The sequence below is a fragment of the Eumetopias jubatus genome, unplaced genomic scaffold, assembly GCF_037043125.1.
Source record: "Eumetopias jubatus isolate StellerSeaLion01/CBP00866 unplaced genomic scaffold, mEumJub1_p1.0 scaffold_23, whole genome shotgun sequence".
NCBI classification, from domain to species: Eukaryota; Metazoa; Chordata; class Mammalia; order Carnivora; family Otariidae; genus Eumetopias; species Eumetopias jubatus.
The window spans coordinates 1115398-1689349 of record NW_028274829.1 but is presented as its reverse complement, the minus strand read 5'-3'; the positions used below and the strand labels follow the sequence as shown (position 1 = coordinate 1689349).

General features: G+C 38.5%; 6 protein-coding genes, 2 non-coding genes and 5 pseudogenes across 27 annotated transcripts; 8 read left to right on the top strand and 5 right to left on the bottom strand.

Annotated features, from left to right (window-relative positions):
- Window positions 1–7689: 7689 nt before the first annotated feature.
- LOC148162077 (heat shock transcription factor, Y-linked-like) lies at window positions 7690–9327 on the bottom strand. Its single transcript, XM_088020324.1, has 2 exons — window positions 8815–9327; window positions 7690–8379 (listed from the first exon to the last, which is right to left on the bottom strand). Exons 1-2 carry the CDS (start codon window positions 9325–9327, stop codon window positions 7690–7692), a joined length of 1203 nt encoding a protein of 400 aa, XP_087876450.1.
- Window positions 9328–84205: 74878 nt separating this feature from the next.
- Window positions 84206–84833, top strand: LOC148162076 (cytochrome c oxidase assembly factor 8 pseudogene; annotated as a pseudogene).
- A 7709-nt stretch (window positions 84834–92542) lies between these two features.
- On the bottom strand, window positions 92543–99221 carry LOC114218096 (amelogenin, X isoform). The gene is given in 5 exon segments (XM_088020354.1): window positions 92543–92623; window positions 94310–94735; window positions 95008–95049; window positions 97028–97075; window positions 99168–99221. Coding segments are annotated over 5 exon segments (576 nt in total). The 3' UTR covers window positions 92543–92617.
- An 80539-nt stretch (window positions 99222–179760) lies between these two features.
- Window positions 179761–413469, bottom strand: LOC148162072 (protein WWC3-like). Of its 5 annotated transcripts, XM_088020350.1 has the most exons (25): window positions 413364–413469; window positions 398675–398730; window positions 372550–372707; window positions 294362–294471; window positions 284604–284807; window positions 264979–265055; window positions 263661–263740; window positions 257064–257193; window positions 251729–251878; window positions 248664–248737; window positions 246815–247057; window positions 237975–238064; window positions 234777–235342; window positions 230557–230677; window positions 229704–229778; window positions 228789–228875; window positions 227520–227712; window positions 226232–226399; window positions 225707–225858; window positions 224741–224906; window positions 200251–200415; window positions 197495–197587; window positions 184968–185195; window positions 181935–182062; window positions 179761–181213 (listed from the first exon to the last, which is right to left on the bottom strand). In XM_088020350.1, exons 3-25 carry the CDS (start codon window positions 372705–372707, stop codon window positions 181147–181149), a joined length of 3525 nt encoding a protein of 1174 aa, XP_087876476.1. In that variant the 5' UTR covers window positions 398675–398730; window positions 413364–413469; the 3' UTR covers window positions 179761–181146. The 5 variants fall into 5 exon arrangements, 4 of the variants coding, with proteins under 4 accessions (XP_087876476.1, XP_087876477.1, XP_087876478.1 ...); XM_088020351.1 differs by lacking the exon at window positions 372550–372707; XM_088020352.1 differs by lacking the exons at window positions 398675–398730; window positions 413364–413469 and having other exon boundaries at window positions 372550–372941.
- On the top strand, window positions 185810–187043 carry LOC148162075 (transcription factor CP2-like protein 1 pseudogene; annotated as a pseudogene).
- Window positions 206892–207554, top strand: LOC148162074 (peptidyl-prolyl cis-trans isomerase FKBP3 pseudogene; annotated as a pseudogene).
- On the top strand, window positions 391030–391366 carry LOC148162073 (ATP synthase F(0) complex subunit f, mitochondrial pseudogene; annotated as a pseudogene).
- Window positions 413470–413782: 313 nt separating the features above from the next.
- On the top strand, window positions 413783–450743 carry LOC148162070 (eukaryotic translation initiation factor 2 subunit 3, X-linked-like). Its single transcript, XM_088020349.1, has 12 exons — window positions 413783–413865; window positions 414834–414897; window positions 416031–416158; window positions 416246–416367; window positions 426804–426898; window positions 428996–429154; window positions 431222–431356; window positions 431813–431907; window positions 432245–432389; window positions 437940–438109; window positions 439449–439621; window positions 447302–450743. Exons 1-12 carry the CDS (start codon window positions 413797–413799, stop codon window positions 447363–447365), a joined length of 1419 nt encoding a protein of 472 aa, XP_087876475.1. The 5' UTR covers window positions 413783–413796; the 3' UTR covers window positions 447366–450743.
- Window positions 430315–430421, bottom strand: LOC148162071 (U6 spliceosomal RNA). The gene has a single exon (XR_015767218.1). It is a non-coding gene; the product is annotated as a U6 spliceosomal RNA (small nuclear RNA).
- A 1027-nt stretch (window positions 450744–451770) lies between the features above and the next one.
- LOC148162069 (U6 spliceosomal RNA) lies at window positions 451771–451875 on the top strand. The gene has a single exon (XR_015767217.1). It is a non-coding gene; the product is annotated as a U6 spliceosomal RNA (small nuclear RNA).
- A 7077-nt stretch (window positions 451876–458952) lies between these two features.
- On the top strand, window positions 458953–513649 carry LOC148162067 (zinc finger X-chromosomal protein-like). Of its 11 annotated transcripts, none has more exons than XM_088020302.1 (11): window positions 458953–459312; window positions 461563–461706; window positions 465579–465687; window positions 492645–492712; window positions 493315–493403; window positions 499137–499706; window positions 507218–507367; window positions 507764–507907; window positions 508462–508617; window positions 509080–509220; window positions 509979–513649. In XM_088020302.1, the coding sequence occupies exons 5-11, from the start codon at window positions 493343–493345 to the stop codon at window positions 511157–511159; spliced, it is 2403 nt and encodes an 800-aa protein (XP_087876428.1). In that variant the 5' UTR covers window positions 458953–459312; window positions 461563–461706; window positions 465579–465687; window positions 492645–492712; window positions 493315–493342; the 3' UTR covers window positions 511160–513649. The 11 variants fall into 11 exon arrangements, with proteins under 11 accessions (XP_087876428.1, XP_087876430.1, XP_087876431.1 ...); XM_088020300.1 differs by lacking the exon at window positions 458953–459312 and adding an exon at window positions 459736–460947; XM_088020298.1 differs by lacking the exon at window positions 458953–459312 and having other exon boundaries at window positions 460962–461706.
- LOC148162068 (uncharacterized) lies at window positions 459394–460104 on the bottom strand (annotated as a pseudogene).
- An 18639-nt stretch (window positions 513650–532288) lies between the features above and the next one.
- Window positions 532289–568408, top strand: LOC148162066 (lysine-specific demethylase 5D). Of its 6 annotated transcripts, none has more exons than XM_088020360.1 (26): window positions 532289–532820; window positions 533974–534051; window positions 535269–535391; window positions 535643–535813; window positions 536672–536803; window positions 541251–541374; window positions 541495–541658; window positions 544126–544284; window positions 544676–544795; window positions 544912–545070; window positions 556315–556496; window positions 556592–556754; window positions 560675–560794; window positions 560916–561110; window positions 561385–561566; window positions 561649–561773; window positions 561911–562058; window positions 563585–563681; window positions 564221–564579; window positions 564981–565119; window positions 565546–565725; window positions 565856–565993; window positions 566180–566779; window positions 567061–567130; window positions 567270–567469; window positions 567558–568408. In XM_088020360.1, the coding sequence occupies exons 1-26, from the start codon at window positions 532671–532673 to the stop codon at window positions 567894–567896; spliced, it is 4617 nt and encodes a 1538-aa protein (XP_087876486.1). In that variant the 5' UTR covers window positions 532289–532670; the 3' UTR covers window positions 567897–568408. The 6 variants fall into 6 exon arrangements, with proteins under 6 accessions (XP_087876486.1, XP_087876483.1, XP_087876485.1 ...); XM_088020357.1 differs by having other exon boundaries at window positions 541474–541658; window positions 567058–567130; XM_088020359.1 differs by having other exon boundaries at window positions 536669–536803.
- Window positions 568409–573952: the final 5544 nt, after the last annotated feature.

Sequence of the window (573952 nt, the reverse complement as noted above, 5' to 3'; positions counted from 1 at the left end):
TAAAGATAGTCCTTTGTTACTGGCATCATCACTACTATATCATTCACAACATAATTCTGCAAGTGTATGTCATGCTGGGTTTAATATGTAATATAGTGATTATGTGAGGTAATAGCCATAACAGCTGTAGTTTCTTACTTGGCCAAAAGATTTCATATTTAAATGTTAGGTTTCCGCTTTGGTGGAAATCTTACCATGTCAAAAGAGGTCGGAAGGAGGGATTGGATTCCCTTCGGCGTTCAGTCTTCTAGTTAGGAAATACCTGTTGCAGTTGGAATTTATCTTACATCATTCATCTCTGTAGTTTGGAGAGTATGAGGTTTGAATTCACTGATAGACATAGAGGGGAACAAACATCTTTGATCCAACGTGAATTATACAATCGATGAGATCCATGGTTCTTCATTGTGGGGTTGATGGCATTATGAGTCATTGTGCTCCTGTTTAGCTCTTAAGTACTACATATCCCCCACCTCTCCCTTTTCTCCCTCCCTCTCCTCCAAGGATAAAGACATGATAGACTTTTCTATTGTACATTCAACTCTCAACATTAATTACGACTAAGTCCAGGCACTGTACCAGGAATTGCTAGGTTTCTACCTATCTTCCAGTGTCAAGTACTAGTGTTTAAAAACAGTTTCAAGGGATGAGACCCTCTGTATTTTGCTTATTTGAAGAATCAGTGGTAAGAGCAGTGAAGAAAATTCCATGGAATACATTTTTGAAGTAGCGCGTTTATGAAGTCAAGTAAGTGGATCCAGGTTCTAACCCTTTGCTGTACACAAGCAGATAGAAATGCATCTGTTATATAAGTGAGAAAAAGCTGTAGGCTAACGGAGCATGCTTTTTAAACCCTTTAAAAATACTCAGCATATAAACTTGCGTTTGAGCTTGCCAGCGGTTTTTGTTGTTGTTGCTAATGTGTGTTCTCTCTCAAATTTTCTAATGTGTGCTTTGAATAACTTTGGGTTCCTTATTTGATTTACTTATTATATATTACTTAAGTACATTTTAACATTGCAAATATTACAAGTGGGTAAAAGTAAAATTGGTCTTCTGAAAATGTGTCCTGTGCTTTTAAGTTCCACAAATAACAAAGTACATTCATTTTAATAGAAACTCAGTATCATTTCTAAACCAGAAGTCTTTTTTCTTGTGCTAACAATGATATAAGAAGGAAAAAGTAAAGGAGGTTTTTTCTGCTTAAAAATAAATAGTTATTGGATTTCTAGCTACATTAAAAATAAAGTATGGTTTCAAACTGGAAAAAAATTTTAAAAATATTTTTGATGTTATTTTGATGCTGTTGTAAATGTCTTCTTAACTTTTTTCAAATGTAATAGTGGGCATAAAAAAATACAATTGATCTTGTGTATTAATATCCTCTGCAACCTACTACACTCATTAGTTCTAATAATGCTAATTCATTATTATAATGAGCTAGGATTATAATTATGTTCAGTTATATGGAATTATAATTATTAACATATTATTAACACATTATTTGTTCTACTGTTTTGACTTCTTAATATTTTTTTATGTATCAAATCGTCTGCAATTTAAGATAATTTTCTTTGTCCATTGTCCAAGTTTTAATGGTCATTTGTATTTTAGTTGAATTATAATAGTCCTTTCGATATTATGAATGCAAGTCATTTGTCAGATATACTTTTCTCCCTTCTGTGGGTTTTTATTGGAAGATAAAAAATAAAATTACTGAAATGAAAATTTTACTCTTAAGAATTAAGAGAAGACTTAGCATGCAGAAGTATGAATCAATGAACTTAAAGACTGATCAATTGAAATTGTGGAGCTTGAGAAGCAGAACAAAAATGAATGAAGACAAAGTATAACAAAGACTAAGACCTTTAAGACACTAGAAAGTAAACCAGTATTCACATAATAATAGTGAATTATCCTCTCCAAAATGAGAGGAGAGAAAAGGAGTACAAAGAATAGTTGTTTTGGTCAAAAATTTCTCAAAATTTTGAAATAAACATATGAACACGTTCAAATACCTCAAGAAATTTCAACCAGAATAGAATCAAAAAGATCTACAATGAGACAATCATAGTAAAATTTCAAAAGCCAAAGACCTCTGAATCTTGCACGTATCAAGCTAAAAGTGACTCATTGTGCACCAGACATCCACAATGAGATTTCATAAATAATAAAAGCCAGAAACAGTGGGATGATATACTTAAAGAGGGAAAAAGGAGAAAATCTTGCCGTCAACCAAGTGTTCTATATATGGCCAAACCAATTTTTGAAAAAATTAAAACATTCTCATATAAACTAGAGAAAAAGGGCGCCAGGTGACCCATTCAGTTGAGTGTCCCACTCTTGATTTTCACTCAGGTCATGATCTTGTGGTTGTGGGATCCAACCTGTGTCAGGCTCCAACTCGGTTAGGAGACTGCTTCAGGTACTTTCTGCCTCTCCCTTCTCCTTCCCTGCGTCTGTCCCCACTCATGGTCTCTCTCTGTCTAAAATAAATGAATAAATAAAATCTTAAAAAATAAATAAATAAACGAGCTGAGAAATTTTATCACTAACATGCCTGCTAAATTAAAAAATGCTAAAGTAAATACTGAAGCCTTAAATGAAATGATACCACACAGTAATTTGAAGCAACCTAAAGAAATAAACATGATTAAGGGGAATCACATCGGTACATATCAAATGAAAATTACTGTATTTTTCTAAAGCCTCTTCATTTCTACATGGATTAAAAGACAAAACAAAGATAGCTTATGTGTTTTAATAAACACGCAGTTTATAAAGTATATAGGTAAACATGCAGTGCGTGACAATACAGGAGGGACAGGGGTGTATAGAAACAGATTTTTATATGCTACTGACCTAAGTTGATATTAAATTGGACTAAATTTTTATATTCAAGATAATATATGTAATCCTTACTATATCTACTAAAAATAACTTTAATATGCACAGAAGAGGAAATGAGAAAACAATCCATGAGATACAAAGGGAGGGTAGTAATAGATATATTAATAAAGAAAAAATATACAACATATGGAAAAGAAATAGCAAATGGTAGTAGAAAATTCCTTATCATCAATCACTTTAAATGTACATGATGAGACTATCTAAGTAAAAGACACTATTTGTGATAATGGAAAAACCATCATCCAACTTTATGCTTTCTATAAAAGATTCACTCTAGGGCTTGAACTTGGGATCCTGAGATCAAGACCTGAGTTGAGATCAAGAGTCAGCGCTTGATAGGAGAGGAAAGATGGCAGAGGAGTAGGGGACCCTGTTTCAACTGGTACCCGGAATTGAGCTGGGTATCTACCTGACCACCCTGAGCACCCACGAAACCAGCCTGAGATGTAAGAAGATCTGGATCTCTACAAACAGAATATCGCAGGCGGTTGGTTTTGAGGTACTAAGAGGGGAGCCCTGATTCTGCGGGCAGATATCGGAGGATAAATGGCAGCGGGAAGGTGGCTGGCCGTGGGGATCCTACACCTCCGGTGAGTGACAGCCTCATGTCCTGGGGATGGGGCACAGACTCACAGACCAGTAGCGGCAGGGAAAGGACTTTAGGGCGGCCCCGGGCGGAAACCTGGAGCCGCGGGGTTGCACGTGGGAACCGGGAGCTGTTGGCGGTTTTAGAAGCACAAAGGGCAGAGACATGCTCCGACCTGGAGGCAGGACTGGGGGCGCTGCAGAGGGGCACACAAACCAGGACCCTGCAGTTTATAGCAGCATGGACAGAAACGCAGACGGTGTGGCCTGGAGAGCTCACTGAAGAACAGACTGCGGTCTCTCTGCTCTGAGGCAGAGGGTTGGAAACGGTCTCCTCTGCTCTGACTTGTGGAAGAGATGTGGAAAGCCACCAGAGAACAAAAGCCCCCCAAAACCAGTTCCCACTGAGCCCATCCCCCGCCACAGGGGGGTAGGGCAACTCTGCCCAAACAGGGTTGCCTGAGTAACAGCACACCAGGCCCCTCGACCGGAAGACAGGCTGGGAAAACAAGAGGCCAGCAACCCTAAGGTCTCTAACAAACAGGTGCATCTTGCTTGGGTATTGGTCAATAATTTGGACTCTGTACATTCCCTCAAACGTCCGTCAACAGAATGACTAGGAGGAGGAACCCCTAAAATAGAAAAGACTCAGAGATTATGACTTATGGTGCAGATTTACAAATGGATGCAGATATAACCAAGATGTCGGAGAGGAATTCAGGGTAGTAGTCGGAGAGGAATTCAGGGTAGCAATTGTGAAGACAATGGCTAGAATGGAGAAATCAATCAATGGCAACATAGAGTGTCTAAGGGCAGAAATGAAAACTGAATTGGCAGAACTGAAAAATGCTATCAATGAGATCCAATCCAATCTAGATAATCTAACACCAAGGCAAGTGAGGCAGAAGAACGAATAAGCAACCTGGAAGACAATATACTAGATAAAAGGGGAAAAGAGGAGGCCAGGGAAAAACAACTCAGAATCCATGAAAATAGAATCAGAGAAATAAGTGACACCATGAAGCGTTCCAATGTCAGAATAATTGGAATCCCGGAAGGAGTGGAGAGAGAGAGAGGACTAGAAGATGTATTTGAGCAAATTGCAGCTGAGAATTTCCCTAATCTGGGGAATGAAACAAACATTCGCGTCCTAGAGGCAGAGAGGACCCCTAGAGGAGAACATAGGCAATAACCTCTTTGACATCACCCACAGCAACTTCTTTCAAGGTACATCTCCAAAAGCTAGTGAAACAAAAGCAAAAATGAACTTTTGGGAGTTCATCAAGATAAAAAGCTTCTGCATAGCAAAGGAAACAGTCAACAAAACAAAGAGGCAACCCACAGAATGGGAGAAGATATTTGCAAAAGACACTCCAGGTGAAGGGCTGGTATCCAAGATCTATAAAGAACTTCTCAAACTCAACACCCAAAAAACAAATAATCAAGTCAAAGAGTGGGCAGAAGATATGAAAAGACACTTCTCTGAAGAAGACATACAAATGGCTAACAGACACATGAAAAAGTGTTCATCATCATTAGCCATCAGGGAAATTCAAATCAAAACCATGTTGAGATACCACCTTACACCAGTTAGAATGGCAAAAATGGACGAGGAAAGAAAGAACAAATGTTGGAGAAGTTGTGGAGAAAGGGGAACCCTCTTACACTGTTGGTGGGAATGCAAGTTGGTACAGCCACTTTGGAAAACGGTGTGGAGGTTCCTCAAAAATTTAAAAAGAGAGCTACCCTATGACCCAGCAATTGCGCTCCTGGGTATTTACCCCAAAGACACAGATGTAGTGAAAAGAAGGGCCACATGCACCCCAATGTTCATAGCAGCAATGTTCGCAATAGCCAAACTGTGGAAGGAGCCGAGATGCCCTTCAACAGACGAATGGATAAAGAAGATGTGGTCCGTATATACAATGGAATATTACTCAGCCATCAGAAAGGATTTTGCTAAGTGAAATAAGTCAAGCAGAGAAAGTCAATTATCATATGGTTTCACTTATTTGTGGAACATAAGGAACAGCATGGAGGACATTAGGAGAAGGAAGGGAAAAATGAAGGGGGCAGAAATCGGAGGAAGAGACGAACCACGAGAGACTGTGGACTCTGAGAAACAAACAGGGTTTTAGAGGGGAGGGGGGATTGGTTAGCACGGTGACGGGCATTAAGGAGGGCACATACTGCATGGAGCACTGGGTGTTATACGAAAACAATGGATCGTGAATCACCACGTCAAAAACTAGTGATGTGTTGTATGGTGACTAACATAACATAAGAAAATTAAAAAACAAATACTGAGAAAAAAAAATTTGTGTATAACATTTAACCATGTTGTTAAACTATATCCTCTATAATTACACATCTGAGAACTAAATAATGGTGATTAACGGCATATGGGCATAGATGACCATGGTATTCTCATGAAACTCCAGGAAGAAACCGGGATTCCTTATACAGAGTAATGATTGCAAACTCTTCCGGTGTAGACACAGTTTGAAAATATGTGTTGATGAAGTAGGATGACAAGAATGGATTGTTCAGGTCTGGATTTCATCTCAATTCCAGCTATCTCAGAGGCCAAGGGAATGAATTTTGTCATTGTACTGCACACTAGTTGGGATACTGCCGTAGACACAGAGCTGGTAAGTATGCAGCAAATTCTCTCAGGGAATGACTTGTGAAAGCAGAAGATGGAGAAGATACTGTGACAGGCAGAGAAATAATCCTATATTTCAATGAAACAGGACACAAAAAAGCCTTTATAGTGGCATTAACCAGAACAGCCAAGTTTGCATAATGGCCAAAAAACTGGAAACTAAAAATTAGTGCATGCACTGATAACTAGTGATGCTAGTTTCCTTAAGTCAAACTCATTATCTGGAGTGTACATAACTGTGAACTACTCTTGAAGAAAATTTCCAGTGAAGAGTAAGACCAATTATGATAATAGTAAAAGACATGGGTTCAGTCACAAAAAGTAGATTTTGACTGGCTTAAACCAACGTCCATGTATTGTTCATTCAATACATACATAGAAAAATACTGTCAAATATGACAGTAATGGTGCTCAATCTGTGCTGATGTCCAAGACAAAGTAAAGGGGTTCACCCTAAGAGTTGTATGATGGGAATTGGCATGGCTAAAAAGAGTGTGAATGTAATAGAAACTTATGAACGTGCTCAGGTAAACAGTTGTCTCTAAAGTCTTATTAACTATGCTGAATTTCAAGGCTCAGAATTTAAAAGGCATCAAAAACAGCATAAGGACTTAAGCCTGAAATAGGCTGTGGATGGAATCAGAAAGCAACATAAATGTATCCATTGAAAAATATAAAAGGTGGGCTAATGAGGGGAGGAAATGAAGGCACAAAATGGAATGTTTTGAGATCACTAGGGCAAAACAGGCCTTTGATAATACCACCTGTAAAATTACACAACATTCTGAGACATGCAGCCCATGACTGCAGCATGTGATCACATAATGGTTGCTGAACTGGTGAGAGTGTTATACTTTCCACTATGAATGTATTTTTTAATGAAGACAACCTTTGCCAACTAAAATCCAAGGACTCTTCTAAATAACTGGGAGAATATAATGTAATTGAGAAAATACTGAAGTGAATACTATGTATTTGTCTTTTCTGGATTTCATTGACATGTATCTCTTCCACATCAATTTTTTAAAGATTTTATTTATTGCAGAGCACATACAAGTGGGCGGAGCGGCAAAGGGAGGAGGAGTCTGCTTCAGGACACAAGTCTGCAATGGACGCAAGGCTCGATCCCAGGACCCTGGGATCATAACCTGAGCCGAAAGCAGACGTTTAACAGCTGAACCACCCAGGCGCCCCCTTCCACTTCATTGTAATTTATGCCCTCATTTTATTCATCCTGGACTATTTCAGAAATTACTTAACTCCAAATGCTTCTTTTCCTTGGCTCCCGTTCTTTTTTAAATATATATAATTTATTTAGGATGTATGTCACCTGTCCTTGCCAAATGACAAAAAAATACAATAAATAAAATAAAGATTTTTACTCTGAACTATTTCAAAAAATAAACGTAATGAAACCATACAGATGAACGTGTAATTTTATTGTTCAAGTAAGAGAATTGCCAATATGCCGTCAATTGCCAACAAATGATAATCTTTGTTATCTTGCATAATGATAGTCCTTTGACAGATCAGTTGTAATTAGGATGATGTGCATACGATGGAGAGGGTTGACGAGTTGTCCTTGAAAGTGAGGCAGCAGAAGTATCACCTATCATTGGCATTGTGCACCATGGGTTGCCGGCCGGTTGCAGGTTAGAAAAACGAGCCTCACTGGCTGACAAATCCGCATATCTAGTTGGAAAAGTGGAAGGCTCCACCCTCATACCAAAATAACTGCTCTGTAAGGGAGATATGATACGGTACTGAGATGTAGAAGTTGTAGTTGTAACGAAGTTCACAATGTGGCCATTTGCTTGAGTGTAGCTGCTATGTGAGTACATGTGGAAAGTGGTCAACTGGTTTAAAGTAGCATGTGGCTCCATTCCAATTTGTCCCGGTGGTCTAACCGACATTGCTGATGCAGGAGAAAAATCACTTCTCATAGGGGCCGTTGTAGTAGCAATTCTCTGGCTGGGAGAAAGCTTCCTTATTCGAGGCACATTTACGTTGGTGGAGTTTGAACATACCCTTTCTCCGCTAGTTTCAGCAACAAAACCAGAATTAGGTCTCTCCACATTATCCACTGCTCTGCAGGGTTTCTTGTTGAAACCTTGAACTAATGAAACTGTAGAAGCATTTTTAATCCCGACTCTTCTTTTCATTCTTACTAAAAGATGGGGGCAGCCTCGTTTAAAATATGGATTATGATAGTACTGTAACTGAAACCAAAGGAGAACGTTACTAAGTGACATTTCCAACTAAGATAGAAGATAACCTATAAAATCTGACTGTAGTTTCATCACAAAAAGTCATCAAATAACATATTTAGTATGTTAGTATTTTTAAGAATTTACTTACTGGAAACAAACGTTTAATTACGGTTCATGAAAATGTGTTATATATTTACAGATAACAGTGAATAGCACTTTAAGTGGCTTCAGGACCTTATTTAAATTGAAGTTCATTGGTAACGATCAAAGATACTACCAAGATTTCTTATAACCCTGAATGTTTCATGCCTAAGCTGGCCTCAATTTTTAAAAAATGTTAAAAATTTAAAAATCTGACTTTAGCCTATACACACGAACATATTTACTGCTATACAAGGTGAAATCTTATATATTCTTTATATAAGTAATAACATTTTTGCATACCTTGCTTAAAACAGAAACTTCTTTTTCCTCTGCTAGAAAGTCAGCCAGAGAAGCAGATCTTTGAAAACTCTGTCGCATTTTACTAAATCCATAAAGATTAAGCTGGCGAACTAAACTCCTCATACTTCCAGTTTCAAATATCCTGAAGGGAACCTTTCCCTCCAACACTTCTTTCTTGAAGAGTTCCTCATCAATCACTATAGAAGTTCCCTTCTCATCCCACCAAATTGACTTGAATTGATCACTTTCAACTATTTTCCAGAGTTTCCTGGGAAAGGTCAGAGAAAGAAAATCATTATCTTCATCTGGTTCAGAGACACAGAATGTGTAACGTGGTCTTTTTATCAAGGATCCTCCTGACAAGGCCTGCAAAGCATTTTCTTCAATCATAGACCTCAGGTCCACATCTCCAGTGAATGTGTGATCACACAAAGGAGCGCTAATGGAGGCTGCGGAACCAGTCGATCCATCTTTAGGAGAATCATCTTGAATTTCTGAAGAAACATGTGCCATCTCAAATAAGTTTTCCTCCAGCTACGTTTCTCATCTGCATGGTTTTGAACACTGCAGCTTCAAATGCCGCTTTGGCTGGCCTACGCAGATAGACTACCCAGACCGTCACAATGCTCCACCACCTGAGTAGTTGTGACATCACAAGATGCCTGTTTCCTAGCAATTAAAGCCAGACTGTTTACTTGTGAAATTCATTTCAGTTAAAATAAAGTACTTAAAATAAAAGTTATGTAGACAGCGACCAAAAAACTAAAATGTACAAAATCTCATTTTCACAAAATTTTTTAAAGAAATAAATACATAATTATATTTAGCCCCTGATATAAAATTATTTCCTTCTTCTAAACACACTCTTACTAGGTTGGTGCCAATAACATAAAACCTGGTAAGTGAAACCTGCAAAAAAATGAGTAAAACAAAAGATTTAAAAAGCCCTGACGATTTGGAACTTAAATCTGTGTAACCTGTACATAAAGAAAGTCATTGAGACCACAAGTTAGTGGTTGCCCTGGGCCAGGTGAGAGGGGAAGGGAAAGTTCTGTTTAAAGGATTTTTTCTTAAGGTGTTGAAAATATTTAAGAATTAGGTAATATGATACAACATTACAAAGATACAATTGCCCTTGAATTTTATATTTTGAAATGGTTATTTTTACATAATGTGTATTTTGCCTCAATTTTTTTTGCCTCAATTTTTTTTTAATTTTTTTATTGTTATGTTAATCACCATATATTACATCATTAGTTTTTGGTGCAGTGTTCCATGAGTCATTCTTTGTTCATAACACCCAGTGCTCCATGCAGAACGTGCCCTCCTCAATACCCATCACCAGGCTAACCCATCCCCCTACCCCCCTCCCCTCTAGAACCCTCAGTTTGTTTTTCAGAGTCCATCATCTCTCATGGTTCGTCTCCCCCTCTGACATACTCCCCTTTTCTTCCTCTCCTGTTATCTTCTTCTTTTTCTTTTTTCTTAAAATATGTTGCGTTATTTGTTTCAGAAGTACAGAACTGTGATTCAACAGTCTTGCACAATTCACAGCGCTCACCGTAGCACATACCCTCCCCAATGTCCATCACCCAGCCACCCCATCCCTCCCACCCCCAACCACTCCAGTAACACTCAGTTTGTTTCCTGAGATTAAGAATTCCTCATATCAGTGAGGTCATGTGATACATGTCTTTCTCTGATTGACTTATTTCACTCAGCATAACACCCTCCAGTTCCATCCACGTCGTTGCAAATGGCAAGATCTCATTCCTTTTGATGGCTGCATAATATTCCATTGTGTATATATACCACATCTTCTTTATCCATTCATCTGTTGATGGGCATCTTGGCTCTTTCCACAGTTTGGCTATGGTGGACATTGCCGCTATAAACGTTGGGGTACACGTACCCTTTCGGGTCCCTACATTTGTGTCTTTGTGGTAAATACCCACTAGTGCAATTGCTGGATCAAACGGTAGCTCTAATTTCAACTGTTTGAGGAACCTCCATACTGTTTTCCAGAGGGGTTGCACCAGCTTGCATTCCCACCAACAGTGTAGGAGGGTTCCCCTTTCTCCACATCCCCGCCAACATCTGTCGTTCCCTGACTTGTTAATTTGAGCCATTCTAACGGGTGTGAGGTGGTATCTCATTGAGGTTTTGATTTGGATTTCCCTGATGCCGAGCGATGTTGAGCACTTTTTCATGTGCCTGTTGGCCATTTGGATGTCTTCTTTGGAGAAATGTCTGTTCATGTCTTCTGCCCATTTCTTGATTGGATTATTTGTTCTTTGGGTGTTGAGTTTGATAAGTTCTTTATAGATTTTGGATACTAGCCCTTTATCTGATATGTCATTTGCAAATATTTTCTCCCATTCTGTCGGTTGTCTTTTGGTTTTGTGGACTGTTTCTTTGGCTGTGCAAAAGCTTTTTATCTTGATGAAATCCCAATAGTTCATTTTTGCCCTGGCTTCCCGTGCTTTTGGCGATGTTTCTAGGAAGAAGTTGCTGCGGCTAAGGTCGAAAAGGTTGCTACCTGTGTTCTCCTTTAGGATTTGGATGGACTCCTGTCTCACGTTTAGGTCTTTCAACCATTTGGAGTCTATTTTTGTGTGTGGTGTAAGGAAATGGTCCAGTTTCATTCTTCGGCGTGTGGCTGTCCAATTTTCCCAACACCATTTGTTGAAGAGACTGTCTTTTTGCCATTGGACATTCTTTCCTGCTTTGTCAAAGATAAGTTGACCATAGAGTTGAGGGTCCATTTCTGGGCTCTCGATTCTGTTCCATTGATCTATGTGTCTGTTTTTGTGCCAGTACCATACTGTCTTGATGATGACAGCTTTGTAATAGAGCTGGAAGTCCGGAATTGTGATGCCACCAGCTTTGCTTTTCCTTTTCAGTATTCCTCTGGCTATTCTGGGTCTCTTCTGGTTCCATACAAATTTTAGGATTATTTGTTCCATTTCTTTGAAAAAAGTGGATGGCATTTTGATGGGGATTGCATTGAATGTGTAGATTGCTCTAGGTAGCATTGACATCTTCACAATGTTGATTCTCCCAATCCATGAGCATGGAACGTTTTTCCATTTCTTTGTGTCTTCTTCAATTTCTTTCATGAGTATTTTATAGTTTTCTGAGTACAGATTCTTTGCCTCTTTGGTTAGATTTATTCCTAGGTATCTAATGGTTTTGGGTGCAATTGTAAATGGGATCGACTCCTTGATTTGTCTCTCTTCTGTCTTGTTGTTGGTGTATAGGAATGCCACTGATTTCTGTGCATTGATTTTATATCCTGCTACTTTACTGAATTCCTGTATGAGTTCTAGCAGTTTTGGGGTGGAGTCTTTTGGGTTTTCCACATACAGTATCATATCATCTGCAAAGAGTGAGAGTTTGACTTCCTCTTTGCCGATTTGGATGCCTTGGATTTCTTTTTGTTGTCTGATTGCTGTGGCTAGGACTTCTAATACTATGTTGAATAGCAGTGGTGATAGTGGACATCCCTGCCGCGTTCCTGACCTTAGGGGAAAAGCTCTCAGCCTTTCCCCATTGAGAATGATATTCGCTGTAGGTTTTTCATAGATGGCTTTTATGATATTGAGGTATGTACCCTCTATCCCTATACTCTGAAGAGTTTTGATCAAGAAAGGATGTTGTACTTTGTCAAATGCTTTTTCTGCATCTATTGAGAGGATCATATGATTCTTGCTCTTTCTTTTGTTAATGTATTGTATCACATTGATTGATTTGCGGATGTTGAACCAGCCTTGCAGCTCAGGAATAAATCCCACTTGGTCCTGGTGAATAATCCTTTTAATGTACTGTTGGATCCTATTGGCTAGTATTTTGGTGAGAATTTTTGCATCCATGTTCATCAAGGATATTGGTCTGTAATTCTCTTTTTTGATGGGGTCTTTGTCTGGTTTTGGGATCACGGTAATGCTGGCCTCATAAAATGAGTTTGGAAGTTTCCCTTCCATTTCTAGTTTTTGGAACAGTTTCAGGAGAATAGGTATTAATTCTTCTTGAAATGTCTGATAGAATTCCCCTGGGAAGCCATCTGGCCCTGGGCTTTTGTTTCTTGGGAGATTTTTGATGACTGTTTCAATTTCCTTAGTGGTTATAGGTCTGTTCAGGTTTTCTATTTCTTCCTGGTTCAATTTTGGTAGTTGATACATCTCTAGGAATGCACCCATTTCTTCCAGGTTATCTAATTTGTTGGCATAGAGTTGCTCATAATACGTTCTTATAATTGTTTGTATTTCTTTGGTGTTGGTTGTGATCTCTCCTCTTTCATTCATGATTTTGTGGATTTGGGTCATTTCTCTTTTCTTTTTGATCAGTCTGGCCAGGGGTTTATCAATCTTGTTAATTCTTTCAAAGAACCAGCTCCTAGTTTCGTTGATCTGTTCTACTGTTCTTTTGGTTTCTAGTTCATTGATTTCTGCTCTGATCTTTATGATTTCTCTTCTCCTGCTGGGTTTAGGCTTTATTTGCTGTTCTTTCTCCAGCTCCTTTAGGTGTAGGGTTAGGTTGTGTATTTGAGACCTTTCTTGTTTCTTGAGAAAGGCTTGTATTGCTATATACTTTCCTCTCAGGACTGCCTTTGCTGTATCCCAAAGATTTTGAACAGTTGTGTTTTCATTTTCATTGGTTTCCAGGAATTTTTTTAATTCTTCTTTGATTTCTTGGTTGACCCATTCATTCTTTAGTAGGATGCTCTTTAGCCTCCATGTATTTGAGTTCTTTCCGACTTTCCTCTTGTGGTTGAGTTCTAGTTTCAAAGCATTGTGGTCTGAAAATATGCAGGGAATGATCCCAATCTTTTGGTACCGATTGAGACCTGATTTGTGACCTAGGATGTGATCAATTCTGGAGAATGTTCCATGGGCACTAGAGAAGAATGTGTATTCCTTTGTTTTGGGATGGAATGTTCTGAATATGTCTGTGAAGTCCATTTGGTCCAGTGTGTCATTTAAAGTCTTTATTTCCTTGTTGATCTTTTGCTTAGATGATCTGTCCGTTTCAGTCAGGGGGGTGTTAAAGTCCCCCACTATTATTGTATTGTTGTCAATGTGTTTCTTTGCTTGTGTTATTAATTGCCTTATATAATTAGCTGCTCCCATGTTCAGGGCATAGATATTTACAATTGTTAGATCTTCTTGTTGGATAGACCCTTTAAGTAGGATATAGTGTCCTTCCTCATCTCTTATTACAGTCTTTGTTTTAAAATCTAGTTTGTCTGATATAAGGATTGCCACCCCAGCTTTCTTTTGGTGTCCATTAGCATGGTAAATGGTTTTCCACCCCCTCACTTTCAATCTGGGGGTGTCTTTGGGTCTAAAATGAGTCTCTTGCAGACAGCATATTGATGGGTCTTGTTTTTTAATCCAATCTGATAGCCTGTGTCTTTTGATTGGGGCATTTAGCCCATTTACATTCAGGGTAACTATTGAAAGGTATGAATTTAGTGTCATTGTATTACCTGTAAGGTGACTGTTAACTGTCTGTTGTCTGTGTTCGTTTCTGCTCTTTGCTGCTTTTAGGTTCTCTCTTTGCTTAGAGGACCCCTCTCAATATTTCTTGGAGGGCTGGTTTCGTGTTTGCAAATTCCTTTAGTTTTTGTTTGTTCTGGAAGCTTTTTATCTCTCCTTCTATTTTCAATGATAGCCTAGCTGGATATAGTATTCTTGGCTGCATATTTTTCTCGTTTAGTGCTCTGAAGATATCTTGCCAGTCCTTTCTGGCCTGCCAGGTCTCTGCGGATAGGTCTGTTGCCAATCTAATGTTTCTACCATTGTAGGTTACATATGCCTCCTGGATTTTAATGCCTGTTTCCTTCCTCACATTAGGGAAGTTTTCTGCTATAATTTGCTCCAATATACCTTCTGCCCCTCTCTCTCTCTCTTCTTCTTCTGGGATCCCAATTATTCTAATGTTGTTTCGTCTTATCATATCACTTATCTCTCGAATTCTGCCCTCGTGATCCTGTAGTTGTTTCTCTCTCTTTTTCTCAGCCTCTTTATTTTCCATCATTTGGTCTTCTATATCGCTGATTCTCTCTTCTGCCTCATTTATCCTAGCATTTAGTGCCCCCATTTTTGATTGCACCTCATCAATAGCCTTTTTGATTTCGATTTGGTTAGATTTTAGTTCTTTTATTTCTCCAGAAAGGGTTTCTCTAATAACTTCCACGCTTTTTTCAAGCCCAGCTAGTATCTTTAAAGTCATGATTCTGAACTCTAGGTCCGACATCGTACTAATGTCCGTGTTGAGTAGGTCCCTGGCTGACGGTACTACCTCTTGTTCTTTTTGCTGAGGTGATTTCTTTCGTCTTGTCATTTTGTCCAGAGGAGAATAGATGAATGAGAGAACAAAATGTTAACAGGTTTACAACGTCCCCAGCAAATATACTGTATACAAATCAGAAAAGACCTGACACCAGGGGAAAAGAAAGGGAAAGAAAGAAAAAAGAAAGAGAAAAAGAAAAAAAAAAGAAAAAAAAAGATAGAAACAAAAACAAAACAATACAAAAAAGGCAGAATATGATCAAATATGATCAGGCTAGTGCATAGATCAGTGCCACACACTAGATTTTGGGCGTATTTTGGTCTGTTAGAAAAAAGTGCCTCCTAAAATTTTAAAGGAAGAAAGACATATATGTACAAAATAAGGGTTGATACAATGAAGGGATGGAAGATGACTGTAAAGATGAAAATTATAAAAGATTTTATAAAAGGACTTGGTAAGATAAGTGTTTGAAAAAAGAAAGAAGATTTAAGAAAAAAAAAGAAAAAAAAAGGAAAAAGGGAGAGAATGTGATCAGGCAGGAGACTAGAACAAAGCCATACACTAGTGATTTAGGGTATATTTTGATCTGTTAGAAGAAACTGTACCTCAAAATTTTAAAGAGAGAACAACTTATATATATATGCCAAAAATAAGGGTAACTACTATGAAGGGATAAAATATGACTCTAAAAATGAAAAATAAAAAATGTTTTTTTTTTAAAAAAAGGGATTTATAAGATGTTGGTTGAAAAAGGGAAAAAGAAAAATAAAAAAAAAACAGTCAACAAAAATTAACTTTGATGAAATAATGAATCATGGTAAAAAAAAAAAAAAAAAAAAAAGCCATGAATCTATGTGCAGTATTCCCCTAGCGCTGGAGTTCTCCTATTCTCCTTGATCGATCAACTTGGTCTTGGCTTGCTGGCTGTTTGTGCTGATCTTCTGGGGGAGGGGCCTGTTGCTGTGGTTTCCAAATGTCTTTGCCGGAGGCAGAATTGCCCCGCCCTTGTCGGTCCGGGCTAAGGAAGCTGCTCGGGTTTGCTCTCAGGAGCTTTTGTTCCCTGCAAGCTCTCGGTACAGCTTTGGAGGCCCAGGGCAGAAATGGTGGCCTCCCAATCTCCACTTGGAGGAGCTGAGAACTCGGGGCCCCGCTCCTCAGTGTGCCCCCAGAGAAAAGCAGTCACTTCCATGTCCCCGGTCTCTGGCCGCACTCTGTGCTCACCCGGCCTGTGATCGAGCGCTGCTATCTCTGGCACCCGACCCCGCGCGGAGTCTCCAAACCCAGCAGATCCCTGCAGTGCGTTCCCGCACCGCTCCTCCCCGGGAAGGAAGGGGAGTCTCCCCGGATCTGCTGCTTGTTGGGTCCCTGCTGGGGGAGCCGTGCCCCGACTGGGCCGCAGATCACAGTTTATGGCAACCCCGAGCTGAGAGCCCGCGATTCTGCTCCGTATCTGCAGCCGGCTTCCCTGCTCTGATACCTGGGAGCTCTGCTGCACTCAGGCACCCCGGTCTCTCTGTGACCCCAAGGGTCCTGAGACCACACTGTCCCGGGAGGATTCCACCCCCCGCTTAGCCACTGCAGCGACTTCCCTCCGCGGAGCCAACTTCTAAAAGGTCCGATTTTGTGCTCCGCGGCTCTAGCACTTGCCAGAAGCGGCCTGCGGAGGCCCCTCCCCCGCCGTCTATCCTCCCGAATATCACCTCGGATTCACTTCTCCGCAAGCCCTACCTTCCAGAAAGTGGTCGCTTCTCTGTTCAGAGAGTTGTTGCTACTCTCCTGTTCGATCTCCTGTTGAGTTCGTAGGTGTTCAGAATGGTTTGATCCCTATTCAGCTGAATTCCTGAGACCAGACGAAATCTAGGTCTCCTACTCCTCCGCCATCTTGCCAAAAATTGCCTCAATTTTTTAACAGTAGCCTGAATCTGTTGTTATTACTGACTAAAATAAAATGTAATTAAGTTTCTGAATATAAAGTTAACTTATCTGTTTCTCTTATGTAAGTATTCTGTGTTAAATAGTATCAAATACATTTCATAGTCATATTAGTGGAATAAATATGATTTTGTTTGGTATGTCTGTAAATACCTGTTAGATAGGAAGTAAAAGATTTTAAGAGATGTCAGGAGATCTACCATGAATGAGATCCTAAAGAGTCGGAGATAAAAAAAATAACAGGACAGTGTTATAAATAAAATCTATTTCTATGTGTCTCTTGGGAAAATTGCTTTTATTGCAACAGCCAATGTATTTATACAAAAAGATTATGTGGGATAATCTTTGTGCCCAACAAACAGAATGTACATTTGTAAGGCAATCTCAATTCTGAGTAAAAAGTTCCTTTTCTGTCTAGCAATAACCACACTCCACCTACAGTAAGAATTTCTGTAGGTTCATGGTATGATATTGTGACTCCTTTGTCTTTTTAATACGTGTAGAAGAAATTAATTATTTTTACAATTGCCGTATTTTATCATACCTCAGAAAGAGATACCAACATTAGGCGGATGTCTTAGTTTAATGTACTTTTTAAATCCAGAATTTTATGTATTAACAGTAAGTAATAAACATTTTCACATCAGTAAATATTTCATGAAGATAAAAGGATACTCCCTCCAGGGTGGCTTTGTTGGTTAAGCATCTAACTCTTGGTTTTAGCTCAGGTCACGACCTCAGGATCATGAAATCAAGTCTCAACTCACGCTCCGCACCCAGCTGTGAGTCTGCTTCAGATCCTGTCCCTACCCGCCTTCCCCGCTCCACCACTTGTGCAAACTCTCTCTCTCAAATAGATAAATAAAATAAATCTTAAAAAAAAAAAAAAAAAGATACTCCCTCCAGATGCAGGTTCATGGATTTTGACAATTATTTCATTCAAACTTTTTTTTTTTTGCAAAATTGTAAAGATGTGTATTTATATTCTGGGGCATTTCCTTAATTTTCCACATGCAATTTTTGGGGGGGCCTAGTGATTATCTATGGCTACAAACAATGGTGTGTATATGTAGAGAAAACAGTGAGTTAATGGGAGGAACAGAAAGCAGAAATCACATTAGATGTAGAAAAGTTTCATCAAGTAGGGAGAAAGAAGAGTTTGGGGATTTTAGGGAAAGATGGCCTAATTCAAATTTCATCTGACTTTAAATTTTAAACCTTACCTCCATGAAGATAAAAGACATGAGCTATTTTATCTGGAAAACATGAATAGAATAGGTTGTATCTTCTTAGCTATATAGAAGAATAAGATTTCTGTCTTTGCGATCTTTTTATCACTTAAGATGTGATGCACCTTACATTCTCTCTGGTTGGTGCACACTCTATCACAAAACTGTTTTCTTTCTCTTCTGTCTTTGTGAAGAGGTTTTATAGACTGGGTGCAGATTTTGTTTTTAATTATATTCCTCCAGTCTGTGTTATATTTAACCTGGAGGCTACATGAAAAGGAACAGGCAGATGAGAGAAGGTTAAGGTTGCAAAATGAACTAGGAGACAGGAACGGTCATGTTAGGTGAGTAAAGCCCCTCATTTCAGTAGGAGTCCTAAGAGATTTCAGGTTGAAAATAAAATGCCTTATGGCTGGAACGTGCTCCAAAACTATAGGACCGCAAATAAGGAGCAGCTCCAACATCTCTTTTTCAGCTGCTCCTACCTATCCCTTTCTCTGCCTAAACCCAGATATTTTGCAATACTTGTATCTGTCATAAATCTGGTGACTTTAGGTTTTTGTTTTTTTTTTTCCTGGAGGCTTGAAGGTAGAGACTCTGTCAACTGATTCTATGTGAGAAAAGAGAACATGCTGATGAGCACTCTCAGGTTGGACAATGGTTAATGGATTATAAATTTTGTAGTTAATAATTAGTAGAAGGATGAACTGTTTAATTTTTTAAGCTAAACCTCAACCGTATGGGGACATAACATAATAAAGAAATTAAAAATAAATAAAATAAATAAATCTCAACCAAGTGGCAGAAAGGCAGTGTATTTTGAGTTAGTCGGATGTTTTGCAGCACAGGCTATGTGAAATTTAAAAAGTGCACCCAGGTACACCTGAATTCCCTCACTCTGTGACTGTTCTCTTTAACTTTACACTTTAAATTTGTACACTGCCAATGACCTACTTTTAAACTCTGAGGCTTTACCGTATGTAGATGTTTTCACAGGTATTTTCTAAAAATAAACTTTACAAGTCAGCTTACATGTTCTGAGGAGAGAGGAGTGGGCTGGGCTGGGCTGGGAGAAAGGTATAATCTTTAATATCTATACATTTGACTTATGGATTGCTGGGGGAGATAATGGATTTCATTTCTTACAATATTGATTTCCTTCTTCCCTTAAGCTCAGTTGTCTCTGGTTATTTAGTCATGTCTTGCTTTAGGCTTCTCGTCTCCTTTCGTAATATCTTAGATCTCCCTCTTTTCACCTACTCTTCTGTATTTCATTCTCTCCTTCCCTTTTTTTCTTATTCACGCAGTCACTCTGGATTTAAAAATCATTTAAAATAACATCTTTCTTTTGCTAACATTGTATCTTTAGCTTACATTATTTCAAAAGAACATGTTTATGACATCTTTGGGTGAGTGGTGAAATCATCTGCAAATGACTATTTCATATTTCCATATTTACACGTACTTCACAGGTAGATATGAATGTTCCATTCTCTTCTCTCCTCTGTAGTTGTAAGTGCTACAGGATACTTTCTATCTCGTCCTTTTAAGAAACACACTGTCTCTCTTTTGAGAAATTACGTATTTCGTATGTTATCCTTTTGATCCATTCATTATGAAAATATCTTCCTTTCATATTTCTTATAGATCACGTCTGCTAATAAGAAATGTAGTCCGTTTTGGAGGCGCCTGGGTGGCTCATTCGTTGAGCATCTGCCTTCAGCTCAGGTCATGGTCCCAGGGTCCTGGGATCCAGGCCCGCATCGGGCTCCCTGCTCCGCGGGAAGCCTGCTTCTCCCTCTCCCGCTCCCCCTGCTTGTGTTCCCTCTCTCGCTGTGTCTCTCTCTGTGAAATAAATCTTTTTTTAAATGAAGGGGAAAGGACGCCTGGGTGGCGCATTCGTTAAGCGTCTGCCTTCAGCTCAGGTCATGGTCCCAGGGTCCCAGGGTCCCGGGACCGAGCCCAAATCGTGCTCTCTCCTCGGCGGGAAGTCTGCTCCTCCCTCTTCCCCTCCCCCTGCTTGTGTTCCCTCTCTCCCTGTGTCTCTCTCTGTCAAATAACCAAAATCTTGAAAAAAAGAAAGGAAGGAAGGAAGAAAGAAAGAGAAAGAAATAGGAGAAATTTAGTCCATTTTTTATTTGGGTATATCTATCTGACCACTCCCAGAGGTCACTCACAATTACTAAATTTCTCCTCAGAATTTCATCCACTGGTTTTAGCCGCATTTCTAACCTAGAAAGTCTGATTTCAGAACTCGCTTTGGAACATCAGCTGATCATTTATCATTAGGAAGTGATCTATGTTATCCCCAGGTTTTGCTCTGAAATCTACTTTGATATTAATCTGACCACCAAGCTCTTTTATGACAGTACTTTTACGACTTTTTCCCATCCCTTTACCTGTGTTTTATTAATTCATCTTTACTTACTATTTTTTTTCTTATTTATTTTTATTTTTTAAAGATTTCCATTCATTTATTTGAGAGAGGCAGAGAGCACAAGGTGGGGGAGACAGAGGCAGAGGGAGAAGCAGGCTCCTCGCGGAGCAGGGAGCCTGATGTGGGGCTCGATTCCAGTACCCTGAGATCGTGACCTGAGCGGAAGGCAGACGCTTAACCCACTGAGCCACCCAGGTGCCTCCTTTGTTTTCTTATTTAGTGTGCATTTCTTGCAGGCAGCACTTAGAGTTTTTTAAAATCCAGCCCAACAAGCTGTGCCTCCTTATTAGGGCATATAAGTCATTTACAGTTAATATACTGATTAAAGTTTTCTACGTACCCTATCAAATATGTTTTATTCTACTTAATCTCTTTTGCTGGCTTTTTAGCTATAACTGTCTTATTGTTAGTTGTTGTTTTGAGTTAATAATACACATCCTCAACTTATTCTAATCTACCTTCAAGGAATATTATATCTCTTCATGTACAGTAAAAGCATCTGAAAATTGTATATTTCCCTTCTTCTCTTACAAGCCTCTTTGGCAATGTAATGCATTTTACTTTTCCTTATATACCCATAGTACATTGTCATTATTTTTGTGTCAATAGTCAACACTCAGATTTAGACTGAAGGAAAACAATTTTACAAATTTATTCAGGTACTTAGCATTTTCAGCCTTTGTCCTTTTGTGCAGCTCCACTACGTATCTGTACCACCTTATTAGTCAATTAATAAAGTAGTTTGTAGGTAGAGCAAAAATACCAAAATTTTATTAAAATTTTAATGTTTTAACTTTTAAATCTCTTTTGATTTTTCAGCAATAAAAAATGAAAACAAATAGTAGAGTCACTGTCTTAAAACTAAACTCATCTTTTTTTTCCCTAAGATTTTATTTATTTATTTATTTGAGAGAGAGAGAAGGAGCAGAGGGAGAAGCAGACTCCATGCTGAGTGTGGAGCCCGGTGTGGGATTCCGTCCCAGGACCCTGAGATCGTGACCTAAGCTGAAACCAAGTCAGGTGCTCAACTGACTGAGCCACCCAGGCATCCCGAAACTCTCTTATCTTATTAAAATATTTAACTACACACAAGCTGGTGCATATTTTATTTGACATACAAAATAAACATCTTAAAGTTTAAGAAGTTACAACTTTTAATGCTTTTTTTTATAGAAAAATGAGCCCTAGGTTTTCTACATATGTGCTACCTGAGTCAGAACTCAGTCTCTCAGTGATTATTCTTATTAGGGGAACTTTTGAATTCTAAATTCTGAGGGAGAACGTGTCAGTGAAATTCCCTCCCGCTGTCTCTTGCATCATTCACCTCTATTACAGAGAAAAATGGGATAAAAGTATGTGCTGTGTTTACTTCTCACCTACTAAATCTTAACTATTACTCATAACCAAGTATCGAAAAAATTCTTGATTCTTTGTATCACTTTATTGTCAATATATCTGGCGAGCAAATACATTTCGTTTATTAATTTGCTCCTATTTTACTTTACTAAATAAATTACGAAATTAGTCAATACCAATAATATAACTTTTAGGCTCAGATTGTTTGAGATACTTTACATATTACAGTACTCTTCAAATAATGTTAGCATTGTTTTAAATATTCTTTATGTTGATAGTTTTTTTTAAGGATTTTTTAAACTGGGTGTTATATACAACTAATGAATCGTTGAACACTACAACAAAAACGATGTACTGTATGTTGGCTAGCTGAACATAATAAAAATAATAACATAAATAAAATAAAAGATTTTTTAATTTTAAGTAATCTCTACACCTAGGGTGGTGCTCAAGGTTACAACCCCAAGATCAAGATCGCATGCTCTTCCAACTATGTCAGCCAGGTGCACCATTATTGATAATTTTCTTAAATTTAGCTGGGCTTTTGTAACGGGAACTTTCTAGAATGGAAGGGCGCAAAGTTGTTTAACATCTCCTCCCATCCCCCAGATTAAGCCAGTGATACTATAGAGAATATATTAGTTGCTAGTGTTGGTGTATGGTGATTTGGGGTTGAAAGAGTAATCTTTAAGTGACCACTAAAACATGTTGATAGCACTTTGTTATGTTCGTCTTGAACTCTAAAAGTTTATATAATACTTACATTTTTTTCAAATCTACTTTTTATTGATTTGTTTTGGTATAATTATTTTACTTTATTTTTTATTTGATTTATTTATTTATTCAATCATTCATTCATTCATTTATTTATTTTGATGTAGTGATCCATGGTTCACTGTTTACATATAACACCCAGTGCTCCATTCAATACATGCCCTCCTTAATACCAGGCTAACCGATCCCCCCAAACCCCTCCCCTCTAAAACCCTCAGTTTGTTTCTCAGTGTCCACAGTCTCTCATGGTTCGTCTCGCCCTCCAACTCGCCCCCCTCCATTTTTCCCTTCTTCTTCTTCTTTTTTTTTTCTTTAACATATAATGTATTATTTCTTTCAGAGGTACAGGTCTGTGATTCATCAGTCTTTAGCAATTCACAGCGCTCACCATAGCACATACCCTCCCCCATGTCCATCACCCAACCACCCCATCCCTCCCACCCCCCACCACTCCAGCAACCCTCAGTTTGTTTCCTAAGATTAAGAGTTCCTCATATCAGGGGGGACTGAGTGGCTCAGTCATTAAGCATCTGCCTTCAGCTCAGGTCATGGGATCGAGCCCCGCATGGGGCTCCCTGCTCGGCGGGAAGCCTGCTTCTCCCTCTCCCACTCCCCCTGCTTGTGTTTCCTCTCTTGCTGTGTCTCTCTCTGTCAAATAAATAAATAAAATCTTAAAAAAAAAAAAGAATTCCTCATATCAGTGAGATCATATGATGCTTGTCTTTCTCTGACTGACTTACATCACTTTGCATAATACCCTCTAGTTCCATCCACGTCGTTGCAAATGGCAAGATTTTGGGTTTTTTGATGGCTGCATAATATTCCATTGTGTATATATACCACATCTTCTTGATCCATTCATCTGTTGTTGGACATCTTGGCTCTTTCCATACTTTGGCTATTGTGGACATTGCTGCTATAAACATTGGGGTGCACGTACCCCTTCGGATCCCTACATTTGTATCTCCGGGGTAAATCCCCAGTAGTGGAATTCCTGGGTCGTAGGATAGCTCTATTTTCAACTTTTGGAGGAACCTCCATACTGTTTTCCAGAGTGGCTGCACCAGCTTGCATTCCCACCCACAGTGCAGGAGGGTTCCCCTTTCTCCGCACCCTCACCAACATCTGTCGTTTCCTGACTTATTAATTTTAGCCGTTCTGACTGGTGTGAGGTGGAATCTCATTGTGGTTTTGATTTGTATTTCCCTGATGCCGAGTGATATTGAGCACTTTTTCATGTGCATATCAATGGGTCTTGTTATTTTATCCAGTCTGTTATCCTGTGTCTTTTGATTGGGGCATTTAGCCCATTTACAGTCAGGGTAACTATCAAAAGATATAAATTTAGTGCCACTATACTGCCTGTAAGGTGATTGTTACTATATATTTTCTCTATTTCTTTCTGGTCTATATTACTTTTAGGCTCTCTCTTTGCTTAGAGGACCCTTTCAATATTTGTTGGAGGCCTGGTTTGGTGTTTGCAAATTCTTTCAGTTTTTGTTTGTCCTGGAAGCTTTTTATCTCTCCTCCTATTTTCAATGACAGCCTAGCTGGATTTAGTATTCTTGGCTGCATATTTTTCTTGTTTAGTGCTCTGACGATATCATGCCAGTCCTTCCTGGCCTTCCAGGTCTCTGTGGACAGGTCTGCTGCCAATGTAACGTTTCTACTGTTGTAGGTTACCAATCTCTTGTCCCGAGCTGCTTTCAGGATTTTCTCTTTGCCTCTGAGACTTGTAGGTTTTACTATTAGATGTCAGGGGGTTGACCTTTTTTTATTGATTTTGAGGGGGGTTCTCTGTGCCTCCTGGATTTTGATGCCTGTTTCCTTCCCCACATTAGGGACGTTCTCTGCTATAATTTGCTCCAGTATACCTTCTGCCCCTCTCTCTCTTTCTTCTTCTTCTGGGATCCCAATGATTCTAATGTTGTTTCATCTTATGGTATCGCTTATCTCTCAAATTCTGCCCTCGTGATCCAGTAGTTGTTTATCTCTCTTTTTCTCAGCTTTTTTATTTTCCATCATTTGGTCTTCTATATCGCTGATTCTCTCTCTGCCTCATTTATCCTAGCAGTTAGTGCCCCCATTTTTTATTGCACCTCATTAATAGCCTTTTTGATTTCGACTTGGTTAGATTTTAGTTCTTTTTTTTCTCAGAAAGGGATTCTCTAGTATCTTCCATGCTTTTTTCAAGCCCAGCTAGTATCTTTATAATCGTCATTCTGAACTCTAGTTCTGACATCTTACTAACGTCCATATTGATTAGGTCCCTGGCAGTCGGTCCTGCCTCTTGTTCTTTTTTTGGAGGTGAGTTTTTTCTGTCCTGTCATTTTGTCCAGAGGAGAACAGATGAATGAGAGAACAAAATGCTAACAGGGTAACAACGGCCCCAGAAAAATATACACTAAATAATCAGAAGAGACCCTAAACTCGGGGGGGGGGGGTTGGGGTGGGAGGGGGTGGGAAGAAAGGGAAAAAAAGAATATGATCAAATATGATGAGGCTGGTGAATAGATCAGTGTCATACCCTAGATTTTGGGTATATTTTGGTCTGTTAGAAGAAACTGCCTCCCAAAATTTTAAAGGAAGAAAAACTTATATATGTACAAAAATAAGGGTAAATATGATGAAGGGATGGAATATGAGTGTAAAGATGAAAATTATAAAATATTTTATAAAAGGAATTGATAAGATAAGAAGTTGGTTGAAAAAAAGAAGAGAAATTTAAAAAGAACAAAAAAAGGGGTGGGGGAGAGAATGTGATCAGGCAGGAGACTAGAACAAAGCCATACACTAGAGAAATAGGGTATATTTTGGCCTGTTAGAAGAACTGTATCCCAAAACTTTAAAGAGATAACAACTATATATATATATATATACACACACACACACAAAATAAGGTTAACTACAATGAAGGGATAGAATAGGACTCTAAGTACGAAAATGAAGATTTTTATAAAAGGGATTGATAAGATGTTGGTTGTAAAAGGGAAAAAGAAAAACTCCAAAAAAATAGAAAAGGAAAAAAATAAAGAAAATTTAAAAAGTTAACTTTGAATGACTAAAGAAGCAGGGAAAAAGCCATGAATTCTATGTGCTGTATTCCCCTAGTGCCGTTCTCATTGATCAGTAAACTTGATCTTGGCTGGCTGTTCCTGCTGATCTTCTGGGGGAGGGGCCTGTTGCCCTGAATCTCAAATGTCTTTGCCAGAAGCGGAATTGCCCAGCCCTCGCCCTGGCCGAGCCAAATAATCCGCTTGGGTTTGCTCTTCATAGCTTTGGTTCGGTGAAAGCTTCCTGTACAGCTTTGGAAGACGAGAAAGAAAATGGTGGCCTCCCAATCTCTGCCCCAGAGGAGCCAAGAACTCAGGGCCCCGGGGGACTCCTCAGTGCGCCCCCACAGAAAAGCAGTCAGTCACTCCCGTCTCCCCGGTCTCCGGCCTCACTCTGTGCTCACCCGGCTTGTGACCAAGTGTTTCTATCTCTGGCACAGGACCCTGTTTGGAGTCTCCAAACCCAGCCGATTCCCGCAGTGAGCTCCCACTCTGCTCCTCCCAGGGGAGGAAGGGGAGTCTCCCCGGATCTGCCGCTTGTTGGGTCCCTGCTGGAAGAGCAGGGGCCCGACTGTGCTGCAGATCACGGTTTATGGCAACCCCGAGCTGAGAGCCCACTCCTCCGCTCCGTCTCTGCAGCCTGCTTCCCCGCTCCGATACCTGGGAGCTCTGACGCCCTCAGGCACCCCCGGTCTTCCTGTGACCCCGAGGGTGCTGAGACCACACTGTCCCGCGAGGGTTCCACCACCGCCCCCGCCCCCCCCCCCCCCCCCGCTTAGCCACTGGAGTGACGTCCTTCAGGTGAGCCGACTTCTAAAAGTTCCGATTTTTTGCTCCGCGGCTCTATCACTTGCCAGAAGAAGGCAGACGGAGGCCCCCCTCCCCCGCCGCCTATCCTCCCAAATATCGCCTCGGATTCACTTCTCCGCACATCCTACCTTCCAGAAAGTGGTCGCTTTTCTGTTCAGAGAGTTGCTGCTTTTCTTTTCTTCGATCTCCTGTTGAGTTCGTAGGTGTTCAGAATGGTTTGATCCCTATCCAGCTGAATTCCTCGGACCAGAAGAAATTTAGGTCTCCTGCTCCTCCGCCATCTTGCTCCGCCCCACCCAATTATTTTATGTTTTAAACACTTACATTTTAAATGGAAGAAGTTTCCATCACAAGATAGGTATATTCATTAGGGGGTATAACTTGCAATCCAATTACGAAGCAACTGTTGTACTTCTAGTAATTTGTTCAGTTTTTGTAATCCGTATCTGCGAATGACATTTCAGATGTGATATGAAATGTATTTAAAAAAAAATCAATGTATTATTTACCTACCTCCATACTGTCTTTTCATGATTATTAAATTATTTCCTAGATATTATACAGTTAAATGATTTGTTCTAAAATAATCATAGTGATGGAATGAAATAATGTTCTCTAAATATTATTTACTGAACAGTGGTGGCCAGGAAGTAAGTACTGGATGTACCAGTATGTACTGATGGTGGGCCAGGAAGATACACACCCTTGTTCCCCACAGAGACAGTGAGTTAAGAACAGTGTATGGACCCACAATACCTTTACGGAAACTCTAGAGACCAGATGAGAAGCTACAACACCCAGGCCAATGTAAAATCCAAGAAAAGATTCCAGCTGAGGGTGTAGAACATAGCTTTATTTTGTGTGCTGGGCTGTGTTCATACCTCTAGGTGGCATAATAGGGTACAATCATCAGGGAACATTTCACTCCAGGGCTCTTCCTTCAGAAAGGAACCGACAGAGTGGGCCAAGTGCTCCAACATACTGGTTTGTCTGGGGGCTGCTTAGGGATTGATTTCCATCTTACCTGACTGGAGCATTGATAGACTACTGGCCTGGTGATGGCCGTAGTTGGGAAGACACTGAAAATAGAGGCAGGCACCGCCCCATTTCAAAACTCATGTAGTTCTGCAGGCCGACGTCAAGAGGAGCAAAAGAGATCGGAAAAGTTTTAAGAAATCCTGTGACCTCTAGGTGGAGTAATTGGTGAAAGTGTTCCCTACAGGAAAGCCAGAAGTAGCAGGTTTTTCAGCTGCCCAATTCTCAGCAAAAAATTACAATGTATATAAAAAATAGGGAAACATGGTAATCAGTTTAACAAAATGAAACTCCAGAAATCAACTTTGAAAAATCTCAGATCGCAAATTACCTCATAAAGAATTTAAAACAACTGTTTTAAAAAATACTCAGCGCCTGGAGCACCTGGGTGGCTCAGTCGTTAAGCGTCTGCCTTTGGCTCAGGTCAGGATCCCAGGGTGCTGGGATCGAGCCCCGCATCGGGCTCCCCGCTTGGCGAGAACCCTGCTTCTCCCTCTCCCACTCCCCCTGCTTGTGTTCCCTCTGTCGCTCGCTCTCTCTCTGTGTCCGATAAATAAATAAAATCTTAAAAAAAAAAAAAATACTCAGTGACCTAAAAGAGAGTATAGACAAGTAAATGAAATCAGGAAAACGGCACATGACTGAAGTGAGATATGTACAAGAGAATCCAAAAAATTCTGGACCTAAAGAATATAATAACTGAACCAAAAAATTCACTGGAGTGTTCAATAGCAGATACAATCAGATAGATTATCTTTTCATGATTGGTCATTTAAAATAATTGAATGAGGAACGCAAATACGAGAATGAAGTAAAAGAGAGCCCAGGGCGGAGGGGAATTAGGAAGTGGATCAATATATCCATTATATATCTAATTATATGTGTGTGTTTATGTATGTATATAGGTATATATATAATTATCTTTCTAATCTAATTATATCTGATTATGTAACTATTTATAGATGTATGTAATTATGTTTATTTATGACTAGATTCACACGTATAAATATACAATTATACATTTAATATTTATATGTTAAATTATATATTAAATATAAATATTAGATATATAATGGATATATTGTGCTGGTGCATTGTGGAAGAAAAGGGAAAAAGCAGAGAAAACTTATTTGAAGAAATAATAGGCAAACATCCCAAATATGAGGAAAGAGATGGCCATAGGAATTCAGGAAGTTTATAAACTCTATGTAGGAAAAACCAATGAGATGCAAAACAGTATAATCAAACTGTTGGAAGTCAAGAAATAATTTTGAAGGCAGCAAGAAAAAAGTGATCCATCTCACACAACTAAGATTCCGTAAGATTATTAATGGATTTCTCAGCAGAAACCTTCTCAGGCAGAAGGGAGTAGCATGACCTATTCAATGCACTTAAAGAAAACTGCCAGGATCCTATGTAGGGAAAATCTAATTCAAAAAAGAAGGAGAAATTAAACCTTTCCCAGATTAAAAAAACAAATCTGGTGGAGTCATTACCATTGGAGCTGCTTTGTAATATTAAAGGAAGTCCTCAAGGTAAAAGGAAAGGATGGTTAGCCAAACATCCAAAGACAATGAAAATATTAGGTTCTCCAGGAAAGGTTAGACTTGGATAATGTAAGCTGGATTATTGTAATGTGCATAGAATGATAAAAAAAATATTCAAAAGTGACAAGTTAACTTGAATCATGCGACATCAGTGACACAAAGAGGGAAGTGGTGGAACAGGAAAGAAGTAGTAGTTTCTGCGTGTGATGCATGTAGTTGCGGTGATTACCAAAAAGAAAATATCTATATAAATAGAAATAAAAAGGAATAAGGGAATCAAAGCATATCACTCTACAAAATCAATGAAACACAAAGGAAGGCAATGAGAGAAAAAGAGGGACAAAAAAGCTACAAAACGCTTAAAAAATAAATAACAAAATTATGATGGTAGTCCTTTCCTATCAGTAATTACTTTAAACGGAAACTCTGAAATCAAAACACTCCTACAACTAAACAACAAAAAAATCAAGTTACCTGTTAAAGAATAGGTAAAGGACTTGAATAGATATTTCTTCAAAGATGATACACAAAATGTCCAATAAAAATATGAAAAGATGCTGGCAGCACTCATAATCACTAAATGCAAATGAAAATCACAGCAAAATATCTCACAAACATTACGATGACTCCTGTTAAAGAAAACAAAAGAGACAGTGATAAGTGTTAAGGAAGTGGAGAAACTGGAACACTTGTATACTCTTGGTGGGATTATAAGACTGCTATGGAAAGCCACATGAGGATTTCTTTTTTTTTTTTAATTTTTTTTAATTTTTATTTATTTATTTCAGAGAGAGAGAGAGAATGAGAGATAGAAAGCACGAGAGGGAAGAGGGTCAGAGGGAGAAGCAGACTCCCCGCCAAGCAGGGAGCCCGATGCGGGACTCGATCCCGGGACTCCAGGATCATGACCTGAGCCAAAGGCAGTCGCCCAACCAACTGAGCCACCCAGGCGCCCGCCACGTGGGGATTTCTTAAAATTTAAAATATAACTACTTTATGATTGACATATTTACGCAGTGAATTGGATGTGTTGTTTCTTCAAATTCCCAATATGCTTTCCTTACTTTTAAAATCTACAGTTTTAAAGACATACTTTTTAATTCAAAGAACAGAGTGAAAGAATTATTCTCAAATAATAAGTGTTACTTTGGTGGAAGTGGTAGTTTCTAATCTAATGAAATAGATCTAATCTAATCTAATTAGATTGAATCGAATCGAACCGAATGATCATTAATCTATGAGCTAATCTAATGATCATATTTGACCAGGCAATGGAATTAAGATGTTTTTTAATATAATGACGTAAAGTTGTTCATATAGCACCTTCTCAGAGGCAAATTAGGATAAACCACCTTATAAGGAAATTACTGAAGAAAGAGTATTCCACTTGGAATTAGCGTTAAGACCAAAAGTTGTGAAAACTGAGTGAACACTTAAAGTTAATTTTGGGAGTGAGATAAAGATTATTTCAAAATAATGATGAATTATTGGGGTGTATGACCTAAAAAAAACTGCAGTAAAAAATACTTTCATCTTTGAAACTACACAAAACAGAATCTGTTGGTACATAATCCTAAAGTCATAGGTAGAAAAAGAAATTTGGCATCAGAGTTGGTACTTTGATATTATATTTTATAAGAAAAACTGTATAGTGACTTTGGTAAATATAAGCAATTCTCAAGTGTGAAGTATAGTATGTTTGAAATGTTTTTTGTTTTTTTGGAATTTTTTTAAAAATGGGAGGGGGTGGTCCTAAAAAAAAAGGATAGTTAACCTGTCTTGTGGGACATAAATAAGATGAAGTTGGAAAGGAGGAAAATTTTCCAGTTCAGTCTAATGAGTATATCTACATTCCACATATATTTTGTTATACCTACCTATCCGTATATTTATATTTATTTTCTATGGAAATAGATCATTTTCCATAGGGATAATACTAATGCAATACAATTAAAGTAATGGTTTCAAGAGTGTGAAATCTAATGTGATGTCCAAGCAATGTTAAGAATTCATAATATTAAATTATTGTTTTTAAAAAATAACAATACATAAGAATAAAAGGGATACAGTATTAAGAAGTTAAGTGGTTAAGTGACTGCCTTCGGCTCAGGTCATGATCCCAGGGTCCTGGGATGGAACCCCGTGTCAGGCTCCCTGCTCAGCGGGGAGCCTGCTTCTCCCTCTCCCTCTGTTGCTACACCACCTGCTTGTGCTCTCTCTCTGTCAAATAAATAAATAAAATCTTTGGAAAAAAAAAAAAGAGGGGCGCCTGGGTGGCTCAGTCGATAAGCGTCTGCCTTCTGCTCAGGTCATGATCCCAGACTCCTGGGATCGAGCCCCGCATCGGGCTCCCTGCTCAGTGGGAAGCCTGCTTCTCCCTCTCCCACTCCCCCTGCTTGTGTTCCCTCTCTCGCTGTGTCTCTCTCTGTCAAATAAATAAATAAAATCTTAGGGAAAAAAAGTTTTACAAATAAAAAATATAAGAAGCCTAAGGTCAAAAGCATTTTAAAAAGTAATGGGAGGGGGGAGTAATTGGGTGTAGATAGCAGGTAAGACGAGTATTTTAGCACAACTGATCAGATAAGTAAAACTTATGGAGTGCTGTAAACATAGTTGAAAAAATTAAGAGATGATTGGATGCTCAAATGTTGTCACTGAGTTTTCAGTAGTCGCTTTACATTAAAATAAATCTGTTTGATGAGTCTTAAATGTTCCAGAAGGGAGATTTACTAGTTAAAAGAATTAATCCTCCTACTACATTGTAATGCAACAAAGAATTTTTCCTACGGTGGAAATACTTTTTTTTTTTTACAAACTGTGAGAGAGTCTAAATCCTTCCTAGTAAGTTATTCAGTTCACTGTGAAAGAGCAGATTTATTTATATTTTAGGTTTGTAAAAATAGAGAAGTATCTTCCAGCACCTAACTGGCATGTTGTTCTCTTGCCTCTTCTGAAAGCTTTTGGATTAAGGTAAACTTTTAAGTTATGTCAAGGCAAAGGAGAAAATAAAAGAGATATATATATATTTGTTCTATCCTCTGAATAACACACTGGATAAAATTTGCATTTTGCATGGTGTTACTGATTTTTTGAAAATGGATTGATCAACATTGAAACTAAAAGCAATATGGAAATGGCTTAAGTTCTTCAGCAAAATTGGTAAATATTTCATACAACATGAAATATAAGATTTAAAATATTACGAAAATATTAATAGAGAACGTAATAAATATGATATCAGGAAATCAGGTGAAACAGTAAAATAGTTTGGATGAGAGATGTCAGTGACTAAAGTCAAAGGCAGAGACAGTGAAACTGGGAAGATTCTAATATAAATATTCTGAGCCATCATCCCCATCATCTGGATTAGTGTAGCAGCCTTCTCAGCGTGTCACTTTCATGCTTCATTTCCTTAATGATTTATTCTCCACCCACTATCCAGAGGAATTCTGTTAAACTCTAATTCAAATTCTGCAATTTTGTCAGAATCCTTCAATTTCGCCCTATGTCATTCAGGTCAGTATTTTAAAATGGTGAATGAAGTGAGCTGAAAATCCTTCAGTGGTATAGGTTGAATTGCATTTCCTTTAAAATAGACGTTGAAATCCTATCCATCACTTCAAAATGTAACCTTATTTGGAAATGGTATGGTTACAAGAGATATATTGTTAAGATGAGGTTATTAGGATGGGCCCTCCGATAATATGACTAGTGTCCTCATGGAAAGGAGAAATTGGGACACATAGACACACAAAAGGTAAATGATGTGAGGTCATGCAAGGAGAATGCCTTGTGATTACAGAAACACGCTGGGGTGATGCAGTTGCATGCTAAAGACTGAGGATTGCTGGCCACCACCAGAAGTTAGAATAGTTAGTGATGGATTCTTTCCTAAAGAGCTTATAGAAGAAGCATGGCTCTGTCAACACCTCAGCCTTCTAGCCTCTAAAACTGAGAAATTAAATTTCTGTTTTTTTAACCACCCAGTTTATGATACTTTGTTATGTCACCCTTGGCAATTTTTTATACTCACTGTCCTCCCTTATTTCATCTTCTACTATTCTTACTGCTACATTTTTTACTATTTATGTAGTAGGAGTATTCCCACTTTTATGTGTTTTGGTGCTGTTGAACTGACTGCCTTCATGTTCTTCAGGAAAGAAACCTGTATGTACCTTTCTTCTAGTTTTGCTTAAGAATGACTTAGAATTTAGATCTCTACCAAAAAAATAGTGCCCTCAGAATGGGTTTTCTTAAGCCTCTGTATATAAATTGCGATTTTCCCCAAGTCTCTTACCTGACTTTTTTCTTTTCTTTTATTATGTTATGTCAGTCACTATACAATATATCATTAGTTTTTGATGTAATGTTCCATGATTCACTGTTTTCGTATAACGCCCAGTGCTCCATGCAGTACGTGCCCTCCTTAATACCCATCAGCAGGCTAACCCATCTCCCAAATCCCCTCCCCTCTAGAACCCTCAGTTTGTTTCTCAGAGTCCATAGTCTCTCATGGTTCGTCTCCCCCTCCGATTTACCCCCTTCATTTTTCCCTTCCTTCTCCTAATGTTCTCCATGCTGTTCCTTATGTTCCACAAATAAGTGAATCCATATGATAATTGACTTTGTCTGCTTATTTCACTTAGCATCATCTCCTCCAGTCCCATCCATGTTGATGTAAACGTTGGGTATTCATCCTTTCTGATGGTTGAGTAATAAGTCACACACTTCACTCTGCTCCTCCAATCGAGGTCTTAACAATCACTAATTTTTCCTTTGTTTTTTTAATTTTGTCATTTGAGAATCTTTCTAAATGGAATGAAATTCCGTGTTACCTTTTGAGATTGACTTTTTATAAATCTATATAATTCTCCGGCAATTCATCCAATTATAACCAATTATATGAAAAAACTATTAAGACATTTTTATTCTTGAGTAGTTATTTCATGCTATGGGTGTATCACACTTTGCTTCACCGTTCACAATTGAAAAACACACAGGATGATTTCAGTTTTTAGTTTCTAAGCAGTTTTATGGGTTTTGTGTGAAAGAAACTTTTCACAAAAGTTTTTATGCCCAACAGTGTACTTGCAGCGTTTTATTATAATTGCATCGTTTCATAGGAAGCTGCCAAACTGTTATAGATAATGAGTGCACTGTTTTGCATGCCAACTACCAGTGTATGTGTGATTCAGTCGCTCTGCATTCTCAGCAGCATTTGGTATTATCACTACTTTTTCTTTTAGATGTTTTAATATGCATGTGCTGATATGTAAATAATTTTGAACATATTTTCATGTGTGTTTTTCCCAGGTGAATATCCTCTTAGATGAAATGTCTGTTTAGTCTGTTGTACATTTTCTAATGGATTGTGTTTTTATTGTTGAGTTTTAAGAGTTCTTTGTACTTTCTAGGGGAAGGGAGGAAAAACTTCTCCTCTGTATTCAGTAACTGGAACCTGTTAATTAAGCTGACAAAAGGCAGATTAATAGGAAAAGAAGTTTATTTTGTATGCACCCAAGGGACATCACAAACAGTAGAGAAAACCCCAGCCAGAACTTTTGTCCCAGGGACTTGTATCCATCCCACTTTAACACAGGTTGGTAAAGAAAAGATTTAACAAAGGAAGAGAAAGGGTTTTGAGCTTGTGAGGGAGTATAATTTATGCGAAGTTGACTAAGAAATGTCTGATAAGTAAGAGTTGTTTAGTACAGTTTGTTATTTCTACTCAAATAATCTCAGCTGATAATAGTTGTTTCCAGAATTGTTCCCCTTTTCCTCCTAAGGGAGAGGAGGGCGTTTTTACAAATGGAAATTTGCTTTACAAAAGGGAAAAATAAGCCTTGCTTTTAAGCAGAAAGTGGGGAGGACAGTTTCTTCTATGGTTGCTCCTTCTTAACTGCCTTCAACTCAAAATAATCTGTATGCCAAATGGCGTTTTTTTAAATGGCATATTCTGATCCCTTTCGTTACATGGAAGTTGTCTGTCAGATGCATTTTCTCCTGGTCTGTAGCTTGTCTTTTCACAGTGTCTTGTAGAGAGGAAAGATTTTTTTTTTTTTTGACTAGATACAGTTTGTCAGGTTTTCCTTTATTATAATAAAGGTTTAGGTTTTTGGTACCAACTGAACTCTTCTCCCAACCTGAGTCAAGAACTATTTCCTATCATTTTTTTCTAAATGAGTTTTATTATGAGTGTCATGGTTTTACATTACTCTAAGTTGACAATGCAATCTAAGTTAATGTTTGTATTTGCAACATTGATGTCAAGGATCTTATTTTTTTGCTTAAACTTACGGATCTCTACTTGGTCTAGCACCATTTGCTGAAAGACTATTTTTCCTTCACTGAATTGCTTTTGCACCCTTGTGAAAAATTAGTTGGGCTATTTATGTTTTCCTGTTTCTGGGTTTTGTCTTCAATTATAGTACTCTGTCTCTATGCCAAAATCATGTTGTTTTGATTACTAAACTTATTATACTTTGCTGTATAGTAAGTCTTGAAACCTAGTAGACTGATTCCTCCCTTTATATATCTTTTTCAAATTTGCTTAGCTATCCAGTATCTTGTGCCTTTCCATTGTTGACACAAAACAGAGAAATATTTTAGAATCTCTCAAAGTAGGAGAGTTTTATTTGAGGCCAAGTTAGGATAGATGCCTGGGGAAACACATTCTTCACAAGGAAGAAAGCCCTCCAGAGAATGAACAATTTTTACTTTCTGTAGGCATTGCTATTATAGGCCAAGTTGAACTGGATTCATGGCTTCATTTTTATTTAGGGCATAATCATATATTTTGCCTGCATTTATAGATATACTTTTTACATCTTATAAAAGCTTAAAAGATTATAGATCAGCATACAGGCAAGAATCATAAGGTTTTATTGTTAAGGAATGCAGAGACTAGAGAGCACTAACAGATATCTCAAAGAAAAGATGATTTTCCTTGAAGCTACTCATTCACAGAGCAGGAAAACAATGCACGTGTGATGGGCCATAAACTGTTTTAACAGTTTGTATACAGTCATGTTGACTTGGGGAGAAATCTAAAAATGGCTTCCCTTATATATTAGGCCTCTAGATGATGTTTCATCATTTCCCTCTTTTGATTAATAATGTTTTGACAAAAAGCACTGATGATCATTATTTTTCCCTAGATGCCTGGGTGATTGCTTATCTGCCCTGAGTACATTACGTCCCACGGTGCTATGCCTGATTTAGGTCACCTGGGAGTCAATGTTGGGGAGTCAACAGTACGACCTTTAATAAGAAACATCACAACCTGGGTATTAAAGAGGGCACATTCTGCATGGAGCATTGGGTGTTATGAACAAACAATGGATCGTGGAGCACTACATCAAAAACTAATGATGTCATATATGGTGATTAACATAACAATAAAAAAATTAAAAAAGAAACGTCACAACCGGCATATATTTTTTTAAGGAGATTGAATTGCTGGGCAAACATTGTATGTCTGCTTTATGGTTAGTTTTGCCTTTACATTTTTTGGTAACATTTCTAGCATAAATGCAGAAACAGTCATAAGAATCCAGTTAATAACATTTCAATTAACCAATGGAGAATAAGTGCAGAATTAGAAAGACAAGAGCAGAATCCAAAAAGAAATCCAGGAGCACCTGCGTGGCTGAGTCATTAAGGGTCTGCCTTCCGCTCAGGTCGTGATCCCAGGGTCCTGGGATCGAGCCCCACATCGGGCTCCCTGCTCAGCGGGAAGCCTGCTTCTCCCTCTCCCACTCCACCTGCTTGTGTTTCCTTTCTCACTGTCTCTCTCTCTCTCTCTGTCAAATAAAATCTTAAAAAAAAAAAACAAACAAAAGAAATCCATTACAAGCATTTTGATAATCTTAAATTAATTTGAGTACCTTTATCTTCTTTATCTATAGTTATTTGTGCTTTGTGATATGTTTGGGCTGATTGGTGTAAAATGGTAATTAAATTTTCTGTCATATGAAACAATTTCTCTGGCTAATTAGTTTCCAAAGATATTACATCTTCTGGTGGTTGGAATTCTATCTTCCAAAATATTTGGTGATCGATATTAATATTAGCATAATTTTTGTTAGAGTCAGGCAATTGCAGCTGAGGTATAACGTGGCATTACACCGTGTAACAGTAGCGCTCTGATGAAAAGTACTCTGGTTACAAAGTAAATCAAACAGTATTACAGAGGTGTTTTGTAAACTTTCCCAACAGAACCTTCCTTTTTGTATACAACATGTTACTTTGTGCAGGCATAGCTATTATACTCCAAGTTAGAGTGGATTCAGGGCTCCATTGTTATTTAGGGCATAACCGTATATTTTGCCTGGATTTACAGACGTAAGTAGATATTGGAATCAAATAAGAATCATTGCCTCATAAGGCCCATCTTCCTCCAGTGGGAAGAACTCGGATGGTATTTAGAATAGCTTCTGTTCCCCGGGGCACCTGGGTGGCTCAGTCGTTAAGCATCTGTCTTCGGCTTGGGTCATGCTCCCACGGTCCTGGGATCGGGCCCCGCATCTCGCTCCCTGCTCCACCGGAAGCCTGCTCCCCTCTCACACTCCCCTGCTTCTCTTCCCTCTCTTGCTGTGTCTCTCTCTGTCAAATAAATAAATAAAATCTTAAGAATAGTTTCTGTTCCCATTATGACATTGAAATGAATCTAATTATCCATAAGTTTGGGTACCAAGGCAGTAATTGAACAGTTACATAAATTACAGGAGTCCTTAACGATTTTCTACAAATTAGGAGAGCTGTGCTTTTGGTGTGTCTGCAAGTAATAAAGAAGGCCATTGACCCATAGTTACCTCAGAATTTTCTGGGTTGTATGGTAAAGCTGGATTTACAAGGTAGCTGAATCCCCCAAGGCACTCCTCAAGTAGCATCTTTGATAGATATCTATTCTTTTTTGCATCCACAAAAGCCTGGTGTGTGAGTACATAGATGTTTTCCCATGTTAGACAAACTGCCACTAAGTTTCCCCCATTGTCCCCTGGGGCCTTTCTTAGCACATTATCATATAAGTTTATTTTGAGATACAATGGTCAGTCTGTCCAGTGTTATATACAATGCAGGTTAAGTTTGAGTTAGGTAGCACTTCTTGAAAGGTTTTTCCTAATACAAGTATACTTTATAAGTATATATAAGCACCAGGAGCTAAGGAAAGCAGTCTACCTCGAAGTCATTTGCTTCTCATCCTGGTTTACAGTTCAAATGTCTCTATCGAGCTTTGGTTTGAGTGTCGGACTGAGGAGTAGGCACAGAGATTGTCTACGCATGTAGCTATTGTGGTGTGTTCTTTACATAAAGTCATTCATATTTAGTTTACAGGGCTTCACAGAAAAGGGCAGTTTTAGTTATCAAATGATTCCAAGTCAGAAAGCTGGGACTAAAATCAGAATATCACTTGGGACAGTTGTAGCAAGGCACTGGAGAACACAGAAGATATCGGGATCTAGTTGAATTTATAACGAATAGTCTTAAATTCTAACTTCTACAAAGATCTGTTATTGAAATCTTTTTTCCCATTCCAAATTTTTATTTAAATTCTAGTTATTTAACATATAGTGTAATATTGGTTTCAGAAGTAGAATTTAGTGGTTCATCACTTACAGACAACACCCAGTGCTCATCACAGGTGCCCATTTTAATCCCCATCACCCATCTAGCCATTCCCCACCCACTCCCCTCCATCAATCCTCTGTGTTCTCCATCATTAAGAGTGTCTTATGGTTAGCTTCCCTCTCTCTCTCTTTTTTTTTCTTTTCATACGTTCATCTGTTTTGTTTCTTAAATTCCACATGTGAGTGAAATCGTATGCTATTTGTCTTTCTCTGACTGATTTATTTCACTCAGCATACAAAACTCTAGCCCCATCCACATTGTTGCAAATAGGAAGGCTTCATTCTTTTTGATAGCTGAGTAATATTCCATTGCATATACATACCACATCTTCTTTATCCATTCAACAGTCAATGGACATTTGGACTCTTGGACTCTCTCTACCGACCCATAGTTACCTATTGAGCTATTATTGAGAATGCTTCTATAAACATCAGGGTGTATGTACCCCTTCAAATCTGTATTTTTGCATCATAAGTGGTCAACTAATCTTTGGCTAGTGTAATTGGCTGGATTGTAGTTCTATTTTTAACCTCTTGAGGAACCTCCACACTGTTTTGCAGAGTGGCTGCACCAGTTTGCATTCCCCCTTTTCCTGCATCTTCACCAACATCTGTTGTTTCCTGTGTTGTTAATTTTAGCCATTCTGGCAGATGTGAAGTGGTGTCTTATCATGACTTTGATTTGTATTTCCCTCTTGATGGGTGATGTTGAAAATCTTTTCATGTGTCTGTTGGCCATCTAAATGTCTTCTTTGGAAAATACTACTCTTTCATATCTTCTGCCCATTTCTTAACCGGATTATTTGTTTTTTGGGTGTTGAGGTTGATAAGTTCTGTATAGATTTTGGATCCTAACCCTTTTCCAGATACATCATTTGCAAACATCTTCTCTCATTCTGTAGGCTGCCTTTTAGTTTTGTTGACTGTTGCCTGCTGTGCAGAAGAGTTTTCTCTTGCTGAAGTCCCAGTAGTTCATGTTTGCTTTTGTTTCCCTTGCCTCAGGCAACATGTCTGGTAAGAAGCTGCCGCAGCCCAGGTCAAAGAGGGTACTACTTCGTGTTCTCCTCCAGGATTTTGATGGATTCCTGTCTCACGTTCAAGTCTTTCATCCGTTTTGAGTCTGTTTCTGTGTGTGGTGTAAGAAAATGGTCCGGTTTCATTCTTCTGCATGTGGCTGTCCAATTTTCCCAGCACCATTTGTTGAAGAGACTGTCTTTTTTCCATTGCATATTCTTCCCTGCTTTGTCAAAGATGAGTTGACCATAGAGTTGAGGGTACATTCCTGGACTCTCTATTCTGTTCCATCGATCTATGTGTTTGTTTTTGTGCCAGTACCATACTGTCTTGATGATCACAAGCTCTTTGTAATGGAGCTTGAAGTCCATAATCATGATGCCTCTAGTTTTGTTTTTCTTTTTCAGAATTACTTTGGCAATTCAGGGTCTTTTGTAGTTCTTTTTTCTTTTTTTAAGATTTTATTTATTTATTTGACAGAGAGAGGGAGCATGAGCTGGGGGAAGAAGCAAGGGGAGAGGGAGAAGCAGACTCCCCGCTGATGACCTGAGCCGAAGGCAGATGCTTAACTGACTGAGCCACCCACGTGCCCATTGGGTCTTTTGTAGTTCTATGCAAATTTTAGGATTGTTTGTTCTGGCTCTGTGAAAGATGCCGTTGGTATTTGGGGGATTTCATTAAATGTATAGATCGCTTTAGGTAGTATTTTAATAATGTTTACTCTTCCAGTGCATAAGCATGGAACGTTTTTCCACTTCTTTGTGTCCTCTTCAATTTCTTTCATTGGTGTTCCACCTTTTACCTCTTTGGTTAGGTGTATTCCTAGGTATCTTTTGGTTTTCGGTGCAATTGTAAATGGGACTGATTCCTTGATTTTTTTCAGCTCCTTCATTATTGGTGTATAGAAATGCAACAGATTTCTGCACATTGATTTTATAGCCTATGACTTTGCTGAATTTGTCATTATGGTCTCTTCCTTTGCCCTCAAAGAGTCCCTTTGATTATTTCTTGCAGGGCTGGTTTAGGGGTCACCAACACCTTTCATTTTTGTTTGTCTGAGAAACTCTTTATCTCTCCTTCTATTCAGATTGACAGGCTTGCTGTATGGAGTATTCTTGGCTGCATATTTTTTCCCATTCAGCACGTTAAATATATCCTGCCACTCTCTTCTGGCCTGTCAAGCTTCTGTGAACAGATCTGTGAACCTGATCTGTCTTCCTGTGTAGGTTAGGGTCTGTTTTCCCTTGCTGCTTTCAGGATTCTTGTATGTGTATTTTGTGATTTTGACTATGCTATGTCTTAGTGGTGGCCAGCTTTTGTTGAATTTAATGGGAGTTCTCTGTGCTTCTTGGATTTTGATGTCTGTTTCCTTCCCCATATTAGGGAAATTTTCAGCTGCAATTTGCTCAAATAAACCTTTTCTCCCTTTTTCTTTTCTTCTTCTGGGACTCCTATGATATAGAATATTATTACTCTTTAAGGAGTCGCTGATTTACCTAGGTCTACCTTTGTGATCCAATACCTTTCTTTCCTCTTTTTGTCAGCTTCATTATTGTCCATAATTTCATCTTCTCTATCACTGATTCATTCCTCTGCTTTGTCCATCCTCATTGTCATTGTATCCATTCTGTTTTGCATCTTGGTTACAGCATTATTTATTTTAGCTGGCTAGTTTTTAGTTCTTGTATCTCTGCAATAAGGGATTCTAGTGTCTATAATGCTTTTCAACTCCAGCCAGTATAATTTTGGTTTAGACACCTTACTTGTATCTGTATTGATTATATCTCTGGCCATGAGTTCTTGTTGTTTCTTTTTGGGTGAATTCATTGTCTTCTTATTTTGCCCAGATCACTTTTGTTGTATGTGATTTTTAGGAAAGCCTGTTGTATTCCTGCCCCTGAGAGTAATGTCTATACTAGGAAGAAGTTCTCCCCACCCCCACCCCCACCCCCCCCAAAAGGAAGCTAGAAAACTAGATCCTAGGTATGTTTTGACCTGCTTGTTAAAAGATGTTAGATCAAAAGAAAACAAAAAAAGGAAGCTAGATCTTATTTCCCCTAAAGTTGAAGTCTTGCAGCACTCTATGATCAGTAGACTTTGTGTGTGCGAGGGGTTTGCGCTGGTCTTCGCGGGATGGGACCGGCTGTGTTGATTCTCAGGCAGACTTGTCCTAGTGGAGATGCACCTGCTGGGCACAATGGGCTGGGCTTGGTGTGAGTGGCTCCGGACTCCATTGGATGACCTTGGGTTGCACCCTGAAGTATGTTAGTGCTAATGGGCAGGGGTGGACTTCACCCCACTCTCTTATCCCCAGAATGGGGATTTTGTGCTGCCACTCTTCAGGAAGCCCTCACAGAAGAGCAAACAATGACTCCTCTTGTGTCCCTAGCTTCTGTCAGATCCCTGCCCTCACCCTATCCAAGCTGTCTGCCTGCCAGGCAGCACAGTACTCCTTTGTTTTTTCTCAGGTGAAGCTGGGCTTCAAAACTCCAAATTTTAGGAACTGACATGGCACAGGCCCTCACTGATCCCCTGGGGGAGGGTCTCACTGTGCTGTGGCCAGGGTCCTTTTGTCCCAGAGAAGCAGTCCCAAGACTGCACAACAGTTCAGAGTTTATGGTAAAGCAGAGCAAAAAGCCAGTGCCAAGTTTGGCTGCCATGAGCTGATGTCTCTCTTCCTATGCTAATGAGCAGGGCAGCATGTTGGCACAGCCAGTTCTTTTGTCCCCGGAGAGGCCTTGCCACCTGTCCCAAATGTCCTCCAAGAAGGGGAGCTGTTTCTCTCCATGATGCAGGGGATCCTGCTCCCAGGCCTCTGCCCTCCTTCCCCACTGGAGCACCGCTAAGCCCACCAGGCACAACCCCAGGGGTGACACAGACTTCTAAAGCTTCCGATTTGTGCTCCGCTGCTTCTCATGACTTGCAGTAATCAGCCCCTCTCCTTTTCCCAGTCAACAGTTTTGGGGAAGAGTTTTTCTAGGGCAGTCCCCTGTGTGCTTTCCCACTCTCCCTCCCTCCCTTCTCTGTGATCAGGCCTTCCTCCCCTCCACAGCACCCACAGTTCTTCTCTCCCTCAAATCAACACTCTGCAGCTCCTACCTTCAACGACGTGGCCACTTTTCTACCTGTAGATGTGCAGTTTGTTCTCTCAGTCCTCGATTTCTTGGGTGTTCAGAATGATTTAATGTTTATCTAGCTGTGTTTGAGGGAGGGGGAAAGATTAGTGTCCACCTGCTCCTCCACCATCTTAACTATCTCCTATTTGGTATTTTTAAAGTCAATAATCAGGAACGAGCTGCTTGAAAAGGTCAGTTGCCAAGAAAAAAATATATATGTGGAGAAAAAGTTCAATTGTTCATACTGCTAGGAAGCTTTTATTTTTAATTAAATTCTAACGATAAAGAATTTAAATCATTATTGCTAAGTAAATATAACTGGACCACATAGGAAAATTACAATGTGATATAATATTCCCTTCATTCAATATTGCAGTGTAAAATAGCTATAGATTCTCAGTAAATTTCCTAACTCCACTTTTGACTAGATTTTTTTTTTAATGTATGCCAATAGCAAGTCAAATAAATGTAACAAGACATAGGCACTCTTCAATATATACCTACCTGAGTAAGAGAAATGTTTTAGGTATACTGCATGAAACAATAACACAGGACCAACATTTAGGCCACTTCCAGTTTCATAAGTAACATGAGAAGTCCCCTTAGCAGAATTTTTACCTTTCTTATTTTCCACAAAGAAAGTAAAGGATCCTGAGATTGCAGGTAAACAGCAACATATGAAATCTTCTCTAAATATGTAAAGCCCATAATCTGAAAATTGAGATGCAAGCCATTTTGAAGGTACTCAGTAAGTCAGTATGCATCCAACAAGAACCTCAACTAGAAAACAGGTACCACACAAAAATGACAAAATCCCCATCCATCATTTAGAACTTACAGCAAAAATCGGGCCACTCAAGGAAAGTACTCTCAGGGGGTCAATTTCTCTTTTGAAGAAAATATGTCCCAGCTTCTTCGTGACAAAACATTTTCCATAAATTCTAGTTACTTCCTACCCATTCTTTCACTTTTTATGTGTAAAAAGATAAATTTATTCAAAATTCATTTATATTGTATGACTTTATTTTTAAGTTTAGAAGCAAGAGAATTAATATTCATGAAGTCTCTGCTATGTGCCAGGTACTTCATCCCAACGCGGGCCATATCACTGAATGAAGACTTGAAGGTAGTTTCCATTTTGGAAGGAACCTGGCAAACAGAAGCCAGAGCTCTACAACTAAGAAGTCAGAGCAGATTATCAAAACTGAAGGTTGGAAACACGGAGACAGGAAGAAAGGCAGCTATGGTCATGGCCTCTTCAGACACTGGGTCTCAGCAAGAAGGCAGAGAGGGAGACTTGATCAAGGGTTTTAAGAGTAGTCACAGTGTCCTTCATGTCCCAGGTCACAATGTATAACAGAAGGATCAAAGATCCATATATCTGCACACACAAACAGCCCTGTCTTCTTAGGAGAAACCAGGCAAAAAACCAACATACTAAACATGGCACTGAAACAATGTTACTGGGATTTTTCTATTAACCTATGCAGAGAATTTTAAAATCCAATGAAATAGCATTAAAATTTCTGTATACCTGCATGAAGGATGCAGGATTTTATCATGAAAATGAGAAAGAGATGAAGCAATTAGCAATTACTAAAGAACTAGTTAATTTTAATGATAACCATAATGTGATTATGAACCCTAACTTGAGATACCTTGGATTATGAAATATGTCCCCTTGAAACGCCAGTCAGTGCAATTGTGCCATAGTCCGCTAAGCTGTTCTGTCCTAGGTTCTTGCTGAGAACATAAAATAAATGTCAAAGTGAGGATAAAACAATCACTCACTGAAATCAGACACTTTGATTTTAATGAAAGTAGTTTTCGGAAAGATATGCTATTTCATTTTGTCCCTTGGAAATTATATCTGTGGAATTTCTTTTTTTTTTCTTTTTAATGCCTAGTTTTGACATTTTAAAACCTTCATATTTCTGAAAGTCTAACATTCCAGTGTTTGATATTTTAAAATACAACTTACCATTTAATGTTGTCTCTTTAAATTTGGCGAATGTTAAGGCTGTCACTTTCTCTCGTACATCTAAATTCAAACTGCAGGTTGTCTGGTTTTATTTCCCCCTTGTTTGAGTGTGTGTGTGTTGGTGTGTGAGAGGGAAGGGTTCCAACAGTGACACACGATGACTGCCTGCCGAGTTTCTAGAACATCAGACTGTGCTCATTGGGAGCACTGCCAAGCTCTTTGTAAATGTGTGTTAAGAAGCTACACCCCCTTGTCTTTTAGGAAAGACGCGGACATCCTTGTCCACCCTTGTTGCCCCGCCAGCCCCTTCAGAAAGTCTCCCCTGCAAGTCCACACTCCCTATCAGATTGCCGGCCCATATTTACACTGGGGGTGATTTCGGGCTCCGGCAGAATCAGTCAGTGCAAATCTAAAGTCCCTTCACATATGTGGACTTCTCTTTGCCAAGTATTCCAATCATTTACAGACTGACACATGACAGCGTGAAGGCAGGGTCCCTGGGTACGCTTTGCCTCCCTTAGCAGAGCACTTCTCACACCGCGGGTCATGGCTGACGTTTCTAGAAGACCATCGGCTTCCTCAGGGGCCAACTTCCTCAGGATGCTGCGTCCCCTGTGCCCCGCAGAGCAGCTGGCTCCCCAGGGTTCAGTAAATACTTACAGAAGAGAGAATGGGAAGGAGGGAAGGAGCAGGCCACCGATGAGCCTGTGCAGCGAAGTGGCAGAAGCAGAGATTTTGGGGATACAGATTCAGAGCACCTGCTGGCCTGCCAGCAGCTTATCTCCAATAGCATCCAAGTATTAGGAGTGTGAACCCTTCTCAGTCTCCCCTTAGGGATGGGAAACTTAATTCCTTGCAGGACCCACCTACCTTCCCTCACCACCCCTCCTGAGGTATCCTCTCTCTCTTCCCTATCCCATGCATACATGCTTCTCACTTTCTGGTGTTCTAGACCCTGCTGTCCTCTTGAGTCAGCCCCAGTGGAGCACAGGGGGCCATGTCACCCAACTCTCTCTCTCTCTCACACACACACAGGGACTAACAACTGACTGCCTGAATTTAACCCCCATGGGAAAAAAAATGTGTTCTGAACCTCAATTAGCAATAAGGGAAGAAGCCATGTTCGTTTATTCATGCATTCATTATTCCTTCCTTCCTTCATTCATTCCAGAACCATTCTCCAGGAACCATGGGGTACAATGCTAACCACTGGGGTAGCCACTGGGAATTCAGGCAGAGCACAGGCCTGGGGTTCCCCAGTCTGAGCAGACCCCAACCAGCTGCATCCTGAATGAGCAACTGGTTGGCCCCTGCGGTTCCCCTGCGTGGTGATAATCATTACCAGGGCCCCTTCTGGCCCAGACAGGCTGATCCTGTTCTCCCTGGGAGTACCCAGACAGGAGCCTCTAAGTGAACTCCACATCCCCACTCGGCACCCAGGCCAACCCTCTGTCCTCTTCTGCGGAGCCCTAGAGCTGCTTTGGCCAGGGTGGGGCTGGACCTTCCAGGGACCTTCTCCACTTGCTGTCCCAGTGAAGCCTCAAGAATGTGCCAGAACCTCCAATGCCCTCCCTACAGCCATCATCGAAAGCCCAGACCCTCTCACCATTTAAGTGACTTCAGAGTGCCCCCCCCACCTCCCCTCCTACAGGTGGATCAGCCTTTGCACCCTGGCCAGCCTCAGGCGCCTATGAGCCTTACCTGCCTCTCCTGGACGTCAGGACAGGATGGAGAGAGCCATTTGCCAGGACACTGGGGACTAGCAAAATCACAGGCTCAGGGTGCCCCGGAGCTCTCCTGGATGTTTTGCTGGCATCCATCCATCCAGTACAAGGGTTTTCTACCTGCTACTGGGGACACAGGAAACCAAACAGAAGTGGGACAAGCACAGAGGAAAAAAGAGGAAGGAAGAAAAGAAGAGACAGGGAAGAAGAGAAAAGAAACAGGGAGGGAGAAGACCAAGAATCCTTGCCTGAGGATTGCTCCTAAGGATCTTGTTCTGAGCCCAGTGTTTACACCATTGTAAAATTCAGCTAATGATACACTTACTACTCCTGCCATTTTGTATTTGGTTACAATTCAATAAAAGGTTCAGGACATGAAACCTCTGGGCCTGGTGAGCTTCTGTTTGGGAACGTGCTCCTGTGGATGCATGGGAGGGGGTATGCACATGTGTGTACAAATGCACATGCGTAAGGAGGGGGTATGCATGTGTGTGTATGAGTGCACACATGTAAGGAGTGGGTATGCACCTGTGTACAAGTTCACACATGTAAGGAGTGGGTATGTGCCTGAGGGCACGTGTGTAAGTATGTACACATATGCAGCTGGGTGAGCAAAGCCTGGTACAGTGAGCACTGCCATGGATCACCAACAGATGCAGAATGTGGGCCCCCATGTCAGGGTGGGTTTCTCCAGGCGGGCCCAGTGGGGCCAGACCTGGGATGGTCTGGGATCTCTGGGGCAAGAATGTATCTTGAGATGTGTCACTGGGGTGGGGGCCTCTGGCTATTCTAGAGGTTTGGGGCAGCCAATGCTGGGACCCATAAGTGTTCAGGGTGAGTGCAGAGGTCCTGACCTGACCTCCAGGGTCAGCAGGGAGAATCAAGGGGTCACAGTCAGGGATGGTTTGGGAAGATCATGGAGAGAGGCAAGGTGTCATGCTTGAGGTTCAGGGGTGTGCAAGGAGAAGCAGGGCATCCTAGTTGGACCTCTGGGGTCAGCAGGGAGATGCAGAAAATTTATTTGAAGAAAAAATAACTGAAAACTTCCAAATCCAGAGAATGTAACAGATAGCCAGCTCCAGGAAGCACAGAGCCACTAACAAGATGAATTCAAGGAGGTTCACAACAGGACATATAGTAATTAAAGTTAAAAAAAAAGTTGAATAATTAAAGTGAAAGTGAAAACAAGATTCTACAACCAAGAATACTCAACTGGCCAAGTTATCATTCAGAATTGAAGGACAGATAAAGAGTTTTCCAGATAAACAAACATTAAAGGAGTTTACCACCACTATACCAGCATTACAAGAAATGTTAAAAAGAATTAAATGGAAAGAAAAAGCCTAACTGAAGGCTTTTTTAATTATGAAAAAAATAATTCACAAGTAAAATATAGTAAAGGTAATAAGTTAGAGTAATAATTTATAAAGCCAATATGAAGATTAAAACATAAAAGTAGTAAAATCAACTGTAGCTACAAAATCACAAAGATTTATACAAAATAAAAAGATGTGAAATACAACATCATAGACAGGGCAGGCATCTAACTAAAGCCTGGGACACAGGGAGGGAGACTGTTTACTTTTCTCTGAGAGCCTCCAGAACAGCAGTGGGCATGTGTTCCCCTCCCCAGGAAGAGAGAACAGGGTGATGCCATCTTCCACCCCACCACCCACAATCAGCACAGTGGGACTTCAGAGAGAAATACAGAGCTTCTGGTAGAGGATGCAGTCGCTTACACCAAACTCTGCCTCCCCTGCACCTCACAGGGCAGGTCTGACTGGGAGCCAGTGGAGGGATCCTCTCCCCAAGTTGACCAACACACGACCCCCACATGTACCAAGTTGACTGATCACAGAGTGCTCCAAAGTGTCAACTTCACTTCTGCTAGAAATAGCACAAGACTTTCTTTTATTTTTTATTTTTCCCCCTTTTGGAATCAGGATTATACTTTTTTGTTCATTTGTTTTTTTTTCCTTTTCTCATTTTTTGGCTCCAGGCTTCCTTTTGTTTTTCTGTACTTTTCTTTTTTCCTTTTTTTTTTCCTTGGAATCAGGCTTCCACTTTTTGTTTGTCCATTCACTTTTTTGTTCCTTTCCCTTTTCTCTTTTCTTGGATAAGGCTCCACCCCCCCCCCACCTTTATCAGACTTATTTAACAAACAAATCAAAGCACACCTAGGTAAAGATCCAAACACTTCCCATGCCAAGCAAGAAGGAACGCTCCAGAGGGGGAAGCACAGCTACAGCACAACAGCAGAGTGCACACAGCATACACCAGAAACACTTCCAGAAGGGACAGAGAGTGTAGGACCCCTTCTTAAGATAGCATTACTCTCAAGTGCAGGAAACAGAACAAGCTTTCATAACACACAAAAGATAGAAATGTAGTCAAAATGACAGGATGGAGGAATTCTCCTCAAAAGAAAGGTCAGGAAGAATTCACAGCCAGGGACTTGCTGAAAACAGATGTAAGGAATTTCACAGAACAAGAATTTAGATCAACAGTCATAAGACTACTAGTTGGACTTGAAAGAAGCACAGAAGACACTGGAGAAATAAAGAATGCTATAACTATGGCTATGCTATTGTTCTGAATAACACATGGGAGCAGATGGATTTATACATGTTTCTAGGTGCACCCAAAATACTCTTAAACTCAGCTCTGTATAACCCCTGATATGCATGGCCTTTGTCTGGATATACAAATAAGGTTATTTGGAAAATATGAAGATGTATTGACACATTTGTCAATATACATTTCTCCCCAAAGTTGGAGAAGAAAGATACTGTGCAATGTTGGAACTGGAGAAAGAGTGAAAACCACATAAAAAGACACTGATAACAATTTTATTTCCTTTCAAAATGCACAATCCAGTCCTCATTCTATGAACAAGTTTTATTATTTTCCTTTAATGAAATATTTATTTAACATCATAGAAAGCCAGATGCCAAAGATACATTTGAGCCTTGCCTTTGTTTAACAATTTGTCGTTAAGAAGTTTCTGTTACCACCCACAGCAATCTACACATGCAATGGAATCCCTATCAAAATACCACCAGCATTTTTCACAGAGATGAAAAAATAATCCTAAAATTTGTATGGTACAAACCACAAATAGTCAAAGCGATCCTGAAAAGAAAAACAAAGCTGGGGGCATCAGAATGCCTGACTTCAAGCTATATTACAAAGCTGTGATCACCAAGACAGTATGGTACTGGCACAAAAACAGACATATAGACCAATGGAACAGAATAGAGAGCCCAGAAATGGACCCTCAACTCTATGGTCAACTAATCAACTATGGTCAATGACATAGGGTCCCCAGAAATGGACTCTCAGCTATGGTCAATGACAAAACAGGAAACAATGTCCAATGGAAAAAAGACAGTCTCTTCAACAAATGGTGTTGGGAAAACAGGCCAGTTACATGCAAAAACAAAACAAAACAAAAACAATGGACGCACTTTCTTACACCATACACATAAACAAATTGAAAATGTATTAAAGACCTAAAATCAGACCTGGAAGCATAAAAATCCTAGAAGAGAGCAAGCAGTAATTTCTCTGACATCAGTTGTGGCAACATTTTTCTAGATGTCTTCTGCAAGGAAAACAAAAGGAAAAATAAACTACTGGGACTTTATCAAAATAAAAAATTTCTGCAAAAGGAAGGAAACAACAAAACTAAATGATAACCTACAGAATGGGAGAAGATATTTACAAGTATATCTGATAAGGGGTCAGTATCCAAAATACATGAAATGCAACACAAAAGACAAGCAATCCAATTTATAAATGGTCAGAAGACATGAACAGACATTTCTCCAAAGAAGACATACAGATGTCCTACACACATGAAAAGCTGCTCAACATCACTCATCATCAGGGAAATGTAAATCAAAACCACAATGAGATATCACATCACAGCTGTCAGAATGGCTAATATAGAAAACACAAGAAACAACAAGTGTTGGTGAGGATATGGAGAAAAAGGGACCCTGTGCACTACTGGTGGGAACGCAAGCTGAATCCTATACACTATTAGTGGGAATGTAAACTGGGGCAGCCATTGTGGAAAACAATGTGGAGTTTCTTCCAAAAGTTAAAAATAGAACTATTACATGATTCAGTAATCGTACTACTGGAAAAATACCCAAAAAACACTAATTCAAAGGAATACATGCAACCCTATGTTTATAGCAGCATTATTTACAATATCCACATTAGGGAAGCAGCCCAAGTGTCCAATGACAGATGAATGGATAAAGAAGATGGCACATAATGGAATATTACTCAGCCATTAAAAAGAATGAAATCTTGGCATTTACAACAGCATGGCTAGAGCTAGAGAGTATAATACTACTGAAATAAGTCAGTCAAAGAAAGACAAATACATGGTCTCACTCATATGTGGAATTGAAGAAACAAAACAAACAAACAAGGGGAAAAAGAGGCAAAGTGAAAAACAGACCCTTAACTGTAGAGACCAAACTGCTGCTTTCCACAGGGGAGGCTGGTGGAGGAAGGTTAAATAGGAGAAGGGGATAAAGAGAGTACTTACCATGATGAGCACTGAGTAATACATGGAATTGTTGAATCACTATATTTGTACACCTGAAACTAATATAACACCATGTTAACTACACTGGAATTAAAAGAAGTCACTGTTATCCACCTTATATAGCCAAAGTATCAAAATGTGTTTGTGCCATCCCCATCAAAAACTTCTTAAGTATTGTCTTTGGGCTATTATTATATTACATCACATATAATACATTAAATAGAAACAGAACAAACACTTTGAGAAATTGCCTAAAAAATAAAGCAATTATATGGAACCATTTGGTTTTTAAATGAAGGATTCTAGCTACTCTTAAATACTATGAAAGAAAGACAGTAGTAAGGAATATTTCACTATCATTAATAAGTTGTTTTCATTTTATTATACACAGGCCTTCTAACTTACTGGCAGAAAGGAATGTAACTTTTAAATGTTATGTTCATGGTGTGCTTGGCTGGTAAGATTTTTAAAAGATATTTTACATGAAATAGAGAATTGAAATGCCTTGGGGTGGAGGAGATTCAGGAAACTATGCAAACAATAAAAGACATGAAAAGCACATATTATGTGCCTTTAAAGTTATGTATGGTATCATGCCCCATGGATTTCCTTTTATAGTCAGTCGTCTTTCATATATGACATAATGGGCAGTGAGAACAACATCTGCAAGGCTACAGACCATCTGTCATTTCTTTAATCAGATTAGAGTTGATAGCCATGAATTCTTATCGGAGGGAATTTTATGACTCCAGAAAATAGAATTCAAATATTACCAAAATATAATGATTTCTGGTGAATATGAAATAAAATTATAGTGAGATTTGATAAATGGAATCCCTTGAGAATAAATTAAGTTCCTTAACTTCTCACCACCACTATTAGCACTCTATTTTTTCTCCTTATTTCTCATGTATGTCCAGAACTGTTTCCATTTGCAATAACACTTTAAAATGACTCAGTGGAAGAGTGACATCAACAAGATGGTGACATAGAACATTCCTGATTTACACAAAGTTCCTCTCACAAGGCATAACAACTCTATGAAAACAGAGAAGAGGGTAGCAGGGCTTACTGCAATACCAGTCAGATTTTGCCAGACTTGAGATCCTCCCTTATATCCCAGATAAAGTAGAGCCAATAACCTTCTCAGGCCAGGGAACTCTAAGTAGTTCTGCTTGATTCAGGTCCTGAGCCAAAGAATCATACTGGCCACAGACCGTCTTTTATGACTGTGCTCAAGAAAAGAAGCAAATAATACACAGAGTAGCCTCCAGTCCTGCCCCTCCAGGAAACATGGGCACAAATGCCCAGCAGCCATAAAGCACATCCTATAGACCACCTATATGAAAGCAAACTCATTGTCCTGCACTGTTGCTCAGTATTGTCTCCTGTTCTGCATATCCAGGAACTAGGCTATAAATATCTAGTTCTGATAAAGCATAATCTATGTCCCACTTGAGCATGGATGGAGTCAAGACAACTCCATCTCATCACAGAGGATAACCTGCAATGCTATCCAACCAGGAATAGTTCATAGTGACCACACTTCACCCTGAAATACAGTCTCCAGCTCCAGCCAACTGCAAGTTACAGTTGAAGGCCCTACCCAATTTAAGAGACTGTCCTTCAACCTTACCTCATATTGGAGCACAACTTGCAGTACCACTTAATTTCAGAGCACAGACTGAAAACCGTTCTGACTATAAAATCCTCCCTGCAGTCCCCACATGAGCATGGCTCTAGCCAACAGTAAACTCTAATCAGGGAGCACATCCTAAGGTTCCTCCAAATAAGGAACAATTGTGGGGCATATCCTTTAGTCCTGCCCAACTGTGAAATCCATCCAGTAGCACTACTCTGCCAGGAAACATAAGCTTTGACCTTGCTGGATTGGGATGGGGGAGTTGTAGAGCATAGGTAGTGACCCCATGTGACTGCAGAAGAGAGCTGGAAGCCCTACCTGATCATGGAGGCTAGTATGCAGCACTTTAGAGCATGTGCAATGGCGTCATCTAACTACAGACCTTGATAGCAAATCCATTTGCCTGTGAACACTATTGACGTGTCCTAGTACCCAAGGCTGAGCTAACTGATGAAGATCTTTCACTGCTGAATATACTTGTAAACACTGAAAGAAAAGACTGCTGGCTCAAATGTGAAGTTACAAAAACAATGATAAAAGAATTTTTTAAAAAGTTAACCATAGCACCACCAAAAGAAACAAATAAACTCTAATAATTAACCTTAAAGAATAGATATCTATAATCTTTGTCACAAATTCAAAAATAATCACTGTAAAAAGTTTTGACAGCTACAAAAACAGACAAGTAAAATAAGGAAACCTTTGCATGATGGAGAAATTCAGTGGAGTTTTAAGAGCAGACTCAAACAAGCAGAAGCAAGAATCAGTGAACTCAAAGACAGATCATTTGGAATTATCCAATCAGAGATGCAGAAAGAAAAAAAAATGAAATAAGAATGAAGAAAGTCTACAGGAGTTTTGAGACCCTCTTAAAAGAAACAATATACACTGTTATGTATATCCCAGGAGGAGAAAAAAAGGACAAGAGGACAAAAAGTCTATTTTAAAGAAGTAATAAATGAAAATTTCACAAATTTGAAGAGAGAAATGCACATCCAGATTTAAGAGGCTCAAAATATGTTAAATATGTTGAACCCAAAAAGAGCTACATAAACACTTTATAATTCAATTATGAAGAGTCAAAGACAGGAAGAGTAGTGTCAGCAAAATAACAGAATAAGAAATCCACTAGACATACCCCACACTCAACAGTAATATTTGGTTTCCATCCACAGACACAAATACCCTTATGAGAACTTTAGGATCCAGATAGAAGATCATGAAACCCTAGTACAGTCCAGGGACTGAAGACAATTTTGACAATACAGACATGAAATCAGGCCACTGATTCATTGACCATGGTCCTGGCTACAGAAACAGAAATAGCTTTGTATCCCTGAGAACACAGCTAACGTTCTCTCTTGTGTTTCTTTTGTGCAGACAAGACTGTATCTCTTATCAGGAAACTACACCAGAAGTCCTAAGAGCCCAGTAGCCTAGGGGAGACACGCCCAGCTGTGCCCTAAATATCTGGAAAGGGTCCTATTTGGCTCCAGCCCCCTCACAGCCTTAGTTTGCCAGTAGTTTAAGAATCTAGTGTCTGAAGAGACATTCCTACCTGCAACCCCAAGTCCCTATAGGAAGTTCCAACTGCTTTATGAATAGCCATTGACAAATTTAGCTGCCCAGTGATGTGGTGGGACACACATGTCCATCTGTGCTTCCAGAGCCAGTCTATGAACATCAGTCATGGCTGTAGAACCTCAAACATCTCTGAGGCTCCACTTCTAGCCCACCAGGAACCTGATCAGGAACCAGAGAAGAACTCTTCCCAAGGACCAGATAGGAGTCACACACATTCCATACAAGGATCTGTCAACCCTGAAATTCTTGTGACAGCACAATGTTACTGAAGAAGGTACTAGAGGCAGTCCTGGGCATGCTGGGAATACACAGGATCCATACCCACCCAAAATCCTGGTAAGAACACTATGAATTTCAAACTCCACTCCAGACTCTGTGGCAACCTCATAATCAGCTCCAATCCAATGTTACTTTAATTTCAAAAGTAATCCCATAAGCCTGGAAAACTGAAAGGAAGAGGTTTTCGCCTGCTGAAACCATTGTGTAAAAACGTGTTTACGCTCTCAAACATACAAACAAAACAAGGCCATCTATAGAGCCAATGTAATATCTAGATTCCAATGGCATTTCTTATTCAAATACAAAACCAACCTAAAATTCATGTGGTACCACAAATACAAAGTAATCTTCGGCAACAGTAAAGATATTGCCATCACACTTCCTGATTTTAATCCATATTACAAAAATTAAATGTAATACCTGACAATAAAACTCCTACAAGAAAACATAGAGGGGAAAAACTTCCTAGGTGTTGGAAATGAATTTTTGGATTTAACCTTAAAAGTAGAAAGCAACAAAATAAAGCAAAATAAACAAGTGGACTACATCAAACTAAATAGTTTCTGCACAGAAAAAGAACTGATCAATGAAATTAAACATATTCCATCAAATGGGAAAAATATTGGTAAATCATATATCTGATAAGGGATTAAAATTTCACCAAGTAGACACATAAAGAGCCAACAGCTATATGAAATTGTGCTTAGATTATAATCATCAGTGAAATGTAAATAAAAACCACAATGATATATCATCTCACATCTGTTACAATAGCTATTACCAAAAAGACAAAACGGTTACAGTTCAAGATAGTTGGGAATTCACAACCCCAACAAAAGCCTACATCAAGAAACATGAAAGTCTCAATAAGGAGATAACTTTACACCTCAAGAGACAAATGAAGAACAAACTCTGGTTTGTTAATAGGATTGAAATATAAAGCTTAAAATGCAAGTAAATTAGAGACTAAAAAGACAACAGAAAAGATCAATATCTAGGTTTTGAAAAGATAAATAAATTGGACAAAACTTTAGCCAAAACACACTGAGGGAAAAAATCAGAAATAAGAGAGGGGACATTACAAATGATGTCACAGAAATTCGCAGATCATGGGCACCTGGGTGGCTCACTTGGTTAAGCATCTTCCTTCGGCTCAGATCATGATCCTGGAGTCCCGGGATCGAGTCCCACATCGGGCTCCCTGCTCAGCGGGGAGTCTGCTTCTCCCTCTGACCCTCTTCCCTCTCATGCTCTCTATCTCTCATTCTCTCTCTCTCAAATAAATAAATAAAATCTTTAAAAAAAAAAAAGAAATACGAAGATCATAAGAGATGACTGCAAACAATTACATGCCAGCCAATTGGACAACCTAGAAGAAATGGATAAACTCCCAGAAGCATATAACCTACAAAGAGTGAATCATACAGAAATAAAAAATCTGCAGAGTCATTAGTAGGAAGGTGATTGAATCAATAATCAAAAACTTGCAAACAAACAAAAATCAACAAAAACCCAGACCTGACACCTTCACTGATGAAATTTTCCAAATATTTAAGAGGTTTTAATAACAATCTTTCTTATGCTCTTCCAAAGAATAGGAGAGGAGGGAATGCTTCTGAACTCATTATTTGAGGTCAACAATACCCTGTTACCAACATCAGACAGGGACACCTAAGATAAGAAATCATAAGCCAATATCCCTGATATTTTACACAGATGTAAAAATCCTCAACAAAATATTAGCAAATCAAATTCAACAATGCATTATCATACAGCATAGTCAAGTGGGAGTTATTCCAGGATACACAATGGTTCAACATGAAAAGCAACCAGTGCAACACACCACATTAACAAAATGAAGAATAAAAACTGTATGATCACCTCAACAGAGGCAGAAGAAGCATTTGATAAAATTCAACATCCATTTATGATAAAAACTCAACAGAGTGGGTGTAGAGGGAGTGTACCTCAATATAATAAAGGCCATATACAGTAAGCCCACTGCTAACATCACAGCTAATGGAGAAAAGTTTGCAGGATTTCTTCTAAGATCAGGCCAGCACAAGGATGCCCACTCTCATCACTTTTTCAACATACTATGACAAATTCTACCTATAGCAATTAAGGGGAAATAAAGAAAGAAAAGACAGAAGAAACCCCACTATTTGCAGATGTCATAATACTATCTATAGAAAGTCTTGAAGACCCCCCACAAAAAAACTGTTAGAACTAATAAATGAAAATAGTAAAATTGCTGTGTACAATGCATTTTACAAAAATCTATTAAAATTCTACATACTAATAAAAACTGTCAAAAAAAAGAAACCAAAAAAATGATCCCAATTATAATTTTATCAAAGACCCAACACCAAAGAATAACTTTACCAATTATATGAATAGCCTGCACACAGAAAACTAAGAGACACTGATTAAAGAATTAAAGAAACCTGTTTCACAAAACAGTTGAGAGTTGCTAAGTTGCTCAGAAATCTTAAAATGTCTAACTACACATACAGAAAAAAAAAATGGTGACTTTGTGGAGTGAAGAATGTAATCATTTCACAACATGTACATATATCAAATCATCACATTGTACATGTTAATGTTGTAAGCCAATTATATTTAAATAAATCTGAAATGTTTTTATTTTAAAAATAATATTGATTTAGTGATTTAGTGAACAGTTTGTCTCTTCAAGATGTTCTTCATTGCAGGAACTCTGAGGGTGAGTAAGCCAAGGCTAAAAGAAAAATGGGGGTGGGGAGGATGGGTGATAATGTGTGTAGAAGAACTATTGCAAAAGTCAGCCTGACATTATGTCTAATAGTAGCAGAGAAGGTTCTTGGTTTCATCTTGCTCAAGTAATTATTCAAAAGGCTTCCAGTAATGTGTATAGGTTTGGTGTTTAGGGTTTCTATTCCTATTCTTTAAAAATGTAGTATATTTTGAATCACTATAATTCTTTTAACTGAGATGAATGTAGCTGATACTTTTAAATAGTCCAACTATTTTGTGGACTATTTTATTAGTTAAAAATAGATATGTTTTAATTAACATTTTGTGGTACTTTCATCTACTTCCTCAATCCACCCAAGTGATATATTCTGTTCTCAACATGCATTCCCAGAAAAAAAAAAAAAAAGATTTTTTTTTTGAAAAATTGTGCCCATCTGATTTTTAGAATATTTAACAATAACAGTTTTTTATTTGTACCAGGAGTTCTGCCATTTCAAAGGAAAGGCTGCAAAATTTAATAAGACAGAGAAAGCACTCTAAGCCAACTTTAATTTCTAAGTAAATTCAGGAAAGTCAATTCTAGAGTATTTTCACTGGGCCACTGATTTTCTAGAGAAGACTATATTACTATGGATCTTACAAATTAGGTCATAAATTTTAAGTGCCTATAGGTGAAGAAATATGTTAAAGTTGTCTCCATTGAAGATAATAGCTGATAGGTGCAACTCAAGCACTTACATTATAATTTACAATAAAATCTTTAAAAACAATAAATATTTACACAAACTTATATACTGACAATTCTAGATATGAGTTTTAAATTATTTGGGAAATTTTAAAGCCATATTTCAACTTTAGAAAAACTCATCAAATAATAGAGATTATTTCTTAAATAGTATTCCCTTTCAAAAGCTTTAAAACTCCTTAGACTTCAGTTTTTAGTCTGGCATGTAAGGAGATTGGAAATTGCCACTCTATCTAACAACCAGAAAAAGCCAGAAAAAAAAAAACTATAAAATCAACAATTCTTAAATCTGTGAGAGAATTTAAGTCACAGGACATACCACCGCCCCCAATGTTGAAGAGAAGAACAGGTTAATATAGAGAATCACAACATACTGGAGTACAAACTTCCACAGGAAACAACTAGTACATGATCTCTACCAAGAAATGAGTTAGAAGTCATACTAAAAGGAAACACACATATACAATTTAAAGACACAAAGCAAGCATCAAAACCAGAAGTGGCATGGAATGTTAGAATGATCAGATCAGATCAGGAAATTAAAATGACTATGACAATAATAACTGAACTTTTCTTTATGCAGAAATGCAAACAAATAGGTAAACAACAACAAAACCTATCTACACAAGGCATATTACATTCAAACTGTTGAAAAACAAAGATAAATAAAAATCCTAAAAGAAGAGGAATTACATTAAATGTGTAGATTCCATTTTGAATTTATTTGTAAAGACAAGAAATACATGGAACTTAAGCAACATCTTACTAAAGAATGAATCGGTCATTCAGGAAATCAAAGAAATAAAAAATATATGGAAGCAAATGAAAATGAACATGACAGTTCAAAACCTTTGAGTTGCAACAAAGGTCATCCTAAGAGGAAAGTACATAGCATGCAGCCTTCATCAAAAAGCAAGAAAACCTTCAAATACACAACCTACCCTTACATCTAAAGGAGATAGGAAAAGAACAGCAAGAAAAGCCTAAATCCAGTAGGAGAAAGGAAAAAATAAGAATTAGAGCTCAGACACAGGCAGGGTGAATGCAGGGTTCAGAAAGAAACAGAACACAAATAGGGTGATTTACTGCTCTCTCATGAGGGTTCACTGAAGAGGAGTGGAACAAATTTTTAGCTCCAGGGCTAGAAAGGTGGGTGCAACCGCATACATCAAATCCATCTGTGCTGAAAGCCTTTATGAAGGAAAGCAGCGCCACCTACTGGAGTCCGGGAACTCTCACAAGTAACCCCGCCTCCCCATGCCCTGCACAAGCCTTTCCCCTAGGGCAAGTCCAGCGGGCAGTCAGCACAACAGGCCCCTTCCCCAGGAGACCAGCACACACAACTGCTCCCACCAAGTTTCCTGAGCAGAGAGAACTGCGAGGCTTCAGCTCTAGGGGAAGAAGAGTATCTAGCAACCTTTCTACTTTAGGTCTTTCATTGGTTTGTGATTGTTTTTTCAGTTACTCTCTTGTTCTTTCAATTCCTTCTCTTCATTCCTGGTACATTTTTATCTCTATACATAATCGCTTTCTTAGATTTGTTCCATTTCATTGTTTTTTTTTTTAATTTTTTCAGCGCTTTTTCAATTTTCATTTTCATGGATGCTTTCCACACACATGTATATAGGTTTCAGATTTGACTCATCTGGTTGTATTTATTTTCCATCTCTGTAATCTTGCAATCTAGATTCTTTGCCCAAGCGGACCAAAACACATCCAGGATCTACTTTCGTTGTTGTTGTTTTTGTTGTGGTCCTGGGGGTATCTGGTACTTTTGTTGTTTCCCTGTTTGTGTTTTTTTTTCTTTCTTTCTTTCTTTTCCTTCCTCCTCTCATCTTCAGGACAGCAGGACCCAATGGAGAAATTCACCCCAGAAGAAAGCACAGGAACTCATCCTCACAGCCAGGGATTGAATCAATATGGGTATCAGTCAGACGTCTGAAGTAGAATTTGAAACCATGGTCAAAAGCATACTCGCTGGGCTTGCAAATGAAAAAAGAAAAGAAAAGAGAAGAAGAATGGCTCTAGAAAACCCGTCACTCTAGAGACAAAAGTACTCCACTCTAGTCTGGCCAGAGTGGAACATGCTAGGACCGAGAGGCAGGACCAAGTGGAGAGCATCAAACTGAGCATGGCTGAAGCAGAAGAGCCAATCAGTGCTTTAGCAGAGAAAATATGGGGAAAAATAAACCTGAAAAGAAGAGCACAAGAACACTATTTGATCACAAAATCCGTCTTAGGGAATTTGGCCATCGCATTAAGCAAACTTCTATTCCTATTGCAGGAGATCCAGAAGAAAAAGCATGGAAAGAGGGCAGAACAGTCAGTGGAAGAAGTGATAGCTAAGAATTTCCCTAATCCAGGGAAAACTACGGGCATTTGAGTCCAAGAGGCACAGAGAACTACCCTCAAAATCCACAAAAATAGGGCAACCCCACGACCTATCAGACTGACACTTGCAAATGACAGGGAGAACGAGAACAGTCTGAAAGCAGCTTGGGAGAAAGGTCCTGAACTAACAAAGGTAGACACAGAAAGCTTGCAGCAGACCTGTGCACAGACACTGGGTGGGCCAGGAAAGGACTGGCATTTTGTTCTAAATGGAAAACATATGCAGCCAAGGATCTTTGATCCAGCAAGGCTGTCATTCAGAAGAGAAGGAGAGATCAAGAACTGCCATGACCAAAAAATACACAAGGAATTTGGGAACCCTAAACCAGCCCTGCAAGAAATAGTAAAGCAGACCAGTTGAGTACAAAGAGATACCAAAGGTCACAAAGCCCAGAAAGGAACAGTCACAATCTACAGACACAATGACCTTACAGCTCACACGATGGCACTGAATTCATATCTTGCCATCACTACTCTAAATGTAAATGGACTGAATGCTCCAGTCGAGAGACTCGCGGCAGCAGAACCTAGAAAATGCACATCACACCACACCAAATCACATGAAACCCACAATGCAACAAGACCCATGGATAGCTGTCATACAAAAGACTCATGTCTGGCCCCAAGACACCTCCTCATGGACAGACACGGGGTGGAGAAGCATTTGTCATGCCAACAGACCTCCAAAGAAAGCTAGAGTAGCCATACTTCTCTCAGACAAATGAGATGTTCAGCCCAAGACCATGAGAAGACATAAAGAAGGACACTATAACCTACAAATAGGGCCTACCCAACAAGAAGGTCTAACAGCGGTACATATATATGCCCCTATGATGAGAGAAGCAGCCACGTAGCACAGGCAATTAATCACCACCTTAAAGCCACTCACTGATAACAAGGAAATCATCCTAGTAGGGGACATGAACATCCCACTCACAGCAAAGGACAAATCATCTAAGTAGAAGAGGAACAAGGAGACAAGGGCTGAAATGACATACTGGACCAGGTGGCCTTAACACACCTATTCAGGGCATTTCTCTCTAAGGCAGCAGAATTACACCTTTGCTTCCAGCACCCATGGCAGAGTCTCCTGAAGAGATCACATCCCAGGTCACAAATCTGCACTCAACTGGGGCAGTAAGATCAAGATGCTGGCAGGATATTTCCAGGCCATGATGCTATGAAACTTGATGTCAACCACAAGAAAACATTGGGAAGGACCACAACTATATGGAGATGAAGGAACGTCCTCTGAAAGAATGAATGGGTCAAGCAGGAAATCCAAGCAAAATGGAAATGCAAAGACATGGAAGCAAATGAAAAGGAAAATGGGAAAGTCTAAGACCTTTGGGATGCAGCCAAGGCCACCGTAGGAGGGAAGCAGATAGCAATGCAGGCCTTCCTCAAGAAGCAAGCAAAGTCTCCAAGACAGAGCCCATTTACACCTAAAGGAGCTGGGAACACAACAGCAAGGAAAGCCCAAATCTGGCAGGAAAAGAGAACTAATCAAGAGTGGAGCCAAAATCCATGATATGGAAAGCAAACCCCAAAACCATGAACACAGAACCACGGAAGGATGAGTGGCTGCTCCTCTGAGCCAATGAACCAGATGGTAAGCCCTTGGCAGGCTTCTCAGCAAGAACAGACCAAAGGCAGGCTTCTCAGCAAGAACTCCTATATATACACAATGAAGCAGCCCGGCGAGACATCAAGGAATTGATCCCGTTCCCAATTGCAACCCAAACCATAAGACACCTAGGAGGAAGCCTTAACAAGGAGGTCAAAGATGTGTGCTCTGAAAACTATGGACACTTACAAGAGAAATTGAGGAAGGAACAAAGAACTGGAAGCCCTTTCCATGTCATGGATTGGAAGAACAAATCCCATTGCCATGGTGAAGTCACGTAGCCATGCCCACATATAAGGCAATGCTTATGAAAACACACAAGCATTTTTCACAGAGCTCCAACAAACACTTCTCAAAAGAGGAAAGCCCCATCAAAGTCCCCTGAGGAGCCAAGGGAATGTGAGGAAAGAACAGCAAAGCCGGAGGCATCCCAATTCCAGACTTCAGGCTGTATGACCAAGCTGTCATCACCAGGATGGTCCTGGCACAAAGACACACACATCGAGCAAGGGAACAGAATAGAGAACCCAGAAATGGACCCTTCACTTGATGGTCAAGTCATCTTGGACAGAGCAGGAGAGAATATCCAAGGGACAAAAGACAGTCTCTTCCACAGATGGTGGTGGGAATCCTGGAATGACAGCCACATGCAGAAGAAGGATACAGGACCCCTTGCTTCCCCCCCCCAAAATTCCCTAATCTAGGGAAAGATGCAGACATCCAAATACCAGAGGCACAGAGAACTCCCGTTAAATTCAACAAAAGCCCTCCACTGTGAAGGATTATCATGCTCAAATTCAAAAAATACAGAAACAAGGAAAGAAACCTGAAAGTAGCAAGGGAAAAAGGCCCTTAACCTACAAGGGAAGACACATTGGGTTCACAGAAGATCTGTTCACAGAGACTGACAGGCCAGAAAAGGATGATAGTTCAGTGTGCCAAATGGCAAAAACATGCAGGAAAGAATACTTGATCCAGCAAGGCGATCATTCAGAGTAGGAGTTTCCTGACAAAAACTAAAGGAATTCATGACCCCTACACCAGCCATGTAAGAAATATTAAAGGGGGATTCTTTGAGTGGAGAAAAAAAAATGAAAGCAACAAAGACAAGAAAGGAAATGAGAACATCACTTGGAAAATCAATTCTATGGGTAACATAATGGCACTAAATTCATATCTTTCAGTAATCACTCTGAATGTAAATGGACTAAATGCTCTAATAAAAAGACATAGGGTATCAGAAAGGATAAAAAAAAAAAAGACCCACCTATATGCTGCCAATAGGAGACTCATTTTATTTTATTTTATTTTATTTTATTTATTTATTTGAGAGAGAGAATGAGATAGAGAGCATGAGAAGGGGGAGTGTCAGAGGGAGAAGCAGACTCCCTGCTCAGCACGGAGCCCGATGCGGGACTCGATCCTGGGAGTCCAGGATCATGACCTGAGCCGAAGGCAGTCGTCCAACCAACTGAGCCACCCAGGCACCTGGAGACTCATTTTAGACCTAAAGAAACCTACAGATTGAAAATGAGAGTTTGGAAAACCATCTGTCATGCTAATGGATGTCAAAAGCCAGAGTAGCCATCCTTATATCAGACAAACTAGATTCTAAAACAATGACTCTAACAGTAGATGAAGAAGGGCACTATATCATAATAAAGGGGTCTATCCTACAAGAATATCTAACAATTATAAATATTTATGCCCCCGATTTGGGAGTACCCAATATATAAATCAATAATAATAAACATAAAGAACTCATTGATAATCATAAATAATAGAACTCTAACACCCCACTCACAGCAATGGACAGATCATCCAAGTAAAAAATAAACAAGGAAACAATGCCTTCGAATGGCACACTGGACCAGATGGCCATAATAGATATATATTCAGAGCATTTCTTCCTAAAAGCATTAGAATACACATTCTTTTTGAGTCACAAATCAGCCCTCAACAAGTACTAAAAGATTGAGATCTATGCATATTTTCAGAACACAACATTGTGAAACTTAATGTCAACCACAAGAAAAAAATTGGAAATAACTCAAATATATGGCAGCTAAAGAGCAGCTTACTAAAGAATGAATGGGCTAACCAGGAAATTAAAAATGAGTTTAAAAAAAATACTTGAAAGCAAATGAAAATGAAAGCATGACAGCCCAAAACCTTTGGGATGCAGCAAAAGTGGGCCTAAGAGGGAATTATAAAGCAATGCAGGCCTTCTTCAAGAAGCAAGAAAAGTCTCAAATACACATCCTAACCTTACACCTAAAGGAGCTAGAAAGGAACAGCAAATAAAGCCTAAACCCAGCAGAAGAGAAATAAAGATTAAAGCAGAACTCAATGATATAAAAACAAACAAAAACCAGAAGAGATTAATGAAACTAAGAGCTGGTTCTCCAAAAGAATAAATAAAATTGATAAGCCCCTAGTCAGACTTATCAAAAACAAAGGAAAAAGGACACAAATAGATAAAATCACAAGTGAAAAAAGGAGAGATCACAACTAACACTGAAAAAAATTTTTAAAAAGTATAAGAAAAAAATTATATGCCAACAAAACAGGCAATCTGGAAGAAATGGATGAATTCCTAGAAACATATAAACTACCAAAACTGAAACAGGAAGAAAGAGAAATCTTGAGCAGATCCATAATCAGGAAATAAATTAAATCAGTAATCAAAAATCTTCCATCAAACAAAAGTCCAGGGCCAGATGGCTTCCCAGGGGAATTCTACCAGACATTTAAAGAAGAGTTACTACCTATTCTTCTAAAGCTGTTCCAAAAAATAGAAATGAAAGAAAACCCAAACTCACTCTACAAAGCCAGCATTACCTTGATCCCAAAACCAGACAAGACCCCGGGGAAGGAGAATTACAGACCAATATCCATTACAGATGAACATGGATGCAAAAATTCTCAATAAAATACTAGCAAATCTAATTCAACAGTACATTAAAAGAATTATTCATCACAATTAAGTGAGATTTATTCCTGAGTTGCAAGGGTGGTTCAATATTTGCAAATCATCACTGTGATTCATCACATTAATAAAAGAAAGGATAAGAACCATATGATCCTCTCAATAGTTACAGAAAAAGCACTTGACAAAATACATCATCCTTTCCTGATAGAAATTCTCAGTAATGTAGGGATAGAGAGAACATAGCTCAACATCATAAAGGGCCATATATAAAAGACCCACAGCTAATATCATTCTCAAAGGGAAAAAACAGAGCTTGTCAGGAGTCAGGAACACAACAGGGATATCCACTCTCACCATTAGGATTTAACATAGTACAGGAAGTCCTAGTCTCAGCAATCAAACAACAAAAAGAAATAAAAACAACCAAATCAGCAAGGTAGACATCAAATTTTCACTATCTGAAGATGACCTGATAGTCTATGTAGACAGATCAATGAAAATAGGAGCTGGTTCTTTGAAAGAATTAATAAACTTGATAAACCCCTAGCCAGACTTATCAAAAAGAAAACAGAAAGGACCCAAATAAATAAAATCATGAATGAAAGAGGAGTGATCACAACCAGTACCACAGAATTACAAACAATTATAAGAGAATATTATGAGCAATTATATGCCAACAAATTAGGCAATTGGGAAGAAAAGGATGCATTCTTAGAAACCTATAAACTACCAAAACTGAAACAGATAGAAATAGAAAACGTGAACAGACCCATCACCAGCAAAGAAACTGAAACCATAATAACAAATCTCCCAACAAATGAGTCCATGGCCAGATAGCTTCCCATGGGAATTCTAACAAACATTTAAAGAAGAGTTAATACCTATTCTGAAACTGTTCCAAAAAATAGAAATGGAAGAAAAATTTACAAATTCATTCTATGAGGCCAGCATTTCTTTGGTGTCAGACTCTTAATTTTGACTTAGGCCACGATCTCAGGGTTATGAGATTGAACCCTCCATCGGGCTGCATGTTCACTGCAGGGTCAGCTTGGGATTCTCTCTCATCCCACACTCATCCCACATTCTGTCTGTGTCCCTGTCTCTCTGTCTCTCTCTCAAATAAACAAATAAACCTTTAAAAAAAAAAAGAACTTATCAAACTCAACACCCAAAAAATCATATCACTGAGATCATCTAAGTTATGAACTGGGCAGAAGACATGAACAAGTATTTCTCCAGAGAAGACATGCAAATGGTTGACACATGAAAAATGTTCCACATCACTGGGCATCAGGAAATACAAATCCAAAACCCTATGAGATACCATCTTACCCCTGTCAGAATAGCTAAAAGGAATAGGAAACAACATATGTTGGTGAGGATGCAAAGAAAGGGGAACCCTCTTACACTGTTGGTGGGAATGCAAACTGGTACAGCCACTCTGGAAAACAGTATGGAATTTCCTCAAAAAGTTAAAAATAGAACTACTGTCTGACCCAGCAATTGCACTACTGGGTATTTATCCAAAGGATGCAAACATAGTGATTCAAAGGGGCACATGCACCCCAATTTTTATAGCAGCAATGTCCACAATAGCTAAACTGTGGAAAGAGCTCAGATGTCCACCGACAGATGAATGGATAAAGTAGATGTTGTATATACATTCAAGGGAATATTACTCAGCCATCAAAAAAAGAATGAAATCTTGCCATTTGCAATGACATGGACAGAACTAGAGGGTATTGTGCTAAGTGAAATACATCAGTCAGATAAAGACATATACCGTATGATTTCGTAGTAGTTAAGAAACAAAAAAGACAAACACAGGGCAAGGAAAGGAAAAATAAATAAGATGAATCAGAGAGGGAGATTCTCAAGTGTAGGAAACAAAGTGAAGATTGCTGGAGGGGAGATGGGTGGGGGATGGGGTAACTGGGTGATGAACATTAAAGAGGACATTTGATGTAATGAACACTCAGTGTTATATACAACTAATGAATCAATGAACTCTACCTTTGAAACTAATACACCATATGTTAATTTACTGATTTTAAATTTTAAAAAAAGAAAAAAAAAGCATCCCTCAGTTTAATAACATTCCTGTGTGCTTTGGGTTTTAAACCACCTCCCTGGGGCAAAAGGGATATAATCATATTTTTTTTCCACTGCACCACATTTTTCTATGAGAATGATAGATTGTTTTTTTTATTATGTTATGTTAGTCACCATACATTACATCATTAGTTTGTGATGTAGTGTTCCATGATTCATTGTTTGTGCATAACACCCAGTGCTCCATGCAGAACGTGCCCTCTTTAATACCCATCACCAGGCTAACCCATCCCCCCACCCCCTCCCCTCTAGAACCCTCAGTATGTTTCTCAGAGTCCATCGTCTCTCAAGGTTCATCTCTTGTTTACAAATGAAATAGTCAGTGCAAGAGCAGTAACACCAAGGCAATCATCTGCAATGCTCCCAGCTACAAAGAGGGGAAATGATATATAATGTTACCAAGGAAACAATGAAGTAAAATTGCGTGTAAACTACAAAGCAATTTAATAACTAGAAAATTAGAAGAAGAAAAAACTTCCTAGATGGAACCAAGACACATTGTGCCACCTATACTGGATGTAATCAAGGTCAAAACTCAAAAAGAGGTTTTATATCTATATCTATCTATCTGTCATCTATCTATCTATCATCTATCAATCATCTATCTGTATCTCAAAAAGGGTCACAAGTTGTCAGCTATTTCAATACTTGGCAGGCAGCATTTTTAAATGATGATAGGATAATACTAAGTTATTGAGGAGCAGACATATTTACTCATCAGCTGTATAATCTCATGTCTACCCCAGCTAAGTTACACTGAGGTCTTTTCCCTGAAAAAACTGCCATGACATTAACACTGACTGATGTGAGTAGAGAGGAAAGGTGGAAATGGGCAAGAAGAACAAATAATGACAAAGAAGAACAGATAAAGAACAAATAGGTTATTGGAAGGCACATCTGAAAGACAACATGCAAACAATGTTTCTGAAATGGTCCAAATGTAGCCAATTGAAGGCTCATCCTTGTCTGGTGCAATCAACACATCCCACCCTGACACTAAGGAATAAGGGAATCCCAGAATTATTCTGTTGTCATTGCAAGGAAGTCTAAACATCCTGGAAAACTCTTAGTAAGGCTGCTGGTAACTGCTATAAAGAGCTGAGCTCAAGGGGCAGAGGCATCTCCTGCAAAGATGTGGGCCAAGAAGGTGGAGCATGGTCTTCTAAGACTTCTCATAGCGGTCACTTCCCGGTTAATGCCACACTGCTAGAAGCACACACCTACTTCCTGGGTTCCATGAAGACTTTGGAAGCATAAGCAGGGCAGAAAACCTAAGGTGAATGCTCTGACCAGGTACTACTTAGGCAGCCACAAAGTGGAAATATGCCTCCTCTATCAGCACTGCCAGAGAAATCTGCCTGAATTGATGATTTTTCTTCTGTTTCAACAACATGGCCACTTGGAAGCAAAATTCTAAATCTTTCACGGCTTGGGGACTACATAGTTACCCAAAGAAAGGCTAAAGGTCTTTCTCTCCGGGCTCCCTGTCTTCGGCATCTAGGTCACGGCTGGGAACACGGGACAACTTCCCAGGTCAACCTACAAGCTGAGTTTTCAGGGTGTGGAGGTATAATTTAGGGGGTGGGGGCCAGGGGGCCACTTTTGGTCACTGCTGCTGGGGAAGCAGGGACCCAAACTCTAAGCACTTCTGGCTTTCCCTAGCAGTAGCAATTACAACCACCTTCTCTTGGCCCTGACTTACACATGTGACCCGAAGCACCAGTGGGGCTTTTCCTAAGGGAAAACAAACTGTCGTGAATATTGGTCTGTGCCTGAGGGTGTGCGTCTGTGTGTGCTTGTGTGTGTGTGTGTGTGTGTGTGTGTTGTCTACAGCCAAGGATACACAAGCCCCACCGGGCAGTGGGAGATAAGTTGAACGCAGCAGCCCCTGGCCACCTCCTTTCAGTCCTTTCTGGGTTTGTTTGTTTAAGAGACACAGAGTGTGAGCAAGAGAGCCAAACAGGGGGAGTGGGAGTAGGGGAAGCAGGCCTCCCACAGAGCAGGGAGATCGATGCGGGGTTTGATCCCAGGACCCTGGGATCATGACCTGAGCCGAAGGCAGAGGCCTAACGACTGAGCCACTCAGGTGCCCCTCGTTTCAGTCCTTTGTTAAAGCCCTGCAGCTCTCTCCAGCTTTTGCTTCTCCCTGAGCCTCCGCAAAATAAAGCACCAAGTTACTGGCTGCGGGGGCCCTGGGTGTAAATGAATCCGTGAAGCTTCTACCTCAAGAGCTTTGCAGTCTGTAGAAAGCTGAAGACGTTCATACAGGCGGCCGGGCACCCAGAGCTGCTGTTCCTTTTCTCCGGCCAGCAACTGCCAGCAACCAGTAACCGCAACCTCATCGCCCAGGCCTCTTGTACACCCGGCTCTAGCCATGGTTGCAGTAATGGCGGGTCACACCACCAGTTCCGAGAACCTGGCACCTGAAGGCGGGCTGCCACTTTCGTTTGGCAGAGAGGCGCTGTGCATCCTTAAGCAGGGATCCCGCGTTCTCATCTGAAAACCTTAATGGACTGTGATACTCTACCGTGGCAGCACGGGCATAACTAGGGTGGAGTAAGCGTGCGGGCGTGGCGTGGCTGTAGTTCCCTGCTCTGAGGAGCCGGGGCCAGGCGACGGGTACTGTGCCTGCACTTCTACGCTAACCTAGCACTTTCCAGCATCTGGAGTAGCGCAGACTCAACGAGGAGGCAATTTATTAGCCTCTCTCATGCCACCGCAATATCCTCCGTGCCCTTTTCCCCCCGCTGAGTCCCTTCACCTGTTTTTACTCTCACTCCTGAAGGGAATGTTTGGGAGAGAACTCTCCTGACAACTGCTGCGCGGGCTTCCAGATCTAAAAATATCTTCTAGGAAAAATCTGCTAAGTTTCAGGCACCAAGAATCCTGAATGCTTCATGCTCCTTCCTCAAACAGTGGTGCAACAACAGGTTGCCCAAAACCTTCATATATTCCATAAAGAAAACTAGCTTGGGAAGGAGCAGGGATGATAAAAGTAGATGGTGTCTCAAGGAGAAGGGAAGGGAGATGCCCAACACAGCAGAGTCAATTTAGAGACCACAGAGGTCCCACTGTTCCCCCAATCCCTGAAGCTACATACAACATAGGAATTGGTTGGGAAGGTGTGTCTATGGACAGCAACACCAAGGGGACGTTGGAGAAATAAGAAAATAAGAACAGGAAGCATTTGGAAGGGTGAAGGTGTACACAGCTGCTTCTTACTGTACGAGCATGGAGATGACAGTAGGAGATAACAGGAGACTGTGGGTGAAGACTAATTTGAATGGGGCTCAAAATACAGAGAAAGTAATAGTAATAGTGTATAATAAGCATAGTGAGCTTCTTTCTCAAATTGAACTCTGAATGACAAAAGAAAAAAAAAGCATTGCCTGAAAAAAATTAGAAATGTAAACACCTCAGAAATAGTAAACTCCAAATAACAACCATTTAAAATTCTAGCCTTTTACATAATTACTTTGCACAATGAAGTCTCTTCATTAAGTCAGTTCTTTCGCCCAAGACCTACAACTTTTAGGGTCATCTCCTTGTTCTTTTCTTTGTAGTCTCGAAATTTCCCCAAAATCCTTTATTCTCCCCGGAGTCTCTAAAGGTCAATTAACAACACAAAGTGTCTGTTCTCCCACTAAGTAGCATTTACTGATTACATGGCCACCACAAAGAAATGATAACACTTCTGTGATGTTGCAGGATCTAGTAAGCATATTCAGTGATGTAAGGTAACTGGGGAGAAGAAAATAAGTTAGAGTTCCCACACTTCTACTCTTTTCCTGGTTTGTTGGTACATTGAAAGTTTTCAGTATTCAAACCTAGTACTTCCAAGTTTAAAAGAAAATTATTTAAAAGCTAAATATAAATTAACTTACAAGCCCTACATGCATTAAAAGGCAGGCAAGAATTGCATTATTTTGAATAAATAGAATCAATATTTTCCTTTAGCTTGTTATAGACTAACTCAATTTCATGAATGGATACTACTCATGAATGGGAAGAGTAAGAGCCTCTATTGTTTCTATAAAATAATTATACTTTGGATCTTAGAACTGCAAAAAATCTTGGGAGGAACACTGGAAATTTGACATGAATTTAGAATTTTCCAAACTTGAATTGAGACATATGAACTGTAGAAGGATGTCTACAATGATTTTAATCACTTGGCAGTACTATTAGGAAAGGTTGAAACTTCTAAGATCACCAGATGGCAGGCAAAACATTTATTGGCCTTGTCAGATGTGGGTATTTTCCAGTCACTTTTGTGTAACCCCAGTCCTGACCACTGGTATATTTTATGATCTGGGAGCCTTTCAGGGGAAAGTATTTCTTCACCTCTATTAACTCTTAGCCACTATCAAAGCCTTATATACATCCTATGTCACAAATTTGCTTTTAGGCTAGAGTCCCATATAGGATGGAAGCTAAGGGATCTTTCACTGCAAATTACATTAAAGAGAGCCCAAAGCATTTCTCAGACTGTGACCATTTAGTCACAATCTTGAAACAGAAATAAGTAAAAGCAAGGCATTATTTAAGTCAACAAATATCTATGAAAATTCTGCACATATATAGATATTATTTTAAGAAGTGGCACATAATGGCAGCTAGGCAAATTTCTGCTCTTAAGAATTACATCCTAATAATGAAGATAGATGATAAACAATAAAATAAAAAAATCATAAGTGAGAAAAATAGCACATGGTAATGTGCAAAGAATTAAAGTCATTTTGGTTGAAAAGGAGTGAATAGGTGACTACTTAAGATCCAATGGTCAAGGATGACCTCACTATGCTGGTGACATTTAAACTAAGATATAAGGAACAAGAAGGAGGCTGCCACTCAATGTTCATGCAGAAAGGCATTCTACACAGAACGGCCAGCAAGAACAAAACAGGAACAGAGTCCCACAGTCAAGAACAACTGTTGTATATTTGAAAAATTGGAAGGCAGGCAGTATTTCTGAGGTTATTATATTAAATGGTGTCAAAGAACAAAATTCAACCAAGTTAAATTTTTTAAATGTTATTTGCTCTATTCAGAGATTCATGAATCAGGCAACAAGCATTCTACCAAATAGGAACTTAGAAAAACTGTAAAAGGCAATGTATTTTTATAGAGCACAGTGAGTAGGAACAAGGAAGTTATGCTGCACATTTGGTGATTGGTTAAAGCAAAGTTACTTTCTGTATATGGAGCAAAGGGAGATCTGGGTCAGGTAAGTTATGCTGAGCAGGCAAGCACTGATACAATGACCTAGGCCATCTTTTAATGGAAGGGGGCTCAGCAAAGAAACTTAATTAAGTTTTGATTTTCTGACTTGGGATTTAGAATGAGTGACTCTGCTGTGGGTCTAATTTGGTTACTTTATAATGGAGTAAGAATGGATGAATTAGTAGGGGTTGGCAGGGACTTGATCACAAGAGATGCAATAGATCACAGTAAGCCATTTGCCTTTTCTTCTAGGGATCAACATGTAGGTGTTTAGCATGCAAGTGGCAAAATCTGATTTATCTTTTTTTGAATGACTACTCTCGCAGGAAGTGTACAGAGGCAGAGAGACAATTTAGGTCCCTGATACAGTAATCTGGGCAAGGTTATATAATGCCTACCCCTACTGGTAAAGGTGATTTCCTTTACTAGGCCACTGAATCAAATGCTTATCTCCTCTAAAACACCTGAGAGACACACCCAGGAATAATGTTTCACCCAGTAACTGGGCATCTCTTAGACCAGCCAAGTGGATGTCCTAAATTAACCATCACAGTGGAAAAAGAAAAAACAGTCTCTTTCCTTGTTCCTTCAAATGTTACTTTCACATGTCTTTGGAGACACCATGCTATTCTGGTTTTCTCCTCCCTCACTCTTTGTTTTTTGTCATTATCTCTGTTATTTGTGTTCATTCCTTTGAATTGCCATAACAGTGTACCACAAACTGGGTGAGTTAGTACAACAGAAATTTATTTTAACACTTCCACAAGATAGAAATCCATAATGAAGTTGTGGCAGGACGATTGTCTCTGTAAAAACTATAGAGGAATCCTTCTTTGCATCTTCCTGATTTAGTGACCCAAACCTGCTCTGGCTTGTAGCTGCATTACTCCAATCTCTGCTTCTGTCATCACATGACAGTCTCCCATGCATATCTGTCTTCAATTTGTTTTGTCTCTTATAAGGACACCAGTCAGGGGTGCCTGGGGGGCTCTGTTGGCTGACTGTCTGACTCTTGATTTCAGCTCTGGTCATGATCTCAGGGTCATGGGTACAGGATCCTGACTGAGCATGGAGCTTGCTTAAGATTCTCTCTTACCGGCGGAGCAAGATGGTGGAGGAGTAGCAGACCTGGATTTCGTCTGGTCTCAGGAATTCAGCTGAATAGGGATTAAACATTCTGAACACCTATGAACTCAACAGGAGATCAAAGAAGAGAGAAGCAACAACTCTGAAGAGAGAAGCGACCACTTACTGGAAGGTAGGACGTGTGGAGAAGTGAATCCGAGGCGATATTCGGGAGGATAGATGGAGGGGGAGGGGGCCTCCGTTGGCCGCTCTGGCATGTGCTAGGGCTGCGGAGCACAAAATTGGAAATTTTGGAAGTCGGTTCTGCTGAGGGACGTCACTCCAGTGGCTAAGCGGGAGGTGGAAACCTCGCGGGACAGTGTGGACTCAGGACCCTCAGGGTCACAGAAAGACCGGGGGTGCCTGAGTGCGGCAGAGCTCCCAGGTATTGGAACGGGGAAGCAAGCTGCCGAGACGGAGCCAAGGCATGGACTCTCAGCTCAGGGTGGCCATAAACTGTGATCCGTGGCCCAGTTGGGCCACTGCGCCTCCAGCAAGGACCCAACAAGCAGCAGAGCCAGGGAGACTCCCCTTCCTCCCCCGGGAGGAGTGGCGCAGGAGAGCACCACCGGGATCTGCTGGGTTTGGAGACTCCATACGGGCTCAGGTGCCACAGATAGAAATGCTCGGTCACAGGCCGGGTGAGCCCAGAGTGTGGCCAGAGACAGGGGAGACGGGAGTGATTAACTGCTTTTCTCTGGCGGTGCTCTGAGGAGCGGGGTCCCGAGTTCTCAGCTCCTCCGGGCAAAGAGTGGGAGGCCACCATTTTCACCCTGGTCCTCCAAAGCTGTACTGAGAGCTTGCAGGGAAGAAGGCTCCTGAGAGCAAACCCAAGCAGCTCGTTAAGCCCGGGCGGACAAGGGCTGGGCAATTCAGCCTCCGGCAAAGACATTTGGGAACCATGGCAACAGGCCCCTCCCCCAGAAGATCAGCACGAACAGCCAGCAAGCCAAGACCAAGTTTACCGACCAAGGAGAACTGGAGAACTCCAGCGCTAGGGGAATACTGCACATAGAATTCATGGCTTTTTTACCATGATTCATTCGTTTTTCAAAGTTAATTTTTTTAACTTTTTTTTGTGGGTTTTTTTTTTTAATTTTTCTTTTTCCCTTTTTCAACCAACATCTTATCAATCCCTTTTTTAAAAAAACATTTTTTATTTTTCATTTTTAGAGTCATATTTTATCCCTTCATAGTAGTTACCCTAAGTTCTTCTCTCTTTAAAATGTTGAGATACAGTTTCTTCGAACAGATCAAAATATACCCTAAATCACTAGTGTATGGCTTTGTTCTAATTTCCTGCCTGATCAGTCTCTCCCTTTATTTTTTTTAATCTTCTTCTTTCTTCTTTCAACTTCTTATCAATTCCGTTTATAAAACCTTTTATAATTTTCATCTTTACAGTCATCTTCCATGCCTTCATTGTATCAACACTTATTTTGTACATATATAACTCTTTCTTCCTTTAAAATCTTAGGAGGCACTTTCTTCTAACAGACCAAAATACACCCAAAATCTAGTGTGTGGCCCTGATCTATGCACTAGCCTGATCATATTTGATCATATTCTGGTTTTTTTGTTTGTTTGTTTGTTTTGTTCTGTTTTTGTTTGTTTTTATCTTTTTCTTTTTTTCTTTTCTCTTTCTTTTTTCTTTCTTTCCCTTTCTTTCCCCTGGTTTCAGGTCTTTTCTAATTTGTATAGAGTATATTTGCTGGGGACATTGTTAACCTGTTAGCATTTTGTTCTCTCATTCATCTATTCTACTCTGGACAAAATGACAAGACGAAAAAAATCACCTCAGCAAAAAGAACAAGATGTAGTACCGTCTGCCAGGGACCTACTCAATACGGACATTAGTACGATGTTGGACCTAGAGTTCAGAATCATGATTTAAAGATACTAGCTGGACTTGAAAAAAGCGTGGAAGTTATTAGAGAAATCCTTTCTGGAGAAATAAGAACTAAAATCTAATCAAGTCAAAATCAAAAAGGCTATTAATGAGGTGCAATCAAAATGGGCGCACTAACTGTTAGGATAAATGAGGCAGAAGAGAGAATCAGCAATATAGAAGACCAAATGATGGAAAATAAAGAGGCTGAGAAAAAGAGAGAGTAACAACTACAGGATCACGAGGACAGAATTCGAGAAATAAGTGATACAATAAGACAAAACAACATTAGAATAATTGGGATCCCAGAAGCAGAAGAAAGAGAGAGAGGGGCAGAAGGTATATTGGAGCAAATAATAGCAGAGAACTTCCCTAATGTGGGGAAGGAAACAGGCATCAAAATCCAGGAGGCACAGAGAACCCCTCTCAAAATCAATAAAAATAGGTCAACACCCCGACATCTAATAGTAAAACTTACGAGTCTCAGAGACAAAGAGAAAATCCTGAAAGCAGCTCAGGAGAAGAGATATGTAACCTATAATGGTAGAAACATTAGATTGGCAAGAGACCTATCTACAGAGACCTGGCAGGCCAGAAAGGACTGCCGTTATATCTGCAGAGCACTAAATGAGAAAAATATGCAGCCAAGAATACTATATCCGGCTAGGCTGCACTGAAAATAGAAGGAGAGGTAAAAAGCTTCCAGGACAAACAAAAACTAAAGGAATTTGCAAACACGAAACCAGCCCTCCAAGAAATATTGAAAGGGGTCCTCTAAGCAAAGAGAGAGCCTAAAAGCAGCATAGATCAGAAAGGAAAACAGACAATATACAGTCACAGTCCCCTTACAGGCACTACAATGGCACTAAATTCATATCTTTCAATAGTTACCCTGAATGTAAATGGGCTAAATGCCCCAATCAAAAGACACAGGCTATCAGATTGGATTAAAAAACAAGACCCATCGATATGCTGTCTGCAAGAGACTCATTTTAGACCCAAAGACACCCTCAGATTGAAAGTGAGGGGGTGGAAAACCATTTACCATGCTAATGGACACCAAAAGAAAGCTGGGGTGGCAATTCTTATATCAGACAAATTAGATTTTAAAACAAAGACTGTAATAAGAGATGAGGAAGGACACTGTATCTTCCTTAAAGGGTCTATCCAACAAGAAGATCTAACAATTGTAAATATCTATGCCCCTAACACGGGAGCAGCCAATTTTATAAGGAAATTAATAACAAAAGCAAAGAAACACATTGACAACAATACAATAATAGTGGGGGACTTTAACACCCCCCTGACTGAAATGGACAGATCATCTAAGCAAAAGATCAACAAGGAAATAAAGACCTTAAATGAAACACTGGACCAAATGGACTTCACAGATATACTCAGAACATTCCATCCCAAAGCAACGGAATACACATTCTTCTCTAGTGCCCATGGAACATTCTCCAGAATTGATCACATCCTAGGTCACAAATCAGGTCTCAACCGATACCAAAAGACTGGGATCATTCTCTGCATATTTTCAGACCACAATGCTTTGAAACTAGAACTCAATCACAAGAGGAAAGTCGGAAAGAACTCAAATACATAGAGGCTAAAGAGCATCCTACTAAAGAATGAATGGGTCGACCAGGAAATTAAAGAAGAATTTAAAAAGTTCATGGAAACCAATGAAAATGAAAACACAACTGTCCAAAATCTTTGGGATACGGCAAAGGCAGTCCTGAGAGGAAAGTATATAGCAATACAAGCCTTTCTCAAGAAACAAGAAAGGTCTCAAATACACAACCTAACCCTACACCTAAAGGAGCTAGAGAAAAAACAGCAACTAAAGCCTAAACCCAGCAGGAGAAGAGAAATAATAAAGATCAGAGCAGAAATCAATGAACTAGAAACCAAAAGAACAGTAGAACAGATCAACGAAACTAGGAGCTGGTTCTTTGAAAGAATTAACAAGATTGATAAACCCCTGGCCAGACTACCAAAAAGAAAAGAGAAATGACCCAAATCCACAAAATCATGAATAAAAGAGGAGAGATCACAACCAACACCAAAGAAATACAAACAATTATAAGAACATATTATGAGCAACTCTATTCCAGCAAATTAGATAACCTGGAAGAAATGGGTGCATTCCTAGAGAGGTATCAACTACCAAAATTGAACCCAGAAGAAATAAAAAACCTGAACAGACCTATAACCACTAAGGAAATTAAAGCAGTCATCAAAAGTCTTCCAACAAACAAAAGCCCAGGGCCAGATGGCTTCCCAGGGGAATTCTATCAAACATTTAAAAAGAATTAATACCTATTCTCCTGAAACTGTTCCAAAAAATAGAAATGGAAGGAAAACTTCCAAACTCATTTTATGAAGCCACCATTACCTTCATCCCCAAACCAAAGACCCCATCAAAAAGGAGAATTACAGACCAATATCCTTGATGAACATGGATGCAAAAATTCTCACCAAAATACTAGCCAATAGGATCCAACAGTACATTAAAAGGATTATCCACCATGACCAAGTGGGATTTATCCCTGGGCTGCAAGTTTGGTTCAACATCCGCAAATCAATCAACGTGATACAATACATTAACAAAAGAAAGAACAAGAATCATATGATCCTTCAATAGATGCAGAAAAAGCATTTGCCAAAGTACAGCATCCTTTCTTGATCAAAACTCTTCCGAGTATAGGGATAGAGGGTACATACCTCAATATCATAAAAGCCATGTATGAAAAACCTACAGCGAATATCATTCTCAATGGGGAAAAGCTGAGAGCTTTTCCCCTAAGGTCAGGAACACATCAGGGATGTCCACTCTCACCACTGCTATTCAACATAGTATTAGAAGTCCTAGCCACAGCAATCAGACAACAAAAAGAAATCAAAGGCATCCAAATCGGCAAAGAGGAAGTCAAACTCTCACTCTTTGCAGATGATATGATACTTTATGTGGAAAACCCAAAAGACTCTACCCCAAAACTGCTAGAACTCATACAGGAATTCAGTAAAGTAGCAGGCTATAAAATCAATGCACAGAAATCAGTGGCATTCCTATACACCAACAACAAGACAGAAGAGAGATAAATCAAGGAGTTGATCCCATTTATAATTGCACCCAAAACCATAAGATACCTAGGAATAAATTTGACCAAAGAGGCAAAGGATCTGTACTCAGAAAACTATAAAATACTCATGAAAGAAATTGAAGAAGACACAAAGAAATGGAAAAACGTCCCATGCTCATGGATTGGAAGAACAAACATTGCAAAGATGTCAATGCTACCTAGAGCAATCTACACATTCAGTGCAATTACCATCAAAATATCATCCACTTTTTTCAAAGAAATGGAACAAATAATCCTAAAATTTGTATGGAACCAGAAGAGGCCCCGAATAGCCAGAGGAATACTGAAAAAGAAAAGCAAAGCTGGCGGCATCACAATTCTGGACTTCCAGCTCTATTACAAAGCTGTCATCATCAAGACAGTATGATACTGACACAAAAACAGACACATAGATCAATGGAACAGAATCGAGAGCCCAGAAATGACCCTCAACTCTACGGTCAACTAATCTTTGACAAAGCAGGAAAGACTGTCCAGTGGAATAAAGACAGTCTCTTCCACAAATGGTGTTGGGAAAATTGGACAGCCATATGCAGAAGAATGAAACTGGACCATTTCCTTACACCACACACAAAAATAGACTCAAAATGGTTGAAAGACCTCAATGTGAGACAGGAGTCCATCAAAATCCTAAAGGACAACACAGGCAGCAACCTCTTGGACTTCAGCCGCAGCAACCTCTTCCTAGAAACATGGCCAAAGGCAAGGGAAGCCTGGGCAAAAATGAACTATTGGGATTTCATCAAGATAAAAAGCTTTTCACAGCAAAAGAAACAGTCAACAAAACCAAAAGACAACCGACAGAATGGGAGAAAATATTTGCAAATGACATATCAGATAAAGGGCTAGTATCCAAAATCTATAAAGAACTTATCAAACTCAACAACCAAAGAACTAATAATCCAATCAAGAAATGGGCAGAAGACATGAACAGACATTTTTCCAAAGAAAACATCCAAATGGCCAAAAGATACATGAAAAAGTGTTCAACATCACTCAGCATCAGGGAAATCCAAATCAAAATCTCAATGAGACAGCCCCTCACACCAGTCAGAATGGCTAAAATTAACAAGTCAGGAAATGACAGATGTTGGCGGGGATGCAGAGAAAGGGGAACCCTCCTACACTGTTGGTGGGAATGCAAGCTGGTGCAACCACTTTGGAAAACAGTATGGAGTTTCCTCAAAAATTTGAAAATAGAGCTACCATACAATCCAGCAATTGCAGTAGTGGGTATTTACTCCAAAGATACAAATGTAGGGATCTGATGGGGTACATGCACCCTGATGTTTGTAGCAGCAATGTCCACAATAGCCAAACTGTGGAAAGAGCCGAGATGTCCATCGACACATGAATGCATAAAGAAGATGTGGTATATATACACAATGGAATATTATGCAGCCATCAAAAGGAATGAGATCTTGCCATTTGCAATGATGTGGATGGAACTGGAGGGTGTTATGCTGAGTGAAATAAGTCAATCAGAGAAAGACATGTATCATATGACCTCACTGATATGAGGAATTCTTAATCTCAGGAAACAAACAGGGTTGCTGGAGTGGTGGGGGGTGGGAGGAATGGGGTGGCTGGGTGATAGACATTGGGGAGGGTATGTGCTATGGTGAGTGCTGTGAATTGTGCAAGGCTGTTGAATCATAGATCTGTACCTCTGAATCAAATAATGCAATATTTGTTAAGAAAAAAAAAAAGATAGCAGGAGGGGAAGAATGAAGGGGGTTAATCAGACGGGGAGACGAACCATGAGAGATGATGGACTCTGAAAAACAAACTGAGGGTTCTAGAGGGGAGCAGGGTGGGGTGATGGGTTAGCCTGGTGATGGGTATTAAAGAGGGTACATTCTGTGCAGAGCACTGGGTGTTATGCACAAACAATGAATCTTGGAACACTACATCAAAAACTAATGATGTAATGTATGGAGATTAACATAACAATAAAAAAATTTAATGGAAAAAAGAAATAAATAGTAAAATTCTCTAAAATCAGAGGTGGGATTTACATACACAAATTTTATTTAAGGCATCTCAAATTTTTTAGCTATATCTTAGATGGGTTATATGACTTACAAGAGAGAGGTCAGGGATGTAAGCTTAGGATATTTCCCCAAGCTTATGTTCCTTCTTCATGTTAGGATGTATGAATTAGCATCATATACTTTACTTCCATTTAAAAGCAGGATTTATAGTTCAGGGGAGAGATTACAACTTAATACATAGTTGGTTCATTATATAAACAATAACCAAATAATTTAAGCAGAACATATTAAGATTCTAGAGCTTGTGGTAATTGTAAAATTTATAGTCTCAGAAGAATTTGTTACTATTATTCTGGTGAGAAGCTGTGCTCACAAAAATCAAGTTGAGAATTATTATACATGTCAAAAATTCATTTTAATCTAAATTTCCTGGAAAACAGTAGAAGATATGTTGTTTTAATTTGGGCTTCCATATTCCAGAGATTTACCACAAGCATTCACTGTATTGTCAGAGGAAGGAACTACATAATTGTATCTTTATAGAACAGGAAATGGGAATTTAAAATAGCCATTTTTCCAATTTATTTATTATAAACACTTACTTCTTTAAAGAAAGTCCACAAACATTATGAAATATTTAAAGCAGTAGTTTTCCATTGGGTAGAAAAGGAAATGAAGAAAGAAATAAGAACTAACAAAATCAACTGGAGATTTTTATCACAAATACACAACCAGCCTTTACTCTCACCAACCTAAGATTCACAACTACATCATGGGGTCAAGGCATGACTGGGCATCTGTACTTTAAAAGAAAAATAAGAAGAAATTAGAACTTCAAGTGATTCTAATTGTCTCACCTTGAGAAGTTAAATCAAGTTTTCACAATTTTGGCACAGAGATAGGCAAGAAAGAGAGGAGCATGCAAAGGAATGCAGAAGGAAAATATTTCTCCAAAGCCATTTGCTTGTAAAACTAGAGGGGCTGAGTTTCTTTAGTTCTTGCATCCAGTGGGACTTAAAGCCTAGAAATTTAAAGGTCAGCAGGCTGGGCTGTGATAGAGGTACTGCACTGCTCCTAGAAAGAAGGCAGGCAAATGATGCAGGTGCAGACAGTGTGGAAACAGGGACCCGAAAAATACCTGTGGCACATATACCAGAGATTATCACTTTTTTGGAAATTATCCCCAAAAGGAATGATGGCTCCATGAACATCAAAGAAGATGGTGGGTACCACTTCCTTCCCCTGTCCATCAGCATAAATACAGAGCCATTTGCGGAAAGCAGGTCAGCCTTGACACTGGCTGCCTGCTTTGCTAATCAAAGTCCCACACTCCTGAGCTCTTGCACAACTGCCCCTCTTGGTCAAGCCTGTCTTAGTCCCAGGATGGCTAGCCCCTCCCCTAGAAGAGCAGCACAATCCCCTGCACACACCAGATCCCTAAAGCCTAGAATTTAAAGAGTCAGCAGGCTGGGCTAGGACAGAGTCTAGAGGACACTGCACTGCTCCTGGAAAGAAGGCAAGCAAACAACATGGAGTGGACAGTGTGGAAACAGCAATCTGAAAAACACCTGGAACACAGAGTGGGGAGTTTATTTGCTCATCTCAGAGCATGTCCCTGAGAAGCAGCATTCACAGAGGTACCTCTCCAGGGACAGAGGAACTGGATGGCACTATTTCTCATCCTCATCCTTCAGCATAAACAAAGAGCCACCTGTGGGAAACAACATAGCACCCACACTGTCTGCCTATCTTCCTTATATCAAGTGCCACCCCACTGCACTCTGGTACTACTGCCTCTCTCAGTCAAGCTGGTCTCAATCAAGTCAGCACAGGGGGCCTTGCCCCAGACCTGCATAAACCCCTGCCCACACCATGTCCTGAACAGAGATTCTCCAGGGCTTCAGTTCTGATAGAGATGGTGTCAGGTCTCATTTTCACAAGCAGATCAGAACACACCTAGTTACAACTCACCACATTCACGCCAGGGAGCAAACACTGCCCACTGAAGGCAAGGAGAGCCTCTGCAGTCAACTGGTCTGAAGCAGCCAAGACACAACAGCAGACTGCATGCAGCACACAGCAGGGATGCTCCCTGAAGTGACAGACCCTGGACAATACATGACCTCTTCTATAAAGGACACTACTTTCAGGAGCAGGAAACATAACAGGCTTTTCTAACACAGAGATGAAGACAGAGGCTTAGCCAAAATGCCAAAATGCAGAAATTTATTGCAAAATAAGGCATGACCAGAGATCCATGTGAAAAAGATATAAATAACATGCCTGATGGAGAATTTAAAGCAATGGTCCTAATGATACCCCCTGGATTTAAGAAAAGAATAAAAGACATCAGTGAGACCAGAGAAAAAAGAAACAAGAATCAGAGATCAAGAGTGCAATAAATGAGATTAGAAACACACTGGATGCAATGAACAGAGGATGGAAGAGGCAGAGTAATGAATTAGTGACCTAGAAAACAAAATAATGGATAATAATAAAGTTGAACAAAAGAGAGAAAGAATTATGGAACAGGAGAATAGACAAGGAACTCAGTGACTCCATCAAATGTAATTAACATTCTTTTGTAGGAGTCCTAGAAGAAGAAGAGAGAGAAAGTTAGACAGAAAACTTATTTCAATTAATAGCTAAAAACTTCCCTAAAGGGGGGAAGTAAACAGACATCCAGATTGGGGAGCCACAGAAAACTCCAATCAAAATCAACAAAAGCAGGCCCACACCAAGACGTACTGTAATTAAATTTGCAAATTATAGCACAAAGAAAAAATCTTGAAAGCAGCAAGTTAAAGGAGTCCTTAACTTACAAGGGAAGATACATAAGTCTAGCTGCAAAGTGGTCCACAAAAATTTGGCAAGCCAGGAGAAAACAGCATGAGATATTTCAACTTTTGAGTGGGAAAAATCTACAACCCAAAATACTCTATACAGCAAGGCTATAATTCAGAATAGAAGGAGAGATAAACAGTTTCTTGGAGATACAACAAATAAAGGAGTTTATGACCACTAAGCCATCCCTGCAAGAAATATTAAAGGGGACTCTTTGAGTGGGAAAAACCAAAAGTAAGAAAGACAAGAAAGGGCGACAGAAAATCACCAGAAAAAAACCACAATGGGAACAAATACATATCTATCAAAAATTAGTTTGAATACAAATGACTAAATGCTCCAATCAAAAGACATAGGGTGGGGCGCCTGGGTAGCTCAATCAGTTAAGCATCTGACTCTTGATCTCAGCTTAGGTCATGATCTTAGCGTCCATGAGTTCAAGTCCCTCATTGGGCTCCACACTGGACATGGAGCCTACTTAAAACAAACAAACAAACGAAAAAGAAAAAAGAGAGAGAGAGATCTGTGTCAGAATTGATTACAAAAACAACACCCAACTATACATTGCCTAAAAGAGACTCATTTTAAAGATCTTAGAGCACCACAGATTGAAAAAGCATGAAAAACGATGTATCAAAAGAAAGCCAAAGGCTTTCTGGCATCCTTGCGTCCCTGGAGGAGGGCCCTTCACCCTCCGCTCTGCCACTTCTTCCCCGGCCGCAGCTCTCAACTCAACCCTCAGCGCAGCGCGGAGCACAGGGATGCGGCCTCTGGCCTTCAGGATTCTGCCCTCCAAGAAAATTTTGCCATGATTGGATAGGACCCCCAGATAAACATTCAAACCTTCCACCCGTTCACTTTTATGTCCGCGAAAACGAATCACCGTTGGAACAAAAGCTAAGACAATTAAGACAAAGAACACAAGAATGGAACCAACAGTCATGGGCAGACAGAATTTGACATTTTGTAAGGAAAAAGAAGAATTTATTCACTCAAAACTAAAAGCTAAAGGCCTGGAACTGAGAGCTGGATCAGGTCAAAAGCAACATTAGATGCAGAAGAAATGGCTGACTTTTACAAGGAATTTTTAAGTAAAAATTTTCTGAAGCACATGTATTATAACCCGAGACTAGTACAAGCGTAATTTTGCTATCACCTTTTTCCTGGGAAAAGTGGCCCTGGGGAAACTTTGGAACAAGCTTAGACCAAAACCAAAGACCAACACCTATGAGCCCAGCCTGACCCGCCCACTCTGACCTGCCCACCACCGCTGTGTGAGTGTTCCGGGAGAAGCGGCTGTTTTGGGAACCCATTTTACAAGGGCTCTAAAAACCTGTAAGTGAACTGAGTCCCATGCCTACTTTATGGGGGCCCCTTGGCTTATGTCAGCACAGGGTGGACTGGGAGAATGGGGGTCCTGGTAAGCTGTGGGCCATGTGACTCTGTTCTGATTGTGGACTCCAAGCTGGCCCTGGGTCATGGACATGATGTTAAATAAAACCCAAGCACTGTGAAGAAGAAGAAAAAAGAAAGCCAGAGTAGAAATATTTATATCATATATACTAGAATTTAGAACAAAGACTACAAGACACAAAAAAAGGGCACTATAAAACATAAAGGAGACAATCCAAGATCTAATTGTAAATGTTTATGCACCCAACATGGGAGCAGCCAAATATATTTAAAAAAATAATAACAAACATAAATGAACTCATTGATACAATAATAGTTGGGGACTCAAACAGCCCACTTAAATCAATGGACAGATCATCTAAGCAGAGAATCAATGAGGAAAAAATGGCTTTGAATGACACACTGGACCACATGGACTTAGCACATATATTCAGAGCATTTCTTCCTAAAACAGCAGAATACATATTGTTTTGCACATAGAACATTCTCTGGAATAGATCACATACCAGGTCACAAATCAGACCTCAAAAGATATAAAAAATATTGAAGCCATACCACGTACTTTTTCTGACCACAAAAACTATGAAACTTGAAGTCAACCACAGAAAATATCTGGGAAGACCACAAATATATGGAGACTAAACAACACTTCTACAAACAAAACAATGAATGGGACAACCAGGAAATCAAAGAGAAATTAAAAAGTACATGGAAACAAATGAAAGTAGAAACACAACAGCCCAAAACCTTTGGGATTCAGCAAATGTAGTCCCAAGAGGGAAGTAGATAGCAATGTAGGCCTCCCTCATGAAGCAAGAAAAGTATCAGATACATAACTTAACATTACACCTAAAAAAGCTAGACAAAGAACAACAAATGAATCCTAAAGCCAGCAAAAGAAAGGAAAGAGATGAGATCAGAAATAAATGATATAGAAACTAAAAAAACCCAAGAGAATAGATCAGTAGAACCAGACTTGTCAAAAAGAATGACTGAACTTCTTTTAAAAAATCACAAATGAGAGAGGAGAAATAGCCACCAACACCACAGAAAAACAAACAATTATAAGAGAATATTATGAAAAATTATATGCCAAATTAGACAACCTAGAAGAATGGGTAAATTCCTAGAACATACAAGCTACCCAAACTGAAACAGGAAGAAACAGAAACTTAAACATACCAATAACCAGCAAAGAAATTGAATCAGTCATCAGAAACCACCAAACAAACAAAAGTCCAGGACCAGCAGCTTCACAGACAAATTCTACCAAACACTTAAGGAAGAGTTAATACCTCTTCTTCTCAAACTATTCCAAAAAATAGAAAAGGAAGGAAAAGTTCCAATTTCATTCATTCACCAGTATTACACTGATACCAAAAGCAAGTGAAGACTCTACTAAATAAGAGAACTATAGGCCAATATCCCTGATGAACATAGATGCAAAAATCCCCCCCAAATATTAGCAAACCCAATTCAAAAGTACATTTCAAAGCGTTCCTTATAATCAAGTGGGATTTATTCCATGGATGCAAATGTGGTTTGGTATTTGCAGGTCAATCAATGTAATACACCATAGAGTGAACAAAATCTATGTCAATAGATGCATAAAAAGCATTTGACAAAGTATAACATCTATGTATGATAAAAACCCTCAACAAAGTAGGTTTACAGGGAACATACCTCAACATAATTGAAGCCCAATATGACAAACCTCCAGCCAACATCATATTCAATGGTGAAAAACAGTAACCTATATATAAGAAGCCATAAAGATTTCATCAAAAAAACTAGAGAACTGATAAATTCAGTAAAGTTGAAAAATATAAAACCAATATACAGAAATTTGTTGCATTTCTATATACTAATAATGAAGTAATAGAAAGAAAAACTAAGAAAACAATTCATTCAATTGCAACAAGGAAAACAAAATATTTGAAGTAAATTTAATGAAGGAGGTGAAAGACCTGTGCTCTGAAAACACTAATAATACTAAATTTGAACAAATTTACTAGAACAATAATACTAAAACTATGATAAATAATACTAAAATTTATATGGAACCACAAAGACTTCAAATCACCAAAGCAATCTGGAGAAAAGAACAAAACTGGAAGTATCACAATTCCAGATCATGACAGAGTTCAAAGGTATAGTAATCAAAATGGTATGGTACTGACACAAAAATGAACACATACAACAATATAATAGAAAAGGGAGCACAATGATAAACCCACAATTGTATGGTCAATTAATCTTTAACAAAGATAAGAATATGCAATGGCAAAAATACAGTCTCTGTAACAAATGGTGTTGGGAAAACTGGACAGCAACATGAAGAAGAATGAAACTGAACCACTTACTTACACCATACACAAAAATAAATTCAAAAAGTATTTAAGACCTAAACATGAGATATGAAACCATAAAAATTCTAGAAAATATAGTTAGTAATCCCTTGGACATAACACTTACCAATACGTCCCCTGAGGCAAAGGAAACAAAAGCAAAATTAAACTTTTGGGATTACATCAAAATAAAAAGCTTTTGCACAGAGAAGAACACCATCAACAGTACAAAAGATAACCTACTACATAAGAAAAGACATTTACAAATTATATAACCAGAGAATATCCAGAATTTATTGAAAATATATAGAACTCAACACCAAAAATCTGAACAATCCAATTTAAAAATGGGCAGAAGACTTGAATAAACATTTTCCAAAGAAGACAGAGTTGGCCAACAGACATATAAAAGATGCTCAACATCACTCATCATCAGGGAAATACAGATCAAAACCAGAATAATAGGATACCTCCTCACATCTGTCAGAATGGCTAAAATCAACAACACAAGAAACAACAGGTGTTGGCAAGGATGTGGAGAAAAGGGAGCCTTCCTACACTGTTGGTGGGAATGCAAGTTGGTGCAGCCACTGTGGAAAACAATGTGGAGGTTCCTCACAAAGTTAAAAATAGACCTACCCTATGACCCAGCAATTGCACTACTAGATATTCACCCAGTGAAAACAAAAACATGAAATAAAGATAAGCACCTCTATTTTATTGGGGGTTTTGCAGCATTATTTACAATAGCCAAGATATGGACAGGGAAAGACAAATACCATATGATTTCACTTATATGTGGAATCTAAAAATAAAACAAATGAACAAACTAACAAATTCAGAATCTAAAATACAGAAAGCAAATTGGTGGTTGCCAGAAGGGCAGTGGGGTTTTGGGATTAGAATAAGGAGTGTAAGAGGGACAAATGTCCATTTATAGAATAAATGAGTCATGGAGATGAAAAGTACAGCATAGAGAATATGGTCAGTAATGTTGTAATAACACTGTATGGTGACAGTGTTTACTGGCTTGAGCACTGAGTAATGTGTAAAATTGTTGAATCAAAGTGTTACACTAATATAACATTGCATATTAATTATACTTCATTAAAAAATAAAATTAAAAAAATTTTAAATCAATAAAAGAAAAATGTTATGAATAAATGATAATAAACTTGTATAGGTAATGCTATCTATTTTAGTTTGCTTATTGGGAAAAAGATTATATAAAAATGTTGGATTTTTCTAACCCAATATACAGTAACAATTCATTATTTAATTTCAGTTATGGAAAAGTTACATGACGATCCCCTGTATTCCTGCATTTAATCTATTTGGAGATGGTGCCATATTGGATTTAGGAGTAACTGCATGTTCTAGGAAGAAAATCTGTTTTTAAAATAATTCTAGTTTTTTATGATTTCATGGAAATAAGTTCTAAACCTATCTTTTCTTATTAGTTTAGAATATTAACAAGGAGTTCCAATGTTGTGGTGATTACATGTATTCCAGAACATGTAAAGAAGCAGCTAGGCACCAAAACATATGAATTGGTTTATTGTATAGTTGTTACTGCCTTAAATAATCAGGATCATAATATCACTGCTTGTCTTGCTTCAAAATGGGAGTGGTTGGTGTACCTGGGTGGCTCATTCAGTTGAGTGAAAGACTCTTCATTTCAGTTCAGGTCATGATCTCAGAGTCATGGGATCCAGCGCTGCTTTGGGCTCCCTGCTGAGCAGGGAATCTGCTTGTTACCCTCTCCCACCAGCCTTACCCCCACTCACATGCACCCTGGCTCTCAAATAAATAAATCTTTTTTAAAAATGGGAGTGGTAAGTAAACACTGCCTTTGTGACTTGTTTTTCTGCAAAGGCAATTTCTACCCACCACTTTCCCTTTTTGCCAATTCTTTTAAATGAATTCTGTTGATAGGAATGGCACGTATCAGCAATGTTTAATAGGTACTTTAAAAATATGAAACTGTTTTTACAAAGAAATAGACTTTAAATTTTTCTATGGTGCCTACTTTTAAGATTGAGAAAAATCATTTATGAAAACCAGGTTGAACTTAATTTCCTTGTCCAGGAAGAAAATGGAATTTTGTAAATCTTCTAAGCCCATACTTGCTATTGCATGCAGCTGTACATATAATGCCTAAGTGGTGAATCAGTAAGGAAGCTATGATGCAGGAAGTTATAAAATATGTTAACTTTTTTTTTCTGTATTTTAATATAGAAACTAACTGCCAGGTAAAGAGACTGTACTCAGTCTTGATTCATTGTCATGCTAAGAAGATATGTGCAGCCTTCTTATTCTGGCCATTCATAGTATATTTCAGAATTTTACTTGAAATGGCCTTTCTATAACTAAGTTTGTACTCATTGGACTACCTGGGGGCAAAAAATAGGAGGATGAAGCCTGGATTTTCAAACAACATTACTTCCCACTGTATCTTTCCCTGAAAAGGTCTAACAGCCTGCCTCTGGCTGATTTGAGATGCTGCTAGGATAGATGATCCTATAAGATTGCCAAGGCAGTGTTAAGGATTTGCTATAATTAGTGTCCATATTTGCAAAGTTTCTTTATCTGCTGTGGCAGTTTACCACAAAAGGAATTTTTTCCTTACAACTGCAAAGCTGTGCTTAGATCGGGAGTTCCTTTGTTTGACTTAATAATAGTTACTTAACACATCTTTGGAAAGTCAAATGGACAGCAAAAGTCTAGTGAAAATGAGAAGAGTTTTGTGACTATGATCAAATTGAATTTATATTGCCCAGATTATATAAATAGAAGCAATAGTAAAAGATTAGTTCAAGTGTATGCGTGTTTTAAAAAGTACTTATTTCCTTTTAAAGTTGAAAGTTTAAACAATGCATCCTTTCTAAAATGAGCATTGCTAGAGGGGAGGGGAGGATGGGGTTTAAGGAGGGCACTTGATGGAATAAGCACTTGGTGTTATATGCAGCTGATGAATCACTGAACACTATCTCTGAAACTGATAATACATTATATGTTAACTAAATTGAATTTAAATAAAAAATTTAAAAATAAAATAAAATAAAATGAGGATAGAGATGAGTCTACCTCTATAAGGTTGTGATTACTAAATGGGTAAATGCATGTCATTTAATTAGAACAATATCTGGAATATAATAAGAATTCAATAAATGCTCAATATTGTTATTAGCACTAATTTTACATTATAAATCTTTGGCTTTTAAAGCTGATGATGGGGGGGCACCTGGGTGGCGCAGTCATTAAGTGTCTGCCTTTGGCTCAGGTCACCATACCAGGGTCCTGGGATCGAGCCCTGCATTGGGCTCCCTGCTCCACGGGAAGCTTGCCTCTCCCTCTCCCACTCCCCCTGCTTGTGCTCTCTCGCTGTGTCTCTCTCTGTCAAATAAATAAATAAAATCTTTAAAAAAAATAAAGCTAATGATGGTTCATTGAGCAGTATTTAGCAGACTGACCAATTCCCATACACCTTTCTAAATCTGCTTAAGGAAGCATGCTTACTGCAGAGACCAATGTAGAAAAAAATAGTTGTTTAATATGGAGCATACTCAACATATCTTAAAAAAAATTCTCACAGCTTGGTCCATCCAGGCCTACCTGGTATTGTATCATTGGGGATTTCAAAGAACTGTATTGTAGGGTGTGTTCGTGTTCCTCAGGAATCATACATGGTAGCAATTAGTACATAACGTGTTCATCTTGCTCTGTTGTGAGAGTGGCTCACTGATAAATTGGATGTATGTTAAACTTTGAAAATTTTTGTATTGAAAGGTTTCCTGTGCTGCCCTAATTCTGCATTATGCCTGGTTTTAACTGTGTGGTGTTCCATTGAGAACCAAAATAATGTTTCTTTCTAAATGTAAGAACTGTAGCCAACATTTATTGACTACTGACTATGGGCTAGGATTGTGGCTCGTTGACATAAAAGGACTTAGATAAATATTAGTACTTTTTATAGATAAGAAAATCAAGGCACAGTGTGTGCGTGTGTGTGTGTGTGTGTGTGTGTGTGTGTGTGTGTGTGTGTGTGTTTGAGATCAAGAGGATTTTCTTTAGGCAAGTTATTGACAAACTAATTATTCTAAATTCCAGCCAGAAAATCTTTGCATCTCTGGAAGAGACAGTTTGTTGGCATGGCAAAAATGATGAAGAAAGTCTGCCATATTTGCCAGGGCATTTTGACTATACTTTTGTCATTATGTTAATGCTGCTAGGCCTTCTATCAGTATTTGTGATCTTATTTTATCCCTTTGCTAGGTTCTAGATTCCTTAAGGATGGGAACTTACTGTTTTAATCAGGGCATGGAATAGTTCCTTATCTTAAAGGATATAAATAAATATTTACTAAATTGATTAAAATCTCTCCATACCAATTCCTTTAATCATAATTTTTTAATGAATTCAGATTTTTAAAAATCAGCTTATTTATTTCAATATCAATACTCTTTCAGTAAATCTATGTATTCATTATAGAAAGTGATTAAGGGGCTTTAATAATAAAGGTACTGGAATAAAGTTACTGTGAGTACTGTGCACCCTGCAAAGAATGTTTATAAATCTGTGTGTGTATAGGAAGAAAAAAATTAAGTATGGATCTGTTAATATTTTGAATATGATAAGGTAGAATTTGCCATATTAAAGACCATGAAAGTGAAGGAAATGATTTGTGTTTAAAATGTACATTTTTCAAAGGAAAATCTATTTAATAAAAATTTCCTTTGAAAAACAAATTTAATAATTTTTAAATTAGTATATTATTAAACATATCATATGATTTCATTTAAAAATGTTTTTGGTACAATCAGTAGAAACAAAAGTCCAAATTTTGATTTGAAGTATAAAATCAGTGTTCCAGGTTCTTATTCATTTGTAATATAAGCATTTTTCAAGAGTTTAGTTTCAGTGACTGTACAGTCAATTTTTTACTTTATCTACTATTAGAACTCATGTATAAACTAAAACATACACAAAAAAGGATTTGAGGTATTGTATTTTAAATTTTCTCTAAAACAATAGTGTTATTTTCTTGCCAAACCATCTGTTTGTAGTTTGTAAATTCTAAATTCTCTCAAGTGATATGAAATTTTATATTTAATTACAAACAATACATAGATTTTTAAAAAAACATTTTATTGGATTCTAATAGTATTTATTTTTAGTTACAAAACTTACTAGTAAACCTACTTCAGGCACAAATCATTATATTCTTGTATCATTTCTAAAAGGAAATGAAATATCTACTCCTCTCATTTTCTGATCTTTTAATCCTGAAAAAAATAGCAAAAGAAACATTTAAATTAATTCACAAATATTTTTAGAGACTACATGTACAGTAACACATATAGCTTCAGTTTTACTTGAAAAATGTACTACAAATTAAGTTTGAACTCTATAATCTCCAAAATTTCTTTGTTGTTTTATTGTTGCTAGATATGAGTTGTCCCTGAAGATAGCCCCTGCCTCAGGACAGTTGAAATCTACTATATAATATTAAAATTACAATAGGTATCTTTCTTTGAGTACTTCCTGCCTGTTAGACTCTCAGTTAACCACTTTATTTTATTTCCATAAACAATTCTAAGAAGTTGTCCATTTATAATCTAAATTTACACAGGAGAAACTAAGTTTTAAATAGTTGAAACTACCTATCCAAAGTCACCTTTGTGTAAATAGTTTTGATATGGTATGAATACATGGCCTTATTTATTACTAAACAAAGAAATGTATTTTCTATATAGTATATAAGTATATGTGTACATATTATCTAGAATCTGTATCTCTTCACTAGAGAACATAAACTTTAGACTAAAATAATTGACTACAGAGGCACTTGGGTGGCTCAGTCGGTTAAGCGGCTGCCTCTAGCTCAGGTCATGATGTCCCTCTCCCTCTCCCCCTGCACCTCACCTCCCCCCAACCCTGTTTGTACTCTCTCTCTCTCAAATAAATAAAATCTTGGGGCGCCTGGGTGGCTCAGTCGTTAAGCGTCTGCCTTCAGCTCAGGTCATGGTCCCAGGGTCCTGGGATTGAGCCCAACATCGGGCTCCCTGCTCCGTGGGAAGCCTGCTTCTCCCTCTCCCACTCCCCCTGCTTGTGTTCCCTCTCTCGTTGTGTCTCTGTCTGTCAAATAAATAAATAAAATCTTTAAATAAATAAATAAAATCTTTAAAAAAATTGCTGTTTCCTAACCTCTTTAAAATAAATAATAAGTAAATAATTGACTATAAGTACTACATTATTTGTTATACAATCCTCAAAAATTGTCCCATAGCCTCATAAATATAATCATAAAACCCTATATTGCATAAAATATAATTTTTTTTAAAGATTTCAATTTCCATTTAGTCCTTTGCTGCTTCTAAGCAGGAAAGCACTAATTGCATTTGTAATTGTAGAATTACATAAACTTCCATACACAGCACTGAGATTTAATGGGAATGGATGAAGTTCACCCTACTGTATTTCTAATTCATTTGTAAAACTTCTATTAATGAAAGATTATTTTAAGCTAAAATTTGGAAAATTTTTATTATAAATTAACCTACTCATCTATTAATTCTAGCATTCATTGCTAGGATTAATGTTAGGATCAAATGCTAAAAGTCTATCCACCTTAGCTGCCTTCAGTCACATTGAAAACCACCTACCACAGGTCTCTCTTAGGTCTTTAAATAAATTTTCCATATACCGTGCTTTATATTCTGATATTTGCATTCTCTTCACTCCTAAAATTACTTTTGGTATCCTTCAGTATAATTCTAGCCTGCTGTTGCTAATGAAATGTTTGAAAGATAAGGAAGACTGATATTCCTCATACTTCCCCATAAAATGAATGCATTTTGGTAGTCTATATTATTGCTAAAATTCAAAATTATAGATTTTGAACCTACCATAAACATGTCATGTAGATAAATATCATTTTCTCAGATATATTGGCTTCAAGGGATACTCACCACTTCCTCCCGCTTGGTCTTGTCTGTTGCTGGCCAAGCTTCCAGAGGCAGGTCAGGAAGCATGGGGGGCAGAGGCTGTATGGGGAACATCAGAGGCAGAGGTGGCTGTGGCGGCAGGGGCTGGATGGGGTGTATGGGTGGCTGGGGCTGGATGGGCTGGTGAGGCTGTGGCTGGACGGGCTGGGGCTGAAAGGGCTGCTGGGCAGGCAGATGGAGCTTTGGCTGGTGGTGCTGGGTTGGAGTCATGGAGTGCTAGCCAGGAACTGGCATCATTGGTTGCTGGGGGACCATGGGCTGCTGAGCTGGCACCATGGGGATGTGGTGATGAGGCTGCAGGGCGTGATTCGGGGGATTCTGCTGGGACAGCATGGGAATGATTTGGTGGTGCAGCCATCCACCCATGGGTTCATAACCATAGGAAGGGTACTGGTGAGAAACAAAGAGTCAGGTTTACCATTGGCTCCACTGACTTCCAGCTGGAGATGTAGTCAAGTTTTTCTTTGTCATTATGATAATATGAATATTTATTCATTTTTCCTTGTATAAGAATTTCTAACTGTGCACATAGATATGACCTTTTACAAACTAAATTTCGCATTAGTATCTGTATGTGGCATAGGTATGTTATTTCACATAAAAGAAAATTGAAATACGTGCTTAATATTCTAAGGGAATAAAGAACAAAAAAATCTGCATACCGGATGCCTTATGTTCTGGTACCATTTCAGAGGTGAAAGCACCTTAAGAGAAAGAGATATTAGAGTACATTTGTTTTAATTTAGTTGCATGAAATACAGATTCACTGATGCAGTCCTCTATCAAATTTGATAGCCTGACTGTGAGTTCTACAGAAGAAAGAATAAGGTAAACATTTGTCAGATACTTCCTATGGTTAGGCAGTGTATTACATCCATCACATACATTTCTCATGTTTTCTAACATACTCTGAGGCAAATGTCATTACTGTCACTTTTACAGACAAGGTCATGTGGAGTTAAAGAGGCTCATAATCTTACTGAGGTGATTCTGTTTAATTCCACAGTTCCTGCTCTTCTTTGCAAGAGCAAAACAAAACAAAACAAAAATTAATGTGATACAATGGAATATTATGCAACCATAAAAAAGAATGAGATCTTGCCATTTGCAACAACGTGGATGGAACTGGAGGGTGTTATGCTGAGTGAAATAAGTCAGTCAGAGAAAGACATGTATCATATGACCTCACTGATATGAGGAATTCTTAATCTCAGGAAACAAACTGAGGGTTGCTGGAGTGGTGGGGGTGGGAGGGATGGGGTGGCTGGGTGATAGACATTGGGGAGGGTATGTGCTATGGTGAGCGCTGTGAATTGTGCAAGACTGTTGAATCACAGATCTGTACTTCTGAAACAAATAATGCAACATATGTTAAGAAAAAAGAAAAAGAATAAGATAGCAGGAGGGGAAGAATGAAGGGGAGTAAGTCAGACGGGGAGATGAACCATGAGAGACGATGGACTCTGGAAAACAAACTGAGGGTTCTAGAGGGGAGGGGGGTGGGGGGATGGGTTAGCCTGGTGATGGGTATTAAAGAGGGCACATTCTGCATGGAGCACTGGGTGTTATGCTCAAACAATGAATCATGGAACACTACATCAAAAACTAATGATGTAATGTATGGTGATTAACATAACAATAAAAAATTTAAAAAACGCATGACCTCAGCTCAAAAAAATTAATGTGATATAGCATTAATTATATCTTTTTTTGTCTTGATGTCATAATGAAAAATAAAAGAGAAACATTGTGTCTCAACCTAAAACACAGATTTTCTGGTCAAATATGTCAGTCTTTTAAGACATAACAAAATCTTGCCTCAAGTTGTTAATACTTTTCCTCAGTTTGTGTAAGTAAACAGATTCACAGATTATCATCTGAACCTGTGAAAGAATTTAGTTTCACTTCTCCAAAAATAGTATTGTACTTGGGTAACCTCAGGTCCAGGGATACCTTCATATAGTAGTATAGCATTTTATATCAATACAAGAAACAATTACTAACCTTGCTTAAGTTACACTTGACAAAGCACTTTTTATATTGCTTAACTATTTTGCTCCTCAAACTATTTGAAGTATGGAACATTATAATTATTTTCCATCCTCAGGTGATGAAACCAAAGTTTCCGAGAGGAAAACAATTTGCCCAAGTTCCTGTGGTTAATATGTGGTTGAGGAGAGCTTCAAACCTGATTTCCAGAACTATGCTTTCCATTGCTCTGAGAATGTCTCATAGACCTCTTGGTCACTGATCTTTCAGTGAAGACAAACAAGGGAAACCCATAGAGTATGAACATCTTAGATTCATGAGTTTCTAGCTGTAAAGGAGCTTATATAAGGAGCTTATATAACATCTTACCTGACTTCCCCACCTTTTATATGACTGGAATAGAACAAAACTGTTCAGCCAGAATTCACTTTCTGCCCTACCATGCAACTCCACCATAGTAGTTCATGACAGATAACTTTATAGCCATAGAGGGAGAAGAAACTGAGTCAGAGAGGTCTCGTAGGAGCATGCTGGGGCAGTGAAGGCTTGAAGCAACCATCAAATGAGAAAGCTGGTAATGTGAATGAAAAAGCAGGACTGAGAAATATCTTGAGGAATCAACACGCTATTCTTTGCAGAGCCCAGGACATTGTTAACTCAAACAATGGTCAAAATTAGAAAGAGAAAAATTACCTCACAGCTGAAGTTGATATAACCAGGGTGCCCAGGATGAGGTGGTAGCTTTTATAGAGGGGAAAGGAGAAGAAAAAGAAAGAGGGAGAGGGAGAGAAGAGGGAGCAGGGGAGAGAGAGGGAAGGAGAGAGGGAGAAAGAGAGGGAGAGAGGGGAAGAGATTAAGTCAATATGCAATTATCCACATTAAGAGAAATTACTTTAAAAGAATCAGTATGGTGCAAAATATATTTGAAGTCTACTTTTGTTTGAACATGTACGCTGTGTAGGAGAGGAGCCCTCTCATTTTAAAGAGGTCCAGAGCAACTAAATGACTTTCCTAAGACCGGGAAGCAAAAACCAGTGCACAATTAACCTCCAGTGATCTTCAGACAACCCCCACATCAATGTTGTCAATTAATTCTATTCTATCTCATCCACCATTTTATATCTTAATGACACTCACTCCATGTTGGAAAAAGAGATATATTACTCTTACACAATTATGAAATATCAACAAGAGGAGAATTGTCTCACAAACCTTCCCTTACAGATCAGGAGGTAGATAAGTGCCTAGGTATCAAAGAGATTCCTCACAAATGTTATGCAAACCACATCAACAACAACAAAAGAAATAACTACCTGTGAATTATTGACGAATATGAAGATATGGGTGCAGTAAATTGGAAACATTATAAATCCTATAGAAAGTGAAAGAGTTGATTTATGAAATTTAAACTGATTCTTTTTATTATTCTGTCAAAGTTTTTATGGTAGAAAAAAACTTAAAGTTCAAAATAAAAAACAGCCTGAATAGGGTGCCTGGGTGGCTCAGTTGGTTAAGCGACTGCCTTCAGCTTGGGTCATGATCCCGGAGTCCCAGAATCGGGTCCCACATTGGGCTCCCTGCTCAGCAGGGAGTCTGCTTCTCCCTCTGACCCTCTTCCCTCTCGTGCTCTCTCTCATTCTCTCTCTCTCAAATAAATAAATAAAATCTTTTAAAAAAAAACAACAGCCTGAATAATTATCTACACCAGGACTGTCTGTCCCATCAAAACAGAGGCCACATGACTGATGCCCATTGGCCCTGGAGTGGGGGAGAGGGAGAGGAGAAAGAACCATGCAGAACCTCTTGCTCAGACATTGAGCTAATTAAGGGTCTATTATTTTTAAACGCTCGTATTTCCTAAAAGGGTTTATTTGCTCCGATCTGAGTGTGAATTGTTTTAGTCATGCAACTGCCTTTCCTATACCTTCACCAGGGAGTGAGGGTGTTGAATTCAAGAGTACAAAAAGGGCTCTATTTGTAATTTAGGGGCCTGTCAGGATACTAGGAATTGCCACAATGTAGGATTTCAGCAAGGCAGAGCACAAAACTTTTGTCTTGTGGGCAAGAGACAAAGAGAGGAGGCAGATATGCAAACTTTGCTGGCTTTTGGTTTATCAACTGCTCTTTATGACACCAAAAAGCAGCTGGGTTCTGCTTTGCCTGCAAATGATCTAAGCTGTCAGATCTTATGTACTTATGTCTAAAGAGAATGGGCCAGATTTCCAGGTCCTTGGTACATTTGAATGTAAAATATATCCACATGAATTTTGCACAACCACATGGAAATTCATATGCTTGGCAGGTGCACCCAAAGGGACATGGCCTCTGACAACAAGGAGATCATTCAAGAAGGAAATTCCTAGCACCAAAATATTACCCTCTGAAGGATAACAGCACTGGGGTTTGCAGAGCAGAAAAAGAGTTGGATTCTTGTGGGAAATTGGGTTTTAGAGAAAACTTGCATTTTTGCAGTATTTCCTTAAAGCTGATTGAGGACTTTCAAGGGTCCCTTCCAAAAATTTCTTCCATCTAGAGATGTGTGACGATATTTACAGGGTAATTGTTTCCACAAAAATCTTCTCAGGTGCTAGTTAAAAAGCAGAGTCCTGGGTACTACCCCTACTCTGGCTATACTGAATCAGAATCTTGGGTGGAGGCATCTGAGAATATTTCTTATAACAAGATTTTCAAAGTGTTTCTTAAACACAGAAACATTTGAGGACGTCAGATCTCGTACTGTCTTAAACCCTAAAGTTTAACAGCTATGGGGCAGATTTTTATGTCCAAGCTTGTGAAATTGGAAATTGATTTATACAAGGAGCATTTTACACACAAGCATAGTGAAGGCTGCTCCCAGGAGGCAGGCAAACAAAATCCAGGTCCCCATTTCTTATGGTCCTGAAATATAAGTCAACACATGCCTTTCTTATCTCAAACATGCATATAATTAATGCTTCATAAAACACATATAATTTGCATTAGTCTATTGCTAGTAAAGAGGTTGGGACCATCCATTTTATTACTTTATTCACATGTAATCTCTACTTCTTAGCTCATTTTATTGTTTCTGGGGTCACAGCCCTATAAAGATGCTTTTCATTTAGATTGTGAGCTAAACAAACATAGATAAATGAATCATCTATCATTATGTAATTTAGAATGTCATTTTCCTTTACTATCCCACCCTCTATAGTCATCCAGGGTCATAGAAGCTAAATGTAACTTCCAAGTAATGATTAAAGAATGCTGTTGGCTATAGTAGTTCAGATCATGAAGGTATTTACCATTATTGTATTGCATTTTATACTTTTAGAACAAGGAGTCACAGAAATGTTTCTTGTATTGTCCACTGGGCTTTGCTGCTATTAAAAACAAAAACGAATCATCCGAGAAAAGATGTTAAGTAAGTTGCCAAATAGACTAAGTGACTAGTATTTAAGTTCTACATGTTCCAACCTTGCAGTATCATACACAGACCTTGAAGTAACACCTCTGAGTTCTATGGGTTCCCACTGCAAAAGATGTAAACAGGACCTGTCCCAGAAAGAGAGGTTTCTAATTTTCCTTGATTCTGGTATTATCTGATTCTTCAACGAATTAAAAGGATTTCTACCTGAAAGCTTCCATCTTTAGTCAGTGGTATCTTTCTTTTGTTAGGCACTGCACTGTAATTACTTCACAAATTAGACATTGGGATATGAAGCAGAACCCAAATAACCTAAGAAATACACATTGCTTCAAGGCCCGAGTTATTGATTACTTTGAAAACCGTAAGTAGAAAAACCCTAGCCCTTTTTATAGAAAGTGAATATAATGTATAATAATGCTGATATTAGAACTACAATAAGTTTGTCTATATTCTGTTTCTTAACAAATTAATAAGATAAAAGTTGCTGTGAACATTTTGTTGATGATCCCATTTTACAATAAGTTATTTAATGTACTTGAATAAAATGATTTTTAATGTTGTAAACCATACCCTGAATATTATTTTAATTTAATTGATAAGTAATTAAAAGAAATATTATTGTAGTTTGGTTTTAGAATGTGCTTTTGGGTTCTGGAACTAAACTTTAAATATATATATACAAAAGCTTTGCTGTGTTAAAAAAGTAAAAATTTCACTTAAGTAATCAAAGACCAATTCAACTGTGGTCCAAATGAGTTAATTCTGGACAGCATGTAGTATTATAAGTGTGGAATACATTTACCTATGTGAAATATGAAATACAGAGAAACAAAGAAGCATAATAGAAAAGAGCCCAAATTATGAAAAAAACTCACATACCTTTGAGTGTATCAGGAGTAAGTTTCCCTCTGAAACACAAGGATGCTGGATCTTTTAAATTTCTTCTAAGTATGAGCTCAATTTATATTATTCACAACATCTAGAACAACTAATCATATTTCTGAAGGAAATATGTGTTGAGTATATCATGAATTTTTAGCAACCTTGGTTAAATTTAAGACAGTATACTTTGATTAGTACATATATCTTTCATTATGGGAAATAATAGGTTTAACAGGCAAAAGAAGTTTAATTGGTCTGTTATTTAAGTCTGTAAATTAGCTGATTGCACATGCTGATATATTCAGTATTACTTTAAGAACATGTTATGTCATTGTGGCAAGTATAATTTCAGAATCACCACTATTCTATTTTCTACTATTTGCCATCAAAGCAACCAAAACTCAGTGGTATCACAGTGGCAATACTTTTACTAATGATCTGAAAGAGAAGGCAAGAGACATATCACACACCAGATCACACATTTAAACATATATTTATAATTCTTATAAACACTTATCACAGCATATATTGCCCTGATTACCTCACTCCACATAGCAACAGCCTTTCTTTGTATTATGGCCCCTCTTTCCCATGTATTTGTGCTTTCATATATTAAACTGAATTTCTTTCTTTTTCAGAAGCTTTTAACTGTTTAACTGAACCATCCCAATATTCTAAGCAGTTTCTACTTCATCTAAACAACTAAAGTTCATCTCTCTCTAAGAAGACCATGAGTTACATATTAAATTCATGTTATTTCTTCTACTCCACCTTGTAAAGCACTTGGATTTCTTCTTTTATTCTATAATCTGATATTCAATTAAAAAATTATAACTAATGACAAACAGTAATTGATAAGTTGCCTATCAGTTTTGTATTAGTAAAGGAAATACTGAATATATAGTCAGATACAATTCTAAGTAAAGCTACATTTCTTTTATTACTTATTATTTACAAACTTTAATGTACATATATTATTAAATAGATGATCCATACTTGATGAATTAAATTCAAGAAGAAAACATTCATGAAATCAATGTAATTGTGGTTAAGATCTTGGACTTAGACTTACATGAATTTTGACCCTACTTTATCAAGGATTGAGTTACCACTGACAAATTACTTAGCTTGTCTGACTACCAGTTTCCTAATCTATAAAACGGGTAAAGTAATAGAATCCACCTTAGAGGACAAGCATGAAAACTAAACAAAGGATATCCTTGGAAAATAGAAAGTCCTTATAACCTTCCTTAACCTCATCACATGGACACAGAAAATATTTAAAAGATGCAAATAAGTAAGAATCTAAAGTGATTTAAGACAGTAAATTATTAGGGTTTCAAATGGCAATTGTGTCCATGGTTATTTTTATTTATGAATATATTTATCAGGTGAATTGTATATTAGAGGCAAGAAGGACTCCTTTTGAAGAAGATTGTGAAAAATGGATTTTAGGGAAGTTGGCACTAACTTATTTGAGGAGAGATGCCTAGGTGATGAAAGACAGAGGAAAGAGAAGAAGGAAAGTGTAGATTACATTTACTCTTTCAATATTTTGTCTCCTTTTATTTAACTATAGATATTGGAACTCATGAAAGGATTTTTAGGAATTTTTCATGCAACAGTATGGGTGATATCTACTGAAGAAGTCATTGAAGAAAAAGCTGTGGCCTTCTGGTTTTGCAATATTCATCTCATTATGTTTTTCTCTTTTTAAAAGTAAGAGAGTATTATGTTGGGTCTATGTGACCAACAGAATTATTAATGGCATTAATTCTTTTCAACTCCTAGATAACAAGTTAGTGCTAATTCACCATTTTCAGGGTTTGAAGACCAGTTCTATAGAAACAATGTGGTTCTTGCTTTCTCTCACTGCAAATCCTAAGTCATAGGTCTTAAAATGTTAATAACTGTGCATGAAATGTCTTCTCTTGAATTAGATACAATATAAGATGACATATATTTTAAAATCATTAAATTTTTGAAAAGAAAACAGAATATCAATAGAAAAGTTTTTCCTGCAAACATTTCTCTTATTAATGAATTGAATTTACAAAATCAAATTTTCTATTTTGACCTAGAACTTACCCCTCCGTCAAATAAATGTTACAGCATTTTTAGAGTATTCATTTCTGTTTCTTTTGCTTTTTTGAGGTCAATTATTTAATTCTCTTTATGATTTAAAGAAATGTATCATAAGCGTAAATACTCCATGATAATGGCAAAGACAAATGCAATAACGTGGTACTCGAATAATGTCTTTTTTCAATTATGCATTTTTACAAATGCATTAAACATATATATGTTTAAACCTATGACTTTTGTTTATTATAGAATAACTTTGTATTTTTGTTTCTAAAAGTTTTTTTCTAACATAATGAGTAAATAGATACCCTTACAAGCTATAATTAAGCTATTTTGCTTTTATTCATTTTTATTCCTTTGCTTGACTTGCAACCCATCACATTTGCCATTCCATAATGCTTATACTAGCAAGTTCTCCCCTTGTAATCTGCTGTTTCTAATATATGGTGTGCTGAAAATCCATATGTCCAATCTTGTTCAAAGTATATGTGGACTGTCAGTAAGGAATGAGCTAAGTGATGCTGTTGAGGGGGACTTATCTGTGAGAAAAGTGTAAGAATATCAATTTTATGGCATTGATTTTTTTTATTATGTTCAGTTAGCCACTGTATAGTACATAATTAGTTTTTGATGTAGTGTTTAATGATTCATCAGTTGCATATAACACCCAGGGCTCATCACAACATTGATTAATTTGTTTCTTTTTTGTTTTGTTTTTCATTTGGCAGTAGGTATTCAAAACAGTTACCTTTATTGGTTGAAATCTTTGTTTATTACTTTTATTAAAAACCTGAGGGGGTAAAAAAAGTTTTCACATATTATAGAAAACAGTGTGGATAATGTATATCTGAAAAACATCAAAGAGAGTAGGTAGATAATTCTTGGAAAAAGCAGTAGGAATGGAGAAACTTTTATTTAACGCTATGAAGGAAAACAGTAATGGGTGTTCCTTCTAAAATGAGAACGCATGGAAAACAGAATTTGTGATAATGGATTCTTGACAGCATTGGACATTTTTAGAAACATGCTAACTCCCTGTGTGGAATATTTTGTTGCTTTATTCTTTCTAATATGAATCTAGTATATTATCAATCATTTACTGTACACTTATTTTAATAAGTAAATTATGTTCACTGCTAAAGAAGTCGTATATTGAGTGAAAATTTTTATCTGTTTTGCATTTTATTTGGTTGATTCTCACTTGATGCTTTCTCTCACCAGAGGTCTAACGTTCATAAAGTCAAGTAAGTGCCTTCCCTTGTCAGTGGGACAGATAGCACTCTAGGCAGGGTCCCCGATGAGGATTATGTGTTTGTGTTGCCAAGTTGCCATCTTGGTGACTTATTTTTCCCTTTGGCCCTCAGGTTCTCCACTGAATAAGATTGATTAGTTCAGCATTTCCCAACTAAGTTAAAAGAAAAGAACTAGAATTTTAGCAGATGTATTTGGGAGGTACTCTAAGTTACATGTTTCCCTTAGTTATACTTTATATGACTATTTAATATGGTACTAGTATATACAACTTTTCCAAAGTAATTTGATCCTGGGACAATTCTGAAAATTTTGTGGGTCCCCTTCAGGTTTATAGCTTGTCTAATTCCATGTGTGTTTTGTATCACTATCATAAAAAATTACTACAAACTTGGTAGCTCAAAACAACACACATTTACTATCTTATTGTTCTGGAAATTAGAAGTCCAACATGAGTCTTACACAGTAAAAATCAAGATTGCTGCAGGGCCGTATGCTTTCTGGACACTCTAAGACACAGCCCATTTCTTACCTATTTCAGCTTCTCAGGATGCCCTGTATTTCTTGTCTCATAGCCTCCTGCCCCCATATTTAGAACCAACATTTCCTCTCTCTAACCACATAGCTATATTTCCCTTTTGCTCTGAAATGTACTGGGAAAGGTTCTATACTTTAAGGGCCCATGTAGTTATGTTGTGTCTACCCAGATAATCTAGAATACTCTCACCACCTCCCAGTTGTTAGTTTAATCACATTGCAAAGTCCCTTTTTCCAAGCAAGAAAATATGTGGACATTCCCAGTGTATACATGTCTTTGGAGGCTGTTAAAACTGCTGATCAGCCTGCTTGCCCCATGGCTTCCTTCATTTCTCAATGTTAGAGGGTGTGGGGTAGAGTTCTGTGGAGCTAGGAAAAAAGCTCTGTAACAACAGTTTACTGCCGATTTGAGAAATCCTTGTGGTATGGAATGACTCTCCTCCTTCCTTACCAAAGAGCAATAAAATCAAACAATGCAAGGCTCTTAAAATTCTATGAAACATTTTATTTATCTCTTCTCCTGATACAGACAAGACAATCTTTGTGAAAGAAACTAGGCTCTGTATTGCACTTTATTTTAATATCTAAATTTGTCATACTGGATATCAATAATTAGTTTTCAAAATTGAAGTATAAATATAAAAAAATTAAATAAGCCTATTTTCTCATTTTGAATAGCCATTACCTGGTTCAATAATTTTAAAATTGAAAGTCATTCAAATTAAAAAAAATTTTAAACCACTAACAATCTCTATAAAAAGAAACTGGAAGATAGTATTTCTAATCACTTAATAAAAGTGATTTATAAATAGAAACTTTATAAAAAAACTGGAAGATGGTATTTCTAATCACTATGTATCTAAAGCTATTAGGCACATTTATTAGAAGGGAAACACCATATGGATTTGCCCTATTGATGATATGTTTATCTCAAAGAAAAATTAGATAAAAATTAATTTTGCATTAATTATTTTTCAAATCTTTCTGTTGGACTGCTTTTGTTTAAGATGTTTTAGGCTACATATATACTTCTAAAATGGTGCAGTAACTCCACTCATACATAAGAATATTAAAAATATATGTTGTCACAAAAACTTGTACATGATTGTTTGGAACAGCAATACTCAAAGTACTAAAAAAAAAAGGTAGAAACAATCCAAATATCCATCAACAGATGATCAGAGAAATAAAATATACACAGTAACTACACACAATGGAATATTATTCAGGCTTTTTATTGTTCTTCCCCTACTCTCTGGAAACCACTCATATGCTTTCTGTCTGTATATATTTGCCTATTCTGGGTATCTCAAATTAAATATGGCTTTTGTGACTGTCTTCTTTCACATAGCATAATATGTTCAAATTTCATCCATGTTGTCCTTTTAAAGCCTGATATATATATCAGAGTACAAATATGATATATATATCTTCTTTATCCATTCATCTGTTGATGAACATCTGGGCTCTTTCCATAGCTTGGCTATTGTGGACATTAATGCTATAAACATTGGGGTTCAGGTGCCCCTTCAGATCACTACATTTGTGTAGTAAATACTTAGTAGTGCAATTGCTGGGTTGTAGGATAGCTCCATTTTCAACTTTTTGAGGAACCTCTATACTGTTTTCCAGAGTGGCTGCACCAGCTTTCATTCCCACCAACAGTGTAGGAGGGTTCCCCTTTCTCTGCATCCTTACCAACATCTGTTGTTTCCTGAGTTGTTAATTTTAGCCATTCTGATGGGTGTGAGGTGGTTTCTTACTGTGCTTTTGATTTATATTTCCATGATGTTGAGTGATGTTGAGCATTTATTCTTGTGTCTGTTGGCCATTTGTATGTCTTCTTTGGAGAAATGTCTGTTCATGTCTTCTTACCATTTCTTGGCTGGATTATTTGTTCTTTGGGTGTTGAGTTTAATAAGTTCTTTATAGATTTCAGATACTATCCCTTTATCTGATACGATATTTGTAAATATCTTCTCCCATCCTAGATTGTCTTTTGGTTTTGTCAACTATTTCCTTTGCTGTGCAAAAGCTTTTCATTTTGATGAAATTCCAATAGTTGTTCAATTTTGCCTTTGTTTCCCTTGCCTATAGAGATGTGCCTAGGAAGAAGTTGCTGAGCCTGAGGTCACAGAGGTTGCTGCCTGTGTTATCTAGGATTTTGATGGATTCCTGTCTCACATTTAAGTCTTTCATCCATTTTGAGCCTATTTTTGTATATGGTGTAAGGAAATGGTCCAGTTTCATTCTTCTGCATCTGGCTGTCCAATTTTCCCAACACCATTTGTTGAAGATATAGTCTTTTTTCCATTTGATATTCTTTCCTGCTTTGTCAAAGATTAGTTAACCATAAAGTTGAGGGTCTATTTCTTGGTTCTCTATGCTGTTCCATTGATCTATGTGTCTTTGTGCCAGAACCATACTGTCTTGGTGATGACAGCTTTGTAAGAGTGTTTGAAGTCCAGAATTGTGATGCCACCAGCTTTTGTTTTCTTTTTCAGAATTCCTTTGGCTGTTCAGGTCTTTTCTGGTTCCACAAAAATTTTAGGATTATTTGTTCCTTTCTGTGAAAAAAGTTGGTGGTATTTTGATAAGGATTGTATTGAATGTGTAGATTGCTCTAGGTAGCAAACATTTCAATAATATTTGTTTTTCCAATCCAGAAGCATGAAATGTTTTTCCATCTCTTTGTGTCTTCTTCAATTTCTTTCATGACTATCCAAAGCTTTTGGAGTACAAATCCTTTGCCTTGTTGGTTAGGTTTATTTATAAGTATCTTATGGCATTGGGTGCATTTGTAAATGGGATTGACTCCTTAATTTCTCTTTCTTCTGTCTCATTGTTAGTATATAGAAATGCAACTAATTTCTGTGCATTGATTTAGTATCCTGCTACGTTGCTGAATTGCTGTATGAGTTCTAATAACTTGTGGATTTTCCACATAAAGTATCACAGAATCTGCAATGAGTGAGAGTTTGACTTCTTTTTTATCAATTTGAATGCCTTTTATTTCTTTTTGTTGTCTGATTGCTGAGACTAGGACTTCTAGTATTATGTTGCACAACAGTGGTGAGAGTGGACATCCTTGTCATGCTCCTGACCTTGGGGGAATAGCTCTGTTTTTCTCCATTCAGAATGATTTCGTAGATGGTTTTTAAGATATTGAGGTATGGTCCCTCCATCCCTACACTGTGGAGAGTTTTAATCAAGAAAGGATGCTGTGCTTTTTCAAAAGCTTTTTCTGCATCTATTGAGAGGATCCTATGGTTCTTGTCCTTTCTTTTATTAATATGATGTATCACATTGATTGCTCAATGTTGAACCACCCTTATAGCCCAGGAATTAATCCCCCTTGATCACCATGAATAATTCTTTTAATGTACTGTTGGATCGTCTTGGCTAATATCTTGAATTTTGGCATCCATGTTCATCAGAGATATTAGTCTGTAATTCTCCTTTTTCATGGGGTCTTTGTCTGTTTTGGGATCAAGGTAATGCTGGTCTTATAGAACAAGTTTAGAAATTTTCTTTCCATTTCTATTATTTGGAATATCTTCAGAAGAATAGGTACTAATTCTTCTTTAAATGTTTGGTAGAATTCCCCTTGGATGTCTTCAAACCCTAGACTTTTGTTTTTTGGGAGATTTTTTTATTACTGCTTCAATTTCCTTGCTGATTATGGATCTGTTCAGGTTTTCTATTTCTTCCTGTTTCAATTGGTAGTTTATATGTTTCTTCCAGATTGCCTAATTTGTTGGCATATACCTGTTCATAATATGTCCTTATAATTGTTTGTATTTCTCTGGTGTTGGTTGTGATCTCTCCTCCATCATTCATGATTTTATATATTTGGGTCCTTTCTCTTTTCTTTTTGATAAGTCTGGCCAGGGATATATCAGATTTATCAATCTTATTTCTTTCAAAGAAACAGCTTCTACTTTTGTTGATCTGTTCTACTGATTTTTTAGGTTTTATTTCATTGATTTCTGCTCTAATTTTCATTAATTCTCTTCTCCTGGTTGGTTTAGGCTTTATTTATTGTTTTCTCCAGTTCCTTTAGGTGTAAGTTTAGGTTTGTATGTGAGACCTTTCTTGTTTCTTAAGAAAGGTTTGCATTGGTATATACTTCCCTCTTAGGACCACCTTTGCTGCATCCCAAAGGTTTTGAACAGCTATGTTTTCATTTTCATTTGTTTCCATGAATTTTTAATTCTTCTTTAATTTCCTGGTTGACCCATTCTTTCCTTAGTAGGATGCTCTTTAGCCTCCATGTATTTGAGTTTTTCCAAATTCCCTCTTGTAATTGAGTTTAAATTTCAAAGTATTGTGTTCTGAAAATATGCAGGGAATGATCCCAAACTTTTGGTACCATCTAAGACCTGATTTGTGACCCAGCATTTGATCTATTCTGGAGAATGCTCCACGTGCACTTGAGAAGAATGTATATTTTCTTGCTTTAGGATAATGCTCTGAACATATATGTGAAATCTAGCTTGCCCTGTGTGTCATTCAAAGCCCTGTTTCCTTGTTTAGATGATCTGTCCATTGCTGTGAGTGGGGTGTTGAAGTCCCCTACTATTATATTATTATCAATGTGTTTCTTTAATTTTGTTATTAAATTGGTTGTTATTAAATTGGTTTCTATAAATGGCTGCTCTCATGTTAGGGGTAAAATATTTACAACTGTTAGATCTTCTTTTTGGGTAGACCCTTTAATTATGATATAGTGTCCTTCCTCCTCTCTTATTACAGTCTTTGGCTTAAAATCTAATTTGCCTGATAAAAGGATTGCTATGTCAGCTTTCTTTGGATGTCCATTAGCATGATAAATCATTCTCCAGCCCCTCATTTTGAATCTGAAAGTGTCTTTAGGTCTAAAATGAGTCTCGGGCACCTGGGTGGCTCAGCCGTTAAGCGTCTGCAGTCGGCTCAGGTCATGATCCCGGGGTCCTGGGATCAAGCCCCGCATCAGGCTCACTGCTCAGCAGGAAGCGTGCATCTCCCCCTCCCTCTCCCCCTACTTGTGTTCCCTCTTTTGCTGTCTCTCTCTCTGTCAAATAAATAAATAAAATCTTTAAAAAAAATAAAATCAGTCTCTTGCAGACAGCATATTGATGGGACTTGTTTTTTTTATCCAATCTGATACCATGTGTCTTTTGATTGGGGCATTTAGCCCATTTATATTCAGAGTAAGTATTGAAGGATATGAATTTAGTGCCATTGAATTACCTGTAAATTCCCTATTTCTATAGATTGTCTCTGTTCCTTTCTGGTTTATGCTACTTTTGAGCTCTCTCTTTCTTAAAAGATCACCTTTAATATTTCTTGTAGGGCTGGTTTGGTGATCACAAATTCTTTATGTTTGTTTGTCCTGAAAGCTTTTTATGTCTCCTTCTATTTTGAATGACATCCTTGCTAGATAAAGTATTCTTGACTGTATATTTATCTCAGTTAGCACCCTGAATGTATCATGCCAGTCCTTTCTGGCCTGCCAGGTCTCTGTGGCTAGGTCTGCTGAGAGTCTGATGTTTCTACTCTTGTAGGTTATAGACCTCTTGTCCCGAGATGCTTTCAGGATTTTCTTTTTGTCTCTGAAATTCACAAGTTTCCCTATTATATGTTGAGGTGTTGACCTATTTTTATTGATTTTCAAAGGGGCTCTCTGTGCCTTATGGACTTGAATGCCTGTTTCCTTCCCCATATTGGGGAAGTTCTCCACTATAATTTGCCTCAGTATACCCTCTGTCCCCCTCTCTTTCCTCTTCTTCCGGGATCCCAATTATTCTAATATTGTTTTGCTTTATGGTATCGTTTAATCTCTCAAGTTCTCCCCTCATAGTGCAGAAAGGGGAACCCTCCTACACTGTTGGTGGGAGTGCAAGCTGGTGCAGCCACTCTGGAAAAAAGTATGAAAGTTCCTCAAAGAGTTGAAAATAGAGCTACCTTGTGACCCAACAGTTGCTGGGTATTTACCCCAAAGATACAAACGTAGTGATCCAAAGGGGGTGCAGCCCAATGTTTATAGCAGCAATGTCCACAATAGCCAAACTGTGGAAAGAGCCAAGATGTCCATCAACAGATGAATGGATCAAGAAGACGTGGTGTATGTATACACACACACACACACACACACACACACACACACACACACATATTTGGTATTAGAAGAAACTACATCTCAAAATTGTAAAGAAAGAAAAACATATATAATTTATATATATATGTTTTTCTTATATATATGTATATATATACACACACATACACAATGAAATATTATATAGACATCAAAAAGATGAAATCTTGCCATTTGCAACTACATGGATGGGACTAGAGGGTATTATGCTAAGTGAAATAAGTCAATCAGAGAAAGACAAGTATCATATGATCTCACTGATATGAGGAATTCTTAATCTCAGGAAACAAACAGCGTTGCTGGAGTGGTGGGGGGTGGGAGGGATGGAGTGGCTGGGTGATAGATATTGGGGAGGGTATGTACTATGGTGAGTGCTGTGAATTGTGTTAAGACTGATGAATCACAGACCTGTACCTCTGAAACAAATAATATATGTTTAAAAAAGAAGAAGAAGAAGATAGCAGGAAGGGAAAAATGAAGGGGGAAAATCGGAGGGGGAGATGAATCATGAGAGACTATGGACTCTGAGAAACAAACTGAGGGTTCCAGAGGGGAGGGAGCTGGGGTGATGGGTTAGCCCAGTGATGGGTATTAAGGACGGCACGTACTGAATGGAGCACTGGGTGTTATACATAAATAATGAATCATGGAACACTACATCAAAAACTAATGATGTAAGATAGGGTGACTACCATAACATAATAAAATAAAATTTAAAAAAATTCTCCCCTCATATCCAGTAGTTGTTTATCTCTCTTTTTCTCACCTCTTTTATTCATTTCATCTTCTATGTCACTAATTCTCTCTACTGCCACATTTATCCTAGCAATTAGAGCCTCTATTTTTTATTGCATCTCATTAATAGCCTTTTTGATTTTGACTTAATTCGATTTTAGTTCTTTCATTTCTCCAGAAAGGGATTCTCTAGTGTCTTCTATGCTCTCAAGACCAGCTATTATCTTTATAATCATTATTCTGAACTCTAGTTCCAACATCTTATGTACATCTATACTGTTAGGTCCCTCGCAGTACTGCCTCTTGTTCTCTTTTTTGAGGTGAGTTTTCCCATCTTGTCATTCTGTCCAGAGAATAGATGAATGAGAGAACAAAATATTAAAATGGCAATAATGACCCCAGAGAAATATACACTAAACAAATCAGAAGAGAACTGAATGGAAAAAATTAATTAATTAACTAACTAATTAAATAAATAAATAAATAAATAAACAATTAAGAGAGAGAGAGAATATAATCATATAGGTGAACAGAACAGAGCAATACACTGGATTCTGTGTGAATTTTCGTCTGTCTGTTAGAAAACTAGATCCCAAAATTGTAAAGAAAAAAAACTTATTTATGTACAAAAATAAAATTAAATACATTGAAAGGATAGAATGTACCTGCAAAAATGAACATTATAAGCCAAGAAAAAAAAAAGAGAGAGAGAGAGAAAGAGTATAAACAGGGAAACAAAACAGAGCAATACACTATATCCCAAGTGTATTTTGGTGTTAGAAGAAACTACATCTCAAAATTGTGAAGAAAGAAAAACATTATATATATATTGAACTACATTTATATATATATATATACATATAAACTACATTAAAAGGTTAGAATGTAATTGTAAAGATGGAAATTTAAAGACTTTAATAATAAAAAATAAATTCAGAAAGATGTATACTGAAATTGATTATACTCTATCAGAATCTTGGTGGTTTTTTTTTACAGGAGTAGAAAAATTCTCCTAAAATTCAAACAGAACCTCAAGAGACCCCAAATAATTGAAGCTATCTTGAAAAGGGAGAGCAGCGTTGGAGGTATTGCACTTTCTGAATCAAAAATTTCTATGAAACAACAGTAATCAAAATAGTGTGGCAGTGGCATTAACATGGATACAAGCCAACTGAATAGAATACAAAGACAAGATACGAATTTCACATATGTGGTCAAATAACTTTTGACATAGTGCTCCTATTAGTCTGTAAACAACAGTTTTATCAAAAAATAATGTTGAAAACTACAACACATACAAAAGAATAAAGTACACAAAAATCAATTTTAAAAAGCTCAGAGACCTGGGATGCCTGGTTGGCTTCGTCAGTGGCATCCAACTCTTGATTTTTTGTTTGGGCCATAAAACTCTTACATGATAATATAGGGCAAATGTTTCCCAATATTGGTATTGTCAATGATTTCTTGGATCTAACATCGAAAGAACAAGCAATAAAGGAAATGGAAAATTGGACTTTATGAAAACTAAAAATATTAGTTCATGAAAGGGCACTATCCACAGGGTAAAAAATACAATCCACAGAATGGAAGAAAATACTTGTAAATCACATATCTCATAGTAGGTTAATATTCAGAATATAGAGAGAGCTCCAAAAATTCAACAACAGGAAGAAAGAAAATTCAATTAAAATATAGAACTTTGTTTTTAGGAGGGAAGAAAGATGGTGGAGTAGAACTCTAACTTCACCTCAACACTTTCATACAACTAGATAATGCCCACATTGTATAAATAATCCAGAAATCTATCTGAAGACTAGCAAAACAAACTCCACAACTAGATGTAGAAAGGAGGCCACATTGAAGAAAATAGGAAGGGTGGAGACCCAGTGGGCAACTAAATGGACAATGGGTCTTCCATGTAAGGGAGTAAGATCATGGGTGTAGAGAGGGGAGAAAGACAGACTAATACACCAGAAAGCCCACATGGAGAAGATAAATCTCCATAACATTTGGCTTTGAAAACCAGAGGAGCCAAATTTCATTACTTCTTACACTCAGAGAGACTTAAATGCTGGAATTTTAAAAACCAGCAGCCTTGGTTCTGGGAGAATCCTGAGGGTGAGAAGAAACTGAATCTCTGTTGTTAAAGACATAGCACCACAAACAGTACCACAGAAATACAGCATAGAAGCAACAGTTTGAAAAATTCCTGGGGCATTAGGAAGGCAGAATTATCTACTAATCTCAGAGCATGTTCTGGAGAGACAGTGTTCACTGAGGGACTTCTCCAGGAACAAAGGAGCTGACATTCAGCATCTCCATCCCTGCCGCCAGCATAAATACATGGCCACCTACAGGAATGAGTTAGGTGCCTATGTTCACTACCTAACTTACTTACACCAAACCCTACCCCCTATAGCTAGGCTTGTCTCAGTCCTGGTGTAGTGGGTCCCCCTCCCAGACCTTGTCTACACCACATCTCTTACCCCATGTGCTTTGTGCTGCCTTGGTTTCCACAGCAGTGGCATCAGTCTTGCTCCTATAGAAGACCTCGTTCAAACTGTGTGTCCCGCCCCACCCAGCCCAGTCCCACAGAGAATATGCCCTCTCCCCTTGCACAAAACTTGCAGGCACAGCATGCCTCCCTCGCATATGCTCATGGCTGGAACCCTTTCAAAATGGGGCCACAAACCTGGCAGTAAGTAAGCAGCCCAACAGGGGCCACAGCCACTCCAAAGTGACTCCTTCCCTGAAGTAGGCAAAAGATAACCACATAAACCAGTCAGATACCTGCCCCAAGAGTGGGCTAGGGCAGACAGTAGAACTGATTGCAGCTTCTCCAACTACGAAAACTTCTCGGGGGAAAAAAAAAAGGAAAGTGCCCTGTAGTTCAGTGCTATTGCCTCTCTGGCAGATGTATAGTTTGGACCATTGTGTTTCCATTTTCATTTGTCTCCATGTAATTCATCCTGAGACAGGCCCAGACTGGTCTACTAAAACCACAGGGACCAAACCCAGCCCACAAACAGGCAGACACAGCCATTGCAGATGAGTGGACTTATAGCAAAAGCAGCCACGACACAACAGCAAGCTGCAAGCAATACACATAGAAGACACCCACGAAGTGCTAGGTTCTGATAAACAGGGGATACTATGCAGCACGACACTACAGGACCTCTTCTTCATAAAGCCACTTCTTTCAAAAGTAGGAGGTGTAGCACACTTTCCTAACACCCAAATACAGACATAGAGAGTTAGACAAAATGAGGGGACAGAGGAAATGTTCCAAATGAAAGAACAGGACAAAATCACAGCAAGAGGCCTAAACAAACAAACATAAGTAATATGCCTGATAGAGAATTTAAAGTAATGATCATAAAGATATTCACTGGACTTGAGAAAAGAGCGGAGGACATCAGCGAAATCTTTAACAAAGAGATTTTAAAAAGGACCAATCACAGATGAAGAAATCAATAACTGAAGTTAAAAACACATGTGATAGAATAAATAGGAGGCTAGAGGAAGCAGAGGAATGAATTGGCAACATGAAGGAGAGAATAATGGAAAGTAATCAAGATAAAATACCAATAATAATAACCGAAAATTTCCCTAACATGGGAAGGAAACAGTCATTCAGATCCAGGAGGCAAAGAAACCACCAAAAAAAATCAATCTAAGGACATCCGCACCAAGACACATAATAATTAAAATGGTAAAAAGTTGTGATAAAGAGAGAATATTAAAAGAAGCAAGAAAAAGAAGACAATTTCGTACAAGGGGAACCCCATAAAGCTATATGCTGGTTTTTCAGCAGAAACCTTGACATCAAAAGGGAGTGCCATGATATATTCAAAGTGCTGAAAGAGAAAAATCTGCAGCCAAGAGTATCTATCTATCAAGTCTATCATTCAGAATAGATGGAGAGACAAATGTTTCCCACGTGAAAACTAAAGGAGTTTGTGGCTACTAAACCACCCCTGCAATAAATCTTGTAAGGGACTTTTTGAGTAGAAAGGAAAGACCATAATAAGATTAAGAAAAGTGGGAAACACAAAAGCAGTAAAAATACGTATATCTGTAAAACTCAGATACCATATACTAAAATATGGAGGGGAGAGGAGTAAAGAATGGGTTCAAACTTAAGTGACCATCACCACTTAGTATACACAGCTATATGGAGAAGATGTTATATACAAACATAATGCTAACCACAAATCAAAACTCAGTAATAGATGTGCAAAGGATAAAGACAAAGGAATACAAGGATATCACTATAAAGAAAGACAGCAGATCATGAGAGAAAAGAGCAACAGGTGAAAGGAAGGGAGAAAAACTACAAAAACAACCATGAAACAAGTAACAAAATAGCAATAAGTATATATCTATAAATATTTTGCATATAAATGGACTAAATGCTCCAATCAAAAGATAGGGTGATGAAATGATAAAAAGAAAAGACCTATTTATATGCTGCCTGTAAGAAATTTATTGCAGACCTAATGACACCAGCAAACTGAAAAGTGAGGGATGGAGATATAGTTACCATGAAAACATATGTTAAAAGAAATCCAAGGTAGCAATACTTATATCAGACAAAATAGACTTAAAACAAAGACTGGAACAAGAGACAAAGGACACTATATAATCATAAAGGGACAATCCAACAAGAAGATATGTAAATATTTGTGTACCCAAAGAGGAGCACCCAAATATATAGAACAATCAATAACAAACACAAAGGAACTAATCAATAGTAATATAATAATAGTATGGGACTTTAATACCCCACTTATATCAATGGACAGATAATCTAAACAAAAAATGAAGAAGGAAAATTTGGCTTTGAATGACACACTGGACCAGAAGGTTGTAACACATATATTCAGAACATTCCATCTAAGACAGCAGAATACACATTTTCTCAAGTGCATATGTAATATTCTCCAGAACAGATCACATATTAGACTGTAAAATCAGTCTCTACAAAGTCAAAAGACCAAAGTCATATCATGCATCTTTTTTTACCACAATGCTCTGAAACTAGAAATCAACTACAGAAAAAATTGGAAAGACCACAAATACATGGAAAGTAAACAACATGCTGCTAAACAATAAGTGGGTCAACCAAGAAATCAAAGAGAAAATAAATAATATATTAAATGGAGACAAATGAAAGTGAGGATACAATGGTCCAAACCTCTGTGATGCAGCAAAAAGGGAAGCTTATAAAAATACAGGCCTACCTCAAGAAGCAAGAAAAATCTCAAGTAAACTAAACTTACACTTAAAAGAGCTAGAAAAAGAATTTTAAAAAACCCAAAACAAGTAGAAAAAAGGAAATAATAAATATTAGGGCAGAAATAAATGATAGAGAACCTAAAAAAAATCAACTGAACAGATCAGTGATTTGGGGGAATAGAGGAGTTGGAGGATCGGAGATTTGCTTTGTCACACAAACACAATTAAATAACTATCAAGTCATCCTGAATGTCCCAGAAATTGACTTGAAGACTGACAGAATGAAGCCCACAACTAAAGAGAGAGAAAAGACCACACTGAAGGAGGGAGAATGTATAGAGACATGCTTCAGGTGAGAAAAATACTCAGGGTGTTATGGAGGGAAAGGAGCTGTCAGCAGGAAGAAGGGCAAGGAGAGATACAACACACAAAAAAGAAATGGGACAATATTTCCCCAAACTCATTGGCTTGGAAAATGATAGGGGATTTCATACATACTTGCAACCAGCTGGGCTTAAAGTCTAGAGGTATAAAGGTGAGCAGTCTTGGCTGGGATAGAGCTTATCAAGCACTGACCTCCTGCTGAAGAGAAAGCAGGAAAAAAACCTGGGGACAGACACTGTGAAAACAGGAACCTGAAGACTGCCTGCAGCAACAGTGGGGAAGAGATTATTCATTCTTTTCTTCTCGGAGCATGTCCCTGAGAAGCACAATTCAGGAGACACCTCCCTGGGAACAAAGGAGCTGGTGGGCACCAATTCCCTCCTCTGCCCATCAGCATAAACAGAGACCCACTTGCAGGAAGCAAGAAAGACCCAGCACAGACTGCTAACTTTTTTATACCAAGCCCCACACCCCTTGCACTCTGGAAGGACTGCCCTTCTCAGTCAAGCTTGCCTCACTTCCAGCATGGCAGGCCCTTCTGAAAGACCAGCACAAACCCCTGAAAACACCATGTCTCCCAACCAGACAGATCTGCAGTCCTCGGTTCTGGTAGAAATGGTGTCTCAGCTCATTTCACAAGCAGACCAGGGCACACCTAGTTACAACTCACCACATTCACGCCCAGGAGCAAACACTGCCCACTGAAGGCAAGGAGAGCCTCTGCTCTCAACTGGTCTGAAGGACAGAGCAGCCAAGACACAACAGCAGACTGCATGCAGCACACAGCAGGGACGCTCCCTGAAGTGATGGGCCCTGGACAATACATGACCTCTTCTTCATAGGACATTACTCTCAGGAGCAGAAAACATAACACGTTTTTCTAACACAGAGATGAAGGACTTAGACCAAATGCCTAGAAGAAGGAATTTATTCCCAAATAAGTGCACAAAATAAGGCCACAGCCAGAGATCTAACTGAACATATATAAGTAACATGCCTGATAGAGAAGTTCAAAAACTGATCATAAAGACACTCACTTGGCCTGAAAAAAGAATAGAAGACATCAGTGAGACCATTACCATAAAGATAAAAGGGTTTATAAAAAGCACCAATCAGAGATGAAGAATGCAGTAAGTGAGATTAGAAACAGGCCTGATGTAACAATCAGCAGACTAGAAGAAGCAGATGAATGAATTAGTGACCTGGTGGACAAAATGATGGCAAATAATGAAGCTGAACAAAAGAGAGAAGGAAGAATTGTGCAACCTGAGAATAGAAGCCAGTGACTCAAGCAAATGTAATAACATTCACATTATAGGAGTCCCAGAAGAAAAAGAGAGAGGAAAGGGGGCAGGAAATTATTTAAGAAAATAAAAGCTGAAAACCTCCCTAATCTGGAGGAGGAAACACACATCCAAATCCAGGAGGCACAGAGATTTCCTATCAAAATCAACAGAAGCAGGCTAATATCAAGACATATTGTAATTAAATTTGCAAAATAAGGGATAAAAAAAAAATCTTGAAAGCAGCAAGACAGAAGAAATCCTTAATTTAGAAGGAAAGACCCACAAGGCTAGCCATAGAAATCTCAACAGAAACTTGGCAAGCCAGAGGGTGTGGCATAATATATTCAAAAGCTGAATGGGAAAATCTGGAGCCAAGAATACTCTATCCAGCAAGGCTGTCATTCAGAAGAGGAGACACAAAGAGTTTCCTGGAGAAACAACCACTAAAGGAGTTTGTGACCCCTAAACCAGCCCTGCAAAAATTTAAAAAGGACTCTTTGACTGGGCAGGAAAGACTAAAGTGACAAACGCAGGAAAGGAACAGAGGAAATCTCCAGAAACAACAAAACAAGGAATACACTGGAATTAAACATATGTCTATCAATAATCCCTCTGAGTGTCAATGGCCTAAATGTCCCAATCAAAAGACATAGGGTGACAGAATGGATAGAAAGGCAAGACGCATTTATGTGCTACCTACTAGAGACTAATTTTGGACCTAAGGAAACCTTCAGGTTTAATGTGAGGGGAGGGAGAAATATTTATCACCCAAATGGTTGTCAAAAGAAAGCAAAGTAGCAATGCTTGTATTGGACAAACTAAATTTGAAAACAATGATGATGACAAGATACAAAGAAGAGCACTATGTCATAATAAAGAGGACAATCCTACTAGAGGATATAACAATTGTGTATACTTATGTGTCCAATATGGAAATACCAAAGTATATAAAACAATTAACAACAAACATAAAGTAATAAACTGACAATAAAATAATAGTAGGGGACTCCAATACACCAATTACAATAGAAAGATCATCTAACCAGAAAATCAACAAGAAAACAATGGCTTTGAATGACAAACTGGACCAGATGGACTTAACAGATATATACAAAACATGCCACTGGAAAGCAGCAGAATTCACACTCTTTTTAGTGCACATGGGACACTCTTCAAAATAGATCACATATCAGGTCACAAAACAGGCTTTAGCAAACACAAGAAGATTGAAGACATACTACCCACCTTTTCTGACCACAATATTATGAAACTAGAAGTTAAACGCAAGAAAAATATGGAAAGACTACAAATACATGGAGGTTGAAAACATACTACAAAATATGACTGGATCAGCCAGCAAGTGAAAGAAGTTTTTAAAAATACATGGAAACAAATGAAAGTAAAAATGCAATGGTCCAAACTTTTGGGATGCAGCAAGGGCAGTCTTATGACGGAAGTATATAGCAACACAGGCCTACCTCAAGAAGCAAGAAAAATCTCAAATAAACCACCTAACCTTACACCTAAAGGATCTAGAAAAATAACAAAAATAAAACCTAAAACAGGAGAAGAAAGGAAATTATAAAAATTAGAGCAGAAGTAAATGATACAGAAACTAAAAAAAAAAAAAAAATAGAACATATCAATGAAAATGGGAGCTGGTTATTTGAAAAAAAATTGCTAAAATTGGATACACCCCTAGCCCGATTTACCAAAAAAGAGAAAGGACTGAAATAAATAAAATCACAAAAGAGAGAAATAACAACCCATATCAGAGAAAGAAAATTGTAAGAGAATAGTATGAAAAACTATATTCCAACAAATGGATAATCCAGAAGAAATGATAAATTTGTAGAAACAAATAAATTACCAAACTGAAAAAGGAAAAAATAGAAAACTTAAACTGAAAATCAGTAAAGAAATTGAAACAATAATCAGAAAATGCCCAAAAAACAAAAGTCCAGGGCCAGATGTCTTCATAGATAAATTCTACAAAATATTTACAAAACAGTTAATACCTATTCTCAAACTATTCCAAAAAAAAATAGAAAAGACATAAAAGTTTCTAAATTCATTCTATGAGAAAAGCATTACCTTCATGAGTAATGATGAGATTTTAGTGAAACTCATCATTGAAAACTAAAAAACATAACCTTAATGAACATGGATGCTAAAAAAACATAACTGCATACCAATACCCTTGATGAAAATGGATGCAAAAATTCCCAACAAAATACCAGCAAATCAAATCCAACAGTACATTAAAAGAATCATTCACCATGATGAAGTAGAATTTATTCCTGGGATATAAGTGTGGTTCAATATTCACAAATCAATCAATATGATTCACCACATTAATAAAAGAAAGGATAAGAACCATAAGATCCTCTAAATAGATGCAGAAAAAGCATCTGACAAAGTACAACATCCATTCTTGATATAAGCCCGCCAAAAAGTAGGTTTAGAGGGTAATACTTCAACATAATAAAGGCCATATATGAAAAACCCACAGCTAATATCATCCTCAATGGGGAATAACTGAGAGCTTCCCTCTACAGTGAGGAACAAGACAGGGATGTCAACTCTCACCACTGTTATTTAACATAGTACTGGAAGTCCTAGCCACAGCAATCAGACAAAACAAGAAATAAAAAGCATCCAAATCAGCAAGGAGTATATCAAATTTCTCTATTTGTAGATGACATGGTACTCTACAGAAAACCTAAAAGACTCCACCAAAAAAAAATGTGAGAACTTATAAATGAATTCAGGAAGTTGCAAGACAAAAAATCAACATACAGAAATCTGTTACATTTCTATACATGAATAATGAAGCAGCAAAAAAAAAAAAATAAGGAATCAATCTCATTTACTGTTGAACCAAAAACCATGAAATACTTAGGAATACACCTAACCAAAGAGGTAAATGATGTGTACTCTAAAAACCATAAGGCACTATTGAAAGAAACTAATGACAATGCACAGAAATGGAAAGATATTCCATACTCAAGGATTGGAAGAGCATATAGTATTAAAATGTCCACACTACCCAAAATAATGTACACAATTATTGCAATCCCTATCAAAATACCATCAGCATTTTTCACAGAGCTAGAACAAACAATCATATGGAACCACAAAAACCTGAATAGCCAAAGCAACCTTGAAAAAGAAAAGCAAAGCTGGAGCCATCACAATTCAGGACTTCAAGTTATATTACAAAGCAGTGATCATCAAGACAGTATGGTACTGGCACAAAAACAGATATATAGATAAATAGAACAGAATAGAAAACTATATGGTCACTTAATCCTCACCAAAGCAGGAAAGAATATCCAATGGGAAAAAGACAGTTTCTGCAACAAATGGTGTTGGGGAAAATGGACAACTACATGTAAAATAATGAAACTGGACCACTGTCTTACACCATACACAAAAATAAATTCAAATGAATAAAAGACCTAAATGTGAAACTGGAAACCATAAAAGTCCTAGAGGAGAACACAGGCAGTAACCTTTTTGACACTGGTCATAGCCACTTCTTTCTAGATGTCTCCTGAGGCAAGGGAAACAAAAGCAAAAATAAACTCTTGTGACGTCATCAAAATAAAAAGGTTTTTCTGCACGGTGAAGGCAGTAATCAACCAAACTAACAGGCAACCTACAGAATGGGAGAAGATATTTGTAAATGACATAGGTGATAATGGGTTAGTATCCAAAATATACATAAAGAAATTTTATAAAACTCAACATGCAAAAAATGAATAATCCAATTAAAAAATTGATGGAAGACCTGAACAGACACTTTTCAAAAAAAAAAAAAAAAAAGGCATCCAGATGGCCAGACACATGAAAAGAGTCAACATCACTCATCATCTGGGAAATGTGAATCAAAACTATAAAGAGATACCACCTCACACCAGTCAGAATCAGTAAAATTAATGACATAAGAAACAACATATATTAGGGAGGATGTAGAGAAAGGGGAATCTTCTTCCACTGTTGGTGGGAATGCAAGCTAGTGCAGCCACTCTGGAAAACAGTATGGAGGTTCCTCAAAAAGTTAAATAGAGAGTTACCCTACAACCCAGCAATTGCACTACTAGATATTAACCCAAATGATACAAAAATACTAATTTGAAGGGATACATACATCCCAATGTTTATAAGAAGCAGCAGCAACGATAGCCAAATTATGACGAGTTCAAGTGTCCATCAACTGATGAATGGATAAAAATGTGGTGTGTATACATTCAGCCATCAAAAAGAATAGTACACTGCCATTGCACAACATGGATGAAGCTAGAGAATATAATGATAAAAGAAATAAGTCAAAGAAAGACAAATACCATATGATTTCACTCATATGTGGAATTTAAGAGAGAGGGGCAAACCAAGAAAAAAACTCAACTATAGAAAACAAACTGATGGTTACCACAGAGAGGTGGGTGAGAGGATGAGTTAAGTAGGTGATGGGAATTACAGAGTGCAGTTACTATGATGAGCATTTGGTGTATATGTAAGTGTTGAATCACTACACTGTACACCTGAAACTATTATTACACTGTGTGTTAATTAACTGGAATTAAAGTTAAAACTTAAAAAAAAAAGTGACCTCAGACATTAGGAAGATGCCTTTTCTCTTCTGTGCTACCACCTAATGAATGCCTCCACTGAGCATTTCTTAATTTTCTATTATTTTTTTGTTAATAAGATATTTGTCTTTAGCACATATTTAGCACAAAACTATAACTTTCTCAAAAGCAGAGAGTATGTCCATTCATCAGGGTTATTAGCACTTAGCTCTGAACACCTATGAAGTGTATTTAGTCAATGTCAAATTGATGGATTGATGTATGGAAACATGGATGGATTAATGTATGCGGGTGACCCCACTTTCTTGAAGGAATAGGACATTTAAACAGATAAGTAGTGCACTGTAATAATATTCCCTAGCCAAGGGTATTTACCATGCTCTGTGACTCAAAATCATTAACAGGAAGAGATTCCTTCTTCAGATACCTTCCTAAATCTCATAATTAATTCCAATTTGACTCAGACCAGAGCACTGCACTGCTCACACTGGCTCCCATATATTGGGCTTGCTTTGTTCAAGACACAAAAATAGTATTTCTAGTACTTAAGGTCCATTCATTATGCTTCTATCCATGTCTCATGCTATCCTATGATTAATCTTAATGTGAGTTGAATTGGCCCAGGAGGACAATATTTCTATATATGAAGAATCATCTCTGTGGCAAACACCAGTTCATTAATACCCTAGAATCTACAGAAACATTCATAAACAAAATCAAATGAACCATGCTTAAACCCAGGAATTCTGAGGGAAGATCTTGTTCTAATATATTTCAAGAAATGAGAAGACAGGAAAAGATACAGGGTAAAATAGCTGTCATATTGCTTACATAATTTAAAATATTTTTTAAACAAAATAAATTTTTAAAAAGAGCAATATGAGCAAAACTTACACAAAGAATAAAGGATGCTAGAGTGTGCATAATCTCACATACATTTATTTTGTTGTTTGTTTTCTCTCTATTCCCTTAAAATATAAATCCCATGAATCAGGAATTTTTAAATCTCCTGAATGTAGAATTTTGCTGGCATCAAGCAGACACTCAAATACTTTTCAAATGAATGAATACGTGAATTTTGGACTATTTTTATATATTACACTGCAAGTTTTGATGGAAAGAGCCATCGTCTTTAAAAATTGGAGGTAATTACCCGAAGTCATTCTGAATATTTATTCAAGATATTTGTATTTGCAAAAGATCTTGTGTGATGGTGTGATCATGTATCAGAAACATTTTCCGTTCACTTATCACCAGTGTACTTTTCCACATTTCCCAGCATGTAAGTACAGCCAAGAGATTTGCTTATCCAATGAAACCTCAAACAAGTGACCTGTAACCCCGTAGGACCACAGCATTCGGGAGCAAACATGGAACTCTTTGTTTTCTTCTGGCACCTCGTTAATCATGAAGAGCACCTTTTTCCGATGGTGCACCTATACGACGTTGCAGTATCCTTCATCCTGGTCCTGAATGTCTGTGGGGTCCTGAACGTCAAACCTACCTTGCCAACTAAGACACAACCTAGTCTGGCTTTATATAGAGTTGCATAGTTTCATCCATCCAGTAAGGGCTCTTGTAAATGTTCAACAGTAATGTAAGTGGCTTCATGATCTTAAGTTATTTATTGCTACTAAAAACATTATGGAAACGCAAAGCAACTCAGATTTTTAATGCTAAGATTTAACTGAAATCTAATCAGTAACCCATGAAAACTTTACTGAGCTACACATGTGTGTATCTAAAAATATATGTAGTAAGTTACTTATATTTAAATCATATACATTAAAATTATACATATTAAAGCATTTAGCCATCACTTTCCAGCAAACATGTTATACCAGAATGACGTAAAGGAACTCTTACATTGACCTGGGTGCATGTTTTAGGTCAGACACATGTGAACTGAAGATTTTTTCAAAAACAGTTTCTGTACTCTAGCTTATGAACCACCTCCCTTCTTGTCATAAAGCTGAGCTCCCAATTCTGTGAGTTTCAGAAGTAGTTCAGTGAGGAGACTCTCACAGGCTCAGATGCCCAGAAAAAAAAAAAAGAGGAAGAAGAAGATAATCTTTTCTGGCACCTTTAATTGCTAAACTTCTTCAGGATGACATTAGTTTTTGTTATTTTCTCAATAAACACAAATTACTATTATAAATATGATATAAACAGAATATATGTCATATTCTCATAGAAAGTATTGGATTTTTTCAATTGAAAATTAAACTTATTTAGACTTTCCTATTTGATATTAAAAAACTGAGCTGTATATATCTTCTTTATCATTCTCTTTTATATCACGTGAGAGCAATCTTTAATTACAAAATGGATTCTCCTTTTTTTAATTGAAGTACAGCTGACATATAATGTTCTATTATTTCAGGTATACAACACAGTGATTTGACAATTATATACAAAATGCTTGCTGCAAGTGTAGTTACCATCTGTCACCATACAACGTTATTACAATATTGACTATCTTCTCTATGCAGGACTTTTCATCCCTGTGACTTACTTATTTTGTAACGAAGTTTGCTTCTCTTAATCCCTTTAGCCCGTTTCACCACACTTCCACTCCCTCCCCTTGGACAACCACCACCCATTTGTTCACTATATTTATGACTCTTTCTGTCTTCGTTTGTTCATTTCTTTTGTTTTTTCAGGTTCCACATATAACTCGAATCATATGGTATTTGTCTTTTCCTGTCTGACTTATTTCATGAGCTTAACACCCTCTATCTAGGTCCATCAGTGTTGATGCAAATGGCAAGATTTCATTCTAACTGCTGGCTGAAAAAATATTCCATCCTACGTACATGCCACATCTTTTTTTTTTTTTTTTTTTTTTTAAGATTTTAGTTATTTATTTCTCAGGGAGAGAGAGAGCACATTCAGGGGAAGCAGCTGGCCGAGGGAGAAGCAGGCTCACCACTGAGGGAGCCCGATGTGGGACTTGATCCCAGGACCCAGGGATCACGACCTGAGCCGAAGGCAGACGCTTAACCATCTGACCCACCCAGGCGTCCCATATTTTTTTCTTCATTATCTATCAATGCACACTTAGGTTGTTTCCATATCTTCGCTGTTGTAAATAATGCTGCTATAAACCCATAGAGGTGCATAGGTCTTTTCAAACTGGCGTTTTTGTATTCTTTGGGTAAATATCCAGAAGTAGAATTCTTGGGTTGCGTGGTATTTCTATTTTCAACTTTTTGAGGAAACTCCATGCTGTTTGATTTAAATTCCCACCAACAGTGCCAGAGGGTGCCATTCTGTCCATATCCTTGCCAGCACTTGTTATTTCTTCCCATTTTGATATTAGTCTTCCTGACAGGTGTGAGGTGGTATCTCCATGGTGGTTTTGACTTGTATTTGCCTGATGATCAGTGATTTAGATGTTTTCATGTATCTTTTGGCCATTTGCATGTCTTTTGGGGGGAAATGTCCATTCAGGTCCCCTGCCCTTAGAAATTGGATTTTTGTGTGTGTGCTTGTTTATTTGTTTGTTTGTTTGGGATTACATGGAATCTTTAGATATTAACCACTCACTGGAGATACTTTGCAAACATTTTCTCCCATTCGATAGGTTGCCGTTTTATTTTGTTGACAGATTCCTTCACTGTGCAAAAGTTTTTTGTTTAGGTGGAGTCCCAGTAGTTTATTTGCTTTTGTTTCCCTTGCCTGAGGAGACAGATCCAGAAAAATATTGCTAAGGCTGATGTCCAAAAGATTACTGCCTATGTTTTCTCATAAGAGTTTTATGGTTTCAAGTCTTAGATATTTAGATTTTTTTAAACCACTTTGAGTTTGTTTTTGTGTATTGTGTAAGAAGTTGTCCAGTTTTGTTCTTTTTGCATGTAGCTGTTTGGTTTTTCTGGCACTGTTTATTGAAGTGACTGTCCTTTCCCCATTGTATATCCTTCCCTTCTTTGTTGTAGATTTTGTAACTGTATGTAAATGTTTGTTTATTTCTGTGCTCTCTATTCTATTCCATTCATCTTCTGCCTGTTTTTGTGCTAATACCATACTGTTTTGATTACTGTGGCTTTGTAGCATACCTTGAAATCTGGGATTGTGATGCTTTCAGCTTTGTTCTTCCTTCTCGACCGATTTGACTATTTGAGGTTGTTGGTAGTTTCATACAATTTGTAGAATTAGTTTTTCTAGTTCTGTGAAAAATAATGTTAGTATTTTGATAGAGATCACATTGAGTCTGTAGATCGCATTGGATATGAATTGCATTTTAACATTATTAAATCTTCCAATCTAGGAACATGGTATGCATTTCTTTTTATTCGTGTTATCTTTCATTTCCTTCATCAATGTCTCATTGTGTTCAGGGTATAGGTCTTTACCTCTTTGGTTGATGATATTACTGGGTAATATATTTTTCTTGGCGCAGTTGTAAATGGGATTGGTGTCTTAATTTCTCTTTCTGGTACTTTGTTATTAGTATCCAGATTTCCAGATATTAATTTTGTATTCTGCAACATTACCAAATTCATCTGTCAGTTCCAATAGTTTTTTGGTAGAGTCTTTAGGGTTTTCTATAGGTAGTATCATGTCATCTACAGATAATGAAAGATGAACTTCTCTACCAGTCTGGATGCCTTTTATTTCTTTTTCTTGTCTGATTGCTACAGCTATGACCTCCAGTCCTATGTTGAATAACAGTGGTGAGAGTGGATATCCTTGTCTTGTTTCTGATTTTAGAGGAAAAGCTCTCTTCAGCTTCCACAGTGAACATGATGTTAGCTGTAGGTTTGTCAGTTATGACCTCTATTATGCTCAGGTATGTTCCCTCTAAATTTGCTTTGTTCAAAGTTTTTATCAGGAACAAATGATGAATACCATCAAAAGGCTTTTCTGCATCTATTGAGATAATCATGTAATTTTATCCTTCATTGTGTTAATGTGGTATATCACATTTATTGATTTGTGGATTTTGAACCACCTTGTATCCCTGGAATAAATCCCACTTATCATGGTGCATGATTTTTTTTTGATGGATTGTTAAATTTGGTTTACTACCATTTTATTGAGGGGTTTTGCATGTATATTCATATTGGCCCATAATTTTCCTTTTTTGCAGTGTCTTTGTCTGGTTTTGGTACCGGGGTAATGCTGGCCTCATGGAAAGATTTTGGAAGTTTTCATTTCCCTTCTATTTTTTGGCGTAGCATGAGAAGGGTAGGTATGAGCTCTTCCTTGAATTTTTGGTATAATTTACTCCTGAAGCCATTTGGTCCTGGACAGTGATTTCTTAGTTTTTTTTTTAATTACCAAGTCAATTTTCTTACTACTGTTCAGAGTTTCCGTCTCCCTTATTCAGTTTTGGAAGAGTGAATGTTCCTAGGAATGTATTCTTTTCTTCTAGCTCGACCAATTCGTTGGCACATAATTTTTCATAGTATTCTCTTAACATCCTTTGCATTTCCGTGGTGCTGGTTTTATCCCCTCTTCTTTCATTTCTGATTTTATTTATTTGAATAGTGTGTCTTTTTTTATACTGAAGAATCTGCAGAAAGGTTTATCATTTTTGTCTATCTTTTCAACAGCTCTTAGCCTCATTGATCTTATCTATTGTCTTTTTTAGTCTCTATTTCATTTTATCCCCTAATCTTTATTATCATTTCCTTCCTTCTATTACCTTTTGGCTTGTGTATTCTTCTTTTTCTAATTCCTTTCGATGTAAGGTTAGATTATTTGAGATTTTTCTTGCTTCTTGAGGTATGCCCGATTGCTGTAAGCTAACCTCTTACAACAGCCTTTGTTGTGTTTCAAAGATTTTGAACCACTGTGTTTCCATTTCATTTGTACATTTTATTTCCCCTTTAACTTCTGTATTGACCTATTAGTTGTTTAGCAGCATGTTGGTGTATTCCATTTTTTCCCCTGTAATTGATTTTCAGTTTCATATCATCAGAAAAGATACTTGATGTTACTTTAATCTTCTTAAATATATTGAGACTTGTTTGGGGTATGACATATGATCTATTTTAGATAATGTTCCATGTGCACTTGGAAAGAATGTATATTCCGCTGTTTTTGAATGGAATGTTTTGCATGTATTTGTCAGGTCCATCTGGTTCAATGTGTCGTTCAAAGCCACAGTTTCCTTGTTGATTTTCTGTCTGGATGATCTATCCATTCATGTAAGTGAGGTGTTAAAGTCCCTAGCTATTATTGTATTGTGCTTAATTTCTCCCCTTATGTTAATTAATATGTAGTTTATATAGTTAGTTGCTCGTATGTTTGGGGTAAGGATATTTACAATTGCTATGTTCTCTTGTTGGATTGATCCCTTTATCATTATGTAATGCTCTTTTTTGTCTCTTGTTATAGTCTTTGTTTATCAGTTTGTTTGATGTAAGTATTGCTACCCCTGCCTTTTTTCACTCTTATTTGAATGAAATTTTTCCCCCATCCTTTCACTTTTGCTCTGTATATATGTTTAGATCTGAAGAAAGTTACCTGTAAGCAGCATATACATAGGTCTTATTTGCTTGCTTTTTAATTAACCAGTCATCCTATGTCTTTTGATTGGAACATTTAGGTCCTTTACATTTAAAGTAATTATTCATAGGTATGTACTTACTGAAATTGTGTTAATTGGTTTCTGTTTGTTTTGTAGTTTTTCCGTTTCTTTCTTCTTCTCTTGCTCTCTTTCCTTATGATTGATGACCTTCATTAGGTTGGATTCCTTTCTCTTTATTTCCTGCGTATCTATTAGAAGTTTTTGTTTGCAGTTGCCATTAGGTTCATATGTAATATCTTAAGTATTTCAGTCTATATTAAGTTGATGGTTCCTGAAGTTCAAACACATTCTAAAGCACTATATTTTTACTCCTCCTCCATCTTTTATGTATACAATGTCATATTTTATATTTTGTGAATTCCTTAACTAATTTTTTTAGTTACAATTGATATTACTACTTTTGTCTTTTAGCCTTTATATTGATTTATTACCTTTACAATCTGTTTGCTTTTACCAGTGAAGAGTTTTCCTTTCATAGTTATGCTCTTTTCTTTTCCACTTAAGGAAGTCCCTTGAACATTTCTTGTAAGGCAGGTTGACAGGTAATGAACTACTTTAACTTTTGTCTGGAAAACTCTTTATCTCTCCTTCAATACTGAATGATGACTTTGCCAGAGGAATATTTTTTCTTGTAGGATGTTTTCCTTTTAACTCTATGAATACATCATGCCACTTTCTTCGGGCTTACAAAGTTTCTTCTGAAAGTCAGCTGATAGCTTTATGGGGCGTCCTCTTGTATGTAACTAGTTGCTTTACTCTTGCTGCTTTTAAGATTCTCTCTTTATCATTAATTTTTGCCTTTACATTATGATGTGTTTTGTTGTGGACTTTCTTGCATTTATCTTCTCTAGGACTCTCTATGCCTCCTGGATCGGGATGGCCTCAGGTTAGAGAAGTTTTTGTCTATTATTTCTCCAAATAAGTTTTTTGCCCCTTTCTCTCTCTCATCTCCTTCTGGGACCTCTATAATGCAAACATCAGTAAGCTTGATGTCCCACGGATCCCTTAACTTATTGTCTTTTTTTTTTTTCCTTTTTGCTGTTCAGCTTGTGTGCTTTCTATAACCCTGTCTTCCAGATCATTGATCTGTTGTTCTGCATTTGCTAATCTGTTGTTGATTCCCTCTAGTGTACTTTAATGTCAGTTATGATGTTTGTCAATTCTGATTGGTTCCTTTTTACATTTTCTATCTCTTTTTAAATTTCTCAGAGTTTATCCACTCTTCCTCCAAGCCCAGTAAGCATCTTTTTGACCATTACTTTGAACTTTGAACTCTTTATTGGGTAGGTTGATTATCTGTATTTCATTTAGTACTTTTTCTGAAGTTTTGTCTTCTCTTGATTGGAATATATCCCTCTGTCTCCTCATTTACTTCCTTCTCTGTGTCTTTTTCTATAAAGCATGTAAAACAGCTACTTCTCTCAGTTTTGAAGATGCAGTTGTGTGTATGAACATCCTCTGTGCGGACTGTGTGTGCCTGGCAGTTTTGGCTGGTTAGCTGGAGCTAGAATCGGAGTTGGCTGTGGATCTCAGAGCTACCCTGATGGCATGGCTGGAGTTGAAGCAGGCACTGGCCAGGTGGTCCTGGGGCACTCTCCACTGGGGCTACCCTGGCAGAATGGCTTGCGCTGGAGCAGAGGTGGACCATGGCACTCTTATGGGATGGCTGGAGGTGAAGTAGATGGAGGCCAGGGAATCCTGAGCTGTTCCCTACTGGGGCCACCATGGCAAGATTGCTGGTACTGGGAAGGGTGCGGGGCAGGACACTAACCATTGGGCGCACCCAAGCAATATCACTGGAGCTGAAGCAGGCATGGGCCAGGGTGTCTGGGGACCATCCTCATCTGGGTGGCCCTGATGAGATAGTTGAAGCTGATGCAGGTATAAGCTGGGGCATGGCTGGAGCCAAAGTGGGCATGGGTGGTCAGTGTCCCAGGGTGCTTGTGCCTGGGTCACCTTGGCAGGATGGATGGAGCTATAGTGGGTATAGGCTGGGGTTTCCTGGTGTATGTCATTCCAGGGCAGGCTTGGTGGGATTGCTGGAGCTGGGGGAGCCACATCCAGGTGGTTGCTTTGGGGAGATGGCTGGAGCTATTGTGGGTTAACAGTCTGGGGCTTGCTGAGGTGGCCCAGCAGAGCACCTGGACCTCACTCCCGTCTGCACTGTCATGGTGGTGGGGGAACGTAAGCAATGGTGTTCACCAGTACCTTTGACCATACTGAGTTCTAGCAGATGCCCACCATTTGGCAGATAAACTTTGGTTAGTAAATGAGTTTCCTCCACTTCTAGTCTCATTGCCCTGTAAAGTAGTTTTTTCATGGTGTCCAGCCTGGGCAAAACTCTGCACTGGCTCCTCAGTACTATCCCTCCCCACAACAGTTTACAGCATTACGTATGGGAGTTTCCAAAAGGGGAACTGCCATTCTTTATGGTTCCCCCCCACCCCCCGCCGCCACACCGCTCCTTTGGGCAGAGCTGTTCAATTGGCTCTCAGTTTTTTTTCAGAAGGAATTGACCTAGATACAGGTATAGATTCAGTGTGTCTGTGGGAAAGGGTGAGTTCAGGGTCTTCCTACATTGTAATTTTACACCCCTCTCCCCTTTGCTCCTTTTTAAATAGTCAAGAGACACTACTCACACAAAACACCAAATGCAATTGTTTTTCTTTCTCTGTATTTGGGGGTCCTATGAAACAAATTTTTTTTAGCCATTATGAGCCAATTTTTAGCTAAATGAAGTTAAAAATTGGAACAAAACACCTCTAGAATTTAGAGTGCCTAATTCTGCTACTAGTTCACAGGGTGCCTTAGTCCACTGTAGAAAATTGTGCCACTCCAAGGAGAGGGACTATTATCAGACACTGCTTCAACAGGGATAACAAGTCTGTGCCAAGGGCGGGAATTGGTGAGCTGAGTACAGACTATATACCTCCTGGAGACTTTTTGTACAGCTTCAACTATCTTAATAATCCTTGGCAGCCCTGTGAGTGGCAAGCTCTGCACTCCGTTTAAGGAGTTCAAAGCCTGTTAAGACATAAGGTCCTGCCTTGCAACATGCATGTTACTACAGGGCTTGTTTTAATATAATTTCTGGAAATTTAAACAAAAGGCTGTGGAAACAATAAGGACTCAGCAACAACAGTAAGAAACTTGGTATTTAGAAGTATTCACCTCGGGGTGCCTGGGTGGCTCAGTTGGTTAAGCGACTACCTTCGGCTCAGGTCATGATCCTGGAGTCCCGGGATCGACTCCCGCGTCGGGCTCCCTGCTCAGCAGGGAGTCTGCTTCTCCCTCTGACCTTCCTCCCTCTCATGCTCTCTCTCTACCATTCTCTCTCTCTCTCTCAATAAATAAATAAAAATCTTTAAAATAAAAAAAAAAGAAGTATTCACCTCGGGTATTTGCACTGTGGCTACAATTCTCAATCATTTTGGCCTCAGGACTCTACACTCTAATGGTTTGTTGGGGGACCCAAGGAGTTCCTGTTTATATGGGTTATATCTATTGATATTTACTATATTAGAAAGGAAAAATAGGGTGATATCAACAAGATGGAGGGCTAAGAAATCCAACTGTCATTTCCCCCCCACAAAACCAATATGCAATAAACAACAAATGAACAAAAATAGGTCTTAGAAAGTTCTGCATTATAATGAAATAGCAATAGACACCCTGAAGAGCTTTTTTTTTTTTTTTTTTTAATGAGAATAACTACACAGAAAAGTACAGGAAGTATTTTTCCTGCATCACCCTATCACCTAGTCCAGAACAATTTGATGTCAAGTGGAACTCCTTCAGAGGGATTTCACCCCATGGGATAAAGGAAAACGGAGAATCCCAGGAGCCTTTGACAGCAAGCACCCCAGAGCCTTAACCAATGCTGAACCCAGCTGACAGAGCTGCTGGAGCCCCCACTGCTGCATCTGCCCACTCTCTGAGTCTTGAGCTACTGCTACAGAAAGATCTGCCCCCACAGTTACCACTGTGGCCCACTCGCAGGACTGGGAAGTAGTGCCCTGCTATACATGGGTCTGAAGCTGTCATTGCTTTGAGCCCTTCTCCCAGATTGCAAGTAATAGCTTTGACCCAACAATACCAAAGCAGAGCCACTGCTGTTCTATATCCCACCCTGGGCCCCAGGTCACAGCTATCACATGTCATTACTGAGTCTAAGTTGCCACCGATCTATGCCCCAGCCCTAGGATCATTGGTCATGGCTTTACCCACCACTGCTGGGGCCACACTGCTGTTGCCCTGCATTCCATATCCAGGATCCCAACACGCGGCTTTAATGAGCCATGATCAGAGATATGCTGCTGTTGTTCTGAAACTTCCCCCTGGGATATATTCCCCCTGGGACTTTGACTCACCATTCCCAGGCCGCATTGCAACTGTACCCTGATCCCTGTGCCCAACCCACCACTGCACCCTGTCATCTCAGGCCCATACTACAGCTGCATCCCTGCTCTATAGCCAGAGGAAATTCTAGAACATCAGGGCTCAGTTCCACTAGAGATATGCATACTTCTACCCCTCAGACACCACTGGCACTGTTGCAGCAAGGCACCCATGCCCCCACTATCCAGGTATCGTAGTAGCTACCACAGGGTCCTGACCTGAGCTGCTATTGCTTTGAATATAGTGCCAGATCTGGCCCTAAGAAGTTTCACCTTGGCTAAGACTTCACCCCAAAAAAGAACAGGAGGACTGCATCAACTTTTATTTCTGAGGATCCCTATGGCCCTGTATAGCACTGCCACCTGCCCAATCACTACACTGTTGGCCACAGAAAACACTTAGAGTCTCACAGGAATCAACCTGAGCTGATGGAGCTCCACGGAGACTTCATCTCTGTGCTCTCTCAGGAATCAGACATACTGCACCCCATCCAGCTGGCACCCACATTCAGGTGAAATCCTGCCCACCAGTCTGAAAAGACTGAAATAGGGGACTACTTCCTCAAGTGTGCAGACATCAGTGCAAGGCAATAAAAAAAAAAATGAAACAGCAAGGAAACAATGATAATACCAAAGGAACACAATAATTTCCCACTAACTGATCCCAAGGAAACAGGCTTCTGTATGTTACCCTGAAAAGGAATTAAAAAACAATTACTTAAAAGAAGCTCACTTGGTTTTCAGAGAACTCATACAGAAAACTCTGAACTCAGAAAAACAGTCCTTACAAAGGGCAAGATTTCGTTCTTTCTATGGCTGAATAGTATTGCATTCTATATATACACATCTTCTTTATCCATTTATGGATGGAGCTAAAGAGTATAAGGCTAAGTGAAATAAATCAGTCAGACAATGATTTCACTCATATGTGGAATTTAAGAAACAAAACAGAGGAGCAAAGGGAAAAAAGAGAGAGAGAAACCAAGAAACCTATTCTTAATTCTAGAGAACAAGCTAATGGTTACCAGACGGGAGGTAAATGATAACTAGAGTTCTTGAAGGAGAAATAAAAGGACACTAATTAAGTAGCATGAAAACATGTGAGTATAAAATTCACTTGTAAAGGTAAATACTCTAACAGTGTAATTCTGCTTTGTAATCACGTTGACTCTCATATCAGTTAAAAAGACAGAAGTTTGGAAAAACATACTAAAGCTAAAAATAAAATATTCTGTAGTGGAAACAAAGTATCTATAAAAATGTAAGTTGGGACAACAACAACAAAAAATGTAGCAGTGGCCAAGTAAATGTGTGGAAATTCTTAAAATGCAAATTGTGTGCAATTTCCTCTTTGCAGGGCGCCTGGGTGGCTCAGTCGGTTAAGTGTCTGCCTTCAGCTCAGCTCATGATCTCGGGGTCCTGGGCTCAAGGCCCACATTGGACAGCCTGCTCAGTGGGGAGCCTGCTTCTCCCTCTGCCTGCCACTACCCCGCTTGTGCTCGCTCTCTTCCTCTCTTTCTCTCCCTCTGTCAAATAAATAAATAAGTCTTAAAAAAAAAAAAAAACCAACAATTTCTCTTTGCATTTGAAGTTGTTGTTATCAGGTTAAAGGCTATTATAATCATAAAGTATTATAAAATCCTCATGGTAATAGCAAAGCAAATATTCATAATAAATACAAAAGTGATAAAAATGAAAACAAAGTATGTCACGGCAGAAAAAACAACTCACAAAGAAGTGGAGCAATGGTGGGGGGAATAGAAAGGGACTAGAAAACAATAAACAAACTAGCAATACTAAGTCTTTATCTTTCAATAATTATTCTAAATATAAATGGTTTAAATTCTACAATTAAAACATAGAGTAGCTGAATAAATAACAATTTAAAAGAGACCCAATCATATGTTGGCTAGTGGAGACTCATTTCAGCACCAAATTCACACATAAGCTCAAAGTGAAGAGATGGGGGAAAAATTTTATGAAAGTGAAAACCAAAAGGGAAGAGGAGTCAGTACACTTATATCAGACAAAATAGATTTTAAGTCAAAAGATTGTCTGGGGAAAATCTGTAGCCAAGAATATTATATGCAGCAAGACTATCATTCTGAAAATCATTCTGAGTTTGTGGTTCCTGGAGAACCAAAAACTAAAGGAATTCATGTCCACTAAAAAAGCCTTGCAAGAAATGTTAAAGGGGACTCTTTGAGTGAGAACACAGAGGAACACAGAAAATCTCCAGAAACAAGAAACAAGCAATAAAAAAGCACTAAATTCAGATCTATCAATAATCACTCTGAATGTAAATAGACTAAATGCTCCAATCAAAAGAGAGAGGGTGTCAAAATGGATAAAAAATAAACAAATAAATAAGATCCATCTATATGCTGCTGCCTACCCAAGACTCATTTTGGACCTAAAGACAGCTGCAGATTGAAAGTGAGGAAAGGGAGAAATATTTTTCATTCAAATGGATGTCTAAAGAAAGCTGGAGTAGCAATACTTATATCAGATGAACTAGATTTGAAACCACAGACTGTAACAAGAGATGAGGAAGGGCACTCTATCATAATAAATGGGTTTATCCAACAAGAAGTTCTGACAATTGTAAATATTTATGTTCCAAATTCAGGATTTGGAAATATATAAATATATAAAACATAGATAAATATATATAAACAATATATATACAAAATATATAAAACATTTTATATATATATATATTTTTATAAAACATATTTATATATAAATATATAATATATAAAATATATATAAATATAAATAAATATATAAAACAATTAATATATAAATATATGAAACAGTAAAAAACAATTACTATATAAATATATATATAAATATATAAAACAATTAATAAAAAACAGGAAGGAACCCATGGATAATAACACAATAATAGTAGGGGACTTTAACACCCCCCCTTACATCAATGGACAGATCATCTAAGAAGAAATCAACAAGGAAACAAGGGCTTCGAATGACACACGGACCAGATGCACTTAACACATCTATTCAGAGGATTTCATCCTAAAGCAGCAGAATACGTATTCTTTTTCAGTGCACATGGAACACTCTCCTGAAGAGATCACATACTGGGTCACAAGTCTGCCCTCACAAGTATAAAAACACTGACAACATACCACACATATTTTCAGACCACAATGCCATGAAACTTAAAGTCAACCACAAGAAAATATTTGGCAAGATGAGATATACATGGAGGGTAAACAACAAGCTACTAAAGAATGAATGGATCAACCTGGAAATGAAAGAAGAAATTTAAAAATACATGGAAACAAATGAAAGTGAAAACACAACGTTCCAGAACCTATGGGATACAGCAAAAGCAGTCCTAAAAGGGAAGCATATACCACTCTGGCTCAACCACAAGAAGCAAGAAAAATCTCAAAACAAAACAAAACCTAAACATATACCTTAAGGATCTAGAAAAAGAACAACAAATGAAGGCTAAAGACAGCAACACAAGGGAATAATAAAGCTTAAGCAGAAATAAATGATAGACAAACAAACAAACAAAAGAGACCCTGTACAGGAGCTGGTTCTTTGAAAACTTTAAAAAATTCATAAACCTCTAGCCAGATTTATCAAAAAGACAAAGGAACCAAATAAATAAAACCACAAATGGCAGAGGAGAGATCACAACCAACACCACAAAAATAATACAAACAATCATAAAAGAATATTATGAAAAATTATATGCCAACAAATTGGATATCCTGGAAGAAACAGAGAAATTCCCGGAAAGATATAAACCACCAAAACTGGATCAGGAAGAAATAGATAACTTGAGCAGACTATTAAGCAGCAAGGAAATTGAATCAGTAATCAAAAATCTACCAACAGGGGCGCCTGGGTGGCTCAGCTGGTTAAACATCTGCCTTTGGCTCAGGTCATGATCACAGGATCCTGGGATCCAGCCCTGTTCCGCAGGGAGTCTCCATCTCTCTCTCTCCCTCTGTCCCTCCCCCTGCCCATTCTCTCTCTCTCTCTTTTCCTCTCAAATTAAAAAAAAAAATCCTTTAAAACAAACAAACAAAACTTCCCAACAAACAAAAGTCCAGGGCCAGATGGCTTCCCAGAGGAATCCTTCCAGATATTTAAAGAACAGTTAATACCCATTCTTCTGAAGTTGTTCCAAAAAATAAAAATGAAGGGAAAACATCCAAAGCCATTCTAGGAGGCCAGCATTGCTGTGATTCCAAAACCAGACAAAGATCCCACCAAAAAGGAGAATTACAGGCCAACATCCCTGATGAACATGGATGCAAAAATTCTCCATAAGATACTAACTAATCAGATCCAACAGTACATTATAAGGATGATTCACCATGACCAAGTCGGATTTATTCCTGGGCTACAGGGGTGGGGTTCAACATCTGCATGATACACCACTTTAATGAAAGAAAGGATAAGAAACACAGGATCCTCTCAATAGATGCAGAAAAAGCATTTGACAAAATACAGTATCCTTTCTTGATAAAAGCCCTCAACAAAGTAGGGATAGAGAGAACGTACCTCAACATCATAAGGCCATATGAACCACCCACAGCTAATATCATCCCCAATGGGGAAAAGCTGAGAGCTTCTATGGTCAGACTGTCCACTCTCACCACTCTTATTTAAGGATGTCCACTCACACCACTCTTATTTAACAACCTACTGGAAGTCCTAGTTACAGCAATCACACAACAAAGGAAATAAAAGACAACCATATTGGCAAGGAAGGGGTCAAACTTTCACTCTTCACGGACAACATCATACTGTATTTAGAAAACCAGAAAGACTCCACCAAAATTTGCCAGAACTCATATACACGAATTCAGAAAAGTTGCAGGATATAAAAATCAATCTCTTGCATTTCCATACACCAATAATGAAGCAGAAAAAAAGGAAATCAAGGAATTTACAATTGCACCAAAACCCATCAGATACCTAGGAATAAACCTAACCAAAGCAGTAAAGGATCTGTACTCTGAAAACTATAAAACACTTCTGAAAGAAATTGAAGATGAGACAAGTAAATGGAAAAACATTCCGTGCTCATGGATTGGAAGAACAAATAATGTTAAAATGTCTACACTACCCAAAACAGTTTACACATTTAATGCATTCCCTATCAAAATCTCCAGCATTTTTTGCAGAGATACAACAAACAACCCTAAAATTTGTGAGGAACCACAAAAAAACCCAAATAGCTGAAGCAGTTTTCAAAAAGGAAAACCAAAGCTGGAGGCATCACAATTGCAGACTTCAAGCTGTATTACAAAGCTGTAGTGAGCAATAGAGTATGGTATTGGTACTGGCACATAGGTGCACAAATAGGTCAATGGAAGAGACAGAGAACCCAGAAATGGACCCACAACTATATGGTCAACTAATCTTCAACACAGCAGGAAAGACTATCCAATGGAAAAATGACTGTCTCTTCAACAAATGGTGTTGGGAAAACCAGACGGCAACATGCAGAAGAATGAATCTGGACCACTTTCTTACACCATATACAAAAGTAACTTCAAAATGGGTGAAAGATCTAAATGTGAGACAGGACTCCATCAAAATCCTAGAGGAGAACACAGGTGGCAACCTCTTTGACCCCAGCCTGTAGCAACTTCTGAGTAGACATTTTGCCAGAGGCAAGGGAAACAAAAGCAAAAATAAACTCTTGGAGTTTAATCAAGATGAACATTTTCTGCACAGCGAAGGAAAGAATCAACAAAACCAAAAGGCAACCTGAGGAATGGGGAAGACATTTCCAAAAGACATAACCGATAAAGGGTTAGTATCCAAAATCCATACAGAACTTACCAAACTCAACACCCCAAAAAACAAATAATCCACTTAAGGGCAGAAGATGTGAACACACATTTCTCCAAAGAAGACATTCAGATTGCTAACAGACAAATGAAAAAATGCTCAACATCACTCATCATCGAGGAAGTACAAATCAAAACCACCTATGAGATATCAACTCACACCTGTCAGAATGGCTAAAATTAACAACACAGGGACAAGAGATGTTGACACGGATGCAGAGAAAATGGAGCCCTCTTATACTGCTGGTGGGAATGCAAACTGCTGCAGCCACTCTGGAAAACAGTATGGAGATTCCTCAGAAAGTTAAAAATAGAAATATCCTACCACCCAGTAGATCCACTACTAGATATTCACTGAATGGATACAAAAATAGATTCGAAGGAATACATGCACCCCGATGTTTATAGCAGCATTATCAACAATAGCCTAATTATGGAAGCAGCCCATGTGTCTATCGACTGATGAATGGATAAAGAAGATGTGGTATATATATATATATATATATATACAATGGAATATTTCTCAGCTATCAAAAAGAATGAAATCTTGCCATTTGCACTGATGTGGATAAAGCCAGAGAGTACTCTGCTCAACAAAAATAGTTACTCAGAGAAAGACAAATACCAAATGATTTCACTCATATGTGGAATTTAAGAAACAAAACAGATGAACATGGGGGGGATTAAAAAGACAGGCAAATGATAAAGTGGACTCCTAACACTAGAGAATAAACTGAGGGTTGCTGGAGGGAGTTGGGCCGGGTCTTGGGTTCAATGGGTGAAGGCTATTAAGCAGTGCACTTCTGATGAGCACTGGGTTTATATGTAAGTGATGAATCACTAAATTATTGACCTGAATCTAATACTACCCTGTATGTAAGCTACCTGGAATAGAAATAAAAACTTGGAAGAAGAAAAAAAGAATCCAATGGCAGATAAGTAAAGATATAAATAAAAAAATTTAAGAAGTAAAATAAGATAAATCACAATGTGCAAAGGATCTAAGAGGACATACTTCCTAAGAAAATATTCAAATGACCAACTGGTATATGAAAGGTATTCAACATCATTAATTATCAGGGAAATGCAAAACAAAATTGCTGTGAGCTATCACTTCACACCAGTTGGAATGGTTAGTATTGGAAAGACAAGAGAAAACAAGTGCTACTGGAAGCATGGGGAGGAAAGGAATGTTTGTATACTAGTGTAACTATAAATGCAAATGTAAATTGTTACAGTCATTTTGGAAAACAAAAAATTAAAAATGAAACTAGTGTATGATCCAACAATCCCACTCCTAAGTATGTATCTGAAGGAAATGAAATCAGCATCTCAGAGCATCTGTACTTTTCTGTTCATTGCAGCATTATTCATAGTAGCCAAGATATGGAAACAAATCTAATGTCCTCAAGTAGATAAATGGATAAGGAAATGTGCTTGTTATATATAGACATTTGTACAATGGATATTACTCAGCCATGAAAATGAAAGAAATCTTGCCCTTTGTAAGAACACGGAGGAAACTTGATGATATTATGCTAAATAAAATAAGCCAGAAGGAGAAAGACAAATATGTATGTTGTCACTTATATATGGAAATTTTTTAAAGCCCATTTAATAAAAACAGAAACAGAATGGTGGTTGTAATCATCTGGTAGAGGGGTACACTTGTTTCAGGTAGAACAAAAATAAATTGATGGTGATTCTAGTTCATTATTTGTTACTGTCTACAAAAAGTTGCTGACAGTACAGCAGTTAAAATGGTGGAGTAGTAGTGGAACCCTGTGCTTGCCTCATCCCTTGATCACAGCTAGATCAACATCAAATCATTTTAAACAATGAGGAAGATGACCTGAGGATTAAGAAAACAGTCTGCACAGTTGGAGAGAGAGTACATGACAGATGCAAGGTTCAGAGCCATGAGTTGAGGGAGAGAAAAGCCCTGTGGCTCCAACAGGGAACAATCCCTTTACACTAAGGTAAGTTAGGGAGAGAGGGAGACAGTGGGAAAGAAAGTGGTGTGTAAGGTTTGCACAAGGTACCTTGGTATACAGATCCATGGGTTATTGTTGCACTGGGAGAGAACATTTCCCTTCCTGGAGTACATTTGGAAGAGAATATATTTCCTCTCCAAAAACAAAAGACCCAATGGGGGCTGTTGCCCGGTCATTCAACAGCAGGGGACAGAGGCACACACAAAGGGCAGATGACCTGCTCTCTGCTTTTCTCTGTGCTTCACCACACACTCCAGGCACCTGTCTGACTGTGTGTCTGCTCTTCTAGGATAGCATCATGAAGGACAAAGTGTTGTAGGGCTCTACTCCTCCAGGGGAGTCTGGGAGCAGGTGCTTTAAGATTTGGAGTTTTGAATGCCAGCCACTGGTCAGAGATAAAACACATGAGAAATGTGGTTCTAGGTATGCCAATGGCTGGACACAGAGAGCTGGAGAGCAGGGATCAAACTAAAGCTTGGGACACAGGAAGGGAGACTGTTCACTTTTCTGTGAGGCCCTCCAGAACAGCAGTGGGCATGTGTTCCCCTCCCCAGGATGAGAGAACAGGGTGATGTCATCTTCCACTCCACCACCCACAATCAGCACGGCGGGGCTTCAGAGAGAAATACAGAGCTTCTGGTAGAGCATGCAGTCGCTTACACCAAACTCTTTCTCCCCTGCATCCTATAAGGCAGGTCTGACTAGGAGGAGCAGAGGGATCCTCTCCCCAAGTTGATCAACACAGGACCCCCATATGTACCAAATTGACTGATCACAGAGTGCTCCAAAGTGTCAACTTCACTTCTGCTGGAAACAGGACCAGGCTTTCTTTTTTTCCCCACTCTTTGGAATCAGGATTATACTTTTTGTTCATTTGTTTCCTTTTCTCATTTTTTGGCTCAGGCTTCTTCTTCTTTTTTTTTCCCCCCTGTATTTTTCTTTTTACCTTCTTTCTTTTTCTTTGGAATCAGGATTCCACCTTTCATTTGTCCATTTGCTTTTTTGTTCCTTTTCCTTTTCTTTTTTCTTTAGTCAGGCTCTGATGCCCCCCCCCCAAATCAGGCTTATTTAACAAACAAATCACAGCACACCTAGATAAAGATCCAAACACTTCCCATGCCAAGCAAGAAGGAACTCTGCAGAGGCCTGACAAGGGGGAAAGAGCAGCTACAGCACAACAGCAGAGTGCACACAGCATACACCAGAAACACTTCCAGAAGGGACAGAGAGTGTAGGACCCCTTCTTAAGATAGCATTACTCTCAGGTGCAGGAAACAGAACAAGCTTTCATAACACACAAAAGATAGAAACATAGTCAAAATGACAGGATGGAGGAATTCTCCACAAAAGAAAGGCCAGGAAGAATTCACAGCCAGGGACTTAACTGAAAACAGATGTAAGGAATTTATCAGAACAAGAATTTAGATCAACAGTCATAAGACTACTAGCTGGACTTGAAAGAAGCACAGAAGACACCAGAGAAGTCCTTGCTGCAGAGATAAAAGACCTACCAATAGTCAGGCTGAAATGGAAAATGCTAAAACTGAAATGCAAAACAGACTGGATATGATCACAACAAGGATTGAAGAAGTGGGGGACAAAATAAGTGAACAGAAGACAAAATCATGGAAAATAATGAAGCTGAAAAAAAAGATGGAAAGAAAACTATTAGATCACAATGGTAGACTTAGGGAATTCAGTGATTTCAGAATGCAAAATAATGTCCATATCTTAGGAGTCCCAGAAGATGAAGAGCAGGATAGAGGGGCAGAAGGTCTATTTGAACAAATCATAGATGAGAACTTCCATAATCTGGGGAAGGAAACAAGCATTCAATCCAAGAGACACAGAGAACCCCTTTAAATCAAGGGGGTTGATTTATACCATGCCATATCACAGAGAAACTTGAAAAATGCAAAAATAGAGAGTTCTGAAAGCAGCTTGGGAGAAGAGGTCCTGAACTGACAAGGGTAGACACAGAAGGCTTGCAGCAGACCTATGTACAGACACCTGGCAGGCCAGGAAAGGACTGGCATTTTAGAATCAACGTGCTAAATGGGAAATATATGCAGCCAAGGATCCTTGATCCAGCAAGGTTGTCATTCAGAACAGAAGGTGAGATCAAGAGTTTCCATTACAAATAAAAAGAGGAATTCAGGAACACTAAATCAGCCCTGCAAGAAACAGTAAAGGGGACACTTTGCATGGAAAAAGACACCAAAAGTGTCAAAGCTGAGAAAGGAACAGAGACAATCAACAGACACAATGACTTTACAGGTAAAACAAGGGCACTAAATTTATATCTTTCCATCATTACTCCAAATGTAAATGGACTAAATGCTCCAGTCAAAAGACACAGGGCATCAAAGGATAAATTTAAAAAACAAGACCCATCCATATCCTGCCTACAAGAGACGCATTTCAGACACAAAGACACCTCCACATTGACAGGGAGGTGATGGAGAAGAATTTGTCATGCTAATGGACATAAAAGAAAGCTGGAGTAGCCATACTTATATCAGAAAAACTAGATTTTAAACCACAGACTGTAATAAGAGATGAAGAAGGACACTCTATCATAATAGAGAGGTCTATCCAACAAGAAGAACTAACAATTGTAAATATGTATGCTCTCAAACTTGGAGTCCCAAATATACAAATCAACTGATAACAAACTTAAAGAAACTCATTGATAATAATACAATAATAGTAGAGGACTTTAACACCCACTCACTGCAATGGACAGATCATCTAAACAGAAGATCAACAAGGAAATAATGCCTTTGAATGACACACTGGACCAGATGGACTTAACAGATACACTCAAAGCATTTCATTCTAAAGCAGCAGAATACACAAATCAGGCCTCAGCCAGTAAAAAATTGATATCCTACCATGCATATTTTCAGACCATAATGCTATGAAACTTGAAGCCAACCACAAGAAAAAAAATTGGAAAGACCACAAAATACATGGACGTTCAAGAAAATCCTATTAGGGGAGCCTGGGTGGCTTAGTTGTTAAGCGTCATGATCCCAGAGTCCTGGCATTGAGCCCCGCATTGGGCTCCCTGCTCCACAGGAAGCCTGCTTCTCCCTCTCTCACTCCTCCTGCTTGTGTTCCCTCTCCTGCTGTGTCTCTCTGTCAAATAAATAAAATGTTTAAAAAAAAGAAAAGAAAAGAAAATCCTACTAAAGAATGAATGGGTGAACCAGAAAATTAAAGGAAAAATAAAAATACATTGAAGCAAATGAAAATGAAAACATGACAGCCCAAACCCTTTGGGATGCAGCAAATGCATTCTAAGAGAGAAGTATAGAGCAATACAGGCCTCCCTCAAGAAGCAAGAAAAGTCTCAAGTACACAGTCTAGCCTTACATCAAAAGGAGCTAGATAGAGAACAGCAAATAAAGCCTAAAAACAGCAGAGAGGGGGAAATAAATAAAACTAGAGCAGATATAAATGATATAGAAATTTTAAAAAAACAGTACAATAGATCAAAAAAAGTAGGAGCTGGTTCTTTGAAAAACAACAAAATCGATAAACCCCTAGCCAGACATACATACATACATACATACATTTATTTATTTATTATTTAACTATTTATTTATTATTTTTTTATTTATACAACGAACAGCACAGAAATACAATCAGAATATTATGAGCAATTATATGCCAACAAACTGGGCAATTTGGAAGAGATGGATGAGTTCCTAGAAACATATAAACTACCAAAAAATGGAAGAAATAGAAAAATTTGAACAGGTCCATAAACAGCAAAGAATTTGAAGCAGTAATCAAAAACCGCCCAACAAACAAAAGTCCAGGTCAGATGGCTTCCCAGGGGAAATCTACCAAACATTTTAAAAATAATTAATACCTATTCTCAAGGTATTCCAAAAAATAGGAATGGAAGGAAAATTTCCAAACTCATTCTATGAGGCCAGCATTACCTTGATTCCAAAACCAGACAGACACCCACCTAAGAAAGGAGAATTACAGGCCAATATCCCTGATAAACAAGGATGCAAAAATTCTCAACAATATACTAACTAACTGAATCCAAAAGTACATTGAAAGGATCATTCACCATGATCAAATGGAATTTATTCCTCCCTTGTAGGCGGGTGGGGTTCAACATGATACATCACATTAATAAAAGAAAGGACAAGAAATATAAGATCCTCTCAATGGATGCAAAACACGCAATTGACAAAATACAGCATCCTGCCTTGATTAAAAAAAAAATCTCAACAAAGTAGGGGTACAAAAGCCTACCTCAACATCATAGAGGCCATATATGAAAGACCCACAGCTAATATCATCCTCAATGGGGAAAAACTGAGAGCTTTTCCTCTAAGGTCAGGAACACACCAGGGATGTCCATTCCCACCACTGTTGTTAAGCGTAGTACCAATTACAGCTGAATCACACAACAAAAAGAAACAAAACGCATCCAAATGGGCGAGGAAGAAGTCAGACTTTCACTCTTCACTGACAACATGATACTCTATGTAAAAAACCTAAAAGACTCCACCAAAAAATGCTAGAATTTGTACATGAATTCAGCAAAGTTGTAGGATATAAAATCAATGCACAGAAACCTATTGCATTTCTATACACCAACAATGAAGCAGCAGAAAGAGAAATCAAGGAATCAATCCCATTTACAATTGCAACAAAACCCATCAGATACCTAGGAATAAACCCAACCAAAGCAGTAATAGATCTGTACTCTGAAAACTATAGAACACTTATGAAAGAAACTGAGGAAGACACAAAGAAATGGAAAAACATTCCATGCTCACGGGTTGGAAGAACAAATAGTGTTAAAATGCCAATCCTACCCAAGGTGATCTACACATTCAATTCAACCCCTATCAAAATAACACCAGCATTTTTAACAGAGCTAGAACAAAGAATCCTAAAATTGTATAGAACTAGAAAAGACCCCAAATAGCCAAATTGACCTTGAAAAAGAAAAGCAAAGTTAGAGGTATCACAATCTCGGACTTCAAGCTATATTACAAAGCTGTAGTCATCAAGACAGTATGGCATTGGCACAAAAACACACACATAGATCAATGGAACAGAATAGAGAAGCTAGAAATGGACCCTCAACTCTATGGTCAACTAATCTTCGACAAAGAAATATTCAATGGCAAGAAGACAGTCTCTTCAACAAATGGTGTTGGAAAAACTGGACAGCCACATGCAGAAGAATGAAAGTGGGCCATTTCCTTATACCACACACACACACACACACACACACACAAATACACACACACCAAAAAAAAGTTCAAAATGAATAAAAGACAGGACTCCATCAAAATCCTAGAGGAGAACACTGGCAGCAATTTCTTTGACCCTAGCCTGTAGCAACTTCTTACTAGACACATCACTGAAGGCAAGGGAAACAAAAGCAAAAATGAATTTTTGGGACTTCCTCAGGATAAGAAGCGTCTGCACATCAAAGGAAACAAAAAAACTAAAAGGCAGCCTACAGAATGGGAGAAGATATTTCCAAATACATAACTGGATAAAAGGCTAGTATCCAAAATCTATATAGAATTTATCAAACTCAACACCCAAAAAGCAAATACTTCAGTTAAGAAATGTACAGAAGATATAAACACACATTTCTCCAAAGAAGACATCCAGATGGCACCAGACACTGAAAAATATTCCACATCACTCATCATGAGGGAAACATGAATCAAAACCACTTGTGAGATATCAGCTCACACCTGTCAGAATGGCTCAAATTAACAGCTTAGGAAACAACAGATGTTGGTGAGGATGTGGAGAAAAGGGAACCCTCTACACTGTTGGTGGGAATGCAAACTGGTGCAACCACTCTGGAAAATAGTATGGAGGTCCCTCAAAAAGTTAAAAATAGAGGGGTGCCTAGGTGGCTCAGAGAGTTAAGTGTCTGCCTTTGGCTCATGTCATAATCTCCAGGTCCTGGAATCGAGCCTCACGTTGGGCCCCCAGTTCAGTCAATAGTCTGCTTCTCCCTCTCCCTCTGTCTCTCTCCCTGCCTCTGAGCTGTCTCTCTCTTTCTCAAATGAATAAATAAAATATACTTTTTAAAAAGTTAAAAATAGAGCTACCCTACAACCCAGCATTTGCAGTACTAGGTATTTACTGAAAGGATACAAAAATACTGGTTTGAAGGGATACATGCACCCCAATGTTTATAACAGCATTATCAACAACAGCTAAATTATGAAAAAAGCCCAAGTGTATACACATACAGCCAACAAAAAGAGTGAAATCTTGCCATTTGCAATAAGGTGGATGGAACTAGAGTGTATTATGCTAAGCAAAAGTAGTCATAGAAAGACAAATACCATATGATTTCACTCATATGTTGAATTTAAGAAACAAAACAGATGAACATAGAGGAAGGCGGTAAAAATTAGAGAGATTAATCCAGAAAACAGACTCTTAACCATAGAGAACAAACTGAGGGTTGCTTGAGGTGAGTTGGGTGGGGGGATGGGCTAGGTGGGCATTACGGAGGGCACCTGTTGTGATGAGCACTAGGTACTGTATGTGATGAATCACTATATTCTATTCCTGAAACCAATACTACACTATATGCTGTAGTAGACTTGAATTTTAATAAAATCTTGAAAGGAAAAAAATGTTGCTGAGAATTAATCTTATGCAGTCTTACCAAAAAAAAAAAAAAAAAAAAATGGAGAGAGGGATAGAGAGACACACAGTTAACCAGGTGAGATGATAGATGTGTTAATTATCTTGATCTTGGTGCTCATTTCAAAGTAAATATATATCAAATCATCACACTGCAGCCTTTAAGTAGGTACTAATATAATATATCCATTTTCTGGGAGGTATAGGAGACCTGGATTTTATCTGGTCCCAGGAATTCAGCTGGATAGGGATCAAACCATTCTGAACACCTATGAACTCAACAGGAGATTGAAGAGAAGAATAGCAACAACTCTCTGAACAGAAAAGTGACCACTTTCTGGAAGGTAGGACGTGTGGAGAAGTGAATCCAAGGTGAAATATGGGAAGATAGACCACGGGGGTAGGGAGCCTCTGTTAGCGAATTCTGGCAAGTGATAGAGCAGCTGAGCACAAAATCGGAACTTTTAGAGATCTGCTCCACTGAGGGACGTCACTCCAGTGGCTAAGCGGGGAGTGGAACCCTCGCTGGGACACTGTGGTCTCAGGACCCTTGGGGTCACAGAAAGACCAGGGGAGCCTGAGTGCAGCAGAGCTCCCAGGTATCGGAGCAGGGAAGCCGGCTGCAGAGACGGAGCTGAGGGGTGGGTTCTCAGCTCAGGGTTGCCATAAACCGCGATCCAAGGCACACTCGGGCCCCTGCTCTTCCAGCAGGGACCCAAAAAGCGGCAGATCTGGGGAGACTCCCCTTCCTCCCAGGAGGAGTGGTGTGGGAGTGAACTGCAGGGATCTGCTGGGTTTGGAGACTCCATACGGGGTTATGTGCCACAGACAGAAATGCTCGGTCACAGGTTGGGTGAGCACGGAGTGAGGCCGGAGACTGGGGAGATGGGAGTGACCGACTGCATTTCTCTGGGGGTTCACTGAAGAGTGGGGCCCAAGTTCTTGGCTCCTCCAGGCAGAGACTGGGAGGCTGACATTTTCAACTCTCATCCTCCAAAGCTGTAGGGAAAGCTTGCAGGGAACAAAAGCTCCCGAGAACAATCCTGAACAGATTACTTAGCCCAAACCGGCAAGGACAGGGCAATTCCGCTTCCAGCAAAGACATTTGGGAACCATGGCAACAGGCCCCTCTCCCAGAAGATCATCAAGAACAGCCAGCCAAGACCAAGTTTACCGATCAATGAGAATGGCAGAACTCCAGCACTAGGGGAATACTGCACATAGAATTCATGGCTTTTTTACCCTGATTCTAAGCCTTTCAAAGTTAATTTTTTTTAACTGTCTTTTTTTTTTTCCATTTTTCAACCAACATCTTATCAATCGCTTTTTAAAAAAATCTTTTTTATTTTTCATTTTTAGAGTCATATTCTATCCCTTCAGAGTAGTTACCCTTATTTTTGGTATATAGTTGTTCTCTCTTTAAAATTTTGAGATACAGTTACTTCTAACAGATCAAAATATACCCTAAATCTCTGGTGTATGACTTTGTTCTAGTCTCCTGCCTGATCACATTCTCTCCCCCTTTTTTTTTAATCCTCTTTTTTCTTTTTTCAACCAAATTCTTATCTTATAAATTCCTTTTATAAAATCTTTTATAATTTTCATCTTTACAGTCATATTCCAGGGCTTCATTGTATCAACCCTTATTTTTGTACATATATAAGTTTATCTTTCTTTAAAATTTTGGGAGGCACTTTCTTCTAACAGACCAAAATATGCCCAAAATCTAGTGTGTGGCACAGATCTATGCACCAGCCTGATCATATTTGATCATATTCTGGTTTTTTGTTTTTTTGTTTGTTTGTTTGTTTATCTTTTTCTTTTTCTTTTTTCTTTCTTTCCCTTTCTTTTCCCCCGGTTTCAGGTATCTTCTGATTTGTTTAGTGTATATTTTCTGGGGATGTTCTTACCCTGTTACCATTTTGTTCCCTCATTCATTTATTCTCCTCTGGACAAAATTACAAGATGGAAAACAATCACCTTAACAAAAAGAACAGAGGCAGTAAGGACTGCCAGGGACCTAATCAATATGGACATTAGTACAATGTCAGAAGTAGACTTCAGAATGATGATTTTAAAGATACTAGCTCGGCTTGAAAAAAGCATGGAAGTTATTAGAGAAACCCTTTCTGGAGAAATAAAGAACTAAAATCTAACCAAGTAGAAATCAAAAAGGCTATTAACGAGGTGCAATAAAAAATGGAGGCTCTAACTGCTAGGGTAAATGAGGCAGAAGAGAGAATTAATGATATAGAAGACCAAATGATGGAAAATAAAGAAGCTGAGAAAAAGAGAGACAAACAACTACTGGATCATGAGGGCAGAATTTGAGAGATAAGCGATACCATAAGACAAAACAACATTAGAATAATTGGGGCCAAGAAGAAGAAGAAAGAGAGAGGGGGGGATGGGTATATTGGAGCAAATTATAGCAGAGAACTTCCCTAATTTGGGGAAGGAAACAGGCATCAAAATCCAGGAGGCACAGAGAACCCCTCTCAAAATCAATAAAAATAGGTCAACACCCCAGCATCTAATAATAAAACTTACGAGTCTCAGAGACAAAGAGAAAATCCTGAAAACCCAGGAGAAAAGATACATAAGCTCAAATGGTAGAAACATTAGATTCGCAACAGACCTATCCACAGAGACCTAGTGGGCCAGAAAGGACTGGCATGATATATTCAGAGCACTAAATGAGAAAAATATGCAGCCAAGAATACTATATCCAGCGAGGCTGTCATTGAAAATAGAAGGAGAGATAAAAAGCTTCCAGGACAAACAAAAACTAAAGGAATTTGCAAACATGAAACCATCCCTACAAGAAATATTGAAAGGGGTCCTCTAAGCAGAGAGAGAGCCTAAAAGCAGCATAGACCAGAAAGGAACACAGACAATATACAGTAACAGTCACCTTACAGGCACTACAATGGCACTAAATTCATATCTTTCTGTAGTTACCCTGAATGTAAATGGGCTAAATGCCCCAATCAAAAGATACAGGCTATCAGATTGGATAAAAAAAACAAGACCCATTGATATGTTGTCTGCAAGAGACTCATTTTAGACCCAAAGACACCTCCAGATTGAAAGTGAAGGGGTGGAAAACGATTTACCATGCTAATGGACACCAAAAGAAAGCTGGGGTGGCAATCCTTATATCAGACAAATTAGATTTTAAAACAAAGACTGTAATAAGAGATGAGGAAAGACACTATATCCTACTTAAAGGGTCTATCCAACAAGAAGATCTAACAATTGTAAATATCTATGCCTCTAACATGGGAGCAGCCAATTATATAAGCGATTTAATAACAAAAGCAAAGAAACACATTGACGACAATACAATAATAGTGGGGGACTTTAACACCCCCTCACTGAAAGAGACAGATCATCTAAGCAAAAGATCAACAAGGAAATAAAGACTTTAAATGACACACTGGGACCAAATGGACTTCACAGACATATTCAGAACTTTTCATCCCAAAGCAACAGAATACACATTCTTCTCTAGTGCCCATGGAACATTCTCCAGAATACAACACATCCTAGGTCACAAATCAGGTCTCAACCGGTACCAAAAGATTGGGATCATTCCCTGCATACTTTCAGACCACAATGCTTTGAAACTAGAACTCAATCACAAGAGGAAAGTTGGAAAGAACTCAAATACATGGAGGCTAAAGAGCATCCAACTAAAGAATGAATGGGTCAACCAGGAAATTAAAGAAGAATTAAAAAAATTCATGGAAACCAATGAAAATGAAAACACACTGTTGAAAATCTTTGGGATACAGCAAAGGCAGTCCTAAGAAGAAAGTATATAGCAATCCAAGCCTTTCTCAAGAAACAAGAAAGGTCTAAAATACACAACCTAACCCTACACCTAAAGGAGCTGGAGAAAGAACAGCAAATAAAGCCTAAACCCAGCAGGAGAAGAGAAATAATAAAGATCAGAGCAGAAATCAATGAACTAGAAACCAAAAGAACAGTAGAACAGATCAACGAAACTAGGAGCTGGTTCTTTGAAAGAATTAATAAGATTGATAAACCCCTGGCCAGACTTATCAAAAAGAAAAGAGAAATGACCCAAATCAACAAAATCGTGAATGAAAAAAATATGTATATACTCTTTTTAGAGCAAACATTTGGTGATATGAACTAGTGATGAACCAAGTATTACAAAGTAAAAGACCTGTCAGTCCTTTTTGGAAAGTGGGTTGCACTCTTGTATAGTCAGTTATGTTTCTTGTCTGTATGCACATAATAAATCCTGTAGACACTGATTGATAACCTGAGATAATCATTTAGACACTGAAGATAAGAACACATACATGATAAGAGATTGATGGCTTTATCCTGAATTACAATGATTTTCATAATTTTCTATATTAATCTTTCTTCTTTTTTTAAATTGTATTCAAATTTTTAAATTTTTATTTAAACTTTAATTTTTTTAATTTTTTAAATTTTATTATATTAGTCACCATACAATACATCATTAGTTTTTGATGTGATGATCCACGATCCACTGTTTTCGTATAACACCCAGTGCTCCATGCAGTACGTGCCCTCCTTAATACCCATCACCGGGCTAACCCATCCTCCCCCACAAAACCCTGTTTGTTTCTCAGAGTCCATAGTCTCTCATGGTTCATCTCTCCCTCTGAGTTACCCCCCTTCATTTTTCCCTTCCTTCTCTTAATGTCCTCCATGCTATTCCTTTATGTTCCACAAATAACTGAAACCATATGATAATTGACTTTCTCTGCTTGACTTATTTCACTTAGCATAATCTCCTCCAGTCCCATCCATGTTGATGTAAAAGTTGGGTATTCATCCTTTCTGATGGCTGAGTAATATTCCATTGTATATATGGACCACATCTTCTTTTTTATTAATTTTTACGTTATGTTAGTCACCATACATTACATCATTAGTTTTGACGTAGTGTTCCATGATTCATTGTTTGCGTATAACATCTAGTGCTCCATGCAGAACGTGCACTCTTTAATACCCATCACCAGGCTAACCCATCCTTCCACCCCACTCCCCTCTAGAACCCTGTTTGTTTTTCAGAGTCCATCGTCTCTCATGCTTCATCTCCCACTCCGATTTACTCCCGTTCATTCTCCCCCTCTGATTTCCCCCCTTCAGTGGACCATATCTTCTTGATCCATTCATCTGTTGAAGGGCATCTCAGCTCTTTCCACAGTTTGGCTATTGCGGACATTGCTGCTATGAACATTGGGGTGTATACCGCCCTTCTTTTCACTACATTTGTGTCTTTGGGGTAAATACCCAGGAGTGCAATTGCTGGGTCATAGGGTAGCTCTATTTTTAAATTTTTGAGGAAACTCCACACTGTTTTCCAAAGTGGGGCTGTATCAACCTGCATTCCCACCAACAGTGTAAGAGGGTTCCCCTTTCTCCACAACCTCTCCAACATTTGTTCTTTCTTTCCCTGGCCATTTTTGCCATTCTAACTGGTGTAAGGTAGTATCTCCATACCATTGATTTGAATTTCCCTCATGGTTAATGATGATGAACATTTTTTCATGTGTCTGTTAGCCATTTGTATGTCTTCTTCAGACATGTCTTCTGCCCATTTTTTGACTTAATTATTTGTTTTTTGGGTGTTGAGTTTGAGAAGTTCTTTATAGATCTTGGATACCAGCCCTTTATCTGTAGTATCCTTTGCAAATATCTTCTCCCATTCTGTGGGTTGCCTCTTTGTTTTGTTGACTGTTTCCTTTGCTGTGCAGAAGCTTTTTATCTTGATGAAGTCCCAAAAGTTCATTTTTGCTTTTGTTTCACTAGCTTTTGGAGATGTATCTGGAAATAAGTTGCTGTGGCCAATGTCAGAGAGGTTACTGCCTATGTTCTCCTCAAGGGTTTTGATGGATTCCTGTCTCACATTGAGGTCTTTCATCCATTTTAAGTTTCTCTTTGTGTATGGTGCACTATTGTTCAACATAGTACTTAAAATGTCTATGCTACCCAGAGCGATCTATACCTTCAATGCCATCCTGATCAAAATTCCAATGACATTTTTCAAAGTGCTGGAAGAAACAATCCTAAAATTTGTATGGAATCAGAAAAGACCCCGAATCGCCAAGGATATGTTGAAAAAGAAAAGCAAAGCTGGGGGCAATACATTGCCTGATTTCAAGCTGTATTACAAAGCAGTGATCACCAAGACAGCATGGTACTGGCACAAAAACAGACAGATAGACCAATGGAACAGAATAGAGAATCCAGATATGGACCCTCAACTCTATGGTCAAATAATCTTTGACAAAGAAGGAAAAAACATGCGATGGAAAAAAGACAATCTCTTCAATAAATGGTGCTGGTAAAATTGGACGGCCACATGCAGAAGAATGAAACTTGACCATTCTCTGAACTTAATTTTTACATAAATTCTAGTTAACACACAGTAAAATATTGGTTTCAGGAGCAGAATTCAGTGATTCATCACTTACATACAACACCCAGCGCTCATCACAACAAGTGCCCTCCTTAATGCCCATCACCCATCTACTCCATCCCCCACCAACCTCCCTCCATCATTAGGAATCTAAGTATTTACCTCTCTCTTTTCTTTTCACCCTTCCCATACATTTGTCTGTTTTGTTTCTTAAATTCCACATTTGAGTGAGATCATATAGTATTTGTCTTTCTCTGACTAATTTCGCTTATACTAATATAGTTTAGTTCCATCCACATCATTGTAAATGGCAAGATTTCATTCTTCTTAATGGCTGGGTAATGTTCCATACCGTATCTTCCTTATCCATTCATCTGTTGATGGACGTTTGGGCACTCTCCATATTTTGGCTATTGTAGAAAAGGCTGCTATAAATATCAGGGTGCATGTACTCCTTTAAGTCTGTATTTTTGTATCCTTTAGGTAAATACCTACTAGTATAATTGCTGGGTCATAGGGTAGCTCTATTTTCAACTTTTTGAGGAAACTCCATACTGTCTCCATAGTGGCAGCACCAGTTTGCATTCCCACCAACAGTGTAAGAGGGTTCCCCTTTCTCCACAGAATCTATTGTTGCCTATGTTAATTTTAGCTATTCTGACAGGTGTGATATGGCATCTTGTTGTGGTTTCAATGTGTATTTCCTTAATGATGAGTGATGTTGAGCATATTTTCATGTGTCAAGCATCTAGATCTCTTCTTTGGAAAACTGTTCATGTTTTCTGCCCATTTCTTAACTGGATTATTTGTTTTGGGGGGTATTAAGTTTGATAAATTCTTTATAGATTTTGGATGTTAATCCTTTATCAAAATGTCATTAGCAAATATCTTCTCTCATTCCATAGGCTGCCTTTTTAGTATTATTGTTTCCTTTGTTGTGCAGAAGCTTTTTATGTTGCTGAAGTCCTAAGATCTCATTTTTGCTTTTGAGTCCCTCGCCTCTGGTGAAGTGTCTACTAAGAAGTTGGTACAGGCCAAGTTAAAAGAGGTTTCTGCCTGTGCTCTCCTCTAGGATTTTGATGACTTCCTGTCTCACATTTAAGTCTTTCACCCATTTTGAATTTATTCTTGTGTATTGTATAAGAAAGTGGTCCAGTTTCATTCTTCTGCAAGTGGCTGTCCAGTTTTCCCAACACTATTTGTTGAAGAGACTATTTTTCAAAGGATATTCTTTCTGGCCTCATTGAAGATTAGTTGTGGGTTCTCCTATATTAATCACAACACTGCAAGAGTGAAATCTTATGAACTATTTTCATTTGGGGGCAGATAATTATTTTTGAAATCTGTTTTTGCTTTTGAACTGTAGAAGAAACCAAATGTGCCAGTTTTTGCTTTTGAACTGTAAAAGAAACCAAATGTGCCAGTTTCTGATATTGTGATATTCCTTACCTCCAAAAAGTCAGAGAAGTTGGAAATATCTGCAGTCCTGGGAGGATCCCAGAAGCGCTATTTTGTTTGAGAATACTTACTCTGTCTTTTCCTGATTTCAGAGTCTTGCTTTTAAATTTTACTGAGTTTAATATCTTTCTTTACTACACTTTTTAGTGTGCCCTGAAGAAAAACAATTATTATTTTCTTCTTTTTTTAATGAAATACAACTAATATACAATGTTATATTACTTTCAATATGTAGTGTACAACATACTGATTCAACAATTCTACACATTACCCAATGCTAATAGGTGCAGTTACCATCTGTCATCATATAATCTTATTACAATATTATTGTCTATATCCCCTATGCTGTACTTTTCATCCACATGACTTATTTTATAACTGGAAGTTTATACCTCTTAATCCCCTTCACCTATTCCTACCCCCACCCCAGCAGCCCACTCACCGACCCAAAGAACAAAGCTGAAGGTGTCACAATCCAAGATTTCAAGATATACTACAAAGCTACAGCAATCGAAACAGTATAATACTGGGACAAAAATAGACACATAAATCAATGGAACTAATTAGACAAATCCAGAAAACCCCACATCTATCTCATCAATTAATCTACAACAAAGGAGGCAAAAATATACAATAGCAAAAAGACAGTCTGTTTGACAAACGGTGCTGGGAAAACTGGACAGCTACATGTGAAAAAATGAAACAGGACGACTTTCTTACCCCATACACAAAAATAAACTCAAAAAGGATTGAAGACCTAAATGTGAGACCTGAGACTATAAAAATCTCTAAAAAGAAACATAGGCCGTAGTTTCTTGGACATTGCCCTCAGCAACATATTTAAGATAAACAATTTTTAATCTCCCCTTTAAACATAAATTTCCTATGGCATGGACTGTGTTTCCCCGATTTGATCACAGTTCAGATCTTAATTTGCACCTCCCAAATGTTAAATTGACAACTGAGTAATCATGAAATGCATTCCAACAGCGCTAAATGACGGTATTTTATGATGACATGACATCCCAAGAGTTTATCGTTATCAACTGACATGAGTAGTATCTTTATTATTTAATAAGATAATTAGATATATAAGTACATCTGCTGTAAGTATCAGAAACTAAGAGGTTATTATAGTAAAAATTTGGAAACAATCTAAATGACCATCAATACAGGGTTTCTGACTAAATTATGGTTCAGGCAGACCACAGAATACTGTACAACACCCTTCCCTTCAACCCCTCCCAAAGAACTAGATGTAAACTTGCAGGCATGTGTCCCATTCTCCATTAAGCACTTCTTATATATATTATTTCATTTAGTTTTCACAACTCCATGAAATTCCCATTTTACAGGTGAGGACACTGAGATTTACTAAAATCACAGTTACCATAAATAGTTAGACCTAAGTTTTGTGAACCTCCAAATCCATTCCTTTTCCAGTTACACTTCACTAGTTCATGAATGCCAAAGACATATGCATTGTTGATTTTCCTGTCATGAAGACATGATTCTATAATGTACTGAATGAATGAGTTCGATAATGAACAGGAAGGGATACATGTAATAGAAAAAACAAACTTACCTGCATGTCAAAATTCAATTACTTCCAAAGAAAGTTTATAAAAAAGTAAGTTTCCTGTATTCTCAGTGAGTGAAACACAATTTAAGAAAATACTCCAAGACTCTGGTTTCATGTATTATCATTTTCGGAACAGTTGACTTTCTTCATACTCTCTTATATTCCATTCTATGCGCATTTTTGGAATTGACACTTTAGCCACTCTTTCAACAATATTTGGGGTCATTTTTAAATAATGTCTATTGAACCTGAATAATGGAAATTTAGGCTCCATTAGCACGGTCTATCTGTGTGTGTGTGATTTGTTTCTATGGTCCCATATGACTACTGACTGATGTGCTTATATGACTATATTTTTTCTCTTATAATACATACTGAATACATGTTGAGTAAAGGCACCCTTGTGCCTCATTTTGGAGTTCTTATAAAGTGTTATTAATGTATATAAATGAGAGAGTAATGTAATTTTATAAAATTATTAAATTTTTGCTTAAAGAGTAATGCAAAGGAGAAGATTCTGGGAAGATGACAGGGTAAGAAACTGTAAAATTCTGTTTCTCCACCCAGACAGTAGCATTGGCACAATCTGATGTAACTATCAGGATCTGTCACTCTCTCCTCCTTTCCTATTCGTGTCTTTTAGAGCAGGAATGTCTATTTTATGCCTATGTCACAACTGTATTTTGGAAACAAATAACTTGTCTGGTTTCAAAGATTGCTCTGGAGAATGTTGCCTCAAGTGAATTACAGAATCACCTGTATCTAAAGCAGGCTTTGGGCTTTAGAACTGATTTTGTAATGAATTAAAACTTTTTGGGATGTAGGAATGGAATGAATGTCTTTTGCATCTGAGAAGGATATGAATATTGGTGGTCAAAGATAGAATATACCATGAGCTGAATCTATATGTGCCCCCAAAATTCGTATCTTAAAGCCCTAACCCGCAATATGACAGTATTTGACAGTATTTGGCTTTTACCAGGTTATTAGAGTTAGATAAGTTCAGGAGAAGGGGACTGCTAAGTAGTATTACTGGTTTTATAAGATGAGGGAGGAAGAGAAACATTAATATTTCGGCAGTACATGAGGACACAGTGAGAAGATGGCCATCTGCCTCCACCAGAAATCAATTACAGACCGATATCTCTGTTGAATATGGATTCCAAAATTCTCAACAAAATCCTAGCTAATAGGATCCAACAAGTACATTAAAAGGATCATCCACCACGACCAAGTGGGATTTATCCCTGGGATGCAAGGGTGGTTCAACACTTGCAAATCAACCAGTGTGATAGAACACATAAATAAGAGGAGAGAGAAGAACCACATGATCCTCTTAATTGATGCAGAAAAAGCATTTGACAAAATACAGCATCCTTTACTGATTAAAACTCTTCAGAGTATAGGCATAGAGGGAACATACCTCAGTTTCATAAAATCCATCTATGAAAGACACAAATCGAATATCATCCTCAATGGGGAAAAGCTGAGAGCCTTTCCCTTAAGATCAGGAACACGACAAGGATGCCCACTCTCTCCACTATTGTACTAGAAGTCCTAGTAACAGCAATCAGACAACAAAAAGAAATAAAAGGTATTCAAATTGGCAAACAAGAGGTCAAACTCTCTCTCTTCACAGATGACATGATACTTTATGTGGAAAATCCAAAAGACCCCTCTCCCCAATTACTAGAACTCATACAGCAATTCAGGATTGTGGCAGGATACAAAATCAATGCAGAAATCAGTTGCTTTCTTATATACTAACAATGCAACTGTAGAAAGAGAAATTAGAGAATCAATTCCATTTACAAAAGCACCAAAAACCATAAGATACCTCAGAATAAACCTAACCAAAGAGGTAAAGGATCCATAGTCTAGGAACTACAGAACACTCATGAAAGAAATTGAAGACACAAAAAGATGGAAAAACATTCCATGCTCATGGATCAGAAGAATAAACATTGTTAAAATGCCTATCCTGCCCAGGGCAATCTACACCTTCAATGCCATCCTGATCAAAATTCCAATGACATTTTTCAAAGTGCTGGAAGAAACAATCCTAAAATTTGTATGGAATCAAAAAAGATCCCGAATCGCCAAGGAAATGTTGAAAAAGAAAAACAAAGCTGGGGGCATCACGTTGCCCGATTTCAAGCTGTATTACAAAGCAGTGATCACCAAGAGAGCATGGTACTGGCACAAAAACAGACAGATAGACCAATGGAACAGAATAGAGAACCCAGATATGGACCCTCAACTCTATGGTCAAATAATCTTTGACAAAGAAGGAAAAAACATGCAATGGAAAAAAGTCTCTTCAATAAATGGTGCTGGTAAAATTGGACGGCCACATGCAGAAGAATGAAACTTGACCATTCTCTAACATCATAACTCAAAATGGATGAAAGACCTCAATGTGAGACAGGAATCCATCAAAATCCTAGAGGAGGACATAGGCAGTAACCTCTTCGACATCGGCCACAGCAACTTCTTTCAAGATACATATCCAAAGGCAAGTGAAACAAAAGCAGAAATGAACTATTTGGACTTCATCAAGATAAAAGCTTTTGCATAGCAAAGGACACAGTCAACAAAACTAAGAGGCAACCCACGAAATGGGAGAAGATATTTGCAAATGACACATTAGATAAAGGGCTGATGCCCAAGATCTATAAAAAACTTCTCAAACTCAACACCCCCAAAACAAGTAATCCAATCAAGAAATGGGCAAAAACATGAAGAACACTTCCCCAAAGAAGACATACAAATGGCTAACAGATACATGAAGAAATGTTCACCATCACTACCCATCAGGCGAAATTCAAATCAAAACCACATTGAGATCCCACCTTACACCAGTTTGAATTAACAAGGCAGGAAACAACAAGTATTGGCAAGGATGTGGAGAAAGGGTAACCCTCTTGTACTCTTGGTGGGAATACAAGCTGGTACAACCACTCTGGAAAACAGTACGGAGGTTCCTGAAGATGTTAAAAATAGAGCTACCCTATGACCCAGTAATTGTACTACTGGGTATTTACTGCAAAGATACAGATGGAGTGAAAAGAAGGGGCACATGAACCCCAAAGTTCATAGCAACAATGTCCACCATAGCCAAACTGTGGAAGGAGCCAAGATGCCCTTCAACAGATGAATGTATAAAGAAGATGTGGTCCATATATACAATGGAATATTACTTAGTCATCAAAAAGGATGAATACTTACCATATGCATCGACATGGATGGAACTGGAGGGGATTATGCTAAGTGAAATAAATCAATCAGGGAAAACCAGTTATCATATGGTTTCACTCATATGTGGAACATAAGGAATAGCATGGAGGACTTTAGGGGAAGAAAGGGAAAATTGAATGGGATGAAATCAGAGAGGGAACGAACCATGAGAGACTGTGGACTCTGGGAAACAAACTGAGGGTTTTCAGAAGGGAGGGGGTGAGGTGTAGAGTAGCCAGGCGATGAGTATTAAGAAGAGCCTGTGATGTAATGAGCACTGGGTGTTCTTAAATCATTGAAATTCTTCATCAAAAACTAATGATGTACTGTACGGTGACTAACATAATAAAAAAAAAAAAAGAAAAGAAAACTAGAAACTGTTTCTTTGAAAGAATTAATAAGATCAATAAACCACTGGCCAGACTTATCAAAAAAAAAGGACCCAAATTAATAAAATCATGAATGAAAGAGGAGTGAACATAACAAACACTGCAGAAACACAATTTTAAAAGAGTATTATGAGAAATTATATGCCAAGAAACTGAGCCATCTGGAAGAAATTGATGCATTGCTAGAAACATATAGTATATGTGCTGCCGAAGCGAGCACGCATTGCTAGAAACGTATAAACTATCAAACTGAAACAGAAAGAAATAGAAAACCTGAACAGACCCATAACCAGCAAAGAAATTGAAGCATTAATCAAAAATCTCCCAAGGAAAAAAAAAACATCCAGGCCTGGATGGCTTCCCAGCAGAATTCTATGTAACATTTAAAGAAGAATTAATACCTATTCTTCTGAAACTGTTCCCAAAAAATAGAAATGGAAGGAAAACTTCCAAACTCATTCTATGTGGCCAGCATTACCTTGATCACAAAACCAAAAACAGACCCCATTTAAAGGGGAATTACAGAACAATATCCCTGATAAGTACGGATGCAAAAATTCTCACCAACATTCTACCCAATAGGATCCAACAGGACATTAAAAGGATTGTTCACCATGATCATGTGGAATTTATTACTGGACTGCAAGGGTGGTTCGACATTTACAAATCAATCAATGAAATACACCACATAAATAAGGACAAGAACCATATGATTCTCTCAATAAATGCAGAAAAGGCATTTGACAGGTACAGTATCCTTTCTTGATAAAAACTCTCCAACAGGTAGGGATAGAGGGAACATACCTCAATATCATAAAAGCCATATATAAAAAAAACCCATAGAGAATGTTATGCTCAATGGGGAAAAACTCAGAGCCTTTCCCCTAAGGTCAGGAACACGACTGGGATGTGCTCTCTCACCACTGTTGCTGAACATAGTACTAGAAGTCCTAGCCTCAGCAATCAGACAACAAAGAGAAATAAAAGGCATTTGACTTGGCAAAGAAGCCAAACTCTCACTCTTCAAAGAGACCTGATACTCTTTTAGAAAATCTGAAAGTCTCCACCAAAAAATTGCTAGAACTCATATATGAATTCAGCAAAGTCCCAGGACATAAAATTAATGCACAAAAGTCAGTCAGTTTCATTTTCTTAAAGTAGCAATGAGGCCAAGAAAAGAGACCCCATTTATAACTGCACCAAAAATTATAAGATCCCTAGGAATATACCTAACCAAAGAGGTAAAGGATCTGTACTCTGAAAACTATAGAACACTCATGAAAGAAATTGAGGAAGACACAAAGAAATGAAAAAACATTCCATGCTTATGGACTGGAAGAACAAATTTCCTGTTAAAATGTCATTTTTCAACATCAGCAACAAAATCAACATTTTTCACAGAGCTGAAACAAATAATCCTAAAATTTGCATGGAACCAGAAAAGACCCTGAATAGCCAAACTCCTGTTGAAAAAGAAAAGTAAAGTAGGAGGCATTACAATTTCGGACTTCAAGCTATATTCCAAAGCTGTACTCATCAACACAGCATGGTGAACTGGCACAAAAATACACATAGATCAGTGGAACAGAATAGCGAACCCAGAAATGGGCCCTCAACTATATGGTCAACTAATCTTCGACAAAGTAGGAAAGAATATCCAATGGAAAAAGGACAGTCTATTCAACAAATGATGTTGGGAAAACTGGACAGCCAAATGCAGAAGAATGAAACTGGACCGCTCTCTTACACCATACACACACACACACACACACACACACACACACACACACACACTCAAAATGGAATCCATCAAAATCCTACAAAGAACACAAAGAGCAATTTCTTTGACCTTGGCCACAGCAACTTCTTGCTTAACACATTACCAAGACAAGAGAAATAAAAACAAAAATGAACCATTAGGACTTCAAGATAAAAAGTCTCTGCTCAGCAAAGGAAACAAAACTGAAAGGCAACCTATGGAATGGGAGAAGATATTTGCAAGTGTTTTCTCAGATAAAGGGCTAGTATCCAAAAATCTATAAAGAACTTATCAAACTCAACATCCAAAAAACAAAAAATCCAGTCAAGAAATGGGCAGAAGATATGAACAAACATTTCTCCAAAGAAGACATACAAATGGCTAACAGACATGAAGAAATGCTCCACTTCACTCATCATTGGAGAATACAAATCTAAACCATAATGAGATACCACTTCACAATATTCGGAATGGCTAAAGTAACAACTCAGGAAACACAAGATGATGGCAAGGATGCAGAGACAGGGGAACACTCTTGCACTGCTGGTGAGAATGCAAACTGGTGCAGCCACTCTGGAGAACAGTATGGAGTTTCTTCGAAAAGTTCTAACTACAACTATTCCATAACCCAGCAATTGGATTACTAGTTATTTACCCAAAAGACACAAAAATACTGATTCAAAGGGGCACATGCACGCTGATGTTTATAACACCATTACCAACAATAACCTAATTATGGAAATAGCCCAAATGTCCAACAACTGATGACTGGATATAAAAGAAGTATATTTTTACAATGCAATAGTACTCAGCCATCAAAAAAATGAAATCTTGCCACTTAAAATGATGTGGATGGAGCTAGAGGGTATTACGCTAAGTGAAATAAGTCAGTCAGAGAAATACAAACAGCATATGGCTTCACTCATAAGTGGAATTTAAGAAACAAAACAGATGAACATCACAGGGGGAGAGGAAGAGATAGAGGGGAAAGAAATCATGAGACTCTAACTATAGGGAACAAACTGACGGTTGATGGAGGGAGGTGGGCAAGAGACTGGGCTAAATGGTGATGGGTATGAAGGAGGGCACTTGTGTGATGAGCACTGGGTGCTGTATGTAAGTGATGAATTACTAAATTCTACATCTAAACCAATTTTACCATATACGCTAATTAGAACTGAAATTAGAAAGATAAAGAAAAACAAAACTACAATGAGCTACCACTTCATACCTGTCAGAATGGCTAAAATCAACAACAAAGACGCAACAACTGTTGACGAGAATGTGGAGAAAAAGGAACCTGCTTGCACTGCTGGTGGGAATGCAAATTGGTGCGACCACTCTGGAAAACAGTACAGAGGTTCCTTAAAAAGTTAGTAATAGTACTACCATACGATCCAGCAATTGCACAGCTAGACATTTGCCCAAAGCTTACAAAAATACTAATTCAAAGGGATACATGCACCCTAATGTTTACAGCAGTATTACCGACAAAAGCCAAATTATGGAAATAGCTCAAGTGTCCATTAACTGAAGAATGGATAAGGAATATGTGGCATATATAGTAAGGAAATCTTTGCATTTGCAACAACATGGATGGAGCTAGACAGTATTATGCTAAGTGAAATAAGTCAGTTAAAGAAAAATACCCCAGGATTTCACTCATATATGGAATTTAAAACAAATGAGAAGAGGGAGGTGAAAAAAAGAAAGAGACAGGGAAACCAAAAACAGACTCTTAACTCTAGAGAACACACTGCTGGTTACCAGAGGGAAGGTTGGGTGGGGGGTGGGTGCACAGGCGATGGGAATTGAGGAGTGCTTTTGTGATGAGCACCAGGTGATGCATGGAAGTGCTCAAACATTATATTGTACACCTGGAACACTAATATAATACTGTATGGTAACCTAATGGGAATTTAAAGAATAATTTTTTTAAAAAATAGGGTGCAAACAAAAATTTTAGTTTCAAACAAAATTAGTTTCAAACAAAATTTATGAGAAAGAAAACTTATGTTTCAAACAAAAATTACGAGATATCCAGAGAAATTAAAAATGTAACCCAATATGAGACAGGACATTGTCTGCAATAGTGACAGAGAATTCATGTTTGTTAGAATAGCCATTATATATTCAAAAAACAAAATGAAATCATTATTAAGGTCTTATGACAATGGCTGCATCATACTGAGATAAAAATATGTAAATTGTGAAATTGAAAAATAAACTGAAATGAAAAATCCACGAAATTAGAAGAAAATTAAAAAGAGAATCCAAGAAAATGTGTGACACAACTGCACCTATACACGTACTCAAGAAGAAAGTATCAGAATCAGAAAAGGAAGCTTAAAAAAATGAAAAACCAAAGGCTGAACTTCTTAAATTTATTAAAAACCATTAATATACACAGCAAGGAAGTCAAATAAACCCCAAGTAGGATAATGGAAAGATGTCAGAAACTCCTCAGGTACAAAGAAATTAAAATGATATTGAACAGCTTAATTCGCAGCAGAAACATGGATGCAGTAAGACAACATTCAAAGTATACAAAGAAAAATCTGTCAACCAAGAATCTTATATTGTAAACATTCTTATATTTAGAAGCTATTTTTCAAAAGGTAAAGTAAAAGTTTTCCCAGATAAATAAAACCAGAGGATATGTCAATACCAGATCTGCCTTACAAGAAATAATAAAGGAAGTTGAGGCTGAAAACAAGTGACCTTGGAAAGCCATCTGAATCCACACAAATAAACAAAATGCACCTATAAATATTATTATATAATTATAAAATTAATATGAAAAGCTATTTTTTGCCTTCTTTTAACTTATTATGATACAATATCATAAAGCAATTTGCATATCATTTTGGAAATTATACAAAAATGGAAAATATTTTCCAATAACAGCATAAATGAGGTAGGTGGGAGAAAAGTTTTCTTCAGATAAGGAAATCGCTCCAGATGTAAATGGAAAGAAAATTTACTTAAAAAAAAAAACAAAAACATAAAACAACAGTAGAAGAGATGGGAAAGAACCAAAAGATATGACACATAGAAAAGAAAAAGTAAACTGGTGGACATAAATTCACTATTAAAATATAACTTTTTAATCATCCAGTGTGAATGGACTATACAACCCCCATTCAAAAGGCATAGACTATGAAGCTAGATATTTTTTTAGATTTTATTTATTTGGGGCACCTGGGTGGCTCAGTCGGTTGGGCGGTTGCTTTTGGCTCAGGTCATGATCCCAGAGTCCTGAGATCAAGTCCCGCTTTGGGCTTCCTGCTCAGCAGGAAGCCTGCTTCTCCCTCGCCCTCTGCCTGCCGCTCTGCCTAGTTGTCTCTCTGTCAAATAAATAAATAAAATCTGTTTATGACCCTTTTTCTTCCTTTTATTTTTAAACTTTATATTTTTCTATTTCTAATGTGTCTCACATAGCATGTAGTTGAGTCTTTTTTTTTTTTTTTTTTTTTTTAACTTAGCTTCTGGGGCTCCTGCGTGGCTCAGTTGGTGAAGCATCTCCCTTCAGCTCAGGTCATGATCCCAAGATCCTGGGATCGAGTCCTGGTTGGGCTCCCTGCTCAGCAGGGAGCTGGCTTCTCACTCTCCCACTCCCCCTGCTTGTGTTCCCTCTCTTGCTGTGTCTCTCTGTCAAATAAATAAATAAAATATTTAATAAATAAAAGGAAGAAAAAGATACAAACAACAACAAAAGAAGGGTTGTAGGGCTTTTCTATTATCAGACAAAACAAAAAGTTATTACAGATAAAAAAGACATTAGGTAATGATAAAAGAATCAATCCATCCATCAAGAGGATTAATAACTGCAAAAACATATACATCTAATAAAAGAGGAAAACAGCTTATAATTTGTTTTAAAATTTGACAGAAATAAAGGGAGAAATGTACAATGTAAAAATAATAAAGTCTTCCAAACCCTAATTGCAATAATGGATAGAAAACTGGCACAACAGACCACAAGGAAACAGAAGACTTGAGCAACAGCATAAAGCAAGTAGACTGTAAGAGATATTTACAGAACAAACTATCCAACAATGGCAAAAATACACACTCTGTTCAAGTTTACAAGGAATATTTTGCAGTATAGACCATATTCTAGGCAATAAAACAAAACTTGATACATTTAGAAAAAAATAATAATACATGTTCCCCAACCACATGGAATGAAATTGGAAATCAATAAAAGGAAGAAATTTGGGAAAATACAAATGTGTGGAAAATAAATGGTACACTCCTAAAAAATAAACAGCCTAAGAAGAAATCAAAAAGGAAATTTAAAAAAATACTTTGGAATGAATGAAAATGAAGATATAACATACCAAATCTTATGGGATGGAGTTAAAGCTAGAGGTTAATTTACCAAATGTCTCTATAAAAAATAAGTATTTTCATTTAATTACCTAATCCTCAAATTAGTACATTGAAAGAAGAGCAAAAATAACCATACACAGGCAGAATGAAGAAAATAGAAAAGATAAAATCTGATAGAGGGCATCCCTGAAAAAAAAAACACAGTTGGAATTACACTTATTGGTGAAAGAATAGGTTTTTCCCAAGAAGACAATGATGTCTCTCTATTATCAACATTGTAACAACATTATATTGTAAGTTCTAGTACACACCATTAGTCAAGTTTAAAAAAGTAAGATATGCAGATTAGACAGGTAAAAGTAAATCCATGTCTATTCACAAATGACATGATCCTGTGTCTAGAAAGTTGTATGGAACACAGTAAAAACTATTAGAAATAAAGAAAAAATTTCAGAAAGCTAAATTTAAGACTGCAATATCAATATTTTTTATTAAATTCAATCAGCCAGCATATAGAACATCATTAGTTTCAGATGCAGAGTTCAGTAATTCATCAGTTGCATATAACACCCAGTGTTCATCACATCACATGTCCCCCTTATTGCCTGTCACCCAGTTACCCCAATCCCCAACCACACTTCCAGGAACTCTGTTTCTTTCCCATATTAAGAGTCTCTCATGGTTTATCTCCCTCTCTGATGACTTCCCATTGTTTTCCCTCCCTTCCCCTATGATCCTCTGTGCTCTTTCTTAAATTCAACGTATGAGTGAAACCATATAATTGTCTTTCCCTTGTTGACTTATTTCACTTAGCATAATCCCCTCGGTTCCAACCATGTCCGTGTAAATGGTAAGACTTCAGCCTTTCTAATGGCTGAGTAATATTCCATTGTATATATGGGCCATATCTTCTTTATCCATTCATCTGTTGAAGGGCATCTCGGCTCCTTCTACAGTTTGGCTATTGTAGTTATTGATTTCTCAAAGCCTCCCCTCATGATTCTCTAGTTGTTTTTTCTCCCTTTTCCTCAGCTTCCTTACTTTCTATCAATTTGTCTTTATGTCACTGACTCTCTCTTCTCCATTTGCCCTAGCCATTTAGAGTGTCCCTTTTAGACTGTCATCTCAGTTAAAGCATTAATTTCGACCTGATTAGATTTTAGTCTTTTGTTTCTGCACTAATGGATTCTCCTATGTCTTTCATGCTTTTTGCAACCCATGCTGGTATCTTTATAATCATTATTCTGAATTCTAGGTCCGACATGTTACTTATATCCATATGGATTAAATCAATAGTATAGAGTATTACAACTGGTTCTTTCTTTTGTTGTGAATTTCTCCTTCTAGTCATTTCTTAAAAGATTTTATTTATTTATTTGTCAGAGAAAGACAGGACACAAGCGGGGGGAGCAGCAGCAGAGACAGAGGGAGGAGCAGGCTCCCAGCCAAGCAGGGAGCCCAATGTGGGATGTGATCCCAGGACCCTAAGATCACGACCTGAGCTGAAGGCAGATGCTTAACAGACTGAGCCACACAGGAGTCCCTCTCCTTCTAAGCAAGACTAGATGAACAAGAGAACAAAATCAAAAATATCAATGACAACCCTAGAGAAATATACACTCTGCAAATTATAGCAGAGAATGTCCCTAATCTGGGGAAGGACACAGGCATTCAAATCCAGGAAGCACAGAGAACCCCTCTCAAAATCAAGAAAAATAGGTCAGCACCTCCACATATAATAGTGAAATTTGAAAATTTCAGAGATAGAAAATCCTGAAAGCAGCTCAAGACAAGAGGACTTTAACCTACAATGGTGGAAATATTAGACTGGCAGCAGGCTAATCCACACAAATCTGGTAGACCAGAAGGGACTGGCACGATATATTCAGGGTGCTAAATTAGAAAAATATGCAACCAAGCATACTTTATGCAGCTAGGCTGTCATTCAGAATGGAAGGAGAGATAAAAAGCTTCCAGGACAAACACAAACTAAAAGAATTTGTGATCACTATCAAGCCCTGAAAAAAGGATTAAAGGGGATCCTTTAAATGAAGAGAGAGCCGAAAAGTAACATAGACCAGAAAGGAACAGAGACAATCTACAGAAACAGTGACTTTACAGGCAATGCAATAACACTAGATTCTTATCTTTAAGTTACTCTGAATGTAAATAGGCTAAATGCCTCAATCAAAGACACATGGTATCACACTGGATAAAAAAGCAAGACCCTTCAATATGCTGTCTGCAAGGGACTCATCTTACACCCAAAGACACCTCCAGATTGAAAAGTGAGGGAGTGGAGAACCATTTATTATGCTAATGGACATCAAAAGAAAACTGGAGTAGCAATCCTCATTTCAGACAATTTATATTTTAAACCAAAGACTGTAATAAGAGATAAAGAGGGACACTATGTCACACTTGAAGGATGTATACAAGAAGATCTAACAATTTTAAATATGTATGCCCCTAACTTGGGAGCAGCCAATTATATAAACCAATTAATAACAAAATTCAAGAAACACATTGATAATAATATAATAATAGTAGGGGACTTTAACACCACCCTCACAGCAATGAAGAAGATCAACCAGGAAACAAGTCCTTTGAATGACACACTGGATAAGATGGACTTCAAAGATATATATTTAAAGCATATAGTCCAACCTAAAGCAAAAGAATACACATTCCTTTTGAGTGCATATGGTACATTCTTCAGAATAGATCAACCAACCAGTACCAAAAGATTGGGATCATTCCCAGCATATTTTCAGGCCACAAAGCTTTAAAACTGGATCTAATCACAAGAGTAAATTTGGAAGGAACTCAAATACTTGGAGGTTAAAGAGCATCTTACTAAAGAATGAAGAGGCCAACCAGGAAATTAAAGAAGAATTTTAAAAATTCTTGATGGGTCAATCAGGAAAAACAAATGAAAATGGAAACACAACAGTTCAAAATCTGTGGGAAGCAGCAAAGGCAGTCTTAAGAGGGAAGTATTTAGCAATTCAAGCCTTTCTCGGGAAACAAGAAAAGTCACAAATACACAACATAGCCATATACCTAAAGGAACTGGGAAAATAACATCAAATAAAGCCTAAATCCAAATGTACAAGAGAAATAATAAAGATTAGAATAGAAATCAATGAAACAGAAACCAAAACAACAGTAGAATAGATCAAGAAAACTAGGAGCTAGTTCTTTTGAAAGAATTAATAAGATCAATAAACCTACAGCCCAACTTATCCAAAAGAAAAGAGAAAGGACCCAAATTAATAAAATCATGAATGAAAGAGGAATGAGCACAAATAAGACTGCAGAAACCCACACAATTATAAGAACATATTATGAGCAACTATATGCTAACAAATTAGATAATCTGGAACAAATGGATGCATTCCTGGAAACATATAAACTACCAAAACTGCAACAGGAAGAAACAGAAAACCTGAACAGACCCATAGCCAGCAAGGCAATTGAAGCAGTAATAACAAATCTCCCAACAAACAATAGCCCAGGGCCAGATGGCTTCCCAGGGGAATTCTACCAAACATTTAAAGAGTTCATACTTACTCACTCTTCTCAAACTGCTCCAAATATAGAAATGAAAGGAAAACTTACAAACTCCTTCTATGAATCCAACAAGACCTTGATGCCAAAACCAGACACAGACCCCACTAAAAAGGAGAATTACAGGCCAATAGCCCTGATGAACATGGATGAAAAATTCTCACCAACATACTGGCCAATAGGACCCACAGTATACATTAAAAGGATTCTTCCCCATGACCAAGTGGGATTTATTACTGGCTGCAAGGGTGGTTCAACATGTGCAATGAATCAACATGATACAGCACATTAAAAAAGGAAAGGATAATAACCACAGGATCCTTTCAACAGATGCAGAAAAACCATTTGACAAAATACAGCATACTTTCTTGATAAAACCCTTAACATAAAGGCTATATACAAAAGCCTGACAGCCAATATCAACTTCTGGGGAAAAACTGAGAGCTTTTCCCCTAAGGTCAGGAACACAGCAGGGATGTCCACTATCACCATTGCTATTCAATAGAGTACTAGAAGTCCTAGCCTCAGCAATTAGACAACAAAAAGAAACAAAATCCATCTGAATTGGTAAAGAAGAAGTCAAACTCTCACACTTCACAGAAGACATGATACTCTACTTAGAAAACCCAAAAGACAACCCCAAAATTGCTAGAACTCATACAGCAATTCAGCAAAGTCCCAGGATATAAATCAATGCACAGAAATCAGGTGCATTTCTATACACTAACAATGAAGCAAGAAAGAAGTCAAGGAATCAATTCCACTTACCACTGCATCAAAAAACATAATATACCAAGGAATAAACCTTAACCAAAGAGGTATAGGCTCTGTACTCTGAAAACTATAGAACACTTATGAAAGAAAATGAGGAAGACATTAAAAAATGGAAGCACATTCCATGCTCATGGATTGGAAGGACAAATATGGTTTAAATGTCTATGCTACCTAGAGCAATCTACACAGTCGATGCAATCCCTATCAAAATACCTTCAACATTTTTCACAGAGCTGGAGAAAACAATCTTAAAATTTGTATGGAACCAGAAAGGAACCCAAATACCGAGAGGAATGTGGAAAAAGAAAACCAAGCTGGAGGCATCACAATTCTGAACTTCAAGCAGGATGACAATATCATTAAGACAGCATGGTACTGGCACAAAAACAGACACATAGATCAAGAGAACAGAACAGAGCGCCCAGAAATAGACATTCAATGCAATGTGGTCAACTAATCTTCAACAAAACAGGAGAGAATATCCAATGGAAAAGAGACAATCTCTTCAACAAATGATGTTGGAAAAATTGAACAGCCACATGCAGAAGAATGAAACTGGACCATTTTCTTACATCACACACAAAAACAGACTCAAAATGGATGAAAGACCTAAATGTGAGACAGGAATCCATCAAAATCTACAGGCAGCAACCTCTTTGACCTCAGCCACAGCAACTCCTTGCTAGATACAACTCCAAAGGCAAAGGAAATAAAAGTAAAAATAAACTATTGGGGCTTCAACAAGATAAAAAGCTTTTGCACAGCAAAGGAAACAGTTGACAAAACTAAAAGGCAACCTATGGAATGGGAGAAGATATTTGCAAACATATTATCAGATAAAGGGCTAGTTTCCAAAATCTATAAAGAAATTATCAAACTCCACACAGAAAATAAAGCAGCAGACCTGAACAGACAATTCTCCAAAGAAAACATAAAAATGGCTAACAGACACATGAAAAAATGCTCAACATTTTCCCCTGGCATCAGGGAAATACAAATAAAAACCACAATGAGATACCACTTCACATCTGTCAGAATGGCTCAAATTAACAACTCAGGAAACAACAAATATTGGAGAGGATGTGGAGAAAAGGGATCCTTCTTACACAGTTGGTGGGAATGCAAACTGAAGCACCAACTCTGGAAAACAGTATGGAAGTTCCTCAAGATGTTAAATAGATCTACTCTATGACCCAGCAATTGCACTACTAGGTATTTATCCAAAGGATACAAACATAGCACCCTGAAGGGGTGCACGCCAATGTTTATTGCATCAATGTCCACAATAGCCAAACTGCGGAAAAAGCCCAGATGCCCATGGACTGATGGATAGACAAGTAAGATATACACAAGTTGTATATGAAGATGTGGTACACACACACACACACACACACACGGAATATTACTCAAACATCAAAAAGAATGAAACTTGCAATACATATATACACACATATACACAGGAAAAATAAGATGTGATATATATGTATATATAGATGATATATATGTGTATATATGATACATACACAAGGAATATTACTCAGCCATCAAAAAGAATGAAATCTTGCCATTTACAACTAGAGGGTATTATGCTAAGCAAAATAAGTCAGTCAGAGAAAGACAAACACGATATAATTTCACTCATATATGGAATTTAAGAAACAGATGAACATAGGGGAAGGGAAAGGAAAAATGAAACAAGATGAAATCAGAGAGGGAGATAAACCATAAGGGAATCTTAACTGTAGGACACAAACTGAGGGTTGCTGGAGGGGAGGTAGGTGGGGGGATGGGGTAACTGGGTGATATAATGAGCACTATGTGTTACATGCAAGTAATGAATCACTGAATTATAACCCTGAAACTAATAGTACACTACATGTTAACTAACTGAATTTAAATTAAAAAATTTTTAAAAGAATGCACACCTGAGTGAAGGACTTTGGATTCAGCCAAATTATTTTTAAGTATAAAAGCCACAGCCAATATGGTATCAACATATAAGAACTCCAGAATAGTGTTCTACTAGGCTTTTTCTGGGAAATTTACACACATAAGCTTTGCAGAATACTAAGAGGAGATAACAACAAAGACTGATGTCTTTTAGAATGACAAATACTTTATTTTATATACATATGTGTTTCAAATATATTTAAGATGTTTTGTTATATAAATTATATAAATTATATAAAGAACATAAAGGTATATACATATAAACATGATTGTATGTATATACATAAAATACTCATAGAACCTAACATAAAATAATGGTTTAAAAAAGAGAATATGTATGTTGGAATATTGCTCTGAAAATGTGGTAATCTCTATGCCCAATATTGTAGGGTTCAGATTCCACCCCACCCACCCGGCCCCCAGCATTGCGTGCTCTACTGATTGAGCCCACCAGGTGCCCAAATAGAGAACATTCTTGCTTTTATTGTGACATTCAGAGAAACTAACTATAACTTAAGCCACAGAGAGAACAAATTTAAAATGACACATGTAAATAAATACCTCCTAGGTTAACAAGGAAATACAAAGGAGATTAACAATTACAAGATTGTTACAAAAAATAATTAAATCAGTTGACAGTGGGAAAATGAATAATATCAATTTGGTTTTGGCAATATAAATAGTAAAATGAAACTACCCAACCCTAACAACTATTTAAAAAAGAACATTTAAGGGAAAAAAGTACATCTAAGTAAACCAGAAGAAAACAGAAAAAAACAGTATTTCACAAACTATAAAATAGAAATAGTACAGTTAAAACCAAAGCTGATTATCTTTAAAATAAAAATATAATGCCTGGTGTGCCTGGGTGGCTCAGATGGTTAAACGTCTGCCTTCAGCTCAGGTCATGATCCCAGGGCCCCGGGATCGAGCCCCACATCGGGCTCCTGGCTCAGCGGGGAGCCTGCTTCTCCCTCTCCCTCTCTCCCTGCTCATGCTCTCTCTCTCTGTATCTCTGTGTCTCAAATGAATAAATAAAATCTTTAAAAAAAAAGAATATAATGCCTAATCTAATAAAAAGGAAATGGAGAAAGGCAAATATACAAAGTTAAGTTAAAAAGGAGAAAATAATTATGAAAATGAAATTACAAAAGACATCAACCTGTATGGCTCTATACAAGTAAATTTTAAGTCACAGATGAAATAGTTTTAAAACAAATGAATTACCAAAATAAACCTTTAAACAAGTATAAAAGATCAATTTCCACACAAGAAATATAGTAAAAAAAAATACTCCTTTTAATTTCATAACACTTAATAAAATAGAAATTGATGGAAGGTTTCCTTAACATCATGAATCTATTTGTAGAATTCACTCCTAAAGCCAACACCTGGCTTAATGTAGAAACCCTAGCATTTTCACTAAAGTCAGAAAATGATGAAATAGCTTTGTATGTATATGGTGTGTATGTATATCTTTGTTTTCTAAGCTTACATGTACAAATGTTAATACACATTACATATATAAATATACACATATTTGTATGTATATAAAGACAGAAAATAAAACAGGAATAAATCTTCAAAGAAATATGCAAAACTCATATAAGTGAATCTGTAACACATCCCAGAAAGACTTGAACAAATAGAAAGGCATAATAAAAATCTTAGATGATTCAACATCATAAACATATCAGTTCTCCTGAATGAAGCTAACCCCCCTAGTTTACAATTTAAACAAAAATTAACTCAAAATGGACAAAAGACCTAAATACAAAGGTAAAACCACAAAATTCATAGATGTGTTAAAATCTTCATGACCTTGTTTTCCCATGCTTTCTTAGTATGAAAACTATCAAAAGCATAAGCAACAAAAGAAAAAATATACAAAGTGAACTTTGTCTAAATAAAAAAAGTTTCATGCACCAAAGACCACCAGCATGAGTAAAAAGAGAACCCAAGGAATGAGAAAATATACTTCCAAATCATATTATTTGGTATTTAATATTCAAAAGATAAAAATGAAACACATGTATACAAATGGCAGCTTAATTATACATAAAAAATACTCCTAAGAACTTTAAAATTCAGCAATATCACTACATATTTCTGGTGGCATTTACCTTAAACCCTAAAATAGGAAACTATTTTGTACATGTGTGATGAGGAATTAAGGAAATTAGTAATTATGGGATATTCTATCATTCAACTTTAGAAGAGCCAAAGGTTTACAGTAGTCAAACTAATTCTTCATCAGGAGAAATGTGATATGAAAGTGTATTATTGTCATAGTTCTCCAGAGAAATAGACTTCAGTATTTATTATTATTTATTATTTGGTATTGGATCATGTGATTATGTAGGTTGAAAAGTCTCAAGACCTGCAGCCAGCAAGCTAGAGGTCCAGGAGAAACAGTGGTATATGTCCCAGTCCAAAAGCTGGCCAGCTTGAGACCCAGCAAAGTCGGTATTTCAATTGAAGTTGTAAGGGTGAAAGAGACCAAAGTTCCAGGTCAAGTGGTCAAGCCAGAGGAGTTCCCAGATTAGCAGAAGGATCAGCCTTTTTGTTTCATTCATCCTTCAACAATTGGAAGCTCACCACATGGGGGAGGACTATCACTTAGTGCACAATTCAAATGTCAATCTTATCCAGAAATACCAATAGACACATTCAGAATATTGCTTGCCCAAATGTCTGGGCACTCTGAGTCCCAACCAAGTTGACATATGAAATTAAGCACCACAAATCCACACTGTCAACATGACATCCATATAACTCTCCTTAAACCATACTTAATTTCCAAATAAAGACAATAACAAGGTGTAATTCTGCCTAACTAACTACCCTATGTACAACTGGAAATATACTAATGCCTTCCCCAGAAGAGGAAGTAAAGTCTTGAGTTGTTTTTAATCTTCTTGAAATACCATAACTTAATAAATATGATGTAAAATTAATAGTACTTAAACACTATACAACTGTTAAAATGGTAAGAGATAGAAGAAAACACAACACATACTTATTTCACCAGGAAAGGCCACATGGCACACAGCTAGAAAGCAGCATCTGCAGCAAGAAAAGAGCCATCATCCAAATTCTATTACAATGTCCACCAGAACTGTAAAAAAATAAATCTGTTGTTTAAGCCACCCAGTCTATGGTGCTTTGTTATAGAAACCTGAACTGAACTGGTGTCCTAATGGCTATTTTTGCAAAAAATGGGAAAGCTAAAATTCATATGGGATTGCAAGGGTTCCAGAAGTCCCCAAAATACTGAAAATAAGAACAATGTTGGAGGTTTCATACTTCCTGATTTCAAAATTTACTACAAAGCTATAGTTATCAAAATAGTATGGTTATGGCATAAAGATAAGTATAGGTACCTATGGAATTGAATAGAGAGCCTAGAAATAAACCCATACAACTATGTTGATTTCAACAAGGATTCCATTTAGAAAAATATGAATAATCTCTTCAACAAATGGTGGGTGGACAACTGGATTTCTACATGCATTAGAATGAAGTTAGATTCCTATCACACATTATGTGCAAAAACTAACTCAAAATTGATTAACAATAAAGTAAACCATTAAACTCACAGAAGGGGTAAATCCTCATGACCTTGGGTTTGCAAATGGTCTCTTAGATATCAGAGCAAAAGTATGAGCCATACACACACACACACACACACACACACACACACACACGATAAATTTGACTCAATGAAAATTGAATCTTTTCTGCAATAAAGAACACAATTAGTAGAAATAAAGCCAGTGCATAGAAGGGGAGAAAATATTTGCAATCATATACCAAGTGTCTAATATGCAGGTATATATAAAGAACTCATACAATTCAACAATTAAACAAGTCAGTTAAAATATCACCAAAGGACTTTATGACGTGTTTGTTCAAGGTTCTTCCTGACACAGAGTTCCAATAAGAACTATAGGAGCATCTTTTGTTGTAACACGTACTTTATATTTATGATGACATTTTTTTTTAAGATTTTTTTTTTTTTGCGAGAGAGAGGGAGAGAGTGAAAGAACATGAGCAGGGGGATTGGCAGAGGGAGAGAAGCAGAATCCCGCTGAGCAGGAAGCTCGATGTGGGGTTCGATCCCATGACTCCGAGATCATGAACTGAGCTGAAGGCAGATGCCTAACAGACTGAGCCACCGAAGCGCCCTGTTGCTAACTTCCGAAATACTTAAAGAAAAAAATGTGAAACCAGTATCGTTTGTTATTCAAAAGTTTGTTATGAAAGTTCTTTAAGTTTCTGTTAATGATGGCAACCTTAGAAAGCCTTAGATAACCACCGGATGGGAAGTGAAATATTTACAGATGAAATATTATGTAGGAACTGCTTCAAATATGAGAAGTGGATGGAAGTGCAGGTGAAAGAAGACTGGCCATGACTGATTCCTGTTGACATTGGATGAGAGGACCATGAGGGTTGATTCTGGTATTGTATTTTTAGACATTAATCTCCATAACTTAAAAAAAATAAAAAAACACATTTCCACTCTGTTCTTTGAAAAACTAGTTTAATTTTAAGAATTTCAAACAATACAAATGACACAGAGAAAATGGTGACAAAAATAAAGAGGGAAATACTGATTATAACTTATTCCCACAATAGAGGGATATTTATTTAAGCAGTTATCAACAAAAGTTTCAGAATGCAGTGATCAGATGAAGTAAAAAACAAATTGTCTTCTACTTGAAGTATTATTTTTGGAGAAGCTTGTAGTAGATTTCTGACAGTTTCTTGAAAAGGGATGTAAACATTAGCAATTCCACCTCTGACCACTTTGACTAGAACTGCTAGTAAGGCACTTTTACTCATCAGAAAGCATAGCATATGAGCACACTACAAGTCATATAATTTATGACATCTCCATGAGGGGAGCAATTTGTCTGTGGCAGTGTTTAGAATAGTGCCTTGTATGTAGAAGGTACTCAGTAAATATTTGTTTTATTAATAATATGAATACAGGAAAAAATATATGAATGACTGGCTTCTAAATCATAATTGAAGATATATTTTATGCTACTTTATGATGGGGTCATAAAACTTAAGGGCATATAAAAAATAAACATAAAGCAATACGACTTTACTTTTCTGATAGTGTAAGATATTCTCTTGGTAGCTGTAATGGTCAAAAGCTGCAAGATGAAGTGCTCCTATCTGTCTACAAAAGTTTGTTAACAATGACCACTTCTCTTTTCCAGCATGGATAATGAACACTGAAGGAGGCAGCCCTCCATGGGCAACCTCAAACTTATCTTCATTTTCCTTCATTTTACTATGATGCCACTGGGCTACAAAAGCAATCATATGTAGGTTATGGCAGGGTAAAATAAAACAGGGGTGGTAAACCCAAGAGGCCAGTAAACTGCCACGGAAGCGGGCCTTTATTTATGTTTGGTAAAGGTGGGGTTAAAAAAAGAACAGCAACACTTCTAAATAAAAATCTGTGGGATGGTGGAATGGATAGGGAGGGATTTTTGTAAGCAGTGAAATTTATTCAAGAACAGTTATTTGAGGATTTCTATATTGGCACAGCTGCTAAAAAAAAAAAAAAGAGCAGATAGGCAATGCATGCCAGGAAGTCTTCCTGCATTAACATCCATGCACCAAAGACATAATTTGCCATCTGCATCCTCTAGCATCCAATGGCAGAGTTCTTTGTTAGATTTTAAAGTTTCAGCAGTTGCAGGGAGTTAAAGAGGGCCTTACTATCTTCAGCTAATTAACCATGCTGTCTGCTTAGCTGGTTGTGATAAGAAATGCTTTGTGAGTCTCTAACATTATGTACATATACTAAGAAACTGAGAAGAGGGGGTGGGAAAGGAGACCAGAGGTACAAAGAGATGGCAACAGATGACAACCGTTAAAAGCCTGAAGTTTCGGCCATAGAATTACTGAGAAACTACATTATTATAATAATTCAATTATCAATGAAATGCTTTCACAAAATTTATTTTTAATGCAATTGAAAAGAAAGGCAGCTTATACAAACAGAGATTCCATAACAATGAAAAGAGAGGCACAGTGATTAAAAGAGACATCTTCAAAGGAAAAGAGGGGGAAGAAAGATGTACAGGATGAGTTGTATTTTCTTTTACATTTTGTGTGACTCAACCTTGTTTATTAATGCAGAGCCTCATAAAGGAGAGTGCATTTTATATATAATAGGTATATATTAGGCAAAATATTTGTATCATTTAGCATTTTAAAAGAATATTGGTATATTTTTATTAAATAATTTTTTTCCCTCAAGAACTACTTCTAAGATTTCTTAGGAAATACTGGGTAGACTCCAGTATGGGGGGGGGCGGAGTTTGATTTAAATCAAATACTCTCCTGTCAGTGACTCACTGGGTAACTGCCGGTTACCCACGCATGCTTGCCTCCTTCCACAAACAAGCTCCTTCAAAGGCCATCACTTCTACGTTATAAGCGCTGTGTCCACCCGTGCACTCAAGGATTCTCTGAAAACACGCGCTCCTAGTTCTCGTCACTTCCCTTCATGACAGAGTCATAGTGCAGGAGCTCCACGCTGCCTCGCTGGTCATGATCGGATGGGGCAGACTCAAAGCGGGGGCTGCCTGTGGTCTGGTGAGGGCAGGCAGTGTGGCCAGCCACGCTGGATAGGCAGGCTGAATGCCGGGGGCCTGCCTCAGACTCCCAGTGAGCACACAAAGACACACAAGACAACAGGAGAGGCTGTTGGTGCGCAGTCCGCATGGGAGAGAGCTCGGCAACGCACGCGTGGCAGGTGAGCGGCTCCTGGGGCCGCTGCGGGTGGTATCAGAAGCGAACGCAGAGTGCAGAGTGTACAAGATACACGGTAAATACACATATCGGAAACTGATACAAGTGACGAATTCAGCAGAGTGTTTGCATTTTGGGTGTCAGAAACAAAACCGGCCCCAAGTTCCATTCTACTGCATGACAAATACTGAAGCACAAAATTTTAGTCTTAAAATACATCTTAAAGTCAATATTTTCTTTGGAGGAGAAAGAAAAGTACTATAAATAAATTACAATACAATGAATTTGCCTGAACTCACTTTGTTTGTCTTCCAGGCTTTAAGTGTAATAAAATAGTGTAAAAACTGTACACTATTAACATGATAGTTGATCTTTTACAAAATAACGTTTTGAGATGTTAATTTCACAACAAGGACAGGTTAAACCCTGCTCCTGTCACTTACAAAATACATATTTATAGACTTAAAAACAAAATGTTAATAGCTTTGCAAAAACATTTTAAAGACAAATTTAGGTAGTCTAAGAACTTCATGAAAATGAAACAGATAAATACTTCATGTGTACAACACACTACATCATACATCATCGACTGGAAGAGGAGGTATTCTAATTCTTGGTCTTGTAAAAAATGCTATCTTCTCCCTGAGTTTGGAAAGAACGATGTTACACATTTTATGTAGACACTGAAAGCTATCATGAGGCTCTCATATTAATAATCACTCTTCTTACTTATAGAACATGCAGAATTTGGTTTGTTGTAATACATATGTTTGCATACAAATTTTCAAAATTGTAGTAGAAGTTATGATACTCAGAGTCGGATTTATCCCTACTGTGTAGAACAGTGCCTGCTATCTAGTCAGTTCTCAGTAAATGTTTGTTTTATCAATAAATGAATACGTTTCAAAATATGAGTTCTAAATTACTTGAAGGAACACTCTTACAATATTTTGTTCAATCAAAAGTTAATTAAAAGGGCAAACGTGACACATATGTACATGTGTAAATCATGTGATATATAATAGCAAACATTTGGAAAGAAGTAGCATGTTATAAAAGTACATAAGCAAATTATATTTACTATATGAAATACAGTCATGAAAAAGATAATGTAGCAACATCTGGTATTTTCATTCCTAAAAGCTGAGTGCAAAATTAAACACTAAGTGAAAACAGCTGGTATTTTAAAATAAATTTATAGAAAAAGATCAGAAGAAAACATCAAATGCTAACAGGAATGAGGATTCCTGTTCTGTTCTCAAATTTCCTTTTTTTTTTTTAATATTTACTTTACTTTTTTATATTGACGAAGGTATGACAGTAAAAAGGAAAGCAAGGAAGTGGAGCCTGCAGCCTTCCCTACCTGAAGGTCTGCACTTGGATTGGCTCTTTGTGGTTCTGCCCACGCAGCTGGCAGACCCCTTTGGAGGCCTTCTTCAGCATCTTCTCAACTGCCTGTTCTTGATGGAAGTCAAGTTTGGTCTGTCTTGTCTGGAATGGCAACACTGGATGAATGAAGCATTTTTACTTCTAGTTTTAAGGAAGAATAAATAAAACTACTCCTAGCTTTGGGGTCCCACAGGGGAGAAAGACCTGCCCCATCCACACACACCCGTGCAACAGGGAATCTTCACAGGAGCTACCAGCGTGTCTGGTATCATGCCTTGCAGACACCACAACATTCTACCACAAAGTGGAGAGTGGCAATGCCAGCACTAGGGCTTGGGGATCTTCCTTCCAGCAGCCCCTCACCTGAGGAAGCTGCAAAGGAGTTGGGTCAGCATTACTGAAAGAAAGGATAAGAATCATATAATCCTCTCCAAAGATACAGAAAAAGCATTTGACAAGTACAGCATCCTTCCTTGATAAAAATGCTCAACACTGTAGGGGTAGGGGGCACACACCTCGACATCATTAAGGCCACATATGAAAGACCCATAGCTAATATCCTCCTCAGGGACACAACTGAGAGTTTTCCCCCTAAGGAAAAGTACAGGACCACGGCGGGGATGTCCACTCTCACCACTCTGGTCCAGCCTAGTCCCCAAAGGCATAGCTTCTGCAATCAGACCACCAAAAGGCATCCAAGTTGGCAAAGAAGAATTCACACAATCACTTTCTGCAGACCCTCATGAGAGTCTATATAGACTACCTGGAAGACTCCACAAAAATAACAAGAATTTTTAAAAAACCTGCCAGAACTGCTGCGGGAATTCCCTTCTATCCAGGATAACAAAGCAATGCACAGAAGTCTGTTGCATTTCTGCACACCCACAATGCAACATCTCAGAGAGATGTCAAGGAATCGATCCCATTCCCAACTGCAACCCAAACCATAAGACACTAGAAGGAAGCGTCAGCAAAGAGGTCAAAGATGTGTGCTCTGAAAACTATGAACACTTATGAGAGAAACTGAGGAAGACACTAAGAATTGGAAGCCCTTTCCATGCTCATGGATTGGGAGAAGAAATTCCATTGCCATGGTGAAGTCACAACCCGTAGCCATGTCCACACCTAAGGCAATCCCTATAAAAACCACACCAGCATTTTTCACAGAGCTGCAACAAATGCTTCTCAAAAGAGAAGAGCCCCTGCAAAGTCCCCAGAGAAGCCAAGGGAATGTGGAAAAAGAACAGCAAAGCCGGAGGCATCCCAATTCCGGACTTCAGGCTGTATGACCAAGCTGTCCTCACAAAGGATACACACATAAAGCCAAGGGAACAGAACAGAGAACCCAGACAGAAATGGACCCTGGATGATGGTCCTGGCACAAAGACACACACATAAAGCCAAGGGAACAGAATAGAGAACCCAGATAGAAATGGACCCTGGATGATGGTCCTGGCACAAAGACACACACATAAAGCCAAGGGAACAGAATAGAGAACCCAGACAGAAATGGACCCTTCACTCGATGGTCAAGTCATCTTGGACAGAGCATAGAGAATATCCAAGGGACAAAAGACAGTCTCCACAGATGGTGGTGGGAATGCTGGACCGACAGCCACATGCAGAAGAAAGACGCTGGGCCCCTCGCTTCCCCGACACACAGAAAATCGACTCAAAATGGATGAAAGACCTACCTGGTAGACAGGAACCCAGCAACACCCTAGAGGAGAAGGCAGGCAGCACCTGCTTTGAGCTGGGCCACAGCAACTTCTTACTCCACACATCTCCAGAGGCAAGGGAAACAAAGGCACAGTTGAATGACTGGAACATCATTGGGTTTAATGCCTTGGGCACAGCCAAGGAAACAATCAACCAGGCTAAAAGGCAACCTCCAGAAAGGGAGAAGAGATGCCCAAATGACACGCCCGAAGGTCCTTCCCCCACTTGACCCCCCAAACACCAAAGCTCCAGCCAAGACGGGTCAGAAGACACGAACAGACATTGCTCCAAAGAAGACATAGGAAGAAATGCTCCCCCTCCCTCATCATTGCAGAAATAGAAATCCACACTACTGTGAGATGCCACCTCACACTGCTCAGAGTGGCTCAGATGAACAACTCAGGAGACAACAGATGCAGGCCAGGATGTGGAGAAAGGGGAGCCCTCTTGCACTCTTGGTGGGAATGTAAGCTGGGGCAGCCACTCTGGAAAACAGTAGGGAGGTGCATCAGGAAATTGAAAACAGAGCTACCCTACAACCCAGCAATTGCACTACTGGGTATTTACCCCAAAGATACAAAGGTAGTGATCCCAAGGGGCACCTGTACCCCAATGTTCATAGCAGTAATGTCCACAATAGCCAAACTTTGGAAGGGGCTGAGATGCCCTTCAACAGATGAATGGATAAAGAGGATGTGGTCCATATATACAATGGAATATTACTCAGCCATCAGAAAGGATGAAATCTTGCCATTTGAAATGATGTGAATGGACGTAAACGGTATTATTCCGAGGGAAATAAGTCAACAGAGAAAGACAATTACATGATTTCACTCATATGTGCAATATAAGAACAGAACAGATGAACATGGGATGGGAAGAAAAATAAAATAAGGTGCAATCAGAGAGGGAAACAAACAATAAGAGACTGTTAACTCTAGGAAACAAACATGGTTGCTGGAGGGGAGGTGGGTGAGGAGAAGGGGTAACTGGGTGATGGAATGAGCACTGGGTATTATATGCAACTGATGAATCCCTGACCTCTACCTCTGAAACTAATAATATACTATATGTTAACTAAATGATTTTAAATTAAAAAAAAAAAAAAAAGACGTGTGTTGGTACATCTGGAAACACCAGCTGCCTGGCCCACAGAGGGAGAAACCCAGCTCCTTCAGACGGGCACTTAGAGAGTTTAAAGTATAGCGTCATCTTCATGACCAGGCGGGCCCAAGATGCCAGAGGGACTCCGTGGCAGGCCCCTCCAGGCAGGGCCCCGGCCTCTCACCTGCCTTTCTGCTTCCTTCAGCAGGCTCCGGAATCGCTCGTCCCGCAGCACCCAGTGGGGGAGGTCTGTCTGGCCCCGGTGCTGCGCGTCTTCTAAGCGCTGCCTCAGTTCACGCAGGGTGCAGATCTCCTCGTTCAGCTGCCTCTGCCGCGTTCTGGAGGCCTGGAGATCCAGCTCCAGGTCCAGGGAGGTGCGGGCCATGAGCTCGGCCACGGAGGACTTGCAGGGCTGCGGGAGACGTTAGCTGTGAACACACACGCTGCGCGGACACCAGGGCGCCGCGCAGCCAGCGAGCTCCGCCGTCTGCGAGGTCCTTCCACAACGTATGCGGACTGACGGGTGAAGCGCAGCTACTGGACAGGTGCTTCTCTACGCATGACCAATGTGAAACAAACGTAGGATTTGGGCTAGATTAATTTAAGTCTCTAGTTCAATATCAAGTTAGTGATGGAAATGATGTGCTTTAATGATGCCCTATGCATTTGCAGAGACAGATCTTTATCTGAGACTGGCAGAATTAAAAATGGGTACAATGTTAAGTGTTACAGACTATACATTAAATATATAAAAATTTCCAAGTGTTTGTAAAATTTCATTTTGCACTTATATCTAGAAAGATAGTTTGTATGCAAAGGTGATTCACCTATTTTACAATATGAAAAAAAAAACCCGTTATATATAACAGGTAATTAACAGGTAATAAAGTCAGCATAATATGTGACCATTGTAAAAAGCTGAAAAGTATATATGAGCATGGGGGTTCCCACCGTGGTTTCCAAGGGATAGTAATAAGTTCTCCTTGCCCGTAGCCCGGGCACTGCGAAGCTTGGGTTACAGTGGGCATGAATTTGCAGCCACACAGTCCCAGTGCTACAACCAGCACAATTCCAGCAGCTACCTACATGATGTGCTCCTTCTGCCCATTTCAAGCAAGAGAAGAGTTAGAGCTAGGAGAGTTTCAATATCTAAACACAAAATATGGCAAGAGCATCATCCCAGTAATTTTCCACAACATCCGGCCACAGCACTCAGAGCACCAGTAGCTGGAGGACCCATTGGGGAGACACTCTAGGAACTAAATCCTAGACATGGATATTTCACTCTGTCTTGGACCCCAAGGCTGGCTAAATGTTTGTAGTACAACTGGAAGAGAGCCCCTGAATTCATTCAGGTGCACTGTATCAGCACAGAGTTAACCCTGAGGAAGGTGAGAATGCCTTTCTAGTACAGACATTTCAGCAGAAGAATTAGGGAGTATACAGAACACTTGCACTTGGCCAGCTGCCAGATCAAGGTGTTCTAGCCAAAAGGAGCTGACTGGAAACAGAAGAGTGACCCATAAAATATGGAGAAAAGAATCACCCAAGAGAAGTACCAGCCAACCTATCAGGCCACCATTCTCAGAGACTGCCCCCTGTGGGCTGACATAGCCTACCAAGTGAAGAGTGCCCAGGCCCCAAACTACACTGGTTCTCCAAACAGCTTCAGACTTGGTGAAGTGAACAACTCTCCAACCCACAAGTGGAGACACTGCCACTGGGCAAGGATCACCAGGTTCTGTCAACCTTAATCCAGGACACCCAGCACTAGTGCCACTGCAATAATTTCTCCAGTTCTCTCTCTCCACCACCTTCTTGAGTGCTAACTGCTAAAGCTGTCCTGAGATTATTTGCTCCAGATCTGTGGCCCTGTACATGGCATCTGGCTCTTCAGTCCCATCAAAGGCCAGAATGTGATGCCAAAGGTAACTATTTACATCTGTCAGGAACTAGAGCAGAATCGAGCTCCCCCATAGAAGTTGGGTTGGTGGCTGGGCAGCAGTCTGAATGTGTATAATGTCATCTTCTTGAAAGAGCTGACCACTTTGAAGTTGTTTGAGAAGATTGCCAACCTGTATAGCATCTCCCCACAGCACTACTACTCCCACCTACTCTACTGGCAGGACCCCACAAACATCCAAAAGGTTGTTAGCAACAAGATGGTGCAGAATTTCCAAGATCAGTACTATCTCCTCCTCGGTACCTTAAAAGCCAAGAACAATGATGGCTACCACTCAGCCTAAAATGTGGCCTCTGAGAAGTAGAGCATGTAAAATAGAGCCTACAGCTCTGAGCCCCATGGGTTCCCTTGGATGCAGAAACTGCACCATTGTAACCTGGGGCCTCACCTGGCAAGCTGTAGCTAGGAGGGATTTTCCTTTGTCTATGAAAACCACAGACCAATAAAATCAGCAAACACTGGATGCAGTATCTGGCATGCAGAAAAGCAATGGCTCCTCTCTCACTTCATATTGGACTCCAGCTTTTGAATGGTTCCTTGTTCTTTTTCCATTCCTGCATTCCTAAAGAGGCAAAGAGCAGGGGCATCTTCTCTGAAAGATGTCACTTCCTTATTGGAGGCTAGTGCACTGGGTATTTTCAGGCCACTGTACTGATTCCTTCTGTCTATTCTCCTACTCCGACGAAAGATCTGCCTCACCCCCAACCTTCACTTTCTCTGGTAACTGGCTTTGTCACCAGGACTGCTGACTCATGTACACGGTTCACCACCATTCTGTCTTCATGATGGCTTCCCTTCTCAGTGAGCCTTGTGAGCATCCATCTCTCCAGTTCACACATGGATTGATGGGAATGGGATTTATTCTGTACCTTCTTTCACAATGAGTGTTTCTAAGGACTTCCTGCTGCAAAACCCAGAGATGGACTCATGTGTCTGACACCATAATGCATGTGTAGAAACCACCAACAGACCTAGGTCTACACCTTGTGAAGGGAGAAGGAGAGGCTATTTTCAGGTGCATTCTCACAAGTATAAAAGGGTTGAGAAAAAAATAATTTTTGGACTCCATTTATATAATTTTATTTCCTAAGCAATCATTGCTAAAAAGGCCTAGGAAATAAGCATCCCACTGTATGATCAAATGACCCTGACAATGATATCAGGCCCTTTTGGATGGACTGAGCCAACCTGCATTTAGAGAAGAACTTGGTTAACCACTGCCAAATTTGCCAAATCTCCTAGGGACTTCCTATTTTCTGTGAGGGACCCCACTTTAAATGTTTATCTTTTTTTTTCTTTTGAAAAGGGTTTATTTTGAGCATTTTGCCTACACTGAAATAGTTGGATTGCCTTTATTAGTGGTCTAACTATGGGGAAATTTGAATTTTAGGAATGGGTACATTCAGGAATTAGTCTTTGTCTTGCCTCTGTAACCCGGGACCCAGTGATCTATACTGGTCCAGGGCTTTGACTCTTTGCTAACTTAGGTTTATCTTCCAAAGCACCACAAAGCCCTATGACCAACTGAGCAGAATGTTACAACTTCTAAAGTGGAGCATTTGGGAAATATAGTGCTAGGGTCCAAGATGATCAGAATCTGCGATAAACCTTGTTTTACAGATGCAGGAACTGAAGCCTTGGGGATGGGGCAAAGCTGCCTCCCTAATATCACATAGTGATTGATATAAATTTATCATATAAATCAAGACACTTCAAAGGGTTAAAGGAGCTCTAGTAATAATTACAATGATACAACAGGTATAGTGTTCCTACAAGTAAAACAGGCTCCTGACTCCTGTTTTGTTTTGGGGGGATGGGGGAAACAGGTAAAGCCTTTATTGAGATATAATTCAGCTACCATACATTGTACCCATCTATAGTATACAATTCTGTGGTTTTTGTAAACTCAACACAGAATCAACACAATCATTTTTAGAACATTGTCTTTACTTTCTTATGATGTCCTCTGCAGCGCAAAAGTTTTTAATTTTGACAATGTGCAAGACACCTGTTTTTTCTTTTTAGCTGGTGTTTTTTGTGTCATATCTGAAAAAACATTGTATAATCCAAGGTCAAGAAGATTTATGCCTATACTTCCTTCTAAAATTTTTACACTTTTAGCTCTCCAATGGCATTTGATTCATTTCAAGTTAATTTTTGTATATATGAGGGAGAGGTCCAACATCAATTATCTTTTACATGTGGACATTCAGTTGTTCCAGCACCAGTTGTTGCCCCTTGCTAAACACCCCAGATTATTACTAGATCTCTTTTTCTGGGACGTGATCTGTCATTGGGAAACTCACCCATTTTTCTCTTTTTTTTCAATTATTTTTTTGGGGGGAGAGTGAACATTATTTACATTCTTTTTAATCACCCGAGTATCCCATTCCCAAACCCCTCCCTTCTGTAACCTTCAGTTTGTTTCCCAGAGTCCAGAGTCTCTCATGGTTTATCTCCCTCTGATTTCTTCCCCTTCAGGTTTCCCTCCATTCCCTTATGATCCTCTGTGCTATTCCTTATGTTCCACATATGAGTGAAACCACAGATAATTGTCTTTCTCTGCTTTACTATTACACTTCGCATAATCCAGTTCCATCCATGTTGATGCAAATGGTAGGTATTCATTCTTTCTGATGGCTGAGTAATATTCCATTGTATATATGGACCACATCTTCTTTATCCATTCATCTGTTGAAGGGCATCTCGGCTCTTTCCACAGTTTGGCTGTTGCAGACATTGCTGCTATGAACATTGGGGTGCATGTGCCCCTTCTCACTACATCTGTATCTTTGGGGTAAATACCTACTAGTGCAACTGCTGGGTCATAAGGTAGCTCTATTTTTTTTTAAAGATTTTATTTATTTATTTGACAGAGAGAGACACAGTGAGAGAGGGAACACAAGCAGGGGGAGTGGGAGAGGGAGAAGCAGGCTTCCTGCTGAGCAGGGAGCCCGTTGTGGGGCTCTATCCCAGGACCCTGGGATGATGACCTGAGCCGAAGGCAGACGCTTAACAACTGAGCCACTCAGGCACCCCAAGGTAGTTCTATTTTTAATGTCTTGAGGAACCTCCATACTGTTTTCCGGAGTGGCTGTACCAGCTTGCATTCCTACCAAGAGTGCAAGAAGGTTCCCCTTTCTCCACATCCTTGCCAACACTTGTTGTTTCCTGCCTTGTTAATATTTGCCATTCTAACAGGTGTAAGGTGGTATCTCATTGTGGTTTTGATTTGAATTTCCCTGATGGCTAGTGATGTTGAACATTTTTTCATGTGTCTGTTAGCCATTTGTATGTCTTCTTTGGAGAAGTGTCTTCTCTGAATGTGTAGATTGCTCTGGCAGCATGGATATTTTCACAATGTTTATTCTTCTAATCCATGAGCATGGAACGTTTTTCCATCTTTTTGTGTCTTCCTCAATTTCTTTCATTAACCGTTCTGTAGTAGTATAGATCCTTTACCCCTTCAGTTAGCTTATTCCTAAGTATCCTTTAGTTTTGGTGCTATTGTAAATGGAACTGATTCCTTAATTTCTCTGTCTTCAGTCACATTGCTAGTGTGTAGAAATGCAACTAATATCTGTGCAATGATTTTGTACCCTGACACAATGCTGAATTGCTGAATGAGTAAGAGCAATTTTGTGGTGGAGTTTTTTGGGTTTTCCACATAAAGTATCATAACATCTGTAACAAGTGCAAGTTTGACTTCTTCTTTGCCAATTTGAATGCCTTTTATTTCTTTTTGTTGTCTGATTGCTGATGCTAGGCCTTCTAGTACTACGTTGAACAATAGTGGTGAGAGTGGGCAGCCTGTCATGTTCCTGACCTTTAGGGAAAAGGTCTCAGTTTTTCCCAAATGAGAAAGATGTTCACTGTGGGCTTTTCATAGATGGCTTCTATGATATTGAAGAATGTTCCCTCTATCCCTACACTCTGAAGAATTTTAATCAAGAAAGGATGCTGTATCTTATCAAATGCTTTTTCTGCATCAATTGAGAGATCATATGGTTCTTGTCTCTTTTGTGAATGTGATCTAGCATGTTGATTGATTTGCAAATATTCAACCACCCTCCTGTCCCAGGAATAAATCCCACCTGGTCACGGTGAATAATCCTTTTAATGTACTGGTGTATCCTACTGCCTAGGATCTTGTTGAGTATTTTGGCATTGATGTTCACCAGGGATCTTCATCTCCTTTTTGATGGGGTCTTTGCCCGGTTTTGGGATCAGGCTAATACTGGCCTCATAGAAGGAGTCTGGAAGTTTTCCTTCTATTTCTATTTCTTTGAAACAGCTTCAGTAGAAAAGGTATGTTTCTTCTTTAAATGTTTGGTAGAATTCCCCTGGGAAGACATCTGGCCCTGGACTCTTGTTTTTTGGGAGGTTTTTGATTACTGTTTCAATTACCTTGCTAGTTATTGGTCTGTTCAGATTGTCTTATTTCTTCCTGTTTCAGTCTTGGTATTTGTAAGTGTCCAGGAATGCATTCCTTCTTCCAGATTGCCTACTTTTTTGGCATTTAGCTGCTGGTAATAAGTTCTAATAATTGTCTCTATTCCCTTGGTATTGGTCATGATTTCTCCCCTTTCATTATTTTATTAATTTAGGTCCTTTCTCTTTTCTTTTCAGTAAGTCTGGTCAGAAGTTTATTCATCTTGCTAATTCTTTCAAAGAACTAGCTTCTAGTTTTGTTGATCTGTTCTACTGTTCTTCTAGTTTCTACTTCATTGATTTTTGCTCTAATCTTTATTATTTCTCTTCTGCTTAGGTTAGGCTTTATTTGCTGTTCCTTCTCCAGCTCCTTTAGGTGTAAGATTAGCTTGTGCATTTGGGATTTTTCTAATTTTTTGAGAGAGGCTTTGATGTCTATGTACTTTCCTTTAAGAATCACCTTTGCAGTAACCCATAGGTTCTGAACTAATGTGTTTTTACTTTCATTGGTTTGCATGAATTGTTTAAGTTTTCCTTAATTTCCTGGTTGACCCATTCATTCGTTTTTTTTTTATTTTTAAGATTTTATTTATTTATTTGAAAGAGAAGGAAAACACAGAGGGAGAGGGAGAGGGAAAAGCAGACTCCCCACTGAGCAGGGAGCCCGATGTGGGACTCAATCCCAGGACCCTGGGATCATGACCTGAGCTGAAGGTAAATGCTTAACCAACTGAAACACCAAGGTACCCCATGACCCATTCATTCTTTAGCAGAACGTCTTTTCTCCTTCAAGTGTTTCCATTCCTTCTAAATTTCTTCTCATGGTTGAGGTCCAGTTCTGACATGGTGTCATTGATCTAAGTCTGTTCTCATGGGCTTCTAGCTGCCTATCCCTATCTTCCTCAGCTTCCTTCCTTTCTATAATCTTATCTTCTAGATCACTAATTTGTTATTCTGCCTCATTTACCCTGGCTGTTAGAGTATCCAGTTTAGATTGGATCACATTCATAGCATTTTTAAGATTGGCCTGATTAGATCTCACTTTTGCCTTAGAGAGTCTATATTGTCACTAATGCTTTTTTCAAGCCTAGCTATTGACTTTATGATTGCTATCCTGACATCTATCTCTGACATCTTGCTTATATTCATATCCATTATATCTGTGGCAGAGGACACTGTCTCTGGTTCTTTGTTGGGTGTTTCTCCTGGCCATTCTGTCCAGAGATGGTTGAGGGAAGGAGCAGAGTCCAAAATATCAACCACAAACCAAGCAAGATGCATCTTAGAAAAAATCCAAAGTGGTCAAAAGTTACCACAGATATGCCACCATAATCTAGATGATCCAAAATAATAAAAAAGAAAGAAAAAAAGAAAAGAAAGGAAAAGAAAAAGGGGGGCAGAGAGAGATTATAATCTCTTGGGTGGACAAAGCAGGGTGATCTGCCTGTTTCTGCTTGATTTTGGTCTGTGTGTTTGAAGACACTATATTGCAAAATTGCAAAGAAATCAGAACACATATCTATATCAAGAATAAATTTGATAGAGTGAAAAATGGGCTAGTATGCGACATAAATCTCTAAAACATATATGAGGAAAAAAAATAAAAGCTGAGAAGCAACTTAAAAACATAGGCTGGGAAATAAGAATCTATTTGAAATGGAGCAGTGGTTAAAAAAAAAAAAGGGTAAGTGGGGCGCCTGGGTGGCTCAGTCATTACGAGTCTGCCTTTGGCTCAGATCATGATCCTAGGGACCTGGGATTGAGCCCCACATCAGGCTCCCTGCTCCACGGGAAGCCTGCCTCTCCCACTTCCCCCGCTTGTGTTCCCTCTCTCGCTGTGTCTCTCTCTGTTAAATAAATAAATAAAATCTTTAAAAAAAATAAAAGGATAGGGCGCCTGGGTGGCTCAGTTGGTTAAGCAACTGCCTTCGGCTCAGGTCATGATCCTGGAGTCCCGGGATGGAGTCCCAGGATTGAGTCCCGCATCGGGCTCCCCACTCAGCGGGGAGTCTGCTTCTCCCTCTGACCCTCCCCCCTCTCATGTGCTCTCTGTCTCAAATAAATAAAATCTTTAAAAAAAAAAATAAAAAATAAAAAAATAAAAGGATAAGAAAAGAAACTAAAAAATGTAAAATTTTAGCCTCAAGTACAAGCGAGTCATGAGGGAACACCTGGAGCTCCCTATATTATTTTCCCGTGGCACTGGAGTAAGTGGGAAGTAAGTTTAAACTTATTCATGTGTTCTTCAAATCTGTCTTCTGGGGCAGGGGTCTGCTGCTTGGCTTCTCAGGTGTCTTTGTCTGGGTGGAATCCCCCCACCCTTGTCAGGGGGATGGGCTTAATGTGAGTTGGTTGGCTGCATGGCTTTTGTTCCCTGGCATCTTCCCACTTCTCTCTAGAGGGTCAGAGCTAACATGGCCATGTGGGAATCTTCAGCCCAGAGCTGCAATGTCCCAGTCCAGCCCCGTCAACAAATCCTCCAGGTCAATACATCTCCAGCTCTGCAAGTACCAAACTCCACCGATTCACGCATCTTCTGGGGGAGGGGCCTTTTGCATTGATTCTCAAATATCTTTGCCCAAGGTGGAATTGCATCACCCTTGCCAGGGGCCAGGCTCAGTAATCTGCTCAGGTTTGCTCTTCATAGCTTTTGTTCTCCAAAGGCTTTCCATACAGCTTTAGAGGATGATAATGAAAATGGTGGCCTCCCAATCTCCGCCCCAGAGGAGCTGAGAGCTTGGCGCCCCACTCCTCAGTGTGCCCTCAGAGAAAAGGAATCAATCACTCCTGTCTCCCTCCTCTCCAGTAGCACTCTATGCCCACCCAGCCTGTGATGGAGCATTTCTATCTCTGGCACACAGCCCGGTCTGGAGTCTCCACACCCAGCCACCAGATTTCTGTGGCACGCTCCTGTGCCACTCCTCCCAGGGTAAGAAGAGAGTCTCCTAAGATTTGCCGCTTGTTGTGCCCCTGCTTCAAGACCAGTGGCTCTATGGTGCCATGGATCACAGATTACGGCAACCCCAAGCTGAACGCCCACTCCTCGGCTCCATCTTTGCAGCCAGCTTTCCTGCTCGAATACCTGGGAGCTCTGCTGCACTCTGTCATCCCCGGTCTTTCTGTGACCCCGAGGGTCCTGAGACCACATTGTCCCAGCTAGGGTTCCACTCCCCGCTTAGCCACTAGAGCGATGTGCCTCAGTGGAGGAGACTTCTAAAAGTTCTGATTTTGTGCTCTGCTGCTCTATCACTTCTCTGTAGCCAGCTGACAGAGGTCCCCTCCCTGTGGTCTGCATATGCATCACCTCAGATTCACTCTTCTCCACACCTCCTACCTTGTGGAAAATGGTCGCTTTTCTATCCATAAGAGTTGCAGATATTCTTTCCTTACATTGCCGGTTGAGTTTGCAGATGTTCAGAATGGTTTGACAGCTATCTAGCTGAATTCCTGGGACCAGACAAAATTACAGTCTCCTACTCCTCCGCCATCTTGGACTTCCTTCTTCCTTCTTTATTTTTTTACCCAGCCCATGACTGCCTCCACCATTTATACAACTGGTTTTCTGTTCTTCTCTTACTGTCCTCCCCTTAATCTTCTCAATAGTACTGGGTCATATCATGCTCTGATGTTCTACATCCTTTCTTGCTGCCTATTGTTAACTCCACATATTAGTCCTCAAGGAAACTCAAGACCAGTTATTACCTTTTTTGAGGAAACTGAGTCACATGAAAGTGGAATACTTTGCCCAAGATTGCACAGAATTAGGACTAACCTTCAGTCTTCTGACATTCCAGGCTTTCAAGATGTCTGTCAGTCACTAGATCTACGTGATGCCATCTCCCACGCCAAGTAATAATAGGCTCAATTTTAATTCTGAAAAGTGACAGGCTAATGTTTTTATTTCTTAATTCCAAATGAGGGACTAATAAAGATCTGTTACCTTCAACCAACCAACCAACTATACACACAAAAACACATACATTTATGAGCTTGAAAAAATCTTAATGATTTACTATATAAGGGGAAGTATATTGGGAACAATGAGAGGACTTTTTGTTTAAAAAATTATACACAGGGGTGCCTGGTTGGCATGGTGGGTTGAGTGTTGACTGTGGGTTTCAGCTTGGGTTGTGATCTGGGGGTGGTGGGATCAAGCTGTGCCTAAGGCTCTAACTCAGCTCTGGGTCTGCTTGGGATTCTCTCTTCCTTTCCTTGTCTCTCCTGCTTGTGCTCTCTCTCACTCTCTAAAATAAATAAATCTTAAAAAAAAAAGCATGAAAGCAATCAAAACTTTTGTTCTGCTATAATCTTTAGTTAGCAAATATGGTGTCTGTCGTAAGATGATAAAAACAGGGGTGCCTGGGTGGGTCAGTCGTTGGGTGTCTGTCTTTGGCTAAGGACATGATCCCAGGGTCCTGGGATCGAGCCCTGCATTGGGCACCCTGCTCCATGAGAAGCCTGCCTCTCCCTCTCCCACTCCCCCTGCTTATGCTCCCTCTCTCACTGTGTCTCTCTCTGTGTCAAATAAATAAAATCTTTAAATGGAAAAAAAACGATGATAAAAACATTCTGCATATGCAATTTTAGACCAGTGGTTTCCATCCAATGGGACATGCCCTTATTACAACAAAATCATAAATCCAATAGCATATCAGCATTGTTTAGTGAGCACTACAATGTCTATGTGTTAATATTTCTCATACATGCACAAGATATTTTTGTGTATATGTATAAACACATAGTAATCTGTATTTTTTAAGGATTTTATTTATTTATTTGAGAGCAAAAGAGAGACAGAGAGCACAAGCAGAGTGCAGTGGCAGGCAGAGGGTGAGGTAGACTGTCTGCTGAACAAGGAGCCTGATGAAGGACTCAATCCCAGGACCCTGGATCATGACCTGAACCAAAGATAGACACAACGGATTGAGCCACTCAGGTGCCCTAACATGGTAATTTAAAGAATGGTGCTGAATTCATAGTAAGTTAGTAGTTCTCACCTGGGGTAAACCATGTCTCAGAGAAGGTATCTGTGATCTCAAAGGACTTTTGATTGTCAAAGCTAGAGAGGAGGGGAGTAATATTGCCATTTAGCACAAGGATAGCAGCTAAAAATCCTGATATAAAGATAGCCCACAAAGAAAGAATGATCTTGCCCCAAATATCAGTAGTGTTGCTCTTGAAAAAAATATTTGTAGCTGAATTATGATTTATAACTATCAATCATCAACTGCTCCAAGTACAACTATCACATGGAAATTTGGGATTTTTTTCTCATTGAAAGCATACTTGCATGGAAAATCTAGGGAGCTACAACCGTACAAACTAAAGCAGCAAAACTTGAAAGGCATGGTGTGGAAAAACACTGTGGAATTAAGAAAATAAATTCATGAAGAAGAACCCTAAATATTGAAAACCTTAATTTTATCTCCTGTAAAAAAAAAAAATGATTTTTCTATTATATAGAAATGGTTGTTTTTTAATATTGATTTTAAGAATGTAAACATTATACCTTAAGAAATACATGTGATCCTCATTATTAGAGATCTGAATGTGAGAATTAGTCTACTTATTAAAATTTACTTGTGATCTCCAAATCAATATTATGGCATGTTCATGGTCTTGAATGGGCATGTGCAGAGAGTGGCAGAGTTTGAGTCACTTGATGCATGTGTTCCTAGCTAAGGTCTAATAAAACAACATTCTCCCTTCTTGTTTCAGCTCTCATACTATAAACAAGTTTTCTTTCATGGTCTATTAAGTGCCATGTTTTCATGCTCTTTGTTGGTGCTTCAGTGTTCAAAATGGCCCCAAAGCCATTTTAGTGAAGAAGTGCTGTCTAGACTAAGATGTACCTTATGAAGAGAATATGTTTGATAAGCTTCATTTGGGCACGAATTACAATGCTGTTGGCTGTGAGTTTGATGTGAACGAATTAACAATATAAGTTAAATAATGGGCCTTTAAACAGAAATACACAAAAAAATGATTATGTATTTATTTGTTGATGAAAATGTAACCAGAAGCTTATAGGAACCTAACTCTGTGGTTTTCCTGGCCGCAATGTTTTAAAACTTGGTAATTCAAGGTCTGCAGTGAACCTAAATACTATAAATAAAGAGAACAATTGTTCTAATGTTTGGTAACATTATGATATTATGGTATACATGTTTTCAAAACTTACATTTGTGAAAAAAATAAGGAAATTAATATATTACTTTTTAATCAATATTACCTTAAAATTACTTATTACTTTTTAAGGTTTTTAACAATAACTACCAGAGAAATGTAGACTCCTTACTAGTTTACGTGGCCCATACCTGCTTACAGCGAAGAGTCCGTCTTTCTAAGGTGTTTCGGACAAAGGCAGACTTCCGGGGCAGTGTTGAACTGTCACTATCACTACGATAAAGCTGTGCCAAAAAGAATGATGTACAGAAGTTACTTTCTTAGAAATTTAATATTCATTCTCTTGATGTATTATGAATTGAATTATTTCATTTTTTTTTCCTCACAGACACTCAAATCTGCATGACTACTAGTACTTTTACAAGGTCTCTGGGTTTCAGTTAAAAGCTACCCAAGACTTTCAATTAAAACAAAAACAACAAAAGAAAAGCAAACCCAACCCTCACCCTCTTTCAAAAACATGAAGTTTCCAGGGTGATAAAGTCAACAAAATTTCTGTCCCATCAATGTCAACACTGGCTGGATATTATGTGTGAAGTTCATGAAGCCAGTACTAACCTCACCATTTCCCTTTTTTTTTGAAGTGGGCTCCACAGCAAATGTGGGGCTTCCCGAGATAAAGAGTTGCATGTTCTACCCACTAAGCCAGCCAGACAGCCATTTTTCACTTTTGATCATTCACTTGCTGTATTTCAGACTCTGGCAAGAAGCTGGGGTAAAAATAGCTTTAAGAAAAAAAAAGAGACTTGTCCTGTAGTAAAACAAGCTAATCACTAACTCCCATCCCGTTAAACAAGAGAAAAGCTCTCTTTTTTAAAAGAAAAATAAATAATGCCTTCTTCATAGCCAAGATATTATTTATTTCATTTGGTGGTGGGTTCTTGCTTCAGGATCAATGTGTATCTTTGTGAAAGCCAGTTCTTTTCTGGCAAGTCCATGCCAATTAACCCAAAACACTCAGGAAATGCCATGGCACAGCAATATGCATGCCCACCTCCACCCCTGCCTCAGTCATTTCAAACAGATAAAACAAAGAAGCCTCTAAAAGCATCACCTGTAAATGCATGGTCTTTTGCAGGGCACAGAACCTGGCATAGGAGCCAGAAATCTTACTCCGGGGAAGTAGAGGATTTCCTCCTTCACTTCACTGTGCTTCTTACCCAGCAGACCCAAGCCCACTCTGTGGTGGATTAGAAACAGCCCACAGTGAGGAAGGAACATGAGGGCAGCCTTGGATCTAGCGCCTCCAGGTGGCTGTCTGGTTAAGCACAAGCCCCCATGGGACTGCAGCCTCATGCGGCAGGAGTACCCAAGCCTGACCACGTGGGACCCAGGGCCCCCACGACAGGACACCTGGCTTCTGTGGGGAGACGCGCAGCAGGTCTTGCAAATGTCCCAGGGGCAACTTGGGCCACCCGGCCCCAACCCCCACCCCCGCCATAGGGTAAAGATTAACTTTGCTCCAAGAAAAGTTTGGTCCTTGCCCAGCTCCTCGGAAGTGACCCGTAACCCCCTGGGATGTCCTGCCTGAGTGTCTCTGTTTACCTGGGGACCTCAAGCCAGGCCACACAGTCTCTGCTAACAATGTGACTTATAATGGGGGCCTTAGGCCATCAGCTTGATCTCTAGAGACGAAGGTCAGGCATGCAGGCAATCAGCTCTGCCTGTGTGACCAACCTCCCAAAAAACCCCAGGCTGGCAATACTCCATGTGCAGCCTCTCCCAGCAGTGACAGGTGACCAGAGCCATGCGCACAATCCTGCTGGAAGAGACCCGGAGGCCTGCGACAGGTCTCTCAGTGCTGCCCGATGTGCCTCTTCCCTCTGGTGACCTTGGTCTATATCTTTGCACTGTAATAAACCACAATAGTGAATCTAACGGCTTTGCGGAGTTCTGTGGGTCCTAGCAAGTTCCTGACCCTGAGCATGGGCCAGGGGACCACTGAACCATACTCCCGGTGTCTCTTGCACACATCTGAGCCTGTTTCTCTCTTATGACTGAACTTTGGTTTTGCCCAACCAGAGCCAGCTCCTTGGCAGTTCCCATCAAGGGAGCCCAGTTCAGAGGCAGGAAGGGTCAAAGCTCTCCTTGACCCAAACAGCCCCATCAGGCCACTGTGTCATGACCATTTATTCTTCAAATTCCCTTCTCTTTCCTAATCCATCCTGTCACTGTCATACCACCACTGCTGGCCAACCTCCAACATGCTGTCCTATCTTCAAGGACCACAGCAGATTAGGTCCCCCATCTCGAGGTTCTCAACAACAGACTCATTCCCAAGCTCTGATGTCCAGGCCCCACCCTGACACAGGATGAACCTTGGGGGTGGAACACAGTCACCAGCATTCTGTGAAGCCCCGGTCCCCCACAACTTCACTGCATGGTGCAGCCCAGGCTAAGAACCATGCATTATCTCCTGCCATCAAACTTGGGGTGAGAATTTACGAGCTGGGGAGTCAGAACTCTGCCTCAGTGCCCCAAGTCTTCAAGGCTACAATCCACCCTGGGACCCAGCTAAGCAAAACTTCAGGACTTCTGATGACTCAGTGGCTTGACCTCCCAATCTCAACCCAATGCAGAATATTCCCTGTTCTGACCTGTTACTCCTTAGACCAATGTAGAAACAGTTTGCCCTGCTTCCCGATCATGAATTGGGACACATACAGCCTGAAAATCTGGGGAGAAATGTATTAGAATCTTGAAGAAATCCAGAGTTAGATATTCAACGATGAGGGGGAGATGGAGCCACCGGCTGATTGCACAGACCCACACATGTGTGGTACTCATTTGTGAGAAAACACATCTTTTAACATAAATAGTAAAAATAAAACACAAAAAAAGGGGGACAATATTCCAGACAGGTGGTGGCAAAGGAATATCAACTTACTCTGCAAATATACTGGCTTCGTGCTCCAGGGGAGAAGGTCTGTGAACGGACAACCGGGCTACTCCGAACAAAATGTGACCCACAGGTTCTGCGACTGGTCCTCTCCTTTGGAAGACTCACTATTTCTTCAGGGAAGACATCTTCTGTGTTGGTTCCCTTATCAACCTATATATTAGTTAATTTACATTTTCTAGAAGCAATAAATTAGCATAGTTACCAAACAACTGTCTCCTTGCCATCTGCACTCTGAGGTCCTTATTGGCATTTTACATTTAATGAGTCTAAAACTGAATTCTGACATTCTATCCCCAAATTTCCATTTCTTCATGCAAAAAATCTTAGTTGTCATCTTGGACTCCTCTCCTGTCATAATACACACATGACTAAGGACATTCCTGATGGCTCAATGTTCAAAATTAGGTGTATTTTGAAACTTGTCACCAACCCTTGATCCAAGTTAGCATCATCTACCCAGATTAGAATTAGTGCAGACCTTATTGGTCTACTTGATTCTATGCCTACCTCTAGCTTCAGCTCTGCCATCATGGAAACCATGGTAAAACTGAAGTCAGATCATGTCATGCTTGAGCTCAAAGTTACCCACTAATTTCCTATCTCTTTCAGAAAAAAGCAAAAGTCCTGAGTGGGCCTAAATAATCTAGCCCCTTTACTCACAATGCTCTCAGCTGTCACAATTGCTCTTGCTCCTCTTGCCAACCCATACCAACTTCCCTGTAATTCTCTTACCATACTGAGTCTCCCATCTCAGTCTTTGGGCACATGCTCTTCCATCTGCCTGAATGCCCTTTCCAACATTACGTAAGTCTTCTATACCTCCTTTTGTACAGTCTCTACTCAAAATTCAACGTCTTAGTTGTGCCTTCAACTACGACGAGGTAAAAACCTAAACCTTGCTTACTTTTGATATTATTCTTCTTTAGCTCCTCTGACAAAACAGTTTTAAAAGAGAAGTTATGTCAGGAAAATGGTGAACAAGGAAGCTCTATGCCCTTATCTGTCAGGTCACATGAAAAAAAATGGGACACTGCAAAACAGACTTACAAGAGTTATGCAAAACAGTCAAGTTCTTCAGTAAAATGAATGGCAATCAAGAAGAATACTCAAATGGTAGGAAATGAGGGCAGGAAAAGATGGCGGAGGAGAAGGGGACCCTATTCCAACCGGTCCACTGAACTGAACTGGCTATCTACCAGACCACTCTGAACACACATGAAATAAGCCTGAGATGTAAGAAGATATATCTGGATCTCTACAAACAGAATATCGCAGGCGGTTGGTTTCAAGTATGAAGGGTGGAGCTGTGATTCCCCAGCAGATATTGGAAGATAAACAAAAGAGGGAGGCACCCGTGGGGATAATGCACCACCAGTGCATGAAAGCCTCCCATGCTGGGGATGGGGAACAGACTTGCAGACCAGTAGTGGTGGGGAAAAGACTTTAGGACAGCTCCCTGGACTGAAACCGGGAGCGGTGGGGCTATGGGTACGAACTGGGGGCAGCTGGCAGTTTTAGAAGCACAAAGGGCAGAGATGTGCCCCGACCTGGAGGCAAGGACTGGGAGCGCTGAGGGGGGGCACACAACAGAGGTCACTGCAGTTTTTAGCAGCACAGAGAGAAATGGAGATAGCGTGGCATGGAGAGCTCACTGAAGAACAGACTGTGATCTCTTTGTTCTGAGGCAGAGGGTTGGAAAGGATCTCTTCTTCTCTCACTCTCCGAAGAGACATGGAAAGCTGCCAGGGAAAGCCACCAGAGAACAAAAGCCCAGAAAACCGGGTTTCACTGAGCTCATTCCCCACAACAGGGGGCAGGACAACTCTGCCAAAAAACAGTTGTCTGAGTAACACTGTGGCAGGCCCCTCCCCCAGAAAACAGGCTGGGAGAACAAGACGCCAACAACCCTAAGGTCCCTATAAAGCAAGTGCATCTTGCTTGGGTTGTGGTCAATAATTTGGACTCTGTACATTCCCTCAACCACCTCTCAACAGAATGACTAGGAGGAGGAACTCCCAAAATAGGAAAGACTCAGAGATTCTGACTTCTGCCACAGATTTACAAATGGATGCAGATATAACCAAGGTGTCAGAAATGTAATTCAGGATAACAGTTGTGAAGACGATAGCTAGAATGGAGAAATCAATTAATGGCAACATAGAGTCTCTAAGGGCAGAAATGAAAGCTGAACTGGCAGAACTTAAAAATGTTATCAATGAGATCCAATCCAATCTAGATAATCTAACAGCTAGGGTAAGTGAGGCAGAAGAACGAATTAGTGACCTAGAAGACCAATTGATAGAAAAGAAGGATAAAGAGAAGGTCAGGAAGAAACCACTCAAAATCCATGAAAACAGAATCAGAGAAATAAGTGACAACATGAAACATTCCAATGTCAGAATTACTGGAATCCCTCAGGGGGTGGAGAGAGAGAGAACTGTAAGATATATTTGAGCAAATCACAGCTGAGAACTTCCCTAATCTGGGGAAAGAAAGATTCGTGTCTTAGAGGCAGAGAGGACTCCTAGCAAGATCAAGGAAAATGGGCCAACGCCCCAGCATGTAATAGTAAAACCTGCAAATCTTAGAACCAAGGAAACTATCTTAAGGACAGTTAGGGGGAAGAGATTCCGTACGTAGAGAGGAAGGAACATCAGAATAACGTCAGATCTATCCACAGAGACCTGGCAAGCCAGAAAGACCTGGCAAGACATATTTAGGGTACTAAACGAGAAAAACATGCAGCCAAGAATACTTTATCTCGCAAGGCTTTCATTGAGAATGGATGGAAAGTTGCAGAGCTTCCAAGACCGGCAGAAACTGAAAGAATATGTGACCACTAAACCAGCTCTGCAAAAAATATTAAGGGGGATTCTATAAAAGGAGAAAGACCCTAAAAGTCATACACAACAGAAATTTACAGAGAGAATCTATAGAAACAAGGAATTCACAGGCAACATGATGACAATAAATTCTTATCTTTCAATAATCATTCTCAATATGAACAGCCTAAATGCTCCCATAAAACGGCACAGGGTTGCAGATTGGATAAAAACACAGGACCCATCCATATGCTGTGTACAAGAGACTCATTTTGAACCTAAATATACATCCAGACTGAAAGTGAAGGGTTGGAGATCCATCTTCTGTGCCAGCAGACCTCAAAAGAAAGCTGGGGTAGCAATTCTTGTAACAGACAAATTAGATTTTAAATTAAAGACTGTAGTTAGAGACAGAAGACACTATATCATTCCTAAAGGGTGTATCCAGCAAGAAAATCTAAATATTGTAAATATCTACGCCCCTAACATGGCAGCAGCCATCTACATAAGCCAACAGTTAACCAAAATAAATATTGATAATACATTATATTGATATTGATAATAATGTATTAATTATAGGAGACCTCAATACTCCATTCTCAGCAATAGACAGATCATCTAAGCAGAAAATAAACAAAGAAACAAGAGCCGGAATGACATTCTGGACCACATGGACCTCATAGATAAATACAGAACATTTCACCCTAAAACAACAGAAAAATCATTCTTCTTGAGCGCACATGGAAGTTTCTCCAGAATACACCACATACTCAGTCACAAATCAGATCTCAAACGATACCAAAAGACTGATATTATTCTCTGCATATTCTCAGACCATAATGCTTTAAAACTGGAACTCAATCACAAGAAAGAAATTTGGCAGAAATTCAAACACTTGGAAGCTAAAGACCAGAATGCTCAAGAATGTTTGGGTCAACCAGGAAATCAAAAGAATTTAAACAATTCATGGAAACCAATTCATGGAAAACCCATCAGTCCAAAACCTATGGGATACTGCAAAGGTGGTCCTAAGGGGGAAATACATAGCCATCCAAACCTCACTCAAAAAAATAGAAAAGTCCCGAACTCACCAACTAACTCTACACCTTAAAGAAATAGAGAAAAAGCAACAAACGATGCCTAAGGCACGCATTAGAAGAGATTAATTAAGATTAGAGAAGAGATCAATGAATTAGAAACCAGAAACACAGTAGATCAGATCAACGAAACTAGAAGCTGGTTCTCTGAAAGAATTAGTAAGATCGATAAACCACTGGCTAGACTTATCCAAAAGAAAAGAGAAAGGACCCAAATTAATAAAATTATGGATGAAAGGGGAGAGATCATGACTAACACCAAGGAAATAGAAACAATTATTAGAAATTATTATCAACAACTATATACCAATGAACTGAGCAATCTGGATGAAATGGAGGCCTTCCTGGAAACCTGGAAACTGCCAAGACTTGAAACAGGAAGAAATTTACAACCTGAATAGGCCAATAACCAGTAACGAGATTGAAGCACTGATCAAAAACCTACCAAAAAAGAGGAGTCCAGGGCCTGATGGATTCCCTGGGGAATTCTACCAAACATTCAAAGAAGAAATAATACCTATTCTCCTGAAGCTGTTTCAAAACATAAAAACAGAAGGAAAGCTTCCAGACTCATTCTATGAGGCCAGCATTACCTTCATCCCCAAACGAGAGAAAGACCCCATCAAAAAGGAGAATTTCAGACCAATATCCCTGATGAATATGGATTCCAAAATCCTCAACAAAATCCTAGCTAATAGGATCCAACAATACATTAAAAGGATCATCTACCATGACCAAGTGGGATTTATCCCCGGGAGGCAAGGGTGGTTCAACATTCGCAAACCAATCAATGTGATAGAACACATTAATAAGAGGAGAGAGAAGAACCATATGGTTCTCTCAATTGATGAAGAAAAAGCATTTGACAATATACAGCATCCTTTCCTGTTTAAAACTCTCCAGAGTATAAGGATAGAGGGAACATTTCTCAAGATCATAAAATCCATCCATGAAAAACCTACAGCAAATATCATTCTCAATGGGGAAAAGATGAGAGCCTTTCCCGATTAAGAACACATCAAGGATGCCCACTCTTGACACTATTGTTCAACATAGTACTAGAAGTCCTAGCAACACCAATCAGATAAAAAGAGAAATAAAAGGTATTCAAATTGTCAAAGAAGAAGTAAAACTCTCTCTCATCGAAGATGACATGATACTTTATGTGGAAAATCCAAAAGACTCCACCCCCAATTTAATAGAACTCATACAGTAATTCAATAATATGGCACAATACAAAATCAATGCACAAAAATCAGTTGCTTTCTTATACACTAACAATGCAACTGTAAAAAGAGAAATTAGAGAAACGATTCCATTTACAATAGCACCAAAAACCAAAGAGGTAAAAGATCTATACTCTAGGAACTACAGAACATTCATGAAAGAAACTGAAGACACAAAAAGATAGAAACACATTCCATGCTGATGGATCAGAAGAATAAACATTGATAAAATGCCTATACTACCCAGAGCAACTTCTTCAACTCCATCCTGATCAAAATTCCAATGACATTTTTCAAAGTGCTGGAACAAATAATCGAAAAATTTGTATGGAATCAGAAAAGGCCCAGAATCACCAAGGAAATGTTGAGAGAAAAAAAAAAAAACAAAAAACCCAAAGCTGGAGGCAACACGATTTGGCTGATTTCAAGCTATATTACAAAGCAGTGATCACCAAGACAGCATGGTACTGGCACCAAAACAGACATATAGATCAATGGAACAAAATAGCCCAGATATGGATCCTCAACTCTATGGTCAAATAATCTTCAACAAAGCAGAGAAAAATATGCAATGGAAAAAAGACAGTCTCTTCAATAAATGGTGCTGGGAAAACTGGACAGCCACATGCAGAATGAAACTTGACCACTCGGTAACACCATACACAAAGATAAACTCAAAATGGATGAAAGACCTCAATGTGAGACAGGAATCCATCAAAATCCTAGAGGAGAACATAAGCAGCAAGCTCTTTGACACTGGCCACGGCAACTTTTTTCAAGATACATCTCCAAAAGCTGGTGAAACAAAAGCAAAATTGAACTTTTGGGACTTCATCAAGATAAAAAGCTTCTGCACAGCAAACGAAACAGTCAACAAAACAAAGAGGCAACCCACAGAATGGGAGAAGATATTTGCAAATGACACTACAGATAAAGGGCTGGTATCCAAGATCTATGAAGAACTTTTCAAACTCAACACCCAGAAAACAAATAATCAAGTCAAAAAATGGGCAGAAGACATGGAAAGACACTTCTCTGAAGAAGACATACAAATGGCTAACAGACACATGAAAAAATGTTCATCATCATTAGCCATCAAGGGAAATTCAAATCAAAACCACATTGAGATACCACCTTACACCAGTTAGAATGGCAAAAATGGCAAGGGAAAGAAACAACAAATGTCGGAGAGGTTGTGGAGAAAGGGGGAACCCTCTTACACTGTTGGTGGGAATGCAAGTTGGTACAGCCTCACTTTGGAAAACAGTGTGGAGGTTCCTCAAAAATTTAAAAATAGAGCTACCCTATGACCCAGCAATTGCACTCCTGGGTATTTACCCCAAAGACACATATGTAGTGAAAAGGGCCATGTGGACCCCAATGTTCATAATAGCAATGTCCGCAATAGCCAAACTGTGGAAGGAGCTGAGATGCCTTTCAACAGATGAATGGATAAAGAAGATGTGGTCCAAAAGCAGAGGCAGCGGAGGAAGATGGCAGCAGCCATACCACAGCGGGATGGGACCGTGGAGCAGCTGCACAGTGAGCAGCTACCCAAGAAAGACATTCTCAAGTTTCTACAGGACCACGGTTCAGATTTGTTTCTTGCACAACATAAGTTATTAGGAAACATTAAAAATGTGGCAAAGACAGCTAACAAGGACCATTTGGTTACAGCCTACAATCATCTTTTTTGAAAGTAAGCATTTCAAGGATACTGAAAGTATAAGTAAAGTGTCTGAGCATGTGAAAAATGTGAAGCTTAATGAAGATAAACCCAAAGAAACCAAGTCTGAACAGACTGGATATATAAAATCTGTCCTTAAAAAAGGAGATAAAACCAACTTTCTCAAAAGGGAAATGTTCACTGCTGGTATACAGGAACACTACAGGATGGGACTGTTTTAGATACTAATATTCAAACGAGTTCAAAAAAGAAGAAAAATGCCAAGCCTTTAGGTTTTAAGGATGGAATAGGCAAAGTTATCAGAAGATGGGATGAAGCACTCTTAACTATTAGTAAAGGAGAAAAGGCTTGACTAGAGATTGAACCAGAATAGGCTTATGGAAAGAAAGGATAGCCTGATGCCAAAATTCCAAATGCAAAACTCATTTTTGAAGTGGAATTAGTGGATATTGACTGAAATAGCAATGCTTCGGATATAAAGACATCAGCAATAATAAAACATGGCCTTGAAAAAACATATAACTAATCAGAGCTGGTTACTATTGTACGGGAAGAGTCACTGGAAAATTCAAGAATTCTGATATTGTTTACCCAATCCCCAACTTTTAATATATGTAATCCATTATAATTCCCTAAAGTTTGAAATATTTTACTACAGCTGTGTAAAATATTGGTTAAGAAGAAATGACTTTCCTTTTACCTCATGTTGTAAACTAAAAGGCTCAATAAAAACAATTCAGTGTCTTGAAAGAAAAAAAAAGATGTGGTCCATATATACAATGCAATATTACTCAGCCATCAGAAAGGATGAATACCCAGCTTTTGCATCAACATGGATGGGACTGGAGGAGATTATGCTAAATGAAATAAGTCAAGCAGAGAAAGTCAAGTACCATATGGTTTCACTTATTTGTGGAACATAGGAATAGCATGGAGGACATTAGCAGAAGGAAGGGGAAAAGGAAGGAGGAAATCGGAGTGGGAGATGAAACATGAGAGGCTATGGACTCCTAGAAACAAACTGAAGGTTTTAGAAGGGAGGGGGGTGGAGGGATGGGTTAGCCTGGTGATGGGTATTAAGGAGGGCACACACTGCATGTAGCACTGGGTGTTATATGAAAACAATGAATTGTGGATCACTACATCAAAAACGAATGATGTATTGTATGGTGACTAACATAACATAATAAAATTAATTAAATTTAAAAAATAAAAATATAAATATAAACTGATTTCTCAGTAGAAATTTGGAGTCCACAAGCAATGAAATGTTATATTTTAATTTCTGAAATAATAATATTAAAATTCTGTCAATAGAATTCTATATCCATTTATCTGTTGATGTTCCAACTATCACTGCATTCCAGTCATAAAACCCACTTGATTTTGGTGTGTAATCCTTTTAAAGTCCTGTTGAATTCTGTTAGCTAGTTTTGTTGGGGGTTTCTGTATCAATTTCATTAGAGATGTTGGTCTGTAGTTTCTGTGTCAATTTGGAAATATTCCCTTCGCTTCAATTTTTTGGAAGAGTTTGACGAGATTGGTATTAAATCTTACAATTTTTGCTAGAATTCATTGGTGAAACCTGGTCCTGAGCTGTTTTTTTGTTTGTTTGCAGGTTTCTGTATTTGCCTATATATTTACCTTTACGAGAACTTTATATTTTGTAAGAGTTTAAGTTACCATCGACCATACTTTCATTACTTGATGAACTCCCTTTATCATTTCTTTTATACCAGGCCTAGTGATAATGAACTCTCAGCTTGTTTATGTGAGAATGTCTTGATTTCTCCCTTATTTCTGAGGGACAATTTTATCAGATATAATATTCCCTGTTGACTTTTTCCCCCTCTCTCTCAGCACTTGAAAATGTAGTTTTCCATTGCCTTCTGAGCTGCAAGTTCTCTCCTGAGACATCTATTGATTATCTTATAGACGTTCGACTGTAAAGAGATGAGTTGCATATCTTTGCTATTTTCAAGATCCTTTGTCTCTGACTTCCAGCAGTTTGATTATAATGTATCTTGCAGTAGGTCTTTGCAGATTTCATTGTCGTTGGAAATTAGTTTCTAATATTTGAATTTCCATTTCTTTCATCAAATTTGGGAAGTTTTTCACCATTATTTCTTCAAATAATTCTTCTAATCCTTTTTCTCTTTTTCCCCTGTGTTATGTCCTTGATGCATATATTGATTGACACAGATATTATTCCGTAAATCCTTTAGGCCCTGTTCACTCTTCTTTATTCTTCCTGCTCCACAGACTTGATAATTTCAAATGACCTGTGTTTAAGTTAGCTGATTATTTCTTCTGCCTGTTGACTTGTGTCAGTTTTTCAACTCAATTATTGTAATCTGAAGCTCCTGGTTTTTTTTGGGGGGGACTTTAAAAAGATATTTTCTTTTTTTTAGACATCCTTTTTGTTCTTAAATCATTTTCTTGAATTCTTTCATTTTATTGTGCAGTTGCCTGCTGAAGTAATTTTGAAGCTCACGGAATATATGTAGGAAAGATGTTTTAAAATCTTCACCAAGTAAGTCAGAGGCCTATGTTTATTTGCAGTGAGTTTCTGGAGATTTATTTTGTACCTGTGAGTGGGCCATTTTCCTCTTTCTTTTGTATGCATTGTGATTTTTTTTGTGGAAATGTCATAGCTAAAAATATCCCTAATTTGGGATAGGAAACAATCATCCAAATGCAGGAAGCACGGGCTTTCATCATATTAAACAAAAGCTGGCCCACACCAAGACATATCATAGTATAATTTGCAAAATATACAGATGAGGAAAACATCCTCAAAGTAGCAAGGGAAAAGAAATACCTAACCTACAAAGTAAGACAAAATCACATTATCAGAATATTTCTCAATAGAAATCTAGAAAGCCAGAAAGGAGTGACATGATATATCCAACGTTCTGGAAGAAATATTAAAGGCAACTATTTGGGGGAAAAAAAAAAGCAATGAAGACTAAAAAGAACCAGAGAATATCACCAGACACTAACTATATAGGTAACACGATGGAACGAAATTCAAATCTATCAATAATCACTGTGAATGTAAATGGACTAAATGCTCCTATTAAAAGACACAGTGTATCAGAGTGGATAAAAAAAAACAAGACTGATCCAAATAGTGCTGAGTATAGACATTTTAGATCTAACAGCACCTGCAGATGGAAAGTGAGGGGGTAGAGAACCATCTATCATGCTGATAGATGTCAGAAGAGAGATGCAGTAGTCATAATTATATTAGACAATAGACTTTAAACCAAAGACTGTAATAAGAGATGAAGAAGTGCGCTGCATCATAATTAAGGAGTTTATCCAACAAGATCTTACAGTTGTAAATGTTCATGTTGCCAACACTGGAGCAGCCAAACATATAATCAATTAATGACAAAGATTAAAAAGCTCACTGATAATGATACAGTAATAATAGTGGAAATTAACATCCCATTTACAGCAATTGACAGATCATCTATGCAAAAAATCATTAAGTAAACAATGGCTTTCTGACATACAGGACCAAATGGAATAAACAGGTATATTCAGAACATTTCATCCTAAGGCAGCAGAATACATATTCTTTTTCAGTACACATGGGACATTCTCCAGAATAGATCACGTACTGGGTCACAAATCAGTCCTCAACAAACATAAAAAAGACTGAAATCATACCATGCATATTTTCTGACCACAACACTATAAAACTTGAAGTCAATAACAAGAAAAAATTTGCAAAGACTGCAAATACATGGAAGTTAAAGAACATACTACTAAAGAATAAATGGGTCAACCAGGAAATTAAAGAAGAATTAAGGGGCACCTCAATGGCTCAGTCAGTTAAGTTTCTGTCTTCAGCTCAAGTCATGATCCCAGGGTCCTAGGATCAAGCCCCCACTGGGCTCTCTGCTCGTTGGGGAGCCTGCACCTCCATCTCCCTCAGAAAAAAATAAAAATGTTAAAGAAAAAAGAATTTAAAAAATACCTGAAAGCAAATGAAATGAAAACACAACAGTTCCAAAATTTTGGAATGAGGCAAAGGCAGTCCTAAGAAAAAAGTCTCAAATACACAAGCTAAGCTAAACTTATACCTAAGGAGCTAGAAAAAGAACAGCAAGTAAAGCCTAAATACAGCAGGAGAAGAGAAAAAATAAAGATCAGAGCAGAAATCAATGACATGGAAACCAAAAGAACAGTAGAACAGATCAACAAATCTAGGAGCTGGTTCTTTGAAAGAATTAATAAGATTGATAAACCTACAGCTAGACTTATCAAAAAGAAAAGAGAAAGGACCCAAATAAATAAAATCATGAATGAAAGAGGAGAGATTACAACCAACACCAAAGAAATACAATTGTAAAGACATATCATGACCAATTATATTCCAACAATTAGGCAATCTGGAAGAAAGGGAGGCGTTTCAAGAAACATATGAACTACGAAAACTGAAACAGGAAGAAATAGAAAACCTGAACAGACTCATAACCAGCAAAGAAATTGAAGCAATAATCAAAAATCTCCCAACAAACAAGAGTTCAGGACTAGATGCCCTCCCAGTGGAATTACATCAAACATTTAAAGAAGAACTAATTTCTATCCTTCTGAAACTGTTTCAAAAAATAAAATGGCAGGAAAACTTACAAACACCTTCCATGAGACCAACACAGCCTCAATTCCAAAACCAGACACAGACTCCACTAAAAGTAGAATTACAGACCAATATCCTTTTGAACATGGATGCAAAAATTCTCACCAAGATACGAACCAATAGTATCAAACAGTCCATTAAAGGGATTATTCACTTTAACCAAGTGGGATTTTATTCCTGGGCTGTAAAGATGGATCAACATCTGCAATTCAATGTGATACACTACATTTATAAAAGTAAGGATGAGAACCATATGATCCTCTCAGTAGATGCAGAAATGCATTTGACAAAGCACAGCATCCTTTCTTAATTAAAACTCTCTGCTGTATAGGGATAGAGGGAACCTCAAAATCATAAAAGCAATATATGAAAAACCACAGCAGATATCATTCTCAATAGGAAATAACTGAGATCTTTTCCCTTAAGGTCAGGAACATGGCAGGGATGCCCACTCTCACCACTATTGTTCAACAATAGTATTAGAATAGTACTAGAAGTCCTAGCCTTAGCAATCAGACAACAAAAAGTAATAAAAGGCATCCAAATTGACAAAGAGGTCAAACTTTCTCTCTTTGCAGATGACATGATACTCTATGTTGAAAACCCAAGACTCCACCCTAAAACTGCTGTAACTCATACAGCAATTCAGTAATGTGGCAGGATATAAAATCAATGCACAGAAATCAGTCGCATTACACAAACAATGAGGCAGAAGAAAGAGAAATTCAAGGAATTGATCCCATTTACAATTGTACTGAAAACCATAAGATACATAGGAATAAATCTAACCAAAGAAGCAAAGGATCTGTACTCAGAAAGCTATAGAACAGTTACGGAAAAAAGTGAGGAAGATGCAAAGAAATGGAAAAATGATCTATGCTCATGAATCGTAAGAACAAATATGGTTTAAATGTCTATGCTACCTAGAGTAATCTACACATTCAATGCAATCCCTATAAAAATATCTTCAACATTTTTCACAGAGCTGGAACAATAATTCTAAAATTTGAGTGGAATCAGAAAAGACCCCAAATAGCCAAAGTAATTTTGAAAAAGAAAACCAAAGATGGAAGCATGAAAATCACAGACTTCAGGTTGTATGACAAAGCTGTGATCGTCAAGATAGTATGGTAGTGGCACAAAGACACAAACATCAAGCAATGGGACAGAATAGAGAACCCAGAAATGAACCTTCCACCCCATGATCAACTACTTTTCAACAAAGCAGGAAAGACTATCCAAAGGAAAAAAGACAGTCTCTTCAACAAATGGTGCTGGGAAAACTGGACAGCCACATGCAGAAGAATGAAATTGGACCATTCTCTTAGGCCATACACAAAGATAAACTCAAAACAGATGAAAGACCTAAATATGAGACAGGAATCCATCAACATCCTAGAGGAAAATGCAGGCAGCACCCCCTTTGACCTCGACTGCAGCATCTTCTTGACAGACACATCTCCAAAGTCAGGAAAAACAAAAAGCAAAAATGAACTACTGGGACTTCAGCAGGATAAAAGGTTTTTTGTAAAGCAAAGGAAACAGTCAACAAAATGAAAAGTCAACCAACAGAAAGGGAAAAGATATTCACAAATGAAATATCAGATAAAGGGCTAGTATCTGAAATCCATAAAGAACTTATCAAACTCAACATCCCCTCAAAAAAATTAAGTTAAGAAATAGGCAGAAGACATGAAAAGAAATTTCTCCAGAGAAGACAGACAGATGGCTCACAGACACATGAAAAAATGCTCAATATCACTTAGTACCAGGGAAATCAAATCAAGACAACAGTGAGATTCCACCTCACACTGGTTGGAATGGCTAAAATTAACTAGACATGAAACAACAAATATTGGCAAGGTTGTGGAGAAAGGGGAGCCCTCTTACACTGCTGGTGGAAATGCAAACTGGTGCAGCCACTCTGGAAAATAGTATGGAGGTTCCTCAAAAAGTTAAAAATGTAAGAGCTACCCTATGATGTAGCAACTACATTACTAGGTATTTATACAAAGGATACAAACATAGTGATTCAAAGGGGTACGTGCACCCCAGTGTTTATAGCAGCAATGTCCACAATAGCCAAAGTATGGAAAGAGCCTAGATGTCCATCGACAGATGAATGGATAAAGAAATAGTATATATATATATATATATATATATATATATATATATATATATATATATATATATATATATACAATGGAATATTACTCAGCTATCAAAAAGAATGAAATCTTGCCATTTACAACGATGTGGATGGAAGGAGAGGGTATTATGCTGAGTGAAGTCAGTCAGTCAGAGAAAGACAAATACCACAGGATTCATTCACATGTGGAATTTGAGAAACAAAACAGATGAACATAGGGGAAGGGAAGGAAAAATAAGATAAAAATAGAAAGGGAGGCAAGGTGGTACAGCCATTCTACAAAACAGTATGGAGTTTCCTCCAAATAGTTCTAAAAATAGATCTATCCTAAAATCCTGCAATTACACTACTAGGTATCGACTGAATGGATAGAAAATACTGATTCAAAGGGACACATGCACTCCAATGTTTATAGCAGCATTATCAATAATAGCCAAACTATGGAAAGAGCCCAAGTATTCAGCAACAGATGAATATATAAAGAAGATGTGATATACATATACACAATGGAATATTACTCAGCCATAAAAGGAATGAACTCTGCCATTTGCAACACCACGAATGGAGTCAGAGTGTATTATGCTAAATGAAATACATTAAAGAAAGAGAAACATGATTTCACTCATATGTGGAATTTTAGAAATAAAACACCAAAGCAAAGGTTAAAAAAAAGAAAGATTAAGGGAAATGAGAAACACAGTCCTAATCACAGTGAACATACTGAATGTCACCAAAGGGAAGTTAGGGATGGTTGAACAGGTGATGGGGATTAAGGAGTGGAGCTATTGTGCTGAGCACTGGGTGATATACAGAAGTTCTGAATCATGGGATGTCTGAGTGGCTCAGTTAAGGGTCCACCTTCAGCTCAGTCATTATCCCAGGGTCCTGGGATCAAGTCCCACACCAGGATCCCTGCTCAGCGGGGAGTCTGCTTCTCCCTCTGCCTGCCGCGCCCCCTGCTTGTGTGTGAGCTCTCTCTCCCTGACAAATAAGTTAATAAAAAGTCTTTTAAAAAAAAGAAGTTCTGAATCATATAATGATATATATTCAGAATCATACCTAACATTATTATTATATTTTATGTTCACTAGGATTTAAAAAAAACTTTAAAATATGAAATAAAATGTATATGAACCCTTGACAGACCCTGAATAGGTAAAATAATTTTGAGAAGGACAAAGTTTGAGGACTCAGTTTCTGAATCCAAAAACTGAGATACTGGCATAAATAAAAACAGAACAATCAAACAGAACAGAAAACATGCAAAAGACTCTCACATACTTGGTCAAATAATTTTTGATGAGGGTACCAAGACCACACAATGCAGAAGAACAGTCTCTTCAAGAAATGATTTTGGAAAAACTAAATATTCACATGCAAAATAATAAAATTACGTTCTTACCTAACACCATGTTAAAAAATTAACTCAGAATGGATCAAATACCTAAATGCAAGGTCTATCAAGATTTTAGGAGGAAATATGAAAAGAGAGCTTCTCAGTATTGGAAATGGCTGTATAGCTTTGGATGTGACACCTCAGCCATAGAAACAAAAGTAAAAATAGATAAATTAGACTGCATCAAAATTAAAACTTCTGTGAGCCAAATGCCACGTTAAACAGAATGAAAAGAAAACTGAAAGTTGGGAGAAAACATATGCAAAACATGTATGTGGTAAAGAATTAAAATCCAGAATATCTTAATAATGTCTACAAGTGAAAAAGAAAAGCAACTGATTAAAAAATTGGCAAAGAATCAAGAAGCTATACAACTGTGTATTAAGAACATGAAAAGATTACACTACCAATCATTAGGATAATGAAAATGAAACACACAATGAAATATTATTTTTACATCCACTAAGACAGTTATTATAAAAACAACAACAAGTGTTAGTATACGGGGAGAAAATGGAACTCCGAGGCATTGCTTATGGGAATGCAAAATTGTAGTCATTGTGAGAGACAATATAGAAGTTTCTTAAAAATAATTAAATGTAGAATTACCATACGATAAAGTATTTCCACTTCTAGGTATATGCAGAAATGGAATAAAAGGGACTCCAACAAGTATTTGTACACCAATTTCACAACAGCACCATAATAATAATCATAATAACCAAAAGATAGAAGCAACCCAAGTATACATCCTCAGATGGACAGAAAAACAAAATATGGTCTATCCAGATAATGGAATATCATTCAGCTTTAAAAATGAAATTCTGACATGTGCTACAACCTGGAAACTTAAACATATTATGCTGAGTTAATCCAGACACAAGAGGACAAATATTGTATGACTTCACTTATAAAATATGCAAATGAGGCAAACTCATAGAAACAGAAAGCAGAATGTTTGCAGGGGTTAGAGAGGGGAGGATTGAAAATGATTATTCAACGGGTAGAGACTTTCAGTCTGGGAATGATGGAAAAGTTCTGGAGATATATCATGGTGATGGTGATACAACTTTGTGGATGTACTTAATGCCAATGAATTATATAGTTAAAATGATTAGATAAATTTTATGATGTGTATATTTGCCAAATAAAAGCTAAATACAGCTTTAAACCTAAAAAAAGTCTCCACTGTACTTTACTGATTTATTTAGTCTATTATCTGTTCCCCTTGAAAGTGTGACTTGCCAATGGGTGACATAAAACAGGTATTTAATAAATACCTGGCAAAAGAACGAATATGAAGAGTAGCTATAGGAATCTAAAAAATTTAGAAAATAAAAATATTGTCCCTACACACAATAAAAATGTGACTTGTTGAGCAAATCAGCTACCTTTCCATTAAATGCCTAAAGAACAATTCCAAAGAAACATGAAATTAATACATTAACAGTGTAAAACTGAATGTAATGTGTTTATAATTAGGGAAGTCAAGAAATTAACAATCTGCAATCATGCAGAAGCGATGGGTAATACTGACATAACAGGAAAAATAATTATTTTAAAATGGCAAAGTAGGAACAAAGCAAACACAAGAAATGATCTGACTCTGGAACAGTGGAGAGTGAACTGGATCTACATGGCTAAATTCACAATTTTATATTTATTTTAAAGCATAAAACCAGTATGAAAATAAATAACAGTGTTGCATTGGAGGGGGGATAAGTGAGGTAGATTGGGGGAAAAAATCTGTAAATCTAAACCAATACTTAAAAAAATTAAGGAAGAAGACCTCACAAGAAATGTATTAACTACAAGTGAAGAATATCAATTTTATAATGCAAAAATCTGATAGACACCATATCAATATGAGTAGAGTGGACTTCAATAGTAATAGAGCAAATTTGTGTGTGTCTCCTAATAGTAGGCACATGACTCTGTATCACTTCTGAGTGTTCCACCCAAAAATATAAATGTGATTCTAGTGAAGAGAAATCACACAAACCCACATAGAGGGACATTCTACAAAATAATGTACACGTCAAAATGTCAAGGCCACAAAAGTCATAAAACACAAAGACTAAAGAAATGATCCAGATTAATGGATTACATCAATACAAACTGTAAATTGTGATTGTAACCTGTGTTAACAAAAAATTGTTTTTTCTTTAAGGACATTTGTGATACAATTGGTAAAAGTCAAGTAGCTCTGTAGATTTGATAATGGTAATGAATTCATTAATTTCCTTATTTTGATTACTGTGCCTTTGAGAAAAAGTAACTGTTTTTAGGAATAATAAAGATAATGTCAAAATAAATGTCTAACATTATTTTTTTTAATTTTATTATGTTATGTTAGTCACCATACAATACATCATTAGTTTTTGATGTGGTGATCCACGATCCATTGTTTTCCTATAACACCCAGTGCTCCATGCAGAACATGCCCTCCTTAATACCCATCACTGGGCTAACCAATCGCCCCTAAACCCACCCTCTAAAACCGTTTGTTTCTCAGAGTCCACAGTCTCTCATGGTTCATCTCTCCCTCCAACTGCCCCCCCTTCATTTTTCCCTTCCTTCTCCTAATGTCCTCCATGCTGTTCCTTATGTTCCAATAATAAGTGAAACCATATGATAATTGATTTTCTCTGCTTGACTTACTTCACTTCACATAATCTTATCCAGTCCCACCAATGTTGATGTAAAAGTTGGGTATTCATCCTTTGTGATGGCTGAGTAATATTCCATTGTATATATGGACCACATCTTTATTCATTCATCTGTTGAAGGGCATCTCGGCTCTTTCCACAGTTTGGCTATTGTGGACATTGTTCCTAAGAACATTGGGTTGCATATGGTCCTTCTTTTCACTACATCTGTGTCTTTGGGGTAAATACCCAGGAGTGCAATTGCTGGGTCATAGGGTAGCTCTATTTTTAATTTTTTGAGGCACCTCCACATTGTTTTCCAAAGTGGCTATACCAACTTGCATTCCCACCAACAGTGTAAGAGGGTTCCCCTTTCCCCACATCCTTGCCAACATTTGTTGTTTCTTGCCTTGTCAATTTTTGCCATTCTAACTGGTGTAAGGTGGTATCTCCATACCATTGATTTGAATTTCCCTCATGGTTAATGATGATGAACATTTTTTCATGTGTCTGTTAGCCATTTGTATGTCTTCTTCAGAGAAGTGTCTTTCCATGTCTTCTGCCCATTTTTTGACTTACTTGTTTTCTGGGTGTTGAGTTTGAGAAGTTCTTTAAAGATCTTGGATACAAGCCCCTTATCTGTAGTGTCATTTGCAAATATATTCTCCCATTCTGTGGGTCGCCTCTTTGTTTTGTTGACTGTTTCATTTGCTGTGCAGAAGCTTTTTATCTTCATGAAGTCCCAAAAGTTCATTTTTGCTTTTGTTTCACTAGCTTTTGGAGATGTAGCTTGAAAGAAGTTGGTGTGGGCGATGTCAAAGAGGTTACTGCCTATGTTCTCCTCTATGATTTTGATGGATTCCTGTCTCACATTGAGGTCTGTCATCTATTTTGAGTTTATCTTTGTGAATGGTGTTAGAGAATGGTCGAGTTTCATTCTTCTGCATGTTGCTGTCCAATTTTCCCAGCACCATTTATTGAAGAGACTGTCTTTTTTCCATTGCATGTTTTTCCCTGCTTTGTCAAAGATTATTTGACCATAGAGTTGAGCGTCCATATCTGGGTCCTCTATTCTGTTCCATTGGTCTATATGTCTGTTTTTGTGCCAGTACCATGCTGTCTTGGTGATAACAGCTTTGTAATATAGCTTGAAATCAGGCAACGTGATGCCTCCAGCTTTGTTTTTCTTTTTCAACATTTCTTTGGCAATTTGCGGTCTTTTCTGATTCCATACAAATTTTAGGATTGTTTGTTCCAGCACTTTGAAAAATGTCATTGGCATTTGATCGGGATGCCGTTGAAGGTATAGATTGCTCTGGGTAGCATAGACATTTTAACAATGTTTATTCTCCCAATCCATGAGCATGGAATATTTTTCCATCTTTTTGTGTTTTCTTCAATTTCTTTCATGAGTGTTCTGTAGTTCCTAGAGTTCTGTAGTACCTCTTTGGTTAGGTTTATTCTGAGGTATCTTATGGATTTTGGTGCTATTGTAAATGGAATCGTTTCTCTAATTTCTCTTTCTACAGTTGCGTTGTGAGTGTATAAGAAAGCAACTGATTTCTGTGCATTGATTTTGTATCCTGCCACATTATTGAATTGCTGTATGAGTTCCAGTAATTTGGGGGTGCAATCATTGAGGTTTTCCACATAAAGTATCATGTCCTTTGCAAAAAGAGAGATTTTGACTTCTTGTTTGCCAATTTGAATACCTTTTATTTCTTTTTGTTGTCTAATTGCTGTTGCTAGGACTTCTAGTACTATGTTGAACAATAGTGGCAAGAGTGGGCATCCTTGACGTGTTCCTGATTTTAAGGAAAAGGCTCTCCGCTTTTCCCCATTGAGGATGATATTCACTGTGGGTTTTTCATAGATGGATTTTATGAACTTGAGGAATGTTCCCTCTATCCCTGTACTCTGAAGAGTTTTAATCAGGAAAGGATGCTGTATTTTATCAAATGCTTTTTGTCCATCAATTAGGAAGACCGTATCGTTTTTCTCCCTCCTCTTATTAGTGTGTTCTATCACACTGACTGATTTAGGAATGTAGAACCACCCTTGCATCCCGGGGATAAATCCCAGTTGGTCGTGATAGATGATCCTTTTAATGTATTGTTGGATCCTATTAGCTAGGATTTTGTGGAGGATTTTGGAACCCATAATCATCAGGGATATCTGTCTGAAATTCTCCTTTTTGATAGGGTCTTTGCTTGTTTTGGGGATCAAGGTAATGCTGGCATCACAGAATGAGTTTGGAAGTTTTCCTTCTGTTTCTATGTTTTGAAACAGCTTCAGGAGAATAGGTATTACTTCTTCTTTGAATGTTTGGTAGAATTCCCCAGGGAATCCATCAGGACCTAGACTATTGTTTTTGAGGAGGTTTTTGATCAGTGCTTCAATCTTGTCACTGGTTATTGGCCTATTCAGGTTGTAAATTTCTTTCTGTTTCAGTCTTGGCAGTTTACAGGTTTCCAGGAAGGCCTCCATTTCATTAATTTGGGTCCTTTCTCTTTTCTTTTGGATAAGTCTGGCCAATGGTTTATCGATCTTATTCATTCTTTCAGAGAACCAGCTTCTAGTTTTGTTAATCTGATCTACTGTGTTTCTGGTTTCTAATTCATTGATCTCTTCTCTAATCTTAATTATTTCTCTTCTAATGCGTGCCTTAGGCATCGTTTGTTGCTTTTTCTCTAGTTCTTTAAAGTGTAGAGTTAGTTGGTGAATTCGGGATTTTCCTATTTTTTTGAGTGAGGCTTGGATGGCTAAGTATTTCCCCCTCAGGACCACCTTTGCAGTATCCCATAGGTTTTGGACTGATGTGTTTTTGTTCTCATTGATTTCCATGAATTGTTTAAGTTCTTCCTTGATTTCCTGGTTGACCCAAACATTCTTGAGCATTCTGGTCTTTAGCTTCCAAGTGTCTGAATTTCTGCCACACTTTTTCTTGTGATTGAGTTCCAGTTTTAAAGCACTGTGGTCTGAGAATACGCAGGGAATAATCTCAATCTTTGGTATCGGTTGAGACCTGACCTTTGACCCAGTATGTGGTCTATTCTGGAGAAAGCTCCATGTGCCCTCGAGAAGAATGAGTATTCTGTTGTTTTAGGGTGGAATGTTCTGTATATATCTGTGAGGTCCATCTGGTCCAGTGTGTCATTCAAAGCTCTTGTTTCTTGGTTGATTTTCTGCTTAGATGATCTGTCCATTGGTGAGAGTGGAGTATTGAGGTCTCCTACAGTTAATGTATTGTTATCGATATGACTCTTTATTTTGGTTAACAGTTGGCTTATGTAGGTGGCTGCTCCCATGTTGGGGGCATAGGTATTTACAATTGTTAGATCTTCTTGTTGGATAGACCCTTTAAGAATGATATAGTGTCCTTCTGTGTCTCTAATTACAGACTTTAGTTTAAAATCTAATTTGTCTGATATAAGAATTGCTACCCCAGCTTTCTTTTGAGGTCCGCTGGCATGGAAGATGGATCTCCACCCCTTCACTTTCAGTCTGGATGCATCTTTAGGTTCAAAATGAGTCTCTTAGGCAGCATATGGATGGGTCCTGTGTTTTTATCCAATCTGCAACCCTGTGCCGTTTTATGGGAGCATTTAGGCCATTCACGTTGAGCGTGATTTTTGAAAGATATGAATGAATTGTCATCATGTTGCCTGTGAAGACGTTGTTTTTATAGATTGTCCCTGTAAGTTTCTGTTGTATATGACTCTTGGGGTCTTTCTCCTTTTATAGCACCCCCCTTAATATTTCTTGCAGGGCTGGCTTAGTGGTCACATATTCTTTCAGTTTCTGCCAGTCCTGGAAGCTCTGCATCTCTCCATGCATTCTAAATGATAGCCTTGCCACATGAAGTATTCTTGGCTGCATGTTCTTCTCATTTAGTACCCTGAGTATGTGTTGCCAGCCCTTTCTGGCTTGCCAGGTCTCTGTGGATAGGTCTGACGTTATTCTGATGTTCCTCCCTCTGTACGTAAGGAATGTCTTCCCCCTAACTGCCCTTAAGATGGTTTCCTTGGTTCTAAGATTTGTGAGTTTTACTACACCCTGTTTTCCTTATCTTGGGAAGGGTCCTCTCTGCCTCTAGGATGCGAATGTTTGTTTCATTCCCCAGATTAGGGAAGTTCTCAGCTATGATTTCCTCAAATACATCTTCTCGTCTTCTCTCTCTCTCCACTCCCTCCGGGATTCCAATTATTCTGACGTTGGAACGCTTCATGGTGTCACTTATTTCTCTGATTCTATTTTCAGGGATTCTGAGTTGTTTTTCCCTGGCCTCCACTTTTCCCTTTTGATCTATTATATTGTCTTCCAGGTCGCTTATTCGTTCTTCTGCCTCACTTACCCTAGCTGTTAGATTATCTATATCGGATTGGATCTCATTGATCACATTTTTACATTTTGCCAATCAGTTTTCATTTCTGCCCTTAGAGACTCTGTGTTGCCATTAATTGATTTGTCCATTCTAGCCACTGTCTTCACAATTGCTACCCTGAATTCCATCTCCGACATCTTCTTCTATCTGCATCCATTTGTAAATCTGCAGCATAAGTCATAATCTCTGAGTCTTTTCTATTTTGGGGGTTCCTCCTCCTAGTCATTCTGTTGATGGGTGTTTGAGGGAATGTATAGAGTCCAAATTATTGACCAGAACCCAAGCAAGATGCACCTGTTTTCTAGGGACCTTAGGGTTGCTGGCCTCTTGTTTTCCCATCGTGTCTTCTGGGGGAGGGGCCTGTGTGCTCTTACTCAGGCAACCCTGTTTGGGCAAGTTGCCCTGCCCCCCTGTGGCAGGGGATGGGCTCAGCGGGAATCAGTTTTTGGGGCTTTTGTTCTCTGGCGGCTTTCCGTGTCTCTTCCGTGCGTCAGACCAGAAGAGACCATTTCCAACCCTCTGCCTCAGGGCAGAGAGACCGCAGTCTGTTCTTCAGAGCTCTCCAAGCCCCACTGTCTCTGTTTCTGTCTGTGTTGCTATAAACTGCAGCGTCCTGGGTTGTGTGCCCCTCTGCAGCGCCCCGAGTCCTGCCTCCAGGTTGGGGCACGTCTCTGCCCTTTGTGCTTCTAAAACTGCCAGCCACTCCCAGTTCACACGCGCGACCCCGCCGCTCCGGGTTTCTGCCTAGGGGCTGCCCTAAAGTCCTTTCCCCGCCGCTACTGGTTTGTGAGTCTGGGCCCCGTCCTCAGCGAGCAAGGCTGTCGCTCACGGGTAGTGTAGGATCCCCACGGTCAGGCACCCTCCCGCTGCCATTTATCCTCCAATATCTGCCCGCAGAATCATGGCTCCCCACTTCGTACCTCAAAACCAACTGCCTGCGATACTGTTTGTAGAGATCCAGATGTTCTTACATCTCAGGCTGATTTCATGGGTGCTCAAAGTAGTCTAGTAGAAATCCAGCTCAATTCCAGGGACCAGGTGAAATAGGGTCCCCTTCTCCTCTGCCATCTTTCCTAAATCCCAATATCTAACTTAAAAAAAAAAAATCTTTGAAGGGCTTTCGAACCACAAAGGAATTTTGTATGTGAACTGTTTATTAGATTTCACTGTCATATTTTCTGAGTAATTGTATTGTACTTAAGTAGGAAAATGTGTTTGTTCTTAGACTTGTGCAGAACTGTTTAGGAAGAATGTATCATGATCTTCAATTTACTGTCAAATGGCTCAGGAAAGAAAGTTGTATGTACATTAAGTCCTTCAAAATACACTGTGCTAACCCTGTCCTTCAAATAAAATCTTTTGTCATTAAATAAAGTATATTTAACTTATGCACAGAAACAAAGCAGAAAGCCATATGCTTATTTGATTGAAAGTACATTCTGTATAAAGTGCCCTTAAAGTAATATCTTCCTTTTATTTACATTTAATTTTTAAAACTTCCATCAGAAGCATTAGGGAAATGTCATGTGCTTAATATCTGAAAGTATCCTGTGATGAACCCATACTTTTGGTAACACCTATTCTTTAACACTTATGTGTAGAAGCATTAGGGAAAAGCCATCTATTTAGCTCCTTGATTATACCGTATGCTCAAACTGTACTTCAAGTAACATAATCCTTTTACCTGTGTTTTTCACTCATGCATAAAACGTTAGGGAAAAGGCATGTGTTTATCTCCTTGACAACACTATGCTTAAGCACTGCTGGCACAACCACCCTCCTTTCATTATCTATGTTGTTTTTTTTAATGTGTACAACCATAAAGAAAATGCTATATTCTTGATTGTTTGTTACCTGCACCGTGTATAAAGTGTCCTTACAGTAACTTCTCCCTTTCTTCAAGATATAAGTGATTTTTAAACCTATGTCTAGACAAAAAATAAATTCAAAATGGATGAAAGACCTAAATGTGAGACATGAAACCATCAAAATCCTAGAGGAGAAAACAGGCAGTAATTTCTCTGACATTGGCAAGATAACAATATCTTTCTGGATATATCTCCTAAATCAAGGATATAAATCAAGAGAAATAAAAGCAAAAATAAACTCTTTTGGTTACTTCTTTCCCTCGGCTCTCCGTGAAATGTCCCCTTGTTTATGCCCCCTCCCATCCAACAGCACGGTCCGTTTCACACCACACTGTCGCCATGGCCACTGTCACAGGGAGTGTATGCAGGTAAGCCACACCGTTCTACTCTCACATTGGAGCCTGTCAGCTTCATCTCATCCATCTCCTCCACTCATCCCCTCCCGTTTCATGTGGGACGTGCACACGCCCTCCTTCTAGGGCAGTGCTTGGGGTTGGTCGGCAGAACATCAGGGGACCTCAGAAGTCCCCTGACCATTTCCACTTACCTTCAGAGGTGGAGACTGAAGTTTCTCGGGGCTGTAAGGATCAGCCTGGCCAGCAAATGCATGTCCATGGAGTGGGTCGACACGAACGCAGCAGTGCTCCGAGTGTGGGGGGCTGGTCCGGGCGCAGCTGCTGCAGCCGCTATCCACAGAGTCGGCTTGCCAACTCCTAAAGATAGACATTGCAAAAACCCACAACACGTGTGTCCAGGTGGCCTTCTTTCCCTTCCTCTTCTCTTCCCCAACTTCCCCAGTCCACGCTGCCTTCTGTTCTCTATCAGGAATTCTCCACTGAACTGTACTAGAGTGTAGTGGAACCGATGCTAACGTTGTCCAGGATTTCATGTTTTCCATTTTGTGGATCCTTCCCTTTCCTCCACTGAATTTGGTAAAAACCCCTCGCCAGAACTACAGTGTCACAAAAATAAAATATACCGTTTCTTACAAAACTGAAAAAAACGAAGTGCGCATCACAGAACAGCATGCCACGCATGACCGCGGACGCACCCAACGACACCCACGGGCTGCCAACGATCGCACGCAGGCACTCTTCCCATCAAGTCAAAGGGCCTGTTTTCTAGGGGACACCACGTGACAGGGGCTTCAGTAAGATGGTCTGTGTGTTTCTACCAGCAAACTGCAGCTGCTGAAGAGGTCAGCATCCCGAGCCCTGCCTCCCAGCCCCACCTGGCTTCCCGCCAGTCCCCGAATACCATACTCCACCCCTCGGCCATGCCCTATTCCTCCCTGCAGTAAATTTAGACAAAGGTATTCAGAAGCAGCAGGAAGCTTTGGAAACAGGACGCTCTCCGTGGAAAAACGTGGAAGTAAAGCAGTACCACGGTGCCTCCAGAAGGGATCAGACAGAAGTCCGTTCCCTCGAGGCGCTCGCCCATTTCCTCTATACCGCCGCTGCTGCAGGGCGGTCTCTACTGAGCGCAGGCTTGGCCGACGGGCCGCTTCGGGTACCTCTCGGACGCGGCCTCGGCGAGCTCCTCCTTCCGCTGCCTCTCGAGGACCTCGTCCTGCGTGTACTCCAGCTTCACCCGCTCCTCGGCCAGCTCGCGCTCCACGGCCTGCAGCTGGGCGGTGGTTCTGGCCAGCAGCACCGTCACGACGTCCTGCGGGGGGGACAGGGGCGCTCCTGAGCCGTGGCTGGCCACCCTCGCAGGCTCTCCAGGGCCAAGAAGCGCACGCCGCGTGCCAGCAGGATGTGGCCGAGCCACCTCATGCAGTTCTGAGGGCGCCAATTTTAAAGCCACCCGTGTGTCGCTCCCAATCACTAGCTTGTCTGCATTAAAGCCACCGTCACGAACGGCCATATATATCGAAACCTCCCGCTCCCGTGCCTTCCCTTGAACCTGCCTCTTGGGCACCGCTACGCTCCCACACTAAGTGTGCAGAGACGCTCGTGAGAGATGAAGCCCCGGGACAGCGGGTGGCGGCGGGGGGAGACCAGCGGCGCTCAGCGGCGCGAGAGGCGGGCACACGTACCGTCTTTCCCGCGGCGGCGGCTTGTGCGGGGTCCCCGGCGGCACCCCCTGCCCGCTCGCTCTCCCTCGCCCTGGGCGGCCCGCAGGTGCTGAACACCTGTAGCGCGTACCAGCGCAGCTGCATTTCGCTAGACCCATCGTAGTCGGCCAGGTTGATGTGAGCAATGCCCTGCACAAGTGTTTAGGGGGAAAAAAGGCAGAACTGAATGATTTCACCTTAACAACCAAGAGGAATCTTGTAAAACATCAAGGTTGCCCTTCAGTCATAACCGGAAGGACAGAATGTGTCATTGCTCTTCAAAGGACTGCAGTAAAATGAAAGTGGTAGCAGACAATCTTCTTGAGGGAGGCTCCTGGCCCGCTGCTTCGGCCCCATGGGGAGGTGCCAGGAGGCAGACAGGGGCAGAGAGTGGACAACCTGGGGGTGGGGGAGGTCAGGCTTAGGGTCTGCCCACTGATGAGCTGTGGAGTTGCTCAGGGATTTCTGAAGCAAGACAGGGCTGGCTGAACGCCACCATCTAATTCTACTGCCAGGGGTGAGGCCAAGGGGAGAAATTCCAACCTCACAAAGAAGCCATCCTGGTTTCCAAGTCATGGCCCCGGCCAGTGCATGGTTGGGGCACTGAACACAAGCTGCTCGGGCTCTTAGTTCAAGGAGTACCAGATAAAATACACAGTAGCCAGTAAATGTGAACTGCAAATAAAGAACTCATTTTTTTTAAGTGTAAGAGTCTGTCCCAAATATTGCATGGGACACCCTCATACTAAAAAACAATGTATAGTTTATTTGAAATTCAAATTCAACTGCCCATCCTACATTTTCCAAATCTGCCAACCCTACTCAGTTTCCTCAACTGAAAATGGGAATAAATATAGAAGTTTTGCAAGTATTAGTTGAGATAATATAGTTAAAGTACAATGCACTTGGGAAGATAAATGGTTTTACCATCCGTTTCTGTACTTCCGTGTGCCAAGATCACTTAATGTTATGACAATTTCTGAGCAACACACCACAGTAAAAAAGAAGGGGAGAGAGGGAAAGGAATTAAGGGACAGAAACAGAGAAAAAGGATACAGACAGGGAGAAAGAAAAACAAAGGAGTATAAACAAAAAAAAGAAAGAAAGAAGACAAAAGTTTGGTGAGAAAAGAAAAAGTAAATGACAAAGAAAGGCAGAAAGACAAGAAGAGAGGGGGTAGGAGACAGTTTAAGAGAGACTAAACAGAAAGAAAGGAAGGAAGGAGTGGAAAAAAGATAAGAAAGGAAAAGGGAGAAGTGATGGGACATACCAGCAGTTCTTCCTGCAGCTGCTGACTCACTGAACATACATATAACTGAAGTGACTTCAACGTCAACATGCTTGAATGCACAGGGATTCTGAAAATTTCATTAAATATCAGGGGAGACTGGAATTCCAGAGCCTTAGAGCAGTAACTGTTCAGGGTGCCAGAACTGACTGGTAGGAAATAGACTCGTATGTGTCTGGAACCAGAAAAAGGAAGGAAAAAACACAGAGAGGTAATGCTTACTGACAGATCAGTGTGATTAAATGCAAAAACTTCATGAACGTATACACATTTCGCTGTTCGGATACCCACGGGCAGGAATTTTAAAGTCTTTTGTCAAAGGTCCTTTTCTCGACTAAGAGTAAGCCCAAAGAGTTTACGTGCCCCTGGAGATCAGGAGGGAAAAACACTCACAAAGAGAAAGACTTACAAGTCAGTACTTATGACTTTGAAAGGAGTCAAACAGGTCCTGCTTTCACCAGCTTTTTCGGAAGCCACCTGCACTGATCTCTCCATGGCCTTTTGGCTCCCTCTTCAAGCTCTGCCTGCCTTGCCTCCAAGACCATTCACACCAGCCTGGGCTTCCTGCCCTGTCCACTCTCAGCAGGGAACAAATGAGAAGCTCAAACACTGGTGAATGCCATGAAGTACGCCATCAGGGTGAGCAAAATCCCAGGGTGAGCCCTCAGCCACTTACAACCCGGTTGCTCCCAAGGCCTTTGGCCAGGGCCCTCTTTAGAGGACAAGTTTGTAAAGACTCATGGGAGGGGACTGCACCCTTGGGCTTGACTGGCCCATGACTGGTATGCTCTGCCGCCTGGTAAGTGGGACCCACTGGGCAGCCCTCTTGGGCCACGGAGCTCACAGAGGTCGTGCCCTCCAATGGCAACAACACAATTTTCCTTCTCCTTCGCTCAGACAAGGGCTCCTGGTCCCGGCCACAAGCCTCTCCATTCACTTCGTAGGATAACAGGGCAGAATGGACATTTTAAACCAAAATGCTGCTACTTAGGATCATTGCAGCACATAACCAGCCTGGCTTCACGAACTTCATCTGCCTCAAATATGAACTACTCCTTCTATTTCAGACATTGCCTGGTATATTATTAGGAATGAACTTTGGAACTCAGGTTCCCAAACAGTCTTTTCCTTCCTCAAACTGCTGAGCAGAACAGGTGAGTGAGCAGTGCTGTGTGGAGATGGCCCAGGAGCTGTCTCGGTAGGGGTGTTCATCCACCCCTGAAGCAAAACACTGCCACCAAGCCAGCTTACATTTTGCAGTCTTCCTTCATGACCAGTTCTGCAAAATTCTTTAGCTGGAACACATTCACAAGAAGACACTCACTGGCACTGTCAAGCCTAGGGAATAAAATAGAAGCTCGTAAGCTGCACATCCCCCACAGTAGAAACCTCCTAGTGACTGACCTACAGCAACGGCCCTCAACTGTGCATTCTTTTACCCTGGACACATGCAAAGTCTAGAGACATTTCGACTTTCCTCACTGTGTGCAGGGGGGAGGTTATGTGTTATTGGCCCCTATGGAGTGGGTACCAGGGATGCTGCTCAACATCCTACAGCACAAAGCTCAGCCCCCACAGCACAGAATGACCAAGTCCCAGATGGCAACTTGGGTGCCACCATCGAGAAACCCTTGATTGGAGTGGTAACAGTGAGCAAAACGAAGCTGTGGGACGTAAGCATCCTGCCTTGCTAGTCTGAACACTACTGGTTACTGCTCTCATGGACACTGTGATTAGAACCAGAAAAGCTCTGTGTTGTAGACCACCAGGTTTCTCACTCTTGGCGCAAGGGGAAGGGCATCCCACTCCATGCTACAGTGGACAGAAGCAACTCTAGGCAGAATGTGTGGTCACATCCCAGGGCATCCTGTGCCCCCTGCTTATGGCCCCAGGAGCCCAGCTCCATGACGGGACAGCTCCCAGCCGTGACCCTCAGTGTTGGAGGACGGCAGTGGAGCCGCTCTTCCCCAGCCCTCCTTCCTGCCACCTCTGTCCCCTCACGTGAGCCACCAAAGCGGGCAGCGAGGGGCGTCGTCCAGGCCGGGAGCGCCACCCAGACCGCGGGGGTCCCTGCATGCCTCCCGGCCTGCAAGTGTGGGTCACTGGGCGGGCGCCGAGCTACAGATCATCTGTAGGAGCAACAGGGTAGGAGTGACCTGTACTCACAAAAATCCAACGTGGATCTGGGGCCCTTCATTCCCACAAGCGTCTCCGTGTGCAGACTCGTCAGTATCTTCACTCCTGAACAAACCAGAGAGTCACCGGGGTTACTCCACAGGGAGCCGATGATGGCCGGTTTGGCAGAAGCTCTCTCGTGCTGGGGCGCTTCTTACCGAGAAGAGCTTTCTTACGTTGCGACTTAAATAAATTCTTTATGTGACTGAAAGGACACAGCAGGCCCACGACATACCTCCGTGGGTACCTGCCTACAAAGTGCTGTTGTTTTTGAGAAAATGACTCGGGATACCTTTCAAAACCCCATGTGCTGCTCAGGACAAACTTCCAAACTAACTCTTAAACCATCTGCAGTAAGTGAGATGTCTGACAGACACCTGAAAGGAAACGATGACATCAAACTTATGAAACCGAAATAGAGCCCAGAGTCCCAAAAGGTGTTTTGTCGTTACAAAGTGATTCCTCTAGCTTAGGAAAGAGGGGAAGGAGGGAGAACATTCAGTTCTAAAGAATGCCCTTTCTAGAAAGGCAGCTCTCTCTTAACCACTGTCTCTCCTTTTCCAGCTCTCATGGGCTTAGGCCTTCAACTGACCAGGGCCAGACAGGAGGAGGTCATCCGTGAACTATGGAAGGAGGGCCAACCTCCAGAGGCCACACAGAAGCCAGAGGAGTTTTCTTGGTGGGTTGCTAAGGCCCAACCTACCAAAGTTGAGAGAAGCCAGGAAGAGATTCTAGCCTTGGAGCCCCACACAGTTTCAATATGCACAAGTCCCAGTATGCATACATTTTGTGCTTAACAGCAACACAGTGCGAAATCTGCGGAGGGAGAAGATCAGCTTCTAACCTTTTGGTTGGAGGCTCAAATACCCCGCTATCGCTGGCTAGTGAATAATCCGACAGGCATGCAGACACTCGGCGCGCTCTCCTCTCCAACCTCTTGGCACTGTCTTCTCGAAGAGTCACTGCTATAAACAAGAGACACACCTGGGGTCAGGAGGTGACAGCATGGGAGGCCGGGGACCGTGATGCCAAAAAATGAACACTCTAAGTTACAGCACATACAGAGTTACTAAGTGTTCCAGAGACATGCCATTATATAAACATATCATATATACATGCATATATTTAAATATTCTGCACTCATTTTTTTATTACAAAAGAGTGCAATCAGGGAAGGGTAGGAGGAAAGGGAGAAAAAAAATCTTAAGCAGGCTCTATGGGAGTGCAGAGCCTGATGTAGTGCTCAACCTCATAACCCCAAGATCATGACCTGAGCTAAAATCAATAGTCAGAGGCTAACTGTCTGAGCTACCCAAGCGCCCTGCTGCACTCAATTTTTTTAGCTATTGAAAAACTGAAGTAGACTTCTGGCTCTTTCTTTAAAAGCTTTAAGCTGATTGGAAAAACATTTGGAATCATAAAGCTCTTTTCACCTCCTTAATGAGCACAAAGAACATAAGATGATGGTGGTAAGTCCCTTCCCACTCTTAGAAGTCCTCTCTGAAAGACCCAGAAAGACATGTTACCCCAGGGGTGTCTGGGAGGCTCAGTCATTAAGCATCTGCCTTTGGCTCAGGTCATAATCCCCAAGGTCCTGGGATTGAGCCCTACATGGCCTACCTGCTCTGCAGTAAGCCTGCTTCTCCCTCTCCCACTCCCCCTGCTTGTGTTCCCTCTCTTGCTGTGTCTCTCTCTGTCAAATAATAAATAAATAAATAAATAATCTTTTTTTTTTTAAAAAAAGGAAAGAAATGTTACCCTAAATTACAATAGCAATTACACATGATGCATCACAAAGGAACTATCTATGGGACTCACATACTTTGGCCTCTAACAGCAGTATTTTTCCCCAGTAGCTCTGGAGCCAAAATTGCTTTTTCATGGTTAGAATGTTACTGACAAGACAGTTATTTTTTAAGTTTCATATCTACTATATGAAGGGGCAAAGATAAATACTGAAACTTTTTCTTTCAGTAATTCAGCTGTTACAACTCCTTTACCCATGTTTTGGTTCTTTTTAACCAAAATAATAAAAATAACAAATAAAGGAAAACAATCTTCCTATGATAAATGTGAAGATGTACATACATTTTATAGAGAGGCATGTTTAACTAGAAAATAGAATTGAAATATTAAGTAAGCTCAAAAATGAGCATCACTGATAGTATGTTGCTCTTGCCTAAAATGCTTGTCTCTCAGCTATCTTTGTGTTTTTGATTATATTAGCTCTATAGATTGCAAATGTGGACATCTCTGCAACTCTTACGCAAGGGAAATAGCTGAGTCTCCCAACGACCACTCCTCTTTTGAATCAAATTATTATTCACACCAATTAAATCCAAACACGTTAAACAGCACACAACACTTTGGGGCTGTATGGCCTGGTCTGAGGATCTCAAATGCAGGCAAAATTTGACCTTTCAAAGGTCTGCAATGCCAGCACTTGGATAGCATCAACTCCTTTCCAATCAGGGACAGAAGTTAGCCCCATTCTGGGGTGGCCAGAGACACCAACTACCAATGTGTAGATCAGACTCCTGAAGCTCTGCTCATCACCCCTGCCACAGAAAGGGACCCCAAACCCCAGGCTTTGAATTACAAACAGAACTCCTCAGTTTGCTGCATGGATCCCCAGCAAACAAAACTGCTCACAACCCTTCATTCCCAGCCCTGATACTCACAGCATGGTTCCTATGTTACTTTAGGATATGGCCTTATGTTACTTTAAGGAAACAGCACAATGAAACAAAGTAATACCATGTAACTGACAAAATGCACAGTATCATCAGGAGAGAAAAGCACAGGGCAGATCCCAGCAAACCTTTTCAGCCTTCAAGCAACAAGATTGATCATGGGAAGCAATGTCAATTAAGTAAGAAATGTCACATTCATTTTGCAAAGTCTCCGACCTTTCTATCATCAAAGACAGAAAGAAACTGAGACATCAAGAATAGCAACACTGTTTGATGTAAAGGAAGAAAAAATACAATGAGAATCACATTATTGGCAAATCTGCCAGTTGGCATATTAAAATACTAAAAACCAGTCAAGTCTGGAAAAACAATACAGGAATAAATACATCAAGGTTTTATAAAAATCTTAACCAACTTTAGTAGCCATAAACATTAATGTGAAATAATAATAATAATGGTAAGTACTTAACTACATTGAAGTACAATTATAAGATATGCCTTTCTTGGCCACACCCCTCCCATCCTAAATACACTAATTCATTGCACAGAGATATGCCTACAGCCTGACCAACAAGGTGAAGGAGAATTCCAAGGTCACTTACAGTGAACGCTTCTGTCCAGCCGCATAAGGAAAGAGATACACATACACACACACAAAGCACAAAGTGAGAAACTGCAGAACTTAAATACAGTATGAATGTAATAAAAATGTTAATAGGAACAAAGTTCCAAGTTTTTATGGATTTAGATTAGCAAATTCCAATGGCAAATAAAACTAGAAAAGGATTTCAAAATCATTACATATTTGGCTTTTAAAATCACAGGAAGATAAAAACCTTACTAAAAATGAAAAATATGTTAGAGCTTATAGTCTTTCTCCACTCCCCTATCCAACCTTCAGCTCCCTCAGATTGATTTAAAACATAATGATAGAAATTATTCATAGAGCTTAAAGTTTTACGTTATTAAAGTTGTATCTTGCTTGAGTTCAAACTTAGACTGCACTGTTCCTAGACAGACTGGAAAGTTGGAGAAAACTACATGACTTTGGGCATCATAAATGAGGGGTAGCGTAACACAAAGAGGTAGGAAGATCCTTGGAAAATTTATGAAGCTATAGTGACTCTAGGGTACAGTTTTCCACAGGCATCCAGAGAAGTGGGAGGTTGCCTTGTGTGTGTACCTGAAGCTGGTTACGGAACCCACCCCTCTGTGAGCACCGTCCACCATTCATTTACAGAATTAATTATTGTGAGTTTATAAGGACCCAAGTTTCCATTAACAGGGTGCAATATCTTAGCACAGGCAAGTCCCTTTTACCAAGTTTGAACCATTACAAAACTGGCCAACAAGTGGGAAGGAAAAATAAAGAAATAAGGATTAGAAATTAAGACACCTCTCCACTTCCTAACCTCTCTTTCCCCTGGCCCAAAGAGGCTCTAAGTCTTTTGCTGATTTTCTGTACAATCAGATTGAAACTCCTGTATGTCAACCTTTGGAGGAGAGCTGGCATGGGGGACAAAAAATAATTAGAAAAAAATAAGCTTAGGCAATGAATGAGAATGGAAAAGTGAATGTTTGCCTAAAAAAAAAAGTGAATGAAATTTTTATGCACATATCAATTACAGAAACACTGTAACTGTGGATATTGGAGTTATTGTATGAGCAAAATCTGGGAACATGGAGAGATAACAAAATAATGGAAATGCCAAGTAACCAAGGGACCACCTGAGAATATTAACTGGCATCTGACTAAATACATAAATACTAACAGATACTTCTATGGTTTATGTAAGTCGTGAATAGAATGGTGGTGAATTTAAGGGATCATAAAGATCAGCCTTGCTGAAGAGCAATGAAGCAAGGATGTGGTCAAAGATACAGAGTTGGCAGTTAATCACCAAAGCGACTTGAAAGAAATTACTAATGTTTACTGTCACATCATTTTGAAATCACACTCTTGTGGGATTTTCCATTTGATAGAATTAAGTCTTTGAAAATTCCAAGGAGAAGGGATAAAGAGATGAAATCAAAGCAACGAAGGAAATAGAAATTTCTGGTGGGCTACAAGCAAACACTGTGCCGGTCTTTATCAGTCTAAATGGAAATTTTTGTGATACTTACTTTTTTTTTAACAAGTACACACACCCTGGAGGACTATTTTGAGTGTTTTGTTTCCACAGCAGGCACTAAGCACACTTGCAGATGCAGAAACATCCACAATACTGTGCAAACTAAATTGGGTTTGGGCCTTCCTAATTATGTCAATAGTCAAATTTAAAGCATACAACTGCACGCGATTTCTTCCCCGAACCCCGAAACCCTTCTTCTCCCGGGATGGAGAAAACCCACAGCACTCCTCGGTACCTACTTGCAGCCGTGGGAGCGGCGGTCACTTGGGGTCCTCGCTCGCGAGGTCCTTCCCCATCCCCGGGGAACCCGTGCGGCTGAAGGGATGCCGTGCCCTGCAAGTCTTCGTCCCCCAAAGCACAGGCCTGAGCCCGCAGTCTGTCGAGGGCGCCCAGGCCGGGCACCTCGAAACTGTCCCCCAGTTGGGCCAAGGGGGAGTCGCGCGAGGCCGGGAGGAAGGGCGTGTCCAAGGGCGAGCTCGGGGGAGACAGAGAGGACAGGGAGGAGCGAGAGGACAGCGATGCCAAGGACTGCGGCGTGTCCAGGGAGCGCCTCTGCTTGTGGAAGCCCGAGGGGACCGCGGGGTCTGAGAAGGGGGCATCTCGTCCCAGGGAGTCGAAGGGAATGAGATCGAAGCGCAGAAGCTGGCCACACTCGGTGTCGGGTTTCTCGTACTGCGGGAGGCCGTAGATGTCGGTGAAGCTGATGGAGCTCAAGGACCCGCGGCTGGAGGCGAGCGAGCCCCGGCTGGAGGCCAGGGACCCGCGGCTGCTCCCCGAAGACACAGTCAGGGTGCTGGCGGACAGACTGAAATGAGAGATACCTCTATTGTAATAACATTGTATAGTGACAGATGGTGAATACATTTATCACTGTGAGCGGTGAATAATGCACAGAATTACCAAATCAGCATGTTGTCACCGGAAATGAATATAATATTGTGTAAACTATACTAAAAATAAATAAAATAAAATAAATATCTGCCAAGCAGGAAAAAAATTAAAAAAAAAGGGGAAAGAAAAGTAGCCTGAACACCTGTGCTTGAGCCCTACTATTCTCCAATGAAAAGCCCAGCATTTGGTCTATTCCAGAAGAAACAAAATTCTGTCTCACCCATTCATTAACTGGAGATATCTTTAACCACCTATGATAACTTATAAGGTACCTCATTAATATTTCCTTTTTTCCTCAGTATTCTAAGGACATTCAATAAGTAAGCTTAGAGACCAGGAATGGACTTACTTTTCTTAATGTAAATAATTCTTTTCATAATCTTTAAGAACACCTTTGTTGATCTCTAGATGACAATTTCTGAATTCTGATGAACACACAAAGTGTAGAAAATACACTTAAAAATGTTATCATTCTTATTTTCCTCCATCATTTTACTTTGACATTTCTCCATTCTCTTGAAGGAGGGGCAATAATTTACCTCAAAATGTAAAACTGTTTCTGATGGTAACCTGATCCTACTCTTACTTGCCTCTAGTTAACTCTGTAATCATCATTTAGCATTAATATTACCTATAAAAATATCTGCTATAATTCGTTAATACTACTGTTAGAGTACAAGAGGATACATCATGCTCTAAACTTCAGTAAAAGATTCTAACAATTTGGACGTAAAAGAAAACTACAAAGAATTTGGTGAATCTACAATCCCAAGCAAATTCTTTGTTTTGTTTTGTTTTGATTTAGTAAACTCTACCCCCAAAGTGGGGCTTGAGCTCAAGACCCCAATATCAAGAGTTGCATACAGAGTAATTTCTCTTTGAAATGAGAAAATTCAGGTTGAAAACATTAAGTGAATGCCTACCGCCATTTTGCTGGGTATTTGGAGACAACAAACTCTCCTGCACCTTGTCAGGGTACAGTGATTTCAAATAAGTTACTTACCTATTAAAGACACACAGACTTGTTTGTAAATTACTTTTACCTTAGGCAGTCACTACCTTAAATATGAACTGCACCTAAGAGTTACTTGAAATCAAATAGAATGTCACTTCACAGATTAGGTTCCCAAAATACTGGCTTCCCTCAGATATTCTGTGGCACTATTATTTCCTTTTACTGCAACTTTTGAGGACATTGGTCAGACCATACAGTCCTACAAGATGACAAATGGAGAATAGCAACCCTGTGAGTTCATTGAGAAATGGATTTTCTAAACTCAAGTCTTACTTCTCTGACATAGCAACTACAAAATAATGAATATTGTTTTACGCTGCTAAACTCTGGGTTATTTTGCTATATCACATAATTAAGACAATTTTCCACTATTTTTAAAATGTTTAAGAACATACCTATTATAGAAAAAATTAAGTTCAAACATAATGTGATTAGTCTTCATAACTAGGATTCAAAGCCCCATTTAATTTCATTATACTTAGCAGTTTTTGATCAACTGTTTTCTTTTTTAAAAAATAGCTAATTTATGCCATCAAACCATATTGTGATTTAGGAAAATATTAATGTTCTACTCTGGTACCAAAATATATTGATTGGTAATAAAATGCTGACTGGCATCTCTTTCCTATTTCAAAGTCCAGAGTGCTAACCATTACATCATGGGGCCACTCTCCTATTTCAAAATTAAAAGATGAAAAATGTTTGTTACTCAGCAACTTGTAATAGAATTGAAAAAAATGAACACATTACTGAATTGGGAAAAACAGAAGCCAAACTTTCCTTGGTGTTGCCTAATTCCACACAAAACCATTTCTCCCTACTGTTGTGAAAAACACACCAACGTTTACTAATTTCCTTAAATTACTTTGACTTTATGGTCTGTGACACAAAAAATAACATGTTTAGCACATAGCACATTTTCAATTATAGCAAGGTTTAAAATGAAGAAATCTAAAATATCACTGCCTAAGTTGAATTCCTGACTCAAACATGTGCTACCTAAGGACATTTAACCATTATTTAACCTCTGGAGATCCTATTTTCTCACTGGTGTAATAATAACAGTTCCTACCTCTTGGCATTGTCAGGAGTATATTCTGAAAAAAAATAATACATATAAAGCTCTTAATATGCTTCATAATACAGTATATGAAAATGTGGACTATAATGGTGCATGCAAACCTTCCTTATATTTAAAATATTTGTCTTTTAATATCAAAAACAAAAATATAACTGTGCATATATTTAGATGTCATACTTCTTTAGCTGTAACCTAAATAATAAAAATCTTGAGATAAATTTGACTTCACATTTGTTATTGTAAAGCCAAATTCAGTTCATTTTCCTTTAATTATATATTAACAGTTTCTCCTAAAAACATAATGTATCCACTTTGACATTCTGTGTTCACACTACTTCAGTTTCCAAGTTATGGTAGAATAAAATGTAAACTAAAGGGAATTATGAATTCCATGGATTTGTCTTTAGAACAGCATAATTAAATATATCTTTCTCTTTTAAAATAATCTACCTTTTTAACTGAGACTGGAGATAACATGTTAAGCGGGTAGCCTCTTCCAGCTGCATAAGTAGACAATTTTTTTTTTCCTGAAGTAGTATCCTATAGGTAAGAAAACAGTCCATTAGTGGATTTCAAAGGTATTGAGTATATTTTTCCATAACAAGAAATTCAACTGTAAAATCCCCAAAGTGATTCAGGTTTGAATGACTATCAATTCTAAAAGAATGTATAGGTCATAAACTCCGAGATAACAGAGACTGTTTATGTCATAAACCATTCCCCTATAATCCTGAACACTGATAGTCTGATCCACTATATAAGTTCGTTGGGTGGGTGAATGCTTGGATAGAGGGATAAATAGATAGGCAGATGGATGACTGGTAAGTGGATGAAGACAGAGTAAGTGAACAGAAGTGGACAGAGACAGCATGGGAGCCTAGAAGGTGAGTGAAATGGTGAACATGTATAAATCTACTGAAATTCCTTGGAGCAAATCTGATTTTCTCATCTTTGGCTCTTGTCCAGGCAAAAATAAATGCAATAATCAACAGAATTAAATAACCACAATCAAGCCCGGGGCAAGATGAGGAAGGAGTAGGAGACCTAAATTTCATCTGGTCCAAGGAATTCAGCTAGATAGGAATCAAACCATTCTGAACACCTACGAACTCAACAGGATATTGAAGAAAAGAATAGCAGCAGCTCTGTAAACAGAAAAGTGATGACTTTCTGGAAGGTAGGATGTGCAGAGAAGTGAATCCGAGCAGATGCTCATGAAGATAGACTGCGGGGGCGGGGGGCCTCCAATGTCCGCTTCTGGCAAGTAATAAAGCAGCAGAGCACAAAATCAGAACTTTTAGAAGTCTGCTCCGCTGAGGGACGTCACTCCAGTGGCTAAGCGGGGGGTGGAAACATCCCTGGGACAGTGTGGTCTCAGGACCCTCAGGGTCACAGAAAGAACAGGGGTGCTTGAGTGCGGCAGAGCTCCCAGGTATCAGAGTAGGGAAGCTGGCTGCAGAGATGGAGCTGAGGCACGGGCTCTCAACTTGGGGTTGCCATAAACTGTGATCTGCAGCACAGTCGGGCCACTGCTCTTCCAGCAGGGACCCAACAAGCAACAGATCTGCTGAGACTCCCGTTCCTCCCACAGGAGGAGCAGCGTAGGAGCGCACCGCGGGGATCAGCTGGGATTGGAGACTCCACACGGGGTCGGGTGCCACAGATAGAAACACTCGGTCCCAGGCCAGGTGAGCACGGAGTGAGGCTAGAGACCCGGGTGATGGGAGTGATTGACTGCGTTTCTCTAGGGGCTCACTGAGGAGTGGGGCCCCCAGTTCTCGGCTCCTCCGGAGTGGAGACTGGGAGGCCGCCATTTTCACTCTCATCCTCCAAAGCTGTAGGGAAAGCTTGCAGGGAACAAAAGCTCCAGAGAGCAAATCCGAGCAGATTATTTAGCTGGAACAGGGCAAGGGTGGGGCAATTCCGCCTCAGGCAAAGACATTTGGGAACCACAGCAACAGGCCCCTCCCCCAGAAGATCAGCACGAACAGCCAGCCAAGACCAAGTTTACTGATCAATGAGAACGGCAGAACTCCAGTACTATGGGAGTTCATGGCTTTTTTACCATGATTCTTTAGTCTTTCAAAGTTAATTTTTCTAATTTTCTTTTTTTTTTGAATTTTTCTTTTTCCCTTTTTCAACCAACATCTTATCAATCCCTTCTTTAAAAAATCTTTTTTAGGGGCGCCTGGGTGGCTCAGTTGGTTAAGCGACTGCCTTCGGCTCAGGTCATGATCCCAGGGTCCTGGGATCGAGTCCCACATCGGGCTCCCTGCTCCGCAGGAAGCCTGCTTCTCCCTCTCCCACTCCCCCTGCTTGTGTTCCCTCTCTCGCTGTGTCTCTCTCTGTCAAATAAATAAAATCTTTAAAAAAAAATAAAAATAAAAATAAAAAATCTTTTTTATTTTTCATTTTTAGGGTCATATTCTATCCCTTCATAGTAGTTAATCTTATTTTTGGTGTGTGTGTGTGTATATATATATATAATTGTTCTCTCTTTAAAATTTTGGGATATAATTTCTTCTAACAGACCAAAATATACCCTAAATCTCTAGTGTACAGCTTTGCTCTAGTCTTCTGCCTGATCACATTCTCTCCCTTTTTTTTAAAATCCTCTTCTTTCTTTTTTCAACAAACTTATCAATTCCTTTTATAAAATCTTTTATAATTTTCATCTTTACAATCATATTCCAGCCCTTCATCATATTTACCCTTATTTTTGTCCATCTATAAGTTTTTCTTTAAAATTTTGGGAGGCACTTTCTTCTAACAGAACAAAATACACCCAAAATCTACTGTGTGGAACTGATCTATGCACCAGACCAATCATATTTGATCATATTTTGTTTTTTTGTTTGCTTTTATCTTTTTCTTTTTCTTCTTTTTTTTTTCTTTCTTTCCCTTTCTTTTCCCTCAGTTTCAGGTCTCTTCTGATTTGTTTAGTGTATATTTTCTGGGGCCGTTGGTACCCCGTTAGCATTTTGTTCTCTCATTGATCTATTCTCTGCACAAATGGACAAGACAGAGAAAAACACCTCAAAAACAGGAACAAGAGGCAGTACCGACTGTCAGGAACCTACTCAATACGGACATTAGTACGATGTCGAAACTAGAGTTCAGAGTGATGATTTTAAAGATACTGGCTGGGCTTGAAAAAAGCATGGAAGTCATTAGAGAAACCCTTTCTGGAGAAATAATAGAACTAAAACCTAACAAGTCGAAATCAAAGAGTCTATTAATGAAGTGCAATAAAAAACGGCGGCACTAACTGCTAGGATAAATGAGGCAGAAGAGAGAATCAGCGATATAGAAGACCAAATGATGGAGAATAAAGAAGCTGAGAAAAAGAGAGATTTAACAACTACTGGATCACGAGGAGAGAATTCAAGAGATAAGTGATACCATAAAATGAAACAACATTAGAATAATTGGGATCCCAGAAGAAGAAAGAGAGAGAGGGGCAGAAGATATATTGGTGCAAATAACAGCAGAGAACTTCCCTAATTTGGGGAAGGAAACAGGCATCAAAATCCAGGAGGCACAGAGAACCCCCCCAAAATCAATGAAAATAGGTCAACACCCCGACATCTAATAGTAAAACTTACCAGTCTCAAAGACAGAGAGAAAATCCTGAAAGGTGCCTGGAACTAAAGATCTGTAACCTACAATGGTAGAAACATTAGATTGGCCGCACACCTATCTACACAGACCTGGCAGGCCAGAAAGGACTGGCACAATATATTCCGAGCACTAAATAGAAAAATATGCAGCCAAGAATACTATATCCAGCTAGGCTGTCATTGAAAATAGAAGGAGAGATAAAAAGCTTCCAGGACAAACAAAAACTAAAGGAATTTGCAAACACAAAACCAGCCCTACAAGAAATATTGAAGGAGGTCCTCTAAGCAATGAGAGAGCCTAAAAGCAACATAGACCAGAAAGGAACAGAGACAATATACAGTAAGAGTTACCTTACAGGCAATACAATGGCACTAAATTCATATCTTTCAATAGTTACCCTGAATGTAAATGGGCTAAATCAAAAGACACAGGCTATCAGATTGGATAAAAAAACAAGACCCATCGATATGCTCTCTGCAAGAGACTCATTTTAGACCCAAAGACACCCCCAGATTGAAAGTAAGGGGGTGGAGGGGCGTCTGGTGGGCTCAGTCATTAAGTGTCTGCCTTCAGCTCAGTTCATGGTCCCAGGATCCTGGGATCGAACCCTGCATCAGGCTCCCTGCTCGGCGGCCAGCCTGCTTCTCCCTCTCCCACTCCCCCTACTTGTGTTCCCTCTCTCACTGTGTCTCTCTCTGTCATATAAATAAATTAAATCTTTAAAAAAAAAAAGAAAGAAAGAAAGTAAGGGGGTGGAAAACCATTTACCATGCTAATGGACACCAAAAGAAAGCTGGGGTGGCAATCCTTATATCAGACAAATTAGATTTTAAACCAAAAACTGTAAGAAGAGATGAGGAAGGACACTACATCATACTTAAAGGGTCTATCCAACAAGAAGATCCAGCAACTGTAAATATCTATGCCCCTAACATGGGAGCAGCCAATTACATAAGTGAATTAATAACAAAAGCAAAGAAACACATTGACAACAATACAGTAATAGTGGGGGACTTAAACACCCCCCTCACTGAAATGGACAGATCATTTAAGCAAAAGATCAACAAGGAAATAAAGACTTTAAATGACACATTGCACCAAATGGACTTCATAGATATATTCAGAACTTCCATCCCAAAACAAAGGAATACACATTCTTCTCTAGTGCCCATGGAACATTCTCCAGAATTGATCACATCCTAGGTCACAAATCAGGTCTCACCGGTACCAAAAGATTGGGATCATTCCCTGCATATTTTCAGACCACAAATGCTTTGAAACTAGAACTCAATCACAAGAGGAAAGTCGGAAAGAACTCAAATACATGCAGGCTAAAGAGCATCCTACTAAAGAATGAATGGGTCGACCAGGAAATTGAAGAATTAAAAAAATTCATGGAAACCAATGAAAATGAAAACACAACTGTTCAAAATCTTTGGGATACGGCAAAGGCAGTCCTGAGAGGAAAGTATATAGCAATACAAGCCTTTCTCAAGAAACAAGAAAGGTCTCAAATACACAACCTAACCCTACACCTAAAGGAACTGGAGAAAGAACAGCTAATAAAGCCTAAACCCAGCAGGAGAAGAGAAATAATACAGATTAGAGCAGAAATCAATGAACTAGAAACCAAAAGAACAGTAGAACAGATCAACGAAACTAGGAGCTGGTTCTTTGAAAGAATTAACAAGATTGATAAACCCCTGGCCAGACTGATCAAAAAGAAAAGAGAAATGACCCAAATCCACAAAATCATGAATGAAAGAGGAGAGATCACAACCAACACCAAAGAAATCCAAAAATTGTAAGAACATATTAGGAGCAACGATGAGCCAGCAAATTAGATAACCTGGAAGGAATGGCTGCATTCCTAGAGATGTATCAACTACCAAAACTGAACCAGGAAGAAACAGAAAACCTGAACAGACATATAACCACTAAGGAAACTGAAGCAGTCATCAAAAGTCTCCCAACAAACAAGAGCCCAGGGCCAGATGGTTTTCCAGGGAATTCTACCAAACATTTAAAGAAGAATTAATACCTATTCTTCTGAAATTCTTCCAAAAATTAGAAATGGAAGGAAAACTCCCAAACGTGTTTTATGAGGCCATCAGTACCCTAATCCCAAAACGAAACAAAAATTCCATTAAAAAGGAGAATTACAGACTAATATCCTTAATGAACATGGATACAAAATTTCTCAGCAAAACACTAGCCAATAGGATCCAACAGTACATTAAAAGGATTATCCACCACGATCAAGTGGGATTTACCCTTGGGCTGTAAGGTTGGTTCAACATCTGCAAATCAATCAACGTGATACAATACATTAACAAAAGAAAGAACAAGAATCATATGATCCTCTCAATAGATGCAGAAAAAGCATTTGACAAAGTACAGCATCCTTTCTTGATCAAAACTCTTCAGAGTATAGGGATAGAGGTACATACAACTCAATATCATAAAAGCATCTGTGAAAAACCCACAGTGAATATCATTCTCAATGGGGAAAAACTGAGAGCTTTCCCCCTAAGGTCAGGAACACGACAGGGATGTCCACTCTCACCACTGCTATTCAACATAGTATTAGAAGTCCTAGCCACAGCAATCAGACAACAAAAAGAAATCAAAGGCATCCAAATCGGCAAAGAACTCAAACTCTCACTGTTTGCAGATATGATATTTGAAACTTGCTAACAGAGTACATCTTAAAATTTCTCATCAGAAGAAGAAATGCTTTTGTAACCATGTGTGGTAGCAAGTTAACTAGACTTATTGCTGGTGATGATTTTCCAATATATACAAATATGGAATCATTATGTTGTACATCTGAAACTAATATAATGTCATATGTCAATATACCTCAACTAAAAAATTTATAAAAATTTTTGAGAAGCACATTACTATTGAGAGTTTACAGTAATGTGTATCATTCTATACTTTATTACTCTTCCATTGACCTTAATGCCCATTTTACAGATAAGGCAAATGATACTCAAAACAGTAAAACTAACTTGCTATGCATGTTAAATCTGGTCAAGGACGCTTGAACTCAAAGCCACGCATATTACCAGTCACTGAATTACCTCCTCTGGTAAAATTCTGTTGTTTACATGTGGGCTTCCTAATAACGAGACATTTTCCAGATTTTATGCTGTATTTATATTCCTACCTAAGGCTTTTCAAGTGAGAGGGAGTCCAAACTATTCCTTTCACTGGACTTCTGAACTAATATATTTTTTTAAGATTTTATTTATTTATTTGAGGGAGAGGAGGTGGTGAGGGAACAGAGCAAGACGGACAGGGACGATCAGATTTCCTGCTGAGTGTGGAGCCCCACACAGGACTTGAGCCCAGGACCCTGACCTCAGCTGAAACCAAGACTCAGACACTTAACAAACTGAGCCACCCAGGCATCCTGAACTGAAGTTTGAAACAACTCTTTGCATTACAGTTTCATAACCAGTGAGACAGTATTGATTCACAAAAATATAGCCATACAGTAAACAAAAATCAGCATCAAAAGATTATTTGTTATAGGAAATTTACTTAATCCTAGCATAACTACTTTTTTTAACACTTTTGTATATATACCTACCCAGCCTATTCCATTGTCTGAAGTCAAAAGTTAACAGATTCTAGGGCGCCTGGGTGGCTCAGTTGGTTAAGCGACTGCCTTCAGCTCAGGTCATGATCCTGGAGTCCCTGGATCGAGTCCCGCATCGGACTCCCTGCTGAGCGGGGAGTCTGCTTCTCCCTCTGACCCTCCCCCCCTCTCATGTGGCCTCTCTCTCTCTCTCTCATTCTCTCTCTTTCAAATGAATGAATAAATAAATCTTTAAAAAAAAAAAAAAGTTAACAGATTCTAAATTGAGTTCTAATTGACTGCGCTCTACCCTTGAGTCCAGGGTAGGATTTTCAATCCCTATTATGAAATTTATCCATTTATTCCATCTCTCTCCATTTACATATACACATACATGTTCCTATGTGTGTACGTATATACGTATACACGTATGTATACACATTTGTATATGCAGCACAATTTTAGATTGTCTTTTATCATGTTTAGATTTTCAGATTATTTTACCACTAGTGAAAAAGAATTTTAGAAGACATTACCCAGTGTATGCATATGTCACACTTATCACTCTCGTGAGCAGATGCATTGCAGAAAGAGAATGACATCTAAATGTATGCTAGTTAATCAAAAAATTGTAGAGGCTAGAAATGTAAATTCATTACAGAATACAGGTGGGAAGTATTACATTGTTAGTCCAAGTATTAAAAGAGATAAAAACTGTCTGAAATGTAAGCCATTCACATTTTGTGAATTTCATTTACAAGTACATACAGACAGACTATAATATCCAGTCCACTGTTCTATTAAAAATAGAAATCTTAAATATTTACCGCACTTCTTTACACATTTTTTTCAGAAGAAAGCAAAAGACATACAACTTACTGCCAGAAAAGTGGCCAGCCAGGTCTGAACCCTAGAAGTAGAGAGATTCATGTCCCTGTTTGAAAGGGGGACACTTTGAAAAATATTAAGAAGCACTGGTGTGAAAAGGAATATTTTAAAACATAACACTTTAGGAACACAAAGTCTAATGTACTGTTTTTATATACCTTAAATAATACAATTCAAAAAATGTTTTTAAATTGTGACTGAAAGCAAAAAGTATTTCAAAGTTTAAGAAATTTCTTTTTGATCACACTTGGGATTTTCATAATCAGCCTATTATAATAGTTGGCTTTGGGGAATATTTTGTAGAATAAACTCTCACAATAGAGCCCTGGAGTTCTCTCTTGAATATTAGCATCTCATATAAATGCCTGCTACAACCTGACATGAGTATCATACAAAAAAAGGTGGGGTGGGGTCATTAAGTCTTAACAAAACAGATCTTGAAAGACCACCTAGGATATTAGTTCTTCACTTGGTGCACATTTTCACATTGCTGGGAGATGTGAAATCTTTTCAGCATCACTAGTTCCCAGCAACAGAATGTCAGTGTCATCCACCAGTGGCAGAGTGCAGGACAAGGATTTATATGCCTGACTCCAACTTTTCACCTGACAACGAGGACACTGAAGTAGAGATATGCAAAGACTAAGGCTAGCCAAGCAACTGGCACATCTCAGCCCAAGACGCCTACCTTTCTTCTGTCTACCCTGTAGAGACGTCTCTCTTATACCCCTCCGTCTGTCCCCAGGGAATACCTCCTTCTTTAGGGCCCCATACTTCCAATCTTCAAGCACGCATCAAATGAATGGAGGTGCACAGAGAAACAGGCCTGCCTCAACCAGGCCAAGAACATCATTGCAGGAGCCCTCGATACTAGGAAGGGGTAGGGATTCCCATCTTCCCTCAATCCATCCCCTCCTGCTTCTGAACACAAAGTAGGAAACTCAGATGCCCTGGGCAGAGCTGGCACCTCCTACAGAAGGGAAGATACATGTTCCCTTCACGATACATGTTCCCTTCACGTTCTGCCTTCTCTCTACATGGCAAGGAAACATGCCAGACGATAGATACCCTGAGTAAAATTAATATCCAGGACCAATCTCAAATCTTGTGCAAGTTCTCTGAGTTAGCTTTTCTGGGTGATTCTTCCCCCAAAGCTGAGCCCTGCCCACTCCTGAACCTGCGGAAGCCAGCCCACCTTTCCGTGGCACCCTGCACCGATGTGGCCTGCGCTCGCTGGATCTCCTCCTCCAGGCGCCTCCTCTCTTCCTCCAGCTGGGCCACATCTTCCACCGGCCTTCTCTGCTGAATGATGAGCTGCAGCTCTTGAAGCAGGGCTTCCTTTTCCTTGAGGAGCTGCAGCCGGTCCCTGTCGGCCTCACCCAGGCCCGGCCATGACTCCTTATCAAGCTGGGCCAGCTGCTGCTGGATCGTCGACACTCTGCAAGAGATAGACATGAAAATTCACAAACTTAAAAAAATCACTGTCAGAATACACAGCAAAAATCCTCCATTAAGAATTAGGAAACTGAATTCAACATAGTATAGAAAGAATTACGTAACAACCAACTAGATTTGTTCCGGGTATGCAGGCAGGTTTGGTATTAGAAAATCAATTAATGGAATCCATCATATCACTAGACTGAAAATAAATACCATGTGACTAGACTATATCCATAAATACAAAAAAGCATCTGACAAAATTCAATGCCCCTTAATACTCATAAAAGCTGTCATTAAACAGGGAATAGAGGAAAACTTCTATTTGATAAAAAACACATACAAAAAAAGTTGAAAACAGAGCTACCATACGATCCAGCAATTGCACTACTGGGTATGTACTCCAAAGATACAAATGTAGGGATCCAAAGGGGCATCTGCACCCCAATGTTTATAGCAGCAATGTCCACAATAGCTAAACTGTGGAAAGAGCCAAGATGTTCATCGACAGATGAATGGATAAAGAAGATGTGGTATATATACAATGGAATATTATGCAGCCGTGAAAAGGAATGAAATCTTGACATTTGCAACGACATGGATGGAACTAGAGGGTATTTTGCTAAGTGATGTAAGTCAGTCAGAGAAAGACAAGTATCATATGATCTCACTCATATCTGGAAGTTAAGAAACAAGACAGAGGCTCATAGGGGAAGAGAGGAAAAAAATAAAAGATGAAACCAGAGAGGGAGACAAACCATAATAGACTCTTAATCATACGAAACAAGCTGAAGGTTGCTGAGGGGAGCCGGGTGAGGGGAAAGGGTAACTGGGTGATGGACATTAAGGAGGGCACATGATGTAATGAGGACTGGGTATCATATGCAACTGATGAATCACAGACCTCTACCTCTGAAACCAATAATATATTATATGTCAAATAATTGAATTTAAATTAAAAAAATGAAAAAAATAGATAAAAAATAATAAATTTTTCAAAAATATAAAATAGGCAAATTCTCTAAAAAAGGAAGAGGAAAGCGAAAGTGGTGTGACAATATTAAGCATAAGGGGACCTAAGCAAATTTCTCCTTATCCCTCTGGCTGGTTCAGATTCTCTCTTTCCATGCCTACCTTCTCCCTTTCTCCAAGAATTCCTCCCAAAGTTTTGTTCAGTCCCTCAGACCAATTTAAATTAAACTAGTTTTTCTTTTATATATATGGCTCAATAGTTTAATGGAAAAAGCCACACAAATATTTTTGTTTAGAAGACATTTTAAATACTAGGTCAAAAGGGATAGCAGAAGATCTTGTTTCATTTTGTTAGAAAGAATTAAAAGAACACAAGGAAAGGTGAAAAGTCTCTATTCTTATTGAATGAAATCTTCACAATTATTACCAATATTTTGAATTTCACATTTTAAATGCATCTGACGTTTTGTCGTACATATTAAGTAGCTAAACATAAATGACAATCCATTATTTTGTATTACATCATACAGTTCATTCTGATAAAATTTCAAGTAGAACCATACCAAGCTATGTTAAATTTCTCTCCATAGGAAAAAGTGAGTAAGCAGAAGGCAAAGTAAAGTTAAGATTCTTACCTCTTTCTGGCTTCCTCATATTGCCAATTAAGTCTGATTTGGTTTATAAGATTTGTTTTGTCATCACTGGCAAACTTGCAGGAATAGAAGGAAGAATGAAAACAGATTAAAAAAATTTTTTTTTCAAAATAATAAATTCAGTTAAATTTTTAGCAAAAACTAAAAATGCTATTTTTATTTCTGTTTCAGTGTCAATTTTTGGAATTGGCTATGGAAGAAAAAGCACCAAAACCTCCAAATTCAAAATGTTATGCTGGCTTTCTTTTTTAAGATTTTATTTATTCATTTTGAGAGAGAGAGAACATGTGTGCATCTGCGGGGGAGAGGGAGGAGTAGAGGGAGATGGGGAAAATCTCTCTGTGCTGAGCACAGAGTCTGATGTGGGGCTTGATCTCATGACCCTGAGATCAGGACCTGAGCTGAAACCAAGAATTAGATGCTCTATTGAGTGAGTCACTCAGGAGCCCCTGGCACTTCTTATAATATCTCTTCTTACAATCCCTGTTTTTGAAAAGTGTGTCTTATATACATACCACCTACTACAAAACTGACTCAAAATAGTACGGTAGATGGGCTGCTAAGATGGCCCCAATGATCTCTACTTTTGGTTATTGAGACCATGTGTAATTCCATCCCCTTGAAAATATGTTGGACCTATTGACAAGATTCTGTCCCACAGAATGGAGTAAAGGTGATGGTAAATCATTTCTGTGATTACATTTCTGTGATTACATGGATTGTGACTTCAATCAAGTTAGCTAACTTTCTGTATTTACTTTTCAGCTTGGATATTTTGATGAAACAAACTGCCATACTGAAGACACCAATATGACCAGGAACAGAGGTCCTTTAGTCCAATGAACTAAATCCTGCTAAAATTCTTGTGAACTTGAAAGCACAGCTTTCCCTCAGTTGAGTCCTCACATAATACTGAACCCCTACCTAACCTGGCACCACGACTGCAGTTTTGGAACTCAAAAAGCAAAAGATCCTTCCAGACTCCTGGGCCAAACAAACTGTAAATAATAAATGCTAGCTGTTTTCATATGCTGTGTTTTATACTAAATTTGTTATACACCAAGAGCTAACCTAAGTAAGCATGGTTTGTTTATGTTTTTGTACAGGATTGTGATGTTGTAGAATGTTCAGGGCCTTAAAGGGCTGAAATGTTGATTTAAATACATGCCTCTCACAGCTGCAAGACCTTAAATAATTTGGCATCTCAGTGTCCTCATTACACTACTTACTAGAGATGGGAACAACTACTTAAAATTAATCTTATTCATGAGCCTTTGCAGTATATTGAGATAATTTACTTCTGCAGTTATTACAATTGCATAACAAGTTCCACCACAGATATTTTTAGGAAATTTCTACCTTCATCATTACAAAGGTTTTGAGGTTATGCATTTCTCCACAAACTAGTTAGGGATATCTACTTTCTAGTTCTAATCTTGTGACAAGAAGCAATATATTAACAGAATTCAATCATACACTCAAAAACTTTTGAAAAAATGCTGGACATTTCTGAGTTACAAAATCTTCTCTATAGGCTACAAAGAATAACCATATTCTTTATTTTTTTTTTTAATTTTTATTTATCTTTTTGAGAGAAAGAGAGAGCGAAAGGGGTAGGAGGAGAGTAAGAGAAAAAAATCTTAACCAGGCTCCACACCCAGCAAGGACACCATCATGGAGACCAACAAAGGGCTCAATACCTCCACCCTAAGATTATGACCTGAATGGAAACCAAGAGTCAGATGCTTAACTGACTGAGCCACCCAGGCGCCCTGAAAATGATCATATTCACTGTATGGCTATATATGGTAGAAAAAAAAAGTGTATCTTTAAGAACAATATTGAGAAAAATGAAATTAAGGTTGTTCCACCAAATGCAAGACATAGTCATTATTTACCACATTATATTTCCTAAAGAGGTAATATTTGGTAAAATTTCAAAATATTACTTTATTATTTAAAACCCTGACTCTTCCTTACATATTTTTTTTTATTTCAATATCTTTTCTTTAATTTACTGATACTTCATGAGGAAAATAAAAGGCAGTGCCACTGGCTTTCCACTTGGTAATAAACAGCAAACTTCATTTGGTGACACTACAAAAGTAGTGTTTTTAAATATTTACAATCCTGCTTTAAATGGTAATGATGAATTGTTGGTTAATTCAAGGATTCACAAATTATGAAAAGGGATTTTGGAAATTTTGGAAATCTTTCCAGGTCTGAAACAAAATTAATTTTAATTCAGGTCTATTATCCTGACATTCTTTTAGAATAATAATAAATGCTATGAAAGTACAAACCACAGCTACAAAGCCATGACAAAGCATTGTTCTAAGTCAATGGTCAATGATCATTCAATTATGGCCAAGTTGCAAAATGGAATCTGCCACCTATTTTTTAAAGTTTTATAAGAAAACAGCCACAACAGTTTATGAGTATCTCTATCAGCTTTAGATTTGAATAGCTGACAGACACTGCATCTCTGCAAAGCCTAAAATATCTACCGACTGGTCCTTTACAGAAAAAGCTTCTCAATCTGTCCACTGACAAGTCAAGTCCAGGGGTGCGTGGGTGGCTCAGTCGTTAAGCGTCTGCCTTCAGCTCAGGTCATGGTCCCAGGGTCCTGGGATCGAGCCCCGCATCGGGCTCCCTGCTCAGTGGGAACCCTGCTTCTCCTTCTCCTACTCTCCCTGCTTGTGTTCCCTCTCTCGCTGTGTCTCTCTCTGTCAAATAAATAAATAAAACTTAAAAAAAAAAAAGTCAAGTCCATTGAAAAGACATTTAAACTCAACTCTGAAAAGTATTCTGCTATTTTTTAAAAAATCCAGATCACAAGGATAAAGGTGGTTTTAACAATTCAATTGCATCCGTATTGCTGAACTTTCAAGAGTGGATAGCAGATACAGTATTTTGTTTTTGAACTTAACTGCATAAGAAACAAAATATTTCTGAAATGAAAAATGAAACAAAATAACTTATGGCAAACACAAAATAAGCCCTTTTCTCTCTCAGCACACTCATTTCTTGTCCCTTACCAAGCATACCTCTCCAACGATGTCAGTCTGAGATCCAGCATCACAGAACTGTTGAGGCAAACAAGATTCTAAAAGTGGACCAGCATTATGAGGAAAATCTTGTAGAGGGTCAGTAATAAAGCAGTAATTCTTGAAACCATCGGTAAGCATACCCAGGCTCTGTAATATAGTGAAACAAACTATTTGAATATATTTGTCATTTCATTTCTGTTCTAGGTCTCCAACTTTATCGCTGGAGAGGTGGCCCACCCCACTCCCCATTCTCATTATATTTAAAAAAATATTTTCCGCTACCTCCATCTTTAATAAAATTCCTAGTAATTTATTCAGTGATTGAATAATGGTGGTAAATTTGAGTAAAATGGCAAATAATTGTGGTAGCATTTTTACCAGTTTTTAAAACCTTTATATTTCTTAGAGAAAAATGTGAATGACAATATTAAAAAACTGCTGACACTAACATCCTCCCTGGAGATGTTCATAGAGAAATTAAAAAGAACTTGAAAACAACACGAGATTATGCTTATGTACTTTTAAAAATTGAATACAAGTTCAAATAATACATATTTAACTGTTTTAAACTGAGCCATTCTGTGGGTTAGTACAACTGCTATATTGTACAACCACCACTTCTATCCAGTTATAAAACATTTTCATTATCCCAAAATAAAACTCCTAACTCTGAGTAGGTAGTCCCATTCACCAATCCCCATCTTTAAGCAACAACCAGTCCCCGTTTTTGTCAATTTACTTATTCTAAATATTTCATATAAATGTAGACACAAATTCAAACAATTTGCATCTGGCTCATTTCATTCATGTTTTTGAGGCATGTACACAGTAGTATGTACAACATTTTGTTCCTTTTTATGGCTAATATTCCACTGTATGCATAAACCACATTATGTTTACACATTCATCATTTGGTGTGCACAAACTGTTTCTTTCCTTTCACTACTGGAAATAAATCTGTGAGTATTCATGCATAAGCATTTGTTTCAATACTTGTTTTCAATTCTTCAGAGAAAGTATCTAACCAGTGGAATTGCTACATCATATGGAAAAACTATGCTTAATTTTTTGAAATACTGTCCAACTGCTTTCCAGAATGGTTGTACCATTTTACATTCAGCAACAATGCATAAGATTTCCATTTTTCTATATTCTCATACTTATTTTACATTTTTTAAATTGTAGACACTGTATTGTATGTGAATACAATTTCATTATATTTGGATCTGCATTTCCTTAATGATTAATATTGCTTAACATCTTTACATATTATTATGGGTCATTTGTATATCTTCTCTGGAGAAATGTTTAATTAGATTTTACCCCCTTTTAATTGTGATTTGTTAAGTTTGAGAGTTCTTTATATATTTCACAGGATATTTTCTATTTTTTTAAAGATTTTATTTATTTGAGAGAGAACAAGCACAAATGGGGGGGAGTGGCAGAGGGAGAGGGAGAAGCAGACTCCCTTCTGAGCAGGCTCAACTTTATTTTTTATATGTGGATATCCAGTTTTCCCAACATCATTTGTTGAACAGGTCTTTTCTCCACTGAATAGTCTTGGCTCTCTTACTGAAAATCAATTAACCATGTAGGTGAGACTTTATATATGGGCAATCTATTCCACTGGTCTATATATTTAGCCTTATGCCACTAGCACACAGTTTGTAGCTTTGTATTAAGTTTTGATATCAGGAAGTTTTAAGTTCCTCCATCTCTCTCTTTCTTTTTCGAAATGTTTTTGTTATTTGAGGGTCCTTTGAAATTCCACAAGAATTTAAAGATGGCTTTTTCTATTTCTGGAGGAAAAAAGCCACTTTTGGGGTTTTGATAAAGATTGCATTGAATCTATAGATACTATGAATAATATAGTCCTCTTAATATTAGCTTTTCAAATTCATTAACACTGGATAACCTTAATTTTTGCCTTACTTATCTCAATAATGTATTGTAGTTTCGTAGTTTCCAGTGTACAAATTTTTTACCTCCATGGTTAAACTTATTTGTAAATATCTTAAAATCTGATACTATTATATGGAACATTTTTCTCAATTTTCTTTGCAGACTGTTCATTCTTAGTATGTCATATTCTGTTACTTTTTTATCATTTATCATTGTTTTTTTTATCATTTCTCTGTCAACATTTTCATTTTGTGCATATATAGTTTTGTAGATTTACTTTGTAGTTTTTCTTCAAATTTTTCCTTAGACTTTTTTTATTATGCTCAATTGGCCAACATATGGTACATCATTAGTTTTTGATAAATAGTGTTCAATGATTCATTAGTTGTGTATAACACCCAGTGGTCATCACATCATGTGCCCTCCTTAATACCCATCACCTGACTTTTTTTTTAAAGATTTTATTTATTTATTTGTCAGGGAGACCACGAGAAGGTGGGGAGGGGTAGAAGGAGAAGCAGGGTCCCTGCTCAGCAGGGAGTCCCAGGTGAATGCAATCCCAGGACCCTGGGATCATGACCTAAGCCAAAGGCAGATGCTTAACTGACTAAGCCACCCAGGCATCCCTTTCCTTAGACTTTCTGATTATACTTTGGACATTGGTTTTACAATCTTTGTGTACAATGTTTGGTATCTGAAATTCCTTATGGATAGTTTCTGTCAGTTTACCTTGCTCTTAATAATGTACCATGTTTTCCCGTTGAAAACTGAATATTTCACTATCATAATGTGGTAACTCTAGAAAACAAATTACCCATGTTCCCCAGGTCATTCTTTTTTTTTTTTTTGAAGTCCATTTCTGTGAGACTTCTGCAAATTATTTATTCTTATCATCACTGTAATCACTAAAGTCTATGTTCCTTTAATTTATGCTCAAATTCTTGACTGCTGACTTCCTGGAGTGCAAGGAGATGAAGAAAACAAAAACAGACCACCTCTCTGGCTTTTACAGATAAGCCCTATTCTCAGGCACTCATTCACAATCTAGCAATACTGCGTTGGTGGTACAGTGGTGAGCATAGCTGCCTTCCACAATCTAGTGATACTTGTTCTGAGGCTAGATATCAACCCTCTGTAAAAGCTTAAAAGATAATGAGAACTTTTCTGAGGATATCTTTTGCCTCTGGAAGGATTTTTTAATTCCTCATTATAATATGGCTGCTCCAAATTGCCCTAATGCCCCACTGTCTCACCCTAACTTCTCATCAGGACTTTAAATGATCTCTTGTATGTCTTCGCTGATAATCTATTGTCCCGAGCACATCGATGTTTACAGTCTGCCCTGTAATTTTTAGCACACTATGTGATGCTTTTCCCACATGGGTTCTCCAAATTAACCAAAATGAACAACTCACATCACTTTTTTTAGGTAACCCCAAAACAGGTTAGAAAGCAAATATGTAATATTTCGCAAATAAGGTCTCCTGTAATACCTCTGATTCAGGTATGAGGGGAACTAGATTAGTTCTTGGTCAAAACCAGGGCAGTAGTACAAAGGTTAAGGCAAGGCTAAGTAAAAACGCCATGAAATTTCCTACTGTTTTTAAAGATAACTTTTTTTCTTCATTGTGTATTTTCGCTTGTTTTCTATAAGCCTTTGTTTGTTTTTCAGAGTGCCTACAAAGTTAGTTAAGATAGCTTCTCATTGTTTTTTGTTTGTTCGTTTCTGTGGGGAAACAAGTACTTGGAGGTTCTGAGTCTGCCACTTTGCTGATGTCACTCCTGTTATGGTTTTATAACTGATATTTTACATCCTAATTCTGCATGGTCCAAAAGTAAACTCATATGAATGCTAGTTTGTGGAAAGTTAAAGTGTGTGTGCTGGTAAATGAAACATCTTAGTGTGAAACTAAACAGAAATGAAATTTCCAATCATTAATTTTATACTTCTGAATATAGCACCCTTCAGCAAAATCAGGGACCAGAATGCCCAGGTGTACTGTAACTTGTGTGTCTTAATATAGACTAAGATTTGTTAAAAGAGGACAATTTTGTTAAGTTATTATAAAAAAGATAAAATAACTTATTTGATTTCACTAAACCTTAAATTTACCAATTTTAGTGGAAGAGAAAGATGCTCTTGCCTCTCACCAGAGCTCCTTATAGTTTGAGAGGCTATGCATAGAGATGCTGCGGACTAAAAGCTCTTCCAGAAAATTTATATGCTTTCTCCACCAAGGCAACATGGTAGCTTATCAAGTGCTATACATTGTGGTTGCAGAGAGTATAGCACAACCAAACTAATAACTGCCTATCTTTTCTGTGAAAAACACATGATTCCTTCTGGAATTTTATCTAGCATTACGTGGGTAATGCACACAGAACACCTTGTTCAACCCCACAGACTTCTTGTTACTACAGTTCAGAATAAATCGAACAATTATACATTAGTTATCATGACCTGGAGAGGTGATTTAAAAATACATTCTATTTGACAAGTCTGAGGTAAGACCCAGAGATCTGCATTTTTACTACCACCCAGAGAATTCTACATAGGTCATCCTAAAGTTCCTTGACTTTAGGAAGCAGTGCTATACATTCCATTTATGTATGTAAGAGTTTCATTTTGCCTAGGAATTTGATCTTTGCCTATACGATCGCTTCTCAGCCTTTTGGCTAAGTTCAGGTGTGATCTTTGCCTATACGTTTTACATTATGTAGAATCTAGATAAATGTCTGTGAGGAAGTAGGTGCACAGTTCGTCCATTTAATAAATGAAGTAAATTTGAAAAAAAAAACTACAAAAGAACAACAGAGTGCATTCCCATATCAAGAAAAAAAGACTATCATACCTTCATTTGGAAAAGTTCATCTTTTTAGAAAAAGAAGTTGCATGAATTAAAGGGACAATAATAAATAAATAAGTCAACAAATAAAACAAAATAAAACTTAAAAGATCTCAGATGTATATTTTTAAAACATCCACATTAATGGAATATTATGTAGCTGTAACAGAAGAGCGAAGAAGCTCTTTGTATAAACAAATAGAAAAAGTATAGGATATTCTTGTTATATCAGTAAGATAACACAAAACAAATAGGGGGTATGTAAATAACTATCTTTTGTGTGAAATAAGTAGCTTATGTGTGTGTCTTTATAAACACTAGAAAAGTGCCCAAGAAATTAATAAAAGTAGTTATGAGGAATGAGGATATAAGGGGATTGTAAGACTTATCATATACCTTTTGAATTATTTTTGCTACTAAACATGAATGTGTTACCTACTGTAAAATCTTTTAAAATATATACAATTATATATTCATATATGATAAACATATTAAGTTGGTTTAATGTGTGTAAAATACATGTCTGTATTTTTTTTTTTAATAATAGAAAGCACGTACATGAGCAGGTAAGCTAGGCACCTTACCTGCATCAGGTCCCACCTCTCCTTCTCACCAGTGCAAATGGCTTTCTTAATAGTGCGGAGCTCACTCATTATAGCCTGTGCCTCATCCAGTTTGTAAGTGGTGTGAGCACTTGACATCTTACGATCAATCCTTGTTAACAAAGGAAATTAAGAGTCACTCCACAGTAGATCACATTTACATTAAACAAAAATGGCAAAAGCTCCATAGAAAAGTGAGACAGCAGGGAAAAATCTTCCAATAAAAAGAAGTCAGACTTGGCTGAACAGATGAACTCCTTTGTTCTGTGAGCATCTTACAGAACTGAGGAATTTCCCATGTGCAGACCCCTTAGAGCAAAACCACATCTTGTTTGTTTATCTCTAGTATGTAGGTTAGTAGTCAAAAATGTTCATTAAGTACACATAAATGAGATCTCTGTGCAAGCAGAATATTTGTGAAAAAGCTAAAAGTAGCAAATTTTCAATAACAGTGCACTGGTGAAAGTTAGAAAATTGTGTATTTCCTCTGTATATCTCTTTTATTTCTGATTCCAATTATTACTGTGTCTCCTAATCATCTGCTCCATCTTTCCTTCAATCCAAATATTCAGTGTATATTTTTTTCAGTTATTTTCATTCTTTTTTTTATTTCTTCCTCCCTTCTCCATCACTCACTACTCCTTTCTTTCAATTTTTTGTATATGTCCATGCACACTCTAGCATATATCTTTCTTTCCTTCCATTCACACAGATATCTATTCAAACTAGTTTACTCTGTCCCTTCCTTCTCTCCTTCCATTACTTCCTTTCCTTACTTCTCTCTCTCCCGCCCACTTCTCCCTCCTTCTTTCCTTCCTTCCTTCTCTCCTCCTCCTCTTTCCATTCTTCCTTCCTTCTCTCCTTCCGACCAATCCACCCCTGTGCACACAAGGCCTGGTGTGGGTGGTGGAAGCGGAGTGCTGACAAAACCAAGGCTTGCCTCCAGCCCTCACAGAGCAGGCAGCCTCCTACAGCACACCCTTTGTCTCACCTCCCCTACCTAGGTCGTGAGCGTTGGAAGCCCTCCGGGCTAAGGAGGTATGGAATACTTTGGTCCAGAAATGGCATGAACTCCTTCTCTGGAAAGCAGGCCTTTCAGATTCCAGCTCCGCCATTACATGGGTTCTGGGGCTTAACTGTGACCGGGGAATCTGGATCCTTAGCAGCCAGCCCAAACTCCCTGATTTTCCACTCACGAAAGCATCCTGGCAGCTGGTGAGTACCAGTGACACTCCAGCGGTACAGCGGGACCCTGGGCAAGTCACTTCAACTCTTTACACCTCAGTTTAATGTTTCCCCCATTTAATGAGAAAATGTCAGGAGAAATCCTGAGTCCCCTTCCATGGAGTGGATGCAAGTGCATCATGGGTCCACACTCATTCAATAATGACACCCTTACATCCCCAAATGGCCTAGCCATGTGGGTATTCTTCCATAATGGATCAGTTGTAGAGTTAAATGTTTCTCAAACACGTTACTTTGACTATTCCTACAAAGCAGAAGGCTTTGCTTTTACATTTTTATTAAAAAGTACATGTATTTTTAACTGTAGATTGCTCCACACACACAGAATAAGTGAGCATGAACTAAAATTTGTACTATGGACATATTTTTTCTTGTTTCACTGACTCCAAACTTCTGCCGTTTTTTTCAACAGTTCATGTAAATAATGGGGTAGTAAGCTTTGACACTACATTACCTTTGTTATCATCAGAAAGTCCCTGGCAAAGAACCAGCACTTGTTGCTATGAAAAATTGGGAGCCAATAGTGAGGATGGCAGCAGTAGGCATATTAGCCCTTAATCATTTAAAAAACTTTTACATGGTCCCTCAAAATCATGCCCACTTCCACTAAAATGACTGGATTTGTTCCTCACTACCAACCAGTTGAGCCTTACAGACTTGTACAAGTCAACTGCAATATCTATGAGGTGTCCACCCTCTACTTTCTGAGCCAGCACAACTTCACAACAAAATCAATATAACTGATACCTATTCTGCATAGGGACCACCTGTGTAGCTGAGCAGCATGATGGACAAGCAATGGAACCAGAAGTCCAGAAAGAACTCCTAGTCCTAGCTCTCATGCAAGTTAACTGTGTCACCTGGAGAAGTCCCTGAACTCCTAAGAGCCTTGATAACTTCATAAAGATGCTAAGTTTGCAAACCCAGCTGATCACCAGAACTATCTGGGTCCCTGATAGATATACAGTGACTATAGATTCTCTGTAGATGAAACTAGGAGATTCCAACTAAGTCCCAGAACCACTACATTAGAAGAGCTTCTTACACTAATTATTTTGATCTGGTCCACACTGTAAAACAGTTATAATTAGACTGAACTCCATACAATTAACACACTTCTAAATACCCAGACAACTTAGAGTAGAAAGAGTTCTGTGATACAGAACTATTCTTTATACAAGGACAAAGCAACGCCAGAAATAAATACAGGATTCTGCTCTATCTCCAATCTGGAGGAAGAGCCTGGGAGTGAGATCTCTTATACAGGACTGTTCATCCAGGGAATCTGGAACATGAAGACATTTGATGTAGGAAAACATAAAAATAAAAGGAAAGAACATGTGGTTTTCCATTTGCACTGCTTTACAGACAATAAGAGTCTCTAAAGCAAGGCAGAAATAAAAAAAAACATACACCTCATAGCACTAGATCTCCAAAGATGTGGTCCAAAATTTCTTCATGAATGATGTGAACTTATTTACATAATAATGTCTCCTTTTTTTATCCTCCGATAAAGATGTACATACACAAAAAAACACACAGCGTGTAATTTAATTTTGCTTATTTTTTATAGTTTAATTTCATTAATCTAATGAAGTCTGTAAGACTTCCAGACAAAACACCCAAAGACAAGGAAATCTGATTTCTCTGTAATAGTCAATGATCAGCTCCTCTGCTAACCAAGTGTATTACTCCTCCAGACTAAAAAATACTGCAAATAGATCATCATCTGACACTGACACCCATATGGAGAAATGGAACTCCACTACATAGAACAAACTTTTTCAATTGCTTGAAAATCAAAGCTAAAAAAACAGCCATAGAAGTACAGACACACACAGCCAGTGCCAAGGCTGTGATGCAAGCCACTACGCATGTCAGCCCCAGCTTTATACTTAAGTGTTGTGACTTCCTTATGGCTTTTACTAGCAATAAAGCCTAAGTGTGGCCACCAGTAAAACCCAGGGATTCAGACACCAGGTTCTACAATGGGAAGGCTGTCACAGAGAGGAAAACAGGTCCCAAGTACCCTCAGGGCAGGGGGATCAGCAGATCCGTAATTCATCCCACTGCAGACACTGCAGAGCACCTCAGAGAACGACAGTTCAATGTCAAGGCCACGGACCTGCACTTTGGCATTAGCTCTATCCAACTGGCAACTGGCTCTGAGACCTCAAGAGAATGCAAATTTGCCTAAAACAGCTGTTTCCACTCTATTCCAAGGATGTCCTGGCATGAGGAGCAGGAGCAGCTAAAGGAGAGCCTGTCTAGGGCTTGGGACCTCACCTTTGTTTCAGCAAGCACCTTTCCTTTGCTCTGCCTCAGACATTCTGGTTCCATAGACGATGTCATTTGCAGAAAAGGAAAAGGAAAGAGACTACAGTGTTTAAAAAGTGTGAAAGCTACCAGGGAACATGATCTTGAAGTCCTAGTATTTGAGAGAGAATACTGCTATTTTAAAATACATTACTAACTCAAGGAAGAGGTCAAAGATGTGTGCTCTTAAAACTATGGAAACTTATGAGAGAAACTGAGGAAGACACAAAGAATTGGAAGCCCTTTCCATGCTCATGGATTGGGAGAACAAATTCCATTGCCATGGTGAAGTCATGACCCATAGCCATGTCCACACCTAAGGCAATCCCTATGAAAACCACACCAGCATTTTTCACAGAGCTGCAACAAATGCTCCTCAAAAGAGGAGAGCCCCTGCAAAGTCCCCAGAGGAGCCAAGTCCCCTTTCTCCCCAGTGGAGAAAGAACAGCAAAGCTGGAGGCATCCCAATTCCGGATTTCAGGCTGTATGACCAAGCTGTCCTCACCGGGATGATCCTGGCACAAAGACACACACATAAAGCCAAGGGAACAGAACAGAGAACCCAGACAGAAATGGACTCTTCACTCGATGGTCAAGTCATCTTGGACAGAGCAGAGAGAATATCCAAGGGACAAAAGACAGTCTCCTCCACAGATGGTGGTGGGAATGCTGGACCGACAGCCACATGCAGAAGAAAGATGCTGGGCCCCTTGCTTCCCCCACACACAGAAAATCGACTCAAAATGGATGAAAGACCTACCTGGTAGAAAGACCTGCTGGGTAGACCCAGCAACACCCTAGAGGAGAAGGCAGGCAGCACCTGCTTTGAGCTGGGCCGCAGCAACTTCTTACTCTACACATCTCCAGAGGCAAGGGAAACAAAGGCACAGTTGAATGACTGGAACATCATTGGGTTTAATGCCTTGGGCACAGCCAAGGAAACAATCAACCAGGCTAAAAGGCAACCTCCAGAACAGAAGAAGAGATGCCCAAATGACACATCCAATCAAGGGCTAGTATCCACAATCTGTAAGGCCCTTCTCCCACTCAACCCCCCAAACACCAAAGCTCCAGCCAAGACAGGGGCAGAAGACACAAACAGACATTGCTTCAAAGAAGACACATCCAAATGGCTAATAAACACAGGAAGAAATGCTCCCCCTCCCTCAACATTACAGAAATAGAAATCCACACTACTGTAAGATGCCACCTTATACTGCTCAGAGTGGCTCAGATGAACAACTCAGGAGACAACAAATGTGGACCAGGATGTGGAGATAGGGGAGCCCTCTTGCACTCTTGGTGGGAATGCAAAATGGTGTGGTCACACGGGCAAACAGTAGAGAGGTGCATCAGGAAGTTAAGAGGAGCCCAAATGTATGACCCAGCAATTGCATGGCTAAGTCTTTAGCCAAAGGACACCCAAAGAGGGACTTGAAGGGGCACATGCACCCCGATGTTGAGTGTTGTCCACCACAGCCAAACTAGGGGAAGGACCCAGGTGGCCATTGACGGGTGAAGGGAGAAAGAAGATGTGTTATATATACAATGTAATATTACTCAACCATCAGAAAGAATGAAATCTTGCCATTTGCATCAACATGGATGTAGCTAGAGGGCATTATGCTGAGCAAAATCAGTCAGAGAAAGACAAATACCATATGATTTCACTCACATGTGGAATTTACAAAACAATAGAAATGTACTAAGGAAAAAAAACACAACATACCAAAAAAAAAAAAAAAGAGAGAGAGAGAGAGCGAGAGAGAAAAGAAAAGAAAAAAGAAAAAAAAAAGAAAAACAGACTCCTAACTCTAGAGAACACACAGAAGGGTGACCAGAGGTGAGGTGGGTGGGGGATGGGTATAATAGGTGATGGGGATAAGATTGCACTTAATCCTGATGAGCACTGATTAATGTATGAAAGTGTTGGATCACTAAATTATACACCTGAAACCACCATAACACTGTACATTCATATACTTAAAAAAGAAAGAAAGAGAAAAAAGGATAGTAACTACATGGATTACTACCATTAATTCAAGGCTATTTATAATATTCTAGACAAGTCAGCACAATGGTCACTATTTATAAATGGAGGAGAAAAGATGACACAAAAATGTAAAGCATGTTCCCAAGTTCAGAAAGTGAAGACAGGCTCCAAATAGAGAATGATGGCCTTTAATAAGTACACAATTAATTTTCTTAAGAACAATGTTATCAATTGTAAAGTAACTTGTGTCCATTCAATTTGCTGACTTAGTATAACCCACAAACTCAAGAAAATCATTCCCAAACTCTTAGTAAGAATAAAGATTCAAAAAGGAGGAAGACCAATAGACCATACCATCAAATAGAATGTAGTGTGATGACGTAAACGTTATATTATCTTGTGCTGTCCAATTCAGTGGCCACTAGCACCATCGTTCTCAACTGCAGTGAAATGTGTCCTGCCCAGGAGATATGTCATTGTTGGTATATATTTTGCGTTGTCACCATCAGAGAGGAACTAACTGACATCTAGCGGGGAGAAGCTAAAAATACTGTGAAATACCCTACAGGGCACAGGGCAGCCAGAACAAAATACCACAGGACAGCTGAATATCTCAATTATGCTGAGTTGAACAAAGGCTGAATTGACGACATGTGGTTAATGAGCACTTGAGATACAGCTTGTGAGAATGGAGAACTTCATTTTAAGGTTTAATTTAAAATAACAACCTTAATTTAATAATAATTATACAGCTTTATTTACATATACATAAATTATAATGGAATAGAGAATGAGTATAAATGTAAAAGTAGGTATCTTTTTTCTCAAATATTTCCATTTAAACTAATGAGCATCTTCAAGGAAAAGAAAGATTCTGAGGTTTAGAATTGGGGGAAAAGGAGCATAAATCAAAGCATAAAAGGGAAAGCCCACGCAGCTTGAGGACACATGCGCAGACACCACACAGGTGAGCACAAGAGGAAGTCGCAGGAAAAGCGCCCCTTCCGGGATCACGGGCAACTCACTCTTGCAGGGTCTCCACCCCCTTCTCCTTGTACTGCAGTTCTTGCTTCATCTGGGTCAGCTCTCGTTTTAATCTGGAAAGCTAAAGACAAATTACGTGGGCTTTTTTTTTCCAAAAAAAGCTGTGGTGAAAATGACTTATACAGTTGTTAGCACTGTCATCTAAGTTCCTGATCGGCTTTCGACCCACTGGATCATCTATCCTCTCCACGAATTTCCATCCTCGCGCATACACAGCAGCCATCCTGGAAGGAGTGTCTCCTTAGATACAAGAATCCCAGATCACTGACACATTCCTGCCTCTGTGGAACCGGCAACTGCTTGCTTTCTCAAGGTAGTGATTTACACATTCCAGTCAGCAAACTACGCAATACTCGTTTCATCTTCCCTCTGCTTACTACTTGGATCCCACACGTGAAGCGCTGCTGCTGAAAGCACGCTGTCCCACTAGGGAAAGTCAATCCCCTGAGCGCTTACTTCAACAGATTCTAGCACCCACTGCAGGCCTGTGTCAAGACTCAGGGGCTGGGCCTGGCGGCTCGCGTGTTTCGTCAACGCCGCAGGTGTTTTTCTCAGGTGCACTAGATTCTGAGAACCCCTGCACTGAGACACTCTGGTTTCGGGAATGAGATGCCAGAAGAGGCGGCTTCGTTTCCAAGATGTCCCCCTACCCACACAACCAAGATAAGGGACTGAGGGATGAAACGGGGTGGCACATAATGAATTCCGGTGTCACTGGGAAGGAGCATCAGAACCGTCTGGTCAAATGCCACTGCAGGAAGGATTTCCCTAGGAATACAGCAACCAGGGAAGACCGGCAGATGCCAAAGCTGCTGAGGGTCAAGGCTACCGTCCCACTAATAAAGGGAAGCAATCCTTTGAGATGAGGGCCTAATGCCAAAAAATATTTTGGAAATGAAGTAAATCTTGCCCCATAACACTGAAACGTGTACAATTTTTTTTTATGTGAGTTAAGGTTTTAACATAAAACATTTTTCTTCCTATTAAAGGAATTAAATAAACCACATTCAGTGATGTTACACAAAAAAATACACATGGTCATCCCCCAATACACTGAGAATCTCCTGACGTCCACAGTTTCCATCTCAAACCCCTGAAGAAAGTGAGGGACTTGGGAGACCTACCTTATCATGTATCATCAGTAAAAAGTATACTGCACCAAGCGAAACAAAACAAAACAAAAAACACATATCATCTACCTATTTATCAGAGGGAGAGGGAGAGGGAGAAGCAGGCTCCCCAATTAGCAGGGAGCCTGACATAGGGCTTCTGGTTGTGATAAAGATTCATTTTACTCACCCTGTCCCGATGAGTTGCTATTTCCGCTTTAATTTGAAGTGGGTTGTACTTAGTATTTGTTGAATATCCTGAAAAGGCTACATAAACAGAAAGAAATATTTTATTCTACAAAAAATACTTTAAAATAAACAAATGCATTTAGACAACATAAGTCAAATAATTAGTCCTTAGTCTCAGACATACAAGTTAACATTAGCACTAGCAAGGAAAGAATTCATGTTTCACACACTCAAATTTCCTTAATAGTTGATTATTGGGTGATATTTTGTTGACAGAAGACATGATTCTAACGATAGAAAGAATCTGAAAGAACCAACCAAAACAGAAACAAGAAAAACCCGAACAGGTGGTCTGGGTGGATCAGTTAAGCGTCTGCCCTCAGCTCAGGTCATCATCCAAGGGTCCTGGGATGGAGTCCTGCACAGGGCTCCCTGCTCAGCTGGGAGTCTGCTTCTCCCTCTCCCTCTGCCTCTGCCCCCTGCCTGTGCGCATGCTCTCAAATAAATAAACTCTTAAAAAAAAAAAAGAAAGAAAAAAGAAAAGCCACTACAAATCAAAAGAACCAATAAGTGATTACAACAAGGCTTCACAATACAAGGTTAGTAGACAAGAATTAACTGCTTCCCTATATGCTATTAATATATGTGTGACTTGAAATTATACTCATTTATATGATACCACAAAATATGAAATACTTAGGAATACATCTAACAAAACTTGTACAAAATCTATACAAGGAGAACTATAAAACTCTGCTGAATAGAACCAAACAACTAAGCAAATAGAAGTATTTCATGTTCATGAATTGTCAAGATGTCACTTCTTTACAACTTGATTTATATATATTCAGTGTTATCCCAATCAAAATTCCAGAAACTTATATATCAACAAACTGATCTGAAGTTTATATGGAGAAGCAAAAGACCCATAATAACCAATGCAATATTAAAGGGCAGGAACAAAGCCAGAGGACTGATGCTTCCAGACTTTTCTACAGTAATCAAGATAGTGTGGTATTGGTGAAAGCAATACACAGATCAATGAAGTAAAATAGAGAGTCTAGGAATACACCCTTAGAGTTAACTGATCACTGGCAAAGACAAAAGACAGTTTTTTCAATAAATAGTGTTGGAATTACTAAAAAAAAAAATCTAGTCACAAACTCTGTATCTTTCACAAAAATTAACTCAAAATGAATCCCATATCTAAGTATCAAGTAGAGGGACACCTGGGTGGCTCAGTTGGTTAAGTGTCTGCCTTCAGCTCAGGTCATGATCTCAGGGTCCTGGGATCGAGCTCCGTGGTCAGGCTCCCTGCTCAGTAGGGGGTCTACTTCCTCCTCTCTCTCTCTCTGATAAATAGATAGATGGCAGATGATAGACAGGTAGATAGATAGATGATGATGGACGGATGGATGGATAGATAGACGGATGGACAGATGGATGATAGGTAAAAAAATAAATGTCAAGTGTAAGTTGTAAAACTCCTAGAAGATAATACAGGAGAAAACCTAGACACCTTGGGCAAGGTGATGATGTTTTAGGTACAACAGGAAGGGCACAATCCAGGAAAGAAATCATGGATGAGATCAACTTCATTAATATTAAAAATTTCTGCTTCATGAAAGACAGTGTCAACAGAAGGAGAACACAAGCCTCAGAAAGAGAGAAAATGTCTATGAGACATACCTGATAAAGGACAATCATTCTAAGTATATCAAGAACACGTAAGACTCAACAATAAAAAAACAAACAAGGCGGAAGCCTTAACAGACACCTCACTGAAGAAGATGTGCAGGTGGCAAATAAGCAGATGAATAGGTGTTCCATATCCTGTATCATCAGCAAATGCCAATGAAACAATGAGATAAAACCACACACCAACTAAAAGGGCCTGAGTCCATAAAAATGACAACACCAAATGCTGGTGAGGAGGTGGAACACAAGGAACTCTCATTCATTGCTGGTGGGACTGTCACAAAATGGAACATATTCTTAACATGTGATCCAGCAACTGCACTCATTGTTATTTACCCAAAGAAACAGAAAATTTACAATCACATAAAGACCTGCCAACTCAAAAACAAACAAAAAAACCTGCAAACTCTACCAAGCACATAATTTATAAGGGCTGAAACATAAAAGCAACCAGGATGTACTTCAGTAGATGAATAAACAGTGGTCCATCCAGACAATAAAATATTAATCATAATTAAAAAGAAATTAGTCATCACATCTTGAAAAGACATGAGAAACCATAAATGTAAAGAAGTCAAACTGAAAAAGGCTACACACTACATACTTCCAAGTCCAGGATATTCCGGAAGCAGATAAAGTATGGAGACAGTTAAAGCTCAATGGTTGCCAAAGGTTAGGGGAAAGTAATAGTAGGAAGACTGTAGTAGATTTTTAGAACAGTGAAAATACTTGGTACTATAATGATGGATTCCTGCTATTATACATCTGTTTAAACCTATACAATATACAACACCAAAGTGAACCCTATAATTAAAATGTGGACTTTGGATGATAATGACATGCTAATGTAAGTTCATGAATTATCACCGATGTGCCACTCTAGTCCACGATGCTTATATGGAGGAGGACATGCATGTGTAGGGGCAGTGAGACATGCAAACTTTTTGTTGAATTTTGCTGTGAAAATGAAACTTATATAAATTATAAAGTTGTTTTTTGTTAAGATAGCTCTAGATTAATATGTCAGCATCCAGCAGGTCTGAGGTCCTTCAAGGTTTTTTTTCTACATACACACTGAACTGAATGACCAACACTTTTATTCTGATTTGTTTTTGTTATTTTTGCTGTTTTTAAAGATTTTATTTTTAAGTAATCTTACACCCAACATGGGGCTTGAATCCAGAACCCTGAGATCAAAAGTCACATAGTCCACCAACCGAGCCACCAAGGTGCCTCTCTTATGATGTGTTTTTGATGGATAACTACCTAAAACATGACACGTGACCTAATTCTTTCTTTTTATTATTTCATCTCAATGCCAGCATAGTTACCACACAGTTACATTGGTGTCAGGTATACAATACAGTGATTCCACAATTCTATATATTACTCAGTAAATGCTCATCACAGTAAATCTACTCTTCATTCCTCTGTTTCACCCATCTATCCCAATCCTCACCTCTGATGACCTTGGTAACTCTACGGTTTAGACTCTGTTTTTGGGGTTGTCTACTTTATTCCTTTGTTTGGTTTTTTCCTTAAATTACATATATGAGTGAAATCATACGGTATTTGTCCTTCTCTGACTGGTTTACGTTGCTTAGTGTACTACCCTCTAGTTCCATAACATTGTTAAAAAAAGGGCAAAATTTGGGGGAGAGGAAAGATGGCAGAGGAGTAGGGGACCCTATTTCTTTTTTTTTTTTTTTAAAGATTTTATTTATTTATTCATGAGAGACAGAGAGAGAGAGAGAGAGGCAGAGGGAGAAGCAGGCTCCCAAGGAGCAGGGAGCCCGATGCGGGACTCGATCCCAGGACCCTGGGATCATGACCTGAGCCGAAGGCAGACGCTTAACCATCTGAGCCACCCAGGCGCCCTAGGGGACCCTATTTCAACTGATCCCTGGAAATGAGCTGAATATCTACCACTCGCTCTGAGCACTCAAGAAATCAGCCTGAGAAGTAAGAAGATTTAGACCTCAAATAACAGAATATAGCAGGCAGTTGGTTTCGAGGTACGAACTAGGAGCCGTGATGCTGCAGGCAGATATCAGAGGATAAATGGCAGCGGGAGGGTGCCTGGCTATGGGGATTCTAAACCACACATGAGAGACAGCCTCACTCGCTGGGAACGGGGCACAGACTTGCAGAGCTGTAGCACTGGGGAAAGGACTTTAGGGCAGCCCCCAGGGTGGAAACCCAGAGCAGCGGGGTCACGCTTGCAAACTGGGAGCCGCTGGCAGTTTTAGAAGCACAAAGGGCAGAGACATGCACCGACCTGGTGCAGGACTGGGGGCACTGCAGAGTGGCACACAACCCACGACACTGCAGTTTATAGCAGCAGGACAGAAATAGAGACGGTGTGGCCTGGAGAGCTCACTGAAGAACTGACTGCGGGCTCTCTGCTCTGAGGCAGAGGGTTGGAAATGGTCTCTTCTGGTCTGACTCACGGAGGAGACAGAGAAAGCCGCCAGGGAAAGCCGCCAGAGAACAAAAGCCCCAAAAACTGATTCCCGCTGAGCCCATCCCCTGCCACAGGGGGGCAGGGCAACTTGCCCAAACAGGGTTGCCTGAGTAAGAGCACACAGGCCCCTCCCCCAGAAGACACGATGGGAAAACAAGAGGCCAGCAACCCTAAGGTCCCTAGAAAACAGGTGCATCTTGCTTGGGTTCTGGTCAATAATTTGGACTCTATACATTCCCTCAAACACCCATCAACAGAATGACTAGGAGGAGGAACCCCCAAAATAGAAAAGACTCAGAGATTATGACTTATGCTGCAGATTTACAAATGGATGCAGATAGAAGAAGATGTCGGAGATGGAATTCAGGGTAGCAATTGTGAAGACAGTGGCTAGAATGGACAAATCAATTAATGGCAACACAGAGTCTCTAAGGGCAGAAATGAAAACTGATTGGCAAAATGTAAAAATGTGATCAATGAGATCCAATCCGATATAGATAATCTAACAGCTAGGGTAAGTGAGGCAGAAGAACGAATAAGCGACCTGGAAGACAATATAATAGATCAAAAGGGAAAAGTGGAGGCCAGGGAAAAACAACTCAGAATCCCTGAAAATAGAATCAGAGAAATAAGTGACACCATGAAGCGTTCCAACGTCAGAATAATTGGAATCCCGGAGGGAGTGGAGAGAGAGAGAAGACGAGAAGATGTATTTGAGGAAATCATAGCTGAGAACTTCCCTAATCTGGGGAATGAAACAAACATTCGCATCCTAGAGGCAGAGAGGACCCTTCCCAAGATAAGGAAAACAGGGTGTAGTAAAACTCACAAATCTTAGAACCAAGGAAACCATCTTAAGGGCAGTTAGGGGGAAGACATTCCTTACGTACAGAGGGAGGAACATCAGAATAACGTCAGACCTATCCACAGAGACCTGGCAAGCCAGAAAGGGCTGGCAACACATACTCAGGGTACTAAATGAGAAGAACATGCAGCCAAGAATACTTCATGTGGCAAGGCTATCATTTAGAATGCATGGAGAGATGCAGAGCTTCCAGGACTGGCAGAAACTGAAAGAATATGTGACCACTAAGCCAGCCCTGCAAGAAATATTAAGGGGGGTGCTATAAAAGGAGAAAGACCCCAAGAGTCATATACAACAGAAACTTACAGGGACAATCTATAAAAACAACGTCTTCACAGGCAACATGATGACAATTCATTCATATCTTTCAAAAATCACGCTCAACGTGAATGGCCTAAATGCTCCCATAAAACGGCACAGGGTTGCAGATTGGATAAAAACACAGGACCCATCCATATGCTGCCTAAGAGACTCATTTTGAACCTAAAGATGCATCCAGACTGAAAGTGAAGGGGTGGAGATCCATCTTCCATGCCAGCGGACCTCAAAAGAAAGCTGGGGTAGCAATTCTTATATCAGACAAATTAGATTTTAAACTAAAGTCTGTAATTAGAGACACAGAAGGACACTATATCATTCTTAAAGGGTCTATCCAACAAGAAGATCTAACAATTGTAAATACCTATGCCCCCAACATGGGAGCAGCCACCTACATAAGCCAACTGTTAACCAAAATAAAGAGTCATATCGATAACAATACATTAACTGTAGGAGACCTCAATACTCCACTCTCACCAATGGACAGATCATCTAAGCAGAAAATCAACCAAGAAACAAGAGCTTTGAATGACACACTGGACCAGATGGACCTCACAGATATATACAGAACATTCCACCCTAAAACAACAGAATACTCATTCTTCTCGAGGGCACATGGAGCTTTCTCCAGAATAGACCACATACTGGGTCAAAGGTCAGGTCTCAACCGATACCAAAAGATTGAGATTATTCCCTGCATATTCTCAGAGCACAGTGCTTTAAAACTGGAACTCAATCACAAGAAAAACTGTGGCAGAAATTCAGACACTTGTAGCTAAAAACCAGTCTGCTTAAGAATGTTTGGGTCAATTTCCTTACACCACAGACAAAAATAGACTCAAAATGGTTGAGACAGGAGTCCATCAAAATCCTAAAGGAGAACACAGGCAGCAACCTCTTCGACCTCAGCTGCAGCAACTTCTTCCTAGAAACATTGCCAAAGGCAAGGGACGCAAGGGCAAAAATGACTTATTGTGATTTCATCAAGTTAAAAAGCTTCTGCATAGCAAAAGAAAGTCACCAAAACCAAAAGACAACAGACAGAATGGGAGAAGATATTTGCAAATGACATATCAGATAAAGGGCTAGTATCCAAAATCTATAAAGAACTTATCAAACTCAACACCCAAAAAACAAATAATCCAATCAAGATATGGGCAGAAAACATGAACAGACATTTTTGCAAAGAAGACAACCACATGGCCAACAGACACATGAAAAAGTGCTCAACATCGCTCGGCATCAGGGAAATCCAAATCAAAACCTCAATGAGATACCACCTCACACCAGTCAGAAGGGCTAAAATTAACAAGTCAGGAAACGACAGATGTTGGCGGGGATGCGGAGAAAGGGGAACCCTCCTACACTGTGGGTGGGAATGCAAGCTGGTGCAACCCCTCTGGAAAACAGTATGGAGGTTCCTCAAACAGTTGAAAATAGAGCTACCATACGATCCAGCAATTGCACTACTGGGTATTTACCCCAAAGACACAATAAAGGGATCCGAAGGGGTACGTGCACCCCAATGTTTATAGCAGCAATGTCCACAGTAGCCAAACTGTGGAAAGAGCCAAGATGTCCATCAACAGATGAATGGATAAAGAAGATGTGGTATATATATACAATGGAATATTATGCAGCCATCAAAAGGAATGAGATCTTGCCATTTGCTATGACGTGGATGGAACTGGAGGGTGTTATGCTGAGTGAAATAAGTCAATCAGAGAAAGACATGTATCATGTGACCTCACTGATATGAGGAATTCTTAACCTCAGGAAACAAACTGAGGGTTCCTGGATTGGGGGTGGGGTGGGAGGGATGGGGTAGCTGGGTGATAGACATTGGGGAGGGTGTGTGCTATGGTGAGCGCTGTGAATTGTGCAAGACTATTGAATCACAGATCTATACCTCTGAAGCAAATAATGCAATATATGTTAAGAAAAAAAGAAGAAGGTAGCAGGAGGGGAAGAATGAAGAGGGGGAAATAGGAGGGGGAGACAGACCATGAGAGACGATAGACTATGAAAAACAAACTGAGGGTTCCTGAGGGGAGGGGTGTGGGGGTATGGGTTAGCCTGGTGATGGGTATTAAAGAGAGCACGTTCTGCGTGGAGCACTGGGTGTTATGCACAAACAATGAATCATGGAACACTACATTAAAAACTAATGATGTAATGTATGGTGATTAACATAACAATAAAAAATTTAAAGGAAGAAAAGACCCTGAATCACCAAGGAAATGTTGAAAAAGAGAAACAAAGCTGGGGGCATCACGTTGCCTGATTTCAAGCTATATTACAAAGCTGTTAACACCAATACAGCATGGTACTGGCACAAAAACAGACATATAGACCAATGTAGAGAATAGAGAACCCAGATACGGACCCTCAACTCTATGGTCAAATAATCTTTGACAAAGCTGGAAAAAAACATGCAATGGAAAAAAGACAGTCTCTTCAATAAATGGTGCTGGGAAAATTGGACAGCCACACGCAGAAGAATGAAACTCAACCATCCTCTAACACCATTCACAAAGATAAAGTGGATGAAAGACCTCAATGTGAGACAGGAACCCATCAAAATCCTAGAGGAGAACATAGGCAGTAACCTCTTTGACATTGCCCACAGCAACTTCTTTCAAGATACATCTCCAAAAGCTAGTGAAACAAAAGCACAAATGAACTTTTGGGACTTCACCAAGATAAAAAGCTTCTGCACAGCAAAGGAAACAGTCAACAAAACAGAGGCAACCCACAGAATGGGAGAAGATATTTGCAAATGACACTACAGATAAAGGGCTTGTATCCAAGATCTTTAAAGAACTTCTCAAACTCAACAGCCAGAAAACAAATAATCAAGTCAAAAAGTGGGCAGAAGATAGGAAAAGTCACTTCTCTGAAGAAGACATACAAATGGCTAACAGACATATGAAAAAATGTTCATCATCATTAGCCATCAGGGAAATTCAAATCAAAACCACATTGAGATACCACCTTACACGAGTTAGAATGGCAAAAATGGCCAGGGAAAGAAAGAACAAATGTTGGAGCGATTGTGGAGAAAGGGGAACCCTCTTACACTTTTGGGGGGAATGCAAGTTGGTACAGCCCCACTTTGGAAAACAATGTGGAGATGGCTCAAAAAATTAAAAATAGAGGTAACCTATGACCCAGCAATTGTACTCCTGGGTATTTACCCCAAAGACACAGATGTAGTGAAAAGAAGGGCCATATGCACCCCAATGTTCATAGCAGCAATGTCCGCAATAGCCAAACTGTGAAAAGAGCCGAGATGCGCTTCAACAAATGAATGGATAAAGATGTGGTCCATATAAACAATGGAGTATCACTCAGCCATCAGAAAGGATGAATACCCAACTTTTACATCCACATGGATGGGACTGGAGGAGATTATGCTAAGTGAAATAAGTCAAGCAGAGAAAGTCAATTATCATATGGTTTCACTTATTTGTGGAACATAAGGAAGAGCACAGAGGACATTAGGAGAAGGAAGGGAAAAATGGAGGGAAACGGGAGGGAGAGATGAACCATGAGAGACTATGGACTCTGAGAAACAAACAGGGTTTTAGAGGGGAGGGTTGTGGGGGGATGGGTTAGCCTGGTGATGGGTATTAAGGAGGGCACATATTACATGGAGCACTGGGTGTTATATGAAAACAATGGATCGTGAATCACTACATTAGAAATTAATGATTAAAAATTAATGGTGTATTGTACGGTGACTAACATAACATAATAAAATTTAAAAATTTGTTTAAAAATTTTTTTAAATGGCAAAATTTTGTTCCTTTTCATTGCTGAGTATTATTCCATTTTAGTTATATATTTCAAAACTTCTTTATCCACTCACTATTGATGAACACTTGAGCTACCTCCAGAATTTGGCTATTCTAAATAATGCTGCAATAAACACTGTGCATGTGCCCCTCTGATGGCTGATGTGCCCCTCTGGATCACTATGTTTGTATCCACTGGGAAAATACCCAGCAGTGCAATCACTGGAATGTAAGCTATTTATACATTTTTGGAAGAAGGGGCGCCTGGGTAGCTCAGTGAGTTGGGCGGCTGCCTTCGGCTCAGGTCATAATCCCGGAGGCCTGGGACTGAGCCCCACGTCAGGCTCCCTGTTCAGGGGAGAGCCTGCTTCTCCCTCTCCCTCTGCCTGCCACTCTGCCTACTTGTGCTCTCTATCTCTCTGTCAAATAAATAAATAAATTCTTTAAAATTTTTGGAAGAAGCTCCATACTTCTGCCTACACCAGTTCACATTCCCATCAGCAGTGCATGAGGATTCCCCTTGCCAACATCCTTGCCAACATTGGCTGTTTGTGTTTTTGTTTTAGTCATTCTGACAGGTATGAGTTGATACCTGATTGTTTTGAATTGCATTTTCCTGATGATCAGTGAAATTGAACATCTTTTCATATGTCCATTGGCCACACGTGTCCAGATGCCCTCTTTGGAGAAATGTCTGTTCATATCTTCTGCCCATTTTTAAGTTGGGTTTATTTGTTATGTGGGTGTTGAGTTGCATAAGGTCTTTATATATTTTGGATATTAATCCTTTACTGGGTACGTCATTTGCATATCTTCTCCCATTCATTATATTACCTTTTAGTTTTGTTGATTGTTTTCTTTGCCGTGCAGAAGCTTTTTACTTTGATGTAGTCACAACAGTTTTTTTTGCTCTTGGTTTCCTTGCCTCAGGAGACATCTACAAAGAGGCTGGCACATCAAAGGTCAAAGAAATATCCTCTTCTTTCTTCTAGGATTTTTATGGCTTCCTGTCTCAAACTTTAATCTATTTTGAGTTTATTTTGTGGTGTAAAAAAGTGGTCATTCTTCTGCATCTGCCTGTCCAGTTTTCCCAATACCATTTGTTGAAAGGACAGTCCTTTTTCCACTGGATATTCTTTCCTGCCTTGTCTAACATTAATTGACCATATAGTTGTGGGTTCCTTTCTGGGCTCTCTGTTTTGTTCCATTGATCTGTATAACTATTTTTGTTCCAGTACCATACTGTTTGGTAACTATAACTTTGTAATATAGCTTGAAATCCAGAATTGTGATAACCTCCAGGTTTTTTCTTCTTTCTCAAAACTGCTTTGGCTATTTAGGGTCTTTATGGTTCCATAATAAATTTTAGAATCCTCTGGGGGCACCTGGGTGGCTCAGTTGGTTAAGCTTCTGGCTTCAGCTCACATCGTCCCAGGATCAAGCTCCACTCTGGGCTCCCTGCTCAGCAGGAAGCCTGCTTCTCCCTCTCCCTTTGCCCTCTCCCCACTCTGCCACTCATGCTCTTTCTTGCTCTCTCTCTCTCTCTCTTGCACTCACTCTCTCTCAAATAAATAAATAAATAAAATCTTTTAAAAAATTTTTAGAATTATTTGTTCTAACTGTGAAAAATGCAGTTGTTATTCTAACAGGGATTAGAATAAATCTGTAGATTGCTTTGAATACTATGGGCATTTTAACAATGTTCTTCCAATCTGTGAGCATGGACCGTTTTTCCATTTCTTTGTGTCTTCCTCAATTTCTTTCATAAGTGTACTATAGTTTTCAGAGTACAGGTCTTTCACCTCTTCAGTTGGGTTTATTCCTAATATCTTATGGGTTTTGGTGCAATATAAATAGGACTGTTTTCTTAATTTCTTTCTGCTGCTTCATTATTAGTAATAGAAATACAATGGATATGTGCTCATTGGTTTTGTATCCTGCAATCTTATGAATTCATTTATCAGTTCTAGTAGTTTTTTAGTGGTGTCCTTAGGGTTTCCTATATATAGTATCATGTCATCTGCAAATAGTGGAAGTTTCACTTCTTCCATACCAGTTTAGGTGCCTTTTATTCCTTTTGCTTATCTGATTGCTGAAGCTAGGATTTCCAGTACTATGTTGAAAAACAGTGGTGAAAGTGGATATCCCTGGCTCACTCCCAACTGTAGGAGAAAAGCTCTCAGATTTTCCCCAGGGATTAAGACTTTAGTTGTTTTTCATAGATGGCTTTATTATTTTGAGTTTGTTCCCTCTAAACTCACTTTGTTGAGGGTTTTTATCATGAATGGATGTTGTACTTTGTCATATGCTTTTTCTGCATCTGTTGAAAACATCATATGGTTTTTTATTCTTTATTGATGTGATGATCACACTGATTGATATGTGAATACTGAACCACATACATTCTTATCCTAGGAATAAATCCTGATTGATTATGGTAAATAATTTTTTAATGTATTGTTGAATTCAGCTTACTATTATTTTGGGGGGAGTTTTGATGTATGTTCATCAGAGATAATGGCCTGTAGTTCTCTCTCTCTCTCTTTGTGTGTGTGTTTGTGTGTGTGTGTGTGTGTGTGTCTTTACCTGGTTTTGATATTGGGATAGTGCTCACCTCATGGAATGAATTTGTAATCTTTCCTTCCTTTTCTGTATTTTGGAATAATTTGAGAAGGATAAGTATTAACTTTTCTGTAAATGTTTGGTAGAATTCAGCTGGGAAGGATATTCTGAATTATTGACTCAGTTTCACTGCTGGTAGTTTGTATGCTTCTAGGAATGTAACCATTTCTCCAGGTTGCCCAATTTGTTGGCATATGAATTTTTGTAATTCTCTTATAATCCATGGTATTTCTCTTGTGTTAGTTTTTATTTTTACCTCTTTCATCTGTGATCTTACTTATTTGACTCTTTTTGTTTTTTTGGATGAGTCTGGCTAAAGCTTTATCAATTCTGTTGATCTTTTCAAAGAATCCACTCCTGGTTTCATTGATCTGTTCTATTGTTCTTATGGTTTCTGGACATTTATTTCTGCTCTAATCTCAGTATTTCCTTATTTCTGCTAGTTTTAGGCTTCATTTGTTCTTCTTTTTCTCTCCTTTAGGTGTAAGGTTAAATTGTTTCTTTGAAACTTCTTGCTCAACGATGAAGGCCTGAACTGCTACACACTTCCATCTTAGAATCAATTTGTTGCATCCCAAGGATTTTGGATTGTCATGTCTTCATTTTCATTTGTCTCCATGTATTTTTGTATTTCTTCTTCGATTTCCTGGTCGACCCATTCATTGTTTAATAGCATGTTGTTTAGTCTCCAAGTAATTGTGGTCTTTCCAGATTTTTTCCTGTGGTCAACTAGCTTCATAGCATTGTGGTCTGAAAAAATGCTAGCTTCATAGCATTGTGGTCTGAAAAAAGGCATGGTATGACTTCAGTCTTGAATTCTGGGGGGTTTGTTTTGTGGGCTAATATGTAGTCTTTTCTGGAGAATGTTCAATGTGCACTCGAAAAGAATGTTCATTCTGCTATTTTCTGATGGAATGTTCTGAAAATACCTATTAAATCCATCTGGTCCAATGTGTCATTCAAAGCCATTGTTTTCTCTTGATTTTCTGTTTAGATAATCTCCCCATTGATGTAAGTGGGTTGTTAAGGTTCCCTAACATTATTGTATTAATATTCATTATGTCCTTTATGTTTATTATTAACTTTTATGTATTTGGTTACTCATATGTTGGGTACATAAATATTTACAATTATGTCTTCTTGTTGGATTGTCCCTTTTATGACTATATAGTGTCCTTCTTTGTTTCTTTTACAGTCTTTGTTTCAAAATCTATTTTGTCTGATGTAATTATTTTCTTCACATCCATTTGCATAGTAAAGACACATCCAATTTGCATGCATCTTTAGGTCTGAAATGAGTGTCTTAGAGGCAGGATATAGGTGGGTCTTGTTTTCTTATCCATTCCGACACCGGTATGTCTTTTGAATGCAGTATTTAGTCCATTTACATTCAAAGTAATTATTGATAGTAACATATTCATTGCCATTTTGTTTCTTGTTTTGTGGTTGTTTTTATTCTCTCTGTTCCTTTCTGTCTCGTTATCTTCTGTCATGGTAAGTTGGCTTTTTTTGGTGATAGACTTGGATTCCTTTATTTTTATTTCCTGCATATCTATGACTGGTTTTTGATATATGGTTACCAATAGATTTATATATACATTCTGCATATGGCAGTCTATATTTAGTTGATGACCACTTAAGTTTGAACCCATTTTTCACTCTTCCCCCATGTTTTAGGGATATGGTATCATACTTCACATCTTTTTATTTTGGGGGTTCTTTGGCTGATTTTTACAGATATACTTATTTTCATGACTTTTCTGTTGCCTACTTTTCTTACTCCTGTTTATGGTCTATCTTTACCACTCAGAGGCCCCTACCATTTCTAACAAAGCTGGTTTCATGGTTATGAATTCCTATAACTTTTGTTTGGGAAACTCTTTATCTCTCCTATTTTGAATGACAGCGCTGCTGGATAGAGTATTCTGTTGTAGATTGTTCCCTTTCAGTACTTTGAATATATCATGCCACTCCCTTCTGGTGTGCATAATTTCTGCTGAAAATTCAGGTGATAGCTTTATTGGTTTCTCTTGTATGTTACCGTTTTCTTTTCTCTTGTTGCTTTAAAAATTCTCTCTTTATTACTACTTTTTACCATTTTATTTACTCTGTGTGAACAGGGTGGACCTCCTCAGGTTGATTTTGTTGGCGGGATCTCTGCCTCTTAGATCTGAAGTTGTTTCCTTCCCCAGATTTGGGATGTTTTCAGCTATTATTTCTTCAAATAAATTTTCTGCCTTCTTTTCTCTCTCTTCTTCTTTGGAATCCCTAAAGTGAAAATGGTTATTATGGTTGATGGTATTGCTGAGTTCTCTAAGTCTATTCTCATTTTGCATAATTATTTTCTCTCACCTGCTCAGGTTGATCACTTTCCATTACTGTCTTCCAGGTCACTGATCCATTCTTCTGCTTCTTCCAGTCTACTATTTAGTCCCTCTAGGATAAATTTCATTTATTGTTTTCTTCATCTCTGTTTCTTTTTTATCGCTTTTGAGAGCCTCACTGATGTCTTCTACTCTTTTCTCAAGTACAGTGATTATGTTTATGACCTTTACTTTAAATTCTCTATCAGGCATATTGCTCATCCCTGCTTTGCTGTGATTTTGCACTGTTTTTCATTTGGGACATATTCCTCTGTTTCTTTTTGTTTAACACTCTGGGTCTATTTCAGTGTGTTAGGAAAGTGAACTATGTCTCCTGCTCTTGAAAGTAGTCACCTTATGAAGAAGAGGTCCTGTAGTGCCCTACAGTGTGATGTGCCCTGTTCACCAGAACCTGGTGCTTCAGGGGTTTCTGCTATGTTTTTTGTGTTCCTCTTACTATTATGGTTGAGTTGTGTCTGCCTTCATTGCAGTCATCAGCAATGGCTCTTTTGACTTGTTTTGGGCAGGGTTTGGTCCTTGTTGTTCATGGGCCAGTCTGGCTGTCTTTAGCTTGAGTTGAGTCAGACCAGGAATTTGCCAGAGATGCAGTAGCACCTAATTGCAGGGCACTCTCCCGGGGTTGCTCCCCAAGGAGTTTTATTGATGGATAAGGCCTGTAGTCAGAGCAGATGTCTGCTCCCAGCCCACTGCTGTGGGCAGCTGGTCTGGTATTTATTGTTATCTTCCCCTTTCCTTGGGACAGGAGTCATTTTGGAGTGGTTCAGGTTCCCGTTGGGGCTACTTGCACACTTGCACACTGCTTTGGAGGGACTCCAGCTAAAGGTGTATCAAAAGAGGCATATCCCAAAAGTGCTGGGAGGTGGGAAGCATAATTTTAAAAAGGTTTGTACAGTGCTCCTCCTGCAACTGGGGCCAGCCAGGGTAAATCCTTAAAGCAGATGGGGGAATGGGGCACAGTTTCAGCAAGGTTTACTTGTCTGTCTCCATGAGGTAACCTGCTGCTGACACTGCCAGAACAAAAGCCCCACAAAATGCATGGGTCAAAAAATGTGGTGTTGGCAAGGTTTGCACAGGTCTTCTGGGGGAGGATATCCACAGCACTGGGATAAGGCAAGCCTGGCTATAGGGAGCAGGGGTTTGAAATAATATAAGAAGTATTGTGAATACCGTTAGTCATCAAGGGAGTAATGTTACCCCTTTTTTTAAAGAGAAGCAAAGGAAAACTGTTACTGAGATGGACTTGTAGCCTTAGAAAAAAGTGCTGACAGAACAGCTGTTGATAAATTCCATTCTTACCATCACCTAACACAAGAATTCAGGGTAGATCCCCAGCACTTTCTCCCCTTAGCTAAGGCAAGAATCTTTTCCATTCACCCAGAGACTTTTGGTGTATGACCAAAAGTCCTACAAGCCAGAAAAACAAAGTTATATTCCTGCTGCTAGATGAGTCTTTTGCAGTCAGACTAGGCCACTGGAGTGGGATTCAGGTATCAATATTTTTTTAAAACTGTGGTAAAATATACATAATATAAAATTTACCATTTTAACCAGTTTTAAGTGTACAGCTAGTGATCTTGACTTCATTCATGCTGTTTAGCCATCACTGCAATCCATCTTCAGAATTGTTTCCATATTGCAAAACTAAACTCTGTATCCATTGAAGAAGAACTTCCCATTCCCCATCATGCACCTAATATTCTGTATCCTATTGCTTTTTATAGAACATTGCTGCCAGCAGCTTCCAACAAGGATCTAGGACATCTGGTATGTCAGAGACACCTGTTAGATCAAGACAATTCAAGCTGAAAGCATCATTACACTGAACTTCATTCATCCTATGCCCCAAAATAATTAATTTGATCACTTCTAATAGAGTTTTCCTCATCAACAGATCAATTAATTGATAGGTCAGATTAAGAGGCAAATTGAAACAGCTTGGTCAGAAGCCCAGATAAACCACCTGCATTAATTCCTAGATTCTATTCCTAGTCTTTTCCCTAATGAGCATGGCCCCAGCAAGATCCACTAGCATCTCCTGCCCTTCATAACAACCAGGCATTCCCAATTGGGCCTTCAAGACCACTTATGTAAGTAGATGGAGATATTTTGTCTATGCAAGAAATGGGTCAGGAAATGGAATCTGCAGGATATGTTAAAATATCAAGTCAACACCACAGTCATCAGATAGCTGTAGTAAAGAAACAAGTTCAAAGACAACAATTTTGGTATTTCTTTTTACCGGGAATTAATTAAATTCCATGAAGCACAGAAAAGAAATTAATAGTTCTGTGCCCAATTATCAAGGGAATGAAAGCCTCATGAAAATATAAAAACTTCACTTATGGAATGTGCCAATCCGAAATAACCATAACTACAGAATATGCCTCACCTACAGGCTCAGCATTGTTCCATGTCTAAGTGGATCCTAAACTAGTGAGGCCAAATGCTGGGATTCCTCCCCATCTTATTATACAGAATGGGTCTGGAATTAGACAACCTGTTCTAATGTCCTCCCATATTTGCATACTCAAAGTCACAGATTCTACTACAAGTAGTGACTGACTACTACAGTAGTAGCCAGTACATAATACAAAGTTGTCTTTGTATGTTTTTTTCTTTTAAAGCACTAGTAAGAAATGTACCATCAGGTTTCTGTAGCAAGAAAGGTACCATCAGGTATCTCTAGCAAGAAACGTACCATCAGGTATTTCTGATACAGTCTTCTTCAACACCATTCTTTAAAAGACAGATCTGAGGGACGTGTGGGTGGCTCACTCAGTTAGCTTTCTGCCTTCAGCTCAGGTCATGATCCCAGGTCCTGTGATCCAGCCCTGCACCAACTCCCTGCTCAATGGCGAGTCTGCTTCTCCCTCTGCCTCTGCTCCTGCCTGTGCCCCTGCTTGTGCTCTCTCTCTCACTCATTCTCTCTGTCAAATAAACAAAATATTTTTTAAAAAATGGATTTCAGCACTTCTTCAGTGAACTTTAACTACAGGCTCCTGGCAGTTAAAACACTATTAGGTTGAACGACATGAAATTGTTAACATTGGGCCCTTTTTTTATTACCTACAAAAATAACAACATGATGTGGTGAAATATCACTGTAACCAAGTGGCTTCTGAAAAGTTTACAATCAGTAAATGCTTAGAATCAGTTATAAGTTGATGTTTCTGTTAAATGTGTGACCTCAAATCAAAATTCTATGGGCTTCCAAGCTTATGAGTGCACCGAAAGGAGTCATATGCTTGGCTATAAAAGTTGTCTCAATAGATTTCCAAAAATCAAATTCTTACTATAAAGGAATCAAACCGGAAATAAGCAAAAAGACATCTTAAAAAGTCCCAACAATGCACTTCTAAAGAATTCATGGGTCAAAAGTAAATCACAAAAGAAATTAGAAAATATTTAGAAAAAATTTAGAAGGAAGATGAAAACATGGCATAGCAATATGTATGTAGTTTAAAAAGTGTTTAAGGGAACATGTCATCCTTAAATGCTATGTGAGGGAAAAAAAGTTCCAAATTCAATTATCTAACTTTAGGGACTTCTACTTTAGGAAGCTAGAAAAGAAATAAATTAAAACCAAACTATATAGTAGAAAAGAAATAAAGAACAGAACTCAATGAAATAGAAAGCAAAAAAGAAATATGAGAAATAAATAAGATTAAAAGACAGTTCATTGTAAGGATAAATGAAATTAATAAAACTGTAACTACATTGATTAGGAAAAATACAGAAGACACAAAATATTATTAGGAATAAAATAAACCACTAAGAACCTACAGAAATTGAAAGGATATGGGGGTTCTATGAACATTATAAATTTGACAACTTAGATCAAAGAGCAGTAAATTTCCCTGAGAGCAGCAAATTTCTATTTCCCTAAATAAAGCTTACTGCCTATGCTTCTAAATATACTACAATATAACCACACACATTCATTAGAAGTTGTCTATGGCTACTTTTGCACTATAACAACAGGGTTGAATAGCTGTAACCAAGACCCTCAAAGTTTAAAATTTTTGCTATTAGATGCTGTATAGAAAAGTCTGCAGGCTTTTGGATTAGATCAAATATACAAATTCCTTGAAAAAAAACAAATGTCAAAATGTATTCTAGGAGAAATAGAACACCTGAACAGTCCTGTATCTATTAAAGATATTGAATTTGTAGTTTAAATAATTTCTACAAAGACCTTGAGGTGCAAACAATTTTTGTGATGAATTCCACCAAACATCTCAGAAACATTTAATACCAATTTTACAAAAACCATTTCAGAAAAGAAAGAAAAAGGAACACTCTCCATAATTCATCCTGTCATAACAGTATAACTCTGACAACAAAATTACAAAGACATTAGAAGAAAAGATAGATTAAAAATCAATCCATAAATTTTAGCAGTAACCTGACCACTTGTGATTCAGAACTTAAAAAAAAAAGTAGTATTTACTCGTATGTGAAGAAGAGGTATCAGATGACCTGGAAACAAGAAACCATTATCCCTAAACTTCTCGATTCTCTTAAGGCATATATGGTTATAGAAATATCTGAAAATCAAGTTACAGAGGGAAGTCCCATCATTCTTGGAAGCATATATGGCTTATTCACCTTGGAAAAATAACTGCAATATCAAAGGAAACAAAATAAAAAGAACAGTAGCATAAGAAATATATCCCCTTTAAGTTTTGTTGTTGTTCAAATAGGGCTCAATTTCACAACCCTGAGATCAAGACCTGAGCTGAAATGAAGAGTCAGACAGTTAACTGACTGAGCCATCCAGGCAGTCGTCCCTTTGTTTTTAATCCATTTTAATTTGCAACACAGAATAAAGCTACAAATATGTCTTAAGTGCTCAAATTTCTGTTACCCGATAAAACCACATACCTGCAATGAGGCCCATTACCTCACAGATAAATCCCTTCATATTTTATAAAATAAAACCTATAGCCAGTATACTTAGGGAGAATGTATGAAGTTGAATAAACACTGGTGGAGATGAAACAAAATGAGGAAGTTGCTACAGGTTTTATTTTATTAAAAAAATATATGAAGAAATTGACTCCAGCAGTAACTGACTATATCAGTAACAAAATATTTTGTCTATTCCTAATAAAGCTACTATCAGCAATAACAGATGCTAGGCACAAGGCACAAACAAGTTGTTTCATGACACTTCCTTGAAATTTGTTTTTCTCCCTTCCCCACCCGAACGGAAGGTCTTGGGGGCAGGGACCTCTGTGTTCCTGGGCTCCACCGCATCCCGGGGCCTGGGCACAAGGCAGGCACTTGAGAAATCCTCGCTAAAGCAGTGGCTGCGGGGTACACCTGACTCCAGAGCACAACAGTGATTCCCTAACAGTATGTGCTTAGAAACTCTAAGAAGCGGTCTTGCCGAGTCAAGTTCGGGTTTGCAGGTAACCTAGCGCAGAGGTGGCTTCTCAAGCCATGCGTGTGAGCCCCAGGAGACGGTGAACTCACAGCTAGTGTAGGAGCGGCTGTCGTCCTCACACATTTTGTGCAGCTGCCGGTATTCCTCCTGAGCCAGCTCGAACCGCTGCTGCTTAATCTGGTAGATTTCTTTCTTGGCATTGAGAGCCTCCTGGGCTACAATCAAATACTCCTTCAGCATCCGTTCCTGCTCTCGCCGCCACTGTTCTCTGGGATCCTCAATCTGGGTAAGCTCTGAAATGGAAAGGGTAAGAACGTAAGTGACTTAAGAGTAAAATCTTTAGGTCAACCAACAGTCATGCAGTCACGCAACTAGTCGATGTGAAAATTAATTGCCAGGATGCACATTATGGAAGCATCCACGTAACAAAACTTCCTATAGTGCAGAACAGCTTCTGTTCACATACCCACAGTTGAGATGAGAAGAAAGCTCTACGGACATGAAAAGGTTGGCTGCAGGGGGGCTGAAGGCCATACCACACAATTTTTCACACCGTGAATAAACACTGGCAGAGATGAAACCAAATGAGCTCATCATGGTCAAACTAACGGCTATTTCCAACCTTCTTCTCGTAGACTTCTTTGGCTCGGGATGCCCCTCTGATCCAGCTTGCTCCCCTCCCCCCTGCCTCCGCACCACACCTGCAGCGCTTCTGCGACGTTTGCGACCTTCCTCACCTCCTCCCACCTATAAATCCCCCCCTTTTCCACTCCGGCTTTCTCACTCTATAAAGGAGGCTCATGCCTCCCTCTGGCTCCAGCTTCTCTCCTGGGCTCCCATTTTCCTTCCAACTGCCCGCTACATGCATCTCCCCCTGGAAGGACCCAGAGTAATTCTAGGTCATCCGTCCAAAGCAGAACTCATTCTCACACAGCGTCCTTTTACTACCAAAACCGGAAGCAGAGCAAACAGTGACACCACAAGCACGTGCTTATCCTTCTGCCTCGACTCTCAAAGTAAGCGGCATCATCTGGATCTACCCACTCAGCCAACCTGGGGCTCATCCCCAGAGAGTGCCTGCTCTTGTCCCTCACCCAGAATATTCCATCAAGAACTGGTGACTCTCGCCCCTAGATACAATAATGACTGGCGACACACCCTTCTCCCTATATCCTCTTAGTCCATTCCTCATAATGTCCTTTCAAAAATACCTAGTGTATGTATCTAATCACACCAAAAATGAATGTTCACTGTATTACTTTTTTTATTTATTTACTTAATTTTTTTTTAGTGCCTAGCATGGAGCCAAACATGGGGCTTGAACTCACAACCCTGAGATCAAGACCTAAGCTGAGATCAAGAGTCCACACACTTAAGCAACTGAGCCACCCAGGCGCCCCAATGTGCTATTTTTTAAAGCACAATGTCCAGGCTTCTTAACATGATATTAGAGTTCCCATATTAATGTGCCAATATTTTTATGTTTGTACCTTTTTGCTACCAATATGCCCCCAAATGACTGAAATTCCAAAGCCCCCCAATATGCCAGGCTGGCTCATCTGTGCATTTCTTTATGCTGCTTCTGTCTAGCAGGGAGTCCTACTACTTTCAAAGATTCATTGAAAGGCACCTCTTTTTTTAAAACTTTCTTTCTCCCTCTGCCTGAAACTTCCTGACATTTAGTCAGGTGTGAGACCTGCTCCGGCAGACCAGCATTCTTCAAACATTGTCCAGGTAACTGGAGGGTATTAAGAACCTCAAAGGCAGTCATTCAGGGCTTTTATGGTCCCTTACACCACTGTCCACTGGGAAGATTCCAATTTTGATTTTTTAATTTTTACTTATTATGGAAGTATAGTTGACAAAAATTTTATATTAGTTTCAGATATACAACATAGTGATTCACTACTCAGTGCTCACGATGCTAAGTATACTCACAATCTACATTATACAATTTTATTACAATAATGTTGACTATATTCCCCATGCTGTACTTTTTAATCTCCACAACTTACATATCTTAAAACTGCAAGTTTATAGTTCTTAATCCCCCTCACTTATATCTCCCATCCCCCTACCCATCTCCTGTCTGGGAATCTGTACTCTGCATTTAAAAATGTTTTTATTTGTCCAGTGGAAAAAAAAAATTGCCCATTTGCTGTGTTTTTTACAACACACATATGAACAAAATCATATGGTATTTGTCTTAGCCTGGTTTATTTCACATAACATAATACACTGTTCAGATAATATCCTATTGTGTTTATGTATATGTGTAGCTATATACACATACCACATTTTCGTCATCTATTTATCACTCAGCAGGCACTAAGCTTGCCTCCATGTTTTTGTTTTTATAAATACTGCTGCAATGAACACTAAGGTGCATTTTTTTTATTGTTTTGGTTTCCTTGAGATAAATACCAACAAATGTAAAGATGGATCATAAGGTTTAAAATCTTGAGGATCCTCCATATTGTTTTCCAGAGTGGCTGCATCAGTTTGCATTCCTACCAACAGTGCACAAGGATTCCTCTTTTCTCCACATCCTCTTGTGTTGTTAATTTTATCCATTCTGACAAGTGTGAGGTGATATTTCAATGCCGTTTTGATTTGTATTTCTCTGATGAGTGATGTTGAGCAATTTTTTATTTGTTCGTTGAAAATCTTTATGTCTTTCTTGGAAATACATTTACTCAGATCCTCTAACAATTTTAAATCAGATTTGTTTTCTCCTGTTGAGTTTTATAAATTCTTTATTATTTTGGCTATTATCTCTTTATGGGATATATTATTAGCAAGAATCTCTCATTCGGTATGTTCCATTTTTACTTTAATGATTTCCTTCACTGTGCAAAAGATTTTTTTATTTTGATGTTGCCCCAGTAGTTCTTTTTTGCTTTCTTTCCCTTGCCTCAAGACATATATTGATAAATATGTTGCCAAGGGCAATGTCCAAGAGATCACTGCTTATGTTTTCTTCCAGGAGTTTTGTGGCTTCAGGTCTGACATTTAGGTCTTCAACCCATTTTGAATTTACTTTTGTGTATTAGTGTAAGAATATGGTCCAGTTTCATTCTTTTTCATGTAGCTGTCCAGTTTTGCCACACCATTTATTGAAAAGAGTATCTTTTCCACATTGCATATTCTTGCATCCTTTGTCATAGATTAATTGACCATATAGTTATGAGTTTATTTCAAGACTCTCTATTCTATTCCTAATGATCTATGTGTCTATATTTGTGCCAGTACCATACTTTTGTCTTTTTAACTAGTAAAAGTGGTACTATATCCTGAAATCTGGAATTTTAATAGCTCCAGCTTTGGTCTTCTTTCTTAAGACTGCTTTGGCTATTTGGATTCTCTTGTAGTTCCATGCAAATTTTAGGATTATTTCTTCTAGTTCTGTGAAAATGCTGTTGGTATTTTGATAGGGATTGCATTATATCTATAGATTGTTTTGGGTGGTATGGATATTTTAACCTTATTATTTCTCCCAACTGATGAGCATGATGTGTTTCCATTTGTGTTTTCTTCAATGTCTTCCATCAATGTCTTTCAGTTTTCAGAGTATATGCTTTAACCTCCTTGCTTAAATATTTTCTAGATATATTATTCCCATTGCTGATATTGTAAATGAAATTGTTTTCTTAGTCTTTCTTCTACTTCATTATTAGTGTGTAGATATATGACAGATTTTCTGTACATTAATTTAATATCATACAACTTTATTGAATCTATTTATCACTTCTAATAGGCTTTTGATGAAGTCTTTCAGGTTTTCTAAATAGACAATCATGTTACCTACAGAGAGTGATTGTGTGAGTTCTTCTTTGCCAACTTGGACACCTTTGACTTCTTTTGGTGGTCTGACTGCAGAATCGATGCCTTTGGGGACTAGGCTGAACCAGAGTGGTAAGAGTGGACATCCCCGTCATGGTCCTGTACTTTTCCTTAGGGGATAAGCTCTCAGTTGTGTCCCAGAGGAGGATATTAGCTGTGGGTCTTTCGTATGTGGCCTTAATGATGTTGAGGTGTGTGCCCCCTACCCCTATGTTGTTGAGCATTTTTATCAAGGAAGGACGCTATTATTTGGACAAATGCTTTTACTGCAGCTATGGAGAGGACCCTATGGTGCTTCTCCTTCCTTTCAGTAATGGTTTGGATCCCGTGGATAGATTTGTGGATGTTGAGCCATCCTTGCAGCCCAGGAATAAATCCTGCTTGATCAGGGTGCATGATTTTCTAAGGTATTGTTGAATTCAATTTGCTAATATTTTGTCGAAGATTTTTGCACTCATGTTCATTTTTGCATCAAACCTATAGTTTTCTTTTTCTGTAGTGTCTTTGTCAGATTTTGGTGTCAAGGTAATAACAGTAGACCCACAGAATAAATGGGAAGTTTTCCTTCTATTTCTTGAAATAGTTGGAGAAAAATAGACAGACACTAACTTTTTAAATGTTTACAGAACTCACTTGTGAAAACACCTGGTTCTGGACTCCTGTTCATTGGGATATGGTCTGGGATTTTGTTGTGGGTTTGGTTTGTTGTTGTTGTTGTTGTTGTTTTTTGATTGCCGATTGAATTTCCTTACTGGTAATCGGTTGGTTCAGATTTTCTATTTTTTCCTGCTTCGATTTTGGAAGATTGTATGTTTCTGGAATTTATCCATTTCTTCTCAGTTGTCCAATTTGTTAGTATATAATTTTTCATAGTCCTCTCTTAAAATCCTTTGAATTTCTTTGGTGTCAGTGTTACTTTTTTTGTTGCTGATTTTATTTATTTAGGTTCTCTATCTTTTTTATTGATAAGTCTGGCTAAAGTTTTATCAATTTTGTTTATCATTTTAGTGAACAAGCTCTAGCTTTCATTGATCCTTTTTTTATTATTTCATTTAATTCTGCTCTAATATTTTATCATTTCCTTTCTTGTACTAACTTTGGGCTGTGTTTATTTTTCTTTTTCTAGCTCTTTTAGGTGTGAGGTACACTGAGATTGTTCTCGTTTCTTGCGGTTCATCTATATTGCGATAAAGTTCCCTTTTGGAACAGCTTTTGCTGCATCCCAAAGGTTTGGAACATTGTATTTTCATTTGCAGTTCTATGTGTTCTTTAATTTACTCTTTGATTTATTTATTGATCCACTGGTAGTTTAGTAGAATGTTAGCCAACTCCACATATTTGGGTTTTTCCCAATATCCTTATAATTGATTTCTAGTTTCTTAGGATTTCATCATAAAAGATGTTTGATGTGATTTCAATATTTTTAAGCATACTGACACTTGTTTCTTATGTAACATCTGATCTATCCTGGAGACAGTCCCATGTGCACTTGAAGAGAACATGTATTTTGCTGGTTTTGGATAGAATATTCTAATCATCTGGTCAAATGTCATTCCTTATTAATTTCTTGTCTGGTTAACTAACCATTGAAGTAAGTCGGTGTTAAAGTCTGCTACTATTATTGTATTACTGTCAATTTCTCCTTTTGTGTCTGTTAATAATTTGCTTTAAGTATATGGGTGTTCCCATGTTGGGTGCATAGATATTTACAACTGTAAAGTACAATTTACTTCTTGGACTTTTATCATTATGTAGTATCCTCCTTTTCCTCTTATTACAGTCTTTGTTTAAAAGTCAGGGATGTCTGAAATAAATATTGCTGTCGCAACTTTTTTGGTTTTTGTTTTTTCACTTCCATTTACACGGAATATTTTCTTTCCCAGTCCTTCACTTTATATCTGCATGGGTCTTTACGACTAAAATGAGTTTCTTATACACAGCATATAGATGGTCTTATTTCTTACTTATTCAGTTATCCTGGTCTTTTGATTGGAGCATTTAGTCCATTTACATTTATAGTAGTTATTGATAGAAAGGAACTTACAGCCATTTTGTTAATTGTTTTCTGGTTATTTTTCTAATTCTTCTCTGTTCTTTTCTTTTTCTCTCCCACTCTCCTTGGTTTGATGGCTTTCTTTAGTGTTATGCTTGGATCCATTTCTTTTTAGTTTTTGTGTATCTATTATAGATTTTAGATTTGTTATATATGAACCACCAGGTTCATAGATAACATTGTGTGTGTATCAGTCTATATTGACAGTTACTCAGTTTGAACACATGCTAAGGCACGAAATTTTTACTCTCCTATTTTACACATATGATGTCATATTTTACAACTTTTTATTTTGTGGATCCCCTGCCTTATATTTGTATATATAACTGATTTTTTTACTTTTTTGTTTTAATATCCAAACTGGCTTTATAAGTGACTTTTCTACTTTTACTGTGTTTGCTTTTACCTATGAATTTTTTTCCTTTCATAATTATTTTCTACTTATGGCCTTTTCTTTCCACTTAAAGAAGTCCCTTTGTCAATTCTTATAATACTGGTTTAGCGGTCATGAACTTTAGTTTTTGTTAGGGTAACTCTATGTCTCCTTCTATTCTGAATGATAGCCTTTCTGGATAGAGTGTTCTTGGCTATAGGTTGTTCTCCTTCAGCCCTTTGAATGCATTGTGTTACTCCCTTCTGGCTTGCAAAGTTTCTGCTGAAAAATACCCGCTGACAGCCTTATGGGGTTTCTCTAGTAGGTAACTGTTTTTTCTTTTGTTGCTTTTAAAATTCTCTCTTTAATCTTTGCCTTTTTAATTATTATGTGTCCTGGCTCTCTGTGCCTCCTGGATCTGGTTATCTATTTTATTTCCCAGATCAGGGAAATTCTTAGCTATTATATCTTCAAATAAATTTTCGGCCCCCTTTTTCTTCTCCTCTCCTTCTAGGATCCTTATAATGAGAATTTATGATGACTGATGATGTCACAGATTTCCCTTAACTTATTATTCTCACTTTTTTCTACTCTCTGCTCAGCTTGATTACTTTCTACCACCCTGTTTTCCAGCTCACTAACCCATTCTTCTTTATCCTCTAGTCTGCAGTTGATTCCCTCTGGTGTATTTCTAAATTCAGTTATTCATTTGTTCATCTCTGACTGATTTCTTTTTTACATTTTCTTCATTTTAGTTCAAATTCTTACTGATGCCTCTACTCTTTTCTCAAGTTCAGTGAGACTTTATAAATATTACTTTGAATATTTTATCAGGCATATTGCTTATCTCTGTTGCATTTTGTTCTGTTCTTTCGTCCAGAACATACTCCTCTGTCTCCTCATTTTGTCTAACTCTCTGTGTTTGTATCTATGTATTAGGAAGGTCAGGTACATCTCCCAGTCTTGAAAGTAATTGCCAACTATGATGAAGAACTCTGTGGTGCCCTACAGTACAATGTCACCTACCCGCAGTGGTGTCCCTCATGTGGACTGTGTGTGCCCTCCTGTTGTGGCTGAACAAGACTCACTTGAGCCCACCTGGTTGCAATGACCCACTTTGCCTGCTGTGGTCCCACAGTGCAGTATTGAGGCTTGTCTGAAGTTGCTACAAGCTCAGCATTGAACAGAGACAGCATTCAGCCCTGCTGTCTGCAGTTAGCTTCTCTGCCTCATCTGCAAGTATACCAAAAGGTGGGGCTTGTTCCCTGTGGAGCCAACTAAGAGGCCAGGCTGGTGGATATATGGGTGTGCAGGTGTGTAGAGTTAGCTACCCTCCTCCCCAGGGCAGGAATCACTTTGGAGGGGTACTGATCCCTGCAGGGTTAGGCAGCCTACACCTGCCAGGCGTAGCACAGCAGGAGCTTCTCTGAAGGGACACGTGCTGAGAATGTCAGGTTGAATAGGGCATGCCCAAGGGGAACAATGGGGCAGGGCACAGAGTGCTAGCAAGGTAGATAAAGAAAGTCAGTACTCACTACTGTAAGCATCTGGCTATCCAGGATGGGGGAAGGGAAGAAAAATGGCACCCACCAGCACTTCTGTTCCCAAAAAGTTTTCTGAAGATCCCAGTCCTTCCAGCACATGTTATAAAATTAGCCAATAAATCTCCTTCATGTGTACCCCAGATTCAGTTTCCTATCACCCTCCACCTCTCCCTATGCAAAGCCCCACTGATTTTTAAAGTTCCCAAAGTTAAATCCTGTGGTTTTCAAAGGTTTGGGTTGCCTGGTGGGCCTAGTGTATGGACTGTTTCTCTCCCTTCTCCATGCTTGTGGTGTCCCTCCCACTAGTGGTTAGTCTCAACAGGCGTTGAGACCCAAATGGGTATCCACTCTCCTATTATTTTCAATGTGGCCTCCACTGTACCATTAACTGGTAGAATGTCTATTCTGGGTCATTTTCAGAGTTGGTGGCATACATGTAGTTCTTGCATCTGTGTGTCTATGGGATAAGGTAAGCTACTCCCCTTCCAACTTCCCAACAGAGTTTCAATTTTAATACCTACAGTCTCAGATTCTCTGCCTTAAAAAGGTTTAAACCGTGTTGGCAAAAGTTGGGCTCTCTGAAGGTCTCAGAGAGACAGGTGGTGTGACCCTGAAGCTGATGCCTTCAAAACTACTTCCAATTCCCCTGTTTTGGGTCATTCCAGTTATATTCAAGGTAGTTAGAAAGAAGTCCTTGGTGGTTACTAGGATTTAAGATTCATGGCCATGAACAGAGTGCTATGAGAAGCAGCTCTGTGTGTAGGAGCTGCCTACCAGCAACTGGGTAGGTAAGCCCAGATGACCACATACCCTAGGATACACACAGATCTGAGGCACCAGGTCAGCTGGGAACACAAAGAGGGCCTCCCTTAGCCAGAGCATCACTAAACAACATATGAATGATGGACTCACCCCAAACCCTTCTTGCCACTTGGGTAAGTGCATGGGTAAGCAGCTGGTATAGGGCAAATCTTATTCCAACTGCCCAATCTTTAGAGTGAAGAAAGAGCTTCAAATCACTCATGTGGTAGGCATATCATGAGTCTTCGGGCCCTCCCAACCTCCCCCACACTTAATAAATTGAAGGACAGAAAACACAATGAGAGGAAGCCATACGTCATAGCCCCAGGACTAAAAAATGACAAAAGGCAGAAACACTAAGGTAGCTAGAATGAAAATAGGAGAGAGTGCAAAAGTGGGAATCTGAGAGAGAAATAGATCCTCAGCTCATATGAGACTGAGGAAAACTGATGAAAGGGCAGCAAACCAAGAGTGAGGTGAACAGAATAGATCTATGATGAAATGCACCCTGGGAACCAAGGTGTGTCAACTTTGCCACCACTGCTATTTGGGGGGGCAGCTTGTTCTGTGGCAGCCTGTCCTGAACAGTGTACAAAGTTCAGCAGCATCTCTGGACCCTGCTCACTAGATGCCAGTGACTAGATACCTCCCGACATTGCCAAGTGGTCCTGGGAAGCAAAATCAGCTGTGTTGAGAGCCAGTGCTCTAAACAGTTCTTCAAAGAAAACAGCATGGTCAAGGACCCACAGTATTATTTTAGCTGTAGTCTTTACACAGTTTTCTCTCATTGGAAAGGTCAAAAAGATTTGGTGTATTAAAGTTAATATTAAATGTGTAAGATAAAATGAAGTTAAGGCAATCACTTGGACACTTATTGGTTCAAGAAAGTTTTAAAAGTCCATTTTGCATAAAATAACTTTCCCAGTAAAAGTCTCACTTCTGAAATCGTCTGCAAAATGCCTGGGAAATGTATTCCTCATATTAGATACTCAAGTTCTAATACTAAATACTAATACAAAAACATAATACATTCTCTTTAGCAAGACAAAAGCAAGATACATCTAAACAACTGCTTTACTTCTGGAAGAATTCAGCTAATGAAAACTTTACATTAACAGAACTAGTTTAATAGTAACTTTCAGATGAACTGTTTACAAAAACGTTTCCGTCATCTTTGAAATTCAGTATGAACACTCACTAACGTATAATTATTGAATGCGACACTTTCCTTACTTTTTATGTGGTCCATGTAATAAATTCCAATTTGTTTATCATATACAGTTTCCCATCCTAATGGAAGTTCATCTCCAACACAATCAGCAAAGGTCAGTGGCTTTGTTATCCTGAAAAATAAAGCAATGAAAAAAAGAATTGAAATTAGAGACAGTTGTGGATAGGTTTGCTGAATCAATTCTAAAATTAAATCTTAATATAAAATTATATTATCTAATACAGTTGATTGCTCTAATCCAATTATTTCATTGGAAAACTAATCCACAACCTTTCCCATTAATAATCAGTAACTATATGAGTAGTCATAATAAAAATATTAAAATCTCAAAACCCAACTTTGAAGAGCAGTGAAAATATATACTCACAGTTACTAAAAAAACTGATGAAACAAGCATTTTTTTCAAAGAATCACAACAAATGTTGTGATGAAAGGATGCAGTTCATGTACAACAACAGAATACCTATCTTCTCCTTTGATTTCCTCAGAAATTGGAAACTTTTAGTTTCTATAATTTAAACATCAGCAATGGCATAAATCTATATGAAATATGATTTTTTTTAAAGATTTATTTATTTTAGAGAAAGAGTGTGCACATGAGTGCAGGGGAGGGGTGAAGAGAGGGAGAGCAGCAGACTCTCCACTGAGGCTCTGTAGCCTAATGTGGGGCTCAATCTTAGACTCAAAGATCATGACCTGAGCTAAGATCAAGAATTGGCTGCTCAACCAACTATGCCACCCAGGCGCCCCTAAATGTGATCTTGATAAGAATCAATTATTTAATAAATTCAGTGTTAACCATTAGCCAATTACAAAAAGCAAAGGATGGTATATTAAAAAACTGTACTCAGCAGCATTTAAAAACCCACAAAAAGAAAATCAGAGCTAGGAAATTCTGCAAAGTTGGAAGTCTGTATGATCAACATGCAAAAATTATACACCAGAATAAACAACCCAAAATGAAGTTAAAGAAAATTCTATTTATAAAGCCTACCACCAAAGAGTTAAATACTTAAGAATAAATTTGGTGAAGGCGGTTTAAGATTTACATACTGAAATATGTAAGACATTGGTGAAAGAAAAGAAAGAGATAAAGAAATGGAAAGATAAACTGCCTACATGGATTAAAAATTTTAACATTGTAAAAATAGCAATATTCTTGAAATTGACCCCCATGCATCAAAAAATAATAAAATGTAAAATAATCCCTCTCAGAGAAAGAAATGTAAAGCCAAAATTTGAAATCATATGGAGAGAGTGATGTCGGAAACATGGCACACTAAGTTACAAGGCCTTGTCTGCCCATAGAAACGTTGAAAATAAACTAGAAAGTAACTAAGCTAACTTTATTGATCTGGAAGCCATCCAATGAGCTACAGTAACCAAACAAATGTCAAATGAAGAAAACACTACATTCAAAATAGTAAGTAATTTTGTGCCACTTTTTATAAGCCATTATGCATCACATACACAGCCACCATGAAGATGGAAGAAATCAGACTAATTCCCAGTATCTTTGTACAGACCAGAGAGAGAAAAGATATTATTTAGAAAGTGCTAACCTGTCTATGATTTCCATGAGGGACTCACTTTACCCTCACATGACTTGGAGCCCTTCTGAACAATGATAGTCTAACTCTCAGGGGAAATGGGAAGGCACAGTGACATGGTACACTTGTAGAATGAATACAAAATTGTGGATTCCTAAAGCAAAAGACTAAAAGCATTTGAACAAGAGAAGATTCAGGAGCAATTGGGTTCACAATCAGGAACATTAAGACATTTAAATCAAACATACGTATCAGATAGATTAGGGTAGAAAAGGCATACAAAGGCCAAATTTCCAGAAAACACATAAGACCTGAAGCCTTTGCCCTGGACTGAAACCAAGTTTGAAGATATGCCCTGCTACTTAGAAAATACACTATGGAATAAACTGCAAAGACTAGAACTCATGGCTGTTTATCATATGCCCAATTTCCAACAAAAGATCAATAGGCATACAAAGAAGGAAACAAACAAAAAGAACCATTAAAACATCAAAAATGAATCTCCAGAACCCATTACTAAAGGAATTCAGTTGACACACTTATTGAATACATTTAAACAATAAACTTAAACTGGCTTAAAAGCTAACAAAAACAAAAATCTAAATGAAAAAAATATGTAAATAAAGTCTCAACATCAACAAAGATAAAATCATTAAAATAGTACCAAACAGAAATCCTGAAGCTCAAATATATAATAATAACTGAAGTAAAAACTCACTAAGAAGTTCAAAAGCACACACAAACATGCAGAAGACAGAATCAGAAAATTTGAAGAGAGGCCATTTGATAATACTGAGTCTGATAGGCAAGGGAAAAAGTAAACAGAGAATAAGGGACATATACAGCACCATTAAGCAGGCCTTATGAAAGTTCTACAAGAAGAAAGAGAAAATGGAAAGAGATTAGTTAAAGAAATAATGGCCAAAAACTTCACAAATATGAGGAAAGACATGGAACGATAAACATCAGAAACTCAATAAGCCAAAAGCACAAATAACCCAAAGATACCCCCACCAAGATACATTATAATCAAAATATCAAAAGCCAAACACAATGAGAGAATCTGTTTGTTTGTTTTTAAGATTTTTTATTTATTTATTTGACAGAGAGACATAGAGAGAGAGGGAACACAAGCAGGGGGAGAAGGAGAAGGAGAAGCAGGCTTCCCGCGGAGCAGGGAGCCTGATGCGGGGCTCGATCCCAGGACCCTGGGACCATGACCTGAACCGAAGACAGATGCTTAATGACTGAGCCACCCAGGCACCCCACAATGATAGAATCTTGAGAGAAGCAATTATAAATTCCTATAAAAAGGAATTTATAACCAAGGAAATGTCAATATCATTATAAACTAATTAATGAGCAGGGACACTACTGGCCAGGATACAGTCGGATGATATATTTAAAATTCCCAAAGAAAAACAACTATTTATGGAAAATTTGACACCTAAAAGATAAACAAAACTATCTTTTAAAAATAAAATTAAGACAATCTCAGATAAAAGTTTAGGGAATTCACTACCACTAGTCCTGCCTTACATGAATTTCTAATGAGATTTCTTTTACTTGATATAAGAGATGCAAACATTTAATTTGACATCAAACAGCTGTCAGAATGACCAGTATCAAAAAGACAAGAAACAATGCGTGTAAAAGGAAACTTCATGCAGCACAGTTGGTTAGAATGTAAAATTGTGTAGCCACTGTGGAAAACAGTAGGGAGATTCCTCAATAAATTAAAATACAATTATTTTTTTTAAGACTTATTTATTTATTTATCAGAGACAGAGAAAGAGAGGGAGGGAGAGAAAGCATGAACAGGGGTAGCAGCAGGCAGAAGGAGAAGCAGGCTCCCCGCTGAGCAAGGAGCCTGATATGGGACTTGATCCCAGGACCCTGAGATCATGACCTGAGGTGAAGGCAGACACTTAACCAACTGAGTCATCCAGGAATCCCTGATCCAGCAATTTCACAACTGGGTATTCACCCTAAGAAAATGAAAAAACATTATTCTAAAAGATATATACACCCCTATTTATTGTAGTATTATTACAAGAGCCAAGATATAGGGGCTCCTGGGTAGCTCAGTTGGTTAAGCAACTGCCTTCAGCTCAGGTCATGATCCTGGAGTCCCGGGATCGAGTCCCACTTTGGGCTCCCTGCTCAGAGGGGAGTCTGCTTCTCCCTCTGACCCTCCCTCCTCTCGTGCTCTCTATCTCTATCTCATTCTCTCTCTCAAATAAATAAATAAAATCTTTAAAAAAAAAAGTCTCATAAAAAGTTTTTGGGAAGAAGGATATTTAGATGCAAAAGAATGAAACTGGACTGTTGTATTACACAACTCATAAAATTAACTGGAAATGTATTAACTTAAGTGTAAACCCAAATACCACACAATTCCATAAAGAAAATATAGGGGGAAGGTTTCCTGACACAGGTATTGGCAACAACTTTTTGGATATGATACAAATAGCTATGCAACAGGAGAAAATATTTGTGAACCATATATCAAAAAAGGAGTTGATATCCAAAATAAAGAAGAAACTCATACAACTCAATAGTAAAAAACCAACAATTCAATTTAAAAATGGGAAATAGCACCGAATAAACATTTCTCCAAAGAAGACATCCAAATGACTAATAGACACATGAAAAGATGCTCAACATCATTAATCATCAGGGAAATGCAAATCAAAACCACAATCAGAAACCACCTCATATGAAAAGGGAATAGCAATAATCCTCAAGAAGACAGATAAGGAAGTGCTGGGGAGGGTACAGAGAAAAGGGCATCGTAGTACACTGCTGGTGGAAATGTAATTTGGTACACCCATTATGGAAAACAGCACAGGGGCACCTGGGTGGCTCAGTCGTTAAGTGTCTGACTTCGGCTCAGGTCATGGTCCCAGGGTCTTGGGATCAAGTCCCATATCGGGCTCCTTGCTCAGCAGGAAGCCTGCTTCTCCCTCTCCCACTCTCCTTGTTTGTGTTTCCTCTCTCACTGTGTCTCTCTCTGTCAAATAAATAAAATCTTAAGAAAAAAAAAAAAGAAAGAAAGAAAAGAAAACAGCACAAAGTTTCCTCAAAAAGTTAAAAACAGAACTACCATATGATCCAGCAATCCCACTTCTGGGTATTCATGGAAACAACTAAAACTCCATTAATGATCTCTGGTTAAAGAAAATTTGGTATGTATATAACAACCCCCCCCAAAAAAACAAAAAAACAAAAACAAAAGCAAAAACAAAAAATAAGCAAATAAATAAGTAAATAAATGAAATATATATATTATACATTATACATATAACAGAATATTACCCAGCCATAAAAAGAAAAAAAACCCTCCATTTGCAACAACATGAAAAACATTGAGGGCATTATGCTAGGTGAAATAAGTAAGACAGAGAAAGACAAATATTGTATAGTATTCACTTATATTTGGAATCTATGAAAGCAAATTCATAGAAATAAAGAATAGAATGGTAGTTACCAGTGACTAAGGGATGGGTGAAATGGGGAGGCATTGTTCAAAAGGAATAAACTTCCAGTTGTAAGATGAATAAGTACCAGGGACTTAAGCTACAACATGGTGAATATAATTAACAATTTGGGCCACCTGGGTGGCTCAGGCAACTAGGCTCTGCCTTCGGCTCAGGTCATGATCCCAGAGCCCTGCTTCTCCCTCTTGCTCTGCACTTGCAAGTGTGTGTGTGTGCTCTCTCTCATGCTCTCTCTCTCAAATAAAATCTTAAAAAATAAAATAAATTTTTAAAAACCAGTATGGTATAGTATATGTAGAAGTTGGTAATAAGGTAGATTTCAAATACCCTCATCATACACACAAAAAATTAAAAATGGTCTGAGGTAATGTTTTAACTAATACTATTTGATTATTATTATGATAATATAAATGTATTAAATTATCACACTACACCTTAAACTTAATGTCTATTATATTTCATTTGAGCTTCAGGGGGTTGGAGAAGACCTTCCTTAGAGAGGGAAAATTTTATCAGAAACTTGGATCTACATAAAGAAAGGAAAATCACTAAAGGATAGAAAGTAAAATAAAAACTTTTATTTTTTTAACCTTAACTGATAAACCAGTTAACAAAAATTTTCAAAAAGAAAATAGAAACAATATTCACGGGGTGCCTGAGTGGTTCAGTTAGTTAAGCATCTGCCTTCAGCTCAGGTCATGATCCCAGGGTCCTGGGATCGAGTCCTACATCAGGCTCCCTGCTCCGTGGGAAGCCTGCTTCTCCCTCTCCCACTCCCCCTGCTTGTGTTCCCTCTCGCTGTGTCTCTCTCTGTCACATAAATAAAATCTTTAAAAAAAAGAAAAAATAATATTCATTAGGTATTATGTATGCATATGTATGTACCTCAGGTTTATGCATATGTATATTTTATTTTAAGATTTTATTTATGTGACAGAGAGAATACAAGCAGGGGGAGTGGGAGAGGGAGAGGCAGGCTTCCCAGTGAGCAGGGAACCCAATGGGCTCAATCCCAGGAACCTGGGATCATGACATGAGCTGAAGGCAGACACTTAACAACTGAGCCACCCAGGCGTCCCTGTATGTTTAAATATAAGTGAAATGTGAAATGAATGGCAGCAATGATAACTGGAAAATTACAAAATATGTGGAGATTCGGGAACACTTTCTAAATGTACAGTTAGAGATGTAATCTCCAGAAACAATTTTCAACATTTTGAAATAAATGAACATGAAAACACATCTTTATTAAAAGTTGTTGGATGCAGCAAATGTGCTGGGAGAGAAAGTTATAGTAGTGAATGCATGTATTAGAAGAGAAGATCTACAAGGAGTCCAAGATATCTTGGTGGAGGAGTAGGAGACCTTCATTTTATCTGGTCCCAGGAATTCAGCTAGATAGTTATCAAATCATTCTGAACACCTTGGAATTCAACTGGAGATGTAAGGAAAGAATAGTTGCAACTCTACAAACAGAAAAACAACCACTTTCTGCAAGGTAGGATACCTGGAGAAATGAATCTGAGGCAATATATGGGAAGATAAATCATTGGAGGAGGCAGCCTCCTCTGTCAGCCAACTAAGGGGAAGTGATAGAGCAGCGGAGCACGAAATCGGAACTTTTAAGAAGTCAGCTCCGGTGAGGGATGTCGCTCAGGTGGCTAAGCAGGGAGTGGAACCCTGGCTGGGACAGTGTGGTCTCAAGACCGTTGGGGTCACAGGAAAACTGGGGGTGCCTGAGTGAGGCAGAATTCCCAGGTATCATAGTGGGGAATCTGGGGACACAGCAGTGTGCTGCAGGAGTCTGCAGGGTTAACGGACTCAAAAACGGGGTCATGTGCCTGAGACAGAAACGCTCAGTTAAAGGCTAGGTGAGCACAGAGACCAGGGAGACAGGAGTGATTGATTCCTTTTCTCTGAGGGCTCACTGAGGAGTGGGGCCCCAAGCTCTCAGCTTCTCTGGGGCCGGAGATTGGGAGGCCCCATTTTCATTCTCATCCTCCAATGCTGTGGGGAAAGCTTTCAGGGAACAAAAGCTACTGAGAGCAAATCCCAGGGGATAACTTAGCCTGGCCCCCGGAGCAAGGGAGGTTCAATTATGCCTCAGGCAAAGACATTTGAGAATCAATGATCTCCCCCAGAAGATCAGGAAGAACATCCAGCCAACACCAAGTTTACCCATCAATGAGAACTGCAAAACCCCAGCGCTAGGGGAATAAAACACATAGAATTCAAGGCTTTTTTCCCATGATTCTTCAGTCTTTCAACTTTAATTTTTTTCTCTTTCCTTTTTCAAACCATTTCTTATTTTACCAACTGTTTTTTTTAAATCCTTTTTAATTTTCATTTTTACATTTACATTCTACCTTTCATTGTTTTTATTATTGTATATATATGTTTTTCTTCCTTTACAATTTTGGGATGCAGTTTCTTCTAACAGAACAAAATACACCCAGAATCTAGTGTATGGCTCTGTTCTATTCACCTGTGTTATCATATTCTCTTTATTGTTGTTTTTTCCTTCTTCCCTTTTTTGTTTTTTTTTGGTTTTGTTAAAGTCTTTTAATTTTCTTCTTAACAGTGATATTCTATCCTTTCAATGTACTGAATTTTATTTTTATATTTTTAATTTTTTCATTCTTTACAATTTTGAGATGTACTTTCTTCTAAAAAACCAATGAAAATACACTCAAAAGATAGTATATGCCTCTGTTCTGTTCACTTGTCTATGTCACTTCCTTTTTTTTAATTTTTTGGTTGTTTTTTTCCTCTTTTGTTTTTCCTTGTCTTCTAATTTTCATTTTTACACTACATTCTATCATTTCATTGTATTTTTTTTAACATATAGAAGTTTTTCTTATAGGGATATAGTTTTCTAACAAACAGACCAAAATACATTCAGAATCCAGTGTATTGCTCTATTCTGCTCAATTGTCTGATTATATTCTTTTTTTCTTTTTTCTTTTTTCAACTTTTTTTTTTTCAATTTCAGGTCTCTCCTGATTTGTTTAGTGTATATTTCTCTGGGGCTGTTGTTGCCATTTTAGTATTTTGTTCTCTCATTCATCTATTCTCTGGACAGTATGACAAGATGGGAAAACTCATCTCAAAAAAGAGAACAAGAGGCAGTACCAACTGCCATGGACATAATCAACATGGATATTAGTAAGATGTCGGAAGTAGAGTTCAGAATAATGATTATAAAGACACTAGCTGGTATTGAAAAAAGCATATAAGACCCTAAAGAATCCCTTTCTGGAGAAATAAAAGAACTAAAATCTAGCCAAGCTGAAATGAAAAAGGCTATTAATGAGGTGCAATCAAAAATGCAGATTTAACTGCTAAGATAAATGAGGAAGAAGGGAGAATTAGTGATATAGAAAAAACGATGGAGAATAAAGAAGCTGAGAAAAAGAGAGATAAACAACGACTGGATCATGAGGGGAGAATCCAAGATATAAGTGACACCATAAAGCAAAATGGTATTAGGATAATTAGAATCCCAGAAGAGGAGGAAAGAGAAGGGGGGGAGAAGGTATATTGGAGCAAACTATAAAGGAAAACTTCCCTAATCTAGAAAAGGAAACAAGCATCAAAATCCAGGAAGCACAGAGAATAAAATCAATAAAAATAGGTCAACACCCTGACTTACAGAAATTGGGAATCTCAGTGACAAAGAAAAAATCCTGAAAGCAGCTCAGGACAAGAAGTCTGTAACCTACAAAGGTAGAAATATTAGATTGGCAGCAGACCTATCCACAAAGGCCTGGCAGGCCAGAACGGACTAGCATGATATATTTAGGATGCTAAATGAGAAAAACATGCAGCCAAGAATACTTTATCCAGAAAGGCTGTCATTCAGAATGGAAGGAGTATAAAAAGGACAAAAGCAAACTAAAAGAATCTGTGATCACCAAACCAGCCCTACAAGAAATATTAAAGAAATATTAAAAAGAATCCTCCCAGCGAAGAGAGAACCCAGAAGTACCATAGACCAGAAAGGAACAGAGACAATATAAGGAGTTGGTACAGTTACCTTACAGGCAATACAATGTCACTAAATTCATATCTTTCCATAGTTACCCTAAATGTAAACAGGCCAAATGCCCTAATCAAAAGACACACAGTATGAGACTGGATAAAAAGAGTATCAGACTGATAAAAGCAAATCCCATCAATACACTGTCTGCAAGAGACTCATGTTAGACCCAAAGACACCTCCAGATTTAAAGTGAAGGGGTAGAAAACCATTTAACATACTAATGGACATCAAAAGAAAGCTCGGGTGGCAATTTTTACATCAGACAAATTAGATTTTAAACCAAACACCATAAAAAGAGAGGAGGAAGGACACCATATCATAATTAAAGGGTCTATCCAAAATGAAGATCTAAAAACTAAATATTTATGCCCCTAACATGGGAGCAGCCAATTATATAAACCAATTAATAACAAAATTAAAGAAATACACCGATAATAATTGTAGGGGACTTTAACACCCCACTCACTGCAATGGACAGACCATCTAACCAAAAGATCAACAAGGAAACAAGGGCTCTGAATTACACACTAGACCAGATGGACTTAACACATATATTCAGAGTATTTCTTCATAAAGCAGCAGAATACACATTCTTTTTGAGTGCACATGGAACATTCTCCAGAAGAGATCACATACTGGGTGACAAATCAGGTCTCAACCAGTACCAAAAGATGGGGATCATTCCCTGCATATTTTCAAACAACAATGCTTTCAAACTGTAACTCAATCAAAGGAGGAAATTTGGAAAAACTCAAACACATGGAGGCTATAGAGCATCCAACTAAAGAATGAATGGATCAACCAGGAAATTAAAGAAAAATTTAACAAATTCATGGAAACAAATGAAAATAAAAACACAACTGTTCAGAAACTTTGGGATGCAGCAAGGCCAGTCCTAAGAGTAAAGTTTATAGCAATACAAGCCTCTCTCAAGAAAAGAAAGGTCTCAAATACACAAGCTAACATTACACCTAAAGAACCAGAAGAAAGAACAGCAAATAAAGCCTAAACTCAGCAGGAGAAGAGAATTAATAAAGAATGAAGCAGAAATTAATGAAATAGAAACCAAAAGAACAGTAGAACAGATCAATGAAACTAGGGGTTGGTACACTGAACGAATTAATAAGATTGATAAACCCCTGGCCAGACTTATCAAAAAGAAAAGAAAAAGGACCCAAATTAATAAAATCATGAAAGAAAGAGGAGAGGGGCACCTGGGTGGCTCAGATGGTTAAGCGTCTGCCTTCGGCTCGGGTCATGATCCCAGGGTCCTGGGCTCAAGTCCCGCATCGGGCTCCCTGCTAGGTGGGGAGCCTGCTTCTCCCTCTGCCTCTCTCTCTCTCTCTCTCTCTCTCTGACTCTCATGAATAAATAAATAAAACATTTAAAAAAAAGAAAGAAAGAAAGAAAGAGGAGAGATCTCAAATAACACCAAAGAAATACAAACAATTATAAGGACATATAATGAGCAATCACATTCAAACAATTTAGGCAATCTGGGAGAAATGGATGCATTTCTACAAACATATAAACTATCAAAACAGGAAGAAATAGAAAACCTGACCAGACCCATAAACCAGCAAAGAAATTGAAGCAGTAATAAAAAATCCCCCAATAGGGCGCCTGGGTGGCTCAGTTGGTTAAGCGACTGCCTTCGGCTCGGGTCATGATCCCGGAGTCCTGGGATCGAGTCCCACATCGGGCTCCCGGCTCAGCGGGGAGCCTGCTTCTCCCTCTGACCCTTTCCCCTCTCATGCTGTTTCTCTCTCTCTCTCTCTCTCAAATAAATAAATAAAATCTTAAAAAAAAAAAAAATCCCCCAATAAACCAGAGCCCAGGGCTGGATAGCTTCCTGGAGGAATTCTACCAAACATTTATAGAACTAATACAGATTCTTCTGAAGCTGTTTCAGAAGAGGAAGGAAATAGAAAAGGAAGGAAAACTTCCAAACTCCTTCTATAAGGCCAGCATTAACTTGATCCCAGAACCAGACAAAAACCCGACCAAAAAGAATTACAAATATTCCTGATGAACATGGATGCCAAATTTCTCACCAAGACACTAGCCAATAGGATCCAACAGTACATTAAAAGGGTTATTCACCAAGTGGGATTTATCCTGGGCTGCAAGGTGGTTCAACATTGACAAATCAATCAGTTATATACTATATTAATAAAAGGGGCAAGAAACATAGGATCCCCTCAAAAGATGCAGAAAGAGCATTTGACAAAGTACAGTATCTTTTCTGATTAAAAATCCTCACAGTGTAGGGATAGAAGGAACATACCTCAAAATCTAAAAGCCATATACGAAAAGCCCACAGAGTGTATCCTTCTCAATGGGGAAAAACTGGAAGGTTTTCCCCTAAGGTCAGGAACATGAGTGGGATGCCCACTCTCACCACTGTTGTTCAACATAGTACTAGAAGTCCTAGCCTCAGCAATCAGACCACAAAAATAAATAAAAGGCATCCAAATAAGCAAATAAGAAGTCAAACTCTCACTCCTTGCAGATGACATGATAGCCTATGTGGAAAACCCAAAAGACTCCACCCCATAATTGCTAGAACTCATACAGAATTCAGCAACATGGGAAGACATAAAATCAAAGCAAGGGGGCCTGGGTGGCTCAGTTGGTAAAGCATCAGCCTTCAGCTCAGGTCATGATCCCAGGGTCCTGGGATGGAGCCGCACATCGGACTCCCTGCTCGGCTGGGAACCTGCTTCTACCTCTCCCTCTGCCCCCACCCCACCCCCGCTTGTGAGCTATCTCTCTCTCTGTCAAATAGATAAAATTTTTTAAAAATAAATAATAAATAAAATCAATGCACAGAAGTCAGTTGTATTTCTATACACTAACAATGAGACAGAAGAAAGAGAAATTAAGGAATTGATCCCATTTACTATTGCACTCAAAACCATTCAATACCTAGGAATAAATCTAACCAAAGAGGCAAAGAATCTGTACTCAGAAAACAATAGAACATTCATGAAAGAACGTGAGGAAGATGCAAAGAAATGGAAAAACATCCCAAGCTCATGGATTGGAAGAACAAATATTGTTGAAATGTCCATACTACTGAAAGCAATCTACACATTAAGTGGAATCCCTATCAATACACCAACAGCATTGGGTGCCTGGGTGGCTCAGTTGGTTAAGTGACTGCCTTCAGCTCAGGTCATGATCCTGAAGTCCTGGGATCGAGTCCCACAGCGGACTCCCTCCTCAGCGGGGAGTCTGCTTCTCCCTCTGACCCTCCCCCCTCTCATGCTCTCTCTCTCTCTCTCTCTCTCTCTCAAATAAATAAATAAAATCTTTAAAAAATATATATATACCAACAGCATTTTTCACAGAGTCAAAACAAACAATCCTAAAATTTGTATGGTACCAGAAAAGACCCCGAAGAGCCAACACAATTTTGAAAAAAAAAAAAAAACAACTGGTGGCATCACAATTCCGGACTTCAAGCTCTATTGCAAAGCTGTCATCATCAAGACAGTATGGTACTGGCATGAAAACAAACGCATAGATCATTGGAACAGAATAGAGAGCCCAAAAATGGACCCTCAACTCTATGGTCAACGAATCTTTGACAAAGCAGGAAAGAATGTCCAATGGAAAAAAGACAGTCTCTTCAACAAATAGTGTTGGGAAAATTGGACAGCCACATACAGAAGAAAGAAAATGGACCATTTCCTTACAGCATACACAAAAATAGACTTAAAATGGATGAAAGACCTAAATGTGAGACAGCAATCAATCAAATTCCTAGAGAACAGAGGCAGGAACTTCTGTGACCTCAGCCGCAGCAACTTCTTCCTAGACACATCTCCAAAGGCAAGGGAAGCAAGGGCAAAAATGAAGTATTGGGACTTCATCAAGATAAAAAGCTTTTGCACAGCAAAGGAAACAGTCCACAAAACCAAAAGACAACTGACAGAATGGGAGAAGATATTTGCAAATGACATATCAGATAAAGGGCTAGTATCCAAAATCTATAGAGAACTTATCACACTCATCACCCAAAGAACAAATAATCTAATCAAAAATGGGCAGAAGACATGAACAGACATTTCTCCAAAGAAGGCATACAAATGGCTAACAGACACATGAAAAAATCCTCAACATCACTCATCATCAGGGAAATACAAATCAAAACCACCTCACACTGGTTATAATGGCTAAAAGGAAACAACAGATGTCGGCAAGGATGCTGAGAAAGGGGAACCCTCCTACACTGTTGGTGCGAATGCAAGCTGGTGCAGCCACTCTGGAAAACAGTAGGGAAGTTCCTCAAAAAGTTAAAACTAGAGCCAACAATTGCACTACTAAGTATTTATCCCAAAGATACAAATGCAGGGATCCGAAGGGGCATATGCACCCCTATGTTTATAGCAGCAATGTCCACAATAGCCTGTCCATTGACAGATGAATGGATAAAGATGTGTGGAAGATATGTATGTGTATACACACACACACACACACACACACACACACACACACACACAATGGAATATTATGCAGCCATCAAACAGATAAATGAAATCTTGCCATTTGCAATGACATGGATGGAACTAGATGGTATTATGCTACTCAAAATAAATAAATCAGAGAAAGATAGGTATCATAACATATATATATGATATATACATATCATATATATATAAAACTGTTTTAAACATGTTTTAAAAGGTAAAAAGAATAGAGAGACATGAACTATATAAAAACTAGAGATGGAAACTACAGTGCTTGAGTAGAAAGGACCCACATCTCTGCTAAAATTCTCATGTATCTTTCTTTGTACATGTTATCTACCTTCTTTTCCACTAGATCCCTTAGGAGCCTTGCAGTACTGTTTACATAGTTTGGTTTTATCTTGTAATCACTGTAACATCTGGGTCATCTCTTTGTCTATTCTGTTGGTTGTTTCCTTTCATGACTGTGGGTCACAGTTCATTACATTCTTATGTATTATGATTCTTAACTGAGCGCTGGATTTTTACAACTCAGCAAATATTGAAGCAAATAATTTCAATTCTCAAAAAAAATAGAAAAGATCTAAAATCAATTAGATAAGCTTCCCCATTAAAAAAACTTAAGAAAAGAGCAAATGATGACAAAGAAGGCAGAAGAAAGTAAAAGATAAAATTAGAGCAGTAATTAATGAAAATTACAATAGGAAATTAATAGAGAAAACCAACAAAGCAAAATGCTGTTTCTTTGAAAAGATCAGTAAAATTAATAAGGGTATAGCCAGGCTACATAAGAAAAAGAGAAGGACACAAATTACAAATCAGAAATTATATAACACAACACTACAGGTTCCATGGATAGGTAAAGAAGAATAAAGGATTACTATGCACAACTCTATGCTCACAAACATAATCACCTAGATGAAAGAGAACAATTCCTTGAAAAAAATCTGCTAAGACTCATGGCAAAAAAATGGACAAAGTGAATACATGCATATCTATTTAAAAAACTGAATCAATAATTAATAACCTTCTGAAACAGAGGCATCAGGACCAGACTGGATCATGAGTAATGTAATTCTACCCAACTTTTTTTTTTTTTAAGATTTTATTTATTTTACAGAGAGAGACACAGTGAGAGAGGGAACACAAGCAGGGGGAGTGGGAGAGGGAGAAGCAGGCTTCCCGCAGAGCAGGGAGCCCGATGCGGTGCTCGATCCCAGGACCCTGGGACCATGACCTGAGCCGAAGGCAGACGCTTAACAACTGAGACACCCAGGCGCCCCCCTACCCAACATTTAAAGAAACAATTACACAATTGTTGTATAATTGTTACAATTATGCAAATATACAATTCTCTACAGTCCCTGTAGAGGGATGGAAGCAGGGAGAAAATTTGCTAGCTCATTCTGTGAAGCCAACATTATCCTCACTACCGAACCCAAAAAAGACATTACTAAAATAGGAAACTAAAGGCCAATCAGTCTCAGGATCACAGATGCAAAATCATCAACCGCAAATTAGCAATCAACTCAAAATACATATAAAAATATTACATATCAAACCAAGTTGTTTTTATCCTAGGTATGCATTCTGGTTCCTCATTCGAAAACCAATTAATATAATCCATAACTTCAACAGAATAAAAAAGAAATATCCCATAATCATATCAATAAATGCAGAGAAAGCACTTGACATAATCCAACACTCATTCCTTATAAAACTCTCACTGAAGTCAATCAGAGAAAGACATGTATCATATGACCTCACTGATATGAGGAATTCTTAATCTCAGGAACAAACTGAGGGTTGCTGGAGTGGTCGGGGGTGGGAGGGAGGGGGTGGCTGGGTGATAGACATTGGGGAAGATATGTGCTACGGTGAGCGCTGTGAATTGTGCAAGACTGTTGAATCACAGATCTGTACTTCTGAAACAAATAATGCAACATATTTTAAGAAAAAAGAAAAAGAAGAAGATAGCAGGAGAGGAAGAATGAAGAGGAGTAAGTCAGAGGGAGAGACGAACCATGAGAGACGATGGAGTCTGAAAAACAAACTGAGGGTTCTAGAGGGGAGGAGGGTAGGGGGATGGGTTAGCCTGGTGATGGGTATTAAAGAGGGCACGTTCTGCGTGGAGCACTGGGTGTTATGAACAAACAATGAATCATGGAACAGTACACCAAAACAAATTATGTAATATATGGTGATTAACATAACAATAAAAATTAAAAAAATAAAAAATACTTCCTCCTTTTTTAAATTATATATCTATATGAGGTTAAATTTCTTCATATATCTCAAATATTGTAATGTACTAAAGGCAGAAGCAGATATATGAATTCAATGGTCTTCCATGAAGCTAGACATTGAAGAAATTTGTAAAAATGTAAAACAGTGTTACTCTTCTCACTAAATTTTGTTTGGTGTTGGAAAATATAGTTATTTTTCATTAAATAATATGCATTTATATGAACATGAAATGAGTTTATTACTGTTATTTTTAATGAATACAGATTTTAATAAAAAAAAACTCTCGCTGAAGTAGAAATACATGCAATGTGTACAACTTCATAAAGATTATCTATAAGACACCCTACAGCTAAAATCATACTTGAAGAGAATCTTGAAACTTTCCCACTGAGATCAGGAACAAGCTAAGGATGTCCTGTCTGACCACTTTTTTCAACATTTTACTGGAAGTCTTTGTTAATGCAGTAATAAGAAAAGAAAATAAAAGGTATACATGTAAGGCAGGAAAAAATAAACAGTGTTTGGTTGCAGATGACATGTTCATCTTTGTAGAAAACACTGAAGATCTGATTTAAAAAAACATCCTAAAACTAGTAAGTGACTGTAACAAAATTATAGGATACAAGGTTAATTAATATAGAAAGGCCAGTTGCTTTCCTATGAAGCAGCAATTAGTAAGTAATTTGAAGTTAAAAACAAAATACCAGGTGCACCTGGGTGGCTCAGTTATTAAGCGTCTGCCTTCGGCTCAGGTCGTGATCCCAGGGTCCTGGGACTGAGCCCCGCATCAGGCTCCCTGCTCAGCGGGAAGCCTGCTTCTCCCTCTCCCTTTCCCACTCCCCCTGCTGGTGTTTCCTCTCGCTGTGTCTCTCTCTGTCAAATAAATAAATAAAATCTTAAAAAAAAAAATACGATTTGCAGTAGTAATCCTACCCTAAAAGAAATACTTAGGTATAAATCTAGCAAAATATGTATGAACCTATAGGAGGAAAATACAAAACTGTGATGAAAGAGATTAAAGAAAAATGAAATAAATGGATAGACATTCCATATTCATGGCTAAGAGGATTCAATATAATCAAGACATCAGTTCTTCTAAATTTGGGCTATAGGTTAAACAAAATTCCAGCAAGTTATTTGTGAATGTTGACTAACTTCTGTGAAAATTTATGTGAAGAGGCAAAACAAAAACAAACAAAACAACAGGACAGTCAACATAATATTAAATAACAAAATTGGGAGGACTGACACTACCCATCTTCAGGACTTACTATAAAACTACTGTAATCAAGACAGTGTGGTATTGTTGCAAGAACAGAGAAGCCTATCAATGGATTAGACTAGAAAGCCCACAAACAGACTTCCGTAAACACAATCAACTAACCTTTGACAAGACCCTGGAACAACTCAATATCCATATTGAAAAAAAAAAAAGAATCTTTAGACACATACTTATACCCTTCACAAAAGTAACTCAAAATGGATCACAGATCTAAATGTAAAAGAGAGAAGTACAAAACTATTAGAAGAAAACATATGAAAAATACTAGATGTCCTTTATGGTGACACTGTCATTTTAGGTACAACAACAAAGGCAAATCTATGAAAGAGAAGGGATGAGCTCAACTTCATTAATACTCATTAATAAAAATTTTTATGTTGTAAAAGGCAGTGTCAACAGGAGAAGATAAGCCATATACTTTGGAAAATATTTGCAAACAACACATCTGATAAAGGACTGTTATCCCAAAATGTACCAAAAGTATACTTAAAACTCTTAAAACTCAACAATTAGAGAACAAAAATGTGATTTAAAAATGAGTCTAAGACTTTAATAGAAATCTCAGCAAAGGACATAAAGATGGCAAATAATTACATGAAAAGATGCTCCACATCATTTGTCATCAGGGAAGTACAAATAAAATGGCCAAAATCTGGAGCACTCACACCAAAAGCTGGTCAGGATGTGGAAAAACAGGAACTCTCACTGATTTCTAGTGGGAATGCAGAAGGGGATATGGCCACCTTGAAAGACAGTTTGGTGGTTTCCTACAAAGCTTAATATACTCTTACCTTGTGATCTAGCATTTGTGCCCTCAGTGTTTACCCAAGGGAGCTGGAAGCGTGTCCACACAAAAACCTGTACACCGATGTTTATAGAGTAGCTTTTTTTCATAACCGACAAAACACAAATTTATCATCCTACAATCCTGGATGTCAGGGGTCTGAGATAGGTTTCTCTGAGCTAACATCAACATGCGGACAGAACTGTGTCCTTTTGGAGGCTGTAAGGAAGAACTGGTTTCTTTGCTCTTTCTGCCCACATTCCTTGCTTCACTCCTGGTTCTTTCCTCCATCTTCAAAGCCACTAATAGCATCATTCAGACCTCAGCCTCTTTCAGCACATTTCTTGTTGACTCTGACCCTATTGCTCTTAGAAGGACACTGTAATAACATTAAGCCTTCTGGATAATCAAAGATAGTGTTCCCCATCTGAAGATCCTTAACTTAATCACATGTGCCAAGTCTCTTTTGCTATGTAAGGTAGCAAATTCACAGATTCCAGGGATTAGGACCTGGATGGGTATCTGGGGGGCCAAGAGCATGGCATTACTCTGCCAAACACAGACAGCCCATTGCAGAGATTACTAACTCAGTCAGGATAGGCTCAGTAGTCAGTGTCATTTAGTGTCAGAAAGAGCACGTACTCTTTCTCTGCCAGGTGCAGGGAACTGGGATATCTGACACAAACCACTGCAGAAAAGCAGAGGGGGATAACAGAATGTAGGAGCAGAGAGAAAAGTACAAACATTGATTGTTAACATTTCAAATGCCAAGGTAATCTGTGGCACTTGCACTATGCTTTTCAGTGTACTAAAACAAGATAATCTTTATATTTGCAATGCATATTGCCTTTCATATGCTTTAGAGAACACACTATTCATGTCAATTCAGTTCTAAGCCAATCCTCAACAAACCAGAATGACTTCCTTTACCCCTTCTGACATACCTGGCTCAGAGTTTCAAAGCCTGCTGGAACAGGGTCTCCAGTCTGTTTGTGGTGAATTAGGCGGTGAATTAGACCCTATTTGCTGTGTTATTTGCTTCTCCAACATCAATGGCAATAACATTCACACCCAAGAGTTGGGTTTGTCCCAATTTTAGAATTTAGAGTAAAGCGTAATAAAATCTGTATCTCAGTCTTAACATTGTAACTGACACTTCATTATACTAATGTAGTATGAGTGGCCTGGTTGTCAGTGATAGAGATATAGCATCAATCATTCTTAAATAACTGTATGAAAATGCTTCCTTCAGAATGAAACACATACACAGACAAGCATACCTTTATAAACATATAAATATATATGTTTTACAGAGCATTTTCATTGTCTCCAACAAAATACTATCATGGTTCATGGACAAATTCTCAAACTAATCTGAAGAGCAAACATCTTCTCAAACTTACTTTAAGGAAAAAGGAGGTTCAGAGGTTCTGTGAATGGCAGTGAATGACATTAGCAGGTGGGACACAGATGAACCCATTTCCCCTAACAGTGTAAAACTGCATTTGCAGACCTTCAGTCTCCTCATTTTCAATTAAAAAAACAAAGACCCAGCACCAGACTCACTGCTTCAGGTACTGACAAGTTGTTTACCCCTATACTTTGTGTCTCAACCAGGCACATCCCACTGAGATTTCCCTGTCTCATTCCTAGGGACAAAATATCATTTAGGGATGCATTTATCTTCCTGAACCTCCACATGCAGTGCCAGATACCACCATGTTCCACAGAGCATAGCCCTTCACAAAGATAATGCACCAGGTAGACTGAATGAAGATGGCAGAACCTGTACACAGTCAACTCACCTGAGTTTGAAGGTCAGTGTGACTGATATCTCAGTGAGGATGTCCAACAGGTCACAAAACCCCACTGAGAATCATGCCAAATACATCTTTATAAAAGATCTTTATTTATTTAAGACAAAGAGAGTACACACAAGTGCGGGTAAAGAGCAGATGGACAAGGAAAAGCAGATTCTGTGCAGAGCACACACTGGGCTCAATCCCATAACCCTGAGATCATGACCTGAACCTAAATCAAGAGTCAGACACTTAACAGACTGTGCTACCCAGGCACCTCAAAATTCATCTTTTAATAGTCATACTAAAGCAGTCCTGCTCTATCAGTTAAGCCAATATTTAAAGGCTACCTCCTAAAAGTCACCATTTGTTACACAAAGCAATGGAGTTGCAACATGTTAATTTTTCCACCAAACCACTTCTTTGTTTTCCTCTTAGGTACAGTAAATACTATATTGCCCTCCCATGCAGCTGTGTGGAGGTAATGTGCACACCTTTCCAACTTGTCCTGTATACCCTTTGCAGGACCCTGCATGCCATCTCTCTTCCTTTGCCTACTGTCCAAAAATAGACAACCCAGTAGAAAATGGATGGAATGTGTTCCCTGCAAGATTCGTATGTGGAAATTCTAATGCCCAGTATTTGGAGGTGGGGTTTATTTTTTTTTTTTTAAGATATCATTTATTTGAGAGAGCAAGAGAGAGTGATGGAGAGCACGAATGGTGGGGAGAAGCAAAGGGAGAGGGAGAAGCAAATTCTGCACTAAGCACAGAGCCCAATACAGGGCTTGATCCCAGAACCCTGAGCCAAAGGCTGACAAGTGACTAAATCAACTGGAGGTGGGGCTTTTGGAAGGTGCTTGGGTGATGAGAGTAGAACCCTTATGAATAAGATTAGTGCCTTATAAAAGAGACCTGACAGAGCTTCTTGACCCTTTTACTATGCAAGGACAAAGCGAGAAGACAGCTACTATGAAGCAGAGGAAGCTCTCTGAAGAAATGTCCTTAGAGACCTCACCAAAATTTCACCATGCTTGTGCCTTTACCCTACTGAACTGACACGAGAAGAAACTTCTATTCTGTTAAGCAAGTGAGTTTTTAAGCTTTAGAGCAGTTAGTTGGCTAACCCATTTGGAGATCTGGATGAAGGACAAAAATAATCAGAATCAGTGACAAGTCTGCATTTTTTTTAATATTTTATTTATTTGACAGAGCGAGAGCACAAGCAGGGGGAGCAGCAGAGGGAGAGGGAGAAGCAGACTCCCCGCTGAGCAGGGAGCCCAATGTGGGGCTTCATCCCAGAACCCTGGTATCATGACCTGAGCTGAAGGCAGATGCTTAACCGAATAAGCCACCCAGGCACCCCAAGTCTGAATGTTAACAGAGTGTCAGTGATTAAAATCATGTTAGCTAAGGGCGCCTGGTGGCTCACTTGGTTGAGCGGCTGCCTTCGGTGCAGGTCATGATCCTGGAGTTCCGGGATTGTGTCCCACGTCGGGCTCCCTGCTCAGTGGGGAGTCTGCTTCTCCCTCTGACCCTCTTTCCTCTCATGCTATCTCTCATTCTCTCTCAAATAAATAAATAAAATCTTTAAAAAAAAATCACGTTAACTAAGCACAAACATTATCTGGAGAGGATTGGATAGTCTGTCCTTCCCTACCATGGAGTCTTGAGGGGTAAAGGGGTATTTCTGTTATCAACAGTGCTATCGGTTTGTAGTGTAATCATTATTTGATATGGCTGCCTCCCCTATTGGTATGTGAGCTCTTGAAAGAAAGGATGCTGTTTCTCTAATTCACCTTTTTAAGCCCAGAGCCCTCACACACAACAAGCCTTCATTAGACTTTGATAAACTGATCAGGATATTTCAGAAAGTGGTACCATATAAAAACCAAAATGGAACCAATAAGTAGTCAAGAAACAATTGGAAGAGGAGAGAATGGAGAGAGAAAAGGGCACTTAGAATTTGACTGAGCTCACAAGGTCTCCATTACAAGAACAGCAGAACTCAGGAGGCCAAGGCACTGTGGGGTCAATTCCTTCCTCAGACAGCTCTTCTTAGATATAGCCTTAGAAGGAAGAGAGGCAGTTCAGCAGGCCACATAGCTTGATGAAATGAAGACCTCCCATATCCTTTTATTTTGATTCTCTACTGACCAAGCCAACAGCTCACCTACACTATCATTTCCTGACTGTGGGCCTGTCTACCAAGAAGGGAGATTCCAGAGCAGACAGAGGTAAGATCTCAGCAAGACATTATTTCCTTTGGCAAGGAATTACACCGTCTAAGGGCAAGCTATTCTAGGAGCTATTTCAGAAGACGAGCAAACTTCCCAGAGGCTGTCCCTCCCCAGCAAGCGTACTGGTTCTCAGATGGTTCAGATACTGGTCAACAAAAGTCACTGGTAAGTGAGTAAGCATAAGGTCCCTCAGTATTTATTTCATTGAAACACAATTAATGTGGACACAGACAGCAGTAACTTTTTAAAACTTTGTGGAAAAAACCTCCAACTGAGGAAACTGGACATTAAGCACTTGCTAGGGGGGATGAGCTTGGGCAAATGTCTGTCTCACAGTGCCTCTATTTTCTCATCTTTACAAAAGGGTTGGTGAGGCTGAAAGTGTGTGACCATTAGCAAGGTTTCTAGAACTTATTACACACTACACAAATGTTACTGTTCGTTCCATGTTAGTTTTTTTCCTCTAAAAACTGGAAGAATGTCATTATTATTCTGGTTTAGCAGCATAATACCATACAAGTGGAACACTGTTGAAAAGCCTGGGATTCAGGTGCTAGAATGCAGAGCTGGGCAAACCAACGCCAGGCCAAGATGTGAGCCCACCACTCACAGGAAACCACAGCCAGAGGGGCGCCCGAGTATAGCCATCTGTCCAAACAGCTCAGCCAGCATGGTCCTCTGATGTGAATTTCTCATCAAGCCCATCAAGTGCAGTCCTGAGATAACTGAAAATGCTCTGTCCACCTCCACGTGTGAGCTCTAATGATACAACTTAGAATGAAATACAGACAAACGTCAGTCCAGTTGGTAAAAAAGAATTCTCTAAGGTGATGCCTTCCAAAAGAAATACAAGACCCACGTATTTCATTCAAACATTTCTAGAGGCCACACTTAAAATAGTAAAAAGATTAAAAAGCTAAAATTAACTTTAATAATATATTTTATTAAACCCAATATATCAAAAAATATCAACATGCAATGATTATTATAAACAGATATTTCACTTTTTTTTCTACAAAGTGTATGTTCTGCACTCAGAGCCCATTTCATTTTGGGCTCGCGATGACGGACGTGTGAAATCGCCCACGTGACTGTGGCTACGGGGCTGGACGGCACAGCTCTAGGGTCTCGCCTCACTCTATCATCGTCTGGTTCTACGAAAGATCACAGCAAAACCCACCCACTAAGACTGAGAGCCCTTAAGAAATATCAAGCCTGGCGGAGCAAGATGGCGGAGGAGTAGGAGACCTAGATTTCGTCTGGTCTCAGGAATTCAGCTGAATAGGGATCAAAACCATTCTGAACACCTACGAACTCAACAGGAGATCGAACAGGAGAGTAGCAACAACTCTCTGAACAGAGAAGCGACCACTTACTGGAAGGTAGGGCGTGTGGAGAAGTGAATCCGAGGCGATATTCGGGAGGATAGACGGCGGGGGAGGGGCCTCCGCCGGCCGCTTCTGGCAAGTGATAGAGCTGCGGAGCACAAAATCGGACCTTTTAGAAGTTGGCTCGGTGGAGGGACGTCGCTGCAGTGGCTAAGCGGGGGGTGGAATCCTCCCGGGACAGTGTGGTCTCAGGACCCTTGGGGTCACAGAGAGACCAGGGGTGCCTGAGTGCGCCAGAGCTCCCAGGTGTCAGAGCGGGGAAGCCGGCTGCAGAGACGGAGCAGAGTCGCGGGCTCTCAGTTCGGGGTTGCCATAAACTGTGATCCGCGGCCCAGTGGGGGCACGGCTCCTCCAGCAGGGACCCAACAAGCGGCAGAGCCGGGGAGACTCCCCTTCCTTCCCGGGGAGGAGCGGTGTGGGAACGCACTGCAGGGATCTGCTGGGTTTGGAGACTCCACACGGGGTCGGGTGCCAGAGATAGCAACGCTCGATCACAGGCCAGGTGAGCACAGAGTGCGGCCGGAGACCGGGGACACGGAAGTGACTGCTTTTCTCTGGGGGCGCACTGAGGAGCGGGGCCCCGAGTTCTCAGCTCCTCCGGGTGGAGATTGGGAGGCCACCATTTCTGCCCTGGTCCTCCAAAGCTGTACCGAGAGCTTGCAGGGAACAAAAGCTCCTGAGAGCAAACCGGAGCAGCTTCCTTAGCCCAGACCGACAAGGGCGGGGCAATTCTGCCTCCGGCAAAGACATTTGGAAACCACAGCAACAGGCCCCTCCCCCAGAAGATCAGCACAAACAGCCAGCAAGCCAAGACCAAGTTGATCGATCAAGGAGAACGGGAGAACTCCAGCGCTAGGGGAATACCGCACATAGATTCATGGCTTTTTTTTTTTTTTTTGGCTTTTTTTTTTTTTTTTACCATGATTCATTATTTCATCAAAGTTAATTTTTGTTGACTATTTTTTTTATTTTTCTTTTTCCCCTTTTCAACCAACATCTTATCAATCCCCTTTTAAAAAAAAAAAAAAAAACATTTTTTATTTTTCATTTTTAGAGTCATATTTTATCCCTTCATAGTAGTTACCCTTATTTTTGGCATATATATATAAGTTGTTCTCTCTTTAAAATTTTGAGGTACAGTTTCTTCTAACAGATCAAAATATACCCTAAATCACTAGTGTATGGCTTTGTTCTAGTCTCCTGCCTGATCACATTCTCTCCCTTTTTCTTTTTTTTTTTTCTTAAATCTTCTTTCCTTTTTCAAACAACTTATCTTAAGTCCTTTTATAAAATCTTTTATAATTTTCATCTTTACAGTCATCTTCCATCCCTTCATTGTATCAACCCTTATTTTGTACATATATGTCTTTCTTCCTTTAAAATTTTAGGAGGCACTTTTTTCTAACAGACCAAAATACGCCCAAAATCTAGTGTGTGGCACTGATCTATGCACTAGCCTGATCATATTTGATCATATTCTGCTTTTTTTGTATTGTTTTGTTTTTGTTTTTATCTTTTATTTTTTTCTTTTTTTTTTTCTCTTTCTTTTTTCTTTCTTTCCCTTTCTTTTCCCCTGGTTTCAGGTCTTTTCTGATTTGTATACAGTATATTTGCTGGGGACGTTGTAAACCTGTTAGCATTTTGTTCTCTCATTCATCTATTCTCCTCTGGACAAAATGACAAGACGAAAGAAATCACCTCAGCAAAAAGAACAAGAGGTAGTACCGTCAGCCAGGGACCTACTCAATACGGACATTAGTACGATGTCAGACCTAGAGTTCAGAATCATGACTTTAAAGATACTAGCTGGGCTTGAAAAAAGCGTGGAAGTTATTAGAGAAACCCTTTCTGGAGAAATAAAAGAACTAAAATCTAACCAAATCGAAATCAAAAAGGCTATTGATGAGGTGCAATCAAAAATGGGGGCACTAAATGCTAGGATAAATGAGGCAGAAGAGAGAATCAGCGATATAGAAGACCAAATGATGGAAAATAAAGAGGCTGAGAAAAAGAGAGAGAAACAACTACAGGATCACGAGGGCAGAATTCGAGAGATAAGTGATATGATAAGACGAAACAACATTAGAATAATTGGGATCCCAGAAGAAGAAGAGAGAGAGAGAGGGGCAGAAGGTATATTGGAGCAAATTATAGCAGAGAACTTCCCTAATGTGAGGAAGGAAACAGGCATTAAAATCCAGGAGGCACAGAGAACCCCTCTCAAAATCAATAATAATAGGTCAACACCCCGACGTCTAATAGTAAAACTTACGAGTCTCAGAGACAAAGAGAAAATCCTGAAAGCAGCTCGGGAGAAGAGATATGTAACCTACAATGGTAGAAACATTAGATTGGCAACAGACCTATCCACAGAGACCTGGCAGGCCAGAAAGGACTGGCAAGATATCTTCAGAGCACTAAACGAGAAAAATATGCAGCCAAGAATACTATATCCAGCTAGGCTATCATTGAAAATAGAAGGAGAGATAAAAAGCTTCCAGAACAAACAAAAACTAAAGGAATTTGCAAACACGAAACCAGCCCTCCAAGAAATATTGAGAGGTGTCCTCTAAGCAAAGAGAGAACCTAAAAGCAGCAAAGAGCAGAAACGAACACAGACAACAGACAGTTAACAGTCACCTTACAGGTAATACAATGGCACTAAATTCATACCTTTCAATAGTTACCCTGAATGTAAATGGGCTAAATGCCCCAATCAAAAGACACAGGCTATCAGATTGGATTAAAAAACAAGACCCATCAATATGCTGTCTGCAAGAGACTCATTTTAGACCCAAAGACACCCCCAGATTGAAAGTGAGGGGGTGGAAAACCATTTACCATGCTAATGGACACCAAAAGAAAGCTGGGGTGGCAATCCTTATATCAGACAAACTAGATTTTAAAACAAAGACTGTAATAAGAGATGAGGAAGGACACTATATCCTACTGAAAGGGTCTATCCAACAAGAAGATCTAACAATTGTAAATATCTATGCCCCGAACATGGGAGCAGCCAATTATATAAGGCAATTAATAACAAAAGCAAAGAAACACATTGACAACAATACAATAATAGTGGGGGACTTTAACACCCCCCTGACTGAAATGGACAGACCATCTAAGCAAAAGATCAACAAGGAAATAAAGACTTTAAATGACACACTGGACCAAATGGACTTCACGGACATATTCAGAACATTCCATTCCAAAGCAACGGAATACACATTCTTCTCTAGTGCCCATGGAACATTCTCCAGAATTGATCACATCCTAGGTCATAAATCAGGTCTCAATCGGTACCAAAAGATTGGGATCATTCCCTGCATATTTTCAGACCACAATGCTTTGAAACTAGAACTCAACCACAAGAGGAAAGTCGGAAAGAACTCAAATACATGGAGGCTAAAGAGCATCCTACTAAAGAATGAATGGGTCAACCAAGAAATTAAAGAAGAATTAAAAAAATTCATGGAAACCAATGAAAATGAAAACACAACTGTTCAAAATCTTTGGGATACGGCAAAGGCAGTCCTGAGAGGAAAGTATATAGCAATACAAGCCTTTCTCAAGAAACAAGAAAGGTCTCAAATACACAACCTAACCCTACACCTAAAGGAACTGGAGAAAGAACAGCAAATAAAGCCTAAACCTAGCAGGAGAAGAGAAATCATTAAGATCAGAGCAGAAATCAATGAACTAGAAACGAAAAGAACAGTAGAACAGATCAACGAAACTAGGAGCTGGTTCTTTGAAAGAATTAACAAGATTGATAAACCCCTGGCCAGACTGATCAAAAAGAAAAGAGAAATGACCCAAATCAACAAAATCATGAATGAAAGAGGAGAGATCACAACCAACACCAAAGAAATACAAACAATTATAAGAACATATTATGAGCAACTCTATGCCAGCAAATTAGATAACCTGGAAGAAATGGGTGCATTCCTAGAGATGTATCAACTACCAAAATTGAACCAGGAAGAAATAGAAAACCTGAACAGACCTATAACCACTAAGGAAATTGAAACAGTCATCAAAAATCTCCCAAGAAACAAAAGCCCAGGGCCAGATGGCTTCCCAGGGGAATTCTATCAGACATTTCAAGAAGAATTAATACCTATTCTCCTGAAACTGTTCCAAAAAATAGAAATGGAAGGGAAACTTCCAAACTCATTTTATGAGGCCAGCATTACCTTGATCCCAAAACCAGACAAAGACCCCATCAAAAAAGAGAATTACAGACCAATATCCTTGATGAACATGGATGCAAAACTTCTCACCAAAATACTAGCCAATAGGATCCAACAGTACATTAAAAGGATTATTCACCATGACCAAGTGGGATTTATTCCTGGGCTGCAAGGCTGGTTCAACATCCGCAAATCAATCAACGTGATACAATACATTAACAAAAGAAAGAACAAGAATCATATGATCCTCTCAATAGATGCAGAAAAAGCATTTGACAAAGTACAACATCCTTTCTTGATCAAAACTCTTCAGAGTATAGGGATAGAGGGTACATACCTCAATATCATAAAAGCCATCTATGAAAAACCTACAGCGAATATCATTCTCAATGGGGAAAAGCTGAGAGCTTTTCCCCTAAGGTCAGGAACGCGGCAGGGATGTCCACTCTCACCACTGCTATTCAACATAGTATTAGAAGTCCTAGCCACAGCAATCAGACAACAAAAAGAAATCCAAGGCATCCAAATCGGCAAAGAGGAAGTCAAACTCTCACTCTTTGCAGATGATATAATACTGTATGTGGAAAACCCAAAAGACTCCACCCCAAAACTGCTAGAACTCATACAGGAATTCAGTAAAGTAGCAGGATATAAAATCAATGCACAGAAATCAGTGGCATTCCTATACACCAACAACAAGACAGAAGAGAAACAAATCAAGGAGTCTATCCCATTTACAATTGCACCCAAAACCATTAGATACCTAGGAATAAATCTAACCAAAGAGGCAAAGGATCTGTACTCAGAAAACTATAAAATACTCATGAAAGAAATTGAAGAAGACACAAAGAAATGGAAAAACGTTCCATGCTCATGGATTGGGAGAATAAACATTGTGAAGATGTCAATGCTACCTAGAGCAATCTACACATTCAATGCAATCCCCATCAAAATACCATCCACTTTTTTCAAAGAAATGGAACAAATAATCCTAAAATTTGTATGGAACCAGAAGAGACCCAGAATAGCCAGAGGAATACTGAAAAAGAAAAGCAAAGCTGGCGGCATCACAATTCCGGACTTCCAGCTCTATTACAAAGCTGTCATCATCAAGACAGTATGGTACTGGCACAAAAACAGACAAATAGATCAACGGAACAGAATCGAGAGCCCAGAAATGGACCCTCAACTCTATGGTCAACTTATTTTTGACAAAGCAGGAAAGAATGTCCAATGGCAAAACGACAGTCTCTTCAACAAATGGTGTTGGGAAAATTGGACAGCCACATGCAGAAGAATGAAACTGGACCATTTCCTTACACCACACACAAAAATAGACTCCAAATGGTTGAAAGACCTAAACGTGAGACAGGAGTCCATCCAAATCCTAAAGGAGAACACAGGTAGCAACCTTTTCGACCTTAGCCGCAGCAACTTCTTCCTAGAAACATCGCCAAAGGCACGGGAAGCCAGGGCAAAAATGAACTATTGGGATTTCATCAAGATAAAAAGCTTTTGCACAGCAAAAGAAACAGTCCACAAAACCAAAAGACAACCGACGGAATGGGAGAAAATATTTGCAAATGACATATCAGATAAAGGGCTAGTATCCAAAATCTATAAAGAACTTATCAAACTCAACACCCAAAGAACAAATAATCCGATCAAGAAATGGGCAGAAGACATGAACAGACATTTCTCCAAAGAAGACATCCAAATGGCCAACAGGCACATGAAAAAGTGCTCAACATCGCTCGGCATCAGGGAAATCCAAATCAAAACCTCAATGAGATACCACCTCACACCTGTCAGAATGGCTAAAATTAACAAGTCAGGGAACGACAGATGTTGGCGGGGATGTGGAGAAAGGGGAACCCTCCCACACTGTTGGTGGGAATGCAAGCTGGTGCAAGCACTCTGGAAAACAGTATGGAGGTTCCTCAAACAGTTAAAATTAGAGCTACCGTTCGATCCAGCAATTGCACTACTGGGTATTTACCACAAAGATACAAATGTAGGGACCCGAAGGGGTACGTGTACCCCAATGTTTATAGCTGCAATGTCCACAACAGCCAAACTGTGGAAAGAGCCAAGACGCCCATCGACATATGAATGGATAAAGAAGATGTGGTATATATACACAATGGAATATTATGCAGCCATCAAAAGGAATGAGATCTTGCCATTTGCAATGACGTGGATGGAACTGGAGGGTGTTATGCTGAGTGAAATAAGTCAATCAGAGAAAGACATGTATCACATGACCTCACTGATATGAGGAATTCTTAATCTCAGGAAACAAACTGAGTGTTACTGGAGTGGTTGGGGGTGGGAGGGATGGGGTGGCTGGGTGATAGACATTGGGGACGGTATGTGCTACGGTGAGCACTGTGAATTGTGCAAGACTGTTGAATCACAGATCTGTACTTCTGAAACAAATAATGCAACATATGTTAAGAAAAAAGAAAAAGAAGAAGATAACAGGAGAGGAAGAAAAGGGGAGTATGTCAGAGGAGGATACGAACCATGAGAGATGATGGACTCTGAAAAACAAACTGAGGGTTCTAGAGGGGAGGGGGGTAGGGGGATGGGTTAGCCTGGTGATGGGTATTGAGGAGGGCACGTTCTGCATGGAGCACTGGGTGTTATGAACAAACAATGAATCATGGAACACTGCACCAAAAACTAATGATGTAATATATGGTAATTAACATAACAATAAAAAAATTAAAAAAAAAGAAATATCAAGCCTGAAAAGCCATCTTCCATAAGTCCCTAGGGGGATCTTGAGAGATTTCCAAGGTTTGTAAGACAACAAAACCTCATGCAGGGAACTCTTTGCTTCCCTCCAGCCCCTCGCTGTCCCCCTGCATTCTCAGAACCCTCAGGAACTGCTCTTCCCCAACTTGGATTGTTCCTTCCCTTTGCCATGCTTCCCTCCCATCCCCATCCTATTCAAATCCCAGAGCATCTCCCAACACGTGGCCCAGATGCCTCCTGTCCAGACCCAGCCCCATCCCAGCGGGAAGTAAGCTGCCCTTTCTGTGGCCAGCCTCAGCACTTTCTCTCTCCTCCTGGGACATCTATTAAAACTATAAGCAGACCGTGCTTATTTGTTCACACGGCCTTTCCTCCCAAGTGTCTGTTCCTTCCGGACAAGAACAGCATCTCCTCCCACTCTGACCTGCCCCCACGGAGCTCCAGGGGGTGTCCCATAGGTGCCACAACTGCACACACAGCGGGAGTCAAAGACTTGACCTGATCAATGGTGAAGGCAGTCTGCCACCACATGTATGTCTATGGTAGCTCTAGAGCTGTTTTTAGATGTCTCTGTCTCCACAGAATACGCTCAGGGGCAGGTGTGCAGATCTGAGACCTGAGAGACTGGATCCAAGGGAGTGGGCTGCAGTGTGGCGGATGCATCTCTTCCTCTTGGGGATGGGAGTAACAGGTGCTCAGGATCTGTTTACTAACGCAATAGGAATTGCGGGCTTATGGAATCCTGCAGACGGACCTGAGCTGGGCTCAGGTCCGCTGGGCTCTAGACCAGGTGGCTGGTCACATGCGAGAAACCCAGCCCCGGCAGGTCTCAGCAGGGAGGGTGGACAAATGACGACTTCCAGGAGAGTCTGACTTCTGGAATCTGTCTTTTCCAAAGAGGAACCAGAAAAGCAGGCATTCCAAAATACACACACAAACAGAAAGCAGATCTGTGACTCTGAGGGACTGCAACAGGAAAGGGGCACATGCTGGGGGTGGGGAACAATGCGAGTTGGGAATATTCGAAAACCAACTCAGTGATGCTCACACAGCTGTATACATTTGCTAAAACTCATCGCAGGACACTGATGTGGGTGAAGTTTGTGATATATAAATTACATCTCACTAAAAATGTGTTTAAAATCTACACACATACATTGAGATTCCTCCTAAGTATCTATATATTCCTTCTAAGGTCATTTACAGTGGGAAGAAACAATTTAGGATTCCAAGTCCTATGAAAGAGTGTGGACATACCTAGCACCACTGTGATCTCACTCAGTTAAACTTGTTATACCCATCTGGTGATTTTGACCTGCAAATTCCAAGTTATGGTTCATCAATGTCCCAGAACATGTTTCAAACAGTTGGATAGCTATTGAAATATTCTCCAACAAGTAATTTCCAATGCTCTATTTTCATTTATCATATTACTCTGTATCAAGCTCTCTTTCTATAGTCACAACCCATTCGTGAGTGGTAAAATTAACTGATGAAATCTCAGTGTTTTAGTTTAAAAAAATATATTGGAACACATCTCTCTTCATAAAGGCATTGTCATGAAACTTTTCCTTTGCTTGTGCGTGTGATACAAAATATTAACCTTCTTTCCCATAGCAGTCAACAGTATTTGAAAAGGCAATGCTCAAGGATATACCTATAGGTGGATGTATCTAGCACTTCAGTGGTGGGGTTACCACCTACCTCCTCGCATGTCTTGCAGACACAACTGAAAGCGTGTACCGTACTCACTGGCCCCGGGGCCAATGCACACAGTGCTCTGGCCAGTTAGAGAGAATCTCCTTTAATCAGCACATCAATTTTAAGAGCTAGGTCCACCATCACCACTCCCATTTCAGCTAAGAGGAAACTGAATTCAGGGATGTGCTCCTAAGACACGGGCAGACTAGTTTTAAACTTGTAAAACACCTGCAACAGGTCACTAGCCAGGACCCCACACATCCACTGAGCTCACAGAAGGGATTCCAAGGCAAAATAAACAATTGCAAGAGCTGATTGGACAGGAACCACCATCTTTGGGGAAAATACTAGAAATAAAGATGCTATACCCCTGCTGTAAGAATAAGCATATATGAACTATTAAATAGAGAAGCACAGGCCCCAATGTTATTTATGTTAAGGCCTCTTCAAGCCTCCAGGAAGGAGGCTTTAACCAGTCAACCTGGAATTTCCTAGTCAGCATTAGGAAGTTTACGGACAGATCTTCTCCATTACCCCAGGAGGGTGACCTTGCCTAAAATAATGGGTTCTGCGCTAGCAAGTTCCTTTTTTTGTTCTATCTTTAAAAACCTTTCCTTTTCTATAGCTCTTCAGAGCTCCCCTCTACTTGTCACACGGAATATTGCCCAATTCAGGAATCATTTAATAAAGCTCATTAGATTTTCAAATTTATTCAGGTGGATTTTTGTTATTTAACAGATTTGGGGGCAGTAGAGGGACTGAAGAGAATTTCTGGCAGCTTCTAGGGCAATAAGAAATACAGGCGTGGTCCCCACAAACACAGTGAGTTCACTGTTTTTCTTGCTGCTTCCGAGTGCTATAGGTAAGTCGCTCTCTCAGTCTGAGCTATCGTATTTTTGCCATTGAGTTTTTGCTCTAATTGGCTTTCCTTTACAGGGCAGTTCAGCTTGAGCTGGCACGAAGTTATATGCAAAGCATATTTGGGCTACTAAGAGCCTATTTGATCTGCCATGTTTACCCTGAACCCAGTTTAGCCAGAGCCCAGGTGAGCTGGCATATTGGCCTGGAGCCCATTTGAGCTACAGTTGGTTGAGCTGGCAGTTCTGTCTGGAACCCAGGTGAGCATGAGCTGGCAGTTTGCCTGCAGCGTGTTTGAGCTGGCATGTATACCCAAAGTCCAGCTGAACTGTCACATTAGGCTAGAGCCCCTCTGAGCTGGCAGTTCTGGCTGGAGCCTAACTGAGCTGCACATTAGCCTAAAGACTAGTTAACCCGGCATATTTGCCTGTATCCCTATTCAGCTGGCAGTTTTGTGTGAAGCTCAGTTGAGTTAGCATGTTTAACTCAACTCAGTTGAGTACACTCAAATTGCTATTTCTATCCGGAATCCACGTGAGTTGGCAGTTTGCTGGAACCCATTTGATCTGGCATGCTTGCCTAGAGCCCAGTAGAGTTGGCATGTTTGCCTGGTACCCTGTTGTGCTGGCAGTTCTGCCTGGAGCCTAACTGAGCCAGCATTTTTGTGTGGAGCCCAGTTGAGCTGGCAGTTTGCCCAGATCTCAGTTAACCCTGCAGTTTTGCCTGGAGCCCAACCAGTGAGCAGAAGGGTCTATCCACAGTCAAATCCCTAGCCTTTCAAACCACAGTTCCTTGGGTGGAAAACCCACCAAGATTCCATGGGAATTGTTGCTGGTGCACACATGGTGTTCTTGTGCTCAGGACACATAACATCTCTTGGTTGCTGTTGAAACATTAAGATGCACAGGTTCATTTGTCTTGTTTTGTATACATAAAGGCTATTGCTAACAGGAATTTCAGGGCCTTTTAGCTGCATAATTGGGGGACACCTGCTGAGCATTTAAAGGCTTCTAGAGGATTCAGTACCTCAAAAAGACACCTGTGATACAATAACTTGGTCACAGAACACGTAAGATTGACACCAGATCACCTGCCAACCTCAAGAAGACCTCCAGGTATCAAGGTACACTATAAAACATGCATAAGCTCCAACCAAAAAATACATCCTTTTTATGTACCAGCTTGGCTCCAAGAAACCTAAAGTCTTGACTAATGGGATACTTAAATTCTATTGAACCAAACCCACCACTTTTCAATACATTGGTTTATTTTATTTTATATTTTATTTATTTTGCACCATGATCCTGCAAGTTGCAGACATACAGCAAAAATGGGACGGTCTTAGGAAATTTGTTTCATATTCTGAGGACCTTACTTTGGTAACTCAGGTTGGGGGCTCCAAAATAAAGCTGGACAAAAAAGTGAGTTGAACCCCATTTATGTGTGAACATAAATGTGGATTAAATGCCTTTGCAGTTAGTCTCCTACTGAATTGCTGCCAGCCCTCAGGAGAAGTACAACCTAGAAATACAATGGCCGTTACAGGAAACATTCCAATTAGATAATATCAATTAAGAAGTGCATCTGAGTGGAGCGCTGGGCAGGCTCAGTCAGTAGAGCATCTTATGGTTCTAAGTTCAAGCCCTGTGTGTGGTGTGGAGATTACTTAAAAATAAGTGAAAAAAGAAGTGCACTTTAAAGCCAGGGTACTGAAATTAAACAGAATGGGATACTTGTTTTAACTGTCAAAGAGAGGCCTCCAGAAAGTTTCAAAGTCCCGAGACAGTCTCATTGGAAGATTTCTTGCAAAAGGCTAATGAACAATTAAAGACGTAAGAGGTACCTAAAACAAAAGACTGTTAAGACTAACATAAATCCATACTGCTTCCCTTTTCTCCTTTGTGTATTCATTCTACTAATCCTCTGTCTGCATTGACTCTCCACTGTGAAGAGATGACATACTGTAAAGAATCCACAAAGTTACTGGCCTTACAGACACCCCCATATCTAACATATGTGCTCCTCCCAACTCTTGATTTCACTCAGGTCATGATCTCAGAGTTCTGAGACTGAGTCAGGCATTAGGTCCTGCACTCAGCATGGAGTCAGCTTAATATTGTCTCTCCTCCTCTCCCTCTGCCCCTCCCTTCAACCCCCTTGTACTGTCTCTCTCTAAAATAAATAAAATCTAAAAAAATATATACATATATTATGAGAGCCACTCTTTTTTTAAGATTTTTTTATTTATTTGAGAGAGAGAGACCATGAGGAGAGGGAGCAGCAGAGGAGAGGGAGAAGCAGACTCCCCGCTGAGCAGGGAGCCGGATACGGGACTTGCTCCTAGGACCCTGGGATCATGACCTGAGCCAAGAAGATGCTTAAACACTGAGCCACCCAGGCGCTCCTGAAATGCACTTTGTTGAGGGAACATAAACCTGCAGAAAGTTTGTGAAAAAGGAACCTTTAGAAAGAAATTTTATGTGTGGTCAGAATTAGCAAAGATTGGAATGAATAAGTTTTAATATCCAAAGTAAGCTGGTAAAAATTAGAATTTGTTTTTCTGTCTGTTAAAAAGACAATTTTTTTTTTTTTGGACTTTTGTTCTGCTTCAATCTTTTGCCCTGGAACATTCCAAGGGATTTGCTAAACTAATTCACCTTATTTGATATGGAAATTACATGGGAAACATTTATCAAATAAGAAGTACTACTAAGCCTTCTGAATGTTGTATTTGTAAGATTTGTGGTACATGTGGACTAAGTCCCTTCAGCTTCTTCTCATTGGCAGACTTTTGCCAGCTGATATCCTTGTCACATGGTAACAGTGTGCTCCTGAGCCAGAAATCATAACTGGTAAATGATACCTATAAATTAAATGAATTAAATTAAATTGAATGATGGGCGCCTGGGTGGCTCAGTTGGTTGGGCGACTGCCTTCGGCTCAGGTCATGATCCTGGAGTCCCGGGATCAGGTCCCGCATCGGGCTCCCTGCTCAGCAGGGAGTCTGCTTCTCCCTCTGACCCTCCTCCCTCTCGTGCTATCTCTCATTCTCTCTCTCTCAAATAGATAGGTAAAATCTTTAAAAAATTAATTAATTAATTAATTAATTAATTAAATTGAATGAATAATTGGGGTTATGGGAAACCCAAGACGGCCAGTTGGTCTTCTTCCTGGCTTGCTGGAAAATCCCATTTTTTGTTTTTTACATTCCCTCACTCACCATAAGGCATAAGGCAGTGTCTCACACTGCCTCACAATAGGCATTGGTGGGGAGACTTGTACAAAACTGCAACAAGTTAAACTACCAGTAACCAGCTCCATAATCCTGGGAAAAACTGTTTTTGTTCTCAGAGGCTTCAGATCTCCTCCCTCTGGATCCTTTGAACAGTTGCATCTAGATTTCATTCAACCACCACCTACTCGGGTTATTAATGTTCTTGTTCTTGTTTATTTTTCAGATGGGTTGAAGCCTTTCCCTGTTAAAAGGCTGATGCCCTCAGAGTGGCAAAGAAACTATTAGAAAATGTGTTTCCCAATTAGGGTATACCTTCCACTGTGTCCAGTAATCAAAGCACCTGGTTCACTGGTCATATCATATAAGCCTTAAAAAGACTTGCAAACTTCTTGGAATTCTATTGTATATAACTTTTGGTGATCCAGAAGGATCCAGCTACTGAGTCTACTGAGTCTCTGTCTCAAAGTCAGGCCTGTCATCAACAGGTTAAGAAGTCTTCCCAGATCCCAGTTAAAAAGATCCTGTTGATCAGTGCAGACAGAGCCTGGTGAGGGGTATTCTGGAAACATCATCAGAGGAAGAGAGCCCTTAAGTCCTGTTGGAAGCAACCTTACCAAATGTTCCTTATGATGAGGGAACAGAAGGCAGGCTGAGGACAAAGCAGAAGCTGACACCCCACACCCCCACACCATGGGATATATGTGACATTCCTCAGGCACTCCTGGCTGCCCTAAAGGAAAAACAAATAGTTAACTTACAAAGATCACAATCCTGCAAGACCTGAGTCTCCCTCAATTTATAAATATCCTAGTGATTTACAAGGAAGAAGCTTTCTTAACAATAGTCTAACTTCCAGAGAGCAATAACTCAGCTTCCTGAAGTCCTAACATCACCCTCCCCTTCATAAAACTGAGGGAGGCTGAGACAGAAGGAAATGCAGATACAATTAAATGTCCTTATAACCTGCAGCCTATTGACAGATACTTGAAGTGGGCAAAGTTTAATGTTCCTCCAAGAAGTTCCCAACTATCTGCATGTTATTGTGTTACTACAGGGGTAAACAACCTTAACTTGACAATGGAAAGGCCTCTGGTATCTTGTGAGTCTTCTTTTACGTATGAAACTTCTTTCAGAAACCTCTGCAGGAATTCTTTTCTGGCTGTCTGCTCCGGACTCCACCCCAATGAACCTCACTTATATTCTAAAACCACTTCATGGGGCACCTGGGGGACTCAGTTGGTTAAGCGTCTGCCTTCGGCTCAGGTCATGGTCCCAGGGTCCTGCGCTTAAGCCTCTCATCAGGCTCCCTGCTCCACAAGAAGCCTGCTCTCCCTCTGTCTGCCACTCCTCCTGCTTGTGCATGCATGCACTCTCTGACAAATAAATAAAATATTTTTAAAAATCATTAATTAATTAATTAACAAAGTATAAATAAATAAATAAAACAAACCACCTCACTTAAAACTGATGCTGTTACAAAATTAGGAAGCATTGAGCCTTGAGTACGTTATCTCACAGCTAAAGAAGGTTCTACCTGAGAAGCTGCTCTGTATGGATACTGGAAATCTCTCTGAATGAAATTGACAAGGAAGAGAAGTAGCTGACATTGAGGTAGACTACATCTGCCCAAGACAATAGATCAAGACTTCATGCTTTCATTAAACATGAAGCCCTTTCCCTTTCTTTCCCTTTCTTTAACTCTGACACTGCCCTGGAAAAATTATGCCCAGGCCATTGGTAGGGTGGTAACAAATGGAATTTAGGACAATCTTTTGTTTCAGGCCAGGAGAAAATTTTTTTCACAAGCAAAATAAGACATCTCATTGATGGACCCCCCTGAATTTACACTGCCAAGATTATTTATATGGCGCCAGGGTGGCTCAGTCATTGGGCATCTGCCTTTGGCTCGGATCATGATCCCAGGGTCCTGGGATCAAGCCCCACATTGGGCTCCCTGCTCAGCAGGAGGCCTGCTTCTCCCTCTCCCACTCCCCCTGCTTGTGTTCCTGCTCTCACTGTCTCTCTCTGTCAAATAAATAAATAAAATCTTTAAAAAAAAAAGATTATTTATAAAGGACCTCCTGGGAGCGTTCCATAATTCAGGATTCCTTCCTTTGGGCAGGTTCCTAGGGTCCCTGTTTCACTGCTTAGGATAAGGGTTAAAGAGGTTATGACCGGGAACTTGTCCTTAATTCTTGAAATATTTGCAGAATCTACTGTTAAACCAAGAGGAGCCCAACAAAGATCCTCTGACCAAAGTAGTTCTTGGTAATCCAACAGTCCTTGATTACTAGTTGAGCAGGGAGGTTGATGTCTGGTGTGGCCAACAGTACCTGCTATACCTGGATTAACTCTTCTGGGGAAGCTGAATCCTAATTACGTAAGATCACTGAGCAAAGCAAAGCCACTGGTCTCTTCTCGGACTAGTTGTGTCTAGGTGCCTTCAAAAAATCTCATGGTCTTTCAGGTCCCTGGTCACTCTCATGGACCAGAAGTTCTTTTCTTCCAAAAGAAAAGAACATATGCCTTCCTATCACAACCTGTATTGTGAGGCTTCGCTCTGTTCTAGAGGTCACTGGATGGCCCTGTAAGCAGAGGGGACACAAATGCAGGACCCTAGCCTTGAGTCCCTGCTGGCCATAGACAGCCTTAATCCATACAGAAACCAGATAGGGCATCTGCGTTCTGTAGGAGGAGGCCTGTCATCCGTGCAGCCCATTGACACGAGGGTTTCAGTGGGGGGCAGAGCAGAACGGCCTGGGTGCAAGCTACAGCTGTGAGCTGGTGGCACCCGGGCAAGGTTGGAGAGAGGCAAGCCTGCAGAAACAGGACTTGGGGGTCCTGTGGAGCTGTTTCTGTGGCACAGATTTGCCCCATGCCCTCTTTCTGAGTGGTGCTTTGGGCCGCTTCCTGTCCACTGTGAAGGCCGTCTCCAAGTAAGTTTCCGTGCAAACCCGATGGCTGCCTACTCCTCCTCTCTCTGGCTGGGGCTGTGGAGGGCATAGCTGTATTTATTGTGCTGTAAGATTTTTAACATCCTGTGACTTCATGCTAGAAGTTTTCTATTGTTTATAGAACTTTTTGTAGAAACATTAACTCTAAAGAACATCTGCATGTCAGTAAAGATCTGTTTCATACAAAAAAAAAAAAAAAAAAAAAGATCACTGAGCAAGCCACTTGGCTTAAAGAGCGACTCCTTCAGAGTCTTTCTTTGACTTGATTTTGATCGTTTTTAGTGTTGGAGACCATAGCTTTGAAATGCACTCCTAATGTTGGGAATTATCCTGTTTATATTAACCATAATATTCTCTCTGGTGTGTTATACTCTTTCTTTTTTAAGATTTTATTTATTTATATTGACGGGGAGATCTGATGCAGGGCTCGATCCCAGGACCCTGGGATCATGACCTGAGCAAAAGGCAGACACTTAACCAACTGAGCCACCCAGGTGCCCCTGTTATATTCTTTCAAAAGTTTTATATGCCTACTACCTAGCTGCCAACTGCCAGGCAAATGATCTCCCTAAGACTGGAACATCAAAGGAACAAAGAAAATGGCCAACTTAAAGAATGTAAATCTGAAGAAATAAACTGTGACTATGACAGAGATTAAGCAAAAATGGCCTGTCTTGTAAATCCATACAAAGGATTAACAAAAGCTTGGAGAACTACACAGTGGTAGCTAAGAATGGTTCTAATGCCTTACTTTTTTTTTTTTTCTTAACCACATCTCACAGTTAAGGTGAAAGCTGATCAAGTGGATGTGGGGAATTAAGAAGAAAAGCACACTTGATAACTTGATAAGTGATAACACTGTTATCACTTATGTTAAGGCCCCAAGTGAGTAAAGCTCTAACTGCAGTTTCAAGCCTCCAGGAAGGAGGCTTTAACCAGTCAACCTGGAATTTCCTGGTCAGCATTAGGAAGTTTACAGATAGATCTTCTCCATTACCCCAGGAGGGTGACCTTGCCTAAAACAATGGGTTCTGTGCTAGCAAGTTCCTTTTTTTTGTCCTCCGTCTCTATCTTTAAAAACCCTTCCTTTTCTATAGCCCTTCAGAGCTCCCCTCTACTTGCCAGATGGAATGTTGCCCAATTCAGGAATCATGTAATAAAGCTCATTAGATTTTCAAATTTACCTGCTTGAATTTTTGTTAACTACACCATATCCTGCTTTTAAATAATTTTTATCTCCCTTACCCTACTGACAAATTTCTAATGATGATTACTCTACTGAGAAATCAGTTAGAAAGGTTAATGTCGTTATTTTTAAGATGGCCAAAATGCTGGAAGTATGTGGGATGCAGTCCTTTAGTAATAAAAATAAAATAAAATATTATAATGTTGGTTTTTACCACTGAGTTTAACAGAGAAAGGCAATATTTGAAGAAGAAATATTTAAAATCTAAAAGGGGAAGGTTTTTCTTAAAACACTAGAGAAAAAAGGGGCACCTGGGTGGCTTGGTTGGTTAAGCATCCGACTTCGGCTCAGGTCTTGATCTCAGAGTCCTGGGACTGAGTCCCACATTGGGATTCTTGCTTAGCAGGGAGTCTGCCTCTCTGTGTCCTTCTGCATGTGCTCGCTCTCTCACTAAGTAAATGAAAAATAAAACCTTAAAAAGATTAGGGAAAAAAGAAATATACAGTAATAACTGAAAAAAGAAATAAATTCAGCTGGAATAAAAGAGGAAACCACACTGCTCAAGGCAAATGAAAAGGCTAAATGATAACATTCTGTAGAAGTGGTGCAGCCAATGGAGGGTGATGTAGGAAATGTTGGGTTCAGAGCCGATGACGAAGAAAGAATTCTTGAGACGTCTTTGTTGCAAAAATGTGATTTTATTAAAGCACAGACACGGGACCCATGGGCAGAAAGAACTGCACCGGGGTCATGAGGAGTGGTCCATTATATACTTTCAAGTTGGGAGGGGGTTAGGGATAGCACAAGTCTCTAGGGAATTTTGGAAGCAAGGTTTCCAGGACCTTGAGGGAGCTAGTTATTGTTGGGAAAAGGTCATTTATTACCGTCTAGTAAAACCTGAGTCATGAGACCCTTCAGATGTTATTGGTAGGTCATATGCTTGGGGGATGATTGCCAACGTACAGCTTGAGGGGGGATTGGGGGCTAGGGAGAGATAAAGGAAGTTTCCAGAGGAATTTTTATATGTTAAAGTAGACTTAGAGGATCCTAGGGGCCAGCCTAAGGTTGCCTCTGGCCCTTAGCAAAGTGTCAACATCAAGGTAGTTGAGTCCCTAGAGAAAGGTCATTCTGCTGTTTTAAGTAAACAGTGGGCTGTTTGTCAGTGGGCTCTAGGTAGTAAGGAAACTTAATTTTTCTTCTGCCTTTGTTTCCCACATCAGTGGAGCATTGAAACTTTAAAGCTGCTTGTGACCTGCCAGGGAGATCACAGAGGTCCACCAGAGTTGTGCAGGCCAGTTCCAGGTGTGTGAGGATGGTTATGGTGACACAGGTATAATGAAAGTAAGCCTTCCAACACAGCATGACCTGTGGTGATAAAGAACAGAGCTGGGATCTGCAAATGCCTGCTTCTGTATGGGAGACCAGATTGTCTTTTGATGACAATTGTTAGTCCACTTAAATCTTGGTTCATCTTACTTAAAAAAGGTGTTTCTTTGGGTACTTTATTTTTTTTTTTAATGTTTTATTTATTTATTCATGAGACTCAGAGAGAGAGAGAGAGAGAGAGAGGCAGAGGCAGAGGGAGAAGCAGGCTCCCTGCCTAGCAGGGAGCCCGATGCGGGGCTCGATCCCAGGACCCCGGGATCATGACCTGAGCCGAAGGCAGACGCTTAACCATCTGAGCCACCCAGGCGCCCCTCTTTGGGTACTTTAATGCTTGTTTGTTTATGTAGTTTTATCAAAATCACCTGGGTAAGTTGACAATACTGAGACTTTATTTTTACAAAAAGCTTCCAGGTTTTTTTAAGAAGTCCTAAAAATCACAGGGTCAAATCCAAAGTAAGTTTGCTATTTAAACTTACCAACAGCACATTTGAAAAATTAAAATACCAGGGTATTTCCTGCATCCTGCTGACCACAATGTCCTGAAGATGGAGTTTTGTGTGTCCATGTGTGTATGCACATACATGTATCTACACAAAATACAAATATACAGCTCCCCAAATTAATCTTACACATACTAGAACTGAAGGTACCAGGTTAGGATATTGTATGTACACACGTAAACCTTAAATAAGTATCAAAATATCTGTGAATAAGACCTCAGCATTTTACCTATTGCAACATTCCTCATGGCTAAAAAGCATGTCAACTGTATCCCACCACTCTGGGGGAAAAAAGTTTCCATCTTAAAACAAAATGAAAAGATGTTTAACACTTAGAAAAACATGGTCATGACAAAAATCACAGCTACGAGGCACTCGAGAGCAACATAATCAGGACTGTGTGGATTCAAAATCAGGCCCCCAGAATGATGGGAGGACCCGAAGTTTAGTCTGCATAGACGAACGCAAACTAGTGAGGTGTCCTCAATAAGCACCAAGCATGGTGTGCTCACTACAAACATGAAATAAAGGCAAATGTTAATGGCTCTCTTGAGAAGCAACCAAGACCCAAGGGGGTAGGTGAGCCTGAAGCTGCAGCCCGGGCCAGCCCCACGAAAGACAGACTGTTCTCACTCCAAGCCGGCTAACCATCTGTGGCTGTAGATGACACCAGGCAGAAAAGGACGTGGCCCCCTGACTGTCAACGACAACACACAGTCTGAGATTCCAGAGGGAACCTGAGGAGCCGCCTGGAAACAGAACTATGCCTATGGCTTCAAGCCTAGGCTCCTCCAATCCTGTGCACTGTAGGTATTTCAGAAATCTCGTTTTACTAATACCGATTGATAGGAGATGGTGGGACACTGTTTTATTACACAATTCCACTAGCGTGGAGGTACTTACCATGAGGGACCACCGCACAGAGTATTCATTTGCTCCTTTATGAAAACAAGGTATGCTACTATTTACACTTGTCCCAAGGAGCTTTTTCTTTCTTGAGTTTTACTTTGATTCCATCTTTCCAGTTACTGTTAAAAGTTATGCCTTCTACTTTATTTTTGCTTCTAAAGACCAATCAAGTCATGAAGATGAATAACTACTGAAGAACATCAGTTTTCTTTTTTCAAAATCCCTCAAAACAAGAACTATAACTTAGTGTAAGACTCTCTTTTCTCCAAGGGAAAAAAAAAATCTCAGCTACTTCTTACCCCCATCTACATACCCCAGCTTTGCAACCAACCAACTACTTTATGGAATCAGTTCTAGTAGCTCAGGCTTCAGTATCATTATGTCCTTGCTTTGTTTCATGACAAATTCTGTGATTTCTTATTTATTTTGGTGATTTTAAATATACCAAGGTAACTTCTTTAACTCCAGGGGAAAGGTAAAACAAGTAAACACCAGTAAAACATAAAAAAGACCACAGGAAAGAGAAAGACCTAGAAGCATGCTTGTTTTTTTCTGTCATACAGTCAATGAGGAGCTTTCCTCTGCAACCTAAGTTGTCTTTGAACTTTTGATACTGAGGTTAACAGGATTAAAAGCCAGATCAATCACAGAAATATTTCCCTCGGATGCCTTCTGAATCACTATGCTTAAGACAAACAAAATGAGACCAGAGCGTTTTGGTTTTTTTAAGATTTTCATTTTAAGTAATCTCTACACCCACAGGGGGCTTGAATCTACAAACACTGAATTCTGCACCAGTATTCAATAAAATACCTATTTTTTTATGACTTTGAAATTCCACATGCAGTTACACAACTGACAATATCCACCTGATATCACCATTATTCCACTATATTGAGCTGTATAATCATAATTATCAAAAGGGATGTGCTTAAGTTATGCTGAGTGAAATAAGTCAATCAGAGAAAGACATGTATCATGTGACCTCACTGATATGAGGAATTCTTAATCTCAAGAAACAAACTGAGAGGGTTGCTGGTGTGGTTAGGGGTGGGAGGGATGCGGTGGCCGGGTGATAGACATTGGGGAGGGTATGTGCTATGGTGAGTGCTGTGAATTGTGCAAGACTGTTGAATCACAGATCTGTACCTCTGAAATAAATAATGCAATATATGTTAAGAAAATAAAAAAGAAGAAGAAGATAGCAGGAGGGGAAGAATGAAGGGGGGGTAAATCGGAGGGGGAGATGAACCATGAGAGACAATGGACTCTGAAAAACAAACTAAGGGTTCTAAAGGGGAGGGGTGTGGGGGTATGGGTTGGCCTGGTGATGGGTATTAAAGAGGGCACGTTCTGCATGGAGCACTGGGTGTTGTGCACAATGAATCATGGAACACTGCATCAAAAACTAATGATGTAATGTATGGTGATTAACATAACAATAAAAAATTTTTTAAAAAAGGAATGTGCTTAAGACCCAGTGATGTGTCCAGGTGGCACACTCAAGTAAGGCGAATAAAAACTTACATAAACCTATATTCAGGGAAAACTGGTAGAGATAAAGGGAAGAGGAGACAGAAAAGAAGATAGAAGGGAAAGGGTTCTAAAATGTTCTTAGATTCATATCCATAGTACCATCCTATTCTGCTACTGTAACCTTTTCATTTAATTTCCTTGAAAATATAGCACAGTTGACCCTTAAAGAACACAGGTGGTTGGGAGTGCCAAACCCCATGCAAGTTGAAGATCCATGTATAACCTTTGATTCCCCAAACCTTTATCTACTAATATACTACAGATCACAAGCCTTGCCAGTAACATAAAGTAGATTAACACATATTTTGTGGGTTGAATGTATTATATACTGTATTCATACAGGAGAGTAAATAAGAAAAAGGAAAATAATAAGAAAATAATGAGGAAAAGAAAACACATTTGCAGTGCCACAATGTAAAAAATGTGCATATAAGTGGAACCTCAAAATTCAAATCTGTGTCATTCAAGGGTCAACTATACATTCACATGGATCAAAACACAAAATGTTTTGAAGTAAACTTAAAGACGTAGTCTTTCCTATCCCCCCTCCCTATCTTCACAGTTCTCAAAACCATGCATCCTAACAGGTAAGCATTTTTAATGATTTAAGTATCTTGGTAATGTTTACACATCTACAAAAAAGTTTGAATACTGACACATTCCTTCTCTGCATATTACACAAATGGTTATATTTACACAGACAAGGCAAATGCATTTAACATTTGCACATAACCTGGATGGCCAGAATACTAGGCTTCTTCAACTCCTTTTGACTGGCAGCTTTCTAATTAACCTCCAGTACAATGTTTTGTGTTCTGTCTCACTTACATCATTTGACAATCACCACAACCTCTCATTCTCCACAGTTGATATGTAAGGAAACTGAAGCTCAAAGAGGTTACAAAACTTGCTCAAGGATGCAGCAGTGCTCTATGAGAATGTGAATTTCAACAAAGGCTTGTATGACTGATCCACAGGAATGAAAGTTTCTTCTAAAATAGATAAAAGCCAATCTTTGCAGAGAAAAAGGAGTAAGTGAACAACATCTCTCAATATTAACATTTTTTTTTTAAGATTTTATTTTTATTTATTCGAGAGAGAGAGAGAGTGAAAGATAGAGAGCACGAGAGGGAAGAGGGTCAGAGGGAGAAGCAGACACCCTGCTGAGCAGGGAGCCCGATGTGGGACTCGATCCCGGGACTCCAGGATCACGACCCGAGCCGAAGGCAGTCGCTTAACCAACTGAGCCACCCAGGCGCCCCTCAATATTAACATTTTTATCACCAAGTTTATTTAACACTAGACCCTCCTAAATCAGTTTTTTGCTAACCCTAGCACAAAATAGTTCTAACGTGTGACAAAAGTTAACAACCATAGTTCTTTCTACTTACAAGAGAAGAGCTGAAACAGTTGGGAAATCAGTAACAAGGAAAAACAACTAAAGACAGTTACCCCAAAAGCTCATGTACCAGCTCTGTACATGAGCTCATGGTTATAATTTGACACTAAAACCTATTAATAGTCATTCTTCTGCTTGGAGAATAATACTCAAGATGTCATGTCATCACAGAATAGCTATAGCTTCAAGAAACATACTGACAAGGATGGCAGGCTTCAGGACAGCTTTGGGACATCATAAAGGTCTGTACCTGCACCTTTCCTTTAAACGTAAGAGATAAACAAAATGAGGTCTATGTAGGGACATCAGTATCATGGTGACATAAGGTACCCTGTACCTTTGTCTCCTCTTATCATCTAAATTTTGACATCCATCCATGAACAAAGTGCCTCTGTGGCAGTTATAGGATGCCATACCACATGATAAGGGACCCAGGAGGAGTCTTGCACACCTGAACATCAGATAATAGGCAAGCAGATCTTGGTATAGGCTATGCAACCACCAGAAGACCATGAACTGGTCTCAGCTCCTCTTGACTTCAGTCAGGAAGCTCCTGCCAAACACTGCCTTGGGCAGTCACCCACGCATGGGAGACACTGTATAAATCCAGGTTTCTAGAAAAGTTCCAGTAGTCCATTAGAGAAACATACACAGACACACACACAAAGTTGGACGCATCAACATGGATAGGAAGACCTTTGCCCTCATCATACCTCTCCCTCAAGGCAGCATAATTACAGCTAGGGGGCTTGCAGTCTCAACTAAGTGAGAGACAGCTTGGGTAGACAAAGACTACAGGCAGAATATAGGCCATGATCTGTAAGCAATTGGAAAACAACTTGAGCTATATTTCATGAAAACAAAAGCATATGCCTGGGATGTTAACAGATAAGGAAAACACTCCAAGCTTAAGAATTCTGCCACAAGACAGAGGAATGTGGAGGAGATTTCCATACAAAGTTGGACAAAGGCTGAGATACCAACGGGACCAACAGAAAGTATGTCCACCAGAAGACATCTAACAAAGATTAGAAGAAAGTGTTCTTTTTTTTTTTAAAAAAGATTTTATTTATTTATTCATGAGAGACAGAGGAAGAGAGAGAGAGAGAAGCAGAGGGAGAAGCAGGCTCCCAAGGTGCAGGGAGCCCGATGCGGAACTCGATCCCAGGACCCTGGGATCATGACCTGAGCCGAAGGCAGACGCTTAACCATCTGAGCCACCCAGGCGCCCGTTCTTTTTTTTTTTTAATATTTTATTTATTTGTCAGAGACAGAGCACAAGCAGGCAGATGGAGAAGCAGACCCCCCGCTGAGCAGGGAGCCCGATGCGGGGTTCGATCCCAGGACCCTGAGGTCATGACCTGAGCTGAAGGCAGATGCTTAACTGACTGAGAGACCCAGGCTACTCAGCAATGTTATTTCAAATGTGAAAATAGCAACAGAAAACTCCAAGCATATGATGAATCAAGACAATAACTTCAGTAATGATGACAAAAATCCTCCAGTAACCAAACCCAAAGACACGAAATCAAAAAAGTCAAATAGAAATGCTGGAGCTGAAAATTTCAATAAATGAAATGAAGAATGCAACAGAGCATCAACACAGGACAAGATCAGGAAAAGAAAAAAAGAAAAGAAAAGAAAACAAATCAGTAAGTTAGAAGAAAGGAATTTGAAACACCCAATCAAGAATAAAGGGAAAGGAATGAAAAAGAGTGAGGAAAATCCATGTGGTTCATGTGAATTCAATAACAACAACAACAAAAATATCAGAATCATTGGGGTTTCAGGAGAAGACAGGGAGAAAGGAATAGAAACTTTATTTAAAAAAATAAATGGCAGATAACTTTCCAAATCTGGAAAGAGATCTGAACAACCAAGTTCACAATAGATCCCCTCATTATGTCAATTCAAAATGATATTCCTGGGCACCTGGGTGGCTCAGTCGTTAAGCGTCTGCCTTTGGCTCAGGTCATGATCTCAGGGTCCTGGGATCGAGCCCCGCATCAGGCTCCCTGCTCAGTAGGGAGTCTGCTTCTCCCTCTCTCTACTACTCCACCGCCCTTGATCGTGCTTCCACGGTCTCTCTGTCTCTTGTTCTCTCTCTTAAATAAACAAATAAAATCTTTAAAAAAAATACCAATGATATTGGTATCAAAATGATATTCCCCATGCTCATTAAAATAAAATGGTCAAAAATGAAAGATAAACGGAATCCTAAAAGCAACCAAGGGAAAAAGACTATAACCCACAAAGGAACCCCTATCAGGCTGTCAGTGGACTTCCAAGTAGAAACCTTACAGGCTAGAACAGTGTGAAAAGATATATTCCAAGTGCAGTGCAGAAAGGGAAAAAAAGCAAAATAAAAATACTCTACCCAGCAAAATTATCATCCAAAAATGAAGTACAAATAAAGATTTTCATAGAACAGAACAAAACAAAACTACTGAGAGAATTCATCACCTGGACTGCATTACAAGAAATGCTGAAACGGGGTCACCTGCGTGCCTCATTCAGTTAAGCGTCTCCCTTTGGCTCAGGTCAGATCCCAGGGCACTGGCATCGAACCTCGAGTTGGGCTCCTTGCTCAGCAGGGGGAGTCTAATTCTCCCTCTTACTCTCCCCCGCTCCCCACCAGTCATGCTCTATCTCAAATAAGTAAAAATTTAAAAAAAGAAAAAGAAAAGAAATGCTGTAAGTTCTTTAAACTGAAATGCAAAGACAGTAATTTATAACATGAAAAAGTGTGAAAATACACAACACAGTGGCAAAGCTAATTATATAGCCAGATTCAGAATACTCTAAGGTTGTAGTAAGATGATGTGTTAACTACTTCACTATAGCATAAGCTAAAGGAAAAGAGTATTAAAAATAACTGCACCTGTTATAATTTGTTAATAAATGCACAATATCAATGAGCCTGCTGTTTCAGTCGGTAGAGCATGTGACTCTTGATCACAGGGTTTTAAGCTCAGTCCCACGCTGAGTGAAGAGATTACTTAAGAGTGAAAATCTTTAAAAAATAAAAATATAAATATAAAAGGCAAGAGAAAAAAGATAGATTTTGTATGTGATCACAGTTAAGATGCTATCATTATAAAATAGACTGTTATGTTTATAAGATTTTTTATGTGAGTCTCCGGTAATCTCCATGATGATCTTCACAAAAGATAAAGACAAGAGGTAGAACATACTACTTTGGGAAACCACCAGTATACAAAGATATACAGCAGTGAAAAAAAAGAAGAAAAATCATCATCATCTACAAAATAGCCAAGAAGCAATTAATAAGATGACCATCTGTAACTCCTTACCTATCAATTATACTCTAAATGCAAATAGACTCAAAACACCAACCAAAAGGCACAGAGGAATGAAACCAACTAAAAAAAAAAAAAAAAAAAAACAAGCCCTAACTGTATGTTGCCTACAAGAACATCACTTCAGTTTTAAGGACATGCACAGATGCAAAACATAGGGATGGAAAATGATACTCCATGTAAATGGAAACCAAAAGAGAGAGCAGACAGCTATACTTACATCAGGCAAAAAACACTTTAGAAGCCAAAAATTATAATAAGAGACAAAGAAGGTCATGATATGATGACAAAGGGATCAAATCATTAAGAAGATACAATAATTGGAAATATATATGCACCTCACATCACATAATACCTATGTATTAAGCAAACAGTAACAAGTCAGAAGGACAAAGAAGACAACAGAATAATCACAGGGGTATTAAATAATACCAACATTCATCAATGTATAAATCATCCAAACAAAAATTTAACAAGGAACCATTGGACTTGAACCATACTTTATACAAAACGGACATTTATAGCATATTCCACCCATAGCACAAAATATATTCTTTTCAAGTGTGCACAGAACACTTGTTCTCAGGATAAATCATTTAATAGGGCCTTAAAACAAGTCTTAGCAAATTTAAGATGATTCCAATCATATCAGGTATCCTTTCTGATGAGAATGGTATGAAACAAAATATACAAGAGGAAAGCTGGAAAATCTATATATATGTGAAAATTAACACAATCCTGAATAACCAGAGGGTCAAAGAAGTCAAAAGGGAAATCGAAAAAAAATCCCAAACAAAAGTCTAAACACAAAACTTACAACCCTCACAAAAATTAATTCAGAAGGAATGACAAACTTAAAGAAAAAGGCAAAACTATAAAACTCCTAGATATAAAAGACCTAAGTGACCTTGGGTATGGAAGCATTTTAGATACAAAACTAAAGGCATGAGACACCTGGGTGGCCCAGTCGGTTAAGCGACTGCCTTCGGCTCAGGTCATGATCCTGGAGTCCTGGGATCGAGTCCCACATCGGGCTCCCTGCTCAGTGGGGAGCCTGCTTCTCCCTCTGACCCCCCAATGCCCACCCCTGCTCCTATGCCTGTTCTCTCTCTCTAATAAATAAATAAAATCTTTTAGAAAAGTACACCTGAAATGAAAATAAATAAATAAATATATACACATGAAATAACTATTTGTGTAGGGCTGTTGTGATGGCTAAAAGGACACCTAGGTGGCTCAGTCAGTTAAGCAACTATCTTCAGCTCAGGTCATGGTCCCAGAGTCCTGGGATCAAGTCCCGCATCAGGCTCCCTGCTCAGTGGGGAGTCTGTTTCTCCCTCTGACTGACACTCCCCCTGCTTGTGCTCTCTCTTTCTGACAAATAAATAAATAAAATCTTAAAAAGGAAAAAAAACTAAAGGCACAACCTATGAAAAAAAATAATGGATAATCTTGACTTCATTAAAATTAAAAATCTCAGCTCTATGAAAGACAATGTCAAGATAATGAGCAGACAAGCCACAGACTTGCAAAAGACACTCCTGATAAAAAAGCAACTGTTAACCAAAGTATACAAAGAACACTTAAAACTTAACAATAAGAGAACAAGCACTCAACTAAACAGTCTGAAGGCCTTAACGGACACTTCAGCAAAGAAGATACACAGGTGACAAAGGTCATTTTCCACAACTATGTCATCAGGGAAATGTAAATTAAAACAACAAGGTATCACTGCATACCTACTAGAATGGCCAAAATTCAGAACAATGACAACACCAGAATTTGCTGCAATAGGAACTCTCATTCATTGGTATTAGTGACCCAAAGAGGTACAGCCACTTTAGAAGACAGTTTGGAGGGTTTTTACAATACTAAACACTCTTCTTCCAAGATCCCTCTCCTTGCTATTTACCCCAGAGAAATAAAAACTTAAATCCATAGAAAACACTGTACACTGATGTTTACATAGCCCATAATTTCCAAAGCCTGAAAGTAAACAAGGTATCTCCCATTGAGTGAATGGATAAATTGTGGTACATTTAGAAAAGGGGAAATTATTCACTGCTAAAAATAAATGAGCTATCAAGCCATAAAAAGACTTGGAAGACACTTAAATACATATTACTAAGTGGAAGATGACAATCTAAAAAGGCTACATATTACATGATTCCAATTACATGGCATTCTATTAAAAACCTGGGGAGATGGTGGCTTGCAAAGTTTTGCACAAAAGGAAAGGATGAATAGGCAAGCAGAGAGGGATTTTAGGATAAATACTGCATATGATATAATGGTAGATACACGTATGTCATTATACATTTGGCTAAACTCATGTACACCAAGAGTGAACCCTGATGTAAACTACAGACTGAGTGATAATTATGTGTCAACGTGGAATCATCAACTGTACCAATGTTTGACTCTGGTGAGGGATATTTTTTTTTTTAAAGATATTATTTATTTATTTGAGAGAGAGAGACACAGCAAGAGAACACAAGCAGGAGGTGTGGGAGAGGGAGAAGCAGGCTTCCCTCTGAGCAGGGAGCCCGATGCGGGGCTCCATCCCAGGACTCTGGGACCATGACCTGAGCCGAAGCAGACGCTTAATGACTGAGCCACCCAGGCGCCCCTCTGGTGAGGGATATTAACAGTGGGCTGGTAACATAGTGGAGAATGTTGATAATGTACCACTCCAGGGGAGATCCTGGTATATACATGCAAACGTACGGGAGGGGAAATATGGAAAGTCACTGTTACCCTCCCCTCAATAAAAAAAAAAAAAAATGGCCATTTGGCTTTTTCTAATGGAATTCATTATTGATGCTGTTTTAAATTATTGTGTTATTTATTTGGTGTTCCCAAGAGTTTTATTTTTTAAGATTTTATTTATTTGACAGAGAGAGACACAGCGAGAGCAGGAACACAAGCAGGGGGAGTGGAGGAGGGAGAAGCAGGCTTCCCGCGGAGCAGGGAGCCCGATCTGGGGCTCGATCCCAGGACTCTGGGATCACGACCTGAGCCGAAGGCAGACGCTTAATGACTGAGCCACCAAGGCACCCCCCAAGAGTTTTATTTATTGTATGAAATACATTTGACATATAACACCGTGTAAATTTAAGGTGTACAAACAAGTTCATTTGACCCATCATGTATTGTACAATGATTGCTTTTGTAGTGATAATTACCATGTCTATGATATGTAATTACATTTTTTTTTATTTCTTAGCAAGTTTGGTGACTATAATACAAAATTATTGTCCATATTCATTATATCGTGCATTAGAACTTATTTACTACTCATTGCAAGTCTGTACCCTTATACAATATATGTCCCATTGCCAGGTCTCCAGCCCCTGCTAGCCACGATTTTACTGTTTTAACAAGTTTCACTTTTTAAGGTTCCAGATATAAGTGAGATCACATGGTATTTGTCTTTATGACTTTTTCCACTTATCATAAAGCCTTCAAGATCCATCCAAGTTGTTACAAATGACAGGATCTTTTTTTTTTTCAGATTTATTTATTTGAAAGAGCACAAGGGGGGAGCAGAGGCAAAGGTAGGAGCAGGCTCCCCATTGAGCAGGGAGCCCAATGCAGGACTCGATCCCAGGACCCTGGGACCATGACCTGAACTGAAGGCAGACACCTAACTGACTGAGCCACCCAGGCGCCCCAAGATCTCCTTTTTTGTCATGGTTGAAAATCATCTTTTTTTACAATTTTACTTATTTATTTGAGAGAGTGAGAGAGAGAGCATGAGTTGGGAGATAGAGGGAGAGGGAGAAGCAGGCTTCCCGCGGAGCAAGGAGCCCAATGCAGGGCTCGATCCCAGGACCATGACCTGAGCCGAAGGCAGACTCAACCCAGTGAGCCACCCAGGTGGTCCACCATCTATCTTTTTATCTATCATCTACACACACACACACACACACACACACACACACACACATCTCCCATGTTCTTTTCCATTCATCTGCTGATGAGCACTTAGGTTGTTTCTGTACCATGGCCATTATGAATAATGCTTCAGTAAACATGGGAGTGAATAACGTTGTTTTCAGATCCTTTGCGTACATACCCAGAAGAGGAATTGCTCGATCATATGGCAATCTAAGTGTTTTTAGGAACTTTATTTTTTCCCATAATGGCTTACTTTTCTGCCAATGGTGTGTAAGAATTCTCTTTTCTCTACATCCTCGGAAATAGCTCTCCCTGGCCTTCCTGTTAATAGCCATTCTAACAGGTATGAGTTATCTTGTGGTCTTGACATGCATTTCCCTAATAATTAGTGATGTTGACCATCTTCTCTTGTAGCTGTTGGGTCATCTCTATGGAACTTTTGAGGAAAGTCTACTTATTTCCTCTGCTTTAATCAGGTATTTTTGTTGTTACTGAGCTATATGAATTCTTTATATATATATAAGTATACATATATATATATGTACATACATATATACATATGTATATAAAAGATTTTATTTGACAGAGAGGGACCAGCAAGAGAGGGAACACAAGCAGGGGGAGTGGGAGCGGGAAAAGCAGGCTTCCCGCTGAGCAGGGAGCCCGATGCAGGAATCGATCCCAAGACACTTCCCAAGGGGAAGGCAGATGCCCAACAACCGAGTCACCCAGGCACCCCTCTTTATATATTTTGAATATTAACCCCTTACCAATATAGGCTTTGCAAAAGTTTTCTCCCATTCACAGGGTTACATTTTCATTTGTTGTTTCTTTTGCTGTGCAGAAGCTTTTAAGTTCAATGTGCTCCAGCTGCTGATTTTGCTTTTTTGTGCTCTAGTGTTGAGAAGTTCCGCTCTACATCTTAGTGTAGGTGGTATCAGGTCTTGTAAAACTTTGGTCCATTTTGAGTTAATGTGAGGGGTCCATTCATTGTTGTGAAGGTATTTATCCAGTTTTTCCAATGCCTTTTGTTGAGGAGACCATCCTTTCCCTATTGGGTGTTATTGGATCCCCTGTCAAATATTAAATAGCTGGATATGCACAGCCTTAATTCTGGACTCTTTATTGCACTGGTCTGTGTGTCTATTTTTATGCCAGTATGATACTATTTTAATAACTACAGCTTGTACTATACTACCAAATCAGGAAGTGTGAATCCTCAGCTTTCTTCTTTTTTCTTAAGATTATTTTCACTATTTAGTTGTGTGTGTGTGTGCTTCCACACAAATGATAGAATTTTTTTTCTATTTTTGTGAAGAATACCATTGAAATTTTGATACTCTGTTGAATCTAAAATACCTTTAGCCACTCTCCCTATTTTAACAATATGAATTTTTCCAATCCATTAACATGTTTTTCCATCTCTTTGTGTCTTCTTTGATTTCTTACAACAAAGTCTTGCATTTTTCATCACATGGATCTTTCACTGACTTGGTTAAATTAATACCCAAATATTTTGGGGTTTTTTTTGATACTCTTGTGAATGGGATAGTTTTGTTTCTTTTACAAAAATTTCATTATTAGTGCACAGAAATGCAACTGATTGGTGTATGTGAATTTTATATCTGTACTAAATCCATTGATTGGTTCCAACAGGTTTTTGGTTTAGTCTTGGGATTTTCTATTTACAAAAATCATATCTACAAATAATGAGTTTTACTTCTTCCCTTCAAAACTAGATGACTTTTATTTCTTTGTTTTGCCTTCAGTTCTATGTTGAATAGGAATGGTGAGTATTTTTTATGTTGTTTGTGAACTTTGAGGAAAAGCTTTCAATTTTTCCTCACTAAGTATAAAGTTAGTTGTGAATTTGTCATGGATGACATTTATAATTTTGAAGTATATCTCTTCCATACCCAATCATTTGAGGGTTTTTAAAAATGAAAAATAAAGTTGTATTTTGTCAAATGCTTTTTCTATATGAGCTGAGATGATCATGATTTTTGTCTTTCATTCAATTAATGTGCTTTTTACAGTTATTTGTGTATTTTAAATCATCTTTGCATACCAGGAATAAAACCCACCTGGTCATGGCATATGATCCTTTAAATACGGTGTTTCATTAGGTTACTAATATTTCGTTAAGGCTATTTTCATGTATATTCATGAGGGATAATGGATATAGTTTTCTTTTCTTTTCCTTTTTAAGATTTCACTTTTTAAGTAATCTTGAGACCCGATGTGGCACTCGAATTCACACCCTGAGATCAAGGTTTGCATGCTCTACTGAATGAGGTAGCCAGGCATCCCAATTTTCTTTTCTTTCAGTGTCCTAACTTGGCTTTGGTGCCAGTGTAGGTTTCTAGGAATTTAATCATTTCCTATAAATTATACAATTTGGTAGTATATAATTCTTCATAGTTTCTAACAATCCCATTATTCTCTAGTATTGATTGTGATACCTCTTTCATTTCTAACTTTATTTGAATCTTTTTTTCTTACTCTAGATAAAGACTGCTTATTTTTTCAAAAAAACAGATCTTAGTTTCATTGATCTGCTCTGTTTTCTGATCTCTCTATTTCTGCTTTTAATCTTTATTATTTCCTTCCTTCTGCTAACTTTGGCTTAAACTATTCTTCATTTTGTAGTTTCTTTAGATGTAAAGTTAGATTGTTTGATGTACTTTTAGTATATGCACTATTGCTATAAACCTACTTCTCAGAACCACACATGCAAAATCTCATAGGATTCAGTATGTTTTGTTCAATTTGTTTGTCTGCTTTATTTTTTTTTATTAATTTTTATTTACTTATCTGTCAGAGAGAGAGAGCCAGGTAGAGAGAGAAGCAGGCTCCCCACTGAGCCCTGTTTGCGATATTCTTGACTTCCCTTTTGATTTCTTCTTTAACTCATTAGTTGCTAAGAAATGTGTTGTTACTTTCCACATAAATGTTGGTTTTCCCAGTTTCCTTTTGTTGCTGATTTTTAGGTTGACAATTCCATTGTTGTCAGAAAAGACAGATGGGGGAGGAGGAGGAGCAAGATGGAGGAGGAGTAGGGAATCTAAATTTCGTCTGGTCCCAGGAATTCAGATAAGATAGGGATCAAATGATTCTGAACACCTACAAGCTTAGAAGAAAAGAATAGCAGCAACTCTCTGAACAGAAAAGCGACAACTTTCTGGAAGGTAGGACATGTGGAGAAGTCAATCCGAGGCGATATTTGGGAAGACAAAGGTGGGAGAGGGGGCGTCCGTGAGCCACTACCAGCAAGTAATAGAGCAGGGGAGCACAAAATTGGAATTTTTAGAAGTCCGCTCCACTGAGGGGGGTGCCTGAGTGCGGCAGAGCTCCCAGGTACTGGAGCAGGGAAGCCAGCTGCAGACAGAGAGCAGAGGAGTGGGCTCTCAGCTCAGGGTTGCCATAAACCGTGATCTGCGGCACAGTCGGGCCACTGCTCTTCCAGCAGGGACCCAACAAGCAGCAGATCAGGGGACACTCCCCTTCCTCCCCTAGGAGGAGTGTTGGAGCGCACTGCAGGAATCTGCCGGGTGAGCACGGAGTGCAGCCAGAGACCCGGGAGACAGGAGTGATTGAGTTTCTCTAGGGGCTCACTGAGGAGTGGGGCCCCAAATTCTCAACTACTCTGGGGCAGAGATTGGGAGGCCGCCATTTTCACTCTGGTCCTCCAAAGCTGTAGGGAAAAGCTTGCAGGGAACCAAAGCTCTAGAGAGCAAACCTGATTAGATTACTTAGCCTAGACCAGCAATGCCAGGGCAATTCCGCCTCCAGCAAAGACGTTTGGGAACCACGGCAACAGGCCCCTCCCCCAGAAGATCAGCAAGAACAGCCAGCCAAGACCAAGTTTACCGATCAATGAGAATGGCAAAACTCCAGCGCTAGGGGAATACTACGCATAAAATTCATACCTTTTTCCCCATGATTCTTTAGTCTTTCAAAGTTAATTTTTTTAACTTTTTTTTAATATTTCTTTTTCCCTTTTTCAAGAAACATCTTATCAATCCCTTTTTTAAAAAATATTTTTTATTTTTCATTTTTAGAGTCATATTCTATCCCTTCATAGTTAACCTTATTTTCGTGTGTGTGTATATATATATTTAGACCAGTTTAAACCCAAAGTTAGCAGAAGGAAGGAAATAATAAATATATACTTAAGTTGTTCTCTCTTTAAAATTTTGGGATAGGGCGCCTGGGTGGCTCAGATGGTTAAGCGTCTGCCTTCGGCTCAGGTCATGATCCCAGGGTCCTGGGATCGAGTCCCGCATCGGGCTCCCTGCTCCTTGGGAGCCTGCTTCTCCCTCTGCCTCTCTCTCTCTCTCTCTGTCTCTCATGAATAAATAAAATCTTAAAAAAAAAAACACTGGGGGATACAGTTTCTTCTAACAGACCAAAATATACACTAAATCTCTAGTGTATGGCTCTGTTTTAGTTTCCTGCCAGATCACATTCTCTCCCTTTTTTTTTAAATCCTCTTCTTTCTTTTTTCAACCGACTTCTTGTTTTATCAATTCCTTTTATAAAATCTTTTAAAATTTTCATCTTTACAGTCATATTCCAGCCCTTCATCGTATTTACCCATATTTTTGTACATCTATACGTTTTTCTTTCTTTAAAATTTTGGAAGGCACTTTCCTGTAACAGAACAAAATACACCCAAAACCTAGAGTGTGGCACTGATCTGTGCACCAGCCTAATCATATATCATCATATTCTGGGTTTTTTTGTTGTTTCTTTGTTTTTATCTCTTTTTTTTCCTCTTTTTTCTTTCTTTCCCTTTCTTTTCCCCCAGTTTCAGGTCTCTTCTGATTTGTTGAGTGTATATTTTTCTTGGGTCATTGGTACCCTGTTAGCATTCTGTTTTCTCATTCATCTATTGTCCTCTGGACAAAATAACAAGACAGAAAAAATCACCTCAAAAAAAAAGAACAAGAGGCAGTACCGATTGCCAGGGATCTGATCAATACGGACATTAGTACAATGTCGGAACCAGAGTTCAGAATGACGATTTTAAAGATACTAGCTGGGCTTGAAAAAAGCATGGAAGATATTAGAGAAACCCTTTCTGGAGAAATAAAAGAACTAAAACCTAACCAAGTAGAAATCAAAAAGGCTACTAATGAGGTGCAATCAAAAATGGAGGCTCTAACTGCTAGGATAAATGAGACAGAAGAGAGAATTAATGATATAGAAGACCAAATGACGGAGAATAAAGAAGCTGAGAAAAAGAGAGATAAACAACTACTGGATCACAAGGGCAGAATTCGAGAGATAAGTGATACCATAAGATGAAACAACATTAGAATAATTGGGATCCCAGAAGAACAAAAAAGACAGAGAGGGGCAGAAGGTATAGTGGAGCAAATTATAGCAGAGAACTTCCCTAATTTGGGGAAAGAAACAGGCATCAAAATCCAGGAGGCAGAGAGAACCCCCCTCAAAATCAATAAAAATAGGTCAACACCCCATATCTAATAGTAAAACTTACGCGTCTCAGAGACAAGGAGAAAATCCTGAAAGCAGCTCGGGAGAAGAGATATGTAACATACAATGGTAGAAGAATTAGATTGGTAACAGACCTATCCACAGAGACCTGGTGGGCCAGAAAGGACTGGCATGATATATTCAGAGCACTAAATGAGAAAAATATGCAGCCAAGAATACTATATCCAGCTAGGCTGTCATTGAAAATAGAAGGAGAGGTAAAAAGCTTCCAGGACAAACAAAAACAAAAGGAATTTGCAAACACAAAACCAATCCTCCAAGAAATAATGAAAGGGGTCCTCTAAGCAAAGAGAGAGCCTAAAAGTAACACAGACTAGAAAGGAACATAGACAATATACAGTAACAGTCACCTTACAGGCAATACAATGGCACTAAATTCGTATCTTGCAATAGTTATCCTGAATGTAAATGGGCTAAATGCCCCAATCAAAATACACAGGCTATCAGATTGGATAAAAAAAACAAGACCCATTGATATGCTGTCTGCAAGAGACTCATTTTAGATACAAAGACACCCCCAGAATGAAAGTGAGGGGGTGGAAAACCATTTACCATGCTAATGGACACCAAGAGAAAGTTGGGGTGGCAATTCTTATATCAGACAAATTAGATTTTAAAACCAAAGACCATAACAAGTGATGAGGAAGGACACTATATCCTACTTAAAGGGTCTTTCCAACAAGAAGATCTAACAATTATAAATATCTATGCCCCTAACATGGGAGCAGCCAATTATATAAGCCAATTAGTAACAAAAGCATAGAAACACATCAACAACAATCCAATAATAGTGGGGGACTTTAACACCCCCCACTCACTGAAATGGACAGATCATCTGAGCAAAAGATCAACAAGGAAATAAAGACTTTAAATGTCACATTGGACCAAATGGACTTCACAGATACATTCAGAACATTCCATCCCAAAACAACAGAATATACATTCTTCTCTAGTGCCCATGGAACATTCTCCAGAATAGATCACATCCTAGGTCACCAATCAGGTCTCAACCGGTACCAAAAGATTGGGATCACTCCCTACATATTTTCAGACCACAATGCTTTGAAGCTAGAACTCAATCACAAGAGGAAAGTCGGAAAGAACTCAAATACATGGAGGCTAAAGAGCATCCTACTAAAGAATAAATGGGTCAGCCAGGAAATTAAAGAAGAATTAAAAAAAATCACGGGGGAGTGTCTCGGTAGCTCAGTCATTAAAGCATCTGCCTTCGGCTCATGTCATGATTGGGATCGAGCCCCACATCGGGCTCCCTGCTCAGGGGAAAGACTGCTTCTCCCTCTCCCACTCCCCTTGCTTGTGTTCCCTCTCTCACTGTGAGAAGCAATCAGACAACAAAAAGAAATAAAAGACATTCAAATCGGCAAAGAAGTCAAACTCTCACTCTTTGCAGATGATATGATACTTTATGTGGAAAACCCAAAAAACTCCACCCCAAAACTGCTAGGATTCATACAGGAATTCAGTAAAGTGGTAGGATATAAAATCAATGCACAGGAATCAGTGGCAGAAGAAAGAGAATTAAGGAGTCAATCCCATTTACAATCGCACCCAAAACCATTAGGATACCTATGAATAAATCTCACAAAGAGGCAAAGGATCTGTACTCAGAAAACTATAAAATACTCATGAAAGAAATTAAGGAAGACACAAAGAAATGGAAAAACGTTCCATGCTCATGGACTGGAAGAATACTGTGAAGACGTCAATGCTACCTAGAGCAATCTACACATTCAATGCAATCCCTATCAAAATACCATCAACTTTTTTCAAAGAAATTGAACAAATACTCTTAAAATTTGTATGGAACCAGAAAAGACCCCGAATAGCCAGAGGAATGTTGAAAAAGAAAAGCAAAGCTGGCAGCATCACAATTCCAGACTTCAAGCTCTCTTACAAAGCTGTGATCATCAAGACGGTATGGTACTGGCACAAAAACAGACACATAGATCAGTGAAACAGAATAGAGAGCCCAGAAATGACCCTGAACTCTATGGTCAACTCATCTTCGACAAAGCAGGAAAGAATGTCCAATGGAAAAAAAACAGTCTCTTCAACAAATGGTTTTGGGAAAATTGGACAGCCACAAGCAGAAGAATGAAACTGGACCATTTCCTTACACCACACACAAAAATAGACTCAACATGGTTGAAAGACCTAAATGTGAGACAGGAATCCATCAAAATCCTAAAGAAGAACACAGGCAGCAACCTCTTTGACCTCAGCCACAGCAACTTCTTCCTAGAAACATCACCAAAGGGAAGGGAAGCAAGTGCAAAAATGAACTACTGGGACTTCATCAAGATAAAAAGCTTTTGTACAGCAAAGGAAACAGTCAACAAAACCAAAAGACAACCGACAGAATGGGTGAAGATATTTGCAAATGACGTATCAGATAAAAGGCTAGTATCCAAAATCTATAAAGAACTTCTTAAAACTCAACACCCAAAGAACAAATGATCCAATCAAGAAATGGGCAGAAGACATGAACAGACATTTTTGCAAAGAAGACATCCAAATGGCCAACAGACACATGAAAAAGTGCTCAACATCGCTCGGCATCAGGGAAATCCAAATCAAAACCTAATGAGGGCGCCTGGGTGGCTCAGTCATTAAGCGTCTGCCTTCAGTTCAGGTCATGATCCCCGGGTCCTGGGATCGAGTCCCGCATCAGTCTCCCTGCTCGGCAGAGAGCCTGCTTCTCCCTCTCCCACACCCCCTGCTTGTGTTCCTGCTCTCACTATCTCTGTCTCTGTCAAATAAATAAATAAAATCTTAAAAAAAAAAAAAACCTAATGGGATACCACCTCCCACGAGTCAGAATGTCTAAAATTAACAAGTCAGGAAACGAGAGATGTTGGCAGGGATGTGGAGAAAGGGGAACCCTCCTACACTGTTGGTGGGAATGCAAGCTGGTGCAGCCACTCTGGAAAACAGTATGGAGGTTCTTCAAAAAGTTGAAAATAGAGCTACCATATGACCCAGTAACTGCACTACAGGGTATTTACCCCAAAGATACAAATGCAGGGATCCAAAGGGGTACATGCACCCCTTTGGGTGAGGAATTCTTAATCTCAGGAAACAAACTGAGGGTTGCTGGAGTGGTGATGGGGTGGGAGGGATGGGGTGGCTGGGTGATAGACATTGGGCAGGGTATGTGCTTTGGTGAGCGCTGTGAACTGTATAGGACTGTTGAATCACAGATCTGTACTTCTGAAACAAATAATGCAATATATGTTAAAGAAAAAAAAAGAAGAAGATAGCAGGAGGGGAAGAATGAAGAGGGGGAGATCAGAGGGGGAGATGAACCATGAGAGACTATGGACACTGAGGGTTCTAGAGGGGAGGGGGGTGAGGGGATGGGTTAGCCTGGTGATGGGTATTAAGGAGGGCACGTACTGAATGGAGCACAGGGTGTTATACACAAACAATGAATCACGGAACACTACATCAAAAACTAATGATGTAATGTATGGTGATTAACATAATAAAAACATTTTTTAAAAAACAAAAACACAAAAAAGAAACCTTTCTTTTGTATTCTAGGAGGCAGTGCTGTAGCTCAAATTTGTGGGTTCTCCCTTGCCCGTGACCTTGGCCTATAATCTGAGAACCCTTTCCCATCTTCCAGAGTTCCCTCACAATGGACACACTTGGGAATGTATACAGAGAGTAGCAGGGTGGGGGGAGATGTGAGTTTAGCAGTTGGGCTTTAGGGATGCCACTGCTAGATGGTAATGGGGCGCTCCCAGACCTTTGTGGGCAATCTAAATTTGCTGAATTCCTAAGCAGACAGTAGGAAATGCAACCCTTTAATCCCCTTTGGCATTCTCTTCCTCCTTCCCTTCCCCGGCCTCCCCTCAGTCAGTTTCATCTTCAGACTTCCAGGTGCTGCTGGAGAGAAAACAGGTTTCTCCAGTGACAATGGACACAACTCAAGAGAGACAGGCAGTCATTCACTACTTCCCACCTCCTCTGCCAGAGAGGTCACTGCAGGTCCTGCCTAACAGTTTATCCCCCCTTGCAGCATTGCTGTATAGTAACATGAGTATTTCAAAGCTTTCCATATAAACATATTTAATGTCCATTTTTCACCCATAGAAATTAGCCTTCTGTGCTATTACACTTACTACATTATATCTAAGACACATTAATCTATGTGAAACAAACAGCTCCAAGAGATGAAACATTTTAACAAGGTGGAAGTAGCATATTGATTTTTACAAAACAACCGATCCATGAACTAACTGGAAAGAAAAAAGAAGAAAAAAAAACCCAGATACTTTGAGAAGTATTAAAGGTTTATCTTTATTTTCCTAGAACATTAAGTTCTGGCACAAAGAGGCTTGAATAAATGCAGGATGAACACATACATGAATGGAACTGACAAATTTCAGAGGCTCTAAGGTAGAGAACAGACAGAAATTAGTACTACATTGGATTGATGCTGGGTAAGACAAGGAAAAGACTAGAGAAAGCCTGAGGGTAAAGAAGAGAGGTGAAGACTAGAAAGGAAAATCAGATTTTGAAGGTACAGGTTTGGATTTCACAAGTAATGGATAGATGCTTTCTCTGTGTTTCTCTGTGTTTCCTGAGGTGTAAAGAATGTATGGACAAAGGTGTAAGGATTGCACCACTGAGTGAAAAAAAAAAATGTGGAAACAACCCAAATACTTACCAATAGGAGAATAAATTCTACCTTCAGTTAAAATGCTTGAATTAGAATGCTATCATTATGAATCTTGCAAATACAATCTGCTAAATGCAATGTGCTATCCTGGGCTGGATCCTGGAATAGGAAAAGGGCATTAGTGGAACAAATGATGAGATCTGCATAAAGTCTATAGCCTAGTTAGCAGGACTGTACCAATATTTATTAGTTCTGACAATTCTTCTGTGGTTATGTATATTAACATTAGGGCTAGCAGAGATAAGGTAAGCATCTGCCTTTGGCTCAGGTCATGATTGGGATCGAGCCCCACATTGGGCTCCTTGGTCAGCAGGGAGTCTGCTTCTTCCCCTCCCTCTGCTGCTCCCCTTGCTTGTGCTCTGTGTGTGTGTGTGTCAAATAAATAATAAATTCTTACCAGAAAAAAAAAAGGAAGATCAAATATAAAAAGTAAGTTGCAAAGGAATTCATGCAATATAATAGCATTGATAAATAGTTTCAGAACATGCAAAATAATACTACACATTGCTTAAATACATATGCAATGGCCATATAAACACACTCATGGGAATGACAAATATCTAATTTAAGGTAGTTGTTAAAAAGAGCTAGAGAGAAATGGGGAAGGAAGGAAACATACCCCAGAGAAGTAATTAGTGAATTTGGAGAATATCTGTATTCTTCCCTTCTCTTTAAAAGAATCTGGAGCAAATACTAAGAGGGTAATTCACCAGGATAAGAATGAGGTCTGAAAAATGTAGAAGGTACAAAGGTGTTCATTATTACATCACTGTGTATTTTTTAAAATTGTTTATGGAAGGAGAGAAAATTGTCAAGTAATATTTAATTGTAGAGTACCTCTCAATTTCTCAGTAATATCATTGTAGGCCTTAACCCCAACGCTCATGCTAATTCCTGTCAAAGAAGAACTTTTAAAAAATTAACTAACTCATTAATGAAAAGGTTGGGAAGCAGATTCAAAGACCACTTAAGAAATAGAGATTTACATAATTAGATGGAAAGGGATTGCTTAAATGAGTTTGCTAAGAGGTAAAACCAGTTAATGTCTTAGGGCAATAAAACCATAAGCTGTGGGGTTATCTTCTGTACTGAACAGAAATCGTTTATATCTATACAAGGCAAAAACCTATAGGTCAACCTGTAGCTTCAAAATCTCGTTAATAATAGGAAGGCAAATGAGGGGCGCCTGGGTGGCTCAGTTGGTTAAGCGACTGCCTTCAGCTCAGGTCATGATCCTGGAGTCCCCCCAGGACTTCCTGCTCAGCAAGGAGCCTGCTTCTCCCTCTAACCCTCCCCCCTCTCATGTACTCTCTCTCTCATTCTCGTTCTCTCAGATAAATAAATAAATGTTAAAAAAAAAAAATGGGAAGGCAAATGGGATGCCTGTGTGGCTCAGTCATTAAGCATCTGCCTTCGGCTCAGGTCATGATCCCAGGGTCCTGGGATCGAGTCCCACATCAGGCTCCCTGCTCCGCGGGAACCCTGCTTCTCCCTCTCCCTCTCTCCCTCCTTGTGTTCCCTCTCTCACCGTCTCTCTGTCAAATAAATAAATAAAATCTTAAAAAAAGAAAATAATAGGAAGGCAAAGAAAGATAAATCCCTAGATAATTAAATAAGCCCTGTTTGATCATCTTCCACCGTAATGATGAAAGCACATAGTCATCCCTTTGCCTTATTACTGATTTCATATAATTTTTTAAAGATTTTATTTATTTATTTATGTATTTATTTATTTGAGACAGAGTGAGAGTAAGAGAGATCACAGAGGGAGAGGGAGAAGCAGACTCACTGATGAACGGACAGCCCAATGCCAGGCTCAATCCCAGGAAGGCAGACACTTAACCAACTAAGCCCAGCCAGGTGCCCCTCATATAATTTTTCTTAATAGTCCTCCCTTAATATCACCAATAATTATTCTTGATCTCTCTCTCTGTCTTTCTCTCTCTCTCACAGAAAATGGCCTGATTATGTTTTGGACTGATTCACTTATTTCCTACAGCATGGTGAGCAAATACGGTACTGAGTTGCTACTAAAACCAGAAAATTTTTTGTATAGAGCTTTCATAAAGTATTTAGAATTAGGCTTTTGAAGACTTTATTACCTGCTCTTCAGTCTCATGGCTGTGAAATCCCCAAAATTTCTTTCCACCATGTTTTACCTATAATAGCTACAGTAAACTGTCTCTCCTCAAGGTCCCCCAAATTTGCTAAGGTTTCTGGCTCACCACTTCCTTACTTCCTGAAAGGCTGCAACCCCATAAATCATAAAACAAATAATAAAAGTCCCACATCAATTTTACGGAGCTTTGTGGAATTTGGTTCCACATAAGAAATAACAATCACTGCTTGCTCCTTAGTCAGGTTTGCCTGATAGAATGAGACTTACTCTTAATTATGATATTCCATATTGATTACACAATAATTTATCCAGTTATAGGCTAGTAAGAAAAAAGATACCTAATGAACCTATGCTATATCAGTTCTGTACAATGTTTAAGATTAAGAAAAACAAACAGATCATACAGTTATTTACACACCAGTGTCCAGTGCAGCATTATTCACTATGATCAAAAGGCAGAAATCATCCACATGTCACTTTAATTATCTGTATGGGTAAACAAAATGTGGTATATGCATATAATGGAATATTATTCAGCAGTAAAATGAATAAAGTTCTGATACATGGATGAATCTTGAAGACATTTTGGTAGGTGAAGAAAGTGAGTCACAAAAGGTACAAATACTATACAATTCCTGTTATAGAACTATCTGGAGTAGGCAAATCCCTAGTGGCAGCAAACAGATTAGAAGTCATGTGATCTAGGGGGATAGAAAATAGAGGGTTATTGCTTAACAGGTACAGAGTTTGCTTAAGGTTATGATTAAGTTTAGGAAATAGATACTGGTGATCTTGAACTGTGAATATAATTAATGCCAATAACTCATACCCTAAAAAATGGTTATAATGACAAAGTTTGTTATATTTAAGAAATTAATGATGTAACATACAAAACCCATTAAATTTTACACTCTAAATCAGTGAATGGTATGGTATGTGAATTATATCCCAACAAAAGTGTTTATAAAAAAATTAAAAACAGGGCTCCTGGGTGGCTCAGTAGTTAAGTATCTTTTTGCTCAGGTCATGATCCCAGGAGTCCCAGGATGGAGGCCCTCATTGGGCTTCCTGCCTCACAGGAAGCAGCTTCTCCCTCTTACCCTCCTTGCTCTCACACTGTCTTACACTCTCAAATAAATAAAATATTTTAAAAAAATAAAATAGGGCGCCTGGGTGGCTCAGTCATTAAGCGTCTGCCTTCGGCTCAGGTCATGATCCTGGGGTCCTAGGATCGAGTCCCACATCGGGCTCCCCGCTCCACGGGAAGCCTGCTTCTCCCTCTCCCACTCCCCCTGCTTGTGTTCCCTCTCTCGCTATGTCTCTCTCTGTCAAATAAATAAATAAAATCTTTTAAAAAAAAATAAATAAATAAAAAATAAAAAATAAAAAAATAAAATAAAATTATGTTCAACTAAACTGAAGTATAATTTTCACAAACTTTTTGATATCAACAGTAATTAGGTTCTGTACAGGTCACCTTAAATACAATTCTCAAGATCCTTGGTTAATGTTAAAACATAAGATAAATATTGTTTAATAATAATTTCTGGATATCTGGATAATTTCTGAGTAAGACAGAATGTTCAAACACTGGCTGCCAAGCATAGTCCCTTTCAGTCTTTACTTCTTATTTTTATGTGTTGTGGATAGCTAGACTTTTGGGTCATTTTGATGATTGTGTAAATAAGTTCCACCTTAAGAAGATGTTACAGAGGTACGCATGGCAGTAGGGATCATATTATATGTTTTGCAAACTTTTGGTTTAAATGAGAAAATGATAGACCATTCTCAATATCCTACTCCATAATTCTCTCTGAAACAGAAATAAGTTACTTTGGTAAAAATTTCAACAAGGGTGACTGAGCATACACTAGCATCAGAGGAATACATCTGTGTATTAGGGTATTCACATTAACTATTTTCTTCATGAAGAAAACGTAAGTGAATTTTATAAATCAAACCAAGTTAAATGTATGTTTGTATCATACACTGGTATATACTGGTAAAATGAGGGAAAAGTCATATGTTTATTTTTAAGGCAAAATTATCAATCTATTTCAACTGCCAAAGAATTAAACCTTTCTTGGATTAGGTGGGGGAGGGGATAAATGCAAATTCCACAGTAAAGGTTTATGGGCTCAATAATATTCCTGTCAGTTGCAAGGTTCCTTTGACCTCTTCCTACCTGATTTCATCTTCCTTCATTGAAGCAGTACATACACTGTGTTGATTTCGGTATTCTCCATTATTTCTCTGATCCAGTCCTTGACTTTTCTAGTGCCATCAGCCTTTCTAGCTCATACCTGTAACCATTCATATAAACATCCAATAGTTTTCAAGTGCCATTTTCACTGAAAAATCCACATGGCCCACCACTCTGTATTGGGACACCTGATCAAATACTGACTTCATGAGGAATGTGAGACTCCATGCTAGGACAGAAGGAACAAAGACCTAGGAAATCGATTTCTAACAGTGTAAGGAGCTTCTAGACTCTCTCTGGAAAAATTATGAAAATTATTAAACCAAAACCTATGTTAAGCCCCTGTAAATGCTAAGGGCAAACAGCAAATGAAAAGAAATACAAATTCAAGAAAACCTATGAATTTTCAGTAAAAAAGCTAAAAGAAATTATATTTATACCAAATCCACTCCCTGCCCCTATCCTTCCAGCTCAGCAAAGTAAAGAGACTCCACTTCAGATCACCTCTGCCAGGAACACAAGGATCCCACTTCTCCCAGCTGGAGGGCTTCTTTCCTTCCTTACATGAGCAGAATGTCAGTGTCCCTCATTTACCTCATAGCTGTCTGTTGATGGCATGAGTCCTGTAAAAATGCAGCCCCCAAAAGGTAGAGTGCCTTCTCTACCAGCCCCTACTCTATAACAGAGGTTCTACTTTGGGTGTAACATGAAGAAAACTGAGCCCTCTGGATAGCCTCACTACGCCCACAAAATCGTTTCAGGAAGACACTAAACAAGAAGACCTCGAGCTACTGCCCTACTCTGCCGAGCCCTCAGCTCCTAAAGCAGTGATGTCACTCACAGTTAGGTGTGTCACTGTCTCTCCCCATCCTCCCAGCTACAGAGCCACGGCTGAGATTCTGCATAAAAGAAGAAGGTCATAAAAACAGAGCCCTTATCTGTTACCAAAGGAACAGAGTTCATTTGCAACATAATATAGAAAAACTTAAACCTAAGGGTACTTCGAAGAAAAACAATGGAGGTTGCACTCAAAGGTGACTGGAAGGACATTTGTGGATCTTAAAATGCAAATACAGCCTATGTGCTGTAAACTGGCTACTTTACAGAGACCAAATGGGAAATAAGTAGGTAAGAGGAGCTTTCCTGGGGTGAGGACAAATATCAAACCCTGACCTCAGAATATATTCTTTCAAAATTCCCTTTACAATTATTTCAGTGGCTTAGTCTGTAAAGCAATTGATGCCTCCAGGCAGTGTTGACAGAAAGAGAGTAATCCATCAGCAGTTAAGTGGAATTTAACAGTTGGGTGTGGTCAGGGAAAACAAAAATGAGAGGCATTTCATCATCACGGTCAAACAGGATGACTGTGGGCATTTTCAAAGCTTTGCCTCCCTAGAAGCAACACCAGAGTCTCAACAGTGCTGTTTGGGTGATGGTGGGGGACTGAGAAGGGGAGAGGACTAGGAAATAGACTGCACTAAAAATGAAACGAAACAAAACAAAGTAAACCAATCCAGCAAATCACTAAATAAATACCCAAATAACAACCTGGGCCAGGGGGAGGGAGTGTGGGGAGTAATGAGGGCCCCCTACACAGAGTTACTACAATCTGGCATCTGTCATTTTCAGTCCTCCATCCACCCCCCAAAATAAAGATTATGGGAAACACAAAGAAAACATGGCTCATACACTGGACAAAAAAAGCAGCCAAAAGACATTACTTACAACTCAGACTTAGTAGAAAAAATATATCAATCATACCCGAAAGTATGATTACAGAAGTAGAGGAGTGTGGGAGATAATAATGCCACATCAAATGGAAAGTATCAATAAATGGATTTTTTTTCTTTAAAGAACCAAACTGAAATTATGGAACAAAAACATACACTATCTGAAATGAAAATTTTACTAGAGTATCTCGACAGATCTGGACCAGCAAAAGGAGGAACTGGTAAACTTGAAGACATATTTGTAAAGACTGTGTAAGCCAATAACAGAAAGGAAAAGAAAGGGAAAAAAAAAAAAACAGCCCAAAAGGTGAGAAAAGAGAAAAACAATATTCCCAGGAATAAGGGCTGTAAACTTCCCCAATTTACTGAAAATCACATCCAGGAAGTGTTTTTATCTTGTTGAAGCAGGAAAAATCGGACCCACAAAGAGACAAACCAAAATGAAAATACCAGAGGTAAAAAACAAGGAGAGGGCGCCTGGGTGGCTCAGATGGTTAAGCATCTGCCTTCAGCTCAGGACATGATCCCAAAGTCCTGGTTTCAAGTCCCACATCACGCTGCCTGCTCAGTTTTGAGCCTGCTTCTCCCTCTGCCTCTCTCCCTGTGTGTGTCTTCTGAATAAATACAATCTTCCAAAAAAATTTTTTTTTTAAATAAGGAGAAATTTTGAAAGCAGTAGGTGAAAAATGACATACCACTTATTAGATAACTTGAGATTAACAGCTGACAACTCAGCAGAAGTAACAGGATGCCACAAAGCAGATGATTAACATACTTGAAGCACTCATAGAAGAAAGCTGCCACCCAAGAATCCAACAGTAAGCAAATCATCATTAAAAAATGAAAGTGACGGGTGCCTGGGTGGCTCAGTTGGTTAAGCCACTGCCTTCGGCTCAGGTGATGATCCTGGAGTCCTGGGATCGAGTCCCGCATCGGGCTCCCCGCTCAGCGAGGAGCTTGCTTCTCCCTCTGACCTTCTCCCCTTTCCTGTGCTCTCTCTCTCTCATTCTCTCTCTCAAATAAATAAATCTTTAAAAAAAAAAAATGAAAGTGACATAAAGACTTGCCCAGATAAACAGAAACTGAATTTCTTGCTGGCAGAGCCACCTTATAAGACATAATGAAAGAAGTCTGTCATTCTGAAACCTAGTAACCCCAAATGATAATTCAAATCCACAGAAACCAAGACTACCAATAAAGGTAATTATGTTATGTCTAAAGATAAGGAGATATATTGTTCTCCAGGACAAATCCAATATATGCGAGCAAAGCTGCAATGGTCTAAGAAAATGGTCACAGAGTTATAATAATGTAGTGTGTTTTGTAATATTAATGGAAGTAATGAACATAATAATGCCACAAAAAGCAGCAATAAGAAACAGATATATAGGAGAAATTTTCTACATATTACTGAAATTAAGCTTCTGTAAATCTAAAGCTAACATTAATGTATGTTAACAGATATATGGAAAACCCCACAGCAACTACTTAAACAATAAGCAAAAAGAAAACATAAAAAAATAATGAAATTAAAATGCTTTATTAAAAATATTTACTCAATGCAAAAGAAGGCAGCAAAGCAGGATATATGAAAAAAGAGGCATGAGACAGAAAATTCAGATTCTAAGAAGAGATTGAAAATAAAAAGATGGAAAAAATTATGCAAACAGCAACCACAGGAAAACTGGAGTAGCTATAACTCATACAAAACAAACCTGAAGGGGCCAGTGGGTGGCTCAGCTGGTTAAGCATCTGCCTCCGGCTCAGGTCATGATCCTAGGGTCCTGGGAATGCATCCTCCATTAGGCTATCTGCTCAGCGGGGAGCCTGCTTCTCCCTCTATCCCTCACCCCACTCGAGCTCATTCATGCGTGCTCGCTCTCTCTAATAAAAAAATAAATAAATAAATCTTCAAAAATAATTGGAAAGAACGTTGCTACACATAAAGAGAAATTTATAAATGATAAAAGTCCAGTGGGAAAATGTAACAATTTTATAATCATGTGTGCACTTAATAACAGATTTATCAAAATATACTGACAGAAACAAAGGGATAAATGGACAATTCAACAATAACTTTGAAACCCCACTTTCAAGAAAAAACAGAATCAAAATAAGACAAAAGTACAAGGGAATAGAAGACTTGAACAATACTAAACCTGAGACATATGGAAAACAACCCAATATAATTGCTTGCAAATGCACTTGGCAAACTTCAGTTCATCTAAATAATAGAAATAATACAAAATGCACTTTCTAACCCTAATGGGATGAAAACTGAAAGCAATAACAGTATTTTTTTAGACTCACAAACCGTTGGACACTAAAAACAAACTATAAAACCATTAGGCCAAGAAGAAATCAAAGGGAGGGTGCCTGGATGGCTCAGTTGGTTAAGTGGCTGCCTTCAGCTCAGGTCATGATCCTGGAGTCCCGGGATCAAGTCCCACATCGGGCTTCCTGCTCAGCGGGAAGTCTGCTTCTCCCTTTGACCCTCTCCCCTCTCATGCTCTCTCTCTATCTCATTCTCTCTCTCAAATAAATAAATTAAAAATCTTAAAAAAAAAAGAAATGAAAGGGAAATCAGAAAATACTTTGAAATTAGTAAAAATGAAGACAAGTATATCATATAGGACGCAGCAAAAGCAATGCTTACATGTAAATTTGTAGCAGTAAATGCCTATATTGAGATCTCAAATCAATAACCTAAGCTTCACCCCCTAAGAAGCTAAAACAAAACACCAATAACAACAAAGAACAAACTAAACCAAAAGTGAGCAGAAGGAAGTAGTATGATGAGAGCAGAAACAAAGGGCATGGAGGATAAAAATGAGGGAAAAATTAAGAAAGCCAAATGTTAGCTGTTTATAAAGATGAACATAACTGACAAACCATCTACTTAGCTTGACCAAGAAAAAGAGAAGATTCAAATTACTGCAATCAAAAATGATGGAGGATTCCAGCCAACCTTCTGGAAACAAAAACAATTATAAAGGAATAATATAATAACTGAACACCAACAATTTAGATAGCTTAGATGAATTGGAGAAATTCCTAGGGGTGGGGTGGGGAGTAGGGAAAGTAGCAAAACTGACCCAATAAGAAATAGACAATTTCAATAGAAATAGAGACTATCATTTAAAAAGAGAAAAAGAAAAGGAAAAAACTATCACAAGTGAAAAAGTTGACTCAATAATCAAGGCTGCCCACAAAGAAAAGTGGAGTCAGACAGCTTCATACATGAATGCTACTACACAGTAAATGAAAAATTAATACCAATCTTCATAAACCTTCCCATATATATATATATATATATATATATATGGGAAAGGAGGAAGCATTTTCCAATTTATTTTATGAGGCCACAATAATCCTGATACCAAAACAATACTGTTTCATATGAACACAGATGCAAAATATCCTCAACAAAGCACTATCAAACGGTATAACATAAGAACTGGGCCAAAAAAAATTTTTTTTTAAAGATTTTATTTATTTATTTCAGAGAGAGAGAGAATGAGAGATAGAGAGCACGAGAGGGAAGAGGGTCAGAGGGAGAAGCAGACTCCCTGCTGAGCAGAGAGCCCGATGTGGGACTCGATCCCGGGACTCCAGGATCATGACCTGAGCCGAAGGCAGTCGCTTAACCAACTGAGCCACACAGGCGCCCCAAAATTTTTTAAGTAATAGAATTATACATGATTATCAAATGGGATTTAACCAAGGGATCTAAGGTTGGCCCAGCATTCAAGGATCAATTAAAAGAATATATCACATCAACAGAATAAAACACAGACACAAAATCACATGATCATCTCAAGGACAGAACAAAAAAACATCTGACAAAGTCCAACAGTCTTCCATGATAAAAACACTCACCTATGAATAGAAGGGAACTTCTTCCAACCAGTGAAAGACATCTACAAAAACCTCACAGCCTACATCGTACTTTGTAAAAAAATAAATGCTTTCTCATAATACCAGGAACAAGACAAGAACATCTGCTCTCACTGCTTCAATTCAACATTGTACTGCAGGTTCTAGTTCAGGCAATAAGGCAAGGCAAAGGAATTAAAGGTGTTCCAAGGGGTGCCTGGGTGGCTCAGTTGTTAAGCGTCTGCCTTCAGCTCAGGTCATGATCCCAGGGTCCTGGGATCGAGTCCTGCATTGGGCTCCTTGCTCTGCAGGAGCCTGCTTCTCCCTCTCCCACTCCCCCTGCTCGTGTTCCCTCTCTCGCTGTGTCTTTCTGTCAAATAAATAAATAAATAATTAAAAAAAAAAATAAAAGGTGTCCCAATAGTAAAGAAAAGAGTTACATACTTCTACTCAGATGACATGATTTTGTACATCAAAAATCCCAAGGAGTCAACTAAATGACTATTAGAATGAAGTTAATAAGCTCAGACACATTGTAGTGTGATCCCCAATTATGTATATATATATTTGCAGTGAAAAACTCTAAAATAAAATGGAGAACACAATTCCATTCACAAGAGCAATGAACATACAGAAGAAAGCTAGACCCCTATCACATACCACTTTCAAAAATTAACTAAAAATGGATTAATGGCTTAAATGTAAAGCCTGTAAGTATAAAACTCCTAAAAGAAAACACAGCAGGAAAGGTCCTTGACATTGGTTTGGGCAACAACTTTTTAGATTTGGCACCAAAAGTATAAGCAAAAATCAAAGGAAACAGCCACCAAAATAAAAAGGCAACCTATAGAATGGGAGAAGATCTCTTCTCATGACACAACCAATAAACGGTTAGTATCTACATATATAAAGCAGTCATACAACTCAACAGCAACAAACCAACACACACACAATGCAATTAAAAAATCGACAGAGTGACATTTTTCCCAGAAAGACATACAGACAGCCAACAGGTCCATGAAAATGACATAGTGATGCTCAACATCACTTATCATCAGGGAAATGCAAATCAAAACCACAATGAGATATCACATCACACCTGGCAGAATGGCTAAAATTAACAAGATAGGAAACAAAAGGTGTTGGTGAGGATGCAGAGAAAGGGGAACCCTGGTGCACTGTTGGTGGGAATGCAAGCTGGTGCAGCCACTCTGGAAAACAGTATGGAGGTTCCTCAATTTTTAAAAAGTAGAACTACCATATGATGCAACAATCTCACTTCTGGGTATATATCCAAAGGAAATGAAAAATGCCTATTGTGATAGGCATTTGCAATGTTCATCAAAGCATTAAGTTGTGCCCCTTAAACTTGCACAAAATGTCAGTCATATCTAAATAAAGTTGGTGCCATCTATAAGCTAATATGGAAACACCACAGAAAGCATATATTTAGCAAGTTTCAAAGACACTGAATACTTCCAAAATAGGCAAAAATGGTCTTCCCTTATTTCTTTCCCTAAATACCTTTTTATAAAGTGGTCTTTCAAATCCTAAATCAATAATATGCTCAACATACGTATACCACTAATGTAAACTACACAAGACTCACCCACAGAAACCACAAGCCACAGAAATGGTAAATTAACTATATTTTTCAACAACTTTTGAGGTATGATTCCAAGCAGACTAACTACAAAACTTATATATATATAGTACTGATTTACAGAAATAAAAAACCTTAGGTAAGGTGACAATTTAAAATACTGAGTTTTTAGCCACATCTCTAAAGATATTTCTTAGGTTGATAACTTCTTTGGTATAGCTTTTCTTGTTTTTGTTTTTGTTTTTTAAGATTTTATTTATGCATTTGAGAGAGAGATTGTGCAAGACAGCACCAGCTCCAGGGATGGGCAGAAGCAGACTCCTCACTGAGCAGGGAGCTCAATGCCAGACTCATCCCTGGACCCTGAGATAATGACCTGAGCCAAAGGCACATGTTTAACTGACTGAGCCACCCAGGCCAGTACAGCTTTTAAAAAGTAGGTTACAGGGGCGCCTGGATGGGGGATGGGTGTCTGCCTTGGGCTGGGGTAATGATTCAGGGGTCCTGGGATCGCCCCTGCCTGATGGTCCTTGCTCAGCAGGGAGCCTGCTTCTCCCCCTGCTTCTCTCCCTCTACCTCTGCCTGCCGCTCTCCCTGCTTGTGCTCTCTCTCTTTCTCAAATAAATAAAACCTTTTAAAAAATAAAAATAAAACTGTTACAGTAATTTGCCAATACTTCCTGGGTTTTAAATATCAGTGCTCTTGAACATATTGTGAATGGAATTGCTCTAAAATTCTAGGTGAGGGGCGCCTGGGTGGCTCAGTCGTTAAGCTTCTGCCTTTGGCTCAGGTCATGATCCCAGGCTCCTGGGATTGAGCCCCTCATCAGGCTCCCTGGTCCGCGGGAAGCCCGCTTCTCCCTCTCCCACTCCCCCTGCTTGTGTTCCTTCTCTCACTGTCTCTCTCTGTCAAATAAATAAAAATTAAAAAATAAAATTCTAGGCAAGATTTTGTTTAGAACTCTTGGCCTTAAAAAACTTTGCTTAAAGTTGCATATTTTATGCTACTATGATTTATATTAAATTATGTATACAAATAGTGTGTTAAGTCAGCAACAATATACACCTAACATGCTACAATCATTTATTTTCATTTTCTTTAAAACACTACTAATTACCTTCTTTCCTAACTATCGTTTGAATGTTGTCTGGTTAAAGTCTTCATTTTTTGAGCACAAGTTTCTGTGCAGATCATATATCACCCAAAAGTGTCAGATACAGATTGAAAAAACACTGAATTTAGAATAATACATTATTTCTATATAGTAATGATTAATTAAAAGTTTAAGGGAAAGTCACCTACAAAAACTGGATTGGAAGCATTGGAAGCATACTTTTTTAAAACCTGTCACTCAAATGAAAATATAAATTCTGACATTTAAAAAAATAAAATGTCTAACTATAAAAATACATCATTCAATAACACTAATTTTTATAAAAAGGAACATAGATAATGAGTATGAATTACATGGAGATGATTCTACATTCTCATTTCTGTGGTAGTCTGCTCACCTATGTTGCTTGCCATATCACTAAGACAAAAATTAATACATTGATATTTTCATTTCAATTCTCCTTCAAAATAATCAAACTGTTGTAAAATACTTTAATCATATAAGGTTTATTCTGTTCTAAGAAAAACAGTATTTTAAATTGGCTCATTTTGGGGGCCCCTGCGTCACTCAGTCAGTTAAGGGTTGGACTCTTGATTACAGCTCAGGTTGGTCAGATCCAGCTCTGCACAGAGCCTGGGCGTGGGATCTGTTTAAGATTCTCTCTCTCCCTCTCCCTCCCCCCTTGCTCTGTCTACAACAGTAAAAAAAGTTTTTAAGATCTTTTAATTAAAAAGAAAATGAATTGGCTTATTTTCCAGTTGTTTGTGTTTTAAAGGACACACTGTATAAAATGACTCAACCAGTTGTACTAATTCTATAGTCATCCAAGGCTTGGTCAGATAGTTGTGGCTATCACCTGTGGTTAAAATTATGTCATGGCACCCGATTTTCAAGTTTCATATTTCTAACATAAAAAAATTGTGCAGGGATTCTTATAAATTACTGAGTCCAGAAGTTTGCAATGTTCAGAGAGAATGCTAGGGAACCAAAATAGTTTTGCTTTGTTTTGTGTTTCCCTACCTTAACCCACACATATGCTGAAACAATAATTCAAAAGCATCCCTCTTCCAGAGTTTATTTTCAAATGGCAGTGCCAGGCAGCGGTAAGGAGAAAGCAGGAGCAACGTCATCACACTGAGCGTTTTCAAGTGTTAAAATTACTGCGAAGCCTGCAGTATTTTCTTTCTGGCACAGAGGCCCAGCATGGAGAGCAACTGCTTCAGACAGTACAAGATACCAGATAACCACTGCGAATACTCGGTTTTAAAGGAATTCCAAATTACACAAGAAATGCATCCTTCCATATGTAGCTGAACCAGTGACCCCATTTGACAATCGAATAGAAAGATAAGGGGAAATGTCCTTACATCAATTTATTGAACGTAATCTGGCAATGCTTTTGGAAGAATCCGTTTTTACTTTATGGGATTTATTTACAGAACACCAATTTAAAGTTCTGTTCATACACTGTAGAAGAAGAAAATGTAATTCAAGTGGTGTTATCCTTTTACTCCAAAAGTATGTGCGTCTAATATTCCATTCTGACTGCAGTACACTGGGCTATTTCAATTAGAATTTTAACTCAGTATTTTTTTAAAAGGTGCTAAAGAGCAACCATCATAGTCTGGGAGCAGGCTCTCCCAACTCCAAAAGAACTGGAAATCCCTGAAAGTGGCCCATCTGGCACCAGTCTTTGGATGGAAACTAGGCTGAGCCCGCCAGACAAGGAACCCACACCACGAAGCTGGAGCGCACGTTTACGCTCCAAGATGACAGCTCATCTGGCCACCGCGGGGCCGAGGGCGGTGGGCCGCTGAGGCCCGGGAGGGATGGGCGAGGCCGCGGCGGAAAAAGGAAAAGAGGGCCATCCGTCAGCCCTGGGAGAGGAAATTCCAGGCGCCCAGCTTCCAGGCGCCGGTCGGCGGGTGACGTGAGGAACCAAGTCAGTGTGTCGGCCCCGCGGAGGGAATTCTTGAGAAAGAATAATCTCCAAGCTCAGGGCTATTCCAAACTTGGGAGAAGGAAAGACCCAAACAAGCCCTTAGCCAATCGGGAGACGCCCCAACCAGGTCCAGGCCTGCGTACGTCGCCGGCGCCTCTGCGGTGGGGTGGAAAACCAGTAGTGGCACTTCCGTCCGGGTCTTATTACCCCCACCACCACTCAAGCTTACCGGTCGCGGGGGTCGATCCACGACGTCTGGCGCGTGTTGTGGTCGATGTAGAAGACGCGGCCGTCGTAGTCACACGCCTCCTCCCAGCCGGCTGGCAGCGGCAGCTCGGCGCTCTCCCGGGCTGTGGGGGCGGGAGGAAGAGGAGCCGGAGGCGGCATCTGCGCGGAGCGCACAGAGAGTGCTGGCTGAGGCGGCTCCCTCGCAAGCTCCCGCGTCCGTCTCCGCCGCCGCCGACGGCCGCTTAGCAACGGCATGACCGCACGGTCCCCGCGGCCCCACTTGCCTCCACCGTGAATCGCCTCCTCAGCCAGTACTAAGGCGGGGAGCAAGGGACGCTGCGACGGCAGTGGGGAGCCAGCCGCCGCGCCCCGTGCATTCTTCGCCCGGCACGCGCGCACCCACTAGTCTAACAATCGCTCCAAATGGCAAATTCGAAACCTATGGCACAGCCTATCCCGGCGTCCCTTCCATTCCTAAGGGACGCACAGCCATCTTCACTCCTCCTCGCAGGCCGACCTGGTGTGGGCGGGAATGTGGTAAAAGGCCACACCTTCCTCAATCCTCAACTCCTCCTACAGCTTCCCTCCAGGACGGCCAGATACTAGCTCCTGCTACAACTGTTTTCACCCTCCAACTTCTCCTTTTACTGCTCTTCCTCCACCCTCTGCTCCACCTTCCGATTTCGCCTACTTCCAATCTTCAGACTCCTCCACCACGACTTCTCCTACCCTGCCCGTTGCGATTCCCCTGCCCTTTCTACTCCTTAAACTCGCTGGTCCTGCTCCCGCTGTACTTTCTCTACAACTGCGATTTTTTTTTTCTCTTGCCTCATCCACTTCTTTCTTCTGCTCTTCCCACTTCCCTGCGCCACAGTGACCTGCTCCACTTCTCTGTGAAACTGCAGGAATACCAGGATGGTGGCACAGACCATAGACCCTCTTCAGACCCACGCTATCACAAAATGAAAACAGCCCAGATCTACTCTCCAGGATTCAAACACTTAAGAGCAAGAGGTATACCTCACTTCACCCCTCACGCTCTTACCAAACACTGGAAGTCTGAATATGGGAGAAGGAACAGCTGATAAACACTGCATAGCATGAATACCAAACTTGGCCCCACAAAAGAGGGTAAAGTCTAAACATACCTACAAGAAGAATCTCCAACACACCTATCTGTATCACAATATATTACCATATTTACGGTCTTAATTCATTACCTATTTTCAGATAAAAACTTTTTTATGTGAATTTTTAAATTGATTTTTAAAAAAAGCAGTATGAACACAAATGACATACAAAGAATAAAGGATGCTAGAGTGTGCATAATCTCACATACATTTATTTTGTTGTTTGTTTTCTCTCTATTCCCTTAAAATATAAATCCCATGAATCAGGAATTTTTAAATCTCCTGAATGTAGAATTTTGCTGGCATCAAGCAGACACTCAAATACTTTTCAAATGAATGAATACGTGAATTTTGGACTTTTTATATATTACACTGGAAGTTTTGGTGGAAACAGCCATTGTCTTTAAAAATTGGAGGTAATTACCCAAAGTCATTCTGAATATTTATTCAAAATATTTGTATTTGCAAAAGATCTTGTGTGATGGTGTGATCATGTATCAGAAACATTTTCCGTTCACTTATCACCAGTGTACTTTTCCACATTTCCCAGCATGTAAGTACAGCCAAGAGATTTGCTTATCCAATGAAACCTCAAACAAGTGACCTGTAACCCCGTAGGACCACAGCATTCGGGAGCAAACATGGAACTCTTTGTTTTCTTCTGGCACCTCGTTAATCATGAAGAGCACCTTTTTCCGATGGTGCACCTATACGACGTTGCAGTATCCTTCATCCTGGTCCTGAATGTCTGTGGGGTCCTGAACGTCAAACCTACCTTGCCAACTAAGACACAACCTAGTCTGGCTTTATATAGAGTTGCATAGTTTCATCCATCCAGTAAGGGCTCTTGTAAATGTTCAACAGTAATGTAAGTGGCTTCATGATCTTAAGTTATTTATTGCTACTAAAAACATTATGGAAACGCAAAGCAACTCAGATTTTTAATGCTAAGATTTAACTGAAATCTAATCAGTAACCCATGAAAACTTTACTGAGCTACACATGTGTGTATCTAAAAATATATGTAGTAAGTTACTTATATTTAAATCATATACATTAAAATTATACATATTAAAGCATTTAGCCATCACTTTCCAGCAAACATGTTATACCAGAATGACGTAAAGGAACTCTTACATTGACCTGGGTGCATGTTTTAGGTCAGACACATGTGAACTGAAGATTTTTTCAAAAACAGTTTCTGTACTCTAGCTTATGAACCACCTCCCTTCTTGTCATAAAGCTGAGCTCCCAATTCTGTGAGTTTCAGAAGTAGTTCAGTGAGGAGACTCTCACAGGCTCAGATGCCCAGAAAAAAAAAAAAGAGGAAGAAGAAGATAATCTTTTCTGGCACCTTTAATTGCTAAACTTCTTCAGGATGACATTAGTTTTTGTTATTTTCTCAATAAACACAAATTACTATTATAAATATGATATAAACAGAATATATGTCATATTCTCATAGAAAGTATTGGATTTTTTCAATTGAAAATTAAACTTATTTAGACTTTCCTATTTGATATTAAAAAACTGAGCTGTATATATCTTCTTTATCATTCTCTTTTATATCACGTGAGAGCAATCTTTAATTACAAAATGGATTCTCCTTTTTTTAATTGAAGTACAGCTGACATATAATGTTCTATTATTTCAGGTATACAACACAGTGATTTGACAATTATATACAAAATGCTTGCTGCAAGTGTAGTTACCATCTGTCACCATACAACGTTATTACAATATTGACTATCTTCTCTATGCAGGACTTTTCATCCCTGTGACTTACTTATTTTGTAACGAAGTTTGCTTCTCTTAATCCCTTTAGCCCGTTTCACCACACTTCCACTCCCTCCCCTTGGACAACCACCACCCATTTGTTCACTATATTTATGACTCTTTCTGTCTTCGTTTGTTCATTTCTTTTGTTTTTTCAGGTTCCACATATAACTCGAATCATATGGTATTTGTCTTTTCCTGTCTGACTTATTTCATGAGCTTAACACCCTCTATCTAGGTCCATCAGTGTTGATGCAAATGGCAAGATTTCATTCTAACTGCTGGCTGAAAAAATATTCCATCCTACGTACATGCCACATCTTTTTTTTTTTTTTTTAAGATTTTAGTTATTTATTTCTCAGGGAGAGAGAGAGCACATTCAGGGGAAGCAGCTGGCCGAGGGAGAAGCAGGCTCACCACTGAGGGAGCCCGATGTGGGACTTGATCCCAGGACCCAGGGATCACGACCTGAGCCGAAGGCAGACGCTTAACCATCTGACCCACCCAGGCGTCCCATATTTTTTTCTTCATTATCTATCAATGCACACTTAGGTTGTTTCCATATCTTCGCTGTTGTAAATAATGCTGCTATAAACCCATAGAGGTGCATAGGTCTTTTCAAACTGGCGTTTTTGTATTCTTTGGGTAAATATCCAGAAGTAGAATTCTTGGGTTGCGTGGTATTTCTATTTTCAACTTTTTGAGGAAACTCCATGCTGTTTGATTTAAATTCCCACCAACAGTGCCAGAGGGTGCCATTCTGTCCATATCCTTGCCAGCACTTGTTATTTCTTCCCATTTTGATATTAGTCTTCCTGACAGGTGTGAGGTGGTATCTCCATGGTGGTTTTGACTTGTATTTGCCTGATGATCAGTGATTTAGATGTTTTCATGTATCTTTTGGCCATTTGCATGTCTTTTGGGGGGAAATGTCCATTCAGGTCCCCTGCCCTTAGAAATTGGATTTTTGTGTGTGTGCTTGTTTATTTGTTTGTTTGTTTGGGATTACATGGAATCTTTAGATATTAACCACTCACTGGAGATACTTTGCAAACATTTTCTCCCATTCGATAGGTTGCCGTTTTATTTTGTTGACAGATTCCTTCACTGTGCAAAAGTTTTTTGTTTAGGTGGAGTCCCAGTAGTTTATTTGCTTTTGTTTCCCTTGCCTGAGGAGACAGATCCAGAAAAATATTGCTAAGGCTGATGTCCAAAAGATTACTGCCTATGTTTTCTCATAAGAGTTTTATGGTTTCAAGTCTTAGATATTTAGATTTTTTTAAACCACTTTGAGTTTGTTTTTGTGTATTGTGTAAGAAGTTGTCCAGTTTTGTTCTTTTTGCATGTAGCTGTTTGGTTTTTCTGGCACTGTTTATTGAAGTGACTGTCCTTTCCCCATTGTATATCCTTCCCTTCTTTGTTGTAGATTTTGTAACTGTATGTAAATGTTTGTTTATTTCTGTGCTCTCTATTCTATTCCATTCATCTTCTGCCTGTTTTTGTGCTAATACCATACTGTTTTGATTACTGTGGCTTTGTAGCATACCTTGAAATCTGGGATTGTGATGCTTTCAGCTTTGTTCTTCCTTCTCGACCGATTTGACTATTTGAGGTTGTTGGTAGTTTCATACAATTTGTAGAATTAGTTTTTCTAGTTCTGTGAAAAATAATGTTAGTATTTTGATAGAGATCACATTGAGTCTGTAGATCGCATTGGATATGAATTGCATTTTAACATTATTAAATCTTCCAATCTAGGAACATGGTATGCATTTCTTTTTATTCGTGTTATCTTTCATTTCCTTCATCAATGTCTCATTGTGTTCAGGGTATAGGTCTTTACCTCTTTGGTTGATGATATTACTGGGTAATATATTTTTCTTGGCGCAGTTGTAAATGGGATTGGTGTCTTAATTTCTCTTTCTGGTACTTTGTTATTAGTATCCAGATTTCCAGATATTAATTTTGTATTCTGCAACATTACCAAATTCATCTGTCAGTTCCAATAGTTTTTTGGTAGAGTCTTTAGGGTTTTCTATAGGTAGTATCATGTCATCTACAGATAATGAAAGATGAACTTCTCTACCAGTCTGGATGCCTTTTATTTCTTTTTCTTGTCTGATTGCTACAGCTATGACCTCCAGTCCTATGTTGAATAACAGTGGTGAGAGTGGATATCCTTGTCTTGTTTCTGATTTTAGAGGAAAAGCTCTCTTCAGCTTCCACAGTGAACATGATGTTAGCTGTAGGTTTGTCAGTTATGACCTCTATTATGCTCAGGTATGTTCCCTCTAAATTTGCTTTGTTCAAAGTTTTTATCAGGAACAAATGATGAATACCATCAAAAGGCTTTTCTGCATCTATTGAGATAATCATGTAATTTTATCCTTCATTGTGTTAATGTGGTATATCACATTTATTGATTTGTGGATTTTGAACCACCTTGTATCCCTGGAATAAATCCCACTTATCATGGTGCATGATTTTTTTTTGATGGATTGTTAAATTTGGTTTACTACCATTTTATTGAGGGGTTTTGCATGTATATTCATATTGGCCCATAATTTTCCTTTTTTGCAGTGTCTTTGTCTGGTTTTGGTACCGGGGTAATGCTGGCCTCATGGAAAGATTTTGGAAGTTTTCATTTCCCTTCTATTTTTTGGCGTAGCATGAGAAGGGTAGGTATGAGCTCTTCCTTGAATTTTTGGTATAATTTACTCCTGAAGCCATTTGGTCCTGGACAGTGATTTCTTAGTTTTTTTTTTAATTACCAAGTCAATTTTCTTACTACTGTTCAGAGTTTCCGTCTCCCTTATTCAGTTTTGGAAGAGTGAATGTTCCTAGGAATGTATTCTTTTCTTCTAGCTCGACCAATTCGTTGGCACATAATTTTTCATAGTATTCTCTTAACATCCTTTGCATTTCCGTGGTGCTGGTTTTATCCCCTCTTCTTTCATTTCTGATTTTATTTATTTGAATAGTGTGTCTTTTTTTATACTGAAGAATCTGCAGAAAGGTTTATCATTTTTGTCTATCTTTTCAACAGCTCTTAGCCTCATTGATCTTATCTATTGTCTTTTTTAGTCTCTATTTCATTTTATCCCCTAATCTTTATTATCATTTCCTTCCTTCTATTACCTTTTGGCTTGTGTATTCTTCTTTTTCTAATTCCTTTCGATGTAAGGTTAGATTATTTGAGATTTTTCTTGCTTCTTGAGGTATGCCCGATTGCTGTAAGCTAACCTCTTACAACAGCCTTTGTTGTGTTTCAAAGATTTTGAACCACTGTGTTTCCATTTCATTTGTACATTTTATTTCCCCTTTAACTTCTGTATTGACCTATTAGTTGTTTAGCAGCATGTTGGTGTATTCCATTTTTTCCCCTGTAATTGATTTTCAGTTTCATATCATCAGAAAAGATACTTGATGTTACTTTAATCTTCTTAAATATATTGAGACTTGTTTGGGGTATGACATATGATCTATTTTAGATAATGTTCCATGTGCACTTGGAAAGAATGTATATTCCGCTGTTTTTGAATGGAATGTTTTGCATGTATTTGTCAGGTCCATCTGGTTCAATGTGTCGTTCAAAGCCACAGTTTCCTTGTTGATTTTCTGTCTGGATGATCTATCCATTCATGTAAGTGAGGTGTTAAAGTCCCTAGCTATTATTGTATTGTGCTTAATTTCTCCCCTTATGTTAATTAATATGTAGTTTATATAGTTAGTTGCTCGTATGTTTGGGGTAAGGATATTTACAATTGCTATGTTCTCTTGTTGGATTGATCCCTTTATCATTATGTAATGCTCTTTTTTGTCTCTTGTTATAGTCTTTGTTTATCAGTTTGTTTGATGTAAGTATTGCTACCCCTGCCTTTTTTCACTCTTATTTGAATGAAATTTTTCCCCCATCCTTTCACTTTTGCTCTGTATATATGTTTAGATCTGAAGAAAGTTACCTGTAAGCAGCATATACATAGGTCTTATTTGCTTGTTTTTTAATTAACCAGTCATCCTATGTCTTTTGATTGGAACATTTAGGTCCTTTACATTTAAAGTAATTATTCATAGGTATGTACTTACTGAAATTGTGTTAATTGGTTTCTGTTTGTTTTGTAGTTTTTCCGTTTCTTTCTTCTTCTCTTGCTCTCTTTCCTTATGATTGATGACCTTCATTAGGTTGGATTCCTTTCTCTTTATTTCCTGCGTATCTATTAGAAGTTTTTGTTTGCAGTTGCCATTAGGTTCATATGTAATATCTTAAGTATTTCAGTCTATATTAAGTTGATGGTTCCTGAAGTTCAAACACATTCTAAAGCACTATATTTTTACTCCTCCTCCATCTTTTATGTATACAATGTCATATTTTATATTTTGTGAATTCCTTAACTAATTTTTTTAGTTACAATTGATATTACTACTTTTGTCTTTTAGCCTTTATATTGATTTATTACCTTTACAATCTGTTTGCTTTTACCAGTGAAGAGTTTTCCTTTCATAGTTATGCTCTTTTCTTTTCCACTTAAGGAAGTCCCTTGAACATTTCTTGTAAGGCAGGTTGACAGGTAATGAACTACTTTAACTTTTGTCTGGAAAACTCTTTATCTCTCCTTCAATACTGAATGATGACTTTGCCAGAGGAATATTTTTTCTTGTAGGATGTTTTCCTTTTAACTCTATGAATACATCATGCCACTTTCTTCGGGCTTACAAAGTTTCTTCTGAAAGTCAGCTGATAGCTTTATGGGGCGTCCTCTTGTATGTAACTAGTTGCTTTACTCTTGCTGCTTTTAAGATTCTCTCTTTATCATTAATTTTTGCCTTTACATTATGATGTGTTTTGTTGTGGACTTTCTTGCATTTATCTTCTCTAGGACTCTCTATGCCTCCTGGATCGGGATGGCCTCAGGTTAGAGAAGTTTTTGTCTATTATTTCTCCAAATAAGTTTTTTGCCCCTTTCTCTCTCTCATCTCCTTCTGGGACCTCTATAATGCAAACATCAGTAAGCTTGATGTCCCACGGATCCCTTAACTTATTGTCTTTTTTTTTTTTCCTTTTTGCTGTTCAGCTTGTGTGCTTTCTATAACCCTGTCTTCCAGATCATTGATCTGTTGTTCTGCATTTGCTAATCTGTTGTTGATTCCCTCTAGTGTACTTTAATGTCAGTTATGATGTTTGTCAATTCTGATTGGTTCCTTTTTACATTTTCTATCTCTTTTTAAATTTCTCAGAGTTTATCCACTCTTCCTCCAAGCCCAGTAAGCATCTTTTTGACCATTACTTTGAACTTTGAACTCTTTATTGGGTAGGTTGATTATCTGTATTTCATTTAGTACTTTTTCTGAAGTTTTGTCTTCTCTTGATTGGAATATATCCCTCTGTCTCCTCATTTACTTCCTTCTCTGTGTCTTTTTCTATAAAGCATGTAAAACAGCTACTTCTCTCAGTTTTGAAGATGCAGTTGTGTGTATGAACATCCTCTGTGCGGACTGTGTGTGCCTGGCAGTTTTGGCTGGTTAGCTGGAGCTAGAATCGGAGTTGGCTGTGGATCTCAGAGCTACCCTGATGGCATGGCTGGAGTTGAGGCAGGCACTGGCCAGGTGGTCCTGGGGCACTCTCCACTGGGGCTACCCTGGCAGAATGGCTTGCGCTGGAGCAGAGGTGGACCATGGCACTCTTATGGGATGGCTGGAGGTGAAGTAGATGGAGGCCAGGGAATCCTGAGCTGTTCCCTACTGGGGCCACCATGGCAAGATTGCTGGTACTGGGAAGGGTGCGGGGCAGGACACTAACCATTGGGCGCACCCAAGCAATATCACTGGAGCTGAAGCAGGCATGGGCCAGGGTGTCTGGGGACCATCCTCATCTGGGTGGCCCTGATGAGATAGTTGAAGCTGATGCAGGTATAAGCTGGGGCATGGCTGGAGCCAAAGTGGGCATGGGTGGTCAGTGTCCCAGGGTGCTTGTGCCTGGGTCACCTTGGCAGGATGGATGGAGCTATAGTGGGTATAGGCTGGGGTTTCCTGGTGTATGTCATTCCAGGGCAGGCTTGGTGGGATTGCTGGAGCTGGGGGAGCCACATCCAGGTGGTTGCTTTGGGGAGATGGCTGGAGCTATTGTGGGTTAACAGTCTGGGGCTTGCTGAGGTGGCCCAGCAGAGCACCTGGACCTCACTCCCGTCTGCACTGTCATGGTGGTGGGGGAACGTAAGCAATGGTGTTCACCAGTACCTTTGACCATACTGAGTTCTAGCAGATGCCCACCATTTGGCAGATAAACTTTGGTTAGTAAATGAGTTTCCTCCACTTCTAGTCTCATTGCCCTGTAAAGTAGTTTTTTCATGGTGTCCAGCCTGGGCAAAACTCTGCACTGGCTCCTCAGTACTATCCCTCCCCACAACAGTTTACAGCATTACGTATGGGAGTTTCCAAAAGGGGAACTGCCATTCTTTATGGTTCCCCCCCACCCCCCGCCGCCACACCGCTCCTTTGGGCAGAGCTGTTCAATTGGCTCTCAGTTTTTTTTCAGAAGGAATTGACCTAGATACAGGTATAGATTCAGTGTGTCTGTGGGAAAGGGTGAGTTCAGGGTCTTCCTACGTTGTAATTTTACACCCCTCTCCCCTTTGCTCCTTTTTAAATAGTCAAGAGACACTACTCACACAAAACACCAAATGCAATTGTTTTTCTTTCTCTGTATTTGGGGGTCCTATGAAACAAATTTTTTTTAGCCATTATGAGCCAATTTTTAGCTAAATGAAGTTAAAAATTGGAACAAAACACCTCTAGAATTTAGAGTGCCTAATTCTGCTACTAGTTCACAGGGTGCCTTAGTCCACTGTAGAAAATTGTGCCACTCCAAGGAGAGGGACTATTATCAGACACTGCTTCAACAGGGATAACAAGTCTGTGCCAAGGGCGGGAATTGGTGAGCTGAGTACAGACTATATACCTCCTGGAGACTTTTTGTACAGCTTCAACTATCTTAATAATCCTTGGCAGCCCTGTGAGTGGCAAGCTCTGCACTCCGTTTAAGGAGTTCAAAGCCTGTTAAGACATAAGGTCCTGCCTTGCAACATGCATGTTACTACAGGGCTTGTTTTAATATAATTTCTGGAAATTTAAACAAAAGGCTGTGGAAACAATAAGGACTCAGCAACAACAGTAAGAAACTTGGTATTTAGAAGTATTCACCTCGGGGTGCCTGGGTGGCTCAGTTGGTTAAGCGACTACCTTCGGCTCAGGTCATGATCCTGGAGTCCCGGGATCGACTCCCGCGTCGGGCTCCCTGCTCAGCAGGGAGTCTGCTTCTCCCTCTGACCTTCCTCCCTCTCATGCTCTCTCTCTACCATTCTCTCTCTCTCTCTCAATAAATAAATAAAAATCTTTAAAATAAAAAAAAAAGAAGTATTCACCTCGGGTATTTGCACTGTGGCTACAATTCTCAATCATTTTGGCCTCAGGACTCTACACTCTAATGGTTTGTTGGGGGACCCAAGGAGTTCCTGTTTATATGGGTTATATCTATTGATATTTACTATATTAGAAAGGAAAAATAGGGTGATATCAACAAGATGGAGGGCTAAGAAATCCAACTGTCATTTCCCCCCCACAAAACCAATATGCAATAAACAACAAATGAACAAAAATAGGTCTTAGAAAGTTCTGCATTATAATGAAATAGCAATAGACACCCTGAAGAGCTTTTTTTTTTTTTTTTTTTAATGAGAATAACTACACAGAAAAGTACAGGAAGTATTTTTCCTGCATCACCCTATCACCTAGTCCAGAACAATTTGATGTCAAGTGGAACTCCTTCAGAGGGATTTCACCCCATGGGATAAAGGAAAACGGAGAATCCCAGGAGCCTTTGACAGCAAGCACCCCAGAGCCTTAACCAATGCTGAACCCAGCTGACAGAGCTGCTGGAGCCCCCACTGCTGCATCTGCCCACTCTCTGAGTCTTGAGCTACTGCTACAGAAAGATCTGCCCCCACAGTTACCACTGTGGCCCACTCGCAGGACTGGGAAGTAGTGCCCTGCTATACATGGGTCTGAAGCTGTCATTGCTTTGAGCCCTTCTCCCAGATTGCAAGTAATAGCTTTGACCCAACAATACCAAAGCAGAGCCACTGCTGTTCTATATCCCACCCTGGGCCCCAGGTCACAGCTATCACATGTCATTACTGAGTCTAAGTTGCCACCGATCTATGCCCCAGCCCTAGGATCATTGGTCATGGCTTTACCCACCACTGCTGGGGCCACACTGCTGTTGCCCTGCATTCCATATCCAGGATCCCAACACGCGGCTTTAATGAGCCATGATCAGAGATATGCTGCTGTTGTTCTGAAACTTCCCCCTGGGATATATTCCCCCTGGGACTTTGACTCACCATTCCCAGGCCGCATTGCAACTGTACCCTGATCCCTGTGCCCAACCCACCACTGCACCCTGTCATCTCAGGCCCATACTACAGCTGCATCCCTGCTCTATAGCCAGAGGAAATTCTAGAACATCAGGGCTCAGTTCCACTAGAGATATGCATACTTCTACCCCTCAGACACCACTGGCACTGTTGCAGCAAGGCACCCATGCCCCCACTATCCAGGTATCGTAGTAGCTACCACAGGGTCCTGACCTGAGCTGCTATTGCTTTGAATATAGTGCCAGATCTGGCCCTAAGAAGTTTCACCTTGGCTAAGACTTCACCCCAAAAAAGAACAGGAGGACTGCATCAACTTTTATTTCTGAGGATCCCTATGGCCCTGTATAGCACTGCCACCTGCCCAATCACTACACTGTTGGCCACAGAAAACACTTAGAGTCTCACAGGAATCAACCTGAGCTGATGGAGCTCCACGGAGACTTCATCTCTGTGCTCTCTCAGGAATCAGACATACTGCACCCCATCCAGCTGGCACCCACATTCAGGTGAAATCCTGCCCACCAGTCTGAAAAGACTGAAATAGGGGACTACTTCCTCAAGTGTGCAGACATCAGTGCAAGGCAATAAAAAAAAAAATGAAACAGCAAGGAAACAATGATAATACCAAAGGAACACAATAATTTCCCACTAACTGATCCCAAGGAAACAGGCTTCTGTATGTTACCCTGAAAAGGAATTAAAAAACAATTACTTAAAAGAAGCTCACTTGGTTTTCAGAGAACTCATACAGAAAACTCTGAACTCAGAAAAACAGTCCTTACAAAGGGCAAGATTTCGTTCTTTCTATGGCTGAATAGTATTGCATTCTATATATACACATCTTCTTTATCCATTTATGGATGGAGCTAAAGAGTATAAGGCTAAGTGAAATAAATCAGTCAGACAATGATTTCACTCATATGTGGAATTTAAGAAACAAAACAGAGGAGCAAAGGGAAAAAAGAGAGAGAGAAACCAAGAAACCTATTCTTAATTCTAGAGAACAAGCTAATGGTTACCAGACGGGAGGTAAATGATAACTAGAGTTCTTGAAGGAGAAATAAAAGGACACTAATTAAGTAGCATGAAAACATGTGAGTATAAAATTCACTTGTAAAGGTAAATACTCTAACAGTGTAATTCTGCTTTGTAATCACGTTGACTCTCATATCAGTTAAAAAGACAGAAGTTTGGAAAAACATACTAAAGCTAAAAATAAAATATTCTGTAGTGGAAACAAAGTATCTATAAAAATGTAAGTTGGGACAACAACAACAAAAAATGTAGCAGTGGCCAAGTAAATGTGTGGAAATTCTTAAAATGCAAATTGTGTGCAATTTCCTCTTTGCAGGGCGCCTGGGTGGCTCAGTCGGTTAAGTGTCTGCCTTCAGCTCAGCTCATGATCTCGGGGTCCTGGGCTCAAGGCCCACATTGGACAGCCTGCTCAGTGGGGAGCCTGCTTCTCCCTCTGCCTGCCACTACCCCGCTTGTGCTCGCTCTCTTCCTCTCTTTCTCTCCCTCTGTCAAATAAATAAATAAGTCTTAAAAAAAAAAAAAAACCAACAATTTCTCTTTGCATTTGAAGTTGTTGTTATCAGGTTAAAGGCTATTATAATCATAAAGTATTATAAAATCCTCATGGTAATAGCAAAGCAAATATTCATAATAAATACAAAAGTGATAAAAATGAAAACAAAGTATGTCACGGCAGAAAAAACAACTCACAAAGAAGTGGAGCAATGGTGGGGGGAATAGAAAGGGACTAGAAAACAATAAACAAACTAGCAATACTAAGTCTTTATCTTTCAATAATTATTCTAAATATAAATGGTTTAAATTCTACAATTAAAACATAGAGTAGCTGAATAAATAACAATTTAAAAGAGACCCAATCATATGTTGGCTAGTGGAGACTCATTTCAGCACCAAATTCACACATAAGCTCAAAGTGAAGAGATGGGGGAAAAATTTTATGAAAGTGAAAACCAAAAGGGAAGAGGAGTCAGTACACTTATATCAGACAAAATAGATTTTAAGTCAAAAGATTGTCTGGGGAAAATCTGTAGCCAAGAATATTATATGCAGCAAGACTATCATTCTGAAAATCATTCTGAGTTTGTGGTTCCTGGAGAACCAAAAACTAAAGGAGTTCATGTCCACTAAAAAAGCCTTGCAAGAAATGTTAAAGGGGACTCTTTGAGTGAGAACACAGAGGAACACAGAAAATCTCCAGAAACAAGAAACAAGCAATAAAAAAGCACTAAATTCAGATCTATCAATAATCACTCTGAATGTAAATAGACTAAATGCTCCAATCAAAAGAGAGAGGGTGTCAAAATGGATAAAAAATAAACAAATAAATAAGATCCATCTATATGCTGCTGCCTACCCAAGACTCATTTTGGACCTAAAGACAGCTGCAGATTGAAAGTGAGGAAAGGGAGAAATATTTTTCATTCAAATGGATGTCTAAAGAAAGCTGGAGTAGCAATACTTATATCAGATGAACTAGATTTGAAACCACAGACTGTAACAAGAGATGAGGAAGGGCACTCTATCATAATAAATGGGTTTATCCAACAAGAAGTTCTGACAATTGTAAATATTTATGTTCCAAATTCAGGATTTGGAAATATATAAATATATAAAACATAGATAAATATATATAAACAATATATATACAAAATATATAAAACATTATATATATATATATTTTTATAAAACATATTTATATATAAATATATAATATATAAAATATATATAAATATAAATAAATATATAAAACAATTAATATATAAATATATGAAACAGTAAAAAACAATTACTATATAAATATATATATAAATATATAAAACAATTAATAAAAAACAGGAAGGAACCCATGGATAATAACACAATAATAGTAGGGGACTTTAACACCCCCCCTTACATCAATGGACAGATCATCTAAGAAGAAATCAACAAGGAAACAAGGGCTTCGAATGACACACGGACCAGATGCACTTAACACATCTATTCAGAGGATTTCATCCTAAAGCAGCAGAATACGTATTCTTTTTCAGTGCACATGGAACACTCTCCTGAAGAGATCACATACTGGGTCACAAGTCTGCCCTCACAAGTATAAAAACACTGACAACATACCACACATATTTTCAGACCACAATGCCATGAAACTTAAAGTCAACCACAAGAAAATATTTGGCAAGATGAGATATACATGGAGGGTAAACAACAAGCTACTAAAGAATGAATGGATCAACCTGGAAATGAAAGAAGAAATTTAAAAATACATGGAAACAAATGAAAGTGAAAACACAACGTTCCAGAACCTATGGGATACAGCAAAAGCAGTCCTAAAAGGGAAGCATATACCACTCTGGCTCAACCACAAGAAGCAAGAAAAATCTCAAAACAAAACAAAACCTAAACATATACCTTAAGGATCTAGAAAAAGAACAACAAATGAAGGCTAAAGACAGCAACACAAGGGAATAATAAAGCTTAAGCAGAAATAAATGATAGACAAACAAACAAACAAAAGAGACCCTGTACAGGAGCTGGTTCTTTGAAAACTTTAAAAAATTCATAAACCTCTAGCCAGATTTATCAAAAAGACAAAGGAACCAAATAAATAAAACCACAAATGGCAGAGGAGAGATCACAACCAACACCACAAAAATAATACAAACAATCATAAAAGAATATTATGAAAAATTATATGCCAACAAATTGGATATCCTGGAAGAAACAGAGAAATTCCCGGAAAGATATAAACCACCAAAACTGGATCAGGAAGAAATAGATAACTTGAGCAGACTATTAAGCAGCAAGGAAATTGAATCAGTAATCAAAAATCTACCAACAGGGGCGCCTGGGTGGCTCAGTTGGTTAAACATCTGCCTTTGGCTCAGGTCATGATCACAGGATCCTGGGATCCAGCCCTGTTCCGCAGGGAGTCTCCATCTCTCTCTCTCCCTCTGTCCCTCCCCCTGCCCATTCTCTCTCTCTCTCTTTTCCTCTCAAATTAAAAAAAAAAAATCCTTTAAAACAAACAAACAAAACTTCCCAACAAACAAAAGTCCAGGGCCAGATGGCTTCCCAGAGGAATCCTTCCAGATATTTAAAGAACAGTTAATACCCATTCTTCTGAAGTTGTTCCAAAAAATAAAAATGAAGGGAAAACATCCAAAGCCATTCTAGGAGGCCAGCATTGCTGTGATTCCAAAACCAGACAAAGATCCCACCAAAAAGGAGAATTACAGGCCAACATCCCTGATGAACATGGATGCAAAAATTCTCCATAAGATACTAACTAATCAGATCCAACAGTACATTATAAGGATGATTCACCATGACCAAGTCGGATTTATTCCTGGGCTACAGGGGTGGGGTTCAACATCTGCATGATACACCACTTTAATAAAAGAAAGGATAAGAAACACAGGATCCTCTCAATAGATGCAGAAAAAGCATTTGACAAAATACAGTATCCTTTCTTGATAAAAGCCCTCAACAAAGTAGGGATAGAGAGAACGTACCTCAATACCATAAGGCCATATGAACCACCCACAGCTAATATCATCCCCAATGGGGAAAAACTGAGAGCTTCTATGGTCAGGAACCAGACAAGGATGTCCACTCTCACCACTCTTATTTAACAACCTACTGGAAGTCCTAGTTACAGCAATCACACAACAAAGGAAATAAAAGACACCCAGATTGGCAAGGAAGGGGTCAAACTTTCACTCTTCACGGACAACATCATACTGTATTTAGAAAACCGGAAGGACTCCACCAAAATTTGCCAGAACTCATATACACGAATTCAGAAAAGTTGCAGGATATAAAAATCAATCTCTTGCATTTCCATACACCAATAATGAAGCAGAAAAAAAAGGGAAATCAAGGAATTTACAATTGCACCAAAACCCATCAGATACCTAGGAATAAACCTAACCAAAGCTGTAAAGGATCTGTACTCTGAAAACTATAAAACGCTTCTGAAAGAAATTGAAGATGAGACAAGTAAATGGAAAAACATTCCGTGCTCATGGATTGGAAGAACAAATAATGTTAAAATGTCTACACTACCCAAAACAGTTTACACATTTAATGCATTCCCTATCAAAATCTCCAGCATTTTTTGCAGAGATACAACAAACAACCCTAAAATTTGTGAGGAACCACAAAAGACCCCAAATAGCTGAAGCAGTTTTCAAAAAGGAAAATCAAAGCTGGAGGCATCACAATTGCAGACTTCAAGCTGTATTACAAAGCTGTAGTGATCAATAGAGTATGGTATTGGTACTGGCACATAGGTGCACAAATAGGTCAATGGAAGAGACAGAGAACCCAGAAATGGACCCACAACTATATGGTCAACTAATCTTCAACACAGCAGGAAAGACTATCCAATGGAAAAATGACTGTCTCTTCAACAACTGGTGTTGGGAAAACTGGACGGCGACATGCAGAAGAATGAATCTGGACCACTTTCTTACACCATATAGAAAAGTAACTTCAAAATGGGTGAAAGATCTAAACGTGAGACAGGACTCCATCAAAATCCTAGAGGAGAACACAGGCGGCAACCTCTTTGACCCCAGGGTGTAGCAACTTCTTAGTAGACATTTTGCCAGAGGCAAGGGAAACAAAAGCAAAAACAAACTCTTGGAGTTTAATCAAGATGAACATTTTCTGCACAGCGAAGGAAAGACTCAACAAAACCAAAAGGCAACCTGAGGAATGGGGAAGACATTTCCAAAAGACATATCTGATAAAGGGTTAGTATCCAAAATCCATACGGAACTTACCAAACTCAACACCCCAAAAAACAAATAATCCACTTAAGGGCAGAAGATGTGAACACACATCTCTCCAAAGAAGACATTCAGATTGCTAACAGACAAATGAAAAAATGCTCAACATCACTCATCATCGAGGAAGTACAAATCAAAACCACCTATGAGATATCAACTCACACCTGTCAGAATGGCTAAAATTAACAACACAGGGACAAGAGATGTTGACACGATGCAGAGAAAATGGAGCCCTCTTATACTGCTGGTGGGAATGCAAACTGCTGCAGCCACTCTGGAAAACAGTATGGAGATTCCTCAGAAAGTTAAAAATAGAAATGCCCTACCACCCAGTAGATCCACTACTAGATATTCACTGAATGGATACAAAAATAGATTCGAAGGGTGCCTGGGTGGCTCAGTCCGTTGGGTGACTGCCTTCGGCTCAGGTCATGATGCTGGAGTCCCGGGATTGAGTTCCGCATCGGGCTCCCTGCTCAGCAGGGAGTCTGCTCCTCCCTCTGACCTTCTTCCCTCTCGTGCTCTCTCTCTACCATTCTCTCTCTCTCTCTCCATAAATAAATAAAAAAAATCTTTAAAAAAAAAAATAGATTCGAAGGAATACATGCACCCTGATGTTTATAGCAGCATTATCAACACTAGCCTAATTATGGAAGCAGCCCACGTGTCTATCGACTGATATATATAGATATATATATATATCTATATATATCTATAATGGAATATTTCTCAGCTATCAAAAAGAATGAAATCTTGCCATTTGCAGTGATGTAGATAAAGCCAGAGAGTACTCTGCTCAACAAAAATAGTTACTCAGAGAAAGACAAATACCATATGATTTCACTCATATGTGGAATTTAAGAAACAAAACAGATGAACATGGGGATTAAAAAGAGAGGCAAACTATTAAGTGGACTCCTAACACTAGAGAATAAACTGAGGGTTGCTGGAGGGAGTTGGGCCAGGGCTTGGGTTCAATGGGTGAAGGCTATTAAGCAGTGCACTTCTGATGAGCACTGGGTTTATATGTAAGTGATGAATCACTAAATCATTGACCTGAATCTAATACTACCCTGTATGTAAGCTACCTGGAATAGAAATAAAAACTTGGAAGAAGAAAAAAAGAATCCAATGGCAGATAAGTAAAGATATACATAAATAAATTTAAGAAGTAAAACAAGATAAATCACAATGCACAAAGGATCTAAGAGGATATGCTTCCTAAGAAAATATTCAAATGACCAATTGGTATATGAAAGGTAGTCAACATCACTAATAATCAGGGAAATGCAAAACAAAATTGCTGTGAGCTACACCAGTTGGAATGGCTAGTATCAAAAAGACAGGAGACAGCAGAGCGGACACCCGGGACTCCAAGGTGGCGTCAGTCGTACCACTGAAGGAGAAGAAGCTCATGGATGTGAAACTAGGAGAGCTGCTCAGCTGGATACCGATGCGGGATTTCACCCCTAAGGGCATTGCTGGAGCATTTCAAAGAGGTTACTACCGGTATTACAACAAGTATGTCAATGTGAAGAAAGGGGGCGTTGCTGGGATTTCTATGGTGCTGGCAGCTTATGTGCTTTTCAACTACTGTCGTTGTTACAAGGAACTCAAACACGAGCGGCTCTGCAAGTACCACTGAAGAGGGCCCAGTATGGAGGCACTTCCTTGAATCCTTTCATATTCTAATTCAGAATTAACATCCAATAAAAGATGACTGGTAAAAAAAAAAAAAAAAAAAAGACAGGAGAAAACAAGTGCTGCTGGAAACATGTGGAGGAAAGGAAAGCTTGTATACTAGTGTAACTATAAATGCAAATGTAAACTGTTGCAGTCATTTTGGAAAACAAAAAATTAAAAATAAAACTATGATCCAAGAATCGCACTCCTACATATGTATCTGAAGGAAATGAAATCAGCATCTCAGAGAGATATGGTAACAGATGATAAATTATCCTGGTCAATGTACCTGAATGTACAGAACTGTTGAATTAGTATGTTGTATATCTGAAACTACTAGAACACTGAAAATCAGCTATACTTCAATAAAAATAATAAAAAATAAATAAATAAGATATAAAAAATAAATAGGAATATGAGTACACTAATAGCAGCACAGATTTTTTTTAAGATTTTATTTATTTATTTGACAGAAAGAGACCCAGCGAGAGAGGGAACACAAGCAGGGGGAGTGGGAGAGGGTGAAGCAGCTTCCTGCTGAGCAGGGAGCCCGATGCGGGCCTAGATCCCAGGACCCTGGGATCATCACCTGAGTCGAAGGCAGTCACTTAATGACTGAGCCACCCAGGCATCCCAGTAGCAGATTTTTTAACTGATAAATAATATGGTAACTTTTATGAAAATGAAATACCACTAAGATGGCTATTTGGAAAAAAAGAACAATAACGTGTATGTTGGGGGAAACATAGTAGGATGATTAGAACACATACATTGCTGCTAGACATGTAAAATAGTATAGGCATTGTGGAAAACAGTTTAGCGTTTTCTCAAAAAGGTCAATATAGAGTTACCTTAAAGACCAGCAATTCCACTAATAGGTTTAAGGTCAAAAGAAGAAAAAATGACCAAAACCACTACATTTACACAGGGTTTCATCAAATACTATTGAAAAGGGTGTAAATAGCAAATGACAAACAGTCCAAATGTATCTCAATATGGACATTGTTGAATGGATAAAAAAAACTGTGGTATATTCATAAAATATAACGTTAATCATGAACACACATATAAAATGAAGTAGCAATACTTGCTATAATATGAAGACTGAAAACACTGAGAATTAAATCAACATTCTGTTGAATAACTGATGGTTCAAAGGAGAAATAAAAAGATTGCTTGGATGAATGAAAATGTTAACACAGCATACCAAAATGAATGGGATGTACTAAAAGAAGGAAACTCATGGCAATACATATCTATATCAGGAAGCAAGAAAGATGTCAAATAAAATAACCTAACTTTGTCTACAGAAACTAGAAAAAGAACAAACTAGGCCCAAGTTAGAAGAAGGAAGAAAATAACCTGGAGCAAAAGGAAATAAATGAAATAGAAACGAAAAAGACAACAGAAAAGATCAATGAGGCTAAGAACTGCTATTTTGAAAAGATAGGCAAAATGTACAAATCTTTAGATAGATTCACCCAGAAAAAAAAAAGAACATAAACTCAACGTTCAATATGAAAAAGGAGGTGTTACAACTGATACCACAGAAATACAAAGGATTATAAGAGACTACTGTGAAAAATTATATACCCTCAAATTGGAAAATGTTAAAGAAATGGGGAAATACTTAGAACAAAACTATTGTTAGTGAATCATGAAGAAATAGAAAATCTAAATAGAACAATTACTAATACAGAGATTAAGTCAGTAATCAAAACATACCAACACACACAGTGCAGTACCAGATGACTAGACAATCTCTATCAAAATTCCAATGTAAGTTTTCACAGAAATAGAATAAACAGTTCTAAAAGTTGTATGGAACCATAAAAAAAATCCATCAATAAATAAGGAAAACAATCTTAAGGAAGAAAAACAAAGGTGGAAGGATCATGCTCCCTGATTTAAGACTATCTTATAAAGTTATAGTAATCAAAAGAATTTGATATTGGCATAAAAATATCCACACATGTCTGAACAAATAATTTATGACAAAGGAGCTAAAAAAACAGGAGAGTTTTGGGAGTTATGGGAGAAAGAGTCTCTCAATAAATGGTACTGGGGAGACCACATGGCCATACACAAAAGAATGAAACCGGACCACTATCTTACATCACACACAAAAATTAACTCAAAATGAATTCGAGACTTGAATATAAGACCTGAAATCATATGCTATAAGAAAACATAGGCTTTATTTTTTATTTTATTTATTTATTTATTTGTTTGTTTATTTATTTGTTTAGTATTTGAGAGAGTAGGAGACAGGAGAGGGTCAGAGAGAGAAGCACACTCCCTGCTGAGCAGAGAGCCTGATGCAGGGCTCAATCCCAGGACCCCAAAGTCACGACCTAAGCAGAAGGCAGATGTTTAACCAACTGAGCGAACCAGGCGCCCCAGAAACATAGGCTTTATACTTCTCGACCCAAGTCATGGCAGGGAGTGATTTGAATCTGACACAAAGCCAAAACAACTAATGCAAAAATAAGCAAAAAAGACTACAATAAAACTAAAAAGCTTCTGCATAGCAAAACAAACCACAAACAAACTGAAAAGTCAATCTGTGGAATGAGAGAAAATATTTTCAAATCATATATATATGATAAGAGGTTAATATCCAAAATATAGAAAAACACATACACTTGATAGCAAAACAAACAATCTGACTTTAAGAAGGAAAGATGATCTCTATAGATGTCTTTCCAGAGAATACATACAGATGACTCTAAGATCTCACTTACATGTTAAATTGAATAAACATAGAAACCAAACTCATAGGTATTGAGAACAGATTGGTAGTTGCCAGAGGTGGGGGCATAGGCAGTGAGACAAATGGGTGAAAGTAGTCAAAATATACAAATTTGCAATTTTAAAATAAACAAATTATGGCAATGTAACATGGTGTCATCTAACAGCATGCTGACTATACACAATAACACTGTACTGCATATTTGAAAGTTGCTGAGAGTAAATCTTAAAAGTTCTCATCATCAGAGAAAGTAAACTTGTAACCATGGTGATGGATGTTAATTAGATTTGGTGATCATCTCACAATGCATACAAATATTGAACCATTATGTTCCACATAGTGTAATTACATTACATAATGTAATGTGTCAACTATATCTCAGTTAAGAAAACACAGTGAGAAGAAGTCAGACACAAAACCCACATTTGTATTACTCCATTTATGTGACATATCCAACTAGATAAATCATGGAAACAAATTCAAGTAATTGTTCCAGAAGCTAGGGTAAAAAGTGACTGATGCAGTGGATATTTGATGTCCTTGGGGGTAAGGAAAATATTTGGAACGAGATAGGAACAGTGGTACAAAATTGTGAATATACTAAATGCCACTGAAGAATTCACTTAGTTTTTTTTTAATATTTGAATTCCAGTTAGTTTCAAGAAATATTTGTTTCAGATGCACAATATAGTGATTCAACACTTCTATACAACACCCAGTGTTCATTACAAGTCCACTCCTTCATCCCTATCACCTATTGTACCCATCCACCCACTTAGGTCTCCCTGGTAACAACCATCTGTTTGTTCTCTAGAGTTGAGTGTTTCTTAGCTTGCCTCTCTCTTTTTTTTCACTTTGCTCATGTGTTCTTTTTTCTTAAATCCCATATATGAGTGAAATCATATGGCTTTTGTGTTTCTCTGACTTATTTCACTTAGCAAAATACTGTCTAGCTCCACCCATGTTGAAAATGGCAAGATTTCATTCTTTTTATGGCAGACTCACATTCCTATGTATATATTATACCACTTGTTATTTATCCACTCATCACCTGATGGACACGTGGGCTCCTTCCATAATTTGGCTGTAATTGATAATGCTGCTTAAACATCAGGGTGCATGTATCCCTTTGAATTAGTATTTTTGTATTCTTAGGGTAAATATCTAGCAGTATGATTGCTGGATCACATGGTATTTCTACTTTTAAGTATTTCAGGAACCTCCATACCATTTTCCATGGTGGGTGGACCAATTTGCAGTCCCACTAATAGTGCAAGAGGGTTTTCCTTTCTCCACATCCTCACCAAGACCTGTCATTACTTTTGTTGATTTTAGCCATTTTGACAAGGGTGAGGTGATATTTCATGCTAGTATGATTTTCATTTCCCTAATGATAAATGATGTTGAGCATCTGTTCATGCGTCTGATGCCCATTTGAATGTCCTCTTTGGAAAAATATCTGTTCATATCTTCTGCCCATTTCTTAATCGAATTATTCATTTTCAGGTGTTGAGTTGTATAAGCTCTTTATATATTTTGGATACTAACTCTTTATCAGATATGTCATTTGCATACTTCTCTGTAGGTTGCCTTTTAGTTGTGGTGCTTGTTTCCTTCACTGTGTAGAACCTTTTATTCTTGATGAAGTCCCAATAGTTTTTGTTTTGTTTCCCTTGCCTCAGGAGACATATCTAGAAAGAAGTTGCTATGGCTAATGTCAAAGAGGTAACTGCATGTGTTGTCCTCCAGAACGTTTATGCTTTCTTGTTTCACATTTAGGTATTTCATCTATTTTGAATGTATTTTTGTGTATGGTATAAGAAAGTGGTCCAGTTTCATGCTTTTTGCGTGTTGCCATCCAGTTTTCCTAACACCATTTGTTGAAGAGACTGTCTTTTCCCCATTGGATATTCTGTCTAGATTTGTTAAAGATTAAGTAAACATGTTGCTTTGAGTTCATTTCTGTGTTTTCTATTCTTCCGTTGATCTGTGCCAATAACATACTGTCTTGATCACTACAGTTTTTTGTAATAGAAATGAGGTCTGGAATTGTGTTACCTAAAGCTTTGCTTTTCCTTTTCAAGTTGCTTTGATTATTTGGGGTGTTTTTTGGTTCTGTATGAATTTTTTTTTTAAGATTTTATTTATTTATTTGACCGAGACACAGCGAGAGAGGGAACACAAGCAGGGGGAGTGGGAGAGGGAGAAGCAGGCCTCCTGAGGAGCAGGGAGCCTGATGCGGGGCTCGATCCCAGGACCCTGGGACCATGACCTGAGCCGAAGGCAGACGCTTAATGACTGAGCCACCCAGGCACCCCTCTGTATGAATTTTTTGATTGTTTGCTCTAGCTTTTTGAAAAATGCTGTTCGTATTTTGATAGGATAGCATTAAATGTGTAGATTGCTTTGGGTAGTGTAGGTATTTTAACAATATTTCTTCTTCCAATCCATGAGCATGGAATGTCTTTCCATTTCTGTGTCATATTCAATGTTTTCCATTGGTATTTTATAGTTTTCAGAGTCCAGGTGTTTCAGTCCTTTGGTTAGGTTTATTCCCAGGTATTATAGAGATTTTGGTGTAATTGTACATGGGACTGATTCCTTAATTTCTCTTTCTGCTGCTTCATCATTGGTTTCGAGAAATGCAACAGATTTCTGTAAGTTGATTTTGTATCTTGCAATGTTCCTGAATTTGTTTACATTCATAGCAGTGGTGGAGTCTTTAGGGTTTTCTATATATAGTATCATGTCATCTGCAGATAGTGCAAGTTTTACTTCTTCATTACCAATTTAGATGCTTTTTATTTCTTTTTGTTGTCTGATGGCTGTTATTAGAACTTCTAGTAATATGTTGAATAACATTGGTGAGAGTGGAAATCCTTGTCTTGCTCCTGACCATGGAGGAAAAGCTGTCTTTCCCCATTGAGGATATCATCTGAAGCTTTATCACAGATGGCCTTTATTATAGTGAGGAATATTTTTTTTTTATGACTAGATGTTGTACTTTGTCAAATGCCTTTTCTGCATCTATTCAAATAATCATGTGGTTTTTATCCTCTCTTTTATTAATGTGGTATATCACACTGATTGATTTGAGAATACTGAACCACCCCTGCAATCCAGGAATAAATCCCACCTGAACATGGTGAATGATTTTTTTTAATGTATTTAGTATTCAGTTTGCTAGTATTTTATTGAGAATTTTTGCACCCATATCTGTCAGAGATATTGGTCTATAGTTCTCTATTTTTTAAAAAAAAATTATTTTTGGGCGCCTGGGTGGCTCAGTTGGTTAAGCGACTGCCTTCGGCTCAGGTCATGATCCTGGAGTCCCGGGATCGAGTCCCGCGTTGGGCTCCCTGCTCAGCGGGGAGTCTGCTTCTCCCTCTGACCCTCCCCCCTCTCATGCTCTATCTCATTCTCTCTCTCAAATAAATAAATAAAAATCTTTAAAAAAAATAAATAAAAAATAAATTAAAAAAAAATAAAAAAAATTTATTTTTATTTACTTTATCTATCATCTATCTATCATCTATCTATCATCTATCTATCTATCATCTATCTATCTATCATCTATCTGTAATCTATCTATATCTATCAGAGAAAGCACAAAGCAGGGGAAGCAGCTCCCTGCTGAGCAAGGAGCCAGATGTGGGACTAAATCTCAGGACCCTGGGATCAAGACCTGAGCCAAAGGCAGATGCTTAAGTGACTGAGTCACCCAGGCATCCTCATACATGAATGTTTAAACCACCTTGGCAATTTCCTCAAAAAGCTATCTGGCATTCTGATATGATTGCACCAAATCAGTAGATCCCTTTGGGGTGTATTTGACAAATATTTTATCTTTCAATCCATGGACACAGGATATCTTTCTCTTTATCTGGATCATCTTTACTTTTTCCAATTTTTACTTAAATTCTAGCTAATTAACATATAGTGCAATATTAGTTTCAGGTATAGGATTTTGTGATTCAACACTTCCATACAACACTCAGAACTCATCACAAGTGCCCTCCCTAATGCCCATCTCTTTAAACCCATCCTTCCACCATCTCCCCTCTGCTGACCATCAGTGAATTCTCCAGAGTTAGGACTAAGTTTCTTGGTTTGCCTGTTTTTTCTTTTTCCCCTATGTTCATTTGCTCTGTTTCTTAAATTCCATATAAGTGAATTCATACAGTATTTGTCTTTCTCTGACTTATTTTGCTTTTCTAGCTCCATCCACATCATTGCAAATGGCAAAATTTCATTTTTATGGCTAATATTCCATTATAGATATGTACAGATCTACACATATATATGTATACATACACATACACACACACACCACATCTTCTTTATCCATTCATCAGTTGATAGACATCCTGGCTGCTCCCATTGTCTGGCTATTGTTGTTAATGCTGCTATAAACATCTGGGTGCATGTATCCCTTCAAATCAGCATTTTTATATACTTTGGGCTAAATACCTAGTAGCGCAATTGCTGGGTCATAGGGTAGCTCTATTTTTAATGTCTTGAGGAACCTCCATACCGTTTTCCAGGGTGGCTGCTCCAGTTTGCATTCCCACCAGCAGTGTAAGACGGTTCCTGTTTAAAAAAAAAAAAGTCAGACACCCAGCTGACTGAGCCACCCAGGCACTACTGACAAGTGTTTTCATTTTCATTCCATTGAAAACAATTTCTAATTTCCTCGTGTAATTTTTTTTTTGTTACTCATAGATTATTTAGAAAGGCATTGTTTAGCAAAGTTCCTTCTATTATTCATTTAAAAAATAGGGATGCCAGGGTTGCTCTGCCAGTTGAGCGTCTGCCTTCTGCTCAGGTCAGGGTCCCAGAGGGTGTCAGCTTCTCCCTCTTCCTCTTCCTGCTCTCTCTCTCTCACTCGCTGTCTCTCTCAAATAAATAAAAAGAAAAAGTATTTTTTACATCCTTTTAATTTATTGAGAGTTTATAATGATAAGCCCATGGTTTACACTGGAGTATGTCTTTGAGGATCCAGATGATTAAGTTAGCTGACAAAAACTTAAAAGCACCTTTTATAAATATGTTCAAAGAAGGAAAGGAGATCAAGTTAAAGATTTAAGGAATATTAGCAGTTGCTCATCAAATAAAGAATATCAACAAAGAAGTACAGCCAAGGAGGCATTTTTGAGTTGAGGATTTCAGTAAGTAAAATGAAAAATTCACAAGATTCTCTCAATTATAGTTTTGAAGTGACCTAAGGAAATAAAAAAAAAGAACAAAGAAATGAAGAAATGAGATATAATGGCAGATGTTAGTTTACATTTATCCATAATTAAGTACAAAGCACCCAAAAGCAGAAATTCTCAGATTAGAGATTTTAAAAACACACAAAAGAAATATAAACATTTGTGTAAAAAAAAAGAGAGAAAGAGAGAAAGGCAAAGACTACATTTCACAAGATATCTATTTGCTTAAAAACCGTTACCTAAAATATTTCCACTTGTATTAGGTAAACAATGAATGGAGTTACTCTAAGGGAAATAAATTGGTCAAAGATAGTTACAGAGTGGATCTGCCTGGAAAGTTGATCACAGACTAACTTTCATATTTACCTTTATAGTCCAACAAATGAATATCTGCTGGCAGTTGTTAGAATAATTACTTCACCTGTCCTACCTGCAGCAGATTCAGAAACATTCATGTGTACATGTATTGTCTCCCACATATTGTAACAGGCTTAGAGAACGTGGGGGGCACGAGAACAAGTTCAAAGAAGGGGGCTTAACTCAGACTTCGAAGAGTCAAAGACTGCTGCTTGCAGGTGATGATCTATAAATTCAGTGCAAAAGGATGCCGGAGGAAAAAGATTGAGAAAAGGGTATAGCTGGACAAGTGTATTCCAGTACTAGGGGAGACAGCAGAATATAGATAGGACTGCAGAAGAGACAAGAGGAAGAACAAAAGATCAAGAAGGCCACTGAGTATAGAATGTGACAGTCCTTTCACTTTTGTTGGCTTTCATTGTATGAATTATACTGATTAATATATTATTCTTCTGTATCTTGTTGCATCATTTATTCATATTGGAATTTAATTATAAAAATTGTTAATTTGTAATCTACTATGATAATTTACTTATTCATTCCAAGTACTTATGAATGCCTCTGTGAAGGACAAATGTGGATGTTAAAGCTGAGAAAACAGACTAAATTCAGTAAGCACTGACAGGAGAAACAGTTCATCTTCATTCTGATTTGTGTAGACATCACTACACATTTTAAAGGCAAAATGACAGAACTGGGGAGGGGAACAACTGCAAACAAACTAAGGCAAACTAAGGAAAGTGAGAAATTACAAAGAGTTGTAAATGTGATTAAGATCGTGTTGTGTGGTAGCTGGCAATTATTAAAATTAGGATTCTGTCCTCCCACAGAGTATGGGAGACAGAGAACTCATTTGTGATAATTACATTTCAAAGTCATGGCTTTCTTGTGAAAGACACTCCTGAGTTGGAGATGCAACTACATTGCAAAGGGACTTCTTTTTTTTTTTTTAGCTTCCCCTAAAAGTGAAATCCTATGGTATGTGATTAAACCAAAATAACAAAGCAGAATCAGACTAAAATATACAGAGAACTGGTGGTTACCAGAGGGGATAGTAGGGGTTGAGCACACAGCCTTCTAACGAAGGATACTCAGAAGAAGGCCCTAAGAGGAAACCACTCTCAAAAGGATTTTATACCACCTGGAAAGGAGCCCTCCACCCTTACCCATGTAAAGAGCTACCTGATATGTAGATGAGCACGTGGACAAAAACCTGATTGGATAACAGGCGTATGGAGGGTTAATCATATTAAAATAGCCCATCAACAAGCCCATAAAGACCCCTAGACTTAGAAACTCCAGTGGCAACCCTCTCAGATCCCCTCACTCTCAGGGAGCTTTGTACTCTGGCTCAATAAACTTTGCCCTGCTGCCCAGCACTCTTCGTCTGGTCTACCTCTTCCTTCATCGAAGCGGCACGGCCAAGAACCCAGGTACTGAAGGAAAACAAATCCTAAAACACTTACAGTTAAGAATCAATAAGTTATAGGAATAAAAGGTACAGCACAAGTAATACAGTTGATGGTGTTGTAAAAATATTGTATGGTGACAAATGGTAGCTACACTTGTGGTAAGCACAGCATACATACAGACTTTTCAAATCATTACTGAACACCCGAAACTAATGTAACATTAGATGTCAAATACACACACAAAAATAATATAATAAAATTTAAACATTTTTTTTAAATCAAAGGAAGAATTCGGAATTGTATATAAACTCTTTTTCAGTGAATCCTTTAAGAAAAAGTCAGGGATCTATTCTCAGGTACTGGATAGAACAAATGCTAAATTTTTTGACAGCCTTGAACTTTCTAGACAGGAACTTAAAAAGGCACTGAGTTGTCCCAGCAATGCAGGCTGAGACTGCTAGAAGCCATGTTAAAGACTGATTCTCCTAGTATTGGGCTTTTAATGAAGTGCTTGTAGGGACAGTTTTTACAGTGCTTACCTCTAAATAAGTAGCCTGTAAATAGCCCTACTTCATGATATTGTCCCTACTTCATGATATTCAATTGTCCCTACTTCATGATATTCAAATTTTTTAATCATTTACTTCCTCTGAGTATATTGGGGCTATAACCACCTTGTTACAAACAGAATGTAGTAATAGTGATGAGATGTCCTTTCTGAAATTAGGATACAAAGACTACGATTTCTATCTTGTTTTGTTTCTGTCTCTCTGTGGGAAGCCAGCTGCTGTTATGTGTTGAATATAACACAACTTTGTTGTTGTTAATAGGAGCTCTTGATTTGAAAAGACATTACCACTCAGACAGGGGTACATATGATATCATGCATAACCAAATCTTTTTAATCCTAAATGCACAAAGTACTACACAGTTTAATCACTGAGACATTACTTGGTAAGCAAACCTCATAAAACAGCTTCATATCAACCACATTACAAAGAACTGATATCTCTGATCAACAGTCACAAAGGAACTGAGGCCACTAATTCCTTAATAATGGAATTTAGACAAAGATGGAAGCAAGAAGAAGGTAAAGATGCTATGGCAACAATCAACACAAGGCAAAAGTGACTACAGTGGAGAAAGTGAGAAGTGGTTTGACTTCATTAATATTCTGAAGATAGAGCCATCAGGATTTCCCAGATGAAAGAAGGGAAGAAAGAACTCAAAGATGAGAGCAAAGTTTCTGACTGACCAACTGGAAGGATGGAGTTGTCATTTCCTGAGATGAAGAAGACTGCAAGAGGAACAGAGCTGAGGAGGCAAGGGAAATCAGGCACTCAGTTTGGGGTAAGTCAAGATTGAGATATGTATTAAATATCTAAGTGGACCTGTGAGTAGGCATTTGGATAAATTAGTCAAAATGTCAAGGCTGGAGATATAAACCTTTGGGAATTACCAGAATACAGAAGAGACTGCCAAAGGCTGGACACAAATAAAAAAATACAAGGAATGGGCCTTGGCTTACATCAAATTTAGGGACTAATCCTAGAAAATAGAGACAGACAAGATCAGACAATGAATGTGATATGCCAAAAGCTAGAAAGATACTATAAGTTACTTAACATCAACTATTACTAAAAAAAAAGAATGTTACCATTTTAACTGAGTAGATTTATTTTGAAACAACGTGGACAATGTCTGTAAATAAAGTAAAAAGAACAAATTCAAATGAAATCACTTTGTATTCTCTACAGTTAGAGGTAACATTATACTTAGGAAAACTTAAGTGACAAACCAAGTACATGTGTACATATATATAACCACACATGCACATACACATTTTAAGTGTGTCTTAGAGCTGAAAGGAGTTGTGGCACTGAAAAGCTGTTACATACTACTTATAAGAAGAAAGAAATGGAGAAAGAGCCTTTAGTAATTGCTGTTATCAGAAGTACAACTTTAGTGTTGGGACTGTAATTAACGATAGAGAATTGTATTTAGTCTCTGTGGTTATTTATGGTTCTGTCATCCTAGAGACCTCTGGGCCCCCTAAACTCAGGACTCACCCCCTAAACAAGACCTTCTAAACTTAAGAATGACCTCCTGAACTCAGGAAACTCCTAGAAGCTTCTACATCTCAATTTCATCTTTTGGAAACTAAGGAATTGCTGAGTCTATGCAGATGTATCAAAATGTGTCCCAACAGTTAACTCAGCCTCAGTACCACAAAATAAAGGAAATGTTCAACTCTTAATGTTTGTGGGCCCTGCTGCTGGCTCCCAGGGATGGAAGCTATACTTTGTTTCCCAAGGTCAAAATGACTTGGCAAAACCTGAAAACATGGTCTCTACTTGTCCTGAGCATACAGTGTATATCCGCTTTGTTAGAAAAAATAACAAAAAGCTCTCCAAATATAAAGAAAAAGGAAAACACCTTCCTAGTTCCCAAAAGACTAAAGTCATACAGCCCTGCATATACTAGAAACTTGGTAAGTTGAAATGTCCTTTGTCAAACAACTTTTAAATTTTTATGTAAAAAATGTATGTAACTCTATACCAAATGTTACTTTGCAAGGGCACTTTCCTCTCTTTTTAAATATTGTGTATCTTGGGCAGCTGTCCTAACTTGAGTTCAAATAAAACTTTATTTCATTTAGAAATTCTAAAATACTTGTTCATTTTGTGTTGACATTTCTTGGCATAGTCATCAGGATATCAGAGCAACTCACCTGAGATCACCTGTGGGTCATCTGGAACTCGGTGCTCAGTACTAGCATGGATCCTCTGTGACCCTCCAAGTTCTCAGTATCTTACAGGTGTTTCTGGTGCATTCCTCTGATATCTGGACTTCTCAATTTGAGTTGGAGGTCCTGACTTTTATTCAAGGTGTGATGGTTACTAGTAATATTCTCTAGTATAACATAGAAGGATTGGAGTTGATGGGTTAGCTTTTTTTTTTTTTAAAGATTTTATTTACTTATTTGACAGAGAGACAGTGAGAGAGGGAACACAAGCAGAGGGAGTGGGAGAGGGAGAAGCAGGCTCCCCGCTGAACAGGGAGCCTGATGTAGGGCTCGATCCCAGGACCCTGGGACCATGACCTGAGCAAAAGGCAGACGCTTAACTAGCTGAGCCACCCAGGCACCCCAATGGGTTGGTTGTTTTAATTTGCATTATACTAATTTATGTTATGGATATAAGACTTAAATAAATTTTCTGGCTGGAAATATGAGAAACTGAATCATTCAGCTCTGAAGAGAATGGATCTTCTCCTTAAAAAAAACCAAAATATTCTATTGGGTGCCTGGGTGGCTCAGTTGGTTAAGCATCTGCTTTCAGCTCACTTAAATCTTCTATCTGGAAAAAAAAAAAGATTATATTTATTTATTACAGAGAGAGAGCAAGCAAGATCAGCGGAAGCTGTTGGCAGAGGGAGAAGGAGGAGAAGACTCCCCACTGAGCAGGAAGACTGATACGGGGCTTGATCCCAGGACCCTGAGATCATGAGCTGAGCTGAAGGCAGACGTTTAACCTAATGAGGCACCCAGGCACACCTGTATCTGCTCCTTCTGGTCAAACAATATTTTCAGGTAACAAAAAGCCTACAAAAGTGTCTGAGGATACTCCTCCAACGTGTAATGCTTCCATAGAATTCCCCACCTTTCAAGGTAATTAAAAATTGGCTTGTACAGGGACACACTCACCTAAGGATTGATAGAGTCCAGTGCTCTGAACCCCCTTGATGGTCTCAGACCTTATTAGGAGAAACTGAGACACATAAGGGAGTATAGCACAAACATTTGGAAGTGACACTAACAGCACCCTCTACATTCTCCACACCCTTAGATTTTGCTGAAAGCTTATTCCCAAAATGAAACTAAAGGAATGGAGAATTATGCTTTAAAATCCAAACAGCTCCTAGAAAATCAACAACCACTCACAGAAACTGTGGCAGGCTCTATGCACAACATGTATGAGCCTCAACTTGTAAGTTCTTACTTAAATGCGAAAATTTAACTAAGGATAAGTGGAGTCTCAGATGGCCCAAGTGGCTTTTTTTGAAACATGTGAATTAGTTCCTTGCATGCACAATTACAGACAGTAGGCAATAAGACTAACCAACGAGAAACTAGGAAGCCATTGGGTTCAGTCAATGAAGGGGGGCAATCAATGCTCACAGAGACACTCTGGGCTGCTGCAACTTTTGGTATCTTTAGTTAAAACTGGCCATATTCTAATTAAAAGTGGAAAATAACTAATTAATGGATCCATAAATTATAATGCTACCTTGTGATTAGATTTCTCTTGATAAAAGGGATTAGGTCTTTAACGTCCCCTCTACAAATATTAGTGAAAGGAAAGGTAGATTTTGTTTGCATCCTGTTTGTATATATGTTCTCTGTATATGTAAGAAATGTGAGATACCATTGGGTATCCCAATACCTCTGGGTGATATTGCTAAAATTAATTTGTAAAGGAGTTCTGTTTATTTGGTTTAAAGGCAAGCACTTATAAAAAAAATGGACATGCTAAAACTAAGAAAAATAAGAACTGGCCCAAATATTTTTCATGTTCATGTGAACTGAGATAATCTTTGATAAATTAAAATTCAAGGTTGTTGGTTTAATTAATTAGACATGTCCTTAGTGTTATCAGCATTAACTATAAAACTTATTCTACCAAGGTTTAGTACAGGTCAAATAAGCTCAGGTTACCTCTGAGCTCAGGATTTGTGAAAAAAGATCACTGAAAAATAATGACTGATTTTGTACGTGTCATTCATGAGTAATAGTTAAGAGCAAAGAGAATGAAAGGTTACTTTTAAATAGCTTCCAAAATCTTTGTTAACCTGAAACCTTGAAGCTTTATTAAGTTAAGATCTCACCTGGTTTAAGTTCATTGGATATCTAAATCTTTTCCAAGTAAGATAAAATACTGAACCATTTACTTAATTACTAAACATAGGTTGTCTTTGTCTTATTATATAGAAACTAAAGATAAATTTGGGTGTGCTAGCAAATGTGTTTTATACCTTATTGAAATTTGTACTATGAAAAGACATGTTTCCACAAATTATTAAATATATGCATATATTTGACAATCCTAAGAATTCTGATATGACAGTTCACAATTGGTTTACTGCTGAAGAAAACAACAACAACAACAACAAAGAACCTCTCTATAGTTCTGATATACAAGGGGAACCATTTTAGATTTCCTTCTAAGTTAACATGACTGTACATAAACTTTATTCAAACCAAGACCCTGATTTTGGCCCACCACAGATGCATTGTACACCTGCTTTGTACAATGTGAATAAGTAGCTTAAAGAAAAACCATCTTTTCCTTGTATCTGTTAGTACTCCTATTGCCTGCATTCCTTTATAACAAAACTGAAGATCCCTGCCTATATGCTAATCTATATTTTTTTTGAGCTTTCACAAGATGTAAAAGTATATAACCCTATGAAAACTATTCATTCTCTGGAGCTTTGTTCCCTGTGAATTTCCTGGGCAGCTTTCCTAACTTGGGCTTGAATAAAATTCTCATTCTTACTTTTAGAGATTCTAAAAGATTTGATTATTTTGTATACACAACAGATTTTCAATTATCTTTAAGATCATAAAACTAAACTTGGTAAGAATTTCTGGAACTACTGGAAAAACTGTACTCAAACAGAACAAGAATTAATTACATGGGACTAAATGGATTGAAAACAATGATTATAGGTTTTATGACTCATGTTTAAAACATGGGTGATTGCTCTTTCAGAGATTTTTAAGATTTATTTACTTATTGGGACACCTGGGTAGTTCAGTCGGTTAAGCATCTGCTTATGGTCCTGGGATCAAGTCTCTCATATCAGTCTCCTTGCTCAGCGGGGAGCCTGCTTCTCCCTCTGCCTGCCTCTTCCCCACCCCACCCCCTACCCCAGTTGTGCTCTATCTCACTGTGAAATAAATAAATAAAATATTTTTAAAGGCTTATTTATTTTAGAGAAAGAGTGAGGGAGTGGGATGAGGGACAGGCAGAGAGAAAAAGGGAGAGAAACAGAATCCCCGCTGAGGGCAGTGCCAGAACTCAAGACTCTGAGATAATGACTTGAGCAGAAATCAAGAGTAGGCTGCTTAACCAACTGAGCCACCCAGGTGATGCTTCTCTTCAGATTTAAGGAAATCTTTTTTCTTAAGAAGCTAACACTTTCAGAAATTTGATAAAATATTCCTTTGTAAACAATTTGAAATATTTATGTTTTCTCCTTATTTGAATTCTCCAGAATTCAGAAACTTTCAGTGAGTAATCTTTCAAGGCAATCATAGTTATGGGCATAAGTTCAATAAGAATCTGTTCTCCTTGTAACAGGACACCATTGGGAACAGTGGTCATATTACCAGGGCTTTCACTGGAGTGCCTTATTTAAGGGACATGCATAGACTCAGATATGACCAGACAGCTTTAAGGAAGTTGAATTGAGACATAGAGACAATAAAGCCCCTTGGAACTGTTGACCTGATATCTTGCTTACAGAGTTCACAGCAGCCTCACCAGGTGAGTAAAGAATGTCACTTCCTGGCAGGTGCAGGAACCTCAGGATATTTTGGGGACCTTGAGAAGAAAGAAATTCATCCAAATTTACAGGTATTACTGGCAACTCTGATGACAAGTATTTGGCTTGGCTTCTGGCCTTCTGAGAGGCTATTAAAAGTTCAATCTAAGATTACTTATTAAAAGTTCCAGCAAAGCATGTTGAGAAAGATTGTACGATCAATCACTATTCCTGTTGCATTTATATAAACAATTAGGGCAAGTTTGTTAAAACTTGGGTTGTTTTACAAATTAGTCTTAATTTGGGTATCTTTGACAGAAATGAGGATGATTTTATTTATTTTTAAAAGACTGATGATTGATTTGTGGGAGAAAGACAGCACTTGTGAGGGAAAGGGGCAGAGGCAGAGGGAGGAGGAAGCATACTCTCCGCTGAGCACAGAGCCTGAGACAGGTGCTGAGATCAATCAAGCCTGAGACAACCATGAGATCACAACCTGAGTCCGAAATCAATAGTCAGATGCTCAGCCGAATGAACCACCCAGGTGCACCAGAAATGAAAATGATTTTAGAAAGAAATCAATTTTCTGTCTCCCTAATACACACAGAGGAAGGAAATACCCACAAACCACTTCTGCCATTGCTGCAATCATTGCAGTTGGCTTCTCTGATAGCAGCTGCAACTGCTCAGATCTGTGCCCATCCCAGGACTGCTGGAACAGCATGTTGCGTAAGGGGCTAATCTTACTGGCTGTCCTGCTACTCCTGTGCAGGACCACAGCCAGCTATGTCTAATTCTGCTGTCTCCAGAAGTGGATACACACCCAGCCACACCTGTCACCAGCACCTCAGCCTTGCTACCCGATAGTCAGCTGTATGGACAATAACAGCACCATGCACAGCACTGTAGCTTCCTGTAGTTCCATGCAGTACCTACTGGACATATGCTGCCCCTATGCATTAGGGACCTGGACTATGACTCCAACACCTCTTGCTACCTACAGCCTGTATATCCCAAAGTGCCACCCTCCAATGAAGAGGCTGTCAAGATGACCAAACTCAAAGAGCCACCCCAATTACAGTAACCCAGTCTTCTCCCTAGAACCTGAGGCCTAGAGACCCCAACAGGGCTCAGGAGCCAGACTCCAAAGCTTAACATGCCTGGCTATAGCCCTGGTGCTCCTCTTGAAACTCCCAATGCCAGCCACCCTGTGCTCAGTGGGAGCCAGTGCAAGGGCACCTGCACTGGGGACCCTCCAACATATTCCCACCATCCCTCCCTAGGAAAGCCAGCTGTCCAGTACATTGCTGGAATACTGGCCACATTGCTATGGAACACAAGGCAGCTAAGCCAGCTGGCCCTGTGTTGGCCACACACATATATCCACCAACACTAGGGCATGAACACACAGACTGCTGCATTCAGCCCCAACCCCACAGGCCTAAGTCTCAGGGCTAAGGACTGGCTGTGACACTCCTAGCTTTTTGGAGAGAGAATAAAGTTCATGCTTTAAAAAAAAAAAAGTTTCAATTACACACCTTTATAAATCTTAGATCCTAGTTCTGATGAATTACCTTTGTTTCTTATTTGCCAATAAAATTGGTCTGGATCCTGAATTCTTCTGGTTTCCTCAAATACCTGGCTGCAATTCTCCAAACTAAGGTTTCCAATTTGCTCCCATTCTCTTGACATGGGATCATTAAGGACTAAAAATGCCTTTTTTTCAGAAGCCCTGCAGAGTGAAGCTGGACAACATGAAGTAAACTTCAGAGAAACTGCCACAATAGCTCATGTATAAAGAATCTTCAGGCCTCTTGCTCTATGGGCCACTTAAAGGGATTACCAGAGAAATGACTACAAACCAGAAAAACCCATCACATTGCGGCTGCCTGCTCCCACTCCATCTGAGGATGCTTGGAGCCTGACAACCAGTAATCTTGCTGGCAGTACTCAGGATTCACACAATGGGTTTATAATTTGTTCCAACCATTAACCTGTGTTTTTCTTTTGTTTCTGCTGTGTCCATCCATATTAATTACCTGGTTGCTTACACAACACAGGCCTAACTTAGAAAGCCTGCCTGCAGGACCACCTCCTAAAATGAGACTACGTTTTAACTAAACCACACTAAGCTTGGTTCACAAGATATGGAACCACTTACAGAAGGTCAAGAGAGAACAGTCAAACTCCAAAACTGTGCCCCAATTCAACAGGAAGTAGCCAAAGTAGTAATCATCCCAGTTCCTCAAGATTAGGATGATCATAACTCAGGGGAGAATTAGAACTGTGCCCCTAAGGTTAATGAGGTTGAAACTGATAAGGAGAACAAAGGCAGAGAAATGTAGATAAAATTGTATTTCCTTACAACTTGCAGCCCATTGGTAAATACTTGAGACAGAGAAGTATGACCCTCCTCAAGGAGCTCACAAAGTCCTTAAAGTTAATGCTTTGCTAGAGGCAAAGCTTGGTAATAGCCAGATCTCCAGGATCCTGTAAGTCTTCCTTAACACATGACAATCCTCTTAGAAACTCTTTATCTCTACCCCTTCACCCATGATATATGTTAGCAATCATCTTTCAAACATACAGCCCACTGATATACTCCTGAAGGATCTTAATGACTAATGTTTTACTGTTTTGTTTTTTTTTTAAGATTTTATTTATTTATTTGAGAGAGAGAGAGAATGAGAGATAGAAAGCACGAGAGGGAAGAGGGTCAGAGGGAGAAGCAGACTCCCTGCTGAGCAGGGAGCCCGATGTGGGACTCGATCCCGGGACTCCAGGATCATGACCTGAGCAGAAGGCAGTCGCTTAACCAACTGAGCCACCCAGGCGCCCTGTTTTACTGTTTTTATCTTAACAGCAGCTAGCCCCTCAAAGTCTTAGGAAACCTTGCTTCCAAATTCCTCAGGGACTTAACGCTATCCTTATTAACTCCCCACTAATTAAATCACTCATCATAATCCCAGTGCAGCTCTTTCTGCCCATGGGTCCTAACCCCATGCTTTAATAAAAACACCTTTTTGCACCAAAAACATCTCAAAAATTCTTTAACTGTTTGCTCCACATCCCATCAGAAACTACCAGAAAGTTTAAAGCTTATTTTTCAAAGAACCATTTCCCCCTATCAGCTATTGTGTCTTTTCACATCTCACTAACAAACCCACTAGCTGTCTCTGCAGAAGCCTGGACTCAAGATCAGTGGATGTGGTTCCAGCCTATGAACTAGCAAAGACGTATACACAACAGATAACAAGTCCAAGACCCCACCCAACTTAAAAGCAGCCTTCAGAGCATACCCATAGCCCTCTCCTTACCCTAAAATAACCTCCTGAAGACAGGGGCTGAATTTAGCCTCATTTTTATATTAAGACTCCATCCTAAGATAAACATGAAAGGTATGTTATGTATGTGTTTACTCAATATGCAAGCTCCATCTTACCAATCATGAATGTTTACCCTTTTATCAAGATGAATATAAAAGATTTTTTGGATTTTTCTCTAAGTCTATTCTAACATCACATTCTTTCAAATTGTATTTATTGTAATTTTACTGTCCATATATCTGTTATATCAAATGTAAAACTATACAATCTAAACCAAGTACATGTACTATTTTTGCTTCTCAGTTAGACTTAATAGAAAACATGTATCATTTTTTTTAAAGATTTTATTTACTTGAGAGAGAGAAACACAGTGAGAGAGGGAACACAAAAGGGGGGAGGGTCAGAGGGAGAAGCAGACTCCCCGCCGAGCAGGGAGCCCAATGTGGGACTCAATCCCAGGACTCCAGGATCATAATCTGAGCCAAAGGCAGTCGCTTAACCAACTGAGCCACCCACATGCCCAACATATATCATTTTTAAGCTTCCCACCATTTACATTCCAGTAAGATCCCCATCAATGAGCTTTATGTAAAATAAATAAATAAATAAAAATAATAATAAATATACAACAAGGACTTGATGGACACAGGGCAGACAAGCCAGTCACCCTAGCACTAAGGGACATAAAACATAAAATTGATTACCAATGCTTTTTGAGGAAATTTTATTGATCAAAGGGGAAATGATAAAAATAAAGGAAATTTCCAACTTTCAACATTTGTGAACCCTGCTCCTGGGATCCAAGGAAAGGTATACTGTAACATTTACCAAAGTTAGAATAGCTCAGCAAAACCTCAAAGCCTGGGCTCTATTTCTGCTCTGAGCACCACTGTGCACCTGCTTCATTAAAGGAAATAAGCAAAAAAGACCATTCTGAACACAAAGATATGAAAAAGGAAACCAACCTGGTTTACTTAAGACTAATGTCATACAGTGATGCATGTACTACTAACTTAAGGTCTGAAACTATCTGGAATTTTCTTTGCCTAACAACTTTTACATTTTTATGTATAAAGTGTATGTAACCTTACAGAAAAGCTTCCTTCTCTTTTTTTTTCTTAAGATTTTATTTATTTATTTGAGAGGGAGAATGAGAGATAGAGAGCACGAGAGGGAAGAGGGTCAAAGGGAGAAGCAGACTCCCTGCTGAGCAGGGAGCCTGATGTGGGACTCTGTCCCCGGACTCCAAGATCATGACCTGAGCCGAAGGCAGTCGCTTAACCAACTGAGCCACCCAGGCGCCCGAAAATGTTCCTTCTCAAGAGCATTTTCTTCTTTATGGAGTTTCCTGGGCAGCTGTCCTAAGTTGGGCTCAAAAAGAACTTTCTTTCAGAAATCCTAAAAAGATTGTTCAACTTCCAAGAACAATGATAATGTTAAATCTCTCTGAATATCCATCTAATGGCCTAATAAAAGAAGTTTGCTTACCCTCGTTCAGGGAGGCAAAGGTGACTGTCTGGGCAACTTCACCTGATGTAGTCTGTCTATAACTCAGCAAGAAGCAGGATCTGCTTTGATTGCATGACAGTTCTAAAATTAAATTCTTTTTTTTTAATATTTTATTTATTTATTTGAGAGAGCGAGAACGAGAAATAGAGAGCATGAGAGGGGGGAGGGTGGGAGGGAGCAGCAGACTCTCCGCTGAGCAGGGAGCCCGATGTGGGACTTGATCCCAGGACTCCAGGATCATGACCTGAGCCAAAGGCAGTCGTTTAATCAATTGAGCCACCCAGGCGCCCTAAAATTAAATTCTTAAAAAGCAGCGATCACCTAATAATCTTGGGACCTCTGCTTAAAGAGAACAGTGAAGAGCCCTAGGTAAGTCAATTCTAGCCTCCTCCAAGTATTTTTTTTTGTACGAAAGGGTGCAAAAATGCTGGAATACTAATATCAATCACAACTTGGACGTCCAGGGAAAGCACCTTTCCAATTATTTTCACGTCTTAAAAATGCAATGAATTAAGTAGAGCTAAATTTAAAAAATATATATCGTCATTGGTAATACCCACCAAAAAAGTGACTTTCTTGAATCTTTTTACAAACATTCGGGCTCTCCATGATACTTATGCTAAATGCATTGAATGCAGTGATAGGGTGTCATGAACATTTACCTAGAAATCTGAAAAGAAACTAGGAACTTTGGTTTTGCCATCCCTGGGTCCCTGAGGCCTTCACTTAAACTTCCTACACATCGCCCTACTGCCACACGCCAAAGTAGGAGCAGCTCGTTGGGCGTTACCAGCTCTGCGCGGCACTCTTCTGGCCAAGCACCCAGATGGAGGAAGGCAGGCCTGAACCCATCTCACCTTTCTAAATTACGGATTAGGAAAGAAACTTCCTGTTCACGATCATACCCCAAAATAGAATCCCAGGTTCCTGGCCTCCCAGATAGGAAGCGAAAACGGCTGCGTCCGCGTCAATTGCATCACTCAACTAGCGGGAGTGACGAGGTAGGCCGGACTTTGTGGGGTTGCCTTCAGCGTTGCCTGAACAAATAGCCTTCATATCTGCGACGGACAGACCCCGAAACTTTGCTCTTATTTTTTAGTCAGTATGCCGGCAAAGGGTATGTAAACGTAGAGGGAAAGAAGTCCAAGCAGCGAGGCCCCTACTGCACCGGCCATCCTACTATGTCAGGCGTGGGCCCTGGTCGGTCTTTCGGTCTCTGCTTCTCCGGCACAAGGGGACCTGCGTTCGGTCCGACAAGTGTCGGGGTGATTTCCTTCCCCTCGAAGTAAGATGGCGGGTGGCGAGGGTGGAGTGACTCTGGGGCAACCGCATCTTTCTCGCCAGGATCTCGCCGCATTGGTAAGGTTTCGTTCTGCCAGGATGTGGAGTGAGGTCAGGAGTCAAGATAACCCACCTTACCAACAGTCAATCAGACGAGACAGTGTTGAATTGTGAGGGCCATGGTTTAGGAGGAAAACGCTGCAGTCAGACGTAGGCAGCTTGGGCTGCAGTCTTCAGTTCCACTAGTCTTCGAGGTCAGCGTGCTGGTGTGAGATCGTGCGCAACTGAAGACCTTTAAGGATTATCCTGAAAAATCGTGCTGTTAAATTTTACTAAAATTTTTATATGAAGGTCTGAGAAAAACATTATTAAACACATTAAAGTTTGCACCTTTATAGGTCTGGGGAAGGACCGTTTATACTCTGAGTCCTAAAATTTGGGGCTTTCCCTTTTCATTTCTACAGTGCCGGTCGCATTCTCTCTTTTCAGCATAAACGCTTTTAGTATTTATTAGATTTGTCATTCTGTTTCTGGAGTAAAGACAGTTTTTACAGTAAAGGTGCTTTTTTTTTCTGTAAGCAGTAGGGACTTGAATTGATGGTGGCGAACTCTATGAATAAAAAGCGAAATCAGGGCGCCTGGGTGTCTCAGATGGTTAAGCGTCTGCCTTCGGCTCAGGTCACGATCCCTGGGTCCTGGGATCCAGTCCCGCGTCGGGATCCCTTGGGAGCCTGCTTCTCCCTCTGCCTCTCTTTCTGTTTTAAAAAAAAAAAAAGCTAAATCAGAGTCGTGGTTTGTATCACGGGACGTAGTTTAAAATGTTTCATTGCAGGTGCGCCTGGGTGGCTCAGTCGTTAAGCGTCTGCCTTCAGCTCAGGTCATGATCCCAGGGTCGTGGGATCGAGCCCGGCATCGGGCTCCCTGCTCGGCGGGAAGCCTGCTTCGCCCTTTCCCGCTGCCTGCTACTCTCCCTACTTGTGCTTTCTATCTCTCTGTCAAATAAGTATAAAATCTTTAAAAAAAATGAGTGAAATGTTTCATTACAGGATGTTACCAAGTTGACCCCACTCTCACAGGAAGTTATCAGCAGACAAGCCACAATTAACATAGGTAAGCAAAGTAATTGCATATAGTATTCAATTTAAGTCCTGAGGTGGCCGCTGTCTGATAATGCTTTTTAATCTCTTGTACAAGTAACTGAATTACGGAAGGATTCATATATGGGGAATGGATTTAAGCCTCGAACAAACCTGGTAGAGTTCTTTCACAACATAGTGAATTATCTTCATTCCTGACTTAAGGAGGAAGTGCTATGAAAAGGCATAGATGGGGACACCTGGGTGGGTCAGTTGGGTAAGCTTATGCCCTTCCGTACATGATCTCAGGGTCCTGGGATCCAGCCCCACGTCTGGCTCTCTACTCAGAGGAGTGTCCTTTTCCCTCTCCCTCTGTGCTCTTCCCTTTCTCGCTATCGCTCAAATAAATAAAATCTTAAAAAAAAAGGAAAAGTATTTAAAAAAAGACATAGGTTCATGAAAAAACAGTATATTCTCAGGATAACACTATAATACAGTTTACATACACCAAAGGTTAAGGAAGCCCTAAAATGCTAATAAACATAGGATTATTTTTAGATCTTCTAAAAGTCAATATATAAATGATTATTAAGTAAATATTTTTCTTAATTGGCAGCTTCCTAATTTACAAAAGTTACTTGATTGAGTGTAAAATTTGGATATTGTAGGGTCTCTACAAATACTAAAACTTATTAAGACTCATAGTTGCAAAAAACTAACAAAATAATATACCACTCTAAAGTATATTAAATTACTGTAATTAAACAAGTATTGTTTTCTGATTTTCAAGGATTCTTTTTTTTTGTATCATACTTTCATGCGTAATTACCTCACTGAAAATACTGATAAGTTTCTAGATATACAAAATTTTATTTATTTTTTAGTGATTTTATTTCAAGCAGTTATTTTTTTCCAGATCAGTAATACACTCAACAGCTTATGTTACACACTGAGTGTGTTTGTGCATAAGCTGGTCAGGTATATGGAAACTTCTCTTTGGTCTTGTTTCACAAAAGTTTTGTGTAGAGAGTGTATGTGGAAGGAAAAAATTCATTATTTCTAGTAGATTGGCATATTTACATTAAGTTATATATTTGGTTTCTCTAGCTACACTAAAATATTTGGTGTAATTGGCTGCATACAGATAAATTTTTTTGGTTTTTGTAGGTACAATTGGTCATGTTGCTCATGGAAAATCAACAGTTGTAAAAGCTATTTCTGGAGTTCATACTGTCAGATTCAAAAATGAACTGGAAAGAAATATTACAATTAAGCTTGGATATGCTAATGCCAAGGTACATAAGATGTGCAAGTAGAAACTATTTTACATTAATTGTCAAATATGCAGATGGCAATTTCGATCTTTTCATTGAAACTTTCAGATTTATAAACTTGATGATGCAACTTGTCCTCGCCCAGAATGCTATAGATCGTGTGGAAGTAGTACACCTGATGAGTTTCCTACAGATATTCCAGGGACCAAAGGGAACTTCAAACTAGTCAGGTGATTGTTTTTGTGGTAAACAATGCTTTTTTTGTCTTGTGCTTATTGAAATATGTGGTAGAGGTATTAAACAATGATTTAAACCAAAGCTTGATTTGTACGAAATTTTTTTGAAGAATGTTTTCTAGGTAAGAGATTTATAATGTGTAATAATTATTTAATAACACTTTTTAAAGTATATATTATATAATGAGAGATTGAAATGCTGATACTTAAGTTTTATTGTGTGTGTGGATTCTCTAAAGAATTACATGTAAACAATGAAATTGTTACATTTATTTGGTAGTTTCTTTTTCTGGACTTTTGTTTTCAGCATTGTTGTTTGTTCCTTAGGAGAAGAACAAAGATTCTTAATTATTTCTTTTTGACACCTTTGGTAGTCTCCTATTTTAGAAATGTTGTGTTGCTTGATTCCGCATAAAAGAACATTGGACTGAGGCACCTGGGTGGCTCAGGCGTTAAGCGTCTGCCTTCGGCTCAGGTCATGATCCCCAGGTCCTGGGATCCAGCCCCGCATTGGGCTCCCTGCTCAACGGGAAGCCTGCTTCTCCCTCTCCTCCCTGCTGTGTTCCCTCTCTCCCTGCCTCTCTCTCTCTCTTTCAAATAAATAAATAAATAAGTAAAATTTAAAAAAAGAAAAAAAGAACATTGGCATCCACCAAGTGATATATATGGGTACCCAGTGAAAGTTTAGGTCCTGAGGACATGAATGTATAATTTTTGAAAATGGTAGCAGTTTTGAGTGCATGGCATATTTTTTGTTTGTTTTTAAGTTAAGCACTGACCTTTCTGCTTTAGATTGGCAATCCCAAATGGTTTTTCAAGATGCTAGAGATTTTTCAACAAATTCCTTTTTTGGATGATAGTTCCTATTCTGATAATACAGTTGTGTTGTTTTTCCTAAACCAGTCTAATTTGTTGATGATCACAGTTTTACCTCCTGAAAGCTATTAACAGATTCCCCCACATTTTTTTCATATAAATTTTAAATTTAAGACTTAGAGTCAAAATCTATAAACCCTTAATGTATATCTTAGTAATTTTTATATTTAAGTGTTGTATACATAAACTTACAAAGCTTTGCACATGTAATCTTAGATTTTTCAACAGTTTTCCTCTATATTTTTCATTTTTAATTTTAATATATTTAGACTTACAGGAAGTTGGAAAGATGGCAGAGAGAACCTATATTCTCTGACCCTTTTTTCCTCACGGGTACATTACTGTATCAAATCAAAGCATAACCTCAAAACAAGGAACTTGATGTTGGCATAAAGTGGGTTTATATGTTTACCATATTTTTCATGTATCCATTACTATAATTAGCACTACTTTACATATATATGGGGGGTTGTCGTTTTTATAGATGTTTTTTATTGAGGTAAAATTCTGTAGTGAGATAATTGTACAGATACAGTTCAATTATTTTTGACTAATGTGTACACCTTACCTAACCAACATTCCATTCAAGACATAGTACATTTTGTTCCACTCAAAGAGTTCTCTTGTGCTTTGTCCACAGTGGTTAATCACTTTTTAAATTTGTATCAGCAGAGATTAGTTCTGCTTCTTGTGCTTTCATATGAAAGAAATGACACTGTATGTACTATTCTGTGGTTGGATTCTCCAATTAACAATGTTTTTGAGAATATTTTTTGAGAATCTTTATTGCTGTATGATGAATCAGGGATTTATTTTGTATTGCTAATTAGTATTCCACTGTATGATTATACTACAGTTTCTTTATCACTTGATAGTCATAAAGCTGGGCATTTGAGTTATTTGTTTGGCAGTTTCAGTAGAGCTGGTATGAATATACATAAGCAGTCTGTTTTGGACTAAAATATGATATCTGTTCAGTAAATACCTAGGAGTGAAGTTGCTGGGATGTGGATTAAGTGTATGTTTAACTTTGTAAGAAAATTCCAAAGAGTTTTCCATAGTTTGTATGAATTCACATTCTTTCCAGAATTATATAAACATCCCATTTGTTCCCCATCTTTCCTAATACTTCATTATTTCAGTCTTTAAAATTCTAGAGGGTATAGAATGGTATCTCATTATTCTTTCAGTTTTTATTCTCCTGATGAAAAAAAATACTGACTACCATTTATTTTCTTACTTAACATTCATGTCTCTCTTGATTTTGTGCTCAAGTTTTGCTCATTTTTTAGAATTAAACTTACTTTTCTATTTTTCAACTGTAAGTTTTCTTGTATTTTTTCAATAGAAATGACCACAGATGTACCACAAATACTTTCTTCTGTATGTAATTTTCTTTTCATTTTCACAGTATTTTTTAATGAACAGTTTTGCATTTTGAGGAAGTCTGATTTTTTTTAAGATTAGTTTTTTTGCATATTGTGTAAGTCATCTCTTACTATCTTAAAACAGATTAAATATTCTCCTGTTATTTTATTTCTAGATGCCTTATAGATTTTTTGTCTTTAGGTCAATGAAATATTTCAAATTGATTTTCATATATGTTGCAATATAAGGTTTGGGATATTTTTCTATATAATTATCTACTTGTTCCAATATAATTTGTTGATAACTTATTTTATTTTTATTTGTCTCATTCCATTTCCTTAGTATTTACATACATGTGTGAATCTATATCTGGATACTATTCTCTTTCAGTGAACTATTTATGATCATTCTAATGAGATAGTATCTTGAGTACTGTAATTTTATTTGTTTCTGTTTTTTTATTTAAATACAACTATTTAACATATATTATGAGTGATAACACTCATAGAGTTCAGTGATTCATCAGTCTTACATAACACCCACTTAACACCCTTCACCCAGTTATCCCATCCCCTCACCCACCTCTTCTCCAGCAACCTTTAATTTGTTTCCTAGAGTTAAAGAGTCTTTTATGGGGGGGGGTTGCCTGGGTGGCTCAGTTGTTAGGCGTCTGCCTTCAGCTCAGGTCATGGTCCCAGGGTCCTGGGATCGAGCCCCATGTCAGGCTCCCTGCTCCGCGGGAAGCCTGCTTCTCCCTCTCCCACTCCCCCTGTTTGTGTTCCCTCTCTAGCTGGCTGTCTCTCTGTGTCAAATAAATAAATAAATAAAAATCTTAAAAAAAAAAAAAAAAGACCCTCTGGTTCCATCCATGTAATTGCAAATGGTGAGATTTCATCCTTTCTGATGGCTGAATAGTGTTCCATTGCATATATACCTTGTATTCCTTATCCATTCATCTGTCGATGGACATCTGGCCTCTTTCCACACTATGCCTATTGTGGACATTGCTGCTATAAACATCAGGGTGCAGATGCACTACATTTGTATCTTCGGGGCAAATACCTAATAGTGCAATTGCTGGGTCATAGGGTAACTATTTTTAACATCTTGAGAAACCCCCATACTGTTTTCCAGAGTGCCTGTACCAGTTTGCATCGCCACCAACAGTATAAAAGTGTTCCCCTTTCTCCACATCCTCACCAACATTGGTTGTTTCATGCCTTGTTAATTTTACCCATTCTAACTGGTGTAAGGTGGTGTCATTGTGGTTTTGATTTGTATTTCCCTGATGCCAAGTGATACTGAACATTTTTTCATGTGTCTGTTGGCCATTTGGATGTCGTCTTTGCAGAAATGTCTCTTCATGTCTTCTGCCCATTTCTTCACTGAATTATTTGTTCTTTGAGTGTTGAGTTTGATAAGTTCTTTATAGGTTTTGGATACTGCCTTTTACTTGATAAGACATTTGCAAATATCTTCTCTGATTAACCCAGTTGTCTTTTGGTTTTGTCAGTTGTTTGCTTTGCTGTGCAAAAGCTTTTTATCTGATGAAATCCCAATAGTTCATTTTTGCCTTTGTTTCCCTGCCTTTGGGGACGAACCTAGCAAGAAGTTGCTGCAGCCAAGGTAACAGAGGTTGCTGCCAGTGTTGTCCTCTAGGATTTTGATGGACTTCTGTCTCACATTGAGGTCTTTCATCCATTTTGAGTCTATTTTTGTGTGTAGTGTAAGGACATGGTCCAGTTTCATTCTTCTGCATGTGTCTGTCCAATTTTCCCGGCACCATTTGTTGAAGAGACTGCCCTTTTTCCCCTGGATATTCTTTCCTGCTTTGTACATTCCTTTGGCTCTTTGGGATCTTTTCTGGTTCCATACAGATTTTAGGATTATTGTTCCAGCTCTGTGAAAAATATTGATGGTATTTTGATAGGAATTGCATTAAAATATAAATTGCTGTAGGTAGCATAGACATTTTAACACTATTTGTTCTGGGGCACCTCGGTGGCTCAGTTGGTTAAGCCACTGCCTTCAGCTCAGGTGATCCTGGAGTCCCGGGATCGAGTCCCACATTGGGCTCCTTGCTGAGCAGTGAGTCTGCTTCTCCCTCTGACCCTCCCCCCTCTCATGCTCTCTCTCTCTCTTTCATTCTCTCTCTCAAATAAATAAAATAAAATAAAAACAATATTTGTTCTTCCCAATCGATAAGCATGGAACATTTTTCCATTTCTTTGTGTCTTCCTCAATTTCTTTCATGAGTGTTCTGTAGATTTCAGAGTATATATCCTTTGCCTCTTTGGTTAGATTTATTCCTAGGTATTTTACAGTTTTTGGTACAATTGTAAATGGAATCGACTCCTTAATTTCTCTTTCTTTTGTCTTGTTGTTGGTGTATAGAAATGCAACTGATTTCTGTGCCTTGATTTTATATTCTGCCACTTTACTGAATTCCTTTATGACTTCTAGAATTTGGGTATGGAGTTTTTTGAGTTCTCCACATGGTGTATCATGTCATCTGCGAAGAGTGAGAATTTGACTTCTTTGCCGATTAGGATTTCTTTCTTTTTGTTATCTGATTCCTGAGGCTAGGACTTCTAGTACTATGTTGGACAACAGGGGTAAGAGTGGGCATCTCTGTTGTGTTCCTGACCTTAGGGGAAAAGCTGTCAGTTTTTCCCCATTGAGAATGATATTTGCTGTGGACTTTCCATAGATGGCTTTTATGATATTGAGGAATGTTCCCTCTATCCCTGCACTGTGAAGAGGTTTTTTTTTTTTTTAATGCTTTATTTATTCATGAGAGTCAGAGCGAGAGAGAGAGAGAGAGAGAGAGGTAGAGGCAGAGGGAGAAGCAGGCTCCCCATGGAGCAAGGAGTCCGATGCGGGACTGGGTCCCAGGACCCTGAGATCATGACCTGAGCCGAAGGCAGACGCTTAATGACTGAGCCACCCAGGCGCCCTGCACTGTGAAGAGTTTTAATCAAGAAAGAATACTGTACTTTTGTCAAATGCTTTTTCAGCATCTATTGAAAGGATCATATAATTCTTGTTCTTTCTTTTATTAATGTATTGTATCACATTGATTGATTTGCGGATGTTGAACCAGCCTTGCAGCCCAGGAATAAATCCCACTTGGTCGTGGTGAATAATCCTTTTAATGTACTGTTGGATCCTATTAGTTAGGATCTTGAGTGTTTTGGCATCCATGTTCATCAGAAATATTGGTCTGTAATTCTCCTTTTTGGTGGGGTCTTTAGTTTTGGGATCAAGGTAATGCTGGCCTCATAGAACAAATTTGGAAGTTTTCCTTCCATTTCTTTCTTTTTTTTTTTTTTTTAAAGATTTTATTTGACAGCGACACAGTGAGAGAGGGAACACAAGCAAGGGGAGTGGGAGAGGGAGAAGCAGGCCTCCCGCGGAGCAAGGAGCCCGATGCAGGGCTCGATGCCAGAACCCTGGGATCATGACCTGAGCTGAAAACAGGTGCTTAATGACTGAGCCACCCAGGCGCGCCTCCATTTCTGTTTTTGACCAGCTTCAGATGAATAGGTATTGTTAGGTCTTTGAATATTTGGTAGAATTCCACTGGAAGCCATCTGACCTTGGACTGTTGTTTGTTGGGAGATTTTTGATTACTGTGTCATTATTTCTTTGCTGGTATGTGTCTGTTCAAGTTTTCTATTTCTTCCTGTTTCAGTTTTGGTAGTCTGTACGTATCCAGGTTTTCTAATTTGTTGGCATATAGTTGCTCATAATATGTTCTTATAGTTGTTTGTATTTCTTTAGTGTTGGTTGATATCTCTCTTTCATTTCATAATTTTATTAATTACGGTCAGCTTTATTGATCTTATTAATTCTTTCAAAAAACCATCTCCTAGTTTCATTGATCTGTTCTACTGTTTTTTTATTTGCATGTCATTTATTTCTGCTCTAATATTTATTAATTCTCTTCTCCTGCTGAGTTTGCTGTTCTTTCATCAGTTCCTTTAGGTGTAAGGTTAGCTTATGTATTTGACTTTTGTTTCTTAAAAAGGCTTTTCTTGCTATAAACTAATCTCTTAGGACCTCCTTTGCTGCATCCCAAAGGTTTTGAACAGTTGTGTTTTCATTTTCATTTGTTTCCATGAATTTTTAAAATTTTTCTTTAATTTCCTGGTTGACCCATTCATTCTTTAGTAGGATGCTCTTTAGCCGCCAAGTATTTGACTTCCTTCCAAATTTCCTTTTGTGATTGATTTCAAGTTTCAAAGCATTGTCATCTAGAATATGCAGGGAATGATCCCAGTCTTTTGGTACTGGTTGAAACCTGATATGTGACCCAGTATGTGATTTCTGGAGAATGTTCCATGTGCATTCATGAAGATTGTGTGTTTTGGTGCTTAATGAGGAAACACTCTGAATGTTTATCTGTGAGTCCATCTGGTTAAGTGTGCCATTCAAAGCCCTTGTTTCCTGTTGATCTGCTTAGATGATCTGCCTTTTGCTGTAAGTAAGGTGTTAAAGTTCCCTATTATTATTGTGTTACTATCAATGTGGTTTTTTTTTTCTTTGTTAATCAGTTTGTATAATTGGCTGTTCCCATGTTAGGGCCATAAATGTTTACAATTGTTAGAACTTCTGGTTGGATAGCCTTTTTAGTTATGATATAGTGTTCTTACTTATCTCTTATTACAGTCTTTGGTATAAATCTAGTTTACTGATATGAGGATTGCTACCCCAGTTTTCTTTTGATGTCCATTAGCATGATAAATGGTTCTCCACCCCCTCACTTTGAACCTGGATGTGTCTTTGGGTCTAAAATGAGTGTTTTGCTTTTTTATCCAATCTCATACCCTGCGTCTTTTGACTGGGGCATTGAGCTCATTTACATTCATTGTAACTATTGAAAGATAGGAATTTAGTGCCATTGTATTACCTGTAACATAACTATTTCTTTATATTGTCTCTGTTCCTTTCTGGTCTATGTTACTTTTGGGCTCTCTTCACTTAAAGAATCCCTTTTAGTATTTCTTGCAGGGCTGGTTTGGTGAACCCAAATTCTTTTAGTTTCTGTTTGTCGTGGAAACTATTGATCTCTCCTTCTCTTTTGAATGACAGCCTTGCTGGATCAAGGATCCTTGGGTGCATATGTTTCCCATTTAGAACATTGAGTCTAAAATGCCAGTCCTGGGACACCTGGGTGGCTCAGTTGGCTAAGTGACTGCCTTTGGCTCGCGAGGGTCATGATTCCAGGGTCCTGGGATAGAGTCCCACATCAGGTTCCTTGCTTAACGAGGAGCCTGCTTCTCCCTCCTGCCACTCCCCCTGCTTGTGCTCTCTCTCTCTGACAAATAAATAAAATCTTAAAAGAAAATTTAAAAAAAATGAAAAAAGTTTTCAGGTCTGGATGGTTTTAATGTGGAATTATACTGAACACTAAATAAGAAGTAATGTGAATTCTGTACACGAGAAGAGGACAGAGCAGGATAAGCAACTCAGTTTGTAAATACAGTACCACCCTGATGCCAGAGTCAAAGACCGTACAAAAAGAGAAAAGAACAAAAAAAAACTACCATCTGGTATTCTAAATGAATATAGGGACAAAGGTTACTTACATTTAACACATAAAATTCACTAATAGGTAAAAGACTTAAATAGCATGATGAAATAGATGTTCGTTGTAGAGGATAACCAAGCTAATTCAGTTTTTGCCAAGTATTCAGTGATATTCTCCTTATCAAAAGACTAAGAAGAAAAATTCTATGTTCATGTAAATTGATGAGAAAAAATCCAACTTGATAATTAGGAATACAGATAGATTTCTTCATCTTGATAAAGAACTGCTACAACAAACCTCATGTGAAAAATGATAAAAGATTAAATGTTTCACCTTAAGTTCAAGAAAAATGAATGCAAAGATACCTTCTCTCACCATTTTTATTATGCATAGTACTAGAAGTTCTGCTGGAAGGCAAGAAAATGTAATAAAAAACATAGACATTGGAAAGAAAAAAAACTTCCTCGTTGGCAGGTGACACCATTTTTCTACATAGAAGTTCCCAAGGTATCTAAAAAAACTTAACTGAGGTTGCAGGATATAAGATTAACAAAAATTATATTTCTTTTTTCCTAGCAATGAATGCATATATGAAACTCTACCTAAATTTCTTAGAAAGTTGAAATACTTAAATGTAAAATTAATTGTAAAACACATAGAGCACTTACGTGAAAATAACACAGCTCTGAAAGAAATAAGATGTAAACAAATATACCATGTTTGCAGATTATAATACTTAACAGAGTAAAGATGCTAACTGCTCAAATTGTATATTGCTGGTGAAGGGAGGGCTAAGTCCGTGGAATACAATTAGAGAACCAAGAAATAGGTTCATGCAAATATGTCTAAGTGATTTTTTTTTTTTTTACAAAGATAGAAAAGCCCAGTGGATTATAGGCTTTTCAATAAATAGTACTAGAGGGGCGCCTGGGTGGCTCAGTCGTTAAGTGTCTCCCTTCAGCTCAGGTCATGATCCCAGGGTCCTGGGATCGAGCCCCACATTGGGCTCCCTGCTCCGCAGGAAGCCTGCTTCTTGCTCTCCCACCCCACCCCCCCACCCCCGCTTATGTTCCCTCTCTCTGTCTCTCTCTCTCTGTCAAATAAATAAAATCTTTAAATAAATAAATAAATAAATAAATAAATAAATAGTACTAGAGCAATTCAATGTTTATAGTCAAAAAAAAAAAAAAATGAGCTAGTTTTAAACCAGACACCCGCTATTCAAATTGTACACTTCAGGGGTGCCTAGCTGACTCAATCAGTGGAGTATTGACTGTTGATTTCAGGGTCATAAGGTCGAGCCTCACATTGGGCATAGATTACTTTAAAAAAATAAAATTAAAAAACAAAATGTACACTTTATGCTCAAAGTGTGCATGTATTCACATTTTGAGAACATCCTCAAAATGTACATACATTCGAGTATTAAATGGATCAAATAAACCAATTAAAAGGAAACGTAGGCAAAAATTTTTAAGATCTAGGACTTAAGGGGGCGCCTGGGTGGCTCAGTCGTTAGGTGTCTGCCTTCGGCTCAGGTCATGATCTCGGGGTCCTGGGATTGAGCCCCGCATCGGGCTCCCTGCTCCAGTGGGAAGCCAGCTTCTCCCTCCCCCAGTCCCCCTGCTTGTGTTCCTGCTCTCGCTATCCCTGTCTGTGAAATAAATAAATAAAATCTTAAAAAAAAGAAGATCTAGGACTTGACGTGTTTTTAGATATTATGCTAAGGTATAATCCATAAAAAAAGGAGAGTTGCAGTTGATCAAAATTAGAAATAATTGCAAAAGATCTGTTAAGAGGATCAAAAGAAAAGCTGGTGACCCGGAGATAATACCTTAGTTCTTAAACAACAGGAATATAAGTTGCAAGAATCTAGTCACAGTTTTTTTCCAATAAGTACAATACTGTGTGTTTTTCTTTTAATTTTCGTAATAATAGAGTAGAAACAGAACATAATATGTATATAATTGACTTTATATTATTGGTAAAGCTTGTAGTCAACAGTAGGCTATTAGTATTTATATTTTGGGAGAGTCTGAAGTTGTACACAGATTTTCAACTATACAGGGGAATTGGCACCCCAATCCTGCATTGCTTAAGGATCAACTATTTGCAAATCATATGTCTAATAAGATACTAGAAGGTATGAAGAACTTTCAAAAACCTCAACAATTAAAAACAAATGATTCAGCTACAAAGTGAGAAAGACGTGAAGTGCATATATGGTAGGCGAATGAACACAGCCATAGTTACATTTCATTAGGTTTGGCTTTCAAATCAGTCATATTTCCAGTATACATTATATAAAGTTTCCATCTTCCTCATTTTGATATTTGTCTTTGGGAGTTTTCCTAAGGTTATTTAAGCCTTGTTTTGGGGTAAGTTCTATCTGTGTAAGACATTTTATCTGCTTTGTAGTGACATTTTGTCATTTTAATTTCAGCTGCTAATTTCATTTCAAAATTCTGGAAGCATAAAGTTTTGAAACCACTTTGCAGCAAGATTAATTACTTTCAAAGTGATTTAACTGTTGGAAGGCAATAACTTGAGTATTCAAATACTAATTAATCTTAAAACTGTTTCTTGATTGTTAGACATGTTTCCTTTGTGTTTAAGTTTTAATTTATCTTAAATCTCATTATTTGATTGTTAGACATGTTTCCTTTGTTGACTGTCCGGGCCATGATATTTTGATGGCTACTATGCTGAATGGTGCAGCAGTAATGGATGCAGCTCTTCTGTTGATAGGTAAATAATATCAGAATTGGTTTGACAAATCCCTGTAAAACAAATCCCAAATGAAATATTTAAAGGGGAACTAGGGCATTTAGTGGCCATAAATGGGAACTCTAGGTCACCCAAATTAACATCCATGTGTGCCAACTATAATAAAATACCAAGCAAAATGAACCCGGGGCTGATATCTAGTGAGAATTCTTATGGTAATCTAACCCTGTCCCCCCAAAAAATCAGTTTTAAGTCAATAGAGCTTTCTTCCTACTATTGTTTTATTTAGAGTTTTTCATATAAAAGTATGCTGGGTTGGAAGAGGGTATTTTTAATGTCTCTGGGCTGTCTGTGGCATTATTGAATAATGGGTTTTTTTTAGTCATATGAAATGTTGACATCAGGGCCTGCATTGAGGTTTTCAAAGGTAGGGTTTTTGCTTTCTTCCCTGTGTGAACCGTAAAGAGATTTTGTGATTGGAGGCTACATGGAGTTTCAGGCCAAATGTAAAGATAAAGGGGTGTTTCCGCCCAAGACTTCCTTTAGTTCTGACACCAGCTGCAAGTTTGGAAGTTCCCTAAACCATCCTTAGGTTGATAATTTATTAGACTTATATCTCACTGAAAGCTGTTATACTCAACACTTATGATTTATTATAGGAAAAGGATGCAAATTAAGGTGAGCCAAAGGGAGAGACACATAGGGCATAGTCCAAGAGAGTTTCAACCATGAAACTTCCATTGTCCTTTCTCTGGAGGCAGAGGTGATTCTCTCTGCATCATTTATAACATTAATCACGAAATATTTCAAATCAAGGAAAATGACCTGAGTTTCGATGTTGGGAGTTTCTACTGAGGTTCCATTATGTAGGCATATGTTAACAAATTTGCCCTCATGGTTGATTTTAGTCTCCAGATCTATCTACTGACACCTCATGTCCCAGTACTGTCACCTAAATCAAGCTTTTTCTGGCATAACCAGCCTCTAAGATTATCAGGTTTGGCACTCTACCCTAAGATCTGGTGTAGTCCACCCCAAACCTAAATAAGGACACTCTTACCAGGAATGATAGGTTTTATTTTCAAAAAGCACAAGACAAAGCTAGACCAAATTGGGCAAGGCCAAATGGTTTCTTACACAGGAGGATACTTTCAAGGAGTATGGTATAAGGCATTTAATATCACAACTTTGGGAAGATAATCATTGGGGTACTAAAAATTATGTTTAGAATATGTAGTTGCTTATTTTTGCAGATGGTGTTTGCCTTTTTTTATTAATAGCCATACCTGCTACCTTTTGCTATATAGCAGAGTACCTCAGAACCTATCAGCTTAGAATAACAGATATTTAATCATTGTTTCTGTTGACTGGAGTTTTGTTATTCCAGCTAAAGATCTCTAATTTTACAGTAATCTTTCAGCAGGACCTACAGTTATAGCAAGATGTTTGGGACTAGAGAGTCTGATTTTAAGTTCACTCAGACCTCAGTTTCTCTTCACGTGGGCCTTTCCGTAAGTTGTCTAGTTGTCTTCATGACATTTCACCTGTTTTGAGAGAAACAAAGAACTTCCCAGTGGGAAGCCAGAGTCTTTGTGAACTAACTTGAGAAGTGACATCCCATCACTTTTGCAAAATATTCTTTATTGGATGGCTTCAATAGAGCCATCCAGTATTTAAAGGGAAGAATTTTCACACCCACACACACAAGGGTGTGACTATTAGAACATGGGGATTACTGGGAGCCATCTTTGTGGTTGTCCTCTGTAGGTTTGGATAATTGTAATTCATAGACTGCATTAAGCTACTTCCCCTCTTAACTGTTCTCCAGACTGGGCCAGAATATCCCAAGACTGGACAGAACCAGAGGGTTACATGTTATGTCTGAGTAAAAGCCGTGAAGACTTTGAAAGAAGCCAATTCATTAAATCCAAGTATTGTGCTTAGGATAAGGATTTAAAAGGCTAAGAGAATCCAGGGAAATCAGTTGTGAAGTTTCAATAGGGCCTCATAGAGATACTTGGCAATGGTATGAGGAATTTGCTTTGAGTGGGACATCCAAAATCTCTTTATTGGATGCCAACTAATTTGTTTGTTTTTTGTTCTTCATCATAAATTTAGCTGGTAATGAATCTTGTCCTCAACCTCAGACTTCTGAACATCTGGCTGCCATAGAAATAATGAAACTGAAACATATTTTGATTTTGCAAAATAAGATTGATTTGGTAAAAGAGAGTCAAGCTAAAGAACAACATGAACAGATACTTGCATTTGTACAAGGTAAGAAGCTATGTATTTAATAAACGTATGAGTCACTTTGAGAGTCATTTAGCCCAGAAATCTTAATGTAATTACCAAAAACAAAGTGAATTGATGAGTTATAAGCCTATTTCTCTGCCCACTAAACTCTTTTCTTCTAGCATCTGATAGAAGCAGTGAAATGTTTCTGAATTTGATTAAAGTGCATGTCAGCCAGAAAAGAAGTTCTATTCTATAAATGTTACCAATTGGTTTTGGGGGGTTTGTTTTGAGAAGTAAACACTTTAAAAAAAATTTTTTTAGGGGCACCTGGGTGGCTCAGTCATTTAAGCGTCTGCCTTGGGCTCAGGTCATGATCTCAGGGTCCTGGGATCAAGCCCCACATCAGGCTCTCTGCTCAGTGGGGAGCCTGCTTCTCCTCTCCCCCTGCCTGCTCATGCTGTCTCTCACTCTCTCTCTCAAATAAATAAATAAAATCTTCAAAAAAAAAAAAAAATACTCAGAACGCCTGGGTGGCTCAGTGGGTTAAGTGTCTGCCTTCGGCTCAGGTCATGGTCCCAGGGTCCGGGGATTGAGTCCCATGTCTGGCTCTCTCTGCTCAGTGGGGAGCCAGCTTTCTTCTCCCTCTGTCCACTCATGCTCTCTTTCACTCATTCTCTCACTCAAATAAATAAAATCTTTTAAAAAATATTTTATTTATTGGGGCACCTGGGTGGCTCAGTCATTAAGCATCTGCCTTCGGCTCAGGTCATGATCCCAGGGTCCTGGGGTTGAGCCACGCATCGGGCTCCCTGCTCAGCAGGAAGCCTGCTTCTCCCTCTCCCACTCCCCCTGCTTGTGTTCCCTCTCTCGCTATGTCTCTCTCTGTCAAATAAATACGTATGTATTATAATACTTATTATGTAAGTAATAATACAATTATAATATATTATAAATACGTATTTATTTGACAGAGAGAGAGAGAGCACAAGCAGGGGGAGCAGCCAGCAGAGAAGGCAGAGGGAGAAGCAGACTCCCCACTGAGCAGGAAGCCCAGTGTGGGCCTCGATCCCAAGAACCTGAGATCATGACCTGAGCCGAAGGCAGATGTTTGATGACTGAGCCACCCAGGCGTTCCTAAATAAATAAATAAAATCTTAAAAAAAATTTTTTTTGCAATATAATAACCTTTTATTATGATAAAAAATGTGAAACACTTTATGAATTTGTTTCATCTTTGCATATGGGGCCATGCTAATCTTCTTTATATCAATAAAATTTTAGTACATATGCTACTGCCAACCAGCACCAATCATATATTTTAAAAACTCTTTTCCTGGGGCACCTAGATGATTCAGTCAGTTAGGCTTCTGCCTTCAACTCAGGTCATGATCTTGGGGTCTTGGGATCGAGTCCCGAGTCAGGCTCCCTGCTCAGCAGGGCGTCTGCTTCTCCCTTGCCGTGTGACTGCTGCTCCTCCCTGCTTGTGCTTTCTCTCTCTCTCTACCCATTGAATAAATAAATAAAATCTCTAAAAAGTAATTAAATAAAAACTCTTTTCTAATGATAGTAAAATGAATGAAATCATCTTTTTTATTTCTTGGTTTGTGTTCTAATTATTCTGACTTTGTTTTCTTATTGAGTATCTATTTCTAGAATTGGAACTCACAGTGATTTCTTTAATCTTTATAGTGGCCCTTTCACTAAAACCTAGTTTTCATTTGGGGCAAGATACGATGTATCTTTTTGATACTTGGTTCCTTGTCTTTTTTACTTGTTAAGAAACTCTGTCTATAGTAGGCAGATTATGCAGGTAATTTTATCATTTTAGGATACTAATTTAATTTCATAATTTTTCACTTACAGGGTATAATAATTCACTGTAGAGGGGGAAAAACCCAAAATATTGTGGATGTTTCTAAATAGAATGATCACAATCACTTTTCAACCTTTTTGCTAAGATCAGTTTAAACAGAATGATCACTTTTTATGTTACTGATGTTTGTATAGTGATGTTTAATTTATTTTAGTGATCATAATTGTTTATCTAATGTGCACAACAATTTCTATAAAACTGTAAAATTTTGATATTTTGGGTTTGTCAAATAGGTACAGTAGCAGAAGGAGCTCCTATTATTCCAATTTCTGCTCAGCTGAAATATAATATCGAAGTTGTGTGTGAGTATATTGTAAAGAAAATCCCAGTACCTCTAAGAGACTTTACTTCAGAGCCCCGACTTATTGGTAAGGAGTTAACCCATTGGCTTTTAACTATTGACTGGATCTTTTCACATGGTTGTTTTGCCCTTCCTTCAATTATGCTAACATTATGAGGTATAATGAGTTCCTGGGGTTAGGACTTCAATGTGAATTATTAAGGGTGAGGGCAGGCCATAATTTAGCCTAGAAAAGTCATCCTCTTACATAATCATATAGCTAGTGTTGTGTTCTTTTATAATAGTTACACTGTACTTCACAGACAAACATAAATATGTCACTGATCAAGTTAATTTCATTTTCCATTATAAGTAAAACTGCAGTGGTGATTGGAATAATATTTTCCTGCAAAATCAACTCTGAGGTTATAGACTTCAAGTGGCTGCTTCTATACAAATGCTGACTTGAATAAGTATCTCATCTAATTAAAATGACCGGATGAGCTTTATGGTTTCTTTCCCTTCTTCCTTATCATCTTCACAGTTATTAGGTCTTTTGATGTCAACAAACCTGGCTGTGAGGTTGATGACCTTAAAGGTGGTGTGGCTGGTGGCAGCATTTTAAAGGGAGTATTGAAGGTAAACTGAATTGTAAATTCTTGTGTCTTAAATGGAAAAAAAAAAGATTAAAGAAAATCTAACAATGTTAAAAATATGTATTGTATTTTTTATTGCCTTGTACTTTAAATATGTCTGGTGCAAATCATAGATTTCTTGTATTAGGTGGTTAATTGAGTGGTATTAAACTCATAACTCTTCTACATTTTTAAATTTTTTATCCTTTTAAAGTGATACTGAAATTATTGTTGGAATACATGCCTTTTCAGTTTAGCAGTCTGTCAGGATTGTTTACATGTAAATGGTAATTGTGTTGTCTCAAATATTTTAATTATTCTCTTTAATTACTCTGTCTTAGGTGGGCCAGGAGATAGAAGTCAGACCTGGTATTGTTTCCAAAGATAGTGAAGGAAAACTCATGTGTAAACCAATCTTTTCCAAAATTGTATCACTTTTTGCAGAACACAATGATCTTCAGTATGCTGCTCCAGGGGGTCTTATTGGTAAGAATTTCCATTTCACCCATATGCTATTATTAGTGGTTGGTCATGACAGTTATTATGTCAAATGGATTATCTGAAAGTATGTATCTCTAATTAGATATTTTAACTCAATAATGGAAAAGTGGGTTGTGCAAATAGGTAAGTTGGTGATTTTAATTTTTAAAAAAAAATTTTTTTAAAGGTTTTTTATTTATTTTTTTGACAGGGAGACACAGCAAAAGAGGGAACACAAGCAGGGGAGGGGGAGAGGGAGAAGCAGGCTTCCTGCTGAGCAGGGAGAAGCAGGCTTCCTGCTGAGCAGGGAGCCTGATGTGAGGCTCCATCCCAGCGCCCTGGGATCATGACCTGAGCCGAAGGCAGACGCTTAACAGCTGAGCCACTGAGGCGCCCCAAGGTATTTTATGTGTTTCTTAGGAAATACTTTTTTTTTTTTTGTAACTAGACTCTACACCCAACATGGGGCTCAAACTCATGACCCTGAGATTAAGAGTTACATGCTTGGGGCCCCTGCATGGTGCAGGCAGTTGAGCTTCCCACTCTTCGTTTTGGGTCAGGTGGTGGTCTTAGGTTCATGGGATCAGGCCCTCTGTTATATTCCAAGTTCAGCAGGCAGTGTGTTAAGGTTTCTCTGTCCCTCTCCCTCTGCCCCTCCTCAAACTCACACACTCTCTCTCTCAATTAAATAAATGAATCTTAAGAAAAAAAAAAAAGATTCACATGCTTTACCAAGGCAGCCAGCCAGGTATTAAAAGAAAATACTTTTATATAGAAAGAATACATTGTGGTTTCATTTATAGGATAAGCTAAATAATAGCAACGTTTTATGATTTAACATTTAAAATTTATCACTAGGGGCACTACATATTTATATTTTGAGAGAGAGATAATGTTCTTAGATACAGATATATATATATCACTAAAATAAGTATATTCACATTTTACACTCTTTTTCTTATTTGGTTGCTTCTTATGTAAATTATTACAAATTTTTACAAAAGCCATACAAATATGCCTGGAAAGTTACCCAGCCATATCTATATCATGAGATCATGTTTATGCTGGAGCTGACAATGAAAGATACTGTTTTGAAAGAATGCTAAAGTAATATATGGATTTTATAATTTCTTACAGTTTATTACAAGTATCTAAGAAAAATCAAGATTTTTTTGAGAGATTCTATTGTCTTTTTCCTTTGGATTAAAGAATAAAATGTTGGGTAAAGAAAGATTTTATCTTTTGGTTTTGGCTGGAGACCTCTACCTCCAGGGGGCCCTTCCCTCTCCATGCGCCCACCCCAACCTGGGACATGGGAGGAGCTGGGGTCTCCGGGGGCAGGACCTATGCAAGGAATCCCCAGTGTCCTGCCTTTTGAGCTCAGGGTGGGGACCCAGCACCAGAAATGGTTTTATGTTTTATCTATATATGTCTTAGAGCACTTTGAAAGTGTCATCTCATCTCACACTGGTTTCTGATGAGAAATCAGCTGTAAATTTTATTGAGGTTGCATTGTGAATTTTCAGTTGGATCTGTTTGCCTTGGAGTAGTTTGGCTGTGATTCTTGATCGCTTTAAGTTTATCCTCAGTTGAGCTTTTTGCATGTGTAGATTAAGGGATTCTTTCTGCCTTTTTAAGTCAAATTGGGGATGTTTTGAACCTTTTTTTCCTTTTATTTATTTTTTTAAAATTTGTTATTTTTAATTCCAGTATCGTTAACATACAGTGTTACGTTAGCTTCAGGTATACAATGTAGTTCTATTACTCAATATTCACCATGATAAGTGTACTCTTCTCCCCATCACCTTAATTAATCCATCTCCCCCCCCCCCAACCTCCCCTCTGGTAACTATCAGTTTATTCTCCAGAATTAAGAATCTGTCTCCTTTTTGGTCTCTTTTCCTTTGTTCATTTGTTTTATTTCTTAAATTCCACGTCTGAGTGAAATCAAATGCTGTTTGTCTTCCCTGACTTACTTTACTTAGCCAAACCTGTAGTTCCATACATGCTGTTGCAAATGACAAGATTTCATTCTTTTTTATGGTTAATATTCCATTTTGTATATACACATCTTTTTTTATCCATTTTATAGATGGACACAGGCTGCTTCATATTTTGCTTATTATAAGTAATGGTGCAGTAAACATAAGGGTACTGTACCTGTTTGAATTAGTGTTTTCATATCCTTTGAGTAAATACCCAGTAGTGGAATTACTGAATCATATGGTGTTTCTATTTTTAACTTTTTGAGGACCTCTGTACTGTTCTCCAGAGCGGCTGCACAGTTTGCATTCCCACCAACAGTATAAGAGGGTTCCCCTTTCTTTGCATCCTTGCCAGCACCTATTTTTTAGTTTAGCCATCTTGACAGTTGTGAAGGTAGAGTTTTGATTTGCATTTCCCTGATGAGATGAGTGATGTTGAACATCTTTTCATGTGTCTATGGCCATTTATATGTCTTCTTTGGAAGAATGTTCATGTCTTCTGCCCATTTCTTTTTTTTTTTACTTTAAATTTTTTATTGTTATGTTAATCATCATACATTACATCATTAGTTTGTGATGTAGTGTTCCATGATTCATTGTTTGTGCATAACACCCAGAACGTGCCCTCTTTAATACCCATCACCAGGCTAACCCATCCCCCCATCCCCCTCCCCTCTAGAACCTCAGTTTGTTTTTCAGAGTTCATAGTCTCTCATGGTTTGTCTCCCCCTCCTATTTACGCCCCCTTTCTGCCCATTTCTTAATTGGATTATTTGGTTTGGGGGATGTTGACTTTGTTAAGTTCTTTATATATTTTGGTTACTAATTTTTTACCAAATACATCATTTGCAAATATCTTCTCCCATTGCATAGTTTGCCTTTTAGTTTCCTTTGTTGTTTAAGCCATTACTTATTTAAAAATATTATTTGTTACTTTCTCTTCTCTGCTTTTTGGGAGTTTCATTATGCATTTGTTGGTATACTTGATTGTGTCATGTAGGTCTCTGAGACTGTTCATTTTTTCTTTCCAGGATTTTGTTTATTTAGAGATTGAGAGGGGCACACGTGAGCATAAGGGACAGGTTGAGGGAGAGAGAATCTTGAGCAGACTCCTCACTGAGTGTCAAGGTTGACTCAGGGCTCTGTCCCAGGACCCTAAGGTCACAGCCTAAGCCCAAATCAAGAGTTGTTCACTCAACCAACTGAGCCACCTAGGTGCATTGTTCATTTTTGTTTTTTATTTTTGCTTAGAATGAATAATCTCAATTGACCTATCTTCAAGTTGGCTGATTCTTTTTCCTGTTTCAATATGCTGTTGAGCTCCTTTGGTGATTATTCCTTTCACTTATTATCCTTCTCAAGTCCAGAGTGTTATTTGGTTTTCTAATAGTGTGTATGTCATTGTTGATGATGCCTTCTTGGTGAGACATCATTTTCATACCTTCAGTTCTTTAGACATACTTTTTAGTCTTAACACATATCAAAAATATGCCAATTTAGTCTTTGTTTAGTAAGTCTAAGATTTCAAAGTCCTTATGATGTTGTTTTTATTTTTGTTAAGATTTTATTTATTTGAGAGAGAGAGTGTGCGCACGAGCATGGGGGAAGGGCAGAGGGAGAGGCAGAGGGAGAGGGAGAAGCAGACTCCCCATGGAGCAGGGAGCCCGGTGGGAGTCTCAATCCAAGGACCCCAAAATTCATGTCCTGAGCTGAAGGCAGAGGCCTAACCCACTGAGTCCCCCACATGCCCCATGCAGTTGTTTTTAAAATTGCTTTTGTTCTTCTAAAAAGGCCATACTTCTTGTGTTGCATGTCTCTTGACTTTTCTCTTGAGAGCAACATTTTAAATGATACAATGTGTCATCTTGAGACTAGATCCTCTTCTCTCATAAGGGTTTGTTCCTGCTGCTTATCTTAGTTGTTACTGGTTTATTTACTGACTTTTCTGAGGTAATTCTGTAATGTTTTCTTTTCATGCGTGCTCACTGAAGGGTAGCTTGGTTAGTTTAGTATTTAGCTAGTGATTGAAGAGAAAGAAATTTCCTTAATACCTAGAACCAGTAGTCCTCCCAATCTTTACTGAAGAACTCTGTCAGTGCAGGCTTTTAGCTCTCAGCCAGGCAGTTAAGTAAGTCTGTCTCATTCTTTACTTCCATTTTAAGACCAGTAGACATGAGAGCTTAAAGCATTTTCAGGTCTTTCCTGAGCATGTGCACAACCTTAAATATATATGTTATCCACTGGATTTGTAGATATATGTCCAAATTTCCAAGTTCCCATGGACATGTGTTGTTGTTGTTTTAAAGCTTTTTGTTAATGTGTTGTTTGCCCCACCTGTTATCCTTCAGTTCCCCAAGGAAAAGACTTTTTACATTAGATATCCAGACAGTCTTGGAAGTGAAATCTTCCAGGGAAATACCAAACTAATCAAATGATAGCCCTTTGGGAATGAGAATTTAAAGGAGCGCCAGCCCTGTTCTCTGTATAGCCTTGCTGGTTTTCACAACAAATGCAGGTTGTTAAGAGTGCTATCACAGAGATGTTGAATAGTGGTTACAGTAAGACAAGTTAAAATGTGACCGTTTTCTGCTCTTACTGAGATACAGATGTTTTTCTTCAGTAAATGCTGCATAGATTGTATCAAACTTTTGGCTAAATTCCAGAATTTTAAAAATGTTTCTGACAGTTTTGTCAGTATTTTCATTGTGTGTGAGGAAAACAAAACTTTGGAGGCTTTTACTGCATCATTTTACTTACACTTTTTCTTTGCTGTACTTTATGCTGATAATAAAAGTTCACTGTGTATCATTGTGGATTTTTTTTTAACAAATAAGGAAATTCTGAACATTTTCATGTAACCTTTTATTATACCAATATACAAAAATACAAGAATAGTGTGATGATAACCCTATATACCTGCCAAACAGCATTAACATTTATCAATTTTATTTCTGCAAATCTATTATTACCAGCTTTGTAATTTTTCAATTTTTATTAAGATAAAATATTTAATGGTTGTTTCCTGTTAAACACTTCTCCCTTTATTTATAATTTAAATGAAAATGATCTTTTTATTCTTTTATTCATCAAGCCTTGTTTCTAAGCCTATTCTTTCTTAGATAAAGCAGGGACTTAAGAATTGTACAGGATCTGGGTGGGAGGATAGGTTAGCCTGGTGATGGTATTAAAGAGGGCACGTTCAGCATGGAGCACTGGGTGTTATGCACAAACAATGAATCATGGAACACTACATCAAAAACTAATGATGTAATGTATGGTGATTAACATAATCCGCTCGGCGGGGAGTCTGCTTCTCCCTCTGACCCTTCCCCTCTCTTTCTCTCTCTCATTCTCTCTCTCTCAAATAAATAAATGTTTAAAAAAAAAGAAAAGAAATTTAAACAAAAGAATTGTACAGGATTTTAATTTTATAGCTGTGATATGGTATCAATGTAATTTAATTTGGTTAAGTTGTATAGCTACATGTTGTACTCATTTGACTAACTTTACCTTTGTAAACATTTTAAGAAATATAAAGTTGAAATATGTGACATATCTTATTTTATATCAGGAGTGGGAACAAAAATTGACCCCACTTTGTGCCGGGCTGACAGAATGGTGGGACAGGTACTTGGTGCAGTTGGAGCTTTACCAGAAATCTTCACAGAATTGGAAATCTCCTATTTCCTACTTAGACGGCTGCTAGGTGTACGCACTGAAGGAGACAAGAAAGCAGCAAAGGTAAATCCTCTTTTTTTTTTTTTTTTTTTTTAAGATTTATGTATTTATTTTAGAGAGGGAGAGAAGCACACTCCCTGCTGAGCAACTCTTGGTTTTGGCTCAGGTCCTGAGAGTTATTAGGATTGTGAGATAGAGCCCCAGTCAGGCTCCACACTCAGTGTGGAATCTGCTTGAGATTCTCCCTCTCCCTTTGCCCATCCCTGCTCATGCGCATGCTGTCTCTCTCTCAAATACATAAATAAATTTTTTAAAAGATAATAAATAAATAAAACTTGTATTTGTCATTTTGTGGGAAGTTCCTTTAATAAAAATGTACTGACTGACTTTTAATGAAATCTGAAGACCTTAAAAACGCTGATCTGAATTTGAGCATTAGGTTGTAAGCATAGACAACAGCTGTAAGCAGTACAGAGGCTAGTAATTTGAATCATTATATGTGTAAGTACTAGAAATAAAACAGCTAAGAGTGATGTAGTAGGTGTTACTCAATTTTATAGAATCCAGAAGATTTAAGTACCTACTTTATTTTACATTAATGCAATTAGACCTCCAAAACCACTTAACTATTGTATTATTCTTGTCTTGCTGCCCCTTTTAAGAAATTGTGTAAACCCTCTCTGCCACAAGGCTCTTCAGATTTTAATAGTTTGGTTGATCTGTGTTATTTTTAGTAGCTTATTTTATTTTATTTATTTATTTTTAAAGATTTTTATTTATTTATTTGACAGAGAGAGAGAGACAGTGAGAGAGGGAACACAAGCAGGGGGAGTAGGAGAGGGAGAAGCAGGCTTCCCGCAGAGTGGGGAACCCGATGTGGGGCTTGATCCCAGGACATGGGATCATGACCTGAGCCGAAGGCAGACACTTAATGACTGAGCACCCAGGCGCCCCTTAAATATATATATATATATTTTTTTTTTTAAAGACTTTATTTATTTATTTGATAGAGACAAAGTGAGAGAGGGAACAGAAGCAGGGGGAGTGGGAGAGGGAGAAGCAGGCTTCCTGCTGAGCAGGGAGCCTGATGTAGGGCTCGATCCCAGAACTCTGGGATCATGACCTGAGCTGAAGGCAGACACTTAACGACTGAGCCACCCAGGCGCCCTTTAGTAGCTTATTTTAAAGTTAGATCATGTGTATGTTCATTTAGTGCTAGATAAACCTTTTGCTTTGACAGCTGTAGTAATATATACTTCAAATCTCATAAGTGTAATTTGTGCAGAATTTTTTTCCTTTATAGTTAATTTTTTTCCAGCAGTATTTGATAAATTCTCACTTTGTATTGGAACACATTCTGTTAATTTAATGGTTTTGTTTTTTCCTTAATTTATTTTCCTAGGTACAAAAGCTATCTAAGAATGAAGTGCTTATGGTGAACATAGGGTCCTTGTCAACCGGAGGAAGAGTGAGTGCAGTCAAGGCTGATTTGGGTAAAATAGTTCTCACTAATCCTGTGTGCACAGAAATCGGAGAAAAAATTGCCCTTAGCCGAAGAGTTGAGAAACACTGGCGGTAAGTTTTTCAATTTTGTTGCTGCTACTGGTGTCAAGAAAAACAGCAGGGGCACCTGGCTGGCTCAGTCAGAAGAGTATGTGACTCTTGGTTATGTGTTTGATTCCCACAATGAGTGTAGAGATTACTAAAAAAAAAAAGAATATGCTAAAAACAAAAACCAAAAACACATATTCTTGTGGCATAATTCTTGATGGTATACATATTTACAGTCATGCACACTTTTCCTTAAGTGTTTTTACATTTTAATTGTGGTGTAGTTAACAAACAGTGTTATATTAGTTTTAGTTGTACAATATGATGATTCAAAAATGCTATATATTACTCACTGCCCTTCACAGCACCATCACCTATTTCACCTGTCCCCCCTCCCACCACCCTTCTGTTCAGTGTGTTCTCTGTAGTTAAGGATCCGTTTTCTTGCATTGTCTCTTTTTCTTTTTTTTTTTTAAGATTTTATTTTACTTATTTGAGAGAGACAGAGCATGAGCAGGGGGAAGAGAGAGGCAGACTCCCTGCTGAGCAGGGAGCCTGACATTTTTATTTATTTATTTGAGAGGGAGAGGGAGAGAACGAGCAGGGCAGAGGGAGAAGCAGGCTTGATCTAGTACATCAAGATCATAACCTTGAGCCGAAGGCAGATGCTTAACTGTCTAAGCCACCCAGGTGCCCCTCTCTCTTTTTCCTTTTGCTTATTCATTTTGTTTCATAAATTTGTAAACTCCAAATATGAGTGGACTATTTATCTTTCTCTGACTGACTTTTTTCACTTAGCATAGTACACTCTAGTTCTATCCATGTTGTTACAAGTGGCAAGCTTTCATTCCTTTTATGGTTGAGTAATATTTCAATATATGTACACCACATCTTTAACCATTCATCAGTGGATGAACCCTTGGGCTGCTTCCATAGTTTGGCTATTGTTGATAATGCTGCTATAAATATTGCGGTCCATGTACTCCTTCAAATCAGCATTTTTATTTTTTATTTTATTTTTTTTCAAATCAGCATTTTTATATCCTTTCAGTAAATGCCTAATAGTGCAATTGCTGGGTCAAAGGGTAGCTCTAGTTTTAATGTTTTGAGGAACCTCCATATTGTTTTCCAGAGTGGATGCCCCAGCTTATATTCCCACCAACAGTGTAGGAGGGTTCCTTTTTCTTCACATCCTCACCAACTTGTTGTTTTGTCACTTTTTCTTGAAATAAGTAGTTTTCATGGCATATTTGTATAACTGGAAATCTGTATTTCCAGCTCTGATTTGTAAGCCAACATACAGTTTTTTATTCCAGATACTGCAACTAGCTTTCCTTTATCTCAGACACACCTGTATAAAATCAAACAATTCAGAATCAGTTTTGACTGTATTCTTACACACGTATCACTGGGGCTCAGGTCATGATTTCAGGGTCTTGGGATCAAGTCCCATGTCAGACTCCTTGCTCAAAGGGGAGCCTGCTTTTCCCTCTCCCACCGAGTCCCTCCGCCCTACTCGTTCTCTGTCTCTCTCTAAAATAAAAATCTTTTAAAAAAATAAAAAGATAAACCTCTGTATTAGTTTACATAACTTATACCTCTTATTATTTCAGCATGAAAACCACTTCAGGAATTTTAGCATTGACAGGATACTAAAATCCGCAGTCTGCATTCCAATTTTGACATTTGTGTCAGTATTGTTCTTTATTGCATTTCCTTTCTGAAACCAAGAAACACATTTCATTTCCTTTTTGTCTCTGTGGTCTTTTTTATAGGGAACCTTCATAGCGTTTCTGTATCTTAACATGATTTGACATTTAAACAATAAAAGCCAGTCAATTTCCCTTATTAAATTGAGGTTATATGTTCAAGACCAGAATACTGGAAAGGTGGTGTTGTGTCCTTCATTAAGAATCACATTTCAGGGGTGCCTGGGTGGCTCAGTTGGCTAAGCGTCTGCCTTTGGCTTGGGTCATGATCTCTGGGTCCTGGGATTGATCCCCGCATCGGGCTCCCTGCTAAGTGGGGTGTCTGCTTCTCCCTCTCCCTCTGCCTGAAGCTTGCACTTTCTTAAATAAATAAGTAAAATCTTAAAAAAAGAAAAGAAAAGAAAAGAAACAAAGATCTTGATGTGCCCGTTTTTTCCAGCCTTCTAAGTCCATACATCTGTGACACCTGGTTGTGCTTTTTGCTTCTTCCCAGATTATTTTCTGAGTCTGCTTTCCATTCTGGATAGCATCATTGTAACCCATACTGTCATTATTTTACACTTAAGCTATTGGTAGATTCCTGGCTTTGTTTTTCCCTTTTCAGTGACTTTAGTGCCTGGCCAAATATAATCTTCTCCAAAACATTTCATCATACTTTCTTAAAAAGTTCTAGTAGTTCCTCACATTGCCTTAATATTCAAGGCCTTTATGCAAGCTTGCTTCAGTCTCTGATGTTTTCTCTGCTACTTCCATGTAAACCCGCACAACTATACTTGTCCTTATTTTCAATGTCCTTATTATCCGACTCTGCTTTGGCGCTCGGTTCCTTTCTAAACTATCTTCCTTGTTGATTCTTCCCTGATGCCCACTGCCTTGTGATGATCTCATTGATCATTTATCATCCAGAAAATTTATCTAACTTACTACTAATATTAAAAAAGTGAAGTTTTGGGGTTGTCTGGGTGGCTCAGTCAGTTAGGTGTCCAACTCCTGATCTGCTCAGGTCACAATCTCAGGGTCATGAGATCAAGCTCCATATCAGGCTCTGCGCTGGGCATGGAGCCTGTGTACTTTTCTCTCTCCCTCTTCCTCTGTCTCTACCCCCCGCTCACATGCGCACTCTCTCTCAAAGAAGAGTGATGTCTTATTACCTTTTAAGTAACAGATCCTATTTTGTGTGATTTAAGCTCATTTATTTTTTTTTTTTAAAGATTTTCTTTATTTCACAGAGAGACACAGCAAGAGAGCAAACACAAGCGGGGAGTGGGAGAGGGAGAAGCAGGCTTCCCGCTGAGCAGGGAGCCCGATGCGGGGCTCAATCCCGGGACCCTGGGACCATAACCTGAGCCGAAGGCAGATGCTTAACCAACTAAGCCACCCAGATGCCCCTAAGCTCATTTAATTTTAATATCTCCTCTATTATGAACATTATTTCCACACTAAATAAGTATAAATAATATAAAATTTTCAGAGATCTTCACCATGGAACACATCACCTAGTAGAATAGAACATTTCCTGAATTACAGCTTATCCATGGACGAACACTTGTATTGCTTTCACTTTTTGTTTTGTTTTATTTTTTTAAAGCATTTTTATTTTTAAGTAATCGCAACACCTAATGTGGGTCTTGAACCAATAACCCTATGGGGCTTGAACTCATCAAGAGTGGCATGCTCTATTGACTAACTGAGCCAGGCACCCCTGCTTTCACTTTTTAGCTATCCTGCTTAATGAACTTGTGAACATAGTCTATAAATACCTATATCTATTTGTGTCCCTACACTCAATTCTTTTTTGGAGTATATGCCCTGAAGTAGATTGCTGGATCATAGTCTAATTCTGTTCTTAATTTATGAGGAACCACATACATACCATTTATCATAGAAGCTTTCCAAATTTTTAGTACATTGTGTTTCCATTTTCATTTCTGTTAAGATATTTTGTTTTCTTTTTTTTTTTTTAAATCAAGATATTTTCTGATTTCTCTTGGGCTGTCTTCTTTGCCCCATTGGTAGTTAAAATGTTTACTGTTTTATTTCCACATATTTGTAGATTTTCCAATTTTCCTTATACTATTAATTACTAGTTTCATTCCACTGCAGCCAGAAATGGCATTGGAAATTGATTATTTCAATCTTTGTAAATGTAGTAAGACTCGTGGCTTAACATATGGTGTACTGGAAAGTGTCCCATAGGACTTCGCAAAAGGGATATACTTGTGTTGTTGTATGTTCTGTATATATATATATATACCTGTGAGGTCCAGTGGGTTATAGTATTCAAGTCCTCTGCTTCCTTATTTTTTTTTCTCCTTTTTTTATCCATCTAGAAAGTGGATGATTGAAGTCTTCTCTTTGTATGCCTATTATCTTCTTTCAATTCTGTCAACATTTCCTTCATGTATGTAAAAGCTCCAGTGTTTGGTGCATATATGTTTCAGTTGTTACATCTTCCTGGTAAACTGTTTTATCATATATATTTCTTTGTCTCTTAAAACAGTTTTTGCATTAAAGTCTACTTTATCTGATAGTGGAATGATCATTGCTGCTTTCTTTTGGTTTGTTTGCATGAAATGCCATTTTGCATCCTATCAGTTTTAACTTACGCATGTCCTTAGATTTAAAGTGCATATCCTGTAGATACGTGATTTGATCCTGTTTTTTTAACCATTCGGCCAATCTGTGCCTTTTTTTTTTTTAAGATTTTTTTATTTATTTTAGAGAGAAAGAGAACAGGGGAGAGGCAGTGGGAGAGGGAAAGAATCTCAGGCAGTCTCCATGCTGAGCAAGCTTGACCTGGTGCTCGATCTCACGACCCTGATATCATTGCCTGAGCCAAAAACAAAAGTTGGCCACTCAACTGATTGAGTCACCCAGACATCCCCTATTGGTGCCTTTTTATTGAGGAATTTAATCTGTATGCATTTAAAGTAGTTACTAAGAAAGTCATACTACTGCCATTTTATTACAGTAATCCCCCCTTATCCACTGTTTCCCTTTCCCGTTGTCAATTGCAGTTTAGAAGCAGATGCTCCTGCTTCTTAAAATTATCAGAAGGTCAATACAAATGTAATGCTACATCATAGTGCCTATGCCATTCACCTCACCACATCTTATTTATGCATTTTATCTCATATCATCAAAGAAAGGTGAGTATAGTAAGATATTTTGAGAGAGATGACATCTGTATAACTTTTATTATAGTACATTGTTAAAACTGTTCTAATAGTGGTTATTCTTAATCTCCTAATGCACCTGATTTATCAGAAAACTGTCATTGATATGTATGTATATATAGCGATCTATACAATCCAGTTTGAGGCATGGGAGTTTGGAATAGATCTCCCATTGATGAAGGAATTGCTTTTTTTTTTCCATATGTAGCTTTTTTTTTGCTCCTCATTGCCTCCTTGCTATTTCCCTCTGTGTTCAGTTGATTTTTTATAGTGACACATTTTGATTGCCTTTTGTTTCCTTTTGTGTATATTCTGTAGTGTGTTTTTGAGATTTTTAAAAAGTTTTTGTTGCTTTTGTTATTATGGTGTTACATATAACATCTTAAAGTTCTACATTTTTACATGTTGTATACCTATTAATGTATATTTATTACTACTTTTTTCATGTTTTTTCATTTAGATTCTGTGTACCAAAATTAAATAATTAGAGAATAAATATTCTAGTGGTAATGAATTCACTCAGTTTTTCTTTCTCTTCAAAACGTTTATTTTCTTCAATTTTTTAACATTTCATTTATTTATTTGAGAGAGAGAGAACACAACAGGGGGAGCAGCAGAAAGAAGGGAGCAGCAGGCTCCCCACTGACCAGGGAGCCTGATGCAGGTCTTGATCCCAGGATCCTGAGATCATGACCTGAGCTGAAGGCAGATGCTTAACCGACTGAGCCACCCAGGTGCCCCCATTTCCTTCATTTTTGAAATTGCTTTAGTCTTTCTTCTGTTTGACTTTAGATGGTTGGTCACAGTGTATCTTGGGATGGTTCTCTTTGGGTTTATCCTAGTTGGAGTTTTATGAGCTTCTTGAATTTATCTCTTCATTTCTTTGCTCAGTTTTGGGAAAATTTCAGTCATCATTTCTTCAGGTACATTTTTAAAGATGCAGGGAAACATAAAAATGACCATTCAAAAGAACAAAATAAATTTCTAGAAACCATCTTTAAAGAAGCACAGATAGGCCTTAGACTTACTTCAGAAAGATTTTAAAACAACTGTCTTAAGTTCAAAGAGCCAAAGGACAACACAAACTAAGGAAATAAGGAAAATTATATATTTAAAAATGGGAATTACAGAGACAGAGTTTATTTTAAAAAGTAAACAGGGGCGCCTGGGTGGCTCTGTCAGTTTAGCATCTGCCTTCGGCTCAGGTCATGATCTCTGGGTCCTGGGATCAAGTCCCACATTGAGCCTCACATCAGGTTCCCTGCTCAGCGGGATGTCTGCTTCTCCCTCTCCCATCCCCCTGCTTGTGCTCTCTCTCTCTCAAGTAAATAATAAAAAATAAAATTAAACAAATTTTGGAGCTGAAAAATACAAGGATAATCGAAAAACTCACCAGATGAGTAAAAAAAGCAGACTGCAGCAGAATCCTTTTCCTTATTTCTCTGCATCTTTGTTTTGTGATCTTTGTTAAAGTTTTTTAAATTTTATTTTTAAACTGGGCCTTTGGGGAAAAAGCCACCTCTCTGTCTTTGCAGACTCGGTTCTCGTAGGAAAAGCCCTTCAGTAATCAATCCATTATCAAGGCTTATGGTGTTCTGAGGCCTTTTCTGAGAAGGCATCTTTTCTAGAGCTATATGTGTTCTTTCACCTAATTCTCCAATATGCATAGCTACTTTAAATGTCTTAAGTTTTCTGAATGTTATCCTTTTTCTTTCTGAGCATATTTCACTATATTTCTCTGCTCATAGTCTTTTCCCTCCAGGCATTTTGTAGTCCCTGTGAAGTCTTCACTCATTCTGCTCCCAAACCATGGCTTTCAGGAGTCTCCAACCTGATATGCAACTAAGCCACAGTTCTCTTAGCATTCTGAGACAGGACAGGAAAGTAGTTCGTTGAGCACCCACAGACAATCTGAACTTTGAAAACAGATTCTGCTCTTCCCTTTCAATCCTGGGAGAAACTAGCTTTTTGACTTCTTCTTGGGTGTGCCACACGGGGTAAGAAAATTGGCACCAAATTTGCTTCATTGTGAGTATAGCTGTTTCTTGGTTGCACACTCTCCCTCTCCGTCTGCCCATCTCCACTTTGCTCTTTCTGTCTTTTTCTCTCTAAAATAAATAAATCTTTTTTAAAAAAGTTATCTGGGAGTGCCTGGGTGGCTTAGTTGATTAAGCGTCTGCCTTTGGTTCAGGTCATGATCCCAGAGTCCTGGAATCGAGTCCCACATCGGGCTTCTCTGCCCAGCAAGGAGTCTGCTTCTCCCTCTGCCAGCTGCCCCCGCTGCTTGTACCCTCTCTCTCTGACAAATAAATAAAATCTTAAAAAAAAAAATTAAACAGTTATCTGTTTACAGACTACGTGTTCCAGTTGCTTTACTTATTTTATTTCCATTCATTTATTTCCCTTACAGCCACTATAATGTGATAAGGTGCTGTGAAAGTGGTATTTTGCAAAGAGAAAGGGACTGACAATTTTTTTTTTAAATTGGGTTGTTATGTTTATCTAGTGGCATGGTTCCTTACAGGGAAATGAAGTGCTTCTATTTACTGATTCTTAATGAGTACACATATTTTTTTAGAGAAAGGTGTGCATGTTTATGGTAACAGTTTCTTCCCTTTTCTTTGGTCATTCATGCTAGCCAAACCCTGTATAAGTCTCTAGGAATCCAAGGAGATAATACAAGGAGACTTTTCTTTATAGAGGAACATGTTATGGAAACAAGTTTTAATTTAGAGGATAGTGAAAATCAGTTATGTCAAGATTTTGTGATGATGCTGATGAAATAGATTAAAAATTCATGATTTCTCTTCTTTTTGCAGTTTAATTGGTTGGGGTCAAATAAGAAGAGGAGTAACTATCAAACCAACAGTTGAAGATGACTGAAGAATATCATTTAAATAGTACATTTGGATGAAGTTTTAATTTCTCTTAACCTGGGGATGTAATTTCAAAGCAATACTGGAGAATATATTTCATAGTTCATTACCTTAGTAGAAGTTGTAACATTATTCTCATCTTGTGGTCATGAAGATTTAACTTCTAAATAATAGGGTCTACGATAGTTGCCAAAATTGGCATATTGATGGATTTAATCCAGCATTTTAGGAGAAGCTGATTATTGCTAAACATTATCAAATTTGTACATCACTTCATGTTTGAAATGAAACAGTTGTTACAACCAGCCTTTTCTAAGGCATGGGTACTACTCAACTTGTTCAAAATAAAGTTTTTCTTCTTACTTTTTATGATACGTCTTTGAGTATTCTCTAGGCTTGAAAGGATTTCACACCAGTAAAAACCTGAAGACATAAAGTCTTCTTGAAAATCAGCTTGCTTTCTACCCCATATTTTATGCAGCCTTGTCTTTAAAATTTAGAATGAAATTGCTAGGCCTAAATTGTTTTTTAGAGTTGAGTGGTCATTTACATAGACAAACCTTTTCTTCCTCTTATTCTGTTACTAGGTTGGAACACAGAAAACTAAAGCCAGTTCTGCTCCTATTATTTCTATACTGATTTCTCTTTGGTTTTTACTGAAACTCAAAACCAAATAATTCTAGATAAAGAACAAAGTTTTCTAAACTGTTTATTTGATATAATTAATACATAATCTAATGCTAGTAATTTTTTTCTGCTATCACATAGTATTTTTACCTTTTTTCTTAGAATACTTAAAGTTGGGGCACCTGGGTGGCTCAGTTGGTTAAGCTACTGCCTTCAGCTCAGGTCATGATGCCAGAGTCCTGGGACCGAGTCCCGCATCAGGCTCCCTGCTCAGCGGGAAGCCTGCTTCTCCCTCTACCCCTGCTTGTGTCCCCTCCCACACTGCCTCTTGTCTCTCTCTCTCAATTAAATAAATAAATAAAATCTTTAAAAAAATAAAGTAAAATATTTAAAGTTATTGATTGTTGCCAAAATTGCCAAAATATAATTTTAATCCATATTGAAAAAAATCAGAGCTTAACAGAATATGCTGATGTTATAAGCAGTTTGCCAGGGAAGTAAATCATATTTTATCTGTTTTTTAGCTCCCACATATTTAATAATTATGAATCCACTCATTAACTAGCCAGTGTATAACAGTGTCTAAAAACTGGTAACTTGCAATACTATAGAAACTCAAATCTTTTGCACTGTTGGTTCTACTATAAAAAACAAAAACAAAAAAATACTGAAACAACATTATCATTAGGCTGTTGGGGATTTATTTATGTATTTATTTTAAAGATTAATTTAGGGAGAGAGAAGCAGACTCCCCGCTGAATGCAGAGGCCAACTGGGGACTCGATCCCATAACCCTGAAACCAGCCATGTGCCCCCCTAAAGATTCTTAATATGAAATTTGAAGAATTCCAGTGGCTTTGTGAAGCTACTGGAATCATATGCAAAGTTGTTCAAATGCATTTTCTGGGTGGAATAAAACAATGTTTTTGTTCTTAAATACATTTATGGGGTGCTTAGTGGCACAGTTCATTAAGTGTCTGACTTTTGGTTTTGGTTCAGGTCATGATCTCAGCATTGTGGGACCAAGCCCCGCGTCAGGCTCTGTGCTGAGCAGGGAGTCTGCTGGGGATTTTCTTCCTCTCCCTCTGCCTCTTCCCCTATTTAGGAGCACCTGTGCATGCATACTTTGTCTCTCTCTGTCTCAAAGTAAATTAAATCTTTCAATAAAAAGAAAAAGATAAGGGTTTCTCAACTTAAGAATAGAAGCAGTGGGAGTAGGCTTATGCTTAACTTACTAAAAGCGGTCTGTAAAAAAAAATTTTTTTAATCTAACCTGTGCTTGAAAAAACTATTAATTTATTAAGTTCTGGGGTGCCTGGCTGGCACAGTTGGTAGAGCATGCAACTCTCGACCTATGGTTCATGAATTCAAGCCCCATGTTGGGCATGGAGCCTACTTTAAAAAAAAAATTTATTAAGTACAAACTGTATTTCACACCAAGTTATTTATATATAGCAATTTGTTACAAAATTGTACTTAGCTAGATCCATGTCTATTTATCTCCATTTTAAACTGAAGAAACAGGTCAGAGGAGTTTGCTCACATCACTAAATAGTAGAATTGGAAATCTGGTAATTTGGCTGCCAAGTTTATACCCTTAACCATAAAGTTACACTACCTCTTTTGGATAGTTTATTTTGAGTTTGTTAGGTGCAGTGCTTTATACTTTACAAAGAGATAAAGTTTCATAAGTGTGCCATTCAAAAGCTTTTTATTCTTCCTTATTTTGTTACTTGTTCTCTTACTATTTTTAGTGTTTGTTCTATTAGTGTTAAGATCTCCCTTTATGATAGAGAACTCAAGAATTTCCCTTGTGGTTGTATGAGTCTTTACATATGTTTAGATCAAGTACGGGTAAGTTGGACAACTTGTCTTTTTTTTTTTTTTTTTTTAAAGATTTTATTTATTTATTTGACAGAGACACAAGGAGAGCAGGAACACAAGTGGGGGGAGTGGGAGAGGGAGAAGCAGGCTTCCTGTGGAGCAGGGAGCCGGATGTGGGGCTCAATCCCAGGACCCTGGGATCATGACCTAAGCTGAAGGCAGACGTTTAACCGACTGAGCCACCCAGGCACCCCTGTTCTTTTTTTTTTTTTCTTAAAGATTTTATTTATTTATTTGAGAGAGAGAATGAGATAGAGAGAGCACGAGAGGGAAGAGGGTCAGAAGGAGAAGCAGACCCCCCGCTGAGCAGGGAGCCCGATGCGGGACTCGATCCCAGGACTCCAGGATCATGACCTGAGCCGAAGGCAGTCGCTTAACCAACTGAGCCACCCAGGCGCCCACCCCTGTTCTTTTTAATAATGTTCTTTTTAATAATGTTTTCTACTTAGTGACGGTCTGTTCCCCCTGGATTTCTTTAATCCTTTGTTCACGGTTTTCTGTAATTATCTGAACACCTTTAACACAGTTCATTTAAAGTCTTTGTCTAGTAATTCCAATGTTCTGTTCTTTCCAGGCATAAATTCTACTAATTTATGTTTTTTGTACTTTATTGTTTCTTAGCATGCCTTGTATTTTCTTTGTTGAAAACTGGATATTTTGAACATTATAATTTTTTCCTTCTCCCTAGTTTATTATTTGTGGTTTATTTGTTCAGTGACTTTTTAATACTATTTTAGAAGAGTATATTTTTTTTGTTTTGTGTAGTTCCTGAATGTTTATTTTGTGCCTCTGTAGTGATTTGACTGCAAGTTCCTTAACACCTGGAATCCAATGAATGCATGAAATGGACAATAAAATGAACTAAAAGAAAATATTCTCCCAGGTTTGTAGTTGGCTCTGTTTTGGAGTACTTTTTCAACATTCAGCAAGCCACGTAAACTCTGCCTTACCCTGCCCTCCTTATTTGTGCTGAATCCAAATATTAAACCAGAAATGAAAGCCTAGGGACTTCCAGTTCTTTTCTGAACATACACATGGATTCTTTTTTATATTAAGGAGCTTTCCAAAGCCCTCTTCATGAAAATAACACTTTCCCAGGTTTTCGTTCTAGGGTTTCACTATATCTATTAATTGCCCTAACTATAATCTTTTGTGTTTTGGAGGCAGTGAAATCTTCACTTTACTTTCAGTGTTTTGGGGACAAAAAGATGTATGCATCCCTGTGTGTATTTCAGCGTTATCTATGATAGCCAAATTATGGAAAGAGCCAAATGTCTATGAATGATGAATGATAAATAAGAAGTGGAATATATACACAATGAAGATTACTCAACCATACAAAGAATGAAATCTTGCCATTTGCAATAATGTGCATGGAGCTAGGGAGTATTATGATAAGCAAAATAGGTCAGAAATATAAATGCCATATGATTTTGCTCATGTGGAATTTAAGAAACAGGAGCATGGCATAAAAGAAACGAAGAAACAGACTTTTTTTTTTTTTTTTTTTTTAATTTGACAGAGACAGAGGGAGAGAGCACAGAAGGAGAAGAAGCAGACTCCCTCTGGCAGGGAGCCCGATGCAGGCTCCATCCCAGGACCCTGTGATCATGATGTGAACCAAAGGCAGACTCTTAATTGACTGACCCATCCAGGCACCCCAAAGAAACAGACTTTTAACTCTAGAACACACATGGTTACCAGAGGGCAGAGTGGTGGGGGGGATGGGTGAAATAGGTGATGGGGATGAAGGAGTGCACTGTGATGAGTAGTGGGTGTTGTGGGAAGTTTTGAATCACTATATACTACACTGGAAACTAATATTGCACTATATGTTAACTATGATGGCATTAAAATTTTTAAATTAGTATTCAAAGGATGAAGAAAAGAAAATATAGGCAGTGTTTACGTTTGTAGCACATGTACTAGAATTGTAATGATACAGAGAAACTTAGTATAGTCCCTGTACAAGGCTGACACAAATTTGCAAAGCATTCCATATGTTAAAGAAAGGATGGAAAGGGAAAGATAGGCAGTGTCTCTTGGACATCAGCCTGAGGAAAATTTTTCAGAGTCTGTCTTCTAAGCCAAGGGAAAGAAGCAAAAATTAACAACTGAATCCACCTCAAAATAAAAAGCCTTTACATAGCAAAGGAAACCATCAGCAATAGGAAAGACAACTTAACTGAATTGGAGAAGATATTTGTAAATAATATATCCAATAAAAGATTAGTATGTAAAATGCATAAAGAACTCCTACAATTCAACACCAATAAAAAATAGTCCTATTAAAGAATGGGCAGAATAGACATTTCTCCAAAGAAGAAAACATCCAGATTGCTAAGAGACACATGAATAAATGCTTAACATCACTCATCAGGGAAATCCAAATCAAAGCCTCAATGAGATAGCACCTCACACCAGTCAGAATGGCTACAATTAACAAGTCAGGAAACGACAGATGTTGGCGGGGATACAGAGAAAGGGGAACCCTCCTACACTGTTGGTGGGAAGGCAACCTGGTGCAACCCCTCTGGAAACAGTATGGAGGTTCCTCAAACTGTTGAAAATAGAGCTACCATACGACCCAGCAATTGCACTACTGGGTATTTACCAAAAGAAAACAGTAACACTAATTCCAAATATATATGCACCCTACTTTATAATAGCGAATATATAAGTAATTGAGTGTCCATCGATGGATAAAGAAGTTGTGATTTATATATATTGAATATATATGAATATCATATATATATACACATGAATATTACTCATATAAAAAAGAAAGATCTTGCTATTCTTGACTAAATGGATGGACCTAAAGGGTATTATGTTGACTGAAATAAGAAAAAAAATACCACTTGATTTCATATATATGTGGAATCTAAAAAACAAATGAACAAGCCAACAACTCATAAATACAGAAAATAAATTGGTGGTTTCTAGAAGGGAAAAAGTAGTAGTATGGGCCTAATAGGTCAAGATGATTAAGATGTACAAACTTGCAGTTATAAAATAAATCAAGGGAATGAAAAGGACAGCATAGGGGTTATATTCCATAATACTGTGATAACTTTGGTAACAGATGGTAACTACACTTACTGTGATATTTTGTGCTGTATATAATTGTTAGATCACTGTGTTATACTCTTGAATTTAATATTGCTTGTTAACTCAAATTAAATTTTTAAAAATTGTTTTAAAGAACAAGCACATCAAAAATTAACCAAGGAGGTCACCATGGAAAACAAAATGGCTGCTACTTTAGTTCTGTCCTCACCTCACCCCCTGCATGAAGTATGCTATCAGAATCAACCAGGGCACACCTAAAGCTTGGAAAAAGCTCAACTACCCCAAACATTCCCAGGGACCATGTTTGGAGTGCCTGAATAAACTGTGAGCCACTCCATTGACAGAGAGTAACCCCCCTGCCCCGTTGATGTGACCCTCAATAAAAATGTGAAAACCAATCTCCACACCCCAAAAAAGAAATTGACCAAGGGGCGCCTGGGTGGCTCAGTCGTTAAGCGTCTGCCTTCGGCTCAGGTCATGATCCCGGGGTCCTGGGGCCGAGCCCCGCATCGGGCTCCCTGCTCGGCGGGAAGCCTGCTTCTCCCTCTCCCACTCCCCCTGCTTGTGTTCCCTCTCTCGCTGTGTCTCTCTCTGTCAAATAAGTAAATAAAATCTTTAAAAAAAAAAAAAAGAAAAAAGAAATTGACCAAGGAGTAAGGAATTGGGAACCATCTTACTTTACTAGAGGGAGTGAATGAGCATGAATGTGGTCAGAAAATCACCATGTACCAAATCCAGCAATTTTACCTCTTTGTACTTTAAGTGAAAGTCTCATAAATGTGAACAAAGATGCATGTGCAAGAATGTGCTAATATTTTTCTGGGTGATTGCCTGCATCATCTGGGCTTGTTAATCTTGATTCTTGGCCCTAGGAGTTGGGCCCAACAATCTGCATCTTTACTAACATGGTACTTTCCACAATTTGAGAATCATGGCTGTTATTTTAGTTTAGTTTATTTTACTTATTTTTTTAAGATTTAATTTATTTGATAGATGGAGAGTATGAACAAGGGGAAGGACAGAGGGACAAGGAGAAGCGGACTCCCTGCTGAGCAGGGAGCCTCACATGGGGCTCCATCCCAGGACCCTGAGATCATGACCTGAGCCGAAGGCAGACATTTAACCTACTGAGTCACCCAGGAGCCCCTTTTGTTGTATTTTAATTATAAGTTGTTTGGTTTTGTTTGTTGGCTGTTTACTTATGGTAGCTGTTCTGCAAATATGTGTTAATAGGATCTACAGAAAAGTGAGGAAGGAACAACTGTATCTGTAATACTTGTCCATCAGGATTATTTGGAATGTGACGTAATTTTTATTTTGTAGATGAAGTGTACAGTTTTCCACCATATGGATATATTTTTTGTACCTATTAGTCATCCTACCCATATGTTTCCTTGACTCCTGTATAACTATAACTCCTATGTAACTGGTAGTGAAGTTTAGAGGGTTGATCATGTTCAGGTTTGAATTTTGAGGCCGATGATAATGGACAGATTACTTCACAGCTTGTACCATGTAAAGCCATCACAAAGCAAATATCTACTTTTTTTTTAATGAATGATAATTTTTTTTTAAGATTTTATTTATTTGACAGAGAGAGACACAGCAAGAGGGGAATATAAGCAGGGGGAGTGGGAGAGGGAGAAGCAGGCTTCCCGCTGAGGAGGGAGCCGGATGTGGGGCTTGATCCCAGGACCCTGGGATCATGACCTGAGCCAAAGGCAGACGCCCAATGACTGAGCCACCCAGGTGCCCTGGCAAATATCTACTTTTGTCTGTTTTCTTAGTAGTCATTAATGATCATTGCTTAGGTTAAGATAATAGTCTATCAAATTTTTTTAATGTTGTAGTTGGGATACTTCTATGAGGAGAAAATTTCTATAACCTCTTTCATTGGGGTAACAGTCTGTAACCATGAATTTTTTTTAAGTAACATGTTGGTTCTCTAGAATTCTACGGTTCAGATTTTTTGAAATACGTCATTTTAAATTCATAAATTTGGACACATTTGATAAATCTAACTATACTGCAAACTTATTTTCATACTCAAATTCTCTCATTTTAGCAAGTGGAAGCCTCTTCAGATTGTGTTGTGACATCTTTTGATACACACTAATAATTTTTAATACTTTTTTTTCTTACTTTGTGGAATAGATGTCCCACAGCCTAGAAATCACCATTTCTCTAAGGAGAGCTGGTTGCTTTTAAAAACACCAATCTGAGGACCCAAGATCGTCACTGCTCTAGACTTCACATATTTATTTTTACCTATTTAGTAGCACTAGTTTGCTGTGCCTTGTGATTTATAATCCATAAGGTAAAATTCAGCAGGTGCTGCTTTTAGAAATTGATAATTTATTCAACTAGTAACTCATGTGTAAAGTGTTGCTTGTAAATCACCTAATTGGCAGTCATCATTTTAAACTAATTTTATTTAGGGAATATATGCCTTAAATATGCAGGTTAAAAATTCATCCTTGATATTATAGATGTTTCTGTGAGTTTAGATGATACTAACATACATTTATTTATTTATTTAAAAGATTTTATTTATCTGACAGAGAGAGACAGTGAGAGAGGGAACACAAGCAGGCAGAGCGGGAAAGGGTTTCCCACTGAGCAGGGAGCCTGACGTGGGGCTCAATCCCAGGACCCTGGGATCATGACCTGAGCCGAAGGCAGACACTTTAACGAGTGAGCCACCCAGGGGCCCCTTATACTGATGTTTATTTTGAGTAAAGTAAATTACTCTTCATGATGTAGATAGGCCTCTTTCAATCAGTTTACAGGACTTTAGAGGAAAAGACTACCTTGAAACTCAAATTCCAAAATCAACTTTTCCCTGAGCCTCCAGTCTTGCCAGCCTTCCCTACAAACTTTAGACTTGCCAGCCCCCACAACTTATAAGGCAATTCCGTAAAATAAATGTGTTTTCTCTGTCTCTGTTTCTTTCTCCCACTCTATACCTCCAGGTGCTTGTTTTTCTGGAGAACTCTAAAACAGATTTTTGTTCTGAAAAGTGGGGTGCTATTATAACAAATGCCTAAAAATGTGGAAGCCACATAGAAATGGTACTCTGGGGACACCTGGGGGGCTCAGTTGGTTAAGCAACTGCCTTCAGATCAGGTCATGATCCTGGAGTCCCCAGATCGAGTCCCTCATCAGGCTCCCTGCTCGGCGGGGAGTCTGCTTCTCCCTCTGACCCTCTTCCCTCTCGTGCTATCTCTTATTCTCTCTCTAATAAATAAATAAAATCTTAAAAAAAAAAAGAAAGAAATGGTACTCTGTGGAGGCTGGAAAACCTTCCAGGTAAATGGTAGAAAAACTCTAGATTACCTTCAAGACACTATGGGTAGAAATAGTTAAGTTGCCCTGGGAGGTCTTAAATGGAAACACTTTGGAAACTGGAAGAACAGTGATATTTGTTACAAAGTGGTAAAGCATTTGGCTGAATTATGTTTTAGTGTTTTGTGGAAGATAGAATTCAGGAGTGATAAACTTAGATATTTAGCTGAAGAGATTTCTAAACAAGGTACTGAAGATATGGTCTTTGGTTTCTTTATTGGAAAAAGATGGAAAGACTTTATATTCTCTCTTACTCATGCCATTTATGTTACTTTATTAAAATTCCAAAATTTTGGATAGTTGGGGGGTGCCTGGTATTTTGTATTAATACTATTTGCTTTGAGATATTCTGTTCTCAATCTCTCTAAATTGTCCCTTTATGTATCTGAGAAAATAAAAGCACTTTAGAATGTCCTTACTCTGGGGCACCTGGGTGGCTCAGTCGGTTAAGGGTCTGCCTTCTGCCTTCGGCTCAGGTCATGTTCCCAAGATCCTGGTATTGAGCCCCACATCTAGCTTTCTGCTCTGCAGGGAGCCTGCTTCTCCCTCTCATGCTTCTCCCCCTGCTTGTGCTCTCTCCGTCAAATAAATAAGATCTTTTAAAAAATAAATAAAATCTTATGAAAAAAATGTTCTTACTCTGCCATACACATTTCCTTAATGGAGTTCCCCAAGGTCAAGCACCAAGTACTTGCTACCTCTATGCCCAGACTTCCATAGGCCCCTCCTCTAATACTAAAGCAACAATCAATTTTATTTTATTTATTTATTTTTTTAAAGATTTTATTCATTCACTTGACAGAGAGAGAGAAAGCGAGAGCAGGAACACAAGCAGGGGGAGTGGGAGAGGGAGAAGCAGACCTCCTGCCAAGCAGAGAGCCTGATGCGGGACTCGATCCCAGGACCCTGGGATCATGACCTGAGCTGAAGGCAGACGCCCAACGACTGAGCCACCCAGGCGCCCCCCAACTATCAATTTTAAAAAACATGATAGGTATAGTAGATCCTTTAAATGCAAGATGTAGGATGCTAATGACCCAGAGGTCTCAGTGATCTTAGGTGTACTCAAAGTCTTAATGTAACTATTTTAATTAATTATATTTTATATATATGTACATATTTTAAAGATTTTATTTATTTGACAGAGAGAACTTGTGCACAAGCAGGGGGAGCAGCAGAGGGAGAGGGAGATGGAGAAGCGCACACTCTGCTGAGCAAGGAGCCCCACCCAGGACTCAATCCCAGGACCTCAGGATCATGACCTGAGCTGAAGGCAGATGCTTAAACAGACTGAACCACCCAGGTGCCCCAGTCTGTTGTAATTTTATATAAACAATAAAAACATGTTGTCTTTTTAACCTTGGGGGGGGGGGGGAAAGAAAGTTAAGGCCTTGAAAGGAAGATTATTATCCAGTACTTTCTTAATAGATTTCTTCTGTGCTATTGCTTTTCCTGTTTTTAAAGCACTTCGTGATTTTAAGATATATGAAGGACAAATGGCATTCAGGGAATTTGAGACTCTGTATGACAGAAAAGTAGTATATACAGCTTATACGTTACTGATATTTCCAACAGTGTGGTATTTGTAGTTTTTATATTGTTTGTTGTTTGAAAGATTTTATATATTATTCAGGTCCTCACAGAGAAAGTATGTGATGTCAGATTCCATATTACAGTACAGGAATACAATATTATTTGGCTTTTTACTAGTAACTTATTTATTTTTTACTATTTTAAGCAAGCCGTGCGCCCAATTTGGGACTCCAAAGCACAAGATGGAATCCCTAGGCTCCGCTTATTAGTAACTTTGAAACATAGTTTGGGTCCCAAGTTCCGTATGGAAAGATACGATCAGAATTTTAAGTAATGAAAATACAAAATACATGTTTTTGGAGTTAACTAAGTGCCTATTTTATCAAGTATATTTTTCGTTTTCTAATTCTTTTTAATTCTTTTAAGCTTTAAATTCTGTTTAAGCAATGTGTAGAAAAATGCGTATATAATTCCAGTACTCTACATATATATTTACTTAAAAATATGTAATATGAAAGTCCACTATTTAAGAAGCTATTACACAAGACTTACATTTCAGAGGCTCCTACATCTTGAAACAAGGTTCATGGAAAAGACAATATACCTTAGCAATTCATCTTTATTGAAATGTGCGAAACCATTTCAAGAGTATAATCCTTTTGCACATTACATTGAAAGCAGGTTCTCTGATTTTTTTTTTTTAATTAAGCAGGTTGGTAGTTGCTCCAGGATAACCTTTCTTCGTCTTCCCTTGTCGATGCACTCATTTATTTACACTGGCAAGCGAATTTTCATTTTATTTCAAAGAATTTTCTTTTTTAAGCGAAGATTAAAAACGGCGGGGGTTGCTAATTTTTTCTGCAGTCACAGGGATGAAGAAAACACATTTTCGGCGCGCAGGAGTTTGAAGACTTGCAAACACCTCGAAAAGGCAGCTCGAGGCGAAGAGGCGGATGGTCTCCAGGGAGGGCCCGGGTGTGGCTGAAGCCCAGGAGAGACAGTGCGGGACCGACAGACCCGGTCAAGTGCGGGCCGCCTCCTTCGCGGCCGGGTGGACCGACCAGGGCTTCGCGCGGGCTTTACGGCCGAAGCGGCGGCAGCAGCGCGTGTGCGGCAGCGACGGGCGGGAGCGCGGAGGAGGCGGAAAGAACGTTGCGACAGACTTCGGCCGCCGGAGACCCCGCCGCTGGGAGGCCATAGGGCTCCCCGGTTGCGGGGCCTGAGCGGCGCCAATACCAGACACCAGGGTATCCGCACTTCGGTGGGTGCCTATCTACCCTTCCGCATTTTCCTGGATCTCTCTCCCGGGCGGTGACGTGACGTGCTGACGGCGGGCCCGTGCCGGGGAGCTGGGCCCGCTTTTTGTCAGCTCGGAGCTCGGCCCCTCCTCCCTCCCTCCGCCCGCCCCACTAGCCGGAGCCCGGCCCAGTGCTCCAGAGAAAGGCCGGCCTGCAGCACCAGCCATCGTCGCCGACCGCCCGCACGCCCGTCCGGTGAGTTCCGGCGCCGCCGCGGCCGTGGGGCCTAAGGCTAGGGGGGTGGCCTGGTCGGCGGCGCGGATGACGCCCTTCCGCCTAGGCCGGGCGGTACGGCGCAGGGCGCAGAACAGGCCCGGAGGAGGCCGCAGTTAGGCCGGGGAGGAGCCTGGTCGCCCTGAGCGGCGGCGGAGGTGCGCTCGGTTATGGGCGGGGGGGGGGGGATAGGGAGAGGAAGTGGGGGTAGAAGGAGGATCGCCGGGTGACCGGAGAGACAGCGTCGAGGTGTCGGGTCGGCGCCGCGGCCTGCCTGGGGACTTCGAGAGGCCGAGGCCTAACAGGCGAAGGCTGAGGGCGTGAGGTGAAGGCCGCAGGCAGGCCGGAGCGATTTTCGCTATGTAAATAGTGGCGGGGGAGGGGGGAGCGACGGGGGACAAGATGGTGGCGGATTTACGGCTGCTGCTTGGACGGTTGAAGGGGTTGTCGGGAGGAGGAGCCGCCATCTTGAAGGTGGCGTTTGAGGAGAAAATTCCGCTACAGCCCGTGAGGGGGTGTGGGAGAGCCGGCGGCGGCGGCGGCGGCGTCTCTGGTGACCGGCCCCCGAGGCCCGGCACGGCAGCGTGTGCGCGCCGAGGGGGCGTGCTCGGTTCTCATGGCTGCCGTTAGCCTTGCCGCCATGTTGGACCCTCGTGCTACCGGCGTTTGGTAGCAGCACCACTCTTTGTGACAGTCGTCCTTCGATGGCTGTTTTCCTCCCATTCCTGCTGCATCGCTTTTGGTCCTCCTCCATTTCCCACTGCTTGTAGCCATCTCAGGTCGGTTGGCAGTCTCTAAGATATTTTTTAAAGCAGGCCATATGTGGCTCCTAGGGCGCCCACAATGAGGTTTTCTACCAGTTGTCTCCCCGAGAATCTTAGTAATAAAAATTGGAAAAATTTGATAGCGAAAAAAGTTCTCTAAACTGCATTTTACAAACCTGAAATCGGAGAAATAGATGTTTGAAGGCTACTTTCTTATTTGGAAAAACTTTGAAATCTCCGTTTAAGTGATTATTGATCACTTTATACTAGTTATTGAGTAGAAGATGAGTTTCTGTTGAATCATAACAAAATGTGATGTGCTGTGTATCCTTCACGTACCTGGTTCTATTTAGATACTCTGTTGGTGGAGTTTTAAGGTGCAGTTCCGTACCTTACTGTACTTTAGACTAGCTTACTATTGAACTTTGATGGTGAGCTCAGTGCAACCGATGCACGGTGTAAGGAAAGATAATGAAGGTTCTTAAAATGCACGTGATGGTTGCAGTAACTTCGCTTGGTAGGTTACCATAGGAAGGCTAAGTCTCCATTTCCAGCAACGGGAAAGTGAAATCGGTGGCATTTTGGGAACGTTACTTATTGAAACAATGGTGGGACTTTGTTAGGTTCAGGAATCAGTCTTGCTAAAGGTGACAGTAAATTTTACAGTTTATTCTAGAGTGCGTAGGATAGGTGGGGAAGTACTGGAAATCCTCCGTGAAAAGGGTAAATAATGAAATCTGGAGAGTGATTTCTAGCAGAGTGATGAAACACCTCGGCTGTACTTCATTTATTTAGCAGTTCTGGATCCAGTCATTGGAAAAGTTTCAAAGTTGAAAAATAATGACAGCAAGTAGTAAGTAAATCACTCTTTTAATTACTAGGAAAATTATCAAGAGTGTTCTTGCTTTTCACGTGATTCATCTCTCCTTGACAGCTGTTCTTTTCTATCCTAAATTCTCATTCCAATAATCTATTGCTGAGAAGTGTTAGACTTCCTATAATGAATAAAAGTTCATTTGCCATGGTTGAAAATTACAGGACTTATTTTAGGGAGTCACTTTGAAAAGTAGAAGACTAATTCCTAAAAATTTCAAATGGCCTCTTTCCCCCCAAAGTAATTCCTTCCAGAAAATAATCTTTTTTAGCCTTCACTAAGTCAAAAGTTTTATTTTGATTTAATATAAATGTCCTAGATTAGAAAGTTTCAGGAAATATGTAGAGTACTTGTTTCCTGAATTTTGTAATATAAAAAACAACTTTTCCACTTTCCTAGCAACAGGTCAAGCACTGGTGAGAGGGATTCTCATGTTTTTCATGAAGATCCACATTTAAGAAAGTTTGAGAAATTGAAATTAGGAATTTCAGGATTACAGGAGACAGACTAGAAGCAAGTTGCTAATGCAGCCTAGTTGTAGAGGTGTTAAGGGAAAACATAAACTGTAGAAGTAGTTGCTTTATATCTTGACAGCTGGGAAAGACATAGAAGAGCTCTAAAGAAGATAGAATTGTTTGCTGCACAGTACTTACAGCAGCAGCAGATGTTCCAGTACAGCAACAGTGGATGTTCAAGATTAAGATTAATTTAGAGTCGAATATATAATTAAGAAGACAGGTAAGTGTATAACTTTAAAGATTTTCTATAAAAAAATGTTTAACCATAAATGTTTTTTGCTTGAAGAGGTAGACGTTGATGATCTGGAAAGCTGATTGGTAGATTATTAATTAGCCAACTATCATGAATAAATCAGATATTAATTTTTAATTTATGTATATTTTTCAGATGCACCTTTCCTAATTTTAAAAAACACAGTGCTTTTTGTAAATGCTTACTTTCTGACTTTACATTTTTATTTTCACTAATTAACCTTGGTGTTACTTGTTTCTGCACGTTGGAATCACAAACTTTATTTTTTTTAGACTTCATACCCCAGTTTTTAAAATCCCTCAACCCCATAAATTACTTTTTTTTAACTTATCTAAGAAAGGTAGATCGCCATCTGATACATTTAATTTCTTCAACTTCATGCTACTCTTCTGTTTTTACCTAGGGTTTCTTCTTTTTTCTTTTGCTACAGGAAAAATGCCTTTTAGTCCCACCTATTCTGCCTGTACTTCATTTATTTAGCAGTTTGACACTCCTCTTGATGACTTCTTTCTCTGTCTCATAAATATAACTAGGCTTGATAATTCCGTAAACATTTCACTTAAACTGTTTCTTTGCACCAGTCCTTTTATTTCATTTTATTCCAGTTACTTATAAATTCAGTGTTTACCAAATTGTGAAACTCTTCTGCACCATGTTAATTGAGGTGTCACATAAAAGTGTTTCTGTTGGGTTGCCTAGGTGGCTTAGTCATTTAACTTTGGTCTGACTCTTGATCTCAGCTTCGGTCTTGATCTCAGGGTCGGAGTTCAAGCCCCATGGTAGATTCCACACACACACACAAAAAACCAACCAAAAAACTGTTTTCTGCTTTCTCTTCTGTGGTTCTTCATTTTTTTGCTTGTTAAAGATTTTACTTTTAAGTAATCCCTGTACCCAGTGTGAGGTTCAAACCTACAACCCAGAGATTCAAGAGTCCCAAGCTCTACTGACTGAGCCAGCGAGGCACCCATGGGGGTTCTTTTTAAGGCTTATATGGGGGCTGTCCCTTTAGTTCATTCCTCTTATTCTTTCTTCTTGTCCTCACTGTCTTATTATGCTCACCTTGTCTTAAGTTTCTTACCTAGCATTTCCAGTTGCCTGCTGAACCCAGCTATTTTATGCAGCTGGCTTGTTGATATTCTGTGCTTAATATGGCTGAAATAAAATTTGACAGAGACATAGTAAGTGCTCAAGAATGTTTACTGAAAATCTTGTTATTCTGTGGAGTTCTTAAAAATCTCCTGCTTCATTTCTTTCTGTTTGTGACTCATTATTTTCTCAGGCTCACTCTTCTGTGTCACATGAAGCAATGTAGATATGTTTAATTTAGCATTAAATCTGTTATATCCTAATTCTAGATGATATTTTGTGTCCACAAATTTTGAAGATCCTAATTGTAGAGATAGTTTCTCATATTTGTTCTGTAATGATCTGGCACATAGACATCATTTCCAAAAAATACTATTTGAATGATTTACTACTGAGATTTTGATGGAGTTGAATAGCTTTCCATTTTAAATTAACTAGTTAAACAGATACTGTGTTCTGACAGACATTAGTACACTGTATCCATGTTATGAAAGCACCAGGTCAAAATGGAAACTCAGGAATAACTCCATTTTTGGAATGTGTGCAGCCCTTTATTCTTACCAAATTATTTTTCAAAAGAACATTTTATTTTATTTTTTTAAAAGATTTTATTTATTTGATATTTTTTTTTTAAAGATTTTATTTATTTATTCATGAGAGACAGGGAGAGAGAGAGAGAGAAGCAGAGGGAGAAGCAGGCTCCCAAGGAGCAGGGAGCCCAATGCGGGACTCAATCCCAGGACCCCGGGATCATGACCTGAGCCGAAGGCAGACGCTTAACCATCTGAGCCACCCAGGCGCCCCAAAAGAACATTTTATAAAAGGCCTCTTATTACTTATACAATGTAAAATAAAGAAGTGATTCCTTTTTTTTTTTTTTTTTTTTTTAAAAGCAGTCTCCAAGCCCAGCTTGGGCTTGATCTCACAACCCTGAGATTGAGAGTCCTGTGCAGGCTCTAATAACTGGGCGAGCCAGATGCTCCTCACTGCTTTTTTTGCAAGAGGATTTTTTGTGAAGGAGAGGTATACATCAAAGAATCTGCAGTCTTCCAGGGTCGGGTTGATCAGTTGGTTGAGTGTCAGCTCAGGTGATAATCTCGGGGTTGTGGGTCTCTGTGCTCACTGGGGAGTCTGGTTGAGATTCGCTTTCCTTCTGTCTGTGCCTCCCTCTTGTGATCGCTCCCTCTCTCTCTAAAATCAATAAACCTCGGTGGGGTTGGGAATCTATACTCTTAAAGGTTTTTTTTTTTTTTTAAGGTTTTTTTATTTATTTGACAGAGAGAGACACAGCCAGAGAGGGAACACAAGGGGAGTGGGAGAGGGAGAAGCAGGCTTCCCACGGAGGAGGGAGCCCAATGTGGGGCTTAATCCCAGGACCTTGGGACCATGACCTAAGCCAAAGGCAGACGGTTAACTGACTGAGCCACCCAGGCACCCCACTCTCAAAGGTTTTTAAAAAATATAATTAATATTAACATATTAAACATTTAAATGATAAAATGCTCCAAAATTACTGGAAAGGGTCACTTAGATAAATTAAGTGGTAACATTTTCTTTCATATTTGTTTCATCTTTTTTTATTTAAAGAAATGCCTGCAAATTCATTTAAAGGGTTTCCCTCACTTCATCCCAGTTTTCTTTTTTCCTAGAAGTCATTGGTATCCTCACATGTATGTACTGAAATAATCTTTGTGTGCTTTACCTTTATAGAGAAGGTTAAGTTAAGTATGTCATTTAATATGTTCTGGTTCTAGATTATTAGTTCTTAAAATGACCTGGAACCTGTGACGATCTCTTAAAGTGCCTGTGAGGGAAAGATTATTTTTATAGTAACACTATTTACCTTTTGTACGCTCATCCTGCCATAAATGTAGTGTACTGGGTTTTCCGGACACTAATGTAACATGGTGCTTCAAAAAATGGAATGAAGAAGCAGAGGGAGTCAGCTGTCTTTTAAACTAAATATTAGAGAGACATGCAAAAGATTTAACTTTTAATTTTTATTTTATTTTTTAAGAGAATGTAGGTTGAATAGTCTCATTTGACTTTTTTTTTAGTGTTTTTTTAAATCACCCAGTGCTCAATACCACAAGTGCACTCTTTAATCTTCACCTCCTATTACCCAACCCTCCCTAACCACCCCCCAACCATCAATTTGTTTTCAATAGTTAAGAGTTTGTTTCTTGGTTTGTCTGTCTCTCTTTTTTCTCATGTGATCATTTGTGTCTTGAATTTCATGTATGAGAGAAATCATATGGTATTTGTCTTTCTCTGACTGACTGCACTTAGCATAATACTCTGTAGCTCCACATATGTCGTTGCAAATGGCAAGATTCCATTTTATGACTGAATGTTCCATTGTGTGTGTGTGTGTGCGCGCAAATAATGCTCCTATAAACCTAGGGGTGCATGTGTCCCTTTGAATTAGTGTTCTTGTATTTTGGAGCTAAACACCCAATAGTGTAATTGCTGGATCATAGGGTAGTTCTGTAAACTTTTTGAGGAACCCTCTTTACTCTTTTCCAGAGTGGCTGCACCAGCTTGCATTCCCACGAATAGTGTAGGAGAGTTCCCCTCTCCACATCCTCAGCAACATGTGTTGTTTCTTCTGTTGTTGATTTTAGCCATTCTGAGAGGTGTGAGGTGGTATCTTATTGTTTTGATTTGCAGTTCCCTGATGAGAAGTGATGCTGAGCATCTTTTACGTGTCTGTTGGCTGTTTGAATTTTTTTTTTTTTTTTTTAATTAAGCTCTGTGCCCAACATAGGGCTTGACCTCAGGATCCCGAGATCAAGAGTTGTATGCTCCATTGACTGAGCCAGCCAGGCTTGCCTGGATGTCTTCTTTGGAGGAATGTCGGTTGGTATCTATGCCCATATCCCCCCCCCTTCTACCCATTTTTTTTTTTTTTTAGATTATTCATTTTGGGATGTTGAGTTTTATAAGTTCCTTCAGTATTTTGGATACTAACTCTTTATTTGGATATGTCATTTACAAATATTTTCTTCCATTCCGTAGATTAGTTATTGTTTCCTTCACTGCACAGAAGCTTTTCGTTTTGATATAGTCCCATTAGTTTATTTTTGCTTTTGTTGCCCTTGCCTAAGGAGACGTAGAACACTGTTGTTACAGCTGATGTTAAAGAAATTACTGTCTATGCTCTGTTCTAGGATTTTGTTGGATTCCTGTCTCACATTTAGGTCTTTTATCCGTTTTGAGTTTATCTTTGTGTATGGTGTAAGAAAGTGGTCCAGTTTCATTGTTCTGCATGTGGCTGTCCAATTTTCCCAGCACCATTTGTTGAAGAGGCTGTCTTTTTTGCATTGGATATTCTTTCCTGCTTTTTGAAGATAGTTGAGCATAGAGTTGTGGGTTTATTTCTGTTTTTTTTTTTTTTTTAAGATTTTGTTTATTTGAGAGAGAGAATGAGATAGAGAGCATGAGAGGGGGTAGGGCCAGAGGGAGAAGCAGGCAGGGAGCCAGATGCGGGACTCGATCCCGGGACTCCGGGATCATGACCTGAGCTGAAGGCAGTCGCCTAACCAACTGAGCGACCCAGGCGCCCTATTTCTGGGTTTTCTATTTCTATTCTGTCCCATAGATCTAGGTGTCTATTTTTGTGCCAGTACCATACTGTTTTGACCACCACGGCTTTGTAATATAATTTAAAATCTGGAGTTGTGATGCCTCCAGCTTTGCTTTTCTTTTTCAAGCTTGCTTTTTTATATGGGATCTCTTCTGGTCCATATACATTTTAGAATTGTTTGTTTTAACTCTGAGAAATGGTGGTGTTATTTTGATAGAGATTGCATTAAATGTGTAGATTGCTTTGGGTTGCATAGACAATATTTTTTTTCTTTTTTTTTTTAAGATTTTATTTATTTATTTATTTGAGAGAGAGAGAATGAGAGATAGCACGAGAGGGAAGAGGGTCAGAGGGAGAAGCAGACTCCCTGCTGAGCAGGGAGCCCGATGTGGGACTCGATCCCGGGACTCCAGGATCATGACCTGAGCCGAAGGCAGTCGCTTAACCAACTGAGCCACCCAGGTGCCCACAATATTAACAATATTTGTTCTTGCATCGCATGAGCGTTCCTTGTGTTTCCGTTTCTTTGTATCATCTTGAGTTTCATTCATCACTGTTCTGTAGATTTCAGAATACAGATTGTTTACCTCTTGGGTAAGGTTTATTCCTAGGCGTTAAGAAGGTTTTGGGTGCAATTATAAATAGGATTGATTCCTTGATTTCTCTTTCTGCTGCTATGTTAGCGTATAGAAATGGAACAGATTTCTGTATATTGATTTTTATCCTGGTACTTTACTGAATTCATGTATCAGTTCTAGGAATTTTTTTGCTGTCTTTTGTCTTTTCTGTATAGATTATCATGTCATTTGCAAATAATGAAAGTTTTAATTCTTCCTTACCAATTTATATTCCTTTTGTTTCTTTTGTTGTCAGCTGAGACTAGGATTTACAGTATTATGTTGAATAACAGTGGTGAGATGGACATGCATATCTTGTTCCTAACTTTAGGGAAAAGGCTCTTAGTTTTTCCTTATTGAGGATATTAGCTGTGGGTCATTCATATGGCCTTTATGATGGTGAGGTATGTTCCCTTTTAACCCACTTTGTTGGTGGTTTTTATCATGAATGGATGTACTTTGTCAGTAGCTTTATCTGTGTCTTTTGAAATGAACATATGGTTGTTCTTTCCCTTATTGATGTGGTGTATAATGTTGATTGATTTGCAAATACAGATCCACCGTTGAAACCCAGGAATAAATCCCCCTTGATTGTAGTGGATGGTTTTTTTATTGTGTTGTTGGATTTATTTTCATAGTGTTTTGTTGAGAATTTTTGCATCTTTGTTCATCAGAGGTATTGGCTTGTACTTTTTTTTTTAGTGGTGTCTTTATCTGATTTTGGGTAATGCTGGACTCAATGAATTTGGAACTTTTCCTTCCTCTTATTTCTTGGAATAGTTGTTTTGTTTTGTTTTTTAAGATTTTATTTTTTTGAGAGTGAGCATGAGCAGAGGGAGGGGTGGAGGGAGAAAGAGGAAGACGACGACTCCTCACTGAGGGAGGAGCCTAAAGCAGGGCTTGATCCCAGGACCCTGAGATTATGACCTGAGCTAAAGTCAAATGCTTAACTGACTGAGTCACCCAGGCACCCCTATTTTCTGGAATAGTTTGAGAAGTATTAATTCTTTAAACGTTTGGTAGAATTCACCTGTGCAACCACCTGGGCTTGGATTTTTGTTGGGGGTTTTTTGGTTAATGTTATTAATATATCTGTTAAGATTCATTTTCTTTGCTGATAATCGGTCTGTTCAAATTTTCTATTTCTGTTTCAGCTTCCTGGCTGTATGTTACTCTGTATTTCTCCGTTTTTTCTATGTTGTCCGATGTGTTGGTGTATAGTTTTTCATAATATACCCTTATAATTGTTTGTATTTCTTGGTGTTGGTTTTATTTCTCCACTCTAATTTGATCTCTCTCTCTCTTTTTTAAAGATTTTATTATTTGAGAGAGAGAGAGAGAGCACAAGAGGAGGGAGCGGGAGAGGGAGAAGCAGACTCCCCGCTGAGCAGAGAGCCTGATGTGGGACTCTATCCTGGGACTTCAGGATCATCACCTGAGCCGAAGGCAGTCACTTAATCAACTGAGCCACCCAGGCGCCCTAATCTCTCTTTTTTTAAAGATTGTATTTATTTATTTATTTGACAGAGAGCGACACAGCGAGAGAGGGAACACAAACGGGGATAGGAGAGGGAGAAGCAGACTCCCCGCTGAGCAGGGAGCCCAATGTGGGGCTTGATCCCAGGACCCTGGGACCATGACCTGAGCTGAAGGCAGAGGCTTCACGACTGAGCCACTCAGCCCCCCTCTTTTTAAGATTTTATTTTATTTTTATTTTTTTAAAGATATATATATATATATATTTTTTAATTCATTTGACAAAGACAGTGAGAGAGGGAACACAAGCGGGGAGTGGGAGAGGGAGAAGCAGGCTTCCCGCGGAGCAGGGAGCCCGATGTGGGGCTCGATCCCAGGACTCTGGGATCATGACTCAAGCCGAAGGCAGACCTAACGACTGAGCCACCCAGGTGCCCCAAGATTTTATTTATTTGACAGAGAGAGATACAATGAGAGAGGGAACACAAGCAGGGGAAGTGGGAGAGGGAGAAGCAGGCTTTCCGCTGAGCAGGGAGCCCCATGCGGGGCTCTGTCCCAGGACCCTGAGATCACGACCTGAGTAGAAGCAGATGCTTAAGGACTGAGCCACCCAGGTGCGCCTAAATTGTTACATCTTGATGGAATGTCTACCTTATGATTATATAGTGCTCTTCTTCATTTTTTGTTACAGTCTTTGTTTTAAAGTCTAGTTTTTCAGATACAAGTATTGCTATACCAGCTTTGTTGGGGGGGGAAGGTTTTATTTATTTGAGAGAGAGAGAGAGTGCAAGCAGAGGGAGAGGGGGAGAAACAGTCGGCCCTGAGCAAGGAGCCCGAAGTGGGGCTCAGTCTCAGACCTGAGCCCAAAACAAGAGTTGTATGCTTAACCATCTGAGATACCCAGGTGCCCCTACACTGGTTCTTTTTGACATCCATTTGCATGATGGATGTTTCTCCCTCCCATCACTTTTTTTTTTTCTCTTTAAGGAGAGCATGGGAGCAGGGGTGGGGCAGAAGGAGAGAGAGAATTTTTTTTTTTTTTTTTAAGATTTATTTGAGAGAGAGCACAGGAGGGGAGAGAGGGAGAAGCAGACTCCCTGCTGAGCAGGGAGCCCCATATGGGACTCGATCCCAGGACTCCAGGATCATGACATGAGCCGAAGGCAGTCACTTACCCAGCTGAGCCACCCAGGCGCCCGGGAGAGCGAGAATCTTAAGCAGGCTTAATGCTTAGCGTGGAGCCTGTCACAGGGCTAGATCTCACAACAGACATGACCACCTGAGCCAAAATCAAGAGTTGGTCACTTAACTGAGCCACACAAGCACCCCTCTTCCCCTCACTTTCAATCTACAGGTGTCTTTTGGTCAGAAAGGAGTCTTTTGTAGGCAGCATGGCAGTCTTTTGTAGGTGGGTCTCTCCCCTTCCCCCTGACCCCCAGCAATGTGGAGCCCAACACAGGTCTTAAACTCATGATCCTGCTATCAAGACCTGACCTGAGGTCAGATGTCCAACCAACTGAGCCACCCAGGCACCTCAGGTCTTGTTTTTTAAACTCATTCCTTTAGCCTATGTGTTTTTAGTAGATTTACATTGAAAGTAATTATTGATAGATATGTATTGCCATTTTATTGTTTCTTGGTTGTTTCTGAAGGTTTTCTCTGATCTTGTCTTTCATGGTTTGCTGGCTTTAGTGATATAGCTTGGTTTTTTCTTACTCTTTTTGTATTAGTGGTGTTTGATTTGTGGTTACCATTAGGTTTGTATTTGCCTCTTGTGCATATAGCAGTCTATATTAAGTTGATGCTCATTTAGGTTTGAACCCATTTATACCTTTTCTCTCCATGTTTTTGTTATATGCTGTCCTATTTTACATTCTTTGATTTTGTGAGTTTCTTGACTGATTTTTTATTTTTTTATTTTTTTAAAGATTTTATTTATTTACTTGAGAGAGAATAAGAGATAGAGAGCACGAGAGGGAAGAGGGTCAGAGGGAGAAGCAGACTCCCCGCCGAGCAGGGAGCCCGATGCGGGACTCGATCCCGGGACTCCAGGATCATGACCTGAACCGAAGGCAGTCGCTTAACCAACTGAGCCACCCAGGCGCCCCTGATTTTTTAATAGAAGTGTTCATTTTTGCTGTTTTTGAGTTTCCTACCCTCCTTATGTCATTTTTGGTCTTTTTTTAGAGTCCTTTAGAGACTTTATTAAAGAGTCCCTTTAATACTGCTTTCAGGACTGGTTTAGTGGTCCCAAACTCCTTTAGTTGTTGGGAAACTCTGTTCTGAATGATATCTTTGCTGGATAGAGTATTTTTGGCTGTAAGTTTTTCTCAGTCAGCCCTTTGAATATGTCATGGCACTGTCTCCTGGCTTGGAAAATTTCTGCTAAAAAACCTGTTGGTAATCTTAAGGGGTTTCCTTTGTATGTGATTATTTTCTTTTGCTGCTTTTCGTATTTTTTCTTTATTACTGTTTTTTGTCATTTTAATCACAGTATGTCTTGATATGGATCTGCTTTTCTTGATTTTGTTTTGGGATCTCTGTGCCTCCTGGATCTGCATATGTTTCCTTCCCCAGATTAGGGAAGTTTTCAGCTTTTATTTCTTCCCATAAATTCTCTGCCCCATTTTTTGTTTCTTCTTCTGGAAGGCCTATAAAACAGGTATCAGTATATTTGATGGAGTCACTAAGTTCCCTAAGGCTTCTCTCATTTTGCATAATTCTTTTTTTTTCTCTTTCGTTCAGTTTGATTACTTTCTATTACTCTGTCTTCTAGGTCACTGATTTGTTTCTCTGCTTCTTCCAGCCTGCTGTTCATTCCCTTAAGTGTGTTTCTCATTTTGTTTATTGAGTCCTTTATCTTTGCTAAGTTATTCCTTATCTCTATGTTGATGGTCTCACTGATGTCCCCCACTCTCTCAAGTCCAGTGAGTATCCTTTTTGATCATTGGGTTTATATTTTTTATCAGGCATGTTACTTACATCTGTTTAACTTGTATCTCTGGTAGCAGCTTTGACCTCATCTTTCATTTGGGATAGATTCCTCTGACTTGTTTTGTCTAAGTCTCTGTACCTTTTTCTGTGTTGTGAAAGTCATCCATGTCTCTTGTTCTTGAGGGTAAGGGTTTTATGAAGAGGTCCTGTAGTGCCCTGCCAGGTAGTGTTCCCTATTCCCCAGGCCTGGTGCTTCAGGGTGTGTTTCTGCTGTGTGTGCTTTCTGTTGTTTTGGCTCTTCTGTCCTCCAGACCAGTTGTCTGCAGAGGCTCTTCTTGCCTGCTGTGGGCAGTGTTTGGTCCCTGGCCAGAATGTGGTGAATTTTAACTAGGTGTGCTCTGGTCGGCTTGTGAAATGAGACCTTTGCCACTGCTGCTGGATCCGAAGCCTCACAAAACTCCAGGTGGCCAGATGCTGTGGTTTGGGCTGGTCTTCTGGGGAAGGGCCGCCACATTGGTACTGAGGCAAGGGAGACTGGGAAGGGTGGTTCTTCTGTACTGTGGCATGAGTAGGGCAGGGTTTGGTGTAGGCATGTTAGGTAAAGCAAGTGTCTGCTCTGTGCTGTTTACCACAGGTGGCCCTGTTCTTATTCTGAGGGGCAGGGAAGGGAAATGGTCCCCGCTAGATCCTTTGTTCTGAGGGAGGGTCTCCCTGTGAAAGCTGCCTCTTTGGGACATGCTCTGAGATGAGCAACTAACTTTCGTGTGCCCCAGGCTTTAAGTTCGTTCCAAGAACTCATAAAATTCATTCCCTTTTGCTTTTCAGGTCAATTGCTGGTGGCACCATATCCTTCTTCCCTATACCACATCTGAAGAATTACCTTCAGTGTGGCCTCTTCTCTGCCTTTAGCTGTGGAGTCTTCAGATCAATTTCTGGGGTATTTAGGATAATTTGATAGTTATCTAGTTGTGTTCATGTGACTGCATGAGTCTAGAGTCCTTCTATTCTACTCCCATCTTCCCCTCTTTCTAAAAGACTTAATTTTTAATTTGGCAGTACTTAAAGCAAATATTATGTTGATGATAATGACTTATTTCCTTCCTCCCTTCCCCTTCCATCTTGATGTTATTTTTTAGTAATCTCTACACCCAGTGTGGGACTGGAACTTAAAACTCCTAAATAAAGAGTCATATGCTCTACTGATTGAGCCAGCCAGGCACCCCTGTATTTTTTTTATTCAGGTTTTAAAGTTTGCTTTTTTATATTTAGGTTATTAATCCACCTGGAATTATTTTTTTTTTCTGTTTTTGAGGTTCAAATCTTTTTTTTTAATAAGTGCTATTTTTTTAAGATTTTTATTAGTCATGCCTGCAGTATTCATGAACTGTGCATTTTGTATCAGATCAAATGAGTTAATCCTCTGTAGGATACTTCATATGCTGTTAATACTTGTCAAACAGTACAACGCGAGGTAGAATAAATTGCCCTGGGAAGAGTCGAAAGAAGTTTTAAAGCAGTCAGAGGCTGGTTTGACTCATAGTTTAGTCACAACATACTTGGTCATATGTTGACTGTCTCTTTATTGCAAATTTTCCAGATTTGAATTGAAGCTTCTTACTTTAGCAAAAACGTGAAAGGACTTTCATCACAAAGTGCCAGCATCAAAATTAGCAAAGTGGATGTCATTAACTTGAAAGAAGATTCTATAGATAATAAAGACATGCTTCATCCTCAACACTCTTATCAAGAGAACAGTTGTTAGGGGATGCCTGGGTGGCTCAGTTGGTTAAGCGACTGCCTTCAGCTCAGGTCATGATCCTGGAGTCCCAGGATCGAGTCCCGCATCGGGCTCCCTGCTCAGCAGGGAGTCTGCTTCTCCCTCAGACCCTCTCCCTCCTTATGCTCTCTCTCTCTATCTCATTCTCTCTCTCAAATAAATAAAATCTTTAAAAAAAAAAAAAAAAAGAACAGTTGTTAGACATACATATTCAACAGTTCTGATTGTTAGGAAAATGAGCCAGAGTGGCACCCTAAATGTGTTACTCTAAAGCAGTTTCTTTATTTTTTTAATAAAGGAATTTGTTTTTTAAGATTTTTATTTATTTAGTTGACAGAGACACAGCGAGAGAGGGAACACAAGCAGGGGGAGTGGGAGGAGAAGCAGGCTCTCCGTGGAGCAGGGAGCCCAATGTGGGTGGGGCTCAATCCCAGGACCCTGGGATCAGGACCTGAGCCGAAGGCGGACGCTTAATGACTGAGCCACCCAGGCGCCCTGGTTTTGTTTTGTTTTGTTTTTAGGATTTTATTTATTCATTTTAGACACAGAGATACACAGAAAGAGAAAGAGAGCGTAAGCAGGGAAAGAGGCAGAAGGAGAGGGAGATGCAGGAGCCCGATGTGGGCTCGATCCCAGGACCCTGGGATCATGACCTGAGCTGAAGGCAGACGTTTAACTATCTGAGCCACCGAGGCGCCCCCCGGTTTTGTTTTTCTATGTAAATTGTGTCTAAGTCAAAATTTTTCCCATTTAGTATAAAACAAAATTTAAAACGATAATTAACATATTTTACTTACTTGGCAGTGTTTTTTTATTTTTTTACTGGTATGTAAAGTAATGGCTCACTTAATAATTGGGAGTATCTTTAGAATCAGTGAAATGCAATAGTAACGCTAGTTAATGTGTTTCCTTTGCGTTTTTTATAGTTGATACTTTATGTGGATAATGATGGTAAGATTCGTGTTTTAATTTTCTAATGGTTTAAAAAAGTACTTTCAATATTTTAACTTTAAATACTGCTATTGTGTTTTTTGGGGTGTGTATTCTTTAAGTTCTATTTATAGTGCAAGAATTTTTTTGTCATAAGGAGGAGTTAACTTTGGGGATATTTTGGATGCATGTGTTTTTTTTCCTTTAATGTGTTAACGTGCTGAATTTTATTAGAAAATCTTTTCTGACTTTCTAATTTTATTTTTATTTTTTTAAAGGAAGACTTTTTTTAAGATTTTATTTTTATTTTTATTTTAAAGATTTTATTTATTTGAGAGAGAGAGAATGAGAGAGAGCACGAGAGGGAAGAGGGTCAGAGGGAGAAGCAGACTCCCCTCTGAGCAGGGAGCCCGATGTGGGACTCAAGCTCATAACGCTGGGATCATGACCCCAGCTGAAGGCAGACACTTAACCTAATGAACCACCCAGGCGCCCCTCTTTTCTGACTTTAAATACTCCTGAATACCTGGACATTTAGCATTTATATCACATTGTTGTCCTAAAACATCCCTTTCTCAATCAGTTCTTTTTATTCATTTATTTTGATAACAAGTTATTTTAAACTCATAAGATTAATTGGGTTATTTTTCCTAAAACAGGTTATTTGGTAACGGATTAGCTCTTTATTGGAAGACCTCATATCTCTTTGCGAGTAGAGTTTTGACAGTTCATTTATTAGTTTCTTTGTGATAAGTCTAGCTTTTCTTCTTGAATTTGTTTTTGTTACTTAGAATTTAAGCTTTTTGAGAAGAATGCATTTACAAGAGTAAGAGTTTATAGGTTTGTCATGATTTTAAAAATCTTTAATATTAGTTTTTTTTAATTAAAAGCGTTGCTACTAATGCCCTTATTTGATTGGAGTTTTCAAATAATGTGTTTATTGATCCTTCCTGCTTAGTATATCATTGTTTCCTTTTGGATTATTTGAGTTTATTCTGCCATTCCTTTTAAATGTTGTGTATGTGTGTATTTGTTATCTATTTTTACAGTAGGTTCATGGAAAAGTAAATTTTCCTCTAAATTGTAGCTGAATACTCTTGATTTTTGACATGAAATGGGATTTTGTTATTGCTCAGTTTTAAATATAATATGTTTTCCATAATAATTTTCCTTACTACCCTTGCATTATCCAGAAGGGTTTTTTTCCTCTCTTTTCAAACTTACGGATTTATTTGTTAAGTTATATTCTTGGGTATGTCGGTTCACACCTCTTTTAACCTCTTTAACCTTAACCTTTCTTTCTTTTTTTTTTTTTAAAGAAAGCTCTGCACCCAAAGTGTGTCTTGAATTCACAACCCCGAGATTAAGAATCATGCCAGCTACATGCATATACCAGGACTTTTACCTCTTAGTGATAATGTTTCCCTTACAACATTAAGAAATGAATATATTTCAGTACTGGTTAATGCTTCTTGTCATAAGTCTATTTTGTTTAATAATATAACTTCCTGATTTTTTGTTATTAATTTGTGCCTTCTTTTTCTTTCCTGTTTTTTTTCCTGTGTTATGTTTTAGATTACTTCTTAAAGAGCATAGACACTTATAAAATAAATAGCATGTAAAGTTTTTTTGTTTAATTCTACGATAAATAGTGTAGAAGGAGCCTTTTTATATAATCCAAGGAGAGATGATCATTTAACAGATGTGTTTAATCTCTTACCTATTTAGATTTTAAATCTCTTGACAGTGTTATATTTTGAATTTTCTACTTGCCTTACATTTCATTTTTGTTCCCATCTCTTTTACTGATTTGTTTTTCGAATTATCTCACCTTTTTAAACACTGCCTTATGAATTATTTGTTTCTTTTTCTGTTCATTTAGTTCTATGTTTAATATTAAACATGCTTAATTTCATTTCAGGCAGTGGAAGGTCTTTAACCTTCCATTTAAAGATAGGGTTTTGTGGGGCACCTGGTTGGCTCAGTCTGTTAAGCATCTGACTCTGATTTTGGCTCAGGTCATGATCTCAGGCTCCTGAGCTCAACCGCCCCCCCCCAAGCTTTGCAGGAAGTATGGAGTCTGCTTGAGACTTTTTCTCACCCTCCTACCCTGGCTTGTATTTATGCTCGCTCTCGCTCTCTCTCTCAAAATAAATAAAATCTTAAAGGAGGGGAGGGGTTTGTGGCCAGGAAAAAAGGAAGTTTAAAAATTAATTGTACCAAATAATGAAAAGATCAGATGAGGTATGAATGAGAAGAAAAGATGACTAAGACTTAAAATGAACAGAATTAAAATTAGTTAAATATTAGAGGAAAACTAGATAAATAGAAGCTAAATGTATACATTATAAAATAAGACATCTTATTTAATATTTTCTGGTGTTTTATATGGAAGAAGGCTGGACTATGGAAAACTAGGATGATTTTGCAATATGTAGTGACAAAATAGCTTGGTATGTTATCTGTGAATGAAATAAAAGTTATTAAATTACACTTTCATTTTTTAAAATCCAGGTTTAGTTATAATTCTGATAGGTGAACTAAATCTGAAGAAAATGGATTAAGTGCTGGGTTGTATTTTGGCATGATTTTTCACATAATTGTTTGATATCACATAGTACGGTATTTTCACTGTAATTGCACAGCATGATCATAAGGAGACTATATTCGGGATATGATCAGGTTTCTAAGGCCTTTTGCTAGGTTTACTATCACGTAATTCTCTTGAAAAAATCTCATTCTTGTGGATTTTTTTTTTTTTTGAGATTGATTTATTTGACAGGGAGAGAGAAAGCGAGAGCACGTACACAAGCAGGGGGAGTAGGAGAGGAAGAAGTAGACTTCACACCAAGCAGGGAGCCCGATGTGGTAATCCCAGGACCCTGGGATCATGACCAAAGCTGAAGGCAGACATGCTTAATGCCTGAGCTGCTCAGGAGCCTGTGGATTTTTTCTTTTATTGGAATTTGTTGAAGATTTTTATTAGTAAGTCATTGGCTATGACCAAAAATGAACATTTCTTTCTCACTTTTACCAACATTTTATACATTTTTTGTGCATTTACATTTTTGCCTTAAAATATAATTGCTTGATACTTATTTTGTATTGTTATTATGTTTAAGGAATTTATCAGTTAGACTGATTTAACAGACGTGTTGAATGGAATAGTTTATCAGGGAGAAATGTTCATTAGCTTGAGTGAACTATAAGCAATTTTTCTTGTTCACCATTTGTTAAGCCATTTATATTTTTAAATATGTTCAACAGAGACATTTTAACAGTTGAGATTTAAAAATATATAAACAGTTTTGGGGTGCCTGGCTGGCTCAGTCAGTGGAATGTGAGACTCTTGACATCAGGGTTATGAATTTGAGCTCCATGTTGGCTGTAGAGATTACTTAAGAATAAATCTTAAAAAAATAAAAAATATATATAAACAACAGTTCCACTTTTTGACTTTCTACGTCCCCATGACATGCACACGTATCATTTGAGCGACCACTGGCACATTAAATATATCATTATAAGACTTTTTTTTGCAGCCATTAAAACTTGAGACTCAGATCATGAAAGTTCAAACAATTTAAAATAGGCTTCAGAAGATACTAAGAAGGACTTAAAACTAGAGAATTAGGGCATTAAAAGGGTAGAAGAGCAAAAAAAAAGTGTATGTACTTTTAGCTTTTTAAGCTTCATTTTCCTTAATTAGAAAAATGGGCTTGATAATCTATTCCTTTGTGTAAAGATTAAATGAGATAATTTACTTTGTTTAATTTTTGGCATCTAATAAGTCATAGCTTGTTTAAGGATGGAGCAGAATAGGTTAAAGTAAGCATGGATTCAAGTGTTCACACTGGACTTTGATTTCTAACTTTAGCTTGGAAGACATTCAGTACTTTAAGAAAACAAAATAATCTCTAAGACTTTTCTTTTAAACATATGTTAATTTTAAGGATTCATAAATTAAAGAAGAGTAGGTTGTAAGAATTCTCCCCAAAATGATTGACTAAGGCAATTCCCATCAATCCCAAACGGTCTTTTAAAAAAGGAATTTAAATAATGTGGCAGGTAAAGATACATACCTGTAGCTCTTTAAAAATAAGTGAGCTAAAACTTAATAGATGTATAAAACGCCTACACACACTATTAACAGAAATTGAAGGGGGTTAGAAATGCTCATTTTTTTTCAGTAAAATTGGAAAATTTTAAAGTATTAATAATTTCCAGTGCTTATTAGGTGTTAGGGAAAATAGGTACTTTTACTGGTAAAAGCATGTAAAGCATATAAATTGTTAACAGCCTTATGTAGAGAGCAGCTATTAATAATATTTAGTTTTTACATGTACTAAATATTCTGATTCACATTACCTAACTCATATTTTCTTGGGAAATATCTGCCAGCATATAAGCAACAATAAGAAAACACTAAATGTGCTGAGTTTATTACAGCATTGTATAATAAAATATTGAGAAAAATGTAAGCAGTAGTAATACCATATCCCATAACAAACTACATCTAATTAAAAAGCAAATTATAGAAATTATTTTTTTTTTCGGGGCATCTGGGTGGCTCAGTTGTTAAGCGTCTGCGTTCGGCTCAGGCTGTGATTCCAGGATCCTGGGATCGAGCCCTGCATCAGGCTGTCTGCTGGGCAGGAAGCCTGCTTCTCCCTCTTCCACTCCTCCTGCTTGTGTTCCCTTTCTTGCTGTCTCTGTCAACTAAATAAATAAAAATTTTTTAAAAAGTTATTTTTTCAAAATTCTAATAGGATATTAATGTCTCTTAATGATTTCTATTTACTAGAGAGAAGTAGCCCTTCCAAGAATCATTAATCTTAATGGTAAGATGTAGAGGTAGTTAAATAAAATGCAGAATTAGTTAACTTGAGGACTTACTCGTTTGGCATGTTAAGGTAGTAAACACCTTTTTAAGGAATTTCTTTGGTATTTACATTCAGTAACACACACATACACTCATGTGACTAACCATTATCCTGATTTTTCTTTTTAAGTAATCTCTACCTCCAGCATGGGACTTGAACTCATAACCCTGAGATCAAGAGTTGCATGCTCTACCAATCGAGCCAGCCAGGCACCCCTGTCCTATTACCCTGATTTCTAAAGAGATGTTACCAGTTACCCAGAAGCCTCCCATATGTCCTCTTTCCAGCCAGTTACTTCACTTTTTCCAAGAAGGAACCACTGTTCTTCTATCACCATTGCTAGTTTGTGAACTTTAAATGAATTGTCATAATACGTATTTTTTGGGTATGGCTTTTAGAGCAAGATTTTGTCTGTGACGTCCATGTTACATCCATGAAATTGCATATGGTAGTTATTCATTCTTTCTAATTATGTATATTCATTCTTTTTAATTATGTATAATCAGTTATATAAATATTCCATAATTAACAGTTCTATTCTGATACTGATTACCATTTAGGTTCTTTACAGTTGTTGGCAGTTTCACAGAATACCCTTGTAAAACATATATGTACATTCTTTGGTGCCAGTATGTAAATATTCCAGTGAGATACAGATGTATGAGTGTAATTTGATAAGATTTTAATTGAATGCAGAGGTTAATGTAGGGGAAATTGACATTCCCCTAATGTTTCCAAGAGCAAGATAATTATTCATTTGTCTTTTTTTTAAGATTTTATTTATTGGGGAGAGAAAGAGAGCACGCCTGGAGGCATGAGCAGGGGAGGAGCAGAGGCAGAGGGAGAAGCAGGTACCCACAGAGCAAGGAGCCTGATGGCAGGACTTTATCCCAGGACCCTGGGATCATGACCGGAGCTGAAGGCAGATACTTAACAACTGAGCCAGCCAGGCACCCCTATTTGTCTTTTAAAAAGAATCTTGCATTTCATTTAATATGGCCAGCGGGATATTCCATTGTTACATAAAAAAAGTTACTGTCCATAATTGAATTAGTTTTGTACTAGTATACTCAACACATACACTTTTATGAACCTATGATAGATCTTCAGGTGATTCTTCTGGATTTCCTGGCTATATTGTACCTAAATTAGAAGTTTGACTATAATCATGGATTTGTTTATCTTACCTATTCCATTGGTTAGCAGTTTCCAGTGTTAAAATGCAGTAGTGTTAAGGGCATCTGTGTTTTATTTCTGACTATATTATGAGAATGTAGTGTTTTCTCTGTAAGTTTAACACATAATGTTCTGCTTGAGAATACTAACAATATTCATTGATGTGAGCTGATTTGTATTGTAGAAACACTTTTGTGGGAGTTTGGTTTTGAAATTCTTTATATTTGCACAGATACACTTTTACTGTTATCTTTATTCCACTGGAATGCATATTTTGTTTTTTTTTTAATTTAAAAAATCTATATTGAATTTTAAGTTTTCAGTATCTATTCAGAATATCATAGTTTTTCTTTTTCAGTTGTTAATATAGTCTGTTTAGCTCCATTTCTTGAATAACCTTACTTTGTCAAGGGGTGTGTGTGTGTGTTATTCTCTTTCATGTAGTGAATCATATTTGCAGATATTGGACCTGCTTCATAAGTAATGGAGTTTGGGATTGGTTTGGATTATTTTGTTAGGTTTTGATTTGAGCCCTGGTTTTGTAGAAGGCATTGTGAAAGGCTTTTTCTCATTCTGTAGAATACATCCTATAGTTTTAGAATTACGTGTTTTTGGAACTTGTGCAAAAAAAAATTCTCCTGTGAAACCATTTGGTTTCAAGGTGTTTGAAATGCTAGCAGTACCAATGTAACTTTTTTTTTAATGATTGCTTGAATTTTCTTTTATTAGGTTAATAGTGGTAGCTTGCATTTCCCAATAGATCTTAAAATTCATTTTCTTATACTACTATAGAATCACAAATAATATTATATAAACAATTTAAAAATTTTATAGTTATTTTTCTTTTTTACTTTAAAATTCATGTTTGTGCTTTCGTTTAATTCCCCCTTTAGTTTATTATTAAACTAGTTAGTTTAGTTTAATAGTTACAGTTTTTTGTGTCTCTTCGTACCCCACACAGGAAAAAAATGAAGTTTGGATTTAACAAGAACAGTATATTTAGCTGCTTCCTAATAAGCTTTGCTAAGGAGAGTTATTACTATCATAAAAAAAAATGCTTGCTGTTACTTGGCTCAGCTTTTTACCATTTACAGTTTTCTCCAATGAAAAATTCTATCATGGGCAGTTTTACTTCTCTTTTAAATTCCAGCAACTTAAGGGACTTTGCTTACCTTGTATAATTTGTGTTCTGAACAAGGAGGGAAACCTAGATTAAAGTTAAAGACATTAATTTGGGAGATCATTAGAAAAACGATTTTTGCATCTGTATTAGCAAGCATATGGTTTATAAAAAACAATGTGTTAGACAAATGCACATTGAAACTTGCCCAGAAGAAAGAACATAAAAAGTGTCTAGGAATCAATGAGCTATCATTATAAATAAGTTACAGGAGTCTCTTATGGTTTTTCCCCCTCTGTGATTTCATCTTGTTTTATTTTTCCCTCCCTTCCACTATGATTGTCTCTTTTGTTTCTTAAATTCCACATGAGTGAAATCAGTAATTGTCTTTCTCTGATTGACTTGTTTCATTCAGCGTAATATCCTCCAGTTCTATCCACATCATTGTAAATGGTAAGATTTCAACCTTTTGATGGCTGAGTAATATTCCATTGTATATATAAATATATCACATCATCTTTATCCATGACAGAAGAAATCTTGCTAAACTCTTGACTTTGCATGGTATTTTTGGTTGTTTTGTTTTTTTTTTTAAGATTCTTATTTATTTATTTGACAGAGAGAGGCACAGCCAGAGAGGGAACACAAGCAGGGGGAGTAGGAGAGGGAGAAGCAGGCTCCCCGCCGAGCAGGGAGCCTGATGCAGGGCTGATCCCAGGACCCTGGGATCATGACCTGAGCCGAAGGCAGACACCCAACGAATGACCCACCCAGGCGCCCCTATTTTTTGGGTTTTTAAAGAATGAAAAATATTTTTGTGTACTTCCTGGGTACCCTCTAACTCTTAATTTTCCTTCAGTCTGTAAACTTTTCAACTATGAATTTTTCTCAGGAAGCTCTTGATCTTTATAGTCATAGTTTGTGTCAGAATTTGCAAGATCATGATCCTTGCAGTTGGAGGAAGGCAGTCTTACACTGAGTGTGCAGTAAATATTAGGTTCAAGGTAAAATATTTTCAGGGTATTTGATAATCAGACTGAACATTCGGGTTTGTTCATCTTAGTTTTAAACTCTTGGTTCTCTGATATGTTCTGTTTATTTTTCTTCAGATTCAGCTGATATCTAGGTTTTGTTTCTTCTGTAAAGACATTGGTAATTTCACTTAAATCATCAGACCAAATTCTTGTACATTTATTTCTATAATTGTGGGACCACTTTGGAATATACCATGTAGAACATACATGTATCACTTATATGTCCCTTTAAGAACATGGTTTTAGTCTTGATCATTGGAGGGAAGTGGCAGTTCTAACTCAAGAAAGGTTATTAAAAGTAAGGTGTAATCATTTTTGAAGTTATAAAAAACTTTTTGTTGTGCTTTTTTTTTCTTTCACTATTTCAGGGGAAAGTTACCCATCAAATGCATTGTTGAACAATGAATGGTCAAGTTAGTAAAAATAGTACAAGTAGGCAGCCCTTTTCTTAGGCTAAACTATGTATTAGTAAATGCATATGATACAAAATTTTAGTTGACTCTTAGAGTTGGAAGGATGTAAGTTGGCTGTCTTTGTAGAGTGAACTCTCTTGCAACCCAGCAGTTAATGGTAGTTTTCAGTTGTGTGAGCTCTAATTTCTTTCCTTTTTTGGTTTCAGTTCAGTTTTCTGTGGCATATATGGCTGGTTATATGAACCAGTCACTGTTACTGAACCCTTAAGTCACTGACATTAGTATCATCTTTATATATTTGTGCATTCATTGACTCTGTTGATGACAGTTGAATAGGCATAGCACCTCATTAGATCTCACCTCCCAGAGAATCTAGGATGACAAATGTCAAAGTAGAAGATGTCATGATAGAAATAGTGGTTTTGGAGGGTTAGTCTTCTGCCAGATTACAGAATGCTTTAGTGTTTGGCTTTCACCCATCACCCTTTCTTGTAATAAGATTTCTAGTTTTTTTGTTTTGTTTTGTTTTTTGGTGGGAATGACAGAAACAAGCAAAGCCATTTGGGATGTTATTTTCATCCCCAGGGATCAGGAAATAAGGATCTGTGATTAAATAGTGATCATACAAATAAAAGAAAGGGACATATAATCGAGAAGTTGTGGGAGAAGGAATAGACAAGATCAGACATTCCAAATGATACGGAAGAAAGAAGAGGCCATCTTGTTCTGGTCAAGAGGAAGGTGGGTTTTATCCAAATGAAAATATTCAGCTGACAGTCTGGTGTTAGGTCCTACCTTGATTCTGTGCCACTAATAGTTGAAACCGTGGGAATAAAGAGCAAGCAGAAGAAAAGAGAGCTGATTGCACAACACTAGGCAAGCTGCAGTAGTGAGGAGGGGAGACAGAGTAGCCAACAGATAAGAAAATGGGAAGAAAACTAGGATGTCATTTAAACTGAGAAAGGAGAAAATTCAAAATTGAGGGTATTAGCTCTCAAAATTTAGTAGAAATGCGAAGGAGGATGAGTGAGGAAAAAAATGTTATTCTTCAGGTTTAACCCTCCACCTTCTGGGTTTATTGAAATGTGATTGACATAAAATTTTGTCAGTTTAAGGTGTACAATGAGATAACTTGATAACATGTATATTGTGAAACGATTACCTTAGTAAGATGAGTTAACACTTTCATGTTTATCACATGAATTTGTGATTTTTAAATTTGTGATGAGAACATTAATACTTTCAGTAACTTTCCTCAGAGTCCATCCATGTTACGGTTGACAGGTTTTCCTTCCTTTTCATGACTGAATGACATTCCATTGACTATATATACACCTCACATTTTGTCTATTTACCCATTGAGGGACACTTAGGTATCTGGGCTGTTGTGAATAACAGTTTAATGTAAAAGCAGCAGGTATCTTTTCTATATATGATCTCATTTCTTTTGGATATATATGTACCCCCAGATTTGGATTTTCGGATCATATGGTAATTTTAACTTTTGAGGAGCCCGCATACTGTTTTCCATAGTGGTTATACCAGTTTGCGTTCCTACTACAGTGTACAAGGAGTGTTTCCTTACCTCCATATCCCTGTCAACACTAATCATCTCTGTTCTTTTTGGTAACAGCCATTCTAACAGATATGAGGGGATTATCTCATTGTGGTTTCTATTTCCATTTGCCTCACTGGTGATGATGTACATATTTTCATGTACCACTTGTGTGTCTTTAATGTCAGTTTAGTTTCTTTGCCTTTTTTTCAGTTAGAGTGTTTTATTTGGGTAATTTTTACTTTTGAATAGTATGAGTTCTTTATATGTTGGATATTTATATATTTATTTTTATCTATTTAAATATTTATATGTATTTGGATATACGTCCTTATCAGATTTTTATTTGCAAATATTTTCTCCAATTCCATAGGTTGCCGTTTCATGTTCAGAGGCTGATGTAGAAGCTTTTTAGTTTCATATATCCTATTTGTTTATTTTTGCTTTTTTTGTCATATCCAAAACATCATTGCCAAGGCCAGTGTCAGAGACCATTGTCGGTGTACTTTTGTATTTTCCTCTAGAAGTTTTAGGATTTGAGGACTTATATTTAAGTCCTTAATCCATTTCAAGTTAATTTTTGGAAATGGTATAAGATAGGAGTTCTGTTTCACTCCTGGCGTGTGATCATCTAGTTCTGTCAACAGTATTTATTGAAGAGACTGTCCTTACCCTATGGAGTATTGCTGGTTCCTTGTACAGTGTTATTTGAACGTATACGTGTAGGTTGCTTTCTGGCCTCTTGATTCTTTAGTGATTCCATAGAAATTTCAATATTGTTTTTTCTGTTACTGTGACAAATACCATTGGAATTTTAATATGAATTTCATTGAATCTGAAGATAGCTTTGGGCCATATAGACATTTTGCAATTTAATTCTTCCTATCCATTAACACATATCTTTCCTTTTTTTTTTAAGATTTTATTTATTCATTTGAGAGAGAACATGAGCCAGGGGGAGGGGTGCAGGGAGAGGGAGAAGCACACTCCATGCCCAGCGTGGAGCCTGACTTGGGCCTCAACATGGGGCTTGATCCCAGACCCTGAGATCATGACCTGAGCTGAAGTCAAACACTTAACTAACTGAGCCACCAGGCATCCCATATCTTTCATTTATTTTGTCTTCAGAACTGTTGTACTTTGCAGTGTACTGATTGATCTTTCCCTTCCTTGGTTAAATTTATTCGTAAGTATTTTTTTTATGCTGTTTTAAATGGTATTGCTTCCTTATTCATTTTTCAGATAGTACATTATTAGTGACTAGAAACCCAACTGATTTTTTTAAAAACATTTTATTATCTATCTATTTATTTATTTATTTGAAGATTTTATGTATTTATTCATGAGAGACAGAGAGACAGAGAGAGAGGCAGAGGGAGAAGCAGGCTCCCAAGGAGCAGGGAGCCCGACGCGGCACTCAATCCCAGGACCCTGGGATCATGACCTGAGCCGAAGGCAGATGCTTAACCATCTGAGCCACCCAGGAGCCCCCCAACTGATTTTTGAACATTGATTTTGTATCCTACAGTTTTACTGAATGTGTTGATTAGATCTTTTTTTTTAAGATTTTATTTATTTATTTGACAGAGAGCGACACAGTGAGAGAGGGAACACAGCAGGGGGAGTGAGAGAGGGAGAAGCAGGCTTCCCGTGGAGCAGGGAGCCTGATGCGGGGCTCCATCCCAGGACCCTGGGACCGTGACCTGAGCCAAAGGCAGCCGCTTAATGATGACTGAGCTGCCCAAGCGTCCCTGCTTTGATTAGATCTAAAGTATTTTTTAGTCTTTATGATATCTTATATATAAAATTGTATCATCTGCAATAGAAGTAGTTTTACTTTTTTAATTCCAGTTCTTTTTTTTTAAAGACTATTTCTTTGAGGGAGTGCATGAGCGTGGGAGAGGGGCAGAGGGAAAAGAGGCTCCTCGCTGAACAGGGAACCCGATGCAGGGCTTGATCCCAGAACCCTGGGATCATGACCTGAGCCGAAGGTAGATGCTTAATTGACTGTGCCACCCAGGTGCCCCTTTTATTACAATTCTGATGCTTTTTATTTCTTTTATCTTGCCTAATTGGTTTAACTAGGAATTCTAGTACTATGTTGAATAGGATTGGTGATTGTAGGCAGTTTTGTGCCTGACCATAGAGGACAGTCTTTCAGTATTTCACCACTGAATATGATATTAACTGTGGGATTTGTGTGTATGATTTTTGTCCTCCAATTTTTGATGTGTAAAATATTGATTAACTTTTATATGTTGAACCATTCTTGGATCCCAAGGATTAAATAACACTTTTATGGTTTATAACCCTTTTAATGTGCTGTTGAATTCAGTTTGCTAGAATTTTACTGAAAAATTGTGCATTTGAATATACAACAGAGATAAAGAAAGGTCTGTAGTTTCCCTTTCTTGTATTGTCGTTAGCTTTAGTATGAGCGTGACACTGGCATCATAAAATGAGTTTGGGAGTGTTCTCTTAAGTTTTTTTGTAAGAGTGGGGGTTGGTGTTAATTTTTCTTTAAATGTTCAGTAGAATTTGTCTACCCAAACCATCTGGTCTGGACTCTTCTCTATTGGGAGGTTTTATTTACTACTAGATCTGTTTCCTTATTCATTATTGGCCCGTATTTTACTGGATCAGTCTCCTTAGTCATTATTGGCCCTATTAGACTTTGTATTCCTTCAGGCTTTAGTCTTAGAAAAGTGTATGTGTCTAGGAGTGTATACATTTTTTTGTAGGTTTTGTTTTCTGGATATTTTGTAGTTCCTTGTTACTTTTTTCCTGTTTTGTGGCTTTCCTTTGGGAGCTGATTCTTTTCCATATTGGTAAGCTTTGATTCTGTTAATCTTTTGTATCGACTGTAGGTTTTTGCGTCGTTTTACCCTGAGACTTGACATCATTTTTTAGATCTAATTATCTATTTTAAACTGATTAAGGGATGCCTGGGTCACTCATTCAGTTAAGTGTCTGCCTTCAGCTGAGATCATGATCCTGGATCCTAGCATCCTGGGATTGAGCCCCCCCCCACTTTGGGCTCCCTGCTCAGCGGGGAGTCAGCTTTTCCCACTTCCTCTGCCCCTCCCCCTGCTTGTGCTTTCTGTGTCTCTCTCTCTAGCTCTTCCTCAGATAAATCTTTTAAAAAAATAAAAATAATAAACTGATAAAAACTTAAATTGATGATTTATATTGGAGTTAATATTTTAATATTTGATTATTCTGAATTTGAATTATATACTGGAGTACATTGATTATTCATATGCTTTTATATTATAATTGCCTATTACTAATAATCTATTGATTACTTTTCATTTCAGTCTAAAGAACTCCTTTTAGCATTTCTTATAAGACAGATCTGGTGGGCATTGAACTCCCTAAGTTTTTGTTTATTAGGACAAGCCTTTGTTGATTAAGGCAAACCTTTATATTTCCTTCATTTCTGAAGGACAGTTTTGCCAGTTACGTATTCTTGGTTGGTAATTTTTCTTTCAGCACTATGAATGTCGTATTCTGACCTCTCCTAGCTTGCAGTATTCGGCTGATTAAAAAAAAAATCGTCCGCTTATAGCTGATTGGGGATTCCCTTGTATGAGTGAATTTTTTTTTTCTCTGTTTCTGCTTTTAAAATCTTTTCTTTTTTAATTTTAGACAGGTTGTATTATGTCTTGGAGAAGATTGTTTGGGGTTGAAATTAATGTGGGGTTTTATGACCTTCTTAAACTTGGGTATCTCCACAGTAAAGATATTAAACCAGCTTAAATCAGCTTCCCTCTCCCTTCTCTTTCTCTGTCTTTTCTGAAGCTCCAGTAATGTATAGGTTATTTCCCTCAAAGGTATCTTGTATTTATTTAAGCTGTCTTGACCGTTTTTTCTTTTCTTTTTTTTCTGAGTAGATTATATCAAAGAGTAGTCTTCTGTTCCATATGTGCACTGCTCTAAGAGCAGGCTCAACTAGTAGCATTAGGAGAAACCAAACAAACTTGAGGATTCTTCTTATACTTGATCCACTTTGTTCTTTTTGTTTTTATATAGGCTTCACATTTTGTTTTAACGTAGTCCAGTGTGGGGCCCAAAGCAGGGCTTGAACTCAACCCTGTAATCAAGACCTGAGCTGAGATCAAGTGCGCTTAATCGACTGACCCATTCAGGCACCCCTTGATGCAGTTTGTTCTTGATGCTTTCTGTGTTATTTTTCATTTCATTGTACAGTTTACCCTGGAACAACAGGGAGGTTGTGGGTACTGTTATATCTGCATATAACTTTTGACTCCCCAAAAAACTTAGCTGCTAATAGTTTACTGTTGGCCAGAAACCTTACCAGTAATATAAATAATCATTTAATATATTTTGTATGTTATATGTATTACATACTCGATTCTTACAGTAAGGTAAGCTACAGAAGAAAGATGTTATTAAGAAACATAAGGAAGAGGAAATAAATTTACACTATTGTAAAAAATCTGCATTATCAGTGGACCTGTATAGTTTAAACTCTTGTTGTTCAAGGGTCAGGTGCATTCTTCTGCTCCAGGATATGTAGTTCTTTTTTATGATTCCTCTCTTTTAAACTTTTCATTTTGTTCATGTATTATTTTTCTGATTTTGTTGACTTTGTGTTTTCTTGTAGCTTACTGAGTTTCCTTAACTACTTTAAATACTTTATGGCAAATTGCAGATCTCCATGACTTTGGGGTTGATTAATAGAAAATTATTGTGTTCCCATGATGGTGTTATGTGTCCTTGATTTTTTCATATTCCTTGAAGTCTTGTATTGTTGTCTTCACATTTGAAGAAGCCAATTATCTCCTTTAGTCTTTACTTCTTGGTGGCCTTGGTAGAGAAATACCTTCTTTAGCTTTGTTGGGAACTCGGGCTTTTTTCATATCTTTTTGGTGGATATGCCTGGACTATAATTCTTGTTCCCCTATTTTGCAGAAATCTTAAGATTGTGTGCTTCTCCCAGTTCTGTCAAGTGAGGCTGGGTACTGATAGTCTCAGGTTTGCTTTTCCTAGGAGAAGAGGTGCTGAGTCCTCAAGTTTGTTTGGTTTCTCCCAATGCTATTAGTTGAGCCTGCCCTTAGAGCAGTGCACATATGAAGCTAGCCATGGAGTGGGGGTGTATGCAAAGTCACATAGATTTGGGGGTGTCCATGGGCTAGTTGGTGGAGTCCACAAGCACAGCATGCCCAGCATCTTGTGGGTAAGTTCCTTGATGAAATCGTGAAGTAGTAGGATTGCATCCGTTTGGTGCCCTCCTTCCCAGTGCCCTACTGTTCTTGGTAGCTGCTTTCTGCTCCCTAGTCATGAAGCACAACTCAGTATTCTGGATAGGGTAAGAAAGAAGTGGGACTCTTTGGTGGTGTCCTGCACGGCTTGGGAATCCAGGCACTCCCATGGGAGAAATCACAGGCCTGGCAGGGCTTTCTTCTGCTGCCTTAGAGGAGGGGTGATTTGAGTAAAGTGAAACTGTTCCTCTTACTCATTCCAGTGCATCCAGTCTCCATTTTCTTTTTTTCCCCCGACTGCAGTGCTGTAACTTTTCCATTGGACTCTTGGACTCCACTCTCATCTCTTGGTGTTTTTGAGGGCAAGGACAGTAGAAAATTCTTACTCCAGGATGATGATCCAGTTTGAATTTTATTGGAGCTAATGAGATTGATTTTCTAGGGAAACTTGAAGATACTTAAAGTACTAAATAATTTTTTATTCCATTCTTAATTTTTGTAATTTCATGTTATTTTACTTAATTTTGCTTACAGAATTTTTAAAATTTGTCCTTTCATAATGATATTTTTTGAAGAGGGGAAAAGAAGTAGAAAGCCAGAGAATTTGGGGAGAGAAAACAGTGACAACTTATTTAGACCAAGAACATTTTCCCCTTTTTTGTGTGTGTGGTTAAAAAATACTTTAATGTAGTTTTAATGGTGTTTTTATTTGAAGCCTTTTGAATAAATACCATAAAACATACTGTTTCTTGAAATGAATTGGATAGTTCATTATATAAAATTAATATATGAAATTATATAAACTTAATCAAGTAGAAGAAAATCAAAATCAAATATAGAATTTAGGTCTTATGGAGACCCAAATATATGTTAGGTATATTTGGGTGAAGAAAGAGACAGAAACAGATTGGGGGTATTGGTGGAGAGGAGGGGAAGATAACTAAAGGGAAAGTATGAGGAAAGTGGAGAGGGTAGTTAGGACCAGATTTTAGAGGATTGTCAGCTAAGGAGCTTGAATTTTATTTGGAATAAGCAGGAAGCTATTAAAACATTTATCAATATAAGCCTGACAGCATTTAAATTATGCTTTAGAAAGTTCATTTTTACATGTGTTGAAATGTACCCGTTTGGTTTTAATTAGATACAGTAGAATATCAGATATGAAAGTGATTCTCTTGAAGAAAGGTTTTTTATTTTTTTAAAGATTTTATTTATTTATTTGATAGAGACACAGCGAGAGAGGGAACACTAGCAGAAGGAGTGGGAGAGGGAGAAGCAGACTTCCCACGGAGCAGGGAGCCCGATGTGGGACTCGATCCTAGGACTCTGGGATCATGACCTGAGCCGAAGGCAGACGCTTAACTGACTGAGCCACCCAGGCGCCCTTGAAGAAAGGTTTATAGGGACGCCTGGGTGACTCAGTCAGTTAAGTGTCTGCCTTCGCTCGTCATGATCCCGGGAGTCCTGAGATTGAGCTGCACATCAGGCTGCCTGCTCAGTGGGGAGCCTGCTTCTCAGCCTCTCCCTTTGTCTCCCAGCTCATGCTCTTTTGTCTCACTATCTCAAATAAATAAAAATTAAAAAAAAAATGGTTTTCACTCAGACATGAGAGGAGAAAGAGTGAGGCATGTCATACAGTGAAAGAGCAAATAGGGTTAGTCTGGAGGAGAGGGGACAAGCATGGCTCAAGAGCCTTTATTAGGAAGCAATAGGCAAGGTATGGAAGATTGGATAGTTTAAATAATTTCCCTATTGAATATTGACTTGGTGTGTAAATTTGATGTTTGAGGCTGTGGGCTCCGAGTGGTTGATTTGTATTATGATGGTGCACTTATGGGAAGACTGTAGGAGTTAGCAAGCCCTGGAAGTAGTTGTGTCTCTTCCAGATCAAGGCCCCAAATGACAAAGCATGAAGAATGCAGAAAATAAGAAATTATCGTCAATACACACTACATTACTTGAAAATTTAACAAATGCACATTTTGTGTGTTATCAGCAAAAATTATAAAGATTGTAAACTAATAGCCCTTTTGATGGTGAATAAGAAAGTGAGAAAGTGGAGATGGAAAAACCTATTAAGAAGCTTAGGTAGTATTTGTCTTATTTTATTTTTTTAAATAATTTTTTATTGTTATGTTAATCACCATACATTACATCATTAGTTTTTGATGTAGTGTTCCATGATTCATTGTGCATAACACCCAGTGCTCCACGCAGAACGTGCCCTCTTTAATACCCATCACCAGGCTAACCCATCCCCCACCCCCTCCCCTCTAGAACCCTCAGTTTGTTTTTCAGAGTCCATCATGTGTCATGGTTTGTCTCCCCCTCCGATTTACTCCCCTTCATTCTTCCCCTCCTGCTATCGTCTTCTTTTCTTTTTCTTAACATATGTTGCATTATTTGTTTCAGAAGTACAGATCTGTGATTCAACAGTCTTGCACAATTCACAGTGCTCACCATAGCACATACCCTACCCAATGTCTATCGCCTAGCCACCCCATCCCTCCCACCCCCCACCACTCCAGCAACCCTCACTTTGTTTCCTGAGATTAAGAATTCCTCATATCAGTGAGGTCATATGATACATGTCTTTCTCTGATTGACTTATTTCCCTCAGCATAACACCCTCCAGTTCCATCCACGTCATTGCAAATGGCAAGATCTCATTCCTTTTGATGGCTGCATAATATTCCATTGTGCATATATAAGCTTAGGTAGTATTTGTAACGTGAGTAAATCATGGCCCCTGATAAGTCTCCCTTTTTGCTCCTTCTCTGTACTCACTTGCTTACTTGCTTTTTAGGCGTGTATTTGTATTTTAACTTTTTTTTTTTTTTCGTAAACTGGTTGTTTCTCCTGTCTACTCTAAGGCAAATTTGGTAAATGACTTTCAGCTGTCCTTATGTGCTGTAGTTGGAGACAGAGGGAAAGAGAAAGGGAGGCTGAGGGGGAGGGAAAGAGAAAAAGGGAGGGAATGAGAGGGATACAGCATGTGCACACAAGTCTTGCTTATGGTTTCAGGTATCATATACTTGGGACCTTCATTTTACTTTGTTCAAAGATAAATTTATTTCTTACCTTTTGTAGCTGGTACCAATTCACCTGTGGCCTGGAGAATCTAAATATACTGTGAGAATTATTTCTGCAGTCAGAAGGTCAGTTAAGATAGGTCATTGTAAGCTACACAGAAATTTCCAGAGTATTAACAATTGTTACAGATTTTGCATTTTTACCATCTTGTAATTTACTGGTAGGAAGAGTGCAGACTACATTAAATTTAAAAGTACAATAAAATCTTGCTGAAATCCCCCAAAACAAAGTGTCTTAAGGTGAACCTCAAAGAGTCATTGGATTGCTGGTAGAGAGGAGGTAAGAGGGAGTCATTTGGGGTACAAGTAGTGTTCCTGTATCTCAGTCTGAATAATGCTAATATAATTTTAAATATATGTTATTTGTATAAGCATTTATATACATAAATTATTAAGCAGAACAATTAAGATTTGTGTACCTTATATAACTTATACTGTAAATTAAAACAAACACAATCCCTAGATACTGTCAACCTGTTTAACTGACCTTGCATACATTAAATAATAGAGCTGCACATACATCACTGGAAATCAGTGTGTTCCCTTTTATTTTACATTGATAGGTTTTTGATAAATTTGAGCATTTCAGAAATGTAAAGATCATGATGACATTTTAAGTATGTGACCTAATATAATTAATATTTGGTATACTTTATTTCCTGGCTTAGGAGCTGTGACTAATGAGAATCAAAGGCCATGGATGAAGATGAACTTGAATTGCAGCCACAAGAGCCAAACTCCTTTTTTGATGGACTAGGTATATCTAATTCTTGGGTTGTTCCACTTCCCATCTGCCAAATTTGGAGTTTGCATTACCAAGAGGATGAATTGATAGATCTTATAGTGATATAGATACTTAAGTTATCTTGTTATCCTCAGAATCTCATAGCCAGCTCATAATCTTGTCAGTAACCTCATCAATATCAAAACATTACTGTTGTCTTGTTACTCTCATTTTCCCCAGTTATACTACTAAATCCTCTTAGTTCTTCTTTTGAAAGCTTTTCTTATTTCTGCTTATCATTAGTTTTGCATTGTTGCAGCAATACACTTCCACAAATTTAGTGACCAAAATGGTGCTATTTTGTCACCTTGCAGTTTTGTTAGTCAGAAGTGCTTTTACCGTGTGACTCCCCTTGTACAGAATTCCATAGAGCCAAAATCAAGGTTTTGGCAGGGTGTTCCTTTCTGGAGCCTCTAAGGAAGAATCTTCTTTCATGAACATTCAAACTTTTGGTCAGATTTAGTTCCCTGTGCTTTTCTTATTTTCTTATGGACTGTAGGCCAGGACCATATTTTGTTTCTTGAGGCTGCCCACATTCCATTTGATGTTTTACATGTGATTTCCTCTAGTGACAGTGAGTTGAGTCTCTGTCATGTTTGAATCTTGCATACCATTCACAACACATCTGACTCTAGCCAGAAGCTTATCTAGGATAATCTACATTTTATCTGATCTTATATCCATAACTTTAATTAGATGTGCAAGTTTTCTTTTACTATGTCACATATTTCAAGATCCAAGGATTAGGGTTTGTATATCTTTGGGAGACCATTCTGTCTACCATTGTCTGCATTTTACCCCAAAACATTTATGTTCCTCCCATGGGTAAAATTCACCTTTCTGAGGTTTTCATTTACTGACAGGAAATTCTCATGGAAAATTAAGCAGCTCAGCTGTATCCCATAGGTTTTAGAATATTGTGTTTTCTTTTCCTTTTGTTTTGAGACATATTTAGATTTGCTCTTGAATTTATTTGGCCCATTGCTTGTGCAGTAGTGTGTTGTTTAATATTCAAATATTAAATATTTACTATTTACCAAAAAGAAAAGAAATTAAGCAATTCAGAAATCTCATAGCATCTAAATCAGGGACCCATAACACTCTGGGTGTAGTTCATTAAGCACAACTTCTGGGGCATAGTTCTTCTTCCTCTGTGGACTTACAAAGCCAGAAAAACAAGATACCTGTTCCCACTGTAAGTGGTAGTGCAGTTTTGAATATTCTGGTTGGAACAGGTTGAAAAGGAAGATAAATGGAGTCTGTAGTCTAATAATTTTGAAATTCCAGTGGGCAAACTCCATTAGTTTCCAAGTCCTGGGAATAATCCCTCATGTTTTTGTTTTCTTTTAAGATTTTATGTGTTTTTCGACATGAGTACAAGCAGGGGGAGAGGGAGGAGCAGGCTCCCCGCTGAGCAAGGGAGCTTAATGCGGGGTCTTGATCCCAAGACCTTGGAATTTTGAACTGAACCGAAGGCAGACATGTAACCTACTGAGCCACCCAGGTGCCCCTAAACCCTCATGGTTGATGGCTCCCTGATTTGAGTCATCTTTGTGTTTGTTTTTTGTTTTTGTTTTTTTTCCATCAAAGATAAGTGTTTTTACCAAGTAGTTTTATTAACCTGCCTTTGTGCCTAGAATTTGGAAGTCCAGCAATTTTTCATATCATCCTTTCTCTATCCCTTTCAGTCCAAGCTCCCAAACCAAGATAGCATTGTTTCTGATGGTATAAATTTTTTAAAGAATGTTGTGTATCTCCTGGGTTGTGAGAATTTACTTCATTAGACAAGAGTCTCATCTATATACTTTTCAGAGATAATGCATTCCTTCTTGGTGATGGCTGAGGGGATGGTGCTCTTAAACTCCTCAGACTAAGTACTCTAGTTTGATTGAGGGTATCCATGAGGCACAGCATTAATGACTTCAAAGAGACAGTAAATGAGTGAATTTTCAGACCTGCCGATCTTCAGGGAAGAGTCATAGAGCCATACATTGAATGCTTTTGTTCTAGAACTTCCCTGAAATTTTTTTTTTTTTACTTTTCTTTGCCATTTGTACAGGCTAAAAATTTGTACAGATCATTACTCCTGCTACTTTTTTGTTTCAGTTTAACTTTCTTTTCTGGATTTGTACTATAAAAAGCAAGAAGAAACAAGGCAATCTTGTTAGCTGAGTTCATTGTTACAAGTTATGCTTTCCACATAACTGTAGCATACAGTTTTGCTAAGCCGTTTGTCACAACATATAACTAAGATACTTCTTCCTTCCATTAACATGTTTCTTCTTTTTGAGTCCTTACTAGCAGAGTTCTTATAGTCTGGATTTCCATTAACAGTCTGTGCATGGTGACTTTGGTGTTCTTTGAGTCTATGTCGGATTTCTCTACTTCGGTATTTCTTCCTTCTGAGTTCTCACTAGAATGAGTTGTTAACATCCGTATTTCTACTAGGGGTCTATTCAAGGGAATATTCCGTTCTAAAGCCACTTTACATTTTTTGGCTTTTGTATAGGAGCACTCCACTCTCTGGTACCAAAATCTGATTTATTTCTGTTACAACACTGAAAGTTAAACAAATTTAGCGATTTAAATCAATAAAATTCATTGTCTCACAGTTTGTGTGGGTTAGAAGTCTATGACCGGGCTATCTTCTTTTTCGTATGGCTGTAATAAAGATGTGAATAGGCTGTTGTTCCTTTCTGGAACTCTGGCTTTGATTCTGATTCTAAAATAATTTAGGTGATTAGCTGAATCCACTTCCTTACAACTGTAGGACTGAAGTTCCCATTTCATTGATAGCGGTCACCGGAAGGGTTGTCTTGGCTCCTTGCACTGCTTGTGTTCCTTCTCATGCTTTCCATTTGGCTCCTGCAGCAACAGTGAATTAAATCTCTCAAACTTAAAATTATGCTTCAACTCTGTGATACCACCTGGGAAAGTTTTGCTTTAAGGGTTCATGTGATCTGATTGGACCCACTCAGAATTTTCAGTATAAGGTTTATGACTTTAATTATATCTGCAAAAACCTTGTGACATAAGCCATAATGTGACATATTCACAGTTCCAAGGGTGTGGATATCTTGGAGTGTGGGTAGGAATGAATGAAGTGGATGAGCAAGGTAAACTACTTACCACCACTGCTCTTTTACCAGTCCTTACCACTTGGGCCTAGGCACTATTTTTTCATTCTAAACCTGTAATACTAGAAACTATTTTCTGGGCTCTCAGTTTCCTTCTTTAACTACCTCACCAGTAGCATACTCACCCTAGTGTAACACCTAGAACATGTTATTTCACTTTTTTTCATTGTCCAGGAGATAAGGTGTAAAGCTCCTTTGCATTTTGACATTTTCCTTCTTTAATAAGCCTGTTTCTCAAGAGGCTTCTCAAGGAGTCTTCTGCATCAGGCACATAGAATGTTTCCTCAACTTTGCAAGGAAAACTATATATATGAAGTTCTAACAATGGGAAAAAATGGGCAACCAGATGACCCAAGGTTCTAAGTAGATTAATATTGAAGAAGGATTGCACTAGTTTTTATAATATAAAATTGTTTACTGTTATATAGCTACTCTTGCTAATTAAAATTTTATTCACTGAATTTTATGTGATCATATTTACCATGTATTAAAAGTCGTAGATAGTGACTTTACCAAGAAACATGAAGATTTTTAGTGTGCTTTCTAAATCGCGTGTGTGTGCATACATTTTATGTTTCTTAAACAGTTTGGGATAGTGTTTTGACTCATGTTTGGTAGTGTCATTTTATGGTGGTAAATGCAAAGTTAATTCTTTCTTCACTTGAACATAGTGAAGTATAAAAATGTGCTTGAAGGAGAGACTGTTAGTTCTTTGGAGAAAAACTGGAAGTATTTACTAGCTTAGTCTAGCCACAGCAATCTTTGGTCATGGGCTGTTTGCATTTTAGCCCTGATTATTAACACTTAATGGTGTTTCATTCATCTTTGAGCAAGTCACTTAATCTGCCAGGGCCTCCATTTTCATATGTCCTAATAATAATGAAACCTCTCATTACAGTTTTTCAGAACACTTCCCATACATTCCCATTTGATCATCACAACAGTCCTGTGAGGTATGCATGGCAGATACTACTGTCCTCATTTTACTGACAGGAAACTGAAACTCAGAGGTTAAATGACTTGCCCAAGGTCACAAAAATGAATAAGTTCTAAATGCTTCTCTCTGACGTACACCTCTTAAGCAGTGCTCTTGCCTTTAAATGGTTTTATATTTATGTTTAAGATGGATGTTAAAGTGATGTATTGCTTGATGTGAATTATTAAACATCAAAGACAAATGACTAAAAGCATTTAATAATAATTCTGTAGAAATGAAAGAGAACATTTTCTCATTTCTGTATGTAATTCAAGTGGGCATTAACTGAAAGTCTTTAAATATTAAAAGACTTTCTGCAGCTTCTATTATTCTTTGGCCCTTATTGATCCTTTTTGTTTGTTAAATAATCTGTGTGTTTCTCTGATGGCCTAGCCAGTGAGACAGTCACTGAGTTAGGCCCTGCTTTAGTCAACTGTCACAACCAGGACCAATAGCTAATTGAGTAGCTTTTTTTTTTAGGTAAGACTTTATATTTGTTGTTCTGCCAGAAGCCAAGATACCAGATTTGTTTTATTTTATGTTATAATTTTGGTAAGGATAATCTTATTTCTGTTCCCATTCATTTCATTCATTCAGAGTGATATTTGCTGAGTACCATATGCTGTGCAATTATGTGATCTTGGTGAAGTCCTTTAATCTCATGGGGCTGCGATTGTTTCACTCCTGTAGTTTTATTCTTTTAATTGTGGAGTGGACTAGTAATAGGATTTCTTAAAATTGGTGGAACTGCCTTGGGATTGGAGTGTGGGTGATGGGAGGAGGCTAGCTGGGGGCTGAGTATCCTTATGAAGTTGGTATGACCTGCCTCCACTAACCTCACCCTCCAGTGCTCTTGAGCAGCATCACTTTTATTCATCTTATCTGTCCACAGAGGTCTTTAATCAGTTACCTTTCCTCATCTATAGCCTTCTATCTCTGTTTTCATTTATGCCCCAATTCTTTGATAGCCTAAATTCACAGTTTAATTTCTAAATTCCCAGTCATATGTGGAGGATACTTTTGGAACATTACAGCAGAATAGAGTGGGTTGATTTTTAAAGAGTGAAAGAAAGAAAAAAGGAAGAAAAGAAATATGTAGTAGTGTGGAAAAGAAGAAAACATATATTTAAGGAATGTGGAAAAAGAAAAGAAATGGAACAAATATGAAGGAAAATGGTTGTTTTCTGAATTTATCTCTTCTCAACATTTATAATTGTCCCTTACGATTTCATTTTCCTGGAGACTTTTTATGTAGATACTCTAAAAATACTTTTCTTCTGCGACTGCCTCATGTTTTTTGTTTCCTAGTGTTTCTTTACTCATTAATTGATTAGGGTTGAGTAAAAGCACTTCTTGTGTTAATTTTTATTTGTTATATGAATCAAAAATAGATTCTCTCTTTATTTCCTTAATCTGCTTCGGTGTTTGAGAAAACTGAGGATATATTCTGTTTTCTGGTGGAAATTAAATAACATTCATTCATTCATTCATTCATTCATTTATTTATTTATATTTTTTAATAACAGTTATATCGTTTAAGAGAGTCATGCATGCCTACCTGAAATTTGTCATTTTAATTTTTGTGTTTTGAAGGAACTGATGCTACGCACATGGATGGTGATCAGATTGTTGTGGAAGTTCAAGAAACTGTTTTTGTTTCAGATGTTGTGGATTCAGATATAACTGTACATAACTTTGTTCCTGATGACCCAGATTCGGTTGTAATCCAAGATGTTATTGAGGATGTTGTTATTGAGGATGTTCACTGCTCAAATATCTTAGAAGAAGCAGATGTATCTGAAAATGTCATCATTCCTGAGCAAGTTCTTGACTCACATGTAACCGAAGAAGTTTCTTTAGCACACTGCACGGTGCCAGATGATGTTTTAGCTTCTGACATTACTTCAGCCTCAATGTCTATGCCAGAACATGTGTTAACAAGTGATTCTATACATATGTCTGATGTTGGACATGTTGAACATGTGGTTCATGATAGTGTAGTAGAAGCAGAAATCATTACTGACCCTTTGACAGCAGACGTCATTTCAGAAGAAGTATTGGTAGCAGATTGTGCCTCTGAAGCAGTCATAGATGCCAATGGGATCCCTGTGGACCAGCAAGATGATGACAAAAGCAACTGTGAGGACTACCTTATGATTTCCTGTAAGTCTTGGGGTACAGTGATTGTCAAAGGTATTTTTGAGGGCTTTTCTCATATATCAGGACATTTTCTTCACTTAAACTTATATAAAATTAAGGTAAATGTCATAAGTCTGTGTGCATTGTTTTAGTTTGGATCTTGTTAAGGTAAGCCATAATTAAGAAAACTGAAGTGGTAAAAGTAAACAGTTATTTCTGTATGAGGATGGAGAAAAATTGGGGCACCTGGATGGCTCAGTTGGTTAAGCATCTAACTCTTGATCTCAGCTCAAGTCTTCATCTCAGGGTTGTGAGATCAGGCCTTGCGTTGGGCTCCATGCTGGGCCTAGAGTCTAATTAAAAAAAAAAAGAAAAGATGAGAAAAAGGCTGGAAATCATGAACAATGTGATGATGTGATTAGGCTGTTACCTTATCAGAATCATCACTGAACACTGAAAGGATTTCAGCCTGAAAAAAATCTTTTGTCTTTTATTATGCAGTCACTTCTATCCTTATTTTATTCTGTACCACTCTTCTTTTCCCTGCAAAGTAATGATCATATTTTAAAAAACAAATCATTATTGGCTTTGGAACTGTATTAGTGTCATGTCTTGAAATAAAGTGGTCATATACATAGCCATAAACACTAATTTATGTAGACTTTTAGACTAATTAGAGATTTAATATCATTGGTTTCTGTTCACTGTTTCTTATGGGATATTGCCTTGCTAGATTGTATTTATCTCCTTACCAACATAATTAGACATAGTTTTACTTACATAGTAGATGTCATGATAATTCTGTTAGTAGATTCTCTGGGTAGGTGTCTCCAATCTTTCTTTAATTTTTAGATACGTTCTCTACATCGGTGTAGTTTTACTTCATTAGATAGACCTATCATCTATCTGCTGGTTTAAATAACTTGGTTATCCTAAATCACCTGCTTATCGGATCACTATGGTACTTGAAATCAAGTTTTATTGTATATAGATTTCATTGTGTTCCTATCAACATTACATACATGTGTTTTCCCCTTGTGTCTTTTGAGCACAGCAAAAAAGATTGGGTAAGTTTGGGGACAAAGAGAGTAGGTATTTATTTACCTTTTCTGTGATCTTATACTATTTATTAATGATAATTTTCTACATCCAGCTGAACTTGATAATGTCAAGAGCCTGGTTTAACAAATGTCCAGTAAATTCCTTCTCTGTATAAAACCTTCTTCCAGATAGTGTTGAAGTAGTCTAGTTACTGTTTCTTTTAAATTGATTATAACTTTCTTGAGAATAGAACTAATGCATCTTACCTACTTAGATATCTCCCCCACCAAACCTGTACATATTACATATGAATTACTTGTTGAATGAACATATTCACTAACTTTATAGTTGAAATCCTGTGGATATCATGCCATCTAGGTTAGGTTTTTTCATCATTTTACCTGATACTAGTTTCTAATTAATTGTCAGTTTGGTCATACATTCAATAAAACAAGTGTTAGTGAATGAATAAATGAAATCTAAACTCTTATGTCTAATGTATAAAATTTGAGGATCAATAGAATTTATGGTTTATTGTTTTAGTACTTATTGGAACAGAAGGGATGCTAAAATATTTCACTTACATTTTCTATATACATATTTAAGTCATTATCTTGTTCTGTTACAATTATTGGATATTCGTGTAGCTTATTGTAAGCTTCCTACCAGGTGGGTTTTTTTTTTAATATTTTAATAATTTTTTTTAATCTAGTAGAACACAGACTAAAATTTTGGAATTCTAAAAATAAGTAGACAAAAGAAAATATTTCTGAAACATGAATAAGGATTAAGGAAAACGTCTTGATTAGGTTTTTAAAGTTTGTTTTGGTAAAATTAAAGGTTTTGTTCCTTAGACTAAAATTGATGCCTTTTTATATAAGGACTCTAAAATGTATTTAGAAAATATTAAAGCAGTTTTATAATATTTTAAAGGAGATATTACCATGCACTAAAAGGAGGTAGCCATTAAATTATTAGGGAGAATTTGATATCAGGAATTGTCACATTATATTACTTTAAGACACTTAATTTTTAACAAAAGTCAGGAGACATGCAAAGAAACAATAACCATAACAGAAACACAGGAAAAAGTATAGTAAATAGAAACTCATGAGGAACCTAGATAGTGAACTTAATAAAGATTTTAAGTCAGCTGTTTTATATTTGTTCAAAGAGCTAAAGGAAATGACTGTAAAGAGCTAAAGGAAATTATGAGAATGATGTCTCACCAAACAGAATTTTCAATAAAGACAAACTTAAACTAAATAGAAATTCTGGACTTAAAAATTACAAAGACTGAAATGAAAATTTCACCAAAGAGCTCAAAAGATGTAATAGCTGTTTTCTTACTAGAAACATGAAGATGTCAAGGCATCTGGGTGGCTCAGTCATTAAGCATCTGCCTTCGGCTCAGGTCATCTGCTGGGGCTAAAATTCAAAACATCTTAGAAAAAAAGAAAGGTGTAAGTGTTCTCAAAAGTAATGGTTGTTGAGATAGGTCACCAAAGGCACAAGAAAAGAAAAAATACATATATTTGTTTGAAAATGCTCGTTTCCAAAAATACTGTTAAGAAAGTGAAGTGATAACAGAATGGAAGGATATAGTTGTAAAGCATATATCTAAGTGTCTAGGAACCAGAAGATATAAAGAATATCTAGAACTCAGTAATAAAAAAGCAACCCAATTAAAAATGGAAAAAACCTTGAATAGACATTCTTCCAAGAAAAAAATAAGCACACAAAAAATGCTCAATATCATTAGTCTTTTGGGGGATGCAAATCAAAACCAGAATGAATTAACCTCTTCACATTCTTTCAAATGGGTATTTTAAATAATGTGAAATAACAAGTTTTGCAAGAATGGGGAAATTTTGGAAAACTCTTAAGGTGGAATTGGTAATATAAAATTGTTTAGCCACTTTGGGGAAGATTTTGCAGTTCTTTAAAAAGTTAAACATTGAATTATGACTCAGCTACTGCTCTTAAGCATAAACCCAGGAGAATTAAAAACATATCCACAAAATAGTTGCTATACAAATGTTCATAGAAGCATTATTTCTTTTTAAGATTTATTGTCTGTCTGTCATCTATCTATCTAATCTGTCTGTCTGTCAGGAAGCACAAGCAGGGGGAGTGGCAGGCAGAGGAGAAGCACGCTCGCTGCTGAGCAGGGAGCCCGATGCGGGGCTCGATCCCAGGACTCTTGAGATTATGACCTGAGCTGAAGGCAGATGCTTAACCACTGAGCCACCCAGGCATCCTGTTGATAGCAGCATTATTAACCCAGTAGCCAAAAAAATGGAAACAGCCCTAATGCCTTCAATTGATGTGAATTGGTGTTTAAAATGTGACATCATCATCCAGTGGAATATTATTTGATAATAAAAAGAAATGAAGCACTGATAAAACAGATGAACTTTAAAAGGGGTTTATGGAAAGTCTGAAGTAGGTGTAGCTCTAAAAACAAAAAATTGAGGAGTGATTACGAGTCTTAATTGTTGAATAAGTTCTGGAAAGGAGTTAGCCAAAGAATGTAGAGGTATTTTTAGGGGCTGGTGGACATAATCTGTAATTAGATGGTGATAATGGTTGCAAAGTATGTGAATTTACTAAAACCCAGTGAGCTGTAGTTCTTTATTACATTTTTTTAAAAAGACAGTTGTGTAGAAACCACTTACTGATGTCTCAGGATATTTATTATCCAAAACTTGTTTGTTTTTAGACTTTAATTTTTAATGGCTGTTTTAAAACCACAGTGAGATTTTTCATGGTAACAGGACACTTAAGGTTTGTGGGGTTTTTTAAGTTGCTTTTGTAATATTTCATTTAGATAATTCATTTAGTTGAATTATTGGGACACCTTTGCAAGTGAAATTTTCAGGATGAATTCTACTTTTCTCTGGAAAAGGATTAGCTTTGCTATTCTCAGGTAGATCTGACATTTTGAATGTTTTTCTAACATAATTTTTAATATTCAGAAGCACCCAGAAGATCTTTTATAAGCTGTACGTAAATATGTAACATTTTTCAAGTTCCATAGTGATTAGATGGTGAGGTCTTCAAGAGTTTTATGATTACCCACAAACTAACATTTGTATAAACATCTTGTGTGACCTTGTAAACACAAGGTATTAAGATTTTTCAGGATCTGCTTAGAATCACTTTTACAAAGTTTCCAAAAGAGGCCAACTTAACTATAGCCTCAAATTCCTCAAACATGAGTCCTTTAAAAAGTTTTAGATATACTGAGGACTCTCCTGCCTGATTTTCTGAAATCTGTGTCCTCTAATGCTACCTGTTTGACATTCCAAAGCCACCTTTAAGAAAATGACCTTAGCTCAGTCAGCTAGATATATCAAAAAACATGTATTTAGCTTTGAAAATAAGACTAAGTATACATAAGATTAGAATTAAGGACATGATGCCTATTTTACCAACAAATTATATAAAACAGGTAAATACCCTGATGTAGTTCAGGATATAGAGAAGGGATATGAGTGTATCTATGTATTTATGTATAATTGCAAAGAGTTCAAATTTACGTCATTAAGCTTATCCTAGAACAGCTTATTTTCTTGCACTTCTCAAGTTCATAACCTGGTCTCCCATTCTTTAACCAAAGTCCTTGCCTCCTATGCTTTGTATATGGTTGAAGATACCAGTCAGGATGTTTTACTGGTTTCTAAGCTTCAGCCATGCCCTCTTTTCCCTAACCAGCTAACTACATTTCTATTGACCTGCCCTCTAGTCTCAAAAGGAAGAGTGTTTCTCTTCTTTAATGTGTAGTGTTTAAGAGTACAGGCAGGGGGATAGGCAGAGCGAGAGGGAGAAGCAGGGGGAGGCTGATGTAGGGCTCCATCCTAGGACCCCGAGATCCTGACCTGAGCTGAAGGCAGACGCTTAACTGACTGAGCCACCCAGGTGCTTTAAACTTCCTAAAGAAATTAACATCCATCTTCCATAGACTCCTCAACCTACTTGAGTCTGACTCCATGTAGCATTCACTAAAATATTTTAACCAAGAGTATGAGTGACCTCCAGGTTAGTAACAAGCCACTGCAGGTGTTCCTCCTTCACTTTGTACTTGTTTTGTGTTACTGCTGTAGATATAGTAGGATTTTCTATATCTGTAAGATTTCAGTATGCTGTTATAAAGCAGTTTTATGCACATAATTTATTGGCATGGCGTGTTCTTGATTTCTAAGTAAGAAACTAAGATAAAGTGTTAGTGTTTTCACTTTCTAATGTTGGCTTTTAAAAGACTAAATTCATCTTAATACTCTATATAAGAATATTCTTTGTAATTCTATGAAAGAATTTTGACTAAAGTGGAATTTTTGGATCATTTAAAAATCTTGATGGGCAATTTATAGAACTCTTTCAAAGATGTCAAAATCTAACTTCTGTCTTGTAAGTCACTGTTTAGGATTAAAGATGGATGTGCCTGGCTGGCTCAGTCTGTAGAGCATTATCCTTGGTCTTATGGTTGTGGGTTTAAACCCTACTGCATAGAATTTACTTAAACAAAAAATTTGTGATGTAAAATTTAGTCATCATAACTATCACCACAGCCTTAGCTGAATTGTGCTTGAGTCATTTTTATATTCATCGGATCTCTGCTAATAGAAACTATCTAGCTTAATTATATCATTTATTGATTTTTTTCAAAAATCAACCATTGCCTCTAAGAAATATAATTGAATACATTCTGAAAACTTCAGATATTCATTAAGGTTACTTATGACTTACAGATTTCTTTTGAATTCTGACTTTGCTGGTTATTAACTATGTGATCTTAGCTCTAAACATTCAACTTTTCTAAACTGCAGAGTTTGCTTTACTTTAAAAGGTTAGTGGTATTTTACCACCTCCCTTATGACTTAGTACTGTTATGCAGTGTATACGGTAATCAATAAATGGTAGGTATCTTACTAGTATTATCACATTTTAAAATAATTATCTCTTCATTGCTTTCCCACTGGATTAAAAACATTTTCTCTTATTTTATCACTTTTTTAAGTTTTTATTTAAATTCCAGTTAGTTAACATGCGGTATAATTATTAGTTTCAGATGTGCAATATGGTGACTCAGAACTTATGTACATTTGATGCTCATCACAGTGCACTTCTTTATACCCATCACCCGTTTCTCTCACCCCTCCCCACCACTTCGCTCCTGGTTGGATTATAAACTTTTTGAGTCCATAACTTCTTCATAATTGTATTTCCAATACTTACCTAGCCCAAAGTCTAACTTAGAGTTGTGATGCATTGTTGAATTGAGTAAGACATTAATGTCCAACCATAAGGATAAAATAGATCTAGCAGGGGAACACCAGAAAGGGAACTAAAAGAGAAATGAGAAGCCTTCCTAGGTGAATTGAAGACAGAATCTTTTTTGGGAGACTTTGGGTCTGTTCTTCTCTGCTTGGTCTTCAGTTAACGGCAGCTACGCCAGTTTTACATAGAGCAGAGAGAACGTTTCTGCAGTCTTTTTCTCATGCACTCAACATCAGCAAATCCAACTTTTGTGAGAAGTTAAATCATATTGGCTAAGTTTTCATTCATTAGTCTTCCCTGACTTTCGTTTGTGCCAAAGATATCAGTGGATGGCCATAGGTGGATTGCAGTGGATAAAAGATTATATTTTATGGGAATTATGTTTTTGGTATTTATTCCAATCCAAGACTGTTTCTTTGAGACATTAGTTTTTACTTTTATTGGTTTCCCAAATGCTAAGCATAATACTATATTTCATTAGCTAGTTTTATAAAGATTAAATTATGAAATGTTTGTTCCATATCCCCTGAATCTCCAATGTCGTGAGTCAGGTGTGTCTCTATTGGTAAGTAAGGATACCTTTTTCTTTTCTCCCCCAAAACAAAAACAGGCTACGTTCATTAAGTTATTTGAGAATACTGTATATTTAAGTATTCATTTGCTGCATTTGCCAGCAATGACCCAGACTCAGTTTTATAAACTCGTTTGTGCCTTTTGTGTGTATTAGGTGTATGTATGTGTCTGTGTGCAGCTTTAACTTTAAATAGTTTGATAGTAGAATTTACATTGGCCATTGCAGTGTACGTTTCTGAAAGCCATATTTTGATTTAAAAAAAATACAATTCTAGTAAGAGATAAAACCAGGTAATGGTCAAAACACTAAGATAGTGCTGAGAAAATGTATTAAGACCAGGGTTTGGTGCTTTAACTATTAGGACATTCTTCCCAAGGTCTTTAACAATATAATAATCCTTTCATCTAGTTAGTTTTTAAGGCTCCCAGGAATTTGCTTTAAGTAAAATATTTTTTACCTTAATATCTCATCCCACTTTTAGAAGATTTGCAAAATGTATTTGTTGGATTTTCTACTTTTTAAAAGTGAAATTCAATTCTATGAGTCAAATTAGAGATTGTATTTGTAAAACAGGTTTCAAAAAGGTAGTATTTTATTTAAATGTCTCTTATTATTTATGATGTATTTCTTCTCTTTTTAGTGGATGATGCTGGCAAAATAGAACACGGTGGCTCCTCTGGAATGACCATGGACGCAGAGTCGGAAATTGATCCTTGTAAGGTGGATGGCACTTGCCCTGAAGTTATCAAGGTGTATATTTTTAAAGCTGACCCTGGAGAGGATGACTTAGGTAAGAGGAAAGCTTCAACTGGATTTCTTTTGGGTGGTTTAGATTGAGAACATTTCAAATATTTTCTGAAGATAACTTTTTCTTTAATGGTTTTTGAAGATTTTTATTTATTTATGTGAGAGAACAAGAAAGCACAAGCAGGGGGAGGGGCAGAGAGAGAAGCAGACCTCCCTGCTGAGCAGGGACCCTGATGCTGTGCCTGATCCCAGGAGCCTGGGATCATGACCTGAGCCAAAGGCACACACTTAACTGACTGAGCCACCCAGGAGCCCCTAAAGATAACTTTTAAAGAAGGATTTCCATATAGCAGTATAAAAGTATATGAAATGTAATAAGTAAAATGGGTGGAAATGAAGTTTTCAGATAAATTCTCAGAGCTGTCATCTTCCGTGGTAGGTGGCACCGTAGACATTGTGGAGAGTGAGCCTGAGAATGACCATGGAGTTGAATTACTTGAGCAGAATAGCAGTATTCGAGTGCCAAGGGAAAAGATGGTTTATATGACCGTTAACGACTCTCAGCAAGAAGATGAAGATTTAAGTAAGTAGGTGCCGTTTTTATGGGAGAAAATTTTGTTTCTGTGTAGAGTTAGTATTTTTTTTGGAGATTTTATTTATTTATTTGATAGAGGTAATGAGAGGAGGAACACAAGCAGGGGGAGTGGGAGAGGGAGAAGCAGGCTTCCCGCGGAGCAGGGAGCCTGATGTGGGGCTCAATCCCAGGACCCTGGGATCATGACCTGAGCTGAAGGCAGACGCTTAACGACTGAGCCACACAGGCACCCTACAGTTAATTTTTTTAACTAATTTGAAGAAAATAAACAGTACTATTGTAGATATTGTTATACTGCCATATACCAAAAAGGAACATTAGTGACTCTTAATGTATGCTTAGGATGTCACTTTAAAAACAAACGATGAGAGCCAAGAAGGTAATGGTTTACTGAACAAATACTTAAATTTATTGCTGTGTGAAAGTAATTTAATAGGCATGTAACATTTGAAACTTCTCGTTTGTCTGAATTCAAACAAGTATCTTTTCTCTCTGATCTCTGTAAACCTAGTCATAAAGTGTTCTTCTAATTTCCTAATTAGATGTTACTGAAATAGCTGATGAAGTTTATATGGAAGTGATAGTAGGAGAGGAGGATGCTGCAGTTGCAGCAGCAGCAGCAGCTGCTGTGCATGAACAACAAATGGATGACAATGAAATCAAAACCTTCATGCCAATAGCATGGGCAGCAGCTTATGGTAAGTCACATGCATAGTGCCTCAAAGGATTGCATGGTTCTGGAACATGAATTCATTATTGAAAATGGTTTCTATAGCTTCAGATTTCAGAAATAGGAAGTACCAGTACAGTGACTTAAAGATGTAAAGGATGATTGTATAGTCTGCCTTTTGCCTTAATTTTAATAGGAATTTCTTTGCCTTTATTATGTAAGAGATAAATAGAAATTTTTTATCTTGAGTATATCTGGATGATGACTTTACAATTTTGAGTGAGGGAGTTTGTGGTGCAAAATGCTGTTACATTTAGAAGCTAGGCTTTTTCTGTTGTCTAGTACATAAATGTGCCCTTAAAGCCCATTACCTGGATATGGAATTTGTCATTCATGAGTATCGTGGCTTTATGTTGTTGTAGTTGATAAAGAATCCCTAATACTTTATAAAGAACACTGTATAATTTTGTTTTTTAATACACATTGTTAGGTAATAATTCTGATGGCATTGAAAACCGGAATGGCACTGCAAGTGCCCTCTTGCACATAGATGAGTCTGCTGGGCTCAGCAGACTGGCTAAACAAAAACCAAAGAAAAGGAGAAGACCTGATTCCAGGCAGTACCAAACAGGTGAGGGTACACAAGTTCCACAGTGCAGTGTGCTGGGCAAGCTCTGAGATTAAACCAGTATGTACCCACAGAGGTGTTAACAATAGCAATTTAGCTGCTAGATCATATGTAACTTTTCTGTTTTACAGTGAAAAATAATTTTAAGAATTCATTGATATTCATGAATGATTTCCTGAAATAAAAAGAAATAGGTTTTGAGTCAAACATTCAGGAGAATAAAATGTCAAGATATTTTAATTGAAATTAAAATAAATCACTAAAATGTTACTTAACTCTAATGAACAAATTTAAATATCTTTGTCAGTATGAAGCAGGAATTATTTACCAAGAAGCAGGACAAATAGTTCAGTTGTCCATTGGATAATTCCTTTCCAGTATAATGTATACTATTTTGCATATTGTAATTTTTTAGTAGGTATGGTTAAACTTTGTTAGCATAAATTTGGCTTGTAGTAATAAAACTGAAAAGTTGAACTTTGTTTTTATGAATCATTTTCAATACATACCCAAATATATGGCTTTAAATGTCTATTTTAAACTGGGAGTGATATTAGTGGTTACATTGAATGAAGTTTCTTGGCAAGATTCTCTTCATTACTGCATTTTGCTGTTATCTCTTGTATTGGAAAACAATGAAAAGAATGTTAACACTTGGGAGTACTTGTCTGATAATATTCAGAATATACACATTAAGTGGTTGAAGAAACCAAAATGGAACTTGGTTTGATCACTCATGCTCCTTTCTTTTCCTTTTGTAGCAATAATTATTGGCCCTGATGGACATCCCTTGACAGTCTATCCTTGCATAATTTGTGGGAAAAAATTTAAGTCGAGAGGTTTTTTGAAAAGGCATATGAAAAACCATCCTGAACACCTTACCAAGAAGAAGTACCGCTGTACTGACTGTGATTACACTACCAATAAGAAGATAAGTTTACACAACCACCTAGAGAGCCACAAGCTGACCAGCAAGGCAGAGAAGGCCATCGAATGCGATGAGTGTGGGAAGCATTTCTCTCATGCTGGGGCTTTGTTTACTCACAAAATGGTGCATAAGGAAAAAGCCAACAAAATGCACAAGTGTAAATTCTGTGAATACGAGACAGCTGAACAAGGGTTATTGAATCGCCACCTTTTGGCGGTCCACAGCAAGAACTTTCCTCATATTTGTGTAGAGTGTGGTAAAGGTTTTCGTCACCCATCAGAGCTCAAAAAGCACATGCGAATCCATACTGGGGAGAAGCCGTATCAGTGCCAATACTGCGAATATAGGTCTGCAGACTCTTCTAACTTGAAAACACATGTAAAAACTAAGCATAGTAAAGAAATGCCAATCAAGTGTGACATCTGTCTTCTGACTTTCCCAGATACCAAAGAGGTGCAGCAACATGCTCTTATCCACCAAGAAAGCAAAACACACCAGTGTTTGCACTGCGACCACAAGAGCTCGAACTCAAGCGATTTGAAACGACACATAATTTCTGTTCACACAAAGGACTACCCCCATAAGTGTGACATGTGTGAGAAAGGCTTTCACAGGCCTTCCGAACTCAAGAAACACGTGGCTGCCCACAAGGGAAAAAAAATGCACCAGTGTAGACATTGTGACTTTAAGATCGCAGATCCATTTGTTCTGAGTCGCCATATTCTCTCCGTTCACACAAAAGATCTTCCATTTAGGTGTAAGAGATGTAGAAAGGGATTTAGGCAACAAAATGAGCTTAAAAAGCATATGAAGACACACAGTGGCAGGAAGGTGTATCAGTGTGAGTACTGTGAGTATAGCACTACAGATGCCTCAGGCTTTAAACGGCACGTTATCTCCATTCATACGAAAGACTACCCTCACAGGTGTGAGTACTGCAAGAAAGGCTTCCGGAGACCTTCCGAAAAGAACCAGCACATAATGCGACACCATAAAGAAGTGGGCCTGCCCTAACAATACTTCAGACATATGTGGAGATGTTGGCCTTAAAGTAGCGATCTCATTTTAAAGCCAATCAGTCTCATTCACATGCAATACTGTATATCAATTTATGCTGTGTACAAGTAGAATTACTGCTTCTAGTCAGCTTTTCTTTACATTTTACTAGAGTGTTCTGGATTCTATTCAGTTTGTTCAGTGGCAAAAAGTAGCAACAGTCAAGTTGCTTTTAAAAATGAATCCCTGATTTTATACTGAATTTTTCAGTCTTAGGAGTTTTACTATTTATTTAAATATTTACTTAATTCACATTGATGGTACTCTTCTAAGACCATTTAAAGATACAAAAGAAACAACAAAGGATTGGTAATTCTAAAAGTAATTACTTTGACTCACTTCTCCCTCATAAATCTTTCACATAAATAGGAACATCTGCTTATAATAATAAACAGATTTTACTATTGAATCTAATCATTACATGAAAGTAATTTCCTTGTCTTAATATTTTCAGACTACGTGACAGACTTTTCCATTTGAGTCTCTAGCATTGCTAAATATAGAACATTTACTAGATTTGTGTTTAATTTTCATTTTATTCAACAGACAAAATATGCTTTCTTGTGACTCTCCATGTATTACATCTTTTGTCAGTATAACACACTTTTAGAAAGTTACTGAAAGGTTTTGCTTATTCCTGTTATTCTGTGTAGTTTTGTTTTGGAATACTTGTGTTCTACAGACTAGACTTAACTGTGAACTGAGTTTTGGAATATTAGAGATAAATGGTGGCTCTTGGGCTGTTTTGCAACAGCCTGTGTACCCCAGGTTTTATATGTGCCTGTGTGTTACTTGTTTTACATATTTACGTACACAATCCCAAATTTAACTCTATAATGAAAAGTATTAAATATACAATAAAATGAAAGATCCAGAGATATATGAAAGAACATTTTGCAAACTTGCTATTCATAGAGATTAAATTAAACTTGAGGGGAAAATTGGAACATAAGGACAGTGGTATTTTTAAAGAGTGAAGGTATTTTCCTTAAATATCTTTGGTAGTTGAAGAAGACAAGGTATTTCTAGATAGAATATTTTTATATAATTTTAGCTTCATACCTTAAATTTTTCTGAAAAGCTGATGAATATCTAACCATAAATCTCTCAGTTGTCACTGAGAAGCATGTAGAGGAAATGTCTTCTCACAAAGTAAAGAAGATTAAGAAGATAAATGGCTGCAGGGGATGGGTGCTAATTAAAATTGGCAAGTTCAGCCTGTTTTTTAATTTCTTAGTTAGCAAACTTGGAAAAGATTTCACCTTCAAGTTAGCTTTGATTAGAAGATATGTTTAAAGTATGTGATGAAAACGTGAGACTTCATTTGGAATATTACCAAGTGTTTCACAGTTTGGGTTTTTTTTTTGAGAGTTGGTATATTTTAAGCAGTCAGTCATAAATATAAAATGAAGTTAAACAGTTAATTAGAATTTGGTTTGTGTTAATATAAATTTTCAAAAATAGGAAATACTTTTAAAATGTTTACTTAATTCGGGTATTGGCACATACCTACTGGCACATTATTCAACAATAGAAATTTCTCTTCCCACTTGATAGCTCCCTTGCAACTTCATTATGGTGCTTCCTTCTACTCTTACTGTAAAGTTTTTGCCTTCTGCCTTTTCTCTGTGCCACTAATATTCATATTCAGAAGTTATATTTATAAGGTTAGGAATTTAAATATTGGGGGTTTTGAAGGCCATATTAATTTAATCTTTTTAAATCAAGTGCTTTAGGCATGTAACAATTTAAACCTAATGCCAACGGAGCAACAGGATGGATTTGGAACCTCTTAAGCCTTCTTGACTCCCATATATGTTTCACCCCATTAGTATCCATTGTCCTGTTCTTAAAAAACTTTATTTTTTGTGTGAGATCTTTTCAATTTTCCTTGCATTTGGTTTTTCCCTGGAGTAATATAAAAGGAAATGTTTAAATAAAAGTTTACATTTAAGAATTTTAAAACATTCTGTAAAATTAATACAGATAGTTATTTATATTTTAAAAAGAAACTGAAAGATAAAGAACACAACACTTTACATACTTTGTATTTCTCTCATAGTCTGAAGTCTTACACAGTTTTTTTTTTAAGCACAATATTGAAACCTTTAAAAGGTAACTTAAGGATTTGGTCAAGTGAATATGATAAAACATTTGTCTTCATAAAAAAAACATGAAATTGTACTTACTGTTATGTCCTGATATTTAGTTGTTGTTTTCATTCTTAAAACAATTTGATTAGCAAAGCTAATAAACAAGTTTGGATGTTTCGGTTTAATGTTTTAAAGAGGTACAGATTTTTACAAGAGCATAAGTTATTGTTTTGTTGAAATAGCCTATTAAATATTATATGTCTCTTCCTCTGTACACATTGTAAAATACTTAAAGTAAAAAACTTGATAAGAAATTCATATAGCAAAGTGTGACACTATTGTAAATGTGTACTTGAAAATAACATGAAAAATAAAAATATTTTCTTGTTAATCAGTGTTTAGTTTATTTGATATTGATATTAAGTAACACTTTTTCGTAAAAGTTTTGTTGTACTATTGTACTAACAGGTACTGTGTACTAACAGGTGTACTATCTTTATTTTATTTCTCCATTTCTTAGAAATGGGATGCAAGATGCGTATTTGCTTTTGATTTTGTGACTTGGATGCAGATGTTAATCCTGTAGTTTATAAGTAATATTTTAGAATCGTAAGGAGCTAGTTGGTGAGTTCTTAGATCAGTATATGGATGAAACTCATTTTTTCTTTGATTTCCATAAAAGATTTGTTGTATTAGCATCTTCATTTCCTCTGGGGTCTTAGAAAATCAATACATGACGTGATGTTTAAAGCATTCAAAGTTCATTTTAGTATAATTTCATAGCAATTAGTGAAGATTATTATTATTTCCATAGAAAAGACCTGCCATATAGTTGTCTTTTGTGCCTGGTTTGGAGAGCTGTAGTGGACACTGACACACTTTTTACTTGGGTTAAAATCTGAAGCTGTGTAAAAGTTATGAGAAGTCTTATTTTGTTTGTACTGCTATAATAAAACATCATAGACTGGGTGGCTTATGAACAACAAATTTATTTCTCACAGCTCTGGAGGCTGAAACAAGATGAGGATGCAGACAGATTCAGTGTCCTGGTGATGATGACGCATTTCCTAATTACTGTTTCTTCATTTGGTAGAAGGAGCAAGAGATTTCTTTAAGATCTCTTATCTCAAAGATCTCTTTTATCCCCTCCTAATAACCATTACATTGGGATTAGGGTTCAACATAAGAATTAGGTGGACTAAACATTCAGTCTACAATAGAAATTTTTTTTTTAAAGATTGGAACATTCGGTTTTTATTGAGATAAAAGGCACAGAACATATGTTAAAGTGTACAGTTAGTGATCTTTAGTACACTGACAATGTGCAACATAACGTTTAGTTCCAAAATATCTTGATTTTAAAAGATTCTTCAGTCCTTAAACTCTAACAGAGGAATGTGTGTTTGCTTAATAGTTCAAAATGTAAAAATTAAAAATCTGAGTTAATTGTTAAAGTGTAAATGTTACTGGCAAGAGTAATAAGACAATACTACAGCAACTAAATAGCTATACTAGAACACTTAACAAAAACAGCTAACCCAGCCTGTGCCCCCAACTAGTCCGATAATTTACTGCCCTATTCTTTCAAATCTCAATTTTATAATTTCCTCTATTTACCACAAATTCTAGGGATTGTATAAGGAAAACCATTATGACCAGTCAGTATCTTAAAGATGAAATATTTCAGAGCATTGGCTTTTGAACTGTTAACCAGGGGTTGCCACCATCAACGTTACTTGGAAATTGCTTAGAAGTGCAAAACCTTGGGTGCACTTTATATCTATTATATCAAAATTGCATTGGCCTCAGCAATCTGTTGTATTGCAGTAAAACACATAGAACTTACCATCTTAAGCACTTTTTTTTTTTTTTCAATACTTGACAGGGAGGGAACACAAGCAGGGGGTAGTGGGAGAGGGAGAAGCAGGCTTCCCGCTGAGCAGGGAGCCCGATGTGGGACTCGATCCCAGGACCCTGGGACCATGACCTGAGCTGAAGGCAGACTCCTCTAACAACTGAGCCACCGAGGCATTCCTATCTTAAGCACTTTATTTTTTTAAGATTTTTAAGATTTTATTTATTTATTTGAGAGAATGAGATAGAGCATGAGAGGGGGGAGGGTCAGAGGGAGAAGCAGACTCCCTGCTGAGCAGGGAGCCCGAGCCTGGGATCATGACCTGAGCCAAAGGCAGTCACCCAACCAACTGAGCTACCCAGGCGCCCCTTAAGCACTTTTAACTATAAACTATACTAGGTGAGGGCGCCTGGGTGGCTCAGTTGGTTAGGCGACAGCCTTCGGCTCAGGTCATGATCCTGGAGTCCCGGGATTGAGTCCCACGTCAGGCTCCCTGCTCAGCAGAGGAGTCTGCTTCTCCCTCTGACCCTCCCCCCTCTTATGCTCTCTCTCTCTCTCATTCTCTCTCTCAAATAAAATCTTAAAAAAAAAAAACTACACTAGGTGAATAATCCATACTGTTGTAAAACAGATCCTGTTTCATCTTGCAAATTCTGAAGCTATGTACTCATTAACTCTCCTTTCCTCACTCCCACCAGTTCCTGGTAACCACCTCTCTAGTTTTGGTAGAAAGAGGACTTAAGCTTATCTCAAAACTAGAATTGTACAGTATTTGCTTTTGTGTGTGATTGGTTTATTCATCTACCATCTCTGTTTGATCCTGATTTTAGGTTTCAAGTTTCCCTATTAAGAACGAAGTTAGGGTGCCTGGGTGGCTCAGTTGGTTAAGCGACTGCCTTCGGCTCAGGTCATGATCCTGGAGTCCCGGGATCGAGTCCCGCATCGGGCTCCCTGCTCAGCAGGGAGTCTCCTTCTCTCTCTGACCCTCTTCCCTCTCGTGCTATTTCTCATTCTCTCTCTCTCAAAGAAATAAATAAAATCTTTAAAAAAAAAAAAAAGAATGAAGTTAACCAATGCACTTTTCATATATATACTTTATTTTATGTTGAGGTAATTCATTGTATTCCTTATTTGTTTTGAACATAAAAGGGTATTGAATTATGTCTGGTGTTTTTCTGAATCAGTTGAGATGATAATGGTGTTTGGTCATTTATCCTGTTATTTTGGTATATTACAACAATTGAATATACATCATCCTTTATAGTCCATGTTAGGTATATATACCATATGGTGTATAATCCTTTCAATATGCTACTTCATTAGGTTTGCTAATATTTTATTAAGGATATTTGTATCATTCATCAGGAATATTAGTCTGTAATTTTCTGTAATTAGTCTATAATGTCTTTCTCTGGCTCTGGTATCGGATAATGCTTCTTCAAAGAAGAGTTAGGAAGTACTCTATTTTCAGAAGACTTCAGTGATTGGTGTTAATTCTTCTTTAATGTTAAATTTCACTAACGAAGCCATTTTTTTTGTTTTAAGATTTTATTAGCACAAGTGGGGAGAGGGACAGAGGGAGAAGCAGACTCCTCACAAAGCAGGGAGCCCGATGTAGGGCTTGATCACAGGACCTTGATCATGGCCTGAGCCAAAGACAGGCAGACGCTTAACCAACTGAGCCACTCAGGCGTCCCAAATCCATCTTACTCTGAGCTTTTTTTTGTTGGGAGTTTTGTGTGTAATGAATTAACTAATACTTGTTATAGGTATGCAGATATTCTTCATGATTTAGTATCTCATGCATTTCTAAAAATGTGTTCATCTAGGTTATCTAAATTGCTGGTTTTGAATTATTCTATGATGTTAACATTTTTTTCTTATATAAGTCCACTAGTAATAGCCCTACCTTCCATTGTTGATCTAAGTAATTTGATTTTTTTTCTATAGCGTTTTCTAACTAACTTTTTTTTTTTAGTGTAGCTAATATTTTACCAGTTTGGTCAAAGCATCAACTTTTGGTTTGTTAATTCTCTTTCTGTTCTCGGTTTCATTTATCTGTGCACTAATTTTTTTCTTTCTTGCATTGTGTTTTGTTGCTCTACTTTTTGTAGTACTTTACAGTTTAAACAGTTAATTTATGAAAGATCGCTCTAGGGGCACCTGGGTGGCTCAGTCGTTAAGCGTCTGCCTTCGGCTCAGGTCATGGTCCCAGATCAAGCCCCATATTGGTCTCCCTGCTCAGCAGGGAGCCTGCTTCTCCCCCTCCCTCTGCCTGCCACTCCCCCTGCTTGTGCTCTCTCTCTCTGTCAAAATTTAAAAAAAATCTTCAAATATAAATAAAATTTCCTTTCTTGGGACTCTTTTCTTTTTTTTTTTTTTTTAAGATTTTATTTATTTATTTGAGAGAGAGAAAGAAACAGCATGAGAGGGGAAAGGGTCAGAGGGAGAAGCAGGCTCCCCGCTGAGCCGGGAGCCCGATGTGGGACTCGATCTCGGGACTCCAGGATCATGACCTGAGCTGAAGGCAGTCGCTTAACCAACTGAGCCACCCAGGCACCCTCTTGGGACTCTTTTCTTGGTGGCTCACTCAGTTAAGCATTTGCCTTTGGCTCAGGTCATGATCCCAGGGTCCTGGAATAGAGTCTGTCATCAGGCTCCTTGCTCAGTGGGGAATCTTCTCCATCTCCTCTGTTGCTCCCCTCCTCTCTGCTCATGTTCTTTCTCTTTCTCTCTCAAATAAGTAAAATATTTTATTTTTTTAAAGATTTTATTCATATGTCAGAGAGCGAGCACACACAAGCAGGGGGAGGGGCAAAGGGAGAAGCAGCTCCCCGCTGAGCAGGGAGCCTGACATGCTATTCAATCCCAGGACCCTGAGATCATGATGTGAGCCAAAGGCAGATGCTTAACTGACTGAGCCACCCAGGTGTCCTGTAAATAAAATCTTAAAAAGAAAAAAAAGATTACTTTTGTATTTAGGGTTTAAATGGTTACTTTTTGAAATTTTCTTCTTCTCTAATATGTGTGTCTAAAATTTGCCTCTCAGAACTGTTTTCACTGCTTCTGTAATTTTGCTTTCTTATATTCATTTTCATTTTACTCAAGGTTTTTCCTAACTTCACTTGTGATTTTTTTTTCCTTGACCCAAACTGGCAGTTTGATTTTTTGTTTTGTTTTAGTTTTTTTAGATTTGTTTATTTGAGAGACAGAGTATGGGTGAGCAGGGGGAGGGGCAGGGGAAGAGGCAGAGAATCTCAAGCAGACTCCTGATGAGCGTGGAGTCCAACGAGGGGCTTGATCTCATGACCCTGTAATCAAGACCTGAGCCAAAATCAAGAGTCAGGCACTTAACCACCTGAGTCACTCAAGTACCCCTTAATAGTACATTACTTAATTTCTACATACTTGGGGTGCCTGGGTGGCTCAGATGGTTAAGCGTCTGCCTTCGGCTCAGGTCATGATCCCAGAGTCCTGGGATTGAGTTCTGCATTGGGCTCCCTGCTCCTTGGGAGCCTGCTTCTTCCTCTGCCTCTCTCTTTCTCTGTCTTTCATGAATAAATAAATAAAAATCTTTAAAAAAATTTCTACATATTTGATAATTTTCAGTGAGGAGGTGTGGCTAGTGTGTTTTACTGATTCTAGCTATATCCTATTGTGGTTGTAGAAGATACTTCATATGACTTCAACTTCTTAAAATTTTTGAGGTTTGTTTTATGACCTAAGATATGGTCTATCCTGTAGAATGTTCCCTGTGCACCTGAAAGGAAGATATAATTTACTGTTGGAGTGAGTGTTCTATTTATTGTGTCAATTCCTCTATTTTTTCATCTTTTTTTCCAATTGTTTTATCCATTATTGAGTATGGATTATTCTATTATTGTACATCTATTTCTCCCCTCAATTTGTTGATTTTTTTTCCTCATAAATTGGGGCTGTTTTTGGTGTGTATATCTGATTGTCATATATTTTTGGTTGATTTGCTCATCTGTCAATATATAATGTCCTTTGTCTCCTGTAATGGTTTTGACTTGTTAACTACAAAACAGAGGGCCTGGAAAGGAGAGGCTCAAGCCAAGACCCATCTCACCAAATTGGGATAATTTACTTAAGAGTTTTGGCTCAAAAAAAAAAAAAGATATGGAATGTTAAAAGTCGATCAGGAATTGCATTGTCAACACTGGTTAGGTCAGGCTGATAGACCCTAACAGTCCCCTAAAGGAAAGTGACCTTGGATTATCAACCCACTTTTTAGCCTATTATAACTTCTTTCACTACCATCTTCCTATAAAAAAATCTGTCATTTCATATACCTCAGTGTAGTTCTTTTCCATCTGCTAAGTGGTTATGGCCTGATTCATGAATTGTTGCATAAAGCATGTAAGATCACTTAGATGGTTTTTATTCATCTTTTTTTTTTAAAGATTTTATTTATTTGAGATAGTGAGCAAGAGAGAGCACAAGCCAGGGGCAATGGGAGGCAGAGAGAAAGGCAGAAGCAGACTTGTCATCGAGCAGGGAGCCTGATGCGGGGCTCGATCTCAGGACTTTGGGATCATGACCTGAGCCTAAGTAAGACCCTTAACTAACTGAACCACCCAGGAGCCCTTAAAACAACTTTAAAATTACATGCACACATGTAATGAAAATGGGATGTGATCTCTTCAGGAGACTCTTCCATGGGCATTGGAAGCAAAGGTGTAATTCTGCTGCCTTAGACAGAAATGCCCTGAATAGGTGTGTAAAGGCCACCTGGTCCAGTGTGTCATTTCAGCCCTTGTTTCCTTGTTCCTCTTCTACTTAGATGATCTGTCCTTTGCTGTGAGTGGGATGTTCATGTCCCCTACTAGGATGATTTCCTTGTTATCAGTGAGTGGCTTTAAGGTGGTGATTAATTGCCTGTGCTACGTGGCTGCTCCTCTCATCATAGGGGCATATATATGTACCGCTGTTAGACCTTCTTGTTGGGTAGGCCCTATTTGTAAGTTATAGTGTCCGTCTTCATGTCTTCTCATGGTCTTGGGCTGAACATCTCGTTTGTCTAAGAGAACTATGGCTACTCTAGCTTTCTTTGGAGGTCTGTTGGCATGACAAATGCTTCTCCACCCCGTCTCTGTCCATGAGGAGGTGTGTTGGGGCCAGACATGAGTCTTTTGTATGACAGCTATCCATGGGTCTTGTTGCATTGCGGTTTTGTGTGACTTGGTGTGGTGTGTTGTGCATTTTCTAGGTTCTGCTGCCGCAAGTCTCTCGACTGGAGCATTTAGTCCATTTACATTTAGAGTAGTGATGGCAAGATATGAATTCAGTGCCCTTGTGTGAGTTGTAAGGTCATTGTGTCTGTAGATTGTGACTGTTCCTTTCTGGGCTCTATGACTTTTGGTGTCTCTTTGTGCTCAACTGGTCTGCTTTACTATTTCTTGCAGGACTGGTTTAGGGTTCCCAAATTCCTTGTGTATTTGTTGGTCATGGCAATTCTTGATCTCTCCTTCTCTTCTGAATGACAGCCTTGCTGGATCAAGGATCCTTGGCTGCATATGTTTCCCATTTAGAACAAAACGCCAGTCCTTTCCTGGCCCACACAGTGTCTGTGCACAGGTCTGCTGCAAGCCTTCTGTGTCCACCCTTGTTAGTTCAGGACCTTTCTCCCAAGCTGCTTTCAGACTGTTCTCGTTCTCCCTGTCATTTGCAAGCGTCAGTCTGATAGGTCATGGGTTTGCCCTATTTTTGTGGATCTTGAGGGGAGTTCTCTGTGCCTCTTGGACTCAAATGCCCGTGGTTTTCCCTGGATTAGGGAAATTCTCAGCTATCACTTCTTCCACTAACTCTTCTGCCCTCTTTCCATGCTTTTTCTTCTGGATCTCCTGCAATAGGAATAGAAGTTTGCTTAATGTGAAGGCCAAATTCCCTAAGACGACTTTCGTGATCAAATAGTGTTCTTGTGCTCCTCTTTTCAGGTTTATTTTTCCCCATATTTTCTCTGCTAGAGCATTGATTGGCTCTTCTGCTTCAGTCATGCTCAGTTTGATGTTCTCCACTTGGTCCTGCTTCTTGGTCCTAGCATGTTCCACTCTGGCCAGACTAGAGTAGAGTGCTTTTGTCTCTAGAGTGACGGGTTTTCTAGAGCTGTTCTTTTTCTTTTCTCTTTTCTTTTCATTTTTCATTTGCAAGCCCAGCGAGTATGCTTTTGACCATGGTTTCAAATTCTACTTCAGACGTCTGACTGATACCCATATTGATTCAATCCCTGGCTGTGAGGAGGAGTTCTTGTGCTTTCTTCTGGGGTGAATTTCTCCGTTGGGTCCTGCTGTCCTGAAGACAAGAGGAGAAAGGAAAAGAAAGAAAAAAAAAACACAGGGAAACAACAAAAGTACCAGATACCCCCAGGACCACAACAAAAACAACAACAACAAAAGTAGATCCTGGATGTGTTTTGGTCCGCTTGGGCAAAGAATCTAGATTGCAAGATTAAAGAGAAGGAAAATAAATACAACCAGATGAGTCAAATCTGAAACCTATATACGTGTGTGTGTGTGGGGGGGTATTATAATGGAAAGTATCCATGAAAATGAAAATTGAAAGAGAATACACAAAAAGAGTTGAAAAAATTTAAAAAAACACTGAAAAGGAACAAATCTAAGAAAGTGATATGTATAAAGTAGAGATAAAAATGTACCAGAAATGAAGAGAAGGAATTGAAAGAACAAGAGAGTAACTGAAAAAACAATCACAAACCAATGAAAGACCTAAAGTAGAAAGGATGCTAGATACTCTTCTTCCCCTAGAGCTGAAGCCTCGCAGTTCTCTCTGCTCAGGAAACTTGGTGGGAGCAGCTGTGTGTGGTGGTCTCCTGGGGAGGGGGCCTGTTGTGCTGACTGCCCACGGGACTTGCCCTAGGGGAAAGGCTTGTCCAGGGCATGGGGAGGAAGGGCTTACTTGTGAGAGTTCCCGGACTCCAGTAGGTGGCGCTGCTTTCCTCCCTAAAGTGTTTCAGCAATGATGGGTGGGATGAAAATGGCACTGCCTCCTTCTGGGTATTTACTCCAAAGATACAATGTAGTGATCTGAAGGGGTACGTGCACCCTGATGTTTATAGCAGCAGGGTCCACCATAGCCAAACTGTGGAAAGAGCCAAGATGTCCATTGACAGATGAATGAATAAAGAAGATGTGGAATATATATACAATTGAATATTATGCAGCCGTCAAAAGGAATGAAATCTTCCCATTTGCAATGACATGGATGGAACTGGAGAGTGTTATGCTGAGTGAAATAAGTCAATCAGAGAAAGACATGTATCATGTGACCTCACTGATATGAGGAATTCTTAATCTCAGGAAACTAACAGGGTTGCTGGAGTGGTGGGGGGTGAGAGGGATGGGGTGGCTGGGTGATAGACATTGGGGAGGGTATGTGCTATGGTGAGCGCTGCGAATTGTGCAAGACTGTTGAATCGCAGCTCTGTGCTTCTGAAACAAATACATTATACGTTAAAAAAAAGAAAAGAAGAAGAAGGGGAAGGAGAAGGAGAAGAAGATAGCAGGAGAGGAAGAATGAAGGGGGGGAAATCGGAGGAGGAGTCGAACCATGAGAGATGATGGACTCTGAAAAACAAACTGAGGGTTCTAGAGGGGAGGGGTGGGGGGATGGGTTACCCAGTTATGGGTATTAAAGAGGGCATGTATTGAATGGAGCACTGGGTGTTATATGCAAACAATGGATCATGGAACACTACATCAAAAAATAATGATGTATCGTGATTAACATAACGTAATAAAAAAAAAGGCAGCTCAATAAATAAATATTGGTGCATCTATTAAAAAAAAAAAAGAAAATGGCACTGCCTCCCCTCTCTAGTCCCAGGGCTGAAAATTCCCGGCTCCCCACTCTTGAGGGAGCCTTCTCGGAAGGGCAATCAATCGCACTTGTGTCCCCTGTTTTCTGTCAGAATTCTGTATTCACATGCTTATTTAGTTATTGATTGATTTTCTTATGTATGTATGTATGTATGTACTTACGTACTTATGGTGTCATGTATTTAAGTACTTATTTATTTGTCATTTACTTTGTTTTTTCTCAGGCCCGGGACTGAGTTTCCAAAGTCCAACTTTTAGGGACTCCCGTGGGCAGACCGCCACTTTTCCTCCCTCTTCATGCCTACCTTTGGCTGGACCCAACCCACAAAGGTGGTCACAGGAAAGAGCAGCACTTCCCACTTTATGGCAACACAGATCACAGAGCCAGCACCTAGCCTCACCATCCCCAGCAGGTTTCCACACACCCATGCCTGGGAACAGTGCAGGATCTAGGCCCCACGTATTCTTCTGGCATCACTGGGGATCCCCAGACCATGCTGTCACACCTGGGATTCTGCTCCAGTGGGCAACCTCAGCACCTATAAGGCGGGCACCACGGCAGACTTCTAGAAGTCCCCAGTTTGTGCTCTGCAGCTTCTAATCCTTTGCCAGTAGACTCCTGCAACAGCCTCCTTCCTCACTGCCCTATCTTCAGCTCTGTCCCTGGACACTCAAGTCTGCACATCTCCTACCATCCAAAACATGGTCAGCTTTCTACTTGTAGGGTGGCACTATTCCTTTGACCTCACATTGATTTCTTGGGCGTTCACAGTGATTGGATGACTTATTGTAATCATAGGATGACACAAAGTTACTGTCCCCCGCACCCCTTTGTCATTAACTCCTCTCCCTCTACGAAATTTCTGTGATACAACACCTGAGCTCCCCCAGAGCTTATTTTGTCTACTGATATTTGTGGACAGGTAGGCTGGGTCTCCTAGTTCATCAACTGGGGATGTCACTACTAATTTTAAATTTTACTTTTTTATAGTGTTAAAATATTTTTATATAGCATATATATTTTCTTACAGAAATGAAATAATTATTTTAATGATTAAGAGGTAAAACTTATAAATTATTTCTTCTACCTGAAAGTATCAAGTGACTTCCTACTTTCCTAAATAGACAAGTAGAAAAGTGTTAAATCTAGGTGGATGCAGTTTGTATTGTATGTGAATTTATACCTTCACATTATTCAGGAAAAGAGAGACCTAAATTTGATGAAATCACAATTAGAGACAAGCTGTGATATGACAGAATGGATGCTTCTACAGCAATGAAAAGTGAAAAGAAAGATTCTAATGTCACCAAAAGGGTACTGTAAGTAATGTTTTTATACATTTAGAATTCTCATATTGTTACTTTTTAACATCTCCAATATTGGGGTAAACTTTTAAGATTTTTAAAGGCATTTTAGGCTTACATCTAATCAGCAGTGTTTTTCTTATTGGTATATAATACATTGGAGTACTTAAAATCAATGATGTATCAAATTACAGCAAGTGTGAATGAATGAAATTTAATACCTTGTATCAAAATTATACTAGTAATTACATAGTATTTGGACATGGCAAGCACAGATTGAATTCATTATGTGATAAAGAATTTGGAACCCAAATATAAAGATTTATCTTGAAAAAGAAATGAATTCAAATGAATTCTTTTTTTTTTTAATTTTATTTATTCATTTTAGGGAGAGACAGAGAGAGCACAAGCAGGGAGAGAGACAGAGGGAGAAGGAGAAGCAGACCTCTCGCTGAGCTGGGAGCCCAATGTGGGACTCGATTCCAGGAGCTGGAGATCACGACATGAGCCAAAGGCCGATGCCCAACCACCTGATCCAGCCAGGTAACCTTCAAATGAATTCTTTATCTCATTTCTACCCAATGTTACCTTCACTTTCTCTGTATCATTACGTATTATACAGAGAACTATAGTAAGTATATAGGTAATATATATTCATGTACATAATGTATATATATTACACGTAATATATGTAACTCACATATTATAGTTAGTACATTAGTGTACACATAATTAGTACATATTATCATATATATAATTATTTATAACTACCATACATATTATAGTATTAACATATAGAGAATACATATTAGTATAAATAGTATGTTAGTAATAATATGATTTATACATACTAATGTATATATACCCATATATACTATGCATATTAATTAAACATGTGATACATATTGGATTATTACTTAACATATATATATAACTTATATGTCCCACTCAATTACTAGACTTGAAAATTCCATGGTTTCCCATTTCCATACCCTCCAGTTACTAGCCAATGTATTATAAATCTTACATTCTCGTGTTTTAAAATTCCACTTCTGTTATCCTAAATCAAATTCTTATCTTGGGCTACCTTATTATATCACCTAATGATATTTTCAGTCCAGTTTCAAGTCTCCTTAGAAGATAATTATATCAAGACTTCAAATATTTTCTTTAACTTACATCCTATTTTTAAGAGTGAGAATGAGGCCATTTGTGTAGTTGAGCCTACCATCTAGGTTGATCTTGATTTCAATCCAGTTTATTTTTCTAATTTAGTACTCTCATTCAAGTGGTCTTAAGGCTGCTAAACTGAACAATTTTGTTCATAATACTTTCACATTTCCTTGCCTCCATATATTTATTATAGAATTGTAAAACTTATTATATGTAAACACAAAATCAAAAACTGCTGCAGAAAATAATAGATAAGTATTACTACAATTTTAGTTGCAAAAAAGCCTCTTAAATTTAAAATTAGTGAATTTATAAAGGAAATGATTGCCACACTTCAGTATAATGAAATTTTTACATTTTTAAAAATTTTTTATTTATTTATATGACAGAGAGAGAGAGAGAGCACAAGCAGGGAGAGTGGAAAAGGAGAAGCAGACTCCCTGCTGAGCAGGGAGGCCGATGTGGGGCTCTATTCTAGGACCCTGGGACCATGACCTGAGCCAAAGGCAGATGCTTAACCCCCTGAGCCACCCAGGCGCCCAAATTTTTACATTTTAAAAATGAGAATCAGACAATAAAAGCTTTGTTTGTTTTTTTCAAAACTGCTCATGTAATTAGCATCATGATAAAAACTGTAATTATAAACATGACAAATCAAGGGTCCTGATTTCATAATAAATATTCAAATATTTATTCTGTCTTCAAAGCCTACTGTAGTGCTCTACCTCTGGCAAGCATATACTAGATGAAAATAATATTTTCCTTAGCAATTTTCTTTTCATTTTCCTTTTCTTTCTATAATTATAGCTGCTTAAATACTTGGTATTGCATTCATTTCTTATGCACCCTAAAACTTCATAGAGCTTTTATTACAATTAATTTTGTATATAACTATTTTATAAATTTATTTCATGATACTAAAGAGTCTCTTTACCTTGAAAAAGTAAATTGTTTTTTGCTGAACTAGTGAAATGTCAATTTCAAATTGATGACCCCCAAAACAATCTTTTTAAGTACTTACAATTTATCATTTTTGTTTTCCCAGAATTAAACAGTTCTTAGCATTCAAAATCTTCTTTTGTTATTAGAGAGAGAGCATGAGCAGGGAGGAGAGGGAGAAGCAGACTCCCCGCTGAGCAGGGAGCCCCATGCAGGACTTGATCCCAGGACCCTGAGATCATTACCTGAGTAGAAGGCAGACGCCTAATGACTGAGCCACCCAGGTGCCCCTCACATCATATTTTTAAATAGTATCTTAATTTTGATTTTAATAAAAATCACTTCCTAATAACTCCTCTGTGTTTGTAGACAGGCCATAGGTGAGATATATTATACCAAAAAATATAGTACTCTTTAAGAAATAGGAAATAATAACTGGATCACTTTCTTATACCACTCACAAAACTAAATTCAGAATAGATGAAAGACCTCAGTGTGAGACAGGAATCCATCAAAATTCTAAAGAACATAGGCAGTAACCTCTTTGACCTCGGCCACAGAAACTTCTTGCAAGACATGTCTCCAAAGGCAAGGGAAACCAAAGCAAAAGTGAACTACTGGGACTTCATCAAGATAAAAAACTTTTGCACAGCAAAGGAAACAGTCGAGAAAACTAAAAGACAACCGACAGAAGGAGAAGATATTTGCAAATGACATATCAGATAAAGGGCTAATAACCAAAATCTATAATGGACTTCTCAAACTCAACACCCAAAAAACAAATAATCCAGTCAAGAAAAGGGCAGAAGACATGAACAGACATTTCTCCAAAGAGACATCCAAATGGCCAACAGACACATGAAAAAGTGCTCAACATTGCTCAGCATCAGGGAAATACAAAGCAAAACCTCAATGAAATACCACCGCACACCAGTCAGAATGGCTAAAATTAACAAGTCAGGAAATGACAGATGTTGGTGAGGATGTGGAGAAAGGGAAACCCTCCTACACTGTTGGTGGGAATGCAAGCTGGTGCAGCCACTCTGGAAAACAGTATGGAGGGTCCTCAAAAAGTTATAAATAGAGATACCTTATGATTCAGCAATCACACTACTATTTACTCAAAGGATGTAAATATATAATTCAAAGGAATACATACAGCTCAATGTTTATAGCAGCATTATCAACAATAGCCTAATTATGGAAGCAGCCCATGTGTCCAACGACTGATGAATGGATAAAGAAGATGTGGTATATATATATATATATCTATAATGGAATATTTCTCAGCTAACAAAAAGAATGAAATCTTTCCATTTGCAATGATGTGGATAAAGCCAGAGAGTATTTTGCTCAACAAAAACAGTTACTCAGAGAAAGACAAATACCATATGATTTCACACATATGTGGAATTTAAGAAACAAAACAGATGAACATAGGGGGAAAAAACTAAAAAGAGAGGCAAATGATAAAGTGGACTCCTAACACTAGAGAATAAACTGAGGGTTGCTGGAGGGAGTTGGGCCAGGGCTTGGGTTAATTGGGTGAAGGCTATTAATAGCCGGTTAGAGGCCTTCACCACTTTAGTTGCCTGCAGCCAATGAGAATCTGCCACCACATCAAACTCCCCTTTTCCTCCAAAATCCTTTTGTTCAAAACAACCTCTTTCAGCTTCCTCCTTTCCTTTCTATAATAGGATACTCTTTTCCTTCTTCCTCTGGACTTAGCTATGGTTCACCATGGTTTGCTTGTCCCAAATTGCAATTCCTCTGATATTCCTGAATAAATTCTATTTTGCTGGCTGTATCTCTTACCTTGTCTTTAAACTTTGTTCTTGCAAAAGGTTGACAATATCCACAAGAAAAACACTATTAGAATAACTGAAGTTAGCAAGATTGCATGGCACAAGATCAATAGAGAAAAACTAATTATATTTCTATGCACTAGCAATAAGCAATCAAAAAATGAAATGTTTTAAATTCCACTAACAATAACATATAAAATAAAATGTGGAATAAATTAATAAAAGAAGTATAAAATGTGTACACGTAAAATTACAAAACTTTTAAAAAACTTTTATTTATTTATTTGACAGAGAGAGAGCAAGAGAGGGAACCATGATCTGAGCCAAATGCAGATGCTTAATGACTGAGCCACTCAGGTGCCCCTAAAATTACAAAACTTTGTTGAAAGAAACTAAAGAAGGCCTAAGTAAATGAGAAGACATCCTTTGCTCATGAATTAGAAAATTATAATATTGTTAACATGGCAATATGCCCCAAACTTATCTACAGATTCAACACATTCCCTTTCTAAACCCTGCAGAAATATACATGTTGATACAAAACTTCATATGGAAATGCAATACACATACAATAGTCAAACCAATAGTGAAAAACTCACTTTTCCCAATTAAAAACATACAACAAAGCTACAGTTATCAAACAATGTGGTATTGCATTAGAATATACATGTAAATTAATGGAATAGAATTAGGAATCTGGGAAGAAAAAAATTATGGAAGGCAAATTGATTCTCACCAAAGGTGCCAAGACCCATCAAAGAAGACATAATCATGTCTTCACGAAATTGTGTTGGCACAAATGGATACCTACACACAAAGGTATACAGCTGGACCACTAATTTACATTACACAAAAAAGTGACTCCATGTAAAAACTGAAACTACAAAACTCTTAGAAGAGAGTATAAAGGAATAAATATTTGTGACTGGGTTAGTAAAGCTTTCCCTTTTAAAGCATTCAAAGTCCAAGTGACAAAAGCAAAATATACAGACAGTCATCACATTAAAAACTTATATTTCAAAAGACATGATTAGAAAAGTAAAAAGACAATCTACAGAACTGGAAAAAGTTTTTTGTTTGTTTTAGATCTCACACACTCTTACAACAGAAAATGTTTAGATTATTTTAAAAAACACAACTAAACAACAAAAAGGCAAACAATCCAACTTTAAAATGAGCAAAGACCTTGAATAAACATTTCTCCAAAGAAGACTTACAAATGGTCAACAAGCACATGAAACGATGATCATAACTTTTAGTAATTCAGAACATGCAAATCAAAAGAACAATGAGATACAACATTCACAGTCAGATGACCATATCAATAAGACAACAATAGTGTTGTGAAGAAATGAAAATCAGAATGTCTTACACACTTGGTGGGAACTAAGGTCATAGAGATAATTTGTTTGTTTTTTTTAAACTTTTTAAAATTTATTTATTCATGAGAGACAGAGAGAGAGAGGCAGAGGGAGAAGCAGGCTCCCAAGGAGCAGGGAGCCCGATGCAGGACTCGATCCCAGGACCCTGGGATCATGACCTGAGCTGGAGGCAGACACTTAACCATCTGAGCCACCCAGGCGCCCAAGGTCATAGAGATAATTTGGAGAATAGTCTGGCAGTTCGTGAGAAGTTTAAACATAGAATTACCAGATAATCCAGCAATCATATTTGCCTGTGTATATTTAAAAGAAAAACATACACATGCAAAAAACCTGTACACAAATGTTGACAGTAACATTACTCATAATGGTTAAAAGTAGAAACAACTCAAATGTTCACCAACTGAAGAATAAACAAAATGTGGTATCTTTATACAATGGATATTTTTCAGCTGTTAAATATAATATTCTGATTTGCACACCTAAAATGAAATGTACACTTACAAATGCTTAAAATAGTCTATCTTGTGGAATTTTGAAAAATGTTACAACATGGGTGAATCTTGAAGCATTATGCGAAAGTAAGGAAGCCAGACACAAAGGAAGAATCCAGGCACATACTTCATGATTCCATTTTTAGGAAATATTCAATATTCAAATCTATAACAACAGAAAATTGATTAGTGCTTGTGAGGGGGTGGAATATGACTGCTAATGTGTATGGGGCTTCTCCCTGAGGTAATGAAATGTTCTGGAATTTGACAGTGGTCAGAGTCACATAACTCTGTAAATAAACTAAAAACCACTGAATTGTATACTTTAAGATAGAAAATGTTGTGCTCTGTGAATTCTATCTCAATAAACCTATTTAATAAAAAGTGATTCTAGGATTATGGGGGGAAGTACATTTAAGCATTTGAAAGATTAACAGTATAGGGTAATCTATGGCAAATCTGATTTTATGAAATATAAGAGAAAAATGTAAATGAAAATGCTAGAAGCTGAAAACAAAATGGAAAAGATAAAATAAACATTTAAACATAATATATTTAATGTAATAAATTAATAATGCTGATAACCTAGGCCAACTGGATAAACTTTTGGAAAAAAGAAATATCAAGAGTAGTATTACTGAAACAGTATTCCAATCACATCAAGAAACCTAAAAGCAAAGGTTACTCCTCCACTGTCAAAATGGGGCATAACAGTTAATTTTTTAGAGTAATTTTATTATTTATTTATTATTTATTTATTTATTTACTTACTTACTTATAGATTTTACCTATTTATTTGAGAGAGAGAGAGAACAGAGGCAGAGGGAGAGGGAGAAGCAGACTCCCGTCTGAGCATAGAGCTGGATGCAGGTCTCCATCCCAAGACCGTGGGATCATGACCTGAGCTGAAGCAGATGCTCAACTGGTTGAGCCACCCAGGCACCCAAGAGTAACTTTTAAGGGAATAAATGGGCACTTCCTTATTTTGCAATCCTTCAAACACATAGTATAAGATATGCAAAATGGGTTTCACAGTGTAAAACTGATTCTAAGCTAATTGGAGGACAACAAATTATAGCAAATTTCTCTTATTAACATAAAAGTAAAAACATTGGTAAAAAAATTTGTAGACAGCTAACTGTAACAGCTTGTTTTCAAATAACACCTCATAACTAATTGTAATTTGAGAAATAGCAAGGACAGTGATTCCATCCCTTGAGAGACCACTGTAGAAATTAACAAGGGACAAGCTATAGTTTGCATAGTCCTTCCAAATTAGACTTTCCTGGGGGTTGTGATCAGAACAGTTTACTCTTTCTTAGGTATATGGTATTCGTTTGAGATATAGGAGTGGGTATTTTATTTTTATTTGATACTTTAGTATTTTACATTTTGTTTACTAACTGCGTAATGTCCATGTTTGTTCAAGAAGTCCACTTCTTCCAGAAGGCAAATAGGTTTTTTTATTTCTTATATTGAAATTAGAGTGCGCATTTTCCCAGTCTGGTTGTTTTGATTGTATGGATAGTTAGGAATTGCAGTAAAGGGCCTATGTCATTATTTGACTAGGTCTTTGTAATAATGCACTCAGTTTTTATTTAATTGTGTTTCTAATTTTTAGGGGATGCATCTATTTGGCAATCATTTTTATAAAAGCGTTTAGTGCCCCTCCCCCTTTGTTTACGTGTAAAGAAATGCAATATGGAGTTTGTTCAAAGGCAATAAGAAAATGTATGCATGCCAGCTGCGTTATAAGTGAAATAGCGTACAGGAATAGAAACAATTTGTATTCTACAGATACTTGTAGGATTGCAAAAGTTTTGTAACTGGTACCCCCTTATCATAAAGGCAGGTGGGTAACTGAAAAGCCAGTAAGTTTCAAGTGTTTCAAGGACTTTGGAATGGGTGCTCATGTCGTCGTGGATTGTAAGGGTAAAGGAACCGGGGCAACTGGGCTTCCAGTCCCCGCAAATGGGGAATTTTCTGCGTGAAAAAAAGAAAACGACCACTCAGTCACACTACTGGAGTCTACTTCTCCCTCTGACCCTCCCCCTTCTCATGTGCTCTCTCTCTCATTCTCTCTCAAATAAATGAATAAAATCTTTAAAAAAAAAAAAAACCTTCCGTCTACTGCGCACGCGTAACATGCGCCGTTGTCCCTTAAAAAAAGATCCGGCGGTTTTATTTGTAATTGTGCTTTTCTGTTCCGTGGAAGAACTATTTAAGGTTACTCGAATGCTTGGTTTGTGGCGCTTGTTTTGTTTTAGTGGACTCACTTCTGTGTGTTTAGCTTTTACTAGCCCACATAGAACATCTCCGTTTTGAAGATGCTTTAGTGCCTGAAGAATCAATCCGCGGAGCGACACGAAGTGTAAAGCAACCGGAAAAGCTGAATGGTCAAGATGGTGGTTATAGAACTGAGAGCCCTGAGCAATTGCATGAATTAAAATAACTGTAGGAGTTAAAAGAAAATATAGGCCCTCTGGGGCCCACATTTTGGCGACAAAGGATTGATATGCCACTGAAGAAAGAGGAAATCATTTTACAAATTAGCATCTGAGGACGACATGGAGCCGGGGTCCGATGACTTCCTGCCGCCGCCAGAGTGCCCAGTGTTCGAACCTACGTGGGCCGAATTTCGAGACCCGCTTGGCTACATCGCGAAAATCAGGCCCATTGCAGAGAAGTCGGGTATTTGCAAGATCCGCCCACCCGTGGTAAGGTTCACAAGCAAAATTTGGAAACGGGGTTGCGTTATCTCCGAGCGTTTGGGCACTGTACTAGTAAACAAGGCCTAAACTCGGTAGTTCTTGCTCTTAGTTAAATGTTGTATGTACGTATAATTTCTCCTTTTGTAAATAACCATAATGCATTGGCATCAGAGAGCTAGTTTCCAATCGTCGGACCTCGTGCAGTTGTAAAGATGTATTTTAGAAATGAAAAGATCGAATTTGAAGTTGATTGTATGCTGTACCACAATACACGCCTCCCTAATATACTAATGTCTTTTATATTTACATTAAAAAAAGTTTTAATGTACCCAAGAGCTTGATATGTAACTGAAGCATATATATATATATATATATATATATATATATAGTTTTACTGATCACTGGGCCTGATCTAATGCTGTAAAAAACTCAGGTAAAAATGGGAACGGATGTGGGAATCTTCCTACCATTTAATTTAATGTTTCACAGACAAGCCTCTCCTCTGGATTAGGTTTACTCAGAACTGCTAATTGAAACTGTTAGGTTTCTCTAAATTAATGCAGACTTAAAAGTGTCTACGCTATCACTTTAAACAACTAAAGTGAAAATTCAGCGTATGTCCTCTTACTGCACACTCTTTTGCTCATTTGTCAGATGCTTAATAGGATTACATTTCCTTCTGTTTGAATGTATATACTTTTCTCACTACTACTAATTATACTTCTGTTCTTAAAACACTGTTATCAGCGGGAATAAATAATGGTACAACTTTCAGAATCACTTCTCCTACATCTTACGAATTTTCTTCACATTAATAAGAACCCAAATGAGTGAGTCTGCATTGCGGTGTGCTTCATATTTTCAAATTGATCTTTTAGGCCCTATCTGAGGATTTGGAATTTTGTTTTTTATGGGATTTTTTGGGAGGATACATACCAAGGAGTTTCAAAGGGTTTTTATTTTTTGGTGGGGTTTTTTTGGATTTTTTTGTTGTTGTTCTTATGTGATATTAAAGAGGGAACCATCTGAACCTTTAGGAGCAAAAAATAGGAACCAGAAGTCTTAAGAGGGAGGAATATTAAATTGGAGACAAATGGTTCTAGTTCTCACCATCTACATCTTTTGCTGTGCCATAATAAGTTCTTTTATTTTCTTTTAGGACTGGCAACCTCCCTTTGCAGTAGAAGTTGACAACTTCAGATTCACACCTCGCATTCAGAGACTAAATGAACTGGAGGTAAAATGAAAAGTCATCCCATTATGCTAGAATTTGAGCTGTGATCTTGCTTTGCTCGTAGTTATATAACAATGTAGTTAAATATATAAGTTTTTAAAGCATGTATATTTTGATTCTAACCCCAGTTCCATTTTTTCCCAGAATATTGATCTTCAAGAAAGTCTTCTGCAAAATGACAGCACACGAAGAAGGGTTTTTTTTCAGGAATGAATGACATATTTTTCTGCCATAGAATGGGCTAAAATTAGAGATATCAAAAAGATAGATTTTTCCTACCCATGCCCACATGTTTTATCATTTTGGAGTTTCCCTGATTTCTTTCATAAGAGCAAAGTTCAGGGCAGATACATGGTCAGCTAAATTTCCCACTTAAGACTGGTGGTTGTACATTAGTTCTTCTTGAATAAGAAAGGATTGTATTTTGATATGGGTCAGAGTAAGGAAAGACAAATCTTATTTTATAAAGCAATCAACAGCCTGCATATTCAGCTTAGTAGTATTAAATGTGGAAAGCGTATGAATCATTTGGCATTTTCTTTTGCTGTTATGAGTTTTAACCACGGTTACTGGTTAGAAACTCCAAAATGACTTAGGATAAGAGAAGGATAATTCAGAAACTGTGTCATGTAGAAATTTTTGACATAGCATAGAAAAATATTTTCTTTCCGGGTGTATGGGCTACAGAATGCTGTCTTAAGGAAGATAATAGATAAAGTCTAAATGGTCTTGCTTAGCCCTTACTAAGTCCAAAGATAATGCTTTATTTATTTATTTATTTATAAATATTTTTATTTATTTGACAGAGAGAGAGCGCGAGAGAGGGAACACAAGCAGGGAGAGTGGGAGAGGGAGAAGCACGCTTCCCACGGAGCAGTGAGCCTGATGTGGGGCTCAATCCCAGGATGCTGGGATCATGACCTGAGCCGAAGGCAGATGGTTAACGACTGAGCCACCCAGGTGCCCTGCAAGGATAATGCTTTAGATTTAGGGATGAAAGATTTTGACTTTGAGGCATCACTGTTGGAGCTTTCTTTTCAGATTGAAGAATCAGCTGAGTTGAGCCTTTGTTAGACACTAGTGGTAAGATCGCCAATGAAATCTAGGTTCTAGCCTAGTAGGGCACTGTAGATTGTACAAAACAATACTTTATTGAAGTCACATTGGACCAAAGTCAGGTTAAGGAGTAAGCCAATCTCATAGGACTCTCTCTTTCCCAGGCTCAGACCAGAGTAAAACTGAACTATTTGGACCAGATTGCAAAATTCTGGGAAATCCAAGGTTCTTCATTAAAAATTCCCAATGTGGAACGGAGGATATTGGATCTCTACAGCCTTAGTAAGGTAAGAGTACTTTTGCTTTAAAGAGGAAAGTAAGTAAAAACCTTTGGCTAGGAGACCCTGTGGTTGAACTTTGTGTCTCTAGGCAGGAAAGCAGACAACAGAGAGCCTGCCAGCATTTCTTCACAAATCGTTTTGTCTTGGAACAACTGACGTTGGGGGGCAGTGCACGGTACTCATATTAAACCATCACTGCTGTTTTTTAGGTCTCTCAGTTTGCACACAGTTAATTTATACCTTTCTTATCTTTGTAGATTGTGATGGAAGAAGGTGGCTATGAAGCTATCTGCAAGGACCGTCGTTGGGCCCGAGTTGCCCAACGACTCAACTACCCACCAGGCAAAAATATTGGTTCCCTGCTACGATCTCATTATGAGCGAATCATTTATCCCTATGAAATGTTTCAGTCTGGAGCCAACCTTGTGGTGAGGGCTCTTAGCTGATTTGGGGCCTAATATGATTTTGTTTTCTACTTTTGTCTTCCTTTTTATGGGTTGAGCTTTCTCCTGAATAGTCAAGGTTTAGTATCTTAAGCACATTGATAGAAATTTTGGGAATTGGCTCTGGAAAATATTTTTCAGTTTGTGAAGAAGTATGAAGTATATTTTGAAGAAATTTCATATCTGCTAGAGCAGCTACATGAGAATTGGAGGATATTTTTCTTCAGTCTTCCTCTCTAGGGGGTTACAAGGATATTTTTATGGAGAGCATATCAAAGTATAAGTTAGAGAAAGCAGTTCTTATTTTAGGCCATCCTCCGTGATAAAGATAATCATCTTATGAAATTACTAACCTTCCTAAGGGTAGTTCAGATAAAGAGAGTTAGTTTAAGGATAAAATTTTGGTATTGGGTTTAACTCAAGAAGGAGTGGGAACTGATTTGGCTGGGTATCAAATGTTTTTAGGTTTTATTATTTTCAAAGCATATTGTAAAATTGTGTGTATATATGAATATTTATAAATGGCTATTTAATCTACATAATTCTGTTGGATTTGATATTTATATTATCCATTTTTCAGACAAAGAAATTGGAACAGATAGCACAAGGCACACGGGAAGAATAGAAGCCTGGGTTCAAACCTGGTAGTCTGGTTTCAAAGGTGTAGAAGAATTTTCATTCTTCTGTTATCACAGAAAGTATAAAGGATAGAGTTGTGTAATTTATTAAGAAGGAAGTACAGCTTTCATTGCTGGAGATTTAAGATAAAGGAATCACTTAATTATTTGCTGATTATGAATGTGACTGAGTTCCTGATCTTATGTTTTCTCGTGTTCCCAGCAGTGTAACACTCACCCATTTGACAATGAGGAAAAAGACAAGGAATACAAACCCCACAGCATTCCCTTAAGACAGTCTGTGCAGCCTTCCAAGTTCAGTAGTTATAGTCGGCGGGCAAAAAGACTACAGCCTGATGTGAGTGCCTGTTTTTTTTCCCATAAACTTCAAAGTTTTTGTTCAGTTCATATATATAAAACATTCTTTCATTTATTTATTTATTTTATTAATTTTATTTTTTAAGTTTTATTTATTTATTTGACAGAGAGAGACACAGTGAGAGAGGGAACACAAGCAGGGGGAGTGAGAGAGGGAGAAGCAGGCTTCCTGCGGAGCAGGGAGCCCGATGTGGGGCTCGATCCCAGGACCCTGGGATCATGACCTGAGCCGAAGGCAGGCCCTTAACAACTGAGCTGCCCAGGCGCCCCAGACATTCTTTTATTTTTAATGTATAGTTGGTTGAATAGGCATTTAATTGAAAATGAAATGAGTTATTTTATTTTTGTGGGTAATATTTGAAATATTTTTGTTTTGGTAGTTTTGTTTTTACACGTTTTAAAAACAAACATGTTCTTTTTTTTTTTTTATAGATTTTATTTATTTATTTGAGAGAGAGAATGAGATAGCACAAGAGGGAAGAGGGTCAGAGGGAGAAGCAGACTCCCTGCTGAGCAGGGAGCCTGATGTGGGACTCGATCCCGGGACTCCAGGATCATGACCTGAGCCGAAGGCAGTCGCTCAACCAACTGAGCCACCCAGGCGCCCAAACATGTTCTTTTGATACAGTTTTTTTTTAAAGATTTTATTTATTTCTTTGAGAGAGACAACATGAGCAGGGGAGGGGCAGAGACAGAATCTCAGGCTCACTCTGTGCTGAGCACAGGGCCTGACAGGGGTCTCAGTCTCAGCATCCTTGAGATCATGGACTTCAGCTGAAACCAAGAGTCAGACACCTAACCAGCTGAACCACCCAGGTGCCCATCTTTTTAATACAGTTTTAGGGGTTACTTTTTAAATCTTGGGTTAGTTTATACAGACTCTGTATTGTTGTTTATTTTTTAATTGTTACTTTTTGTTCTGTATTCTTTTATGAGACAGAGTCAGCCACAAGGGAAGCTCGGGAAAACATTTATACTCAGGACACTTGCCACACAGTACCCCAGGGCAAAGCAAAAGGATGGGTCAGGTTGTAGAACAGGCAGGGGCAAGGGGAAAGCCTAGGTGATGGCCTTATTGGGGTTTCCCAGGGAAAGGCAAGGCAGAGCACAGGCATAGTTCTAGGATTGGCTGGTTTGAACAGTTGCAGTGGGCTCTAACCTATCGGAGCACCCTTATTTCACTTATGCCCTGGGATGATTAAGGCAGAGGAATAATCCCTCCTGTTGTGCTGAAGCCTAACAGGAAGTATGGCTCTAGATTGGTTGGTTTGTGTATGAAATGCAAGCTCTTTGCTGGATCCTTTGGTATCTGAAAGAATTCGCTAGCCTCACAGGAGCAGTCTCTCCCCAACAGGCAGGGCTTTTCACATGTCATACAATGTAATATCAGAAAATTAAAAATACAAACAAAACAGACTTAAAATTTCTCATCTTGCTATAACTGTTTTGTGGGGGCACCTGGGTAGCTTGGTTGGTTAAGAGTCTGCCTTCAACTCAGGTCATGATCTCAGGATCCTGGGATTGAGTCCTGCATTGGGCTCCCCGCTTAGTGGGGAGCCTGCTTCTCCCTCTACCGATTCCACTGCTCATACTCTGTCTCAAATAAATAAATAAAATCTTTAAAAAAAACCAACAAAAACACCTGTTTTGTGTGTCCACGTATGTTCTCATTAAATTTTGGATATTTCTATTTCTAAAATAAATTAGGATAACACTGTTCTTAGCTATTTTGTGAGTAATCCTAATATTAAATTTTAAAATATTTTAATATTTGGATGTAGAAGGAAGACAGGACAAATGGTAATCTAGCTCAGATTAATGCAACTCAGATAGATTCTGCATTAGTACTTTAGTTCTTCAAACAAGGTGGTATATGATTATCTGAATAAAAGTGAGCTTCTAATAACTTGGGAATCAGTAAAATTTGTTGAAAAGTAGTAATTATCAGCTAAGGGTACAAAAATTTTTCCAAATCAAGGTATCTTTTTTTTTTTTTTTTTTTGACAGAGGTAGTGAGAGCAGGAACAGAAGCAGGGGAAGTGGGAGAGGGAAAAGCAGGCTTCCCAGTGAGCAGGGAGCCCAGTGTGGGGGCTCAATCCCAGGACCCTGGAACCATGATCTGAGCCAACGGCAGACGCTTAACTGACTGAGCCACTCAGGCGCCACAAAAAACAAGAAATCTTTAGACACTTACTTTCTTGAGAATGAGATTGTTCACTTTGCTGGAAAGATCTTAAAAATTCTTAAAAACTGTATGGTTACCAAAACAAAGAGATTGTACTTCTAGAATATTAAGAGGGAAAAAATTATAAGTAAGTTCTGCATAAAGCAGAAAAGAAGTAAATGCAGTGACAAATTAGGACTAATGTCTTTTTTTTCCAATTTGGACATAGGTATATGTAGTACAAGAATGGATAGTAAGATGTCTGAAAGATTAAGAATAATACGTGTTATTTCATATTTGAAAGCAAGCATTAGCTCTTTTAAAAGGTACTTTGTTAGGAAACTATATTTTAAGATACGGTGTTTAGTATAATGTATGTAGTATAATGAATATATATGTAAAATTGTAAAATAATGGCACTTAGGATTTTATGCCTACTATGCTAATAGAATCATCTTTCACAACCTGTTTTCAAGTTTTGTCTTGTATTACACCATACTGAATGATAACTCAGAAGTGTTTAGTCTCACTTACAAATTGAAATTATAAAAATAATGATGTGTTTCTTTTTATATATCTGATTGGTAAAATCATAATGTGTAAAGAATGAGGAGCCAGGCATCTTTGTACACTGTTGGTAGTAAAAGATTGTACTGAAGTTAAAATTTTAAGTTATTAAAATTTCAAAGGTGCATGCCCTCCTGTTTTAAGTTCTATTAATAAATCTTTCACAACAGTATACAACAAATACATGGTATTAATAATTTATGTCCAGGTCTTAATGTATAAAAGTGACTGAATGACAACCTGGAGAGTTCAGTGCCACTAAAAGAAAAGTTTTAAAGTTACAGTTCCCCTAGAAACAAGAGTGATAGTGATAGCACATCATACTGGGCCACAAGAGGAAGCATTAATCTTAGTAAGGATCAGAAAGCAAGGGGAAGGCATAGGCCACAGCATTTATTGGCGTTTCCTTGGGAAAGGTAAGGCAGGGTAGGATAAATATCTTATGATTGAATAGTATGAATAATTCCACCAGGTTTTGGAGCATAGGGACTTTCTCTGAAGTTGTTTTCAACCTGGCCATAGGTTGATTTAGGGAAGGGGAAATAATGTCTTAGTGTTTGAAGGTTAGATAAGGAGGTGGTTGGGAGTCGGGATGTTCTATTGCTTGGTTTGTATGTGAAAGAAGGACTCAACTACGAATTTACTGCCTTTAAGAATTAGCTAACCCTTACAGGAGCAAGTTTCCTAGGCCAGCAAGATCTCCCAGAAGATGTCAAAATATAAAATACAGAAAATTAAAATGTGATTAGTACAATTAATTACATCATTGTTTATAATACCAAAAAATAGAAATAGTGCTAGTAATATATAATAAGAAAAGCTTAAGTTACTTGTGGAATAGCATTATAATACAATAAGAAATTATAGGACAGACATATGTATTGATGGTTCCAGAAACTTTATCCTTGAAGAAACCTCTATTTTGAGCTCCAGACTTTGTTTCTCTTGATCTGTGTCTGATCATTGAGAGATTATTTTTACTACCATCATTCTGTCCTGAGTTGATCCTGTATTTATCATGGATATTGTTGTACAATATAATTTCCTGCATAAGTTACTTTGGGAATAGGTCAAAATCAGAAAATAAGTTTTTATGTGTATTTGTATATAGGTATAGAATAAAATCTCCAAAACCTTAAACTTTAAATAAAAAGAACTACAGTAGGGCTTTAATTTAAAAATAGAAAAAAATGGACAAACACAGATAAAACATACCTCATGGTATCCAGTAAAAAGATGTGCTGAATACCACCTAATACCTGCCAAATACCACCTCTTCTTGAAATCCCTAGAGGGGTCTAGAGATGCCCAATGTGTAGGAATCCTCCTAACTTCTCATTTGCATCTTCAACTGAACTATAGAGACTTCTTTATATTTATTGAATTCTTTAGTATAAGCTATATATTTTATGATACTATCTTGCAAACACAGAACTATTTAATTAGTTTGTTCGTAGCTTGAAAACATTTGAGAAAGGTAGTTACCACTCAGATTTCTCTTTCATTAACTCCTATCTGGCCATATCTTACTTACAGGTAAAAATACATCATTAATAAATAGTTAAAAATAAGTGGAAGCAGTTGATATATGTGTATATACATACATATATATGTGTGTGTGTGTATATATATATATATATATATATATGTGTGTGTGTGTGTAACTCATTTCCTTCTTTGAACCTTGTTTTAATAGCCAGAACCTACAGAGGAAGACATTGAGAAGAATCCAGAGCTGAAGAAGCTGCAGATCTATGGGGCTGGTCCCAAGATGATGGGCTTGGGGCTCATGGCCAAGGATAAGACTTTACGGAAGAAAGGTGAGCTTAATAGGATCAAGAGGCAATGTGTGCATTAAAGTACAAGTGGGAGAGTGGGTTTGTTGACTTTGATGGGAGAACAGATTTGTTTGTTTTCAGATTTGTTTCTAACTGCCCTAGATAAAGAAGGTGTTGTATGCCCCCGCACTGTTCTGATGAAGGAGGAACCAAGAGAGGATGGGAGAGTGATGTCCCCATTGCCCAGAGAGGACTTGAATCACAGTGTAGAGCCCTGCACTAAGATGACCATGCAACTGAGGAGGAATCACAGTAGTGCCCAGTTTGTAAGGACTTAACCTATGATTTTTTTTTATTATGTTATGTTAATCACCATACATCATTAGTTTTTGATGTAGTGTTCCATGATACATTGTTTGCGTATAAAACCCAGTGCTCCATGCAAGGACTTAACCTATGATTTTCTAACACTCTTTTTGAATTATAAGAACTAGGTGGAAACTGAAGTTACGTTATCCCACCTTACATTCTCCTCCCTTCCATTTATTTCTGGGCCCTTCATATATAAGAGACAGATGGTTAGGAAGGAGAAGAAACATATTCATGGTATTATAGTTAGGAGGAAAATTTGTGTCTCCTATTTTTTTTTTTTAAGATTTTATTTATTTATTTGACAGAAAGACAGTGAGAGAGGGAACACAAGCAGGGGCGTGCGAGAGGGAGAAGCAGGCTTCCCGCTGAGCAGGGAGCCCGATGCAGGGCTCGATTCCAGGACCCTGGGATCATGACCTGAGCCCAATTCAGACGTGTAACTGACTGAGTTACCCAGGCGCCCTTAGAAATTTTATCTTTGAATAGACTTCTATTTTGAACTTCAGCTCCTGTATTTCTCTTAATCATGTCTTTCTAATTAGTGAGGGATTATCTATATTATCATTACCTCCCAGTTGACGTTGTGTTTCTTATGTTGTGGACTGTAGCAAGATCTTGTCATCCAAATGTGAAGTCTGGGAGTCTTTTAGGATTTTTCTGTTACCCCTAGATCTAGTTGGTTATCTAGTTCTATTGCCTTTTTTTGTTTTTATAGCATGCATACAGAAAAATGTTCTTTTTTTAAAAAAAATTTTTTTTAATATATAAAAATAGCTTTGCTTATATTTGTACTTTAAATAACTAGTATCACTATATAATCTTGTGTTGCCTTGTTTATTGATCCACTTTAGAGTACTTATATTGTGTAAGTTCTCGTATTGGGTTTTATTAAGTACGCTTCTTAAAAATAACAGCTATGATTTTTTTAGTCTCTCTTACTGTTCATGGAAATTTTGATAGTTTGCAGTTTTCAGGATAAATTGAATAATAGTAATGTTAAAATACATGCCAGTAGGAAAGATATATAGGCATTTGTATTGCATATGTGAAAGGATTGAAATTTCTGTGACTAAAGGTTATTGCCACACATACATGTGTAAGTAAGCTAATGTACATATGTGTGTGTAAATACATATACATATGTATATGTATTTGTACATTTATGTATTTTTGTGTCTCCTATATTGATATAAAAGGTGTATGTATGTATCTGTCTAGCTTTATACAGACATTATACATTTTGTCCTACTCTGTGAGTCACCTCTTTTCTCTTTTTAGTGATCATTTTAGTTTTCAATTCTTCTGGTATAGCCTATTCTCACTTCAGGTGCTTTTTCTAATATTCATCCTGGTAAAAATGTATTGATATGTTTTGTTTTTTATCTGGTAATACTAGGTTATCTCAGTGATCTAAGTATCCAAGTTGTTTGGCTTTGCCCCCTAGTATTTTGTTCTTAAGGCATACCACTTTGGTGACCAATTCATTATGAAAATCAAAGACACGATTTAGAGTGAGAATGGATGCCTATGAAACTTTATAACAGAATAACAGGTGTTACTGGATATTTGGTCAGTTGGGGTTATTATGGTCAGCTTGCACTGAGCATATTTTATTATTTTTTTTCTTTAAATTTTTTTATTATGTTAATCACCATGCATTACATTATTAGTTTTTGATGTAGTGTTCCATGATTCATTGTTTGTGCATAACACCCAGTGCTCCACGCAGAACGTGCCCTCTTTACTACCCATCACCAGGCTAACCCATCCCCCCACCCCCTCCCCTCTAGAACCCTCAGTTTGTTTTTCAGAGTCCATCGTCTCTCATGGTTCGTCTCCCCCTCCGACTTACTCCCCTTCATTCTTCCCCTCCTGCTATCTTCTTCTTCTTTTTTTTTTCTTAACATATCTTGCATTATTTGTTTCAGAAGTACAGATCCGTGATTCATCAGTCTTGCACAATTCACAGCGCTCACCATAGCATATACCCTCCCCAATGTCTATCACCCAGCCACCCCATCCCTCCCACCCCCCACCACTCCAGCAACCCTCAGTTTGTTTCCTCAGATTAAGAATTCTTCATATCAGTGAGTCATAAGAGCATATTTTATTATTAACCATATGTAGTTTTTTGAATGATCCATGCCAGTTTATAGCTTCATGATTTAGGTTTGTACCATTAAATCTGCTATAAAAAATCTAGTTTGTTGTTCTGTAAGCACCTTAAACATGGTTTATTTCTTGATGTGTTATATTATTTCATAATTGTTTATATCCTATCATATTTTTCCCCATATAGTGAACTCAGGAGTACAACATTATGTAGTACTTGTTTGGTGGTAGCTGTTCAAAATAAGTGGTTTGGAAACCTGGGATAAGGTATCATGGAGTAGGCACTTATATTTTTATTTTTCCTGGTAGATTGACTCATATGTTTGTCGAATATGCTCCCGAGGGGATGAAGATGATAAACTACTTCTGTGTGTTGGCTGCGATGACAATTACCACATCTTCTGCCTAATACCACCCCTTCTTGAAATCCCTAGAGGGGTCTGGAGATGCCCAAAGTGTATCATGGAGGTATGACTATTGAATATGAATATTTTAAATTTAGTTCTTGGTAATTTTTAAAAATCTAGGCTCCTCTTTTTAAGGGATACTAGAGTAGATGTTACAGATGCCTTTTTCTAACTTAATATTTCTATTAGGTTTTAATCATCTATCTACGAGTTATTAAGCAAGAATGGTTACACAGACTGTACACACTTAAAACAGTTAGTAAGGGCCATAATACAAAGGATGTGAACCATATGAGGAAAGAAAAAGAAATAGGTTTAGTAGATAGTGAAGGAACCATACTACCTTGAAACATAAGAAAAGGTCGACGGTAGAACATAAGATATATCTCCTGCTGTTCTTTTTGGGTCGTTTGCCTGTTTTCTCTTTCTTGCTGAAATACTTTCTATTTTAGGAGTGTAAGAGGCCCCCTGAAGCCTTTGGCTTTGAGCAGGCTACCCAGGAGTACACTTTGCAGAGCTTTGGTGAAATGGCTGATTCCTTCAAGACTGACTACTTCAACATGCCTGTACATGTATGTGATTGTGGAGTAGAGATACACGGTTTAGTGTCTGATAAGTCTTAGTGTTCATACAGACATGGGGCCAAAATACAGAGTGCTGTGATCATCTTTTACATCTTTTGTCACAGATGGTACCTACAGAACTTGTGGAGAAGGAATTCTGGAGACTGGTGAGCAGCATTGAGGAGGATGTCACAGTTGAGTATGGAGCAGACATTCATTCCAAAGAATTTGGCAGTGGTTTTCCTGTCAGCAGTAGCAAAGGGAACCTGTCCCCCGAGGAAGAGGTAATGTGATTTGTAACTCATATTAACAGCACATTGTAGCATGTAAAACCATCTGTACTCATGAGTTCTTCCACATAGTGCTGTTTTCACATAACAGGAATAAAGGTCAGATTTACTGGCATTGGTTGATCTGTCAGTAACCCACCATGTGCATAACCACCATTACCATCACTATTTCCATTCTGCATTTGTGATAGCAAAAAAAAAAAGGAATAGTATGAAACCTTGGATTTATCAATTAGGAGCTACAGGGGTCCTTCCGATTTCCCTGAAACTAAATACTTAAAGCTTATCATCTTTGGTTATCTGCATGATAGACAAAAACAACTGCTGTCACCAGTTTATTCATATTTATATATAAATTTGAAAGAAAATTGGGAAATGCCCTCATTGACATTTTAATTTGTGTTCATCATGTGGAACAAATGGAGTAATATGAAAACTACCTTAACCAAGGTGATCTCATGTAGAGTCAGACCCATTTAGATGTCTGAAGATTTAACTAATTACATTAGAAGTTTCTTATGGACAGCCAAACAATATGGGTGAAGCAGAACTTACTTGGGAAAAAGAAGCTAAAAGATAATGCATCTGTATTGTTGAGCAGTTATTCCTTTTATCATTTTTGTTTTACCATGATGGCCAGAGCCTGGACAAATACTGTTCAGCTTTGTATATACATTGACCTCATGTAAACCCTTATGAGACAATTGTTCCAGATAAAAAAAGTAGCAATTTAAGAGGTGAGAAATTTTCAGGAAGGCTTAGCTTTTTGTAAGCATATGAACTTATGTTAACTATATGGAATATACAGAGAGAGACAGGTATGTGTACATAGATAACAGCATTTGAACAGAGTGTTTTAATAAAAAATAGTTCAGATTTTTTTTTTTAAGATTTTATTTATTTGGCAGAGAGAGACACAGCGAGAGAGGGAACACAAGCAGGGGGAGTGGGAGAGGGAGAAGCAGGCTTCCCCTGAACAGGGAGCCCGATGCAGGGCTCGATCCCAGGACACTGGGATCATGACCTGAGCCAAAGGCAGATGCTTAACCACTGAGCCACCCAGGCACCCCAGTAGTTCAGATTCTTAAATAAAAGTCTTATATATCAATTATGGAATATTGAAAAGTATAAACTAAGGAAACAGGGAAATCACCTGTAGTTTCCTTTATTGACATCTTGGTGTTCTTTGAATTACTTTTTGGAAATTGGAAACAATTTAATTGTGATACTGTAAAACCACAAGAGAATATATGTAGTTTCTTTATCAGTTATAAAGCATAATATTAAATAATATCCTTGAACCCACATTTGAATGTAATGATGTTTTCTTACATAGTTATATCTATTTCCATGCTTCCCCACAAGTCATATCTCCCTGTGTCACCTCAAAAGCCCCAAAAGGACACAGATAAAAATTTTATTGTCATAATTTTCTTTTAATTTTTTAATGAATGTATTTCTAAAAAGCATGTTACCTAATTTTTGAGCTTTGTAAATGTTATGCTGTGTGTACCTCTCGCTTAATTTTTAAAGTTAGTGTTATGCTTTGAAAAATCATTCATATGTTGCCTAAAGCTTGAACTTACCTGGTTTTTCACTACTGTATAATATTCCATTGAGATTATACCATTATTTATCCATTTTCTGCTGGATCGCTTTCAGTATTTGGCTGTTACAAACATTTTACATGTCTCCTGAAGTAAGAGTCTCTAGGTTACGTATTTGGAAGTGGTTGTTCCAAGTGTAGACTTTTAAAAGTATACAATTTGTATTGTCTGCACACTGTTAGAAGTCCCCAAGTACTTATAGTGCATGTGTAATGCTTAGACGTGTGACTGTGTGTGTATGTATAGATATGTAAGTACTTGCAATATTTTCACAATATTCTCTCCAGTAGGGGCTTGTACTATTACTAATTTTGTAACTTTTATAAAACATAAATGGAGTGGTCTCTTTCCTGCCACTGAATCCCTTACATGTTAGTTTCTCTTGGGTCCTAGATTGAGTTTTACTTGGTATATATCTTTTATATGCCCTGTTTTACTTAGGCTGTAGGTATGTTTCTTATAACTGATATACAACTGATTTTTTTTTAAGTCCATATAGTTTTTATATGTTTCCTGGAGTCATTTTTCTATTTTTGTGATAATTGATGATTTGTAGTTATCTTACTGTCTTAGTTAGAACTCAGTATTTCTACCCCTTACGTTTTCTTTTTCTCTTTTCTTACCTAATTTTCATATTCCATTTTAATTGTTTTATGTCAGTTATGTACATAAGAATATATATGTGTGTGCATAAGTATATATGTTATTCTTAATACTTTAAGTACAGCTTAGGGAGACCTGAGTAGCTCAGTTGGTTAAGCATCTGCCTTTGACTCAGGTCATGATCCCAGGGTTCTGGGATCAAAGCCTCACATCCAGCTCCCTGCTCAGTGGACAGTCTGCTTCTCCCTCTGCCTTGGCCTCTCCCACCCAGTCATTCTTACTCTCTCAAATAATAATTAAAATCTTTAAAAAAAGGTAGTAAATGCGACTTAACGTTTAAATTTATTGGAATTTTGTTCCATCCAAAATGATGTAAAATTGCTGTTCTCTTCACCTCCCTTCTAACATTTGTAAAATTTTTATTTGGGCTTTAAAATTTTTTTTTGCTTGATAAAACAAGTATCATTTTCATTGTTTTATATTTTCAGGTTTAATATACACCTATTCATGTGTATACTTCTTCTTTTTGGTTTACCATTTCTCTTGAAACTCAGATCTTTCTTCAAAGGCTATTTTCCTTTTTGTCCAAAATAAAATTTTCAGAAATTTTATAAGTAGAAGTATTTGTTAATTTTTTTTATTGTCAAAAAGAAATGTTTCCTTGCCTTTATTCTTAAAAAGTTACTTCTCTGAGTATGTGTAAATCTGGTGTAGGAGTTATTTTCTTCACAATACATGAAAAATAGGGGCGCTTGGGTAGCTCAGTCGTTAAGCGTCTGCCTTCAGCTTAGGTCATGATCCCAGGGTCCTGGGATTGAGCCCCGCATCGGGCACCCTGCTCAGTGGGAAGCCTGCTTCTCCCTCTCCCACTCCCCCTGCTTGTGTTCCCTTTCTTGCTGTGTGTCTCTCTGTCAAATAAATAAAATCTTAAAAACAAAAAACAAAAAACAATACATTAAAAATATTCTTGGATTATTAATTTTTGAGACATCAACTATGAATCTTAACATTTAGAAGTAATTTAATTTATTTTTCTTCTCTAGCTGCCATAAGATGTCTTTGTCCTGGATTACTGCAGTTTTTCTTTCTTTTTTTTTTTTTTAAAAGATTTTATTTATTTATTTGAGAGAGAGAGAATGAGAGATAACACGACAGAGAAGAGGGTGAGAGGGAGAAGCAGACTCCCTGCTGAGCAGGGAGCCCGATGTGGGACTTGATCCCGGGACTCCAGGATCATGACCTGAGCCGAAGGCAGTCGCTTAACCAGCTGAGCCACCCAGGCGCCCTACTGCAGTTTTTCTTGATAGGAGATGTGACTTTTTAATTTAAAATACCAGGGATTTATTGTGTTTCTCAAATCTGAGAATTCACCTCTCATCAATTCTAGCTATGAACCCTTCCACCATAACTTATTCACTGTTTCTATCATAAAAATCCCGTATCCTGAATCTTATTTTACCTTCATCATTCTTTATGTCCCTTTCATACTTTTCTCTTTTTTATCTTCATGTTGCCTTCTGGTAATTTGTTTTAAATAATTTTAAAATGAATTGGTTTTCATAGTAGCTAATTTTTTTAAAGATTATTTATTCGAAAGAGAATGAGTGAGAGAGGGAACACAAGCGGGGTGGGAGGGGGGAGGAGCAGAGGCAGAGGGAGAAGCAGGCTCCCCGCTGAGCAGGGAGCTGGAGGCAGGACTCCGATCCCAGGACCCTGGGACCATGACCTGAGCTGAAGGCAGACGCTTAACGACTGAGCCACCCAGGCGCTCCCCACAGTAGCTAATTTTTATTAAACTACTCTGAATTGTGGGTTTCTAACAGTGTATTTTCTGTTTTTGGAATTGGATTATTTTTCAGATTTTTCTAGTTAATACAAGGAACTTATGCTTTTTTTTACTATTACTCTGGTTTCTCTTCAGATCGTATAAATCTTTCGCCTTTTACTATTATTTTTAATATATTGACTTTATAGTCAGTATTTGTCAGTTAATACAACCTATAATCTTACCCATACTATTTTTGTAGTTTGATGTTATGTCAGCAAATATTTTCTCATTTCACTCCCACTCCCTGTCATGTGCCTTTTGTTTAATATGAACTCATGTTTCTGTGAACCATATATATTATCAGAGTTTTTATGAAGCCTAGGTTAAAAATATGTCCCATTAAAAATTGTTCTGTGGTTTCACTAAATGCCTAAGGACACCACCAAGACTAATACGTTTTTAGTTTGCCATTTTCAATTTTCAGTTCTCGCCCAGACCCCTATGATGATAAGAACTAGGGACATTCGTTTTGATTCCTTCTCTTCCAGTGGAAGAGCTAAGGCAAGAAAGTATATTCAGCATTTTTATCTTTAGAGATATTTCACCCTCTTCAGTTTTACTACAAAAACTGTATTATTGGTGGGAAATGTCACAGCTTTATGTTGAACTCTGTAATATGTTTTGTTTTCTGTTTTAAGTTTTGGTCACTGGAAATAATTACATATAGTTGAAGTCAAACATCAGTTTCAGAACTTTAATCTGTACATGTACTTTCATTTTGTTAGGTTTTGTCCACTAAAAATTCCTCTATTGTCTTAGACTGTACTTGTGTTTTATCATTTTCTCTCAGTAGCTAAGTACAGTGTAGTAGAAAATTGAAGTTGTGCATACCCATAAGTTTTTGGAGCTTTATTGTCCAGTGGTACTGCTAAGTATAATCATGTCACTTTTATAGTTAATATATTAAATAATTTTTTTCTTTGAATCCTGTGGTCGTGTGCTTCAAGAACAGTGGTAGATAATGAAATCATTTCTAATGGGTCTCCATTAAACATTGCATATGAGGCATAAAAAGAATCACCTAAACTATTTTGAAATTTTTTTAAAAATTAGGAATTGATGTCTAACAGATCATCTAACTATTCTTGAAGCTTTATTCATTTTTTTTAATTTGACTCTGTTTTATGTGTTCTTTATGAGGAATTTTTTTAAAATTTATTTTTTATTATTTTTTTAAACATATATTATTTGTTTCAGGGGTGCAGGTCTGTGATTCAACAGTCTCACACAATTCACAGCACTCACCATAGCACATACCCTTCCCAATATCTATCACCCAGCCACCCCATCCCTCCCACCCCCCACCACTCCAGCAACCCTCAGTTTGTTTCCTGAGATTAACAGTCTCTTATGGTTTGTCTTCCTCTTTGATTTCATCTTGTTTCATTTTTCCCTCCCTTCCACTATGGTCCCGTGCCTTGTTTTTCAAATTCCTCATATCAGTGAGATTGTATGATAATTGTCTTTCTCTGATTGACTTATTTTGCTTAGCCCAATACCCTCTAGTTCCATCCACGTCATTGCAAATGCAAGATTTCAAGATTTCATTTTTTTGATGGCTACATAATATTCCATTGTGTGTGTGTGTGTGTGTGTATGTATATATATGTGTGTATATATATATATATATATATATATATATATATATATATATATGGCACATCTTCTTGGTCGATTCATCTGATGAACATCAAGGCTCTTTCCACAGTTTGGCTACTGGGACATTGTGCTATAAATTACCCCTTCAGATCCCTACATTTGCATCTTTGGGGTAAATACCCAGTAGTGTAATTGCTGGATCATATGGTAGCTCTATTTTCAACTTTGTGAGGAACCTCCACACTGTTTTCCAGAGTGGCTGCACCAGCTTGCGTTCCCACCCACAGTGTAGGAGGGTTCCCCTTTCTCCGCATCCCCGCCAACATCTGTCGTTTCCTGACTTTTGTAATTTTAGCCATTCTGACTGGTGTGAGGTGGAATCTCATTGAGGTTTTGATTTGGATTTCCCTGATGCCGAGTGATGTTGAGCACTTTTTCATGTGTCTGTTGGCCATTTGGATGTCTTCTTTGGAAAAATGTCTGTTCATGTCTTCTGCCCATTTCTTGATTGGATCATTTGTTCTCTGGGTGTTGAGTTTGGTAAGTTCTTTATAGATTTTGGATACTAGCCCTTTATCTGATGTGTCATTTGCATATATATCTTCTTCCATTCTGTCTGTTGTCTTTTGGTTTTGTTGACTGTTTCCTTTGCTGTGCAAAAGCTTTTTATCCTGATGAGGTCCCAATAGTTCATTTTTGCCCTTGCTTCCCTTGCCTTCTGTGATGTTTCGAGGAAGAAGTTGCTGCGGCTGAGGTCGAAGAGGTTGCTGCCTTGTCCTTAAGGATTTTGATGGATTCCTGTCTCACATTTAGGTCTTTCATCTATTTTGAGTCTGTTTTTGTGTGTGGTGTGATGAAATGGTCCAGTTTCATTCCTCTGCATGTGGCTGTCCAGTTTTCCCAACACCATTTGTTGAAGAGACTGGTTTTTTTTGCATTGGACATTCTTTCCTGCTTTGTCGAATATTAGTTGACCGTAGAGTTGAGGGTCCATTTCTGGGCTCTCTATTCTGTTCCATTGATCTACGTGTCTGTTTCTGTGTCAGTACCATACTGTCTTGATGATTACAGCTTTGTAATAGAGCTTGAAGTCTGGATTTTGATGCCACCAGCTTTGGTTTTCTTTTTCAACATTCCTCTGGCTATTCGGGGTTTTCTGGTTCTATATAAATTTTAGGATTATTCATTTCTTTTTTTTTTAAAGATTTTATTTATTAGAGAGAGAGAGCACAGCAGGGGTAGGGACAGAGGCAGAGGGAGAAGCAGACTCCCCGCCAAGCAGAGAGCCCGACGCGGGGCCTGATTCCAGGACCCTGAGATCATGACCTGAGCCAAAGGCAGACACTCAACCGACTCAGCCACCCAGCCTATTTATTCATTTCTTTGAAAATTGTTGGTATTTTGATAGGGATTGCCTTAAATGTGTAGACTGCTCTAGGTAGCATAGACGTTTTCACAATATTTGTTCTTCCAATCCATGAGCATGGAATGTTTTTCCATTTCTTTGTGTCTTCCTCAGTTTCTTTCATGAGTGTTCAGTAGTTTTCTGAGTACAGACTCATTGCCTCTTTGGTGAGATTTATTCCTAGGTATCGTATGGTTTTGAGTGCAATTGTAAATGGGATCGACTCCTTAATTTCTCTTTCTTCTGTCTTGTTTTTGATGTATAGAAATGCAACGGATTTCTGTGCATTGATTTTATATCCTGCTACTTATTGAATTCCTGTATGAGTTCTAGCAGTTTTGGGGTGGAATCTTTTGGGTTTTCCATGTAAAGTATCATATCTGCAAAGAGTGAGAGTTTGACTTGTTCTTTGGGGATTCAGATGCCTTTTATTTCTTTTTGTTGTCTGATTGCTGTGGCTAGGACTTCCAGTATTATGTTGAATAGCAGTGGTGAGAGTGACATCCCTGCCATGTTCCTGACCTCGGGGGAAAAGCTCTCAGTTATTCCCCATTGAGAACAATATTCGCTGTGGGTTTTTCATAGATGGCTTTTATGATGTTGAGGAATGTTCCCTCTATCCCTACACTGAAGAGTTTTGATCAAGAAAGGATGCTGTACTTTGTCAAATGCTTTTTCTGCATCTACTGAGAGGATCATATGATTCTTGTTCTTTATTTTATTAATGTTATGTATCACATTGATAGATTTGGGAATGTTGAACCAACCTTGCAGCCCAGGAATAAATCCCACTTGGTGGGTCATGAGTAATTCTTTAATGTACTGTTGGAGTCTTTTGGCTAGTATTTTGGTGAGAATTTTTTTTTTAAAGATTTATTTATTTATTTGAGAGAGCGAGAATGAGAGAGAGAGAGAGCACATGAGGGGGGGAGGGTCAGAGGGAGAAGTAGGCTCCCTGATAAGCAGGGACCCTAATGTGGGACTCGATCCCGGGACTCCGGGATCATGACCTGAGCCGAAGGCAGTCGCTTAACCAACTGAGCCACCCAGGCGCCCTTGGTGAGAATTTTTGCACCCATGTTTATCAGGGATATTGGTCTGTAATTCTCCTTTTTGATGGGGTCTTTGTCTGGTTTTGGGATCAGGGTAATCCTGGTCTCATAAAATGAGTTTGGAAGTTTTCCTTCCATTTCTGTCTTAACTCTTTATTCTAAAGTATATTTTATTTTGGCTGTTTGGCAGTGAATTTTTTTTTTTTTAAGATTTTATGTATTTACCTGAGAGAGAGCACAAACAGGGTTGATGGACAGAGGGAGAGGGAAGCAGGCTTCCCACTGAGCAGGGAGCCTGACGCAGGACGCAATTCCAGGACCCTGGGGTCATGACCTGAGCCAAAGTCAGATGCTCAACTGACTGAGCCACCCAGGCACCCTTGGCAATGAATTTTTAATTTCTGTTCTAAAGCATAGGGTTCAAGTAATGTTAGTGCTTTTCAATTCTGCTAATACTTTTTTTTTGTAGTCTTAAATTGTCATTGTTAAATGCACATGAAGACCTAGTAGAGAAAAACTATCCCTGCTTTGATTTTTTTTTTTTTTACAGTGATGAAACATTTCATAAAACATACCACATTTTTAAGTATATAGTTCTTTGGCAGTAAATGCATTCGCATTGTTCTGCAGCCATCACCATTGTCCATCTTAATAATTTTTATTTTGTCCAACTAAAACTGTATTTATCAAACATAATTCTTAGGAAAGGATGTGGGTTATTTTTAAGTTCATTTCTACGTCAGTTAGTATGATCAGGCTTTTCCCCCCTTCATTCTACTAATGTGTTGTATTGATCCGTTTTCATATTTGAATATTTTGCATTTTGGGACATTTTCACTGGATCATGATATATAATTTTTTATTTTTTTATTTTTACTTTTTATTTTTTTAAAGATTTTATTTATTTGTTTGACACAGACAGCGAGAGAGGGAACACAAGCAGGGGGAGTGGGAGAGGGAGAAGCAGGCCTCCCGCCAACCAGGGAGCCCGATGCGGGGCTCGATCCCAGGATCCTGGGATCATGATATGATCCGAAGGCAGACAGTTAACTGACTGAGTAATTTGTATTTTGTTGAAGTGTTCCACTTAGGTAATATGTAATGCTCTGTGTTTTCTCGTGATGTCTTTCTGACTTCATTATCAAGATAATGCTGCCCTCATAAGTTCAATTAACAAAGATTTAATTGTCTTTTGGTTCTTTTTCCAAACCGTTTGAGACAGATGGTGTAATTATATGTTAAGTTTTGGTAGAATTCATCAGTGAAACCATTCAATTTCTGAGCATTTCTTTGTTCAGAGGTCTTACATTGCTGATTTGCATCTGTTATCAGTCTTCATATTTTTTATTTCTTGAGTCAGTTTTGAGAGGTTGTATATTTCTAGAAATTTGTCCATTTCATCTAGATTACATGCTTTGTTGGCATAAAATTATAGTGTCAATTGTGTTACTTGTTTCTTGTTCAAAGCATCTTACTTCCTTTCTGATTTCTTCTTTGACCTATGACTTTTAAGAGAATGTGGTTTAAAATACTCTTTTTAGTTTATTGCGTTTTGCTTTATAACCTAACATTTTATCATGGGGAATGTTCATCTATACTTGTGAGCAATATGAATTGTGTTGGGTGGTATAGTCTATGTCTACCTGGGTTTGTTGGCTTCTTGGCTGTCATTACTCTTATCATTGTTGACAGTGCAATAGTAAAATATCCAATTATCACTGCAGAAGTTTTTCCTCCCTTTAGATTCATCAACTTTTGTCTCATTTATCTTGGCACTAATTTTTACGTGTATGTATATAACTTATTTTCTTGGTAGATTGACCATTTTTATCAATGTAAAATGTGTTCTTCGTTTTAAGTAATTTTTAAAGTCTATCTTGTTTGACAGTAACATGACCACTTCATCTCCTTTGGTTATAATTTCCATGAAATACATTTTTTTATTTTTCAGTTCTTTCCCATTTAACTTGTTCATGTCTTTGGTTTTAAAGCAAATGTCTTTAACTGAGATCGCATCTATGTGCATGTCTCATAATTTTTGTTAGCATTTTGATTGTTGATATTTTGAATGTTTTCATGTGGTGAATCTGGAAATTAAGTTTTCCTGTCCCTTATTTTCTTATTGCTGCTCCTTAGAGTTTGTATTTGTTTAAAGTGACTTTTCAAAACTACTTTTGTATAGACAATATTTTTTGTCACATTGTTCCTGAATACTCTTCCATTCTATCTAGATTGGCTCTGTGCATGACTCTTTGGGACTTAGATAGGTCATTTATAACTCTTCTAAAACTCTTTGTTTTCTGCTTGCATAGAGCTTGAAGATCAGGCAGAGATGAAAATCTAGGTACCTTTTCTGAGCTTATTCCCTAGCGTGGGTACCTTCGGCCTTCTGGGTTCTTGTAATACATAGAAGTCTTTCAAAACCCTTAATCCCCAAAGCATCTCACTCTTAGCTTTTCCATGCAGACTTTTTGTAATGTCTGTTGTTTGATGTAGCTCCTGTTCTTTGCTCTAAAGGATTGGTAGGTTCATTTGCCCATAAGTATTTTCAGGAAATGTTCTTCATAACTCTGAGGTAATTCTGATTTAGGAAATGGATGAGATGGTATAAATAGTATAATAAGTTTAGTAGTTTGGGTGTGATGGAGAGTCTGAAATATTGTATGGAAAATACTTTGTTTTGGTTTGGATCAATAATACAGATATAAGAGAATAATATGATTATGACATTTAGAAGATGTAAATTACTTAAGGATTAATTAGGGGCTTAATTGCTATACCTAGTGCATAGCAGCTAGCTGATAATGGGATAAAGTGACTTAAGAGAAAACCTATGAATAGTGGTTGTTAGTTTTAGGACACATGAATCTTAATCTGGATTGAGGACAAATATTTTGAGTTACAGTGTTTTCTGTCTTCCTAAAAGAAAGATGTACTTTCAGAAATAATGCAAGTTATCATGGCTGGGATATCATGAGGTATCATGAGTATTAAGATATCATGACTATTGAGTCTGTATTCCTAAATAAAAGCAAATAGCATGCCCTGAGATCACTATTGTCTTCTTATATATGCCTTGTTCAGTTTGTTTTTATTCACCCCATCTTGCTTCCTACTTACCCTGGCAAATCTTGGACTTAACAGGAATATGCAACCAGTGGTTGGAATCTGAATGTAATGCCAGTGCTGGATCAGTCTGTTCTGTGCCACATCAATGCAGACATCTCAGGCATGAAGATTCCCTGGCTGTATGTAGGCATGGTATTCTCAGCATTTTGTTGGCATATTGAGGATCACTGGAGTTATTCTATTAATTATCTACACTGGTGAGTGGTGTCCAAATGGCTGGAATGGATGTTAAGACTTCTTCCATGTGCAAGGATATGCCCAGACTTTATATATCTCCTCTTTATCTAATCAGGGGTGAACCAAAAACCTGGTATGGGGTACCCTCATTGGCAGCAGAGCAGTTGGAGGAGGTGATGAAGAGGCTGACACCTGAGTTGTTTGATAGCCAGCCTGACCTGCTACACCAGCTTGTCACCCTCATGAATCCCAACACGCTCATGTCCCATGGTGTACCAGTGAGTACCTGGAAATAAGGGGCAAAACAGATTAAGTGCCTTTGCTAGGGTGGAAAGGAAATGAGGAAGAACTTAGTTTCAGAGAAATAAAGTTACATGCATTTTGAAGTGGAGAGTAGGTTTAGTCTCATACGTCTTCTTACCTTTCTGTATTGCTGTCAAACTGCAATCCTATATAGACCAGTAGTATATCCTTAAGAGGAAGGGAAAGGAGAGATCAGATAGTTATTTAAATAACATAAAAGTTAAAAGCTGGATTTTGACCTTTTAATATGCCTCCTGCTCTAGGATTGGTTCTTTTTTAACATCAGTGGGCATAAATTCTAATTTTATGAAACTTAAATTGGGGTTGAGGATTGGTTTCAGATTTGGGAATTTCTAGCATTGATTTATGTCAGCCAGTTTTTCAGAAAATGTAAGTACCCAGCAATTTGTAGAACAAAAAAAGTGCAGTAAATTTGCAACATACTGGGGCACCTGGATGGCTCAGTCATTAAGCGTCTGCCTTCAGCTCAGGTCATGATCCCAGGGTCCTGGGATCGAGCCCCGTATCGGGCTCCCTGCTCCAGGGGAATCCTGCTTCTCCCTCTCCCACTCCCCCTGCTTGTGTTCCCTCTCTCGCTGTGTCTCTCTCTGTCAAATAAATAAATATTTTATAAATAAGTAAATAAATAAGTAAATATATTTGCAACATACTGTAATGTTGTCATACGTACTTTTGTAAGGTATAGGTCAACCTCTACACAATTTTTTTTTAACTCATGTCCATTTCAGTTTTTCTTTTTTCATAAAATGATCTTGACATTTCCAAGGCTTCCTTCCATTACTGACATTTTATAAATTCTTGTTTGCACTTTTTTTTCAACATTACTGTTGTCTCATAAAAAAACAAATATGAAGATGAAATCATGCAGCTGTCTAGTTATACCATTTGTTCTGCCTCACGATTCTTGGCTTACTCACTGTTTTTTTTTTCCACATGTATTTGGCATACACTCCCACACATATTTAGGACTGAAATATTTACATTTTACCTATATTATCTAATTTGCCAGTGTCCAGGTATTTATAGTATTGTCTTATCTCTCTTTTATTTTTGTAAACTTGGTAGTTAATATCCCCACTTTCATTTCTGATATAAATAATTTGAGTCTTCTATCTCTTTGTCTCCCGTACCTAAAGGTTTGTCAATTCTGTTAATCATTTCAGGGAAGTAGCTTTGTGTTTATTCATTCTCTGCTCTTTTTCTCTTAATGTATTTTGTTTAGCTTCTAGATGAATTGACCCTTTTATCACTATATAATCTTTTTTTTATTATGTTAATCACCATACATTACATCATTAGTTTTTGATGTAGTGTTCCATGATTTGAGCACCCAGTGCTCCATTCAATATGCACATACTGAATACCTCTTTAATACCCATCACCAGGCTAACCCATCCCCCCACCTCCCTCCCCTCTAGAATCCTCAGTTTCTCAGAGTCCATAGTCTCTCATGGTTTGTCTCCTCCTCCGATTTCCCCCTCTTCATTTTTCCCTTTCTGCAATCTTCTTTTTTTTAACGTATAATGTATTATTTGTTTCAGACGTACAGGTCTGTGATTCAACAGTCTTAAAAAATTCACAGCGCTCACCATAGCACATACCCTCCCCAATGTCTACCACCCAGCCACCCCCTCCCTCCCACCCCCCCACCACTCCAGCAACCCTGTTTGTTTCCTGAGATTAAGAATTCCTCGTATCAGTGAGGTCATATGATATATGTCTTTCTCTGATTGACTTATTTCGCTCAGCACAGTACCCTCTAGTTGCACCCATGTCATTGCAAATGGCAAGATTTCATTCCTTTTCATGGCTGCATAATATTCCATTGTGTGTATATATATATATATATATATATATATATATATATATATATATATACACCACATCTTTTATTCATTCATCTGTCGATGGACATTTTGGCTCTTTCCATAGTTTGGCTATTGTGGACATTGCTGCTATAAACATCGGGGTGCATGTACCCTTTGGATCCCTACATTTCTCTCTTTGTGTAAATACCCAAAAGTGCAATTGCTGGGTCGTATGGTAGCTCTATTTTCAACTTTTTGAGGAAACTCCATACTGTTTTCCAGCGTGGCTCAATCTTCTTTATCTCAATTTTTTGACAAGAACAATGCTGCTGTGAACATTGGGGTACAAATATGATTTATCTTTTCAGTCCTTGCTTTCCAGTCTTTAGGTTATATAACCAGAAGTGGAATTACTGGGTCAAATGGTATTTCTGTGTTTAATTTTCTGAGGAACCTCACTCCTATTTTCCAGAGTGGCTGCATTAATTTACGTTACACCAAGTGTTGCCTTCTTTTCATTGCCTTGCCAACCTTATAATTTTCCTGTTTAAAAAAAAATTATGGATGTAAGAGTTTTAAGAAGTGGTATCTTCTGGCTATAATGTGCATTTCCTTAGTGACTAATGATACTGTGCAGCTTTTCATGATTAGAAGTACTCTTGTCAAGTGTATAGTTCTCTGTCTGTCACCATGGAGTTACCTTAAATCAAAAAATGAAAAAAAAATAATAGCCTTCTACTCTTTCCGGATTGGCTCTGTTTTGGGCTGCTTTTCACTGCTTTGGGAAGCTGTTTAAAACTATGTTAGCCTTCAGCTTCTGCTTGTGTGGAGCCTGAAAGTCAACCACAGATGGAGCTTAAGGGTATTTTAAGTTTTTCTTAGTATGTTTATGGCTTTCTCAATTCCCAAAAATACATGGGATTTTTTCAGAGATTTTATTCTTCCAAATACCTCCTTCCCCTGCCTTTTCCTTCCTAGGCATTTTAGAATTTCTTTTTTTTTAATCCAGTCTCCTCTTTTACCACAGGTGGTTGTAGCTAATCTAGTTGTGTTTAAATATTTTCAGCTAGCAGAGTCTGGGAATCCACTTCTGTTCTAGTTAAACTCTGAGGAAGTTTAAATAAAAGCAGGTTCTTGAGGCAGTTTTTTCAGGAGATCAGTCAGGTCAAACCATGTCACCTTAGTTCTTTGAAAACAAGATCCATGTTGTGTTCTGTGGCACCAGATGTTGCACCAGGATCCTAATAGTATTGTTTCCAAGGTAGCTGGTGATGGTGGAGGGATTGTAGGCAGGAAAGATATACCACCACAAAGTCTTTTGCCAAAATTTAGAAGCTATTTTGTTTTTCACAGAATGTCCTCCTAGTATTTGTAGTTTATGATTTTAGTACAGAGTTTTTAAAATACTTTGCTACTTTCTGCTAGTTTTATCATTGTTTTAGTAGAGGGATGAGATTTTGGAGTTCTTCCATCATTTGTGTTGAATGTTTATCATATGTTATGGACATATGTATATTTCCTTCTTGAATTACACATTGTTTTTCTTTGTCTCTTTCTTCGCATGTCACTTTTTTTTTTAATGTGGGCTGTATGCGGATGTAGAGTCTAGCTCATGGTTAGAATGTCCTCAACACTAAGATTTAGACCTCATCTGAAATCAAGAGTTAGATGCTCAACCAAGCCACTGTGTGCCCTTCATATCATTTTTAAAGTTCACATTCTCATTTTCTTTTGTAAGGTATACATATATGAAGATAGAGCCTATGTGTTTCTGCAGTCACTTCACAGATCTATAATGAATTTTTTTTTTTTAAGATTTTATTTATTTATTTGACAGACAGGGACACAGCGAGAGAGGGAACACAAGCAGGGGGAGTGGGAGAGGGAGAAGCAGGCCTCCCGCGGAGCAGGGAGCCCGATGCGGGGCTCGATCCCAGGACCCTGGGACCACAACCCAAGCCGAAGGCAGACGCTTAACAACTGAGCCACCCAGGCATCCCTATAACAAAATTTAAAGATAATATTAAGTGCACATTCTCTCATAGTCCCGTCTCTGTTCTTTTTAGGTTGTCCGTACAAACCAATGTGCAGGAGAATTTGTCATCACATTTCCTCGTGCTTATCACAGTGGCTTTAACCAAGGCTATAATTTTGCTGAGGCTGTCAACTTTTGCACTGCTGACTGGGTGAGTCTGGAATGTGGTAGGTTTGTAGATACAAAGGGATAAGAATATGGACAGAGATCATTGTGGAGAATGTAAATACTGTGGCTGCAGATAGCCACACACAGTCTTGAACTACTTACAGCTACCTGCTGGACGCCAGTGCATTGAACACTACCGCCGGCTCCGGCGCTACTGTGTTTTCTCCCATGAGGAGCTCATCTGCAAGATGGCTGCCTTTCCAGAGAAGTTGGATCTGAATTTGGCTGTGGCTGTGCATAAGGAGATGTTCATTATGGTGCAAGAGGAGCGACGTTTACGAAAAGCTCTATTGGAGAAGGTGGGTGGTGGGAAGCATGGCTTAGGGATTCAGTAAAGTAGGCTTCTGGAAGGGAGACAGATAAAAATTGAGTAGTCATTCGGGGCCTCATCTCTGACTCATACATTTTGAAGTCGAAAGACAGAAACTGTATGTGTTTATATTTTTTTCTTCCGATTTCTCTACAGCTATCCTTACAAGGTTGAGCCCACAGCAGGGTTCAGTGTTGGCTGAGGTGGGGTGTCCACAACCCTGCTCCTAGTCTTTACAGTATATGTGGGTTGAACACCCCCAGGGCATCACGGAGGCTGAACGAGAGGCTTTTGAGCTGCTCCCAGATGATGAGCGCCAGTGCATGAAGTGCAAGACAACGTGTTTCCTATCAGCTCTGGCGTGCTATGACTGCCCAGATGGCCTAGTCTGCCTTTCCCACATCAATGACCTCTGCAAGTGCTCAAGTAGTCGGCAGTATCTGCGGTGAGCCATGGGGTCTACTTGGAGGACACAGAAGAGGTTACAGAGCTGGGCCACATGTACATTTCATTGCCCCTTTCTCCAGGTATCGGTACACCTTGGATGAGCTTCCTGCCATGCTACATAAGCTAAAGATTCGGGCTGAATCCTTTGACACCTGGGCCAACAAAGTACGAGTGGCCTTGGAGGTGGAGGATGGCCGTAAGCGCAGTAAGTGATGAGAAATGGAAAGACACCCCCCCGCCCCCGCCTGGCAACCTCTGTTTCTTTTCTACAGCACTCCTGTCTCCCTCCTCCACTTTTTCCTAATACTGCTTACTTTTTTGCAACTTTAACTCTATTTTCAGGCTTTGAAGAGCTAAGGGCACTGGAGTCTGAGGCTCGTGAGAGGAGATTTCCTAACAGTGACCTACTTCAGCGACTGAGGAACTGCCTAAATGAAGCAGAGGCTTGTGTCTCCCAAGTCCTGGGGCTGGTCAGTGGTCAAGAGGCCAGGTAGGTTACAGAAGAGGGCAAAAAACGGATGTTAGTATATGAAAATGGACAACAAAAAATGGGTAAGTCAGGGTGGCTCAAGTGTCTGCCTTTGGCCCAGGTCATGATCCCAGGGTCCTGGGATCAAGCCCCACATTAGGCTCCCTGCTTTGTAGGGAGCCTGCTTCTCCCTCTTCCTCTGCCCCTCCCCCTGCTTGTGTTCTCTCTCTTTCTAATAAATAAACAAAATCTTAAAAAAAAAGTTAGGTCCTAAATAAAGAATCCATGTAATAAAGTTAATAATTTATATGCATGAGCGATATTAATATCTAAAACTTATGTATATAATCTATTTGAAGAAGCGTACTTACACCATCAAAGACAATGAGAATGAAGATGCAGTACAACCATTACAGTCCTAGTTACTAGCAGATTTCATAAAAATATTCAGACATCAGATTTCCAGAAAATTAATTATTGACTGTGTAGGTAGATACAGTTTTAGACATTAAATTTTATTTATCTGTTAGTTGCCAAATGGGTGTAATCATAGATTAAGTTTTTCTTTCTAAAAATTAGGTGATTATATACATGTACTTTGTAAATTTCACATAAAACAAACAGTTGAAGATATTAATCACAATATCTCAAAGTAAGATATTTTCAAATTCAGAGAATTTTTTTTTAAATTGAAAGTCAAAGTAGTAATGAATTCCCTTTTCATAGTCAATTTCCTTTCCTTCTCTACTTCAAAAGAAAGAAAATTTTTCGTAACTTGACGTGGTGAATTCATCAGGTGGCTGTAGGTTTTAGTATTTGTGATCTTAATCTGCCTCAGTTCTAATTCATCTAACTTCTGGCCTCTTTAATTCTTCTTGCTTATGGACGATTACACCAGAGAGTATATCTAAGAACTTATTTTTAGAGCTCTTGCATTTCTCACATAATGAATTCTTATTCTTCTTTTGTCTATAGTAATGTGTCCATTATTACTTTCGTTGTTCTGCATCATCCCATCACACTCCTTGTTTCTTAATTCTTTTGTCTGTTTTTCTTAAAAATTCTGATACTTATTTTAAATGTAATTAGCAGACGTTTTATTTTTAGCCTCTGAAACCTACTGCTCTTAGATACTATTGAACCAATTTTTTTTTCTTCCTGTACTTCATTTTGATTGCCTTATAACTCTTCATTAATACAGGAAACAGAAGCTTTGGAAGAAGTCATCTCGCATTGTTGTTCTCTGAAAAAGGAATGTTTGTAGTTATTTTAATTTTTCTATCTACTGGTATCGTGGAAAGCATACTTTCTTCAGAAACTTGTATTGTCTCACTTTGATATCTTCAGTCTTCTGTAACGGTTTCAAATACAAAATGTCCCCACATTTTTTTCAACTTAACTGATTGATAGTCCCTGAACTTTGAAGATGATTTCCAAGGTATTACTATAACACAGAAATAAAATAAAGATGTTGGGTTACTGAAAATCTATGCACTGTGGCCTTAGCAGGTTCAATGAATGAATCTTTTTTTCCCTTACTTGTACAGGATTGAAACTCCACAACTGACCCTGACTGAGTTGCGAGTTCTTCTTGAGCAGATGGGCAGCCTTCCATGTGCCATGCATCAAATTGGGGATGTCAAGGTAAAGAGGGAATTCCCATTTAGAAGAGATACTAGTAAAATCTGGGATAGCAGGGAAGCTTGAAACTCTGATTATTTTAAATACCTTCTTATAATAAATCTTCGTTACAATTTACAGAGTTGGGTGTTTCAGTACTATCTGTATTATAATAGCTTCGTAGCTATATAGTTGAAGCAGGTATCCTCCCAAGCAAAAATAGTAAAAATACTGAACACAGGGCTGGATATCTGTCTGGATATTGGCATTGGAGAATGTCAAGGAGATAGGCAGATTTTTTTTATAATTTAGAGTCTCAGGAAGCTTTCTGAAAGGGTAAGTCATATTAAAGTTGGCCTGAAAGGGTAAGTTTGAGATAACTAAAGGAAAAGCAGTGTTATGGCAAATAAAGGACTTTTGTTGATAGTAAGTCTATCATATCTTATTATATGGTTGTAGATAAGTATAAATGCCTAACAGAGAATATAAGGGAACAGATTGAGGATAGGTGGTTCCATATCTAGATAACTAACGAGTGTCTTCTTTATCCTGTATCTTTGCAGGATGTTTTGGAACAGGTGGAGGCCTACCAAATTGAGGCCCGGGAGGCTCTGGCCTCACTGCCCCCCAGTGTAGGGCTATTGCGGTCCTTGTTGGAGAAGGGGCAGCAGCTGGGCGTAGAGGTACCTGAAGCCCATCAGCTCCAGCAACAGGTGGAGCAGGCGCGATGGCTAGATGAGGTGAAGCAAGCACTGGCTCCTTCAGCTCAAAGGGGCTCTCTGGTTATCATGCAGGGGCTCTTGGTTACAGGTGCTAAGATAGCTTCCAGTCCTTCTGTGGACAAGGCCCGGGCTGAGCTTCAGGAGCTGCTGACCATTGCAGAGCGCTGGGAAGAAAAGGCCCATTTCTGCCTGGAGGCCAGGTGGGGCCCAGCCTTTCCTCAAATATACTGTGTGACTCTGTCCCTCAGACTCTGGGGATGGGTTTAGTGGATGACCCTGAGACCAGACCTCTAATTAGGCATCTGCTAAACTGTAAAGGATTGGTATGACATGTCATCCAGTTCTCTATTTACTACTGTATTAAAAGGCAATAATTGAAATATTTATGGGCCTAGTTCTCAGATCACATATACCAGACCTAACTTCGTAAGAGACTCAGATGGTTGCTTCAGTGTTTAGTGACAGTTGAGGTATTATTATTGCTCACTTACTATTTTGAACTTTTTGTTACTTATGCTTTTGGTAGTGAAACCTATGACAAAAAAAATGCCTATGCGTATAACATTGAAGGATGGATTCCTATTTTTCCAAACATGTTTAGGCAGAAGCATCCACCAGCTATATTGGAAGCCATAATCCGTGAGGCAGAAAATATCCCAGTTCACCTGCCTAACATCCAAGCACTCAAAGACGCTCTGGCTAAAGCACATGCTTGGATTGCTGATGTGGATGAGATTCAAGTAAGGACTTGCCGCCTCCTTTCCTAGTGCAGATGTATAGGCAGAAGAAACACAGTTCTGCCTTTGGCTTTTTATAACACAGTTCTCTTGTGCTAGTAAGTAGAGGTTACAGGTTAGAGCTGTGAGGATATCACGATAAAAATAGCAGAAGGAGAAGCCTAGGCATGGGCATATATCTGAACATTGACTATCCCAAAGGAAGGGGGTCAGACAAAGGAAATTAGAACAAAATAGTTGACATGGAAGGGGATATTTTTTCTGAGTCAGTAAAGTAGGACTTCTTGGTGAAAGTATTGGGTATCCCATTGTTTTGTTTAGAATAGTCTATTTTCTTTGTAACTATGTAGTGTGATACTTAGCATTGACCAGCATAAATCTGAACACAAAGTAATTGACCTAATTTAATTTCTCTTGTCGGTGTCATAGAATGGTGACCACTATCCCTGTTTGGATGACTTGGAAGGCCTGGTGGCTGTAGGCCGGGACCTACCTGTAGGCTTGGAAGAGCTGAGACAGTTAGAGCTGCAGGTTCTGACAGCACATTCGTGGAGGGAGAAGGCTTCAAAGACTTTCCTCAAGAAGAATTCATGCTATGCCCTGCTGGAGGTAAGACCTGAGACTGTAACTCACATCCTTTCCTGCCTCTAGCCTAGGTATTGTGAGAGTGTCAGGAATTGGGGGATGTGGGGAAGGGGAGGGGAACTTTAGCCATGCTCCCACTCTTTGCCTGCTTCAGGTACTTTGCCCATGTACAGATGCTGGCTCAGACACCAGCAAGCGTAGCCGGTGGATAGAGAAGGAGTTGGGCTTGTACAGATCTGACACAGAGTTGCTTGGACTGTCTGCACAGGACCTCAGGGATCCAGGCTCTGTGGTAAGGAGTTTGGGCATAGGTGGGAAGAAGAGCATGCTGATGGTAAGAGTATCTGAGCTGGGTGACTTATAGGCAGACCATTTGCTCTCTAAACCTCACCTGGTTTGTGAGTGAGATGGTAAAAGCACCAGAGGAGGGAATGAAATGGACTGCTTACCTCCTCTTCCTCTGTCCTGGGCATGTCAGATTGTGGCCTTCAAGGAGGGGGAGCAGAAGGAGAAGGAGGGTATCCTGCAGCTGCGTCGCATGAACTCCGCCAAACCCAGTCCGCTGGCATCATCGACCACAGTTTCTTCTGCAACCTCCATCTGTGTTTGTGGGCAGGTGCCAGCTGGGGTGGGAGCTCTGCAGTGTGACCTCTGTCAGGACTGGTTCCATGGGCAATGTGTGTCAGTTCCCCGCCTCCTCAGCTCTTCAAGTCCTAGTTCCACCTCATCACCACTGTTAGCCTGGTGGGAGTGGAACACCAAATTTTTGTGTCCACTGTGCATGCGTTCACGGCGCCCACGTCTGGAGACGATCCTGGCCCTGCTGGTAGCCCTGCAGAGACTGCCAGTACGGCTGCCTGAGGGTGAAGCCCTACAGTGCCTCACAGAGAGAGCCATTGTCTGGCAAGGCCGTGCCAGGCAGGCTCTAGCATCTGAAGATGTAACTGCTCTGTTGGGACAGCTGGCTGACCTTCGCCAGCAACTGCAGGATGTATCCACATTGGACGAGCCCCTTACCTACCCTTCAACCCCTGCCTGTGACCCACAGAGAGAAGGCAGTGGCAACAGTATGCCTAAGGTTAGCCGTCCTGCCCAGCTCTTGCCTTTAAATGTCTGTCTCCTGGCCATATCCCTATTTAGGCTTTATGCTCTGACCTGTAATTTTTAGTCTCCCTTGGTGTAACCTCTGTGATCCCATTTTGCATCCTATTCAGATCTCTGATTGCTCCCTGTTGTCAGCCAGTATGTACCTTCCTCCCCCAGGAGGTAAAGGTCCTAAGTTTGGAGTTGGTGCAAAAAATCTTACAACCTGGTTTTTCTGTTACCTGTTACCCTACCCATTCTTACTCTCCTTAGCAGGTCCCAGGGTTGCTGCCGAATGTGGACAGTATGGCTAGTCATGGAAAGATAGCTCCTCTTCAGGGCTCAGGTAAGACATGTAGATCTAGGTTTGGTTAGGCTGTGGAGTAGATGGCACAAAGGTGAACTCTTTGGTAGTTTCTTTACCGAAGTGTTGGGGATAAGACTACACATAGCCTCTAACTCAGCCTGTCCCTAAAATTTCCCAGACCTGGAGGTATTGTCCTCACTATTGCCACAGTTGACTGGCCCTGTATTAAACCTTCCTGAGGCAACCCGGGCCCCATTGGAGGAGCTCATGTTGGAGGGGGATCTGCTTGAGGTGACTCTGGATGAGAACCATAGCATCTGGCAGCTACTGCAGGCTGGACAACCTCCAGACATTGACCGGATCCGTACACTTCTAGAGGTGAGGAAAAAGGTCATGGGCAAGGCCAGGAGATTAGGCCTGACCACTGGTCCACAAGTACTTTCTGCTTCCCTGTGTATCATTGTAGCTGGAGAAGCCTGAGCATCAAGGAAATCGGACAAGAGGCCGGGCATTGGAGAAGCGAAGGCGGCGGCAACAGCAGAAAATAGATCTGGGTAGGAAAAGTAAAGAAGAGCTGCAGTCAAAAAAGGCTCGAAACTCAGAGATTAAGCCTGATGAGGGCCAAGAAGAAGAGTTTGAAGAGGAAACAGATACTGAAAATATTTTTCTGACATCTACACATCATAGCCGCATCTTCAAAGGGAACCAAAATAGCTTCCAACAGAACAATTCAGGTTCCGTAGCCTCTTTTCCTTCCTTAACCCCTTTGCTACACCAGCCCTACTCTCAACAGGAAGAGTTATGACACCAAGTAGAAAAGGGTTTTTTTAAAGCCACTGCCTCTTGAACCTTTCTAGGTCATGAACTTTGTTTCTTATCTAGAATTTGTCACTTCAGAGTTTTGATATCTTATGTCTTAAAAGTGATGTTTTGAGCTCAGTTCCTAAGGTCAGTGTCCTGTGTGCCTCTTCCCAGAAGTTTCTTGCCAGCATTACTGGGACTACCACACAGTGAATGATTTCTCAAGCCAGTTTTGTTCTGCACTTAGGCAAATAAAACTTGACAAAGGCAAATCTCTCTTTATTTCTCTTCCTTTTTTCTTATATTTTAAAAAAATATTTTGGTGCTTCAAGGCAACTTCTACATTCTACCTCCTTTTCTCACCTTGGTTCACATAAGAAAAGACATTGTGTTATGTAATTACTTGTTAAAGCCAAAAAGAATGGAAGAAAACAAGAAGTTCTTGGTTCAGGCTATTGTCCATTTTAATTTTATTCCCTTTGTTAAAAATAAAACAGGAATTGGTGTGTTTTAAAACTGTGGATCTGATTTGAACTTCTTTCAGTATAACTGAATGACTTAAGTTGGGAAACTTAAAAACCTCGTTTGAACTATCTGTTATACTTTTCTGGTGGGTGTGTGAAGAGTCAGTTTTATAATATATAACACTTAGATCAATATCATTTAGTCCCCTATGGATTCCAGTTGTTCACCACCATTGGGGAGTTACTCATTCTCCATTGAATCACTTTGTTATTCCTTTGTTGAAAATCTCTTGGCCATACTTGTATGTCTGTAATGTTCTCTTCATTATTGACCTATGTGTTTATCTCTTTATCAGAATCCCATTGTCCTAATTACTGTTAACTTTTAGTAAGTAACTAACTTTCATTAAGTCTTTTAATATGGTAGAATGATGATTCTCTATTCTGTTTCATACGGTTTTAGGTAGCCTGGTACCAACCTTATTTTCCTACATGCAGTTCACTTTGCCTCCTGAATTTGATAGAGCTGAACTTGAACAATTTATTGTATGTCTTACCTTTCCCTGTTCTCTTTGGTAATAAAATATGATATGATACATTTGTTTTAAAAGTTCACAAAGATGAATATGTAAATAAGCAAGACTAGTACAATAACTTTAGTTTACATCTATCTTTTTGTATGTCTCAGGGATCTAGTCATATATTCTACTTTTCTCAATCCTTTTCAGTAATCAGATTCTGTGGACCTGGTTTGAATCTCTTAAATGAATGCTCTGCTTTTTATTTGTTTACCCAGCCAGGATAGACCTATTTCTCTATATAAAATTTTTTTTTAAGATTTTATTTATTTAGGAGAGAGAGAGAGCACAAGCAGGGGGAGCAGCAGAGGGAGAGGGAGAAGCAGGCTTCCCGCTGAGCAGGGAGCCCAGGACCCTGGGATCACTGCCTAAGCTGAAGGCAATTAACTGACTGAGCCACCAGGCACCCAGTATAAAATTTCATACCTATAATTTTTGTCACCATCCTAGTTGTCTTCTCCCTCTTATTTCCTGTCTTTATTTTCCACACTATCAGTTTATCCTCAGGCATAACTTTGTTGATTACAAACATAATCATAGCCTCCTACCCGTTTTAGTTTATCTGTCAGAAAAATAGCTTATTGTAACATAGCAATCAGATTAAATAGAAAGTCTTCTGCTATTTCATCTACATATAAGAATTATTTTCTGAAGTTTTATAGGTATTGTTCTCCCACACAAATGTGGTAGGTTTTTGATTCTCAGCATGCACTCTGAAAATTTTTATGAATTCTCCAAAGGAGTATCTTTTAAATACAGCCTTTGTTCCCTGTATTTGTTTTCCCAGAGTTTATATTTGCATATGATCATTTGAAAATCACTGTGTAATGGAAAAAACTAATGTAGTGAAAGAATTGAGACCTTGTGTCTACAATAATCTTCCTAAGTGCTCAGCCACAAATTCCTCTCGTGTGGGTCAGGTGCAATACAGGGACAATTTTACATCTTTCTCTGGACCACCTTTGTTTTACTTCAGGAGCAAGTTCTAACATGAAACCAAATACAAAGATGCATCATTAAGTTTTGTATGTAAGTGCTGATGATCCTGTGATTGTATGTTGAATTAAAAAACATCAAATCTGTAGCATAAAGTTAATTTCCAAAGCCATTTCATGCTTTATAATAATTCAGGGTAATTTTTCTCTTGCAGGAAAATTTTCATGTTGATTTTTATGAAAAAAAATGCAATTGTAATAATACTTTACGATTACTAAGCCGTCAAAGTCCTGTGTGGTATAGCTTGTAGGCTACTTAGCTTCTGTTTCTGACAAAAATTCATGGAAGTAATAATATTACTGTTCATGAGAATAAAGTTCATTGATAGTATTGTTATGACAATATATGATAGATTGAAATATAGCACGTTATATTTTCAAAAGGGTATACATTTGTATTATCTGATTTACACATTTTTACCACCAGCACTTCTAATATTTCTTCACATTTTCCACTTTAGGATACAGTGATTTTTTTTTTTTAAAGATTTTATTTATGGGCGCCTGGGTGGCTCAGTTGGTTAAGCGACTGCCTTCGGCTCAGGTCATGATCCTGGAGTCCCGGGATCGAGTCCCGCATCAGGCTCCCTGCTCAGCGGGGAGTCTGCTTAACCCTCTGACCCTCTTCCCTCTCGTGCTCTCTCTCAATAAATAAATAAAATCTTTTTTTTAAAAATTTTTTTTTATTTTATTTGAGAGAGAGAGAATGAGAGATAGCACGAGAGGGAAGAGGGTCAGAGGGAGAAGCAGACTCCCCGCTGAGCAGGGAGCCTGATGCGGGACTCGATCCCGGGACTCCAGGATCATGACCTGAGCCGAAGGCAGTCGCTTAACCAACTGAGCCACCCAGGCGCCCATAGGATGCAGTGATTTTGTGTTTTTTTAATCTATTCTAAAAATACTGGTAGTTGTTCCATAAAGGCTATTAATAAAAGCTCATCCTTTACTTTCTACTTCACACTGACTTTTCAAAAATAAGAAGAGCAGTAGCAGTAATTTCACCTTGGCAGTTCAGGATACTCAATTTTATTTTTTATTTTCATTTTACTTTAAAAGATTTTATTTATTTATTTGAGAGAGATAGAAAGTACGAGAGGGAAGAGGGTCAGAGGGAGAAGCAGACTCCCCACCGAGCAGGGAGCCCGATGTGGGACTCGATCCCGGGACTCCAGGGTCATGACCTGAGCCAAAGGCAGATGCTTAACCAACTGAGCCACCCAGGCTCCCCTATTTTTTATTTTTTTGAGAGAGTGCATGTGAGTAGAGTGGGAGGAGCACAGGAAGGGAGAGAATATCAAGCAGACTCTGCAATAGGTGTGGGGCTCAATTTCACAATGCTGAGATCATGACCTGAGGCAAAAGCAAGAGTCGGATGCTTAACCAGTTGCCACAGTTCTTCAAGCTGTTGTTGTGAAACACTATTTAATTAACATCTATAAGTAACTTTCCTTAATTGTGTCATTGACTAATTAGAAACACACTTTAATTCCATTGTGATATTTATTTTTAAGAAAAAACCATGGTGGGACCCCTGGGTGGCTCAGTTAGTTAAATGTCTGCCTTCAGCTTAGGTCATGATCCCAGGGTCCTGAAATAGGAGCAGCACATGATCCCAGGGTCCTGAAATAGGAGCAGCACTTTGGGCTCTCTGCTTAGTGGGGAGTCTGCTTTTCCCTCTGTCTGCTGCTGTGCCCCTCTTCCCCACTGCTCCTTTTCTGTCTCTAAAATAAATAAATCTTAAAAAAAAAAAAATCATGCTAAAATGAGATTCTCTACTTTAAATTTCTACTTTTTTCTGCCTTTTTTTTTTTTAAGATTTTATTTATTTGACAGAGACACAATGAGAGAGGGAACACAAGCAGGGGGAGTGGGAGAGGGAGAAGCAGGCTTCCCGCGGAGCAGGGAGCCTGATGTGGGGCTCGATCCCAGGACCCTGGGACCATGACCTGAGCTGAAGGCAGACGCTTAACAACTGAGCCACCCAGGCGCCACTGACTCATGTTTTTGTATGTGGTTGGAAATGAGTGCTTCATCTAGTGATATCAGTATACATTGTGTTTTTTAATAGCTGTCATGTTATTGAATAAGAAACAATTTTTTAACCATGTAATTCACATACAGTTGTAATTATACATGCAGATGTCTAAACCATTCTTGACATTCATGATCCACTCTTTTTGTGATCAGTTTGCACTAGTAATCAGAAAAAATGAACTCCTGTAGCACTATATATGCCGCTTGAAACATTATTTTAACTAACTGACTTACTGTGATTTGTAGCGTGCCAAGCAAGTATACCAAGGAAAAACTCCAAATTCTCTATTTTCAGCTCTTCACATGTAAAGGAATAGGTATGGCTGTATTCAGTATAATTTTATTTATGACCACAAATTTGAATTTATGAAATTTTCACATGACAAACTATTTTCATTTCCCCCCCCCCTCCAACTATTTAAAACATAAAAACATGTGGAGGACACCCTGATTATAGGCAAAAGATTTTGACTTCTGGTCAAACAGACCAATTTAATTAAACCTGTGATTTAATTAAACCTGGCCAAACTTTTGTCAAGAGTCCAGATTTCTTAAACTTTCCCCCTTTATGTTCTGGTTGATACAGTCCTTCCTTAGTAGTAATAGGGGCTTAGAAGCCTATTCCTGTCTGTTACTAGCCCCTTACAAGTAATAGGAGCTTTCTTGTTTTTCTCTTTATCTAAATTTTAGTTAACATACAGTACAATATTGCTTTCAGGAGTAGATTCACTGATTCATCACTCACATACAACACCCTTAGCTCATTCCATCACATGCCCTCCTAAATATCCATCACCCAGTTACCCCATCCTGCCACCCACCTCCCCACCAGCAACCCTCAATTTGTTTCCTGAGATTAAGATACTTTTATGGTTTGTTTCTCTCTCCTTCTTTCTCCACAGAAGATATGTTCATATCTTATGCCCATATATTTATATCACATGTCCATATGTTCATATGTCCATATGTTCATCTCTTTATTAAATTCCATATATGAATGAAGTCATATGGTATTTGCCTTTTTCTGAATTTTCTTAGCATAATACTGTACTCCACGTTATTGCAAATGGCAACATTTCATTCTTTCTGATGGTTGAGTAATATTCCATTGCATATATTTACACATCTTTCACCATACATACATACATACATATATATATATATATATATATATATATATATATATATATATATATACACACACACACACACACACACACACACACACACACACATCTTTCACCATTCTTCAGTTTATGGACATTTGGGCTCTTTCCATACTTTGGTTATTGTTGATCATGCTGCAATAAACATTGGGGCTGCAATAAACTAATACCCTTTTGAATTAGTATTTTTGTATTTTGTAAATATGTGGTAGTACATTTGATGAAATGTAGGGTAATTCTATTTTTAACTTTTTGAGGAAGCTCCATACTGTTTTGAGTTGCTGTACCAGCTTGCATTCCCAACAGTGTAGGAGGATTGCCCTTTCTGTGCATCCCATCATTTCCTGACTTGTTAATTTTAGCCATTCTGACTGGTGTGAGGTGGTATCTCAATGAGGTTTTGATTTGGATTTCCCTGATGCCGAGTGATGTTGAGCATCTCTTCATTTGCCTGGTAGCCATCTGGATGTCTTCCATGTAAAAAGGGACTATTTGTGTCTTCTGCCCATTTCTTGACTGGATTATGTGTTTTTTGGGTATTGAGTTTGAGAAATTCTTTATAGATCTTGGATAGTAGGCCTTTCTCTGTAATGTCATTTGCAAATGTCTTCTCCCATGACCTAGGTTGCCTTTTAATTTTGTTGACTGTTTCTTTTGCTGTGGAGAAGAGTTTTATCATGATGAAGTCCCATAGTTCATTCTTGCTTTTGCTTCCCTTGCCTTTGGAGACATTTCTAGCAAGAAGTTGCTGTCACCGAAGTCACGGAGGTTGCTGCCTGTGTTCTTCTCTAGGATTTTGATGGATTCCAGTCTCATATTTAGG

Bases quoted from the DNA above. Each gene is read 5' to 3' on its own strand.
- LOC148162072 (XM_088020352.1), bottom strand. From the start codon at position 372,803: ATGCCGTTGCTAAGCGGCCGTCGGCGGCGGCGGAGACGGACGCGGGAG. The intron at 224,907-225,706 runs GTACCCGAAGCG...GTCTATCTTTAG, and splicing joins GCCGAGGCCGCGTCCGAGAG to GAGTTGGCAAGCCGACTCTG. The intron at 185,196-197,494 runs GTATGGGCCACG...CGTCTCCCGCAG, and splicing joins GGACTCTTCGCTGTAAGCAG to CCCTGCAAGTCCTCCGTGGC.
- LOC148162067 (XM_088020304.1), top strand. From the start codon at position 493,343: ATGGATGAAGATGAACTTGAATTGCAGCCACAAGAGCCAAACTCCTTT. The intron at 493,404-499,136 runs GTATATCTAATT...TGTGTTTTGAAG, and splicing joins CTCCTTTTTTGATGGACTAG to GAACTGATGCTACGCACATG. The intron at 499,707-507,217 runs GTAAGTCTTGGG...TTCTCTTTTTAG, and splicing joins GGACTACCTTATGATTTCCT to TGGATGATGCTGGCAAAATA.
- LOC148162077 (XM_088020324.1), bottom strand. From the start codon at position 9,327: ATGGCACATGTTTCTTCAGAAATTCAAGATGATTCTCCTAAAGATGGA. The intron at 8,380-8,814 runs GTATGCAAAAAT...CTTTGGTTTCAG, and splicing joins AAGTTTCTGTTTTAAGCAAG to TTACAGTACTATCATAATCC.
- LOC148162066 (XM_088020355.1), top strand. From the start codon at position 532,671: ATGGAGCCGGGGTCCGATGACTTCCTGCCGCCGCCAGAGTGCCCAGTG. The intron at 534,052-535,268 runs GTAAAATGAAAA...TCTCTTTCCCAG, and splicing joins AGAGACTAAATGAACTGGAG to GCTCAGACCAGAGTAAAACT. The intron at 544,285-544,675 runs GTATGACTATTG...TTTCTATTTTAG, and splicing joins GCCCAAAGTGTATCATGGAG to GAGTGTAAGAGGCCCCCTGA.
- LOC148162070 (XM_088020349.1), top strand. From the start codon at position 413,797: ATGGCGGGTGGCGAGGGTGGAGTGACTCTGGGGCAACCGCATCTTTCT. The intron at 431,908-432,244 runs GTAAACTGAATT...ACTCTGTCTTAG, and splicing joins TTTTAAAGGGAGTATTGAAG to GTGGGCCAGGAGATAGAAGT. The intron at 438,110-439,448 runs GTAAATCCTCTT...TTATTTTCCTAG, and splicing joins GAGACAAGAAAGCAGCAAAG to GTACAAAAGCTATCTAAGAA.